Here is a 531806-nt window from a genome sequence, read left to right as displayed (position 1 = left end):
AACTATTCTTCTTTTTATTAATATAAAAAAAACCTCCAAAACATTTGCTTTTTTAAATATTTTGTGGAATCTGTAATATTTTCACCTTTATACGAATAGATGGTTCAAATCAGCAACATTTATTTATTTAGTAAATGTCTTTACTGTCATTTTTTATCAGTTTAATGCGTTGGAAATAAATCCTTCTGACTGCAAACTTTTAAACAGTAGTATACAAGTTTTTACAAGTTCGATATTTCATGCAAAATATAGATTTAATCGTGTATTCACATGCAAGTTGCAATTCAAACATGTTGCACATGGGAAATTAGCCTTTCTTATAAACTTTCTATAAAAAGATGTCAACACCAGGCATTATTATGTACCCTCAAACTCTTGTCTTCTCACTAATAGCTTGCTGACAGTTTGTTCCTGCATGTTGTTATAGAACTCTCCCTCATTGTCCAGACATGCTCGCACAGCGTGTCCTCCTCATTGTTCATGTTCTCCACAGAGTGTGGCACGCCATTAACCATCAGTGTGTACTCAGCCCATTAGAAGACAATGTGCTCTTCTGATATAGCTTTTAATAGGGTGAGACGCACTGATCTCAGTCAGTCAGGCACAGGATAGCCAAGCCCCTATTGTCTTGCATTCATGGGAAGTTGGCATTTCAACATCCAGTGTTTTTGTCCCCAGTGTCTTTTATCTAATAATCTCAGTCTCCACCCAGAGTTATTAGAGAATTGTACCTTCAGAGAGAATGACTGCATCTAGAATCCTTAATACTGAGTTGTTCACCTTTTCCATGTATTGTATCCATTTTTACTTTGTGGAAGGTCTCTAATTGTTAACAGTTTGTTATTATGAAATACGATGCATTTGCTTTGAAATTATATAAAAGATGATAAATTGTTTATTTACATGAACCTTTTTCTGTTTTTCTCTCTCTCTCTGTTTTTCTAGGGAAGTTTAGTGTTTGAGTAAATGAAGCTGAAGCCATTAGCTGGTCTATTGGTGGGACTTAAACCAAGTCTTTAGTCCAAGACTACACCTGCACCCAAGAGGACGTACAACTCAGTGACTCAGTATAAACAGGCAGAACCAGGGAGAAGCCATGATCATAATTCACTAATTTGATATTGAATACAATGTTAAAGGGTCATATATACAAAGACGTTCATTTTGTATAATACCTGACTGACAAAAAGAGACTTCAGTCAAGTTTTATTTAACGATGCACCAGTCAGGGCTTTTGCAGAGTAAAAGGGACATTGTATCTAATGTTTAACCTCTACTCCATGCATTACTGCTCTGTGGAGGTCTGTTTTCACAAAAAGTATGAATATAAAAATAAGCACTCTTAATTCCAGAATATACCTGAATTGTCATTTAATTTGACCTTTGAGTCCTAAGGGCTTTTTTTGCAATGCTAGATGATGTAGCTCCTGAAACACCTAAAATAGACTTACTTTTTTAGGTTGTAGGAATTTACTGAATCACACTTGATATGAAAAAAACAACAACTGTGGACTACTTTTTCTTCAAACGCCACAATAATCAACTTGCATGCAATTGTTTTTATTTTCAGTGTTCTGTAAATATGGTATTTATTGAACCTGCTTTGTTTTGTAGAAAATATCCTTATTGTTGATGCCTTTTGATTGTTATGTTTCTTTTCGCTATTTGAATGGTTAGCACTGTCTCAGATTTGTCGATTGACATCAAAATAAGGGCTGAATCCATGTCCTATGCCTGGATTTGATCGGTTTACATATGTAGCTTCAATATTTACAGGTTACAAATTTGCACAGTGCTTCTAAACATAAAACAGAAACTGCAAACGTCCAATTAAAATGCTTCAGATGCCAAATCCACTGGCAAAATGTGTCTATTTTGTTTATTTTCCAAACAGAATTAATGATATCTGTTGTTAATGAGAACGTATTCCAAAAATTGACATCAGAACAAATAAAGGGCTGAGAGTGACTTTGTTTATATCCTTTCAAGCAAATCTAAACGCCCCCTGTCTCACCTCAGTCATGTTTAATTCATAATATGTGCATATTTTTCAAATTGTAATCTTTTCAAACAACTTGGAGTGCAGTGATGAAAGACTCCACAATCATGCTGGTGAGCTGTTGAGCTGTCAAATATAAAATATTCCAGTCATCCACAAGGTGGCAGCAAATATCTATTTTTTTTTTACTTCATGACTTTAATCTTTGACTTCATGTTGTTTGTAGAGCTGATGGAGAGATCATCATATCAGCTATTTTTAGTAACTAGTAACTAACTATTTTTACATAATTATTTTGATGTAAATCCAAATATGACTGACATGTAAAATCCTCTTAAACACTTAGTATAATATTTAGAATTACTGTATGTCAGTTACGGCAATTAGCTTTCTGTAGAGTCTGCTTTCACATCTTTATAACCTAATCTATCTAAACTGCAGTAATACTTGTCAGTTCTCTCTTTGTTGGCAGACGGTTCCTAGTAGAGTCTTGAGTGTTTGTTACCCCAGAGTTTTATTGCTCATTGCAGGAGCTGAGTCTGCACTGTGGCTAAAAAGCATGCTGTGAGCAACGCCTGTAAATACACCACCAACACTCTGATGATAAAGCAACTGGGGCCACCTTCACTAATTATTACCAGGTCTAACACAAATGTCTCTGTCCACAAGGTAGGCCATGCAACCAAAAGATCATCTATACATTACTGATAAAAATAACCAATGACCCTGCTGAAAAGGTATAAAAATAGTCCCAAAATTTCTATCCTTTTGCTGGTTATATGCTGGTCTTTTATTGTTTTATGCTGCTGGCAAAGCACCAGTATAAACCAGCAAAGACCAGCTTAAACCAGCATCCCAGCTTCAAAACATACCTAACCACCTAATCAGCAGGGATTCCATGTATTTTTCCCCAATAACCATGTCCCCTTGTGGAATAGAAATCACTGTCACTCATTCAATTCATATTTGCTGTGTTAGGTCGTCTTTCAAACTTTGCATTTGGCTAGATGTGAAAAAAAAGGAAAAAGAAAAGTAGGTTATACAACTCGTCACTTGTTTATTTTTGTATCTCCCCTAGTATAAAAACATACCAAAAAATCTATTTAAGAAACGCAAAAAAGCTGGGAAATCTATTTCAACTCGAAACCTCCACTGGTATAAACTAATAAATATATAAAACCTATATAAAACTAATACAAAACTTTTAACAGTGTTGAAACCTTTACACAAAATCCCGACAAGGCAAAACCAGAAAGACATTCGGACTTTTGTCGCAGCAATTTGTGTTTCAGATCGTCATATTTGCTCGCAAAACTTGAGTTATCAACAAATATACTTTTAATTTCGCATCCCTGGTGGATTACGGGGTTGTGGACAAAGACAGTACCTCGTGGTGTGTTGTTCGTTGTGTGAAGGGGGAAGGCGGAGAGAGCGTTAATGCTGAAGGTGGGTCTGTGGAGCAGACTGCAGCTGATGTCGCTGGTCGACTAACAGCAAGTCTTTCTTCGCCATAGAAGTTTGTCAGGCGAACAAAGCGTTATAATTCGGCTTTCAACCCACCCTAGAGTAATAAACGCAAGAGGATAACGGACATGAACTTAGCTGTACCTTTGTGCGCTCGAGCGCTTTTCTTGGCTCAACGTGAGTATCTGATTTACCTGTATCCAAAGACAAAGCCGGTGTTGTTCTTTAAGTTTTATTGTGGCTCTGTTTCCAGTGACAGCTAATTATTAAGAATAGGCAAGAATAAGTAATTATCAAAGAAGGTCTAATATATTTAAACAGACTTCTAAAATGTTAAATTGGGCGTAAATGCTCACCAAAGCGTGCGTGTTTGTATATATGGTGTACAAGAAACATCTTCTCTCACCTGAGTGTATATCTTTGAATGTCTTTTGGGAGTTATTGTACACGTTCGAGAATATTCTCTGCTGTTTAAACGTTTTATAATGTCATGTAATGGTTTTTCAGTCTGTATTTTGCACTGTTGAGACCTAGACCCAAATGTCAAAACCATCTGGCGCAGATAACTTCAAACTCGTGTACAAGACTGATGACTTTGTTTTGAACTAACCCAAAGAAAAGTTTCTGCTCCCAACATACCGGTCTGCTCGATAGAGGCACCAAAATTAAACGCATAAAAGAAAAAGAAAAAGATTATATTTCTAGACATTCTGTGGAATAAAAAGACAGATGTGGGATGGATTTTTTTGTGGTGGCAAGTATGAGATGTTTGTCCAAGATGGCCTTGTTTTTTTCTTCTTGTTTAAGCGTCTGATCCAGTGATGGGTTACCAAGAGCTAAAGCTCATTTGCTCTTGCGCTGAAGACCAAATGAATCAAGAAATTTCCCCTTACTTAAGTGCATATTTAGAACCCAAGAGTGACTCAGGGTGATTCACTTAACAAGCAGCAAAAACATAAGGTTTTATTTAAAACAAATATTATTCAAATCTACTCGTCTTATCACAGGTTGAGTCAGTATTGTAAACTTATGATTAACCAGTTTTGGTCAGTTTTTTGGTCTTTTCTTCTCTCAATTAGAGCTTGATCTTGATGCTTCGCTGTAAACTGAACTTGAATTTTCCTCCATATTATCTTCTAAAGGGATGTTTGCGTCCATCTAGCATACTCCATACAGTGAATTACTGAAGTAAAATGTTCACTATACTTACTATATTCACTTAATTGACCCTTCATCTTAAATTAATTCACTAGATTAAGCCCAGTCTTAGACTATACGTAAATCTGACCTGTTTCAAACATCTCAGTGCCTTTGTTTGTCTTAAGATGCACAGCAGTGATGCTTTTTTCTAAGGCATGTGAATGAAAATTACCTAAAAGTCCTAAATGAACTATGGCTAAGCCCTGTCTAGGAAACTGGGCCTACACATTTTGTTGTAGTTTTTGTTTCGAGTGGAAAATCCCGTAAAAATTATGATTCTGCACACTCAGGACGTTTATGAGTCAATAAAAGTGGAAGTCTTACCTATAGTTTAACTCATGTAAACAAACATGACTGCAATGCTTTAAATACCCAGGCCTGACAAACAGCACTTCTATGAGTTTTCATCTGGGCTGAGACTAACAATGCTGGCTCAGTTCAGGTGTACAGCTTGCATTGAAATAATTTTTTCATCAGTTCTTTATTAAATTATATTCAGTTCACTTTGAAGCTTCCATGCTCCACGAATGTCATGAACATTCTTTAAAATATCTTCTTTTGTTTTTCACTTAATAAGAAAAGTCATAAAGGCATGTTGGGAAAATATGAGAAAGAGCTACAGATGCAGTTTTGTAGGTTTGCAGTCTCATGTGCAGGTGTAGCTTTGCCCTTAGCATGTTTGTGTGAATATGAGTGTTCATGTGTGAATGAAAAACAGATATGCGAGCAAACGGACAAGTCATGGCATTTCAAAGTGCTTCCTCAGCAGATTCCAAACCCCCTGACCATCTCCCTACTCCTGCTCCGCAGCCTTTCGCTTTGATGTCTCTGGCTTCTAACATATCCTTATTACTGCCTTTATAATACCCTCTGGATTTTTTTCTCTCATTGACACAAAAGCATTATGACTTACAACAAACCTTAAAGACCAAACAAAGATGAAAGATGTGAAGTATTTACTGTGCAGTTTAAAAATATGATATTTTTTTTTTATTGTAAAAGGCTCTAAAAAGCATTATCAATGTCTAGACATTTACTGTTTCGGTGATTGAATTATCTGAATGGTAGTCACAGCTGTTAAAGACAGACAGCTGTGCAAAGTAACAAAAAAAAACCCCACACTGCTCTGAATTTTCCTGAAATGCTAGGTGTGTTTCACATGGTTGTGAAACATAAAATGTCTTGTCCATCCAAAAGTCTGTCTGTTTGTTTTTTGTACTGCATTTATTGAAATATGTAGGTTGTGAGAATAGAATAAAAAAAAAAAAGTAAGAGTGTAAGTAAATGATGACCATTTTTATTTTATGAACTTTATGACTAAGGGAGTGGTTGGATTGTTTTAGACCCTCTTAATGTGAGAGGATCTGGGACAGTCCAACCATTCCTTAGTCATAAAGTTCATAAAATAAAAGCAGTCATCATGTTGTTCCAAACCTGTGTAAATGCATATGATATAAACATTCTCTCACAAACAAGTGCAAACTCAAGTTTTAGCATTTTCTTTTTTTGCTGAACTATGCCTTTAAGGTTGATTCAATTGAGAATAATATGGGCTTAGGTAATATATACTTAAATGTTTATATTCTATGTCTAAAGTTTACCAGTGGTTTCAAAGGAGGGTTTTATTAGCCAGGAGTGTTTTGATTCTTCTTGAAGATGTGTGAAGAGGTGTTTATTCCTAAGGTTACAGTCTCATACAAACATTCAGAAATAGTCCTTCCAGACATAAGGGCTGCAAAATATTGGTGCTGCTTATTTTCCCAAAATGTTTGCTGACACAGAAATGTTACACAAACAGGGAAATTTACATGGCTGGCCATTACCGCATTTCTCAATCTCTTTTACTGTGTTCTTTTACTCGTAATATACCTATAGTATATACTGTTTAATTGTGCTCAGAAGGCCATTGAGCGTAGTTTACCATCAAAAACCCAGCCTGTCAGATTAACAGTGCTGCTAAAGAGACGATTTTTCAGAGCTAATCGTTAATCAGCAATTTCTGAAAACGCAGTGATAATTCCCACATCTCTAGTCTTAAACCTAGTGAGAAAACATGATGTGGCGTATGTTATTAATTTTAACTAGTTTTTCTGTTTGCTTATTTTACAGTTCTGGCTTTGTTCTTCTTCAGCCCTGGTAAGCATATTACTTGCATCTTAAAACTATAAAATGTTAATCAAATGTGTATTACAAATCAAAAGAATTATACAACAATATACACTATGGTTTAGGGCCAGTATGGTTTAAAAGAATATATCAAAGTGACTGAATTAAAAGTGATTGTAATAGTAATTGTAATAATGTAACTGCAATTTTATTACTGTATTTTTAATCCAATAAATGGATATTAGCGAAAGACTTAAAAAAACATTCAGTTAACTTACTGACCCTGAACTTTTGAACAGTAGTGTATCTGTGGCTGCAGGACTGAGAATGCTATAATTACTAAAAACACTAGTTTACTGGTGCTACGGCAGCATATGGTTTATAACAATTGCACTGCTCCATTTACTTTGGGTAATCACATGTGATAGTGCTTTTCGTGATTGGGCCTAATCTTTGTCCGGGAAATCGGCCCTTTTGTGTGTTTCAGCGCGAGGCCAAAGTGATGGCAGTGGTGTGGTGGTGGCCATGTACAATATCAGCGCTTCCCAGGGATCTCAGGCAGTACTGCAATGTCATAGTCAGCGCATGGTGTGGACCCAAGACCGCTTAAAGGACCGCCAAAGGGTAGTGCACTGGGATTTACTTCGTCCTGGCCCAGACTACGCAATGGAGCGTGTTATAGACATGTTTTCTGCAGGAGACCAGCGCATCTACAACGGCTACAACCAGGGCCGTATTAACATGCCCAAGACTGCTTTTAAGGACGGCAACTTCTCATTGGTAATCAAAGGTGAGCTACTTTTTGGCATTACAAAGGTAATCCCCTGAAACTCCATAGAATCTTAGCAAAGCCCTGATGTTACTTTTCTAGATACATTAATACATTGTGTCTGGGTTCGTACAGATGTTGCAATGAGTGACAAAGGAGTCTACTCCTGTAACCTGCATCATCATTACTGCCACCTGTATGAGTCTATCAAAGTTCAGCTCAATGTCACCAAATCAGGTTGGTAAATTCACTTCATATTTCAGAGGAGGTTTTCGTCTGGCTTTTTTTGGCATTTAACCTGCACCTTGTTCATTCTGTGCAAGTTCATGCCAAATAAGGAGCTGGCTGCCGATTAAAGAATGGAAAGAATGTGAAGACCATTTGAAATGAAAATTTTGCACTCTTCTGTTCATTTCCAGTAACCTAATTAAAGTTAATACTGTGCTTTAACAGTATTACTGTAATACTGTAAATTTAAAATTACTTTATTTTAGTGTATTTTAAAATATAATTTATTTCTGTGATGGCAAAGCTGAAATGTTCTGTCAATTTTCTATTGTCCCATGATCTTTCATTCGTTCATTGTAATTATGTGCTCAAGTAATATTTCTTATTATTGTCAGGGTTGAAAATAGTTATACTGCTTTATATATTTGTAGGAATTATGATATGTTTTCTCTATTCAATAGAAAGTTCAAAAGAATATATAATATATATTTTATATAATTTATATACCGTATATACTATAACTGATGACATGGAATTTGGATTATGTAATCAGATTTAAAAAATAAACTACTTGTACTTGTAGTGTATATTATATTGTGCTCCAATTATAGTTGGATTACATGATTACATATTATTCACACAATGGATGTAAATTATTCATGATGGAAGGTCTAAAAATTAAAAAAAAAACTGTCAGCTGAACTCCTTAAAATAATAAAAAAAATACTTTAAAAATCTCTGAGGAAGTTAACAACACAGTTACATGTTTAGTGTTTAGTCTAATGTCGATTAATGGTCACATTGATATAAAGGTAAACAAGTAGTATATTCAAATTTTCAGTGTTTAAGGGTTTATATAATTTTTATTGTCTATTTTAAAGATTTAATTTTAACAACTCACAAACCTGCTGCAGTTCTTACATTAACCCCAGTTTGGCAAACTATGTAAAGTTTTATGCATTTTATGATATTGCTATAAAAAGGAATATGTTTTCCTTTGCTTTTGTAATCTACCCATCTCTGATTAAATATGCATACTTATATATCCATGTTGCTGTGGTTTTCTCTCAGCGCGTAAGGAGAGGCGGTTTTGGGACGGTCAGAAGGCAGTGTTTGTGGTTCTGGTGGGCAGCACGGTGGTTCTCCCTTGTTTTAACCGCCGGCCTATCTGGACAGAGGGCAATAGTCAGGAGGACCAACAACAAGTGGTGCACTGGGACCGCCAACCTCCAGGGGTTCGACACGACCGTGCCGACAGGCTCATCGACTTGTACGCTTCTGGTGAGAGGCGTCACTATGGACCACTGTTTGTTCAGCAAAAGATGAATATTTCTGCCACAGCGTTCTCGCAGGGAGATTTCTCTCTGATCATCTCAGACATCCAGCCTCTAGATCAGGGGCTATACTCTTGTCATCTTCACCATCACTATTGCGGTCTGCATGAGAGACGCATCTTCCAGCTTACCGTAACGCCTCCAATCCCTCAGATCCCTCAGGAACCCACAGATGAACCCCAGTATCTTCCCAATGAAGACCCAAGTAAGAGAAACACCCACAATAACAGTAAAGTAAAATAAAAATGTTAACACCTTAGTATATTGATCACTATTAGGTAGTTGCTTATTAACATGCCTATTGATATATTGGCTGTTTATTAGTAATTATAAAGCACAAACTGCATCACCATATTCTGCACTGCTAATCATACCAATACCTAAACTTAATAAGCAGAAAATTGGGAGTTTATTGAGGGAAAAGTTGTAGTTAATGGCGAGAATTGGACCTTAAAGTAAAGTGTAACCATAAAAAGATATGGATATCATTATGAGAGTCAAAAGATCAATCATGACAAGCATGAATTCAGTCTTCAAGTTAATTTATTCATTTTTCTTTATTTAAGCTTTTTACTTTCACTTCAAAAAACACTTTCAAAGGTTTTTTTTTTTTAATTACCTCAATTTATCACAGAATATTTGCTGTTGTCAGGAGTTCTTGTTTGTTGCTTTGGCTAGTTATGACTTGTTTGCACCACAGAATCCAGTAAATATTTTTCTTCTGAATGTGAGTCTGCTGTTCACAATGTCAGTCTAAAATGGTTGTCAGTGGATTTGTTGCAAGTTGCGTCTGGATACATGCCAGTGTAGACCACTTGAACAGGTAGAAGTAAAATGTAGGAAAATAGAACATCTTCAGCATGTTCCTGAAGAAATGTGTTAAATGTTTATTTGGAACTCATAGCCCCAGTTCTCTTCATTTAATTTGCCTTTATTTATTTGTTAAAGTTATTGGTTTTGCTTATATTCATGAGAAAAATGCTTGATTTTCTCATGGGTTGTTGCTTTTTACTGTATACATTTGTTTTATAGAACAAAAAAAACACTCTTTTTATGTATTCAAAACTGAATTTGTGATGACTTAATAGTAAACAAATTTACTAAAAAGAAAGAAGAAAGAAAATATATTGGATGTAATCGCAAGGCACAAATTCAAACAAACAATCCTGACCTAAAACGGTCTGAGGTAAGTCTGCATATCTGGTTACCCTGCTGTCTGGGTTTCCACGGTCACGTTCATTAAAATGCGGCAGTCCTCCTTTAAAGCTTATTCTTCTTTTATTTCAAGCACACTTCTTTTTCTCTCCTTTTTTTAAACGTTTATTCCACCTCCGTTCTCTCTCCCACTGTCACAGCTCGCTTTCTCAGTTTGAATTCAGCTCTGGTTTGGATCATTTGATAGCCTTATGTTTTTCTTTGAGGTATTGCCAGGGAGACAGGAGGAAAGGAGTATAAGAAAGCGCTTTTTTATTTGCATAAGACAGGGAGGCATAGGCGATGTGAATTGGGAGATAAAAATATGGAAGGAAATATATAAGAGGCAGAGAGGGATTAATGCATACGTTTTAATGATTTTTTTTACAATGACAAAAGAGAAAAGGGGAAAGACGGGTGGGGATTTGGCAGAAAAGCCACTAATAAGAGAATGTGGGAAAGTCATTTTCTGTGGTTTAGCATTACTGCTTCTACTGGACCCTAGACTACACAAACCTCAGTGGAATCTTGTGGATAATCACAGACATTTGGACAAAAAAGGAAAGAGCTAAACACTTTTGGCACTGCTGAATTCATTATTAACAATAAAATATTTTTTATGGCCTCTTTTTTTGGTAAAAAACATTGGGCAATAGTGCCAATAGTCACTGCTTGTTTATACGTTGTGTTGTACAGTGTGTGTTTTTTGTTTTGATGTCATTTGTTTGTCTTGGCTCTCTTCCTTGACTTAAAGTTCTGTCATCATTAATCACCCTCATGTCATTTCAAACCCATATGGCTGTACTTCTTATGTGTAACACATCGAGTATGTGTTTAAAAAGTATATAAAAGCACATTAGAATATCGTAAAAATAGTCCTAACAACATGTGAACTATATATTCCAAGTTACGAAAGGTTAGCAAAATATGAATTATTCACTGAAAAACGTGTTGCTCGCATATTTGTTAGGTGAGTAGCTGTGACTGATCAGCTAATCATTGTTTTGAGTCATTTAATTGATTCTATTGATGATCCTTTTCTGGTTGATTCATTCACGAGCTTAAGTTCAAAAGACCTAGTTGCAGTGCTTCTATGACGAATGACTCAGAAGCAGAAGCAGTAGAAGAATAATGTGGTACTTTGATGACTAAAAGTTATTTTATGGGTAGACTGTTCCTTTAAAGCATCAAATTTCCCCTAACTTATATTGTACAGTGTGCAGACAGTTTACAAATGTCATACAAATTGGCAGTCCATCTATCCTGTAAACTTTCACTTGTTCTCTCTTAACTGCTGCATCCCTTTGTGATTTGACTATTTATCTGCCCATTTTTTCCTTTCTTGTTTTCTTTCATGATTTTTTTTTTCTCCTCCCTTGTGCATTCCATTTCCCTACTTCTGTTTCTTTAATTTTCTGTTGAGCTTTCATTGCCCATGTAGGTCTTTTCCTCATTTCTTATGCTGCATAGTTTTCTCTCTTTTTTGGCCACCCTCTCTTTTTTTACTCCCCGTCTCTCTTTTTGGACAGCGTCTTGTTTATCTGCAGGAAAAGGGAAGTTTGCTTCATCTGTAAAGCATCTGGCCAGCTGTAACTAGAGCTCAACATAAGACAGCAAGGAGGAGACTGTGTGGATTTAGGTCAACCCACCCTCAACATCCCCTCATTCCCCCTTCAACCTTCCCTCAACCCTTTCTTAAGCCGTCCAAAATGTGTCAGTCCTTTCCTCTGTCTTGTTTAAGCATGAAGAAAAAGACAACTGTCTGGATCCAGCACAGCCATTACATAAAATCACTTCCTTTTAGGACTTTTCATAATTCTGTTTATCCTCTATAGTTCAGCCGTTTTAGACCAGGTGGTTTTAATCAAGTGAATCACTCACAGTTTCCCGGGATCTGACATTTCAATAATGGTTCAAGATTTGCAAGGTTTAAGCATATTGATGTTTCCCTATGGTTTTAGAAGCGGGACGGTCCAAGACAAGTCCTGTTCTGGATTGTTTGGCCTATAAATGTTCAGCTTTCATCATGAGCCCAAACTCAACACCATCAAAAACATGGCTGTTGTTGAAGACATCTGTTCATGAACAAGCAGAAAATAAAGTTCTAAAGCTAAGAAAAAGACAATCTTTGCATAACAACCGTGATTCACTGTTAGAGAAATACTTTTGTAGTGAAGCCTGCGTTGTGGTTTACCAGAAAAATCCAGAAATTTATAGATTTTGAAATTATGTAGTTGCCATTTCAGTAAAAACGCATTTTATTAAAAGGCAAAACAGTACAATGCTGTGACCGAACACACTATGTTGTTCTTTACCATGGCTGTCGAATGCCAGTAACCAGCCATATCCGGCTTTTTGTTTTTTACGAGGATAGAAGATCCTTCAGCTGTTACTGATTATAGTAATCTACCCTACGATATTAGCTTGGGTTCCCCTCAGTGCTCTGGGTTCAGACATACACAATAAGGGGTTAAGATTGAGATTACAGGCCTGAAACCTTTTCACAGGTAACAATTACTTAATGGGTGTGTTTTTAAAACAGTAGTTTGCAATAGCTCCACTTCAGTACAATCAAATATACTTCAGTATATCTTTAGTTGGACCTTAACACTATTTTCTGCACTTAATTTAGTACATAATTAGCTGTTCTAATTTATTAGACTTTAAGTATATCAGTTTAGTATACTAAAAGTACTGCTGCAGGGTATTTATTTTAAGTACATTAACACGCAATGTATTTGTAGCATACTAAAAGTTAAATAAATATTTGAAATACATTTTAATATATTTATTTTCCAGTAGGGCAGCCATGGCTCTTTTGTAAGGTCCAAACATAATAGTCTCTGAGCGATTTTCCACATCTCATAATACTTCTTTTCTAGGAACTATGATATCATCCAGTATTTTGTCATCTACTGTCATCATTTTAGGCTGAGTGTCTTTATTATGTCTGTCTCATAGACGAAAAGGTACAAGTTTGGCTTATTTAATTTATAAAATTTTACTGTGGAAGCAAAATGACACTCAGTAAAATAAACCATATAGCACCTCCCCATTTCCCCCATCCTCCCTCCGTTTTCCACCACTCATCTTATTTAAATCCATGTTGCACTGCCAGGAAAAAAAAAAAGTGGATCTCATTCTAGCTGAAAAACACGTGGCAGTTTCCGGCACTTCTCACAGAATTCAGAATACAATTAAATAAACAAGTGCACAAAATGTGCTGCTTAAAACATTTACCACCACAAGACTCAGAATGCATTCAAGGTATACATTTATCAGTGTGTGTATTTTCTGAGAGTCAATCCCATGACCTTGGTGTTGCCAACACATCTGTTTAGTCCTAATTGTACAGATTTCTCCGTGCTGCTTGTTCAGTTGTCTTTAACTGAATGTGAAGGCCTTTATATGTTAATTCTTATTTTGTTGAAATATGCTTTTGTTATATTCTGTTTCTTAGTGTTTGGTGCATTACACATTATTTTTTATCCAGTATTTTATGTCATACTGATGTAATGTAAAAAATTTCATAAATAGCTCAGGAGCATAGATGATATTGGTGTCATTTCTCAGAGGGCATAAAATCAGATTCTGATTAAATCTGCAATATCTCTCCTTGAGGAATGCTGAAGTAAGCATTTGCACAGCAAATGATTCTGTGTTGCATATTTTTTTTTAAAGTAGCATAGGGCCCTCTGGTGGTTGATAATAATGGCAAATAAATATCAAGTTCAAGGCTAAACTTCTCAAAACATATCCTTTATCATCTTCTCTTTTAGACACCAGTATGGTGGAAGTGCCGCCACATGTAATCAACGTCATCTTGCCAGAGCAAAGGAGTCACTTCCAGCAGCAGCTGGGCTACATCTTGGCGACTCTTCTCTTACTGGCCCTTATTGTGCTGGCTGTTGTTCTCCTCACACGTCACCGGAAAAGACCAGGTTTTCTGTCATTTTATTGGTCCTTTCCATCTGCAGTTTATTGCTCTAAAAGTTATATATAAATTCTTATCTAATTTATATTGCAAATATCTTTGTTGCACTTCAGATGTGCCTTTTAGCCATGTAATTATGTTTACCATTTAGGCAATATATATATGTATGCTCAGATACTTTGTACTTGATTTCATTTTTTTTTTTTTTTTTAACATAGGCCAGGATTTTGATCCACGGAAAATTGAAAGTCCACCTCTGCCGACGGTTACCTATGTGTTAGTATACTTACTGATGCTACAAACACCATCTATGAACATTAGTTATGCTTAAAGCTTCAACTGTCAATGTGTTTCATATATGTAGGGGCCACACGTCATGTGTTAAGAAAGAATGTGAGGGACGTTTTCCAGAGGAGAGGTCAAGCAACCAAGAGGAGACAAAGCTGGGTGAGTTTATTTATATTTCTTGCACCAGCTGTAAAAAAAGATTTGGACAAATGCATATCTTTTTGTCTCTGTAGACTACAAGAACAATCTTCTGAAGGAAGCTGAAATGTCCAAACTTTGCTCCCAAAAAGCTATTGACCTGGACAGAGGTAGAATCATTGTTTGTCATTCTTTTTGCCATTTTTTCTAGTCTGAGAGAGGTTTACAAATCTAACGTGTGGCTCACTTCAAAGAATAAAGCCAGAGGTTCACTTAGACAACTATACATACCAGACTAGTTGATGGGTGCAGATAAACATTTATCAAATTGCACTAAATTGCTTTAAATTGTAAGATTAAAGACTTCAGTAAATAATCAGTTTCTTTTGAACTTTTGTTCTTCAATGAATCATGAAGAAAAAAATACAATTATTGTGGTTTCCACAAAAATATTAAATAGCACTGTGGCATTAAGAAATGTTTTTTACACAACAAATCAGCATATTATATTGATTTCAGTATCATGTGAAACTGGATAGAATATTTAACAATATTACTATTTTAGTATATTTAAACTAAAAAATCTGCCTTAGCTTTTTTATTCAAATAAATATAGTCCAAACTTGCAAACCAAAATTGCTCTGAAGTTTGATTATGTTTTCCAAAATGCACAATTTCTCTATTTTTATTTCTCTGCAGAAATGGAGAAGCCATCTTGGAAATAAGTGGTACCTTGCCACTGGCTGGTCCAGGGGCAGATTTGGAAACGGACAAAGAATCAATTGCAGAGAGGTGACAATATGGCAAGGAAATAAGTAAAACTGAAAGAAGGACAGAGTTGTATAGTTTTTTGTTGTCGTTTTAAATCCTGACTCGAGATCCTTCACATTTTTTGGTTCTTGTGACGCTTGCAGCAAGCACCACAGTCTCACCAGCAGCATTTTGGACAGCTGCTTTATCAGACTAATGGCAAACAACTGTTTCAGAGCACTAAAAGCAAAAACCTTAAAAATGCAAGTCTGCATTTTTACTGTTGATTTGGCCCAGTGCTCCCACATGCTTTATGAGCAAGAATAAAACACACCCAGAATTCTGTGTCCTAAGTGTCAGAATGTTTGTACTGGTGTGAGGTATGGGCTATGTGAAGATGAGGCCTGGCCGAGTCTGTAACATGAACACTTAGTTTAAAAGCTTTATGTGAGGAAGAACCTTCTTATTCTTGTTGGAATAAAAAAAAAACATTGCAATTTAGATGGTACAGTTTTAGGTGATTTTGAAATTAAAAGTATAATTGAAAATCCAGAGCTGTATTGCCACAAATATTGCTATTGCTACATCACAAAATACATTTTTCAGCTTTCTTCATATTTTTTTTATCTTCTCAGTAGGTTTAAGCTATGGTTTCAGAAGGGTACAATTCATACGCATTTTGATACCTGTACTGTGTTATATGAACAACATGATTATTAAAAGTTCTATTTTAATAATAATACTAGGTCAAGTATATTTAGCTCATTTTGTTGAACTGTCTGTGTGGTTATGTAAGGACATCATTCAGCCCAGAAAATCTTGGAGTTTTTATACTGGTTCGGCCAGAATATACATCAGTTTAGACAGAATATTTCAGCATATTACATCATGATATCTAAACCCATTTAAGCAGTATCTTTTTCTCATTTTGATATTCTATTCCCATTACTAATTGTATTAGCACAAAAAGCTACGGTTCCTTTAATTTGTACACTTTTTTCTGTCACGATCTTCTGTATCCTGTCATCTTTTTATGTTATTGTGCGTATGTTTAGTTACTCATGCTGCAAACCTTACTAACCGCCTTTGTCACAGTTTATTTGAATATTCTAGCTATTAATGTCTTCATCCAGGCTTGCGATTAAGTGTATAACTGCATCAAGGTACTTGTTAAACATGAAAATAATTGACAGATGCAAATATTTATTTTCTAGCTTGCTCAAATCAGTGTTATGCAATGTGTACCGCTTTATCTTTAACAGTTTATTATGGTGACGCTGAAGCAATGCTTTCGCTCATTATGGTAATTATATGACACTCAGCCACCCTTTTAATTTTCTTTAATGGCTCTGAAAAAGATTGTTAATATCATTGATTGAGCTTGCAAAGAGGAATTTGCTGGGTAGACTACAATGCTTTTGGTACATGATGCAACATAATAGATCATCCTGAAGCAGTTTTATTATTGATGATTTCATTTTCCAATTCACTACCGATGTTCTTTTATTCAAAGCAGAATAAAAAAAAACTCATTTTAACCTCTGGATTATCTTTCGAATGATGTAGGTGTTGATTTCTTCTGTTCTCCACAAATAGGCTGAAGTTCTAGTCGTGTAAAAGATTTATTATGCTCAAACAAAATCGAACAATACACCTCATCTTTGATACCAGAAATCATTAGTAAAGCCATTTGCTCTTTCATTACCACAGTTAAGAATATAAAAATAAAACATTAGAATTATTCAACAGAAAATCAGGAATGTCTGATGAATTGCAAAAAGTTTGCAGCTGACTTTTCACAGATATTTCATAACTGTGCTGTCAAAACAGGGTTACGGTTTTTACGTTACATTGTTTTTAGGTTATAATGCGAGCTGGCTTCAAATAGCATTGGGATTATTGTTGGGAACACATGTGGACCACAAAACCAGTCATAAGTGTAGCAGTAGCCAACAATGCATTGTATGGATCAAAATTATACTATAATTACATTTTTGGTAACACTACAAAGGTGTCATTTGTTAATTAGTTAATATATTAACTTGTTATTAGTGTTACAAAGAATAAACAATGTGTTTATAGTCTTTGGTAATGTTAATGAAAATACAGTCATTCATTGTTCACAGTGCATTCACGAACATTAACAAACACAACTAGAGTTTAAAATAGCATTAGTAAATGCTTAATTAACATTAACTAAGATTAATAAATTCTGTAAAAGTTTTTTGTCATATTTACTAATGTTGTTAACTAATGTTGTTATTTTTATGTAAAAAAGAAAAAAATCTGACATACACACACACACACACACACACACACACACACACACACACACACATATATATATATATATATATATATATATATATATATATATATATATATATATATATCATGTCCCATGAAGATATTTTGTTAATATTTTCGTTAAATGTACATCAAAACAGTAGCTAATATAATGCCAAGAAATTAATTTGAATAACCTTCATTTTTTGCAACCTCGATTCCAGATTTTCAAATAGTTGTATATTGTCCTATCATGACAAACAATACATCAATGCAAAGCTTTCTTTGTTTTTTTAGCTTCTGATGTATAAATGTCACTTTCAAAAAACTTTGACTTCTGACCCCTCAGTGAGCTCATAACTTGCTGCTGCCTATTGATATGAAGTAAGGTAGGCCTAGTTGTAATAGTTACGTTTAGGTATAGGTTATCATTAAGGGATGTGTTTCTTAAGTACTAATTAACAGCCAAGAGCCGACTGGAATCCAGACTTTACGAGAAGAGCGCACGGCTTCTGTCTCCCACACGATGGCAGCACTGCGCAGAAGAATGGCTCTGATATTCCAGGCTGATTCTCTCAAGGATGTGAACCTTTCCTTCCTGTTTCGGTAACACAGGCAGCGAAACCTCCGCATAGTGGGCTGCAATAGACATCTATCAGGCCTCCATAATGGCTGTATTCTCAACCTTAGCGTTACAAAGTCGCTTAAGTCGTAGCTTCAGTCGCGCCAAACGCGTGATTGTATTCATTTAGCATCCATTATTTTAGACATTTTATTTATTGTCGCTGCACGTCTGCACAGACAGCATCAGGAACACGCGCTGTTCTCCGGCAATTGTTCCCACCATATTCTCATGGCGGAGACTAAAATCATTTACCACATAGACGAGGAGGAAACTCCTTATTTGGTGAAACTGTCAGTAGCTCCAGAGAAGGTAACTTTGGCCGATTTCAAAAATGTCCTCAGCAACCGACCGGTCAACAGCTACAAATTCTTCTTTAAATCTATGGATCAGGATTTTGGGTAAGTCAAAATAATGGGAATTGTCTTTGTATTCATTCGTTGGTTGTATCGGGTCCAGGCTGCGAATGAAGCTGTCATCGTGGCGGCGATGATTTGTCATCATTCACTGGCACCTGCCTGTCATCGGTGATGATGACTGTATCATCTCCTCCTTTGTGGGATCAGCGTCGTAATACAGTTGTGCTCCTAGCGGTGCAATATGCGCTAGTAAAACACGCGGTTCATCTTTTTTCCTTTTTAGATTTACATTTTGAACACTTGGTGTGTTTGCATGGTAACCGAAGTTTGACCTTTAGCAAGAGGAGCGAGAACACAGCCAGCGTTAACAGACACTTGTTAATGACAGACTAAAATGACATCTTTGTCTGATTCCTGGTTTTCTGTCATCTTGCTAAAAAAAAACAATAACAACAACAACAACAAAAAACGCCTTGGATGATTTGCTGGTCTCTGGGCTTAGACTGGCTAGTCAGTTTTAGTGTTTTTGATTTGTGATGTTATGCTGGTAATTTGTTATGAGGATTTCTGAGTCCACTCTAATCTTGTCAAAGCAGTCTGGTGTGATTGTCATTCTCTAATCAACCAACCAAATACCAGCAACATATCCAGTAAGCAGCATTTCTGTAAATGCCTGCGTAATTTTATTGAGGATGGTAAGAAATGCTTCACGTGATGGAAAGGCGAGAGTAACTCAAATAACCACCCGTTACGACCAGGCTATGCAGAAGAGCATCTGTGAGCATTGGATTTCTTTGAAGAAGATGGGCTACAGATGAAGGCTATGCTGTTTGCCACTCCTCTCAGTTATAAAACGGTAACTGTTCGCACAGGCTCAGCAGACTTGGACAATAGAAAATTGGTCCAGACACCTGGATCGTAGTCCAGAGCCTGTTCTGAAAAAGGCCGATATCTACTGCAACATTCAGATAAAAACATGACAGAAACAAAATGAAAGCATGGATCTATTCTGCCTTGCGTCAACCGTTGAAGCTACTGGAGCTGGTGGAATAGTGTGGGGCATATTTCCTTGGCATACTTTGGGCTACTTAGTACAAATTGAGCACTGTTTTAATGTCACGGTCTACCTGAGTATGTCCATTAGTTTTTGACCATGTTGTGGGTATGAGTATGTTTTAACAGAGGCTTGTTATACAGCATAGGATATATGTACACACTGAGATAATGCTGTATTAGAATATTCTTATATGCAAAGTAGTAAGTAAATGTGTTGCAAATTTCAGATATTTTCTAGCTATGTATTCAAATACTGTAGGATATTCACAAAATACACAGTGATTCTTAAAATGATTCTGCACTTCCAGTCAGATTTTCTTTGATTTAAGCTACTTAGATCCTGATAAGGATTCTTTGCAAAGACTGTTGCCTCAGGCTGTTCATACCAGAATGCACCATTAGATCCTTTTCGAAAGGTCATTAGCTTACAAACGCTTTTGTAAGTGGTTGATTATTACTCATTATGTCTTCACTTGCAGCTGGAATTAATTATTGTTTTCTTCTCGCCATAATGACTGCTTTTATAACAAATTGGCAAAATCTTAATCCGTCTTGTTATCGCAGTGGTTCATGGTACAAATATCTCAGATCTGAAATAGTTTTTTTTTAAGTGAAATGCCATAAATCTGTGCATTTGATTGAATTTCATAATAAAAGTCATCTATTATCCTTGTCTAAAACATCCAGAGTCATAGATATCTAATTTAAAATAAAATCATAACTGATTAGATTTTATAGACATTTTTCTCAGTGAACCTGTAAAACTAGTGACTACTTTGTGAAATCTGAATTGCAGTTTTTGGGTGAACTATCCCTTTATTGTTTTTGATTGACTCACTATGGCGTCATTCAAATTAATTCCACGAATGTGGCATTAGTCATCCGACTAAAAAATTGTGCCGTTAAATAACAGTAATGCACCGTTAATTCAGTTCTTAAATTATTACAGCATGTTACTGTTACACTGCCTTCCAAATTTAACTGCTCCAACAGTTCAACTTTAAAACACTAGTATTCATACGCTGTTAATAATGTGAGCTTGTATCATATGAGTCCACTAAGAAAAAATATTTCTTAGCATAAATCAGAAAATACTTTAAATAACAAAAAATACATCTTTAACCTAAATCAGCTATAGCACACATGCATGTGCGGAAATACTTTAAAAAACCATCACTGCTTAAGCAACTGCACAGTTACAGTCTTTAAATAAAGCAGCAGAACATCAGTGTTTGTGTCTGACACAATTGACTGAAGCCCAGACCCTACTCTCCAGCACAATGGTGACCCACAAAACTACATTAAACTAACAGATCTCTCTTGAGCAAAAACACAGATTTCAGTAAGACTGTGGCTGAAGTCAGTTGTCGTTTCATTTCTTCCTCTTTTCTTTAATGATTCTGTTTGTTAAGCGCAGCTGTTCATCATTGGCTGAATTCCCTCATTAGTGTTAATTATCTCTGTCAGGTGGGCTATATTAGTGAACTCATGTAGGGAATAGTGAATGAGGGTGTAAGGTGTGATTTGAAACACAGCCTCTAAGTGCTATATTCACAGGACTGCAGAAGGTTACTTATATGCAGAATGCATAGATTTTTATGGGATTTTACTTTTGTAATGAAAAAAATGGATTTTACTTTCAGAATATGGCCATTTTTTTTACAGCTGTTTTTACAGTGTAAGTTTAAGCTTCTTAGCTTCCTACTGTTACTTTGACATTAATTGTACTTTGTATCGTCACATATTTTAAATTATGTAGCACAAAACTTAATTTGCAAAATGCAGATTATAAAAGCAGACACCAATATTCTCAGTGAACCGTTTCATTTAAATACATGTACATTTGCATTTATTCAAATGCATGATTTCTTTTCTCAGGTAAACACTCTTCCTTCTGTCAGGTACATGAGTTGGTACGTGTAAGGGTCACTGGTGAATTAGGCCTATTCCTGTTATGCAGAACTATTTTTATGTACTTATATGATTTTGTTGACTGTTAGCTTAATTTTAAAATGTTTATCAGAGCTTTTTGATTGATACCATCACAGTTCTGGAGAAATAAAAAGCTCTGGTAAACATTTGAAAGAAATACATAAATGAAGAAGAAAGCTGAACTATTGTAGGCCATGGATTACTATTTACTATGGCTTGCTATTTAATACTACTTTGTAGTCAATATGAAAATCTTCACCAGAGATTTGGAGCCAAAATTGACCTACTCATGTCATCATGTATTAATACAGATTGGTCAGTTGTCACAGGACAAATCATAGTGACAGTGACACTGTGTCCTGTCTTCTTAGTGCAGATCAGCATGACTTCTTGTTGTTCTGTTTCTTTTTTTTTTTTTAAGCTTATGATTACATAACTATAACACTGAATGTTTCCCTCATTTAAATATGATTTTCTTTGAGATTTAGATTTTCTTATGTTTACAGTGTAGCTCAATGTTTTCTATTCAAATGCTCACTATGACATCATGCAAATAAATCTCAATACAAATTTAACATCACATCAGTTCTTGTAACAGCCGCTGTCTGTCTCATCATGGAAACGTTTGGACTTCTTAGCCTTCTGCTACTGGTGCTCTATATTTCTGCCAGTGGACCCCTACAAGGGTTAATAAAGCAAATCGTCCATGTGGATGTGAAAATGTCATGGTATTCGGCAAGGTACTATTGCCTGAGTCATTCTGGACAATTTTTTTGAATGGATGTGAAGAATTTGAGCAGTTTTGACAACCAGCTATCTTGAATGGGAGTTTATAGCTCATATACGTCTTGGTACTGGATGGATGTGATAACTCCTACTGTTTTCAACTGGTAGCTTGGATATTGGTATGCTCCTACTGTTTTCAATTTCAAGCTTAGATATTGGTATGCCCAGACATGTGACGTTCTTTGTGTGCAAAAGAGTTTCTGGAGACTGGGTCTTAGTCAAAGAAACAAAACTTGGCAAGATGCAAAACAACACTGTGAAACGTATCACGCTGGTCTTGCGGTTATATGTAATTTAATGGACAGCTACTATACCCGTGTTCTGCTTGATAATAGTTTGGCCTGGATTGGACTAGCGACAGTTAAAGTTTCTCGTTTGAAAGAGACATGGCGATGGGTGAACAACGAGCCTGTCACATTCTCCATGTGGAGTAAATGTTTGTTTTGTGCAGTGATTGATTTTAGAGGATTCTGGCATGACCGTGCTTGTTTTGAGGAACATCCATTTATCTGCTTCAGAAAAGTTAACAGCACCCTTGAATTCTCTCTGGTCAATGAAAATAAAACCTGGAAAGAAGCTTAGTCTCACTGCAAGCCGTTGAACATGAACCTAGCGATGGTGAAAACAGAAACAGAATTGACTGAGTTAGTGGTTTATATCCTTGGAATACGCTGCTCTTTTGCGGATAATCTTTACTTTTGGATCGGGTTGTATAATGACCCTTGGACTTGGGTTTGGTAGTGCAATAAAGATCCAAAATTGGAACAGAACGCAACATGATAATCTCAATTTCAAAAATGAAACCTTATCGCCAGCCAGGCAAGCGTGTGGAGCTTTAAAGGATGGTGAGATGTTTGATGAGTCCTGTGTTGATCCACTCCCCTTCTTTTGTATGTATATTCTTGAAGCATTGTTCTTGTTTCTGTATTCTTTTCAAGGTTTCCTTAGTAATGAAAAACGTCAATATAAACTGATATAATCTATAGATTTGAAATAGTTTTGTACAGTTTTGTATTTCTGTGATGCAAAGCTAAATTTTAATTTTAAAATTCTGCAAAGCTAAATTTTAATATGCAAACTTTTATTCAAGCACTTTATATAATGCCATGCAAATGGACGTTTGGGCTACATAGCCTTAGATGAAAATTATGTAAAAAAATTCTTCTGCCAACCGACTCTCTTGGGCCACACTTATTAGCGTATTTTCATCATTGAAGTGGGTGGATGACACCAAAACCAGTTATTTCAACTTGTATGAGGAATATGCTTTAATAAATTGGGACATTGGTATACCACAACATGTGACAATGAACTATTCTTTGTGTGTGAGAAAGTTTATGGGAATTGAGTGTTAAAAGAAAATCAAACTTGGCAAGAGGCAAAACAAAAGTGTGAAACGGATCTGTCACAGTCAACAGGAAGTCACTCAAAGCGAGTGAGTCAGATATTTATTGAAAGCACAAGGTGCACTGGGGTGAACAGTCTTGAAGCAAACTCCAGGCAGCAGGAGTGAACCATGCCTCCAGAGGTAGACCAGTCTGTGGACAAACCAGGCAGAAGAATGGGGAGAAGGCCAGAGCAGAGAACAGAGCCTGCAACCAAAGACTTAAAAGCAGGCAGATTCTAAGCACCAGGCTTGGTTGGCAGACAGCCTTGGGACAGGCAACAGGCAGGGAATCTCATGCTGGTAGAACAGGACTGGAAAACACACACACACACACACACACACACACGAACACACAACTCAGCGGCACAAAATGAAACAATCAAGTAAAATTAAATACCTAATTTCAGACTAATGAAAAGTAAAATACAAAACAAGTTAGTTCAAGACTAGAAACGACTGAAAAATCACTAGAAATAAAATTACAAATAAATATAAGAATGATCATGGAGAAACAAAACCCAAAATGATAAAAAAATCAAGAGCAAAAAAAAAAAACTGTAACAAGTATACGCAATAACAGGGCAAGACTTGAATATAGAGTGGGAAGTCAGAACTGTCTCTATGGCACAAGACAAACCAGCAAACACAAGGAGGAAAACGGCACAGTATAAAGGGAAAGAACACGAGGACCAGTTGAGCACAGTTAGGAGGTAGGAACACATGGTAGACATAAACAAAGACAAAGATATGTATTAAGACACAAGTCAAACAACAAAACATTAAACAAAGACAAACAGACAAAGCTGCCTGGTCTGCAAATTGACACTAAATTAAAGTTTGGCCTGCACTAGTGAGTTCTTTTTAATGATAACTGAAGATGGGTTAATCATGAACCTGTGATACAGCTCAGCTTGTCTGCATGGTAATTGAAGTGAAGAGAGACTGGTGTCATAAAAATTAAAATTTAGACATGAGCTTCTAAACATTTTACTGCTGACATTTAAATTCCTCTATTTCTGTATTTTCTGATGGATGTTTTACAGATTTCAGATCAGACAGAATTATTACTTATCACAAGGCATTGGTTTCTCATGGGACAAGGTGAATTTTCATTGCAAAGTAAAGATTAGCTACACAGACATCGACGTCCTCACTGGTCCTTTTCATTTAAATACTTGCTTTTCTTTCTCAGATACATATGCTTCGGTTGGTAATGGTTCAGAAGTGAATAATACCTGTTATGCAGAACCTGTTCAACTTTTTAACCTCTGTTAAGTTTTCGCTTTTAGTAATAGGTTGCATAAAGTGTTGCAACATGGAATTCTGGGGAAATAAATAAAATGCATGCATCCTAGATAATCTTCTAACTTTGTAATTTCATGTCAACTACAACATAGATAACTGAAGAAGAAAGCCAAAACACTAAATGCCATGAATATTTGTTGAGCAATCCAGTATTTTATAGAGTAGAGTCAAAATTAGATTTTTGCACAGAGGTAGTCTATTAATAAAACCTGTTCACTTTTCAATCCTTGTTACATTTAACTTCCAATAGTGGCATTTATAAAATAAGGAAAATTATTTGTCGCCTTTTTTTCCAAATTCACGTGCTTGTGTGATTAAAGTTATGTGTGCTTTTAGATTCTGGTAAATTACTTTTTTGTGTCTTGTTTTTCAAGTCCTATATTTTTAAATCATCAAAATATGGTATTGTCAGTTTGGCTTTATTTGCAAATTGAATAATGCCCATTTTCTATAATTGAAAAGCAATTTTTGAGGCAAAAATATGGCTGCAATACATTTATTTTACTTACAAAGCTGTGGAAGGCATAATTTATCCTCAAGTATTGTAATTAGATCACATGTCCATTTGTTGGTCTGAATGTGTGTTCCCCCTATATATACTGATTTGGTTCAATTATTAAGCCACGAAGATGATCACATCTTGGTCTTCCCGTGGTGCATTTTTGATAATTAATTTTTAGTTATTTTTATTGAGACTGATCATCTTCTTTAAAAACAATAATAGCAATGGCAACAATAATATCTAAGTAAAAGTGTAACTGATGCCAACCACACTGAAGCTTTCTATTCAAAACCACTATGACGACATGCAAATAAATCTCAAGACTATTTAACATTGCATGTTCTTGAAACAGTTGATGTCTGTCTCACCATGAAGACGTCTGGGCTTCTTAGTGTGCTGCTACTGGTACTTCATACGTCTGCTGATGGACCCATACCAGGATTAGTGACAGAAATCATCCATGTGGAGAAGACATTATCATGGTATGAGGCGAAGGTATATTGTCTAAATAATTTTGGACAACACTTTGCAGCTACAGATAAGAATGATCTAATGATTCTCAGCAGATCCTCCAGTCCGCTGTCTTGGGTGGGACTGTTTAGATTTTCTGCAAATTGGTGCTGGGTGGATGAGACCACGTCCAATTATTTCAACTGGTTTGGAAAGTGTGCCTCATTGAACAGGGCTGGATATTGGCATGCCACAACATGTGACAATAAGCAATTCTTTCTTTGTAAAACAATTGCCGGAGACTGGGTCATAATCAGAGAAAACAAAACTTGGCAGGAGGCAAAACAACATTGTGAAACATATCACGCTGGTCTTGCGATCATATCTAATGAAGCGGAGAACAACATTATCTGTGTTCTGATAGATACTGGTTTTGCCTGGATTGGTCTAGCTACAGTTCAGCAAAATTCTCCTTTGGAAGAGACATGGAGATTGGTTGGAGTCAACACGCCTGTCAAATTCTCCAAGTGGTATAGCAGTTTGTTTTGTGCAGTGATTGATTGGAGAGGATTCTGGCATGACCGTGTATGTTCTGAGGAAAACCCATTTATCTGCTTCAGAAACGATAACAATGTTCTGGAATTCTCTCTGGTCAATGAAAATAAATCCTGGAAAGGAGCTCAGTCTCACTGCAAGCTGTTGAACATGAACCTAGCGATGGCGAAAACAGAAGATGAATTGATTGCGTTAATGGTTTATATCAATGGCATACACAGCTCTTTTGTGGATAATCTTTACTTTTGGATCGGGTTATATAATAACCCTTGGTTTTGGGTTGGTAGCCTGTTTAAGATACAATATTGGAATAGCATGCAACCTGATAATGTAGATTTCAAGAACAGAACCATTTCGCCAGCCAGGCAAGCGTGTGGAGCTTTAAAGGATGGTGAGATGTTTGATGAGTCCTGTATTGATCCACTCCCCTTCTTTTGTATGACCACAGCGCGTTCTATGATCCTGGTGTCAGAACCCAAATCATGGATGGAGGCTTTGGAACACTGTAGAGATGGATATGTGGACTTGGCCAGTCTGTCAACAGCTTTGGAGCAGCAAGTGGCTGTGAATAAAGTTAAAGATGCCCAGGGAAATTATGTGTGGATCGGGTTGACCTTTCTGGCAGGTGATTGGATCTGGGTTTACGGGGATAATATACAGTATACAAACTGGGTGACTGGTGTAAACCTACAGTGTCCAGTCGCTCTCCGCTGTGGAGCCCTCACTGTAGCAAACGGGAAGTGGGAACCAAGACCGTGTGAGGAGAGACTGGAATTTCTATGTTTTCAGGCTTAGAGAGAAAGACAGACTAATTACTGTAATATTTATTAGTCTATTATAATGTTTGCTTTAAAAAACAGAACAAAAACTGTGTTTGCTAATAGATAGAGTTTTTAAAAATAGTTTGAAACAAAAAAGTCTAATGTTTTGAATTTGATTTTGAGTTTTGAATTTTGAATATCGTAAAATTAAAGCAATAAATGCTTAATAAATTGCAGTTAAGTTTTTTGTTAACTGGTGTTTAGTTTTGGAAGTAATGTTAAAACAGATGTTCGTGTGTTGACCTGAAATATTACAATTGTGTTCCTGCAGTAATGGAAACCTTTTTGTTTACTTGTGTAGTGAATCAGTTAAACCAATTCATGAATCAGTCTTAATGATTTTTTTTATTGAATCTGTCTGAATTAAAAAAAATTTTACCAAAGAACAGGCAAGAATGAATAGGCTGTCTTCCATCATTTCTGATCTTTCTTACAACAAAGGACTTGAATATGAAAAAACTTAAAATATACATCAAATTGTTGTTTATAGTAAACATGCATGACTGAAATGGCAGGAGAAATGTAGGTGTTGAATGAATAAAAGTTTACAGTACTACTGCTATTTTTGTCTCCTTTGTCAGTGGGGAAACATTAAAACCAAAGCTAGAGGAAAATCTGCATTGAAACAGTGTTAATCCTCAGTCACATTTTTATGAATTTTAATGAATTTTTACTAGGGGTGATCCAGTCAAGAGGAAGCATTGTTTAGATTTTTCATAGTGCACTTTCCCTTTAAACCTAGTCAAAAAGCCATATTTGTTGACTGAAACACAGCACAGAGTTACTACATTTTTGTGCCATTCCATGTTCATATTTACTGCAAACAATTCGCACAAGAAGAGGCAAAACTGAATTTTCTGTTCGAGAGCTGTGAGATGTGGCACAATTTAGTGTATTTTGCTTTTTTTTTGTGCTTGCATGTTTCAATTGCCATTTGTATTTTGCTTGTTAAAGCGCAAGACACTGCAAAAGAGAATTTATCTTTTTCACGCAGTCTGAGACATGGCCCTCTGTACGCACACCAGACATGGAACACGAGTACTTCGTGTCTTGTGCTTGCAAATGTTTTGAATGTTTAAGTTGTGCAAATGCTTTCGTGATGACATTGCAGCAGTGGGCCGTCAACTGTTCTGAGCATTGAAATCTCCAGGGGACCCCCACAGCCGTGAGAATCCTCCAAGACCGCTGCGTCTGAAGTAGATTCACAACACGATGCATCAACACATCGAGGCAGCGATCTACAGGTGCTGGTCATATAATTAGATTATCATCAAAAAGTTGATTTCTTTCAGTAATTCCATTCAAAAAGTGAAACTTGTATATTATATTCATTATATTATATAAACAAATGTTTATTTCTTTTCATTTTGATGATTATAACTGACGACTAATGAAACCCCAAATTCAGTATCTCTGAAAATTTGAATACGTTTTTTGTTAACTGGTGTTCAGTTTTGCAAGTAATGTTAAAACAGATGTTTTAACCCCATATAAAATCTATGCCATGCCGCATTTGTGCAGTAATTCAAGCAAAAGGAGCCCTAACTAAGTATTGAATGCTGTACATGCTTATACTTTTCATGTTTATACTTTTCAGTTGGCCAGGATTTCTAAAAATCCTTTCTTTGTATTGGTCTTAAGCAATATTCTAATTTTCTTAGATACTGAATTTGGGACTTTCATCAGTTGTCAGTTATAATCATCAAAATTAAAAGAAATAAACATTTGAAATATGTCAGTCTCTGTGTAATGAATGAATATAAAATGCAAGTTTCACTTTTTGAATGTAAATAGTGTAATAGATCAACTTTTTGATGATACTTTAATTATATGACCAGCACCTGTAGATGCAGTATGACATGATAACATAACATAACAAAACCCCAAATAATATTTTTTCTGCTTGTTTTTAATAAAGGCTGTGTTTGACAAAAAGGTTTTGAGTTCTGAAATTTGCTGAATGTTTTCTATTCTGATGACCTGTTATGTCAAAAGATGTAAAGATAAAAGAGAAACTAGAATTCTCAGTTTATGGCCCCTTTAAAATCATGCATGCACTCTTTTTTTTAAATGCATGCACTCTTTCTTTCGCTGGGTACATATACAGTGTAACGTATCTTAATTTCAATAGCTCTTCTCACACTAAAACATTATTTTTCAGGCTGGTTTGCTGTCGTTAATCTGCCTGCATAAGGTTGGCATACTTGAGTTGACACATTCATTACAAGCTGTCATGTGGGATTCTCACCATATGCCCCTCTATTTAAACCCATTGTGACAGTTTACAATTAGCAAAGTCAGTCTGAACAACACATTTAAACAGTATCACAGTTACAGATCACACAGCACATGAAGATGTCGTCTAGTCTCTGCGTGGGCTCGTTTGTCAGCACATGTCAGTGTACGTTGCAAACTGAATTGAATTCAAATTTAACTAGTATTATTTGCAAGCGTTTTTGTTTTATTTCAGCAACAAATTAATCAGTGCTGCAAAAGAAATCCATTGCTTTTTGTATGTTCATGTGTTTCGGAGTGTGGGATGTAATAAAACTTTGAAACAAAAAGTAATAAAATGGTTAAATAATAATAATTATGAAATAATAAATTTTAAATACGTAACATTTAATATGTAACGTATATAATCAGTGTATATAATGGATATTGGTGGGTTTTCACTGCAAAACAAAACAAAAAAAAATAATTTTTAGGCTGTAAAAAAAAAAGGCCTGCAAAATCCTGATGGGACTGAGCAGTGTTATATACAACATCCACAAACAATACAGCAGTTTTATTCAAACGCTATTCTAATCAATAATACATGCCTCTTTTTCCTTTGTGTCTCTGCAGGGTTGTCAAAGAGGAAGTCTCAGACGATAACGCCAAACTGCCTTGTTTCAACGGGAGAGTGGTGTCATGGGTGAGCTGCGATAACCTCTGCCTTATGTAACATCTGAATCAGAGTGGAAAAGGCAGGCAGTCATGCATTCATATGTCATAAGAAAGATGCAGCACATCCCCTAAATCATATGCTGCATCATACTGGACATCAGCAGTTTTAGTTCACTGATTCATTACACTAATTAAGTCTGAAAGGCACTTTGAAGTCGGGCCGTCTCTAAAGTGTAATGCATAATTCAGGAAATTGCATTCTGCTGGATGCCGTTTTTATTAAGCGCCTTTGAGGCCATCTTTTGTCATGAGTTTAGTAGAACATTTCAAACTGTTCATCCAAACTGAGAATAGCCGCTGAAACCTGTACATTGGGCACAAAAAGAAATCAGACTTTTACCTTTTTGTAAGCATGCATTTATGTGTCTGTTTGCAGCTTGTATTGGCAGAGAGCTCCCACACAGATGGGATGTCGGTGTGCACTGACAGCCATACAGAGCTGCCCCCACCGCTGGAGAGGACGGGAGGCATCGGAGACTCCAGACCCCCCTCATTCCAGTGAGTATATCTAAACAGATGCACGACTTGTACGTGTCATATTTCAGCGCAAAAAATAATAGCTTTGAGGTTAGCGCGCCTACATTTAGCGCAGTTGTGCATGTGATGACCCGAGTTCGAAGCCAGTCTTGAGGTCCTTTACTGATCCCACTGCCTCCGTCCCCCGCCATCCACTTCTTTTCTTCGTCCTGCCTGAATAAAAGCAGAAGAAATATATATTTTAAAGTATTTAAAAAACAAAGAAAAAATATCAATTTTAAAATATTTAAGAATCAAAGAAAAAAATATATTTTAAAGAAACAAAACATTTTAATTAGCAAGGGTTCATTAAATTAAACACACGAGACAGTAAAGATTTTATAATGTAATAAAAGGCTTCTATTGTCAATAAAAAATATTATTTTTATAATTAGTAATAAGAAATGTTTCTACAGCACCAAGAATTAGAATGATCTCTGAAGGATCGTGTATTGGCTTCTGAAGATGGAATCGAATCTTTGCCATCACACAAATAAATTACATTTTAAAGCACAAAATGTTTCTTTTTGGAGCATGATTGTGCAATTACCTGATTTGCATTTGTTCTTTAGTGAATCAGGTGCCAGACCACATGTAAATGATCATGAGTCAAACTCATTCACTTGATCTTCTGCAATAAAGTTAAGAGATACAAAATGCTATTTGTTCCATTTGGATCAATTCAACATATAGTGAGAAATGTATGCGCTCTTGTTATTGTTATGATATAATTCTATTATATAACTGAATTGTGTGGGTCTGGTCAAGTGAAATGTTTAGTGTTCTCTGCAACAATAGTTATTTAATAGTTAATTATGTTATGCTCTCATTGTGTTGTATGCTTAACCAGGGAAAATGTCCATTTATGGTGTGCACCAGATGTGCTGATTATCTCTAAATGCACACGCACGCTTGCATGAGTGATACACGCCTTCTCTCTCACACGTTCTGCACAGTCTGCTTCCTTCAACTTCAAACATTTATACAACTCCTTCCTTTATGCAAGTCCATGCTTCTTTTACATTAACTAGTTTTGCTCCCACATCATTCATGTACATCGTTGTTTCCCAAGAAACAATTTGTCTTATGTACCCCTACAGCCCCCATCTATAAAGCTCGAGTAGTCTTTCATCAACATCAAACCAGAATAGGGTTAGTATTGTTACAAATCGCAAAAACCTCTTTCATCTTTAGAACACAAATAAAGATATTTTAAGAGCTCTCTGACCCTTAAAAAATTAACTAATAGATATCACCATCTACTTAGCCAGCTGATTAATTACGTTAAAAATTGCAAACATTTTTCTATTATATATTTTATGAAATGTTAATTAAAGTATGCAAATGAGGTATTATCTAAGTTAATATGATTTAATTTTAAATAAGATTTTGTTTTGTTGGAATATTTTTAGTGCATTGTCTTTACAAAAAAAAATACTTGTGGTATATGAAAAAAAATCAATAAATAACTAAATAAAACGACTGTGTCAATGCAGCACAATCACAACAATCATAATTAATTATTAAATTAATGTACAGCTCTAAAATCCTTCATTTGTAATTTCTGTTTTCAAAGAAAATCTCAAATCTTTTGAAGAACCCTTTGAATCCTGCTGATGTAATCCCCGGGGAACCTTTACCCCTGGTCGGGAATCCCTGCTTTACATAATAATCTCTCTCGCACACACGTTTATATTGAGGATGTAGGAATATCAACAGCAAAAAGAGGGCAGATCCCTTTGGCTCTTGCTCCCCCACTGGGCTCAGTCATCCAGAAAGCATGAGACACAAATGTTGAAGGGAGTTGAGGTAAACAATGAGTGGTGTATCTGCCCATAGCAGAACACCCCAGAAGGGACCTTTATGAATTTGCTTCACTGTTATGCAATGGAATGACCAAAATAAAAAAATTAAAGTTCAGTATTTTAATGTGCAGAGAGGAGGACAGAGAGAGACTCCTTTTGCATTTTCATAGAAAATGACCTTTAGAGTAGATTATATTAATCTTTATTGCCATAATGCAGTGTACAGTACAGCATCTAACCAGAACTGGAAAGAACGCTATTATTTTGCAAGTGATAAAAATGGTTCAGGAGGCAGGAGAACACTATTGTGCAGATGAAAAGGACTATGAATAGAATAGGTCACCTGAACAGCAATGATAGCGTATGGACATCTATAAATAGAGAAGTGAATTCATTGAAATGTTTCAAGGGCAGGACTGATGTTTTTAATTATTATACAAAATATTCTGTTAAATTGCTGTTTGTTATTGTTATTATACAGTAATTCATAGATTTTATTTGCAAAAAATAGACAGTATTTACAATAAAATTACATATCAGTTTTCTAACAGTCATACATTCATGCATCCTGTTCCTTTTATATGGAAAAAAAAGTTTGTGTGGTTTATATTCACAGCATAATATCAAGATATGTTTTTGCAGCTCTTAACTTGATTAATGATAATGCAAAATCATATCCAATGGTAAAAATGGTTGGTGGGTATGAGTTGTATTGGAGTCATACAGATGGGAATGTACAGTACATCACTATGCTGTTGCTGTAATATTTCTGCCCTCTTGTGGCTGATTTTTAAAATGCACAGCAAATCAAAAACTCATCAGATTACATAACTATCATGGCATGTCCTTAATTTCTTACATTGGTCGACTGATTCACTGCTTACACATTTGTTTCATTCATGCAGCGTAACACATTTATGGTTTAAATAAATATGCTGTATTACATTAGCGTTTCGAAGTTTTGGGTCAGTTCTTTTTTGTTGTAATACTGCATCTATTTGAACAGAAATACAGTAAAAGCAGGAATGCTGTGGAATAGTATAGTTTTTATAAACAACTGTTTTCTATTTTGCATTTAGTGATTTTTGCAGATGCTTTTATCCAAAACGACAACGGAAGCGATCAAAAACAACAAGATTTCATTCAAAAGAAATGTAAATTTCATTGTCCATTAATATTAATTTAGATCAAATATAATTTGGTGCTATAATAACAAAGCAGAATTTTCAGCAACCATTGGTCTATTTTTCAGTGCCACTTTTTAAGTGCTAATTACATTTTTTTTTTTTTATTGCATCACCATGTTTGTATTAAAGTAGCAATAACTGAAATGGCAGTTTCTTGTTCAATTATTCATTTGCCCTTAAAGATTAATCTATTTCTTTGGCCTGCTGTGTATTTAAAAGTATTGTGTCTTCCACTTCGAAAAGGAAAGTCTCATCATATTAATATGGTTTGCAAAAAAAAACACAAAAGTTATCAAATTCAGGGGTCATGACCTATATACATGTCCTTCAAAGGGGCACTCTATCAAGCCTGGTTGGTTGAGGGGTTTAATATGTCTTAGTTAATGCGAAATAAATTTCTCACCTTGCTCGAGTTTCTGCTAAAAGCACATATAGATGTATAGTTGCCTGCCCCAGGGGTGTAATTCAGAAACCAATCTTTCATGATAAAACACCCGCTATGTGTCATAATCATTATTCACTGAGTAACCTATCTCTCTCCTTCTCGCATTTGTCCCCTTTCTGCCCTTCTCACAAAAGCTAAAACAGTCTGCATTCCACCGCTTAGATAAATATACCACACATGCACCTAAGCGGTGTGTATCAGATAATACAGTTATTGCGGTGTGTTTCATGCTGTCTGTTTTTCTGTTTGTGTGCTTGCTGCAGCGCTAATGCAGTAAACAGCCGAGACGGGATGGACACAGAAACTGGAAGCGAGTCTGTTCTCCGCCACCGTCGAGAGCGGGAGCGAGAGAGGACCAGACGGAGGAGAGATGAATGTGAGTGTAGCTACTGTAATTTTAGCAAATCCCTCCTGCACATGCCATTTATTTTTAACATTTAACATTCTAGAACAAAAGTGATATAATCATGGCTTGACCCAACCGTGAGAATGGCAAATGTTTTGTTTTGTTTTTTAGGATTTTTGCCTCATTAGTGTGCAAAATACATTTGTCTTTACGAACCAGGGTCAAAAAGTCGTCTCTTTTTGTGTGTGTTTGTTTTCTGAATATTACTGTATACGTCTTTGTATTTTTATGTGTGCACTGGCTTGTAATAAGCTCATTTATCATCTCAGGAGAAAGTCTTAATTTATCCTTAATTGCTTGCCATGACAGACTGAAACAACTTCTCACATTAATTTTACAGAACAATGCAAATAAAGCAATCCGTCATTTAAATGACATTTAACAGAAACTCTCATCGTACACTTTATTTCCCTTTGTTCTGTATTTGATTTTTCCCTTCTTTGATTGCCGGCACAATAAATAACCGCACAAACGTAGACTGTGCAATGACAAAAATATTACTTTTATTTACAACAACAGGCGTTAACAGCAGAATCACACACCCTTCCTGTCTTCCATTCAGCGTAGTCCTCACCCTAGCAAAACAAATGCTTTCTCACACACAAACACACCCAGACTCTCGAAGTCATTTGTCTGTGTGTTTGTGATGGTGGCACGGTGCTCTCTGTTGGCCCATTAGTTCCCGCTGATCATTAATCAATGTGGCTTAATTAGGTGGCCAGACTGGAGACAGTGTCACTGGTGACAGTCCAACACTGAGTTCACAATTAATAGGACAGAAAGGAGAAACAAATATTAGGTATACAAGATGTACTGTTCCTCTGGGAATAGCCCAGCAGAAGCTAAGGATTCTGGGCATGCAGACTGTATTTTGTGCTGTGCCACTTTTTTTTTCTTCCAACAAAATGCAAAACAGGGATGTGGATTCATGTATGTACATGCATGTAGGCACAAAACACAAAGAATTTACACATATATCAAGACTAACAATGCGCTGTTACTGTACTGTTGTGAAAGTAAATAAATAAACATACATATAAAAAAAATGAATAATTAAAAGTGTGTAAGCTATATTTAGAAAACATGGAGAAAAGTAAGTCAAGGTGTAGTATTTTTTAATATGTTTTTTTCAAGGGCATACAGCATTGATTAAATATTAAAATATTTAGTATTTAATAAAATAATGATAAAGTAAATAAAATATTTAAGTTAGCTAACATGTATATTGTGAAGAACAGTCAGGCGTAAGTTAAGTGTTTAATTATTTAAGGATAACGTTACATTTCAGACAGTATGTCTTTTATCCTCAAGAGGTTCTTTTCTCATCTCGCGGGGTTTGTGAACATCATAAATCATAAATTACGATTGCACGTGGTCTCACTCTCGAGCATGGGACGCAAAAATCGTTAACAGTCGCGCGCGCGCAGTCCAAGTGCTGCTGTTGATGAATGACAGAGCGCGCCTGGTCGAGAGCGCGAACAGAAGGGGCGGGTAATAAATCCATATTGCGCGCTCCCGCGGGAAGTCTTTCTGTAGTAGTAGTTTATTTGTGTGCACCGGCGGAGAGCAGCTCTTCTCTCGTTAGCGCTTTCTGAGGTAAGGCATATTGCATATTTTATTTAAAATAAATTGTATTCAGTTTTTCAATTAAAATATCTTGTAGTGTTTCAAAAGTAAAAAAAAAAAAAAAAAAAAAAAGATGTTTTAAAAGAATATGATATTGTTTATTTTTTGAATTTCATTTATTATTTATTTCCTTTTTTTTGTTTTGGCTTCATTTATTAGTTTCAAGGGTACATTTTTTTATTTGTGAATGATACACAGTTTTAACTAGTTGGTGAAAACCTCATTTTCAGTGCATTGTAACCTAATATATCTTCATACATCACGTGTATTGTTATATTATTCCTCTAAAAGTGCAATATATCTTTAGGCTAAATAGGTTGCTTACAACAATAGTAATGTAGTAAAGTACTTTATCATTTCATTGCTGGAAGTCAAACATGACTCTGTAAAGGATTGCTTTTCTGTGTCTAGATACATTTATCTGTAACACTATCTTTTGTAGTTAGTTTGATCTCCGTCCTAAATAAAATGCATAATATAAATACAATTTTATTCAGTTTGTTGTTAATATTTCTACATCTGTAGTTCTCTCTGTCGCTTGTTAACCAAACTTACCAATTTACCTATATCAGTTTAATAGCGACTGCAAATAAATCAAGTAAAAATCAAAAGGCTGGTATGCGAGTGAGCATATCACAGACAGTATGAGAGAGCGATATCAGCCCGTTGAAAGAAGCACTGGCCACCCGACTCTCCTTGAGTGTTTCGGGTTCCACCAGAGGCAATATACAAAGCCCGGCTCACTGGGATGCCGCCGCCTTACCAGAGCCTTCCAGCCAATCAGATGCCATCCTGAGGCAGAACCACGCCCACAGGAGTGTATGTGTTCTTCTTTTAAAGTTTGTTGCTCAAGGTTTGATCAAGCCATGAATATATACACATATTTGGACCTCTTAGTTGGTATTTAGTTTTTTCAACATGGTCTTGGCAATCCTCACTGTATGTATGTGTGTGTTGTTGTCAGTCCCACGTGTGAACGGTCACTCTAAAGCGGAGCGGGTGGTGAGGGACACGGCCATGGCCTGTGACAGCGGCTCTATGATGAGCAGTGAGCTGGAGTCCAGCTCCTTCATTGACAGCGAGGAGGATGAAAATGCTAGCAGGTTTGGTTTGGAAAAATTTTAAGTAAAACCTTTTTATGTTGATATTATTTTTCCTGTGTGCTAGCCTTGTAACTGAATTATTATTTAGTCTTAGCACTTGGGGCATAATTATTTGTTCAATAATCAATCTATTCTCTTCTCTTCTCTATTAGACTGAGCAGTTCCACAGAGCAGAGCTCTTCTTTTCAGTTAATGAAGAGACATAAGCGCAGGCGCCGGCGACACAAAGTGGCAAAAATCGACAGGGTAAGATGTGTGTGTGTGTGTGTGTGTGTACTAACTTGAAACGAGAAAAATGAAACAGGTTAAACACTAAAAAACATCATTTTGAACATGTCATCATATGTAAATATAAGTATAAAGATGAAGTAAATTTTCAAAGAAAATGCTAAATGTTTTTTGTTACATTTAGGTTTGTGAAATGTGTCATTTAGCTAAATACACGTGTTTTTATTTTATGTGGCTTCAAGGGGTCTTCTGTATCTCCTCTGGTTTTGTTTCCACAGTCATCTTCTTTCAGCAGTATTACAGATTCAACCATGAGCCTCAACATCATCACAGTTACCCTTAATATGGGTAAGATCGGCTTGCCTTGTTCATGAACACTTACAGTACATCACCAATTCATCACTTACACGTTCTCTTTCATTTGCACAGAGAAATACAACTTTCTCGGCATCAGTATAGTGGGTCAAAGTAACGATAGAGGAGATGGTGGCATCTACATCGGCTCTATTATGAAGGGAGGAGCAGTGGCAGCAGATGGGAGGATAGAGCCGGGTGACATGCTGCTGCAGGTAGGTTTAATGCCTGGAATGAAACTTCTCGTGAATGGTTACTTCTAGCGCACCCAAAAATTGAAATTTGTCATCGTTTACTTTCATGTTTTTTCAAACCTCTATGAATTATTTTCTTCTGTCAATCATAAAAGAATGTTGTTATCAAAACAGCGACAGCTCCCATTGACTTCCATACCATGCTGCAGTAGTCAGTGGGAACTAAACTGCTTGCTTACCAACAGTGTTCAAAATATCTTCTTTTGCACAAAATGAGGATGAGTGAATGGGACAAAATGTAAATTTTTGGGTGGACTATCTCTGTAAAAACACCTAATAGCTCAGATTTGCTTGAAAAGTAGATTAGTATAGTGCAGTGTACTGGCTCTGCTGGTGGAAGATACAGTGGTGCATTAAAACGATTATACACTGCAGGGACATACGGCTTGTATTTACATTAGTTTTAGGGATGAAATTTAGCCTCTGGCTCTTTTTTTGTGGCTTTAGTAATTGTAGATGCAGATGCAGCCTTCAATGCCTCCAGCATCTGCTGATCCCTGTTGAGAAGCAGATTAGAGTAGTTATGGATTAGACTGCAGCTTTATATCGGCATGGCACAGTACAGCACCATGACATTAGGAACATTACCTTGAGGTATGAGTATTAGATCAGTTAAACGCACATTTCTTGCTGTTTTTTGTGTACAGGAATGTAGTTAATGAAAATTGAACTGAAATTATTTAAAAGGGTTGTATTTTTTTACCAGTTGTTGCCAAATAAATGAAAAATTATTTACACATAGTTTTTCACATAGAGTGCCATAGAGTGATGACAAACAAATCCATGAATCAGTAAATTGATTAATTGAAACATATATCTGCCTAACAAGTCTAAAACACTATTCAAAGGCCCTCATATTTATAAGTAAAAAAAATTACCTACATTATAGGGTTTGGCATAATTAGAAGTAAACGTATATTCATTATAAAAATGAAAAATATGTCATCGTCTACTCACCCTTGAGTACTTCCAAACTTGTATGAATTTCTTTGTTCTGCCGAACACGAAGGAAAATATTTTGAAGAAAGTTTGTAACCAGGTGACCATTGACTTCCAAAGCAGGAAAAAAAATATACTATGAAAGTCAGTGGTGCCCCAAAACAAAATATCAAAATAATTGACTTTGTGTTCAGCAGAACAAAACAAATGCACACAGATTTGGAACTACTCGAGGGTGGGTAAATGATGATAGAATTTTGATGAAAGAAGGATGAAAGTCATACTGAGGCCCCCTTATAATGTGCTGGTGTCTCATGATAATTCAAAATAATTATAAATAAATAATTTGTTACATTGTTAATATTCAAAATGGCAGCATATGTTTATGACACATTTTTAATTTCAGGTAAATGACGTGAACTTTGAAAACATGAGCAATGATGATGCAGTCAGGATCCTCAGAGAGATTGTCTCAAAGAATGGGTAAGAATGAACAGGAGCAAGGTGTGTGAATTGTCTCAGTTAAAGTAATTGCGTTTTAACTAAGTATTATACTTGTCCTCTGTAGGCCCATCAGTCTCACTGTTGCCAAATGCTGGGACCCTTCCCCTCGTAGTTACTTTACAATACCCAGAGGTCAGTAGACGCAAAATCTTTGTTTATATTTTTTTTCAGATACTCAAAAGCAGGCACAGGCACAGCTGTACTAATCCATCTACTCGTACTCTGCTTTTTTTCTTTTCCAAAGCTGAACCAGTTAGACCCATTGACCCGGCAGCATGGATTTCCCACACTACTGCACTTACAGGATCTTACCCACAAAACGGTACAGTCTTGTCTTTCTGACAAATCACAGCATCTTCTTTTCGCAAAGTGTAATGCTAATCATCTTGTTGTCTTTTACAGAGTTTGACGATCTCCCTCTTACAGTGGGAAAGACGGACATGGCCACTATTGTGAAGGTGATGCAGCTCCCAGACTCAGGACTAGAAATAAGGGACAGAATGTGGCTGAAGATTACTATAGCTAACGCTGTTATAGGTGAGCTGCCTTTTTTCCTGTTTGTAAGATTTAATCCTGCTGAATGCATATATTATGTTTTATTTCAGTTAACAGAAATGTTTATATGTTGTTAGTTTTCCATGGTATTGTACCATATGGTATTAGATAACTAACACATCCCTGGTTTGCAGGTTTTTATTTGTAATCTGTCTGGATCTCACATGTTACAGGAGGTGATGTAGTAGACTGGCTCTACTCACGGGTCGAGGGATTCAAAGACCGACGGGATGCCAGGAAATATGCCAGCAGCCTGCTAAAACATGGCTATCTTCGACACACTGTCAACAAGATCACCTTCTCTGAACAGTGTTACTACACATTCGGAGATCTCTGTCAAAGTACAACACATCTCTACATTTCCTTCAAAGCAATAGTTCACCCAAGCATGAAGATTAGGTGAAAATGTATTTGCCCTCAGGCTGTTCCAAGATACAGAGGACTTTGTTTCTTTATCGGAGCAAATATATGACTGGCTCACCATTGAATCCTCTGCAGTGAATGGGTGCCGTCATCAGCTGATAAAAAAATATGACCGATATACACACAAAAGTCTAACGAGTTAATGTTCTGTCAAGTGGAAAGCTGTATGTTTGTAATAAATGTATCATTAAGGCATCTTCAGACCATTAGCTCCAGTCTCTGCCTATTGCTTTCTTCAGTCAGATGAGAAATAAGCATAAATCAAGCACAATTTATAAGCATATGATATGTAGATACAAATATTCTGATCTGTTATTAGGATTTAAAGTAGGATTTTGTTCTTACAAGTAAGAAGCTTTTCATTTCAGAAGATGTTAATTGATGAAATGAAAGCAAAGTGTTATCAACTGTTTGGACTCTCATTCTGACGGCACCCATTCACTGCAGAGTATCCATTTGTGATCAAATGATGTCATGATAAATCACTCCAAATCTGTTCTAAAGAAGAAACAAATGTATCTATATTTTGCATGGCCTGAGAGAGAGTATATTCTAGGCCAATTTTAATTTTTGGCTGAACTATTCCTTTACGTTTTTTACCAACCTCTATAAAAGGTACGTATCTCTTTACATTTCCTTCTTTCTTCTTAGATATGGCTACACTAAACTTGAATGAGGGATCAAGTGGTGCTGGTTCAGAGCAGGATACGTTGGCTCCTCTTCCCCCTCCGTCCACTAACCCATGGCCCATGGGCGGTCAGCCCTTCCCCTATCCACCCTTCTCCACAGCGCCTTCTGGTTTCCCCCCAGGATATTCTGACCCCTGCCACAGTTTCCACAGCGGCAGCGCAGGAAGTCATCACAGTGAGGGTGAGTACAGAAAGGTTATCCGTCACTTAAGGCATCACAGTAAGAGGACCTGAAATAAATATCAGGCTAATTTTAAAACTGAAAATCCCAATCCTGTGGTATAGTCTAGTTTTTGAAAGCAGTAGTTATGAAATTATATAGCTTGCACATTCTTATATGTTTTAGTTATACAGTTATATTATTTTTATACTGCTATCCCAGCACAAGGCTTTTTTTTTTTCAAATATGGTGGATCCATCCCAGCTGTAGCATTTTGCAGCTTTAAAACCGTTCAGGCATCTCTCAGTTTATTGTCCTCAACATTTTAAGAATTGATTTCAGCTCTTGTCATGATTTCGCCTGCGGTGCTTGCATTCATCTCAGTCTCTGGTGCTTGTTGTCTTCAACGCCGATGCATTGCGCAAAGACACATCCATCTCAATCCACGACCCAATCACAATAATGCATAACCTGTTGCTCATTTCACACATGCCATGCAGTAGCTCAGTGAAGATGTCAGGAAGGAAAGTCGGCAGCCTATTGTGAATGTGTTTGTGAGTTGCCTGCAGAAAGCAGCTAGAGTGATCTGAGTGATGGTTTAGGTGTGTTGTGAGGTTTGAAGCATGGATGAATAGCAGTCAAACAAAGTAAAACTAGGGCATGTGCTTGGCTGTGTGGAAAAACATTGAAATATTTATATACTATATATACAGGTACATTTAAAAAAAAATATATATAATGAAAAAGGTCAATGCATTTTGTCACTCAAAGTGAAACACATATATTATATAGATTATATGAAATATTTCATGCCTTTATTTCTTCAAATTTTGGTGATTATGGCTTACAGATAACGAAAACCCCAGAAAATTGTAATGTTGTGAAAAAGTTTGTCAATATCATGTTGTCATACCCTAATCAGCTAACTATCTCAAAACACCTGCAAAGGTTTCCTGAAATGAGTGACAAAAAATATTGACCTTTTTCATGATATTACAGTTTTTTGAGATACATTTTTTACATATGATTTACATATGTTTGGGGGTTGGTAAGATTTTTAAAAATGTTTTTGATAGAAACCTCTTATGAACACATTAAAAGCAATAATATAAAGAAATAATATAAAAATGTAAAATATCTATTCTAAAATAACTATTCTTTTTTAATAGATATATTAAAATGTAATTTATTCCTTTTATATAAAGCTGTATTTTCAGCAGCAATTACTTCAGCCTTCAGTGTCACATGATCCTTCAGAAATCTTTGGTGCTGAAAAACATTTTTATATATAATATTTTAATCATATAATTATTCTTTTTATATTTTTTTACAGTAATATTTTTGTTGAAACAATGATACATTTTTTTCAGTATTCATTAATGAATTGAAAGTTATAAAAGAACAGTATTTGAAATTAAAATAAAATGTCTTCAACTTGATTTTGACTATTTGAATGCATCCTTACTGAATAACAGTATCAATATCAATTAAAAAATAAGTAACCTTACTGACCCCAAACTTTTGAATGGATTTTTTTAAAACCGATATCCCATGGGATGTCAAAAGTATACTCAATATTGATTCCATTCAGTATAAAATTTCTATTTATAACACATTAATGAATCAACAATACTAACAAAAAAATCTCTCTTCATTATCTATGGAAGTGGATTAGGGCCAAGCAATAATAAAAAAAAAATAAAACCATCTAGAGATTAAAGTTGTTAAATTTTGAGAAGACTTGTTCAATTAAAAGAAAAAAAGTCTAAATAAAATGTTGAAAATGAACTCGTTAAAAATTTGTAATTTAGTGAGATTTAAATGGTAATTTAATGATTATGTGATTCACCGGCTGATAACTTGTACAGTTATTTTAACAGATTTAACAGAAATAATTGAAGATTTTGTTTTTGTAAATATTGTAATTCTACTTGAATTCTACAAAATAAAGCACTAAATATCAGTCGAAATGGTATCAGCAACTGAAATGTTGGCATTCAGACCACCCTAGATATCACTATTGTACTGTAAATTCTAACATATCATCACAACATGTAAATAAATATCTTATATGAGCACGTATAAGATTTTATTTGTACTGAGCAGATTCCAGTACTGCACTGAGGCTGTGAGGATGATTTGTGTTTGATAGAGCTTTTGGTGTTAAGATAGACAGACGGCTTAACTGTGTTGTTTCCTGTTCATTTCTGCTGTGCAATGGCAGACTGATGGAGGAGGTAGTCCCAACCCTGGGGTGTCCGGTAAGGCAGCCTCCCTCTCTCACTCTCCTCTCTCTCTCTCTCTCTCTCTCTCTCTCTCTCTATCTCTTACAGCCTTCCTCCATGACTGGGGTTTCTATTGCTGGATTTGTTCTGCTGCCTCTCCTCTTGTCTCTGTATTTCTCAGCATGTCAAGTGTTGTGGGAAAACGAGATGCATACACCGAAGTCTGGGAATGCACATGACAATATCAATGTAGTAATCATATGTGTTTGTAAAGCTTTGTCATGCCTGTTATGTAAGAGTGAAATGATGTGGCTTGAAGTTTGACAGTGTTTAAATTCAGGATGGAGCACCTCATGATCCCATTTGCATCGTCATTTGACTCCAGTCTCATGTCATCCAGTTTTAATTGCACATCTGATAGATGTATTTCATCAGCTCTTTTATTGCCATCATTTTTCATCAGATTTTAATCACTCTTGGATCATGGCATGACGGAATTAGGAGTAAGAAATGCAAAAGATTAGTCATTATAGAGTTAGTGAGGGATGGAGTGTTTTTGTGAATAGCAGATCTTCATTAACACAAACTAATGAGCTATTACTTCAGAAAAATGAAAGGAGGCAGCACTGATTCGTTTTGCATAAAGGTTCAGATATTACATTTGTCGTCACAGTACCAAAATCCTTTAAATCAAACAGTATTATTTTTTTATATTAACAATAGCTGCATATGCCCTACAACATGAAAGATCAGTAATAATGACTTTCATTACTTTTTCATACAGCAAGTGAACCTGTATTATTAAAGATTTCATTTTACTTTATATTACCATGTTGTTTATGTTTTTTTAAGGATAAAGCTGCTAAGCAGAAATCTGCTAAGTGACAGAACTTGAACTGGACAGCGTCTGACATCAACAATCAATTATCAAGCAACACTTTTTTTAAAGTTTGACATTATTTTTTTTTTTTTTACCTATGAATTCTTTTATGCAAAAAAAAACTTTAATCAAAACTGACAGAAGACATTAAAATAAAGGCTTCTATTAATTAAAAAATATCAAGTTGAGTTTTCTACACTGCTAACAACAGAAAAATTTTTTGAAGACCTAATCAGCAAATTATGATTTCTGAAGGATTATGTGACACAGAAGACTGGAGTAATGACTGCTGAAATTTCAGCTTTGCCATCACAGAAATGTTACATTTTGATATTAAAACAGATTTAGAATTTATTTTTGAATATATTATTTTTTATTTTTGAATTGTAATGTCACAATGCTGTCTTAAGAGACTTAGAAAACATATATATATATATATATATATATATATATATATATATATATATATATATATATATATATATATATATCCCTATATATATATATATATATATATATATAAACTGTGTAGTTACTTGCTGTCAATATTAGTTTTTCACCTGCTTTTTATTTTCCTTGTTACCATGCAGGGACATTTAAATTTTTTTGTCATGCATTAAGCTAAAAGACTAAAGAATTGTTTTATCACTTTTATCGCGTTTTTATTATTTTATTATTACTGGTGTTAAATCATAAATATATTGTCACTGTGCAGAGGTTAACCAAGCAATGTTAACCACTGATGTCATGTAAAGATAGGAGAATAAAATACATTAGGTTGATTTATTATTTTGCAGTTTTGCACTGGTTTTTCTCCATATAACCATATAAATCTCTGTTTATTTTTCAGGAAGTCGAAGCAGTAGTTCCAATCCTAGCGGTGGGAGGAGCCAGCGGCCTGTGCCGAGGGACAAGGACCGCAAATCAGCAGGCAGCGGGGGCAGCGAATCGGATTCAGGCAATCGAGCAGGCGGGAGGCGGGTTGAGCGTTCAGCCAGCCAGTTGAGTCACCGGAGCCATGCTCCTTCATCTCGCAGCTACACTCAGTCCCGTGTTCCCTCTCAACACAGCCGCACGTCCTTCTCCTATAGCCACGCTCCCTTTTCCAAGTACGGCCACACCTCTTGTGCGCTCAGCGAACGGAGCCACGCTTCCTCTTACGGACCCCCAGGCCTGCCTCCTCCCTACAGCCTGGCCAGATTGACCCCTAAGGGGGCTATCAGCAGCGGGCCCCCAAGGGCCCCTCCAGTGAGGGAAATAGGGGCCATCCCACCTGAACTCACCGCCAGTCGCCAGTCTTTCCAGCATGCCATGGGCAACCCTTGTGAGTTTTTTGTGGATATAATGTAATCCGATAAGCAAATAGTAAATAACAGTACAGTGAAATCTCACAGGATGAGTGCCATGAATACAGTACTGTTTCTGTGGAAGGTTGAGGAGCAGATGTGTTAAGATAATCATGTGTTGAGCAGAGGGCAAATACACTACTGTTCAAAAGTTTGGCGTCGGTAAGATTATTTTATGTTTTCCAAAGAAGTCTCTTATGCTCCGCAAGGCTGCATTTATTTGATCAGAAATACAGTAAAAACTGTAATATTTCAAATTATTATTACACGTTAAAATAAGTTTATTTTAATATATTTTAAAAAATGAATCGCTGTGATGGTAAAATACATTTTCAGCAGCCATATCTTCTCTTTGTAAATGTTTGTGCTCCCTAATATTTGTGAGGTGTTTTTTTTTTAAAATTTCATAAAAAAACAGCATTCATTCGAATACAAATATTTTATCATTTAACATGTCACCTTGAGAAAATTTATTAAAAAAACAATATATATATATATATGTCTATATATATATATATATATATATATATATATATCTATATATATATATATATATATATGTCTGTATACACATTGAACCAAATGTTTAAACAGTAGTGTACATCCAAAAGTATGGCAAGAAACTGCTAAATAATTTTATTGTTAAGTTATGCTATCATTAACAAAACAAAACACAAGTGCAGTCAAACAAGGTTTGTATTACAAATTGGGTTCAGCTGAGCTTTTTAGACCAGTATTAAGCATTTAGCAATAAAATAGCACACCAGCAGCCACATTTTTAATCCTAAATTAGCAAACAGTAAAGACAATCAGACAATGCCCTCTGCTGGTCAGGAGCTGTTAGTCCTTTCCAAAGCTGCCCCATGAACAGGCTACTGATCAACCTTTAAGATCCAGCAACATTCGGAAGTATTTTCATTTTGTGTTTTTTCTATTAAAATGCTGTTTAAAACAATCTTAATATTGTTGTTTCAACTTAGATGGTGCACATGATTACAGCTTACATCTCTTGTGCCCTACAAGCTCTCTGGGCAGGTGAGGAATATCGGTGGAATGATTCATTTTTTTGACACGTTTCCAATTATTACCAGGTCGGAAACATGGTAGCATGTCACTGTTATGGCTCTCCTGGCTATAAAGCACTAGCTAGAATAATGTATTTTCAGCTGCTGGATATCAGGGTAAACTCAAAAACCAGCACGTAAATGGTGTGTATGCACAAAAGAAATTGGCCCTTGTTGAACGTTTGAAATGAATCATTTTTTTTGTTTTTACAGATGTTCTTAAATATTGTCTGTAAGTCCTAATGAGATTTTTGCCCCAGGAATTGATGTGTCAGTTGTATGATGTGATATCTGGTGCTGGTAACCTATTCATCTCAAAGAGAAAACATTTGCTAATGCAAAAAAAGCTTGTTTAAAGTAACTAAATGAAGGGGACTAGTTAGCATATGGACTGTGTACTACTGTGTATGTAGTATTTAACCATTTGAAGGCTGACAAATTGGCACTTTTATAAGGCCCGATTTGCCCTTTATTGTGAATCTACATCTTTAGAAGTGTTGTCTATTTTTCTCTCCTAGGAAGATCGGGGTGGGGATGGGGGGGATGCTGTATATAGTTCATTTTTACTGTATATATGAAAATAGATAATTGTAAAAAGTTTAATGTACAGAGCTTCTGGTCATGCCTTTTTGTAGTTATGTATGATGTAAATCGGACTTGTGTGTTTGTGAGTTTAAAGCAGTTTTCTAAATCTCATTCTGCTCTTTGTGTTGTATCTGTCTGACCATTTGTAAGTGAAACTGTCTGAAATAAAAGATTCATCTAAATGCCTGTCTCATTTGTAAGAAAAAGTATAATAAATAATAATAAAAAGACTACTATTAAAAAAGAATAAATTAGCTAAAGAACTATAGTACTGTTTTACTATTTTTCTAAAAGTGTACTCTATATAACATTTCAGTATTTACATTTAAGCATTCACAAAACAATTTAAACGCATTGTTGTTTTATTTTAGTTTATTTGCATACGAAAACAGGTACAGTATGGTATAACGTCACGCTGATGCCTCCAAATGATGAATAAGCAAAAGCAGCACATTCAATATTTATAATAATGAAACTTCTTCATCATAACAGTGTTTTATATAAACTTTGCTGGAACATGGAATATAACACGTTTGGCTATTAATTAGAAAAGAAAAAGAAATAATGAAGAAAATGAAAAATTCATGGCGCCTCTTTAGACTTTCTAATGGCAATCATAAAACAGTCCTTAGCTGTGGAAAGAACATAATAAAACACATTAATTTATAATAATAATAATAAAAAGTGTCATAAATATGTGTCCTATAACCTCAAATACAAACATAAGGAAAACGTTGTCATACACTGATCGTTCTGTACGCAAACAAAGCCAAAACCTAGATATTGTAGGCAATATAGAAATCCTAGCAAGGACGTGTCCGGGGAAAATAGCTCTTATGGTCACCCTTATCAAACTCTTACGTCTGGAGGTTGTCTAATTCAGTGGCTCTCAACCTTTAAGGACTCTTACTGAGACGTGCTAGTTTAAAAAAAACACATCCTAACATACTGAAAACTAGCATTACACAAGTATACTTTTCTTTACCTGTGGAAACCAGAATATCATTTTTCTTAGTTTCGATATCCAGAAGGACGGCTTCATCCTCAGGGTCAAGCTCCTTCAACACTCGCTGAGTTGTGGTCAGCAGCTGCTGGAAATTATAGGTATAGTGAAGTGTACGCCGGTGGTCCAGATTGCTTTCTATAGGGATGCCTATTTAAAAGAAATAACAAATAAATCTTTGCCTGACCGGTTTCATGTTACTACTGGCTGCATAAAAGCACATGACTTCACGTGAAACCAAACTATAATAATAACTGAACATTTCTCATATGACAGACACCTTCTGGGTTGACCACGATTACTCCTTCCACTCCTTTCTGAGCCTGAATCCTTTCGATAGCCTCCTCTGCCTGTAACATTAACCAAGTCATTAAAACAACAAAAGTATTTAGTAATGTCGTTCGAAACAGCAGCTGTGAGATCCCTAACGTTAAATACGGGAAAATGTACGTATTTCTGCTTTGTTAATTATATTTAACGTTACTCTAGCAGTAGCTGGCAACGCCTTGCTGAAGTTAGCCTACTACAAAAACCTTAACAAACGCGTACGTCGACTTATATAAACATATATGAGCACATACACAACTTTAAGTGCTAAAATGTACTCACCATTTTGAAAGAAACGAGATTGTCCTTTTTGCTTGTTTGGATCGTATATCAACGGTCGAGGAGCAAACAAAACAAAACTGAGGAGTTTAACGGTCGTCCGCATCAACAATCGTCACATTTTTCATATTCGCATTTTTTAAAATATATGCAAATGTATAACACTATCATTTGTATTATATAACATTTGCATTAAATTACAAAACAACGTGAGAGTGTTTCTATAGTTTCTATTAAAATCTTAATTAAATGTAATTAAATAATTAAAATCATTATTTGAATTATTAATCATTTTTAGTACGTCTCATTTTTTCATTTAAGTATCCTTACTGATCACAGCTTTAACAAAAATATAGAGGACAATTTATTTTCTTCATTTATTTTCTAGCAAAAAGGCCAAAACAATTGGTTTGGGTGTTTATTGGTATGACATAGTAATGGAATAAAACAATGACTTTACAATGACAGATGCTACAGAATCTGTGAGCTGCAACCATGAAAGACATGCAAGCTCATACCAGACAATATGCATGAAGTTCTTACCCATTAAGCTCTTTCTAATAGGCAGGTGAATTTAATGACACCACTTTGCAATCTTGTCCTGTGTCAAAACATTTAATGTTTCAAGCTGGTGCTGCAATTGTTTAAAATTGTTTTACCCATAAAGTGTAATTACCAATTAGGATCTGACTTGCCTAAAACTATTTTGCTGGTCTCAGAACTGGGACAAGAGACACTATGACTAATAAAACATTTTGCAGTATAATGTGCTCAAACAGACACAATAACGACACAGGACAACATTCAGTGCATGTTTATAGTAAGATGCCTTTTGTGATTATATTTTCAGCGATTTTAACAGAGCGACTGTTAATATACTATAGAATAATATCACAAAACTGAGGTGAAAGCTGGTTTGAGAAAAAGTGATAGAACTGACAAAAAGCACAACTCTGTAAACCCTGCGATTCATACAAATGCACTTTAAAATCATCTCCACATAGACGAGTTAAATTCCCCAAAATTCAGAAACAAAATTGTGCGTGTTTTTTTTTTTTTTGGGAGAATAAGGTCTAAGGAAGTTCGGCAGCCTAATCAAGCTTTACGAAACGAGTATTCACGACCACAGCAGGGCTTCGTACTCCACGTGTTCAGAACAATTCAGTGCTGGGTCCATTTGATGCTTTTAAGATCAATGCCTTCCTGAACCATTTCCCATAATGGACTAAAAGAAAAAGACAAACAACAACATAAACAATCCTCACCTTTGCACATTCACGATAGAACCGTATTATCACCGTATTAATTATTTTTAACTGTATCAGACATTAATATAACAAAAACACCTCACCTCATCTCCCTCAGCCGTTTGACCTGCTGAATGCACTTCTCCACTGTATAGTCTACTTCCTCCTCTGTGGTGAATCTCCCAATTCCAAACCTTACAAAAAATTGTGCAAGTGCATCAGATACCCTCATGAAGTTTGTGTGGTCACATTTCAATCAAGAAATTTGTGTATTGATAAAATCTGAACACAGATTAAATAACAAAAGCACAGAAACCCCACAAACCGAATAGATGAGTGTGCCAAGTCCTCATCTGCCCCTATTGCTCGAAGGACATATGAGGGCTCCAAGGAAGCAGACGTGCAGGCGCTGCAAAAGTTAAAAATATCAGTACGTACCCCAGAATTTTAAACTTTTACATTTTTAAACTACTGACCTTCCGGATGAAAGCGCAACATCTTTTAACGCCATCAACAGACTCTCCCCCTCAACATAGGCAAATGATAAATTAACACATCCTGTAGAAGGAAAGTGTTTTAGGATTACACAGTCAAGTCAACCTATAAGAAAAAAAAGAGAGATTTAGGAAGTCGAATCTTACCCGGGTACCTCTGATCTGGGTCTCCATTCATCACTACGTCAGGAATCTCGGTCATGATCTTCTGCACGAGGCGATTTGCCAGCACTGTCACACGCTTGTGATCGTACTGAATATGAACAGAAAATTAAACCTGCACATAAGCAAACTCAGACTAGAAGTAGAAAGTTGAAGTGTCACTCTGAAGTATGTACCACTATCTCCTGCTGGGCGATCTCACAGGCGGCTCCGAGGCCTACGACTAGAGGTGTGGGCACGGTCCCTGAACGCAGACCCCTTTCCTGTCCCCCTCCATTCTGTAAAGGCTCAATACGAACTCTGGGTCTCCTTCTCACATACAAAGCCCCAACCCCTAATAAACACAACCACTTATTAATATATTTTGGATAATGTAACCATCGCGCTTTTAAACGTACGGTACGCTACCTTTGGGTCCGTAGATCTTATGGCCACTGATGGACATCAAATCCACTTTCCAGTCATTGACATTAATGGGGATCTTTCCCACAGCCTGAGCAGCATCCGTGTGGAAGAACACATTTTTGGACCTACACAGATGACCTGAAAATCAAAAGCGTCATTGATACGGAAGACAGAACTGACAGGTATATGTTTAGAGAATTATATTAATAATAAGAATGACCTATTTCTTTGATTGGCTGTTTGACACCAATCTCATTGTTGACAGTCATTATGGACACCAAGCTGGTATCTGGACGGATCATTTCCTGTAATTGCTGAGAAAGCAAAATAATTACAATAAAGATACACGGATGCAATATTGTAAAAACAACTATTTGATAAAAAGTTATTATTACACATGTTAAACTACTGCCAAGACAGACAAAATCACTTGAATTAAGATTATAAAAATTCAATTTTAAAGCATAGCCTCTATAAAATCTGACTTTAGGACCTCTTTTCACTTTAAGATTGTTCTGAGGTTAAACAGATTCAATATCATAAGGTGAGATAGTTTAATAGTTCTGATACGTTTTTTTAAATCAAATCTTTGACAGGAAACACTGGCATATACCAATGTCATAAAAATTAGAATATATTTCTGTTTCTATATTCTGTTTTTTTAAATCCTGAAAGACAGCAATCAATGTAATTGGGAAAGAAATCAGTTCAATCTGTGTGTGTTCGCATTTTCATGAGTAAACGTTATTTAATTACCATTATTTCTCAGTAAATATAGCAGATTAGTTAATTTTTTTTTGCAATTAAATTAGATAACTAATTATAATTAGTTACTCCCCAACACTGATTACAATCTACCTCACGTTATATCAACCAGTAGAGTTAGAACATTTGTCAAACAAGAAAGCGTATGAAGCTTGTTCAGTAATATTTTTAATTTTCCTTTTCTGATTGACACTTCAACTGGATCAAAAACACATCTGTTTGCCCATTAAGAAAGCTTACCTTCAAATCAATCAGCCCATTATTTTTCACAGGCAAGTATGTTACTTCAAATCCCTCAGCCTCCAGAATTCGACAGGAGTCTAGAACACACTTGTGTTCAGTCTGGGTGGTGATGATGTGGTTTTTCTTAGCCTTATAAAACCGAGCCACACCCTTTGATAAAAAAAAAAAAAAAGATTTTAGTTTTTTAATTTAGTATTTTTACTATATATACACATATTTGTTTGTTTTAGAATATGCCTAGTCATTTGTGTCCCTGTGCCCCAATTTCTCCTAATCCTAATCTTGACTCACAGTAAAGACATACTTACTTTGATTGACATATTGTTGGACTCAGTCGCACCACTGGTGAACACAATCTCCCTTGGGTCGGCACCAATGAGATCTGCTACTTGCTGAAGAGGAAATAAACATTTGGGGCAACAATAAATAGTGCATTTTTGGGTTAACCAAAATATTATGGTTCTGTTATTTGTAAATACAACTCTCAGTTACTTGAGAATGCTAATAATCCAGAAAATGTTCTTTTTTCTCTTATGAAAACATGCAAGGAATAATAAAGACTAACTTTTCTTGCTTTTTCCATTGCGGTCTCGCTCTCCCATCCATAAGCGTGAGTCCTGGAATGTGGGTTACCGTAGTAGTTGACTTGATAGGGAAGCATGGCATCCAAAACCCTTGGGTCCTGGAACATTTTTCAATGAAAACAATTGCATGTAAACATCCCAGAATTGTTCTCATGCAATAGATTTACAAGTCTGTGATTAGGAAGACTAGAGCAGATGGGTACCATGGGTGTGGTGGCCTGAAAGTCCATATACAGCGGTCTCAGTTCATCTTTTTCTAGTTCTCTACTCTTTATCAGCTCTGTGGAAAAAGACAGACATGTTCGTCAACATTAAAAGTCATAGTGACTGGAATAAATACAGCCGTACTAGAAAGTATGTTCATGCCATCTTGCTAATATCAGTATTAGCACACATCCTTCTAGAGTGCACAAGCTAAATACAACTGCGTCACTGTTAGTCTCTAGACAAGAGAATTAAATTCCCTTTATACCGTACCTCTCTGCTTCTGAACAGTGTTGACAGCGCTTTGAGCGAAGCTCGGTCGACGGCTGGAGATCCCACACATGGAGCCCAGAAGTTTTCTTGATAAAGTCCTGTTCATCATGTTTCTGAAATCACCGCGTCCTCAACATAAACAATGACAGAAATAATGAAAATAGCTACTTATAAAGCCTACGTCAACCAAAAAGATAAATAAATGTATTATTCGGGCAACTTTAGAGGCGACTACATGCCCACTATCTTCACAGAACAGTGTGTCATCAGCCCTCAAAACACACTCCAATGCTTACACAAGACGCACATAGAGGGGGCGGGACGACTGCTATTACAACGCTCATTGGTTATCTGGGTCACTTGTGGGCGGGTTTTTGTGACATTAACGGAGTTTATTGGTTGAAAGCTAAACATTGCATGTATTTTTTTTACCGGAAATTGTGAAGATGAACCAACACAATGCTGCTCTGACTGGTTCGTTCATCTGTCTTTGGAAATATAAATATCCAGTCCATATGGAGAAATTAACGAAGAAAGATATCTTTGTTTTTGTTTTTAGTTTATATTTGTTCTCAGAAGTAGTGATCGGAAGTCCAAAAAGTCCGAATCATTTCAGCGAATCGGTTCTTTTGAACAGATGTGTGTGTGTGTATATAGATAGATAGATAGATAGATAGATAGATAGATAGATAGATAGATAGATAGATAGATAAATATACATATATATCACCAAGCCTGAATTCAAAACACAACAAAAGCAGTAATATTGTGAAACATTAATAATAATTATAGCAAGTTATTATTATTGATAATAAAAGTAATACTAATAGAAATAATAATAAAATATTCTCACATTTGTTTTAGGATTCTTTGATTAAAGATCCAAAGGTCAACATTTATCTGACATAAGAGGCTTTTGTAACATACACTACAACATAGTATAGAAAATGTTTTTTTAGCATTGATCAAAAGTCGTGATAAAAACACTTTAATGTTACAAAGGATTTCTATTTTAGATTAATACTGTTATTCTGAACATCAAAGAATCATGAAAAACCTGAAAAAAATCTACTTGGCTGCTTTCAACATATTAATAATAAATATTTTCTTAGTTTTCTGAAAGGATCACGTGACTGGATTAAAGAATTTAACTTTGAAATCACAGGAATACTTTATATTTTAAAAAATATTCACACTAGTTGTTTTAAATAGCAAACATTATTCAAAATTTCAGCATAAAGACCGCAGGAGGTAGGTGCGCTTCCGCCCAAGAATATAAATAGAATGGACTTTGTACTTTCCCATTCCTTGAAAATTGTTTTAAAACAACGTGTGAAAATGAGGAAGCAGATTTGCGAAATATAAAAAGTCTGCAAAGGTGCGTTTACAGTATTCACATCAGCTGTAAAAGGTAGGCCTACATATACAATTCATGTATAAAATATTTATTCAAAATGAATCATTTGGTGTCTAGTGAACATTATTCAGTAACAGCTGCACTTGCAATCATTTTGTTTTTGCCACTATACAGTATAGCTGAACTGCACTTATTCAGTTATGTATTTATGTATAGGCTTAGCACAGTGAATCTTGACCGCTTAGATACTTTGGTTTGAATGTTTTTTTCATTCATTACACCCAACACATTTACAGGTTCAGAATCCACCGTTTGGCATAAATGTCTTCGACTACAGTGCACCACTTTAAACATCAGTGGTCATTACAGAGATGGAAAACAGCAGTGCAGGGATATTTGACTCTACAGTCTAAAACCTGCACAAATCCACCAATGATTCTAAACCCCAGAAGAAAATACACCGGCAAAGCGAAAGAGATGTCACTCACACAAATACACCATGCTTTGAAAACCAATGAATATAGTTTAAAACCAAATGGCTATGACGTACGGTATAACGGATTAATAAAAGGGTTTGACAGTAATATCCTACCATCGAACTCCCCGTGTGAAGACAGACGGAGCGCTGCAACATGTCTACAGAGCAGAGGCATGCTGTTCGGAGTGTTTGATGGCCACGCAGGTTCTGCTTGTGCACAAGCGGTTAGCGAACGCCTCTTTTACTACATAGCCGTGTCTCTACTTCCGTTAAAGACTTTAACTGACATAGAGGAGGCTGTGGAGAGCGAACGGCCTGTACTTCCGGTGCTACAATGGCACAAGCATCCTAACGACTATGTTAGCACAGACGCTGGCAAGCTTTACTTCAATAGCCTGAGGACATACTGGCAGGAGAGGATAGATCTGCACGAGGATGATGATAGTGACAAACAAACAGCTTTAAGAAACGCTTTCAAGAGACTGGATAACGATATTTCCTTGGAGGCCCAGGTGGACTTTGGGGTTCCTTTCGCTCATTTCACACCTCTCAGAGTGGCTATGTCTGGATGCACGGCTTGTGTGGCTCACGTGGACGGAGACGATCTTCATGTGGCCAATCTGGGGGACAGCAGAGCAGTACTCGGGGTACGAGGGGACGATGGTAGGTGGTCAGCTTTCTCGGTTACCAATGACCACAATGCCCACAACTCAGACGAGATGCAACGGGTTCTTTCAGAGCATCCTGCTTCTGAGCGGAAGACGGTGGTGAAACATGACAGGTTATTGGGCCTGTTGATTCCTTTCAGGGCTTTTGGAGACATGAAGTTTAAGTGGAGCGGTGAGCTCTTGAGTCGCATTTACGAGGCACGCCCGGAGATGCTGATCGGAAACGAAAATGCAAAAATGATGCTACCAAACTACCACACACCACCTTACCTCACAGCAGATCCAGAAATTACTTATCACAAGTTGCGACCACAGGACAAATTCTTGATTCTAGCTACTGATGGTCTCTGGGATCTGATGCACAGGCAGACTGTGGTACAGGTCTTGGGGGAACAACTGTCTGACATGCAGTGGAAGAAGCCAGTGTCTGGACTGCGTTTTACGGTGGGGCAGATGCAAAGACTGCTGCAGGAGAGGAAGAGTAGGGCTCTTTCTGCTCTGGAGGATGAGAACAGTGCTACTCATCTGATCCGTCACGCTCTGGGCAGCAATGGCTACGGCTCTGTTGAATCCAAGCGTATAGCCAAAATGCTCAGCCTGCCACAGGACTTGGCAAGGATGTACAGAGATGACATAACAATTGTAGTCATCCACTTTAACAGTTAATCTTCTTTTTTTTTTTTATATTGTGCATTTTTGATGTACATATTTTACATTAAATAATGATTATTCAAATGTCCAGGCTGTCTGGAAAGAATTGTCATGTAATGGGAGATAAAATACTTTGTACACTGGACAATTATATCTCAGTCTATTTCAAAGGTGATTTAGGTTTTGAAAATACAAAATCACAAGGAACCAAGTCTGGGCTGAGAGCATTGGGCGATTTGATTTGATGCACAGGCAGGTGCATTGATTGACCTATAGCTGCAGCCATTTTTATCCCATTGCATTCTCATTTTCTACTTTTCATAATATATGTCTGGATACTTTCTGGACAGCCCTTTTTGAGTTTAATACTTATTAACACAGACCAATAAATATAGCATCAAACCTCAGCAATGCCACAGGTTTTGTTTTTAACAAGAATTCGGTTCAAATGAAATGAGCAATTTTCTTTATCTTGGCTTTATTTGAAATGAACTTTCATCAAGGACTTTACAAAAATCAAATCTTGATTAGAAAAACAAGATGTTTCTAAACCTTATGGTCTCTAAATGAACAAAAGATTTGTCAGCCATTTAGTTCCCACAGCTCATAGAGCCAAAAAGTTGAATATGTTCATGTCTGATCAAAATTGCAGTTTAAATCCAAGCCTTTTTATATTGTGTATCTGTCAATATTGTACACTTCCTCAGGTGAGAAACATGCCAATCAGATCTATCACAAAGACAATAAGTTGAAAGGGGAAAAAAAAATTATGTACGAACAATAAAAGATCAAGAAGCAAAATTCAATAAGTAGGCTGTACATAGGAAACTTCTTTTACACCACAGAACTTCTCCAAAAGTTCAAAGACCTGTAAGGACACTATGCAAGTGAAACTCTTAACCTTACTGGTTTTGTAACCAACTTAAAAGGAAACAAAACTGCCACAGCTTGCAGAACTGTTATTATTGTCCAAAAGTTAAAAAGAGCAAGGCTGAAAAAAATGGAGTCTTCCAGGGATGATTGATCACCGGCGACTGGGCATAAGAAGCTGTGTTGCCTGCACTGACTCTGGGAAAAGGTTATGGTATGTAGGAAGAGGAACATAAGCTGCTGTGATCATTTTACCTGAAAAATAAAATTTACATGTGAGAATTCAAGCCATAACATGTTTTAGACAGAATAGATGATACATAACAGGAGAATAGTGCTTTAAAATTTAGACAGAATCCTGAAATCATACAGAATTTGTAATTACCTCCAAACCAACGTCCATGTAATGCACTGACTGCAGCCATAGCAGCAGGAATGCTGGGACACTTCACGTAGACATTACCCTGAAAAGAATGACAATATAAAGTGCCACATTTAGTATACTAATAATAATAATAATAAATATTATTATTATTATGGGCAGTAACATACTTCAGCTGATTTCTTGTCCACATATATGTGTATGACTCCACCGTGTTTGTTGCACTCTTCAATTACATCATCCTGAATCTCAACTTCCCAACCAGGATCATTTTCTCTGCAAGAAAGCAATGCAGTTTAGGCAAAAAACGCTCTTTAACAGCACTTCTTTATATACCTGTAATTTTGCTACTCCTGCTACTTACGAGTTTGGATTGAACATGTTAGACAGTTGGAAACAGTGAGTTGCAATTGGTTGTGATGGTAGATTCAAAGCTTGGTTTGTGGGCACATTGATGTTAAAACTCAACCCAGGGTTCATTGCAGCTGAAAAAAAAAAATGGATGTTAACTGCAAATGCCAGTCTTATTAAAAGCACATTTGATGAACCCAAAAGTCAAGGAACTGACCAGTAGCTGCAGCCATGGCTACCATGGAGCCACTCATCTGAAGGGCCTGTTGAGCGGCAGGTGGGATCTGTAGACCAGTACCTAACAGACAAAAAAAAAAAAACGGACGACTTTTAATCCTTGTAAGGGATCCCACAAGACAGTGTTTAAAGTTATAACAGTATAAAAATTATACAGCAGATCAAAGAGAACATCCTCACCTTCGGCCAGTCTGGCCATCAGCTGAAGTCTTCCAGTCGTTCCCAGATCAATGCCGGTCCTTTCCAGCTCATCGTTGTCCAGGAAGGAGCTGGCGGTTGAGGCATCAGTGCGCTCCGTCACATGTCCCACTTTCATTGGTCTGCCAGCCAACTCGAAGCCATTAAGCTGTTCCAGGGCCTTCTTAGCACATTCAGCATCGGAAAACTGTGGGGAAAGAGAAAAGCTAATAAAATCTGGAAAAAATGAGTGAGACACCAACCGGTCTCCTAATTTCTGAAATTTTGCACCAAAACATCTCGACAGCACAACTTACTGTGATAAAGCCATATCCTTTTGATCGTCCCGTTTCACTGTCCATCATCAGCTGAATACTATCAATCTGTATGAAAAAGGAGGCCTCAGCATAAATAAAAAGACATAACATGAAGTGACACTATTTGGCAACTATGGCACTATTTACCCTTCCAAATGGCTCGAAGATGCCTCTGAGCATGTCTTCTGTGATGTTGAAATGCAATGAGCCAACATACAGTCTCATAGGTCCAGAACTACCCTTCTGTAAATTGTTGGCCAATGCAGCTGCTCTGTTCTTCTCAGCCTGATCAAACACACAATTTATCATTAGTAGATGGTAACATCGACAAGCAAAAACTGGGTAAATGTTTTAATAGTCAGAGCAACTACGTTACCTGTGAAGCCTGCACAATGATTGGTACTCCGAGAAGTCTTTGACCAGAAAGGCCAATTGCCAAAGGTACAGAGGTGGAATCCACAAACTCAATATATGCAATTCCCTTGGATCTTCTGGAGTTTCTATCCGAGATGATTCTCACATCACGCACCTTTAAATAAAAACAACCGAAATTAGAGGAGTCTATCCAAATCCAAAGTAGAATAGGCTACCAACGTAGAACTATAGTTTCACAAACACTGACTTTTCCCACTGCAGAAAAGAATTCTTCCAGGTCTCGTGGTCGGATTCTGGCTGCCAGCTGCATGCAGAACACTGTCCTTGCATCCCTTTCTTCGGGAGTGAGATTATCAATGGGCTGTCTGTTAACAAAAGACAAAAAACAAGCAATGAATTACTATAATCAGCAAAGAATTTAGCGGAGGAAAAAGTAATTACCAAAGCTGGAATAAACTTACCTAATAGGGCTTTTGTCTTTTTTGAAAGGGCTGCGGCTCCTAGACCTTCTACGGCTGAGAGAGAAATTCTATGAATACTTCTGGAAAGACTTTCCATGTCTGAGTCATACACAGAACAAGCAACTACCCACACACAACAAAAATAGTATCATAGAAACCTTAGTTTGACGGCAGGTGGTGGGCCAGTCTTCCCCCTGGGACCACCGTTAAATTTCAGGCCAGAACTGTGATTTAAAAACAAGGTTTTCAAGGTTTTTAATCTCAGTAGCTACGATTACTCGCTTTACTGCTAATTCTAAATACTCAAAGCTTCAATGGGGACACAAGGGTAAATGTTGTACACATTACAACAAATTCCTTGTTTTGAGGGAAATCTACTCTTTTCTGCTGATTCACAATAGATATGTAAATAGGGGTGGCGGCTAAACTCCTGCATATTTAGTATTCTCTGGAAGACATTTTCACACTCATCAGGAGTACTGTGGCACCCTTTTACTTCCTGAATAACATGCTCATAATTACAAAGAGTACCGTTTCTCCAAACTGTGTGGACACAGTTGCTAACATGAAGATTAAAACTTGCAAAAGATGGCTACGTACAATGGAGCTCTGTAGCGACCACCACGCTCCCGGCTCCTGGAACGGCTGCGGCGCCTCTCTCTGCTGCGGCTGCGTTTACGCTCTTTGCTGCGGCTCCTCCTGCGATCATGACTCTTCTTGCGATCACGACTCCTGCTTCTCTTCTTTTCCCGGCTGCGGCTTCTGCTGCGACTTTTGCTCTTCTTTTTCCTTGTGATTTAAAAAGATGAAAATAAAAAAAGTTCAGTCAGTCAAATATTACAAAAGTTTTGCCATATATAAAATGAAAGTGTTATACGAAACATACTTCTTGCTCCGCTCCTCGTGGCCATTGGTACTTAAGGATTTGTTGTCATCCTAAGCAGGGTCGATAGAAGACAGCATGAGGAGGACCGCGAAACATTTCAAGTCGTAAGGATAAAGAAGGGATGGGAACAAAAGAGAATATGATATGATCATTAAATAGGAGTTCATTACAGGGTTTGAGTGGGAGGACGACAAATACAAAGGGGGACCTTTAGAAAGAAACCAACCACATGGCTGCCAATGTCGTTCTTCCTTACTAGTGCTTGCATTACTTGTAAGACGGCCAAAAATTCAAGTGCTAGTGCTATGCTGGGTATGTAAAATAGCATTGCTTTTTTCAGACACTTCATTCATTCATTCATTAAGCAGCCCAATGTTCAGTACCAAGGCTATCTGAGCCTAAGACCCAAAGTGGCAACGCTAGCAGCCAGCCACTAAACGAGCTCCAGTGGTGGATGCCATTCCAGTGATCTTCACCCCATTTGCCTTCGTGGATTGAAAGAGCTCGATGCCACCTCAGTCACACATCTCGCCCTGAAGCAAACAGGGATTCACACGGCTTAGTAATAGCGACTCCCACAGACTATCTAAAGTTGAGTTGTTGTTTTGTAGTTGTTAAAAGGCTAGATTGTTTATAAAGATAAACAAATCTTATGGTGAACGTTACGACATTATAAGCTGAGCCCCATCATTTCCAGTTTGTAAAACCGCAGAATAACCATTTATACAATACTTTTAAATGTCAGCAGCATGCATAAACAGTTTTTTTTTTTACCAATAGAGATGACATTTACAGTATATTCGTTTCAGATTATTTTCAAAGTGATGAATGGAGAATAAAAAAAAGACTCTGTGGATTTTCTTGTGTTTGTCAACTCCAGGATTTCGGCACTGGGGATTATGACATTAAGTGGTTTCCTGCCATATATTTACACTGTAAAACATGCAATCTAGTTCTATCCATTTAGCAAGTAAACGTCCTGATAAAATGAATTTAAGAATACCATGCACACAATAAAATGAATAGTCTCCACAGAGTTGATACCAGCTCTTATGTGCACCCACTGTATTTATTCTGGCGGTACCTATGTATAATTTTGCCTATGTATTTCAACCAAGGGTACCACAGTACATCAATATATTGGGCAATTACTACCTTCATTTTTTTGACAGTTCACACTGGAATTCATGGGAGTAGAGGTGAGATATAGGCAAGTCTACAAAAAGAGATAGATGGGCAATTTATTCATTGAAACCACTATGACAGTAACATTCAAGTTATTGATCTGACAATAAAGACTTAGAGAAAACACGACTGGTTAGCAGTTTCAAATGAAAGCTATACAGATTCCTGACCGAGTTTATTTACTTGCACAAACACCCACCTTTTTATACGGAGCCTCCAGCATTGCTTCAATGTCCAAATCATCGGCCATATTGTTGTTGTTGTTGATGATCTGCAGACGAGAAAAGCGGTGTAAAGTGAAATTTGTGTTTAATTTAAGCACGGGACCTTAGTCTAAAATTAAAATACATATTTGTCTGAACTGCATCCCAAAATAGCACTTTAATTTGGATTGTACATTTCTGACTTGGGGACACGCGTGACTGGACGGGGTCATGAAACGCATGTTTAAACACGTTAGCTTCTTGGCTAAGTTAACTGGTTTTCTCACACAACATCGAGAACCGTCTAGATCATATTTTAAACGGCTTTAAACATCGTAAGCACATATTACCGACGTATAGCTAGATTTAGATATTATAAGTCCACAACTTTCGTATTTTCAGGAGAGAATCTTAAAGCTTGCTTTGTTAGCACATTAGCTAACTGGCTAAAGTCGCTTCGTCTTAGCAAACTAGCTGAAACTCTCCTCAACGCAATTTACTCAACGTAATTTATACAAGAATTAAGTACATGTACTATCAATATACTTTTTGTATAATAAGTTAATATTAATCACAATATTCTTACATAAATCCAGTAAGAACAGCGAGTAGCCATTAGCTTTTCTGTCTTACCTCACAGCGGCCTACAAAGGTTTACAATCCCGACTCCACAAACGAGCGGTAAATCCCGGATCTATTGTCCACTTCTGCTGCCGCAGCAACCCAGGTACACTAACGCGAAACCTAAAAAACACAATTGTATTAAGCCAAAACGTGGTCGTTTGAGTTAATACTAATCACAAGGCGCGTGTTGCGGTTACAAACGACAGACTGGCGGCAAACAGCCACTGCGCGTGCACGTATCGTTCTTGTTGCGTAAGCGAAACCCGCGAAACCGTCCACCAGAGGGCCCTCGCGTTACACACACGGACAACGGAAGTGTGACACGAACAATTAACACACCCTCAAACTTTATTTTTCATTTTAATCCTCTGATTCGCTGTCGAAACAGTCAGGGACCATGACCATATAATAATTTGTCTATTTTTTTAAATAAAATAAATGCACTAAAATGTGAATATTCCATTAAAGATGTAACAAAAAGAATCTCTTGGTTGAGTCTCGTGGTCCTCTTAAAGTTTTTGTTTCATTCCTTCACTACTGTGTGCTTTTTTATGCATTACGACGGAAAAATACTAAATTTATTTCACAAGTTCTTAACATTTTGCACTGCGTTACAATGTGTGTTTATTTTGCACATAGGCAGACGGATAGATAGACAGACAGATAGATAGATAGATATAGATATAGATAGATAGATCCACAAAGGAAGTGTGGGGGTACAAAAGAAAAATAAACATTGAGGAGAAAAAAGGAATCCCTATGGAACATTAAAATCAGTGGAGGGAAAAACTGCTGCTCTTTTCCTCTCTCAGGCCTTGAAGTCAGTGTCACTTAGCTGACTATGGTTTTACACGTACCTCTGAGACCACATAACGCTAGTAAGACAGTGAGCCAGAACAAATGTAAACAAATATACCATGAGAAGCAGGCTTACGCAATGTAAAATTCACATTAAACAAATTCATTACACATCTTTTTGATGAGTAAAAAAAAAAATGACCCCACATATTTCTTGGTTTAATCTCATTCTTTCCGTTGACTCTCGCCACAGCTTGCTTGATGTTCTGCTGGCTGCCAACTTTCCGTAATTAGCTCTCTCTCCCTGCGCTCACAGCGAGGCAGAGTGCAGCCAAATGTAAATCTCTCCAGAGGCTTTCCACAGTATGAACATGACACACATCTGGAGGACGCCAGATTCTTGACACGTTACAAGAACCAGTCAGTGCGACCAGTGCAGGACCATTTGTCTTCTTGTATGCACTGCCACCTCCTTCGTCTTATTCACTTTTTCCATTCTGCTCTTGCTCTCTCTCTCTTCCCCTGTTGTGTAAGTTTTTTACTGCATTGCTCTGGTGAATGCACTCCCTTTAATCTCATGTCAGACGCTTAATGCACAGTTATTTTTGGTATTTGGAGAAAACGTCCACTTGTTATGGAAGGTAGAAACAGCCTTGCATGTGTTTCCACCACAGAAATACCTGCTGGGTATGTGCAGGAGTTAATCGTTACTTTGTAAAACAGCTTGGAAGATGAATCATAGTTCAAAGCGGTTTCGAAAATGGCACATCTGAACTAAAGACGGCACCATATGTTGGGTAGTTTCGACATTTTTCAAATGTTAACAATGCGCATGACTATATAAAAAAAATCTTATTAAAAATGTACAGAAAGACAACAAAATCTGTTCATTTGCATGTGATCGGCATGTGTGTAGGCTGTATTAGATGGGGGAAAGGTTGAGTGTGGAGTGAAGCATTCTTTCCATTACCCTGACCAAATCAATGCACTGAGCTCCCAGCCAGAACACCACTTCCCCTCCCCCACTCCAGTGGTGACAAGGAGGCCAGTGGAAAGAGCTGACCCAGGCGCAGCACACTGGCTGGCCTAATTGCAGTTCTGGCCTCCTGCTTCTTTTCCTGGTGCTGGACAGTGGTTGCCCCAGCCCACGTCCTCCCTGTGCAGATCAAATCTGAAGCACATGGACACGGGAGCGATGGTTGCAACAATAAATATCCACAGTTGTTAGAGCAATAGTTTCTCTAAAAAGTTTTTAGCATTGCATCACTTCATGTCTAACCACTGGGTCATCTGCAGTGAATGGGTGCCGTCAGAATGAGAGTCCAAACAGCTGAAACAACATCACAATAATCAACAAGTCAGCCACACAAATATAGTTCATCATTTAATTCACATTTTCAGGTGAAAAGCTGCATTATTGGGACATTTTTCTCAGCTGTTCTGATTCTGACTGCACCTAATCACTGCTGAGGATCCACTGGGAAATAAGTGATATGATACATTTCTCCAAATCTGTTCTGAAGAAACTAATTTATCTACTTCTTGGATAGCCAGAATCAGAAGAGTAAGAATGTTTTCAGCTAATTTTAATTTATGCCAGGTTTAACAATTCCTTTAAAGGGAAATGGTTCACCCAAAAATACAAATTCCGTCATCTTGTTGTTCCAAAACTGATATTATTTCCTCTAACAAAAATGAAAAATGGTTTTAGACACACAATGAAAGTCAGTGGCGTAAAACAACACTAGAGCCCAGCTTTTTTTATTATTACCAATATTTATTTTTTTTTAAATAATCTTTGTGTTATTCACAAAGAAAAAAAATGCAATAGAAGTTAAAAACACTAGACTTTTTGGGTGAACGATGCCTTAAGTATGTGTCAAAAAAACCCAAAACAAAAAAAACCCAACTGCAAATCTGGAGGAATTTCTTTGAGAAGATGGACACAAATCAAATCTAGTTTGAGTAAACTGTATTGGTGACCCTCAACTGACAGTGTAACTTTATACATGAGGCTTCATCGGCATCTGGGAAAGCCGCCATCCACAAACTTGACCTTGACGTCTTTACAGGGGCAGATTTTGAGGGCTGGCTTTGGGGTATGCAGAACTTGTCTATATTTTTGTATCAGCTTAAGATCTTAAGAATGAAAATAGCACCATGCAATCAATGAGGCATAATGGTTTTCAGTTGCACTGCCTTTAGGTCAGAAATGTATTTGACCTTACGTATGACTCATTCACCAAACGTTCTCTAAAAAGTAGCACTGGAGAGAGTAATCTGCTTAATAGCTTTAAATAGAGAACTAAAGTAAAATGGACTGATCGTGACATTTTATCAGTCCTTTAGGAATATAATTCCAGTGATTGGATTTCACTGATTGTTTCCATATTGTTGTAGAAAAGCCCAGAGCCACTCAACTGTATCCAAGAACAAGGACAATATGAGGCCGTCAGGACAGAATCCACTTAAATCTGAATATTTGAGCACAAGCAAATGCTTACGTTATGAACACCTTATGTATAAAACAATATACATTGAAGTTTTTTGAATATTTCAATTGTTTAAAAAAAAAAGTTCTTCTGAAACACAGTCTGGGTAGGTAAAAAAACCAAACAAACTCAGTTTTCAAATTGGGATTTAATAATAATTAAAAAAAAAGTTTTATCTGCATTCATGCAAGGCATAAATGTATTTACATATTTCAAACCATTTATTATTATACAAATTTTGGAAATAAATATTTACAAACCAACAACATTAAGTCGTACAAAAAACATTTCCCCTCCATGTCCAGTGCAGAAAGAGAGAAATAGCCTATAAACCATTACCTTTGTTGTTATTCCAGCAAAAAAAGCTGACACCTTAATTATGTTTACTGACCAAATATATCCTTCAAATAAACTAAACTGTAACAGGCTTATGGAGGATATTCACATGCCCTTTTTAAATGATGATTGACATGTCCATAATATTATTTGCTTGAACAGAATAAACTTGTAAGAAAAAAAACTGAATAAAACAACAACATTGGTTTTAGCTGGGTAGTGCTTTTCTTATAGCTAACGTCTTTCAGTGTATACAAAATTTTTCCTTTTTTAGAAAAAAAACAATAATAGGTGAAACTATCATTTTTACGGAAAACATATAAACAACAATAAATATTAAATATTGCTTGTTCTATTGCCTATTCAGTTTGTCAAATAAGGCAAACGTTGATAAAACGTTCATTACAAAACAAAGTCCACTTAATTGGTGATATAGAAAAGTAATAAACCTTTGATTTAATTCAAACATTTATCAAAAGTTTGATCTATGGGATAAGATTAATAGCAACGAGCAAAACCTCAAGATCTTCAGGGGAGTCGGTGAAAAGGTTGTTAATGCTAGATTTTGAAATAAATAAAACAAATAAAAAATGTGATCCTCTTTTGTCTTACGAACAGAAAACAAAGAAAGCCAGAGCTGAAGGACTGAGAGTGTTCTGTGCGTTCACAACACTGCGAGGTCATGACAGGACTTGGAGCGCACTTTCAGGGCCATCTTCTTGTTGTTCTTGGCTACGAGTCGATCTAGGAAGCGTCTGGCTTTCTTGGTGATGCTCTCTTTTCTCTTGTAGATGGAGCGTCGGCGCTCGTTGATCTCTTTGCTGTCTCGCCGCAGTCGGATCTGCCTCACAATGCCCTCAAAGAGCTCGTGAACGTTGTGGTGGAGAGAGGCAGAGGTTTCTATGAACTTGCAGTCAAATACCACCGCACAAGCCCGACCCTCTGCCACAGAAGACCAGGATTGTGTAAAACCAAACCCGTCACAAGGCTTTGAAGGCTTATGCATCTGCACCATGTCAAACAACCGTGCATTCATGAGTTAGACTGTGATATACCCGACCATTCAAAGTTTGGGGTAAGATTTTTAAATGTGCTCAGCATATTGCATTTATTTGATTAAAAGTACACTACAACATTAATACTGAGCAATATTACTCCAGCTGAGTTGCTCCAGGTTTTAATGTCACATGATCCTTCAAAAATCATGCTAACATGCTGATTTGGTGAAACATTTATTATTATCAATGTGAAAACGGTTGGAATGCTTCATTTTGTGGAAATGGGGATAGACTTTATTGAGGATATTTCAACGAATAGAAATAACATTTATTTGAAATAGAAATCTTTTGTAACATTATCCCGTTTCACAGAAAAGGCTTAAACCTAGTCTTAGACTAAAATGTAAATCTGAGCGGTTTCAACTGAAAGAAACTTGCACTGACTGAACTTAAATCACGTCAGTGTCTTTGTTTGGTCTTAAGATGCACACCAAGTTTTTTTCTAAGGCATGTTTTAAAAAAATGACTTAAATGACCCAATTAAACTATGGCCTAATAATGACTTAGGCTAAGCCCGGTCTATGAAACCAGGTCAATAAGTGTAACTTTTAATTACTTTAATTGCCTATTAGTAATATTGATTTCTTCAAAGTTATTCATTAAAATCTCTTCCTTATACTGAACCAAACTTTTAATGGCAGTGTATAACATCCCACTATGATCTGTCTTTGTAAACGACACAAATCAAAAATTCTCTCACCTTCCACTGCCACCTCTCGAGATCGCACTAAGTCACTTTTGTTGCCTACAAGGATGATGGGAATGTTTTCAGCCTGCCGGATGCGACGCAACTGGATTCGTAACTCTGATGCGCTCTCAAAGCTACTGCGGTCAGTGATGGAGTAAACGATGATGTAAGCATTGCCCACCTGCATGCAGTAATCCTGAACCCACTTCTCATCTTCCTCCTTGGGCATAAAAACAAAAAAAGTTAAATACTTCACAAAAAAAAGTTTACTCAACCTCATGTGGTTTAGTGCTGGCAAACAATTAATAGCACCCATAAAAAAAAGTTTTTCTTTACATCATGTATGTGTACCGTATTTATTATGCATATATAAATACAAATATGTAAAAATATATACACATGTATATACACATTAATATTATAAATTATATAAAAATATATTTAATATTTTTCTTAAATCTATACATGCGTTTGTATTTATATATGCACATAATAAATATACAGAATACAGCCATTATGTAAACAAAAATCTTTATTTTGGAAGATTTCAAATTAATTGACAGCACTAAAAAAACCCCAATAACTTACTTTCTTTAATTAAATAAATAAGTGACAAACTCAACATATTTTACATAATAATAAAGCTTTCACGATTCATAAATAGAAGTATCAGTATAGTTCAGTACAGTGGTGTCAGTACTTTTTTTAAAATACTTTTGTTCAGCAAGGATGCATTAAATTGATCAAAAAAAGTAACAGACATTTATAATGCAATTAATTTATGGAAAAAAAAAAGTGCATGATTGTTTCAATTAACATCTTATTATAAAAACACACCTCTTTAGCACTAAATCAACATATTACAATGATTTCTGAAGAAACATGTGACTAATGACCGGAGTAACTGATTTTCAAAGAAATACATTGTATACATGTAAGAAAATATTACTGTTTTGAGCTTATTAATCAATTAAATGCAGCACTGGTGAGCAAAAGAAATTCTTGCAAAAACAAAAATACGTTTGGTGCTTAAGAAACATTTCTTATCATTACAACATTTTATTTTAGGACGAACTGTACTGAGAGATAAACAACAAACAACTGAAAGCTGTCGTGAAAAAGTTGAGCACTGTGAGACCCCCCCCCCGTAATCTGTACGTACAGAATAATTTCTCTGTAAACAATTCTTGAGATCAGAAAAGCCTCGTTGCCAGACAGACCTCACAGAAGAGCGTCATCGATAGCGGAGTAATTAGGCCCCAGAGCGATCAGTGTACTTGGCCGTGTGGTCAGCAGCAGGGGCCAGCTGTATGTTGCTTGCTCACTGCAGGGCATCGCTCAATGGAGTTTAGCCACTGGCAGCAAGCGGCCACGTTTTTTCCACAGCACTGCACAAAGTGCAATGTTGCCCTGTAGATGAGACTTGTGTCTGCAAAGCACAGACTCGTGGCTGGCAGACAGACACAAGCAACCCCCTGAAGACCACATGCCTTCAGAGTTTCCTTTATTTACGTTCGGTAAATCCTCGAGTAGGTTACTGAGGCGAATATGTTGAGACATTGATTTATGGTGTTTGCATACCTGTTTTTCTGTTTCCCATGTGTCCATCACAACTAGGGTCGTCTCCTCCCCATCGACCATGAGGGTTCTCTCATATGTATCCTCTATAGAAACATGTACACTACTTTCAGTTGATTGGGCACAAAACATCAATGACATCAATCTGACATCCAAAACAGCATTGCCAAGTAAGGATAGATGCTATAAACAACTAGGGCAATAACACAGACACTCATTTATTTGCCCTGCATATTCATTTTCAAAAAATATTTCAATAAATCAATAAATTAAATGAATTTATATATTTAAATAAAAAACTCAAGCTCAACATTCTGTAATGCTTGCATGTCTGCATTTGGTATTAATTTTATTCATTTACCAAATTACATTAAAAACTCAAATAAAAACAACATGTGACTTCACAAAAACATTTTTTTTGCCTTTTTTAAATATATAAACATTTTCTTGGAAATTACAGATTAAGTGTGTGCACAATGTATATGTATAATTAAATTATATTGCTACTTAAATGCAACTTTGTCAAGTGTTTGTCCTGTTCTTTATCAGGAATTGACCAAACTGTTAAAAAACTAAATTTTTAATCATTTGAACAGTGCTTAATTATAATCACAAGCGTGAAAAATGGATGTGAAGTGGAAGAGTGGAAAGATGAGCTGTGTCTGATAAACTGATCGCATATCTAGTTTGACAAGAAGATAAAACACACATTGCTCCAGTCTAGGTTAATACTAACCTTGTCTCATTTTTCCACATTTTCCACATTTACTCTCTGTCACTTTTTGAGACCTCTACAAGACGTATAGCACTTAAGGACAAACTTGGCCATGAAACATGTGAATTCGAGATAAAAAATAACAGCTTCCTTAATCAACTTCAGTGCTTCATGTCAGCTAACATCTAAATGTTAAGACCAAATCTAAAATATAACCCAGACATGCCCTACAGAAAAGAGTGTCCTCAACTGCCTAGGCAGCCAGTGCACACATCTTTACAGATACGATAGCACCATGTTGATCTTTTTAATACTACACGAAGAAAGCCACTAAGACTGCCTAGATGGTTTAAAAGCCAGTGGGAAGAAAAGCATACAGTAACATCTATCTATCTTTCGTTAAAGTTAATTTGTAAATAAGAAGTTGATTTGTAAACGTAATCTGTGTTTTGAAGAAATTTTTACTAATACTTTTGAACTTTCATTCAATTAAATAATCCTAAAAAACTGTTTTTAAGACCGATAATAGAGTGAAATGTTTCTTAAGCACAAATATTAGCATATCGGGATGATTTCTGAAGACTGACACAGTAGACTCAAGTAACGGCTGTTAAAATTCAGCTGTGAGATCACATGAATGAATGACAATTTGAAATAAATTAAACTGGAAAACACATTATTAATATGATTGCACTCTGGGGAGGCATAGAAATAGAAGATCTTCCAAAAACAGTAAAAGAAAAATCATTCATATGAATGCATAACAGACATTAAAAATATTAAAAGGTGAAGAAGACGTGTAGCCAACTAGTATGTCTCCACTGACACAAGAATCAATATACACACATCAGTCTGTCAATGACATGATTATTTACAGGATGATGTTCAGCTCAGGTCAAAGCCAACACAGCCACGAGACATAGGGTCATACGCTGTTAGACAAAAAAAACAATATGTAGGTCAGCAGATTGCCTCTCGCAGATGCTCATTTACTGCTTTAATAAAGGCATTTTGCATAGTTCAATGCATTGGAGAGACACATAAACCTGTGCGCTTAGTTTTTCAGTCAGTTTAAACTGATAGGATTATACACAGGTCTTTTATGGACCAGTTTTGCGTCAGTTAAAACTGATCTTCATGACTGGACAAATGTGACATACCGCACTCACTTTAAAACAGTCAGGCGCCGTCTGGTTAAAAGTAATGACCATGTATCAGCAAAATAATTCTAAAGTTTTTAGTATAAAAATAGAATGTTTTAACCACTGCAAAGTTTACAATCTGGGCTTAAAGGAATAAAACAGGCACCAATGCTCTAAATAACAGCTGGTACACAAATCAATGTACTGTATGCGCTGACCGATGTATTAATCAATATCGCCATACAATTAATGTTTCAGGATCAATCTGGACACGTGACAATTTGAGAGTGCAATCAATCAGGCAGACCTAACAGTTTAGTCAAGGTTATTTTAGGCCCCACAATGCCATGCACTTTTACCGTAGTGTATCAATGCTATGTTTACTGTTAAATAATAACTTAACTGAAGAGAATGAATCAATTCAACTGATCTGAAATGTAGACATGAATAAATATCCACAAAAGCCATAATGTATTTTGGATTTTATACCTCCAATGTGTTTGTGGGCATCCTTTTCTTGTATTCCAGCAAAAATGTTTGCAAGGCTCGACTTCCCCACACCGTGATCTCCCAATAAAACCACACGATAAAGACACTCGGCTCCAGAGCTGTCTGAGTCCGAGTCTGAAGACCAGTTGGCCCGTGAGTGGATGCTCTTGTCTCCGGGGTGGTACGAGGCTGACTGGGCGAGCGGAGGGTGATAGGGGTCAGTGGAGGAGTCTCTTTCTCCCTTGCCTCCTTGCCGAGACGAGGGGATGGGAGTACTCGCTCTTCTCCTCAGTGGCTCCTTTCCCTCTTTCTGTGTATTGAGTGTCATCTTATAAACATAAGTATGCCTGAACAAAATAATGACAGGAAAATAAACAGTCACAGAGTGTACTTTGTTATAATTCATTTAAAGTCAGGCAAAAATGCTGAATAACCTTGATTCACTGCATATACATCATACACCACTAGTAAAAAAAAGTCACTCTTTTTAGTGCTTCTCTTTTATTATCCAGTTAAAAAGATTTAATGCTGATTTCTTTAAATATTTGGTAAAGGCCTTATTTATACGTGTTTGTATAAATAGTACTGGATAGTATTGGATATTTAAATCATTATTAACATAAAAATGTTTAAACTTTGTATCTGGTAGCACTGAAGAGACTGGGTCGTCTCATTTTTTTCCCCAGTGAGCATTTAGTTATATACATAGATATACACAATTATAAAATACACCATATATTATTATACCATATATACCATATAAACTAAAACTTAAAATAGTTATGTTAATACTTAGTTAATAGTTTATGCATGGTTGAATCCAAAATCTAAAATTAATTGAATCCAAATGTAAAAAAAAACAAAACAAAACAAAACTGTATGCATATATGAAACATACAAAAAATAAGCTTCCTCGTGTCAATATATGCCACTGTGGTTTTGTATTCACTTATTTACTTGGTAAAAAAAAATATATATATTAGTTTAAGTTTAACTAACTTATTATAATTAACTGAACTAGGGTTTGACACAAAACCACTGAGCATTTGTTTAAGCAAAAACAGGCATCTGACAATTTGGACCTTTTACTCTAAACATTATAGGCTAGTTGCCGAAATCTTTGTGACAACTAGCCCCAGTGCTCTCTGTACATGAATGCGTTTTTACGCATTAATAAACAACAGCTTAACCAGCAAGACATAAAAAACATCTTGACAAAGGGAAGAGTACTCACAACCATGTCCGTAAAAGAGCGTTTCAAAGCATACAGGTTCTCGTCGGACAGCAGAGCGAAGTTTAAAGCTACCGGTAGCGAATCAATCAGTTTGCGCGCTGTGGAGTTTGATGAACCGGCTGCAGGGAAACGCTACACCGCTGCAGTCATAGCAACAGCCCCGCGAGTTCCACAACGCTTTTAAAAATTTAAGAGCGGAATGAAGCATTTCTCTCAATCTCCCGCGCTGTCTGTCACAGCCTCATCTCACCCGCGCCGCGCGCAAGGAAGGGGAAAAACACCGGCGAGTTCACATCTCTGACCTCTCACTCACCTTTATCTCACCGCAAGCGAGTTTCGGGGAGTCCCGAGCGCGACTTCTCAGTTCATCCTTCCACTTGTAGACTTCGAGCGTCAGCCCTAAGAGCCGGATCGGTGTGAAGTTGCATGTATCGTGTCTTTGTGATTAAACACAGGTGGGCTCCTGCTGCCAACTCAGCCCGAGCTCAGAAACGTGCTTTCTGTTTATATTACTCACATGATCCATAAACACGGCTCAGCAAACGGGCCCTCAACTGTAAGTCTCGTGGGTCTTCGTTGAGCCTCTTTCAACATCATCCAGGGCCACGAAATGTTATAATGTGCCTTTTTAGCACCGTCCCACTCCATCCCCATGACGTCGATGGTCTGTCATTTCCTGCTTAAAGCTTAGCTGAGATATCATATGTTATCAGGAGGTTCTCATTAGTCAGGCTGCTTTGATGTAAAAAGCATCTTGATTTAATGATGTCATCACTGGGAAGTCATGCAATGCGAAACCACACACGTTGCATTTATTTTTCTTTAGAGACAAACATCCACAGCTGTTTCTTTTCTTGGTGCTTATGCAATTGGATAATGAATGTAGCAATTTCACTGCATCTATTTAGTATTTTTGTTTCTAAAATAAGTTCTATTTATTGGAGAAAGCATTCCCGCACGGAATATACATGGAAAGAAGGTTTATCCCCTGCTTAGATCTCAGTTTTTTTTTTTTTTATTTGATTTTTTTTTTTTTTTACCAGGAATTTTTAATTCTCTGAGGCTCAGCTGAATCTTTTCCAAATGAAACAACAAAAGTAATCAAACCAGTCGCCCATACACTGGGGTGCTGAAATCCATAACTGTTTACAGAGCAAGCCATGTTCCCACACTTTGGTCAATTACATCAATGTCACAAAACTACTGTTTCACGGTTTGCAAAATGGCTTTGAAATGCCCCATTTGCAAGGTAAATAGAGTCATATATAGTCATAAAATGAAGCGCATACTTGCAGGATTGACACTTTAAAGTGTCATTAACTGCAATAACATTGTGGTCCTCCGACATGGGAACATGGACTGATTGTGAGCATCTTCTTTAAATATGTACTATATATATATATATATATATATATATATATATATATATATATATATATATATATATATATATATATATATATATATATATGTCACGTTCAATTGTTTGGGGTCATTAAGATTTATATTATTATAATTTCGATTGATTGATTGACATTTAGTGCTTTATCCTTCAAGGATACAATAAACTGATCAGAAGTTACATGAAAGACATTCATAATGTTACAAATATTTTAATTTCAAGTGAATGCTGTTCTTTTCAACACATCAAAGAATTCTGAAAAAAAGTGTCATGTTGGTTCCCACTAAAATATTAAGCAGCACAACTATTTTCAACACTTAACACTAAATCATAATTTTATGTGACACTTAAGACTGGAGTAATGTTTGCTGCAAATTCAATTTTGGCAGCACAGGATAAATTACATCTTAAAACATTAATAAGAATTTTTTTTACTTTTAAATGATAATACTTCACAATATAAATACATGTTGGTGAGTACAAGGGTGTCTTTCAGTTAACCAATTCCTGAATGTTAGTACATTTGACTGATAATGACTGATGTGCTAATATTAAAAAATCTGGCTTTTATGTTTTTCTTTTACTTACCAAATAAAAGTGGTTATTAACACAGCTGTACAAAATACATGTATGCAGTCGCATGTCTAAAAGCACATCAGAGTGCTCTAGTGCAATATATAGTGTTTTTAGAAAAAAAAAGAAATGACAAAGCCTAAAAAACAAAAGCAAAGACAGATACAGAAAAGGAGATTTGTATATTTGTCTGACTGAGTAAAATAATGAAATGAAGTAGCTTCATTGAATGTTGTTAGTAATATACAGCAGCTCAAGGGAAGACTCAACAAGGTAATGCCTTCAGCGCAAGGCTACATGGGAAGTAAATCTGCTTGGGGTATATTGAGATGGACGTCCATATCTGGAGTACACCTAAAATACAGAAAACACAGTGACAGCAAATGTATAAAGCCATTATATGACCTTAAATAGATAGTTCATCCAAAAATGAAAATTCAGTCATCATTTACTCTGCCTCATGTTGCTGGATACCAAATGAAGACATTTAGAAGAACATTTTTTGCCCATACAATGAATGTCATTAGGGTCCAAAACTATGGCCAACTGCCAAAAAAATGTAGCGTTCAACAGAATAAATTCATACAGGTTTGGATTGACACATGATGACAGAATCTTTATTTTTTGGTGCAAAGATCATGTAAATCCGGAGGACTCCTTACAGAACATCTGCCCTCAAACACGGTCACTACAGCCTGAGACAGTTTGTTTAAGACAGGAAACATGAGAACTTTCTCTGCTGGGGCTCAGTACATCTGCAGAAACTAAAGCCATGTCTCTGTCACGAGCAAAGCAGGAAATCCCAGATCTGTTTATCATTATCTCCATTTAATGGAAACCTTTATAACTTGTTGCTCAGTATGACATGATATGAGAACACAGTGAATGTTTTTTTTTTTTGCTTGTTTTCCATGTTTTTTGTCCCCTAGGGCAAAACACTTAAGGACCAGAGGTCCATATGAATAAATCTTATCTGTGATAATAACAGCTCCCATGGGTGGCAAGAGGTTGTGCATGCACTCGTAGGAATAAAGTGTCTGATTGTTTTGGAGATATGACCGATTGTCATGGAGAAGAAAATGACATGCTGTTTTGGAACAGACTGTTGGGAAATGCGAAACCTTCATTAACCTTTAATGGGTGCCAGGGATTCCATGAATGCACAGCAATCTCTTGTTCTTCATTTATCTTTAAGATGGCCTTTGGAGTCTTTTCCAGAGCTGCGTAACATAACACCATCTCCAACAGCCCAACGATCTTTCCAAACCAAGCATTTGTTTAAAAGTAGATAGGTTACTTTTTCCTCTAGTTTACAGTATCTGATTTGCAACGCTCCACTCCAATCTCCAAAAAAAAGCTTACTGGGTTAGCGAACATGTTGATTATTATACATATTTGCACGATTGCTTACACAAAACTCTAAATTCTGCTTTCTTTTACTTGCACTCATGTCATTTCCAGTATGTTCACACATTGTTTCAACAACGTAATACTGTTATTAATGACGCCACATGAAAGTGGTGGAGATTCTGATGACTAGGCTGCTGTACTGTACAATCAAATCTTAGCAATGATGAAACTTGCACCCATAATAGGCCAATGATGCTTTTAGGAAACAAACAATGATTTTGTTCTGTAAAAAATATCTACAATGAAAGTCAAGGGGGACTAATTTGGTTTTGGACACTACTATCTTTAAATGAGAACAGCTGCAACTTCCTTCAGAATTTCTTCTTTTGCAAGGAAGCCTTACAGGTTTGAAAGAACATGATGATGAATTGTTACTCAGTGCATTAAATGAGCATCTTATCTCCAATTAGAAGTTAAATTCTCATGGGCTGTGTGCTGTCAGTATGTTTAAGAAGGCTCTTGAAAGTGAAGTTCTTTAAGTGTTGCTGTTCTCTATCTGTTTACGGGAGGAGTCGGGTCATAGTAACACTGTTAGACATGTTAGAGGGGTTTGTTTAACTTCCTTTCAAAGTGGCCAATTATGTGAGAATGTTTCTCTGCAACTGCAATTATTGTATAACTATGGTTCGGCTGAAGCGCTTGGGAACGTCCTTGTGTTAATTGAGGACATAAGAACTGTTATGAGCTGTTTGCCTCAATAACTTAATAATGTCCTCATCCACTTACTTGTCCGATTTCAGGAAAACGCTTGGAAAGATCTCTCTCCTGATGTTTTTTGGCCTTAATAGTTGCAGTTCCTGAATACTCTTCCTTAGCTCTTCATTCTTTTGCTCCATCTCCAATACAAACTTAAAAAAATATATACAGTTAATAAAATGTACAATGTAAATAAATGCAGTATTTTATCATTTTTTTAAATATGAAATCCACTTTAAAACTCAGTAACAAGCTTTATTTTAAAATAAAAAATAATGACCTTTTTCTTTTTATGAATCGCTTCCCTTATTGAGTCGTTCTGTGAGGCCATCAGTTTGACAATGGGAGGGATTTGGGAAGCGTGTTTCTGACAATCAAACCACAAACACATTTTTAAGAAGGCCCAGAGTAAAAAATGATCTCCATATAAAAAAACAAATTTAAAAATCATCACAGAAGAGTGTCTTTACCTCAACAACAGCAGACAGCACTTCTTGTTCTCTTTGACACCGGCGTCTCTCCAAATTGAACATTTCTTTCTTAAAAAACAGATTCAAATCTTCTTTCTCTTTCTGTCAATTATAAAGGAGCAGACATACTGCAATGTTATGGCACATTTAAGCGTTCTCATGGGAGCTGGAGCCACATGTGTTTTTTTTTAATAAATAAAGGATTTTGCTGGATATAACCTCGATTACGTTTTACTCAGTAGTCCAGAAGTAAGTCCTGCTCATATTTTACCTGCTGCATCTCTTTCAGCCTGTCCAACTTTCTTTCCATGTCTGCAATCTGCAAGGCCTTGATCGGGAACTCCATATCTTTGTATGTCCTCAGTTTGCGGAGCTCTTTTTGAGCCTCTACCACCTTCGCTTTTAGCAGATCCAACTGTTTCCGCAAACCTACATTTATCAGATGAAGTCAGCTGAAATTTGTTGCTGCATTTTGGATTTCTTTGTTTTTGCTTTACCATTAACAACCATTGCAGAAGGAACATTATATGGCCAAAAGAATGTGGACTCAAGCATGTGGACCTCTCTATGTGCAGAGCATTATCATGCTAGAACAGAAGAGGGCCTCATTCTACATGAAATGTTTTAGCTTGCTTGATTTTATGCACCTGCTTTGATATACACTGTGGTTCAAGTGAACTACAGTTATGGGATCAGTAAAATTAAAACATAATTGCATTGATAAAAAAAAATATATATATGTTTTTAAATAAATGCTTATTTAAACTTTATATCTATCATATAATCATGAAAAAAACATACTTTATGGTTTCCGCAAAAATATAAAGCAGAAACTGTTTTCAAGTTTTATTTTCAGTGTTTCTTGAGCACCAAAGCAGCATATTAAAAAAATTTATGACGGATCATGTGATACTTAAAATTGGATTAATGACTGCTGAAAAATCAGCTTTGCTGTCACAAGAATAAAATACATTCTAAAATGTATTAAAGTTTTAGCTGTGTAGTGTACATTTTGCATATGAAAATAATCAAAACTAACTCACTAACTATAAACTAACCACTGAGATGTGTCTGTGTTGCATCCTTTTTATCTCTCATCTCTGCTTTGGCGCTTTTAATAAGACCGTCATTCCATCGTTTCAAAGCTACCGTTGATCTCTAGAGAGAACATAAAAGATCATGACTGGTTTGACTGGTTAAACATATTCAATACTTGCAAAATTCAGAAAAAAGTTCAGCGCACAACGTGTAAAGTAGGTTGTAAAGACGTGATACAATTTAGCAAACCTTTTTTTGCTCTGTCTGGATGAGCAGTTCATTGGTTCTGGTAAATGAGCTTCTTTCTGTATCCACTATGCTTGTGGCCATCTGCAGGTTCCTCTCTTGAAGCTGTTCACAGAGCTCCTCCAGGTCTTTTATTGCTTCTTTCCTGGATTTGATGAGCAACTACAACATATTACAGCTGTTGACATGGCATATACACCAAAGTCAGCACAAGTGAACTATTAAAGTGAAGTGCTTTCCTTCTTTATAGTACACACCGTCAGTTCTTTGATGTCGTATTTCCTCTTTGAGGAGATCTGGTCCTCTTCCACTTTTTCAGCTGTCCTTCTTGTAGGAAATTTGGGGAGTGTTGTGAATTCATTGCGGACGTAAGATCGAGATTTTCCTGTTCAGAAAGCAGAGATTACAAAATAATTAATAAAGACAGACGTGCCTCACAATAGCAGCTTTGATCTCTACACACCTGATTTTCCAGTTGGAAATGACCTGATTTCTCCTTTGATAGATGATACGACTGCTTTCTGATGAGGAATTGCCCAAAGCAGAGGTTTAGGTCTTGTATTTCGCTCCCATTTTCTGTAATCCTTGAAAAATATTAAAAGTTTTTAGTCCGCCTGCAGCTGTGTTACTTTACAGAGAGCAATACTTATATATGAAACAATAAAAGGGGTGTTTACTGCAAAAAGAAAAAAAGCCAGACCACTACATTAACATTACAATACATTACCATAACACAGTCAATCATAGCAAGGAATTAAACGCATATCGTGACCCACCATGTTGTTTTTTTCTCCAGAGCCATCGACATCAACTTTACCGACAGTTTCAAGGTTTCACGAGATTGCCATAGCAACCGGAGAAACACGCCTGGGTACAGCGTACCTCTGCTGCCATCTAGTGGATATACTGAGCATGCGCATACCGGCGCTGTATCATTATATACTAACAGCAAAGAGCATGAACTTCTATAAATCACAATATATTCAGTGCTTGTAGCAAAATTCATAATTTATATGATAACCCAACTGAGAAATTTCCAGATTCTTGTCAAAAAATCCACTTTTTTAAATAACATTTTTTCCTGATATCTGTAAAAACACACTACTCTTCTTTTACTTATTTACTTGGTAATTAAGAAGGTTAATTAATGGGTTTATAGTGTCTATTATTTATATACAATCTAAATACATAATTAAAAACTTTTATGACGTTGTAATGGAAATTATTTAAAATGTACTTGTTTTCAAAATACACATTTATTGCTGACATTTCTGCATTATAGATAAGAGGCGTGTTTATAGAAGAGAAGGTTATACAAAAAGGTCTATATTTAGTGGCACATATACAATGGAGACAGTAAATATAAAATGTATTATAAATAGCACAACAATGATTCAAATATCCAACTTCATCGTCCAAATATTAACATTAGGAATCATATTACTTTGTATAATTAACAGCAGTGCATACATTTGTTTCCTGCATAATTCCCCACATAAATGTGAGATTAATGTGAAATCCTTAATATACAAATGCATATACAGCCTTAATAGCACCAAAAAAAGTAATATTTAAAAAATAACATGTGGAATAGCCCAGTGTTTAAAGTTTGTCAAACTACATCACGTTTGTGATCACGGAAACAGTAAAATATTAACCTTTAATTATTTAAAATGTGTTATTGAAACAGTGACTGCATTGAAAAGTATAAGGAAAAGAAAAAATGTGATCATAGTATAGCTGCAGATGTTCCTGGATGAGGTTTTGATTGGCAGTGACAGTGACATCGTGATGACATCATGCCGTGTTGTTGTTGATGTCCATGCGGTTGATGAGCTCTGTGACGAGCGCCTGCAGCGTCTCCGAACGCATTTTGCTCACTTCCAGCACAGCTTCGTGATTGACAGACTCATTGTCCTCATAGCTTTTCACCACTTTGTTAGTGATGAGAGAGAGACCGAAGACCCTCATGCCACAGTGACTGGCGACCAACACTTCCGGGGCAGTACTCATTCCTTTAAAGACATACATTTAAAATAAATGAATAATTATGACAATATAACAATATGACTACAAATATAAACGCACTTGGAATAATATTAGAATATTCTGTATTCTGTATGACCATATTCTACATCTTAACAACTACTTTACTATTTTTAAACAGCAAATTATGAAATTATTGAGGCATGAGTCATAGTGGCTTGTAAAAAGCAAGAATTGGACCTTAAAATAAAGTGTGATCAAAAATTCTATCACGACTATGATATATACCTATAATGTCACAGAGTGATACAAAGAATGTAAAACTAACACAGTTCTGCAAAAAAATCAGATGCTCAACACATCGGTCAGTTATACAGATTAACGATGGTTACAGAAAAATATGAGTCTGTTGAATGCAACACTTCGCAATTCAGAACAAAGTATTTCTAGAGAGACGTAATAAATGAGCTCATTCATCACCATGCAGTGAAATTATCGGATATTTGGCATGTTTAGGGACATTGAAACATGAAAAATAAAAACAAAAACTATAGGGATGCATGATATATTGGTTATAAAGTCAATATTAGTTTATTATAATTAATTGTATTTGTGCATGCTAATTCTCTCTATTTTTACATTTAATAAAACACAAAAATTTTAATAATGCAATAAGATGTAACCATTAGTCTCAATATATGAAATAAATCAACTGACTATATACAATAGAATGTTTTTATCTTAACTATAATTTATAGTAGAAACTCCATACTAGGGACTTACTTTCTTTAAAATATCTTCTTCAGTGCTCAACACAAGAAAGAAACAAGAAAGATGAACTCCCAGGTAAAGATTTGTTAAAGAACATTTTTGGAAAAGCAATTTACAGCTTTGGATTAGATACGAACTGCATTTATTTTCCTAAACTAGACGCCGGCTTACCAACTGCATCCACTCCCAGTTTGTGCAGAAGGCGGGCCTCAGCTATGCTCTCAAAGTTGGGTCCTCCCACCATGCAGTAGACGCCTTCTTGGACGTACTGGGAGACACCCATGCTCTTACAGATGTCGAACGCCATCTTCCGTAGGCTTTTGTCATAAACCCCAGACATGGGTGGAAATCGAGGACCAAACCTGGACAGCAACAGATAAATGATTCCCTTCCTTGTACCGGTGTTTCTAATGAAATAACTCTTTCTTAACTCACTTCAACATGTACGTTGATACTCACTTATCATCATTAGGGCCATTGAGTGGATTCAGTCCAGCAAGTCCAGGGAAGTTAATGTGGTCACGTATGATCATAATATCACCACAGTTATAAGTATCTGCTAATGACCCTGCAGCATTAGTGACAATCAAGGTTTCGACACCCAGCAGCTTGAACACTCTTACTGGAAAAGTGACCTGAGGAGCACAAGCGCAAATTCTGTCAATCCATTTTCTACATCCAGTAGCTTTTTAATGAACTTTAGAAAGCTTGTGGGTGTACTGTACATTGATACCTCCAATAAGCCATTTTAATCTAACCCAGTGTTATATAAACCACACAAACGTTTCACTGAATAGTTCATTGTCCTCTGATTACAGCATGTGACTCTAATCAGCATGACCAGGATGGAGTGAATATACTGTGCGGGCATCCAAAAAGAAAAAATCTCCTTATTCTATCATCATTCTAGATTGCAGCATGACACAGCATGAATAGAACAGTGTTTTGGAGCACTTTTTGGAATGCATTTGTGACACGTGATGAAACTATGAAGACACAGATTTTGTATAATCTTGAGCCATTATGCAAATAAGACAAGGTGAAGTGAAGTGAAAATTGCTACAAATGCTAAAAATGTATTGTACATCGTTGAAAAATCTGGAGCATAATACAGTTAAATAAAGACTGATTAAATGATTGTTAAAATATATTAAAATAGATATTTCAGTTTGTAATAATATTTCACAATATTAGCGTTTCTACATAAGATACGTGTTCCAAAACTACGACACATCTACAGCATTTGAACAATAATACATGGAAAAGAAGTGCAGCATTTAGTGCCACTGGTTTACAAAGGTCGAACCTTGCTTAGTGAGTGTCCCTCATACATGTGGAATCGGCCCTGCATGCACACGCAGGTCTTCCCTTTGAGCTCTCCGAAAACCAACTTTCCAGCATGACCCTTCACTATTACACACAACACACACAAGTATTACTACATGCAACATAACACACTACAAAAATGCTTTCAGAATTTTGTTCCAATCTATTCATCATCACAATAATGTCAGCATTATTCAACTTAATTTTTGCTAATTTAATAAAAATGGTGCAATAAATCACAAAAAAATTAAGGCACATTTAAAACCAAAATCTTAAACGTTTAACAGCGTTAGCACAATATAACACTTTTAGCTAATACTTTGTCTTTATGTTTACAAAAGAACTAAAACCATTGATGCAAACACGTGGTTGCACTGAGCTGTATCTTACCTGTGCTCTGAGGAAAGCCAGGGATGTCAGAGTATTTGAAAGAGTCTTGGCATTTGAGAGCATCTGCCAGCATTCCCAGCCCAGAGCCGCAGATGATGGCTACTTTAGGTCTGTGTTGTGTCTGGGACAGCAGCCAATCTGCAGTTTTCTGATAATCTTCATGGCTGGTGAGAAATGAAGAATCTTTATTAAACTTATTTAAAAAAAAGCCTGACTCCCTGTTTATATTCATTAGATAAAACTGTAGAATTTAAAACATCAATTTAACAAAAATAAACTAGTTTTTTTAAATTTCATGTCCATTGAAATAGGACCTGAAATGCTCCCATTTCATAGACCATTTCAGGTCTATTCTGACTATTGAAAAGTATTATTCTGGCATTATTCATTAAAAATTACAAATACCCCTGTGTTTGACAACATTTATGTTTTATACTATTGAGTGTCATACAACATCCAACATTAAACTACACTTTCACATTTTTCTGTATGCTATTTTTCTTCATACACACAATTCTAAGATATGTTAAGATGGTAGGAAAACTTACCAGATTTGGTCTTTACTATGCATGTTGTGTGTTCGTCTTGAAGAAAGTTTTCAGCTGAAGAGCGATCCTGAATTTGAGCAGTGTGTGAATGAGAGAGCAACTCTCTCCATTTAAGTAAACCTAATGCCTGACCTCACTAACACACACAGACACTCTGATTGGTTACAACTCAGTATTATAGTTTAGTCATGCCTAATGAAATGTTTTGTAATTTGTAGGTGTGTCTGAGTTAAATATCAGAGGCAAGTTAAACTCAGTCAGATCTGGGGGATGTAAGCTTTCTAAACCAGCCACATAAGAATATCTTGAGCATTTTTATGTACTTACATAATGTTTTGCCTGTTGAATATTGCAAATTTAGCTGTTCACAAGGGAGTTTTTTTTGTAGAATCATAATCATAGGACCAGCAATCATCGATTGGGAACAGAAATGAACAACAACAAGAACAAGATCAACATGTGACTTTAAATAAATTAGACACATTTCCTACTGCATTTGTTTCTTAGTGGTTGGCATTTTCTTATGTCAGCTGAAATAGATGATCAGTATTCTTACTTTTCGAAAAAACGTTTAATGCAGATTTTACGATTAACATCGAACTCGGGTTGTTTCACAGGATCGGTAACATGTGAAGTCCATTACCAGAGGTACAGACTCCAACCCAAATCCAAAGCACGGGACCAGAAAAATTTAATTTGGGGACCTCACAAGATTTGTCTGATTGCAAGCAATTTTCTAGTTTTAGATGCAGATTCAAAGGCTTGAAGATACATTTCAAATGTACAATGCAACTTCACGTCTCTTGAGATTACTATTATTAACAGTAATGCATTTCACACAGTGGCTGACCCAGCTCCTCATTGGTGTGCACTGAATTGCCCTTGACCGAAATCAAACACCCATACAACACTTGCTTCTCACACATTCTTCACTTTCAGAATCAGGATCTGTAAGAAAACAGAAAACACAGCAATGATTTATATGGCTTATTTTGTGAAATAAATAAATGCACTTGGAAAATGTATTAAAGTTTTAGAAAAGTCAAGATACGTGAAACTATCACGGCTGTGAAGGAGGTCAGTTGCAGCGGTCAATTATACAGTTTAACGCTTATTACAGAGAAATATGAGTCTGTGGAATGCAGTGTCTGACCAATCAGAACCAAGTATTCCAGAGGGCCACGTAATAAAGGAGCTCATTCATCAGACAGTGAAATAACCTGATATTCAGCACTTTTAAGGATATTTATATTATGTAACATACTATATTTGTGTGTACTATGTACGTTTTTATGACACATACACATACATTATATATTCTGAAAATATGTACATATGTTTATATAATTTCTAAATGTTTATGTAACATATAAACAACATTTTTTTCTTCAATATATAGATGCATGTATGCGTATTCACAAATATACACATACACATATTTCTTAGCAATGAAAACTAGGTTTATGATATCAGTATCAGGTTTATTATAAATCAGTATTGGATATGTGATTGTGCATGCTAATTTACTACATTTAGCAAAACACTAATAGTTTAATAATGCTGTTAAGCGTAATTTAAAAGTCAACAATCTCAGTATCCATTTAATCCATATCCATATTTTATCCTTATCCATATAATCACTAGCATTTAAAACTAATTATTTTATTTCTTAGTTTAGTATCAGAGAACCACCATCTCTCAACAAACAAAAACAACAAAAAGTTCACCCAAGAAAACTAGAACTAATTGAATCTAAAATGGTGTATTTTTATTTCAAGAACAGATCCTGTAAACGTGGTCATTCCTATGAGGAACATTCAGCTCTAGACAATAATATTTACATTTTTAGCATTGCTCTCTCACATACCATCAGTCTGACAATGCACACCAGAATTAAGATAGCTTTCAGACACATGGAAACCTTTTGTCCCAAGAGGACATGGAAAAATGTGAAAAAACGCATACCGGGTTACATCTAACTAGGCTCATGTGAGCGATACAATGTAATCAGACAGATAAAGAGAAAGTCAGAGAACGACAGACAGAGAGAGAAAGAGAGTATCCCTCTCTGTGTAACTACATTAACAATGTTGAGTGCCAAGCATACCCTATGCATGTTGCTCTCTCTCCATCTGCTCAGACGTAATCTGCAGCATATGAGGCACATGTGATTTCACCCACTGGAATCTGATCACCCAGTTCTCTCATTATTATTGGATTCTTAAAAAACAACACAAAATAAGAGAGGGAAAAAAAATCTTTTAAGGTTAAGGTTAAGGTTTTTTAAGTGAATACAAATAGAGCATCAGAACAGATCAGGTGAAATTTAGCATTTAATCACTTGCTCACCAAAGGATACTCTGCAGTGGGTGAATGGTTGCCATGAAATGGGTCCCATAAAAGTAATATTATGGATAAAGGGCAAGTATTCAGCTGGAGGCAATGGTTTAAAATTAAAAACACCTCCGTAAAGGATTTGTTCCATACGAATATGCAGCTCTTCACTTTACAAGGCATTATAGAAATTATAGATTGGATTTATGTAGATTATTGTTATTATGTAGACTTATTATTAGATTATTGTGATGTTTTTCTCAGCTGTTCGGACTCTCATTTTGACGGCACCCGTTCACTGCAGAGGATCCATTGGTGAGGAGGTGATGCAAAGGTGATGTAAATTTCTCCAAAACTATTTTGATAATGAAACAAACTCATCTACATCTTGGATGGCCTGAGAGTGAGTAAATATTCAGCAAGTTTAAGTTTTCGACAAACTGTTCCTTGAAATGTGTTACACATAAAGCTAAGCTTAAAGCTCCTTCCCAGTAGTAAAGTACAATGAAAATGTATATTAATGAAAGTTTTGTAATACAATTACTGTTAAATATGTAAATTCAATCATAAGATACTACACTCACATGCCAGGCTTAAAATGCAACACTAATAATTTTCTACAATTGCTAGCATGGGATCTCTGCTCCATCTCTCTATCTATCAAGGCGTCATTGGCATTAAAAAGCCTAAAGTCATCTGGCCTAAACATAAAAGTTGAAAAATTAGCTCTATAGACTATGTAATTTCTTAAATAAAAGCACAGTGCTTGGAACGTGCCGGGCATTTCTCATGCGCGAGGCATTTCACGTGCTCCACAATACTCACTCTATGCTCTGACGGTGGGCTGGTCATGTGGAGGTGTGCAGTAATTCGTTTTTGGTGAATCCATTGGGAAACTTGTGACTTGGGAAAGGGTCATATATTTATGTCTAAGTCCTCATCCTAACCCTTACCTCACAACTGTTCTTTTTATTAGCTGGGTTTTTATTAATAAGCTATTCTTACTAATATGTTTACAGCTTACAGTGTAGTTCACTACACTGAAGCAACTCATCTTTCCTTGATCAGTCAAAAATATTTCACAACTCATCCTGACTTGACCCAATCGAAAAAGGGGACCCTTTTCCACTTTTGCCCTTTCATGGGCCATATGAAGGAGAGTCAGAGAGCCAGTGTGGGCCTGAATCTTAAGCGGTTGACCCTAATCCTCTGAACACATATGGAGCAGGGTCATCCATGTACATCTGGCTCCACTGCCGGGTGCCAAGAGCCAAGGACAGCCAGCAAACATGTAGAGCGACAATCAAGGGCGCACTCTGGCCCGACTAGTGCCACACGGGATACGAAGAGCAGTGACAGCCTCTATTACTGTCTTAAAAGATGACTCTGTCCTACAGTCACACATCCTTCTGCTTGATTAATGTGTTGTTATAGCCTGATGCTACAGAGCATGCTATATTATGCAAATCTGATTTTAATGGACCCGCACTGATAATCGGCCATGTGAAAAGAAAGGACATAATTGCATTTCAAAGTGGGCGGAGAGCGAAAGGGAAACTAAGAACCACTTAATTGACCAATTGCAGAGAAATATAGTACACAAGAGGAGACCCTCTTCTCTGGAGTACAGTTGCAGATGTCCATGAAGATAGGACACACTTCACCTCTCACAGCTACAGTAAATCTACTCTATGCTCCCATCAAACTGTCCCGGTTGTAATTGCCGTTAATTGCTGCCATGGATGTCAGTCCCTCTGTTGGGGGTCTCAAAAATGGGGCGAAATGATGGCAAATATCCACCGTTATAAGCGTGACTGCTCAATGCACACACAAACAATTTCAGCCACACATCTGTGACACACACACACACACACCGCTCAGCGATTACAGTCCCAAACCATATGTGACCCCCTTTACTTGGGAGCGTTTCAAGGTTGACAGTCTGTCTTCATTGGACCCACAAAATACAACAAGAACTCGCATTGAGAAAAAGTGTTGTTAATCTGGGTGCCAGAAAATGATTACCTCCGTTATTATTCCACCCAATGGGGGGATTTGCATTGGTGTTTGACTCGATGGGACTTCCTGATGCTCTGTTTTGGTATCGTTCAGTAAGCTGCTCTCATTGCCAGAATGGTCCTCTGCACTGAGAGCATCACTGCCTGGGCTGTGGATTATTCTAGATTAGCCGCACTGGGCATAATCTCTTGTGCAGTCTGTAGATCAGTGTGGAGGTGGCAGACAGAAGGGCAGGGCTAACAAGGTCATAGCTGATATCTCGGCTTGCACATACATAAACAAACACATGACAGTATTGCTCTTGTGGGAAACTGGTGTTGACAGTGACGTACTGCAAATCTAAAGATAAAAGGCATTCATAAAAGGCCACCCTTTTCTAGATTTCTATTTGTCTGTTATCATGAAATGATAAACCAAAACACTAAAACTAAATATTGAGAATGTGCTGTTTACTTTTGTTTGCACCAATAAAACGGTCAAACAAATTTAAAACACAATCAGCTGTAGAGATTCATAGTAGAAGTGAAATATAAATGATTAAATGGCTTATTCAAAAAAATATATCTGTTGCATTCTTTAATTAGTCAGTTTTTTAAACAAATTGGTTAAGTGAATGATAAAATGACTCGCTCATAATGACATTCATGCTTCATTGCTTTAGATTTGCTGTGTTGTAGAGTTAAAGTTTCGTGGCATTTAAAAGTGGTTTGATCATTTCAGTCCATTAGGAAGTTCCTTGTGTCACAAATGAGGGGTCTGAGGCGTGCGGAGCCATGTGCATACCAATAGCAATCCAAACAATCAAACAGGCGAACAATGGAACCTGCAGGTGAGTGACCTGCTTCTGAATTTATAGTCCAGGAACAGGAAGTTGTCGCAGAGGGAGTGAATGCAGATCACCCAGAGGTAAGGGCTCCCTCTGCTGGCTTGGTGACACCTCGCAATATACGTTTATAGATGAATCCCCTTTAAGTTTAAGTTTAGAAATAAAAGTTTTATTTAAATTTATTTGGAGTACTGTACTATATGATTTTTGAAATAATATTGTTTTTAAACACATGGCTTGCAATAGTTCCACTTTAGCACAATCAAATGTAATATACATTTAGTTGGACTATTTACACATAATTAAAGTGCATTAAGCACAAAATTTGCTGTTCCAATTTAGCAGACAATAAGGATACCAGTTTAAAATGCTGAAAGTGTAGTTTCAGGGTATTTTTTATTAAGTGCATAAATTTGTACATGCATTTGAAATAAATTAATTTCAAATACATTTTAGTATTTTTATTGTTCACAAGGGAATGCCTGTTTGTTATCTAAAGTAAATCAGAATGAATTAATTATAAAGACAGCCATTTGTCACAACCTACTGGAAAACGAGGTAACTAGCAGAAAAAAAAACACTAAAAAATCTACACCACTGTTGTATATAACACTGCCTTGATACTTTTATTTGATATCTACTTTATTCGTGGATACATGCTTAGGAAAAACATCCTAAAACTCTTTATATATTATGCATATAAGTTTATATTAGAGTGTCTTTCCACATTGTACATATTTTCAGATTTCTTTGAATGTTTTGGTCTCTGCGGCCTCACCTCAGCTGGATCTGTGTATCCATGTGATGTGTGAGTGAATGCACCGTCGGTGTGAATTAAGAGGGGACTGCTGACACTCGGCTGGCTGAGTCCAATAATGGGACCCCTGCTGTTCAGGCCAACACAGGCAGAGGGGGGCCCTGCGTGGAGGTTACGCTCGGCTACACTCACAGTAAGGGGACGTGGCACTGTCGCTCAGAGATATGGAGATATTTCTCCAGACCTCCGTGAAGTCTGTAAGGGTGGCATGCAGTGTTATGACAGGACAGGTTTTGAGATGGGTAATTCTTGGTAAGTGCGCACACAGCAGCTGAGTACACCAGGAGCCTGTCAGTCCCATAACTCACGTACTGTGATATTTTTTCAAATCTTTATTTTTTTTAAAGTTACCCTTAAGCATGAATTTATACATCAAGTGCTCCATGCAAATTTCTCAAAACTTGACGTTTACTTCAGATAAAAAGTGAATAGATGAACTATTAAACTTTTTTACACAACTATTTTCAACATTGATATTAAGAAACATTTCTGGAGCACAAAATGAAAATATTTTGTGACACTGAAGACTGGCATATTGGCTGCTGAAAATACAGCTTTGTCAACACAGAAGACAGGAAAAGTACTTTTCTGTCTTTATTGTTTTTACTGTATTGCATAAACGAGTTTTTTTATTTGCATCCTTTTATTTGCATCTCTGTGCAATCGCAGTGCAATAATATAAACATATGTTATTGCACTGCAATTGCACAGAGATTTCTCTTCTGAGGTCTTTCTTAAGCTTAGTCCAACACAGGTCTCTTTAAGCAGGCAAGTATGCGTGATACTGTCATTCAGCATATATCAGCAAACAGGAATATAGTATTCAAACAGCATTAGTGTAAACCCATCAAAGTTGAGGTCTGTGTGATGCAACTTGCATCTGGGATTAAAGAAACATTTTGGTAGGAAGCGCTTGCTTTAATCCTGCTTAAAAGACAGGGAGAGGAGAAGAGGAGGAAGAAGATGAGTGGAGAATGAATTACATTTTTGTCTTACTCTGAATTTTTTTCAAACTTCAAAAAGTGCTGCAATTAAATTTGTTTTGTTGTTTATTGTTCACTGACATCCAATTTTTAGTGTATATCTTATTATTTTAACAGATAAATTCCTAAATTACATTTCCTGGCAATACTGTATTTTAGCAGCCATGCCAACAAGAGGGAGAGAGAGACACAGAGAGAAATGTAGAAAGCACTCGGGGGAGTAGAGCGACTGTGGGGGGCCCTGGATCACTACTGACTCTAGTTTGATTCCTCTGCGCCAACTGTGCCCATTCACGCGTGGCGTAGTTCCTTGTGGCACTCCACAAATCACCAGAACCTTCAGATCAGGGAGAGTCTGCTTCATTGCAGCCTACACTCTGTTACACCTGGTTTGTCTTTTAGTTTACATTCTGGCTTACCACCATATGTTGCATATATATATATATACTTATACAAAATATGTTGCATCCCATGAGTATTATTCGAGCTTTACCAGGAAATGATTTCCTCAGTTAGACAGTAGATGTCACTAAATTTTAACTAGTTCTCCAGGAACAGGGTTGCACTTGCTAACAGGGCCTGCTGTACACTGAAGGGAACTTGTAAATGTTCAGTACATAAATAGTATATTTTAATTTATTATAATTATTTTAATTGTTTATACTAAACAAAATTGCATTTTTAAGTTTATAAACTGAGGCAGTCAGAATTGATTTCCTAGTAGAAACAGGAAGCACACACACACAGTGTTTATATCATACGTTACTGAGACTCACTGTAAACCAAGATTTATCTAAATGTCAACAAAAAAATGTTTGTTAAAGCAAACAAATTAAAAAAACACTTCCATTTCAACTGCGACACAAACATGCTTTGTTTGTATTCACTGCAGCTCTATTAACACTTGTTTATTTTGGTTTATTATTACACCTGACTTAAACATATTTTCCTTTTTTTCACACTTTATTATATATATTATAAAATATATATATATATGAGAAAGAGAGAAAGAGAGACTAAATAGATAGAGAGATAGATACACACCCACACCTACACAGTCACAGTTTCTTATCAGTTACAGCAAGATTTCATTAAACCTTTTTAAAAATAATTTTTAAGATTGACACAATCTACGGTGTCTGGAAACATAAAACTGTTTCGTCATATTTACTGTAAAGTGTCCTTTAAAATGCTTTCAGCTGACAATATGAATCACAATTGATCAAATGTGAATTCTTCATGCCTCCATGAATAATTTATCATCAAATGGGTGCTTGATGTTGTTTTTAAATAATTCATTACTCTGAAGAAGGCCAGCATCACACCAGCTATGATGATTAAAAGAAAACAAAATATATCTGAATCAATAGCGGGCTGGAAGTGCTTTTAAGAGTTAGATATTGCAAACTTAGTTATGACTGAATGTGCCCCTAATACTAAGTAAGAATCCACTGCTCATTACATTATAGATGCCTGCTGTAAAGTGACTTTGTTTTATCTCTGACATTTTTGAAATTGTGCCAGTGACACAGGAAATCAATTGCAGACAGTGTCTGGCACCTGTGGTACTGTGAGTTATTTTTCTCTAGCTCACACTCCTTGGGAAACAGGTGGGTTTCTATGACAGTGTCTTTAGACAGCAGCATATTTTTAGCATGCTAAACCATATCCGTTGATTTAGTGCTTTTTGCAAACTTAAAAAAGAGCAGAAAGAGAGCAAAATAGATGATGAAATGCATCATAAGAAGCCATTTCACATGTATTACTCATCTAGTAAACTTATTCATATAACTGAGTTTTATGTGTTTGAAAATCTGTTATGCTCACCAACGCTACATTTATATGATCAAAATAATTAAAAAATGTATATAATAGTTTTTAAAATGCCTGTTTTTAATTTGAATATTTGAATATTGAATATATTTTCAGTATTTAGTCTTCTGTGCCACACGATCCTTCAGAAATAATTCTAATATGCTGTTTTGCTGCTCAAGAAACATACATTTGGCTTAAAACTAAGACAAATTAGAATTTTTTGCTTGTTAGGTGCTAGTGGAGGTTAGTGGAATTAATATGATGGACTACCTGTGTGAACTTGAACTTTCGGAGTTGATTCTGCATTAATTGTTCATCAGTTATCTGCCAAAAAGGACGTGTGGAAGCAAGGTTAATGAAATCTGCAGTAGACTGAGTAGTCTGCAGTAGTCTGCAGTGGCTCGGGCACGTGTGGTTTTGGTCTAGGTCTCTGTAATGAAACGCTGGCCTCGAATCCCCTCTTACCCCCAGCCTCGTCACTGATTCCCTGACCCTCGCTCCTGCACAGCAGCATTTATATGGACCAAGACCAGGGCCTGGAGAGATTGGACATGTCCTTCACCTTTCTTCAATCCCAGTTTCACCCTACTAGACCAGTTCCACTCACCTAGACATTCAACTCAATTTAAGATTAAAAAAAGAACTGATGACCAGCACATTGATGCTTTGAACGGACCTTTAAAACTGACCTTCAGTATAGCTTTGTAGGTTAACTTAACTAATATTGTTCAGGTCTGTTCTTTCTCGCCATATCAGTTTTGATCTTTGAACTCGCACACTTGCTGGGTTGAGGTTTACTGCGTAAGCACTTGGTTAAGGTCGTGAATCTTTGGACTTCTGGGCTTCAGACAGCTTCACAGTAAGGTTAGCACTGTGAACCTCCATAACAGAGCCCATAACAGAACTAAAAGCATACAGTTGTAGTAATGGAAGATTGTTCACAGGGAAGAACAAGGTCATCACAGAATCAAGTTGTTTAATGCAATTTTAAAGAACAGAAATTATTTGTAAGATTGTTGTGAGCATCATAAAAGGAAAGTTGAACCACTGATGTCTTTTGGACTATTTTAACAATGTCCTTACTACCTTTCAGGGCCTTGAAAGTGGTAGTTGCATTGCTGTCTATGCAGGGTCAGAAAGCTCTACACTGTAAAATCCAATAGTTTACCTTACTTAGATATTGCTAGTTATCTTTACTTACTAGGTTTTATTAAGTTACACCACCTTTCTTGGCAAATAAAACAATTTACTTACTGCTTTGAATGACACTTAATCAAAATATTCAAGTAGCCACAAAGGAACCAATGGCATTAATAAACCAGTGAAAGACAGCAGTGCACATAACAACAGAAGAAGAAGAAAGAGTCTTTATTGACTTTTGTCAGCAGTTATTTTTCACTAATTGCATTTGCTCATTTCCCGGCTTTTAGAAGGTTACTTATCTTCCAATTAAGTCATTAGTGTACTCTTTTTGTGTTTATTAACAACTTTTTGTAATTTCATTGCTTTTCATAAACACCTTGAGAGAATTTTTTAACTGGGATGATATAATTCTTACTTAATTGTGGTGAAATGCTCAAGTCACATACAGACTTCAGCACGCAAATCACGACAATGGAAACAATTATATTTCATTTATTTTTATTAATTGTAACAATAACTACTATTTCTTTACATTTATATACAGTTCTTTTTAGTTACTAAAACTGTCATGTAAGTAAATTATACCAAATACTATTCCTATTTCACTTTAAGATCTTCTATGGATGTAGGCTTTCTCACATCCATCTGTCTCTTCATGCAATCCCACACATGGGGGTCATGCCATCACTTCCAGTACTTCTTGTTCTTATTTACGCTGAAGATAGTTCTTAATAACTTTGGCTGTATGTTTGGGGTCATTGTCCTTGTCACGGGTGTGATAAGCAGGAGAGCACACGACTAGTATAAATGAAAATAAAGTGTTTTAATCTATTCAGACGATGAAAATAAACAATATGCAAGGTTTAATAATAACTGCAGGCAGGCAGGCAGACAGGACAATATCACACGCAAATACGGACGAGATCGGACAAACAGAACTGAAATCACAGGACTTAAATACACCGGGTAAATGACTAAATTAACTATACACAGCTGAAGACAATTAACTAAATTAGGTCACACAGAACACATGGCACACGACAAAAACAATAACAAAGTCCAGAGACGTGACAGTCCTGCTGCAGAATAAATTTAAAACCTCCCTGATGGTATTGTGTAACCCGTGATACGTAATGCAAGGTTTAGACCTACTCTGATGATAGACCAGTTAGTGCAAAGGTTTGGTTCGTCCGAGGAGAGAGAGAGAGAATGTAGCAGAAGTGAACAAGTTATTTGAATGAGATTTTATTTTAGTGATCCCTTTAAACCAAATACACAACACAGACTTATAATTAGGAAAATGAACAAATAAAACAAAGTATAATTTCTCTGAATGACATACCCAAGTTTCACAAAAGCATTAATTTCCTCAATGAACTGATAAAAAAACTGAGGATTCAGAAATTACGTCTCAATTGTCAATTAATTGATGGTAATCTCAGTCTTTAGTCTCCACTCCAGATCAGGACAAAGTGAACTGTGCAATTTCACTCCTACCAGTTGAAGGTGTGCAAGTTTAGTTCCTGTGTCTGTCCGACCGGTGAAATTCACGCAAAGGTTTCAAAGATTCGCTAAAGGAGGCTCGCCAGTCCAACTCCACACCGCAGTTATATGAAGAGTTGAGACAGTTCAAGAATAGTTCTCACTTCAGCCGATTCATCCAGGAAAGGAACTCACATGGAACAAGAGCAGAACAAAGGGAAGAAAACCTGGCCTTGAAGACATAAGGCCACAAAATAACAACAATTAGTATTGGATAACAATTTCACATCGATTAACATTCATTCGCACACGATGCAATAAATTGTCCATCTAAGCATCATTTCTCTTTTAACAATAAAGATATTATTAATTGTTGTGTACTTTCTTATATATCTTTTTTTGTTTGTTTGTTATACAATTACACTTTTATATTTTTTTATACTATCAGCCAGCATGTTTGTTCCCACTTCACACATTAGGGTATATTTGTCAACAGTACTGCACCCTTTGATAAAACACAATAAATTCAGACTGCTTTAAGATAACAAAATAAAAAAACAAAAACATTAACTCACCAAGGAACTAATATACATGTACATCAAATGAACCAGGACATTTGCAGATGAACCCTGTTTCAGACGTCACTCTCAATTGCCTTCAGCTTCTCTGACCCTTTGGTTAGACATATTAGCACCACATGTTATATTAGCTTCATGCTAGCGTTTCGATGACATTATCAACATCGGGCCAATCACAATGTGAATAATATATTACTTGAGTCTGTTTAACAGCTAATATATCTTTAATATATCTCCAAAGGTTTCAGCACATGACTGTTTATGTCTCACATCGAGTGTCTTCAGCACTGCAGCATACCCATGATAACCTGGATTGGGGCTTACAGTCTCATTTTGCACATAGTTGGAGTAAAGTGCATCGAGGGTATTTGTGCCAATGAGGACTTGTGGAACATTTATCAAATCTGGGACCACCAGTGCCAATGTGGTAACCTCAGCATCTGTTCCTAAGAACTCCTTAGGAAACTTTAGAGCTACGTCCACATACCCCAGGTAAGGCACAGATTGTCCATTTGCCCCTTCCACTTCCAGCAGAGACTCCAGAGATTGCAAAGGGTGATGAGACAGGTACTTTTTGTAAAAAGATAAAGGAATTGTGGTCACCTGGGAACCAGTATCTAAAAGGCAGTTCACTTGAATTTCATCAATGCAGATATGGGCTGTACATTTCATTCCGATTAGCCCTTGTGGCAGTTTGGGTTTAGGGCACTGATGTTTCATCTCAGTCTCTATATGCCCTGCTACAGAGACTGCCTGCTGTTTAACTGAGCAGTAATTGTTTGGTTCTTCAGATCCCACTGGGCTTGTTTTTCTCTTAACTGGCATTTCTTTTCATATACTTTAGAGGGATTGGGATCATTTTCACAATTGATGGCGAGGTGTCCATATTACTTGAGTCTGTTTAACAGCTAATATATCTTTATATACATGTGATCATCTTACTTAATCTCTCTCATTTCGGTGCCTTGAATCTTCCGAAACTGCATCTCACATCTGCTCACATGAGAGGCTCACGAGGAAAAGAAACGATAGCGAATCCTCTGCTCTCTAAAAATTGCCGCGATCGCGGACCCCTATGACGTCATTCACCCGCGACCTCATTGCCAAAGTGAAAGAATGCGCTATTGGTCACAATTATAACTTTGATATTTTATATATTTTTTTCCACAGTCATGTTTTATGTTTCGGTTCTTGTTTTTTTGTTTTTTTTAAAAAAAACAACTATTATTTAATTAATATTATTGCTGAGTTAATGTACTAGTATGCACTTGTTTATGCATTAGTAATCTGGGTTACAATTGCATGATGGATAAGAATCTGCCTGTATTTCTCAGCACTGAGAACACCATTAATCCTGACCAAATCTCCAACTCCATTTGCAGAAATGCAGCCCCAAATGTTCAAGGACCCTCCACTGTGCTTCACTGTTGCCTGCAGACACTCATTATTGTACCGCTCTCCAGCCTTTCGATGAACAAACTGCTTTCCGCTACAGCCAAATATTTAAAAGTTTTACTCATCAGTCCAGAGGACCTGCTGCCATTATTCTGCACCCCGATTCCTATGTTTTTTGCATACTTGCATACTTGTTGCTTGGCCTTGGTATACACATCGGTGGTATGGCTTTTTGGCTGCAACTCTTACACTTCTGGCCAGATTCTCTGGACAGTAGATGGGTGTACCTTGGTCCCACTGGTTTCTGCCAGTTCTGAGCTGATGGCACTGCTGGACATCTTTCCGATTTCGAAGGGTAATAAGCTTGATGTGTCTTTCATCTGCTGCACTAAGTGTCCTTAGCCAGTGACTGTCTACAATCCTCAATGTTGCCCATTTTTTTATGCTTCTTCAAAAGAGCTTGAACAGCACATCCCGAAACCCCTTTGAAATCTTTGTCTGGAAGAGACCTTGTTGATGCAGTATAACTACATTGTGTCTTGTTGCTGTGCTCAATCTTGCCATGACATGAAACTATCTTTCACTACCTCACCTTGGTAGCAGAGTTTGAAGGCAAAAGGCATGACACTAAATATGGATTTAATTTAGATTTTTTCTTTTGTTCACTCACTTGTCAAATTGACAAAAATAAGCAATCATTGTTTATATTTCTTAAAGTACTCTTTGTTTGCAGCATTTTTTCACACCTGCCTACAACTGTTGCATATATATATATATATATATATATATATATATATATATATATATATATATATATATATATATATATATATAGAAAGAGAAAGAGAAAGAGTTTCGGGTCTTTTATACTGACTTATATATGAGTGTGTGTGCGTATGCGCACGTGTTTTACTGTGGATGTTAGTTAAACTAATTAACATTGTGTGTAAATCAACTGAAATTTAGGATTGCCATTCTCTGTGTACTTCTGACCCAGGTGCATATTGTTTCTTAAGAAATGTGCTGTGTGGGCTTGAGGGAGTTCAGCACACTGTGATGGCACACCACACGTGCGCACCCAACTCTGGGGAGTAAATTTGCGGTTAACAGCTCACCTTTAAAGACAGCACTTGCTCAATAAAGACAGCAGAAGCTTCACAGTGCATTCAATATTTGAACAGCTATTTTGCTGATCAGAGTGAAATGGGAACAATTAGGTGAGTGAAACACTGCATAGATTAACAAGATGGAACCTCCCAGGGTCTGCTCCAGCTGTCATGGTTTTCACAATCTATCTGCCCCAATTCCTTTCCAAATCCCCCCTCGTCTCCCCACTTTTGGCTGCAGGGAAAAGGAGGGGGAAGGAGCGGGGAGCAGACGGAGAAGGGGAAGGGGCAATGCCCGTTTTAAAGGAGGAGGAGAAGGCTGATACTTGGAGCCCTGCCATCTTGATTCTGTCTGTTCACTCCTGTTTCTGTTTCTGGCTGACTGATCGCAAGTCCATGAGTCTGAGCAACTGATGCTTCACAAGACTTTTCTCAGACTGGGAGAGGGTGTTGACCAGGACTCCATGGCAACGGTGAGAGAAAGAGAGGGAAGAGAGAGTAAGCAGTGGCAAGCAGTGGGAGAATTCACAAGACTAACATCTGTTTCATAAGTATGACTCACTGAGGTTTTAAATACTAAGTACACCCTTGAATTTCACACATATGCAAACACATCTTTGCGCAAACACACATGTCCTCCCACGCAGCCTCACTCTCTTAGAATTTTGGAATTAAAAAGGGCAAACCACAACAAACACATTTTCACCTACTCAAGACAAAGATAATGAGTGAATGTTTCCTTGTGCAGAAAAAAAAACAGTCAAAAGCAATCAGAATGTGTCCTACCTTTTCACATAAGCTTTCTGAAACTAGCACAGAAGCAACTCCTTATTTAAACCAAAAGTCACTCTGAAATATGTACAAAGTATGCTTACACACACTACAGTACATTTAAAGTAACACCATAACCACACCATATATATATAGTCAAAAACATTATGAATACACCACATATTATGAATTTTAAATAACTACTCTCATTTAAAACTTAAAACTACATTTTGAGGAATAAGCATTTAACAACATAAGCATTTGTAAAATGATATTTGGTTTGCTCCAGAGACAGAAATGCAGCAAAATACAAACATTGAAATGGTTCAAATTAAAAAATGTCAAAATATTGCACAACAATGGACCTCCAAGCCAATTAGATTTCACCAGGAGTACACAAACAATATTATTTAAATGTTTTATATTTTATCAGCCTATTAACAAAATTAAAATAAACTTATTTATAATTTTAAAATAATAGCCATATTATTAGCCACAAATATTAGCCATATATTGGCACTGGGAAAAACAAATAATGTGTGGAGAGGAGATTTTTTAACTTCCATTTTTTTCAGCTTTCATGTCATACTGTGATGGGTACCGTCAAGCTATGAGATTTGCCTCCCCTGATATCTCATGAATTATTCAGGCAAACCAGACGATTGTAATGTGCTGAGAACGAATGCTGTGGGGTGTAAAATTTAGGCTGATTTGAGTAGATAAAGGGACTATTGGGGGAAAAAAAATCATAAGCCTCATTCTCACTTTAGTTTTTTCCTAAGAGATATTAAAACAGGCCTTGTTATTTTATTTATGGTGAGAAAATAGAACAAAATAAAATCTCATTTGAGTTCAAACTAGATTAAATAAGAAAAAATCTATAGTTAAGAGAACTTTTCTTTTCACAGAGAACCCAGCTTTTCATTCACCTGTTTTAAGGCTAAATCAACCAAACATACAACAACAGGGATGGAGACTGAATAATCTGAATAATATGGAAGTGTTTGAAAGTCAAACTGAGCCGCTTGACTTTGATCTCTGGAGTCATAATCAAAGACTCAGACTTCAACAGAAGATGTGAGGAGAACTTTAGAAATGCTTTTTAGATGAGCCTGAAAAAGTGCTTACCCCAGCACCTGTCCTCAGCTTGATTATTTTGCATTCAGATTCAGATACCACAGACTGCAGATGGCTGACAACATCTTGGCAGCAGGCTGTCTCCCTGTTTCCCTGAAACGGTGTGAATTCAAAGGGACTTTGGCGCTATGTTTCTATCTTCATCTGACAGGAAGAGGCAGCTATTTAAATTCCTTTGTTTTATTATACATCAGCACCATTTAACTCTTTTTATTCAATAATTTACAAATTATTAAGTGCAGCTTAAAGCAGTTCGCACCCCATTGTCCTTTATATGGTATTAAAGAGTAAGAGATTTCTCATGGGTAATATTTCAAAAGCATTAAAATCTAAAACCCTATAGTATTGACTTTGAAGCACCAGATTTGATCTATTGTACTATTTTAAACCTCAAAACTTCAAATTTTGACATTTTATTCTCCAAAAACGTATTTGAAACCTTAAAAGTAGACACTTTACTTACATTTAATGTGCTTTCTGGACATAAAATGACTTTCTAAAATCACTTTCACCATCTCAAAGTATTTATATCAAATTTGTTTATTCATTTAGAGTATTTACAGAACAAATATTTCTCAGGTCTCTTTGTTGGAATATATATATATATATATATATATATATATATATATATATATATATATATATATATATATATATATATATATATATACCTATATAAATATAAGTGTGTGTGTGTATATATATATATATATATATATATATATATATATATATATATATATATATATATATATATATATATATATATATTCCAACAAAGAGACCTGAGAAATATTTGTTCTGTAATAACAGCTCTAAATGTTAATAAACAAATTTGATCCGCCAGGCTGCTTGCTCTGCGCCCTCAGGTGTGAAGAGCCGCTCTCTGTTCCTCCATATCTCTCGCTCACTGGATAAACCAGACCAGGATCATAGGCTCTGCCTCAGTATGCTGCATTCAATCTGACATTTTTTTTTTTTTGATTAGCTGCTCTATCACGGCTTACAGAAATGAGCCACCATTTCCCAGTTCTGCCACACTAGGCTTTTTACATGGAAATGCATTGTAATTACTATGCTGCATGGCAGTGATATTTATTCAGGGATAAGTGAATGGCATGGGATTTGAAGCGGGCTGCTATTCAAAGGCGCTATGGTAAGACGAGATGAAGTGAGAGAAAAGAGGGGGTGGCATGAAGGGTAGGAGGGAGGAAGGGAAAGAATCTGTTTGGAAAAAGAAGAGTAGGTGATAGCAATGGATGTACTGCTGTAATGAGCAGTGATGGAACGATGGAACATCTGCTAAACAAGTGAGAGACACAGAAATAACCATTACGGGTGAAGTGCAAACTAAACTCTTTTTTCATATTAACAAGAACTGACTTCAAGGTAAGTTCACTCAGCAGACATGTTCATAACATCTAAGACAGTTAGTTCAACTCATGTACTGCTATCAGCTTTAAACCTGAATGGGTAAAGATGGAAAACAACTTTTAGCAAAAAAAATACAAATAATTATAAATAAATAAAAATGTAATTTATTTACATTTATAATATGTACTTTTTCCAGGACTCAATGATGAATAGATTGAATGAAAATTATTGTTATTATTATTTTTTGTTGTTAATTTGATGCATCGTATATAAATATTTGAACCCCTTGCTAACACTAAACTTATTAAAAATTGTGTAAGAGTGGCCATCTCTGCTACATAAAACTTGCAGTATTATAATAAATAGTAATAAGGCACAAATTATTAGTCATCTTGTTTTAAAATGCATGATATTATTTTATTCTTTACATATTTCAAATTACTTTAATTTCTATAACAACATATTTCCTTACTTATTAAATATTTCAATGTATTCTAATATATATAATATAATATATTCCTAATTTCTATAACAAAATATTGATCCCGGTCAGCTCTTTTCTAAGTGGGCTAAATGGTTTATTTTTTATTATTATTATTATTATTATTATTTATTTATTTTATTTTTTTTGAAATAGGACAAAATAACCTACATGAGTTTGTTTTGAACATCCAAAATGAGGATACAAATAACACAATGGAAAAAGGTTGAATATGCCAAAACAATCGCATATAAAAGTATCCCTCTTCTTTTAATTATATTTGTAAAATCCCTAGTGAAAAAAAAAAACAAGTAAGTAAAACCGCGAAACAAATCAGGCGACTTGACAAACAGTGAATCAATATATTGAACAGACACACTGATGTCAAAGCGATCAGATGATCCTGCGGACTTCAACCGCAGAGGCCATAATCACTCTGCCCAATAAGCTATGTAACACTGTTTAACTTACAAGTCTAGATTGCATTTGCGATCTTTAATTGGCTGAAGCTGGTTATTTCTGCCATTTGGATGAACAATCAAAGCTTATTAGACACTCAGCCCACAGAAACTGCTCTACAGTGACAGATTTACTGTGTTTAATGTCAATTATCAGGCTAGCGTACATGCTAGCATGTCTGGCAGCAGGACACCTGGGACTAGCAGTATGAAGTGTGCAGTCTCTCGAGAACTAAAAGTGTTTGTGGTGGGGTTAACGAGCTCCCTGTGTTTCTTTTTGCTAATTAACACATTAATCTTATGAATATATGTAAATTGACACTTCTCTGTATAGCCTTGTATTATGGTATATGAGCTCCAATCATCAATCACACCCAGCAGGCTCAGCGGTGTGTACCAGAAGAGACTATGGGATGTGTGGTGACAGTTCACATTTAACCCTTACAAACGGATGTCATATGTGTGCTTATATCTCCAAGGAGGGGAGCGCTAACTAACATGTTTGTTAAAAATTAATTTCTATTCGAATCAAAGCTCCTAGCATCTTTCATTTTTGCTTTAAGTGAGGTGAGTGCTCGATGTTTCCAAAAGTACTACATTTTGGTCCCCTAAACTGCTTTGTCCTTGGTACAGGCCCCAGGTGAACCCCAGTAAAAATCCCATTAAGCAAACCTCTCCCCCCAGTCCTGGCCATTTGGTCCAGAGATCACTGGCCAACTCCATCAATCCAAATCATTGGGGCAATCTGTCAGGACCAGCTAGTGGCACTGTGCCTGGATTTCGCCTTAACATGACTGATTATTCGATCTGAGCCTAACTACATATTGCCCTAATCCTTAAGATGGATGAGGTTTAGCCTTTTAATGCTCCTACGAATGTAGTCCATTTGGGTTTGAAGGGATTCAACGTGCAAACCACTCAAACAATGAAAGAAAAACAATAAAGGCCAGACAGAGGCACCGGTTTTCTTTTATGTACAATTCAATTTTTCATATAACGTTCACGATCTAGCAGATGAGATTAAGGGTTTTATGGATTAGCATATTGTTTCTGCGGCGATGTCATAATCGTCTGCTAAGGCCAGACACAACATTGAGAAATCAAGGATTACAACAAACTGAATTTGCCAAACAGAGGATTGTAACTCTAAAAGTCAACATGAAATCAAATTTGACCCTATGCACTTTGCTAATGCATGTTCCAGGTCCAATTGCAAATGATGCATTGTGATTGTTACACCGAAGAAAAAACTTTGTCTCTATTGTTTAATAAAACTGTTGAAACAACTTTTCTGCTGTTTTTAAAGCTGACATCATTGGATAATGTTACCAAAAGCCAAATATTTATTATAGTTATTTTAGCAAACTTGCATTTTGGTCTGGCTTTTTTTGGCATGTAACAGTCACTTTTTTACCAGTGTTGCTAGTTAATTAAAGCTATTAAAAATGAAATCAAATAAAGTATAAATAAAACATTTTAAACTATAAAGGTAATTAAATATAAAAAAAACCCCTTAACTAACTGACATCAAATCTAAGATAAAGAGACAAATGAGCAAATGAGCTTGATCTTAAAGTGTAACAATGCAAGCAGATTTTTTGTAAAGGGTAGGTTTAGGTTTAGGGGAAAGAAAATATTATTTGGTCAGTATAAAAGTAATAGAAGTCTATGGAAAGTCCCCACATTTCACAGAATTAAACATGTATGTGTGTGTGTGTTTGTGTGTGTGTGTGTGTGTGTGTCTGAAATGAAAGACGAAATGCACAGATTCCCAGAGGTTAGATAGATAAACTAAGAACTGTATAAAAAGTCTGTCTATTGCTTGTGTATGGACTGTTACTGCTTAGCTACATGAAAAGGTCTTGAAATAAAATCCAGCTCATATCAAACAGTACACAATCAGAGGATTTCATGCTTTGCCTTAGATGCACCCTACCGATCAGCGATTTCAGCAGACCCACGTCTCCTGCAGCACTGCTCCCAATGGGTGTCTCAGAAGCAATTCGACACTGATGAGAGTCAGAACCAACAATTATTATGTTTGTTTGATGCAGTAAAACTGACCTACTTTGGCGTACCTGCTTATAAACTACCTTTTATAGAGAGTAAACGGTTTTTCAAGAACCAGCCAAGAGAAAAAAAGAAACTGCACTAGCTTCTGACTGCAAGGCTTAAAAAAAAACTGCAGACCCAGTGGTTTAAATCTGACCGTAGTCTGCACTGACACACAAACATGGCATCTCTAGCCTTGTTCTACATACACACACACACACACGCAAACACATCCAGAGACATAAATATCAGCCTGCATGCATGTACTTTCATGTGCACATGAGTCTTTTCATCCTCTCAGACGCATAGGCTTTCTGCCCAGCGCTACTGCCCTCTTGCATCTCATTCTACCACCTGCAGCTCTGGCCTCACCTTACCGGAAACGTGAAAGGCAGCAGGGACATATTTTCCACTAGATCAAGGAAGGTTTTCTGGGTGAGGCTCTATTTTCCAGCTCATTAATTTTAGAAGCAATCCTCACTGTGGCTAATACACACTTGCATCGTAATAAATCAATTGTTTTAATGTTGTGACAATATTTAAAAAAGGGTGTTATCATTGTGTATGACTAATTATTCTAATTAGTGGTCAGTCAATATGGCAGATTTTTAAGCTTTAATAACTTGTCTTCTGTGGATAATGCACAAGCTGTCAGATCTAAGTGAAAACATGATTATTGATGTTATTGATTTGTTCTGCACTCTACAAAAAGGGCCATGACACTGCAAAGAATATAAGTCCCTCTTGAAAGTGCAAGTGTGTAGTAAGCTGACTGCAGGTGTGCTCTGTCAGCATGAGTGTGCATGGGAACTGCACTGCAGTGGTTGTGTCACTTTATGATAGGTTTATAGCCCTTACAATAGGAATGCGGCAATTACCACTGAAGCAATACTCTGTGTTGCAATTTATAAATATACAATACCTCGAAAGCTATTTTGGGGTCATTCTATGATATTGGTGCCTTTTAACGTCGCTAAGAAACGATCAACCAAAGATTTAATACAGCAACAAATAAATAAGCAATTTAAAAACAATACTATGTATTCTTTCGTCAATATTACAACAAAAAAGTTGATCAAGTTTATGATAAAATATTTAAATATTATTTATGATTACAAGGTTCAGGTTTCTGGATTGTCCATCAATGTAATTGTTCTTTAAGCACAGTGAAAGAGGTAGAGCCCTGCACGGGCCTCCCTTCTACAAAAACATCTTACGCTACTGCTTCAGCTATTAAAATAGTTCTGTTTGGACTGTAATGGCAAAATGATTATATTTCATTCTGTTTGTTTGTTAAGTTCATAAAAAAAAAAAAAAAAGTTGAAACATTTTTGTTCGTTAAATATAAGTTTGTATTTTTTGTGCATAGAGTGGACTCTAAAGTGAGCTCTGCAGGACATGGAGGAACCAGCGCAATCACTTGCATTTTTTAGCCTTTGCTGTCATTTTCTCTGATAAAGGTGGGATACCAAAATGTTAATAATAAATAAATAATTAATACATTTATTACAAAATCACTTTAGAACTGTAAAAATGTTTAAGGTTCATTATACATGTGGAAAATGTTTTTGAGCAGTATTGATGGGCACTTTCCCACTGAGAATGGGCAACAACTTCTATCTGGATACTTGAGATCAGTCATGGGCCCCGTGCCTCACCTGGTTGCCCACTGATGGCAACATTGCTCAAAAAGTTGCCCATTTATCATCAGCCTTGGAGCTAGTTCTAAGAAAAGCATTATTTGTTTGCAAATGTCACTTGCTATGTTATTTTGTATCTACTGCAATGACATTCAGACAGTGTGATTTACGTGTTCAAACAATGTTTGGGCCCACTTTATGTTGGTCTGTGTATATGTTTACTGTATGTGTGATATCTTGTGGGCAAGATAAGGTGCGGGCCCATTTGGCCATACCTCAAGCTTGAACTTCACATCAGAGCTCGCTACTCAGCATGAGCTCCAGTTCTGCTTCATCTGCACGCCCTGACGCTGGCATTTCACAGGTCACCACACACACCATGGGACCCTACCACTTATAAAGAGTCTCTGACGCAACGCCACGTGCCTCCAGCTGAGGGACCACATAACCAACACATAAGAAGAACTGCACAGGAATAGCTCACACAGGGTGAAACGTCCTGGTGTTAGTTTTGACCTGATGAAATCAATTAATTCTTTTCACAATGCATGAGGAACATCAAAAAGAATCAATCAAGCAATCAATTAAAAGCTTAAACTGCCAGTAAATGGAAAGTTAAATGTCAAAGTGAACCAAAACTGATTGTAAATGTCGTCAGGTAGTTCAATGCTTAATTTTTTATTTTTATTTAAAAGGACACTTTTATCAAACATGTCTATGTGCCATGCAAAAAGATTATTTCCTGTTGTTCTGGTGTTAAAAATTAAAAAGCTGTTCTTGTTTTTCTAATTGAGATTTGTTCCTAACAAAAAGTGTTTCCTTCTGTCTTTCATCCCATTGTCCCTCGAATGACACTGAAAGTAGTTCACCCTAAAAATGAACAAAACTGTATGATTTTAATTTTTCTGTGGAAGACAAAAGATATTCTGAAGAATGTTTTTGCTGATACAATGGAAGTCAGTGGGGTCCAAAACAAAACAATACTTTCTTTATATGAAAACAGAAGTCATACAGGTCTAGAAAGACAGGAAATGTTCTTTTAAAGGCACTGCAGAGCATTTTTTCTATACTGTATGAATGTGTGTGAACTAAGCTGTGTGGTGTTTGTGCAGAGCCTGCAGCAGGCATGTGTTTCTGTACTGATTTGGACACTGTATCACCAAACAGCTGGAGTTCTGTGGAAGAAAAGGGGTGCAGGGAGAACAGAAGAATTTCAAAAGGAAAGGAAGAAAATAATCTGAAAGAAAGCAGAGGATGCTGCTGCTCTAGGATCATCTCAGAAACCCAAAACTGAAAGCTAAGACTGCAAAACAACAGACCACAGGGCATATAAAATGGCCTACCTCAAAACAAGCAGCCTATATACCAGTGATCAGCTTCCTACATGTCCTCTCATGATGCATGCGGAGTCTTGGCACGGAAGCCTTTTGGAGCTCTACCAAGGACAATGCATTGCTTTAATGATGCTTTTAACTTTCATTGATATAGTAAAAAATAACTAGGCTGAAAATGAAGCTACTTTAGCTAAATAGGTGTCATAGAAACTTCAATTTCTCTGCTTTCCTTCAAAAGGATTTCAATCAAAGGAATGAAAATTCAGTAATCATGTCATTCGAAACCTATATGACTTGCTTTACTCTGTGGAACATAAAATAAGAATAAAAATAAAAAATAAAATAAAAATAAGATACTTGAAATAGGAAATGTCTGAGTTGTCTTTACAGTAGAAGTCAACACAATTGAATGTTGTTTCAGAGTTGTTCAAAATATTTTCTTTCCACTGAATAAAGAAAAGTTTGGAATGGCATGAGGGTGAAAAAACAATGACAGATTTTTCATTTTTGGCTGAACTACCGCTTGAAGTTTCAATTCATACCAAGCCACATTTTGTACTTTTCCATTATTAAAATTGGGTGGCACATCAAATACTTTCAATAGAAGCACTGATAAATAATTAATGCTCTGTTTCTAAGAAAACAATAGGCGGGAACGGCTAATTCCTCTGGAGGGGTACCCACGCTGAACATCAGTCTCCCATGAGACCAAACAGATGTTTACAATAGTGGCATCAAAGAGCCATCCCGGCGCATGCCAGCCAGCTCTGAAGACGGCACGGCTGCCAGTTGTCAGAACTGTCCACTTTGGTTTGTTGCTTGACGGTTCTGAATTCATTAATGAGCTCAAACGAGCTGATTCCAGAAGATGCAGAAAGGAGGCCTGTTTTCTAACGGGACGTATGCTGGTGGATAATCTCTTACAATTCTTTTGGTATGTGTGTGTTTCAAGATAACTGTGGATAAATATGTGCTCTAGACAGTGGTCCACGCTTTCATCATTTTGTCTCTTGGCCCAACATAAGAGCGCATCATATTTGCAGAAATTGATGATCATAATAAAGTGCCAAGCGTGAACCTACAGTGTGTAAATCCTAAGCCTGCACAGCTTGGAAGCAATGATAATACACTATTTTTTGTCTTGCTTTAATGGCTGTAAAAATATGCATGCAGAGGAACACTGCCTAAATAACTTGGCCATCAGAAAAAAGGATGAAGGATTAGACATGGCCATTTTTGTATCTATCCTCGCCTCCTCTCCCGCTCGCCTGCCCCCCCTTCACTCCTCTGCAAATTAGCATTATACCCATGAAATTAAAATGCAGTTCCCTGGAGATAGCCATTGAGATTAGGGTGTATACTGCAGGTATTTAGAGATACACATGTCAAGGCAAGTCAAATTAATTTCATGATCACGGACGATTTGAAAGGATTTCATACCACTCTGTCTGGCACTTATATTGTATTTACATTAATTGGGTTTTCCATGTCTGAGGGCCTAATAAATCACTGTTCAATAGACAACCCATCTAATAATTCCTCTACACCTGGCATTCAGTTGAGAAGGTTGGCAGATATAAAAAGAGATGTTTCTTCCCATCTTGCTTCAGCTGTTCTGAGCCGTGGTTCTTAATGTTGATGTTAATATAGTCAAATACACAGCTGGCCTCGTACGTTCACTTTCAATGTGGGAGTCAGTGCATTACCTCGATGGCACATGTGATATCCTCGTGTTAAACATAACATCTAGTCTCAGCGAGATCAAGGCTGCTGAAACAACAGGCCACATGGAATCTGCAGCTTCAAAAGCTCTTTAAATATGTGAGCACATGAGGTGCTTTTGAAAGAAATGATAACGAAGAGCTATAACTGGTTAGTTATGTAATCGCATGCAAGCAAGAGTGCTGATCCTGAATAAATTGATATTTTTGAAAAAAATCAGTTGATTCAGTGACTCATTAAAGTTGAATGAGCAGAGTAAATGATTTTTAAATGAATCAGCTGATTCACTGATAAGGAAGCAGCAATTAATACACTGAATAAACATTTTAAGCAGAAAACCTTTTTTTTTTTGCAGTGTTACTGCTTGAGTTTGGACTATCTGTACCAATCTCACCAATGAGAGGCAGTAAAAGTTCAGGAAACATGTTTGAAAACAGCCATAATTTAGCTTGGTGCAGAAATGACATCACCAAAACCACAACTGAATGTTAGGCAACACATATCGAACCGCCATCATCAAAGTTATCCATGATTTACAGCCTGCAGGATCTCACCAACCCCGGTCCTCTATCTCCATGTCCCCGCAGGTTCAAATAAGGTGATCGCTTGCGCTTCTATGCTCATCACTCTCAGTCAGAGGTTATCATCATTACCCCTTTCTACTTACTTATAGCCCAGTCTGTGCGTGCTGTCTGTCTGCTCCAGATCTATGGCTCCTTTCTGAGAAGTCAGTGTAAGAAAAGCCCCAGAGCCAGGACTGTGTCTTGCATTTAAACGGCTGTAAATTGCCTCTCTTTTCCCCCCGCGACTGCCATTTCCCATGTAATGGTGTCTGATGGGGGAGACTGTGATTTTGCTGTCAGGGCCGTCAAGGCTGGAGGCTGGTGCTGGATTTTAATGTGCTGAGATACAGATGAACCCAAAGGAACTGGTAAATGAAAGGCACCTATCTAGAATAAGTTAGAGGAAGGAACTAGGGACTATGCATGTTTCATTTAGATAGCGCTTAAAAATATAGCACATTTTTGTGGATTTAATGTACTGTATAACCTCATAAATAAACTAATCTCATCCTTTTCATTCTAAAGAAATGTTGCAGGTTAAATACAACTTATGCATCAGATACAGCATCTGAGGTACACTGTAAAAACACTTTCCAGTTGACGATACCTTTTGAGTCTCAAATACAAAAAAAATTATTATTTTGAAACTACATAAAAGGATCATTGTTTTCATTGTTAATATGCATTATTGTTAGTTATTTGTTGTACTGTGGTATAAAGGGCTCATCTTTTTAACATTTGTGGATTGCCACCTTTCTTGAGGTAAGTGTGTCTATTTTTGAGGCCTAGAATATGTTAAAACCACTTTTGTATTTTATGGATATCTTGATCTTGTAAATTTTCTTATAAACAAAGAAATAGAAAAAAACAAACTGATATAACAAAATATGTGTGTTAGCTGAACAAAAAAAGGAAACATGTGACTTTACTCAGTGACAACTGAGAGTGGATAACTAACCAAAGTTGAGTAAACTCAAAAAAGCTGAAAGTTGCCTTGAAATTTTAAGTTGAGTCAACTTTCCAAAGACACAGAAGGCAACAAGATAGATAAACCACCCATTCACAAAAATTGTAATGATGAAACTGTGGCATCAGATTAATCTTTTACTTTCAAAAGTTGTTGGCAATAGCACTGCCGGCAGCGTTAAATTAGAAGCAGTTTTGCAGAATACAAACTGTAGGACAAGAGAAAAAGCAACTTTGTTCTTGCAGCATTCCAAGCGCTATCACATAATTCAACGCTCAGCATTTACACGCTGTGCCGAAGGCTGCGGCACGGAAGAATCTTTAGCGGATGAAACATTGCCGTAAAGAACCAGATGTCAAAAATCAGCAGAAAGGGTGAAGGCTAGGAACCGTGGCATGGCTCAGTTTGCTTTTTGCAGAGAGATCAAGAGCGTGACGCAGTACAGGTGCAGAGGGTCCCACAGGGCAGAGAGGCTAACGCTCCTTCACCTCACTTCCATGATCAAAATATCATAATGCTATTGGTTCAAGCTGCCTTGCAGGCAGGAAGTAATTGGTACAGGAAGGAAGATTGTCATCTCCAGTGTTCACTGTGTCAGGAAAAAAGGTTAGCATTTGTCCACCGAGAGTTTCAACAACAACAACAAAAGCACAATGAAAATGTGCATGACAATAAAATTAAATAAAATTCTTGAGCAATATGTAGTATAATGTTAATCATACCTTTTGTTTTCATTCTAGAAATTCATACCTTTCCTTATTTCAGTGAAACAATACAATAAACTGTAGAGGAAATGCTCTATAGCAAGAAATTTTGTCTGTAATCTTCTTCAGACTTATTACTGAGGTACTCCAACAGGAAAACTTTATTCTCTACATCTATCTAGAACATAAGTTTCATGCGAGGCGTAAGAGACTCTTTTATCCTTCGTCAAAGAGTGTCTGCCAGGGACCAGGCAGATTTATTAATAAGGCTTGGAAATAGATGCAACCTCATTTGCTCTCTGCTTATAACCTTGGGAATTGCAGTTTACTACAGCAGTGATTGAAATAATGATGAAGACCCCATTAAGTGAAGCGCAATACTTTAGGATGCTGCCACAGAAAGATTTTAGTCTTTCACACAGTCTAACTCACTAACTTAATAAAATACAGCTCCTATCCCACAGCATGTTGCTCATCTGGAACAGATTGTTCCTAAGGAAAAACAAATTTCCTGCTGATATTACACTGATTATTTTCATTGGCTATGAACAGACAGATGTCATGGAGTTGCGCTCAAAAGAAAATCTTATTGGCCATGATAAACATTTTTCTCTGTGCTTGTCAAGTGAACCGGTGAGTTACATCAGTCGATAATAATCTGCAAATCCTGTCTAATGCTTTGATTAACATGTTTCCATTATGTTTACTCCCTGAGAAAATTATATTTGTCTTGAAAATCTATCAAAAGAAGAAAATGGGGCTAAAACGTATGCACAAAAGCTATGTATGCGATGTGTGCAACTCTGATGCAGAGGGGTGCCAAAACATGTGGAGGTTCAGTGCTTGAGAACCAGACAGAGGAGGATAACAAATGTCAGGAGTGTTATGCTCATAATGATAGAGTTGGGGAGTTTGGATCATAGCAGAACAGCATGTACCCTGTCCTGACCTTCACTCTAAAGCTCTGCTTCTTTGGTTTGCCCTTCTCTGACAATATCAAAGCCAAGTTTGTGATTTGTTGAGGGACAATATGTAAACTTATTTATTTTTCCTTTCACCTGACACCTCCACTTCTACTCAGTTTTTAATTGTTACCAACTGCCAAAAAAGATCTGTTGCAGGACAGTAGATGTGATTTTGGGGACACGTGTGCGACAGTTATTTACCGCTGTTATAACACTGCTTTACATTCGTTTTCATATGCGCCATTATTTAATTTTCTGGGCATGCACACATTTGCGAGTGAAAGTGCGTCTGTTTTGCGTGAAAGTGAGGAGAAATTTAATTTGTGCTCATGCATTTTGATGATGGACATTTCTCATTAAATAACTCAGCAGAACCTACTTAAAATACGAAAAAAGTCATGTCTGAAAGCTGCATCCATTTTTTTAACTGGTTAAAATGAATTGAGAATATTGATCACCTGGCGGGTTCTGCACATCCTTGGTGTGAAAGCTACACCGAAAAAAGAATAAATAAAATGCTCTTTTATTTTTATTTGCTCAAAATAGCTTTTTGTACATTTTCTTAATATGATAATTAAAAACCAACAGATTGATAAAAATGCGGGACATTTTCTCAATATGCGATGTGCGGGATGAAAATGCTGTGCATTTCGATGCAAGGCATGGCAGGTGGTGAAATGGATGATTTGGGGATAAAGTTATCATATTGTTGAATTAAGTAACTATTGTAGTTTTTTTTTTACACACAGAAAGTATTTTCATAGCCACTGATATCATGCCACATGGTCTACTTTAAGAATGTCATTCTGGGCCTTCTATGTCTATGCAGGGTCACAAAGTTCTCAGATTTAATAAAAAAATAATAATAATTTTGTGTACCAAAATTTAACAAAGGTCTTATAGGTTTGGAACGACATGAGGGTGAGTAATCAATTACAAAATGTATATTTTTAGGTGAACAAACCCTTTAAGCATAACACTGGTTGAATACTAAGAAACCCCCTCTCTCATGAATAAGGAAACGGTAAGGGTGGGCTGCGATGGTTGAGGGTTCGTGGGGGAGACATGATTCTCTAAAGTGCTCAGATGCAACCTTTTAAGGCCCTGGCCTGTCACTGCCAATGCACATAGACCGGGTCCCCTTTATTTATCTCATTCTATCGCCCCACTTAGTCATTGACCCCTCAGGAGATACTTGACCCTAAGAATCCTGGCCTGTGATTGGACAGAAAAAGGGGAGCAGCAGCAGAGCGAGGATCTTGCTGTTTTGAGAAGGTGGATAATTCGTATAAGACTCAAAGCAGGATAGTGGTGAACATTTCCATCGCTGACATGTACACATCAACTGATGTGAGATGAAACATGTCTTACTGAGTTTCTAAAAGTACGAGCCCTGGCGAAGTAAACATAAGGTTTTTGCACCATAATGGAATCACATCAACAATAGCTATTTTGTGAAGAGAGTTACTGTCTGAATGCACCCAGATTATGACTGTTTAATCAAACTCCATATAGTAAACCAACTAAAATTAGATGAGGAACTTGAACTTGGTTGTATGATATAACAGTTTGATTTGATTTGGGTTTTGGGACAATCAGGAATATTCATCTTTTCTCCTCTGGGGAGATTAGATTTATACACTCCTCACTAATCTGTCATCTCTGTTCGAGTTCAGACAGAGTTTCTGTTCTCAGAAATGAATGGCTGAAGGGGGCAGGGGAGCAGTCTTAAACGGGTCAGGGGTTGTAGTCTGAGAGAGTAGGAGTTCACGTTCATTTCTCTTGCTGCTGTCTGACAAAGGCCAAAGGTTACCAGTAAAGGAAAAGGAGGAGGGGGTTAGACAGGCTAAAATCCCTGACTTGTGTCTGTCAGTGCAAGCAAGGATGTAATGCATAATCTCTCAAGTCCCAAAACAAACACAGACAGTTGCAAACACACAAACACACACCCCTCTGCAGGACCACCACTGACCATGGAGGAGGATGCTTATGTGTCAACAGTGTTCAACGAGAGTTCAAACAGAGTCGGACCTTACAGACACAAAGTACTCCAAAAAGAGGCCAGATCACAGCCTGAGTGAAAATAGAAATGTTCGATGGCACTTAAAATAAATAAATAAATAAATAGTAAATAAATAAATGAAGATTTAACAACATGTAATTCATTTGCCCACCAGAGCAAAATAAATACTTAAAAATAACATAAAAACACAAATTAAAACAATATAAATAATACAAATCCAATAAATAATAAATACATTTATAAAATACAAATAAATAACAAAATACTAAGAAAAATCAACAAAATCAATAAACAAAACAAAAAAGAATAAAAAAATGAAATAAACTGAAAAAATGCAAATCCACAGCAGTCTTCTGCCAAAAAGAACAAGATTAACCTGGCAGGCATATTTAAACCAGGGAAAATGTGTACATTAAAGTCTTAATTATAACCCAACATAACTATACAAAATAATAATCAAAATTATTAAAATTTACCATACATGACTCAATAAACAATTTATGCAAATCTATTTGAACTTACTGTTTTTTTTTTTTTTTTTTTTAAAGCTTTCACCACAGGAATAAATAATATTTTTTATACAGTATATCTGAATAAAAACTGGAACAATATTTCACAATATCACAGTTTTTTTATATTTTACTGGTGAGCCTTCTTTCAAAAAATACTGAAAGACCTTAGTGAGCCCAAAATTCTAAACTGTAGTATATTTTTGTGTGGAATTTGACCATAACATTTTTACATTAAATATCACTTGACAATAGTATAATGATAAGACCATCCAGCTGAATGGTATCATTAGTGTAGATTAGTACAAAATTGCAACGTTCTTCAAGAAAACATTTTATGTCTGTGCAACCATTTTACACATCACCTGTCACAGCTAACAGACTGGGCAAAAATAAAAAATGTAAAAAGGTGGTCCAGCATATGTCGTCAATGTTGATTCAGCACAGCGGTGGCATCACTGCTCCCTCTTACCCCGAAACTGGAGCAGCACTGAGCTCAGGCGGTGCCCTCCTCCCTCTGCCCACTAATCCCTGAAAGATGATCTATCTGTGTCCCGCTCTAACACTCGCTTGCTCGGGATGGGTGCAGAAGAGGAGGAGGCCCTGTCCTTATCAGCCAGACAGACACCCATCCTGCTCAGGGGGTTCAATCCTCCCTTTTCTGCCTGTTCTGTAATTAGACGATGTGTCTAGGTCTGGCCGGGGATTTGGCCAGGGCCTAAACTAGGTCGGTGGGTGATAGTGTTGTTGTCTTTTTTTCTTTAACACCCCCGCTCTCTAGTGTCAGGCTAATGCCAGTTTTATTTGTCAAACGAATATGCCTGACACACCATGACGTGGCCCAGATCATTACGTTAAGTGCTGGAGGACATATTGACACTGTTAAGAGGCTTCAATAGACTGATGTTCACTATGAACTTGACACAATAGGCCGTGCAAACATATCTGTAATTGGATTTGATTTTTTTGCTGATTCAGAGAACGAGAAAACCTGTTCGGCACACCTATATCAGAATTGCATGAGTCGACTGATGCATGACTATATGGGAATATATAATTTGGCAGACAAGATTTTGGACAGTTGCCCATTATATGGAAATACCCAAGGAAATGCAAGCTTGCACTTCAGCCCTCGCGTTCTGACGACCGCCCTTCATTGATTACTAAATGTGTATTACCATTATTGGCACTTTAGTGACAGTCTGCTTTAATTAACTGTTTTGGGGCATTTCAGCGTGTATCGATGCAATGGTATATTGATGCAGTGACACTGACCATATGGATCGGCTGACATATTTCACTGAAGCATTAGTGGCTGTATCTATTCAGATGATGATAGCTCATTCTAATCGCCAGTTTCGTCGAGATGTAATGATGTCATGCCAGGACAGTTGCAGATGCTTTCAGATCTTCTCGTTTAATGTTCAGAGTCTGAAGCCACGCTTATTAGATGTTCTGTATTCCCCATGCTCCTTCATTAACATTTTACATTACAGACGAAATTGATGTGTGAAGCCACTAGAAAAAGACAGTGCCCAGTGCGTCAGTGTCCGAGATTAAGAAAAATATAGATTGCAGCTAATTTATGTCTTTGTCCATATCCATTCAGCCATCAATCCATCACAAGCATCTAATCCATGATGTTTTAGTGATGATACATGTTTATTTTCATGTAATATAAAAGGGAGGCTTCGTAATATACTTGAGTTGCATTTACTGCAGTAAAACATTCTAGATTGTATTGTAACATTAGCGGATGCTTTTATTCAAAACAACGTATAGTTGAGAAAAACAACAAGCAGGTCATCATGAGATGACAATGAACATGAGAATTGCCCATTATACGTGTTTTCAGTCATTGTTTAAAACAATAAAAGCTAGGACAGGATATTAGGGAAAGATAAGAGCATACTCTTTTTTTTTGTTAGGATGCTCACAGAAGAAATTACGTTTTTAGTTGTTTCTTGAGAAACAAGAATTGTAAGATTGTTCCGACTAAACATACAATGATATTACAATTTTATATTATAGCTAATAACCAATAAAATGATCTACTATTATGTCTGAAAAAAAGAAGATAAACACTAAGAAACAAAAAAAGTCAATGGTTTTCAAAGAGTATAACAAAGAGTATAATTTGGGTGTTTAAGTGTCAAAGAAAATCTCCATATCATTTAGGGAAAAAAAGCATGCATAAATTAAAAATGCAATATTGGCTGCCACAAAGCATATCCAAATCACACAAAAAAGGTTTCATAAATATGTCTGTATTGTTTATTTTGCTCATTATTATTGTTTTATAAAAATTGCTCATAAATTAATTGGAAAAAAAGAGATGAAAAAGAATTTCAAATACACAGTTTACATTGAACAAACAAAATTCATATTGATTGAAAAATATATAATGTAAATCCCAGCAAGTGTGCTGGTTTCAGATTTGAAAATTAAGAATTACATTACACAAACTCATGAATACATGATTCTAGATGTGCCAGACTGCCTTGAAGGTCTTGTCCTAATTTAAGTTTTTGCTTGTAGCATTTAACACCTCCTCAGTTAGCATCTCTCTCTCTCTCTCTTTCCATCCGCTGCACTGTAGCTGTGCCTCACTGCATGGAAACTTTCACCCCCCCATCCTTGACACTAACACACCCACACGCACACAAACACACACCACGACTGAGAGCGGTGGGTGGAAGGGGAGGAGACTGTGTCTGGTAAGGTTGAGCTGTTTACAGTGTGGGTTTATAAAACAGCAGACGAGGGGGGGCGTCCCTACAAAGAGGGAGCAGGGAAGAGAAACGGCAGACGAGGATAGAGAGAGTGACTGAGAGGATAGAGAGGGTTCGCATGCAGGACAGAGTGATTAAACAGCAGGCAGACATTGGACAGCCTTTTTTGACTTCCACCACAACTGCTACAGGGGAGGAGATGCTTATGTGAGGAGATCTAGTGATTGTGATCGTTTTTTATCGTAAGTACTAAAATGTATTTTTTAATATATTGCATCTTTAAAATGCATTTTAATATATAATATATAGTAATACTGAAAAAAACTGTACATACATATCTATCTATAACTATATCTACAACATGTTTAAAACAATGACTACATTTAAAGACTTATGTCATTACCTATGAAAAGATTACATTCCATCCAATTAAAACAAACACTGCATTTTGGAAACGGTAGTCTTTGAAAATATGAAAGTTTGTATTTAATTCAATTCAATTCAAGTTTATTTGCATAGCACTTTTTATCATACAAATAATTGCAAAGCAGCTTGACAGGAAAATAAGTTTCTACAAAACATTGGTATTTTGTAGCAATATATTTAACATGTATACAATTGTAACATGTGTAAGTGTCTGTATTTATTTCAGAATAAAGGCAGGAATTGATGAGCTGCTGCATCTTAGAGTGTCTCGTCATGGATGACTCTAGGGAACCTACTGAATAGATCTCAACGCTGCATCATGGTTCAGCAAAGGACCCACAAATACTCATCAGTCATGGATGGCAATTCTACCAGAGAGGTCTTTGTGGGACTCGCGGCAGAGGACGATGCTGAGGTGTTTGGACATGTACCTTCTAACAAAGACCCCAACTGGTGCAAAACTCCAACTGGGCACATCAAGAGACCAATGAATGCTTTCATGGTCTGGTCCCAGATCGAGAGACGGAAGATCATGGAGCAGTGGCCTGACATGCACAATGCTGAGATTTCAAAGCGCCTCGGAAAGCGCTGGAAACTACTGCCTGATTATGAGAAGATACCCTTCATCAAAGAAGCTGAAAGGTTGCGTCTAAAGCACATGGCTGACTATCCTGACTATAAATACCGGCCCAGGAAGAAGAGCAAGTGCTCCACCCCTGTGAAACTTGGAGAAAAGTTGCCTATGAAATCCAGCAAGCCCCATTCAGGAAGATCTACTGGGCTGTCCTGCAAAGGGCTAAAGATCAAACCCACTTCTACCAAGCCTAAAATTAACTTTACTGGCAATAAATACAAGAGCTACAGTGAGAGCATGAGTGATGACGACACGATGGATGTAAACTTAGAAAGTCCAGTGACTCTGCAAGATGATCACAGCCCATCAGGTCACTTTGTCCTTCACCAGCAGGCTACCATTCCCTCTGAGAACCAGCAACCAGTTCCTGAACTCAGAGTGAAAGTGCCCATCTCTCAGACCAGCAACATCCAGAGTGTCTCCTCGGACAATGAGTGCCAAGCTCTTCCAGAGTCCACCACGAGCGAACCACAAGGGTCGACATCTGGAAGATCCTCCACACCATCCTCAACCAGCTCCTCCTCTTTGGTGTCGTCAGCATGCTCGGATGAGGAACTGGATGAGGAACTCTTGCATATCATTTCTAACAGTATGCCTATGGACTGCTCCGCTCTGGACAAAGACTTCGAAACGTTTAATGCTAACTCAGGATCCCATTTTGACTTCCCAGATTACTGCACTCCAGAGGTGAATGAAATGATTTCTGGGGACTTGCTTGTGCCCAGCATCTCAGACCTAGTGTTCACCTACTAAAGTCAAGTCCTCTGTAATGTGGCCAGGCCTGCATAGCTGCCAATTTGAAAATATTTTGTTCATGTTGTACTTGGACAATTCCATTTTTCCATGTGTTTATTTTTCTCAATGAATTCCGTAAGTGCTATTGCTTTCCTTTCCAAGCATGTCACATCTTGTTGGTTTAGCTAGTAGACACACAGGACTTTGCAGAGCTGTTTGGGAAAGTAAGACATTCAGATTTTCGATGCAATGCGTGGGCGCACAAAAATTATTTTTTACCAGCTGTCTCGATAAATGCTACAAGGCAAATATTTGTAACTATTTACCCCAAAATGAAAATCCTTACCTAGATGACTTACTATATTCACAAAACACACAAAAAAAGGTATTTCGAACAAACTGTTTTTGTCCATACGTCTATTCTTCAAAATAGCCAAAATGTCACGAGGGTGAAGAAATTACAAAATTTTGGGGTGAACAAGCCCTTTGTTATATAGCACTGTCATTTTCATGACTTCTCTTGATGTAAACACTTAATCAAGATTCATTCAAATATGAATATTCAATAGGCATAAATGTAGAGTTCTGCTGACAGTGCATTAATATTCTGAAACACTGAAGTAAAAATTATGAAATGGAAAAGATGAGAGAAACCATTTAATAAAACCTGCAGCACTTACAGTAAAGCATCAGTAACCTTACAGATAAAAATCACTGCAGTCACATAATTCATATCATATTCTTTAATTAGGTAATAGCACTTTCATCACCTTGCCATTGCTGCAGACGTTAAGACACACATAAGATATAAAGGCAGCTCTGCATCGGCCCTGCGTGCAGGTGTGTGTGTGTGTGTGTGTGTGTGTGTCAATGTGTGCCTGAACTGTTTGGACTGTTGGCAAAAGAGGGTTAAGGGTAGTGTTTAGGGGGGGTTGGGATTGGTTCTTTCAGGGAACTGTGCATCTGTCCATGCAGGCAGCAGCTTTTATGCAGGGGTCGGACTCTGCGCTTACCGAGCGTCTGCCGGGGTGGGGAGGCGTGCAAGGGGGGGCTTCCGCACTGGTTCGCTGAAATGCATGTCATGTCTGCAGTCTGGCTGCAGCTGCCCCGATCAGGGCGAGAAATCTGTGTCTGCCAGCTGGCCCCCATTGACTCTCTCAGGGATCGTTTGTCTAGGTCCTAGTGCCTCCCGTAGGTAATTCATCTGTGATGATCTGTGTGTGTGTGTGTGTGTGTGTGTGTGTGTGTGAGCGTCTCTTTCTCTCCCGGAGAAACCATCCGGAGCCAAACGAAGTGACAGAATGCCCCGGTTTTTCAAAACAGGATCTGTCCTGTTTTTTTTTGTTTTTTTTACCCACATGCTCTTATTAATTTCAGTTCAGTTGGCACCCAAGAGACCGGCATTATTTACCTCCCACCAACAGTTGTCAGAAAAGGGACAACAAACCCTGCAGTTCATATCTTACATAAACTGTTAATCCTCGTCGACTCGCAACATCCTGTGAAGAAGCAGTGGCATGCTGTGCAAAGCGAAAGAACACAAAAGGAAAGGGACCTGCTGTGTATTTGCTCTTGGTTTAACCTCATTGTTTGGACTGCATAATGACTACTTTTGTCACACTGACCACAGAGGCGTAAACAGTCTCCATCGTGTTGTGTTTCCTTGTAGGAAAGAGTTGACTGAACTAGTTCTGTACGATTGGTATTTTTTCTAGTTTGCAAAAATCTTAGTTTTGCCAAGTGGTTTTTAGAATGACGACACACTCTGTGGTCAAACTACACATGTAATTCAGGTATCTGTGTTTCAAGTAAAAAGGGAAACGGCGTTAAAAATGAGGATGGATAGGAAAGATGGATGTGGTTTGTGATACGAGGCCTTCATTCATAAAACACAAAAATATGTACGTGTAAAAACGTGTAAAAACATTGCCTCAACATTTATGTATAGCGCAGAAAGATTTAGTGCTTTAAATCTAAATTGTTGGCATTTTAAATGCTCAAAATTGTAGAAACTGTAGTAATAACGCAAGTTACTGGGAACATTTGTTTCATTATAAGTGAGGCAAGGAATGGCATTAATTTCATAACACGCTCAGTTGTATTATGAAAAACCAAAATCAAGTTTGCATGCGTTATAAATAAGGACTTGTGAATAGGTAAACAAAAGGCTTGGGCCTTCAACAATCATCAGGGAAATGATTTCAGGAATCGACACGCTCACTATTTTAGCAGATTCTGCGCTACTGAAATTGTGAAACAGCTCACCGAACCTGAAGTTCACACACAGGAACGAGTTTTTGCATTAAGATGTATGTCAATCAAATCTGTCTCCATACACTCGAAAAATGTATCAGGTTACACACTGAACCAATACAGTACCAAACACCAGCAGTCACTTAAATGGACTCAGGACTAAAAACATCAGCCCACTGTGGATCTGCTTTGATTCAGCCATTACTAAGATGCACTCCGTTTGGCCATTGTATGTCATTGTAGATGATCTGCAAAACAACTGTATGTAGCATCAAAGGTCAAACTGCAAAGTTGTACCTTTTTAAATATTAAATATTTTAAAATGCCACATCACTTTTGGGTGCATTTTTCAACTGTAAATAAAACATTTATTTAAATCTGTCTTAAAAATTGACGTTTTTACATTTACAATTTGCCAGTATATATTTTTTATTTTATAATTGTTTGTTTTTATTTCATAGACTTATAATTCTGATGGTCATTTATTTGATATTTTAATAAGAGCGCCAGAAAATAGAAACGACACATCACAGATGGGCTCAAGCAAATTAGTGTCAAAGTGATAAATGCAGAACGCTGCATATAACTGAAGCAGTGTAAAAATACCCATCTGGTGGGCACCTCCTACTTCTGGGCTGGCGATTAATGAACAGCATTCTGTGGGATAGAAAACCAAGGACAATGCTAATTTCACACAGACCAGACTCAGCTTTGCTAAACCTGTCATATGCGAAGCATGCGCTTCCTCATTTCAATGTCTGTCAGGAAAGCTGCTGCCAAAATCGATGATTGCCACTAAAGGAGTCTTATTGCTGAAAATAGACCAGTCTTCCCTTTCAGAACAGACGATTTTTTATAGCACTAAGCTGATCTATCGCAGAAGACTTCGCAAACCAACACAGTGGTTTGTACAAACATAACAAAACCAAGCTCAGAACCTGATACTTGCCAAAGCAACAATGTTTTTAGGCCGTTTATCTTTTCAGAATGGTGCTGTTTCAGCTTTAACAGACTGTACTGTTAGGGATCTTATGCCGATTTCATATGATCGGGTTTGAATGTGACTGATATAAAATACTTGTGAAACACACAACATTAGAAGTCACCAGCTAAAGCATTCTTCAGAATCAGTAAGTGGCCAAACGATGACCATGCTGCCTCAAATGCATTGTTCTACAATTTTTCATAGTTAGATGTCCAATTCTCAGATATTTTTCAAAGGAAATAATGTAAGGTTCCTAATTTCCACTAGTTTTTTTAATTATTATTATTTTTATTCCTAATGCTATGGAAAGCTGACTGCTGAAGCTTAATTCACAATATATGTTGTCTGAAATCTTGGGGTCTGGATCTTTCAGTTCCAATCAATGTTATCCAGTATTATCTGATTGTTACCCAGGTCTATCAAAGTCTTGCTGTACATGATTACACTAAAGCAAAAAGATTTTGTTGCCTTTACATGAACGACCGCATCATCTGTCTGATCCGATCAGCAAACATTGTTTGCTGTGTCAAACAGAGGTATATGCATAAAACATGATTGTTGTGTTTCAGTTAACAAAAATAATGTTTAATACATGCAGAAGAAATGCTGACATGGTTGTATTGGTGCTATATTCATGTTCTTAATACAACAGTTCACCCCAAAATACCCTCATGTATGACTTTTAAAACACAAAAGGAGGTTTTTTCATGCCCAAGCTGCTCTTTTCCAATACAATGAAAATGAATGGTGACCATAGCGGTCAAGCAAGACTTTCAGCAAATAATGCAAACATTTCTGCTTACCATGTGGCTTACTTTTAAGCTTTATAAACTAATTTTGTAAAGCTTAATGTGTTTTTTTTTTGTTTACTTTCATTGCGTTTCAAATATCTCCTTTTGTGCTTCATAGAGAGTAAGTCATATTAGTTTGGGACAAGATGAGGGTGAGTAAAGGATGAGAAAATGTTCAATTTGGCTGAACTGTTTCTTTTTAAACTGTTAGGAAACCATCGTTCTGCACAACTATCTTTAGGCTTGTGTGTGATAGATCTCCTCACTGCACTACAATAAAAAAAGAGAAAAATGACTACAACTTTATGCACAAAACCTTACAATGGACAGAAGTCTTCTACGTGTTAGCTCAAGAGTTTTGGACAGTTAGCATTGCTTAATTCATGTGTTTGTCTGCTTCCGTAGTGTGCTATAGTATCTATGTACGTCATAGCAGGTACTGAGCACAAATAGAAATGAAAGCACTTTTGTGTACATAATGATGGTAGCAGCGCAGTTTGTCATTTTCATGGACTTATCAGTGTAATGACACCCTCATCAATAAATAAATGCTTTATTGATGACACATGGCCTTTCTGTTTGTCTCTGTGTGTGAGTTTAAAGAGCTTACGGAGGTAATGAAAAGCGTGCATGTCAGCACAATTACATATATGCACATAAAGCTATTTACTGTATATGAATTAAATTAGTGTGGATTAAGCGTGCGTGTCATACACAAGCTGTCCATATGTACATACAAGTAATCTAACACGCATTTGACATAGACCTGTCATGTGTGTCTGTTTAACGCTGCGGGTTTCTCCCACTCTGTCTCTGACGTGAGTTTCAGAAAGGATGCAGATGTTCTTGTGGTCAAAGCGCACAGGCATGAAAGGTTGCAGCAGTCATGTAAGTGACAGCACGTTACATGCAAACACCCCATGTGACATGAAAACGCTTTAGCACTAACAACAAACACAAGGCAAAACTCAACAGAAAATGAATTGTGTGAATTGAAGTATCAGTCGTTCAGAAAGACACCATTCTCACATTTATTCATTAAGGAACCCTGATCGTTTTAATTTTTTAAGGTTACATACATATTGAAATACTTTGGAATGAGGGCCATTTAACCATGTTCCCTCAGCTGTATATAAGAACCACGTGGCTGCTCGAGCCAAGGGGGACATTTAACTCATCATGACCAACGATTATGGCATTTTCCCCTTGTGTGACCTGTCTGAAAACCATCACAGGATGTCTGCTGAGGGTCATACAAATATATTATGTACCAGCCACACAATACACTGTGTAATATTAGAAAGTGATTCATAAGTGATACTTTATAGAATTGCAGAATAAACTAATTTGTGTATACCATGTAATGATCCCACATATGAAGCCTTACCTGTTTATGATAAATGACTATCTTGGTATATGCACTTTTATATGCATTTATACGCCACCAAACAAGTCAAACAAATGATTTTTTTTTCTTTTTCTTCAGATTTTCACATACTTTTTTTGCTTACAATCCAATTTTGCAATGTTGTAATTCATCTTGTACAGTAGCTGGTTGGTTTTGTGCATGGCTCTTAACTGCTTAAAAAAGACCTTTTTTAAATCTTAGAATCAAAGCTGCAGAAAAAGGGGATAAGCTGTTGTGTTTTAAAAATTTTGACACATGATGTTGAGTTTAAATCTGGAATCTATATTTAAAAAAAACTGTCGATGTGAAAGGTCAAATAAATGTAAAAATAGCAATGCACAACCAAATACTCAGTATCAACAAATACAATAAAAAAAGTCAGTAAAAAATATAGTGCCATTTTGAGGTGTATCAGCACGCATATTTGTACAGAAAATGTTCAGACAAGGATTTCAATTCAGTACACTTACAAATATAGCATTGTTTTAAGCCCAAGATTTCCGACTGTCACAGACAAAAGACTGGCATTGTGAAACAATCTAGGCGATTTCTGATTCGTCATGATTGTTTCATGATGCTAATCTTTCATCTAGGACAGCCGAAAATCATCCAGTGTGTCTTGAGCTTTCACCACTGCACTAGTGATACTTCATTGGAAACAATTTTATTTATTTCATCTTTAATATTACATGATTCAGAAAATTCAGACTATGAGGTGAGACAGTTCAAAAGGCAGCAGGGAGCATGAGTGTGAGTGATCATACCGTTAAAATAAACATGAATGACCTTCTCATGCTTCATGTAATCACTCAGTCTGTGTTTCAACCAGTTCATTAGTTAGCTAAAGAAGTCTAGAGAAGAGGATTTCATGAAATATTACACTATATAGGCTTTTTATTATATTTTACTTCACCTGTCAGTAATGTATTAATTATTTAATGCATCTTTAAATAAACACAGCCACTGTGTAAACAAGTACAATTTTAACAACAATAAAAAAATGTTTAATTTAGAAATTAAGTACAGTTTTTTGCATATTGCATACAATTTTTTGTTTAGTATTGACTATTATATTTGATGAAAAATAATAATTGAATTTGGACTCTGTTGATAATTTAACCTTATAGTAATATAACAGGGCTCCCTAGATTTTTATCCCTATAAACATTTTTACTTATAAATGTTTTTGTTGTTTAATTTTTAGCCCTGCTGTACTAAAACAATATGTAAAAACCAAGGTACATAATAAGCCATCATGTAATATATTGTGTCTATTTATTTAGGTTAAACTTCACCTATTGGAGACAGCTGTCAACCCTGCCGCTTTGCAGATTTTTGTCTTGAACAACACTAAATTACTGATGTTTGAGCGCAGGTCTGGTGCCCCCAGAGAAAATAGAGAATAAGTGCCTTTCCGAAGGGCTCAGTGGAGGTACCAAGAAGTGCCAAGGGCAGAATTCAAGATCGGATCTTCCTCTAGGCCTATATCTAGCCATCTACTTCCTTTATGGCAAGACTATGGGAACAAATACAAATGTGAATACTGTATAACAGTTTAACAGCTTTAAAAAGCTTCTGTCTGTACATTTTCACTGGTGCATGTTTGATAGATGCCCTGGCCTTGATTCCCCATTACCAATAAGCTACCTTCCTGTGAGTAATGCCACACCTGAGAGGATTAGCAGGATTACAGGCAACGGCTTTCACACATGATTTGAGGCATCCTTCCAATAGTATACAGCAATTCAAATCCGATCGGCCCTAAAAAATAATGCTCCCCGAGCAAAAAAGGGTATACACGAGGCTATTATTTTCCAAATACAACATGCCAGGTTAGCCCACAATGTCTCACTTTAATTTTAAGGCCTGCTGAGAGAGCACACCATTTATTTTCCTCCCCTGTCCGGTGCATTATATTGGCAGACTAGTTCGTCTGCTCGACTCTGTGATAGATGCCCACAAAATCTGTGTCCAGTAAAACCCAAGCCTCATCTGTGGAACAACTTATTGAATTTCCCTAGGTGCTTGGCTAAGCAGATAGGTGTTTTACAGTGTGAATAATTGGACTCTTATATTTCACTGCAACCCACTTTCCAGTGGCCGGTACGAGTGAACTTGCCAATAACGGTGTGCATTTGAACTTCTTTTCTGAGGATCTGAGGGTGAAATGTGCTGTTCTGTTCTTTCTGATTTATTTAGCGTTCTCTTACACAGGCTGCAGATTTGAGAATTAGCTCCATGCTAAACTGCTGCGTCAGTCCGGTGTTGTCCATACTTGGATCAATTAGAGCTCACTAATTGCTGTACCTCCAATTATGCGACGATAAGCAGGAGATGGAATGATTAGAGGCTGCTTCAGGAAGGTGAGTTGAAACTAAAGATCTGAATGACTCTCTGGGGGTGATTGGAGGCAGGCGAGCAAGACTGAGAGGCTAAAAAATGCTTGGCTGACTTGGTTGTGTGAAGTTTCGGATGGGATGAAAAGAGCCAGTTTTTCCTGTGTTGCATTATGCCGTTTCTCTGACCTCGCTGTTGGAGATACGACAGCCTACTTGAGTGAGTCAGCATCAACATGTACGGATTTAGCAGACCAGAAGCAATCTGCACTACTTAACATGTCTTTGGGTCTAAAAACAGGAGTATTTCCAACTCATTTTCTCATTAAAGGACTAAAAAGATGGGTCCAAATGAAGCATAACAAACCTGAGATGAAAATGTGAGTAAATTGGTCTGAAATAAGCTCTCCACAGAGGGTCGTCATATGTCCCCTCTTAAGTAGGGATTTGAGGGGCCATAGGGACATGCAGATGGACAGATCTGGACTGCTTGTCCCCTCCAGCCATGTCTCCAGACAGTTGGACAGTGAACGGTGTGGCACAGTGAGAGGGCCAGGAGGAAGCTGTAATGAGAGATTTCGAGGGGGTGTGGAGATACTTGGCCTCTCACACATTTATACATACAGACAACCACAAACACAGAAAGAAAAACACATAAAGATATGTTCACAAGTACGCCTACGCTAGCACACTGACCATGTTTACACGTGCACATGACTTTCCTATTTTCTAGAATGTTTACTCAGAAAAAATGCTTACATGTTGTTACATTATATTATTAATGTTTTCTAAATAAATGAATATGCTCAATATAATTTTTAAAATGTTTTTGAAAGACTTCTCTTCCAAATTCTGCGCTGAATTGGTTCAAAATACAGTAAAACAACGATAGTATGAAATATTATTACACTATTTATAATAACTTTTTATTAATATTTTAAGAAGAATGGAATAAAACACAACTTTTGTAACATTAAAATTGTTTTACTGTTGTTATCTTTTTAAAATCAATTTAATGCGTCCTTGCTGAAAAAAACCCTTTCAAAAAAACCCTACTGACTCCAAATATTTGAAGGGTATTGTGCATGTTTATGCAGACATTGTGTAGACATTGTGTTTTGATGTTGTGTGTTACTGTGACCCGTCTCCTCAAGTTAGGATTAACGTTAACAAGACAGTTCGACACTAGAGCACAGAAATGAGGTGAGGCAGTTATATGATGTGACTTTGTGAAGGGGGAGAAGACAGAGAGAGTGAAAGCAAGAAAGATCTGACAGACAGATATATGTAACAGAGGGGGGAAAAAACAACAAGAAAAGGTAAGGAACAGAAAGGGAACATCTGACACTTTCAATCTTACATCTTCAGAGGACGCCTTATAATCTATTTAAAAGTAAGAAACGCATACATACTAAATATCATGACAACTTTATATTGTCACAAACTGCTACTCTTCATATCCTGGAGAGGCTATTTCAATCATGACACTTTATTTACCAAACTCTGTGTGTCTAAGTTGTCTCACAATTGAATCTTCAATAAAGTCTGCAATAAAGCCAGCTTCTAAATTTGCAAGGATGAATTGTTACAAACTGAAGACCTAACATGAATACATGTGTTTATTTACAGCTGTCTGTAAGTACTGATATCTGAAAAAAAGAATTACATGCTTAAAGAGTTCATATGACCACTTTTTTACTCTTTGAAATAGAGGCCACAAATGATTAAAATTGTGATGAAACAGAAGTAGCCTTAGACTGTTTTCTTTATATTGCTGTGTACATCGGAGCATAATAAATTATCCAAAATAAAATATATGTCAGACAGGGACTTATTTCTATCTACTGACTGTTGATTTGGTTTTAAGATTTGGGTCTTGCCCTCGAAAGTGGAGGGAGATAAGCAAAAGTTTGTAGAGTCATTTAAGTGGACTTGGCAGATTTGGTTCGATTGCACTCTTTAAAAATAAAGGTCTTTAGATAAATGTATACTAAGAGAAAATGGTTCTTTTAAGAACTGTTTACTGAAAGGTTTTTGGGGAACCAAAGCTGGTTCTTCTATGGCATCACCGTCAATACACGCTTTTGGATATTTTGAAAAATGTAGACTTTTTTGCTTGGCTTTCATTGACTTTCTTTTTTCAAATTATCCTAGCACTTCAATGAGCAGAGGAAGCCATACAGATATGTACATAATGTGAGCAAATGATGGCAATTCCATTTAATTCAAAGGTTCACAAGTAGAACACAAAATTATTACAAAAGATACGCTAAAAACTTTAACATAAGTGGAACTCAGGAGAAATAAATAAAAGTGAAGGATATGACCCCTTTAAAGACTTCAGATGCATCTCAGTTCAGTGGAAATGCAGACAGACAGGGTGGTTACTCTTACATTAGCATACCCTGTCTACTCACGCCTTGCGTCAACAGGATGGACACATGCAATCTGGCAACATGCTTCTGGCACTAACCCAGTTATTCCTCTGCATCTCTGACCTTGTCACTGCATAGGGCATTTTCAGGCAGAATCTTACCGCCACATAAATGTTCTCGCATATTACAAACGCTGAAATACAGACTTACCATATTGTGATAAATGAGGAAGTGGCTAAATGTTCTGCTATCATCCTTCAGAACTAATAAGTCACATTAAAAGTCCCTAGAGTGGATGTTCATGTGATTACTGTTTTGTCCATGATACATGAGGGCAGAAAGTGGAGCGTTGCCGTGAATTCTCCAGGGCACTCAGCAAGACAAATTTAACCTCGGCGAATCCCTTGCACACATATAACTGCTTATGGCACACCGACAAACGTGCTAAGAAAATGTTGAGGTTTGTTCGGCAAGGACAGAGACTGTGAAGTCAGTTTGGCAAGATGAAGTCTGGGGAATCGGCAGGCTTTCAACACCCCTTGCCACCAGAAAGACAGAGTGCGTTTTGATCGCTCGAACACACGCAACCCACACACATATCCTCTCCACCTGGGTGGCTGGTGCTGCTGAAGATACGAGTCTTACTCAGAGAGGTTTGTAGGCCACAGCTTATCTTTTGCTCACACAAACCTGACTAAAACACGGTAGCTAAAAGACTTTTTTCCTTTCTAGATGCAGACACACAGACACACTCTGCCTGTGGTTACCAATTACTTTGCCCCAAATGGAAGTCACGAATGCTTTAAAGTAAGACTTTGGCTTTCTTTCCCCACAGAGAAACAGTTACTGACGCAGCGGCAAGTATTTTAAATTGGGTATTGACATGGTGAAATTTGTATTAGCAGTCATTATGTAGACCTAGTTGTAAGTAGGTTGGATATCCAGCACTCTGAGTCCATTTGCCCATCCACTCGGTGGCTTTTTCTCAGCCGCTCTCAGTGGATTCTTGCTAATCCTGTGTACTCCGTTGGGTTTATCTCCTTTCTCAATAGGTTTAAGCTAAAATGCAGGCTCTGGATTTCCCTAAACCAGGTTTAAGCCTCTGTAAAAAGGATGCTTCAGTTTTAGGCATCTGCTGAACATACTCCACTAGTCTTATTAATAGAAATGGACTAATTTAACACAGAAGGGGTCCTTTTAAGTGATGGTATAGGAACACAGAGGGGTTTGAGTTTATGTAAGAAAGTATTGACTGACATAAAGTGCTTGCTTCATCTCTCATCTCACAGCATGCCACTGTAGGTTTAGCGAGAGAGACAGATTAACCTCAATACATCCACAACATTAAATCCTTTCAACTACTTGTTACGTAGATCTCTGTTTTACACTTCACCCATTGCATTAGCTTGAATGCGCATTTTCAAAAACAATTGGTTTATATATCCTATATACTACAGGCATTGTCTTGGCACAAAAAGCTGTTTGTTTAAGCAGTCGTTCAGCATTCACTTCTGATCAAGTGTGATATGTGATATAAGAGCAATTATAGAGAACACTTATATGGTATTTTTAGTAAGCCTAGTAGAGCATACGTTCTCTAGTTAAAGGGGGATGTTAAAAGTAAAATGGCATCAGGATAATTCATATAATTGTTTATTCAAATATGATAATATGTTATATATGCATTTATATGCTTTCAGCAGGCCTGTAGTACTTATGCCTTTGCAAAAAAATTTTTATATTGAATTGATTATAACTTTAAAGATTACACATCTATTTTAACATTTCACTCAAATAAAAATTTTATCAGGCATATTAATTAGATTGCAAGAATCATATTGCAAGAATTAATCAGACTTTTTTTTTTTACCAGGCACTGCCAAAGGTCACCATTTTTCAAACCACATCCCTTCTGCTTGTTGTTTATCTGTGTGAATTTTCTCTAAGATAAAATCTTTTTTAATCTGCCATATTCGAGGAGGTATGGTAGTATGCAATGTGCAATGGTTGAAATGTGTCAGATGGTCAGTGTTGTTATGGCTACCTGATAAGTTTAAAACTAAACCTATTAAACAGCATTGCCATTAACTGAAAATAAGCTGAAATAAACACAAACAAAATTGTTGTAAAAACCCCCCCAAAAAACTTAATGCTGATTTCAGAAATGTATATTTCATTCAGTTTACATTTAGATTAATTAATTTAACAGACACTAAATAGCCAAAGCAATTCATCATAAAGAGGTAAATAAACACAGGAAGTGATTGCAATACAAAACTTTTTTTTGTTTTTTTTGTTAAGTCAAATGTTGGGTTTTCAGGTGTAGCTTGAAAGCTGTCAGGAATTTCACCAGCCGGGAACGGTAAATGAAAAAGTTCTGGAAATTGATTTTTTTGCCTCTCTGTGATGGTGCCATGAGTCGCTGCTCACACATAGATTTCAGACTTCTGAAGGGGATGTAGAGTGGAAGTAGGAGGGTGCTGAGTATGAAAGCAAAGCATTAATCTCTTAAATTTGATATGATTTGCAAACATGGGCCCTTTTGGGTTTGCTGAAGACCAGTAGTCCAGTCTATAAATGACAAGGGCCTGGACAAGAAGTTGTGAAGCAACCTCGATTAGGAAGTGCTTAATCTTTCTGATGTTGTGCAATGCAAACCTGCAAGATTCAGAAGTTTTTGCAATGTGGTCTTTAAAAGTCAGCCGGTCATTAAAGATTACACCAAGATTTCTGTCCAATGATGTAAATGTTAATTAATCAAACTTATATATAAATAATGCTGTAGAGGTTGAGTGTCAGGATAGACAAGAAGCTCAGTCTTTGCTCTTGACAGAATGCCCAAAACCAGATACTGTATATCAATCTGGTTTATCTCTAATATAAAACAACTTAAAAAACAAGGTGTGGAAAAACTAGAGAAGCCGAGTGAAGTATAATTTAGATTCTAAAATATCAGTGTCAGATAGGAAACCTCCATGTGAACCTCCAAGTGAAACTGTAACCTTGAACTCAGGAATTAGGAATTAGAGAAAAGAATAAAAGTAAAGACGCATTTGGAGCCAGGGATTAAGGTTTTTAGTCACAGAGCTGTCAAGCGGAACATGGCTTGAGAATTGAATTGAAGTGTGCAAGTGTGCACCTAAAAAACAGGAACACATCTTCTGAAACAAGCAACAGACAAAACATCTTGTCCGGAGGGTGTGCATAACGTCAAAATAATGTTTCTGCTCTTTCTCTGGCAATAGTCATGCTGTTCTGTTCAATTACTAGATATCTGCATTGCATCACTGCTCCCTTAGGTGAACAAGTTGAAGTCATTTATCATGCTACCCAAAGAAAGGCCATACAATAAATGTGCACTTAATGGTTTCCACGAGAGCACTGGCAAGCTTTTTGAACTGCCACATATGATTTGAACTTTACAACCAACATTCGTCATGTTTTAGCAACAGAGCCATGGTTATTTATGGTGAGGGCCAATCGGTAGCTGACTCACCCATCATGCAACACTGGCGCGTTAATACTTTGTAATTAAACAGCCAACACGGTTTTGCAGACCTAGCAAAAAGGGACTGAAGATGGGATCGTTCCAGTTCATGTTTTCTGAACCAATTTCATGCACAATTTGCTCTGTGCTGGATGAGAGCAGTGTGTGAGCGTGCCACTGAATCGCTGGCCTGTCTTTCTGAGACAGAAGAAGATCCCGTCTGCTTTAAAATGCCATTTCAGTCTGTGATGGTGCTCTCAATGGACTACAGATCTGATGGAGTGGAGAAAATGCCTTTGGATAAAAAAAAAAAAATAAAAATAAGATAGACTATCTATTTACTTTTAGATGTTTGTTAACTTAAAGGGATAGTTTATCCAATTTACTACATTTAATTCTAAAACATTTAATTTATTTTTTATTTAAATCAAAGCCTATAGTATACCCTAGACATGTCACTCACAGTTTTGAATGCGGAAAAACACAATGCTCAATATGGCCACAATATCGAACTTCTGCCTTCTTAGCAAATAAGCCAATCTCTTATCGGTAAAGCCAGCATGTCCGTGCAGCTGCCGTTGGAAGCAAAGTCACTAGAAGGCAAGCCTGCAACGATGCAACACCTAGCTGAAAAAGTGTAACTGTTAATGCTAATGCTAAAGAGGACTATTAAATGGATATGGGAACACCCACTAGCAAGCTAATTGTCAGCCCCTGACAACACAAGGATAAAAGTCTGCTAGTGTGAACGCAGTTCAAATGTTCCCGCACTGTAATGTAGGGTGACCATAAAAGCCATTTTCCCAGGACATGTCCTGGCCATGATTTCTATCTTGCCTAAAATATCTAGGTTTTGTTTGTGTGCAGACCGATCGTTTATGACATCGGTTCAAAACTATCTCGAGGTACTTTGAAACAGGCAATACAGAAAACCTGGCAAGGACGGACGCGTACTTTGAAAATGGCTCTTATGGTCACCCTGCTGTAATGTTTTTCTTTTTTCTAGTCTTTAATTAATAAATTCATAAGAAGCTAGTACACCATGAATACATTTTCGAAAATGTGTTTTTGGCTTGTTCTGAATAACCATGGTACACCTATAATAAGTGTTTATATTGTGACTATTTAGACTGGTTCAGGTAAGTATCGCTTATAGAGTAGCCTGGAACCTGTGTGATTCGACATATTCATATAGAGGGAGAAGAAGCTGAAAGAATGCAGTTCTGTTTATTAAATGCTAGAAAGCTGAAAGTTAAGCACTGCAGCTTTAAAAAAAAAATACTTACCTGTAGGGATGCACAATATTATCGGACTCATTTTGGCCAATAATGGCTTTAAATGTAAATATTGTTCTTGTTAATTAATTCATTTAATTAATATATTTATTTTTATTATGAAATTTTTATAATTTTTTTTTAATTATTACAAATATTTTGCTTATAATTTTTGCACAGGAGAGACTTTGTGTTGTTTCCAAATAAAAGGAAATACCTCTTTATTGGTCAAAATGAGTTGGAAAATATCAGCATATCGGATATTGGCAAAAATCCAATATCATGTGTCTCTACTTACCTAGTAATAATAGTAAAAGTAATGATTTATTTGTGTTAATGAACAGCACTAATTTGATCTTGTAATACATGTAATACATAAAATAAAAGATTGTTTGTTGTGGTGTGATCATAACTATACGCACGTATGTGTGTTTCAGCTGCCTGTCCTGCTTGAGTGTGTAGAGGAGAAGGAGGGTGTGCAGTTGGCCTCTGTGGTTAAATCTCCTCTTTTCTCCTCTCCTGTTTAGCAGCTGCAGCAACACAGTAGGGGAGCCCACAGGCAATCTGCTCCAAACACACCCTAAAATCCCAGCACTACATATTATCCAGCGCACACACACACACACACACACTGGGCCATGAAATGAGCTTCCTCCACAGAGCACACCCTTCATTTACTGCCCGTTTTATTTATTTATCTCCTAAAGCAGAACAACTAAAGGCTGTCTATCTCCTGTAACACTGCACTGAAATCCGAACAACTGCTGAATGAACTCTTTTGAGACCCATACTGAATGCGAAAGGTGGTCAGATGATTTCCGATAGTCAGGTTTAGGTGATCTGCAAAGAGTTAACCACAGCAACATCAAGATATATGCTACAAACGCACAGATACATACTCAGACTGCACAAAGTTAAAGCGATTCAAAGGGCAAACAAACTTGCATCATTTAAAAAACACATGGACGGGGCAAAAGAGAAAGACAAACCTACAATTAGGAGAGTTGAGCACAGTTGCCAAGTCATTCCCCTTGAAATCCCCCTTTAATCTATCACAGGGGGTGGGTTGTCGTCGAGAGGTGTTGTCATGACAGGTAATGAATTATCGCCCCTCTATGTTTAAGAAGACCTCACCTTGCAATGTGTTTGTGGTTAGTAGCATGTGGGAATGATTTGGACTACAGAAAGAGGCCAAATGCAGTTATCAGTCGGGTCAGAGATCTCTAGTTTCACAGATTTTTTTTCTGCTGCCCACTACAGCAAGGGATTAAAATATCCACTTATAAAGCTCCAATATATATACCATTTACAGCAGATTTCTGCGAAGAAAGTATTTATACCGTGTCCACCCTAACGAGATGAAGACACCTTTCACTCAAGAATAAAATTTCTGTCACGGAGTTGTTCCAAACATGTGTACACTTCTTTCTTCTGTGGTACACAAAATATGTTATTTTGAAGAACGTTGGTAATCAAGTTGACATTAGCCACTAACTTCAAAATATCTATGCTCAACAAATTTTTCAGTTTACATGGGAAAGTAAATGACAGTTTTTTTTAATCTGTACAACTTTTATTATATATATTTTTTACATACAATAAAAGCTAACGAGATTGATTATTATTTTTGTCCCCATTAAATTTAATTATATTCACATACGTAGCTCTTCATTTTTTTCCACATCTTTCTAGCAGTTATAGCCCTGCTTTAAAGTCCACCTAGGAAACACAATTAACCAAACAACATTGATTTTTCTGATTGGGTGTAGAAGACAGCTTTAATCAAACCACACTTAGCACCGGTGGGCCAGATCGATTTTGATTTTCCAATTACTTTTAATTAGTTCCTTTCAATCGTTTAGTAAAACATATCTTGCCCCTAAACAGTAAATCCAAGAGAAATAAACCCCAAAAGACAGTTATTCGGTAAACACTAACATTTGCAACTCAGTGAAATTAGGTTGACAGCCAGGGAATTAAATATATATGAATCTCTGCAGTGATTCAGGTGCAGTTCATGTTGTGGTTTTAAGCTGTTTAACGTCAGCATCAGTGCAGGACACTCTTGACAGTGTTTGGCTGGATTCTGCACGATAATCCATTTTCACAGTCACGCTTCACTGTGTCAGGGAACCATTTGGTGTGGCATTATAAATATGTGCTCAATCCCTCCCTTTTCGAACTGCTTATGCTCCTCACTAATGGAAAACCACTCCATGCAGGTGAAGGGATCCAGTGAGCACAGAGCGAGATAGAGATTGGAGAAATTAGAGAAAAAGTGCGGATGAGGAGTTTGCTCACATATAGGTTCTGTCCTAATGACAACAGCATCCTCTAAAGGTCATTATGGTTACTTCAGTTGATGAAAAAAACAGTAGAGGGTGCTGCCAAGTACACTCCGTCTATTCCACACTTTAATGGAGTAGCTACCTGTGAAGAATATACTTCTACAATGACAATGGTAACCAAAATCTGTTGTTTCTGCTTTATGATACGTGTCAAAATACCTTTAAGATCACTACGCCATTAGCAAACATATGAATATAATGCTTTATGCCTCAAGGCCATTACCAGTGCTTTCTAAGGCATGCATCCCTTATTATGACTGAAATGTAGGGATTTGACCCAGACTAGCACGTCAATCATCTTATACCATTTGTACTACAGATGTGATTCATGCCATAAATTGTGTGCTATGTTGAGGAGATCAGACTTTTTTTGCCTGGAACATGATTCTATTTGGCAGACTTAAACTAAAGAAGGGTTAAAATGTCATAGGGACGGGGAACTGGGGTCGACTGAATTAAGACCTGCGTAGACCAAGACAATAAACTATTTTTTTTTAAATAATCATTGTTAGCGATGCAAAAATATTATTAAAGCAGACTAGGCAAAATCCATCTGCAAACCGAAAACATGTTCAAATTCTTACATCCAAAGACCGTGTGGGTTATAAATCAAATTTAAGACCAATTTAAGGGGAAAGTTTTGGCCCCAGGCCATTGTTTTCATATACTGTATACTTTTCAGGTTCCAATGTATGTTATAAGCTGTTGTATATTACATTTTTTAATTAAGCCTAGAGAAACAAGATTCATTAAGGTACAAGGGACACAACATGATTTCTAAGACAGCAGCTTGGAGGCAATAATTAAATAAAATAATCATTAAACACAGCCTCATTAACGCAGAGTTGTGACTCTTTATATCATAATAATGAGAGTGTCCTTGAGTAAGTGATATTACACCTATTGCACCAATGTTTGTCCATCGCCTCCACCTTGGGCACAGGAACCCTCATCAGCATTTACATAGGTAACGTCAAAGGTTAATGTGAAGCTGCTCAACTAATTAACTAACAGTTTGACTTCTCTGTCTCCTCGCCTTTGTTCAGCTACAGACAGTCCTCCTCTCACCTCGTGCCAAGGTAATTTTGCCTGCCACGAAACAATTGAATGCGTAAATGGGTCCTCTTATGTGGAACAGATTGCTCGGTCTTGGTAATGAAGATGCCATATTTGGCGATAATGGACATGGGTTTTGAGTTATCTCCAGATATTTCTTTTTATGTTATCATAATTGCTATGCGTCACCAGGGGAGGCATGGTACCTTTGCAGAACCTTGACGGAAGTGAAGCAAGGTCACACTGATGAATGAGCGTGTCAGAAACCGCTGGACTCCACATCACTTTCACATCCTGTTTTGTGTATAACATGTTTAAGTATTAGGTGTTGTTTCATTTTAAGACGCTTCTTAACATGCTGGACAAGCTCTCATGTGATAAACTTTTCCCATGAGATGGGTTTTCATGCAATCCATCTGCGGAAATAATATAGAATGAGGTTTAGAATGAGGTCATAAAGAAAAGTTATACTTTGATGTGTCCAATGACCTTTAGAGAACTGCTTTATTGCTATTGTCAAAATAAGAGAAAACCATAAAGTATGTCAATCTAATGATCTTTTAGTTCTCATGGAATAATGATTTTATTCGGCAAGGATGAATTAAATTGATACAAAGTAACAGCAAAGATATTCATAATATTACAAATAAATAATTTTTCTATTCTTCTATATAAACAGATAAAATACAGAAATAAAATACGTAATGGTTTCCGCATAGATATAAAACAGCACAACGGTTCTATTAACAATAAATGTTTCTTGAGCTTAAAATCTGCATATTAGAATGATTTCTGAAGGATGACGTGACACTGAAGACTGGAGTAATGGTTGTTGAAAATTCAGCTTTGCAACATCTCAATGAACTGGTTTTTATTGAAGTAAAATTAACAAGTTGCAGTTGACATGACATGACTTAAACACAGGCTGCATGCAATACAAACAGATATTGCATCAGCAATATTTCAATCTAGCAGCTCTGTTGATATAAATTAGGCTGTAAGCATAGGTTTAAATATTATTACAAAAAAAACAACTGTAAGCACACATTAATGTTTTTATTTTTTCAAAACTAAACTTAAAAGAAGCGTAAACATCAAAATATCCATTTGTGTGTAATTCAACTCTGCTGTTAAGCCGAGTGTTTTTTCTAGTATTCATCCTGCACTCACTTATGCATGTGTGTGTGTGTGTGTGTGTGTGTGTGTGCGCACAAGTGCTGTCATGTGTCTAAATGTTCCTTGGGGCTTTATCTAGTGTCACCAGGCATCAGACAGACTAGGCTGTCTCAGAGCCATGCGCTCGCCCATATACACCCTGATTAGGCTTCCCCCATCTCCCAAATGTGCATACTGACAGAAGGAATTGGACAAGGTCACTGAATGTTACCATGACAACCAGACACGCAAGCTGGAAGGCTTCAAAGAGATCTCCTCCCATTCTGCTGCATAAAAAGCTTAGCTCGTAAGCATGTGTGTAAAAAAAGCAAGATAGAAAAAAATTGTCAAAAGCCAATATTGAAAAGCATTTTCACATATAACATTGAAGTGAAAATTTTAATACAATCTATTTAAAGAAGACGTGTGGTATTACATTTCATTTGAACTGCTTTATACTATGTAGACCCTTTTAAAACGAATAAGCAGAATGCATTCTCTCATCCTGCGTTTGCGCTGTTGACTGCCAGTGAAGCGTCAGATTAGAGCTGATGTCTGTGTCTGTCTGATGTGATAGATGAAGCCAATCTGGATTGAGTCTGACACGTAGTTTGACTGATACAGCACCGTCCACCACACAACAACCCAACATCTGTCATTCAAACTGCACAAGCGCTCAGCACAATACTCTGTATCGTTTCTGCAAATATATGCTGGCCACAGCAAAATCAAAAGAAACAATTATTTTTTTAATTGTCAAAGAAAATCTATTTTAACTACATAAAGCTGATAAATTAAACAAATAAATAAAATCTAATTTTAAATTACATTTATAAAATAAATAAAAGTTGAATGATCTGCTGTCTGGCGCAGTAATAGTGGAAATGTTTAACATTTGTAGGCTTATTGACTGATTTACTGGATAAGAATTAGGGATAAGGTTTTTAAAAAATATTTTACTTTCAATTTCTATCAAATAATATATTTTGCTTACCTAGAGCAACGTATATTATATTATAACTTTATTATAGTTATATTATAACTGATATTCAATGGAGTGAAAAGTGAAAAACCATATTTTTGGTTTGATTATCCAACGGATTTATTTAATAGTCCTTTTTCTGTTTTGTTCTCTATGTAGAAGATGCTTAATATAATTCATGCTTGTGAGATGCCACAGCCAGTAGCCTCAGCCCAAAATGACAAAAATGACTTAATATCTTTATATTTCTCCAAAACACACAAGACCTTAAACTTTGGATGCGTTTTAAATCAAAGTTTATGAATGTGAGGATGTACAGCTAGGCAAAGGGTGCGCATATGCAAATGATTTGACTTTGTAAGATTTAAAATGCCAAATTTTGTCACACCGGTGTTTGTGGTTTCCCTGGGAGTTTTCCAGCAGGGCTGTTTGGGGACCGGCTGGGTTTGATCACTCCAACACATCCCTGAAGCCCAAGTGGATTTCAGATATAGTTTAAGCTTTAATGAGCCTGAGCCTGAGCTGCTCTCCCTCCCATCCTGCTGCTGAAAAGCATGCTCCATTATTTAAAGCCATTACTTCACGTCTGAAGCACTCGTCTAAATGAATGCTGGTCTGGAAAGACCATCGAGATTTGGAGCCAACAAAATGAGCTATTAAAGGCAACACCAACTCGCCAAAGCTTCAATAAGTCACCTGATACACAGGCTGGCGATAGATATTAACACTGAAACATCTGCCGCTAAAAAGAACTGGCAGACATTGCAATATAGTTAAAAAACAGGAACAGTCCAAATGGATGTTGGACCAGTGTCGTTGAGGTAAAGTCATTAGTTGCTATTTGAAATGATGATCCATGTAGGAAGGCTCAACATCTTCAGAGTTACCACATTACATGCACTATGCACTGGACAACATTAACAAAGCAGTGGGATATCATAAAATACACAACCAGGCTAATCTAATGCAAAAGAACAGGGGGCCTAGGGGGTCAGCATGAGAGTGTTACAAAATGTGTGATGTATTTTACAGCCTTGTTGCAAATTCTACTAACTTATCAAAAATTTTACATAATATTAGAATGAATAAATAGAGATATATTATAGATGTATAATCTTCTGGTTGTTGCATGCTATATGGCCATTGGTAGTGACCTCATTAACCTCAGTACTGTAACTGCAACACCCCACCGCCAAAAAGCATTTAAAGCACCCACATTATAGTATCACGTGTGATTACTCCACGCCTGAGCTATTAAAACTTGTTTGAAGATTTCACAGACAACCTCAACAGGGCTTATTTATTAGTTCATTTACCACCCAACTGGTGCAGCCATTAGTGAACTACAGGTGAACTTATCAGTTGTCTTTCCAGAGACATCAATTACTTCATCCATTACCCTTGGAACAGTAGGCAAAATCCAATTTTAAATCCAATCAAGGCAGTCATTAAACAGCTATTAGTGACCAGAACTGAGATCTCAGCAACAATCTAATCTGTGAGATCTTTCCTTAGATGACCCAAGCAATGACCTCATCAGTGACCCCTCGGACAACTCTACTGGTTCCCTCACCATTGACCTTGTCATTTACCTCACTGATGGTTTCATGCGTAGTCTTATTGATTATCAATTTGTAAAGCAAACTTGTGGCTTTCTCAGTCGAGTTACACTATGAATTAAACTGTACGACATGTCAGTATCTTTATATGATGATGTCAAGATCATTATATAGAGGTTCTTACCTGAACATATAGATTCCATGCTTAATTCTATTAGATGGGCGCCTGTGGACAGCAGGTGGAAACGTAGATAATGTTTAGAGAAGCATATTTGCGGATTCCTGACATCCCAGACTGCTGTGGGAATAGTGCCATCATGAGGACTTCGTAATGTATGCATAGTGGGCTTGTAATAGCAATTAGGTAAAATCAGTTGGTTCTATTAAATTATCAAAAGCAAGCAATCATATGGTTTTATTGAACACCGCAATTATAAATAGGCTACACAATGCAATAAAACAATAATAAATTACGTGCATTTAGCACTGGATCAAATGCCTACAGAGGGCGCCGGTGACAATTACAGTTTAATTTTGACTAAACAGCGTTCAAATGTAATTGAAACGCTACAGCCATTGCCATTTCTTGAACAAGAACACGTGACCTTCAGAACATAGCGAAACAAACTCATAGCGATAGGTTTAAACTTACATTTTGAAGTCGCGATCAACAGTTAACATATTTATATGTGCTCCCCTGTGGTGGCATAGGTTTATAAATTATTTACCTTAGAAATCTCGTTCCCAGATAAACGAGCAACTCACAGCAACGTGCCAATGTGCAAAATATCCATCCTAAATTCTATGTGATATTAGTCATTTTTTAATAGCCTACTATTTAGGGCAGATAAAGTCTATATAGGGACATATATGCATGCTGTGACACAGGGATGGGGTTTGAGATGGCCCGCGTAAAGCAGCACGTAATATAAATATTCATATAAATGAAGCGCATATGCTAAAAAACAGTAGAGGACCATCCCATAAATTCTAATGGTTTTCATTAAAAAAACTATTATGGACCATTAGCTTTTTCTAGTTAAACCCAAAGCTCATATAACTTATTTATTTGAATCGCAGCCTTTGTGAATTCACAGTACGGTTTGTTATTTTAAATGATCAATCGCGACTAATTGCTTCAAAAAAGTTTTTGTTTGCGTAATACATGAGTGCGTAATGTGTATATTTGTTAATCGTAATTAATCATTGACAGCACTAACACTGTTAGTGTAGTTTTAATATTGCTAACAAGAACAACTCGCCAGTGGAATGCGCCCCTCACTTCCGGTATTTTTCCGGAGATTGTTTTTCTAATGGAGTAACTTACTCGATTTGAATAAAAGAATAGTGACAGCTATGTAGTTAGCTTCTTACCTATTTTTCCTTGTTGATTTTCAGTGATTTTTCATTTGATTTAGACCAGGGTGTCAAACTCAATTCCCGGAGGGCCGGAGCCCTGCAGAGATTAGATTCAACCCTGCTAAAACACATATACTATGTATGTCTGAAGTACTTGATTAGCTGGATCAGGTGTGTTTAATTAAGGTTGCATCTAAACTCTGCAGGGCTCCGGCCCTCCAGGAATTGAGTTTGACACCCCTGATTTAGACCAAAAAGAGAGTCTTTTATATTCTGATTCCTTCATTGATGACGCATTTAAGCCAGTAGGTGGCAACAAATGAGGAAGTCATCAACACAAGCATTGTGGTTGTTTACAAACGCCTAATGGTTTTTCTAATAAATACACCTAACAACCAAATATTTTTCCTTGTTCCTTTATTCATTAACATCACGAACACAGAGTATTTCTGTATAATTCTGACGTAGCAGGCACAAGTCGGTGTGACTCTTCAGGGCCTTCATGAAGTGTCTGTAGCATGTGATCTTATTCAAGCTAGCTCTACATAGAAACTGAGTACAAATTGAAACTGGATGTTCACTGGACAACAATGGTTCATATTCAGACAGCCCATAACAAACCAACTGTGTGTTTTCTTTTTTAACCTTTCTGAGCTGGCAGACACACCAGTATCCTAAATGAAAAATTGAATCCAATGATCCTTTTCAAATCTGTGTGTTTCTGTGTTTGATGTTGAATATGAATATTAAGTATGGAGGAGTAGTGATCACATTGTGGAAGTGGGCTTGTTAGGGTAAGGCCCCATCCATTTCTCCCCTGGAACACACAAAAAAACATTATTGGACAATGAACAGTACATCACCAGAGATCTTCTAACTTAAACGTGGAAAAAAATTATATGAAAAAAATAATTTTTTAATAAACAGAATGCTCATTTACCTCCATTTACCCATGCTGTTCAGTTGTCCACGCTTTCAGTTTTTAAATGTTAAATCTGTACTCATTTTTTTCCACATACATGTCATTATATTGTTAAATATAAACTATGAGTGGAAAATGTGGACACAAATTAGCACAGAAGATTAAATAACAAAGCATTAATAACATACCATACAGTGTTTATCTTGCAACAATTGTATTGTTTTTTTATAGCAACAGGAATAGCCTTTCTCAAAAATTAAAAAGGAAAATGTAAATGTGCAAATAAAATGTGTAAATTAATCAGTTATTGGATAATCGGTTAACAAGTTAACTGTCTTCAAGTTTATAATTACCAATGAAATAAGCCATGAGCTCAAATTTGTCAGAACCAAAGAAGACCTCAGCCTTCCCGTTCATGTGACACACGAAGAATGGAAGACCAAAGCACTGCAAAAATGAAGGAAACCGTGTAAGGACGTTTTAGGATATTTCAACCCCAAAGAAAGAGACGCAAGTAAAATTCACTGACTTTTTTCTCCACTGCTTCCTGCGTGACACTTTTCAGCTTGTCTTTGATTAACTGAGAGTTGGAGAGAGTCAAAAATTCATCCACCTGATTGGCTGAGAGACCTGCCTTTAATCCTGCCTGAGCATAAAAGACACCGGAGGTTAGATTTAATTATAGCTGAAATATTTCATTGTCTCAGTTTAGCGCAGATAAACAGCTCTGTCTCCATCTTGGTGCTAAATAGTGATACTTTTTAGTGATAATAGTGACATTTTTATTAATCTCATTTATCTCTAGGATACCTCAGTAAGCGAGGCAGGCTGGGTAATGTCCTGGTGAACGTGAAACTTTCTCTTCCACAGCTCTACAGACAACCTCTCCAGTGTGTCTCCCTCTCTGCCCCTCTCTGCTACAGCTGTCACAAAACGCATTGCATTCAAAGAGTCTGACAAGAGAGAACAAAAAAAAAGAGAATAAAAGAGATGTGATTTACTTCATTTGGAACATGAACATACTTGTTATATAGCAACAACAATCTAATTGGTGAGTTAAGTGCTAAAATTTAGCAAGCACTTACATTTCAATAGCACTTTTTTTTCTATATTAATTGCACATTATAAATCTAAAAGAACCATCTGAGAGGTAGGGTAGCTAGAATACCTTTCACAGAAATGTTTGAAGGTCGAAACATAGGGACTCCAAAATATTGAGACAGCAATGTCAGCTCTGAGACCATGTATAGGAGTTTACTTGGGTTCATTCCAGGGGGGTTATTGCCTAGGAAAATAACAAACTCTATATGGGTTTCTCGTCTATAAATAATACAAGTTGTCACATTGAAAGTAGACTACGTTACAAATAATACTTTAGCAGTTACAAAGTTACTACTCTAAGTAGAGCTTTGCATTTAGGCTAGTAGATATATATATACAAATATATATTTGTGAAATAAAGTTCTTTAACAATTATAAGAGATGCATTTAAAGTCTGGAATATCTAATAAGCTATGATTATTTAGCTATGTCTTTAGATTAGTTGCGCGTGACCATGTCCCTTTCCTTTTACCTGAGCTGTAAATGATTCCTGATAAATATGCTGGTTTGAATTTGAGGTCGATGTTCCAAACATTTCTATAGCGACACAGCACCTAAATGCACAAAATCAACACACGCATGACACGGACAATGCATTAGCACCGATCACATGGCAGTAAATACTACACTAGAAGTGAAAAACATTACACACCTCAAACGCCAGCCAAGAATAAGGAGAGATAACATCATAAAAGAGCTCAATCGTTTTTCTGGAACTAGACATCTGTAATAGATCGTCATAGAAAAAAACTTAAAAGCTTCACATAGAGGAAATAACTCAATGCTTCCTTTCTACGATAATAATAATAAAAAAAAAGTCCCATTTTGTCTATGCCTGTGGTATTTTCCCATATTTTGACAGAAAATGATAACGAATACATTTTGGTTGTAATCTATCAAAATACAGACAAAAATTATTTTTTAAAGATCTTTTGTGCTATAAATGTTGTTTTTTGTCAAAATCTGTCACAAATAATACGTAAGCATGTGCCAAACCCATGCCCTTGGTTGAAATCCGAATGACATTTTTACATGCTGCTCGCACTATTTCTGTCAACATGTTTATACCTCTGAAATAGTGACAATATTATGCAATGGCATGGTATCAAATTCAGTTATACAATTAAATACTAAGAAAAGTGAAACTTTAGACTCATACTTATGGAGAACATCGCAGAAATATGTATAAACACGCATTGCAAAGATAGAGATATATTAAATATGAAATATGTCTGAAAGGCATTGTTAAATGCTGCTTTGTGTATTTGTGCCATGATTGATTTTTGTATCCATAGCTGACCTATAAGAATATTGACCAAGCATTAAGAATAAGATATTGATCCTAAAGAAAATGATAAATGATATTGTTGGTATGTGAAACTGCAATGATTACTAGGTACCAAATACGAAATGCAAGGCATTTGGCTGATGTGCTGAAACTTTATCATCTGTATGTACTTACATCATGGTTACAGTATTCTCAGGTGAAAAAAGTAGAATAATTTTCATGCATTCATGAAGCTTACCCCTGGTGTCGTCCTCTGCTCCGCTTTCAGGTTCTATTTTTTCATCTGATTCAATTTAATGACGATTGTCAGTTCAGTTTATAGTATATATCAGGTAGCCACTAGAATCATGTGACTATGTCAGATGATATGAGGTGCCTTCCAAGCACACTATATTAATCTTAGTATTAAACTGAAGACTGGAATAATAGCTGCTTAAAATTCCCTTTTGCCATTACAGGAATGTATTGCATTTTAAAATAAATAAAATAAAAAGATTTTTTTAAAAAGTACAAAATATAGTCTTCAAAGTGATCAATAATTTGTGAAATTGTCCAATATCACAATAAACCCAAAGGCCTGAGGGTCTTAAATACCATTAAAAAAAATTTATTAAAATTTTAAAACGAATAAACAACAATCACAACTTTTTATTTTTTAAAAAATAAATATATAAACAAATTCATTTAACAAAAAAAATCAATGTATAGTGTTCATTAAAAGAAGCCGCTGATTTCTATCTTCAACCACAAGATGGCAGTAAATGCATTATAATCAGCGAGCTGAACTGAAATCTTGTCCTGCATGCAGTCCCTTACATATTTTCATCAGCAAATCATTTAAGACAAACGCTTATAGGTCATATGGGTCGCATGCCTATAAACAAAGTCAATTCACATCCAGGGTTACCAGCTCAAATTTAACGGCTTCTTATTACGCTCATACCACATAAAGTACATCAAAATAATTTTTACAAATAAATCTTCAACTGCCTTGGGGATTTGTCCGCTCCTCCCCCTTCTGAAACTCTTGAAGGTGTCTGCTGATGCCTTGTGTAATGAGAGGAAAATGAGAGTGATTCATTTGAAAGGGTCAGTATTGAGTTGAACTGTGGATGCCCATTTTCCCCACTGACTTCCCATGTGAACAGCGAAGCCTCAGAGCTGCTTCTTATAATAACACACACACACACACACACACACACACACACACACACACACACCCCCCTCGCCACGGCCCCCACCACATCCTGCATCCTGCTGAAGCCCAACCGCTCCTGTCAGGAAGTAGCTCGCTAATAAGCAGAAAAGGTCCTGTGGATGAGGGCTGAGTCTCTCCAGGGTAAAGGAGGGAGGCTATTGTGTATCTGCGGAACTCAGTGTATCATCACCCTGTAATCATGATGAGTTTGTTTCCGCTGGTCTGAGATAAATGCTCTACTCTGCAGTAACTGCTACATCAGTGATTTGATTCATAGAGCACAGATGATCATGTGTCATTCCACATCCTCACAATATACATATCAATATATTAAATAAGGTAGTAAATGAGTTTCTGAGTTGAGTTTATAGTCTTAACACCACACACATTATAGGGCAAAAAAAAAAAAAAACATGTCCAAAAACACAAAAGAATAAGTTTCACAAATTGTCTTTGTCATCCAGTGAATGCAGACTAAGGCTGATGAGAAAAAACTCATAAAGTATCATAGTATAAGCACGTTTTTATTTCACTTTAATTCAATTCTAATACTTTACTTATTAAAAGGAATATCTGACAATTACACATACTAATAGATCAAACTGACACAAGCAAACTAAACTGAAAGTGTTTTGTAAGACATATATTTATTTAAATCATTCAAAATATTTCAAATAATTATATAAAATCATTTTAAATACAAAAAGGCAAGAAAAAAAGCTTGCAAATTATTATTTGAAAAACAACCAAAAAGGTTTGTTTTTCATTAAAAACTTGTATGACAAAATCACCAGGATCAAGGACCGGTGATCTAAAAATATCAAAAATGAACTTAATTTGGTGTCTGGTTCATTAAGAAGGTGACCTCTGTGCATAACAGGTACTGCATAACAGGAATTACCCTCATTGTCATTCTCTTCCTCATACAGGTGTGTACAGAAGCCAATTTAACACGATGTCCCAATACAAACACGTAATGTGTCGAAGTCACACTCGAACAAAATGGCACAATAATAGGCCCATTATGTCATGTGTAGCAGTGCAGTGGCGCAGGCAGAGGCCGGGAGAGAGTGGGAGAGAGGGTGGAAACGAAAATGAGCGAGCGAGCATGTAAATGACTGAGTGAGGGAGTGAGTGAGTGTGTGCTCTGACTGCACGCTGAGGGCCAGAGCTGCACATCCTGTGCTCTGTTCCGCTCACATTTCACATGACCTGAGAGGATGTTGAGCAATCAGCGGGCTCTGCAGAGGTACAGTATAAATACACACGTATTCACATTCACGAGATCAAAAGCGCCTGTGGGAACACACACACACACACACACATGCGGTAAAAGAGAACATATGGACACACTCACGTCCACAAGCCTACATGCACAAGCTAAAAACAAAAAATCTGCAAATTAATTCAAAATAACATCTGGACATTTCCTTGAATGCACACTTTCCAAGACTATTTTCCATGAGCAACAAACCTGGCGGCACTCCCAGGCAAAGGCATCCTGTATCATACGTATTATGCTGATCTACTCGCCACATATCTCAGCAAGTGGGGGATGTGACATCACATTTCAATGTATGATGGATAAAACGCTCTATATTTAATCTAAAACAATTTGAAGCATTTTGATTTCTAATCTTTTAGCATTTATCAGTGGTGGAATAAGCATTGCTGTTTCTATTGCTCATACTTAAGGATCAGAACTAACCCCTAACACTAAAAATATCATCCTTCACCATTTATGCCACAGACACGAAAGGCACTTCAGATTGAGAAGAGATACGCGATTTTTGTCTAAGCGATATGATTTATGATCCCATGGGAGATGATACAACATAAAAATGTTTTAAAATAAGGAAAACATGCACATGATATATAAAATGTAACTGAACTCGAATAAAAATAAGAAATGTGTTATGCAAAAGTATAAGACAGTAGTAAACAATACAGCCTTTGGCCTGTGTTTATTGGTAAACAAAATTAAATTAAATAAAACTAAAATTTAATATATTAAAAAATTGTATAAAAGAGGACGGCAGCTTTCAATGCGGCTTGCAATTAAGCACCGTCTGCACTCATGCTAAAAAAATACAATGCAAAATCATTTAGTCATTTTGATGTTGAAAAACAAGTGGAACAAGTTAGATTTATTTTCAAATCTGCATTGCGTAATCACTTTTAACTGTTTAATATTTAATGTTTCAAAAAAATGTCCCACGATTACAGCTTAGATTACATTACCTGGAGCTCTTTATGAGCTCTATATCTGTTTATGTTGTATGGAATAAATGCAAGCCTGTCTACAAAGCTGCAGTATGTGCAGATTACACAATAGTGTTTGTGCATGTGGAAATTTCTCCAGCAGGCCAAGGGCTGTGTTTCGGTTGACCACAAATAGTTTGCTGATTGTTTCTCAGTGAGAGACTTAACGCTTCTGGCATGGTCCCACACTAAAGACGGAAATACAAATCATGACCTCACCCACCAGTTATTCCCCAAATGCCATTTACATTGACGGGGAGCATATAATAATGTTGTTTTGCCTCTCTGAATATACAGCTCTGCGACAATGACCAGGAGCATACAGTCACCTCCGTTAGAAATTAGAAACGTTTAAAACTCAAATCATGCCTTATGGATGATATCCGACGGTTGAATGACTGCAGACAAAGGCTAGATCCACAAACCCGGGAGGAACTTGGGAGGAAGAACATCAAATGAAAAGGACACAACAGCATGACGGCGACAGGGAAATGTGACATGTTTAAACAGTCAGGCATTGTGTGGCCTTAACCCACGGGACACAAACCCCAGCAGGGAGGACAGAGTCTTAGGCAATCCTTACTCAATGGGCCATGACAAAGATGGCTTTGTGAGCATGCAGGACACTCGCGTATTGTGTGCACACTACAGAGGGTGCATGTGGTCTAAAGCAGAACTGAGGTGGCGTTCAGGTTACAGGGGACAGCACAGAAAATAAAGCACACCGCCCAAACGGACCAAAAACTCCATCTCCTTGTCATCAGACACCACCCCACCTGTTTCCCCCCAACCACCTCACATCAGCACAATAGCTCCAACGATAGCCGCCTCCCTCGCTTTCTCGCCTTTGTCGGGTCATTTTTTGTTTTTCTTCAGAACAAACAGCAACCTAAAGATAGTTCTTCAAAGGGAACACACTGTGAGGAACGCACTGCGTGAGCTAATTGAGATAATAGCCTGATGAAGGGTACGTGAAGTCTTAATGCTAATCTTTTATGTGGGAGGACTATCGAGCAAAGGGAAATCAATGCATAAATACGTCTCGGAAAACGTCTTGGGGCCTTCCCGCGGTGGTGACACAAAAGGAATGGTTAGCATGCACAAATGTTCGTCAGTCAGATTTAAAAGAACCATAAACATTGTAATCTGATTAAGATTTTCATTTATATGTTTTTTAAAGTCCGCCTTAAAATTAAAATGGGCTATGTTTATTTTGTTAGCTTGCATTATTATTTTTGTGGTGAAAAATTCATGCGTGCAAGTCAATGCACAGAAAAATAAATAAATAGATACAAATCTGAAAATGCTTGGAGGGCATTACTGGAGAGGAAAAAAAAAACAGTCTCTACTTCTAAATATCAAATTTAATCAATTAAGTAACTGCTGAAAATATTTTTTATATTGTCTTTGCAATATAAATACTTTTTATATATATATAAAAATTTGTACAAAATGGATAGAGAAAAGGCCTGTGTCAAAAAAGGTAAAAAAAAAGTAAACATGCATAATGCACAGGGCTTGATCCGACTATCCATGAGGAAGTGCAACGTAATTCCTACAAAAGGCCTTGAGTTGTGACAAATCCTCAGGATGACATAAACATTTGCTGATAAATTAATGGGGCTATCTTGGTGAAGGTAACACAGAAAAAAACCCAACACAAAATAATATTCATTGCGCTGATAAATACTATTGTAAACATACTGGATGAAAATGAGTGATCCTACCCTTTAATTCAGATCTACTTGCTGTTCTTTGTAATGAATTGTGAAATTCACTAAAAATGTCTGATGCTCAGAAACAGTGAAAGCCACAGATGTCATCAGAGCGACCACAAGTATAATAGTTTTTGCCTTGATGGTATCTATACTGTAGTTTTACGGAAAGAAGTGTACTTGCGCATGATGTAAAAATGCATGCAACATAACCATAGCACTACACATATACAAGGTATGTTTTTAATTCAGATCAAGCATCGGGTCGATGAAGGTGCATACATAAAGGCTTTCCAGCCCCAGGGAGTCATCAATCTGAAAATAAACGGACTATTTGGGTGCATGTAAAGATAGCTAGTGATGAATAGGAAAGCATGGTGAGTTTAGCATCTCTGCATTGCTCCTAAGATGGGTCTGTGACGAAAATATAGCAGACAGACATTACCAAATGACTCTCTTGTCTAATGATAGGTCACATGCTGAGTTGTCGCAATACTGTCATCATATTGCCCTAGCGATTGCAGTATTCTCACAACCCAAAATCATGACTGGAATGTCTTTTTAACACAATCAAAGGAACTTCGTCAAAGAATTTTAAAAAACGCGTTGGGAATTGCAGCTGATGTCAGCCGTTGCTTCGCAATCAGACGATAAATTATTCAGGTCAGCTACCTTTTTATGCACTTTTCTGTGCGATGTTTACAAAGACTCAACGGGTGATAAATGGATTGGGTAAGCCTCTCTTGTGCTCTGGGAACTAGGAAGTCCAACGCATCCATGGGGTCAAAGTTTGACGTACTGCACACAGTCGACCTTCAGTGACACAGTGAGAGTGTAGACTGCTCAGCTTCCCACTATGGGAAATACAAAGCTTCTTTATTAATAGCCTGGACCGGAATGTGTAAACACCGGTCCCTTCACACACTGCGTGTGCACACACACACGTACAGAATCATGCCCATAAAATCAATCACGGTGAATAGAGAAAATTACATAATGAATATGCAACACAAAAAGTTTTTTACATGCAATTTGATATTGATTTATTTTGGTAGAATTTCACAGCATGTTCAATATGTATCTGCTGTCTGTGTAATATACGTTTGTTGCCTCCTCTTTAATTTTATGATTTCCTGGAGTAATCCAATAATTTCCTGTTTCTAGATCTGCTTGTCTTTAGGAGGCATTTTAGAAGAATTGATTGAGCTTTTTTATATATATATATATATATATATATATATATATATATATATATATATATATATATATATATATATATATATAGTATACATACACACAAGGCACAAGGACTTTCCTTTAAGTTGCCAATTGCTTTTATACAACATGTCAATAAGCAAGAAGTTAATTATGAATAACTTTCATTTTAATTTTAAAATTAGTTTTTACTTCTTCCTCTTTTTCTGTTTTTTGTTCACAGCTGAAAATAGTTTCAAACAAGCCAACGCTTGGTTTTCCTGAATAAATCATACAGGTGTTTTCAAATCATTCTATTTTTGAATAAATCAGTACATAAAAATTATTATTAAAATATGTGTGAAGGTGTTAAAAAATAAATGACCAGTAAACCCATCACCTATCCCAGAAATATATGTGTTTGTATGAAAATGCATACAGTAACCACATCTTCAGTCTTGCAGTATGCGCTTGGCATTAGATATAGATATGCTTTATCTTAATGCCTTCCTCCTCACAAAGTATACTATTTCATCCGTCATATTCACAAGGAAATCTGATCCCTTAAATGGACAGACCGTAAAGATCCATTACCCTCAATGGGCTGAGCAGTCAATGAGACATCAGTGCATTTACTGGAGGCTCTTCAAGGTCACTATGAGGAAAATAATCCTTCCTGGAAGTGGACCAGTGCTTTATTGACAAATTATACTCAAAAAAAAAAAAGGTGGTAGAATTATTTCAAAATTATCTCTGTAAAACCCGTTCAAATGTGCCCTACAGTCAAAAACATCAACAACCAAAAAATCACACAAGAATCTGTTTGGGGTGACTTCTCAGAAAATACTTTCCTTTAATACTTTACCATTTCTTTGCAGTTTTCGTGATTCTATATGAAGACGTTTGACCTGTACACTTCCTCTTAGAAACTCAATCTCTCAGAATTAAGATAGCTAGCATGACATAATGTGACATTTTTAGAAGCAGGACCTAGACAGTTTCATATATATATATATATATATATATATATATATATATATATATATATATATATATATATATATATATATATATATATATATAGTGTAGTTCCATTTAAAGATTTTTAACTGGCTTCTGTGGTTCATTACGAACCTTTAAAATTCATGGATATTTTCCATTACACAGAAAGTTCTTTATAGGGTGCTTGACATTCAAATTTTAAAAATTATTTAATAAGAGTACTAATTTACTAGACTGTATTACATGTAAAAAATATAAATATAATACTAAAACAATAATATAAAACAAACAATTTTAATCCAGTGTCATTTTAATTAAAAAATTTCCACTTGTCTCTTTTTTTCTATAATGAGTCTTAAATCTAAAACAGGTTTTTACTTTTTAATTCTATATTGCCAAATAACTATTAAAATTGCACAGCACTTTGGAACAGCACTTCTTTGTAAATGTGCTTTATAAAAAAAAAAAAAAATAGTTACAGAGTAGAATCAACTGTTGTGCAAAACAGAATCAATGTTTTTGGATGAAATGGTTGATTAAGTGATTCAGTCAGCATAAAATGTATGTTTACATTCACAGTTTTCATAAAATAAAAATATAAATATATATATATATATATATATATATATATATATATATATATATATATATATATATATATATATATATATATATATATATATATATATATATATAAACTACCTGGATGACACAACTGACATTGCTAGGTCGACATGATTACAACATGATTTTACTTTTTGTTTTGTAAAATGACTTTTTGTAATAAAGACATGCACACGGAAAGATTTAGCAGACAAACTGACAATTAATAAAGATAAATATAATGCTAATTATGCTATATTTCAACAACGTCATGCATCTGATGTCATCAGAGTATAGGGAAATCACCATAAATAAGATTTTAAAAAAAGGCATCAGAAGATGTGTTTCCCTGCATGGAATCAAATGCTATGTAAAAATGAGATAAAGTGATTTAATCTGCATCTCTACACAAAGTCTTTCCTATGTCAGTTTCAACTTGAGTCACATGAAGAGGCAGTCTTTGTGTATTTGCGTGCTGCATACACCTTATGACAGAAAAAGCCCTATGGGCGGTGTGTGTGTACTGTCTGAACTGAAAGCAAGAGTGTGTTGGCGAACATGGCAGTGCTACATTCTACACTAATATGACATTTCGAAGCCTTTAGTGCTCCACAGATTCTTCATATAGCGACAGCCAGGTCTCGGTAAAATGCCTCTAGAGTGACTCATACATTCAGGCAATTCTGAACAAATCACAAGCTGCCATCTTCAGGAAGGAAAGCACAATCTTAGAAACAAAACAAGGCAATAAATCAAAGCATAAGACTGTTGCACACTGTGTCTGCGATTTGAATTTTCACTCGCTCTTTCGCTCGCTCACTTATGAATGCAAACCCTGAGCCAAAAGAATCTACTGAATTGCAGTTAAAGGGTAATTTTAGAGATTATCCAGGAAATAAAATAGCCACAAATTGTAATGGAGGTCAACTAGGGTCATAAAAAAAGCCAAAGAGGAACCCAAAGGTATGATTATTCATCCACTATTATGACACTGCGATTCATGGAATGACTAATGCTTTCTGACAGGTTCAAACAGCGGCCTACATAAAATTCCTATGCAACTTTTTCCAGTGAATGTAACCACTAAAACTAAGCCAGCCAGATTTAGACTTGTCAGTCTTGATAGGGGAATACCAATCACTGTGAAGACTTTACTCTCAGACAAAAAAAGCTTGTTCAGGCTTTGTTCATGAGAAGAAGGGAAACCCTGAATGTTTCTTTATACTTCCTTTTTCTGAAAACCACAGGAGCGACCTAAAAGGACCGAGAAAAACAGAAAGAGATTTCCACTTTAGCCTGAGGTGCACTTCCTATTTACCTTGTGCTTTGTGAATTACTGTCTAAATTACCTCCTGGTATTGCTTCACTTTCCACAAAAGCTAAGTAAACAATTGTTATCTTCTTAAAACGAGTGACCTGCAGCGTTTCAAGAATCATAGCTGCCTTAAAAAAAAAATCGAATTAATGAATTGAATGAATTTTTCCAAAAATGGCATTGGAATGATTCCAGATGGTGAACAGTGAAAAACTATCCGCTTTTAGGGTAGATAATTGACTTAAAATCATCTGATATCTGTAGTTCAAACAGAACAGCACAGTGCAAGCAACACAAAGGTCATGGGTTTGATCCCCAGGGACAGCGTGAACTGGAAAAAAAAACTGCATATGCTAAATGAAAGACGTAACCATTAACAACCTGTGTCACAGACGCCATTTACAAAAGCAAAGACCTGCTGCTTTGCATGCTGAGAATGTTTGCCCTCAAAGCCGTGAAATGATTCACAGATTCGCTGATTTGAAATCAGCTTTTTGATTCCCGGACTGTACACTGTTAAGAGCCTTACACCCATCTGACTTCACATCGGCGTCTGTTGCTAACAGTGTCAACATCAATCTCACCTGACTCACATCCTGCAACTCCCATGCAATCACTTAAAAAGCGCTTTTTCTCCCTGTTGTTACGTTTACCACATGACTGACCCTCCTTCATTCATCCGAGTTGGCTCAGTTTACGTGAGCGTGCGGAGAGGTGAGCATTCCACTGTTGGTCATCGTTGCGCAGTGATTGCAGATCGTTACGGCATGGTTAAAGACGGGCCCGCTTTTATTGCAGTGAGAGACAGTGCTATTGCCTGGAATTGCATATGATCACATATTGTACAGTGATATCTGCCTGTTGTGTCATCAGACAGATTTAATGCACGCACACATTCTCACTCAAAGCACTCAGAGGTCTTTTTAGTTTGACATACTGTACAGCAAGTCATTTGCAAGTACTTTTGGGCTTTAAAAAATGTCACACCGCTATTTGAAAGTAGGGCATTTGAGCATGGTGCAAATTGAATTTTTTTTACAAATAACAGCACGCATGTAGCTATATATAATAATTTCATCAATCTTGAGCGTCTCACCCTGAAGCTTTCCTTCATGCCTTTTTCTCTCTTTGATTGTCTAATTCCATGGCTACCATTACAGCTCATTCGTCCTAAACCCAGTGTTGCCCTCTGCTTACAGTCATGGCATTATTACTGTGACCTCCTGAGCAGAAGCTTCTGAGATCCAAAGACCGTCGGTTGTGCAAGCCTTTCCCCTCCCCCTGCCAAGCCCCCGGGGGCTGGATACACTGTATGTACACAGCATTACCTCACCTCCGCTAGCCGCGTGTCTCGCGTGTCTAGAAGAGCTTGACTTACAGGCACGAACTGAAAGAGAGAGGGAGGGAGATCGCACCTGAGAGGGAGAAGGGCAGGGTTACGCAATGGCCCTGGGATTGCTCAACCTTCTCACTGCCTACAGGAACTATGTCGACACATCAGGCTGGGAAAAACAAAGCACGGTTGAGAGGTCACTATGGTGACTATCGGTACACAAACCTGCCATCAAATATTCCAAAACGCCGATGGGAACACATGATTGGCGTTCAAGGAATTGTTCACCCATTATGATATTTCTTCTGTGAAATATAAAAAGGGGTGTTTTTAAGAATTTCCTGATCGCTGTATTTGCATAGAATTACAAAACAGCATTGTTACAGTTCAACTACCACTACTGAAAATCTTTTTTGTTAGTTAAGAAAGAAGAAATATGTTAGATAAAAAAAAAACCTTTAAAACTAAAATACTTAACTTAGAAATGTAACCGTGTAAAATAAAATAATGAAAAAATATTAAGAATTACATAAAAAATAAAGCTAAAAATAAATATGAAAAATTACAATAAAATGAAAAAGCACATACAATTATTAAAATGTGAAAATTAAAAATAAATACAAATAAAATAATAAAAAAACTTTAATAAATATTTTAATAATTCAGACATAATATTAAAATAACAGGTTTTAAAAATTAAATGTAGTACTCTTTATGACTTTAATAACAAATACAAGCTTTAAGTAAAGACAAAACACACATTAGTCACTTAATTTCTTAGCCTTAACTTTAGCTTCCCTCCACATGTTGATTAGAAAAAAAGCATTGTATGATTTAAGAAAAAAAAGTCAAAGTGGTTTTATGAACTACAACTATGTGAACAATCCATTTAAAAATGCATCATATATAACATCTAAAAGCTAATTAGTTGCTTTGTCATGGTGGTAAAAGGTGTTTAGTCAGCTGCAGGTCAGTGTTAGGTAAGTGTTCTCTGGGTCAAAAGTTGAACGAGGCATTTGCGCCGAGTTTGTTATGGACATGTTAGACCTTCACATCCACCTCTGCTTATGTGTGTTGACAGCTCATTGTGAAACCGCTCTAGTTAAAATGAGGAAATTACTAGGAAGACAATATCCTGGAAACAGGATTCTACACAGCACCATCAAAACGGTGTGGTATTTCCATGAATATTTCACAAACATCAAAAAAAAAAAAAAAAATCATATAATTGGGAGGAAACTTTTTTTCTTAAAGGCCTCACATTTTTGGGGACTATCTATCCCTGCTAATGGCAAAGAAATGCAGATCCTTTCATGTTTTGTTGATAGTCTCTGTCACTATCATTTTAATCTCACTGATATGATGATATTTGAATTGCATCATACAAGGCATGCTCTGTTTTTTCCCAGCTGGAGCTCTGCACTGGAAAAAGTATGTCTTTGAGAGCGTGAACCCGCTCAGATGTCACAAGCATGCAATTTTGATGAGCTGCAATGGGAAAAGCAGAATCATTCAGTGAGTGACAGAGAGTGCAAGAAAGAAAGTTGCAGAGAGAGTCGAGAGCAGAAAGATTAGAAAGAAAGAGAGATGGAGAAGGACAGAACGGGAAAGTAAGACCTTCAGTATTATAAATACCACCGTGAAGCGTTACAGAGAGTTTCATCAGAGATAGATACAATGTAGCCTGCTGCCACAACCCTAAGCTAACAAGCTGTCTTTGGATACTGCTGAGCCTCTGTTACATTTGGAGAAAGGATGATAAAAGCCTTCTGTAATACTATAATAGAGTTGAGAGGTGATGCAAAATAACATAAATCATAACAAGCGTCTTCTTAGCCAGCAGGCATAAACTAACATATAGTAAACAAATTATTTATAAATGTGAAAACTGTAAAAACAATTGTGTCCATGGAGTCTCTTTAAAGCAATAGCTCTTCCAAAAATAACATTGCTGTCATCATTTGCTCACCCTTGTGTCATTCCGAAACCATTTGAGCTTCTTTCCTCAACAGTACGCAGAATGAGAACTTTAGCAGATCGTCCAAGCTGCACTGTAATGGAAGCGGATGGGGACCAACGGCTGTCGAGCTCCTAAAAAGACAAAAAAGCAACAAACTGACATAAAAGTATTCCATATTGCGAGAAACATGACATCTAAGATGGAATTTCACCGTAAAAAGCGTTTAGAATGTAATTGTTTTAGAAATGTAATCATTTAAATGAATACATGAAAATATATTGTTAAAGTGCCCCTTTTTATGAAAGGTTCATATTTTTGGTTTTGGGAGTTCCAAACCACAGGCTGACATGCTTGCAAGGTCAAAATACTTTCACTTTTTTTACATTATTTGTTCAACTACTCCCAAATGATTCATTCAACGTTTTTGTTTTCCCAAACTCCTCCAGTGATTGGTTGATTTCATTAAAAGCAATGTTTGTGAGCTTTTAACGCTCCAAAAGCACCTAAAGGCAAAGAATGAATTATCATTTTGTTTCAGACCAACATGAAAAGACCACAAGTGGGTGGTCTTTATGATAATGTACCAATAACATAACAATATGATAATGTTTCATTATGACGTCATCATGAAACGGTTTGGGACTTTCAAATGTCTCTTTTCAATATTTCAGAGTCTACTCTTTCTTTGAGAGACAGTTGCTTTATACACAGTTCACTTTCATTCAGTTTTCATTCACTGCATGAAATGTCATTCTGAAAAGTCCATAACTTAAAATACTTTAATAAAAATAATACTACATTAAATAACACATTGAATAACTGAAAAAATGCATTGTATTTATTAAACTGCACAACTGTGCTGTAAAAAAAAAACATTTGACATGCTCCTAGACATAAGGATGTATGTTAGATAATGTAATGTTTGTCTGAGATATCTGAGCTGTGTATCGTTTATCTATCTCACATACAGATATAAGCGCAAACAACATCCTTCCCCTCTTTCCTCTTGAATGGCCAACAGGATCACACTGAAATGTCATGACAGGAAGACATTCCGCAGATACCAAAATAAACAACAGCAGAGCGCCACAGCTTACAAAGACATGCTGCCATATAGAGGAAAAGAGCTACAAACAAACACACATTAAATTGCCACTTTAGCTTGTTTCATTTGTAATTAAATGGAGGGCACGTTTCAAACAATCGCTTTGCTTTTGAAACCGAAACCTTTCTGAGCTGGAAAGTCCCCGTGCATCATTCTGTGATGGCGTGAACTAAATATTTATCAATCATTGACTGAGATGCCAGCCAAATGTTGGAGCAAAACCCAAAACTTACCTTGACATTTGTTTTATTTGCACGCGCTGTGATCAAAACTGCGAACCGGATTTTTTGCTTTTCCGTGAAAGAGCGAAATCTCACGCATATTAAAACAAAAGTGAAAATAGTTTTCAGGTTTTGCCCCAACATTTGGCTGGCACGTTGGTCAATGATTGATCAATATGACACACTGTGGTTGTGGTTGAATTGTTTGGATTAGATATAGTTTGTAAAAAGAAAATATAAAGGCCTATAGGAGCTAAAGGACTCTGTGGCTCCTTGCTTCCTGTTTCCCACTGACGCCTGTGGAAGTGCGGCCCTAGAGGAAATCCTTGTACTCTAGGATGGGCCCGTCTGAACTGGAAAGCCTGATAATTGTATCCTGAGTCCTGACTGCTGTCCCGGCCCTGTCTCCTGGGTTCCCATTGACAAGATCTGGTCACTTCCCACACATTCCTCTGCAGTTGTACTATATGGTCAGTAGCAAAGGCTAATAGATCAGATATCTGTACTAATGAAATGCAAGCTTGCAGGGGAATCTCCAAATGAGGGTATCGGCAACACAAAAATAGACACTTTATGTCTGGATTAGCTCAGCAATACAATAGAATTTCTTTTGCGATACTACATATAGAAATTAATTTGTCCAGAAACAGAATATGAATAACCAGAAAATTCCCTCTCAAGAGCGCATCAGTGTCAGATGCTTAAATACACACAGCAGAAGTCGTGGTTTCCCTACATTCTGAAAAACCAAACCACCCACATAACAGAAAGAAACGTTCCTTGTTTTAACACTTCTCCTCTAATTTCCCAGCATCTTTGGTTATCGTGTTTATTGATGGTAAGAAGACTTTGTTTTTAGCCAAGAGCAAATCTATCTACGCTGCATTTAGGCATTATTTATTCATGCTTAATTCATTAACATTTTGTTATTAATATTCTGGTGGCATATTGTTTTTGTCTCATTAAAGTTTGATTCGTTGACATTATTTAAGATGAACTAACAATGAAAAATACTTTTAAAGCATTTATTAATTATAAGGTAAGGGTTAGTTCACCCCAAAATGAAAATTCTGTCATTAATTACTCACCCTCATTTCCTCATCCCCTGAGTTACGCCTTAAGCCATTTTGGATATTACTTCAGAACGTATTTGACATAATCAGCGTTGTTTACGCTATGAGAAGAGTGCACATGAATGTAATAAGCGTTGAATGCATTGTGACACTTTCTAAAACGGAGGAAGACGTAAACCGATGTATTTACTACGTTTCTGGAACGGGGAACATTTCAGTTGTGTAGCTCTGTATGAAGGATTTCAGATTTCATCAAAAATAACTTTGTGTTTCGAAGATGAATGAAGGTCTTACGGGTTTGGAACGACATGAGGGTGAGTAATTAATGACAGAATTTTCATTCTGAGGTAAACTAAACCTTTAACATTGAAATCAAAAGTTGTATCTTTTAACGTTTTGTGAAGAACAATGAACATTATGTAACTAAATAAATGAAACACTGTAGCAAATATATTGCTAAATCTTTGTTAATTACGTTAACTGCTATGACCTTATTGTAATAAATCTATGGAAACCAAATTTACGCTAATTAAGAAACAGTTCTACAAAAACTGGAACGTAAAATGCTGTCTAAGCTAGTACGATTCTCCAAATTTTGTAATGTCACCACAAAAGAATTCTTGCTTTCATGACAGTAACCGCTGAGCCACACCTTCCCCATGCGTCTCTCTCCGCTAATGCTGGTCACCGGGGTGTGAAAAGTAAATCACATGAGCTACGTCGTGCTAAACCCTTGTGGTCTCACAGACTGGAATTCATGCCAAAGTTCAGTCAGAAAAAAATAAAAGTCAACCTACAGCTGGCATTGCCTGAAAAACACACCGGTAAATGTGTGAATGCTTAAATCCTCCGAAATAAACTTCAAACATTTCAAATTCATTTCGTAACGAGGAAAAGCCCACACTTTTGTTTTTTCGCTCAGCTGCATGAGGAAGCAGGGAAAAACAGGAGAGAAAGTGTCGAGGGACAATGGCAATTAATGAGGAAGGGCTTGCTTGTGAAAGCCTCTCATGCTCCTCATCTCTGAGGGATTCAACAGGGCTGTAACTGTGACAACAACGGCTGCTTCCCTCTCCACTCCAGGGAATAGAACATAACTTTTACACTTTCTTTCTCTCTTCACCTTGTTTTGCAGTCTCTCTCTTAACTTTAATGTCAAGCGATGTTTGACTCATTCCATTTGGCCTCTGGTTTCATCACATATATTATGAAAGCCATGTGATTCAGAGAGAAACGGAGCTGACTCAAAAAAGCTGCTTACGTGTCTGGGAGTGGGATGGAATTTGCAATGTGTCTCGCTCAATATAGCCTAACAGCAATGGCCCGTGAAAGCAAGCCGAATGTGATAAAAACTAGACCAGTTTTGTGGGAACTACTGCTGAAAAGCCTGTTATATCTACAGTAAAACAAGTAATCGCATTGATTCCATACGAAGCTGGAAGAAGTATTACACTGGGAACGCAATGAAAAGATACTGATCATTCTTTCACGAGGTCTGCAGCTTCATAAAACAATCATGAGGTACTGTACTTGTTATTTATTGAATTGAAAGTATAAACTTTTTAAACGCCTCGTGAAAGAAAGCCTAAGAAACCATGGATGACTCATCCAAGAGTCTGACAAAGAGAATATCCCACGCCTTTGCTCTGCAAAGGAGCAGTTTCTTAACAGTCATGCGCTTGCTCTTCTATATGATTAAAGAGAGAAGACATTGTTACATTTTTCAACTGTGCGTTGAATTCATGTCTGGCTTTCTACAGCAAACACAAACATGGAGGTGCCCCTGGCAAGAGTGCGTGTGATTTCAAGGAAAACCTTACCACATATACCACACCAATTATCTTGATCTCAGAATGCTTTTGTAACAGCTCATCTTGATCACGGGACCTTTGTGTTTCTGATTGTACTTTGCATAACTACGAAAACCTTACGTAATGTTGCCAGTTTTACATAGTAATGTTGTTATGATTCGTTCTCTTTTTAAATTATGCAATAAAAACATGCAATTTACATGCAGTTTGATGAACATTTCACAGACAGCGATAATGCATTTTCACAGTTTCTTTTGCCTGACATAATCGATCTCTCTCAATTTGTTCCTGTTATGGAAGTCATGTGAATGCTATGGTTTTTTTCTTTTGCTGTTGGAGCAAATGTTATCATAGATTTATCAGATTTCTTTACTCCTTCAGAGTGCAACATTCTGGTTCTGACAGTAAAAAAAAACAAACAAATAATAAAATATATACTTTTATCCATACGGATATTAATTTTCAACAGTATCTTATAGACAGACCTACTGTCAGTTACAAAGTTTCTTAAGTAATATATTGTGCTTAAAAGTGGAAAGGTGAAAAACCTGGTGAAAAACTACAATATCCATGATTCTGCAGAGAAATCAGAAAATCACCCAAAAGTGTAAGTTTGTAAATCTTGCAAATCTTACTCTGCTTATATATTTGCATAATATCTATACCTTGCAAAAAACATAAACTATGTTGTTTTTATATATAATAATGATATCTCATTAAAAAGTTTTAGATTTCTCACATTTTTGTTTCTATTATCATTTCTATTACGCCATTTGCAGTGCCTCATGAGTTCTTAAGGTCTTGTACCTTTGTCTCAATTCGCTTAAAGTTTGTAATGTAACAGGTCGGTGTGGTTCATGACTTATAAGTCAATACTTTCCTGACAGACACTTTTTCCACTTTGCTTTCCTGAATTATAATAAATGCCTAAAATATATTCATTTGAAGGCTTTTCGTGGCATATACTGGTTTAAGTGTAATCAACTCAGTTAATTAATCTGCATGTTTTGTAATTCAAATAAAATATTTTAATTTATTGTATATTAAAAATGTTAAAAAAAAAGTACAGCTAACACAATCATACAAAAATAGGTCATACCACAGAAAACGTATGACACTTTTAAAATGACTCAGCAAGCACAGTTATGACTTTCCGCTGTTGTTTCGCCCCCTGTCTGATATACTAAATAAAGTTCAAAACTTGTGTTTCGGTTATTTTACACATGACTACAGCATTAATGTGGAAGGACTGTTGCGTTGAGAAAGTTTGAGAAAACTGCTGAGGCAAGCGATGTGTTGTCTGCTGGAAGATTAAGTAATCATCTTTCCTAAATTTCTTCTAAATAGAGACTTTCTACTCAGCAGAATGGGAAGTTAATCAATTGGGTACTTTTGTGTCACATTTCTTATACGTGATATTACATAATGAACAAATTGGTCAAAGACGCATCTGTTAGCTTATGCCTCGCGTCTAATCAAACTGACATGTTCAAACTGATACTGCCACTGTATGTTACTCAGGGGCAGGCCATACAAACCACACTGAGGAGGCAACAAACTGTAAGAAAAGGCACTACTTCAATGTTTTGTCAATATACAGTATATATATGCTTTAAATTGAAAATATAGTACAAAACATTTAGTTATTTCGCATTTTACATAGGCATACAAATAAGATTGAATTTTACAACTAACTATAATTTTCAAGATTTCTTCATTTTATAAAAGACAGATGCCAAGTCCAAAAGGAATCATATAGTGTCATGCATCAGGCATTCGGTTCTTTTTGTTTATTGGTTTTATTGCAGTAATTCAGCTGTTTGAAGCCACAATCTTCCTCAGTGACTCAGCAAATTATAACACGACCTCAGTCTGTTTGCAAGTTCAGCAGGTCCAAACACCTTTGTATAATCATAATACTTTCAGGTCTTTATTTTTGATTCACAATGAATGCAACTTTTTATGGCGTTTAGAACTGCTCTCCTAATGGCCGAGGGTCTGGGTTGATAAAACAAAAAGTTTCCCATGATTACAGTCCTGCTTTTATCGTTGTGCAATTGAAGATTAAGACTATACGGATACGGCCCCAACATTACTGTCCTTTCAGTTGGATGGCATTTGCAAAGGGCAACTAACTAATTGTAAATGCTGCTATCAGTCTACTAGGAAACAGAAAAGAGATAACAGACATGCTGATCAAAATAAATTATGGTTTCCCTCACACATACACCCACCACATGCTGAACACCAATTTCGACCCACTCACAGGATTACTGTGCAAATGACACCAGCTCTATTTTCTAAGAAGCTCTTTTTGGTGCACATGAGTAGAGAAAACCGCAGAAAGCTAATAAATAACACAGTGCCAGATACAGAGATGCTACTTTTCACTTGTATTTAACGTCTAACAAACAGCACAAAAAAATCAGTCAAGCGAAACCCTCTTTAACAAGAACGATTTCTTTCAAACTAAAGATCTGATGCTCTCTGTTAATGAAGAAATCCTAAAGTCCTCCAGAGTGAACTATATAAACCTGTGTGCATGTGTCATTTGATGTTTTAATTATCTCCATAGTGATATTTTTAATCATGTTGCATATTCAACTGTTCATCCATGTATATCATCTACTACTAGCCTGGAGGGTATGTCAGCAACACTACTTTCAGACTGTGCGCACCTATGTTTAGATTTGAAGTTTGATCGCTGTGTCAGCTAGCTTGGGTTACAAGCTGAAGTGCCGTGATCATTCAAACTGCACGTACACCCTCAAATTTATATGTATATATAGACAATCTATTCACTGTCATGTCACTTAAAACTGATTACTATTTAAGTTGCTTAACCCTGTATTTTTAAAACTATTATTTGGTCACATCTTATCTTGCCTAGGCCACAAGCAAACAAAGACTGCAACTGGTGCCCACTTAAAAGAAATGACGCCCATGATTACAAGTCAGAACGTTTTTCTTGCTGCTCAACAGCAAGTGCTTGAGGGAGGGGATCTGGGTAAATAGGGGTGTTACTTGAAAGATAGAGGGACACAAAGCCCAGTCCAGACGGAAGTATTCAATTTATTCAGGTCTCAGAACAGCTGTTGCCAAAATAGCTTAGTGATTAAGAGACCAAAGGCTTAAAAGGACAAAATCTTCCAGAGCAGCCAGACCTGGTGGTTACAGTCAACAGACGGCTGGACGGAACAAGCAATATAAACATTCAAGAGGTCATTAGTAATAAACCTGTGAGCATTGTTCATTTCAGTCAGCACTGTGTTGATGTTTCACACTGAATCCATTTTCAGCCTGATGGAACATTTCAGTAACAGTGTCCTACCTATCTGTATATAATTGTTTAAATAAATTATATATATATACATATATGTGTGTGTGTGTGTGTGTGTGTGTGTGTGCGTGCTTATAATGACATGGGTATTACAACATAAGCATGGTTCATGGAAACTTCCTGTGTTATTTTTTGCATAAAAAAAAAATATTGTTGACTATTGATAGAAATATACCCATGCTACGTATGTTTTTTGTGATCCATGGTAACATATATGTAATACCATATACAGTATTTTCTCTTTTTCATATTCTACATATTTATATGTCTGTAATAGTATCTGTTTTATCACAGTAAAATGTCTTTTATGTCTAACATACAAATAAGCTTATTATGCTGTAATTACATTCAATGTAAATGCTTAAGTTAGACCTATTCAAGAATTGCTTCAAACAAAACAAAAATGCAAAATATGTAAAGACTGCTGATTGACAAAGCAAAAAAAAAAAGAAAAAAAAGGTAGCCATATTTAGAAAAGAATCTCTTTCATCCTTTGTGGATCCATTAATGAGCCATTAAGAGGTCAATAAAGTCAATACACTTACAATACACATTTAAGCTTTGAAATCAGATAGGTCTGTTGGGCCCAACTACACCGAAAACACTTAACCGCTGGAAATGAAAAGACTTGCCACTTTACACTTGTGATCTTGAAAGATAGGGTGGAGGTCTGTTTACAGAGGATCACAGTGAACTTAAGCAGAATAAAGAGCATCCCTGAATACACACAGCAAAAACTGTTAAAGAGTTTAAAAGAATTAAATGACTCAACGTTTGGAGTTTATATTATAAATGCAGTTTCATTTTTTCCCCACAAAGCCATTTAACGGCACTTTAAGACATCTGAAAAACCCAAAACAGGAGCGCAAAGCCGTTCGATGCGCTATTAAGCACTCTGAGTAACTTGTTTATCTGAGAGACCGCTCACGGCTGAGGAATTCAGACTTTCACAATCTTTCAAAAACACTGCGGATGATTAAGAGCGAGGCTTAAAAAAGGAAATAACCTGCTGACTGCTGTCTTTCTGTCTCTCTGTAAAACACACGTGACGGTTTCATTAAAATACAATTGCAACAGAATGACACAATCTTCCAGACATGACCTTAGCAGTAGGCTAATAATCAGAAATTAGCTGATTTCTGATCTTCTTTTGGTCCAAGTTGCTCAACACTCTTCCAAGCACTTGCTGCCCTGTGATGTATAATTGTTATTCTGATGGGAGAGTATTTTGGGCTTGGTGAGAAGTAAAATGAGAATCACCCACCCATACAGGGTAAAATGGCGTTGCTGCATCATCAAATGCACTTTTGTTAACAGTGTCAATTATTTTTAGGGCAAAGTTTAGTGTAGTTCATTACTTTCAAACCTGATAAAGCATTATCGCCTCTCACGGGACATTTCATTTCCAAACTGCCACGATATGTACAAAAGCAGATGAAATGAAATGCCAAATTCACTTGCTTCACATGCTTTTAGTGCCACTCACCCAACATTTCATTTCTAATCTGTTGCAAAACATACAACAACCAAAATAATAAGCGCTTCCAAATTCACGTTCATCTGTTTTGGATAAATCTCAGCTTGCTTTTAGCACTATTCACCAGAGATGTAAATGTAAAATTGCTGTGAAGGGTTTGAGAAACAGCATCAGGCCACTCCACGGGCATGTTTTTTTTTTCAGTATATAAGATAATATTTGCGCGTTCTTTTACCTCCCTGAAAAAGTTACAAGTTTAAATAGTCTCTTTTAAGTGTTTCTGTTATGCTAATGGCAATGCTACTAACAAGATTAGCCAGTTAGTTGCGGAAGTGGTGTAGCACGTCCTCTAGAGAGACATCTGTGAGCTTATAGCATAACCCACTCAATCAGACAGCTAATCCAATTAGACTTTGATATGCCCATTTCGTAAACTAGGCTAATTCAGCGACATGTCTGTGGTTCAGTGTATTTGTGTCCGTGTGTGAGAAAAACTGATGCAGGGCCAATACGAATAGGTCAGCGTGTCTTTCATCAAAACCAACTGAGATATAAAGAGAACAAATGTGCCCCTTTTGCCCAAAGGCTGTCATCGGCCGGTGGAAACTGGAGAGAGGATATTCATGACTTCCTGATCACTTTGGACCAGTGCTTCCTTGGTGGTAAACCACCATTAGTGTCCATCAAGATGAGACAGAGTCTTTGTGAGGACATTGCCTGTTCCCATGGTGACAATATGTCTCAATCCAGAATGTGTGACATCTGTGTAGACACAGACAGGAAGGAGATTTCTTGGAAATAGAGTCATATTCATCCTAACAATTCCCTCTCTGTCAACATGCAGAGAAGCTGTGCTACACTTTCAACTTTCTGATGGTGATATATTAAAACGCTGTGACTCAGCTATGGCTGTTGAACTGAAGAATTGCATATTAAGAAATCCCCTGAATATCCGTCCATCTATTTAGCGCATTTTGAACAGTTGCATCTGGTGGCTCGAGGTGCAAGATTAGATGATAAAACGCACCGTACAGCAAAAATGTTTCCATTTTAAGGAGTGGTTGATCTCCCACTTAGGCCTCTGATGGTGGAACAGCCCAGGAAACCTCTTTCCACCCACACACACACACACACACACTCTCTCGCATGAAACCTCTGACTCAACTTGAAACCATGAGCACTGTGGAGGCATCCTGCTGACTGCCTGGTGCACTCTGCCTCAGGTTACAGGGTTTGCCGTTGCAGCCTGTTTAGTGCAGGTCATCTGTGCGATAAACATGCAGTTTACTAAATAACCAGTACACCAGCAATAATACAGACTGAAATCGAATAACGCAAAATGCAGCTGCAAAACTTAATACGGAATTAGGTTAAGATTAGCTCACTGAACATGCCTTTGTAGAGGAAACCAACCTTGAGGAGATATAAATGAGTTTCATGTAATTTAACATCTCGACTAAAAACAGACCTAAATGAGGTGGTAAGGTGTATACAACACACACACACACACACACACACACACACACACACACACACACACACACAAATACTGAAATGTTTGACTTTCAGTATCTCTACAAACCTGAACACAGTTTGAGACATTGTTGTACTCTCTAGAAGAGACCTAAGAAAAGAAACAAGGCAACACCATGTAATATCACTTCTGTCTAGGAGAAACGACACATATTTATTTTCTTCGGGTTCATATTTCGTATTTTGCTCTATATCTGTCATCTACCTGCGTGTCGCCCCGGCAGACATTTGATGTGCAACACCAGCACTGGTATTGAGTCATACGCAGGGGTGGGGCATTAACCTTCACAACGGCAAAAAAGAACAAGCATAACGTATATATATATAGCAACACATATAGCACGATGTTCGCTCGCTTGAATGCACATTTACGCGACATTACTTTGTTTAGTTCCTGCTTTATTTCCCCTCTCCGTTGAAATTCAGCAGGGGGTTGGTGGGGGGCTACTATTTTGTTAGCGCGTCGTGCGCTCCATATCTGCTGCTTTTAAATACCGTCGACTTGTCGCGGTCAGTCACTGCGTGCAATCGGCTAAACATTTCCACTAAACACTTCGCGTTTGCAATCCAGCCCTTTCAAACTTGAACAGTAGTGCGTACTATTGCGAAGCTCTGTACTAGATGTCGTCAGACCCGAGGGGCGGAGCCAGGATGTCGCAATCTTACTAAGAACAGCATCATCGAGTCAGGCTGGTGTAACACACTGAGCATATTAGACGTGCCCAGCCAAAGTGAGACTTTACAGTCAGACGGTCAGGCTGAGGGGCCACGTCTGATTTGTGATCTCATTAATAAAAGGACCTTTATTTCGACAGCAGCAGAAGACGACCATCTAAAGGACTACTTTTTCATTACCGCGCTGTCATCAGTTTCGCCCTCTAGTCAAAACTTTCTCCGGATAATTCCTTGCGTGTCGAAACTTACAGTTAAGTGCGTTTAACAACCTTTTCGTCAAGTTTTATTTGTCCGGCGCTCGCCGTGAAAGATCTAAAACCGTAACCGACCGCGTTATACCGACAGCGAAAATCAAAACCCAAGGAAATATTGTCCGTGCAGGACGCGTTCATTCAGCGGGAATAAGGAACAAAGACATTCGTGCCAACAACTGAAGATCTCTTGGTGTTGCCGCCAGACTCACAACTATCGGTTTGCTCAATCTCCAGGACAAAGAAAAAGGACACAATACGCACGGGAAAAGTCTATGTAGATGTGCACGAATATCTGCAAAACACTTTGAAGCCGGAGATACTTTTCAAAGCGCCTACTGTATAAGGCACGCGCCTCCTTTCAAACGGACTCGTATTTATTCTGCGTTCATTGGAGACGACGTTTTCTTTCATATGCCGAGACCTAACTACAGCTGACAGTTTCCCACTGCTCGTTTCTCAATACTGCGTGTTTTTCCCCGGTGGAAATGTTCTCTGACAAGTAGACACAACTAAGTGCGCCTGTAGTTTTCATTGTTCTGTTTTGGAGAGGAGCGGGTCCTTTGTCTAAGCAGCGAGGTAAGTCCCGTAAACCTTTAAGCGTCACATTAACCTCCAGAATCGCTAATTAGTACTTCCAACCAAGAGCCCTTAAGATTAGTTCGATTATTGATCAACTTTCCCATTTAAACGATTATCGAGAAACGCTTTGCGGTTAAACTTTACGCGGAAAGCGGCGCAGCGCGTGTTGTTGTTGTTTGGACCTTGATTTCACCTCCTATCTACTGAACGTTTTGAGCACGGCACTTTAAACGTTTATCCTGCAAAGAACTTTGGCGTAGCGGTTTACGTTTGCGCTAAAAACCGCTCGCCCCGGGGATTTGGGTTCGAGTCAATCGTGACCGCAACTCAACCTCGCAAGCGAAAATGTTTAAAGATGTAACCTTTAACAAAAACGAAACCCATGATTTTTTTAATTTAAAAAAGTTAGTTTAATAGGGTGAAGTGGAAGAAACTAGGCTACGTCATTGTATGACGTACGCGTGTATGTGTAATAACTTAAACACTGCGTGACTCACAGGCGCCGAGCAGCATTTCGAAAAGAACTTGAGTCAGTGCGACCGAGCAACCCTGCTCATCACATAGTCATTCAACAGTTTTTAAATTACCTCCTTTCATTACACAATTTTAACGCACCTCCCATTTCTGTTGACTTAGCTAGTTAGTGCGAGAGATTATCCCGTGGTTACTGAGTGTTAAAGTGTGGCGCAATAATCAAATGCGCTCGTTTTTTTTTTATCAATTTTTTCTTTTCACCTTTGCGCATAGCCTCTTCATTCTTCATCCGATCGGCTTTTAAGGTACTTTTAAGTCGTGCTGTCACGGGGTCGTGAACTTACGCGGGTTTTTTTTGTGTCACAGATGAGCATGAACCTGTCAACTCCTACACCTCCACTGCGACTGAAGCGAGTAGACTTTGAGGACTCCCACAACAACGATCACTTCAAATGCAAGCGCCGCAGACTCAGCCAGCCTCCGTCCCCGGGTCTCGTGCCCTGCCTTCGCCCCCTGTCTCAGAGCCTCGAGCAGCCGGGGTCAGAGAAGCACCACGTCTCGCGCATCGGGCCCTACATCCTGCTGGAGGCCGCAGAAGGAGCTCAGACGTTCAGAGCGGTCCATCAGGTCACGGAGCAGGAGTACACGTGCAAGGTGAGCACAGACGCTTCATTGTAGAGGATTTGAGATGGCTTCTGTTAATATGAGTCGATGTAACGAGGGAGCAATAATCATCTTGTTTCGATGTGTCGTCAACAGGTGTTTTCCATTAAGAAGTATCACGAATTCATCGCACCGTACACGCGTCTGCTTCCACACAGCAACATCTGCAAGATCTCAGAGGTGGTGCTCGGGGAGGCCAACGTGTACATATTCTTCGAGCGTAACTATGGAGACATGCACTCGTACGTGCGCACCTGCAAGAAGCTGCAGGAGGATGAGGCAGTGCGCCTGTTTGGCCAGATGGCAGCTGCGGTCGCACACTGTCATGAGAACGGCGTCATTTTAAGAGACCTTAAACTGCGCAAGTTCGTGTTCACCGACCCACTGAGGTCAGTAACTCTGTTATTCTTTATTATTAGCTAGCTAAGTCACACACTTTGTTAGTATTAGGGATGCATAATATTAAATGGCAGCAAATATTACAAAAAAGCATTTTTTGTGCACAGTATTACATTTTTATTTTTTAATTACCTTTAGTTGTTGTGTAATGCTAACTAAATACTATGTATTTTAAAAGCATTAATAGTTTGAAAGCATTGGTAATCTTTAGCAATTTTTGAAATTTATATATACTTTTTATTGTTATAAATAAATTGTAGTATTTTAAATCAACTTTTTAAAAAAAAAAACAATATAGAGTTTTAATATTGGTTGTTTACATAAGCAAAATAACAATTGGCTTATTGGTGTGTTTATTTTCATTGTTTAGAAATAACAATATTACTCCAAAAACGTGTCGTTAAATTTAAATAATGTAGTTTATATACGTTTTTTTATACTGTATATTAATGTATAAAATTAATATAAAGTGGCAAATAATAAAAAGTTATTTAAAAAAAGCTATTTAAAATTTAAATAATTTTAAAGTATACAAAATATTAGATCTATATTAATTACAACCCGCATAGGTGTTACCTTGTCTCGGTCATCTAGCAAATATTTCTTTATATTTTTAATGCAAGAGGTTGTTATCAGGTGACTGATAGATGTTCTTTTGTTTCCTCAGAACAAAGTTAGTCTTGCAAAACCTGGAGGACTCCTGTCTTCTCAACGGGAATGACGATTCGTTGACGGACAAACATGGCTGCCCGGCCTACGTTGGCCCAGAGATCTTAAATTCACGACACTCATACTCAGGGAAGGCTGCCGACGTGTGGAGCCTTGGCGTTGTTCTGTACACCATGCTGGTAGGACGTTACCCATTTCAGGACGTGGAACCCACAGCACTGTTCAGTAAAATACGCAGGGGTGCGTTCACCATCCCGGAGACTCTTTCACCCAGGGCTAAGTCACTGGTGTGTTGCATGCTGAGGAAGTCTCCCTCGGAGAGGCTCGAGGCTGGAGATATTCTCCTCCACCCGTGGCTCCACTGTAGCAACAACGTTTCCCTCAACCAACACTCCAGCACCAGACACTCGACAGATCAGGTGGTGCCTGATTTTGAACCAAATGAGAATGAAGATTGCTAACGAGCCGTTTCATTCTGTTCACCCACAATCAGGGGATTGGACTCTGTGGAGGATGTAAGATTGCCTCATAAGGTATGCAGAGTTCAAGGGCATCAGTTGGAAGAGATTCCAGAAAGTATAACAGTACTGTTTTTTTCACCCAGAACTGCTGAGTTGTTTGGGATGGGCCAGAGACTGACCTTGTAAGTCTTTACAGACAGAAGTAACTGTGTTTCTTACCTCTGAAAATATCCATTTGTGGTGATCTCTCCAAGAAAATGACAAAGGATGCTGCTTTCCCAGCAGACGTTAGTTCACGGCACAGCTCGTGCACACGATTTTAACATCAGTATTGTGTAATCAGTGCATGGATTCCCCATTGTACACCCATGTTGTGTAAATTAAAGTACCTCTAACTTAATTCCTGGTATACTTGATGCACACTTTGTGCCTTTTATGTACTGTTTACATATTTTTGCAGTGGAAAATACAGATTTGACTATTTAAAGTGCCTTTTTTCCAGTAAAACAGCCAATGTTGTTGTTGTCAGACTTGTTGAAGTACCAAAGATTTGAGTTTTTTCTCCCCCAGTCTGAGCGCGTGTAACTGCAACGGGTCAGCACGAGTGCTCATGTTTCCTTTTCATGTGAAGAATTCAAAAGGGTTCTGTGTTTTCTGCGAGTCTCTTTTGTAAATGTCTTTCCATCTGTTAAACTATGTATTTGTGCTGTAGAGCAGGTTTAACCCTGAAGGGATGTGGGGCAAAAAATGCACCACAGGAAGCGTCCATATAATGGTTTAGAGGTGTGCCTGTCGAGCGAAACAAAGGCTTTACATACGTTAACGTTTGTGATGCCTGCATGCAATGCTTTCACCCTTTTTTCGTTAAAGTACCTGTCATTTTGTAGATATCTTTTTGTTACTAGCGAGAAGTGGACACTACATTTGTTGTTGTTTCAAGGGTTGACGTACCTACAAACAAGTATTTTGTTGTTGCCAGTACAAATAAAAAAAAAAAAAACCCAAAACAAATCAAGACCGCATTGTTGCTTCTTAATGATTCATTATGATTTTTGCCCTGATTAATAATATTAAACTATTATCATTCGGTACAAAAAGCAGCACTTTTCATATCCCAGCAAGGTTTTGTAACAAAAATTGCAATTAATGCACATTAAGTCAGTAAATATTTATTTGACACTGCATTTTGAAAATAACAAAAACGCTCTTTAAAAGAATACTCATAAAAATGTGTTAAGCTGCCAAGAAGGAAACGTTAATGTATGCATAAATCTGCATCCAATGGGGCTCATTTGTGATTTTTTTTTTTAGGACTGTTAAAAGAAACACTTACGGAAATAACCTATGAAATCAAGAGCAAAAGTGATCTTACATCTTTCTACCCATATCCTGTGCTCATACTGGTGCAAAGCTACATCAAAATTACAAACATAGATGGGTCACAGTCAAATCTAAAACAGAAGAGGAATTCAGGAAGATTGCAACTTCACCACATATGGCCAGATCTTCAAGAGGCCCTGCAACACATACCGTAACAGCGGACAGTATGAACTATAGCAGTCGTAATGAGTGTTATTTATTCAAGCCACAGTAGAAAGACTTAAGCAACAGCACTGAATCAGACCAATTCGTTCACTATCAAGCTATATGTCAAACGGGATGTAATAAAGTTTAGAAAAACACTGACACCCACTCCCAAGTTTTTAGATAATCAACATCCACAGAACCATGTTAGATCTACAGCTATAAACACACAAGCAAACAATATCAAGAGTCAAATGCGTTGTCAGGAAACCAAAAGTAAGTCACCTCAAACAGGTCTTCTTGGAAGAAGGCGAAACTGCAATGTTTTCATGTTATACACCTCACAAAAGTTACAGAATTCAAATAAAAACCAGTAACAACAAATAAAACCTTAAAAAAAAAAAAAAAAAAAAAAAGAAATTACACTTTACAGACCCATCATGGTTTTCCTTTCACATATTTATTAGATTTGGGGCTGCAATTAAAAAATAAAGTTGATCCATATGTCAAGACACCAATAAATCTGGGTGATGTTTATACTGATATCTGTTTAAATACGTATCTTTTCTGAGGCAAGAATGTTGCAGGAAAATACATTAAATCCCACAAAACAAAAATGACACTCATCCATTGACTTCTACTGTAATTAATAGAGAGAAAAAAATCAAGGGCATGTTGAAAACAAAAATGAATTCTAAACATATATAGGCCTCAGAAATGTGAAAACTCAAAATAACATTTAAATGTGAACAATGATTTACAATCTGTTCATTTTTAATGTTTGAAATGCCTTAAAACATAAAATTAGCTCCAACAGTAAAATAAATAAAGCAGTAAAGAACAATCTGAGACAGAAGACAGGTACGTTGAAGGATGCCACCTAGTGGAAATACTGTTGTAAAGAGTTCTCAGAGCCATAAAAACTAGTGGAAAAATAAACAAGAATAAATGAGGTTTAGGTTACAAGAAAATATAAGAGGGCGAGGGAGAAAACAGACAGGGAGAATAAACCTTACACACTTGCACTCGGATACAAATAAAATGACCTCTTTGGAAATAGAAAGTACAAAAAGTAAAAATAACAACACACGTTCCCTCTAGTGGAATTCAGAGGAATATTAAGAGAATGCAATGGAAAGTACAATGAATAGCACTCTCTGGATTACAACATGACTAACAATATATAAAATGGAATAAGAAACAGAAAAGAATAACAGGCAATGAAAACTCAGGCAAGAGATGCTGGCTTCAGATGACAAGGAGGAGGGCTTTATCAGGCACACAGTGCACCATACCTGAGAAAAGACCCATCAGTCCATGATTGATTTCAATGACAAAAGCTCTGCTTGTCAGTCTGGTAATATCTCAATAATATTGTTTGTAGTTACACTGCAATGTTACTTTTAGCTGTTGGTCCTTCACTAGCAACACGTCATTTATTTGCAGTCATTTGCAGTCATTTCTTTCTGTCTAATCTGAATGATGATAACACAACAGCTGTGGGTATTTATGATGCAGTACTGCCTAGAGAAGTGATGAGAAATAAAAGTGATGCAGTTTGCGCAGTTCCTCACCTCTCTTCATCCATGTTGCCCTCTTCCTCTTCCTCATAGCTGCCCTCATCTAACTCCAGATCCAGTTCAGTGCCGATGCCAGAGTCTCTTGGAGCCATGAAAAGACTAAATGAACACAAACATAAAAAAATCAGAGCTCGATGGATTATTAACAAAAAAAAGTATATGTTGATACTTAATTGCTTTGTCCCTCACATAGAGATTCTCACCTGACAGAACGGCATGTGAAGAACACAATCCTCTTCAGTCTTTTGTTATAAAAGAAGTAGTTGAAGGACCACAGGTTGCCTTCTTCTCCATAAGGGTCTGAATCCAGATCTGGATTGTAGCTGTCACAGAATGCAATCACAGCTTGTTTAATAAGTTAGTGCCGTATCATTCAAACAAAAACTATTAAAAATATTTCAGGTAAACTTGACTGATCATGGATTTTAAAAGCAGAACGTGTACCTGTATATGTCACATTCAGCAAGGCTGATCTCTTTGTCTACAGCCTCCCATAACTGAGGCTGCAGGTGACTGTATGCTTCACCCGCAGCAGCAGACAAACTGCTGTTCACTGCATTAAACACCTGCGAAAATCATCAAGTATGTTTTACAACAGTTTTATAATACCCCATTCTCTCTCTCTATATATATGCATATGTTGTTTCAGAAATTGAATGAAAATTACCCAATTAACACTGGGCTCCTTGCTAAAATCGTGGCCTTTGGTGCGACTAAAGTCGTAGTCCGGCCGGAAGGATTCATTGAGAGTAGCGATCAGGTAAAAGAGCGTCTTTCTGCTGCACTTGTCCGAGAGAGGACCCTCCCCATCATCCAAACTCTGACTCAGTCTGAAAGTAAAACATATTTCAGTGAACGCGCAGTGACTTTCTGGATGTATTATGTTGTGCGCAAGCCGGGTTCCTCAATCTCTGACTCACTTGTTGGGGCTGATTCCTGAGCTCTGTGGAGGAGACAGAGCCTCCAGCACATGCGGCTGACCCTCCTGACAAAACTGCTTAAACATCTGCTTGTCATCGCCTGCCATCTTACAGGAGTAGCTCTCGATGCTACAGAAACATCACAGCAGTGTCATCAGAAAAAAAAAGCTTCAAGTAACACTCTGACACCAGAACTGTGTGAAAAACATGTGAAATGTTTATAAAACCAAGTAGTGAGCACTTACCGTCCAATTATCTTACAGTCTCCCGTTTCAATAGTGAGCAGACTGTTTATGGCCTCAAAACTCGAGTTTTCGAGGAGCTTCATGGTTTATTCAAATGTATTATATATGTGTATATATATATATATATATATATATATATATATTTTTTTATTTTTTTTTTTATATATATATATACACTGACAAGAGTTGCAATGACTCTTTAGCGCCACTAGATGTCAGTTTCTTTGACAAACAACCATCGACCAGTTATTCCGCCGTTACACCAAACCTAAACAACGTTTAGCACGTTAGTTTGGAGAATATACGGCTTAAACAGAAATATATCAACAATAAACAACTAGCCAATGCTTGGTTGTAACCAAATAACCACTAACCTCGATGTCTCCTACAGAAGCCCCTTTTAAAACAAACGGCACTCTATTACATTCAAATGTAAAATAAAATAATAATAATAACAATAAGCCTCCCTTGCAGATTCTTACGACCGCGTAAATAATCTTCTTCGGTTGCTTATTGCACTTCTATGTCTAATAAATATCTCTTCCTTTTTACTGTGAAATTTCCAATACCTGCCATTAAACAAGCTAAAATTTAGAGGGAAATTATGCATCCCAGCTATTGAATCAGAACTTGTGGAGAATTACAAGGCTTATAAAAGCCTTAATCCTCGGTTTATTGTTGTCTATTTGCGAAAAAGAATGACAACAACAGAGGACGAGCGTTTGTGTTGCAGTTTTCGGTCGCAGCAATACGCAGTTGTCTTTTTCCTGTGTTTTCTTTCGGTTAGGATGTCATAATGATAGAAGTGTTACATGTTTACCGCCACCTAGCGGCTTGGGGTTTAATGGCGGCTCTCTTTATAATAAAGATTTTCCAATGACGAAACATCAGCGATAAAGCATCAAAATCATGGCGAACAAAGCGTTTTTATTAAATAATATTATTCGTATATTTTACGTTTCTCAATTTAAGTATTCTTAAACTGCAATCGTAGTGCATATTTTTCCCAGACAGGGTTTAAAGAAAGACCTAATATAGCTAATCTTTGTTTAAAATGACTTTCTGAAACACAGATGTAAAACATGGAATCGACGAATGTACTTCTAGTTTTTTTGAATACAGTGTCTAAAGATCTATATTCCCGTTACTATTTTTACTTTTCTTTTAAACCACATTTAATAGAAATAAACATGTATATAATATGTAATATAGCCCCTTTATCATCCATCACAATGAGAAAAACGAAAATATAGGTCTGACGTGCAGCAACAGACTGTTGAGCTTCACAAAATAGGAAGTCAAGAAAATAAAGCATTAAACATTTCCATTAGGACAGTAATTAAAAAAAAAAATTCAGTCAGTGTTACAAATTGTCCGTCTATATTGTCCTAATGCAATGTGAGGAAGATTGCTCGAGTAGCCAAAGACTCTCCAAGGATCACAGCTGGATAATTACAGGAAAAAGTTGAGTCTTCGGGTCAGAAAGCTTTAAACGGGCCAAGAATGAGTCACTCGGTACTAAACGAACGTTCTGCCATGGCTTCCCCATTTCTCTAACCTGATCTCTATAGAAAACTGAAGAGGAGACAGTATCAACAATCTGAAGCGTCTGAAGAAAAACATGCTCATCTTACATTAAACCTACCTCTTGGTAAATTTAAGTGTCCATTTTGCCCTGAAGTAGCTTTATTCTTGACTAAATTCTAGCAGATTTCTGTTCATTTGGTTTAAACAGTTGTCCGTAAAATCTCTCCAGATTTACACGCTGCACACTTTTTGAGGTTATTTTTTAACGATACAAAGGCAAACCCTGTGTTAGTAGTTTTTTTTTTTGACTAATTGGACTCTTAACTCTAACATTGCATTACAAACGCCCAAAACATAACTAAAAATTTAATTTCTAAAAACAGTTACAAGCACTAATATGTTTGCTTGATGACCTTTTCAAAAACTGAAACAATGTTTTCTCATAAAGACTTTTTATTTACAAAAGGAGATTTGAAAGAGGTGCAACTCAACTGAAGGCAGACGTTGCAGTACAGAGAGCGCGTTCACATCCTAGGCCCTTAACGCATGACGCCACTCAATTAAGGTGAATAAAAACAAAGAGGAGAAGACACGGATGGTCAAGACATTTCCACAGAAAACAAAACATACAGGTTAAAGCAGAGTTTAGCAAAAGCTGAAGTATTTTCCCTGAGAACACTGCTTCGTATTTACACATTTCATTCAGAAGTCTGAGAAGGAACTTCACTGCTAAAATAATATGATATTAATTTCACAAAGTGAAAATGTGCTGCTGGTCCCCAAGGGAATTTCAGGTAGCATAAAATTTGTGACAGAATTAATGCAGAAAGGCGAGCCATGACCTTCAGCTATCTGTCAGATCATTAAACTATAAGACCATAAAATGTTTTGCCTAAACTAAATCAAAGGTGAGAAAAATGACCTTTTAAAACAATGTTGATAATGATGTCCAAAGAACATTTAATGAATCATAAATACATGTGACTCCAAAAGAAGACTAAGAAAGGTGTGGCCTTGATGTGCATCTCTAATAAAAAGCAATATTTCAGCATACACAGTACACAACTGAAAACTTCCTGTCTTTGTAATACATGAGTGATAGTGCTAGAACACAACTTCCAAAACAATCATTACACCTGAGGCTGGCTTACAATGGCTTGGTAACATCTGCAGCAGCTAAATAAGATTCTTCCTCTTTTTTTGACAGCTTTAAGTCAACTAAAAGAAAACAAGAGGACAAGACCTGGACACCACAATGTGTGTTTCTCAAGCACTATTTGATGAAGAAATCATATTTACATCGACAAGAAAAAAAAAAAATCTAAAAGAAACATTAAAACAGATCTATTAGAGCTTGAAAATAAAAGTCTTAATTTAAAATGCTGTGAATTAAATGGTGTCGCATTCCTTTCAAATTCATAGCGGCAGTGTTTTTGTAGGAAACCGTATGACATTGCTCCTGTCTAGCTGTCAATCATTTCTGAGAGTTCTAAAAGGAGGTCGTCCTCTCCCTTGCCCGAATCCAACTCCAAGTCATTCTCAAGCCGATCATCAGTAAATTCATCTAACAGGTCTTCAAAGTCATCCACTGATGAACTGGTGACAACAGGAGTACGACCAGTAGTGGTGCTGGACCTCCGAGAGCGCATGCTGGGGGTTTTGACCACAGGGCTACAATAGGGGAGGGGAAAAAATATATAAAAACAATATTTAATAAAGTTGTATGTAAACATTACATACATATACATGTTGTTTATACATCTATATTATAGTGCTGTAAGGTAGTTCCTATAGTTTAGAGCAGAAGCTGAGAATTGTAACATTTAAAATACATTAAATAAATGTACATTTAAAAATGTAACGTAAAAAAACAAAACATGTTTGTGTACCGTTATATCCCTACATTCACACACACAATTTATTATTTGGAAAAAGCAGTATGTCTGAAACATGAGAGAACAATTTCCATACCTTTGGGGAACTGTAACAATTTCAGGTGATGTAGTACTGGCGGGCTCAGCGCAGTTCATAGGCACTATTTGAATATCCACGGAGTTGGAAGTCACCTGCTGAGTGTTGGACTGAACATCTGGAGAGGTTGGTGACTCCACCTAAAAGTTTTAAAAAGCAATCAGTTAAACTTGATAATACAGTGAAGTATCTGACTTGCCCAATACACCTCTCTATTTAATACAATAAACTAACTCTCACCCTGAGGCGCTTGCTAGGAGTAACCAGTGTGGAAGGTGTTTGGCAGGCAGTGTTGAGAGGTTTTACTTCAGCAACAGCAGAGTGAAATTTTGCCGCTTTCCTTTTTTGGGCAGGCTGGGTTGCCGGCTTCATTACTGAGGGCTTTACATTCACCTTGGGCTTCACTGAAATACATGCAAATGCAATGGATTGAGCAGGCATTAAACCAAGCCATTTTTAATAACACAGATATTAGTACTATTGTAAGCATTACTTGTGTAGAAATCAAAGAGACATATGACCATCAGTTAAACTCATACCTTTGGTCTCTGTTTGAATAGTCCCCTCAGCTAGCTGGATTGGTATCACAGGAGAAGTCGAGGGCTTTGGTGTGTTTGATTGAGTTGGTGTGTTCATCAATGGAGTCCTGTCTCCAGAGAGCTTGGGAGAACTTTTCTGGGGGACCTCTGGGGCAGCAGGAAGTAAAGAGCTCTTCTGTTTGAGGGAAATCCGCTGTCTCACGGTGGTTTGTGATTGAGCAGAGGGTTCAGGGGCTGGTGGTGAGGCAGCAGGTGCAGACAGTCCTGACTCTTTCTGGTTGGTGGAGGTGACTTGCTCTTCCTGCAGCTTCCGGAGCCTCTTCTCTCGCATGATCTCCTCAAACGTTTTTACTTTAACGGTCTCACTGGTGGGTTTACCTTTTCCATTTGCCTGCGAGTTAGACAGAGCAAACAATAAATATTCAAGAAACAACACCATTTATGCATGCCTGTTGTCTTGTGCTTAATTTGTATCTTGCCTCTACTGCAGGTTCTGGTTTCTTATCAGGTGCATCTGGTTTTGTCTGACCCACAGTGCAAGCAGATGCTGGAAAGAATAACAGCTGTGTGAACACTTTTTTGGGCATATGAGGTACCTATTTCAAACTAGACAAACACAAATGTGTCTGACTTACATGAGCTTTTATTAACGCGTAGAATGCGCCTCTTTGGAGCTCCACTTGACTCTGCTTCAGTTGAAGTTGGGGTCTTATCGTCTGAGGCCTCTTGAAGCTGTGCCTGCATCCGGGCCGCCTTTTCCCTGCGAATCTCCTCCAGTGTTTTTACACGTACCTCCCCAGCTGCCACAGAAGCCTTGTCTGCTGCTCCGGCAGTGGAAGGTCCTTCATTTCCCTCTGGACTTCGAGCTGTTGTGCTCACTTCCTGGGCTTTTTTTTCCTGCATTTTTTTCTTTTCGTGAAGGATTTCTGAGAAGGTCTTAACTTGAGGTGCGCAAGCGGGTTTGACATTTTTCTTGGATGGGCTCAGCTCCTTCACCGGCAATTCTTTCACAACAAGCACAGCTTTACTTGTGTTGAGGTGTCTGGCTGCCTTCTCTTGCCGAATCTCCTCAAGGGTTTTTATACGAATATCTCCAGATGATTTTGGCTCACCGTCTGTGCTAGATGGGGTGGCAGTCAACCCCAGTCTTTCACGCACTGGTTTCTGAGCTATAAAGACATGAAAAAATTAATTATGAAAAGATGCAAAAGACCCACACAACTACAGCTGCCACAAACAAATCTCTAACCTTTCTGTGGTAGCACGTCTGTGGAGGATTCAACAATTCCACCGAGACGTTCAGCGAGGCGTCGTTTCAAAGGTAGGTCTTCCTCCACAGGACCATCTTTAATTAAACAACAACATCATGTGTCAGATTTTGTAAATAGGCATTGGAGATACATAAATGTGATGCAAACTGTTTTATAAACTTACCTCTGGCCAAATGTTTTTTCCCAATTCTGTCTGCAATTTTTCTTTTTCCAATTTCATTAACCGATGAATCTACAATAGATTTTAAAAGGGCTTAATAATACAATTAATTCAATATTGTAAAAAAAGTTTTAAAACCTTATGGATCACTCACCAATGCTGGCATTGTTAACTTCCAGACGTGAGAGAGATTGAATGTTTTCCTTTTCAATAGCAGTTCCTTTGCTTTGGGCTAAGCCTTGCATGGTGGAATGCCCTGCAAACAAATGAAACACGAATATTAAAATGATCCTTCAGATTGCTTAACAACAAAACTTACCCAAACAAAATAGTGCTGAGGGTTCATTTACCAGATTTCTTCAAACTTGCCATGAGTGCTTTCCGCAATCGGATTTCCTCTAGAGTCTGGATACCAAAGTTCAGCGAATCATCTGCATGATAGATAATGATTAAATAAAGCTCCTAATAAATACAAAAAATAAAAATCAACAGAACATGAAAATGGTCTTTACTTTTGTTTGTAATCATTTTTCGAGGTGATCCACCAAGAGATTCATCACCTTCCTCTGAGAATTGATCTGCAAATATATAAGTAAAAAGACTGAGTATTTCTAGCAGAGGGATACAAAACTATTGTCACAGGTCCATCTGCAGCTCCATATGTTCTAAATTAACACACCTGAGCCAGCTAATCAAGAACTAATTAAGGGTATGAATCAACCACAAACACGATTGGACAACCTGTTCTAGTCAATGCATCACAGTAATGTGAGCTTACCATCCTCATCGTCGTCATCGACAGGATTGATGACCACTGGTGGATGGGTAGGGCTGGGGACATTCTCTTGGGTCTCAGTTCGAATGACTCCTCTTAACTGTGGGTTAGAGGGGTTTGCAGTGGGCGCAGGGACTTGGTCCTCAAGTGGGGTCTCTTCCTTCTCCTTTCGCACTACTTGTCCTAAAAAACCCCCAAAAGCCAATTTAAATAAAAAAATGTATAAAGTCAGGTAAAGTTCAAATATAAAGACAACAAAATACCTTTGTCTGGGGCAAAATAATTCCCATCGATGACGCGCGGCTTCTCGTGATGGAAAGCACAGTGAGGTTTCTGGCAGCCAGCCGGCTGGTTCTCCCAATAGCATGCGATTTCCTTGCGGTTTTTCTATAAAAGCAATAACAGGGTAGTTCATTATTGAGGTTCCATTTTAGAAACAATGGAAGGATCTTAACAAAAAGAGGTTTTTGAATCGGACACAAACCTTTATTTCCATATGGCGATACATGCAGACGTTACGGAAGCACCTTTGCTCCTGCCACAGGGTGCAGACGGTCTCGCTACCCATGGCAGCCTCGCAGTGTCGAAAAGGGCAGCTATCACCCTTAAAAGGCAAATCGCAACACCAAAAATTAACTTATGTATGTGTATACAGAAAATGTTTTCATATTACTTTCCGTATTACATTTCATATTAAATCTTAATTAAACGTAATACTTAAAATACATATATATATAAACTGTATATATATATATATATATATATATATATATATATATATATATATATATATATATATATATATATATATATATACACACATATATATATATATATACACACACACACACATTTTTTTTCCATTTTACCTTAGTACAGGTGGAATAGTAGTAAAAGTAGCAGTCATCTCCTTGCATGGTCATTCTGGCACAAGTTTGTAGTCTTCTAGGTCAGGAGCTCTTCAGTGATGCTGGGATCTCGTCCTGGACTCCTGCGACAGGGTCCACGTGAATCTCCCTATTTAGAGTGTTACAAGCCTATTCATGCCCTGTTGATCCTTTCACATTTTCACTTTCACATTCTGTCCTGAATGATGCAAAATGGTGCCCGATATTTAAACACGAGAGAAAATGCGTTGCAAGAACTTCGTTCACCTGCAGTGGCTGAGACGTTGCCTGGTGTTCTCAAGCGCTTGAAGGGTCGCTCCGCACTGTATGGATCCTGAAGGAACACTTGACTGATGAGTAAAGACTGAACAGGGAGAGATGGGGCAACTTTTGCCTCTCTTAGAAACTTGTTCCCATCAGACTGCTGTGTTAAAATTAGCAGGTGGTGGAAAATGTCCGTTTTATTTTTTTTTCTCCAATACTGTTGATAATTGAGCGTTGAGGGGGTTTGAGGGAGTTTTAAAAAAAAATCCTCAAGCTAGATGTTGTCAAAAAAGGAGAGACGAGGGCAAAAAAAGGAACTGGATATCTTGGAGATGTTGGAAAGAAAAAAAGAAGGGTTCTCTTCTATGTTTCCTGAAGGCAGGTGGAAAATTTAAAAGGGGTTGACCGGAACTTTTTTTTTTTGTTTTAAATGCTCAATAGAGGAAAACCAAAAATCAATGGTGAAATTAAAAAAGCAGCAATCTTCAGGGAAGCTATTTCATTATCCAAATCCAGTTCTCCTCTGGAATGAAGGGCAAGATCTTGCATAACCTACATTTAAAAAAAAAAGAGACAAAAACACTCCCCATGTGCTGAACAATTGGTTATCTGAATGAGGATAGGAACACAATATATTTTATTACATGGACAAAATTCTTAAGGGAGACTTGTTTTTGGATTTTTATCACATGTAATTGGAAACAATAGTACGTGGTAATACATACAAATAACGTCTGTCTGTGGAGACAATTTTGTACCATTTTGGTTCTTGGATTCGTTATATATAAATATTATATATAAACCATATTTATCAAGTTTTAAAATTGGTATTATCTGAATAAATATTTCGCAGATTTACCATGCGCACCTGTAAATTTAGAGTACAATTTACAAATCTCAAATGTTTTAACATTTTTTCAGATGAAGAATATGTGTAGTACATAATATAACGCGACACACTCACATATGAACGAAATCAAAGCGAAAAAGACTTCAATTCGAATTTATGAAAAAATCTTTCGTTTCCAATGAGTTTTTCAAAAGTCCGACAACGTACACATCGAATCAAATCCACTGTTCAGAAGATAGTTTTCTTTTGTCGTGTTAGGCCTTGGTGTCGATTTTGGCCCGACTCACTTACTACGCAGGTTGTCAGACGAAAAACACCGAGACAAACAACTTGTAAATGACTAATTATTATTTTGTACGTTTAAGCCTAAAAACTGTTTACGTGAAAATAACACCGTGTTCTATGGCTTTCAAATAGCATGTTGCTAACTTCGGGTAGCATGTTGTTAACTTTAACACGCTTACTTTAACTAAAATAAATGAATAAAATTAAACGAAAAGTTTAATCACTTCATATAAAGCGTTCACAATTACCAGTTTATACCGATTGGAATTAAGTGTGTTCGGTTTGGTGCACGTAGACGCTCGTGGTCGACGCTCCGGGACTGGACTTATCTCTTCTTGACTTCACAGGCAATCAAAATGGCGTCCGGCTGCTCAGGCAGCAAAGTACTGCCATAGACGTCAGTGTGACGAACAGATTTGTTAAAGGGATAGTTCACTATATTTCATATACTACAATATTGATTCATTTGTTATATCCTCTTAAATTTAAAATAAATAAACTTACATTTTCGTCCTCTTTTTTCCCAAAAACCATCTTAGAAAAAAAATAATTCACTATGTTATGTCCTCGTTGGAGTCAATTTCTTAAAATAAATAAATGAATAAAAATGCAAATTTTTAGTTTTTACGATTTTGTTTTTGTTTACCAAACTTTGATGGTTCCCATGTTATTACAGAATTTTTCAATATACCATTGTTCTTTCAGCAAAATGTGTGTAAAACAGTCCTTTTTTTCTCATTATATACAATGCATAAACTAAATCTAATTTTCATATTAATGTGTTTTTGGGCCAAAATATCATGAAAAAAGAAGTGTGATAATGGGAGTAATAATTGACAAGATTTTTATAATACTATATAATGTTTATATAATTTGTTATGTCTCCCAAAATGCATAATAAGCATGCTTTTAGTATGAGGACATGCATGAAATCAACATCCTGTTTTGTAACAGAAAGTTTTGATTTGAAAGCCCATAGCATTTATTCTTAGAGGTTGATTTATGACACACAATTTAAAAATTAGACGCATTTAAATGACAATTACAAAATATTTTCATATTTCCGTAAGAGTTTCACAAAATTGATTTCAGACATTTCTGAAGATCAACGAGAGGGTGTGGTCATGATTAAACATCCAATAATTTGGTATCGCTGAAAAACCATGAATATACAAGACATTAAAGGCTGACTTAAAACTGTGGCATAAACTCACTAAAATATAATGTCTTCATATGAGGATGCAGGGTCTTAAGAGGTTAAAGTGACTTATCCTGCTAAAAAAGCAATAGAAGCCCATCACAGAAATTCTAATGGTTTCCGTTAAAATACCATTACAAACCATTAACCAGTAAAACCATTCCAAAATTCCTTTTTGTGGTGTATTTTGAGCACTTAACGTTCCAAATAATATAATCAGTCACGTACCAATAGACACCATTATACTTTCCATTAAAACCAATACAACTGTCATTATAACCATTAAATTCATTACATTTTCTATTGTTTTGAGTAGGGTTCTATAGTGCTTTTTTCAGGAGGGAAGAAACACAGGTTTGAAAAGAAATTAAAGCATGTAAAACTATAGAGTTTAAAAATTAAAATAAAGAAATAAAAAGTAGTCTCTGAGTAGTTACTGTGGGATACAATGTCCTAATGAAAAGAATACAATATTTTGTAGCTATTCCCAGTCACAGCTGCACAATAGCCACATATGAAATGCACAGTTTTACTCTTACTTTTTAATGTATTATTTTTAACCACACAAACAATACAATTATTAATAATTATGAAAATAACAAATAAGCTATATTCCAGTAAATGCATGCAAAAGTATTTCATGTGTTTCACATTGCATGTGCAAAGCAAAGGCAGTTTCTCAAAACAGTTTCACAGACAGTTTTAACGTCTAACAAAAGTTAGTTAGCTGCTTATTTACACTACATTAGTTGCATGACTAAATCTTCAGACTAAAATAGCTTAAAGGCTGATTTTAAAGCAGAGGAATAAGAAATGAGTTCACATTAACAACCACATCTATTCACAAGTAGGCTTCTCCACATGCATCCATAGGCTACAACTAAGTCTATAGTAGGCCTATCCTGCATATTATTAAATAAAAAAAGTGCTTAGCTGTTCCATCTATGTTCTTTTCATACTTGAAATAACTTGTTACCCTGCTGCCTAAATTGTTCTTGTTTAGTCAACTAAAATACTTTAGTTGTCACTTAAAGTAACAATAAGTAAGTAAAAATTAACTCTTTTTTTTTTTTTTTACAGTGTATTAAATCCATATGTAATCCCTAAAATAGGCTATGCCAGTAAGTTAGAAAACCTGCACTCCCTAATGTAATAAAAATGATCATCTGTGATGGCTGTGCTGCCCCAAAATGATTTGAGACGGCAGGGGTGCACCAGGTGATATTTGTCATTCCTCCAGTACAGCTGTAAAATGAGTTGAGGGAATCCATTTTGTGATAAAGTCCATCTGATCTGTTTGCACAGAACTGACTTTTCAATGCAGGAAGGGAGTTGAGAATGTTCACACATGTTGCCTGTGGTGAAAAGCCCTTTCCAACGGTTGAAAATGAGTTTGTAGTCATGGAATTATCCAATTCATCTTCAGCTCCTGTAGCAAAGAAATAATTCTATATCAGAATATGAAAACGAAGAGCCATTCTACGAACAAAACAGTCTTACCAAGGATTAACCATTTCTTCAGGTGGTTGACTAAAGGGTAATTTCCTTGTCCACAGAAGTACCCAGAAAAATCATCCAGGTCTAAGGCCCATACAAACGCACCCCCAAAGCCATGTTCCTGTAAGTATTTGATCTTAACAATAAAAAGCAGAGCTGTTAATTTTCATGCAATGTCACATAATCTGACAATTTAAACGTAGTTTGCTAAACAGAACGTACCTTAATTTCAAAGCTCCTCAGATTGTCAAAGCCCACCCATTCACTGCCTTTAACAGAAAAAGGAACTTTCTGGTCTTCTATCCACTGTACTACCCCGCCGTTTAGGAAAAGACAGATCTCGGAAAAAAAAAAAATCGTAACCTAATATAGACAAGCATTTGCAATTAATATAGGAAAATACTGACCAAAATTTATGTCTAGAAAATATTTTTTTTTTTCAAATTTACTTCAAAGTAAGACCATAGGCCCATCTCTTGCGTATACGGTCCAGGAGAAGCCAAGTTATTGGCTGGGGCTCCGACTCCAGTCTGATCAGAGGTGAGGACGAAGGAACGTCCATACGTGGCAAAGCCCATCAGCAACTTCTCAGCAGGAGCTCCCTGGGATCTCCAGTATTTTAGTGCAGAATCCTGTATGAATGATGGAAATATGCAAACTACCCAGCAGCAACTGAAAGTTATTTACTGTCATAAAAAAACTGCGTTCAAAAAAACAGTCAATATGCTTACTGTGTTTGAATCAATATTCTCCACGTCTTGGATGCCACTGTACAAAGGGCTGTGATGTCTTGCAATACCATCTTTAAATGTATGAAAATCAAATGTCTTGACACTAATAAGGTCCAAGTACCTAAAAATGTTTTTACATTTAAAAAAAAAAAAAATCAATTTGAGTGCAATTTTTGTATTTGTCATGAGACAACACTGCAACTGAATAAAATGTTGCTCTTACTTTGAGATCTCTGGAATACTGTAGCTCCTTTCAATGACGTCTTTCTGTGCTGAAACGGTTGCTGTTAGAATTAGTCTCGGATTTTTGATTAACTGGCCTTCAGCTAAAAATGCTTCCAGAAGTTCCTTTAAAAAAAAAAGAAAGAACCTTTTACATTTATTTAGTTTTTAAGATAATTGTTTTGCTCATTTTAAGCATGAACATCAATAAGATTCATGCTTAAACCAAGATGAAAAAAAAAAAAAAAAAAAAAATATATATATATATATATATATATATATATATATATATATATATATATATATATAATATATATATATATATATATATATATATATATATGCCATAAACCAGTAAAATTTTACAGATTCACTGGCAAACACTGGAGACCGCATATATGAAAACGTTATTATATTTTAACCTTGCACAGTAGAGTGAATTTGAGTTTTCCGTCTGTGTAAGTCTCTGAAGTGCCTTTGTATTCCCAGTCCAAATCCAGCCCGTCAAAGTTATACTTCCTCAGAAATTCTATAGAAGACTTGATGAATGTCTGACGGTTTGTCCGGTTGGACAGCATAATGGAGAATCTATTGTGAACGAGTAAATTCATGACTTCTTATTTCATCATATCTCATAATGTGATTTACACATTTTTCAGATTTTAACCTCAAATTTGCTTAATCTCGCCCAATAAGCCACGGTATATGTATAAAATATATCAAAATGGTTTGTTACCAGTAGAGATCAGCCTTTAGTCAGAAAACAGAAAAAGAATGCTTACTGGGCCGAGTCCTGGTCTCTGACGGACAACAAGGTTATGAGGTGAGGATTTCTATAAGAAACATTTTTGCGAAGTCTGTGTCACACACCAGAACTTTTGATGAATCAAATGCAGGACTAGAAATGTGTATGTCTGAGATACAAGCATCCTTACTGGTTCTTAAGCGCACTGAAGCTCGAATAAAGGGCCGCATCATTCCACTCGCTGCCTGCTATGTTATTGGCATAGTTTACAATGGCGAATGCATAGATCAAATGAGTACACAAGTTTGGGTCCACATTCTCAGGAAGGTATTTAGCATTTCCTGCTCTGTACTGAGACCAGTTTGTGAAGTAACACACCAGTCTTGAACAGGTTACTGAGGAGAAAGACAAAAAAGACGCACGCTTACATGTCAGCAATAATTTGTCGTGATGTAATTTAAATGAATAATTCTCAGTCTCTCAGTAGAATTTCCACTTTAATGAAGCAGATTGAAAATCACCTTACCGAACTGAAAGAGCAAATTCAGGCCTAACAAAAATGGAAAAAGACCATTAATGTGTTAAAAAATTGGGTAAAACATCTGTGTTGGGGTCAGATTGACCTTATATGGGTTTCAATGCTGCTTTATAAAAATTATTTACTATTTTAGCTTGTTTTTATCTGTGTAGACACAATAAAGTTTTTGTCTTCGCTTAATAGTGACTATTTGCACAGTGAAGTGATATCTAACATAATTTCTATTTATCTTTGGCTATTCTTTTGCCTTTTTGTTATGTCTGGTTCTCAATCAACTGTGAGTAAAATGGGTTTCTCACACTTTTTCTTCAGCGCTACAATAGTTATGTAATTTAGATTAAAAAAACAGTTAACCAGCAAAAACTAGAAGTTACATAGTTTGACAAATTACAATAAACGTTTTTTCTTTGTTGATTTTTAGCAAATTTCATGAAAACAAAGAGGGGTCAAAGTTACCCCAACACAAAGAAACTATTTTTCTACAGCTTTTTTAAAAACATATCTACGGCACAAATTTACATAGATATTTATTACCCTAAATGTGAAATACTCACAAAATGTCAAGAATTATTTTAAATATTTAGAAATGTGGTTCAAACAGACCTCAACACAGCAGTGTGGTTAAAGAAGCATATTTGTATTAAAATAGACGAAATACCTGTTAAATGTATTATTCCCCTGTTCATTTTGTTGCTGATACATGTCCCTTTAGTTTTGTGTGGGGAACTCCGCATAAAATAAAATTAGGGGTGGGGAGAGAGACAGGGAGGGCTACACGTATAACATGACACTAAATGTCAGCTCAGATTTTTCTTGCCTATAGAAAAATCTGAATTTCAGTCCGATTTGGCAAATCTAGACTTACCTGACTGTAGTAACAGAACAATCAAGATTTATTTATTTCACAACTTATTGTTTTGAATGAAGATTTTTCTTTCTTTGACAGACACAATAACGATTTTGTGCATCTGTCATGGCAGAATCAATGGTGTAGATGTCGATTGCCTTAAGGCTTTTCACAATAGAATGAAATTAAATGCTATTCAAAACAATTGAGAATACATTGGCAATGTTAATGTTAATGTTAAACTCTTCACATTTAAACACAAACATCATAAACTATATCTACACTTTTTAGCTGCTTGCAAAGCATTGTTGTCTTATCTTAAAAAGAGAAAAAACAGATCTGATGTGACCTATTTTCAGTTTCACCTCAAGCTCTCTACCATTATTTTTTTTTCTGAAACTAGAAACTCTGGTATTATAACCAAACTGCAGTATCGTTGCTGAAGTCACAAAGTTTGTCATCACAAACATGATATGTTTCAGTAACTTCAGGCCTGTGGAAATTTAGCATGCGGACATACAACGTTATATCACGCTATATTCAGCAGCCTTAGGGTGAACCCTAAGACGCACTACTTCTGTAGGATCAAACAGGGATACTATAGATATATATCAGTAACTTCAAGCTAATATTTGTGATAATATGTACCCAGTGTTACACAAGATAGCTACACTAGGCCATTGTCCAATCAGATAGGGGTACATTTGCTCTTTGTAGCTTACATTATTTTAGGTGGAAGGTGTGTTTAATCCAGACAGAGACAAGGGTCCAGACAGGAACGAAGGTCATGCAGCTTTTAATTCGGTTGATAAAAATAACAACAACACTGCAATAATAACAAAATCTCCTGAGTTTGCACTCCAAACATCATCTTTGACCTGTCTAAACACCTCCAACAATATTAGTGGGACACTGCAAAAGTATTAATAACTAATAAAAGTTTAAATAGTTTGATATTGATTTAGTTTAGCCTTAATTCAGTCATTCCCACTCTGTATTTTAATTAGTGCACTATCAGTCCAATGTATGGAATAATACGATTTTTAAATGTTGTTGAAAAAAGTATATGCTTGTGTATAATTTTACAGTACCATTACACACGGTACTTCAGATATCATACTAATATTTCCTGCTTTTTTATGTTGAAAGCAGGGTTTGCTGCTTACTTTTGTCCCTTTATATTTTATACACTGATATAAAATGCAAAAGTTTGGGGTAAGTACAAAAACCAATCAATAAAGAGATGAAAAATACATAAAAATTCTTATTGAGCAAGGGTGCATTAAATAGATGAAAAGTTACAGTAAACACTTAAATGCAGTTTTTTTCTACTCATCAAAAAATTAATTAAAAAAATAAATTAACCAAGTCGTTACACTGTAAAAGAAAAAAAAAAAACAGTTGAGCAAATTTAATATTTTAAGTCTACCAGCTTAAGCAGATATTTGAGTTTTCTCAACTTATGTTCGAATGAATTTTCTAAACTGAGAAAACTCAAAAATAGCTGGTTGCTTTAAAACAAACATTTACAGTGTAAGCAGCAAAAACCTTTCTACACTGATAGTAAGAACCATTATTAGTATTTCAGTACCGATATTAATTCAGTGCCAAATCAGCATATTAGAGTAATGCTGAATACTGGAGTACTGGCTGATGAATATTCAGTTTTGCTGTTAGAGGAGTAAATTATAATTAAAAATACAAACCAATTCTTTCAGATAATACTAATATTTAACAATATTACTGTTTTACTGTATTTGTAATGAAATGAAATAAGCCTTACCGAGCCTTACCGAGCATTAAACACTGTCAAAAGCATATTCCAAACATTTGAGCGTTATAGAATTCTGAAGCTTCATTCATGGAAACATGCATTTTAATAAAGCATATAATGCCTTTTCAAACCGTGATTATTGAGTCACATCTGTTTAGCAGATTCCTTAACTTCTGTCCCAGTGCTCATGAATTTCAACTGCCCTGCTAGGAGTTAAGAGAACACTGAACAAATAAATTAAATTGCTCATTGAAAGAGTTGGTTGAATTGATTAGGCTGGTGGACTTGAAACTATAACCAGAACTAGAAGTTTGACTAGTGTGATGGAAGTGATTTGTTTAGGTGTGGTTGAGGTACTGATGGTGAAAGTGATGGTGGCAGAAAAATAAGCAGTTTTTAATCATCAATGGCCCATTCTTATCATCCATATCAACTGTGCCACCAAACTTTTATTAGCTATCCTTTGCAACTTAGTACCAGTTAATTAGGCTCATTAAATCTTTCCTAAGTCCCAGGTTATTTGTAATCACACTGATAAAGGCATTGATTATTGCCTGGAGACACTTAATGTTTTTGTTATTGCACAGTAAGAATTATGTTGATGAGGTATGTTTTTAACACAAATTCTTTATATTTTATCCATTTAAATTCCTATTTTGTTGGATTTTAAACAATGCTTTCAGATAAAGCACAAATGTTTTGTTTTCTTTTGATTTTCTCAAAAATGAACATTTCTAATATTATTCACTCACTCTCATGTCTTTCCATGTCTCATGAATAATCATACAAGCGTTTTTTGCAGGTATGTTTAAGAATGCATTATTCTCTCCATGATCTGGGTGCAAAGGTACAACTGAAAAGAATTTAAAAAACTATACAAGAACAATTTATTCACTGACAATGAATTCTACTTCATAAATGATTATTCCCTTTGTGGTTGGTCTTTTGAATGAGGCTATTTATTCAATTATTTTTATATGACGTTATACACAAGTGCCAACAACAAAAAAAGTAATAAATCTTATTTAAAATCCATTTACGTTAAAATCATTAACTGACAGATAACTCAAGACTTACTGATTAAACCTTCTTATTAAACCTTATTTAGCAAAGCCTAATGCAATCTAAAATGTGTTTTAATATCACTTTTGATGAGTATTGTATGATTTTGAATAATATAGGCTTAAGCAAAACATTTAAAGTGTATCTGAAGTGCACTTGCAATACTTTCACACAATTACAGTGTATTAAGTGCAATATTAATTGTTCCAGTTTAGCAGACTTTAAGTACAGGCTACCAGTTGAGTACTAAAAGTACAAAGACAGATCATTTAAGCACATACATATGGACATGTATTTGTATATGCTTATAAATAAATACATAAATGTATTTTTAAGCATACATTTAAGCATATTATTTTTCACAAGGGGAATCTGCCATTTCCCGGCAAATTTTCTTGCACTTTGTCTCAAAAATATAACAAAATTAATAGCCTATAGGTTAATCAAAGTGCATTTGGATAAATGCATGTTTTTGGAAAAATTACTTGAAATTTATTTATGTATTTATTCATTCATTCATTCATTCATTCATTTGCACTCTTTCAAAGATAACATTTTACCAATTGTTATCTGTGTGAGGTTTCAAGGATATAGAACTTGTAGCATGTATTTATTAATTTGAATGATAACATGGCTATTACCATGCAATTTAAATACAGGCCTCATAAACACTTTAGTTAGACACCCTATTTCAAACTAAGCTATATTATATAATTAATATATCTTTGCAAAGACCTCTGCACATAACTTTAACCCCATAAAAGTTTGATACAGCACTCTCTAATTATTTGCCAAAGATGAAGTAGCAGTTTTCTTTTAGTTAATATTTACCATTTCTAAAAATAAAAAATACGTTTGGAAAGACCTTTACACAATGACTACCGAACAGCATCTTAGGTTTGTTTTTCAATATATGTTTTTTTTACCTGTTCTTCAATGTCTTGATTGTCTTAGAATATTTATTTCTTCATACATGTCTTGCACTTTGTCAGGTGTCTGTCATTTCCACTGGTACGTTGCATCGAATAACATTATGATTAAATATATTATTAGCATTAAATATTAGTATTTTATGTGTCTGCAAATGGAATGCACTGGATTTCGACACTATTAATGGCCCATAGGTGTGAGTGTGTGTGTGCCATTGTGTGAACCCCACACCCTGATCCTGAAACGATGGCTCAACCACCCCCTGCAAACCTGCGGAGTACAAGCAGTATGAAAAATGGATGAATAAATTATATCGTAAAATCTGGCTATAGCTGAACATTTACCATAACGGAATGTTTAAACTCAGTTGTTAAAATAACAGATATGCTGGCGTTCATTCACATTTTACTACAAAAAGCTCAATTTTTTTTTTACACAAATTGTGCAGAACAGTGCAAAGGTATTTTATTTCCACATGTTTCCATCATTACAGTCCATAGTTTACTGGAGATATCATATCTTACTCCATCCTAATAAATCCCATATTAGGATGGCAAAGATAACACCCAACTCCTATAAAAACCCAGGTGTTTAGATGTTCATTCTCTCATTTTTCTTGACGAACCCCAGGTAAATAACCACCAGGGAATTTCTATATTTAGAATTCTGCTTAAAATATTTATCTTGGCTTTCAGTACATTGTAAGAAAACTATTCTTTATTTCTTATAGACAATTGGCAAAAAAAATGGGGAGACTTACACTTATAGCAGGTAAGAAATAATAAAGTGCATTCTAAAATATGCTAGTGAATTCTTTTATATTTGTCATTTATATGATATCATTGCATATTCTAGGATTGGGCTTGGTGCTCTGCCATGTTGGTGAGTCATTTATCAGATCATATTTTCATATCAAACCTCTCTTTTTTAAAATAAAACATCTATATATGATTGTCATTTTGATATGAGCGAGATGAGTTTAAGGGGTGCATTTTAGTTTGAAAATGTCTTGTCTAAGAGCTTCTTTGTGCATCCATATCCAGCCTTCTCCATGGAAATGGCATGCTACTTCACCAACTGGTCTCAGTACAGACCTGGAATTGGAAAGTATACCCCTGCAAACGTTGACCCTTTCCTTTGTACACACCTCATCTATGCTTTTTCGATCATCAACCAAAACAACGAGCTTGTCACCTATGAGTGGAACGATGATGTTCTCTACAAGGCATTCAATGACCTCAAGAACACGTATGTATTAGTGAAAATATTGCATAGAAAAGGTGTTAAAACGTGAAAAAGTGACATTGCAGTTAAGCATGCGAATATAAAATCAATATACATTGTCATATATAATGAAAATATACTAAAATATCTATGTTGACTTCACAGTAATCCCACTCTTAAGACTCTTCTGGCTGTTGGGGGATGGAACTTTGGTTCAGCACAGTACGTTTTCTTTTCTTTTCTTCATTATTATATTAGCTTGATGGTCAGTTGAAACACAGAAACATCTAGATATCAAGATTTTTTCAAAATTCCTCTCAGGTTCTCCATCATGGTATCCAATGCTGCAAACCGCCAAACATTCATCCAGTCTACCATCAAGTTCCTAAGAACTCATGGATTTGATGGACTGGACCTGGACTGGGAATACCCTGGAGCAAGAGGAAGTCCACCTGAAGACAAACAAAGATTCACACTGCTGTGCAAGGTGGGTCTGATTGTAATGCAAAGTCTTTTAGATATAGTGTAGAATTTAGCTCTTTCAATTTTCACTTATCTATGTTTCTTTTTGCAGGAACTTGTTGAGGCCTATGAGGCTGAGGGTAAAGCTACTGGCAGACCTCAGCTGATGCTGACCGCTGCTGTATCAGCTGGCAAAGGCACAATTGATGATGGATATGAGATTGCAGAGATTGCCAAGTAATCATCCATTTTCCAAGCCTCTTGGCCTATGTAGGGACATAGTATGCCAGTACACCCCTTTTGATTTGTTACCATTTTTTCAGATACCTGGACTTTATCAATGTGATGACTTATGACTTCCATGGAACTTGGGAGAGATTCACAGGACACAACAGCCCCCTGTACCAAGGCTCAAAGGATGAGGGAGACCTGATCTACTTTAATACCGTAAGAATCAATATACTGTAACATCATTTATATTTAAGGTTTTTAAATCTCCCGAAAGAATTCTTTTTAAAATGACAGCTCTCCTCCTCATGCAGGACTTCGCTATGAGCTATTGGAGGGACAAAGGAACCCCTGTGGAGAAACTCAGAATGGGTTTCGCAACATACGGTCGCACTTTCCGCCTGACATCTACAGATACTAGCGTTGGAGCCCCAGCTAGTGGACCTGCATCAGCTGGAACCTACACTCGTGAGGCTGGATTCTGGGCTTACTATGAGGTGGGAGCTTTGGAGTCATTTTGTCCAAAATAAAAAGTAAAATGAACACATAAAACAATACTTTCAATATCTGTATAGATCTGTGGCTTCCTAGAGGGAACAACAATTCAGTGGATTGATGATCAGAAGGTGCCTTATGCCACAAAGAACAGCGAATGGGTTGGATTTGACACCAAGGAGAGCTTCGAAACTAAGGTACTTTTGAGATTTTACTAGTATTGGGTTTCATTGTCAACACTTGTCAGAATCTGACTAGCAACGTTTTTCAATTTATAGGTTCAATACCTAAAAGACAAGAAATTTGGTGGAGCTTTCGTATGGGCGCTAGATCTGGATGACTTTGCTGGACAGTTCTGTAGTCAGGGGAACCATCCTCTCATGGGCCATCTGCACAATCTTCTGGCCATTGGTACAACATTTCACAAGCTGTACTTGCAACACTGTTTGTATTTGAATAATAATAATAAAAAACAATTAAAACTAATGCTTATTCAAATTATTTTCCAGAAGTACCTCCGAGGCCTCCAACCACCACCCTCAAACCTGGCCAAACCACAACACCCACCACAACTACCACCACCACCACCACTCATGCTCCAGGACCAGGATTCTGTAATGGAAAGCCAGATGGACTCTATCCTCACCCTGAAGACCCCAACAAATACTATAACTGTGCAGGAGGCAATACCCACGAGGATCATTGTGCCCCAGGCACTGTGTTTGATGACAGCTGTAAGTGCTGTGTTTGGCCCTAAGGGATCACCTTCTAAAAATCATCTGCAAAAACTGCACAAATGACACCAAACATTAGTTGTTTTATGTTCATGAACTAAAGATAGTATACCTAAATGTAACACAATTATGTTTTCATTCCATCTGGGTGCAGTTTGTTAGTGTAAGTACCTCTTTTTAAATGACTTGCTGTTTCTTGGTCTTTTTTTGTGAAAAAATAAATAAACTGACCTGTCATCTAGAGAGACTCTGTGTTTTTTTGTCACATATGCAAATACACTGCTTCACAATCACAATTCAAAACCTCATTCAAAAAAAACAGTAAAACACCAACTAAAAAATACATAAATTAGTTTCTACCAAATTTAGAAACAAATTTAGAAGGATAACATCTGCTGCATGTGCAAAAACATGCTATGAAAGGTCCTCCTCTGGATGCATAATGGGAACAAAACAGCATCAATTAATTTATGTGAAGTGCAGTTGTCTCATCATCAGTGAATGGCTTTCAATGGCTTTATAGCTCAATCTGTTTTATTCTTACCACATGTAATCTACCGTACATATTTGAATGGTCTGTCTATTATATTATATTATATTATATTATATAATAGCAGTTATTTTATATCATGACATATTAAAACAAACATTATATTAAAATTAATATATAAATGACTATATATTAACCAATCAAGCATAACATTCATGACCATCTTTCTAAAATTGTGTTGGTTCCCTATTCACTACCAAAACAGTCCTGTCCCATTTAAGAGTGAACTCCACTAGAGCCCTGAAGGTGTTCTTTGGTATCTGGCTCCAAGATTTTAGCAGCAGATTCTTTAAGTTCTGTAAGTTGTGAAGTAAGATTGGAATTTGTTCAGCACATCCCACAGTTGCTCCATTAGATTGAGATGCAAACACCTCAAATTCATTGTTGTGCTCCTCAAACCATTCCTGAACCATTTTGGCTTTGTGTAAGGGCACATTATCCTGAAATATGCCACAGGAACCAGATGATACCAGATTCCATGAAAGGGTATGGTCTGCAACAATGCTTAGGCAGGTGGTCTGCAATTCAGACCTCAAGGCTTCCAAGCAGGTGCCCAAACACTGCCATGTCATACGAGGAGCCACAGCATAGTGTCAGCCAACACCAAATCTAAACAGGCCAAGTTAACTTTTGTACCTATTAGGTTAAAATATGTACACTTTAAGTTCTAATATGTAACTTTAAGGTGCCAAAACGAACCCTTTAGGTACAAACATGTCTTTTTGAAAAGGTACCGCCCCAGTGAGAGCTTTTGGGCCAGTTTCCTGCAGAGTTCCAACTTGCCTCAACACACCTGCATAAACCTTTCTAACATGCCTAGTAAGAACTTGATTAGCTGCTTCAGGTGTCTTTAATTAAAGTTGGAGCTAATGCAGGACACCAGCCTTCCGGGACCGAGTTTGGGCAGCACTGCCTTAAGTAAAGTAAAGAGTTAGCAATTGCAAGCAGCAGTAGCCAGCATAGCTCAGCTGTGCTGTGTCCTGGTTGGGAAATATTTCTCACTCTCTAAATACACACACACACACACACACACACACACACACAATAAGAAACAGTAGTAAGGATATCAAAGAATATCAAAGTCTACTAAAAAAGGTTGAGTTTTTTTTTTTTTGTATTTGTCTGTATTATTTAAGAAAACCATGCACATCTCCTTACCCCTTTTTGTTTTTCTATGCATATGCACAGTATATGCTACATGACGCTACTAAACATCTAAACTGGATTGTCTCATAACTAACTATTACTATTATTAGGACATGTCTTTGAAACTAGCAACCCATATCTAACTGATAAGAGGATACTTGTAACACTGAAACATGCTTTTTCTGTGAAGCTTTTATGAAATTATAATTAGAAATAATGTAAAACTTGTAAAAAAAAAGCAAAAAAAAAAAAAAGCAAAAGAATAATCTAACTATACATCTGAAGATACATTTTTTTGTAAATAAATGACTTTGATTTGGGTGATGAGCATAATTCAATTATTTTGTATTTTAGACTACACTAATATATCTAATAAAAGTTAAAAACCTTAAATGAATAACATCTATTTTCTGCTTTAGATTAAACTTAATTAAATCTAGTGTGCTTTTTTATACTGGGAGGTGAAATGCAAATGGTTATATATAAAGGGTTCAATGTAAATGAACAATGGTTATTTTTATAGGATCGGCTGATAGAAGGCAGTATAGAATGTAAGGGCATTAGAGTCCACTCCAGAGCCCGCTCCAGTCCGGGAGCCCTTAGAGTCTGTTTCAGTTTATGGGTTCACTCCAGAGTTCTCTTCAGCCTATGAACCCACTTCTGGATGTCTGCTGGGGTTCTGTTTGGCCAGAGCCTTGCTGGTTTGTTCTGCTGGCCCCCCTGGCCTCCTGCCCATTTAAGCCACTAGAGGGCACTGCTTTTGGATTGCTGTTTTTCAGTTCTGGACTTCAGCTGCCCATGCACTCGTGACTGTTTAATTACCCTCAGCTGTTGGTAATTTACCCCTTTAGTTCTCCCTACGTCCTTTGTTGCTGAAGTATTGTTTTTGTCACTCTGTTCTTTTGTGTTTTTGTTGAAATTTGCATTCTGGATTTCCTTGTGTTTGTACCTAGTTTTTCCCTGTTTTGGATCTTTGACTTAAATAGTGAACTGCACTTGGATGTTGTATGTGTCTGTTTGTGAATATATATATTGTTTGATAACATGCGTGCGATTGAAAATTCCAAAAGATTTAAATTCTGCCAATAATTACTCAATAATTACAATAAACACAATAATCACTTTTGTTAGTATTTGCAAAACGAGTTATTTTTGATGAAATCTGAGAGCTTTCTGATAGTACATAGACAATAACAGCACAGCTGACACGTTCAAGGCCCTGAAAGGTAGTAACAACATAATTTCGGTGACGGTTCATCCTTAATTTAATGAAGCTACAACAATATGCAATATGTGCAAAGAAAATAAATATAATGACTTTATTCAAATATTTCTTCTCTTATGTGAGTCTTTGACACATGCTCAACAATGCATGCGCTGATGTCACATGAACTGTTTTAACAATATACCCTTACTACCTTTTGGGCCTAGAGTAATAGGTCTGCTGTTTATGCAGTACAGCTCAATTTCACTTCCCAAGATTGAATTAATGAATGAGCTCATGTGGTTCTATTTTTAGTTTGTGATTTCACTTGATTAACTTGACCTCAGACATGAACTTACGTCTTTGGCAGCTTTGCGCAATCTAATCATGCACTATTAATGTTACTAAAAATACCTGCCAGTAGGTTATAAATATAAATATTCAAAAGAAGGCAAACTTAAGAGATAATTAGTTTCGTAAGATTTGTCATTTTAATTCTCTAATATAAAAGTCTGCAGTGAGTTAGTTATAATTAATAAATATTTTGGGCAAAAAGTGCAGTTTTGCTTGAAATGATTTGTTCTGTCTTGAATATTGATTAAATATTTATGTTTGTCCATTACATAATGAAAGTGATGATAAAACATCTAGCATATCAAAGAACGCTAATGACTGATATGCTATGTTTTTATTGATCCCAGCATGCACTTTGTTTCAAATCCAAGATGACATAATCATATGTAACCAAATTTGTTTTAATGATGGCTGCATGTTGTTTATAGCTATGAGTTTAAAAAAAATTAAACTGTGTTTTTTTTTTTTTTTTTTTTAATAAATGCATATAGAGCAGTTATACTAAAAGCAATTACATTCACAGGGGAGTTTAAAAAACATGCATTATACACTTTCAAAATACATTCAAATGGAAAAACAAAGCACATCAATTATGTTCAGTCCACAATATTTTCCTTTATATGAAATAGTTGCAGTCAAAGATGTTTAGCTCCGATTCTTCTTTTGTGCTTATGCAAATCTGCAGTGTCCCGTTTCACTGTTTTCACATCAGTGATCCCTTAGTGTTTGGGCCAGGTGCAACACTTACAGCTGTCATCAAACACAGTGCCTGCGCCACAGTTATCCACGTAAGTATTGCCTCCTGCACAGCTATAGTATTTGTTGGGGTCTTCAGGGTGAGGATAGAGTCCATCTGGCTTTCCATTACAGAATCCTGGTCCTGGAGCATGAGTGGTGGTGGTGGTGGTAGTTGTGGTGGGTGTTGTGGTTTGGCCAGGTTTGAGGGTGGTGGTTGGAGGCAGAGGAGGCAGTTCTGATTTAAAAATAAATAATGTTAGCAGTAGCTAGGGAGCATTTTAGCTATTACTAAAACCCAATTTAATAGATGTGAGCACCAATTCGTAATTGGCCAAAACTTACCAATATCCAAAAGATTGCGCAGATGGCCCATGAGAGGATAGTTCCCCTGACTACAGAACTGTCCAGCAAAGTCATCCAGATCTAGCGCCCAGACGAAGGCTCCACCAAATTTCTTGTCTTTCAGATAACGGACCTATAAATTAAAAGGAAAATAGTCAGTTGCTGACAAATACTGTCATTCCAACCCAACTCCAGTAAATCAATACTCAAATCTCAAAAGTACCTTAGTTTCGAAGCTCTCCTTGGTGTCAAATCCAACCCATTCGCTGTTCTTTGTGGCATAAGGCACCTTCTGATCATCAATCCACTGAATTGTTGTTCCCTCTAGGAAGCCACAGATCTATACAGATATTGAAAGTATTGTTTTATGTGTTCATTTTACTTTTTATTTTGGACAAAATGACTCCAAAGCTCCCACCTCATAGTAAGCCCAGAATCCAGCCTCACGAGTGTAGGTTCCAGCTGATGCAGGTCCACTAGCTGGGGCTCCAACGCTAGTATCTGTAGATGTCAGGCGGAAAGTGCGACCGTATGTTGCGAAACCCATTCTGAGTTTCTCCACAGGGGTTCCTTTGTCCCTCCAATAGCTCATAGCGAAGTCCTGCATGAGGAGGAGAGCTGTCATTTTAAAAAGAATTCTTTCGGGAGATTTAAAAACCTTAAATATAAATGATGTTACAGTATATTGATTCTTACGGTATTAAAGTAGATCAGGTCTCCCTCATCCTTTGAGCCTTGGTACAGGGGGCTGTTGTGTCCTGTGAATCTCTCCCAAGTTCCATGGAAGTCATAAGTCATCACATTGATAAAGTCCAGGTATCTGAAAAAATGGTAACAAATCAAAAGGGGTGTACTGGCATACTATGTCCCTACATAGGCCAAGAGGCTTGGAAAATGGATGATTACTTGGCAATCTCTGCAATCTCATATCCATCATCAATTGTGCCTTTGCCAGCTGATACAGCAGCGGTCAGCATCAGTCTGGCTCTGCCTGTAGCTTTACCCTCAGCCTCATAGGCCTCAATAATTTCCTACAAAGAAAAACATTGATAAATATATAGAAGATAAATGAATAAACATTGACCTGTTAAGCTGCCTAGCGCTAAACTCAATCAACACCTAGCTCCATGCAAATTATTGTACAAAGCACTATATAATCAAGGACACTTGGCTCAATATGAGATAAAAGAGATAAAATAAGAAAAGTGCACCACATGCTTAAGAAGACGATCAGACCCACCTTGCACAGCTGTGTGAATCTTTGTTTGTCTTCAGGTGGACTTCCTCTGGATCCTGGATATTCCCAGTCCAGGTCCATACCATCAAATCCATAAGTTCTCAGGAACTTGATGGAAGACTGAATGAACGTCTGACGGTTTGCAGCATTGGACACCATGATGGAGAACCTGGGAAGGATTCAACGAACAGTCTTAGATGTTTTTCGCATTTTATTTGACAACATAAAACTAAACTTCATTATTTTTTTTATTTCTCAGAATACGTACTGTGTTGAACCAAAGTTCCAACCGCCGACAGCCAAGAGAGTTTTGAGATGGGGATTTCTATAAAGACAATAGAGATAGTTTAGGATTTTGTGATAGTATTCATGTAGTAAGCTCACAGTATCACAAAAAAATCATACTTGAGTTGAGATGAAACTTTATATGATAAATAATACTTACGTGTTCTTGAGTTCATTGAAGGCTTTGTACAGAGTCTCATCGTTCCACTCGTAGGTAATAAGCTCGTTGGCATGGTTGATCATCGCAAAAGCGTAGAAAAGGTGTGTACAAAGAAAAGGGTCCACGTTTGAGGGCATATACTTTCCAACTCCAGGTCTGTACTGAGACCAGTTGGTGAAGTAGCATCCCATTTCCATGGAGAAGGCTGAATATGGATGAACAAAGAAGCTCTTAGACAAGACATTTCTAGATCTTTCAGGTTTATATCAGTTCATAACAGTTCATTAAAAATAAATGCGATATGATTATTTTAATAATATTATAATATTATGAGTAGATTCTCAGTGACTCACCAACATGGCAGAGCACCAATCCCAAACCTAAAACACGCAAAGATATAATGTAAATGACAAATATGAAAGAATGAACAAAACACAATAATATTTGACTCTTTATTTCAACACATTACCTGCAATGAGCGTAAGCCTCCCCATGTTTATTTCTAATTTTTCTGTAAGAATAAAAGAAGAGTTTTATTAATTATGTATAAAGAGAAGAAATGAAGATTTTAAGATGTATTACGGTCTGACATACCTAGGTACCTCAAGCGAGAAAAATGTACAGAGAAACTTCAGGACCCCTTGCTTTTTATAGTAATTGGGTGTTGTCTAAGCCATCTGGGATGATTTATTAGGAAGGAGTTAGATATGGTATCTCTTGTAAACTATGGACTGAATTGACAATAATATGCAAGTAAAAATACCTTTGGCCTTTTCAGTACAATTTAAGTGAAGCTAAAATCATAGATAAGATGAAAAATTAGGCCTGCTGCAATAAAATCGGTGCAATGTGTCAATATGTTTGTTCCACTGATATGAAATTATCATGGGATTTATTAACTTAAAAATATTTAGTTTACATAATTTATACATGCTTCTTCTGAGACTTTTAGTAAAAGCATAAAGAGAGCTGTATCTGTACGATAGTCGTACTGTGAAGGTATTGCTAAGCATAATTATTTTTATTAATAGTAATCCTATTTCTATTAATATTTATCTTAACTAATAAAAAATAAGCTGTGATATCCAATAGCTTGAATGAATGAAAATAAATTAATGAAAGGTTTACAAGCAGTTTTTAGCAAACTAACCTTTATGGATTCACTATTTTTCAAAGCGGCTTATGTAAGTAATTTATCTTTACAAAGATAATTTTCTTATATAACATTGTTGAGCTATCAGAATAACATAATAAAGTGGTGTTTCAAGATTATCTCTTCAGAATCAGTATAATGTTTCCCACTGTTTTGGATACCATAGCAAACAGTTGCTTAAATTGCACTTATCAATACACTTTAGCAATGTCTTCAGTCAGCATTCGGTAATTTATTACACTGTGTACAATCTCATCATTAATTAAACATATCTATAAATAAAGAGAATAAGATCTAAAGCTGTGAAGATGTTGAAAGAGAACAAAAGTGTTATCTTATCATGTGGTACATTGCCATGTGATGACATCAGTGTGAAAATGATGAAAGAACATTACAGATGACAGAAAATATGCTGCAAAACAATTAATGATATATATATATATATATTTATTTATTATTATTTTTAATTAAAAAAATTACATTTTTACATTTTAAAATAACTTTCAATATATTTCACACAAGTATAGTATCATTAAGTTTTTGTTTAAAGAAATTAATAATTTTATTCGGCATCAAAAGTGACATAAATGACACTTACAGTGTTATTAAAAAAACACTTTATTTTACACCTATTAGTTGAATGTATATTACTAGAATATTATCCATGTATTAGTGTTAATTAAGCACTGATTAATGCCTTGTTCTATTAAGTCGTAGTTAATAGTTAAAAGGTGTTACCTATTTTAAAGAGTTAACACAAATTCTAATAAATACTGCTCTTTTGAACTTTCTATTCATGAAAGAACCCACTATTAGAACTTGAGTAATTGCAACTAAAAAAATTAAGCTTTGGAATCAATTATATTTTAACACATATTAAACATAAAAGAGTCATTTTAAATGAAATGAATTTTTTTCACAGTATGCTTGTTTTACTGTATTATTGATTAAATAAATGCAGACTTTCAAAATGGTAGTGCAAGTTCATTGGTTGAATTTATTTCAATAAATGGCAATATTACATTTAACCTTACGTGTTTAACTAACTATAAAAAACATATCTTCAATAATAAACTTATCGTGTGCCAAATCAGGTGTCCCAGATATCTGTCGGTAGTTCAGCTCGTAATAAAAGAATAAAAAAATCTAGGTCCCTATGCTTGCATAACATTATCAGAACAGTCAGGCTAATCTATAATTTTATAACTCTACTCTTCAAGCAAGCCGAATGACGCCAGAGGGCACAACAGGACCTTATAAATTTGAGACGGATACACAGTTTACTGTACATTATATTCCTCTGAGTAGATGGTATACACTATAAGTGAGAATACTATAGATGTGGCCTGATGGGAGGTGCTCATATGACGTCTTCATAGCTGCCAGGTTTATAAAGATTGTGTAAAACTTTAGTCATACATAAGGTGTCACTATATTTTATTTCAGATGATCAGTTTAAGGAAGAGGTGAGAAGTCAGACTGCTATAAATATTTTTATTAAAAATTATATGAAAAGTAATACACCGTTTTGCTGCACAACAACAAGAGAAAACTAGACTGTACTGAATAGGACATCATGATTTCGGATTAACAAAATGCAGGGAAAAATCTGACCAATTTAAAATTGTTATGACTGTTTTTTGGGTTTTTTTTTTAAACAATGACTTGGATATTCAGAAGCAGAGGTAATAACTAAGGACAACAGCTGTATTGAACGGGGGAGAGCATTTGAACTTGTCCTCAAGGCCAATTACAACATTTGCAATCATCAACATAGACCAGACCAGGTTGGCACGTATGAAGGTATGTGTTTCCACGGAAGCACTGGAAGTAAGTGGTTTCGTCTGCAGGGTTCGGGTACAGCCCGTCTGGTTTGCCGACACAGAAGGTGGTGATGGGGTCAGCGGTCGTGGTGGGACGTGGCGTAGTGGTGGGTTTGGGCGGGAAACCTGTGAATACAGATTCAGCATTACAATCCGTATAATAAAACACAGTGTACATTTAATGGTGTTGTTCTGCATTAGAGTTGCAAAGTTTTTACCCAGTGCGTTGCGCAAATGGTTGACAAGAGGATAAGATCCACTGTAACAAAATCGGCCTGCAAAATCGTCGAAATCTAAGGTCCACACCGACGCTCCTCCCAAGTTTAAGGAGTTAAGCCACTCCACCTGTTAAAGCAAGTATTAGGAAAGGTTTGTTGGAAGCTCGTCAAACATCTTGTTGCGTGCTGGAAACCAACGGTTGATTTACCTTAGCGGTAAAACTTTCACGGTTGTCAAATCCGACCCAAGCCTTTCCTTGAACCGCATAGGGCACCATCTGCTCATCGATCCATTCAATGGTGACGCTTGATTCCATGGGGCAAATCTGAGAGTCAAAAACAATCATTACATTTCACCACTTTTTACACAGTTTAAAAAAGATTATGTGTGTTTTGTGCGGTAAATAACAGTTTTTTGTCATATTATAGTATGAAAAAGTTTCAAAAGACAAACTGCAATCTCTGACCAACAACGTAATGGGATTGCTGAATGAATCGTTTGAGCAAACGATTCACTTGTTTTGTGCCAGAATGAATCAGTGTTTTAAAAAGAATTGTTTGAATGAATAATTAGATGATTCACTCATAAATATTCTTATTTGTCGCCAACTAGTGTTGTATATTGTTGTGTAATAAACACTGAACATTATGAGTACTGATTACATTAATTCAGTTTAAATAAAAGTTTCAAAAGTTCTCAAAAGTACTATTATGTGTAGTAAATTATAATTTAGACAAATGTGAAACTATATATCACATATTACACAAAACTTGAATATACAATTTCTGTGGTTTATTACACGGCTTCTTGCCAACAAAGTAAAAATCAATCTGAGATTAAATATTTTACTAATGTAAATCGCAAGATGGCGCCAAACTGTCAGCGGAGTGATAAGTACAATTACGAACGGTCAAAATGATTCGTTGTACCTGACCAATCAGAATCGAGTATTCCTCAAAGCCGTGTAATAATCAAAAAGTGTTTGATAACGTAGTAAATATGTGTGTATTGTATATATATATATATATATATATATATATATATATATATATATATATATATATATATATATATATATATATATATATATAATATTTGGAAAATGTTTACATGTATTTAAGTGTATATATTTATATAATTTATATTATACATATATTTAATATACAAATGCAATTTTTTCTTAAATGCGTGCCTGCGTGTAATATATATATATATATATATATATATATATATATATATATATATATATATATATATATCACGAGTTCGCAGTAACGGTAAAAGTAGGCGTGTTTGGCGTGCTGTCACGGAGAAGGCTCGGAACTCGGCGGACTATCGAGTCTTTTCGACTATCGAGTTTTTTCCTCTTGTCCGTGAAAAGCGGACAGGGCTCGGCGTCCGACCCGATCCTGATTCCCTCCGCCTGAGAGGGAATAGTAGAACTAGGAGGAATGGAGATTGGGGTGGTGGAGGATGCTACGAACGAGATAAGAGGCTTGTGTGAATTTATAGTAGCCTTCTCTTGCTGTGGTTGGATAATTGCGTGATTAGGAAACGAGAAGCCAGCCGGGTTAATTATCAGCGCGCGCTCCTCCCGAAATTTGTTTATAGCTAAACATCATATATATATATATATATATATATATATATATATATATATATATATATATATATATATATATATATATATATATATATATAATATGTTAATAATCATGATTAATCGTTTAAAAGCACTATTTAGAACATATGTAAAAAAGTGTGTTAAAACCTCATAATAGGACCAGAATCCTGCTTCGCGTGTGTAAGGGCCAGCGTCAGCAGGGCCATTGGCTGGGGCCCCGAGACCTGTTTGCGAAGTGGACAGCAAGAATGTGCGTCCATATGTGGGGAAGCCAAGAAGCAGCCTGTCAGCGTGGGCCCCACTGCCCAACCAGACATCCACAGATGAGTTCTGGAGAAGAGAGCCAACGTGTTAAAATAGATCTTACAAATGATACTTTCATATTGATGCATTTTGAATTTAAGGGTTGGCATCTTACGATATTGTGGTGAATGATGTTTCCAGTGTCCAAGGAGCTGCGGAAAAGGGGGCTGTTGTGCCCTGTCACGGGGTCCCAGTGCCCATGGTAGTCAAAAGACAAAATGGTCAAGAAATCCAACAGACTACAATGACAGAAAGGAGAAAGTCAAAAACTTTCATAGGCACACATATGTCACTGCAGCTTGAATAAATGCAGCAAACTTACCCTGAAACTTCAGCAACCTCGTAAGCACGCTCAATCGTGGACTTGATGCCGGAAACTTTGCAGGAGATAATCAGAGGAGTTTTCCTTGTGTCTAGGGCCTCCTGTTCAACAGCTGCTCTCAGTTCCTAAGAGAAAATAGTCAGACAATAGAACCCTAATCAGACCCAAAGTCAAGTTATAATGGAAACAAACACGCTTGATTTTAACCCTCTAGTCAGCTCACCTTCAGGAATGTAGTGAACCTCTGCTTGTCTTCCGGTGGGCTTCCATTGTGACCTGGGTACTGCCAGTCAATATCTATACCATCAAACTCATGGAGACGCAGGAACTGCAATGCAGAACTGATGAAAGCTTTGCGGTTCTCTGGAGTCGACACCATATTGATGTATCTGCAAAAGTTCAAACAAAGACATTCAGTGCATCCTGTTTAATGTGTTTGCAGCTAGAGGCCTGTATGATTTGACTGAGTTTGTTTTAAAGAAATGTATTAGTATTAAAAAGTTACAGATGTTGTATTTCACTTACGGACTGACACCATTGACTGTTCCTCCAACAGACAGCGAGGTCTTCAGTGCGGGATTTCTATTAAACAAAAATCAAGTCAAAATGTTCAATCATTGTGCATTACCAAAACGTTCTGACTTCAATTGTGTGATTAATCATGGTTTATCACACTATGATTGTTGTACTGCAATAGATACAGCTTTTACTTACACTTTTTTCAGTTCATTCAGTGACTTGTAGAGCACATCGTCATTCCATTCAACAGTAGTGATTTGATTAGAATAGCTGATGGTTGCCAGAGCGTAAACCACATGTGTGCAGAGGAACGGATCAATGTCTTCTGGCAGGAACTTGCCATTGCCGGGTCTGTACTGGGACCAGTTGGTCATGTAGCACACCAGCTTTGTAGAAGCCACTACGTAATAAAATTCACGTATATTACATATGTTCTTTTCTCATTATCTAGTAATATTTATTATGAATGTTGATGCATATATTATACAGGCTATATATATTTCACATGTAGATTTAGGCTAATGCAAAGTTGTTGAAGGCACTCACCCATCTGCACTGTAAGCAAGATGCCCAGTGCTACAGGAAAGACAACATGGTTATGCATAAATATCAAAATATATTTTATAGTAGATGTGTATTGCATTAAAATAAATTTAAATAAATATATATATTTTTAAATACCGGCTAAAAGTGTTAATTTAGTCATTTTGGGTCTTGGTCCAAACCAGTATTCCTCAGAAACAGAGCTGGAAAACAAAACATAATGGATTAGCAATTTCACCAGCACCAGTCTTTGCAGGTTGCATAAATGGTTGAAAAATGAAAATGAGCTTTTGCATTGAATGAAACAGAAGCTGAGAGGCTGCTGTCTTTACCTGCCGGCTGCACTCAGAATGGCCAGTTTGGTGAAAAACCGTTCATGATCCTGTATACTTATACATTATTAATAGTTCCAAAGTACAGGTGATAAGTGCTAACTTCACAAGAATTGGGCAATAAAATTAATAAGTAGTCATATAACCAGAAAGTTACGGTAAGGTGGAATTATCTTTTAGACTGTTATGACATTATGATCTAATAGTCATAAAGGGTAATCCCTCAATTGTAACATGTCAAATATTCATGTGAACAGTATTGTTTCTTTCTATTAAAACAGAAATGCTACTGATATTAGGTGTGTAAGCACACTGGTGGTGTATACACAGACCTGTATCAATCTGAGCATGTCAATATAAATACATGCAAGATTTTATTAACACCTACCTTTAAATATATTCCATATGCATTAATACACTGTGCATCTTAGCCAATGGTGCACATCTGCATGCATGTGAGCTTTATGCTAATCACTAAAGAACGAAACATCTTCAGATACAGTCAAAATGTTTTTTATTGAAGAATATTTACAAGTGCTGCATTATTCACATTCAGTCCACAGTGGACAGGCTCAACCTTTACAATAACTGGGGTAACATGGTAGTTCAGAGAGACAACTTGACATCACAACCTGAGTGACCTTCTGAGTGAAACTACTAGTGTGCCATCCGACTCCTGCAAGCGTAAGTACAGGTTGTTAGCGGCTATCAATGTTGAGTTGTGACTGACAAAGCCCTGATTGAACACAAGAGGGCAAACCACACAACGTGAAACACAGCAGAATGATTTGCGAATTAAATGATACGAGAAAAAAGAAAGCTGTGAAATTGTACATAGTGCACGATGCACTTAAAATCACTTGAAAGAGAAGTACAAAAAAAGGACAAGAGGACACTACAGTTTTGGTTTTGTCCTAACATGACTCGAGTGCTTCTACATTTGAAAAGTGTAACATTAACTTGACTGCTACCAGGATGTGTGACTAAAGCTACTGATGATGCTGTTATGTGTTTTTGGCTAAAACCGATTTAAATGTCACTGAGTGATCACGATTTGTCATTTACAGTTAATGGACAAAATATGAAAATGCTCGATATAAACGATCAACAAGGTGTTAGAGAAGACGTAAAAAACTAAACGAAGGAGCTCAAATAAATCAAGCACCCTCTCGCACGAAGAAATGGCTACATTTACAGTAAGAACTTGATGAAAACTGTTTAATAGAAAATTAAATACATTAAATAGAAACATTAAAAATGTATAATTGATAAATCATCCCATTAAACAGGCACTAATGAAAATCAATGCAGGGAGAAGGAAACAAATATACACACGATCAAACTGTTTCATTGTACCTTTTTGATCTGAAAGTACAAGCTTCAGGCTGAAATTTGACGCATTGTGCACATCAAATGATTTCATTACAGTTTCATTTTGTACTTCAGTAGCTGATGCCACAGTATTGAAAGACATATCTAAAAAGCACATCAGAGGACCTCTTAAATCTTCAGTTTTGTCCTCATTAATAAATAAAAAGATCAAATAAATAGGAAAACATAAGCATCAGTTTTTTTCTAAATATCTATAGGTTCTTAAACAATAAATGGCAGGTTTAGGTTGAGCTGGTTTATTTTTGACTGGACAATTTTAGGGGCCTCCAAACAGGCAGAGTGACCAGAGAGCCCCAGAATCGTCACTAAGACCATCACAATCACTGTTACCAAGTTTGCAGTTTTCCTGTGGAATTAGACTAGTTTAGCACTGTTGCCGCTGGTTGTTTTTCATGTCCACGGGTTAAGGCAACCCCAATAATGTGATAATTAGCCACTGAAATGCTAATTTTACTTAACCCAAAAAAAGGATTTTACCCCCAGGACATGATTTTTAATGGGGGAACCCCTCAAAATGCTATTGGGCAACCCTGCTCATAATCTAATTTTATGCTACCAGAACACGCCTCCTGATTCTTTTTGACAAATGGACCTTGTCACTTAAAGTTAGGTAAGATGTCTGTGCACCATTAAGGACAGTCTCCGAAAATTTAGCCATACAAGATCAGTTCTTGTAAGAAAACGAAACAAAGGATAATAATATAATAATATTATAGGATAATAATTAACTTGTTTGTCCATGAATGTTATCTTCAGCATTGTTCAATGTTCATAGTCTCGTTCTTGCAGTGTGCCAAGAGAGAAATTAACAGCCCATGGACGTCAATTTTATGTAATCCTTGAGGAAAAAGACAAAGCAATAACAATGAGATAACAGAGTGATAATTTTGGCAAGCCAAGCCCACTTTAACAACCACACAAGGATCGGGTTCTGTCGTGCTTTCGTGAGACCTTTCATCTTTAAAAACTAGAACACTGAGGGAGGCAGAATGCTACAATCATTCAACACAGATACAAAACCCTGTTAATAAAAATCCTGATCCAATCCTGATCTTTTTCCAATTACAGAGACACACAAAAAACATAAATATCAAATAAAAAAGGTAAACATTCATTTGGATCTTTTTGCAGTCTACATGCTGCCATGAAGTAGCAACCAAGTATTAAAAAAAGTTTTGTTTCATCCATTATGGAAATGTCACCAACACATCCAATGTGTATTTACACTTACGATGAAATCAATAAGTCAGAGCTGTTGTTGAATTTTAGAAACTACAACCAAATGCTGACATGATCACCGCTCAAGTTTGAGTTTCTGAGCGTCTAAGGCAAGCGTCTAAAATTAGAACAATCAAAAAAGTCTCCAACTACAACTCTCTTTAACCAATCATCCTTGTAAAAAAGCCTTTTTATACAAAAGAACCTTCCACTCCGCACACTTCTTAAACTTTACACCCCACGCATCCATTCCAACAGCCCTCATCAAAAAAACCCCAACCCACAGCCCTGCCCCTTATGAGGAAAACCTGCTCAATTCTCTTTGATATAAACAAGAAATGCCTCATCACTGGCTAGCATCACAGTCCAGACGAGCCAATGAGAACGAATGCACTGAACAACACAACAGATGTGCAGAGGGACCCGGACGTGCCAGAACTGTTTTGGACCATCATTCCTGTGCCTGTGGATCAAACACACAGACTTTCAGAGACGTCATTTAGAACTCAAACACTAGCTTTAAAGTTATTTTACTAAAACCAAAAATCCTAGCTACATTAAGTCTCACATACCTGAATCTTGAGACACTATTGCTTCATGGGCTGCTCCGTCTCCTCCATCTCCCCAAGAGCGGATTTCCAGAACCACATAACCATTGTCCTTGGGTAACGGCAGAGTGATGGAGTTCTTGCTTTTCTCCAGTATCTTCAAGGAAGACTGCCCTTCATGCTTGTAAAGAACCTACACAAATAACAGAGAAACAGTTTGTTAATTTTTTCAAGTTATATAGCATTTTAAGTCAATTTGGTTTGTATGGCACCTTTCAAAATACAAAGTTTCAAAGCAGCTTTACAGAAAATCATGATGATAATACCTTACTATCTTCATAGCTTATGTTCGCATTAAAGTAGCTTTTGCACTGTACGAAAATATACTTCACATTTTTTGACAATACAAGCAATCAAGCATGTCATATTGTACACACCATCTTTACAAAAGATGACCTTAATCCTATAGCAGAGCAGATATGAGATATACGCAGCTGGTTAAAATGTTTATTCACTGCTAACAGGCTCAATAGGGTCATTATAAAGGACGACACATGTATAATGTGACATTATAGGTTGCCCTTTTATTAAATTCTTACCTCAGAGCTATGAAATGATACGACAAGAGACTTGGACTAAAATCTGAGCAAATATTCCGATGACATACAGACGGAGACAGATAACCCAACACAAACACACATCCCAAGAGATAGCCATAGTGTTGGGTGGCAGTGTGTGTCACTCACTTTGTAACCCAGAACGGCAGACTCATTGTCCATGGATTTAACATGATCCCACCTCACAGTAACCCAAGAACCTGCAGCCTTCCATGAGACGTTACCTGGAGGACGGTTGGGGGCTAGAATAGAAGATACAAGCAAAATAAGAATATAATATCATTCTCAGTGACAAAGACAGGAACGGCAAATGTCAAGTTTTGAAGTACATTTAGGACTATTCAGGACATTTGAACTGTTATGGAAGTGACAGATTGTTCTACTTATCGTTAGTGGCAAAATAACACTTATTAAATTTCTATTATTGTAACATAAGTAGGTTTACCCTTTTCAACAGATCAAGTGACAATTTATTTTCTCCACGAAGGAGAATGAAAATAAATGTAGGTGGTTACTGAAGAAAGTGTCATGACAACGACAACGTGATGTGATGCAACAAGATCTTTTATTTCTCTCAACTTTTCCACCCTTAGGCTACCAGCTTACGCAAGATGGACATGAATCAGCCTTTGTTGTTTCTTGGAACAACATTCTTATCAACTAAACACTGCCCTCTGATTTAAAGAGTACCCAGCCATTTCAACATTTTTTTAATAGGTGCATCATTTCATCATAGATCAAGGTTAAATCACTGTTGAATTATGTTTCAATTTTGCAAATTGAATCAATGTAGATATTCATTGCAGAGCATCTATGTGTGTTTTTGTTAATCAACAGATATTCTTTCAGTCACAAACCTATTGTGCCCCTTATTACGATATGTTATTTAAGTCCCAGCTGTCTCCAGAACGTGTCTGTAGTTTTAGCTCAAAATACTCCACAGACCATTTCTAATCATCATTTTGAAAAAGGCCATTATGAGTGGAAGCAGAAATTTTCATAATATGTCACCTTTAAAGTTTGGTCATGTGCCAGCAAGATTGAGTTTGAAGTAAAAAATTCTAGAATCTCAGAAAGCTTGTTCCACTCCTGTACATCATATTTTAGCTAAGCGCCCTGAGCACAAAAACGAGGTCTTACGAGGTTTCTTGGTGACGACGGTGGTTCTTGGGGAGGGTGGGCCGGTGCCTGCGCTGTTGTAGGCCAACACAGTGACGTGATAGAGAGTGTTAGGCCTCAGACCCATGACTCGTGCAGTGTTCTCCAGCCCTGCTGTTCTCACTCGGTCAGCAGCTGCCTCACGTTCATGTTGTCGCCAATAACGAATCTGTAACCAGAGCAAGACTATCTCAAACCTGTCACAAGCTCGATCATACTGAAAACAACCTGAATGTGAAGTGGACTAAGAAATTAAAACTAAACTGGGTAAAAAAAATTTAATCTTATTTTGCATTTGAAAGAAAATATATCACCATATTTAATTAAATATAGGCTGCTACAAAATACTCTCTGATACCAGTGGATTTCAAAGCATGGTTTTATCTAAAGGGAGGCGCCTTATCTAAATAATGTGTTTCATGTTCCTTGATCTGATATAGACGTGCTGTTCATAAAAAGCAGCTAATGAGATAACAGCACCTCTATTAGTGGATCGCTCATTGGGGCAAAGCTCATATCCTGATGTGCCACCTCAGTGGCCAACAATGACCCACAATGGTCAACAAAACAACCACCAACTGTGTCATGACATTTACGTTTAACAATCCACATAAAAATTTTAAAAGAGATGCAACAGATATTAATAGAAGAATGGGCCTAACCTCATAACCCCGAAGAACTCCATTAATGTTCAGATGTTGAATGGGGTCCCAGGACACCTGAATCTCAAAAGCTGTCAGAGCTGTGGCATTAATCCTTCTTGGGGATATGGTAGGTTCTAAGGAAGGCCAGAAAACATCTATCATTTATCATGCATTTGTTTATCATTTAATCTTTTTATTTTATTTTATAAGGCTGGCAACATTTTAACATAAAATAAAAAGTCATCACGTGCACATTGCTGCGATTACACAAGTTGCACGTTTGATGCCGGTTGCAATATAGTTTACACCGTCTCTTCATTCATTATCAGCCTCTGATACAACATTATATTCTGACATGTGCAACAAAATGATCTGTCCTGAAATGTGCTGCACAGTTAAACTGAAGTGTGATGAAAGACCTAGTTAAAATAAACTCATAAAGGATATACAGAGCAGTTTAGTTTTTTACTGTTATTACTGGTTCTTGTGTTGTTACTTCTACAACTAATAAGTGAGCACTTATTAGGGTTCTTTGATATGTAAATATAGGTGGTTTTGTGTGTTAATATAATAGGGATGAGGCATTATTGCAGCTTTCTTTCAATATTGCTTTTTGGGAGAAACTTTTGACTCCGGAAAGTTACAATATGCTTTCACAGAACAATAAACTTACATAGCTCAGTTGAGGATGAGGAGTTTGAGCAAAGTCTAATCAGAATTTAATGAAAACTATTACCCTTCTGAATGTTTCTCACCCTCTTCTGCAGAATGTACCACAGCAATCTGGCTGAAGGGACCTTCTCCTTTCTTGTTGTAGGCCTTGATTCTGACCTCAAAAGGGCAGTAGGCTGACAGACTCTCATTACTGTAGACATATCGTGATGACTCCACGTGTGGGACTCTCACCACCATCCACGTTGTTATGCCTTGCTTTCTGAATGCCAGGATATATCCAAAGCCATCTCCATTCTGATACTCCCTGGCCATGGGCTGAAATTCATACCGGTAGAAAACATTTTTTGTCTCATTATGGAACAGAAGGTTAGCGTTGAGTAATAAATACACATTGATTGACCATCTGTTAGGAACCATACATACTGATTAAAAAGAATAAGGCAACTCTAATATAAAATCAGAGCAATAGAGGTCCATGGCACTTACAGTCCATGTAATTATAAGTTCATTACGGTTTCCTCCACCTCCACCAAGTCCACTGGGAGCCACAGTGGGTGCTGCAAGATAAATAGCAAAATAATAATGAATTCAAATGCAAAATAATAATCTATTTAGTGAAAAAAATACCCTACTATCGACCAAGAATTTCTATGGTGTGGAACCACTATGTCAGTTTGTTTTTAATATGTATTATAATCATGGTAGCACTTTATTTGACAGTCAGGTGTTATAGTAATTACAATAACTAGTCTGAACATACCCTTAAACCTAATCCTACCCAGTGTAATTATCTATAAATATTACCAGTACTTTCTTAGGTAAGTACACTGTATGTACACTAAGTGCATTTAAATACACAAACCGTAAAATAAACTGCATCCATATTTATGATGATATTTCATATTAAAATTTTTGTTAGACACTAACAAATTTGTAATTGTTCTGACCTGCTTGTTTGGTTCGGACAGACTGGGAGGGCATGCTTGGTTCTCCACTACCCAAAATGTTGCTGGCAATGACCTGGAATTCATAATCCATCCAGGGACGAAGATCTATCACACGTGCTGACTCAGCATTTCCCTCTATGTTGGCAGGGTCTGGAGCAACCGTCAGAAAACAATCATAACATAATGCATGATGCTCTAATACAAATATATTTCTCAAACCACAAAAAAAACTAATCAAATAAATTAAATCTTTACATTTCTATGCAATATGGGACAAAAATGGATAAGAAAAAATCGGAAAAAAAATTAAGTTAACCAAAACAAAATTAGCATTAATATCATGAATATTGTGTGTGTGCGTGTATAAAATTGTTGATATTCTAGTTAGTTTAATTAATTTTAAATATAAATTAAAACGTTAAAACATGATTAAATTTAATAATACATATTACAGAATGAAATTTATTATCAGTTATTATAATCAAAAAAATATTGCAATACACAAAAAACTCAAGCTGAGAATGCAAGATTGCAAAGCTGTTGACAGTGTGGGAAGGCTGATTTAAAAGTTTCATTTACAATGCTTTGCGCAAATGGGGTGACCCATAACCTTACCTGTTCTCATCCTCTTCCAGTCATGAGTCTGTGAGGATCGGCCCAAGATGACATACTTGCCAATGGGACTGTGGTTGTCATATCCACGGCTCCATCTCAGCTCAACAGATGTGTCATTGACACTAGTCACCACTAAACCTCCAGGGGGTCCTGGTGGGCCTGTAAAAAAAGAAAGAAACATTTTCAAATATTTATATTCATGCACACACTGCAAAAAAACATGTTATTAAAGCGGTTTAGTTGGGTCTGCTTTCTTTACAAAATCTGTACCAAACATGCATATGGGAACCAAACCCCAAGGATGCAGATCTGCTAAATTTATATTTCATGACTCTACACTTCATTCGTTCTCACAGGACTGAGAGCTGAGAGTTGTCTGTGCAAAAGCTATCAAGCTGAGGAAAAACACAAGAGCAGGGCTGTGGAACAGCCTCAGGATGCAGGCGGCTGAACTGAGCTTTAACACGGTCTCCATCACTGGCCAATAGGAAGCCCTCACCCCTCACGACCAGCTTGGCCGAGGCCACAGCACTGTCCACCACCGTCTGGGCCGTGCACGTGTATGTGCCAGCGTGACTGAGCTGTCCATTTACTATCAACAGGTCACCAATCGTCTCTTTCTGTATAAAATGAGAGTAAAAATAAAAGGAAACTGCGTTAGAAAGAAGTATAAGCTCAGTTCAACTTCATAGGAGTATTATTATGCTTTTTATTACATGCTTAATCTGTAGAGGTTTAAAATTTGGGATTTTAAAATTGACTATATATAATATGTCTAAAAGGCATTTACTTTGAAGTGAATCCTATTAAAGCTAATCTCAGACTACGCGAGGAGTCTGCTGCTATTGCAATACAAATCCAAATGGTTTTACTAATCTTGCTAATTTTAAATATTAAGAACATTAAGATTTCCACGTTTTATAAAAGAAAGTGTAAGTGGTATTTGCTACGGTGTTGTGGGTGGTTGTCAGGGATCTTCTATGCTCTAAGTTGTTTTTAGCATGCTGCTATGCTGTGCAAACTGTTGAATCTCTATGACCTTTCCTAGATAGCGTTGGTCCTGGCAATGCAGGTTTATGAGATTTTTTGTCGTATTATTATCTGCCAGGCAAAACTCACAAGTCTAATTGCTTAGAAATGCCGTGACGCATCTCTTAATAAGCTCTATTTTGAATAAATCGGTGCCTTGCAGTACAAAGATATATCAAATAAATGCTAAAAGGTAAAAAATACAAAAAAATAAATAAATATACGCATACATATATACATATATTTCAATTGTTTATTTGAGTACCATGTCAGAATATTACAATGGTTTCTAAAGGATTGTGTCAAGGTATTAACTGATGATAATACTAAAAAACACCCTTTCACGTCAAGTGCTCACCCCCTCCATACGCCGATAGTGTCCACTTGGTTCCTCAAGGTCAAGCAGAACTCCATTGAGGGACCAGGTGAAGGTGAGATCCATAGTAGGGTCATGTGACGCATGGCACTGCAGCGTGGCATTTTCACCCTGATTGATGTCAGCATTAGAGGGTGCCAATGTGATTTTTGTGGCATCTGTTTGAAAGAACGGGGTGAAAAACAACTTTAGACACTGAAAGCATCTGCGGCCATATTAGTATTTTAAAGTATTATTTCAGTATTTTAAAATACACTGAGGCTTGAAATCGATACATAACAGAAGATATGTGCACAGGGAACATGCAGAAAGAGAGCTGATAAAGGTGTTTACATGCAAAGCAAACTAGTCTAACAAGTATATAAGTGTGTCGAGAAAATTTCAGATTTTGCTTAACCGTGACATTTTGCGATAAAGAAACACTGTTTAGGGTTTTATGTGATCTTACACTTTTCAAGTGTAATCTGCGTGAAAATGTTAGAAATGTAAACACTCATAGCTGCAACAATATTTAGTGTTCGACAGATAACCTGAGACCTTTAAACTAGATAAACAAAAAATGTGTTTTTGTTACCTCTGACAGACAGGTGTCCTGTGCTGTTAGCTTTGCCAAGATAGTTTTCTGCGAAGCAGGTGTACTTTCCCTCATCGGCACGACTGATATTGTAGATCCACAGAACCCCATCTGGAGTAACTGTTATCCTGGAGAAAATTTATCTTTTTGAGATCACTGTACGCAAGCGTAATAATATTTGCTAATTTTAAAGCATTTAGGAGGTTTTGAATCACTCTGAAACATTACTGGATCACCTGGTACTATTGGTCAGTAGTTCTGTGCCACGGCTCCAAAAGAGAGTGGGTTTAGGAGCTGCCCGAGGTTTACACTCCATTTTCACTTGTCCGCCACGGGCAGCAGGAACCAGTCTCCTCACTGGATTTAACCTGAAGTCTGGAGCCTGGACTGAAATTGGCCGACAGGACAGGGAAGGAAGGGAAATGGGGAGCCACACAGAGAGGATTTAAAGACAGTTCATACTATAATTGGGGTTGAGGCATGACTGGGTGGGCAGAAGGGGATTTGAAGTGCATTAAGGTAGATAAGGAGAAACATGTCAATGTTTATGCAGTTGTATTCTGATTTGCTGAGATTCATGCTAAGATTCATTTGTGCTTACCCTGAACTCTGAGCTCAGCATTTGAGTAAACGGTGCCGTGTTTGTTTTCGGCCACACACTGATACATCCCAGAATCCTCCAAAGCGAGGTTACCGATCTTCAGTCGCCCGTTATTCACTTCCACCCGGTCCTGCACATAGGTACGTTTGAGAGACAAGATGCACATACAGATCAACGCCAGCAGAGGGCCACAGAACATTTCTCTTGTAAACTACCTCCAGCTGAAAAGATCGTGAGCAGGTTATTCACGTCTCACTGCCTCTACGACATGAAGAGTTTTCTAAAAATGAGTTAGCATATATCAGTCTGAGTCTTGACAGCTAGAGGTCCTGTTCATTTCTGATAACACACACATTGTCAGATTACAATCCAGCTACAGTTGTGTGTGTGTGAGGATATGGCTGACCTGTGTGGAGAGGGGCTGTCCATTACGGAGCCAGCGAATGGTGGGTCTTGGTTTGCCCGCAGCAGCACAGCTCCAATGCAGCTCTGAACTGATTTCCACCTCAGAGTCGCTCATGACTTGAAGCCACTCAGGCTGGGCTGGGAAGTGAGAACACAAACAAACCAGCAGATTTTTACTTCTCTAATAAGTAGATTGATGTGCATTTATTTAATTAATAACAATAATAAGTTAACAACGACAACACACGGTTATATATGTTACATCAAACTTTTACTAAAGGTAACAAGAGGAAATTCTAGCAGAAAATGCCATTCTAGTGCTGACGTTGTGCCTACCTTGCACAGAGACGCGTCCCTGAAGTGTCTCACGGCCCTCTGAGTTGTAAACCTCACACTCATACATGCCCTCATCATCAAAATTCAGTTCAGGAATAATCAGCGTGGGTCCCTCTGCACTTGCTCCGACCTTAGGTGGTAAAATCCCATCCACCTTCCTCCAGCGGATTTTAGGAATGGGACTTAGGGAGGAAATTAAAGTGTGAGCAAAAGGACACTGAAGAAAATTTGTACATTTTTATAGCTTACTGAGTTATGGATTATGTTGAACTGATGTCGCAGTGATCTTCGAAGGGAAGTGAGGAGCTAAGGGGGACTTACTTGCCATAGGCAAAGCATTCCAGCTGTGCAGTTTGTCCCGATAATGCATATGTCTCGGCTGGAAAGCGCACTCGGACATTTGGAGCAGTTTTCCTTGGGTTTGCTTTAAAAAAAGAAGATGTATTTTTTTTGTATAAAATGTTATCTTGATAGCAGCATGTATTTGGGCTTGTTTCTTGTTTTGAGGGAAACTAACTAACCATCAGGGTAAACAGTGAGCTGGACAGCTTTACTGAAGATGCTCTTGGTGCTGATATCCATGTTGATGGTGGTGAAGCAGAAATAATTGGCCGTGTCGTTGGCTCTTGCATTAGCAAGGTATAAGTTTCCCGTCACCTGAGAAACAAACCATCTGCCACCCTCTGGCTGGATGAAGTTGGGGAACTCGTTGATGAACCAGCGGTAGGACAAAGCTTGGCGGAACAAAATGGATGCAAGATTTAAAATTTGAGGAAATAAATAAGTCAAATACAAAGTGAAATATTCTACTAACTGATAGTGTGCAATCATACCTGGATAATGAGCTGGTGGCTGACAGGCAAGAAAGGTTCCTGCACCTTCATGGACCGTCTGAGGGCTTCTGCTCTCAGGGGGGAAATCATGGAGGTCTAGAATGTACACAACATTAATCAGCTGTGGTAGAGTGCAACTGCTGCTTTATTCAAAGACCTAATTGCTTGGTTTGTACTCACAGCCAAATTTGAGGTTAGCCACTCGGCTAACAATGGTGCCACAGCGGTTGATGGCGAGACACTGGTATGACCCACCGTCTCGCCCATTCTGAGGGTTATTGATGACAAGGTTTCCTGCGACCTGCATGTAGTGTGAATCCTCGGCAAATACAATTTCAGTGCCGTTCACACGCCACCTGTGAGAAATCACAGACAAGATCTAACATCAATAAAGTGCATGATCAATGATTTATTTAATTCACGCAAACATGTGGTACACTTGTATTGTGTGGACAGATATTAAAAAACATTTTTGCTTGTTTTTCTTTTAAAAATATTTTTAACCTTTAGTTTAATGCTAAACAAGCAAAATTGCTTCATGTTTTCAGAGAATATGAAGTTTCTTATTCGGATCAAGACTGCATTGATTTAATCAAATGCACAGACGAAAATGTAATATTATGAAACATTGATACAATGTAAAATAATATTTCTCTATTTTAAAATACATTAGCATCTAATTTACTCCTGTAATGCAGCAGTGAATTGTCAGCATCATTACTGCAGTCTGCAGTGTCACATGATCCTTCAGAAATTATTTTAATATGCTGATTTATTATCAGTGCTGGAAACTATTGCACTGCAAAATATTATTTTTAAACCTATAATATTTTTTCAGGATTCTTTGATGAATAAATAGTTACAAAGAAGAGCATTTATTTTAAATATAATTTTTTTCTTACAAGATGTACTACCGTTTAAAATGGGGTCTGTAAATTTGTATTTTCATTCAGCAATGATGTGGTAAATTGATTTAAAAAGATTTACATTGTCCTTTTTAACTTTACAAAAAATAAAAAATAAAAGAATTACAATAACGCAATTTTTTTCTTTGGTAAAAATATACACAAAAAAAATGTGTTAAATGTTAGGTCATGGTAAATAAAGGTTCTATTTTGTTCGATAAAGTGTAAGTGCCAAAAACCTGATCTGAGTACCGGTAAATAGCAGCAGGGCTGGCGCGAGCCTGGCAGCTCAGGGTCACCTTGCCTTCTGGCATCCCCTCCGGGTAAATCAGACTAGACGGCTGCTCCTCAAACACAGGCCCACTGTCATGACCCGACACACACACATCTCCACCTACAAAAAATGTGCCCGCCATTACTGTCTGTGAGAAACAAAATGCTTTTGAGTCAGAAACAGCATTCATGGTCTTTTAACAAGGTGACCCCCTGGAGTTGAAGCAACAGCCTTCTAGTTAGAAGATGATTAACTAGGCAGCAGCAAAGTCAACGAAAGTCAATGAAATATCTGTGAGAGTAATCTAGCTCAAGTAGTCTTGTCATACTCAGGTCTTTTGTACTGCCTCCTTTGACAGTTAGTGTACTGTGCCAAACAGACAGATACAGGGGGGTCGTGCGTGCCTAACAACTCCAGCATATTTGCACTCAGAGTGGGAGTGTACTCCACCCAGGGAAAGTCAGCAGGGGATACAAGCTGTCAGATATAATTGCACACACTCAGATATTTTGACAGAACAGAGGGAAACAGGGGAGTTTGAATACAGTTAAATCTCCAGGTTGCCGTGAACGCATATGATGCATTATGAATTGGGTCAAGAATGAGTTTGGATTATATAGGACTGTGTGTGCATTTGTGTCAGCTGGCACTCCGATTTTGTTTTTCTATTTTCAAACAAATTCTTATAGATTTAAGACTGCATATCATAACACAATTTGAGACGAATTAGAGTACTATACACAAGAATTAGTATTAATAAAAGTATCAAAATATTCCTAAAACAAAATACATTCATTTTCATATAATTGCAGATATTAATATTGTTTTCAGAGAATATGCTGTCCTGTACACAATCGATGTACAAAGTCTTCTTCCAAAATATCTTATATTGTGCTCCGAAGACAAAAAAAAAACAACAACATGGGGGTAAGTGATTAAAAACTAAATTTTCATTTTGAGGTGGAGTAGCCCTTTAAGCCCTTTTTCTTCCCTATTGATATTTAGTGATGCAGTAAGTAAATAGAATTTTTAGAAGAAAAATAAAATTCTAGATATATTTTTAAATACATATTTTATTATCTTATGCATATTATCTCGTAATATCATTTTTAAATATTCTTTAAAAATACAAAGAACCTGATGAATAATACATTTTTTCAATCACTATGTCTCTGCAGACATTTTGTTTGTTTTATGAATTTGTAATTTAGAATTCATTGGAGTTCTGTATATGTATGCATGTATGTCTGCGTGCAGTTCTGGTGAGACTTATACGAATCTAGGGCAAAAAGAGAGAGGCTGGGGAGGAGAGTTGAGCTGAGAAGGGGAGCCGGCTTCCCGGGAGGTTTTCTGCTCTGAGATTACAGTGAAATTCAGTGGTGTGATGGCTGCTTCCAGTAATGGGCATAAACAGCTGAAAACTGCCACTTAAGTTCTTTTTTCACTGAAGTCTCTCAACAGCTCTTCACAGTCTCTATGTGTAGCTACTAGCCTAGAAACAGTAATTGTTTTGTTAGCCAATTCAATCTGAATGCCTGTGATGATACAGCAGAACCTAGACATTTTTCTTAGTACAGTGAATATGACAATTAGGTATATTCTCAAACCATTTGTTTCTTTCCATGTCTATGTTCTGCTGTTCACACACAACATATATTTTTTTTGGCACGCGACCAGCTAGAGACAAAAAAAGAAGGAAAATCTGACTACAGGCTAAGTCACAGCCACAAGCCACGCCCCAGCACTTATTAAATATATATATATTAGCAAATTAAAAGATATACTGTAAGAATACATACTATTGTCCTATAAAAATGAAAAGCAGCACTTAATAATCATGATATGAGTATATTATAATAAAGTACTATGATATATTATACTAAAGTGTAATATATATTAGTTTATTTAAGTAATAGATCAAAGCCATTTGTGTGATTTTAATCCCCATTTAGTAATTTTTGATTTTTCAAAATCTATATTTGTGGAATGAACAATTTTAAATCAATCGTCCCCTAATGGCATGTAAACATAAAACAGATTTTGCTTGGCCACTTATGTTGGTCGGATGGTGGCTGCTGACCAGAATTTGCTGCAAAGTAGACCAGATTTTATGCCTGCGAAACTAGTACAACTTTGACTAGTGTGCCATTTGCTAAGTTAATAGCATTATGGACAAAAGCACTTTTAATCTTTAATGAAGCCTGGATTACTCCAGACGTCAAAAACACCTCTCAAGTAAATCAAATCCCTTCCGCCCACTGATCTAAAATAACACAATGAATAATTAATTCGAATTTGTGGCCCCCCACTGATGCACAAGCCTAAAACCACACGTCCCAGACACCATCAAAGTGACAACGTACATTTCAATGATGTTTTAACAAGAAAATGCTAGAGCAGAGGGAATATAGAAAAAAAGCAAACAAAGGATGAGTGGTAACGAAGTTCCCTCTTATGGGAGAAGGGCTGAGCAAGACCTCCTAAGTATATTTGCAAATGGGATCTTGAATGAGATGATATGATGGGAGACATCAGATCAGATAATACTTACCCAAAGCGTAGCTCAGAGCCAGAGAGCTGAGAGACAGCAGACACAACAGAATCCTCATCCTCTTACTGCAACCACACCCAGAAAAAAGAAAGCGGCCTTTCAGCTCCTGGAGAAAAACAAAAACCCAGTTGACACACAAAAAAAAGGCAGATTCTGAGATGAGTATCAACCTTTTTTTTAGTTAAAGTAATTATTAAAATTGGTTTCTATTAATAGCTAGTCAGGTACAAGTTAGTTAGGTATAGGCTAGGATTGGTGGATCTAAAATATGGTCATGCATTATTATTAATAAACAGCTGATTGCAAGTAATATGCATGCTTTTAAATTTTTAGGACTTTCTGTCTTTTGAAAAACACACACACACACACACACACACACACACACACACACACACACACACACATATATATATTAGAGAATGGTGGTGACCAAGCAGTTTTGGTGCCCATTGTCTTCCACTGTACAGAAAACAAGAAAACAATGAGAAGTATCCCAAAATATCTTCTTTTATGTTCCACAGAAGAAAGATGCTCATGATTTTAAAAAGACCAGAGGGTGAGTGTAGATTCCTGGTTATCTTCCGGTGGATACATTTTGTTTTTCTGTGTACGTTTTACAACTAAGGAGAATCATAACAACCCTGTCCACTCAATGTGAGGATGCATGGCTTTGTTTGCAACTGGCAACAAATTCTGAGTTATTCTGACACTGCGTTCCTCTGACAGCCTGAAAATCTACTTTACGCTGTCATATTCACCGCTCCCTCACCCTGACGTGTCACCTGCTGATGCACGGCACAGAGTCGGGCCTAATAAAACAAGGGCACGTGACTCAAATTGTCTTGAGGTTAAATTGACAAGAGTGTGCCGGGGAGCAGCTGTTTTGCACCATTCGCCATCCGGTCCTCACATCTGCTTTCAGTGTGCAGGATTGTTTCCTTCACTGTGCAGCATAACCCCCCAGCCCAGTAATTGGCAATTGCACATCTTTTTTCCGGGCCCAAGTAATGGCAATCGCAGCAAGGGCCGCTGCTCTGCGGTTCCCGGTACGTCTGCAGGCGAAGCTGAGAAAAGCGAAGCCGAAGCGTCAGCACAGATGTGCTGTTTGTGATGAGAAAGGCTCCCTTGAAACATCCCAGCAGTCATTTGTAGAGGTTTAAAAAAAGAGAGAAAGGGGCTTTCATCAGAGAAATTTCTTAATTACACCAAACAAGACTCTGATTGCCACCTGACTGCACTCAAATGCTTGTTTTATCAGCACTGCTTCGGTGTGTTGTCACAGTCTTTTGAACCGCACTCTACTTAGCACGGTATAATATGCTGGCTGCCAGATGTAGCTGACAAGATTTTCCTCATGCTGCAGTAGATGTACTGTATGCATGAATATGAGAGGGCTGTTTGTCAAGGAACACACAAATCATCAGTGCACAAATTTACAGCACATTCTTTGTTGTGCTTTAATTTTTCATTAAAGGATCTAAACACAGCTAATAAAATTTTTTGTAGTCCAGTTACATTTCTCTATGATTAGGGATCGTCTGAGACCTAACAACAGTGCAATAATTCCCCACTATGCCATGTCACATCATTTTAACTTGTTAAATATATTAATTTTACCAATATTAGTTAAAATAATTTAATAAAAAATAGACAAAATATAAGATAAAATATATTCAAAATAACTTGTTAAATTAACTTGTTTACCAATATTATTTTATTTTTATTACTCTATTTTTATTATTTTTATATTGTAAAACAACATATATATATATATATATATATATATATATATATATATATATATATATATATATATATATATATATATATATATAGTGATTTTACCTATATGTCTTTAAATAAAATATGCACACAGCCCATCTAAAATGAAATGTTGCAACCCTTTAATGAACAAAAACACCATTTTCATTTTGACAAGATTTTATGTATTTCTCAGGTTCACACCTTCCTGCAGTGAATCATGCCTTTTGTTCCAACACTGTTCTGTTAAAACCCCTTGTTTTTCTGTTGTCCGTTTCAAACGTCAGAGCTAAGGACAATCATAACAGCTCGTCCAGCTGGTATGAGGGCACACGGCTGAATGCTTTCTGACGGTGACAATTTCCACGCATAGAAACAGAGAGAGCCTGAAAATGTATATGGGTCAAAGACGAGAAAAAGTATATAACTATAAAGCATAAAACAATTTAAAACACAATACAATTTAATATGCATCTTTATACTCTTAATATGCACAAGTCAGAAGAAAATATAGTGTTACGTTGCCGCCCGTAGCCTCGTGGGCATTTAATGTGCTTTCTATGGTCATAAAATCACTTCTGTGACGTCATCATACTACATCTCTACTAAACATTTCTATAGATTTTTACAGGGAGATACTGCCATCATTGTAGTTAAAAAAGGCCTACCTAAGGTTTTCCTCCCTTTATATTATATATTTGCTTTGTATATGTAAATGTTTTGGACATTCTGCGAACAAGTCCTATGGCCATTTCTTTCTTGCCTAGTGCCTACCCACATACATTCATCTGAGTTCTCCCTTTTCTCAAAAGTCAAGTTTTTTGTAGGACTCAAGGACTGCCTAGGGCAATGGCGCTTTTACTGCCGTCCTGACATCTGCTAATGGGACTTAGCCCCCCAAAATGGATCTTTCCCAGCAGGTGGCCTGTTGAAGTCAGGTGTCTGTGAAGAGACTCCACAACAACAAAAAAACATAAGGAATTTTTTATCAGTCTAACTTAATCTACATACCTTCAGGTTCTGTTGAACACACACCGCATCCTCAAAAAAAAAAGCTTTGGTCTACAAACAGCCAAACAGCTATACATTACAGCTGATACAGCAAGAAACATCTTGCCGGTCTGAATATCCCTAAAGTAAATCAAATTGGTATTCACTGAACCAGTCCAGGCCTGATCTAAAATGTATGGCTTAGTGTCCCCAAGTCATGGCCTTGTCACAGAATAAATATTCAGTGTTTGCAATCTGAGTTTGCCGATAAAGTTAGCACTTGATAGCCGGAGTTAAAACAGCAGCAGTGGGAAGGAATTATAATGATGATCCATGCAGAAAGGCAAAAAACAGTTCTCAAAGACACTTATTTTAAAAACTGCAAATAAGTTTCTGGTTAACGGGTTCACATTCACCTACTAAAACTACAGGTCTGCGGATTCAACACCAAGTGCATCCTTTCATGATTATTCATGCCATGACTGTTTGTTGTGATTGTTTGCTGTTCGACATGTTTGCTCAGAGCAGTGAGTCATCTTTCCAGTATATGAACAGTGACACAAAGCTGGAACTTACTGTTTTCAGACCGAAAGTCTTGGGTACATTAAACCCAATCATTATAATGACTATGCCATTAAGCCTAGAATCTATGAACCGTGACAATAAAGCAGAGCATAGAGCATGATTAAAGTGTAAAAGCCAATGTGTAATTAACAGATACTACTGAAAGCTTTCCTGAGCTTAAAGTGGCATTATTATCTTTCTATCCAGCCATGTACTGAAATGAAACACAAGAGCAGCAGGTTGTTCACGTTGAACCTCCTCAATGGGAAACATGAAAGCTAGTTTTAAACATTCAAGTGTAGAATTAACACATTTTTAACCATACCAAGCACTTAAAGGAATAGTTCACCCAAAAATGAAAATTACCTAAGTGTATATGATTTTATTTCAGATGAACACAGTCAGAGTTTTTTTTTTAAATGTGTCCTGGCTCTTTAAAGCTTGGTAATTTGGGTGGATACGTCAGAAGCCAGAACTTGTAATTTTCATTTTTGGGTAAACTATTCTTTTAAATTTTCAGCTTTTAGTTTTGTTATTTTGTACAGCGTTTCCCATCGGTGATAACTTTACTCAGGGGTCTACAAATCCACACAAGGGCTCATTGACTCTGCTGACGTACTGCCTCTTAGGCTTGTGCCATGCATTATTGAAGCCTTGCCTTTCTCGATATTTCACCTAGCTGTCACTCATTGAAGCAGCAATAATCAAATTAAATGTTGAATGAGGTTTGAAGGCTGCTTTCCAAAAAGAAAAAAAGCATGGGGCTTTATTATAAATTAAAGTCAAGCAATGAATGATGTTAATTAATCAGCGAGAGATTTCACTAATACGAGTGTGGTATCTTTTATTCAGAACACAATAAAAGCAATATAGAACATTGTGTGGGTCTCCATGGTCCATATATTGAGCAGTCAAACACATGCTAGTATAATATACCTGAGGACAACTGACACAGTAGCTCTAATTGGTGCCACTGCAACAGACAGGAAAGCACAGGAACTGGGAAAAGTGCTGAGGCTGGGTACAGCACGGCCTTAGACAGCAGCGTGGCAGCCGGTGGTGATAAAAATCGTCAGCTTAAAATGCTGTCTTTGCCTTAGCTTGCGTGGATATCTGAAACAAGATCTCTGTTCAAATTGGAATGGCTCAGATTCCACGGAGCCAAAGACCCGTGATAAAACTGCTTAGTCTAAATAATGATATTTTCATTTGGGTCGAGCAAAGCTTCAAATTGAGTTTAAGCTACACTGTGCTGGCTCTCAATCTGAATACATTGTGAAAAGTCATTCTAATGTTTACTCCAATTTGCAATGTTAAAAGACAAGACAAATATTCAAGACTGGAGGGGGGGGTTCTTCAATTCAGTCCCCTACACACATACTAGATGTAAATATTTGATTCTATTTTTGAGATATATTAAAATGAACAAATTAAGAATATTTCTGTCTATTAATACTATATACTTTGAGAACCATTGCATTTTGAGACATATACAGATAAGAAAAAAAAATCAAGAATTCAAGCAAATGTGGCCTTAAATGATGAATCACTTAAAAAAATATTAAATATGCAGGATGCACACATTCTGTACATAAAATTAAAGCACCAGCTTGTGCACCACCTGTTTCAATTGTCCTTATATGCATCCACACATTTAACGACACTACCTCCTCGTGCCCTGCAGATGGTACGTAAAGTGGTGCCAGTCTGGGCCCTGAAGGCCACGGCCATGTATCAAACTCACAGGAGAAAGTGTGTGAAGGCGAGAGACCCGAGAAGACAAACAGCCTCATGTGGACCCACCAGCCCTCCTGTAACTGAAATATCAACATGATAGTCTGTGAGTGTTGACAGCCCGCCAAGATGAAATGTCCTGTAATAGCTTGGCTCACTTCACAGAGGACGATGATACGCTTGTCCTTTTTCAAGAAGAAACAGGCTGAAATTCTGTGACTTTTAAAAGGCTCACAAAAGGAGCATCCCTTTGAACATTTTAATTCAGGGAATAAAAATCTAAAAACTGATATGTACAGTATATTGGTAACATAGTAATTTCCAGCTGACATTACAAATTAATTACAGACAATGCATTTAATTGTAAACACTCATGACTTCCCTTTGCCTTATCTTACACTTACATGTAATCATTTTTTAAAAATAACCTTGTGTAAATATCCAAACCATTTTAATACAGATTATTATAATTGTAAAATTCCTAAATCTATTTTAGCATTTAAAATGGGTGATTTTAGATTTTTTTGTTTTGTTTAGATAGTATGTAATATTAGCTCAGTCATATGATAATATTATATATATTATATTTCAGAAGTCTGGGTTCGGTATGATGTTTTAAATCTAATTTCATGCACAGTAATTGTGAAAATGTGCACAGTAAGTTGTGAAATATTAAAACCTTGATACATTTTTCTGTGATGAATATAAAGTTCAAAATAAAATTTTGCAACATTATAAACGCCTTGACTGTCACTTTAGATTTAGATCAATTTTGTCCTCTGTGTGTCCTTGCTGGAGTACTAATTTATTTAAAAAACAAACTGACACACAATTTCTGAATGGTATATAATCTTGCGTAATACATTTTCAATGAATTCTCAGCCCTTAATTTTAACCATAACTTCATTTTAACAATCTAGCGGACTGTTCAACCATCCTTTGACCAAAACTGATATAGACTGCATATAGAACTCTCTCTGTTACACATTTGTGATAAGGCCCATTAAAACATAATAGGGGGTCGTGGATGGCCGTACCGAGGGAAAGAGTGCAATTACGATGCACGGTGACTTCAACTGGAGCATGGCATGTTCTCACTGACAGATACAGCATCTGCAACAGCAACGCCTGAGGAGTACAATGACCGCTGTATGTCCCAGAAGTGCTCATTTCAGGACACAAAACAGAAGCTCGTCTGTACTTAAGCACTTCACAGTAGAGATCAGAGAACTGAGAAAGTTCCCACTCTTCCTCATTTGCCACCTCCTCCCTCAAACACAAGCCCATCCATTCTCTCTAATGGCCGTATCTCAACGAGACCCCCATAACCCGACAGATGTGGAGGTCCTTGACCTTTATCACCCTCTGACAAAGACATCTGACCTTGTGGTCTCTGACCTTCCCAGTGAACTATCCCTCTCTGTTTGATCAGACATTTTTATGAGCACTCCCAGTGAATGGTTGAACTGCTGAAGGCACTCGTGACCTGGATGTGTGTAGATCAGGGTTAAGTAAGTACGTGCTCTCATGGATGAACAAGTCTTTCAAATGTACGTGACGCTTCAGTTCAGATACACTTGGCTTCAGTTAAAACTTCTCTTCTGTAAGCGCATCATCCTGACTGCCTGAGTTTATGGCTTCAATGCTTTCTACAGGATCATTTTTCAGCAGCTGGACAGGAATGTACTTCCAGCTCCAATACTAATCTAATTTTATCTCACATTTACATAGATTCAAACAGCGCTGCGGATGCATATCATTCTCACTTCGGCCATGATCTATGATTACTGGGTCCTTTTAGCTTTGTAGAAGTGTCTTTCAGCTACTATTTATACTGAAATGTGAATATGGAAAGAAGCATTAAATAATACTGCAAAATGATATGTAAAGCAAAAGCGTGTGATTAATTCGATTTTAAAAGGACAGTGTTCTTAAAGTCTGTTTGAAAACGTTGTTTTTTTTTACCTTGAGAAATGTGCTGCCAATTTGGCCAGATTAAAATTACTTTCACTGGTCTAACTAAATAAATGTATACATTAAGTCAGATGAGTCATTCAAATAATTGTATATTCACTTCACAATGGGAACAAATTAATCATGTGGACTAGCTACGAGTTTGTCCTTTGCACAGATGCAGAAATAGGTTTATTGATCGGAGCTGAATCACAGGTCCTAACCTTGACATTCCAGCAACAAAGTAGCGAAACCATAACATTTTGAGGCACAGAATCTACCTCGTTTCCTTCGAGCTCTTGGGAGTAAACAGCAAGCCGTATAGCAACAGATATGATGGAGACCACTGTTTAAAGCCTACAAGTGAGGGACCAATTACTTAGCTAAAGGAGTGTGTCCGAATGCCCACACCAGCAGAAATTGAGTTGGCAAGAGTTCTGCATTTATATAATAGCTAGGATTTTGATGTCCATTTAAAATTTTAAGTATGTTTTTACCATATCCTGCCTTAAAAATTAAATTAAGAGAAAAATGATAACTGATGAATAATAATAACAATAATAAAAGTACATAAACAATGAAACACACAAAAATTTCATTGGTTTAATAGTTTTTAATATTCCAATGTTAAATGTTTGGGGGAAATAAGACTCTTATTCTTCGCTTTAAAAAGAAATTAATACTTTTATTTAGATAAATAAATAAATTGATCAAAAAAACCTATAGTTAAAAAAGATTCTTATTTCAAATAAATGTCGGAGAATCCTGAAAAAAAGGATATAATTTCCACAAAAATATTAAGGACTATTACGTGCTTCTTTAGCAACAAGTCAGAATGATTAGAATGATTTCTTCACACTAAAGACTGGAATAATGGCTGCTAAAAATTCAGTTTTTCCATCACAAGAATGAATTACATTTATCACATTTTAAGATGTGTTATTTAAAATATATTAAAATGGCAATGATCACGATTGCAATAATATTTCATCTTTGAGACTTGCAAATAAAATAAAATAAAAATAAATATAAATATAAATAAATTAAAAAAACTAAAAAAATTTTATGTGAAGGATAGTGAATGCATTGCTATAATGGTTACCTGTATAATTAATATGTTTGGTTAAAAAAAGCACCTAATAAGGCTGTTTTTGTTTCAATATGGAATGAATATATGGCCCGCACGGATAACACCCATCAAAAAAGACTGCTCACCCTCATCTGCTTCTGAAAGCACGGGGATCTCGTGAATGTTTTATGAGGCTGGTGGATATAGCACACGCCCTCATTCCAGTAGATTGTGAAGCTATATTTACATGAATTATTTTATAAAATATTCTAGGTCATAAGTCTGCCAAAACCAGAGTCTGCCAGAATCAGAAGCATCATGTCCAAGAGTCTTATGCGTCGTTTTTTTTTTTCTTTTTTCTCTCACTGTTTCACATTTTTGGTTCTAGCTGCACACCTGAGCACATTGATGGGGCTGCTGCAGGCCAGCATTAGCAGTCCGTGGTGTACTTTTCCACAGTGCTTCACTGAGCTTTAATTTGCTGCCGCTGCTTGGTTTGTCACTATCAGGTTTAACCCTTGGCCATGGCTGTCCCCAGCATCCAAAATGCCTCTGAAATTCTCTCTCTCACTAACAACTGTCACCAACAAACTGGCCATTTATATACTTTATTACTCTGCACAAACTACCTTTCCAGTTTTCAAAATGCGGTTGGACGAATTTCAATAATCGTTTTCGGTGTTTAAAATGATCAGGTTCAATAGATATAACAATAACTACTTGGAATTCAGATTCAGAGGCAGCAAGAGATTAAAGATCTCTACGCGCCTACAAAGAACCCAAGGAAAACTGACCAGAGACTGATCAGTGATCACAGAATTCAAAGGGAAACACTGAAAAGCGTGGTGCAAAACATTCAGTCACGCTATTAATGCCTAAAATGCTTCAGTCGGTTCTCAGTAACAAGACGGCTTTTCTTAAGTCACACAGATTCAACCGATAAGAACAGAATAAAACCCCATCAAATGAGGCGAGGATTTCGTGCCACAGAGTCACAGAACAAGGCGGTTAGTATTGGGGCATACTGACCTTGGTGAGCTTTTTGTGTATGATCAGAATTTATGAACTGGAGCAGTTTGTGCAGGCTCGGTCTGCATTCTATAAAACATGTTGCTGAAGACGGCTTAATTGAAAATGCCTTTGTTTTTAAGCTTTAATATTTCAACTTAACAATATTTCAAGGCTAGTACATGTACATCTCTATGGATAATATTTTATTTAAACATGCATTATTTATTTAAAAGATCATTTTTAAAGTAAATAGACACTTTCTTTTAAACTTTTGGTTGCAGTTAGTTTAAGTAAGAGTGTAAAGAAAGTTATATGGGGCACTTTGAAACAGGATTTTTATCCAAAGTAAACAATTAACAATTCATAAAAATAATGCAAAAAAGGTTTTAGCCAACGAATATCTAATAAATGCATGGCACACCTTATGAATTATAGATTGAGCCATGTGTGACAGTGTGCATGAGGTCTTTAAAACGAACAAACAAAATTAGCTACTAGAGAAAATGCACATTTGTCTAAACAGACCTTTGACTCTAAACTTCCTAGTGTGACAACTAGCCCCGGTCTCCATACGAGTAGTAGGTACTCTAATGCAATATAAAACGTTACAATGTAATGCAGCGTTAAATGCCCCGGGTCTCTCCTATCAGCACTTCTGATATAACAGACTTCTCACAGAGTAATTTGTGTTGATCTTTGGCCAGCAGTTTGCACAGGTGTTTAAGGTAAGACCCGTGCCTATCCATCAGCCCCTATGATTTCAATGAGGGTCGTCACTCCCGTGTAAACAAAACGCCGTTACTAGCCGTTCGCACCAGTCCGCCCCGTTATTTCATAACAGACGTGTTTATTTCACACAGGCCTCCCGATAAGTGCGATGTGCCACGGTTAACCGAAATATTCCCAAATTATCATCCCGCTAGACCGTATTGCGCAATCCCTATCTAACAGATTATTATGGGACGCTTCAGTTTTCAAAGCAGAACATAAACACAGCGGGTGTCGTCTTAATGCTGCCACAAACAGTCAAACAGCGAATTAAAGGCAACGTGGAGGCGTTTGTTAAGTAAATCATTACGCGCTGGGTGATTAATGTTTAAAAGCGCCTTCGTACCTTTGTAAAAAGATTTGAATGAAGACGTGCTCGCGTCTCTCAGCCTCCTCCGGTGACGCTGCTGGTGCCGCGCGCTGCGTCAATAACAGCCACTGGCCTTTTCTAACGTTACGAGGTTTTTCCTCTCTCTTTAGGCAACTGCAGCCCCCGTCGCAATAAGGATGTTGTCGTCTGCTCGACACGATCTCTCTTCCTCACTCTGTCTCTATCTTCCTTTCATAATAGCCTAAATCATCCCCCTTCTCCCTCCTCCCTCCTCTCTCTCTCTCTCTCTCTCTCTCTCTCTCTCTCTGTCTCTCTCTCTCTCTACCTCCCTCTCCCCTCCCTTGCACTCTACATCTGATTCAAACGAGGGAATACGATTCATGCAACACAAGTAAATTAACCTCTTTTTTTAATACACAGTGAATGCGCACAAAGAAGGTAGAAGGTTTCCTCAAAGGAGGTAAAGTGTGTGCCCTTCCCCCACTGCTACACACACAAAAATACACTAACACACCCCTTCACACCTCTCTAATGAAACCCCAGTGGCACAATATGCACACCCTCACATCTCAGGGAAACCACACCGTCTGTGTTCAAATTGTTATTCCCGCCACCACTGATTCATAAAGGCTATGAATAATGTCTGAATAATATCACACAGCACCGCTGCATACAAATAGGCCTATACATCTGAAAGTAAAACGTATAGTAAACCACAGAAAATGCAGGCCTAAAAGGACTGAAATTAAATTACTTTCTTCCTGATTTGTGGAAAACAATGGAAGCATTAAAGTCCACCCCTAATCTACCTGTCAGCGTAGGAACAGCGTATGCAGGTTGTACAAAGAGAATAAGAATTTATGAATTAAGGTACGGTCGCATTAGTGAAATTTTCCCAAAATATTGCAGGCAAAAGAGGTCCATTGTTGGTCAACATAGCAAATTCGAACGGCCAAATGAACCGGCTGCGACATGCGTGAGGTATCTTTCGCCCTTCCGGATAATAAATTGTGCAGATTTCACCAATTTACAAAATAAAAGCATAAAATAGTTACGAACTGCCATAATGATTGGTCGCAACGTTTTAAGCAAGAGCTAACAGTGTGCGCTTCTAGGAAGTTTTCTCTGAAGAGTCTTTCCGAAAGCCAATATCAATGGTAGCTTTGTAATGACAATCAAGATATTTCAAAATAAATGACTAAATGATCTATTACTATCATAACTCTAAGGTGTAGGAAGTTACCTCATGCATGAGTCTATTTGTAATCAAAGGAGAACTCAATTAACTCAATCAAACTCAATTAAGCATCAAAAGGCACACGCAATACAATTTGTGATACTTGTAGTCAAGGGAGATCGATATAGGAAAATATACATAATATGTTGGAAAGTTAGCAACATTTTTTGAAGGACTTTGTTTTGGCTAATAAATCTGCTCAAAACTTAAGACTGAAAAGCCAAGCTTTGGCTATGACTAATTTTATTAAACGCCAAAGGATGTTTTCTTTAGAACAGAGCAATGATACAAAGCATAAAGAGATATGCTATCCAATTTCTTCTTTTTTTTAATAATTGGTTTTGAAAAATTGGACACTGGAACACAGATATACAGACGTAATGTGATTAAGAAAACTAGTTTCAGGCAAAAGTTGCTCAAGGCCATAATCCAGTAATAAACTAATCTTGAAATTGAAGTTCGTAGGCCCGTGCGAAGAAGAGGGAAAACACAAAATGCAATGAGAGATGCTTGGCACAGATGAAGACAAAGAGATTTGTTAATTGATTGTGTTGTCTCAGCATGAAGTCACGAAAGGAGAGATTAAATAGCTGTCAGGCCATGGCAAATGATGCTGGAGTATCATGGTTTTAAATGAATTTATTCCACGAGATTCCAGGAAGTTCCAGACTCCTCATTCTCCCCTGGCTCTCTTGTACACAGGCAAGAGGATGTGATCGTTTTTCAGTGCCCTTGTCCCCAGAGACCGACACTGCCCGTCTAAGCCAGACCTCACCAGGCCGATACTAAGAGCCTGGACCCTGATTGACTGTGCGCGCCAGTCCCTGCTGTCGTATTAATTTTCATTTTGACTGCTGGAGCCTCTACAAATCTCATCAATGCTGTCACGGACTGTGGCGGCGCGCATGTGATTCGGGCACTCAGCCCGTGTGTGCGTCCGCCTGCCTGATGTGATACGTATTCTGATTCTCTTTGTTCAGGCCGTGTAATGAATAGCTATTGATGTCAGAAGAAAACCTGTCATTCAGTGTATGTTAACGTGTTGCTGAAAGAACAGAAAACGCAGAGATATTTATGGCCCTTTGCCAGAATAAAACTGAATGAATGGATAAATAAAAAAACTTAAACTTAAAAAAAAAAAGTATACTTTTGACCAATATGGTTAAAACTGCATTTTGTGCATATACTTGCAATTGCACAAAAAAATCTGCTTTTTCGTGATGCTTCATCCATGCCAAAAGTTGTATCTATCTGCAACATAAACAAAAGCTGACTTACAAAGCATGTCGACTACGTGAATTGAATAGTATGGTGATAGTGTTTCTGTCTGGTCATCCCGGGCTTACTGTATCAGCTGGCTCCAAACCCTCGGTAGGCTGAGCTGAGCTCCATCTGTTGCTTTCAGAAGGATCAATAGTTGTGATTTCTAATGATGTCTAAAAGCTCTGGGTAACTTGAGCATTCTGCCCAAGGCCCCACTGCTTGCCGTCAACTGCCACTGAAGAACAACCCTTGTGCCCATGTAGAGGTCACCCAATATAGACTGATTAAATGCTCGGTTCGGATTGTGTATTGATAATATGAGAGATTAGAGAAACATTACTAGTACATTTTCACATCCACATCATGTATTGTATGTCTTAATAAGTTTTTAAATGCATTTTTAGAATATTACTTCAGTATCACAATGTGGTGGTCAATTTGAAATTATTTTATTTTGGAACTATTTTTTCAAATATCCTATATTGACAATTTATAATCTATGCAAAATGTTTTATGTTAAATACTCCTCAAATTACATTGCATGTTTAATTTGCGCAAGTTGCAGAGTTCAAAATATTTTGCCTAGCATTATCGAAGAGCCTGAATGTTTGAATGGCTCAAATCTATAGCCATAAAAAAACATATAGAATAAACTAGAAATTTTCAGATCTGCCTTTTCCTTAGTTTAAATTCATAAATACAATAGACATCGAAACAATAAAAATATCACATAACAAGGATGCACTGCCTTGCATACAAATATCCTGGCATATATGTATAAATAAATGCATGCCTGCATGCAAAAAATAAATAAATAAAAAACTTGGTAACAAAGTGTTCTATCCTCTGTTATTCCTATGTCCAATCGATGGAGCCTTTTTCATTTTGTTTCCCTTTCCTCATCTCCAGGCAAAAGGGACAATTAGCATTTAGATAGGAAGTACTCTCATATAACCCAGACACTGATGGCCTTTTCTTGAAAAATCTTCATACCCTGGGGACACAGAATCAGTGGCAAAAGCCTAAAGCAGCACTGCCACTCTTACCTGAAGGATGGCACCTGGACACGATCCTCTTGGGGCTGTCTGTCATATCTCTTAAATGGGCTTCATGGCCCCCAGCTGTATACTGTACATATATGTGAGTGTGTGTGTGTGTGTGTGACTTGAGCAGAGACAGACTGCGTTGATCAGAGGTCCTGCTGGGCTCTGCCTGTCAGCCTGCAACAGTCTGTAAACACATTCCCAGAGTAACTAGACATGCACACCAAAAAATATGGTTCATTAGTCGTACTTAGTATCACTGGAGATACTGCAGATTTCAGTTTTCAGTATATATATATATATATATATATATATATATATATATATATATATATATATATATATATATATATATATATGATTTATAAAAGTGTATATATATATATATATATATATATATATATATATATATATATATATATATATATATATATATATATACACACACACACATATTTTTGCGCTAAAAATCATTTAGTAAAACTATAAGCTAAGTTTGAAAGTGTATGGAGATTGACACAGTTACCTCACATGCAGTTCAGTCCATTGATTGGTGGATCTCTGTTTTCATAATTTATGTTTATAGGTGTTCACCTACAATTAACTATTAAATACAATTACATTGACTGGTGGCCTAAACATTGATTAATCGAAGCATCGATTAATAATAACTTCGGAGCTCATGGCAGGTCTGTCTTTAAAGGTTTCTAACAGTAAATAGGTTTCTGTGTTGAAATACGGCACGCAAAAGTGGGTTTAAAACACTGAATTGAACTGTGTTGTTGAGATATGTAGGCTTCAGAATAAGACGTAAATATGTCTGACATGAATCCACCAGTGATCACCAGTTGGTTTTTGTACCTCGTGCTCTTGAACTGTACACCGCGCTCTATTTCTTCAGCACAACATCAGCACAGCACATATCCGAGGGGAGCGGGCAAGCTTGCCAACGAAGAGCTGTTTATCCCTGCCACCCGGGGACAACAGGAAAACGAAAAACATAAAGCTCAGAGCAGTTTCAGCATCTTTATCTTTAGAAAGTGTCAGGCCAGGCTGCCTGCTATACAACAGCAAATCCCTGAACTGGGAATTGAGGATGATGCGGCGGCAGTCGTAATGCCATCTGCCTGCGGGGCATATTGTGACGGCTCACCGGGGCGCTGCCAGTGTGGAGCACGTGATGTGATGCAGACTCAGCACACACCTGCGTTAAAACAGCTGGGACGTACGGAAAAATTAATACAAGAATGAAGGAGCCTCCACTTTTCAGTGCTACGCTTATGTACTAATATTGACAAGTGCGTATTGATCTTGAGAGCATATATGTTAGTTTCACGTCAGTTATTACGTTAGTTTTTGTATCCAATTTACCTTCAAAATAATGGCCACTATCCACAAGCATTACCAAGCTTGGAAAAGCCAGGATACATTTTTATCAAAACTGCGTTCGTCTGAAAGAAGAAACTCATATACACCTAAGATGGCTTCAGGGTGAGTAAAAAAGGCGGTAATTTAAATTTTTGGGTGAACTATTCCTTTAAATATATTCATGCATGTGTGTGTGTGTGTATATATATACACACACACACACACACACACACACACACACACACACACAGTATACACACGCATTACATGTAACATATACATACATGTAACAAAAATGTTTGTTTTGGATGCAATTAATCACTTGACAGCACTATAACATATGCACCCACACAAAAAAGTGAACAATTATATATAAACTCCAACACTTGACTTACTTCATTTTAACACTGGCTCCAGGAAGCACAATGGGCTATAATCAAAATCTTTTGTAGAGAAATGTGTGTTCATTCTGAGCTCTAGATGGATTACAAAATTAGCCATGCAAACAGAATTAATCTTTGTCATTTGAAGCAGCATGTGCAGATGGTTGCATATGTAATTTGAGGCTGATTAATTCTTCAGTCCTGTTGTGCTTATTGAAAATGTAATAAAATTCTGACATGAAAAGGACCAGAGTTCAGTGATGGCCACAGGAGGAGCGAACCCACAACAGATGAGCCTCCGGACCCTAAACAGACCACACCCCTCGGCTCTTATCACAGTGGATGAATCCCACGGGACACGACCCATTAAACCCCATTATCTAGATAGAGAGAATATGAGAGAGCAGGACCATTGATCTGTCAAAGAAGGCAGGTGGGGGGAGATGGCTATCATCTCTTGTCTGCTGGCTGATCTTCCTGGGGAGTCTGACATTTTTGGAGGTCCTCAGAAGTCTGGAGGTGACACCGCTTTGTCATAAGACAGTGCTTTGTGTCCATCTGATGTTAGGTTTGGCCAAAACCTCGGCGCATCGACCATTTCCCAAATGAACATCGACCTCAACCGGTCCAGACGCCCTTTTTCTGATCTCAACCACTAAAGAGAAGACTTTTAATTGCAAAATGAGATGAAGTTCCTTTCAGCACGAAGCCATGCGAGAAGCTCTCCAGATGAAAGTGATGCACAAGCTCTATGAACTGTGTATCCGGAGGAGAGACGTGGCTCAGATGCCGAGATAAAAGAATCCCTCTGCGTAACGATTAGAGAGATTGACAGAACTGCAGAATGCACTTGCTTTCCATGCACATTACTTCCATTCACTTGTCTTGACAGCTACATGTTACAAAGAGAAAAGCTGGAAAATGAGTTAGCCTGCGATTTTTGTACTTTGTATTATTGTTCTTTGGTATGGTAATAAAGGTGAGATTCTTTGAAAGAAATTAATACAGCATTCGACAAGAAAAGTGCCAGTAAAGACATTCATAACGTTACAAAAGACTTATATTTCAAGGAAATGCTGTTCCTTTCAGCTTTGTGTTTATCAAAGAATCCTGACAAAAATCACCAAAATGGATCACAATGATGAATATTATTTATCAAAATCAGATGATCAGATGAATGATCTCTGAAGAACATTAAAGACAAAAAAAAATAAATAATATATATATATATATATATATATATATATATATATATATATATATATATATATATATATATATATATATATATATATATATATATATATATATATATATATACATTAAGTTGTCTACATTTTGTTACTGTACTATAAAAGTAATTTACAGATAATAATTAAAGGAATTTAATGTAAAACAGGTAGAATAAGTGAACCCAATTATCTGCTGACTTAGAAAACAGCAGATGACAGCAGAAGTAATGAAATGCGTATTTGAAAGATTAATATCTCTGACTTTGAGGACTTTAAATGAATTATTAATAGCATATGTATTTATTTTAGACCCCCTTCCCTTCAGTGGGATGATTAGTTACTCTTCATTTCTTCTTGCTCAGTGGTGACGGCACCCATGGCACCACACTGTCAAGAATGGAAAGAGTGAAGACCAGGGGAGGGAGGTGTGTCTCGGTGACATGCGAGCTAATTGACTTCCAGCGGCATCCACCCATTGTGCCAGCTGGGGCTGTTCAGTCTGATCTGCCTTCATTTGGCCTCAGGGAGCAGAACCCCCCACCCCCCCATCCTCCTTTGGACGGACTGACAGGAGGATGGAAAACATCTTCCCGTTGCACCTATCCCTGCGCATAGCATTAGCTTTATATTGGTCTGCTGCTCCGGTCAGATGCCATAAGTGACATAAATTATTGAGAGCTTGATGAGTGATGGAAGCTGCAGCTTTTAAGCACAGAGTGCCGTCTGACGTTCAGACCAGGCCTGTTTGACAAATGAACAGTAATAAGATTACTCACGGCTGCTTTTTGTTTTTCCTCCTTGATTAATGATCAGTGGGTGACAAATGTCACATGTCCCTGATTAATGCTGAAAGGTGAAAGATGCATTTGTCACACTACTGGAATCTCTGGCAGTTTCTTAATTTCTTTGTTTTTTTTTGTTTGTAAACATGAACATGGAAATTGTGATTCAGTGGTGTGCTGGAAAGAATTAGAAAGCATTGTATTTTTGTAAATACAGAAAAACACCATTAAATGACATTAAACATATTTAATGTACTTGAATGTACATAAAAGTTTTCAGTCACATCTTTCAAGATGTGAATATTTGTTTGCTTAAATCATGCATGTTAACTTTTAACTGATGTCTATACTATATGGGTGAGTTTAATTTTGATAGAGAACAAATTTATCAAAAGTAAGTTTTTTTTTTTCCACAGCTGTACTGCCCCACCTCTGTGTCTGCTGTTGCCATGAGAGATATTTCCAGAGGTATTTACAGTTTTCAAGTGACAGCAGCAGTTTACAAACTTCAGTCAGTCGCACAGAAGAAATAACACTGTCGGTCACTCATCAGATATTAGGGTCAAACAAGCAAGCAAGAAAATAAGGGGTGAAACCATAATGTTGTTGTGAGTAGGGCAAAATATCTGAGAAATGCACAAATGTTTATTTAACATAATTATCCAAAATCATGCCTGACTGTACGATTGATATGTCTTTAAAAGACATAATATAACATATATACTAATATACAAAAAAAGGTAAAGGAATGTTTATTATTGCAAAATAACTGATAAATATGCATTACAGCTACTGTATTTAACCTGAAATAGTGTGCTTTTCCAAAGAAGGGTATATATATATATATATATATATATATATATATATATATATATATATATATATATATATATATATATATATATAGTGAGAATAGCAACATAAAGTAAACTGTGACATATTTTACCTAAAAATTCTTCATACAGTGGACTACTAGTAAAATTCATAAAAATTTGGGACCAGAAATTATTCAGACTCTTTGACCTGTCCGTATTTTGCTTAAGTGTTTTTTCTTTTGATTTGACTGTATGTTTATAATATGATATAATATAATAAAATATAATATAATATAATATAATATAACATAGTATATTAAAGTCTGCGTAAACTGCATTGTTTATGTATTTTTTGATTTGGACAAAAAGATGACTGTGATGTCATTGACCCATACATATATATATTGAATATATCTAAAGTGACACTGTGTTTGATGTATGTCATGCAAACACAATAAACACACACACAAACACACAAAAGCAGGCTTTTCATTTAGTAGACAGAGAATGACTGATTGCATATGGTGCACTCAGAGAGATTGAGTCTGGAACAGATGTCACCTGACAGACAACTGTACGTCCATCAGCCAGGATCAATACTGGGCATGTATTTGAAAGGGACAGAAGGAAACGGTTGGAAAACAAATCATGTTCTAGTATAGTCTGACTATATATTGACTATCTAGTATAGTCAACACAAACTATACAAAGCAACTACCATTAACAGGCCCGACTGTTCTTGTGCGCTACTGAATACATGACCTCATTTCCGTGATCTGTCACCCTCATTAGAAGAGCTGGCGCTACTTTTCCACATGCACTGAAGTAGACAATCACTTGGACAGTTTAGCAGAACGGCAGTGATGTTGAATGATGACCGGCACTCAGTGTCATCAGCCTTTTCAGATCCTGATAACGTGGCAAGCAGCTAGTACATTTTGTAGTCATAGGATGAATCTATTAGGCTGCTGAAGGATGGAAACATTTAGATACAACATGGATTTTGAAACGACAAACGAATGATACTGAAAACAAAATTCAAAAGGCAAATTGTGAATTAGCGTTTATACAACATTTATTTGGAAAAATTTGACTACTTTGTGAAAGTAAAAAAGTAGCCCCAGTTCACTCCCCAGTGTCCCAATACCTGTGTACTTAACTAGATGTGCAAGTGGTGTGTGACCACAGTGTAAGTACACATTGGTACATAGTATCTACAGCTGTAATGTTTGTGTAATTACACATATAACAACCCACTGAATGTATGTGCAAGTACAAAAGTGTAACAGGACTGACATCACTTTTTGGTAAAGGAGACAACTCCTGTAGATTTACCATGTAATGACTCTGATGTTACACAGCAGCGGCCAGTAGGTTAGGCTTTGCGTATAAATCATGGTTCATGTCCAGAATGATACACTTTATATCAAGTGGATAGTTTCTGAGGAATCACCATGTAAGTACACTAAACCTACCCATCTCCACCCCCTGGATAAAAGTATAACAGCCGTTACAAAATATAGTTACACGAGTACTTAGTAAAGCGTACTTGCACATACCATTCTGAATGTTTATACATGTGTGTAGTTACTGAAATATTAGAGTTGTAGATACTTTCATACTAACTAGGTGTAGTATGTAACCACGGTGTAAGTACACGGGTATTAGGGCCACTTAGTATAGAGTTAACCCATATTTTACATACATTTTTTGTCTTTTATGCTCACCAAGGCTGCCTAAAATACGAGCTGAACTTTCAGCTGCCATTACTCCAGGGTTAAGTGTCACATGATAATGCTGATTTGGTGATCAAGAAACATTTAATTATTGTTATTATTATGATTATTCATCTTAATCATTTATTAAAAAAACATGATTTTTTTCTGCATTCTTTGATGCTTTGAAGAGAGACAGCATTTATTTGTAACATTATAACTGACTTTACTGTCACACTTGATAAATTTAATGCATCCTTGCTAAACCAAAGTATTAATTTCTTATAAGCAATTAAATAAACCTTCTGAGCTCAAGTGTTTAAATAGTTGTAAAACATACAATGGTCATTATCATTATTAGTGGTTTAATATAACATTTTTTCAAATGCAAAAATATGAAGATAAAACAAGCAGTACCGCTCTTTTTTTTTAACCTGCATCACATCTGCATCCGATTCTGTCAAAGCGCAGCTTTTGTTAAAACCCCAGAACGAAAAGCTAAAAGCTAAATTTGCCAAATCATGATGTGCGACTTTGATGAAGGACTTCACATGGCTTATCTGTCAGTAAAGCTTTGCGGGTGGTCTCAGTGCCCCACTGACTCTTCACCAGAGAGCAAAGGTTTGGTAAAAAGGCTGTGGTCTCAGATAAGAACAGCCAGTCTTTCAGTCTTTACCTTTGAAGTCGCAGGTGGCTGTAAAACATGGCTGGACACCGACTAACATCAGCTCATACTCTTCAGTACCACTATACAAAGCCAGAAACACAAACCTAAACTAGAACATGATGTTCATTCTTTGATAACATAATTACAAGTGCATTTAACAACGCTCATCTATAAAGCGGTCGACTTTGCAGAACAGTTATTGGTGATTTTATTGCCCGTATAAAGAAGCAAAGAGCTATGTATGCAGTTTACAAAGCGGACAGTTAGCCTGATGTCATGTGAAATATGGTTCTCTAACAGAATGATCAATAAACACAAATGGATTCAGTATAACATCATGAACATGGATGAGCTCAAAGCTAAGTGTCTGATCTTTTTCATACCGCACACGTAAGCGGGCTTTTAAGATGCGCATATTTTTATTTTGCAGAACTTGTGGAAATGTACAGAAGCCAACATATACAAAATATAAATGAATATCCTCATATGCCATTGTTTTCATAATTTTTTTTGTATTTAAATATTTATTGATTGGCATTGTCATTTTGGGCTGATGAGCTTCTTGTGCTTGTCTGTGGCTCTAAAACTTTCTATTGCACTCTATGCCATGACAAGACCATGACAGGATCGGGTTTTTGGCCATGCTTTCTGACGTCTTGCCGCTTTATGGAGGGAAAACTATATAAGAAGTGAGTTGAAATGCAGTTGAAGTGTGTATGAAAACTCAGAACAGTTTAGGCTTAAATGTGACAACTGGCATGAGTTTGCATTACAGGAGCATCGGCCTGCGTTTATCTTAATAATATTCATCATCTCTCTTAGCTCTAGGACTAAGATTTAGCTCTTCATTTTAGGTTTACTGAAAACATGAAATGGGCTACAGTGCTTAAAATGCTATCAGAAATAGTTTATCCTAAAATAAAAATGTTCTTACCTTCAGACCTTCCCAGATGTAGATGGGTTTCTTCATCAAAACAGATTGGGTGATCTTGACTTCTAGCAAAAGTACCTCCAGTACTTCATGACGGCACCCATTCACCGTCAGTGGTGAGCATGCGATGTACTGTTAAATTTCACCAAATCTGTTCTGATCAAGAAACCTACATCTACATCTTAGATGGCCCGAGGGTAAATTTGCAGCTAATTATTTAAATTGACTGCATAACTGCATAAACTTGAACAAATCTCTGTTTTTGCTATCAAACAACCCATTTAATTAAAACTTATCTCAGGTTAATGTTGTGCCACGCTTTCACGTGAATCATCCGAATGCACTTCGTCAATGCACCTGCATTAAGAGAGTAACTTAACCCCATTTATTCAGAGAAGTAATTACAGAATCCTATCTGCTACTGAAAGGTGGCTCGAAGCTCTGGCCATGGATATTTTAGTTAATGGTGTCCGTGAGAGATATATGTGACAGGTGTTTAAAAGGTCTGGCTTTTCTCTCAGATGGCGGAAGGCAGAGGGCATTAATATTTACCAGTCTCAGGGGGGTCAAGGCAAAATGTATTCATCTCTCCTAAATAAAATATATCTGTGGTACGCTCTTTCAGGGTCCGCAACAGATTTATCGTCACAGGCTAGTTATTTATTTCACCACTCATCTTTTTTTGTGCCTCTTGCTGTCTGAGTAAAAGAAAGAGGTCTTACCGGCTACATTAAGCTGTGGAAGTCATTGCAGTCGTCCGGATATGGGTAAAATCAATGGGGAGAGTTGTGGCTCACTCAGATGTAGTGTGGATGATGGGTTGGCCTGTGCAACAGAGGCCAGATTATACTGGAGACAATGAAGACTAGAGGTCTGCATCATATGGGTTTTAATCTAGTGTTTACCTGCATTGAATATAAATGACACTGTTTAGAATGTATACGTATCAAATAAATGATACATTATTTAATGTAATAAAATATTATTAATTGCAATAAATTACATATTCTACATGTATATTTAATCGCTTTTTATAATCAAGATGAAATATTAAAGTACTATTTTATATAATTATATTATTATTTTATATAATTATAAAACTAAAAGACACATCTTTGAGTTACTTTTTCATGTAATGTAATATACATATAGTTTAATATAAGTATATTTAATATATAAGTTATTAAATGTGTGTGCGTGTGTGTGTATGTGCTAATACAATATTTCATACATTTTCGACAGTTAAATTTGTAATTCAATAACATTTTAATTTATATACTTTATATACACACACACACACACACACACACACACACACACACACACACACACATTTAACTTTATAACTGCTACATAACTTTATAGCTTTTAAATTATGCACTTTAAAGTCTGAATCTGCCAATTTGCTACATCGATTCAACATTAAACCGATAAACTGTATGTCATATTTATGATTTAATGGAAACCAGTAAGTGTTTAAAAAGTTAAACAATTTTTTAATCAGAGGCAAGGACAGATCAGAAGGTTGAGAAAATGACACAGCTTTACTATAAAGAAAGGCGTCTCGAGCAGATTAAGTTGCAGCATCTCGTCATACACGCATACATGTCGAACAATAATGATTGACCATTTACTTGGCCAGATTTACAGAAAAAAAGAAAAGAAACACTGTTAACCAGCATGATCAGCAATTTAAAAAGCTGCTCCGATGCACAAATGGCTAAAAATACAATAAGGATGATAATAATAATCAACATGTATGGTTTTGTAAAACTCAAACGTGTCATGAGAACAGTTGTGGCAATTATTGTACTCTTTGTATTATGGTAACTAAACTATGCATGTTACCAGTTAATAAGTACACAGATGATCTGACATTGGGAGAAAGACAGAATAAGCAATAAACCAACAAATATATAATTGTATGTATATTTTTGAACATCGCCAGTCCACAACAACTCATGAACAGGGGATCTTTGAGGACCGTAAAAGTGGCTGCAGAAGTTCAAGGCAAGGCTGGACGAAATAGATTCAAGCCGACTCTGAACTGCCTTGATGTTAAACCGTGTGACTCACAAAGCTACAACAACATCAGGTGTGATCTAAAGAGTTGTCTGTGCATGTAAGTCACTACAAAAGCTGGTAGACTAGGCCTACTGTGCAGAAAACAGAAGAGCGAAAGGCAAACGAGGACAGTATTGCTTTGAGGTACTGGAGAGAAAGCAGATCTGATAATTCCAAGGAATTTCATTAACACGTATTTCTTTACTGCGAAGGCATCGTATACGACAACGCGAGTTATGACCTGATATTCAGCCCTTTCAAAGAGCATGATCAGCTGGGCCGTGTCACGGGTGAAAGGAATTATGGGAGCCTGTGGTGGAGTAATACATGAACAGACGAACCATTTTCTCTTGCATAACACAATTCAAATGTTTACAAAAAGGTATCATCCTCAGTGCAGAATGCTACAATGGTACAGCTCTACAGCATTTGCTATTTACATCATCGGTAACGGTGTCAGCCGGGTGAAATTGGGACGCGAGTGAAGAAATGTGTTGCGATTAAAACAGACAGGACACAAAAACAAGTCTCGTTCGAATTACCCAAGATCACTGACTGAACCCGAACCCAAACCTGTGTGCGGAGTCTTACATTTTGGGATGCACCAAATTTGTATTATTTTCCTTATTGTAACACAGCAGACCTGCTCAAAAAAAAGAAGAGGGGGAAAAAAAAAAAAGTATATTTACACCACGATCGAGGCCTTATTTGAGAAAAATAAATACACAATATTTTCATTTCATGTTATGTAGAAATGACATTAAATAAATTCTAAAATATTAACACAATAGCAGTGATACGACATTAATACTAAAAAGAGCAGCACAATTGACAAATAAGACGTACTCCTTTTAACGTTGACATCACTTTTCACTATTTTACATCGCCACAAACATGGTCCTTGATCTCTGAAGTATGTTTTCATCTACATTACACAGAGAAGATTTCGACATCACAGCTCAGACTCCCAAAAGCTGTTGCGTAGTCGTCAATAAATTATTAATATATTAGTCCCTATTATTTTTTTATAAATAAAATCAAGATAAATATGTAGAAAGGTCAAAAAGTTTGAGAAATGAAACAGCAGAAATCAAACGGCATAAACTCAACAAGTTTGTGTAAAGCCAGGATGATTTTAAAGCATACAGAGACTGATGTTTTTCGAAAGTTGGCATGAAGCAGAATCTGCGATTGTGTTTTTCCCCAATGTGTTTAGCTACTTAAACAAAAGGAAAGCGATTTTGTCTATTGAGAGCGGATTACAAAATGGCAAATGATTTAAATAAGAATAATAATAATAATAATGACAAGCATAAATAAATCATTTATATATATCAACTTTGATATCATTAAATATCTAAAATTTTAGATTGGATTTTTTTTTTTTTAATCATAAATTTTAATTTTGTTTTTCCAGGCGCAAACTTAAAAGATCCTCAGACTTTTGAACCATAGCAGTGCAGAAGATAAAGTAATGGTAGTAGTATGAGAGCACAGATAGAGAGCGGCACTACAGTTACAGTGGCATGTCTTCAGGGCAGTGTCTCAGCTGCTCTCCCGACAAAGAGAATCATCACTGGATCAACCCCAAACGATATGTACACTTCTCTTTACCAACTCGGTATGTCTTATGTTGAGTTATTCATGCCTAGAAACCCTCATATGATAACCCACTTATGTATTGATGCACCCCAAACTTTTTTAGACTCCTTGAAGAAACTTATTCTGACACCGAAATCTTCACCAAGCTGATTTAAAAAAAAAAAGAAACAAAGAAAAACAAACGTGATGTAATTTCATCATCTTCATTCTCTTTTGAGGACTATATAAATCAAGTCTTATAAAAAAAAAAAAAGGAATATATCATTGCGTATTTAACTCTTCATATTACAACCTTTCCATTGTCCTTTTGCGCTAAAATACTACCATGCTTCAAAATATTGTCTTTTTTTCTTCATTTACAAGTGATGCCATCTAATCTCGGCCGATAAATATTGGTGGCGTTTTATAGTTGCAGCCAGTACAAATATATTAACAGAGCAATGGCAAATGAAAGCATGATACCAATCCTGGTCGTGTGCTGAACACAGCCAGGACTGGATGTTATTTTTTCCGCTCCGAAATTCAACATGAAAAGAAAACATGAAATTCTAACGTCCAATTTTAACCCAAAAGCGCGATAATGGTAATACATAGTGCATAGTTTTATAAAGCACATCAAACCGTGCCAGCACTGTCTAGAGAATTTGTGTTTTTGGATGCATCTATTTGCGGTGGAAAAAAAAAAAGGATCGTTCACTGCAGAAATATCAATATGATAAACGTATTTGCCGACGTTCTGCAGTTGAGTCGACCCACTGTTGATATGTCACAGGTCTGGTGCTTGTATCTCCGTTTCTTTGATGCTAGCTAAAGTTAGGAGGAGGAGGAAGGGGCAGATTTAGATTTACAAAATAAAAAAAGAAGAGCGTAAGCCACATGAAAAGCTCAAAAGTCCACCCCGTCGCCCTAAAGGCACACTAAAGTCTGTGTGGGGCATGGGGACGCCTTAAAGAAAGGTTTCTGAACACCGTTTTTTGGCTCACCTGCCTTTCCCCATCCCTTGTTTAGAAGGATCATGCACTCCAGTGCGATGTGAATACTTGTAATTCTCTCTGTATATATATGTATTTTTACGTGTGTAGCGGCACCCTCCGGCCCGCTGGGGGCGCCGTGCTCAGGTCAGGGTGCTATGCCAGAGAGTAGATGGCATTGACGGGCGACGTGGCTTCTGAGCTCTCGTTTCCTTCCGTCTCCTCTTTGTCCTTCTTAACTGTGTACTGGCCTATGAAAGAGCCGTCCTCGTTGAACTGGCCGTCTCCTCCTTCACCGTAATCCACCAGACTGTCGTCGCTCTCTTTCACGTTCCCGTCTAGGGATGTTTGGCTGCCCTGCAATGGCTTGTTGTCTTCGTCGCTACTGTTGGGAGAGAGAGAAAAAGAGTTAGAACATAGTTTGACCGGATAGCGTGGACCTGTTACAGTAGCATTGTTCATTTTGGGATTCTGTGACTACAACATCTAGCTCCAAAAGCATGTTAGACAACCATTTAAAAGCAGGCATGTATTCTGATTACATAAACACAAGATATTTGAAATGCATTTTTTGGAGCTATTACTCCAGTGTCGCATGATCCTTCAGAAATCATTCTAATATGCTGATTTGCATCTTAAGAAATCATAATTTCTTATTAGATTCTTATTTAGATACTTTGCATAAAAAGTTTGAAATGATTAAACATTTGTTAACATAAGTACTATAAGTATTAATTTTTATTTATTCATTTTATTGACAAACTTTGAAAAGTAGCGTATCAGTAGTGTATCTACACATCTCTCTGTCAATGTATTGTATTATCATAGACATATATAAACCATATTTTCAAAATATTAATCCGTTCAGTCTTGCCAGTGTGACTTTTTTGTCACTCCAAAGTTATCAGTCACATAGCATTTACTAAAAAAAATACTTGTGGAACTGATTACAATAAAAATGGAGATTAAAGGGAAAGTTAACGAATAATTTTCTGCAGGTACTTTAAATCTACAAGCTAGGATATCGGGGGCTGTGAATCACAAAAAAGTGAGTCGTTTTAAAATTCCCCCAAGGCATTCAATGCTTTTGGGAATCTGAATAAAGATGAACCCTGCCAAAGAATATTAAAACACCAAAATCCTATTTCCCAGATATGTGGTATCTGAATTTAATGAGATTTTCAAAACAGTTGACAGTTTTGCTTTTTATTTCCTGCAAAAACTATTGCAAATGCTGAGAAAAACTAAAATCTCACTTTTGAGAAACACCAAGGAGAAAAGAAAACTCTCAAGGTGAAAGGACAACAAATTTATTACAGACGACAAAAACAAACTCTTCTCTACCTGTGTTCTATCATGGCTGTAAATCATTCATTGCACTATATTATCACAGGTAGATCTTTCATCCCCGTCCATGCCCATACATGCGAGTTGAATTAAAACAGACCTCTGCTGGAGGGTAAGAGTGTCATGCAAGAGGAACTGGGACCTACAGTACTTTAACTGAGAAGCACCGAGAAACAGCAAGAGATCCTAAAAATCATTGACTTAACACAGAGGTCCGTTTTAAAATTCATGTAATATCCATGGACCTTGTTGTAAATTGTATTACGCGTAGGCTGTTAAATTGAAATGCTGTAAATAAGCCACTTTGTCCCCTCACAAAACAAGGTTTACAACCAGGCTCCATGATATTATACATTGCTACTGGTCATAAAAATGCTTTTACCAACTGCGTATATCCTCTCTATAAACAATGAGCAATTGTGCATCAAATGCGTACATTAAATATAAATAGTAAGATATTACCAGAAGACACGGTTCTGTGCATGCACCATGACAACTGCAAAACCACGGGCGTTTATTTATTTATCTTTATATTAAGGCACATTCAGGAAATGCTTTTTACCCTACAAACACAGTCTCTGCACCAGCAAGAATTCAGGGAATAAAGAGAATGGGTTTTTGATTTAATCGATCAGTCCTTACACTTACAGCCCGATTTTCACCTCAAACAGTGGGAGAACTGATTTCCAGTGAAAGAAAGCAATCAGTATTTTGTAATGCAGATCACTTTTGACAGTATATATGAAAACTGTGATGATGTGTGACAAAATTTAGCATGAATTAGGGCTTGTTGCATACATTAAATTGCAACCTGTTCGTATGACTAACTACCTTAATATGTACTTATTGGTGCATATTTTGTGTGTTGTGAAAAAAATGACCACAGGTATGCTTTTATCATGAAATCAGGTAGCTTCGAGAATATTTTTAAAGCAAACAATGAATGAATACGGCTGTCAAATAAAATGACATGCAGATTAGTAAAATCAGTGTACCGTTTACAGAATGGGTGCCGTCAGCATGCGGGTAAAAACAACTGATAAACATCACAATAATCCACAAGTAATTCATACAACACCAGTTCTTCAACCAGCGCTCCACTTTATTAATTGACAGACACCTTCAGTGTGGATTATTGTGATGTTTTTCATCTGTTTCTCATTCTGACGGCACCCATTCATTGCAGAGGATACTGGTGTGCATTCTACATGATGTGCAGGTGAGTTCACAATATTACTTTTTTGGGTAAATTATTGCTTTAAATTGACAGCCCAATAAATAATGTTATTAAATTCACAGATTTGGTAAATTGCTATATTGTAACAACAACAACTTTGAAGCATGAATTAGGAGTCATGTTAGAGTGACAGGAAAAAATGTGTTAGTTATGTGAGTTGTAAGTTATTATGTCTGAATTACAAATGTTATGTATCCTATGCTTTCAGTCATTTATCAGTACTAAAGGAGAAGGACGTGTATGAATCGATTAAAATCAAAAATGCAAGGCAGAAAAAGCTTTAGTTCTTGATTAATAGTCCAAAGGCAGATGAAACTAATGCCGCTCTTTTCATACCTTTCCCTTTCAAGAGACCTTCATTGGACCAACAGGAATGGAAAACACCCAAGAATAAAAATGATTAGGGGAGAAAGAGTGAGAAAAAATGAATAAAACGAATTTGTGTCATCAAAGAGGCACATAAAAAAAAAAAAAAAAAAAGAGGAAAAAGAAAATGATGCAGTGAACATCACAATTATAAACAGCCCTCAGCAAATAATCTGTCGTTCGCTTTTTGTTCATTTTCTAGATGTGGCATTCTATTAAATACAGATCACTGACAAAACCCAAGGGCTCTGAGTCCCAGCAGAGTCTTTCCAGCATTATAAATTCTGAAAGCCAAAGGGTATCTTAGTCTCAATGAACTGAAGAACCATACATTTTCCTAGCAAAGACCTTGCATGCAAATATACGTTCAACTGAGTTTGCTCTGAACAAAGGAGAATCATCTTCAAGTTTCATGCTGTCATTGAATGTTGTGTACTGTACTTTCCACTGAACAGCATTTCAAGGGTGTTGAACGTGGGAGAAAGATCCTTGGTTCCTTTTTGACAAATTAACCTTGACATTACAGTACCAGCTTTTAAAATATTAACCTTACAATGAAAACTAATGAATCATGATGATCTTTTTTTTAATAAGAGTCAAAAATATTTTAAGAGGGAATAAAATGCTTCAGTACTTGACATTTTATTTCAGGCCAAAGCTTTTAATACATATTCCGGTTCACTCTCGGAGATGAACAGCTTTTTATGAACCATGCGATGAGTGTTTTAAGTGGTGCTGTAAGTGTTTATTGCACCGTGTCCTAAACTGGCAAGTTTCAAGTCACAAGCAGTTTGCTCTTCTTAAAAAAAACCTATCCATGTTTTATGTTACATTATGTTTAGGGTGACCATACGTTCTCCTTTTTTCCCAGACATGTATTAGGGATTTCTAAATTGTAGGGATGTAGCGATTCACTTAACTTATGACTAGATTCACAATGTTTTTTTTTAATAAAGCCCCCCCTGTAGAGAATCCATGTGTTTTTGTGTGATAAATATCCATATTACAAATGTAATAATCACTTTTCTCTCACTTCTGCTGACTGTGGAAACCCGAAGCAGTCCCGGCATAGTACATCCGTGTTACATGATTACTGACGAGCGTGAGAAAACAAAACAAAAGTCATGAATTAGAAGCACAAACCGAGAATTTGTAAAGAAAAATGTTGGAGGATTTCGATATAAGCCTTTGCTAAAGTAAGGAAAACTACATTTCCCATAAAGCATACGTCCTATGACATCTACCAGGACTGCTTCCGGTTTTCGCAATAACCAAAATTTAGATAAAAGTGTTTATTACGTTTGAAATATGGATATTTACTGTACTGTACTGTATGGATTTACTACAGGGGGCCTTTATTCCCCCCGATAAAAGAGTCTGCTAACAAAACGTAAATATAATATGAATGCAAACAACAAAACTAAATTCTACATTTTAAACAAGCCCCAAATCAAATAAATAACACAAATAAAATAAATCTTTTCATATAAACAAAATAAGCCTTTATCTGTGCTCTTTCAATTTGAAATTAAAGGCAGGCAACCACTTCATTTTAATCATGATCAAAACAAAGATGCAATTTGAGGCAAAACAGAATGATTTGACTTCAGTTTTGTGAAACTACTAAACTATTAAAATGTCTGCATGAAACACAAACAATAGAGGAGCTGAACAAGACGCAGACTCACTCTCTGCCAGCAGGTGGCGCTTAAAGCGTTTCCTTGGTTTCCGCAGTAAACAAAATAGCGCTGCACTTATGAACTTTAATATGCATTAGCATATACACAGACAAGATGAAAAGTCAAAACACCATCTAAACTTTTCTAAAGACAGCTAGCTCACCTCAGACATACATTTATATAAACTTCCTACCCTTAACGGAATCGAGATTTGTTTAACATCTCAGCCGATTTTAATCACATATTTGAATCAATATTCAACTCACGGTTAATCGTTACATCCCTAATAAATTGCATAAAATGTCTAGGTTTTGTCTGTGTTTTCTTATTGTTAGCATATTTGAAGGTAATGATTGAAAAGTAGTGACCAATAGCGTGCAAGCATCGTACATAACCAAACAACGGTGGCATGCGAGAAGGTGGGATCTACATAGAACTATCAGTCCAATGCAAATACATGTACATTCAATGAATGAGAACTGTAGAGAGCACATGAATAGGAAAACAAAGCCTGGAGATTTTAGGCAACTTAGTGATCCCAGCCAGGATATAGTTAGGGAAAAAGAGGACATATGGTCATGTTTTACATAAAACCCTGAAAACATCCTGTCACTATACATTTCAGCTGCTTTATTGCATCATGTTTGATTAGGACACGGTGTGTTTACTTTCCTAAAACGTCTGGATTGCATTCAAAATAAAGGGACCAAGGAGTTTAACACCTTTGAAGAGCCCAAACACTGATTATATTAGACAGCAGCTTTAGTCCCTGTTTTGTCATCCACATGTAGGCTAACCAATGACATGCTCAGGCTGAGATGATGTGCTGAAACCAAATACCTGTTCTCGTTCCTTAACAACCCAGCCGCCAATTTGAAAGAGGAGGGGGGAAGAAAGGGGTTTGTGAAGATGGAGTTGACCAAAACATTTACATGTTTAGATGGAAAGAGACGTTAGAAAGTGGAAAGGGAGGGCTTAGCATAACGTACATTTTAGCATTACTAAGCTAATCAGTTACTGAAGATCTGTGGTCTCGGACAAAAGGCAAACCATTTCATATTACGCAACTGTTAATAATGTGACACATGAGTGGTTTTATTAAAAATGCTGTAGTCCAAATGGTTAGAGCATGTTTTTCAATTAGTGGTTAAGAGGATTACATCAAATTAAACTACAATTTCATGTTACATTTCTACTGAAATGTCAAATGTAGCTTAGCGTTGGAGAATCTATTACTGTATCTGAAACCTCTCCCTGTAGCCTATACAGTGCACTTTTGTAATTGTAAGTGAGCAACTTCAGTCGTTTATACCTACAATGCACTCTTTGAGCTCAAATACACTGGTTAGATCACTATTTCACAAAAATCCACCATGAATTCACTCAATTTTGTCACTCCTTGCTAATATAGGGCGCTATATAGGAGTATATAAGAGCAGCTTGTGTTTAGCTTGCTGTGCTAATCAAGCTACCTTTCTGAAAAGTAACAAATGTTAGAATTTACTAGCTAACTGTAATATCATTAAACTATATTGTGATCCAACTGAAAAAAGTTAAAAGGGTACTCCACTCCAAAATAAAAATGTATGTCATGGAGGATCCTTTAAGTTTGAAGTGTTGCTATAGAGTATTCTCAACATTACATGAGTAACATGACATGTATTTGCTTATCACGGTAGAAATATTGGTTCTGATGTATAATGTCTGCCTTTGCTCACACTTCCCTTTACTCTTCATACCCAGGTTGTAATATCCACACCATCTTGAATGATGTGGGCTTATACAACAAAACCTTAAAAATAAATTAATGATGACAGGTAGAAAAATGTTTGTTTGTTAATGTTCACACCGCCCTAACAAACGGCAACAGGGTAACGCATTTTTCTGAACAAAAGCCATTAAGGGCCAGTGCTAGTTAATTCATCTGAAATTATTCAAAAGAGTTTTCTTTAATTGCCGAACAGCTGAAAAAAAAAACAATGTTGGCATAAAAACTTGGACCTGGCTCCTGGACCTTTTCCTCTTTCTCTCCCACTTCATTTCCTTTTCGCTATCCACCATTTTATCGTAATAAAAGGCAAAACACCACAGATGAATCTTTAAAACAGAAATGTTGCAATGGTAACTAACTGAAATAAGCTTAAGTAATAATATTTATAAATCTTAAATAAAAGCATATAAAAGAATTGATAAATTAAAATGGAAATTAGAATTGACATACTTTAAGTTATTATTCTTAATATTAATAAACACTACGATAATACTAAAGTAAGATTGTCAAGCGCTGGAAGTTGGTGTTTGTTGGGGCAGTGTGAACTTCTCTTCAGTGTTGCACACTGATTTCTTCCTGCTGCTATAGGACTTCAGGGTTTGAAGTTATGAGATCTGTCTGGTTTAGAGAGCAGAGGTAGAACTGTTCAGGGAGGACTCATTTACAGATGCTGATGTTGGTGAGGATGGCGATAAGAAGCCCACTGGAGAATTTTTGACTCCATGGCAACCACAGTTTCCTGAGAAATCAGTGCATTGTTTTTCAGCTGAACTGAGAGTTATTAACTTCAGCAGGCTTATTCTGTGTTTAAGTAATGCGAACACCTCATCAACAAATGTTTCTGGGGGTGTTATGCAAGTTGTTAATTAAAAATTGTTTGGTTTACATAGTTAGATGTTATTTTTGATTAAAATGAGAAAGACATATTCCCCTCTGCAGGGTGAGAGCTAAGTTCAGGACCTGTAACAGGTAAAACAAAGTTATTCATCAACAGGTTCAATATTATAAATAGAAGAGAGTGCAAAAACTGATCTAAAGTAAGATGTAAGTACGATTGAAAGGTCTTTCTCGTCATATGAACCAAAATAGTGGTCATTGGAAAAAAAACAGCTTACTTTTATAGTAGAAGTAATCAAAAGTGCACTTACTGATAGTCAAATGAACCGTCTTGGTCTTTATGGTCAACAGCATCTAAGGGCAGGTCTTTCTTTTCTCTCACTGATAAAAATAGTTATAAAATATAATACATGTCATAAATAAATATCCCTGGTTTAAAGTGGCTGTGTATTTGTGCAATTTTATATTTTACCTGGATATTTCCCCCCACGACTCCTCTTGATGAAACAAACAATGAGCAGGATGAGAACCAATAGAGCAACGGCACACATCAGCCCAATGAACCAGCCCTGAGTAGCAATGTCTTCCTGCTCCTTGTAGGCTGTTAAGAAACAGACACACACACAGAAGAGGGGAGGAGAAAAAGAGAGGCACAGAATAAAATGTTTAAGTTATATAATTATATATCATAAGCAAGAATGGCAGAAATCAACTTCCACAGATCATTTTACACTTTAAGAAGCTTGTTCTCTTCCTTTATGATTTATAGAGTCTGGAGATCAGCTGAACACACTAACACCAAATGGAGACACTAATAAATCTCACTGACTTTCAGCAACATGGTAGGAGTCATTTGACAGCCATCCTTTATCAAAAACACATTAGTGGGGAGAACTGCGGATCTGGATTTGAATTACCCATCCTGATAATAACATCAGAGCACAGGGCGCTCTCTCCATGAAGAGTTATCTGATGAAAACGGAACCTGAGTAAAGCTTGGTTTAACCGCATCATCAAATACTCCCACCCCCAAAAAGACTCTTTTTAATCTTCCGAAACATTTCAGTTTATCCTAATATTATAAAAGTGATTCTAGAGAATGGACTAGATTCCTTTTTCCCAGTTCACTATCAAAATGTATTTGGATATACACTACAGTACAAAGGTTTTGAGTTCAGTAGTTTAAAAAAAGATTTAAATATGTTTATGTTTTATTTATGAATTTATTCCAGCGATGGCAACAGTAAACCTTCAGAAGCCGTTACCTACAATCTTCCATCAGTTAACTTTTGTGAACAATTCATATTTTGCTTACTATTTTTGTGGAAATTTGTGTGATTCGTTGATAAATATTAATTGATCAGAAGTCATTGGAAAATTCGAAATGTAACTTAATTTAAGTTTTACATATGTCTAACTGGCAAAATTGTACAATTTATTGCATCCTCGGAAAATAAAAATATTCATTTATTGGTAACAGTTTATTTCAAGGGCCAATTCTCATTATTAACTATAGCTGTTTATTAGCATGCATATTAATAGCATACTGGCTGTTTATTAGTATTCATAAGCACATACAATGTTTTATTCTGTGTGGCCATATTTTGGATTCCTTAATCACCAACTTAACATCTACCTTAGTAACTATTAACAAGCAGCAAATTATGAGTTTATTAATTGAAACCTCTTAAATAATAGTGAATATGTGTTCCCAATTCTAAAGCTTTACCAACATCTTTAATTTTTTTTTTTACTGAACCCAAACCTTTGAATAACGCATCTTTGACACATCATTACACGTGCTTGTTGAACATTTCATTTCAAAAACACATCAAGTCTACTCTGATATGATATGATATGATATGATATGATATAAGGCCAAATAATATCGCCATTTTTATGTGAAAAATCACAAAGGGCTCTATCAGTGACAGGAACAAACAATAAATCAGGTGGTTTGGATTATATTATGAAAAAACAGAGCAAACATCCCACCTAGGTTGGCATTTACACAGCTCATGGATTCTTATCATCATAGGGATCAATATCTTATTGAGTGTGCTCTTCAAATCACAAAATGCTGTGAGATTTCATCCAGCTCGCACCACCTGAGGCACACATGCATCCTGCTGGAAAAAGACGTTTGCTAATGCATCTGAATCTTATAACAAATGATCTTCAGAGACTTTTTGTTCACTGGAAAATGAACCCATGCCCTTGGTGTTACAGCTACAGTACCAGTGACAGTTACCCATCAGTAAATATGACAAAAAACAGTTTGCGCTTTCTTTCTCCCTTGTGTCTTGGCCACCCCTCACCTCTGCCTGTCTCGAACGTGACATAGTCGCTGCTGATGGAGTTGTGCTCATGGGAATACACCCGCAACCGATACTTGGCCCCGGCCACCAGCCCAGCCAGCTTAATGGGAGGCTGGTGGTTTACTTGTATGCTTTTCATCGACCCATTACCTTCAGGAGGAGACACAAGAGAGGTGCCCATCAAACTGAGCCCGAACTAAACTGACCAAAACCAAGATAGCAGGTCATGTTTGTTAACTGAGGAAACGTGCTGCATCCATATCCACTCTATATTCAATATTCTTCTCTGTTCGGTGTGATATTTCTTAAGTGAGATTGTATATAAAAAGCAGGCTGGGAGCAAAAATACTGGAATATCTTCACTCAGCACACATCAAAGCCTGGCATTGGTGTATTAGGGGCATCATTTGCTTCAGTGACGCCACTTAAAAGCTTTGATGTGAAGTTGCCGCTTAATATCTCACACTGGATTTGCTATAATGAACTCCGGTCTAGAGTGGAGGGAGGTGCACCTTGTCTCAATTACCCATAGACTGCATCTCATCTCTGAGGAAGCTGAGAAGTGGAGAGACAAATCCCAATGGAATTGTCAAAAGGTGGGCATGATGACTCAGTGAGGTTCCATGATGTTCATAAGAAACCTAAATGAAATCATCATGCACTGTGTAACTCATGGATTGGCATGATTTTGATGCAGATCTCTGCATATCAAAATGTGATCATATACAACAGGCTTTGAAGCAAGCAGCCATTGGATTATATAATGTGCATATCAAAAATCAATTACAGCGCCTTAAAGTGCTACAAGATCTACAAACTGAAGCTATAAGCTGGGAAGTACTTTTAGACAATTCCCATTCCGTAATGCTTTCAAAAACTTTAATTTCAGTGCTTACAAGGCACATATATTGCACAGACATTCTGGCTAGGGTTTGTTCTAAATATTACACTTCTGAAATTGATGTTTTTTAATAGGATATTTAACTCTCTATACTCTTCTTTACAGCAGTAAAGCAGCTCTGATAGAGCATTTAAGTATTCTAAAAAAGGGATAAAGAATTCTGAGCGATAACAACAACACTTATTATTTTTGTTATGGCTAATAACCAATAAGTGACCGTTTTTGTAATAATATACTATTTCGCCTAAATAAAAAATAAGCTAAAACATTACAGGCATTACAACTTTGTAATTTCAGGAAATCTATATATATTATTTTGATATTCTGACAAATATGACATCAAAAGGTATTAAATTATTAGTGCTTTTAAAAATTAGTGATTGTTAGATAGGTAACGTAGAAATAGAGAATTAAAGGGTTACTCTACTCAAAAATTACAATTTTGTCAATAATCACTTACCCTATGTCCAGTAAAACCAGTAAAAGCTTTGATCATCTTTGGAACACAATTTAAGATATTTTAGATGAAAACTGAGAGGCCTGTGACTGTTCCATTGACTGCCAAGTAATGAATGCTGTCATGGTCCAAAAAAGCATGAAAGACATAGTCAAAATACTCCATTTGCTATCAGTGGTTCAATCTGAATGTAATAAAGTGACGAGAATACTTTTTGTGCACAAAGAGAATAAAAATAATGACTTCATTTAACAATTTGTCTCCCTTCGTAACTGTAGTGCGATTTTGGAGAGTATGCACTGAACACAAATAGCGTAGCCTGTTCTATCATCTTAAAACATTCAGATTGAACCACTGATGACAGATAGAGTATTCTGAAGATGTCTTTCATACTTTCTGCACATTACTTGGCAGTCGACATGACAGCCACACGCCTCCCGGTTTTCATCCAAAATATATTAAATTGTGTTATGAAGATGAACAAAGCATTTACAGGTTTGGAAAGATATGAGGGTACGTGATTAATGACACAATTTTCATTTTGGAGTGGAGTCACCTTTTAAGTAAAAACAATTAAATACCCAGTGTCATTTTAGTATCAGGCGATAGTTGATATTGAACCATTATATCTTGCATACTTTTTAAAACTGTTGTTTGTGGCCCTGCAAGCTCTGATACTTTCCTTCAAGAACATTTATGTAAGTATTTTAGGGAATAGGTCACTATATGGGGATAGTTGTCATCATTTACTCACCCTCCTGTTGTTCTAAAAAATACATAGGCAATCTTTAATCTGCAATCTTTAAAATATTCTTTTTTGGCTCAACATAAGAAAAAGACTTATATAGAACAACAGAACAACATGAGGTAACTAAATGATGGACAGTTCGCCCATTTTATTTTGGGGGCGAACGGCTGCTTTAATACCTTACTAAAGCTAAATTAGCTTATTTCTGTATTGCATGTGTAAACTGGGCTGATAACTGTTTAAATGTCACAATGTCCTGCTCTGAGATCAACAAAATATATCATAAGGAGCTTCTACATGTAGCAAGACACTTGTCACACACCATGCCTCACACAATGCATGCAGCTGCCAGAATCTTGACAGGACATGGTGACAGGATGGGGAAGAGGCAAAAGGAAGAGGGAGTGTTATATAATGAAATAGTAAGTTTACATTGGAAGTTCTTTTGGAGAACGTGTGCATATTGGTCCTGATGTAATCTGATCCTATAATAATGCAGCACTCCTTAGTGAAAAACAAATGAGTCCGTATTGATGCACCTCTTGGATGAATTCCAGATCCCTGCAGCTACAGTACATTTTAACCAGCTTGGTGGGATATTGCATCAGTACTGTACAACTTGTTTCAAGGTTAAATATGTTACTTTTACTCTCCCCTTCGGAGAGTTGAGTTCTTTGGTAGGAAACATTTACCTCATCATTATCTTTCTCTGAAACATTTCTACCCAAGGGGGAAAAAAAGCCCAAGAGGCATCAATCAGATGTGGCAGGCTTGCTGGCATAATCTAATCATGGAATGGGACAATAGTGGCCTATATAAACAATAAGCCAAGCAGCTGTGGGCAGCCAGACAACGAGCGCAGCTGGGAAGCCAATAGCCGAGGTAAGGGTGGAGTTAGCAATCACATCTGATGAGCTGGACAGATAGCTCAAGGGCGAAGGAGCAAGCGAGAGAGAGCAAGAAAGCGAGTGAGAGAGAGAGACTTTGGTAGAGAAACACTGGTCAAACATTAGTTAAGTGTATCTTTTCCATGCTGTGACCGTCTAAATCATGCACAGGCACAACACTGACGGAGGATGAAGAATGGTTTTTGATTTACATTCATCTGAATAATTAAAATGATTTTTAAGCACACTGGAAAAATAAATAAAATTAGTCTTGGTTTGTCTTGGTTTCAAGTAAAAATATAAATATATATAATATTATATTTAGTGCTGTCAAATGATTAATCGTGAATAATTGCATTTAAAATAAAAGTTTTTGTATTAAAATAAAATGTACTGTGTATAGTTATTTTATATAAATACACACACAGTATATATATTGAAAACATAAATTTTTTCTTAAATATATTTATGCATGTGTTTGTATTTATATATACACAATAAATATACACAGTACCCACATATATTATAGTGCATTAGTCAGCACTAATTATACTATATTATATATGAGCTTAATAATATAATAATTTTTGTTATAATCATAAAAAAGCATCTAATTATCTTAAAAAATATTTCCATGATATCATTAATTTTTAAAATATATTTTGTATATGCATTATATATTAACTATATGAAACTGTCAAAAAATGAAGTGATAGCAGATCTTTATATAATAAGAACTGCTTGGTGCCTCAAAGTCACTTTATGGACCAAAGGACTCTGAGGCCCAATTAGAGCAGGTCTCGGTCATCTCTTTTTTTTAGTCTCATGGCGTCTCTCCCCCTCATAGATTTAGTCAAATCTCTCCCTGTTCTTAGCCACCAGTGAGAACTAGAGCTTTCTAAAGGGGACATGCATGACTGCTGATGACACAAAGCACAACGCAATATTGCAGTTAGATATGATATTATTGAGTAACATGCTGGAGCAATGCCTCAGTTTAGTGTTAAAACGCAAAGCTAAACAAATACTGTGGACAAAAAACATTACAGAGAATCACAACAGGGAGATATCATAAATGCTGGACAATTCAAACAACATTTACAATACCTCCCTTTCAAATAAACCTGAGCTCCCTGTAATGTTTATGGTGATGTTCTGTAAATTTGCCATATAAATGAGGCCCAATTAAACATTACAAGAGGAAGATTTGGGTCTCCAGCAGGCCCAGTAAAATCTAGCGTTCCCTTTATAAGCTCTCAATAGGTGCATCTGGCTCTTACTGTCCAGTGTGAACTCTAGCACAAACTCGCTGCTGTCAACGGAGAAGTTGTGCTTCCAGCTGACGTTAGCATAGTCATTGTTAGCATCCACGGTCAGATTCCAGATCTTTACATTCGGGGCTATGCAGAACAGGTGGGAGAGGAGTACACTTAAACATGTTCTCATACAAACACTGGTACATGTGCTCAAACTTAAAGACCCCATGAAACCTAAATTTGACTTTTGTATCTTTTAGATAATGTAGATTGCTTAGCTTTGAGGTCATCTATATGCTAGTGTAGGTGACTAAATAATATACGATCTACGATACGACCGAAAAATGGATCCAAAATATATCATCCTGTGCTTCCACATCTAAATTTTTGTTGAATAAACGCTCTCTAGAATCAAAATATTCCCTTAATAGTGACATTAACAAAACTTCCTGTCGCATGAAAAGCATCACTTAAATATAGCTCAATATATCTTAAGCCAAAGTGAAAAAGGAATTGGTGTGAGGTTTTGGTAATTCAAAACACCAAAGTGAACTTTCTGGAAAAGTTTGCATGAATGGTAAATACTTTTATAAATACTGTTATATTATTGAGATTATAACACCCAGCATATATGTAAACCTCTAAATATTTTTTGTTGCATGGGTTGTCAATGAAAACAGTATATTGTTGCATTTTAGAAAGAGTATATTGGGGTCTTTATACCATCTGTAAGTAGTGCATCAAAGTTTCGTTCTTCACAGCAGATATTAGTTTCAATTTAAAAACAAAAACTTGAAACTTTCATGGGGTCTTTAAAACTATAAAATGTTAGCAATATTACTGATTTCGCTTCTAACTTGTTTTTCTAAATATCTCATAGTTTGTAGAGCATGCATTTAATTTTCTAATGCAAAAAATGCATTTGTAAAGCAAATGTCAATTCTAATTCTCCATAATCTGAGTGTTGTGTGTCCGTGAGGAAACAGGGAGAACATCAATCATACCCTGTCTTAAATGGTCCGCTAACCGAGTCAATCGTATATAATAAATGTCATCTAAACAAGAGGACACACTAATCTGATTGAATTAAACTATACTGTGGGCCAAAGCAAAGCACACTGCGACATTATCAGATACCCAGCATTTTCCAATCCACTGTTTTAGGAGACAAGGGCCGAACAGGAAGAACCGTGGTGGAAGCTGTTGTAGAAGTGGTGGTGGTAGTTGTAGTAGTTGTGGTAGTTGTAGTAGTAGTAGTGGTAGTAGTAGTAGGTTTGGGCGGAGCAGCAGTTGTAGGGGCTGGTGTGGCTGGTTCTGGGGTAAGTATTGTTGGGATTGGGTCAGTGGAGAGGGGAGGGGGAGGAGGAGGAGTTTCGAACATCAAGACATCCGTAAAGTTAACGGCTGAGAGGAAGAACACAGAGAAGTTTAGGTGGAAGTTCCAGGGTTAAGCACAAGAGAGACAAAGACAAGCGAGAAAACACAGAAAAAGAAGTTAATTAAATGGAATTCCCACAGTTCTCTTTTTCCAAAACGTATTCAGTGAAAGAGATTTGATATGTTATCTACTGTATTCCACCTGCTATTTATACTATTATATTCTTTAACTACACGCTGTGACTTAACTATATTAAAACAACATTTCTTCTCTTTTATAATATTGTAGTTGTATTATTGTATTTGTATGAGTGTGTAAATGTATGCATGTATACACATACCCACTACCAGTCAAAGGTTCAAAGACAAAAACATTTTGTTTGCATAGATGCATCAAAATAATTAAAAAATAGTAACATTTATAACATTTGATATATATATATATAAAATCACACCATCCCAAAACCTTTCACTGATAGTAGTATGTGCATGCATAAAATGTACTTTCCTGGATCTAAAACACTATTGTTAAATTCAGTATGACCAGAGATTATGTCATGCCTTGAACAGCATTTGCATCTTTAAGATGGCAATATTTTGTAATGCGTGCATTGTTTGGTATTACTTTCTCAAATATCTTTTGAAATATTGATGCTCAGAAATCTGTGATATTTGTGAGCTTGAATGTCATCACGTGTCATGCAGTTGAGGAATACTCGAGAGGTTGTATAGAGGGTCTCTAAAAATTGATTGTTGTGCACCACCAAGGGGGAAAACAGGGTCACTGCAAACCACTGTGCAACGCTCTGCAAAATGATGCAATATTCTCAGATCTTACTAGCATTTTGAAACAACAGAAAATCATGCCTAATGGCATTTAACAAACTTTGCAGAGCTGTCAATACAAAAAGAGAAAATGTGTAGAAATCCATTAGAACACACAGTGGATAGAATCATTATCCAAGACAGAGATAATGAAATATATAACTGTACATCTTTGCTTGCTTGTATCTTAGAAATAAAGCTGCACTCGGTACCAATAACTGACTCCATAACAAAAACCATACAAGCAGTTTCCAAACTCAACTTGACAGGCAAAACTAAAAACGTGAGAGCAATCCATAAGTATGTTGGCAAAGGTTAAGTCAGACAGAGAGTGTCAGAGAGACCCGGAGCGCTTGGTGACATCAAGTTTTGCCAGACCAAGACATGCTAATGGATGTGAGTCTTTTGCATAGGGATGTGGTTTAAGATCAACACAGCTAATCAGCCGTGACTTAGTGCACTCTTACCTGTATGTCTGTAAAAACAAAAAGCCTTTGGCAAAAGAGAAATGAAGGTGGCACAAGCAGAAGCGGAGGCGTGCATTGCCAAAGCAACAGTTTGTGAATAATGGCGAGCTGATTCACTCTTTTAAATAATTAAGCAGCGCAATACTTGATATCTGCAGCTTTGCCTTATCTAATACTAACTTTTATGGAGGAGACACGCTGGAAAACAGCTTTTTCCTTTACTAATACACTTATTTACTATTATGCCATTTTTGTCATGGATGGATTCACATCCAAACATCATCGCTCCATTAGTACGGTTCCATAAACAGCTCATCCATACATTAGCATGAAAAATGGAATTTCCCCTCAGCACAGACTGCTTTTTGTTGTAAACTTTGCACACCATAATTTGAATTAATGAAGAAAAAAAAAAAAGCTTAGCCTTGGTTAACAGCATTAATAAATTATGAAAATACTAATAGCTTGACAATTTGGGGTATTAATCATAATTTTGCATCATTTGCATACACTTTGAAAGTGTAGTAATTTACACAAATAACACAGGCTGCTCTTCTCTGACTATTTGCAACTTCTGAATCAAAAACAATTCAATATTCAGTGGGCTAATGATATAACCACTATCTTTCAAACAAAAGTACATTTGATTAGCATTCATTACAATTTGCCCTTTATTTCCACCAGAGAAAAAGAAGATTGCATTTCCAGTGCTATCAACACAGCACATTGTCAATGGACGCAGTCTTCATCCAAAGCACTAGTCTACAGTTTACCCATTTTTAATTTTTAAGTGATTACCTGACAATTAACATCATTCTCTTCATAAATGTCCATACAGTATTAGTTTTTTTTCTTTACATTAACTTCCCTTCCCCTTAAGCAAACAACTGCATCAAGCATTACCACTAGAGGTCTCCATTTTCCAAACTCTAACAACAAAGTGGTTCGATCTGACTTCTGGCTAGATTTGAAACTAAAATGATGACAGGAGCATGCTAGGATATGCCAAGCAAGGCATGTGGTAGGAAGGGATGTCAGGGCTAAAGTAGCGAGGTGCCATCAGGGATTAGGTGTCGATTAATAAATCACAAGTTGCATCAGAGCCACATATTGCTTTATCTAATTTGTGTGGCACAATAGCATCTTACCAGCATCTTAAATATGTCAAACTCTAAAATTATCTATACTGAGAGCAGATTCAGTGACTTCACAAAAGTGCAAGAGCCCATCCCTGAAAGCACACAGTGACATATATGATGGCAGACCGACAAAAAGATGGACAGGGACAGGCATTTATTGACAGTGCAGCTGAGCAGTGTTTTTCATTGGGGAAAATATAAATAAAAGTTTAAGCTGAAGTGTGCAATTCCTAAAGGGAACCAAACATATGTAACATATGTTTGTTAAATTGTAAACAAATAGTATTTAAGTACAGCATACAAGATGTATGGTTTCAATCAGTGTACCTCCAAATGTAAACTGTTTCTTTCTGATTCTGTGCAATATATTTGTGAAATTTACTTCTTAACTTTCAAAATTGTCAAGATTGTTTGTAGACACTAGTTTTTTTTTTTTAAGTGTAGGAATCTCAAGTGTGGCATCGACTTTAAGTACTCAGCTGCACTGTTGTGTATTTAAAAACCAGGCAGACAGAATTTGAGAGAAAGACAGACAGAGGCTGAAGCAGAGATACAGCAGGGCAAGAGTTAGACAGGCAGGCAGTCCGACAGGCAGTCCATTCCCCCATTACCTACAACTGTAGAGTCAGTATCTGGGGTGCCTTCAGTCAACACCACAGGAAAGACAGGAGGAGAAGAGGGGAGACAGGTGAGAGCAAGTCAAAGAAGAAACCAAGCAGTTACGAGAGTTATAGACACCACAAAGCATTGAGAAACAACAGTGTGAAGGAGACAGAAAAGCATTATTAGAAAGAAAGAGAACGACAGGGTGGAGCACAGACAGGAACATCTAATGATTCTGCTCTCAGATTCACTAGCAGCTTACAGAACACAGAGTGAGACGACTCGCTTGCTGACCTTCGTTTGAGAAATGTGGCGACTCCACGGCGTACACTTCTCCTGCTCCGACCTGTGTTCGAGCTGCAAGGTAGAACTTGAACCGTGTGAAGCGGTTAGGCAGATTCATGGTGTACTCTGTCACGTTGGGTGGAAAACTCTGGGCCTTCCTCTCTCCTGTTAATGTCCCGTTCACTGGAAGAGCACAAGCAGAACGGATTGAATAAGTGTGCTAGATTTTTACATTTCATGAAGATCATTTCAGCAGTGATTGGACTGTGCAAAATTCTGGTGCATTCATGATTTTTGTTGCTTTCGAGTAAACTTCTGGTAAACTTGTAACTCCAAGTCAAGCATATGTTATAACAAAGTATCAAGCATTTAAACTAGAAACGTAACAGAAAATATATATTGTCAACAATAAACCCAATGAACAATAACTACAACTTATACAATTATTAATTTCTATCAATTTTATGCATTGCATATTTATATCAAATAAATCATTAAAGTTGAGTGATTAACTTCAGACTTGTTTCTCTCTTTTCTCAGTCGTTTATGTGCCTGGAACTTGAAAACTAACTTGCAAGTTGACAGTATAACAAAGATATTGTACCTTTAGAAAAAACATATGAACTTCACATGAGAACGAGAAGTTTTTGTATGCTTATACACTCATTTTGGAGGTTTCTCTTGTGTATGGTAAGATCACCTGTGTGGTATTGAAGTGTGTATCCAATCAGGACACCGTTTGGCTCTAGGGGCTTGTCCCATTTCAAGTGAACGACGTCTGTGTGCCTCAGAATCCTAAAGTACTTTGGAGCCCCGGGTTCTATGAAAGGATTATGAAAGCTATTAATATTTTGATTTTGGATACAAACATCACATAATTAATGTCTCATGCTACACCACTAAAGCACGTTACAGTGAACCCTACCTCCCTCCTTGGTGTAGAACTCCACAGTGTTGCTTTGTGGTCCCTCATATTCTCTGTTAGCCACAACCATGTACATCTTATATTTGCTATACGGAGAAAGCTCTGTCAGGATGCCAGAGGGCTGTTCTGCCATGGTGAAGAAGCCTTTATGCAACTTTGTCTTGTTCACTTTCAAGCCCTTAATGAGGCTGGCCTCCCGCCAGTAGTACAACTGACAATATGATATGAATACTGAATTAGCAATGGTAGCAAATAAGAAAAATGTTTTTGAGTCAGGCAGGTGTTTGGACACTCACCTTGTACTCTTTAAACTCTCCATTCACAGTGCTGGGGTCCACAGGCACCCAGTGTACATTTACTTTTGTGCTGTTGATCTTCGAAACCCTGAGTTCTGATGGTGCAGCAGATGGTTCTGATTGGGAAAAAACACTGTAAATACAAAAAAGCCCCAGAAAGGGTCATAATAGTGTCCTTAAATAGGAAACGTTAGTACTCACTGTCTTCCCCAGAATAACCAATGACTATGTTTGACTCAGGACTGTGTCCAAAGTCATTGATGGCCTTTATTTTGATCTCGTACGGGACATAGGTGTCTGTATTATGAATAATGTGCTTTGTTCTGGTTGTAGTTATGTTATTCCACTCTTCCTCAGTGTCCTTCCTTCTCCACGAGATCATGTATCGCAGGTTTGGCCCATTTCTTTCTGTATTCTTAAGTGCCTATGAAACGTACATATAGATTAACTTAATAATCGTCACGTCTGTTATTTTATTTTCATCTTCTTGAGTTACTTTAATAATCATGATTCATTTTACCTGCCACATGATCTCCATGTTGTTCTTCTTGCTTCCCCAGCCTTTAAGACCACTCGGCACAACATCAGGAGCTGAAACAAATCATTATATGTTACTAAATAACTGTTTATGCACATTCTCAAACATTTCTTTCAGGGTTTATGGATATTGCTGATATCTTACAGGCTCCGCTGGTCTGATAGCGTGCAGAGGGGAGGCTGGGTTGACTCTGGCCCACAGCATTGATTGCAATCACTCTGAACTGGTAGTTGACAAAGGGTGACAGTTGCAGGTTAACTGAGTTTAGGTTGCCATCAAATATAGACAGGTTCTGCCACTTCCCTGGCTCCCACCTGTCCTCTTCAAACTGGACAAGGAAATCTGTAGTAACACACAATTGGAAAATTACAAAGTCTCTTTAAAAGAAAGAGTTTTAAAGCATTAATGCCTATTGTTGGTCAGTAAACCTACACAGAGAAAGAAACATAAAGGTGCATGATATTGAACATGAAATGGCTGGGAGTCAATCTTAAAAAAGAATTCAATTACTCCATTCATTTGATTCCAGTTAATGTCAGATGTAACAATTGGATGTTTTTTTTCTAGAGATCATGTTTACTTGGCTGATCAATGTGACATGTGTATCTAAATCATGGACAAAGTTCATTCACTGAACTTTGGCCTTTAAAAGACTCTTACGCGTAACAGGACTGTTGTTTTCATTTCCAGGCACCCAGGTGAGTCTAACACTACGTGCTGAAGGGTCAGAGAGCTCAAGATCCTGAGGGGCGTCTGGTCGACCTAGAAGAGAATCAGATAGTTATTAAACATGTTAACTTACACAGTTATTCTCAGAATGTTAGAGTAAGAATTAAAAACAGAAACTAATAGTTAGAGGTTTTAATGGACATTAGAAATAACTTTCCTAGATGCATTACCTGCAGAGGCACTACGATTTGAGGCAGACGAGATGTCATCCTCTATGAGGTAAAGGTCAAAGGTCAGAGGTCAAGGGTTAGTGTGACTATTAGTAGATAAATATCAGAAAAAAGCAGTATAGCTAAAAAAAAAAAAAAAAAAAAAGCAAGCACAACAGTAGCAATATTCAAGCAAACTATGAAACTGTGGAAAGTGCTGTTAAGAGCACAGATCTCTAAGCTATAAAAGTTTATAAAATTTATAAAACGCATAGTTCCAGTACTTGATTCTGATTGGTTGATATGTGTTAGAAGTTGTTGTAAATAATTCTTTGTTTCTGCATCTGTGCTTGCTAACCATTTTGTTGGGACCACAAACATTTCTGAAAAACTACATTGTTTGGTGTTTGGTTTTTATTAATATCATTATATTTTATTAGCTTTTTTCTGTGAAAAATGGCTACATACAGTATGGAACAACCGTTTTATAAAAGCAGTAAACCCCATGAAGCAGTGGTTTAGAGTGAATTTAGAATAGCTAGGGTTTTTTCTGCATCACGCCTAACAACGCCCCTTAGCTGTAATGCATTAATTGTAAGCCATGGCTTCCTGGGGCCTATTGCTTGTTTATTAACCTATGGATATGACATGTGACTGTCACGCATGTCCATATCCACTTAATATCTATAAAATATATTCCTAGCCATTAGCAACATGAGTAAGGTGAATAAAGGAGGACAATGTATTGTAAGATACATGTGAATATATGTGTACCTGTAACTGTAAGGCGAGCTGAGGCAGAGTTCTCATCTATCTCAGTTTTGGCAGTGCATGTGTAAGTTCCTGCATCTTCTGGATTGACATTGTAAATAGTCAAGGTCTCATCATCCTTTCTTATCCGGCCACTGAAACATACAGGAATTAGACGTCAAGTACAGGACATACAATATCATTCAAAATACTTTTTTGGAAAGAAATTTATGCAGTTTTTTTTAGCAAGGATGCATTCAATTAAACAACAATGACACAATCTAAACCCTTTTAGATTGTTCAAAATATCATTACAAATAAATGCAGTTATTTTTGTACTTTCTGTTCAACAAATTCTTAATGGTTGATAATAAATGTTTTTGAGGCACCAGATCAGTATTTTTAAAATAATTTCTGGAGAATCATGTGACATTGAAGAATGGAGTAATGTTGCTGAAAATTCAGCTTTGCCATCAAAGGAATGAGTTATTTTAAAATGTCAAAATATTAGTGTTTTAATGTAAGATACTTATTTAAAAACAAAACAAAACATAAAAAGCAGTAGTGCGTATATATGAACTTATTCAGAGTTGAACATAGTATATAAATGTAGTTAATAGAGCACGATCTTATTGATTATATTATGTAGGTATTGTTATAACATTACCTCCAGCTAAAGCTTAGAGGCTTGTCATCTTTTAGCCATGTGACCGTAACAGGAAGGGAAGAATCATGTTTAACTCGACAATCAAAGCGAACTGTGGTTCCTTTGGATTGTGTGACATGCTCAGGTGCCCGCACCACTCTTGTGGGCTCTGAAATGAAGCACAACACACACACAGAGTAAATGAAGGCATTCATGAACAACAATGTAATATGTTCTCTTTAAAAAATACAAAAAATATGCATATATTTATATAGATTCATGTTTCTCGTCTCACCTTTAACCTCCAGGCGCACTTGATTCTCCATCTTGCCCAGAATGTTACTGGCAACACAAGTGTAGGTGCCTTGGTCTTCTGGTCGGGCTTGTTTAATCTCCAAAGTACCATTGTTGTACAACTTGTACTGACCACCATCCAGACCACTGCCTAGACCATTCTTAAACCTGAACACACATGCAAGATATATTCATGTCATTTTTATTCTAATACACACACAGTTAAGACAATGGAAAATGCCACAATTTCCACAAAAATATATAGCAGCAAATCTGTTTTCTATGTTGATATTAATAACATTTCTTTCTCAGCAAATGTAGCACATCAGAATGATTTCTCATAAAAAATGATACTGAAATTGTTGCATTGCCTTTGCAGCAATAAAGTACATTTTAAAATATGTTGAAATGGACATAAAATAAAATATTGCTAGGTAGTTTTTATTAAATAAACACAACCTTGGTGAGCATAAGATGCTTCTTTGAAAACATTTAAATATCTTACAGACCCCAAAATTTTAGCATATAATGGAACGTAAGCTTACCAGCGCAGTAAAGGAAACGGTGAGCCAAAGAAAGGACAGTCAAGGAAGGTCCTGTTGTTTTCAATGACTTTGATCAGCTGGTTCTTTGGACCTAGCATGCGTGGTGCCATGTCTAAGAAAACAACATTAACATATCACAATCCCGCAACCTCTCTGAAATATTTTAATTAACGCCTCCAACGATTCTTACCAAGGATGTTGACGAACGCATTGGCCAGTAAATAACCATGTTCATTGGATGCGTTGCATTGGTAAACTGAGCTGCTGCCAATCTGGACAGAATGGAACAGGATGGTGTCGCCAAGAACTTGCCGGTTTGGGTTCGCTAGTGAACCTGAAGTAACACAAAGAGCAGGAAAAAGACAGATGCATAACTCCTGTGTTATGATTAAGACTGTTAAAGTCAGAAAAGTAACGGTTCTCGCTTTTACTACTCACTTTCAATAGGTTCCCCATTCACCAGCCACTGGATAGTGGGTTTGGGGTTGCCTCTGGCTCGACACACTAATCGACCATTCTCATCGGGGGCAAGCACCAGATTGGTGGGCTTATCTAGCCAATACGGAGCAGCTGTGAAGTGCAAAGAAAATCTTAAAATGAAAAAGAAACGGTATATGAACAAGATCCAGCAATTGTCTTTTCTCTCGGCTCACCTTTGACTTGGACTTCAACCGAATGGCGAATGCTGCCAATTTTGTTGCTGGCCATGCAGACATAGTCACCGGAGTCTTCCTCGGACACATTGAAGAGGCGTAGAGTTTTACCAAAGTTCTCGATCTTGACTTTTTTGGATGGGAGGTCTGCTCCTTTTTTAATCCAATTAATGTTAGGAGAAGGGCTGGAAAAAAAAGTAAAGAGAGCAGATAAAAAAAGAACAGAACAACACTTAATTGTAAAAGAGAAATCTAATAACTAATACTGATTTATATAGAGCTTTAGTTAACTGAATATGCTGTATAACCCAGTGTTGTTATTCTTAAAACCCCCCTGTGGTGAAAATGAGGTTTACAATGTGCAAATTAACACCAATTTTCTCCTTAAAAGTGGGGTCTACTACAAGGAAAATTTGAAACGGCCCCATTTCCTAACATTATAAACATTTAACCAATCTCGTCAACATGCTGGGTGATACTTTTCATTTTATTTTTGTATTATGAAAATCAGTTAACTGAGTGAAAGTGGAGCAGGTCTGAGGCTAAGGGTGTAAAGTTACATTCAAGCCATCACATAAAGAAATAATTTTCAAGGGGAAAAGCATTTAAATATGTCATTTTGATAAAGATGAGTAATAAGGGATGCAATTAGTGACTGCAGTTAACTATAATTATTAGGAATAGTTTTCGGTAACTTCAAATAAATTCAAAGCACTAAAATGACCAAAACTGTGTGCAAATGTTAAATAATAATAATAATATTAATATCAATAATAATAAAAAAATATATATAAAGCCAAAATATCAAGAAAGCACAAATTTAAAGCACTAAACATAATAATAATTTATTATGAAAATTGAATATATAAAAATAAAAGCTAATTCTATGCTAAGTACTATAGCATAATATAAATAGAACTACCGTAACACTTACACTCCAGCTGCTATACACTCCAGAAGAAGCTGTTCCCCTCGAAGCACTATCTTGGAGCTGGACAAGCCCCTTGGAGACAGAAAGGTAGGCTGGGTTTCTGGTACATTACGTGCTGTGGACAAAAAAAAGAGAAAATTGTTAACGTGCACAAAAAGACACAATGGTTTGAGAAGCGACTTAAAATTGCACTGTTATGGATTATTGTTATTCAACTCGCAAATTCTACATGAATATATAAACACAATATACATACATTCGCAAATGTAAGAGACAAAGTCAGAATTAGCTAATTATCTATTTTCTTAATAAAATGTATGACTTTATTAATTATAAATGTATAAGTTATTAAGACTTTATTTATCAAAATACTTTTGTATAATTTGGTAATATCTCTATTTATTTTAACAAACAAAAAAGAGGCAGGCTAGCAGTGGTAAGACTTGTTACACATAACCAGTTTAGAAATATTCTTAGAATTTCAAATAACTGTGTCTATTTTCAATCTTCAGTGGCACATGATTCCTTAGAAATCATTCTAAAATACTGATTTTATGTAAAATTATTTCAAATTGCATAGATACATAAATACATAAATGCATAGTCTAAAAAAAAAAGCATCACAAGAATCATAACTGTAATGACAGACAGATGGTTAGACATAAAATCCTGGTTATGTGAAGACAGACAATCTTCTCCCTCAGGAAGACTTGATGAGCATGGCAGTATTAGTCCCTATTGTAATGTATATAGCAGTAAGATTAGCTCTCAGCTATTAGCATCTCGAGCAGTGCTCTAGGAGAGGGAGTGACAACAGCCTTTGTTGGAGACATTAAGTGGGAGGACAACGTCTGGGAGATTAGACTATGAAGCTGCCAGGAACACATGTTTCACACCACTGTCACGTGTGTCTGTGGTGACAGCAGTGCCAGTTCCCTGTCAGTGCTACCCCACAATGCCCTGGTGAAGACTATACAATCGATTCAAGCGACAAGATCATTTTTAAAAAAGCTTATGTCTGTCAGTGAACCCTGATCCTGACGATATTGTAAAAGGGATATTTGAGTCTCAGTCTTGAAATAAATACATATAAATTTAAGAATGTTTTTGCTGATTTCTTTAGAACATTTATTAAAAATCATAGAATTAAAATAATAAAGATAAACAATATTTAAACAGTTAAGTAATGATACATCATGGTAAGTAAAAACAATACAAAAATATATATATTTTTTGTAAAATGATTTTTTTTTATCGATTTGATTACTTGTAATCATATATATATATATATATATATATATATATATATATATATATATATATATATATATGCATGTCTGTATATATATATATATATATATATATATATATATATATATATATATATATATATATATATTAGTGCTATCAAACTATTACAAAAATAAACGTTTTTGTATACATAATACGTGTATGAATGCTGTTTGTTTGTCAAAAGGTTACATTTTGCCTATTTTTTTATATACTCAGTTCTACCCTTAGGCCATACCCGTGGATACATATGTGAGGATTTGCACATGGTTATCATTGGATTAAAGTGGCTGAAATTTTAATGAGCACCTCTTGCCTTTTCCCTAATCTCCTTACTACCATTTCCATATCTCCATAATAAGCAATATGATTAGGATAATTAAAGCAATTACAATCGAAATTAGAATACTGTTACTTCAAACCATGATACAAATTTGCTGACCCCAAAACTGCTTAGACTAACGTATTAAAAAGAATGGTGTGTGATCTAATCATGAGTGGTAAGTTCTACAGTCTATAAACACTATGCGGAACATCTTTCTGTACATTGTATATTACATAACAGACACATCTCTGCATTTCCTCTGCTGTACAGTGTATGGTTAGAAACAGTAGCGCTAATTCAATTAGTGCCGTTTTACAGAAGCATACAGATAAAAGGCTAGCTGCATGTGGAACTCACCACCATACGTATCAGTGGAGTTGAGAAATGTGTCATTATATGGTTCCTCTGTGAATAAATGGCAGTTTAATTAACATCCAAATACAGAAAAAATAATAAAATTCACCCAATTTCAGCCTGGAAGAAGAGAACAATTTAAGATGAAAATGGAAGATGGACAGTCCTTTAAACATTTTATTTAAACCGTGATAGTAATCAGTGAAGAGTGTTATTGTGCAAAAAAGAAAGCCACCACAGATAAATTTCCATGGTTATACTACTTCCTCACCACTAGATGGACCACAATATTTACATATAACTTGGACAGCAGCAAAGCAACATATCCGTTACATTCAATTAAAGATAACAAATGATCCTGAAGAAATCATCACTCACTTGTTTGCACTTTAAGGGTATATGGGTTCTTCTGTTGAATAGTGTGTGTGAACTCGAAGCGAGCGTTGCAGCTGTAGTCAGTGTTGGCATCTCTAGCCAGAACATTGGAGAAGAACAAGTCACCGTTCAAGCCCATTGACACCCTCTTGTCCTGCATTATGGGCATAATGGCTGTGAAGAAGAAAAGAGATTCTTGACTAATTTGTTCATCTTAATTTGACATGCAATAGCCAACAGGCAGCAGAAGCAATGATGCTCAAGATGAGTGTGGGAATCACAGAAGCATGATCTTCTGGCCTGAAACATCACAAGGATCAGTAAATGTGTCAATCAAGGGAAGGAGCAGTGAGATGAAGAGATGTTCTGCAGTAATAAACAAGGAGTCTAGATTTAATAACATAGTAGTTATGGACTTCTACTCAGTAATGGATCTTATTTCATGTGCAAAGCAGTAAGTATATATATAGGGAATGTGATTAGAAATATAATATAATATAATAGTTGAAAATGTACATTTAGAGTAGTGCTCATTTCCACTATTGTAAGTAGATCTCTAATTATTAATATTAAAAAATACTACTGATTTAATTGCATTGTTGAATGTAAACTTTAGCAAATTCAAAGAATGCATATCTATTTTTATAAAATGTTGTAGCATCTTAAGCAATTAAGTTCTTAGTTTCATTTTTAATATATTTAGACAAAACAGTACAGAACTGTAATCATTTTAATCAGGCTTTATACGTTATTGGTCATAATATATGCCAAATAATTAAAACAACATATTAATTGTTCTATTAAAACATGTCTCCTAAGCCAGTTTAATATGCAAACTACAGTATAAAAGAAAAAAATTATCTGGCTTAGAAATTATGAATTGGCTTTTTCTCTTAACATGGCTTATTATGCGAATATAGCTACTGAATAAAATTGTTTGTTGCCTAACATTTATGGGAGGCAATATTCTTAGATTAAGTCACTAGTCATAACTAAGTCCAAAATGTGGAAAAAATGTTGAAAAAAGTCATAATCATTAGCTTTTATGTCTATGTTATGATTTACCAAACATGTTTTTCGATATAACAGTGTTCATTTCTGACCAATGTACATAGAAGGGAGCATCCAGGGATAGTACAAATGTCTTCCTCATGGAAATGTGTATATACTGTGGAAGTATTTAAGCTTTCTCACTATCACTGACACATTTCAAAAGAGCCGTGACTGTACTGATGACAAACACAGTCAAGATGTTTGATCAGTGCTTTGTAGCGCGTGTCTATGCTGTGCGGCTCCGGGTTTTTAAAATGTCTCAGTGCCATGCTTGTTTCTGCTCTCTCAGCTTTTCGTCAGGTAGCGCAGATTCGCATACATGCACTAGCTCAGCACTAATGCAGTAACGGACACTGCCGTGCAGAGGGCACAGACTGCATGACTGAGAGAGTGAGAAAGTGTGAGACGGAGCGAGAGGTAAAATACAGCATGTAGGTGATGACTAAATGAAAAAACGACGGAGAGGAGGCTTTAGGTTATGAGATGCGATCAATTGCAGGAAGTGATGAGCAGCACTCACAGCTGTCCATCCAGAAGGTTTCAGGAGGGGGGAGACCAGGAGGAGGGTTGCAGGGCAGGACGAGTGATTCCCCCTCACGCACAACCACCGGCTCCAGAACCTCCTTCGGCCACAGCGGAGACTCTGAGCAATGGAGAACAGTTTACCAGATTAATAAATATATAAAACATAATTTACATAATTTAATCTACCAGGGATAATGTTGTTTGATTCATTGTATGGATGTTACTTTTACAGGGATAGGTCATTCACAAATGTCACTAGGACTTTCTTCTTTTTCCTTTTCGGGACCGAAACTATAATAAAGCTTCTTAAATATATCTTAAAGATGACACTATATCACCAGTTTTCTAAAAGAATCCAAAACAAATCCAAATTCAACTAAAGACGTCATTGATATTAAATTACACTGTTATTTTGTAAACTTCATTGTGTAAAATTTGAATATGAAACATGATTTTCAACTTTAATCTCTCAATACAACTTTATTCCCATAATTTTTTTTTATGTGGCACTAAAACGTGTATATCGTATTTACAGAAGAATGAAAATTTACTACAGAGCAAGTCACATGAACGACTTTTATAGCACTTTTGTCTGTTTAGTCAACAAAATCTTATCTAATCCACATATCTAATATGGGCAACATTCGCATTTTGAGTAAACTATATCTTCACTGAGAATTTGCATTATGTGTGTAGTGTGTAGATGTTGTGCTTTGACAAAGTAAACCAGCCCTCACTTGACACTCGTAGTAGGATTTTGTTGGAAATCGCTGTGCCAAAGTCATTGGAGGCGAAGCACTGGTACTCTCCTTCATAATCTTCCGGTTTCCCGCTGCTTCTGATCTCCAGTGTTCCAGAACGACTCCGCATGGTGACCCGTGGGTCCTTCCCCACGTTAAAAAACTTCCCATTCCTCCGCCACTGAAACCTGCACAGACCAGTTACAAACAGGACGTGAGCCAACTTGATGCTGTTTATGTAATAGGTCCACTAAATAAGAGGATTTACACACACAGCAAACTGATAGCAGCAAAGACATGAAATGCCATGAGATAGATAGGAAATTCCAACGATAGTGAGGAGGGTTTCTTCCTAAACGTGCATAAGCACAGTGTGTGCAACAAATAACAAATGTTGTTTTTTGATGACCCTAAACCTTCAATAAGAAACTGCACATTGCAATTGCAACAAATACACAAATGTTCTTTTTAGCAACATCACATGACCCTTTAAAAACAAGTCCTCATTCTGATTTGGATGTATGTCTCTGTCTGATTGCGACTAAAAACTTGCGTGCTTGGAGTTGACCGGGTGCCATCTAATAACCTACTGAATATTCTGTGAGCGTGAACGCTAAACTAAGCGTATTATTAGACCACAATGGTTTTGCGGACCGGCCCGAGTGGAAGGTTTTGTAAAGCCCAACAGACCACCAAACAAAAACAGGCACTCTGAATGGCCACACTGTGTTGAGCTGGTCAGGCCTGCTTTTCACAAACAAGAACAAGGGACTGGAGCCAGAGTGAACGCTCCTGCATATCTGATGGCATGAGAAGGGTACAAGAGGGAGGGAGGGAGGGAGGGTGGACAAAGCTGGTAGTGCCACTGTCAGGTTGGGGCATTGGGTGTCACTCTCAAAAATGTGCTGGTCTTTGTCATGCCGAGACTAATGGTCGTCAGGTTTAATTAGACAGCGACAGCAGAGGAAGAATGAGAGACAGAGAAGTAAACGTATACAGTAGGAGTTTGCTGACAAACTGGAAATGTAAAAGAGACGACAAAAAGGACGAGCAGGACGAGATGGTACAAAGACAAAAAGGTTTCATCCATTCTCACGTTGGCACTGGAGTCCCCTTGGCCTCGCATTCAATGATGATGTTATCTCTGGGGTCCACAATGTAGTCCTTTAGCGACTGCTTCACAATGGTGGGGGGCTGTTTGACTGCGGAGGGAGGGACAAAGAGACGGTCTTATCTCACCAGCACTGAGAAGCACTTAACTCAATGCTATGTATACATATGCAAGTGCTGCATTTCTTGAAAAATGGTTGTTCGATTCACTCCCATGGTAACATAAAAATATAAACGCAATTAGCACAGGCAAGGAGTGACAGACATACAGTACATCAGATCATTTATTTTTTGTTAATTGCATGTGTACATGATAAATTGTTTGGTCATTGTGTCGGGTTCTGGAACTAAAGATGCCAATAATTTTCTCCATAAGGGAACAGATTTTTCAAAATAAGATATGAGCCTTTTAACAGAGTTTGATTGCGTTTTATTTTACAGTCCTGTTCTTCATTTATAGTAAACAAGAACTAGGTACTAATCCTGAATTTGCTCCATGTAGTTACCTTATATTACTGGTAAATATGTACAATGTAAGTACATTTAAGTGCACACACTGTAGAAGAAAGTGCAGCTGAGTATATGTTTTTGGTGAAGCATCTATTTTTTTAAATAATCATGTTAAACAAAACTGTAAGGGTCTCTCTAATCAAATGAGTATAGTATACAGTCTGGGAACTTTGCCTTTTTGGCTACTTTCCAATTTTTTTTTTTACTTAAAATCAGCATTTGTAGTGCTGTGCTTTACCTTCTAGCTGGTTGATTTGGTTCATGGCTTTTAAGCCACAAGATTACTGCTCTACTCCACTTCTAGCTGGCTCAGAATTGTATTCTGGCACGACTAACAAACCCCTGAAGTAATCCTTCCCTTCAAAGACATGGCCTGCCAAAAAGACATGCTCTTGGGCTTACATTAGAATATTAATCAGCTTTAATAAATGATAGACTTTATAATTTATCTAGAGTAGCACAGTGAACTTCTGTGAGCTCTCTTGAGACTGCATTTGAGGGTCTTTTCAATGGTTTTTCTGACCCGTATTGGCTCTATCTGTAACAGCAATGCAGTAATAACTCTGTTCTTTAGATTTCAGACGTGATAAGTTTTGTTGTAAGCTCTATTAAAACCAGCCGCTGATTTAATGAACAAGTTAATCTGTGTTAATGAAGCACTTACGCTCTTGCTGGATCTTCGCTGTTAGTTCCAAGAGGGGCGGGTGAAGAGAACAACAGTTCAGTTGTGTTAATAGTTAACAGAGAGTGAGGAGACGTGGCCATGATGATAATAACATTTACATTAATTTATTAAAACTGCTACTAAACTACTGTTAGACAAAAGACAAAAAATATTTTAGTTAATGGCTACTAAACAAATATAACTGCTACAGTTATTATAAACATAACACTAATCTACTTTAACATATTAACACCAAAAATAGCAACCAAACACGTAAAACTTACCTGTTAATGTGCCACCAGATGAATGACGCAGAGAGGGAAGATAAATTTTGAGGGAGAAAAAAAAACATAATATCAAAAATACATCACTGTCACATTAGCAAATTGTAATCGGTACATTTATCATCCCCATATGGCAGTATATTTAATCTTCGACTGTCTTTGTCAGTTTGTTAAAGTGACAGGCCTTGAGGGGGGTTTCTCACATTCGATAATAACCGCAATCAATGTGATGTATGTTCTCAGAAGAGTCAAAAATGGCTTTTGTGATTGTGCTTTGCTAATTAAAGGAATATGACCTTCATCTTCAGGTTATAGTAGAAAGTACCCATGTGTCCGTTGTGCTTTTCATCAGATAGTGACAGGTGCATCTCTGGCTCTGTGCCATTCATCATCTGACATCAATCATAGCACATGAGCAAGGTCACACGGGGATCGGTCGTCATGAGCAACATATGTGTTAGTGTGTGTGAGCGCATGTGTAAGGTCAGCTGGGAGCCGATGACACCGCTCGTCAATAGAAATCAGATTTGGGGAGGGGGTGATATTGGGAGTGAAGGATCATTAGGGAGATAATGGAGAGATGCCAAGAGTCACATCTTTAGTTCAATTCATCTTTTAGATCAAAGGTCTGACGATTATTGTTCATACGTGATAACATTTGTTCATATTAGCTTAAACCAAATATAAAGTTAAGTTACTGTAAATGTTTAATTGTTATACGGTTATCAAATCAAAGCTGAATTTTCATAATCCATTAGTCCAATTTTCTGTGTCAGATTATCCTTAAGAAATCATTAATATTTATTAATAATATGCAGATTTATTATCAGTGTTGGAAACAGTTTTTGCTGCTTGATATTTTTTCCACATTCTTTTATGAATAAAAAGTAAAAAGAACAGCATTTATTAAAAATAGAAGTCTTTATCATCACTTTTTATTAAATAAATATTCCCCTGAACAGTACTGCATGTTTTTACAATAGATTTCTTTTTTCGCAGTTTCCAATATTGATAATAATGTCACACTGAAGACTGGAATAATGCAAAAAATTCAGCTTTGCTTCACAGAAAAAAATAGTTTTAAAGCAACCAATAGCAACGTGGTAAATTGCAATGATATTTCATAATATTGCAGTCACAATATTACAGTATTTTTGATCATAATAATGAATAAATGCAGGCTTTGTGACTTTCAAATGAGCAAATACTCCTACTGTATATATTGCACAATATATTGCGCGATATATTTCCCAGCCCTATTCTACTGGTCACAAACATCTTAAATGTAGTGTATATTTATGTATTCTCTATCCAAACAAAAGGTCCTTGTCCCTTAAAATGCTTTTTATGGTGTGTGTAATATGGAGTATAAGCGTACAAAAGAAGACACAACACAATCGCTAATAGTGTGATCAGATGCTTGTCATTTTTCAGTAGCCCCTGCTGCTAAATACATTCAGAGAGGTCAAGAGGTCAGAGGGGTATTATGAAGTGCTCAGGGACAGGATCAGTGCTCCAATTTTCTCTATCTACACAGATCAATAGAGATTCACACAGACGGGCCTATAGTGAAAGCTGGAAAAAAAAGGGGGAGAGATGATGCAAAAGACGGAATGCGAGAACAAGGGAAAATGAGAAAAAGAGAAAGGAAAAGCGAATGATGGCGTCTTGGGAATACAGGCGGAGAAGGGGAGCTGGGGAGGTGCTGACAGCCCCTGGTCAGGCTGAATGTCTTTCTATTGTTGAAGCTAGAGAGCACTGAGAGCCGCTGGGGTGTCTCGCTCTGTATGAGCTTTCAAATCATTTTTCATGAGGGTTTAAGCCAAACCTGGATGGCTATTATTAGAAGGAAACTAAAAAAAAAAAAAGGAGTAAAACAAATACAGTTAGACGGCAGAAGGCGGAGTGGATTTATTGGTTTCTTTGTTTAAGATGCAGTTCAGACAGAATGGATTTTCCTAATTTATTATGTTGTATAAATAGTAAGATCGTGATATAGAGCACAGCTTATAGCAGAACAGCAGGAATGTGCAAAACTACATATTTTGAAAATAGCTGACTAATCTGTCTAATGTGGAAGTGAGATTATATTATGTGCAATAAATTGTTTTGGCAAAGCACTAATGTTCAATCTGGATCCTGAAGCAATACCAGCTGAGAGGCACTATTACAGTTTAGGATTGTGTGGTTGTTGTTCTTTCTAAATAATATTATATTCGTGTCTATATGAAAGCTTGTTTAAAACTTCATACTGACATGAAAATATATTGCAAAGTCGTATATTGATATCACACCTATGATTTAATTAAAAAAGGCAGAGCAATAACCCCATTACAGCCTCAGAGTGGTTTAAAAAAACTCCTCAAAAACACACATTAATGCAGAGTATATAATTTATGTTGCAAGTTGAAGTGGCACACTGTGGAGGTCTGAATATGTGTGCATGTTTGTGTGTGTTGGGGGATGGGATTGTAAATTACTGGCCTCTTGTGTATACTATAAAATAAATTTTCCACTGGAATAAAATGATATATAAAAATATGAAATGTTTAGTTTTATGTGCAACATTTAAATTTCATACTTATAGAATGTTATCCATGACACCATATATATATATATATATATATATATACACACACACACACACACACACACACACACACACACACACACACACACACACACACACACAATAACACTTGATATTTAAATTCTATTCAAATTTTTAATTTCAATAATGACTTACGGTCCAGTGGTACTTCGATTGGAGCCACCACCTTTGAAAGCAGCAAGATTATTGACAACACTGCTAGTGCCGCCCACCGCTCCTGCGTCCACATCTCTCTCCTCCAATTGACAGTCCCCTCCCGTCCCAGGTCCCTACTGACTTACTTGCACACTTTTAGATGCGCTGTATGACCTGTAAAAAGGAAAAAAAAATGCTTAATAAGGAACTTACTCCACATTACAGTGACATTTAGGAGGCGCCGCCTTCCTTCCAAAAAGCACTCCTAATAGAGTCCTATGCATCCACAGTTTGCAGGGAGACTCTTTAATGCTGAAATACGCAATTTTAAGCATGTACTATGTGCCTGCTGCGTTCCCGAGTAATGCAGGCGTGGGTTGTGCATGCGTGGAGGTTTTCAGCTGGCCTACATTTGCAGTTGACACGAGCATTCCCTGGAGCCAATGGCCCTCTTACAGATGAATGCGGCATCAGCGCATCACCACACCTACACAACACCATGCAAACCTCCAAACCAGGAAGAAAAGGATTCTAGCTGGGCACCGAACCCCAAAAAACGGAGGACGGGACTGTTATATAAACCACTGAGGTCTGATAGCAGATGTTAACTCTTCTGGTATATCTGTCAAATACTGCTTTCATAAAACTGACAGTCTCTCCACACTGATTGGAGGTCAGCGACAAACTCTTCCCTGCAGATACCATCTAGTTCGAATAGATGATCTTAGAGTCATTATGTAAATGAGCAGCCACGGCACTGTAATTCACATGCCTCAGGTGGTCTGGGTAGCAGGATTCTATATTATATGGAAAAATTACAATTTTAGAATCATTGGTTGGAGCCTTGCTCTCTTCGCTCTACTGAACACAATGAGTCTGAAATGATGGTTTTTCAGCATTCTGCTCTTGTGGCTTCTGTGTAGTTCGATTAATCAGATATTACACACTGTATGTTCTCTGTCAGTGTGAAATGTACTAAACAGATGGAAAAATGAGAGTTGGATCAAGTGAGAAATTCTTTCATCGCTCTGATGTGATCATTATCAAATATCCGCACACAAACCATCTGCTGCATGGGTTAAAGTACCTCATCTTCCCTAGGGGAAGACAACACATGCCAGCTCTTCATATCATTCAGTCAAAAAGGGCTAAAACTGATTATAAAATGAAATAAGCTGGACAGCGAGGTGTGGCTTTACTTGTCCGTGTCAGTCAATCAAATCAAAGAAGACGGGCTTAACTGTTAACAAAAGCCAACCATGAATTACAGCACAAAGCTTCGGTTTTAATTGTTACGTTTTAACCGATACATGTATTGTGTATTGTGTAACTAGTTCACAGGCATTTTCCAGATCAAAGCGGTCATCCTTATCTCCTCGTTAGTGGGGACTTTGAAATGAGCAGGGCACATGCGTGACATTATTTAGTTTGTTTGTCAGCTGTGATAAAACGATAAGCGTTTCATGTTAATTAATTGAACAGCGTTTGAACATAAATGTACATTAATACCACCAATACAACTTGAAAACCCAATAATAGATAAATCTGAGGTGAAAAAGCTACTTATTATTATTTTTTTTTTTATTATAGGAAAAGCTAGAGCATTATTTAAAAATGCAGTTACTAAATAGTTACACACTTACTGTATGTGAAAGGAGGAGAGTACACAAAAAAACACAGTGAACTCATATTAAAAATGCCCTTCAACCTGACCATCATACTCATCATAACAGAGTCCAGGTGGCTAGAAAGAGAGACAGTCTGAGGCCTGGAGAGAAGATGGGCTTCAGCCAGAAACAATATGCCAGAGAGGTCACTGTCAGCCCAGGGACCCCGGCATCCTTTTATTTTTTCTTCAAACTCTTTCAAAGAGCCTCTTCAGGCTGCCAGGAATCCCAAGCACAATTACAGTATCCTGCTAAATTCTTTTACTACTTTGATGTCAAGGTAAAAACTTGCCATAAGTCAGATACATATGCGTACAAGCAAATCCATGCATTTATATAGCAAGCATGCCTCCAGGAAGAAACTCCTCCGGCAGGAGTTCTCTGGCACGCTCAGCTGTCTGAGAAACTCACAATATGTTGAATGTCAGTACAGTTATGATCTAACCAAAAAGACTGGAGGAAATCAACAGCATTGCCAGTCTCATCCCCTATCATTCTGAGGCTTTTCAGTTCATTCCCAAGGAGCGAACTGAAGTTCACATCTGATGAAATGCTTTGTGCTCAGTGAGCTATAGTATATTGAGATTACAGAGCAGCATGTGTCAAATTCTGCTTCTGTGACCCGAGCAATGTGAAGACAGGATTCATGGCACACATCCTAGACAGGGTGGAATAGGGTTCGCTTCCTGCCAAAGGCCAGACAAGCCATGTTTAGTCATTCACTGAGTAGCAATATTTCATTACTGTCTATAATACATACATACAGAAAATATGAATAACATAAAAGTAATAGCTTATTAATTGACCAGGAACATTGACGGTTGTCTGACTGTTGACACAAGCAGCTTTATATAACCGAAACTATTAAAAAACTATTAAAAACCGAAAAAATTAAAAATTAAACTATTAAAAATTACGCTAATTGAAATAAAATGTGAAAATATAAACAACATTAAAGCCACAAAGAAATGTTCTTTAAAAAGTAATAAAATGACAAAAGCACAAAAAAATGAAATTAATTCAGTCTGTAATTTTTTTGCCTTTTAGCCCGCAAGTGATATTCAAGTCTGTTGTATTTGTTAAGAAAGGAAAAGTATAAATACATATTTACAGAAAAAAGGAAAAAAAAAATGTCATGGCCAATAAGAAATATTTACCGATTTAAATTGACCTGCTACTGCATTAGCAAGTTAAATTTGGACCTTGGTATGCACTTCAGAAAAAGCATCACAGCTAGACCCTATTAAACTCTAGCCCTTAGTTAAATTATTGTGAAATTAGACCTCACCTTTAATTATGTTAACACCAGCTCATCAGCTGCATTCTGGGATTCATTAATGCCATATAATTAAACAGCTTATTTGCATGAAAGTCTAGATGCATCCATGTTTTGAGTTAGTAGACTTTCAAGTTAGTATCCTCTCATCAACAACCAAAAAAAAATAAATAAATAAATAAATAAATTACAGCAGAAAAACAGAAACCTGTTTTAACCCAAATGGCTTGTTAGATCTGGGCTGAGGGGAGCGATGTGGGCTTCAGCATCATTTACAGCATAATAATTCTGAAACCCACTTGAGCTCCATCAGAGCAGGTAAGTGGGCACACTCTTCAATCGTTAATGGTCACCGCTAACACAGCTCATTAATGCATGATGACTGCAGCACCCACTGAAAGGCCTTATTCTGTGACAAAAGTGACACATTTCGAAAAATTTCAATACGCTTCATATGTAGGTGCAGTAAAAATTACGGATGCACTGAAATTAAACTTTTTGGCCGAACCTGAATAAAACGAAACACTGGAACGAAGCGAAAACCAAAAACGTTTTTTTCCATTTAAAATGTCACAAATTAAATAGCCAAAATGTGCCTTTTACTGTTTTGTCAAAAAAATCAATAACAAAACTACGATTTAAAAATATTTAAATACTAGTACACTAGTAACATTTTCAGTGCAGATGTGGACGTTGAACCCTGACTAAAAGCAGATACACTGCAAGCTTGTGCAGCAATCCAATGGTTTGCTGTTTATTTACTAATTATTTTGCTTATTTTGCTTTTTGCTCTCCTCGAATTCAATCATCATACAGTAATCGGCAACAGCCACCCTTACTCTTCTCATCAGAGACATGAGATGCACAACTAAACTTTCTCTGTTAGAAATATATATTACAATACACACAGAGATATATATATATATATATATATATATACACCACATCCAAGTCTTCCAGTATAAATGCTGTCTAAATGACCATCAAAACAACTTAATGATGCATATCTCTGAAATAAATTAAAAACTAAATGGCATTGTGAGGTCAAATGTCCTTGGTGTCACTGTAGGTTGAAGGTCTAGCAGTCTGGGGTTTCATCTCTCTGTCTCTCTCTCTCCATGTCCCTAGTGTGCTGATGGTAGTACAGCCCCAGGCAGTCTTCTCAACCAAACACACACACACATTACCCATACTCCCACTCTATAAATACTCACATGGCCATCAAAGCCAATTACCCTCAGCAGAGCCGTGCGTCTCTGCCCCAGACGCCCAACTCACTCCTCCTCAGGCCCCCTTCAGCACTGTTCTTCACTGAGACAGATTCTGAGGATGCTGGGCTAGATGCCCCCTACAGCTGTCACTTACACACACCATATGCATGTTTTAACACTCCATTATCAATAGACGTTAAAAAAAAATGTTACACACGTTTTACCTGAGGGCATGAGAGAGATTTTCCATAATGTCCTAAAGACAGTGTTGACAACAGAGTAAGTACTTATATATGATAACACGGATCGTTCAAAAAGGCCTTCTGATACCAAAAATTTAACCAACATTTAAATGAATACATGTACTAGATAAATATTGTAATATGTTATAAAATGGCTGTCTAGAACTGATTATGATTGGTCAACCACAGCATTCCGAGGTTAGATATTTCTCTGTGGTGACCAATAATTGTTAAATGGTGTTTGACTGATAAAATAAAAAAAGAAGAAGAAAAACATAAGATTTTATAAATATTGTAATGAATTAGCCCATAACATTAGTCTCTGGAAAATGTGACTGATAATTTTAAAATTGAAATATTATAAAAATATTCCAGCTGCAGAGCAATCAAGTATATAATATGTACTTACACAAAATGGTTGGAAATTTGGGAACTTTCAAGGCTGATGACGGCAGATACTTCTAAGACCTGTAGAAACAAAACAAAAAAATATTTTAAGATCATTTCTGGACATATGTGTGTGTTAGATTCATTTATTATTATTGGTCTAATTTCAGCTTGCGCCTACATATGGATGGTTTTTAATAGAGAAAATCACATAGAAGCAGAACTCTTTTAGTTTGCTGTGCTCTATCTGTAGACATGATAGGCTTTAATATCCACCTTATTTTCTGTGAGTGTGCTAGACTTCTGGTTCATTAGCCGCGGTAGGAAATAATGAGAAGAATAACTATTACCTTTAATTAAACTTTTACTAGTAAATGGTAAAACTGTTTGCACTACAAAAAAAGTGTGTTCATAATTATTGAAATAACATTATAAGACACAAGTTTGTGATATCAAACAGCAAAACAAGCTGTTTTGTACAGCTAAAAATAGCTTGAAGTGAATGACACCGGAAGCAAGACAAATAAATTGCTACATTACAAATGGCCGCTCCCATTTTTATGGTAAAAATAAGGTGGCTAACATGAGGAGTTACATTCACATAAAAATCCGTTGCCACTTAAGACAGACGAGATTACTGAGTAGCCTACTGGATGGGAGCTGTGTAATCTTGACCTCTGACACACGGGAGCTTGACCTCTGTCAAACAGAGTGACTACGAGACCTTGCCTGACTTGACATTATATTGAGAGAGGAAGTGAAGGAGATAAAACAGTGAAAAAAGAAAGCAGAGAGTAAGAGAGATGTGACTAATATAGAGCGATGGATGAAGTGCTGATAGATGGGTAGAGTGAATCCTGCTGACGTCTCGTTCTCCTGTGGCACACGGCACAGACTGATCTCTATGGACATGAAAGACGCTGAGTAGGAGAACATACAGGAAATACCTTCCGCCAATACACTGTGTGGATGTGAGCATGATCAAGACGTGGCAGAGATGTGCGAATTGGGGACAGCTTGTCCCAGTTGCACAATTCTGAAGTGTCTAGAACACTTAAGTTTATAACATTTGACCTAACACCATGTGGTAGGAACATGTATGATATATCACATGGCTTGCTAAGAAGAGGTGTGCTTCTCTTTTTATCTATGTATTTTGCACGGTAGACAATAAAATGGGTGGAAACGTGAATCCTGTATGTCCTGTATGTCCATATATATATATGGAGGTTTTTTTAGCAAAAATGTAAATACACAACACAATATTTCTGAAAAAAGAGAAATAAATAAAATGACAATAAATCTGTTATTTAGAGATGTTTTTGATTATTATTATGATGTTTATCATTACTATTTAAAAGTTAATCCAGAAAATATAACCAGGTAAAAAGTCATTTGTTAAAAAAAGAAAAATTTAAACAGGAAAAAATAGAATCTAGAAAAAATTAAAAAATGTAAAATTTAAAAATTTAATGGATTTCATAGGGCCCCATCATAGAGGCTATTACAACTACCCTAGCAACTGCATAACAGTCAAACACTCAAGCAACAATGCAAAACATCATAGCAACTGTATTGCAACATTGTCAAATACACTCAGAACACCATAGCAACAACTAAACCGCTCCCATAATACCCTAGCAACCGCATAATCAAAAACACTTGGAACACCTTATTAACCATTTCTATCAGTCCCCAGAACACCCTAGCAACTGCATAGTAACCCTGCAAAACATTGTAGAAACTGCACAGCAATCAAAAACAGAACACTAAGAACACCATACATGATAAATCAATCACACTGTGCAGTGCAAGAAAAATCTGCCTTGAACAGACCTGAAATGAAGTCGAAGCCATATGCACTAAATCTTTAATATTTTGCCACTGCAATTTTTTTAATATGTGGACATTAAAATGCATAACTTTTTGAAAATACGATGAACAGCTAGCATAAAATTTGATAATAGCGTTATGCTTTTGTATATTTACTGAGGTATAGTACCAGTAGAGATGACAGGAAAACGGTATCGACAAAGGACCTCAAGAACACAATTACACGGTATGTCACTGACATACCACAAGGCTATTGTCGCTGACAGTATTATGCTTTATTGTGATTTTTAAATGGGTTAAAATATCATACAGCTTTGGAAAACAGTCTAATAATGCATTTCATGGATTCTCGTCCCAGCTTTTTACCAGTTACTCAACAAAATTTGGGGAATTTTTTTTAAATCCAACACTCTAACTGAATTGAGGAATCATGACAGCCCTATTTTTGTGGAAAGTTCTGAGGGAAAGGACAGACGTGAGGACACGTCAAACAACCACAAAACCCGGGAGGAAGGTGGTCTGAACTTCTGCTCTCGTTGACAACCCATCAGTCACGCAATCATACACACAGCCTCTTGCTCACACTTCACCAGACCTCTTCCCAGGAGCTCACAAAAGGTTCTTCCTGCCTCCCTTGAAGCTCTGTGTTTACATACTCTTTTAGTTGTACATCTATTGTCTGTTTGTCACCCAAATATCTCATATTGTCCAGTAACATCTGCTCCTCACAGAATACACATCCTGTGTGACCTCTGACACCGTCCATTACCGGATCTTATTAGCCTTTACAGGTCAGAAGGCCACAGTAATACAGCCCACACAGATGGGCAAAACGATCTTGTGGACATACTTATGCTTTACCTTGCACTAAAGGTGCTGGACAAATAAACTAAGACTTCAGTAAAGGTAAGAGTGTGCAGAGCTGTGTAGATCACATGGTTGGCAGGAGCGATGGTTCAATGTTGCAGAATGACCTAGTTATACCAGGAGAGAGGATGGAGAGAATAGATGCGGAGAGGGGGCGGCAGGGAGAGGAAAGGGAGGGGATGCAGAAAAGGGGGACCTCGGAGGAGCAGAATGAAAAGTAGTTTGGTGGAAAGTGAGAGGAAGACGGGGGAGGGAGGAAGATGGTGTAAAAGCAATGGAGTGAAAGAAGCGCATCTCCAGCCCTAAGGGGAACGATAAATCAATCCCGCCTCTTCCTGATTAGAGCCGAAACTCTTCCACCTCCTTCCACTGACTGGTGTCAAATATTACCTGATGTATAATAGCACCTGCAAAAACCTGGAAAATGACACCGCTGAGACATTGATGCATAAAAGTTAGTCTGAAGTTCTCTCTGGTGTGGATTCAAAGCATATCTAGTAATATGGAACCTGAAGAGGCAAGAGTTGCCTGGATGTTTTACCAGAAGCTGCCAGATGCTGACCTACTGAAGGTGGGATGAGGGGGACCCTTGCGGCAAGGAGAAGATCTGGGTCATGATGCTCTGATGGTCTTGTACTGACAAATAAACAAATTTAAAACACATTTTTGACATAACTGGTTTTAACTGACCTGATGATGAAGACTTAATCACATGAAAGTCAAATGATGGTTATGTAGGTTGACATATGTAAAATTTATGAATGAATACACTAAAATATTTTTGAAGGGGACAAATTCTAAACACACAGCATTGCCTGCTGAGAGTAGCGTAGGATAAAATTATAACTGCGTCAATTAATTTGTAAATTAGGACATGTATTTAACACTATACATTTTAGTCCTCCCAACTTTTTCTAGTGACTCGTTGCATTTAAAATTTTACATTGGACCAACTGAATTAATAGTTTTTTTATATTAATTTAAAATATATAAATATAAAAAGATTTTTGAATTTGCTGTTAATGAAAAACTAATGAAAAATGCATCATGTTACAAAAAAGCAAAACAATAGTTTTCAACACTATTTCTAGGAATCTAGGACAATATTTTTAGAAAATGTTTCTTGACAGCCAAATCATCATCACCCATAGATGTTACTAAAAACAGTTTTTATTTTCCCCTTTTTCCAGTGGTCCCTAAGAAATGTGTCTAGATTGTAATATAGACAGCAGTAGTTCTGAATCAGATATCTAAAGGGAGCTTGTTCACTATTCATTCACCGGCAGTGGGTTTTATCGCTCTATTGCATGTCTAAAACATGCTGTGCCACAACTGAAATATTTAAAACCCCCTTCTTGTCCTATACCCTTAAAGACGACCACCCTCCTACGTCCTTTCAGCACAGCTTTAGCCTCTTCCATTCTAAAGTGAAATTGGATTCTGCCTAATCTCCGCAAGCACATTCAGTTTCCTCTCATTTCCTCCTGCACTGTTTAATTCAGTATTTACCCAATCACAGAAAGGTCACACATTGAAGTAAACAGACCAATAAAAAAAACCTTCTTTGATGTGTTCTTCTATTGATTTTTTATTTTATTCTGTTTTAGTGGATTATAAAAAATCTGTTTTGCCGTGTGGATACCCAGTAACTCAATAAGACGAGATGAGTTTGTGCCTCGGGAGAGACAGCGATAGTTGGGCAGACAACAGGAACCAATCCTACAGTGTACACACCCAAACCCCGCTCTCCTGACCCAATTCATATATACTAATATATGTCTTTATGTCACTCCATTGTTTATTTTTATTTTCTTATTTTCTTCCAGCCCACATTTGAACAGAAAGGCAACCCAGATGCATATAATCCAAACTCTTGTTGTCCGAGTTCCCGCCACAGACGACCTGGTCGCTAGGGCTCCATAGCAACAACATCGGGTAAGGGGTGTTTGTGTGTGGCTTTTTTTTTTTTTTTTTTTGAGTATAACACTCATCCCAGAGGAGATGTGCGCAACGCCCATTACCAAGCGTGTGCATATCCGTTATGGTGTGCTAATGTGTTTTTTTTTTAAGTCAAGAGAGAAGGTGCAAAACATACAACCTACAAAACGTTAAGCACCGCATTGTAAAAATCAGACTCAAACGACAGGCTTTCAAAGGCATAAAAATGGCAAATAAAACTGAAAACAGTGTAAACCGCACATGTGTGCTGTTGCTGGGATACTAAGTAATAAGGGTTCATTAGAGGTAGAGCAGCTGTGTGTTACTGACAAAACAGGATTCAATAAAAAAAAAAAAAAACCTCTGCTAAAAATACCACACTGTATATTTCTGAATGATTTCCCTTTTTAAGCAGTTTTGGAACGGCTTTAATAATCTAGCTAAAACAACCTCAGGTTGTTTTCTGCATGTTTTATACATATAGATTGAGAGGTCACATATAGGCCAGTTATGAATATTTAATAAATGCTGATTTCTGGGAAGCTCGTGAAAAACTCTATTGACAGGTTTAGACCAGTATACCTTAAAAATAAATGAAAAGTATTGACTATTGATGTATCATAAAAATCAGTATAATAGAAATCATAAATCATAAAGAGGCTTTTGCATCTGAACTCTTTGTATATGTATATTTTACAGTACTACACACACATTCATTGTCTCCTTTTTACTTTGATGGTGTAATCACATTCTGTATTTTATCCCATGTTTAAATGCTTTGGCAGTACTGTAAAAAATGCTTGAACTTAAACTATACTTAAATAAATTTTTCATCATGTTTATGTCCTTTTGTTTCTCCTTAGTACCGCTTAGATATTATTACTGAAACAACACGCAAACAGTTTTTTTTTCTTTTTTGCAGTGTGGTTAGCATGAGTGATGGTTCACAAAAATAGCTGCTGGGACTCATTTCCTGGATGTGTCCATCTGCCTGGGGTTACCTTGGTGATTAAATACATTCTGGATCTCTTAATGGTCGTAGCTGTGCCATCCCACCTCCTGGGACACGGGTTCCCTGCTCCTCCTCCCTGTGTTTTTCTCCTCCTTCGTTCGCACTTATCATAAGGAAGGATTGGTGAATAGTGTGAAGGGTGTGAATATAGTCTCTAGAGACAGCCACTCGCTGCCGAATGATGAGAAACGTGCGTTAGTATGTGCGTGCATGCTTATGTGCGAGTTTGATTGAATTTGCATGTGTGTTTGAGTCTATGTGTGAATGAGTGTGTGATAGAGAGGGGGGGTCTGGAAGATGAGCTGCTGACAAATCCATTAATTAAACCTCAGAAATCCATCCATTGCACAATAACAACTACAAGAAACGCCCCTGGAGCTAATTTAGGAGGGTGGGCTTTTCATTCTTTTGTGATTATTCTGGACACACGCTGCCATTAAAGCTCTCAGAATAGAGAAAACCAATCAACGAATGAGACGGCAACTGAGAACATGGTCCTTCTCGTACAGACAGACATTATGTTTTTTTACTGTATGTGTATTTATATATACACAGTCTATAAAAAATGTATTTTGGATGCAATTAATCGTTTGACAGCACTAAAATTAACTGTATATATAAAATATATTTACGTATTAATGCTAGTTAATTGTAATTTGTAAATAATTGGGGCTGTCAAAAATGTTAAATATTTTAAGTTACCTATATGTTAAAAATTTTTTGTCTAAACTAAACAAATTTCTGGTTTGGTGTCAATGGAAGGGTACTGAAAAATAGATTGGAAATTTGCGGTACAAACTCTTCAACAAAAGGCGAATCAAAGACAACACAGCTCCAAAACATGACAAGCATGCTGCTAAGAAACCCATAATCACACTTGAAACACGTTTCTCACACGCACTCTATGCTAATCATATTCAAACAAAGAGAATCCCTAAAATCCCTAAGAAGTACTGCTAATTACTTTGTGTTTCGCCTCGGAGGATCCAAAGGGTTCATGAGATGTTTTTCAAGCCCCTGAAGCAAAAAGAGGACCAGCTTTGTGGGAGACCATCTCTGTCCTTAAACCATTTCGATTGAACCTGTTCCAAATGCCACAGGGTCAAAGCAGTTGGTGCATTCAGCCAATGAAGATAATATATGCGCATGCTATTTACAGTGCTTTCCTAATTCTGTAGTTCATGCTAAAACCTAAAGCCTCAAGATTCACCCTTCTCTCAGATTTGAAGACACCAGCAAATCGGAGCGGACTGACGTCTGATGAATCAGACTCATGTGTATTCCACGCCAGACTCTGTTGAACTTCATGTTTGCTTCGGCTCGTACTGTTGCCCTCGGGCACTGTGATTGTGCGCATGAGGCAGCACAAGGTCATAATTCAGGTCAACGCTTTTTAGAGACATACAAATCATACCTCTAAATTTATTCCTCCCATTTTTTGGTGGATTTTAGGTATGTCATACAGCCTATCCCTTTTAGTCACGGGAAATGTGTGTGGATTAGCCAATTTCTGCATGCTACACGTTTCTGTCGTCGTCTGTCATGCAGCATCCATAAAACCCGCTCTGACAGCTTCAAGCTACAATAACAGCCACAAAACCACATCTAAAATAACAAGAAACATACCTTTTGATTGTGTGCTAAAACTGTAGCTTCTTATATTAGCCTTTGTCTTCGTCTGATCTTAGCTTTTTTTGTAATCCTTAATATAATTCTGAATGAATCTGTGCAATATTAAATTATATCATGTTACGCTTTCAGTCACACACTATCAGCAGGAAAAAATAACGCAATTCAAGCGCAATGCTCAAGGGTCCAACAACTGTGCCCCATCTGGGATTCGAGCATCTGGCTCCATATTCTCTTCGAAAATGTCAGTTCTTACAGTATGATCTTACTCTAGCCTACCTGTAAGACTATTAAGCTATTATAAAACAGAAGCATAGGTCTGGAAGTGCTGACTAACAGCTGTGAGTGCAATTATGCTGCATATGAGAGTCATTTTGCTGAGTTTGCCACGACAGACTATGCAGATTCACTCAGCACCACACGGGCGGCAGAAGAGCTTAGCTAGTCTTGACACGAACACAAGGGAAACGATTAATACTCCAAAAGAGCATTGCCAGTGTCACCAGTGCTAAATCTCTCATTATGGAAAGCAGAAGGCTTTTTAAACCACACAGACCTGGACTAATTGGAGACGTTCTGGAACAATCCATCCACGTCTGCCCCGATCTCAGGACGTAAATGAGCAGTACCAGACCATTTTTATTTCATAACAGGGCATTTATCCACTCTGAAAGGCAGCGTAAATTATATTAAAGCATATTGCTGAATCCAGACAGTGATTTTACAAAGTAATTCATCCTTTTTTGTGCAATCGGTGTGCATTTTATTTGATAAATCATCAGGCACGATGAGAAGTAAACCAGGACTATGTTCAGAATAGCATACTAAGCTTACTATTTTTGTGGTATACAGTGCATATATCTGAACCTCTGGTGTTGGGGTAAGAATAATTGTATATGTGCCATTGTGAGAAAATTTCTACTGAGCGCTAAGTTTAAATATTTACAATTCAAGCATCTCTGTGCATTATCTGTGAGTACATTAACCTCCTCCTATTCAGCCAGCACAAAGCGATGTGCTTTCATAGCCCCCCATACACAGAAAAACATAGATCTACACAATCAGACCCTTGTATTACATGTCCGGTTGTATGGCTGATTCAACAGTGCTGACGATATTATGCAACGCCAAAATGTCTTTGTCACAAGCCTGAGATGTTTTTGCCTTTCTTCAGGTGCATTCATCCAGAACATCACTCTGAACGGTTCCGGTCTAGGCCACTAACAATATTTACATTAAGGCAAAACAGAACCTTTTTCGTTTAAATGACACTAGCCCTTTATTCCCATGTGTTTTGCGGAGATACACATGGCAGAACAAATCCTGTCATGTCGCCATCAGCCACATGTGAATGCTGCATATAATCTCCAGGATTTTCCTAGAAAACAGTCTGGACAGTAAACAGCCTTTTTCTGACTGCACAGGACTGCTATGATATATTTAAAATATTCTTCAAAAGGAGAAAGCGTAATTAAAATATTCAGCATTAATGACAACAGACAACCATAAATAAGACATTTCACTTATTTAAATGAATAAACACTATTTTAAAACATCAAAAATACAGTATCTGAAAGGTCCAGCATCTGCTAAATTCTGACTTAACCAGTCTTAAGAGTTTGGAGGTGAGACTACCTGTCTTTACAAACAATGCAGAACTAATTTATCTTTCTTTGCTAAATAGCCATTTATTTAACCTGTTGCAGGGAATTGAAAGAACTGTTCAATCTTATCATTTCTAAAGGATGTGTACGTATCTGTTATATTATATTATCACAATAAACGGATCTCTTCATAGTAAACACTAAGTACAGTAATAGTTCATTATGCTTTAAGCTGTGTTAAAATGCAAAACTAACAAATAAGTAAGCAATGATGAAAAAAAAGGGGGAGGGGTACTAAGAAAGAAATAAAAGTAAAAACACTCTGAACACTTTCATTAAATATTTCAGTATGTTGAAATAAATAGCAAGTATTCTAATCAGATTATATTCGTTTATTTCGACCTTTACCCCAAGACAAAGAAGGAAACACAACACAGCAGAGTAAGAATCTCAGAAGCTCAGGTTGTGCTTGAGGTTGTCAAGGGCAGCTGGCTTGTTGTATGTTCTTCAGTTAATGACCGTTTTCTTCTGAACACAAGTCGCATGCTAACTAGACACTTAATGCATCTGACTGACAGCTCTACTTTTTTAGAGTAAAACAAAGACTGCTCCTCAGTCTGACAGAAGATGACGTTTTAGTAATGTGGTGGCGGCAAGACAGACAGAATACTTTAGAACGAGTGCGAGACGGCAAGGCAACAAAATTCACAAAGGTCAAGGCAGGCGACCCTGATCGCGCAACATGTATCCCAGTGTCCAACTCAGACATCAATATGTACTCATTCATAGCCAACAACTCATCAATAAATGTCTGGCTAATTTAGAAAATGATTAACTCATAAATTTACACGCAAAACGCCCTTTATTGCTATTTGGTAAAGAATACATTACAGACTACAAGTGGAAGCCCATTAAAAAACAAAGTCTCAAATGCCCTTTATTACAATAGCGAGCAGCCAACCATGACTGACCAAAATCACACCTCAAAGGCACATAATTATTATCAGAGAGACAATAACGCTAAATACAATTTGCCAATCTTGCAAATATTCAATGTAATCGCTCATATATTTTATGTGATCCTTTCAAATATTTATTTCAAGCCAAATTTAAAAGTATTCAGTTTCTTTAAAAAGGTTATTTATAGTATACTTATATTATGTTATTAAAAGCTTAACATAGCTTACTAAAATAACAGAATAAGATTCACAAGTCTAAATGTGTCAGACCAACAAAGCCTGGCGTAACGCAGTCAGCATGTGGGAAGAAACACACATAAGAATGAATGAAAGAAAAAAAGACACATGCTGGCAAGCGCTCCCTCTCCTTCCAGAAACAAAAAAGGCAATTATCAGCCCCGCTGTAGTCTGCTTTTGAATCCAGGCAGAGACACACCAATGAAATACACGAGAAAACAATTCCAATTTACCTCTTAGGCAAGAAGGTCTTCGTAACCGGTAAGAGTGAACTGGCCTGTCATCTCTATTAGAGTAGATTCCTCATTCATTTGTGCTGGCTTCTTTGCTTGCTTTAAAATCCTTTGACTAGATGAGTAGGTCACTGTGGCTTACAGCCTGTGCCACCAAGAAGCAAAGCATGTGTGTAGTTCCTTAATGACGTGTCTTCTGGGGGCTGTTATGCCTCGGTGCATCCTTACCTCAAGCCCTTACTAACTGTCTCTGATGTTCCCTCTCTCTCTCTGCCTCCCTCGCGTACAGCAAACACAGATTCCCCCGTCTGCCACCTCCTACTTTGACTTCTCCACGCCCACCTCATGAATAATTAATTACCATGTGGGCAGACCCCTCCCCCCTTTGAAAGAGATCTACACACACGTGCTCTGCAGAACAAAAAAACGCATACACGCATCAAGGAAAAACACAAACGCATGACATATATGTGAAACCGAGGTGGTCGTGTGTGCTGTCTTCCCCCTTTCTGAGCGGGATACCGCCTGCTCTCAGCTGGGAGAGGGGTGGGGGTTGGGGGTGTCAGGGTGAGTGTTTCTCAGACTCTCCCTTCCTCCAGGCTTTCCCTCTGAGCTTGACCTCTCCATTTCGACCAGCGTCTCAATCTCGTGTACGTCTGGACCCCTTTTTGCTCCTTGCTCGCCCTCAAGTCGCCTACTTTCAAATCAATACAATGTCAACAACATGCAAATGCTCACTACATATAATTAGAGAAGCCTAATAGAGACTGATAGATACCTGTGCCAGAGTAAGAGTTAAATGATAAAGATATTTAACCTCTTGATCATGGTCAAAATAAAACAAAAAAGGTTAGTTGAAGAAGTAATACTCAATTCCACATTCAAGGAATCAATTGCTCAGCACATGTTGATATATAGCAGAATGCGACATCCTAGCAAGGTTAAATACTTTCATAGCAAGAACATTAAGAGTGATCTAATTATGTAAACACCTTCCGAGATTATTCTAATTAAAATGAGCTGTTGGACAGTCTGACAAAATGCTTCAATAATTGCAAATGCATGTTATTCTGATGCAGTGGCTTATCGTATTTGAATTCATAATGATTGCTATATTATTAATACAAAAAATACTAAAAAGTACTATGGAATTATATATTTTAGTTATTTGTATATATCACAACAAATTTGTTGTGTTTGGTGGCATGCATTATTTATTGACAGCTTTTATATTTTAATATATTTTCAAATATAATTGACTTAAGCCTTCAGTGTCACATTATCTTTCTGAAATCATTCTAATAAGAAAATATGGTGCTCAATGAACTTATTAACTCTTATTACTGTCAGTGTTGAAAGCACCTTTATACATTTTTCCAGAATTCTTTAATGAATAAACCGTTAAAAAGAGCAGCATTTAACTGAAATATTTCTGTAATGTCTTCAATCATTCAATCAATTTGATGCAACCTTGCTGAAAGTATTAATTCATAAACTATGTTAGAGTATATGAATTTGTGAATTGTGCAGTACCATTTTAAGCCTAAAAGTTCCAGCTTGTACCATCTAGTGCCCTCATATAGGACCAATGCTATAATTTATGGTGCCCAGGACATAATTTAAGCATAAAAACCTTATTAAGCTTCACTTGTCAACACTCCAATTGCATTTTTTGTGATCATTATGTATGAAACAAAATCTGAATGTTTTCAAGATTCACATCTCAGTATCAAAATGAAGTAAACAGTCTAAAAGCCAAGGAGTGCAGGTGATTGACAGCTTAACTCTAAGCAGGACCCTTGATCCTGTGTCTCCAAGGTAGATTTGCAATTTGTAGGTATTTAGTTTCCAAAGGTAAGCACATTAAATTATGATAAGGAGTCTCCTCCGTGACTGCATATCTATCTTCAGGAGTTTAAGAGTAAGAGCAAGAATACAAAGATAACAGCTCAAACCTAATTTCAATGCAAAGTGAGATTAAACACTGCAGCAACTTCTCTATTCCCCAGTTGGCTACACAGATCAAGGAATGTGGAGATTAAACAGTGTTTGTTGCTGTAGTGTATTTGCTTGTGGCCGCAAACATGTACAGTCCAAGCACAGTGAAGGGCAGAATGGCTTTTACTTATTATGAGAAATGTTTCACATTTTTTCCTTTCCACTGACGTCTTTTGTGGGGGCCCCTGTGTTGGCAGATGCAAAACAGAGAGAGAAAGCCTAAATAAAAGGTTTGTTTCAGTTCTTCATGATTGGCACAGAAATTACAAGGAGCTGGAAGATCTAAATCACTCTGGAAAACAGAAAAGTCATTACAAACAGGACTGAAACTCCCTTTACGCATCTGATATGGATGAGAATAATAAAGAATTGAATGATTCTAGTTCAACTTTCAACCACTATTAATGATTTGGTTCCTTAATGGTTTTGTTAATGCGTCTTTTAGTGCTTTTAATGAATAAATATGAAATAAATGCATTCCCCCCTCAAATTTCAATTTATGTTATTAGCAATCTCTTGCCAAATGATGAAATAATTTCAGGTTTCAACAGAAAAGGAAAAAAAAAATCACATATTTGGAAATTGTGGTGCAGCTAGTGATAAATGCATGTTTGAGAACCATTAACATTTATATAGTTACAATTATATATTATTATAAAGCTTGGAAGAGTCAGCCCAGGACATTTTTCCCGATTGTATTTATCTAAAAGAAGAAAGTCACATACACCTAGGATGGCTTGAGGGTTAGTAAATTATGAGGTCATTTTAATTTTTGTCTAAACTATCTCTCCAGTGCATCATTAATCTATTCTATTCTATTCTATTCTATTCTATTCTATTCTATTACATTACACAGATTAAACTACATACAGCAAATCGACATTTGCTTCATAATAGATTTTCAACTAAGTGACATTCAGAGATTTTAAAACAGTAACAAATTATGAGGTAATGAAACGTATTCCTGTCATGCAGACATTAAAAGGCTATGAGCAAAAACATTCCTGCTGTGTTGCTATGCCGTAGCATACGGTCACAAAGGGCCTGTCTTTCAATTGCATCAGGTGTAACGCTAATTGCATTGTTTAAATATTTAAACCAGCTTGAGGGACACAAAGGCAGAGGGATAGGGAGGGGCACGGGTTAAAAAGAGCAAGAGCGGGAGAGGGGCGGAAGAAGAGAAAGAGATGACAGGAGAAGAAAGGATAGAGGAATATGAATGTACAGTGTTTGAGAAACATAGAACAGCTCTTGTTGTTTGTGGGACTCCAGGACAGGACATGAGTAAAACAAAGACGCAACAGTGGAGCATATCATGGCTGTTTGAGCAAAGTAAGGCCTCCTTTGTCTGTGTCAGGGAGAAAGGAAAGATGGAATGAGACAAACTGGATGTTCCTGTTTTTTTTTTTTGTTGTTGATTTTTTTCTTCAGCAATCAACGGGGTGGCTCATTAGAGACTAACGAGAGGTCTGAAGAGCACACTTGGGAAGGCTGGGAGATGCCAGGTTTATGAGAGAGGCCATGTACAAAAGCTGTCAGTAATGAGTTGAAACGGGTCCATGAGAGTCCCACTGGAGTGCATCCCACTCTGGCATGTTCGGTCGTGTAACCCAGCGGCTTTTGAACACTTGTTTGTGAATAAAAGGACAAGAGATAAAACGTTATGTATAGCCGGATACATAATAGCAGGGTTTATGCTATAGACATACCCTACCCTTTGAGGTAAACAAGAAAAAAAAGCTCACCAAGGCTACATTAATTTACTTAAAAATACTACAAATATTAAAATTTTTAAATATGATCAAAAGAATAATATTCATTTGAAATGGAAATATCTTTATTTTCATAAGTTTACCTTTGATCAATTTACTGCATCCTTGCTGAATAAAAGCATTATTTTCTTTAAAAAAAACAGTTTTGGACCGACTATTTTTTTAAGGACATCTTTTGTCGTGTTTCAAAGAGTGCATATGAGTAAGATGCATGCTAATAGCATTTGTTGGCTAATAGCACTTGGCAACGATCCTATTCTCAATGGTTGGTCAGGTCAACAAAGTGTTAAAGTCATCTAGATGAAGTAGTATCCAGGTGCACATGCTAGTTCCCATGCCTCCCATCTGTTTATGTAATATATCACTTTCTTAGTCAATAAGAGACAAAGTACATGACAAATAAGCCAGTTTTCCATACATGAACAAGACAGAAATCAAATTTAATATCTTCGATAACTACTAAAACCATAATAAATAGATGTTCACTATTCCAGGGTGCGTTTCCCAAAGACCTGGGGTCTTTCTAAAAGACTACAAAAAAACGTTTAAAAGTTCTCTCTGATCCTGCTGATGAGGTCTGGCAGCTCTTGGGGACAGCTGGTCTTTCGTTTATCAGGTCTATACCTCTCCACACACATTCTGTCCTGGTCTGTCCCACCCTCCATTGATCCAAAGACCCTTCTCCACTTATCCTGCTGTGTACAGAGCCGGTCAGAGGGTCAGATTAATGGCGGCCCTTCAGAACAGCTGCTGCCGAAGGCCAAGCAGATACATCCACATTAGTCCTGCGACTCTTGAGACAGTCCTTCCTTTCTTCCATGATCCAATTCACTCTCTTCTTACATATATTTAACAGCCACATAAAGAGGAAAAAATCAAAGAAAGAAAAAAGAGTTTTTATGACCCGAAACAACATAAATTCTATCCGGATCAATGATATTGATTCACTTTCATATATATCCTGAAGCTCTTCTTTTGGGCATTTTAAAGTGAAAATCACTCCCTTGCTCTTTGTTCCTCATTTCTTGCTTTAGCTCATATTCATATATCACTAATGCAAAATGTAAAGAATAAAACACTTGGATTCAGTGGATTCATAATAAAAAGCGTCTTATGAACATGGGTCGTGACATCATCAGTTATGTAAACCATTAAATAGTTGAAGGGTCATAGGTTAAGCTCATGTCCCTTGTCCAACCACAGAGCAGATGTCAGGTAGGCCACAGCCTTGACACAAACACAATAATTCTAACAGCAGGGTACCTGGCTGTCTGAGTTTCCCCCCAATAAGCCGCTGGCTTGTGGGTTAGCTTAAGCAGGAACATTTGTAGACTGTGTAATTCAATGAAGACCCTGAACAGCATGGCTATAAGAGGTGTAAAATGTCAGAGCGTTTGGATCAGAATGTTCTAGGTGTTGCAAACAAATTCTCTCAACTACTACTATTAAACAGATTGCATAAAGACAGAGACAAAGAATTGCAGAGAATGAGGAAGTAAAGAGGAACTAAAGCTGGTCAAAAAAGGAAACGAAATCAAAAGAAACTATGCTATATCTATATTTATGAAAACAGTGTCTGGATGCTGATTGGTCAATGTACCCCTCTGTCAGGGCAGGAAACAACAAAGACCAACCCCTCCACAAAAAGTGAACAGGGGCTTTATGGGTTGCACATGTGTATACAAAATCTTACATAAAATGACAAACTGTAAAGCATTACAAGTTAAGAGCCCTCTGCTCTCAACCCTAAAGTGCTTTTCAAAATCATTCTAGACGCTGGCAGTGAGCAAAGCTACATTTAATGACAATAAATGTGCTTTCAGTTTACAAATAGGTCTAACAGTAATATTCAGGAACAGAAATATTAAAGAATTTGAATTATAAATCAAATTTTAAATAACATGATCTTATTAAGACTCTGGGTCAAAACTGAAACCAAAAAGTCCTGATATACTTGGTCGAAAACCAATAATTGAACAGAATATTGTTGTTAAATTAATATTAAAGACACAGACAGCAATCAGTTTAAGACTGCAAGGATCTAATATACTGTGGACATGCTTTCTTTCTCAGTTGTTTACATTGACTAAATATGTGTTTATGTGAATACTTATATTATATTATATTATATTATATTATATTATATTATATTATATTATATTATATCTAATATAATAAATAATAAATAAAATAATTTTTAAATACTTTCTATTTTATTTGTCCATTGTTTAATGATTTGTAATGCTTGTAAAATCTCGCACACTATGCAAGCCAGCTGTATGAGATTCATGTTTTTTAAATGGAAAAAACTTTCAAAATGACACCATAGTAATCAGAACAAACTCAATAAATAAAACTATAATAAATATGATATTTCTCTCACATGATACAAGCGAACCATACAGATATCAAAGGTTTCCCCATACTTTTTTCCTGCTGGCGAAAAAATGCTACATTTAGATACACATATAGATTTCTCTTAAACGCAAGACTCATATGGTGACTATAGCATGATCTGTGTCAATCAAGAAAATAATTTTGCTGAAAAAGCACACGCGCATACACACACACACACGTGACCTATTAATCAAACTTTTGTGGGCCAGACATCGAAAACATATGGATCAGGATGAAATGCGCCACAGACCAGGGCTCTAAGTGTTTAACTGTGTCAGTTGAAGAGTCAACCACTGGTCTGACATGCAGTGTGTTAAGCCCTGGGGTCGCGGTTCAGTTTAGTCTCCAGACCTACTTTACATCTACACTGACAGAAGGCTGAATCACACACAGTGTTAACAAAAAACCCTTTCCTACATGTCGGTCAAACAGCGGCTGTTGTGCGCAGGCCCGCTGAACCCTCCCCCTCGGCTCTTCAGGAGCCTCTATCAACAGGAGGTGTTGTCATTTCTTCAGTTAATTGCTGGCAGAGCCCCTATCTGCCCTCAAGAAGTCTGGACAAGGGAGGGAAAGCTTTGGTCTCCCGCCAGAGCGCGTGTGCATCCCCCCAAACGGCACACACACACACACACACACACACACCAACGTCTAAGAATACAATGGGGAAAGCAGCTGGACTGCAGAACCACAAGACAGTTCTGCATACGTAATTATGACACCAAGACAAGCCATCTGTGCCATGGAGATCATAACATCTGCTTCAGATCAATAACATTCACAAATAAAGAAAGTAGTTTTTTCTTTTTTATCCAAAGATCATCAATTCAAAGCTTCCTTTTTAAAGTGTGACATAACATGCAGTTTAAGCCTAGGAACTAATATGAGAGGCCTTTGATAATGATGTAACCTCCCACTGGGATTCAACAGACACCTGTTCTGTACAAAAACACTGATAGCGACTTGTAACCCTATACAGGTCTCAGAAGGGCTGCTAAGGGTCCTTCAAAAAGACTAAATAAATTTCCATGGGTTTATTCAGACTTGCAAAACAAAGACAGTATCTATGAAGAATATATGACTGAAGGATAACACAATTGCAAGGCCTTGTGTGTCTCTGGATATTATACAGACCCATGCCACTAATGAGAGGAAATTAACTTACTGCATTATCTTTCAGACTAAGAATTAGAAAGAACAGTTTAAATCATATAATATCTTTTTTTTTATAAAGAATACATGTTTACAATGGCTATATTAACTTGATTAAAGCAAACCCAATAATATTTTGAAATATTATTAAACTGTTACCTATTTTAATATATTTTAAAATGTAATTTATTTCTGTGAGGTCATTAGTCTTCAGTGTCACGCGATTCTTCAGAAATCATTCTAATTTGCTGATTTGGAACATTTCTTATTATCAGTGTTGCTTCATCATTTGGTGGAAACTGATACTTTTTAAGAATTCTTTGAAGAACAGAAAGTTGAATCGCACAGAACTTAGCTCGTTTGGGTGATAAATGTCACTTTTGACGTGAAAGTTATCACTTTTTTATCATAAACATTATGAAACAGATTTTTTTTTGCATTAATTTATATAAATATAGCTTTGATTGCCTACAAATATTTTTCATAAATATTCACAGAATACAAAACAAGATGGAAAGAGTGTCATCATGACTGCAGTCTCATCTTCTTGAGAGCCGTGGGAAAAGACAAGGATAAAAGTGTCACTGCTTACCATAAGGTTATTTTAGATGCGTCAAATTACAGACACCCCCCCTCTGAGAAACACCTGCAGGCATGGTTATTATTTCTAGGGACAAAACGCTTGTGCCAAACCAAGGTTATCACATCTCAGCTAATTAGATGGAACGAATACGACCGAAAATACCCATGAATCTTAAAAATATCAGTATAACGCTTTCAAGCAGACATTTTAGAGTAATTTAAAAAGAAGCAGGAATTGAATAAATGATGAAATGCGAATAAGGGAGTTGTTACCTACACAACAAGCAGGTCACTGTGTTTCTGTGAACATCAGGTAAAGCCCTGAACCTGACCTACTGTACATGTAGTAGGCAGAGAGAATCTTTTCTAGAATCAGTGCTTAAAGGGATAGCTTGTAATAAAATGCTGGATATATATACAGTTATTATAGTTTACAAAAACTAAAATCAAACAACTAGAATTTGGAATTTTAAATAAAATTTAAAATTCTTAAAATTCTTAAAATTCTTTTTTTTCTGAAATAAAATATATTTAAAAAATGACCTTATGTAACTACAACTAAAATAAGATATTTAATATATATTTAAAATATGAACTAATAAATAAATAAAAAAATTTAACTAAAATGAACTAAAAAACATCCTAATAAAAACACCATTAATGAGAAATTACTCTCCTTTGACACACATTAAATGTCTTGTGCTAACAATTTTTATGACCTCCCCTTCCCCCATGTTAGTTCACCCTCACCCACCTTCATCTTTGGTTATTATATCCCATTGAGCAACTGTATTATTAAAACTAATTTTAATTTAGTGTTCTCAAATCTAAATTAAACCCTGACATTTCAAGCTGACATGCAAGGGTGCATTAGGTTATAAACACAATCACCTTCCGGGTGACTCACTCACATGAAAGCCAAGAGGCAAAACAGTGTGACACTTCTGCACATAATGACCTTCCAAAACAGCCATGGTGACATTGACCTTTGGGTTATGGCCCTGGAGAAGGAAAAATAAACTCCATGTCGTAACCTCACAGAGATAAAGAGCAATCTCCGTCCTCTGAAAGCCATCACAATGACAAACAGATCGATTCAAATGCCTTAAAAGGATATGCTAGTCTAATTAACAGCGGCGCAAGGAGAACAACACTGATACAATGGAGAAGAAAGTGAGACTGATGGTTGATAGACATTAACAAACCGTAATTTCCTGACCTTTGCTGAGATTAGCCATTTAGCATTGCGCACAGGATATGACTGTCTGAACAAATTAGCCAGTAACCCATGGTGACCCAATTAAAACATCCTAAATGAGAAGTTGCAGCATGCATCTAAACAACTTTAAAGGCAGGATTAAAGAGCCTTTATTCGACTCATGGTCAAAATTTCCTGTATTTTGTGAGCATGACAATTAGCATGATGCTAACAATGAAACAAGCTATCCTTTCCAATGTGGGATAAATGCTAAAATATTTGAATCTTTGCCAAAACATAAATGAATAATTTCTTGAGCACTTCTTTATTCATTGAAACTATACTTTTTTGAGCTGCAAACATAAAGCTTTTTTGTATGTTTTATTTTTTGTTTTGTATGTAGTATATGTAGTATAGAAACAAATGCTATTATGTAAAATTCTTTTTTTTTTTTTTTTTTTTTACAAATATAGTCTACATTACACTGTATCTACCTAATCATTTAAACACATATTAATCTATTATTTTGAGGCCATATTTTAGCTACTCATCGTAAGCTAACGGGGTCCATGATTTCATTCAGCAAATGAACGAATGAATAATTAAAGACATGCTGTTTTCATTTAGCTCAGTTCATGTGAATGCAAGGTACATGTAACGGTTTATCAAGTGGCCTGTTTAAATGTGTATGGCAACAAATCCCAGGTTGATTAAAAATTAAAAGAAAAAAAAAAAAAAAAATCCAGAGGCCTATATATTATAATTTCCTAAAGCGCTGATTCATTTTCAGATAAGATTTTCCATTCATCATAATCTCATTTTGACTCTTTCAAAAAATTAGTTTCATAACATATATACGCTCTACATATTATCTGGGCTTCAGAGGCCAGTTTAGCAGGAGCTGTTGTCTCAGAGGCTAATATCTCACTTAATACTCCTTTGTGTGGCCTGTGTTTTCAGTTTGTGTGCAGCAAGAGGTACAGATGGGAGCGTGTGCGATTTGGCTGGTCTTTCCCTAAAAACCCCACAGCATACATCTGGCACGGAAAATCGTTCTCTCTCCCATGCATCTGCGCTGTCTGTTCGTGTCACGGAGCACTGAGGTGAGGTGAGACATGAAATGATTTGTACAAACTGAGCATTTATAACCTCAAAACTGTAAACGCAAATTAAGAGAATGCTGGAATTTTTTTTTTCTCTTATAGTACATTATAAAGGATTCTTGCGAGGTATATTTATTTATTTATTTATTGTCTAGCAGCTTGTCTTCTGTAGTTGCTTGTTATTTCAGTACCTGACAGGTCCCTCGCCACAAACACATTTTTTTTTTTTTCATCTTCTTTATTTGCTGACATCAAAAAAAAATCCTCTCACGCTGAGGGAAAATTCCCTTGCTGTGGTCTCTCTGTGCCCCTGTCCATCACACTCATATTTGGTGCACTTCACAAAACACACTTCGGTACAAATCTGGTCGAACCAGTAAAAACTGTCAGTCAAAAGATTGTTTTCTTCAGTTTTTTTATCTTACCAATCATTCCCTCCCCTTTTATGTCAATCTAATCCCCCCTCTTTATTTCTCTCTTTCTTGGCCCACTTTTTATCGAACAATGGAGACAATCGGGTGTCCCTTGAGGGTAGATGAGGGCGAGTTTAAATATCAAAAGCCCACAATGGACACCACGCCAGACTCCAAGGAGCTCCTTTCCCTGGCCCCCACTGTCCATCTGCTTATAACGGGAGAAATGAGGGAAGAAGGATAGCTAGTGAGAAAGGAGCCACAGTGACAGACTTTCGTCTCTCGCTCCTTTCTCGCCTTTTCTCATTGTTTTGAGCAACTCAGCCGTGATTCTCCCCGTCAGCTGTCAAATGATGCCGTATGTGTCCCGCATATGAAAAAAATGACTTTAATGATGAATAGCTCACATTTTACAATGTGTTAATATGGACATTATCACCACGTTATTTTATGTTTCATTACTTGTGCTGGTACAGGACGATCTTAAAGGGATAGTTTATCCACAAATGAAAACTCCGCCAGTAATTACTCACCCTCATGTCATTCCAAACCTGTGTTCGTGTTCATCTTAGGGACACGAATTAAGATATTTTTGATTAATTTCAAGAGCTTTCTGATCTTGACAGCAACACAGCTGCCACAGTCAAGGCCCATGAATAAATTAAAGACATCGTTAAAATAGTCTTTGTGACATCAGTGGTTCAACCTTAATTTAATGAAGCTATTTGCGCAAAGAAAACAAAAAGAAAAATTTTACTCAATTTCTTCAATTCAATTGTCTCTGATAAGTGTTTAGAACAACATATGGTAAACATTAGTGAATGGTAGAGTATAATTAAAATGCATTTATTTGCTATAACTTGAGATGGCACAGTGCATTACTTAAACACGTTATTTGTCTGTTAGAAATCATACAGAAACGACATATGAGGACACAAATTGTCTTCTCTTCTCTTTCTCGAAACCTCCCTCCCCTCAAGCCCCGAGGCTCGGGTTTCCCAACAGGAATGAGTCTTCATTTTTTCACATCATCCTGTCCTGGCTGTGTAACACAAATACAGAAAGCAAAATCTCAAAGTAATTGCATGGTACAAGACCGCTGACATAAATACAGAATCTTCTGTAATATCCCAGAGCTATATGTCCCGAGTGACTCAACGTCAGTCTTAACACATGTGAAACCACGCTAATAAGAACAAAGAGGCCAATTTGAAGCTGTCAGGCATTTCTATGGCAGGCTAAATGTGGTTTTCCATTTCTAACAGCATCAAGTGCACCTGGAAGTAGGAACAAAACCTTACACCTTGACCTCCAATCCATTCACCATCCATAAAGAGAGCAAGTCAAGACAAGCATCATGTTTTCCTCATTGTTTACGGCGACAGGTGTTTCTACCTGAGTAGATTTTGATGGGGAAATTCCAGGGCTTGCTGGCCTTCTGTGATCCCGAGGGATACACAGATCTAATGAAGACCACCCCCCTCATCCTTGAACAAGCTACAATGTGAAAATGTGTCATATCAGATGACTCCATTGCTAATTTGATCAGAGGGTTATTGATTTTCTAGGCTAACTACAGTGATTGTAATCTAGTGAACGATTCAACCATATGGCTTTAAATTGGACATTTGGACATCCCAAATCAGTTACATAAAATATGCAACATTCAGTTTAAACGTGGACTTATTACTCATAACGACAAGCAGTCATGCTGAAATATTGTGCTGAAATTTTCCTATTTTACTCCAAGCGGTTTTACTGTTGAATAGTCCACCCAGAAATGAAATTGTACTTACCCTCAGACCATCCAGATGAGTTTGTTTCTTGTTTGGTTTTTTATTAAAACAGATTTGGAGAAACTGGAGCTGTGTAGATTACCAGCTGTTTGAATTCCGACGGCACCCATTCACTGCAGTGGATTCACTAGTGAACAAGTGATGTCATGCTAAATTGCCAAATCTGTTCTGATAAAGAAATGAACCCATCTACATATCGTATGGCTTGAGGGCATGTACATTTTCAGTAAATTTAGAATTTTTAATTAACTAGAATTTTAATCCAATTACATAATTATCTCTCTTTAACATATTAAGTATGTGATTTCATACATATCATATACTGAAAATAATACTATAATTAAGAAAATACTGACTAAAATATCAAAGAGAAACATAGAAGCACCTGGCTATTGTGAAACGTTTCTTTTTTTACAGTTTCTTTATATTGTCAAATTAACTAACCTATTGTAAAAATTACCAGCCAATCAGGGACAATACAGCTTTACTTCATTGTAAGTGTGCCTTCGACGAAGGTACTCCTACTGCTCTCTACTGTCTAGTTAATGGTTAGCTTTTTTAGCTCATATGCACAATACATTCTATAGCATTCTGGTACCTCAAACATCTGTCATTCAATGAGTTTTAACAAAACAAAGCCCCAAGGAATTCAATGGTTCTGCGCTAAAGAAAAGTCATCCTCTGTTATAGGATTTCCTCCTTTCAGTCATAAACAATGTTGTAAATCAAACAAGAAGCCACATTAAAGGTATAATCTAACCCTTTTCGACATCATATTTTTAACGTACAATGTCGAACCTGTGTCAACACACGTGTTTGAAGGAGACTCTCTGATGTCTATGTTTTGTTTGATAGCTAAAGAAAGAAGCATCAAACTCTTTAAAATGACTTAAAGTGATAGTCAATGGAAGGCTTGTTTCTTTTTGTACTCATTCGCAACTTTTCAAATAAAAGTGTCTGTTCATTTTAACTCAGCTTCTATTTAATGTTAATAAAGGGTCTGATTGCATTGTTTACTTTTAACCTACGATAGTATCGCCCAATGAAAGTGGTGGTTCATTGTCCAGTTTCGATATTTTTAATTAATAGAGATTTTGCTGAGCTTGTCTAACTACTTCAGTTAAAAAAGTAAGCCAAATTGTATGTATATATGCTAAATGTAGCCTGTGTGTGTGTGTGTGAGTGTGTGTGTGTGTGTGTGTGTGTGTGTGTGTGTGTACAGAAAATGTGATACAAATCTTTTGATTACATCACATGAGCCACACACACACTCCATCATTAGTCTCATCACTAACTGCCTTGGACAATAATTTCTGTACTTTCCATGCTTAATTTATGTGCTTAATCTATTAGTAGCATTTCCTTTGGGAAAACTCTGTCCCTGATGAATACGAATGACCCACTGCTTCAGAAGCCTGTGCAGGTGCAGGGCTGCTGGCTTCACAGAGCCAGTGGCTTCCCTGCGGGTGCAGGGCACCATGTGCGCCCTGCTAAAAGTCACAGAGAGAGAGAGAGAGAGAGAAAGCACAGACACAAAAAGAAGTATATAGCCAGCAAGGACTGTTACAGACAGTTCCCAGAGTGGCTATAATGCTTGACTGCTTTGAAACAAGAAGAATAAGGATGCAAATATACAATGCACTGCAAACGCTTTGATGTTGAACATCAAAAACACAGTCATAAGTCACAGAGGTCATTGTTGGAAAGGCAGAGGTGAACTCTACTACAGATCAAACAGAACGTCTGAAACAGCACTTAAAGTGAAGGTGTGGCGGTTCTGAAAAAAATCTCTCTCGTTCAATGATTTTGCTGGATAGTTAGCTACTGGGCCATGATAAAATATTCAGAGTGCATCAGACAGGAAAGGCTTAATAAGGAAACAGGAGTGAGTCATGCAGTGAGATGCATGGGTAACTTCATGTTCTCTGTAATGACATTAACAAAAAATCTCTGTTGTCGCATGAAAATGATGAGTGACGGTGGTAGGGATCAGGCCAGGAACAATATATAACAGTATGTCTACCAGCTGCATTTATAATTCAAAAATATTTATTACATTTAAGACATATTCAGTTTAAACCAATAAAAATTATTTAAAAAGATAGAAACGTAAAATATTTTGTACATTTCCTACTGCAAATATATTAAAACTTCATTTGTAAATCAGTAATATCCACTGCTTAAAACTTGATTTGGACAGATTTAAATATTATGTAATTTTATGATTCAGGATCACCTATATTAAATATTTTTATATATGCTATTGAACCTGAATACACATTAAATTTTCCACATTCGCAAACAAATATACAAAGACATTTAAGTCTACCTTGGTCAGAAAAACTGATCACAGAATTATTTGTTGTGAACCGTAGGCCAGAAACTTACTAAGTTCAATGACACTGACAGAATATATTGACTTCAAAAGCCACTTCCTTGTAAAGTGCAATGATTTCACTTGGCAAGTAATGTAATGTCTATTATCTTAATTGTGGGGCCTACCAAATACTGATATATGTCATTTATACCCTCAACGTATAACCCATCATTTACAACAATCAATTATCAACCTTCATTTGTGTAAGTGTGCCCACCGAGCCCTCTTTACTCATTGCTGGGGTAAAGTTGTGTCTCTGCAAACAAAAAAAAAATCAATGTAGAAGCAGCTAGTAATGTGTCCTCCTTATTTTAGGCCAGTCTGAAATCCATAACTATCAACCGCCTTGACTCAGCTGGATTCCAGACGAAAAGCACATTAGGGGCTATAACAATCTTCCATTAGTGGTCCATTCAAGCACACAGACACAAGGCCCTGGAGCGGTCTCCTAAAACATACTGCTCTAAAATACAAGCAAACGTTTCATCTGACCCCATTGTTTCGGTCTTTCTCATTTTTCAAGTGCACTCTGAGGAAGAAACAGAGCCAGGCAGAGATCGAAAACTAGAATGATGCCCCAGCCTGACTCCATCTTCTTTCAGTCTCTTCTTTCCCTCCAGCGTGCAACAGTTCTAATCGGCACCGGGCCAGACTCAACTTCCAGACGCACCTCTAGCCCCCCTCTGGAGAAAGCTGCTGTTGCATAGCTAAAAATAGCACCTCTGGAAACAAAACCCTGAGAAGTAAAAGGTGAGCATCCCATTGCAGAGTAGGAAACCTGAGAGTAGGAGAATCTGAGCTGCGGAGGAGGGGAAAGATGGGAATGCTAGTGGATGAAATTCAATTACGTACTATATATCATCACTTGACCTTATTTTATTGCAGCCATTAAAGACGAATCGCATTTTTACGCAGCAAGGCATTCAATCTCCCTTAATCTTCTATGTATGCATCTCTAGGTAATACCTGACAACAAAATGGACTTATTTACGTAAATCTGACCAATCTTCTCCCAATTAAATATTTTGTTTTTGAGTGGCAGAAGGTGCTGAGAGAGAATTGCAGGTTTCTCTAATGCTGTTTTAATTGCAGGCTCAGTGGGAGTATCCACAGGGTTGAGCCACAACTAAAATGTTGCCAAGTAAAAGGATTTCTCAAAAATCGCCATATGGCAGAAAATACCTCTATAGGTGGTGAGGGGGGTGTGCAGGTACAAGCATGTGGTCGTGTGATTTGTGGTAAAATTATTTTTTTTAAATTTTAGTTTACACACAAAATACAGAATACATACATATATACAGTACATATATGTACATATATACATACATACACATACATATACATATACATATATATATATATATGTGTGTGTGTATGTATAACTATGAAACATTAAAAAGTGTTATTTTAAACTAGAAAAATTGACAAATGTTTCCTGGGGATTCAGTTGCCAGATAGTCTATTATAGCAATAGAAAACGAGTGGAATATCAGCATCTAGTGGTATGATGAGGCCACTGCGATTTACAGAGAATGGACACTGAATAAGAAGTGGAGCTGGGATGCAGTTTAGTTATACATATTATTCCAAAACGTACATGCACTTCTATTATATTTGACGTTTGCATTATTCGTTCTGTCACCACATACTTTATGTGGTTTGAAACTCAATATATAGCACTATACAAATAAAAGTGACTTGATTACGTTTGTAACTTCAACCTCCATTCACTTTTTTTAGGCTACTGGATCACGTTACCAGTTAAAACGCAAGCTGTACTGTTTGCTCTGATTAATCCAAGATTTAATCTGACACTGTTCTCATTAAATTACTCTTTAGAAATTCCTAAGCAGGGAAGAAAAACTTTTGTTGGGGTTGCCAATGGTTATCAAATTTCACTAACCGCTAAGCTCTATGAAATACCTCCATGAATGATTGCAACACAATATGACAAGGACTGCTGAATGGGGGATGACATGTACATCTCTGGATCACTCAGAGCATAGTCCAACTCAGTGGGAATATGGGCCCCGGCCAGGTCACATGGCCACAGATACCATCTGATGTGGGCAGTTTTGCATCTTTAATTCATGACGGAAAAAAAAAATTGAGTTCGGTTAGTGGACTAATTCAGCTGCTCTGAGTTTCCCAAAGCTGCAGTCAAAGATTATAAATGGAAAGCTTGTCCCTGTAGATCCACAGATATGCATACACAAATTTAAGTCGAAGATCGAACAGAATTGCGCTCAATCAAAACTATGCAAGAGGAGTCCCAGATTGATACAGATATATTATAATACTTTATACTTATTTAGGAAAGATAGATGGACAGACAGACAGACAGACAGATAGACAGATAGACAGATACAGATAGATAGATAGAACAGAATGTCAGAGATTATATATATATATATATATATATATATATATATATATATATATATATATATATAGACAGATAGATATATGTGTTAAAGGCCTACTTTTTATCCTGTCATTAAAGCCATTATACATCACATTTTTTTATAATTTGGAAGTGTACACTGTTTATTGACAATATCTAGATGATTTGCTACCAGAACCCTAGATGTCAAAGTTATTTTATCCACACAAGCAAAACTAACCTCCTTAAAGACCGTGAATTATATTCCAACGCAACATTTACCCTTAAACGTGGCTCGAAGGCTCCTGCTGTAATAAAACGCAGCAGCAAATGTTTGTCCTGTTCTCAAAATATCCTTGAGCTACAAGAAGCGCCCTGGACAGGGGCGATGACACTTTCACTTCCTACAGCATCCTCGGCCTCAAAAACAACTAACTTGACAGCCTCGAAACGCCCGAGTTTATCCACCTAAACATGGCTGGTGACTTTAAACGAGGCTGGGTTTGTCGTTTTCTCCCGTTTCTTGGGATACTGCCGCCTGCGATGCTTTGCGCAGAGCAGCAGAAAGAAGACCGCATCACTCAGGGATGCGCAGAGAGGCTGAAGCACGCGGGATGCGCGAGGATTACTGAAGCAGCAGCGGCGGCCGTATTAAAGAAACACAGATCCAGCCCGCTTTTATCTCCTGCGGAACGAGGCCAACTGCTTGTAATGCGCTAACCTTGATAGCGCCGTGGTAGCGTCGCTCTCTTACCTGTGTCGCTGTCGGTTTGGCCACATATGATGCAGTGTGATTCTGTAATGCGGTAAAGGCGGTAATATCCTCCCTCGCTTGGCTCCGTCTGTGCGCCTCTCTCAGAGCGCGCGCTCGCTTCCCACGCTCGCTCCTGTGGGCGCGCCTCCGATTCCAGCAGGACAGGTGTTCCCATCGTCTGCATTCGAGCTGCACGTCAGCAACGTCACGCGAAGCGTCAGTTTAAGACCACGTGGTTGACGCATATAGTAAGACATTACCTAAATGTGACCCTGGACCACAAAACCAGTCATAAGGGTCAATTAAAGAACAAGAAAAAGAAGAAAGAAAAGGAAGCTGAATATATAAGCTTTCCATTGATGTATGGTGTGTTAGGATAGAATATTTGACTGAAATACAGCTATTTGAAAATCTGGAATCTGACCTTGCAAATATTGAGAAACTCTTGTTTAAAGTTGTCCAAATGAAGTTCTTTGCAATGCACGTTACTAATCACAAATTACGTTTTAATATATTTACTATAATATCTTCATGGAACGTGATCTTTACTTCATGATCTACTTGATTTTTGGAATAAAAGAAAAATCGATCATTTTAACCTGTACAATGTATTATTGGCTGCTGTTACACATATACCCATGCTTGTAGTCGAAGGTCACAAATAGGCTAGAACACACTAAACACTAAAAAACTAATTTAATGTAAAGCCATAAAAAAAGGATTATGTGCTGCTCTATTAACGATTATGTGTTGCTTATATAACGTTGGTTATATATTATTTCTAAAAGGTAATGTGGTTTGAGATTGCAAAAAAAACAACAACTTAACTATTAATAAACATTTGCAGTCAGACAAAATTGTAAACAATCAAACAGCTAAAACTGTCATTCAAGTATTGTTTTTTAAAGAAAGTGACTTTTTATTCAGCAATTAATTGCATTATATAGTTCCGAAGTGACCATACATATATATACATATGTGTGTACATATATATATATATATATATATATATATATATATATATATATATATATATGTGTGTGTGTGTGTGTGTGTGTGTGTGTTATATATATATATATATATATATATATATATATATATATATATATATATATATATAGAGTAGTATAATTAGAGTCTCTTATGCATTATGTGCATAAGAGACTAATTATTACTCGCCCCAAAGTTGCATATAGCATAAGTTGTCATTTAATGAAAGAAACAGAAATAGAAATGGTGCACTGGATTATACAAAACAATACATTTATCATGATAGGCTGAGGCATACTCTTTCTTTATCAATGGTCTTCTGTTCCAAACACACAGCGCTCTTTGATAGGGATCTTTACATCATCCATTACAATATAGTGACACACTGGCCCAGTTCAAAATCACACATGTAGCCTACATGAACAGAGTCACACAGACTATCCCCTTGAACGCGTTTCTCCATTTAAGAGTATTACAAGCATCACAAGTGCACAGACACCAACAAACAGACACAGTATGTATGGCAAATTATCTGCTAATGGACTTTTACACATAAAGTTTGTAGCTACAGAAAGCAGCTTTCAGCATTAAAAGCGCAGGGAGTATTAAATGTAAATATTGAAGCAAGAAGTAAGATAATTCAATTAGCTCTAAATTACATTTCAGATAACTGTGGAACTCCAAAAAAAACTAAACACAGCTTACAAAGCAATACTGTTCAAAAATGATGCAGTAAAAATATCTCTACCTATGGAAAAAATATGTCGAAACAGTTGGGAAATAATCTTGTATGCAGCCTGCAGTTTGTCTCCAGAATCCTCAGCTCGCAAAAGTCAATCCTGCATACTAAACCTTAAAGACAAAGGCCTGCACTGCTATTCCCACATTATGTACAGATCTGCCAGGCACTGACAGACTTCACTGTGATGTTTGGAATACAAAGTGAAACTGCTCAGTGCCCTGCTTTCAAGGTTTTAAAGACGTTTTGCCAAGCCAGGTCACACAATGTACAGGTCAAACTTGCCTGCAGAGCATTACAGTACATCTAACTGACTGCATCATGCTTGATTTGTTTTCATGATATTGTACATGGTCTGTAGAATATGCACCATGATAACACGATGTTGTCCAACAAATGAGAACATTTAATGACATGTTATAAAACTTATAATTCTGGTCTTTGGTTAAGCTGTTGTAAAATACTCTTCAAGTTTGTCGGAAGAATAATGTTTTTGAATATAATGTTTTTTTTTGCTCTTTTTTTCTTGTGGAACCTAGTCTTACCCTCAGATTTCACGCACCCTTGAAACGTGGGTTAAAGATCTGATGCATATGTCACAAAAAAGTGGAAACACTTCAGGAGTTTGAAAGTCATCTCTAGATTGGATGAATTATACAAAATTATCTGGGAGACGTGTGTTGCGTCCTTTACCGTTCCTCCTGGAAACAAAGTTGCCGTGATGCCAAACTCCATTACAAAGGAAGATAGCCAACAGTGTTTACAATTGTCCCAAAGGGCGCTTATCAGCATCAACTAAACGCTGGGTTTTCAAAAATGTGAAACATTTAAAATTCACAGCGTGGAATCTTTAAAATACATCTGAGAGTTTTACACACTGGTTTGTTATTGTAGCAACATTTCCATGCCCTGAAATGTGACCGTGAAATGAAACAAATTGTGATTGGATGTTTGACATGTCGGTCATATGGCCTCATGGCCGGCCCATGGCCAATGAACTATACCATGGATTTTACGTGGTGTCCGAAACCATAGTGGATGTTCTTGAGTGCACTCATTCAATCCTGCAATGCACCGCAAAAGAGATCCCCTCGTTTTGCCAGAATATGACAGCTAAGTCATCCATCCATTCATTTGACAAAGCACTCGTCTATGGCGTAATACAGCATAATATAACACATGTACTAATTCACTGCACACTGATTATTAAATCGCTTAGCTCTCATTTTAAGATATATCCTTTAATCGTATTACTGGAGCTACCTGATTCAAGTGATTATTAAACAGCAAGCAAACTAGGCAAAAGCGGAAGTCCTTCCAGCTCAGTGTCCGAATTCAATCACACGTTAACACTCACTCCTTTAAGTGAACTGAGTAAGTGCACTAATGTAGTTAATAGTGAATGAGAGTTTAGGGTTCACTTCTGGTTCAGGCGAACTTTAAGGGATAAAGGATTTTCTGGAACATCGCAAGTCTGTTGTACGAGTCCAACTTGTACAGTTTCTGCGCGAGGGCGCCCTCTAGCGACGAGTGTGAATAAAACAGAGTTTACGTAAGGCTCACACAACAGCCGTATTTTGGGTAAAACTAAAAAGATCACCTCTAAAAAAACCCCCGAAAGTAAACATCCGCATACGCGTTTATCCAGTGTAGATAAGTGTACAAGTGCTATTTTTTTCTCTCAGTGGGTTTTCATGTCAAACATACTGTAAGAGATTTTATATCATGATAATTTAATATTTTATAACAAAACCTTAGCATACGATATCATCGTTGTAATATGACACCATCACCAAAGAACTGTAAAAATAATTCACTTTTTTTACATTTTTGCTAAGTCATTTTAGTATTTGTTAACTGTTCAACTTTATTTCAGCTGACCAAAATGTTTTTCTAGAGGAAAGTGATAAAACGGTATCAAAAATCCCCTGAGGTTGAGGCTGACACCAAAAGATGGCGCCACACATTCATAGGAGTACTAGCACAACCGTTACAAGCTTGCCAAAGAAAACATTTTATTTGAATTTCCTTTCCTTTTTTTCTTTATTTTACAAGAAAATACATTACTATCTAACCTCTTTATTCCCAGAATCCGTTATCTTCTAGCTTCGATCATATTTGTGCCTGCCTTTTACCACAGGTCTCTGATCCTATATTTTTGTGAGAGTTTGTCTTTTTTGACCTAATTTCTCATTGCTGCTATACCAGTTGTTGTTTTCCCCCTGTATTTTAGTGTATTTAATGAAATAATTCCGCTTGTGTGCTATTTTTTTTATAAATATGTACATATTATACATGTTCCTCGACTCTTTTTATGAGTGTTTTATAATGAACATACTGTCACAAAACGTTTATGCATGCTTGAAATGGGGCTAACATTGAGCTTTTCGGTGTGCAAATGTCGCTTTATGTTGGACTGCATTTCGTGGCAACATATTGAAGTTGTTATATTTGTATTATAGAATATAGTCCTATTGTTACAACTTTGCAGGAAAAAGTTCTTCCGTTCCACTGCAGCGTTTGATGTCAGGAGGCGCGATGGGATGCAGTTACCCGTGTTTTCCACTAGAGCCCGCTATTGCTCCTCTTAACCCGAATCCTCTGTCTTTCACACGCTCTCCAATGAGAACTGGCTGGCTGAGCTTTGAAGCCGAAATCCACAGCGCAAGTCGCCAATCAAACAACCCGGTGAGATAAACAGAGGAGCGAGAGGGAGAGCAAAGAGCGTGCGTCTCATATGGATTAACAGAGACGCGCTCGTGATTTGGCCCCGATCAATTCACGATCTTCTGCTGCCGGACACCGGAAACGGCCGCCCGATCACCATCTATCAAAGAACAACGATTGAGCCTGAGAATAAACGAAAAGGACCATGACACAGGCGCTCAAGAGGCCGTGCATACGGTACGTGATGAGGTCCTTCACTTTAACAGAAAGCGCCGAGAACGGTTCGTATTTGTACCAGCTGTTTTTGCGCAGTGACTGTAAATTTTCCTAAAATCTTTGCGTTGGATTGAGCTTCTGGCGAGCTGAGAGCGAAACACTCCAGCGCTGCTCGAAATCTAACATTTAATAGGTGGCCGGAACATTCAGAGGCGTTTGACCGCCACGGTTTTTGGTCACGTTATCGCCTGTTTGTATTTCAAAACGACTGGCTTGGATATCGACAAGTTTGGGCTCTTGAACTCAGACAGATCTGTGTTTTAAAAAGACATTTGTATGATGGCAGTCTCTGAGCCATAGATGGATCAAATGTATATCAAAACATGTGGGGTTGTTCGGTAAGATTATTATTATTATTTTATTGTTAATTTTGTTATATTTAACATTTTAGTAGTTTTTGTGTAGTTTCCCTGTTTTAATTATTTCAAATCATTTATAAACTGTAGGAGGTGTAAGTGCTGTAAACAGAAAAGAAGCATGATGGTGTCTGTTGCTATGCAATGATATTGCATGCTTTTTTTTTTAATTGAATCATATTTTAAATGAATGCTAAATGAAGGATATTGCATGTTATACTTATTTTATATGATTAACATATATTTAAAAAAATATTGTATATTTAAAGTCTAAAACCCAAGACAAATATAATATGCAATAATATGAATTACAATTATGCTTAATCAGAAAATTAACTCATTTACTCCATTAACAGTGTTAAGATCATTTAATAACAATCTTTGCGAGGAAACAAACTCAGATCTTCCCTAAAAAAAACATATGTTTTTAAACTCATGAAACAAATCGATAAATCTTTTTTGATAATGCATAGTCAGCTTGACAAACTGCGTGACGCATCTCCAAAGCTTCAGTTTATTCAGGACTTAACTGTGCCTTAAAGTAAAATATTTGCATTAATTACCCTATAGTGACTCACGAAGAGGTTTATGCAACTCCGAGCAAGGGAAAGAGTCAAGTTTAGACTGCCATACAGTGTTTAGATGCATAAAAGTGCATGTTAATGACACAATAACCACAATTTGGATTTGGACTCTGCAAACCTTATTCAAGATTCTGCCTGTTTCTGAATCACCATGACGCTGGGCCAAACAAGAGCTAAACTAATGTTTAGCAGCGCTTTGTTTCTAGGAAAGAAAATGTTATTCAGCTTCTTTGATTAAAACCTTGTTTTCTTTCAGGTTTACTTCCTTGTCTGCGCATTGCACGATCCCAATCTTGTATTTCAGTCTGCATTCTGTATATCGTCACGACAGTCTGGAATTAGCCCCAGACATTTACCTGTTTCAGGTCTTTCGGTGTGCAAAATGTCACGTATTTCTGCAACCAACCTGCGCTTCAGACCTGTTAGACAAGTATTGTTTTATCAGCACCAAAATCCCCTCTAACCACGTAGAACCAGGTGGAACTGTGGTGTCTCTAAAGACGTTCTTGGCCAGGAACCTCCTTCGCAACAGGTCGGAGCTGCCATGTGTTGGTTTGAGTCACCTTCCTGTGAGTTTTGCGGTTTCTGGCCTTATCCTGTAATAAACTGGACGTCTGATGCTAACAGTTAGTTTTTACTTTATTGGAAATTATGTGTTTTTTCAAATGTCATTGCTGATTTCTTCTGACTTTCCCACTAGATGCCACAGAGGCTGAATGTTACCTCATTGGCTGAATCGCCACCATCTGCCTCAGTAGAGAGTCGACTAGTCTAGAGGTCTTTGAACCGATATTAGGGTGGGAACGCCACAGGAAGAGAGGCGTATTGGTGATGGAAGACCTCAGCATACGGCGCACAAGCCCTGATCAGCTGGAACTAGCATAAGCGATCACCCTGGGCATGGAGGGAGCTGTGTGATATTTGTTGTTGGGTGGGTGTGTTGGGGGAGGGGTGTACATGGGGGACAGGGATGACAGCGGTCTCTTTGTCTTTGGCTCTCCAAGCCGTGTGAACGTGTCTGAGTCGGCTCTGCCTCACGTGACGCGGCTGCCCTCACTCCTCCCTGTCCTTTGTTAGGCCAATCTGGGAGCCACCCCTGATTGAATGGGATTATATCCCAGCAGGGGATTGATTCCGGGGGCCTGTATCTGGCTGGCCTGGGGTCCCTGTGGAACAATGCAGATCCACCCTCCTTGCCACCCCTCCTGTCTTACTGCACCCCTCCGGCCAAAGCTCAGTCATGAGACTCTGCATAGGAAACCTACGGGAGGCCGGTGCTCCTGGGAATGGAGGACAGCCCCAGAAAGCCTGTCTAGAAGGAGATGCATTTATATTTGTACAATCCATCTGTTGGTGCCTGAGAACGCTGTTTACAAACACATCTGGTTTTCCGGAAATGTTTTTTGCCTAAGATTGTTTACGTGCGTAACTGTCCTGGAGCTGACTCTAACACCATGTTCAAAGAAGGAGTGTTTGTCTATGATAGTCTCAAGTTTTGTTCTGAACATTCACATTCGCAACAAACGTTGAGCAATAGGTCATTTTATTGGCCGCTTCCTTTTTATTTTAGGAGAGGCAACCGAAAAAGACTATAATTGACTAGTTAAAGGTTGCTTGAGCTACTAGTCGACAAATTAGCTTTAAAGAAGCCCCTTATAATTTGACTAAGGGGAAGAATTGTTGAATGAAGTCATTATTTGTCATAATTCAACCACTAATGGACTACTTTAATGATGTCCTTACTATCATTTGGGCCCTGAACGTGTCAGTTGCCTTTCTGTTAATATAGGTTTAGTATGCTCTCAGAATTTGTCAGAAATATCTTAATTTGTGTTCTGAAGAACGTCATGAGGGTGATTAGCCTAATTAACCAGCCCTTTTAATGTATACAAAATGAATTCTGCGCGGCTCTGGTTGTAAGACATCAAACAGCATTTCACTTTTTGACTTTCTGTGAACTCATCACATCGGACCTGTTTTGAAAGCTCTAATGTGCGGAGTCCTTTTTGTTTACACTGATCTCCATATGTACACATGTTCAGCCAGGCAGAAACTAAACAAGTGACTGGATGAGTTGCTGAGTGAAGGCCTAAAATGCACAGTCAGGTTGCTGGTTCCGTTTCCTCTGTTGATCTGGAAAACTCGTTTAGTTTGTTTCACCTTATTTATTCAGATGAAGCTCACCAGAGATGACCAAAGGCATGTGGATTTTTGCAGTTTCTGGGATGCAAAATTGGGTCAAAACGTGGAGCAATGGAAGGGTCCAGGAATGTCTGTCAAACAGATGCCCTTCTGCTTCCTCTTCAGTCTTTTGTTCTGGTGCCAGTCTTCTAGGGGTAGGGTGTGAGAACTTCCTACAGTTTTGTTTGTGGGAGGACAAGCAGACGTTATGAAGGAAACAGTGGGGCACAAGTGGTCATGAGCTGTTCGTGAATAAAAATCATAATTTGCTAAATTTTTTGTCATTCCAAATCCATACAACTGGTTTAATATTTTTTTTTTAAATTACAAAATAATTTCCTTTGTTATTGTTTTGGACTCCATTGACTTTCATAATATGTACAAAAATAGTTACATAATCCTGCTTTGCTGAAAAAGTCGTGCGAGTTTAAAATGACAGGGGTGCATAAGTAATAGTTTAGCCATGGTCCACATAAATTTACACAAAGTGGTATACTTTTGACTGCTTTGCGGTCTAGGATCACTCTGCGGTTTATTGAAGTTGTAACTATTATCGTTCTTGACCTTAGACCTTCCCAGCTGAACCCATTTGCCATTTCGCAGGACTAAATGACCATTAATCCCAGTGTCTGTGCGTTTCTGTGGGGCAGCAGCTATGTCATGGCACATGTGTTACGAGGCTGATCGAACACTTAACCCATTTGAGCAGCACTCAGCAGGTCCCCAGGTCGATTTGAATTCGAAGCTTAGCATCAGTCCAGCTGTGACTCCACAGGAATAGCCTCTTAATACGGCACATCAGTCTCCTTGCAGGAGAGAGAGCAGCTTCCCACCCCCCGTTGCAGAGGAACTGTTGTGCTGCAGAATAACCTATATTGCACTGATGACTGTGCTGAAATAGAAAGATCAGTTTGGCTTTGTCTTTTGCTGAGCAAGCAAAGACAATAAGACCCAGATGATCAGAGGCAAAAGCAATCAAAATCAGAGTCACACATGTGCGCTACTTTAAACACATCTGTGACTGAACATGTGCTACTTTGATCTATATATAGTTCTAGAGCTTTATTAGATGGTTCTCTGTCTTTATGTAATTATTTACTTGGAGAGCCATATGTAGATGCTTGCGAATTGGTACCACCATTTTGACTGATATTGGTTTGCATTACCTTTATCTTTGTCTAACACTCAAAAAAAAAAAAAAAGTTAAATGTAATATTTTGTATATTGTACAGTACATTATCAAGTTATGTTTAAAGTAAAATATTTATAAAATATTAATATTAATATATATTTATTAATAAATATTTATTAATATATATATTTATTTTATTCTGCTTTATTTGTTCAGACTGTTTAATTATTTATTTTATTATTATTATTATTATTATTAGTAATATAATATTATTCAGTTATTTTACTGAAAATTTTGTATTGTGAACTTAAAAATATTTTTTAAATAAAAGAAATTGGGCTGATATTCATTTTATTATTATTTATATATTATTATTATTATTAGTAGTAGTAGTAGTATAGTACTGGCTGCAGATGTTACAATTTCTATCAGTGATAAACAGCAATAGCATGTGTGTTTTTTTTTCTTTTACTTTAACAGAGCCTAATGAACCGGTTGTGCAACTCGTAGTGCCATCCAGCTCCTTTCTGCGTTCCTCCAGCGCACAGTAACTAAGGAACATGTCTGCGGCACAGACTCAGAATGACCGGGAGCAGCGTTGGGGTTGTCTGGAATCGCTCGGCCTCAGCCAGAGGGAGCTGGTCCTAGCAGAGGCCCTGCAGATGGAGTATGACGCCCTCGCTCGCCACCGACAGGACAAGGGACCAGCAAATACTCTACCTCCTGAAACCAGCAAGTCATCACCCGCGAGGAGCGAGCCCTCCATGCCTAGGCGCGTTCCCAGTCCTCCCTGGAATAATTTGCAGCAGGGCGTTTCCGGATCTGACCCCGTGCTCAACCACGTTCAACCCGGAGTGTCGAACTTATCGCGATCCAGCGGTGAGTCTCACGGATTTAGTAAGGAACCTCGTTACATTCTGGACGAATGGGAAAGTGACTTCGAAGGAACGGCGCAGTTGTTGTCAAAAGGGCTTCCATCTGTAGATGAGCCTCCTCCACCAGTACCGCCCCGAAATCCCATCCCCCAGAACGATCCGTTCATTGTACATCGAAGCCCAGCCCCACGGGATGTCAACTTGTTCACTCCTGAGGTGGACCAGCCCAAGCTTTCATTTGGAGACACTCTGAACTATGATAACCTCAATGACTCCCTGAGCAAGCTAAATGGGGAATGGCTGTCCCCTAATAGAAGCCGGAGAGTAAATGGTGACAAATCAGGAAAGGCAGTAGCTCGCAGTAACACCCTTCCTCCTCAGGTTCCTCCTCGCACCTATCTTCCAGCACAGAAGAGTACTAGAAGCCAACGTAGAGTATCAGTTGATCCAGTAAGCATTCAGACTTTCATTTTTTTCCCTTTACAAATTCTTGTTTAATAATAATGTTTTGAAAAATTTTATAAAGTGTCAGATAAAGGAACATTTATTAAAAATCATTTAGGTGTCTCTGGGGTCCAGGCAAAATGGCTTTGGTTATGAGCTCTTTCAGGTGTCTGAAGAGAGAGATGAAGAAGTCGCTGCCTTCTGTCATATACTTGACTTGTGAGTTATCACATTTTGTCTTTTCATTCATAGTTTCTTTCATGTAGACTTTTAAAAATGCTAAAAATGATTCAATTATTATTATTATTATGACTATTTTCTCCAGGCTACGATCGGCATACCCATGCAATGACTACTCAAAAAATGCAGGTTTTGTTTGGAGTCCGTGTGTTGCACAAGATGAACTGCAGCAGGGCCTGGGGGTCAGCATAAAGGTCACGGTTTATAGTGACCACTTCAGAGAACCGCTCACTTTCTCTTGTGATGGTAAGAACGGAAGTGCTTTCAATGATTAATTATCAAACAGATAATTTAAATACTCCTTATCAGCTCTCATGAGCTTGGTTATAACTGTGGAGTTGTATTTTCTGTTCCACATCCTGAATCTTTTGAATGGGGCCATAGGATCTCATTGGAAAGGCTGGAGAGGCTCTAGACCCCGAGTTCTCTTAATAGCATTACACTGAATGGGCGTTCTGCCAGCCATCTGTTTTGTGTACTCAATTAAAAGAGGCAGCTTTTCATTCACCCGCCTTGGAGGAACGCACACAAACCCCCTTACACACACACACACACACAGACAGATATGGCCTCATGCAGTGATATTAGAGAGAGGCCCAAGAAATATGTTGGGAACATGTTTTCACTCTCACTTATTCACTGCACTTGTTCTTCTTTTGTTTTTCCTGCTCTGGCATGATTTGCCTGACAGATGCTCTTTATCATGGCAGCCTGCCAGTACATGATAAATGTGGACTGTGGTGCCATTCTCGCATGGCTTTCTTTTTGTGTCGTGAGCAGCTGTGAAATCTGCTAAATGTTTGTTAAAATGATGGCGGTTAACCCAAAATAGTTCATAGGGCACGGAAAAATAGTTGTACACCATTGCTTGAGGGTAGTGATATATTTACCTCCGTCTGCCCAGTCAGACAGTTGATGAATGTGCATTTAATAAATATTTTTTAATGCTGTACATTATAATATTGTGCTTCCTAAATTTAAAAACAAATGTATAGACAAAGAATTTTAGAACAGTAGGTCTTACTACTTAAATTATTATTGAATATAAAAAAATATAGTATATTATAACAAATTTTACTACATATTGAAAAATCAGCTTATTATTAATTTATTTGATTAAAATAATTTAAATTCAATTATAAATTCTCTCTCTCTCTCTCTCTCTCTCTCTCTCTCTCTCTATATATATATATATATATATATATATATATATATATATATATATATATATATATATATTATATTAGCTTATTATTTATTAGTGCAGCTTTAAGATGATGTATAAATCTCAGTTTCAAAAAATTAACCCTTATGGATAACTTACTGTCTACACCTATCAAACTGAAATTAAATATTTTAATATAAAAAGAATTCTATCATCGCTAATATCAGTAAAATTTTCTAATTTCAATGGAAATTGTGCATTACAAAACAAATGTTTATCTCTTTCCATGTAACATTGTTTGCCCTCTCTGCTTCCTCAAATTGGTGTTCATTTATCTGGGTCCATTCGCATTAAAAATTACATGTATATTAAAAGCCTAGCCTCAAGACTCATGTTCCAGCAGAGCTGCCCAATTCATTATTGAGACACTGAGATGTGTTTAAAAAGGCAGAGAGAGAGCGAGAGAGACAGGGGCGTTTTCTCCGAAATGTGCTCCCACTGTGACCGCAGTGCAGTACATCTGCCCAGTTAGGGTGTAATTTGTGGAAAGGGGGGAAGGGTGGATTAACCTTTTTCTGGTTTATCCCTACCTCTGCTCATTTGTATGACACCCTCCCAGTGAAGTGACAAACATTGCTCTTAGCCAAGGGAAAATTCCCACCTCCTTGATACTTTGTATGTTGCCCACTGAATGTATTCAGATCAGTAGGTGCTTATTTACTGTATCGGGAGCATCTGCCAACGTGACTGTTTTCAGGAAGAGCTACACAGATGCGTCACTAATTGATGACCTCTTATTGATCTAGCTATAGATAAACCAATACCCTTTGAAACAACACACTGGGCAGTTCTGTTTCTTTGCTCATTGATAACATGTAATTAAACTGGCAGCAGTGTTTAGGGAAGTTACTTTAAAACTGTAAGTCAAGCTACACATGATCAAAAAAGGAGATAAACCGTCAAGCTAACCCTGTTAAAAAAACCTGTTTCAGTATCTTTGATATTTACAAGATAAATACCATATAAAAAAAAGGTTTTTACATTTGAACTGATGAATTTATCACCAGGTTCAACTAATACAACTAGAAAATATTCTATATATTAATGAAACTGATTAAAACTAAATATCAGCAACATTTAACTAGATATTTTGCTACAGTAAACTACACAATGATACAAATTAATAAATTAATAATTGCTTGAACTGATTCATTTAACTAAACCAATTAAAACAAAAGATAATAGTAAGAAATATTTACTGAACACCAATCAGCGTATTATGAAGGAACACGTGGCACTAAAAAATATTATTGCCTCCATTTACTTACTTGTAAATGTTCACTTAGTTATCACATCTACCTGAGGGAACATTAGTTATTTGGTTATTTCTCAAAGCACAAATAAAGTTAAATAATGTAGTTTGTTATATTATAATATTGTTGTCCCCTTCCCTTAGGATCTTCAACCATAGACCTGCTGATTTATCAGACACTCTGCTACACCCATGATGACCTGGATATGATTGATGTGGATGACTATCTGATGAAAATCTGCGGCCAGGCAGAGTTTCTCAAAAAGTAAGAACTTCCATAGACTTGCATTATAAGTTACATAATTAGCCTTAACCTCTGAGCTTTTTATAGGCTAAAACAACCTTCTCCACAGAGACATGATTCGCCTGTGGTGGCAATTGTTTAAAAATCCAGTCGTCTTCCTGTAATGCCGACAACAGGATTATGGTATTTTTTTGGACATCTGCATTTGTCTTCCAGGGGCTTCACGTCTGCCTCACGTTGGCTCAGCGTACGAGTGTGGGGTTGGATTTTCTCCCTGAAGTGTTACGGCCAAAAACATTCCCCCACTGCTGGGGTGTGCAGCGTGTTGCTAAAAAGTTCCCATCCAATAGCATAATGAACTGCACGCTACAAGGGCGTCTATTGTAAAGCCGTTTGAGTTGTGGGTGGAAATGGGGTGATTCCAAGCTGAACCGAAGATCTGCGGTTTGTGGTCTGAATAGCTCCTCGTCATATAACTGTGGCCCTTCAATTGTGGCTGCATAAAAACAAGCTGTGCTTATGTCTGTGGACCGCTTTAAACCACATTGGGTTTTACCCATGACACGACCATTATTTTGAAGCGGACTTAACTAATCGCTCAAACGTGTGGTCTTCCTGTTTTTCTTTTTTTTAAAAGGCCACTTGACGTTTTTGATGAGACGGTTGCTTTTATTATCTCTCTTAAAGGGCAACGCAGTCAGAACTGAGGCTGAGTTTATCTGTGCGAAAAGAACTGCAGGTGTTATTCTGAATGTGCGTGCTGGTTGTTTTTGCTGTGGGTGCAGCTGTGTGGTAGGAAGTGTGTCTTTTCCTGATAACCATGTGCTTGTGCACTGCCGTGAAAATGAGAGACAATGTGTGTGTGACTGTAAAATACATAAGCAGTAGTTTTCAGAACAATAACGTACTCATGGAGGCCTTTTCTGGGTGCCGTGACAATGAAACAATAAACCACAATGCCATCGGTACAATTGAAAACATTCTCGAATATATGAAGCTGGTAAAATGATTTCAGTTTCTGTACAGTTGTTTCAGTGCATTTGAAAGAATGATACGTGGGCTTTAAATTGTTTTCGTTCTTTTGTCTTGTTTTAATTTTAAAACACACTGCTAGATTTTAGCAATCCTATAAGATCACAATGTGCAACATGGATCTAAACATATGGCTACGACGTGTGTGTAGACCGTACCACGATGACAACTATTGAGCGCACGTTACTTTTAAAGAATACAACGTCATCAGCATGTTGTTTTATGTTTGATTTAGAGCAAAAGAGGTAGAAATGAGATCTCGAGGTAAGCAGTAAAGTTGGATTGTACCATCAAACACACTGCGACAATCGTGGTCGCAAGACTGTGACGAGCTTTTTTATATATCTTTTTGAACCGCTCTCACTGTACGACAGCAGACGGCCAATCGTGAGCCACGGTTGCTTCATGATGCCAAGTTTTTATCTGGGACAGCTCTGTTTTCCCCTTGTTATCTCCTAATAGTTTTCACCTGTTTCTTGTTAGTCTATTACCATCTGTGTATTTAGGCTCTTATGTTTCAAGTTTTCTTTGTCAGTCTTTGTTGATTGTTGGACGTATCTTTTGTAGTGCCTGGTTTTTGTCTATTTTGTTTCTAAATCATCTGCAATTAAAAACTGCTGAGCTTCTTATCCACGTCTGCTTACGTTAAAATATTAATTTGTTTCCTAAATAAATATGAATAAAATAATCTTGCTGACCCCAAGCTTTTCAACATTAGTTTAATTGTGTATATAATTAAATTATTAACCAGTGTATCTCAAGTTTGCGTTCGCCTCTTGTCTTTTTGTTAAGCAACCAGACTCTGGCAAGCTTCGAGTACATCCAGCAGTGTCTGAAGTTTGACTGGGACATTCGACTCATTCTAACCAAACGGAGTTCTGTCAACCTGGAGCTCGCCCGAACGGTAAGACTAAAGCTGAACGCAGATAGATTAGGGAGCCAACAACATATTTTCCTCTTATTGAACAGTTGAAACTTCAGGAAACACCTGTAGGAAACATTTTAGACATCTTCACAGTAACAAAACCTAAAAAAAATGTTTAAACTCACAGCATCTATGTGACCTTCATTTAGATTACAGTGCATTTAATATGTCTGGTATGTAACCATACTACAAGGTAATACTGAAGAATACTGTTTGTTCCACAGAAGAAGTTCATAGGTTTGGAATGCCATCACATTAGGTTTAGATGAAGAAGTTACTTCCTGGAACCATAGACTCCAACAGGGAACATTTGAGAACCAGTTTAGATGCTAAAGGTGTACGAAGATTTAAATGTTTGCATTTCGCTGTTGTTGTTGTTAAACAGACAGAGGATGATGATACTCCATCCACCATGAACCACAGTATTCTACTGCAAGAGAGGCCAATCAAACAGACTGTGACCAGGTGAGAGCGATGAAGCGGAGGACAGAAGGTTTAGTCTGTAGTGTGCTAGTAGAGAGGTTGCAACATTCACGTTGTTTGACGACTCTGATCTTGTTTATGCGACAGGGAGGCACTGACTCTTCTCCTGGATACTTTTCACAATGAGGCTGAATCTTTCCTTTTATCAGAGGTACATTTGTTACAGACATTGCTTGTCTGAAAATGTTCAAATCCAAAACATTGTTGTTACGGTTAATTAAAACTAAACCCATAAAAAGTGGCTTATATTATTTTTAAATATAGAAAAAAAGACTTACTTCAGAAAATTACCAATGCAGCATTTCTCATTTTTGTTGAGTTTAACTACTAAAAATGACTTTAAATAAAAGATAAAAACACAATAAAAAAAAGAAAACAAACAAAAATGTATAATAAATCTCACTGATTTTAACATAACTCTGATTTAAATTGACAAAGAAATATATAAAGTAAGCTTCCTCACTTCTCCTCCTTTCTGCCATTGGTTAGAATCATAAACATAATTTTGATACTAATTAAAATGTTTATACTTTTTAATTACAGATAATTAATCATTCAATGGTTTACTTGTGATGTCTTGGCGTATTAAGCTAGGCTAACATTAACGTAAAAATTTTAAAAGCCTTTTAAACGTAAACCTTTATTCTTTTCTGTTTCAGTATTTTCTTGTCCTCAGTGTCTTTTCTGTCATTTGCAGGTTGAGTTGCCGCTGCATGTGGAGCGACTAGTGCAGTCTGTGAAGGCCTTGTGTACTTCTCTAGCAGCTGTTGAAACGCCTGACATCACTGCTGCCTTAAACCAGCTGCCGGCTTGCCCATGCAGACTACAGCCTAAAGTGCAGAAGGTGGTACCTTTGCACACTTACTTTAGTCACAAACATTATATGTTTAGGAAGTCTGAGGTAGATACTGCTGTGTTGGCTACTTTCATGTGAGAAGAGACAGAGTGCTGCAAACGTGCTGCTGTTCCTGCTTCTAGTTCCCTAAATAAGTAGACAGACAATCGTCTATTTTACTTAAACCGCTAACCTTTGAAACGGCAAGAAATATCTGCGAGAAACAGCTGTGGATGGATTTACTAGTTTCATTTTCAGTTGTAGACATAGTTTTTAGCGTGACTCATTTTCTAATAATGTATGTATGTTTCTGTTCATTTATAGGATATCAGTGTCTTGGCGAAAAGAGAAAACAGAGGTACAGTGCTTCTGGTCATACCGATTTCTTAGATTTTTGTGTCAAACCAAAGCATACACTATCAATGAAACATTTAGCCTTTATAAACCTAACCTTTATATATTATTAACATTTTAACTTAATTCTCAAAAATCATAACTTCCTTTCACATAAACTCCATTTGTTTTATTTTATAGTTTTGTTGACTATACCTCCAAATAGTTCAGTGTTTTTTTTTTTTTTTTTTTTTTGAGTTTTGTAGTCAAGTTTTAAATCCCATGAGGATTTGGCTAATTTTCAAATGCCTTTTACACACCGAAACTTAATTTTAATCTATGAAAATCCACCTTAAACAAATCAAATTAAAAAATATCTAGTTAAAGACGGAAGTCAGTCATCTCAGCCCTGTCCAATCTTGACTGCTAGTGTTCGACTCTTCCTGGGGGAAGGCGGTTGAGGATGTGTTCAAGTGTGTCTTGTTTGTTGGAAGAGTGTTTATGTGGCATCCTGCTACAAGGAAGTCTGTGATCTTAGATAGGCATAAACAGGAAAGATGCAGCCTTGTGTTGGACACTTGCAACTAACGTCCTTCTGCGAGCTTTAACATATGGCTTCATTCTGCTGCTCCTTCCAGCATTTTGTGAATATAAAATGTGTAAGATATTAAAAATCTTGATGTAAGGGTTAATGTACATTCAGTATCTAGCATCCTAAAAAGTTTTTGTTGACAAAAGAACCTTTTTTTTCACCTTACAGTGGCAATTGTGGAGAAGTTGACAGCAGCCATCTTGGATCTTGTGGAGCTGTACTGCAGCACTTTCAATGCTAATTTCCACACCATGCCACACAGCAGCAGATCCACAGCCCCCATTCAGGAAGCTGGCATGGTCACCAATGTGCTTTCCTTTAGCGTTTATGCGGCTCATCGCATCCCTATCACGTGGGCTGCCAGGTAGTTTTGGTTTTATCACCTTGTGAAACCAGTTTACGTTTTTGTTCAGCAAGGGTGTGATCAAAATGGAAACACATTTCTAAAAACAAACTAAATATTTCTATTTCAAATAAATTCTGTTCTTTTTAATTTTACATTCAAAGAGTAATCATAAAAAAAAAAAAAAACAGTTTCAGGAGTAATGGCTGCTAGAAACACTATGCCAGTGGTAAATTATAATTATATATATATATATATATATATATATATATATATATATATATATATATATATATATATATATATATATATATATATAATATATTTTGATCAAATGAATTGGTGGATTAAAAGATTTGATAACCCCAAACTTTTGAACTTTAGTGTTTACTGTAATACTTCATTGTTTGTTATCAGCTGTGCACTGCTCACGTAGCACAAAGTAATGTGGGCGTTGCTAAAAAACAATGGAACATGGAAGAATATTACTACAATTCATTGTCTTTATGAAATTGCCTTTGTAGAAAAAAAAAATCAAGTGGGTTGTTTTGAACAGTTTGAACGAGTTCAGATTTGTGCTTGTGAACGTTCTCGTTTGTTTTGCAAACGCAAACAGATTAGCATTCCGGAATGACAGGTTTTTAACAACGCTTTCCGTGATATCATATTACATGCTGTGATTACTGCAAGCCAAAAAAAATTAAAGTGAAAAAAGGCAAAAAAAAAAAAATCCCACAATTTGTATTTATCAGATTTATAGCCCTTTTTTTGTATTTGTAGAGGAAGTGCTGCTTTCCCAACAGATAGCATACCAGATTGCATGCTCCATCTGTTGATCACTTTCATGATCTCAGGATAAGAAAATCTACCAATTATCATTAATGTAGGTTAACAGAAAAAACTGACTGTTGCAGTTTTAGATGTAATTCTGTGGAAATGACACAGGAAAAGTTGACTCTTGTGGAAGAAACGATGCAGCTGTACACCAGCTGTCCACATTGCTGATCCCCTTCGGTAATCCGGCAGGATTATTTGGCGTTACAATCTACAGAGAGGACTCTTGAGAATGCCATTCCCTCTTTTTTTCCCACTCTTCTTTCTAAGCCATAACTGTGACGACCGCTCCCACCAGCATGGAGACAGATGCTGGCCAACCCTAAATGTCACTACACCTCGCCCAGTCGTTCAGTGATAAAATAATACAGCCCCTTCCCCTCCCCCACACAGCACAGGAATGGTCTCTCCCACTCAGTGACCTGAACTAGTGCTCTTTGTCTCCCTCTGAAACTGATGCTGATGGAACAAGCCATCACAAAGAAACATGTATGGGAACTCAGCATAACCTTTGACCTTAGGAGGCCAGGCTGGTCACCAGGCACCTGTGCAGTGGTGACGGAGGGTTGACATTCTCTTGCATCCCATCTGCTTTAGGCAATTAGAGTCAGTCGGATGGGCTGATCCTGGATCAGTGTGAAAAGACAATTTATGGTTAAATGATTTTTAGGAGATGATAATCATGGTGGTTTTTCCTCTGCAGTGTCCGCAGATCAGTATTGGGGTTAGTAACATTAGTATTTCAATCACGTGTTTTTCTTTCTTCTCTGGTATTCCATTTAGCTTGGGAATGTTTTTCCTTCTATTTAAACTGGCCTCGGGAGAGTTCGTTTCCCATTTAGGAGACTCTATAAGTGCTTGAATTGAAGTTGAATGATGTGGGAGAACATCGGATAATGTTGGAATTAGGAGAAAGAAGTTGGGTTTCTACAGCCATTAAATTATCAAGTGAACTCAAATATAAAAGCATGTCTGTGTTTAGTAAAAACTTGATTGTAAAGCACTTCATGCATGTTCTGCCTTTCCCTTCCAATCTCCTTATTCTCTGTTTCGTTTACTGTAAGATGTTGGTTTTACTTGGTGAGCTTTGGTAAATACTTGTTTAATAAGATCTTTGTTTAATAAGAATTTTTATTGTCGTTTTTATACAGCTCCTATGTAACAGGTAGAAAATTAACTCCACACTATACAGCTCTTCTCTTAAAATCTCAACTACCTACCTAAAGCATAAAGTAAAAGCTGTGCCAAACACATGGAACTCTGTGGATTTGTCATGGTCAAAAAAGTCACACAATAATGGCAAAAATATGTCACTTAATGCAGACACGGACACATTTTTCATGCCGCTCTTCTAAATCGTGCACACTATTAACATCTTCTCAGTCGGTGCTTTAAGATGCCTTCTTTGAAATTTAAAAGGATTAGTTAACCCAAAAATTGTCATATACTCAGCGAATGACCTTTGTCAGAACACTAATGGGAAATGTTGTCTGTGTAATTGGCTAAAGGGAACTGGAGCTTTTAAGCTTCAAGAAGGATGCAAAATTGCCACCATAACATCTTAAACCTAGTCTATATGAGCTTTATTACTATATGAGTCTTCTGATGTCGTTATTGAGTCAGTTTTCACTGGAGGTCTTTGGAGTAGCGATGACACATTTATTAATGGGTCATTTTTTTGGTAGTTTTTTAGTAAAATCATCTTGAGAAATCAGTTTGTCCCATGCATAAAACTAAAATCGAGTCTCTGAGATAAGATCAGCTTGGTTAGCAGCAGACCCCTGGAAAGGAAGAATTTTCAGTGATTTAATGTCCCAAATATCTTGGCTTCCGTTAGGTGTAACTTTTACTGCCATTTCATGATCTCACCCTCTTTGTCTCTCTGTCTTTCTCTCTTTTTCACATAACCCATCTACAGCTATGAAAATTTTTTCCTGTCCTGTTCTCTCACCCATGGTGGAGTGGAGCTTTGCGCCCCCCAGCACACCAGTAAACAGTCGGTCAGCAAATATCTCTTCCACCTGGTGGTATGGGACCAGAGGTAAGCCCGAGACCAATTCACACACACTACACAGTCCCATAAAACCGTTTCTTTGAAGGTTTTGGCGAAAATAAACGAGCTAGTGTCTGAACACATTAGATCTAAGCTTGTTTACCAAGTTTTTCAGACATCATATTTGAAAATAGCACATCCCTCTCAGCTTCCTGTGTCTGTTTTTGTACCCGCCTTATTGTAGAAATGTGGTATTGTTCAGAGATATTTTAGTGGACAGTTTTTTTTTTTTTTCTCCATCCTGGTGAATATATTTAGTCCCGTGCATGTAGGTGTGAGTTTAAACTATTATAACTCCAAGTTGTTTAAAAATGTTGCATTTATGTTGTTGTTTCTAGTGGTATTATAGTAATTTTAATTTTGTCTTTTTTTCAAAATGCAGAGTTTGCTTCCCCATCCAGATCAATCAATTACCGAGGGAGTCACAGTTGACTGTGACTCTATATGCCACCCCTCTACCGCCCCCTGGAGGTGCGGAGGAAAAGAGCAAGCAGAAGCGCAGCATTGAGGCTTTGGGTTGGGTCACCATGCCCTTATTCAACTTCAGGCAGTAAGCATGGATATGTATTTTTTTTCTTTTTAAATCCTGACAGACTTAAATCCATTTTTTGCATTTTTGTCATTAATGAGGTAAGTGCATATTTTACTGGAGGGCATGAAAACAGACTCTTTAAGCACTAGAGTTCTGCTGATACTCACCTCCTACAGCAAACCAGTTGTGGTGAGTAGAACAGGCTGACACCTGCAAGTCTAGCGCGGCCTACGAACACCACAAACAACACAAACTAGTGCAATTCTTTTTTTAAGCGTGCACCAGTTGCAAACTGAAAAGCTGGGCCTGTATTCACAAATCACCTTAAGGCTAAAAGTAGCTCATAATTCACTGATTTAAGAGGAAATATTTAAAATAATCAATACTAATATTAAGAAAATTTCACAAAGTGTAGCATTAAAACTAGCTCCTAAATCTTAATAACTTTAGGAATAGTGAAGAAAACCCAAGACCAAGCCACAAACTTGTTTTAGAAACAATTGATGATAATGAACTTTTAAAAAGGTATCGCATTTGATTGTGGTTTTTGTTCTACAATATTTCCATGAATAAATCACTGCGCACATAGTTATTAATCATGCTGCTGACATCATCCATAGCAACAAGGTCAACCTCGCCCTTACTCTAAGATTAAGACTACTTTCTACTCTTTAGTAAAAGCTTTGTGAAGAGGTTTTAGGGGAAAGCTTATAGCTAAAAACCTTTACTGCTATTTGAGAGAACTCTTAGTGGTGAGAGAAAATGTTTTGTAAATACAGCCCCTGATTGTTATATCTAAATCTGTGTAAATGCAGAACTAAAATAAATTTGAAGAAAACATCTAAGTCCAACTAAATAAATATAAATAATTGAAACGTTTTGTTCTTTTGGCTTCCTTTATTATGGAAATTTGATCTGTCAAAAAAATCTGAGCTTACAAAAGTTATTGTATTGTTCCTAGGAAGGCTAATGTGTTTGCTTAAGAGTTTGTTTAATTGTGATTAATACGTTTTTTTAGTTTACTGTGTATATTGTGTGTGTGTGTGTGTAAAGTCATAAATATACTGAGGTCAAGTATCTAATTGTACATATTCTGCATCTATAAGTGGATGTTAGGCGTTTTCTGACCCTGTTTTCGCTCTTAGTGTTCTGACGTGCGGGAGGAAGCTTCTAGGTCTCTGGCCTTCAACCCCCGGCAGTGGAAACGCTCGTTCCAGTACGCCCAACTTCAGCCAGCCAGACAGCGTCATCCTTCAGGTTCAGCCTTTTGCTCTATCCAAAGTGTAATCATGTAATAAACGCAACTCTGACTCACTCACGTTCTCAGTGAACTCACGTAGATTATATGTAGGTATAATGGAGGTATATGTGTAATGGAGCTTTTGTCCTTGGCCGGTTACTTCAACGGTAATGGGGTTGGGCCAGTGTGCTAGTGGAAATGTAGGAAGGATCTGTCCCGCTACTTGCAAAATGTCCTAAAAGTAGGTCAGGTTGTTCTGCGAGATAGAGAGAGAGAGACAGATAGATACAGAATTGTCACTTTCACTCGCATCAGAACAGCCCCAGCCAAAATAAGCATGGGAAATAGTATAACAATAAAAACCTAAACATATTTTATTCAGATTTTGTTGCTGCAAAAGGACATGAGCCTTTCTGCATAAGATAATAATTACATGGTAGAATAAAATAACGTAGTATTTGTTTTGAAACAGAAGTGAACTTTTTCACCTAATTGTTAGTAGTTGTTATCATTTTTGAAGTGTTTTAAAAGAAGTCTCATGCTTATGGAGACTGCGTTTGTTTAAGAATATAGTAAGAACATAAAATATTACTATTTAATCAGCCGTTTTATATTTTGAAATGTTGTTTATTCTAGTAATGGCAGAGCTGATTTTCAGTGCCACGCGATCTTTCAGAAATCATTCTAATGTGAAACAATTCTTATCTGTGTCAAAGCTAGATGTACTGCTTAATATTTTCTGATGAATAGAAAGCGTTTATTACAAATTGAATTTATTTATTTTTTTAACATTATGAACATCTTTACAATCACTTTCCATAAAGTGTTTTTCAAAATTTCTCAAAATGTTAACTGAACCCTAACATTTGAGCAGGCAACGATCCCTCTGTATTTGACCTTTTACTATATTTCTCAGACAATGTGTGTACACATTACCATTCAAAAGTATAGGGGATGACAAACGATCGTCACAAACACCTGAGACATCACACCAGATTTTTTGCACGCTGAGTCACCACTTCCTCCACATGCAATAATATCCTCTCTTAACACGCTCAGACGTGACATTTCACCGTCGCTCTACGTAAACAGCCTCCCGATGGCATTGTTCTGAAACTGTGTGGTAAATCACGTGTGTGCATGGTTTTCTCTTCGCTCGGATGGAGCCTCTGTAAAATTCTCACCCTCCGCACAGGCCTCCTGCTATACAATCCCCGTTCTTCTTTCTGCCATCTCTGTGTGCCAAACCAACCCATAGTAGTGCCAATAGGGCTCTTTTGTGCCCGAATGGCATGGCTTTGTCTAAGGGCAGTGGGCTGTGCAGTTTAAACTGGGAGCGAAGCCTGGTCCTGTGCTTATTCAGTAGGTTCTGTCCCTCATTAAGGTGCCGGGGTTATTCAGTGTGAGGTGGCAGGTTTCCCTCAGTCAGTCCCTGCAGTCTACCCGTTAAGCCAAGATGCATCTGGGGATAATAACACATCTGGGGCTTGTTAAATCTGCCTAATGTGCGCTCGCTCCCTTTAGCTTCTCTGCTTCTCTTATCCATTGCTGTTTTCCTCTTTCACTTTCTCTGACCCCATTTTTCAAATTCTTTTCCTTTTTTCTTTTCAGTTCAGATTTTTTTTTGAGACCTTCATGCTGAACCAATTCCTAATTTATCAATTGATAAGTAATTTTAAAGAAAGATGTCAGTTTAAAGAAAAATGTCAAAAAACTATATATCAGAAGAATATATATATACATTTTTATTTTTAGTGTTTTAAGGATTTTTATTATTATTTTTTATTATTTAGATTTGTTAGATTATAAATAAATTTAATATATTTATTGGGGGCCCTTGTTTAGAACTGTTTATTTAGATAAAATAGCATAGAATTTCAATGTTAGCCATAATTTTATGTAATATACATTCTAATAGATGGGATTTGTATGCATGTAGATTTACAATAGCCAAGATAGATGGCTTATTTAATAAAAAAAACAAAAAAACATAAAATGCACTTGTAATTTTCGATCAGTTTAATGCATTGTCTGCCCCAAATAGTTTTCATTACCTGTGTAGGAAATAGCTGCCCAGCGGTGTAACCAAGATGGTCGCTTTGAACTGATTTGCTTTATATGGGGAACATTTGGTATGAAGGTCATGAAATGGATGAGGGCCCTGTGTGTTCATTATTGTAGTGTGTTCTGCTCCACTAATGGATGAACTGTGATGCTGAGAGGCATATGGCAATAAAGACTGGACTGATTTCAACCTGGGCTCACAGAAGTGTGAAAACCGACCCAGATGTCCCTATCATGAGCATTAATTTAAGCTTTTCATTTATTTTTTTTTTCCCCCATTGTTTTCTTGATTAAATTTTTTTTTTTTTTTTTTATTATTATCATTTTTTGTCACTGGCTGCATCTGGTTGTAGTTTTCGTTTGTCTTTAGCTGAATTGGCTCTCTGCCGTTAACATTTAGTGTTAGTGGTATTTAACTTGGCATGTTTAAGGTGAAAACCTCATCTGTTCATGGTGCTGTTACGGCTTTCAGCACTCATGTTAACCGCTGCCAGCCGTGACCGTGAACCTCAGTGTTTGCTTTGGATCATAAACCTCCTAATTTCACACTTGTGCCATCTTTGCAACCCATAAGCTAGAGTAAATTTGACCTGTGATAGACATTTGTTATTCTTTATATCATTAACCCTCAGTTGAACAGAATAGATGCATATTAGGGCTAAGTGTTATATTAAACATGACATGCTTGCATTGACTTACACATTGAATACTTGCATAGATTTTTATTATTATTATTTTTTTATTATTGAACATTTTTCTTTTGTTCAAACGGTAAACTAGCTCTGTGTGTACAGTAAAAGGTCAAATAGCAATGCCATTACATTATGGAGTTCAGACTATGTTCAGAGGTATGTTTAAGCCCTCCATAGTGGCTCATTTTAACAAAACTCTCCTTGTATTTTCAGGTGGACTTTCCCACTTCTTCTTTTGAAGTGCGCTTCAGCACCCCTGCTCCTGCAGAGTTCAGCCCCCAGTACGAGTTCTCCCGTCTGGACCAGCTCAGCCAGAGGCAGCTTCATGATGTTTTGCATAAGAAGTCCCTTTTCTGGTGAGCTGGCTGTCTGGTAATCCTAAAGCAACTGATGCATCTTGATCTAATCATTTGTTTTGCATTTGTTGTCCATTAATGGCGAAAAAAGGAATTTTCCTTTCTCTGTCAACATTTAAAATGCTAAAACACCTTGGAATACTTAACATTACCTATTAGACTAAGACGATATTCCTTCTTATTGTCAAACAATGCCATGCAAGCTCTTTAATCCAGCTGGTTTTGAATCTGGCAACCACTATTTTCCTCATTTTAGTGCAACTCGGTCTATCTGGACTGACTAAAATAGATTAGATTAGATGTCACTATTTGAAATAAGTAGTATAAAAAGCAGAAAATCCTGCTATTTTTACAGTGTAAAAATCAGTGCACAGTGTCTCATCAGCCTAAGAGCTTTTTAAAATATTTAAGATATTTTTGATGCAATCCAATAGTTTTCGGTCGCATAGACAAAAGCACAACTGACACATTCAAGGCCCAGTAAGGTAGTAAGGATATTGTTAAAATGGTTCATGTGACATTAGTAGTTCAACCGTAATGTTACAAAGCTACAAGAATACCTACCGTGCGCAAAAGCCAGGCTTCCGTTGACTTGATAAGAAGCAAACGTTGTTAAATATTTAAGTCATTGGAAGCTTAGACTGATTCTGAAAGAAGTGCATAGACCTTCTGAAAAAGAAGAAACATTTTGATGGAAAAGATATTGCTGGTTCTCAGGTTCTTTGAGCATGTGAGTTAAAGTCATCTTACTTTCTCATTCTAGCTCAGTCATGGAATGCACATAGTGGGCGTTCACACTGTAAACTGATAAACAGAGAATGCAGTGGGACGATATACAGACATGAAGGTTATGAAAACTGCATCTCCTCCAAGATAAGGATCGATTAAGTGTAGCTGCAACCTTAGATAACCAGTTAATGCAAAATCAGATTCAGCTGTCGTTGCGGAGTTATTCATATTTCAGTGACGCACACAGCATGAAATTTGTTTTCCGCTCCCAAATGAGCTTGTCTGCATGGGAACAGAGGTTGAAGAAGCTGAAAGTGATGTTGAGGTGCTGATCAGACGCTTAGGAGAGGATAAAGCCGGTGTCTTAGCCTAAGAGTTTAAACACCGTGTTACTCTTTGCTTCCCCATCTCATCCCTCCTTTCAAGTGACAGTAGGAGGAATAGCAGCATTTATGCAGAGTTGGAAAGTTGAGAGAGGAAAACAGGAAATGAGTACACGCACACTTTTTTAACATTGCACAATTATATATTTACAATGAGCATATAACTACACTATTGGAAAAAAAAATACTTTTATGCATGGATTAAAAATAACAGTAAAGACATTTTATAATGTTAAATATGTGTATTTTAAATAACATTTATTTATTGAAAGAAAACATTTATGCAGCAATAATACATTAAATGAATCATCAAAAAAAAAACAGTAAAGATATTTCTAATTCTCCAAAAAATATTTTTCGAATAGATGCTGTTCTTTTGGACTTTCTATTCATTGAAAAAGAAACTACAATCAATCAATAGTGGCTTCCCCAAAACAATTAAGCAGCACGACTGCTTTCAGAATGATAATAATGGGAAATTATAATGTTTTGCTGTATTTTTAATTATGTAAATGGAGCTTTGGTGAAAGCGAGACTGCTTTAAAAACATTACGACATTTGATTGTGTATATATCACGTGGAATTATAAAGTACACTTTCTGAAATATCTATTATCATTATCATTATGCTATTTTATTATATTAAATATATTTTTAATCTGTATGTGAAAATGATTTCCTTATTGTGCTTTTATGGATCAGTTTTTGATTATTCTATTCCCTATGTTTGAATATGAAAACATTTCTGGTGCTCAGCAGGGCTTGGTGCTCTACAGTACTCACTTTGTTACAGTCAACTTTAGACAGCTGATGTGGATATCCTCCCCAGCTGGCTCTGTTCCTCTTGTCTTTCTCTCTCAGCTGTTTTTCCGCTCTGCCTCTGGTGCTCAGAGCCTGTGGAGCTCTGAAACATGTGCTGAACTATAAAATCTGGAGTCACACCAGCCTGGAAATATTCAGTCATAAATTGTCTCCAGCTCTCGGATCAAAGGTTGAGCGTTTGAGCTGGGTGTTAAACTGTCTGATCTGGCTTGTGTCAGCAGAGAGTTAATGTTTCTTCTTTTCTCTTGTTGTAAATGTATAAACCGTGGTGGGTGTTTAAGGCAGTTTATTGATTTTAGAAACATTTGCTCCTATGGTTGATAATTTTATTTTTTTTTGCAATTGACAGATTATAACTCATTGTGCAACTTTTTAACGGGGTGAACAATGAAATGGGCAAAAAGTGAAAAAAAAAATTATATTTAGTATAACACTATATTTAAGTGGATTACTTTAATTGCAGAGTAGCATTTCAGGTCATTAACACATCTTTAGTGTCAAATAATCCTTTGAAAATCATTAAAATATTCTAATATAACAATATTACGCTCTTTGATTAAATAGAAAGCTCAAAACAGCAGGATTTATTTGAAATATTAACATTTTGCATTAATCTAAATTTCAATTCAATGCATTCTTGCTAAATACCCAGAACACCTTAAAATCGCATAATAATATGCTTGGAAAAACACCCACAACATTCTTAAATTGGAAAGTTTATCTATCCACCCAAAACTTTGTACAAATCTAGACGTTGCTGTTTTTCGCTCTAGCAAGAGCATTTATTAAATTTAGTATTAGATCAATCCTATTAGGTTGTCCTTTTCTATAGCTATTGATTCACAGAAGGGCCTCTAGGTTGCCTTGGGCAACTGCAGCCAAAAATCAATACTCCTCCAGCCTCCTGTGAATTGTGGGATTTGTAGTCATCTAATGACAGCAGTGTTTGCATGTTAGCGTGAAGAGAGTGGGTGTGACCGTGTGAGGCTTTCCGAACCCTCCCCCCTGTATATTGAGCTGTTTGATGACTCTTTATGGTTACGGCCCAACAGGAGCAGAGGTAATTTGATCCGGGGGTCCTGCCATACGGCTGTCATCCCTAGAGGGAGAAGCCACTCCCCAACATCAGTTCATACGCCTGCAGAAAAACACAGTAGCTAAACAGAGGCGCTAATGTGCATCTGCATTAACAAATGACGTCCAGCCACATGCTAGGATGAAGGACCCAAACACATGAAGTGTTTTTAAGCATGGGTGGTGCTAGCTGTTGTCAGTCATCTATGTTTTCAAATATCATTAATGAAATTCAGTAGTTTAACTTGGCCTTCTGTAGTGTTTACCTCTGGACTCAGTGGGTTTGGTGCATCAGTGTAGAGAAAACATGCAGCATAAATTACCTAGAGGTTGAGTGTGGTTATTTTCCATCCTTTACTGCATTGACAGCCCACGCACAGACACTTTCCTGGACATGATATTCTGCCTTGATTGCTGTACGAGCGTCTTAATTTTTTCAAGATAGAGAGATTACTTTATCGGATTGGGTAATCGTGTTTTTGCACTATGATGATGTGTAGATGACAGATTGCGAATCATGGCTGCTTGTTGTCTGGAAACAACATTAAAGACTTTTATGTTTGCGGCATGCTTGAGCTGTCATGAGAAATGTCTGTAACTGTGTATTTGTTTGCACGAAAATATTTTTGATGTGTGTGTGTGTGTGTGTGTGTGTGTGTATATATATATATATATATATATATATATATATATATATATATATATATATATATATATATAAATTATTTGTTTTGCTCATGCAAGTGCCATAATTCATTGACACATACAATGTCTTTATTTTTACATTGATTTATTATTTAAATAGTAGTTTTAGAAATTTGAGAGTGCTGTAGCATACACATTTGTGCTAACTTTTATTGTTAAACCATTCATCTAGGTTGGCTCCAGAGGACCGGCGTCTGTTGTGGGAGAAGCGTTATTTCTGCCACGTGGAGGCCAGTCGTCTACCGTTGGTCCTGGCCAGCGCACCCAGCTGGGAGTGGGCATGTCTGCCTGACATCTATGCCCTGCTCCGCCAGTGGGGATGCATGAACCACCTGGACACCCTAGGCCTGCTGAACGCCACGTGAGTGTTATGGTAACCATGGCAGCAGCTTGCTCCATTGTTTAGCTTGAGGCTAAGCAGAGCTTGACTGTGCTTTAGCGGTTGGCAGTCAGGCTAATTTGAGTAGACCATGAAGAACTGACCTTTAGATTTGTCCAGAAGAGCACATGTGGAGCGCAGATATCCAATGGCTACTCTCAACATTTACTGACATGATTTGTTTGGTGTTAAAAATCAAATCAGCTTAACCAAGAGCCACCAGGGTGGTCTACTAGCTCTAACAAGGTTGACCAAGAGGGGCTTGTCCACCCATAACTTGGACATCCCTTATGTCATTCCAGACCTGATCTCATCTTTCTGTGGAACATAAGATATTTTGATGATTGTTGGTAACTAAACAGATTCAGTTCCCGTTGACTTCCATTGTGTTTTTTGCTTAATACAATGAAAGTCATTAAGAACCGAAACTGTTAGCAACATTATTCAGAATTCAATTTTTTGAGTTTAACTGAAGAAAGTCAGTCATGCATGATTAGAAAAAAATTATAGTGAGTAAATGACATAATTTTTAGTTTTCATTGAACTGTCCTTCTAACTTTGACCCAAGCAGCTGGTAGCCCAACTGATCAACTAAAAGTTTTATTTCACGGTGACTTTAATGTCCCAGGTTTCCAGATCAGGAATGCAGACGGACCGCTGTACAATGGATGGACTCAATCTCAGATCCTGAGCTTTTGGATTTCCTTCCTCAGTTAGTGCAGGTAACAAAGGCCTTGCATCTCACTTCCTTCCATGCTCTCACTCTGTTTCATTCTTTCCCATTAACCTTGATCTATATCCATCCTTCTTGTTCTCTCATCCTTCCCATCCTACAAACTGCTCTCTGACGCTTTTTCTTTGTGCAGGCCCTGAAGTACGAGTGTTATCTGGACAGTCACCTGGTGCGTTTTCTGCTGAGGAGGGCCATCGGGGATGTGCGCATTGCTCACTACCTCTTCTGGTGTGTCCTCTACCTTCTGAATATACTTAAAAACCCAGTGCCCTTATATAGAGCACATATACTGAGGAATCGGGTCATACTGGTTTGTGCGCTCAAATTCAAAATGTGTCCATAAACTGATGATTTGATTCCGTATATAGTAAATGTGATCAACCATGAACGCGTGGTCATTTTTATACACAAAGTCATGCACATATAGATAGGTGTAGTTACTGATTGACGTGAGCGTCTATGAAATTAGCTTACAGCTCCACCTGCTGTATAGATGAGGTCATTGTCTTTCTTGCATCATTGCATCAGAACTTTTATGAATACTGTTTTACCTTTTACTAAAATTGAGAGGAAAAATAAATTATTTTATTTAGAATATTAATGATTAAAAAGGATATTAGGATTTTGCATCGTTGTGCAATTAAGCTGGTTTTTCCCCCCACAAATAAATTCTCTTATTATAACATTTATAAAAACGTATATTAATCTAATTAAAGTAATTTCTAATAAAGTACTATTAGATCATGGTAGCATATGTCGTACTGCCTTAAACAGTTATTGCACTTTAATATGTTAATATTATATAAAATTTAAACATGTCCTACTAACAAAGGGAAAAAATACTGATGAGAGTCATCATTTTAAAATGAGAAAGTTAATACTAGTTATAAGACATGGGTGCTTGATTGCGTGAAAAATGTCACAATGTGAAACGTTGTAAAGCTTCCTAGCAGATTACATGTTCCCTATGCAAAATGAGCCATCTAACAAAGTCAGTGTTCATTTGTTTGTCTGTTTGTAGGTTGCTGAAAGATACTCTTCAGGACTCTCAGTTTAGCGTGAGGTATCAATATCTGCTGGCGGCTCTTCTCTGCTGCTCTGGTCGTGGTTTGAGGGAAGAGTTTGATAGGCAATGCTGGCTGGTCAATATTCTGGCTAAAGTGGCCCAGAAAGTTAGAGACTCTTCTCCTTCATCCAGACAGGTCAGCTTTACAATCCCTCATTTACACCTGCATTGCTATCGTAGTATTATTTATATAATATTATAGTATATTTCGAATTGGCTTTCTTTTTTGTTTTCAGTTTTCTTTTAATTGTAGTTTGTTTTTCTGATTTCAAATCTTTGTTTTAATTTTTGCATTTCAACTTTAATTGTCAAAGAAACAGTTATCATTTAATGTATAATTTCGTTTTTAGATTTGATTTGTTTAATTGACAAGAACTACACTGTTATCTATTTCAGAAGGTCTAATCAAATGGACAAAAGTTCTAGGACTTCTAGGCATCCCCTTAATATCCGATCACAAGAAACTTATTTTGAAATGCATGCAATTAAAGAGTAAATTACGTCTCCTGTGATCATGTGACTTCATTTAAATAGAGCCTTGGGAGTGTTCTGATGAGGAGAATTACCTACCAAAATATTTAGCTAAAAAGAGCTGGCTTCTAAATTTCTCATTTGGTTGATGGCTGTAATGCTCCTACTACTTTTAGCTTGAAAGAACAGGTCTGTGCTGATTGCTGATCCCTAAGGCGCATTTTAATGTTCTCTAGACAGCCTGGTCAACATATTTATGGTGGTTTGCCTTTTGTCTGGTGCTCAGGCTATTCTCCGGGAGGGACTGGAGGAGGTCAGACAGTTCTTCTCTATGAACAGCACTTGTCGACTTCCCTTGAACCCGGGCTTGCTAGTCAAGGGCATCAACATACAGGTACAGGTTGCATCTATCTGTATCAAGAGTGTGGAGGTCATTGCATTGTTCTTGTTGACGCATCAAAAATAAAATGTATCTCTCATTCTGTCTTCATGTAGTCTTGCTCCTACTTCAACTCTAATGCAGTGCCCCTCAAGCTCTCCTTCCAGAACCAGGATCATTTAGGAGACAACATCAACGTCATCTTTAAGGTAACTTCTTATTGTGTTTTTGTACATTACGGATCAGTGGTCCTGCATTGAGACAGTTTTTCAGATGTTGTCTTGCTCGTGGGTTTTCTCGTTCAGTCAGGAGATGACCTGAGGCAGGACATGTTGACGCTCCAGATCATTCGGATCATGAATAAAATCTGGATCCAAGAGGGACTTGATATGAGGATGGTGATCTTTCGCTGCTTCTCTACTGGACGAGGCAGAGGTAAATGCCCATCCTCTAAATGTTAACTACATTATCTGCCATCCTAGAATTCATTTTTAGGATCATTTCCTACTTTTTATGTATATGCCCCAGTCTATAGACAATGTCTAGACTGAGATTTAATTGTACAAAATGTCCAATTCTAAGGATGTGAATGGAAGTAATTAACATACAAACTTTTTGCCCTTGTCTAGGCATGGTAGAGATGATTCCAAGTGCAGAAACCCTGAGGAAGATCCAAGTTGAGCATGGAGTGACTGGTTCCTTTAAAGACCGACCTTTGGCAGACTGGCTGCAGAAACACAACCCAACCGAAGAAGAGTATGAAAAGGTACACCTGTGCTCTGATGTAGCATCACATTTCGTTTGCTTTTGCAAAACAGTTTTGTATCTGCAAACTTTTTCCATGACATGTCAAAATGATCCATGCCTGCTTAAGTTGCATTGGATTGCATCATGTTTATTTTGCATGCCCTAATGATAGGAAAGTGTGTTTTCATATTCAGTGATTTATAGCTTTGCTGCCTAAAAGAGGTTAGATACTAATTCTGTTAATTTGTTGTTTTTTTCACAGGCGGTGGAAAACTTCATCTATTCGTGCGCTGGTTGTTGTGTGGCCACATATATTCTAGGAATCTGTGACCGCCACAATGACAACATCATGCTGAAGACCAGTGGACACATGTTCCACATTGACTTTGGCAAGTTCCTGGGGCATGCACAGATGTTTGGCAACATCAAACGGTAGGAACACAAAAAGTACATGAAAAAGAATTCCTCTGCCCTAGATTTTGATCGCTGCAACTGTTGTCTCTCAGAACAATGTAGACAACCTATAACAACCTGTTTAATATCGCTTCTTCTGAAAGGGACATCAGAAGGTTTTGATCTAAATCAGATCTGGGGTGTTGATAGTAAATGTTAACACAGATTTTAATCTTTATTTTTCTTTTTTTATAGGGACCGGGCGCCTTTTGTGTTTACGTCTGACATGGCGTATGTCATCAATGGAGGTGACAAGCCATCCAGCCGTTTCCATGACTTTGTAGATTTGTGTTGTGAGGCCTACAATCTGATTAGGAAACATGCGCATTTATTTCTCAACCTACTTGGCCTGGTGAGTTCCCAGATAACACTAGATACTTAGTTTGTGCTTTTTTGGATGTAACAAGGTTAAGTTGAGGTTAAGTAATGTTTTATGGTTTGCTTTTTTGTTCGCCTCTTATTTGAATGCTTATTTGATTTGCATTTGTCTTTCTGCTCTGACATTGTAACCTTGTATGTTTGTGTACAGATGCTCTCCAGTGGGATACCAGAGCTGTCAGATGTGGATGATCTGAAATATGTTTATGATGCTCTGAGACCACATGAATCAGAAGCAGATGCCACCATGCACTTCACGAGGTGAGAACTTGGAGACTTTCTCCCAATTGCTCTTGATGTCTGCCGTTTTAAAGAAATCGTAAAGTGTTGTGATTGGTGGTAGTAAGCATGCGCCTAACAACCAGCAGGAACCAATCAGAACATCTATCTTTCTTTCTAGGCTCATCGAGTCCAGTCTTGGCAGTGTGGCAACTAAGCTCAACTTTTTCATCCATAACCTGGCCCAAATGAAGTTTGCATCCTCTGAGGAGCGTCCCGTTCTGTCATTTGCTCCACGCGTCTATACTCTAAAGACCGATGGAGTTATTCGCAGCCTGTTTGTTTGCAGACATATCAAAACTTATACTCCAAGCAAAGGCTATGTAAGTCTGCTGCATTAAAAGTGCATTATAGGACCGAATCCATTTATGTGCATCTCAGCATTGATATATTTTTCCCTTCATGCAGTCTTATGTAGTGAAAGTGGAGCGGGAAAGTCAACAGGGGTCTACTTTAGTCCAAAGGACCTTTGAAGAGTTTCATGAACTTCACAGTAAACTGCAGCTCATCTTCCCTTCCTCAAAACTACCCAGGTACAGTGTTGAAACTTGACGAAATTGTGAATTATATCAAATAAAGCTTCTTTGTTCTGATGAACACAAAAGACAATATTTTGAAGATGTGGTTGCTGTTTGTTTTCAATAGTATGGAGAAAAAAAAATACTATGCAAGTCGATGGGGACTGAAATGATTTCATACAGGTTTAGAACAACTTTCCATTTTAGGGTTAACTATAATGTTAATGTAAGAGAAAAGAAAAGCTCCTAACTGTAGTGAAAACTACTGCACATTTCTGTTATCAGAGTATATTTGTAGTCTAAAAGATAAGTAATGAAAGCTGCTCATTGTACATTTCGTCCATGTACAGTTAATGAACTGAGCAATGGTAATATTCAACCTGTCAGATATTGCAAAATAAACCTCTTCAGGGTCATGTAGTAATGGCTGAGTGGCAATACATAAGCCACGTGTAGCAGTGCTCTTCATGTAATTACACACCCCTCTTAATGTTATGTTCCCACAGCTTCCCCAGCCGTTTTTTGATTGGCCGGTCTCGAGGCGAGGCCCTGGCAGACAGGAGGAAAGAGGAGCTAAATGGTTATGTTTGGCACTTGATCCATGCTGCGCAAGAGGTGGCACAGGTGACACAATCTATTTACATTACAGTTCAAGCATTTAGGGTTGGTATGACTTACAACACTTCATTCCCACCAACCATGTATTTGATTTAAAAATACAGTAGAAATTGTCATCTTAAAGAACTTTATTTTAATATTTCAAAACAGTTTTTTCATGTCATGACAAAGATGAAGTTTCAGCAGCCATTACTCGAGTCTTCAGTTTCATCATAAATCATTAAAATATGCTGATTTGCTGCTTAGGAAATATTTATTATTCCATTACATTATAAACTTTTTTTCAGGATTCGATGAATGGAAAGTTTTAAAAGATCCACATATATTTTAAATGTATTATAATGTTGTTTTGGTAACAAGTGTCACATTTGCTAAATTTGTTGCATCCTTGAAGAATGAAAATATTACTTATCTTTCTTACCCCAAGCTCTAGGATTTTTATACTGTGAAAAGCAAGTTTGCATTTAGCAAACAAACCACCGTCTTTTTCTTTATTGATAGTCATTTGAATGTGTACAGCTTGCAGTAATTAATTTGAGTGGTTTCATTTTGACTGGCATGTTTCTTGGAAATGGTCCATGTTCTGTGAATACAGACACATGTTGTCTGTAAACAGTCCACCCACAGGCCAATATTAGTATTTAAGCAGAACTGGCATTACCAGCTGCCAAACAGTGAACACTTTCATTTTCTCTGCTATCTACTGTACATTTTAAGAATGCAACCAGATCACATGGCATCTGAGCTATTACTTTGACTCGACACCTTCTTACTTTAGTGCCTGTTCATGAGCTTACATTACTGTTTCCTTTTCCAGTGCGATCTGATCTACACCTTCTTTCACCCTCTACCAAGAGATGAACGGGCAGGAAGTGTAGGGACTGTTGTCAATGCTCTCCATAATAAACCGGCAGGTATGCTGCTTTTCCTTATTTGTCTTATACACACACCCACATACACTTGTTATGAATCACTCACCTTACACATGCCTACATATGCATTCGATTCAAAGGTCATCCATTTCATCCAGTCATCACAGCAAATCAGCATGAGTTAGTGTGAAGAAATTGTTTATGGGCCAATTAGCTGAAGTCCATGTGACTTTGTCTATGACTAAGTGATGCACCCAGTACTTGGGTCAGTTTTATCTTTAACTACTAGTGTAATGTAAATGTGCCTGCAATCACACAACATAAGCCTAACGCATTGTGACATGAGTTTATGCAGGAGTTTAATAACTGGAGTCCAAAAATAGAATAATAGAATTTTATTTATTTATTTATTTTTTTTATATTTAAGTTTTTTAAATATTTTTCAGTAATCATGGTCAGCACTAGTTTTATATATGCATTTTATATAGTTATGCTGCACTGAAAAAATACTTTGTAACAATTTGCACTCAGAAATTGCTAGTAAATTTCACAAATAATTACAAAGATATGGTAAGAAACACACTGAATTCAACTTCTTTATTTACAAAAATAATTACATTTTTATTTTCTTCAACAGTGTGTCAAACAAGTAAATATTCTCCAGATATGAATATAATCCAGTATTCTTTTGCAAACAGCATGTGTTTTTTTTCACATAGTATTAATGGGATTGTATATATGTAAAAATGCTGTATAGCTGCTATTAATAATTTAGGAAGGTAGTCCCTTGCAAGTGGATCATCTTACTTGGTCTGTGGCATCAAACATTTTGCAATATTTTACTTCTGAGAGTTTATCACAACTAGTTAAATATTAAATGTCATCATGAGTAAAAGCTGTTTGTGGCAGCTGTTGCGGTCACATTATCTGATTTGTGATAAAGGTCCCTGTTCAACAGGTTCATGCCCTGTCAGTCTGAGCTCTGGAAATCCAATTACTTTATTTACGTGACTCACCTTTAGTGTACCTTGCAAGTCTCATATACACACACACTTGTCCCCACTAAGTCTAGTTTCTCTTCTCCAGATGCGTCCTGGGCTCCTGTGCCCGGTACAGTGGCAGGTGAAGTGAAGCTCTCAATTCTGTACAAGAGTGACAAGCTTTTCATTATGGTGATGCACATAAGAGGTTTGGTGAGTGTTTTGACGTTGCTCATATGCATGTGCTCATAATGCATGTCAAAATGTTGAGTTGGCACTCACCCTGTGGTATGGACGTTTCTTCAGCAACCCTTGCAGGACGGAACGGATCCTGATCCGTACGTTAAATTGTACCTCCTCCCAGACCCTCAGAAAACTAGTAAGCGGAAGACCAAGGCAGCCCGGCGAACATGCAACCCCACTTACAATGAGATGGTGAGAAAACAACGCTTTTAGATGGCACTAGTTTTTTAACAATTGGGCTCCGAAAGTAAAAATATATATTTTTTTATGATTTGTGCTTTTCTTTTTTATTATTATTATTATTATTGTTCGTCATTCGCAATGCTTCATGGGATTGTAGTTCTATCCCTTAGAGCTGTTAAAGGATTAATACACTTCCAGAACAAAAATTTCCATTTTTTTCCATTTTTGAGGAAAACATTCCAGATTTTTGGACTTCATTGGTAGCCAATGGGTTCAAAGGGCTCTATGTGATCCCAACTAAGGAATAATGGGTTTATCGAAAGTATTGGTCATTTAAAAAAAAAAAAAAAAAAAAACTTTCACCATAAATGCTTTTCTTGCATTTGCTCTGTACATGTGCATCTTCACTCATTCTGTAATCACATTGGAAACGTCATGCAAGATTAGTTTCTTGTATGTGTACTTTGGTTCAAAAAGGTAGGGTAGGGTGAAAACGTATTTTCTCCTCCGATTTTAAAATCATCTGACATAGTTTTACCTTTTTTTGTAAATACTTTCTTTCTCTTTGTAAACACTGGGTCTGTACTTTCATGACCTTTCCAATGCGACTACTTGATGCTTAAGGTCATGCTGGTCCAAGACAAGCAGGGGTTTTTTCTTTTCCTTTTTTTTTTTTTTAAATGACACTTTTTCCACAAATGAGACCCTTATTTCTTGGTTGGGATCATGATCAGCCCATTGAAGCTGCAGTGAAATCCTGGAATATATACCTCCAAAAAACGTTTTGACTGAAGAAAGACGCACTAACAAATACTTAAACAATTCCTATAGAGGGGAAAAAGCAGGCAGGCATGTTGCACTTTATTATAATGATGATTCTTGACTGACATCTTTTCTTTTGGCAGCTGTTGTATGACAAGATTCCACGTGGTGATTTGCAGCAGAGAACCATTCACCTGCGGGTACTGAGCGAAGGTGCATTCTGGGAGAACACCCTGCTGGGTGAAACCATCATCCAGCTGAAGGACCTCACCCCAGGCCATCGCTGGGTTGGCTGGCACCAGCTTGGCGCTAGAGGCTCTGACATAAACCGCTAACACTTGTGTGGAAGTTGAAGGATTTTACTTGTGCATGTGTTTGTGTCTGTCTTTGCTTATGGGTCGGGAGTTGGAGATGCCCAGCTGCTCAGAAGGCTGTTTCCCCCAGTGGGGGTTTGTGTTTGCTGATTCTCCTACCCAGGAGACGTGTAGACTCGGTGATGGAGTGTCATCACTTGATACTGTTCTGGTGGGGTACCGTGCACCACGTCAACCAGATTCTGGATTTATAAAAAACGTTTCTTGGTGGACAAAAACCATTTGGTGACACAAGGATCGATAGAAAGAATATTTAAAGAATAAATGACTTCCATGCGCCATATTTTTGGGGGGATTTCTGGAAAATTGCTGTCCATGAAACTACTAAGCCCCATTTTGTCTTCTTGAAAATGCTAATGGAAATTTAAGTTATTTTCTTTTTAAGATGTTTCACTATTTCGGCTCAATTTTGAGCCATGTTGTGTCTTGTGACATTAGCTATGTCTCTTTGAATCGGATTTTGCAGAGACGTACTTAGGAATTAGTAGCGAGGGCCGCTTTTGTACTGTAAAGTTGGGTAATTTCACATTGGCTGTGGCATTTACCTGATCATGAAAAGGGATGAACACTTGATAGTCTTTGGCTTGAAATTGTGGAATTAACTTGCTCCATATAACCACTGCAGGAAATGACAAACAAAACAGAGTGAATGTAGATTTTTTTGATCATGTAAAATAGGCAGGTGCATAAAAACAAAACCACGAATTGCATGTACAGTATACTGAACAAGAGAGACAAAACACAAGGAATATGAATTTCTTTGCATAAGCAAAGAAGATTTGTTTCTTTCCAAAATGATGGCACACAATTTTATATGCAGGCAAAGGCTTTTGAAGGGACTTGACTTCAGGGTCAGTGATTTTTTTTGCCTTGTTGAAATATAAACACAAGGAAATTTCTGTTTGAAAATAGTTGATTTGCATGCTGTGAAACTTGCTACTGGATAAATATTGCATTTTTGCATTTGTTTGTCAAGTACATTGACCTCACATTTTTCCAAGTTTTATTGGTTAACTTTTTCTTTTCTTTTTTTGTTTTAAAGGGGGAAAGAAATGAAAGGTTTAGACTAGTTCTGTCAGTATTTCCATTCTTCATTGGTATGTAAAACGGCATGTAAATGAAATGCTAATTACGCCACAGTAGCTTTTTTTTCCTCAACTTGTGCTTAAACATTTTGCATTCCGATTTGCTTTACTTTGCACTTAGTTTGATTTAAAAAAAAAAAAAAAAAAAAAAAAAAAAAAAAAAAAAAACCTTATAGTTCACAGAAAGAGGAAATTAAATAATTGGAATTACCTTAAATCATATTTAATCTTATTGCCATATATGTGTCCAATTTAACCATGTGGCATTAATGTTTGTGTTAAAAAAAACAAAACAAAACTGAACCTTTCCATTCTTTACTGAATTTATATCTCTAAATCGATAACCTTCAAGTTGAAAGTGCAACCCTGTATGTCGAGGTGCTCTAACAATCCAGTAGCCTTAAGCAAACTTAGGTCAACGCAGTCCCTGTTCTGTAGCTTTTTCTAACCAGACAAACCAGCTCCATTTCAGAAAAGAAGTACATTTTCTAAAGTATTGATCTTTCTTTCAAATGACGAATGGTTTTGTGTGTGTGTTGTATGCCCCTTCAAATGGCACTGCTGTGTGATGTTTAACCATGGGAACTGATTGTATGATTGCATGCCAACCCGTAAAAGGAAAAAATGTGTGTTTCAGAAAAGCTATCTTTTTGTTGTGTATGTGCAGAAGAGTTTGGATTTAAAGGTATAGAATTTATATAACATCTGTGACCCCTTATTTTAATTAAGAGGATGTGGGAATAAAATCAGTGGGGTTGGCATACTGTAAATGCTTTGTGATTTATGGATTGTAAATGGGCTTTATCCCATTATATTCATTTTTAGACAAAAGGTTTAATGTGTTCTTCTAATTTCAAACCATGTTTTTAAACTTTATTTGCACTTAATAAATGCACAGGGAAACTGACTTGACGCTGCGAGTTGTTCTTACTTTGCTACCAGTTTAACTTTGGACCACAAACCTCTACAAAGAGGGTGCAATGCCAAATTACGAGACTTTAGCGCAAAACACTTATCTTGTATATATGTATGTTTATCATTTCCATTTTTTAGATGTATTTGTGTAAATCTCAGTTGTGCATGACTGACCCCAACCACCCGCTTTACCCAGACACCAGTGCCTGTTTCCCATATGCTGTTTCAGCTGTCATCACACTGAGGTAAGAATTACATCAGACTGGGGTTTATCATAAAGGCTTCCGTAGCCTGTCTGAGCAGTCTTTTCAAATTACTCATTGTTCTGATACTCCTCTAGAGAATTATGATGACATTAATGTCTCATTCGGTCTCGTTAATGTATCAAATTAAAATATTCCACTGAGACCAAGTTTAATCAGGACAGCCTGTGAATAAAATTCAGCCCCCTCCCCTCCCTCCCTCCTCCAAGTAAAACTGATTGGGAAATTAATAGAGTACAGATCTAGAAATCATATCCAATTTATGCATTTCTTCCTTTTTATTTCTCTCTCTAAATCTACAAAAAGAGATCAAGTAAATGACCTTTTTAATTATTTTATTAAGATTTAATTTGATTATTTTCAAATATTTAAAGATGTATATGTCCCCTATATTTATGTTTGGTGAAAACCGCAATGGAAAAATGATGTGCTTTTTAATATAGTATGCACAGTCAATTCTTCATAAAGCATCACTACTGTGCCTAAGGGATTCTGCACAGGCAGTGTCTCCAAAAAAATAGCAACTGCACCAAGGCACAAATGGATCTGTCAAATTCATGCGGAAAGTATCACTGGACATAGACTAGATTAGTCAAAACCACTAGAAGAAAGCTTAAGCAGATTTAGAAGATCCTGAGGGATTTGTGTATGTATTGCCTAGCCATTGCGTGACATGCACAGAACATCTTATATAACCAAGTTCCACGTGAGAGCAAAATTTTACCACAGTCCCTTAGAGCGCACCAGCGCTACTGAAATTTAGAGACTCTCCCTTACAGCTTTTCTGATGAAATCTCTCCGCTTTAGCTCCGCGGCTAGCGAGCGAAACGGCGACGTCAACGAGTCTGAATAGCAAGTATTTATATTTAAAACGAATTAAAAGTGAAACAGCTTGTTTCGTAAATTTAAGTGGACCACTTTGACGCGATTTTGATGGTACAGCAGGTTTTTTCTCCAACAACTTACAGTATTTTCTTCCGAAAACGCGGCAGCTGGGCTCGATTGAGGTGACAGCAGACAGACAGTTGAAGAACCCGACGCTCGTTTCCCCTCAGACGTCAAAATGGCTTTTGTTTCAAGCTTTCATTTGGAGTATACCAGCCTTTCTTACTCGTACACCGCCTCAAAATGCCTCTCCGTTCCTTCTGCTGTTTCTACAACCCCTTCAAACCGAAATAAGTGGTGTTATTTTCCTCAGGACGGCACAGTTGGCGTTAATTCTGCGGTCAATATGGACGCTGAAGCTATTTTCGCGAGCCGGGTCGGACTCAACGCAGCCTAAACGACATGGACACTTTCAATTACCCCTGAGAATATTTATCTCTACTCATGGATGGTATTAAGGGCTGAAAGGAATGAGAAACGGAGTGTTTTACTTTTTTCGTAGCTAACATTTAGCCATACATTAAAGCTCGGTACTAGCTGCGTTAGCTAGCTAAGGCCATATTTAGGTTGTATTAAAACTGCTCTGCATTATTAGTTACATTTTAGAGACGTTGAAACCCAACATTCTAAACTCTAGCACTTTTATGCAAATTAAGTCTAAATAGCGCGTTTAAGGAGCGGCCGCTTATAAAGGAACTTATTAGTTAGCTTGTACTGGTTTTCGTTTCGTTTATGTAGTTCAAAGCCTTTCATATTTTTCAGAAGTATGAGCACACATGGACACTTTTCTCAAGTGGACACGCGGTCCGCGCGTGACAGTGACGAGCGCGCTGACAGCTCGTGGATAAGTGTCTTCTCTCTAGTTTCAAGGCCTGCGTGGTCTCTCCTTCAGAGGTATTTCCCCGGAAGAACGCAAACAGCGTTCGAAATGAAGTCAAGTCTAGATATCGGAAACTCTCTGGCCCCCCTGAAAGTGGCATACCTCCAGTGCAAGCACGAAAACGCACCCGGCGCGTCCTCTGGAGACCCGGGGACTCTTTCCTGGTTCACGCACGATTCCTTGAGTGAACTGGGAATTCAGAGCACCTCCCAGACGGATTTTAATCTTCAAAAGCAAGCCTCGGTCGGGTACCTCAGAACGGCGAGGAACCTGATCACCCAGGCGTTACAGAACACGCAAGAAAAAGGGCGCGCGAAACCGGAAGACGGGTGCGAGTTGAGCCAGGACACGATGTCCGTGCGAACCACAAACGGCTGGCGGTGGGGCGGATTTTTAGATGCCGATGACAGACCTCCGAACTGGCTGCTAAACGTAGCACAAAGCAGAAAAGAGACTGATACGAGCTGGCAGCATTGTGGAGAACATCACAGTGCCGGCTATTGTCAAAGCGATGATGGGCGGTCAATGCACAACGAAAGCGCTGGACCCTTGTGTTCTAAAGAGCTGACCCACAATGCAAGCCTGGCCAAAGCAGAATCCCTCCCAAACTCATACCAGCTTCCACTAGATGTTGAGCAGCAACTACTGGTTTGTAGTAGAGCCTACAATGAGGTGGCGATTCTGACTCCAGACCAAGATAATGGCTACTCCAGCTTGGAGGAAGAACACTCAAATAGTAAGCTTCATATGAAGCTGCTTTCCCAGGAACAGGAGGTTTCGGAAACATCCAGCCCTGTTGCCTCCGAGGACGGCTCATCTCAGACTAACACTACAGGGGGTGAGTTTCATAGTGAACCTGTCACCAGTGAGCTAGGAATTAAGGAAATAGAGGAAGAGGAGTCTGAAAAGAAAGCAGAAGGAGTTCCAGTTGCTGAAAACGTGCCCTTTTTAGCTGCTCCTCAATGTCAAAACAAGGTCATCGCCTACATCATGGGCAGCCCTTGCAGCGGCGAATCCGAATCGGAGGATGATGACGATTGGGACAGTAATGACGATGATGGCTTTGACAGCGAAGGCTCATCCCACTTCTCAGATTCTGAGGACCTAGATGACAGCGACGATGAATCCGAAGAAGAGTCAGATGGAGAGGACGCCGACTCTGAGACTGAGAGGCTGTGGAATTCTCTGTGCCAAAACGGAGATCCTTATAACCCGAGGAACTTCACAGCTCCCATAAGGACAGCCTCCAAGCCAAGCCCTGCGACTATAGACTCTTCGGTCTCAGAGTCTCCGCCAGAGCATATGTCCTCCCGGCTTTCGCTTCCTCCATCGTCACCCTCACTCTCAGAGAACGAGTCCAGCGAAGACGCCTGTGAGATGGATGAGGAAGAGAATCGGAGATTGTGGAACTCTTTCAGTTGTTCAGCAGATCCTTACAGCCTCCTTAACTTCCAGGCCCCTGTACAGACTCTGAAAACCCCCAAAGGGTGCCGGATGGAGAAAGTGCCTGGAACGCCTCGCTACAAGAGAGAGGAGGCTGAGGAGAGGCTGGACAGTGGATTCTCAGAGATTTCCCATGTGCCATGCTCAAGCAGTGCCACAGCTGTTCAGCTGAAGAAGGTTTGTATAACATTGACCTTAATTAATGCATTAACACATTCCAGTCTGAAACCACTTATACAATTCTCTTTCTGAACATTTTGTTTGTTTGCAAGGTGTGACAGTGTGGTGGACTTAATAACACCATGTTACGTCTGGAACGGCAGAGTGAATCAGATGGAGATGTTTACTCCTCCTTTGATTCATGCAGTTGCTGTTAGTTTAGCTATTAACTAAAAGCACAGTTTTATTGTAATTCTGTCTGCTTTGTGTATTAAATCGTGGCAAATTCTTAGTCAAATCCTGGTTAATTTAAGGAACTGGGCAAGCAATTTCCTTAGGAAAGTTCAATTTAAACTGCCAACAGGCTCCTTTTAATATCTAACAGTTGTTTTAGATAAGATAAGAATTTATTGAACCCTTGGAGGAAATTGAGGTGTTTACAGCAGTGGCACAAGGGAATGAATTAGTATGTATAAGAAAATTGTAACACTAAAATAAGCTCATATTAGGTAATATGAACTAAAAAAAATACAAGCACTTTTACATAATTTATTAACATTAAGTCCTGGGGTCAGTAAGATTTCTATGTGTCACTTTCTACTCATCAAAGAATGCTGAAACAAAAATTAAGCATAATTCTGCATATTAGAATGATTTTAAAAGGATCATGTAGGACTGAAGACTAGAGTAATGACTGCTGACAATTTAGCTTTGAATATATTTGATCATGAAATATATCAAATAGGAAACAGTTATTTTAAAAAGCAAAAGAATGTTTTTTATTAAATACACTGTGGATGAAAATGACAAGTTTTTAAAAAATATAAAAGTTCAGATCTTTTGAATGATGCTGTGCATAACTCATTTTTAACATTTTTATAAAGCATAAAACAGTGAATAATAATATTCATTAATCTAGACTGATACACTTTGTCAAAATTGTTGCCCATTATTATTTCTTGACACCTGTTGCAATTAACTGTTTATGAATTACACCTAATCATAGTGCTGCTCAAGTTGATTAACTAAATAATAGCAAAATTTAGAAAAAGTAGAAGAAAGGCATTGTAAATTATGCCTTTTGTGTGTTTGTAATAATGGTTAATGGCCTTAGGTCTTCATCAATCCAACAATAGTGTATTTCATATGCCTGTTGATAATCTATTATTCTATGCCATGACTGGTAGCAACAGTTAATCTTCTTTGTCGCTGCCATCCTGCCTTATTTCCATTGTTTGACAATATGCCAGTATAGGCCAGCTTGAGAAAATGATGTAAAACCATGCAATATCATTTTCTACTTTTTTTTTTTTTTTCCCTCCCCTGCTTGTGATGATCTGATGCAATGGTTCCATTTTGCTGTCTCTAGGGAGACTGAGTTCGTGTTCTGCCCATTACTCATTATCACTTTATAGTGTGCTGCGTTTCATGACTCTGGCGTCACACTAGTCAGAGTCATTAGATTTGGTCTAGAGGTGATGGTACTCCCAACCACTCAGATGCCTTATGAGCAATCATATAGGACTTTAGAGGAAATCACATGTTACTTAGCAACAGTTAAAGGGTGAGTCTGAAAAGGGAAGAGAAATAAGAGTGTTTGGTGTTATTTAGCAGTGAATCCATTGTAAAGCATTGGTCACCATGTTAATTTGTAGATTAAGTTGAAAGGGCCTTTGCTTTATTTTATTAGTTGCTCCCCCTCATTTGTTTTCTTTTAAGAAAGCCAGGCATTAATATTGCAGAATGCATATAAGAACATGCATGCATATGTATAACATGTACTATTTAGATGAACAGTATACTAAAACATTTTTTTTTAATCTTTTCACAGGTGACATTTGTAGAAGAGGTTGAGGAGTTCTATGCCAGCAGCGATGAGGACCGTCATGGACCCTGGGAGGAAATGGCCCGGGACCGCTGCCGCTTTCAACGCCGTGTTCAGGAAGTTGAAGAGACTATCAGCTACTGCCTTTCTCCAACTTTCCGTCTGGACATTTTTCAAAGACTGCACAGTACTAGCTAATTAAAAGCCTTGTTTGTTGTGTGACGGCAAGAGTAAACAAGGAATAAGAAATAATATATATCAATAGTTTAATTCAGGGCGTCAGGAGGCCCTTCAGTGTTCAAAGGGCTCACAAGTCACAAATCCAAGGAACTCCATAGTTCCTGCCAGGGAAGGTCACCTCACTTGAGTCTGCTGAAATGTTTTGTGCTGAGTGTCGTGTGGATTTTGGAAATATGCATTTTGTTTTTAGTTTTTCTTTGCCACAAGTCGCTCTGTCCTTTTCACCCCGTACATATAGTTATATCTTAAGGAGAAAAACAAAGGACCTACATATCAGGTCCTTTTAACTACAGCCTTCCCACTCATGCATATTGGAGGATTTATTTCGTGATATATATGATTTGGTTTAGCGACGCACGAACAGTACACAGAAGTGCTCTAACTCCCTCCCCCCTTGAAGCTACACTAAATTGACATTCATCTTTCTCTGTATTAGCGCAAAAGTATTCTGGAGGGGAAATCAAGTGTTAGCTTTCCAATCCCTGTTGTTTTCGACTCGCAGGCTGCCTTGCAAACCCCTCGTGTTGTAACCTCAAAGCCAAAGATAACATACTTCTGCTCTGCAAAGGATCATTAAGCCAGGCCTCAGTGTTTGATGCCACAGGGGCGCACCGGGTGAACGATTCCCCGGAGTAATCACACTCATTATCCACATTAAACCTAGTGGTATTTTGCTGAAGCTGAGCAATGCTTATATCAGTGTCTGTTCCTGTGTTTAGAGTGAAGATATATGAGCGTGGGCCATAGAGCAATGTATTTGCATGATCCTAAATAGAAAGATGTTCTTTTCCCTATCACTATTTATTGGACACTACCATATGTGGAAATCACTGTCGTGTAATGGGGTTTTTCTCTGTGCTTTGGACTGTGGCAGCTGTGACAAAACATAGTAAAATCTTGACTATAAAGGTGAAATGCAGGGACAAAATGCATGTTTTTGATTTGAACTATGATATGCTTGATGTTGAAGCATAAAGGTAATTTGTTAACCAGTATAATTAACATAAAAGCATTTTATTTTTGTAATACATTTTACCAGTTAAGCATCTGTAATGGGATTTGTGACAAAACAGACTAGTCCTAATTGAATTAAAATTCAATAAAAAGCAATGCAGGAAAACTGACTGTTGTGCACTTTTTTTTTATAGAGTACGTTTTATGTATGCATTCGTTTCTCTCACCATTGGTATGACCTATGTTAAAAAAGCACTGCATAATCAAGATATGAACATATAACCCGTTTTTAAAAGACATAACAGCTTTGCAATACATACTTGAGTAATGCATGAACCAGAAGTCATTTACATTTGACTCAAGCTATTATTTTAATCAGTTTGCCACGTTAAGACGTTTCGCACAAAACTGAATTCAAAAAATACAAACTTCATTTTTGTACAACCGCGTAACAAAGCACACTAGCCTACTGTTTGAAGCACGCGAATAACGTCTAGTCTACATTTTACGTGCTAAAAATAGTAAGCAGTACATAGTGCACGGTATTCATAAGTAATACAATACTTCTGAATTCTGTGCGCCACATACTGCCTGTTAGTATTCCAATCTCAGGACTGAGGCCTGGTCGTCGCTCTCGACGCCTGAAGACGCCGCGGTTTCAGCTTCCCTCGACTGGCTCTGGTTCCTCGGTTCAGCAGCTTGGTGTTGTGTCACCTCAGTCATGTCAGAATTGCTTCAAGATAAGTCGTTTATAAGCACTTTTTGCGTTTTGTATTTGTTTAATACTCAAACCCATATCATTGTTGCTGTGTGGTATTTTTGTTTGGTGTTTCAGTGAGCACGTGTGAGATATATATATATATATATATATATATATATATATATATATATATATATATATATATATATATATATATATATATATATATATTCCATTTAGTTTCGGTTTATATTAGTTTTACATTGGTTGGTTAATGAGAACGCGTGCTGGAGCGTTATAATGTGAAAATTACAGAAATATGTAAACTGGTATTTTGGTGGATTTGGTGTAGGCTGTTGATTCGGCACATTTGAACAATACTGCAAATGAAACTACGTCCAAGGATAAACCAAACTGAAATGTTTTGGTGGCGTTTTCCATTAGGACGTACTTATACTTTAAGAAACAATATAAAACATTGCGTGTGACATAATAATTCCAATATTTTGTATAGCGGCATCTAAGCTTAAACTGATCTGTTCTATTCATCTGTTTTAAACAGACCAACAGGATCCTTGTTCAAAAATGCAGGAACATTTTCCCCTCCAGTGATACTAAAGGTCAGTATTTACATTTTGTACTTGCTTATATATCATCGGGCTATATATTTTTCCTCGACTGTTTTAATCACTGAACGTTTAGAGAGAAGGACAGGGAGGTACGCCTTATTTAGTAGAAATAAACACCAGGCTAAAAGATAATCAATATTTTTATGTTCTCGTTTGGTTATTTCTTAAACGCTCAGTAGAGGGCGCTGTGTGTATTCTATCATTACGGAGCGCGGAATAAAATTTTAATTTGTAAATAGATAACATTTTGTCACTAGAGGGCGCTGTATACTTTTTTTTAAACCAATAAGCGATGAAAGCGTTTTCTTAAAAACTAGATATAATAAAGTACCACATTTAATCACTGTACTTAAACACTACATTCCTACTGGTATTTAGAAAGATAAAAAAAAGTTATAGACTCCTTTTGAATCACACTTGCTTGCAAGAAGCAACATAGGCTCACAATGTACGGTGCATGCAATAAACTGTATTGATAGAGCTATCTGAGGTGTGTTTATAGGCACGATTCTGCTACAGATGTGAGGTTTTAGACTACACTAAGACTGTAGATTCAGCAGCTGAAACGTGAGCACCATCTCCTGCCACTTAGCACACTGTGCTCATGAATAATTTCTCACAGGTGTAAGGATATAGATAGATGGATAGATAGATATAGATCCCATGTTTACCCAGGCTGAATAGCGATGTCTGTTTAATATACTTTTTAAATGTAATATATTCCGGAGACATATTTTCAGCAGCTATACTTCACTGTACTCGATCCTTCAGAAATCATTCTAATATGCTGACTTGGTGTTTACTAAAAGTTTCTTCTTTTTCTTCTTCTTCTTCTTCTTATTATTATTGATGCAACTTTTAAAGATTATTTGATAAATGCAGAGTCTTTGATAAAAAGGCCTGAAATTATTTGAAAAATGTTGTGCATATGTTTAAGATTATTGTGCGTGTTTTAAAGTGTCATAGTAATTAAAAGGCTACAACAACGGTTTCTAACTTGTTAATTTATCACTATAAAACCATTCAAATCAACTAATGATGGCAATAAAGTGATTATTAATCTATCTATCTATCTATCTATCTATCTATCTATCTATCTATCTATCTATCTATCTATCTATCTATCTATCTATATGTGTGTGTGTGTGTGTGTGTGTGTGTGTGTGTGCACGCATCTAGCTCGGTTTATAAAGGGTTAATCCATGGCTCTAAACCGGAAGCGCACATGTCATTGGTGGGCTTCTTGCCTTGGGGGTGTGCTATAAGAGATTACAGTTTCATTTCTCCCTCTTTCTTTAATTAAATGGAAAAAAACAGCAGCTGTGATGGCGCCACCCACCGCTCCGTTCTGCACTGTACCCATCAACATAATGGTCCCCCATCCATCTCTCTCTCTCTCTCCCCCTTCCCTCCCTTCATTTTCCAACCAGAGATGACTGACAGCTCAGAGAGAGTCACGTGACACTTAAATACCCAGGGATTTTCAGTGAGCATGCTCCATAGCGTCCCTCCTCCCCTCCTGCTTCCATTTCTCCGGTGCGCTTGTCACTCCCTCCTTTATCCATCCTTTCCTGAAAGGGGGATGCTGTTATTGTAGCATCTCGCCGTGACTGCCTGCACCAGCTAGTCTTGTTGCTGTTGTCAGTAGCATTGCGTATTAAAAAACAGTAATCTGTTCATTTTTTTCTTTGCTCGCGAGTGATTCGTTATTTTGTATTTTTAATATTGTAAGTATTTTTTATTATTATATTTCTATTTTGTTTCGTGGATTTTGTCGAGAATATCGGAACAAGCCTATACTGGTAAGTCCTGATGTTTGTGCATGTGGAATTTTATTAAATTTTTTTCATGTTTTTTCATGAAATTCTATTCAAAAAATGAGTCAGTTTTATGAACGTTTCGGCGTAACATTTGTTTTGACTTTTTTTTTTTTTTTGGAGTGTGTTCACACACTTATGATTAATTGATACAAGAAGCTTTGAAGTGAATATTTTATATCCGTGAGCAAAAAATCGTGGACGAAACATCCTGTCCTTAAATGCTGAACATTTCGATCCGGTCGGTCCTCATCAGGCACACGCATCATTTTTGGGGTGTTGTCCGTGATTACAGATGCTGGGGTCCCACCAGATGGGCTTCGAGCCTGTTTGTCCCCCCCCCAGAGTGCCGCCACCTGTCTGTCTTTCGTTCTCTTTTGCCTCTGTATGTCTCTTTTTGCTACTCTGTCAATGCCCGGTTTGTTCCGATCAAGTGCCGTCCCGCATGCAGAGTATCCCAGCAAATCCGAGAGAGTGTGAGCTTTGCCAAGCCGGAGCTTTTTGGATGAACCGCACTTAGACTGAGAGGATAAACTCAATTGACTTCAACAGGCGTCCTGTTTAGCGTCGGGTTGTGTAATGGATTTCTCCCGAGGGTGTGCGGTCTTGATTCGGGTAAATGTTGCTCGTCTCTAAAGGAATGATTTTGATATGAAGCAGACAAAGTCGTGGTTGTTGCCGAAACCAAATAATTGGAGTTTTCTTACATTAAATGGCATTTAAATGGATTTGTGACGCGTTTTAATGAGGGAAAGTGTGTGTGTTTGTGCAGAAAAGGGATGAACGCGGTGCTTTGCCCCTAAAAAAAAAGACGCATCTGTTCTGGAAGCACACTAGCTCTCTGTCCTAGTGTATCTGTTTATGTTGCCACTCTCTCTCTGTTCTGTTTATCTGCCGTGTGATTGGTTTGTGCGAAGGAAATGCATTTTTATCTCTGCTTCTCATTGGTTGGAGCGTGTCGGATCTATGCTGATGGCTGGTAACGCTGGTAGTGGTTTGTGCGAAGCCTGCTCTGTCAAAAAGGAGGGAAATGTGTGCGTACATGTGCGTCTCTGTCGTCCCAGTCTGTTGTATGCATCAGCTTCGCTCTCTGATGCAGTGCTGATACTGTGAGCACCCTGAGCGAATACTGAGTAGTGATGGAATGCGGTACTTCTAGAACAGGCTGCTGAAAAACCCACTACTGCACATTTTAAGGCACCCCGAAGGGACTGGTGTCTCAAAACTGAGATTTAGTCATCATTTTCTCAGCCAAAACTGCATGGCATTCAAAAGATGTTTTGAACTATATGCCGGTTGCTCTTTTTCATTTAATGACTCGGGCTGTCAAGATCCAAAACGACGTTATAAAAGCAGTCCATTTGACTCATGTTTTCACATGACTGTACATGCTAAAAGCCGTGTGAAAGCTCAGAAAGTCATTTTTCACTGAAAACTGGACAAAAAAGGACAAATTATGGCATAATAATGTGTAAGTCGGCTGTTTTGGAATTAAATGTAAATACGGAATGGTTTTTATTTATTTATTTTCTGCACTGATTCTGGGAAAGAATTCTGTAAAGCTGAAATTTTGTAATTATCAAGCTTTTTTCCAGCTTGAATCATCATAAAATCAACCAAAATGTTTCACAAAACCATGTGTCGACCAAAACATTTTTTCCCTAATTGTTTGAAACACGGGCAGTGTATAGTAACAAAAAATAAATAAATGAGGCACCGAGGATCCATTACATGCATTTTTTTTTTTTTTTTTTTTTTTTAATTTAATGTTGTAGTTTTTTCGTGGAACACTTAATTCGTCATGTTTTCAACATTTTAAGAGGAGTACTTGTTTTCAGCTCGTTGAATTAAAACCTGATGCCTAAATTACCAACTGAAGAATGTGTTGAGGGGCTCAGATTTATATGCTATGAAATAAGCTCAGTAAATACATTTTATGTCGCGTGGATCTTACAGAGAATGTCTTTAGCTGTTGGCTCTGATGTTCTGCCATTTACTTTTTTAGGACTGTGATCAATCAATGTCTCGGACCTTAACTAACATACACACCTGCAGATAGATCATCTAGCGCTGTTACTGCGTTCATGTTGCTTCATTGTTTACGGGGGGTGGTGTTATCTTCCTGCACATGCTTTAGCGAATGTAATTAGGCACGGAAAAGTGCACAGCACTTAGCAAGATAGCCTCCGTCATTGTCCTTCAGAGTGGATTACTGTAAACCAGACAGTGTAGGTGGAGAGGTGCTGTGGTAGAGAGAGCCTGGCATTAAAGAGTTAATCTGCTCACTCATCACCTTTATTAAGGGGGTTTCTCTCCCGAAAGGCAACCCATTAAATATACAGTAGGCCCACAAGGCATTTGAACACTTAAACCACATTTAAAGATGTATGAATATCATTGGATTTAGATGACTGAATGTGAGTCTAACTCAATAAAACTACTACAAATAAAGCTGGAATAAATTAGAAATATAATGTTTCGAATAGTTAAAAAAAAATCCAAATAAAAAAGTTTGCATCTCGATCTAGATAAAATAAAATATGTTTAAAATGAAGTACGAAATGACTAAAACTTAAAATAAATAAAAAATAAGTAAAAGTACATACTAAAATGAAATATTCTATTACTTCTTATGACAAATATAAAAAATAATATTGATTTTATTGTGTGTATATATTATGTAGCATTTCTAAGTTGAAGGTCTGATTTTTAATTATTAAGATAATAATAAAATGGTATTATAATTATATATTATAATTAATAAAAAGGCAGTATCAATATGTTAATAAATGCTGTATTAGTACATAATGTTAAGAAATTAACAGCTGGTATTTATTCATGAAGAAACCTATTAAATTCAAATTAGCTTAAGTTGAAGTACTAAATACTAAAGTACTAAAATATAAATAAATGAAAGACATATAGTAAAAAGTCAAAACCTAAATTAATATGAAAATGAAAACTGAAAATATAAAGCTATACACCAAAATATTTATAATATTAAAATAACAAAATAACTAAAATAACACTGATTCTGCTGCATTTATTTTAAAGAAATATAAACACACTTTTGAGCAAAACAACCAAAAAAAGAAAATAATTAATATATACATATATATATATATATATATATATATATATATATATATATATATATATATATATATATATATATACTTATTACATTTTTTTTATATTAAATGTTGACTTAAACTTAACTAACTTTTAAATAGCTTATGTGTCCAAAGAAGTGTTTTTGCATTTGTTTTCTGAGACAAAGCAAGGGTATCGAGGGCATTTGAATAAGCTGTAGAAGAAAGGAAAGATGAGGTGAAAGAGTGAGACATGACAGATGGAGATTGTTTGGAATCAGGTGCAGTTTTTTTTCCCTAGGGCTCAATGATTCTTTCAGTGCACCCAGAACCTGTTTACTCTGGATTCTGACACCAACCCATTTATATGTTTATTCTTGCATAGAAATAGGTACTTATGCATATTTTATAAACACAGTGGAAATCTGAGCATGGTGGCTCATAGATGAGACAGATTGCCTCTGTCTCTGGTCCGTTTAGCACAGGGGACCAGGTGGCCTGCCAAAAGATGTGCCAAACCCGCAACAGATCGCGCTCAACTGGATCTTAACCCTTTTAACTCCCGTCGCCATCTACTCCACACCAATAGGACGTGACTGGCACCGTCCAAGGGTGTTAATCCCTATTTGGATCATGCGATGCTTGTTTTACCTACACTGGAGGGTTTGGTGAATCAGCTGACCAATCAGTCAGTTGCGGTGCGCATGCGAATCTGATCGCGTGACCTCCAATGACATCCTGAGGTCCACAGGAGTGTGGTAGTATGGCAGTGATAACCCAAGTAGCCTGACATTCACCTGCTGCGACAAGCTGTTCAACCGGAATCAATTAAACTATTCAACTGAATGATTCTGGAAAAGCAGATAAATATGCGCGTCAGTCTTCAACCAAGAAGCTGGTAGAGGTTTATCATCCCATTCGGGTCTTCAAAAAGTTGCCGCATTTCCACATCGTCCGCAATATGGGGTGTCGGACCTTTTGAAGTCGTGTGTGAACGACTTCATTCCCTACATGCATATGCAGCTGTTTACACTGTGATAATAAAACATACGAATAATAAACTGATGCACACTAACTGATGGTATAACCATTATTTTTAAGTGAAATAAAGGTGAAATGATTTGAAGTGTATGTACTCCTTAATGGTATGACACTTTTTTCTGTAGTGAATTGTGAATGAGTAAGCAATTCACAGCACGAGCTTTGTGCATTAATTGTAATGAAAACAGATGTGCAATAGAACAGATGACACTTTTGTTTATTAAATGTTGTCATGTATTTGTGACATCACAAAGGCTTTTATATGGCTCTGCAATGAAACTATGAAGTTCATTGTGTTCTGTTTTTACACCCACGCACCGTAGATGCATGAATAATGTGATTTTGACAACAATGTAAGTGACAGCCACATCTATTCCCGTAGCTACACATACTACATACTACACAGTAGCATGACTATTTTTACATAAAGTCCCACAATGTTTAGTCAGACCTCTACAGTTCAGCCTTTACGTGATGAACTTAAACTCACAGGTATTAAATGTTCAGCTTTAACAAGGAATGAGTCATATATATGAGCTCAGATAATTAGGCCTAATGTTGCAGCATATATCAATGCTAATGTAATGCTAATCTCTAAAGGATCCCGGGTGCTTTTCTGGCACTCAGCAAGCAATCTATTGGATGGGAGTCCAAGCTCTGCAGACAGTATTATCAGTCACAGAGGATATAGACCCATTAGGATTTGAATGGCATTACAAATCCTCCTTCCTCTGTAGATTGGTTGAGCATTGTGGGACTAAACCAGACTCCAAGACGCTTTCTGTCTTCTCCCTTAGGACTAATTAAAAAGCTTTTTAGTCTTGATTCCCTTCTAGGTGATGACGCACCATAGCATGTACCAAAAACGCACTGGTAATTGTGTGACACACCTACTTATAATGTGTCGGAATACTAGTGAGAATGTGTTTACATAATTAGCTGGAAGTCTCTTGAGTTATGATGGAAGTATTCAACTCGACTTTACTGAGATGTCTCATCTCACTCTGTCAGCTCATGATTGCTGAGTCTCTGCATTGGTGGCCTGCGGTAACGCCGTTCACACGCTTCTGGAACATCATATTCTTTCCCCGCTGAAGTGCAGTGACCCTAAAACATTAATGCAGACTTAATTGGACAGGCTGACATTTGCAAGTACAGCAACGCGTTTGGAGGGTCAGTAACTCGAAAATCAGGTCACATTGAAGAATCTCACAACCTCTGGAGCTTTTGATCCCCCTATAGAAATTTGTTGAAAAGATCAAACAACAGACCCTTTTAGGGACAAAAGCCTCTTCTTAACAAGCTGTAAAAATACCTACATATACAGTGTATATATATATATATATATATATATATATATATATATATATATATATATATATATATATATATATATATATATATATATATATATATATATATATATATATATATATACAGGTATAAGCATTGCACACTAATTCAGCATATTAGAATGATTTCTGGGGTAATTGTAGCTAGAACTTGATCAAATGAATACCTAGGTGAGTGGGTTTAAACCTTTTAAAAGTCTGATTAAGGCTAAAAGTCTCCTTTGGTTTTTTGGAACATTCATTCCATGCTGAACATGCATTTGAAATGTCAAATCAATGCTGTAAGTAAAAATGAATGTTTAACAACCTTTGTTAATTTGTTAAATGTGTAATAAGAGACCGATGTTTGTATTAAGGTCTCCCGGTTAGCCCAAAGGCCCACGTTTGTAATTAGCGTAGAATGGTAGGAGGAGTGTGCTGATCTGTTTTGTGTTTTCATGCTTCTCAGATGTACAGCATCATGTAATTCTCTCCGCTTACTGCTTTGTAAATTGGTGGTCTGGTCCACTTCAGGCTCCACGAGTGCTTGCCATATGTTATAGGAAGCTTGTTTCATCCCTCCACCACCTTCTGTTGCCGAGTCTGTCTGTTGGGTCATTTCCAAAAGAGTGTGAGATCAAGAATATCCCAAAACCGCCGGTCCATGCCTGGTCTGCCTAGTTATGCGAGTACTGACCCAGCGGACCAAATTAAAACCAAATTATATGAAAGATTATTGTTTAATCAACTGTAGTTCTTAGTGAACAAAGACACACTTAAAATGATCTTTCATTTCATTTATCAGGTCATGTTTGACTGACCTGTATTTGGGGCACTGTATTATTTCCTGCTGCCATTGAAGTGAATTTAATTTCATTGTTTAATCCTTCCTTGGAACATTTCCTCTGAATTGTTTCTGGCAAATCCTTGAGGAGGCCAAAACTTTAAATGCTTTTTTGAACAGAGATTTGATTTTAATTAAGACGCACTTACAAGTGAAATGATGCAATTTGTTTTTTTTGACTTCATTGCAGAAATATATAGGTTTATGGGTCTACATTCAGTCCTGAGGAAGACCAGTACTGTCACAGTGTATTTAGCGAGAACACAAGTAAACAGTGATGTTAAACTTAATACTGACTGCAGTACAGAAGCAGGTAGAAGGTCTACAGCATTTGATCACATGACCAAACCTGAGTCGCTCAAGTTGACAATGACAGTACAGACAACTGATTGTCTTTTCTCAAACTTCTGGGCCCACACACAAAGCTTGTTCAATCCTTTTCATATCATGTAATCCTAATCCCTGTGATCTACAAAGACACAAATCACGCCAACGGGAATTATAGTAGGATGACGAGAAAAGATCTGAAATGGTGGCATTTCTCTAGCACCCTTCATAGTTGGACATTCGCTAGTGCACTGACTGTTATAAAACCTGACCAGCTGGTTTTGCGACTGCTTGTGCCTTATTCGTCATTTGTTCCATATTTTTCATTGACTCTCATATTTAGACTGTGTTAAGTCAAGATGATTTCCTTTTTCTCTCACCCTTTCTCACTCTCAAGCCTGTGTTGTTTTTCTCCATTCACCCAGCCGGCCCACACACTCATGCAGAGAGGGATTTTTATTGAATAGACGAGAGATTCAGCACATTCTCTGAGTCATCAGGCTCTGATTTAAAAAAAAACAGCAACTCTCTCTCAAGGATTCAGCTTATTGAGAAATTTGAGAATGCATCAGCCAATACCCAGTCAGTTCGGTATGACGTTAGCATGTTGCTACGCTAAAGCCAAAATATTCTACTTGCATAATAATTGTAATTAACTATTTGGACACTTTTTGGCATTAATCGAAAAACACAGTTGATCAACATTGACTTGTCTGTTATTTAAGATTTGTTTTTTAATTGTATTTTTTTAACTGACAGTAATTCATGTAGATAATATAAACAAGGCTTGAATTGAGGGGGGATGCGGGGGGATAGCATCCCCCTGGTCGAAAAAAAGGACGAAAAGCATCCCCTCTGTAAAACCACCATCCCCTCTTACCATCCCCCTTGAATTATTCATTTTGTATATTACATAAAACTTAACATGCTTGTGAAATGTTAAAATCTCATTATGATAATTCACGAATTATCTCGAAGGACGATTGGCCAATCAGAACTCAGTGCTGTAATGAGCGTGCACAAACTCATAGTTTTTTTTCACAAAATGTTTCTGATGGTTTATCAGAATTTAAATAAATTCCCCTGACACATTGACCTTATAATTCCAGCAATAAAACATGAGCAAAAAATATCCATCTATAGGTTTTCGTTTCATGTTCATTGCAAAAACAATGTACTTATCATCAGATGTGCGCTAGCGAAACGTGTTTTATTTATTAAAAAGTTTAATAAATCTCAACAGGGCTTTTAATTTGAAGTCTGGAGTGTGAAAAGTCAGTTGAACCGCATTAGAAAGCTGTCAAATGACATAATAGAGCTATTATTTCCGAACAGTTGAACCATGTAAAGGTGTGGTTTTCTCCTGTTAACTTGTGCTTCAATATGCAAGACACAAAAGAGTTGAAAGCAAATATTCCTGTTTTCCAGAACTCCCTTGATTATTAACAGATAAGGCGTTCAGACAGGTGTATCACACGGAAGATGGAACGAACAAGACATAAACCTTACAGATGACGCACCTTTAATGCGTATATGATCTACGGTCTTATAGGACATGAACTGACTAGCTGACTTAACGCTGATAGCTGACGCATATCTAAAGCTGTGACCTGCAGTGATTATTTAAAACATTCTCAAGTTTAGCCACAGGCATTCAGCTATTGAATATTCTGACTCATCTCACTGAAAAATGATTCCTGGTGATCACAGACCATATAGATGTATAAAAGGTAAGAAGAACCTTCATGTTACTGATAAAAGTTTTGTTTTAATTTGCCACTCGCTCAAAATGTTCACGCGGTGTGTATTTTGTTTGTAATTCCTAAAAGTGTCTTTTTGTGATTTTTATTGTTTCCTATTTTGTTGTTTTAAAACTGTTAACTCTTTTGTTTGTTTCATTTCGTTCTGTGTTTTCCGCCAAATTTCCACATTTCATTTGCTGCTGAAATAGCTTTGTTGTTGTTTAGAAGAACGCAGTTTTAAATCCGAAAGCTGTAACATTGGTTTATCCAGCCGTGCGTCTCATTTGCATGCTTTGCAGATGATCGGCAAGTCCCAAAGCTGCTCATATGAAAAGCAGAACTGCTGGCCTAACAGACAGTCAGCATAATATCCTCTTGGTGGTGCGATTTACTGTGAAACATGACTGGCAGGCTGTGTCAGCAGAGAATGATGGGATGTGGGTTTATGATGCCCTTCTAGTTGATCTGGAGCTGGTTAATCCGCTCCCTCCAATAAACGATGCAGACGATGCTGGATGAGCTTTCATAACGTTGAGCGAACAGGAAGAGTATGTGAATTACAGGATGCTGTCAAACACACACTGTTGCGACACTAAACTGTACAATCTGGTTGCAGTAGTACAGTACTTGTACAGCTGGCCTGTCTGCACATGTGTAGAGAATGTTTTCAGATGGAGTCACTTCCTGTAAGTGTTTAACATGACATGCATTCAATTTGTAGCCTAGTCTTTGATTGTGAATATGATACATATATTGTGAATATATATATATATATTTACTCAAATACTGGCAAAATGTCATTGTTTATTTTATTTTATTTTTTTTGTTTTCTGTTCTCTGACTTTGTTGACAGGAGCAGTGTTTAGAGGACATGAAATCACTGGAAAAAGAGGGGTTAGGGTTTTTAATGGTGTGCGCCAAATTCTAGGTATCCAAAGCTTTTAGCAATTACATGAAAATAACTATTTTACAATTATAGCTTGTTGTACTGGAATAATTAACAATCGCACATTAATGGGAATGAAGCATCCTTTCTTTGTCCTCTCTGCCTATCCTTTTGTGTTCAGTTGATGGAGGGTGGGGCAAAGAGAGTTGGGAGGGGCCGTCATTAGATGGCAGCACCAATAGCAGCTGCTAAAACATAATTGACTTGAATAGGAGCGCCTACCCTTCCTCCACTTCCACACAAAGCCCCTCGCTGTGATTGCCTCCTTTGTTAAGCTCTCTTTCCTCTTTGGCGGCCTCCTTGCCACGTGCCGAGTGTTTTCGTCACGGCAGATGTCTGACACAATCTGCTCTAATCTCCGCCGTGCTTCCTTGACATGACTGGCATGTAGTGACTTCGCAATACTTCGAATCCTGTTTCGAGTTGTGCACAGAGCAGCAGATTATGTATTTGCGTAATTTAATTTCAATATAAAGACTATTGATTGAGCCGGTGACCTGAAGAAATAAAGAGTCTGTTTAATTAGAAGCGACAGGCAGCGGACAAATCTCTAAATGGATCTTTTCGTAATGTTAAGACGCCGCTAACGGCAAGGACAAGGGCAAGTATAGTCAATAGACAGGGTGTGTATTCGTTACGGCCCTCGCTAATGAATTTAGAAACCCTCTTTGATAAGGTCTAATCATCAAAGAAGCCTAACAACACGCCGGTTAATTAGATTAGCTTTTCATCCACTGCATGAAACAGTTGCTTGTCTTTACTGATGAAACTGTGAAGGAAATCAAGAAAAGGTTTCAGGTTCATTTTTCACACCCTGTTCAACTTTGTTATTTTGTACGAAAAGCTGAAACCTGATTCTGCCTGAATGTTTTCCGTCTTGAGGCTTTAGGAGAGAATTGATCTTGCGTGCTGAGAGGCCTGCCGAAGTAAATGCTAAACTACGGATGTAGAGCAGGATGAACCATCGGATCGTATCAGATTTGTGTGCTTAAGGTTGTGAAATTGCGCCCTTGCTCCTGATCTCCCACCTTTGCTGTCTGACGCTGTCCTTCGTGGCTGTTCATCCTCACTGTGGGACTGTTATATAACTGTGGCTGCCTGAATGATGATTCAGTAGATTTGGTCTCTGGTTATCTCTCCCAGAGGGCTTTAGCCAGTTTATCTCTCTTAGTATGTAAGACCTGGACTGTGTTCAAGGGGTAGTCAACTCAAAAATTAAAATGCTGTTCTTTCAGACCTGTATGAAGTTCTCTTTTTCTTTTAAACACAGAGATTTAGAATTTAGATGAAGAATGCAGGTTGCCAAACAGATGGTGTCAAGCATTGATGTGGACGTCAAAATTATTAGAACACTAGTATTTTCACCAGCTAAAAATGGATTTAAATGCTTAGCTTACCCTGAAATTTAAATTCTCTCATTAATTACTCACACTCATGTCATTCCAAACTTGTAAGACCATTGTTGATCTTTGGAACACAAATTAAGATATTTTATGAAATCTGAGAGCTCTCTGAACCTCTATAAACAGCAACGCAACTGAAATGATCCAGGTCCAGAAACATAGCAAATACATCGGTAAATCAGGATGTTACATCAGTGGCTCAACTTCAGTTTTGCGAGGAATGGTTGAATAGATTCATTTTGTTTTCTTTGCGAAAAAAATGAATTCTCGTAGCTTTGCAAAACTGATGTTGAGCTACTGATGTCACATCTTGTTTTACAAATGTATTTACTGTCTTTCTGGACCTGGATCATTTCAGTTATATTGCTGTCAGTAGAGGGTCAGAAAGCTCACAGATTTAATCTGAAATATCCTAATATTTGTTCTGAAGATACACATTTTTCACATTGGGTTGAATTAACCCTTTAGGTCAGTTTTGTTGTAGTGTGTCAGTGGGAATTGTCCAAACATTAATTTTGTCATCTGAAATAATCCGTTGAGATTTTTGTTTGACAACAGCCAGTTCTCCACACAGAGATATGATCTGATCATCATCCAATCTGTCTGGAATGACATGAAGAAACGGAACAAACTAAAACAGACTAAATCCAGAAGAACTGTGGTAACATCTCCAAGGTGCTTCTAAATGAATAACTATCCAAATGATTTACTGAATGGGAGATCATATTAAAGTAACATTTGTTTCCTTGAGCTTATTGCTTTATGTGTTACCTTTTAGCATCAGTATGCAGTACATACTGCAATATGCGTTATCCAGCTAGCATTCCATTCTGAACAGAATCTCTTAGAATTCTGACCTTGTAAAGTTTGATTAAAAATGCAATGGCTGCAATGAAGTGTAACCACCTTCTCTTCAGATCGTCTTCTATTACGAGTCAGTCTTAAGCCTTTTTTTTTAATCAACACTCCAAGTTTCAGTAGCAGTCAGTGGCAGACCAGGAGGATTTAAAACGTTAGATGGACTTGAACGGAAAAGAGGGCAAGTGTCTTTCATGTATTACTGCTGGCCTACTTTGATTGCATTAATTGCTCCAGGAAAATCTCCCCTTACTGTCGATTGCCATTTAAAGGAAGTCTTCTCCTGCACTCTGGAGAGGTTTAGAGGTTCATCTCTTTTAACTGAAGAAAATTAGAAGGAAAAGTGCATTAAGTCATGGACGTTCGTGTCTATATATTATGTGAACAGAGGGGTGATAATTGCATGGAGGATTCTGGGAAATGGAGTTCTCTGGGGAATGAGGACATGTACACTCCTCAGGGAGGGAAGCAGCACACAGTGTGGGAGAGGATGCTAAACAAGAGTCATCCTCACTGTTTCACAGCCTAAAGCGGAAGGAAAGAGAGAGAGAGAGAGAGAGAGAGAGAGAGAGAGAGAAGAGAACAGAAAGTCAGTGCTATGTATAGCACTGGAACCACTGGAGCTTCATCCCATTGGGCTCAACCACAGGCAGACAGCCTCCCATTGTGGCATTCTCTCTGTGGGGACAGAATGGGTCATGGGCTCAGTTTAAATTGCAGTCCAGAGACCCCAAAGGGTCTTTATAAGAATTTCAAATGTGGACATAAGTTTAAATTTAACATGATTGATTGTTAGATAAAAAACCTATTTTAACATTTCGCAATAGTACGAAACCATTTTTATTTTTTGCAATAATATTATGCCTAACATATTTCACACAGTGTATAAATCGTTCACATGTGAATATCAGTGCCAGCAAATTAATTAATCACAATAAATCACACTTGAAAAAAAAGATTTATGAGTTTTATGGGCATCTAGTTTTATAAGGCAAGGATGTACCTGTTGGTGGTTCCTTGTATGTTTTCAGGGAAAAAACGTGCTAAAAGGTAAACCTCTGTACATTATTTATCCATAAAGGGAGCATATTAGTAACTTAGTATAAAGGTAATTTAATATCTTTAGAAAGGCTGCAACCTCATTAACAGCTTACCTTTTTCCTGAGAATTTGTAATAGGAGATTGTAATGTTTGGGAGTTCTTGGTAAGAAAATATTTTGTATAGGGCATGACTCTTAATTATTAAATAATTTTTATGAAAGTTCAGTCTAGTATTGTACAACCTGAGAAGCAACAATTGTAAAGGACAGAAAATAATTGCAGTTTTTACCCATCTGAATGTAACCAGACTATTAAAATATCTGAGGCAGCAGTGAACTGAGGGACTATTTCAAGAGTTAATTTGCTTAATCGTTCTTTGCTTTGGCCTCCAGTTGCATCTGTCCTCATTTGCAGAGTTGTTTACTTCTTCCATGGCATATATGATTACCATTGCTAATATGGCTAGGTTGGATATAATGTCATTGTAAAAAACAGAGAAATGAGCAGTAAGATATCCGTAGTGACTGCTGGACGTGCAGTCTCCTTTGGCCAAGCATACATTCTGCTGTTTACTCTCTGTTTTACTATTTTTGTGATGTCAGTATTTTCTGTCCCCTCCAAGATGTCTTGCCCTTGACATTACCCTCATCCCTGCAGCCAAGCAGTAGTCATGGCACACAGTCCAGTGACAGTCGTTGATAGTCAGATTTATTAGAATGCAATTAGATAATGTCCTGGAGCCCATGTCCCTCTCTCGCTCACAAACTCATCTCTCTCAGGCGCTGAATGGTCTCTGCTCATCTGTCCTGATTTACCACAGCTCAGCTGATAGGGCATGGGAAAAGAGCCCACTCTCATGCCTTCAGAGCCATTAAAGTCAATGGATGGCTTCCTAATATGGACAAATTTCCAACATAATAGTACCACTTTTTTTTTCCAACAAAATCTCTCTCCTATCTAAATCAGTGTTTAAATTGTGAATATTATTGTTTGATAGATACTGCTTTTTTCCTTTTTGAGAACTATTACAACTATTTTGTGCTTGCCGTTTTATTTATTTTTTTAAAAAGGGATTTTTTATAAAAACATATAGAAACATTTAATATTCATTACTTTTGATGGTAATTAAATTGATAATAATATGATAATAAAATTGCTATTATTTAAACAATATTTTAGTTTTTTTCAAAACTAGATATTAGTATCAGGAGTATTAGTTTATAGAAAAGGTATATACTACCATTCAAAAGATTAGGGTATTTTATTTTATTTTTTGTAAGAAATTAATACTTTTATTCATCAAGGATGCATTAAATTGTTTAAAAGTTACAGTACATTGCAAAACACATTTAAATTACATTTTTATTCAAATCAATGATTTAATAATAAATTATTGCAGGGAAGAAATAACTACCAAAATGAACATTTTATTGTTTAATTTCCTCAATAATATGTAGACAAAGCTAGTTAGGCCTTAAAAAGAAAAATTACAGTGGTGCACAAATTCAGTGCACTTTGACATTTTTTGTTTTTAAAAGTTTAGTGTGTCTGTCAGGTCAAAACTATGAGCCATTTTGAGCGATAACCTTTCAAACTTTGCCATGTCGCAATGTTGATTGTGGCGATGTACAGCATGTTCCCTGCGCTGCCTGGTTAATGATCACTGGACAATCCAAAAGGTCAGTTTGCTAACCTCTCTGGATCACGTGTGCTTTAAGCGACGGCATCTGGACACTGTCTGAACTATTGGTCATAATACTGTCAAAGCGTAGTTTCTTTCCCTTTTTTTCCCTCTTTAAATAGAGACGCACAAGTTTTCCATGCTGTGTTTTACCCCCTGTAGGGGCGCTATATGTCAGCACTCTCTGGTACGGTTGACCTGGTCACCTGCTGTGGGAGAAAGAGGTCTTTCTTGTGACATTTTCTTTCTGTTAAACTAGGTAAGACCAGATGAGAAAGAGAGAATTAGAGGAGCGGCAGCTGGAGGAACGCGCAACCTCCGCAGAGCCGTGAAGATTCCGGTAACAATAGACTTGTTTTATTCGAACAAAGAAGTTGTCATGGTGTTTTCCCACCATTCTCTCTTGAGCAGAACACACTGATTTAGTTACAAAGCAGAGTAATACCATACACACACGTGCTGTGTAGGTGAAGCTTTACTTGTTTCCAGTGATAGCCAACTGTATTCAAAGCAGCAATGTCCTTTTTAGAAGCCAAAGCCCAGCTATTTTAAGAGAGAGATAGCTGAAATGTTTTAGTTGTTGCTTCTGTCGTGCCATTTGCCACCGTTTTGCCCCAAAAAACAACTTCATAAAATATGAAAAAGTGTTAGCTGCGGTAGCTCGGAGTGGATGTTGGCTATTAGAGCCGCTGTCATTGGCTTGTTCCCGCAAACGCGGCTGCTCTACAGTAGTGGGTCTGACAACACTTAACCTCCGACCTTGCCGAATACCGTAATGTTAAACACGAGTAGAAGCGTGGAGAGGGCCGGGAAGTCTCGGGCGGTTTAGCTTGTGGGTGCGTGTGATTATAGGGAAATATAAAGGCTCAGAGCACTTCTGTAATTACTCACAGGCGCACTGGCACATGTGCTGATTTTAAGGGATAATTTTTGTGGTTTTCACAAAAACAAACAAGAAGACTACCGATAATCTTATCTGATACTTTGTAATATTAGGCAAACAAAAAAGGGTTGTTTAGAAAAGATAAAAAAATAAGTAAGGCAATTTAATGCATGAAGATTAGTCGCGCTAACACTAATTTGGTCATTCGCTGACTGCAAAATGTCCTATTTAGTTGAGAAATTCTCATTAAGGCAACTTTAGGTTTAAGGCAAATTGTTCTAATATGCAGACGTTGCTGGAAAACCAAAAAATGTGCAGGAGCTGGAGAATTTTACCTGAAGAACAGCAGGCAGTTAAACAAAGGACTCATGAACAGCTATCACAGAACGTCATCATCCAGGAAATGACACGTAGTATTCAAGGGTATGTAAACTTTTGATCAGGGTCATTTTTATTTATATATATTTTTATTTATATAATCTTATTTATATCATTTATACAATTGTAAGAATCTAATAAACTGACAAAAATGTAGCAGTTCTCAAAATATCGGTTTTATACCGTATGGTATGTGATGCCTACATTCACTTGTTGCAATAAAAACAACAGTTTTCAAATGAATATTTTATTTGATTAGGTGTTCTTGCACAGGAGGATTATACGAAATGAAAAAAAGTGTGCTCGGTTCATGTCTTTGTGTTCGTGCACATGCACATGAGGAACAATGAAAAACACGCAGAGGGAGCGAAAAGATAATGATGAAAAGTGTGCAGTGTAATCACCACCCATATCTAACACATCCATGCCTCTCAGGAGACCGTTGTCTTTAATATGGTTGTTAGCCTTCCCATAATGCTCAGTCAGACGTTCTCTCATGGCCGGCCACAGTGCACCTGACCTCAGCCCTTTCCCTTTATTAAAAAAATGTTGCCATGGCTTTCTCTTTCTAGAAGAATCATGCTATTACGAGAGGGAACAGAGTGTGGGAAAATGAAAAGTGCTGCAGTGTGTGCAAGTATGTTTAAAAAAGGAAGTTGGCTGACGGGTTATATTTTTGCTTAAGGCCCAGCTGGATGTCCAATTCTCCTATTCCTTTTCGTTATCGAATCTGGATTGGAGGGAAAAAATAGCTGTTCTTACGCACCAGGAAGGGATTTACTCTGAGGTTGATGAGTGGAGGAGAAAGAAAGGAGAGGGGGAAATAATTGTCTTGCGGGCCACCGGTGGTTTCGAGTTTCACCGTTTTTACCCTGAAGCTTTTGATTCTTTGCTCTCCCTTTCTGTCTGTCTCTCTCTCTCTCTCTCTCTCTCTCTCTCTCACTCACTCACCCTCTCCCTTTCTTTCTCTTCGCCAGCCACCCCCCTTCAGACCACACCACCACGCTTCAGGAGCACAGTAACCAGGAGAAGAGAGGGAGGCAGTGAAGGAAGCGCATCGAGGGGACTTAACAGAGACTGTTCTCAGCCACAAAAACTCCCAGCAAGGTAGGATCGCCTCTTTCTTTAGGCAGATCTCTAGGTGGGTGAGAAAAGAGAAGGAAAGTCCTTCTTCCTTCACCCAGATGGCTGGTTTCTATTCTGTCATTTCTCAGTTGCTAGCTCCAGGATGCATGTGAGGCAATCAATAGGTGTATGCGAGTTTGTGTGTGTGTGTGTGTGTGTGTGTGTGTGTGTGTGTGTGTGTGTTTGATATGGGATACAAGGTGTCTAGACGGAGAAGGTGGTTTAGATGCATTGTCTAATCCAGAAGAGGCTAGTCCAAATGTGTCCGGTCTTAAAAAGAACAATATCTTGCAGACCTAGGGGAAATATGAAAGATGTAAGGTGTTTAGACATAAGCATATGAAGGGTGAATGCAAATACCTAAAGGACTTCCTAGAAGTAATCTAGAAGATCCAACATATCAGTGTTGTTTTAGTAGTACTTATATACTACAATAGTTGTTATTAATATTAGCTTTATCACTGTAATTTTAGTAAAATTTGTATTATTATTATTATCATTGTTGTTATTGTTATTGTTATTCTTCTTATTATATTATAAGGTGAAATTATTTTAGTTTCATTTTAGTTTTGGCTTTAGTTTCAAATAGTTTTTTTAGTTGATAGCCTTTTACATTTTTCTTTAGTTCAAGCGATTGATCTAATATTTATATTTTATTTTATTTTTAGTTAAGGTTAAGATTAGCTTTATCTTTTATTTTGCTTAGTTATTTAATTTATTTTTTTATTCATTTATTTATTTGTTTGTTTACTTATTTTGTGGCCAATTAAAAATTTCTATGTATGTTTGTATATGTGCATTTTATTTTTTTTTTCAACACATTTTCAAATGTGTCTCCAAGTCTCCAAGTCATGATTCATCAGGTTAGCTTAAAGGCAGCAAAAACAGATGACATACAGTGACGATACACGCTAACACACATGCTAAGACAGATGTTGTCTGAGATCATCCAGATGCCCAGGTGTACGGCACTCAACAGAAATATGCCCTCATTACCTCAATCCAAGCAAAAACAGTTAATTATAGACGTGAATCATTCCTGTGTGGGGTGTTTCACCCACCCTTGCTACTTGATTTACTCTTTTCTGACGAGGACCGAGCACCTGTTTTGCCGTAGCGGTATATTCCAAAATCTGGAAAAAAAAAACAGATTTAAAAATTGTCAGAAGGGTTGTTGTTGTTGTTGCTGATGTCGATATACATCCTGCCATTTTGGGTTCAAACCTCTGATTAGAATAAGCCACGAGGCAGCTTAAAAATTTAAATGGGAGCCTATAAACTCCCGGGCTTAATTTTAGCGAGTTTAGAAGCAGGAGCTTAGTGGCACGTGGTGAAACTGCGGCACTTGTGTGAATGTTAGACATGCTAATTTCTACGCTATATTTGGATTTTGAGGGAAATGCAAAAATGCAAATTTGTGATGGGCAGGCTGCCATCATCTGCAGAAAATACATAAATGAAACATTAAGAACTGTGCTGAAAGTTACGAAACGTCTTGTGTAAACTGCTTGCAATGCAGTTCGGGTTCTAAAACCTAACTTTTTCATCGATTTTTGCATCGATTTCTTAACGATCCGCCCTTGCTGTAATTGCATGTTAATATACGATCTTTTTAGCGTCGTTGCTAAGGCAGAAGTCAGCTGGCAGAAGTTGCTTTGGCAGTGGCAGTTGTCAGATTGGACCCGGCTGGCGTCCCTCGACGTGACTAGCGCAGGGTGAATAGTTGCCTCGGTGTCTGGATGGACGGACTTGGCACCGGTCGACGGATCGGGAGAGGTGAACAAAAAGCTTGAAGATGACAGACGGGAGAGGGGAAGAATACCCCACTTGTGTCCTGTGACTAAAGAGCTCTTCAGTGCCCGGTGTGATGTTTATCTGAGTTTGTGTGGAGATAAAAGCTCATTTAGACACACCTTTTTCCCTAAAATACCCTTCCAGCACACAAAGTCTGAAGGCGGTTTTGACTTTTTTGGGAAAGCTTTTACCACATTTTTCTAATTGGTTGACTATCACTAAAGAAATAGCCAAGAAACTGTCCAAGGAAGACAGTTTCAGCATATCAAGCAGATAAGAAAATGTCTCAGCATATCTAAGTCAATGAGAACAGCTGCTGAATTATTGTGTGAAACTTATAAAATAGGTAGGCCGTATTAATCAAAATACATAGTATTAAGATATTTCTTGCATAATGGAAATTAATATAATTTTTTTGACTATTATTTTCCTGAAAGTTGAGGACATTTAACCCCCTTTATGCCAAGTAGTGCTGTCAAACGAGTAATCGCTTTCAAAATAAAAGTTTTTGTTTCCCTAATATGTTTGTTCTGCGCATATTTATTATGTACTGTATATATAAATACGAACATATGCAGTATGTATTTTGAAAAAAATATTTGCATACATTTACATGTCTATATTCATGTAAATTATTAGTTATAAATAAATATGTTTAATATATAAACATAACATATTTTTTTACAATGTATGCATAAATATATACAGCACATATACATATATTATATAAACAAAAACTTGATCGTGATTAATTGTTTGACAGCACTGATTGTGTCTTACTAATGCAAAAACTGAAATGTCAAAGTTCAGCTTTTGTTCTGCTGAATTTATTGTATTTATTTAGTTGTATAAACGTTCAGTTTTTACTTTAATCCATTCGGCTTCAATAATATAAATGTAAATTTTGGGGAAAATAAAGATGCAGTTGATAAATATTTACACATTAAAATTGTTTATATATATATATACACTTGATGCACTGTGTAAAAGATTGGTGAAAATAGTATATATATATAAACAACTATTACCACTAAATAGCATCAAAAGCTTTACCAATACCACACTATTTGCTTTCAAGGGTTGTGAGTCATAAAGATTCCAGACAGAGATCCTGAAAAAATAGGCCAGAATTAAATAACAAGGCAAAAGTCTGTTGTTCAACAAAGAACACAGTCTCAAATAAAAGGCTGATGTTGTGAGATGAAACGGCAACTTGTATTGTCTGTTCTTGATTTACTGCACAAGGCCATCTGGGGTCCTAATTAGCCACAGCATTATTAGCCAGTTTCCATAGGCGTGTCCCCCCATCCTGCACACACACACACACACACACACACACACAGCGTAAATTAGAGCCTTCAGTATCTGTGCGCTGTCTGCACAAGTCACTTCCTCCCACCTCTGTCTCTGGAGCATCATTTAGATGGCTAATATGAAAGAGAGGGAGCAGAAGACGAGGTGGGGCGCAGACAGGGATTCGGGAGAGTGGGTTGACTTATGGTGCTTTAGTGATAGGGTTCCTTTGTTCTGTGAACCGCTTTGGTCATTTAATTTCTCTTTGAGTGGTCTTGCACTCGCTCTCTGCTGGGCTACTCTGCTGGCATTGAGATATTTTTGGCACGTGTCCAGTGGGGAAGCTGTTATGATCGTTAAACTACACAGAATGTTTCTATAAATGAATACTTGTTCATATTAAACCAACCCCTCACTGTGAAACATCATTAATAACGAAACATTATATAATAACGAAATATTATATAATACTGAGTATCTTACTTTTTTGTTAAATATCCATATTTATATTTGCTAAATAAACTATTTAACAAATAATCAGTACATTTTTAAAGTTATATAAATACTTTTACAATGTATCAAGACATTTTTAACCGTTAAAATTTGAATAATTTTTGTGAAAAGAGCAGCATGTCTGAATTCATAGTAGTCATAAAAACAGTAATTGACAAATACGACTATATTGCTTTTAATTTCTGCATTACTGAAAGACAGATTTTAGTGTGTTTGTGGATATATGTATGATAACCCAGTGATTTGGGGCTGTTTTCCACTGATCTGCAATCAGCTCTTTAATTACTCTTAAAGAGGTTACAGTAAAGTTGAACAAAGATGCCACGTTTCTGGAGGAATAAAGTTGTGTCGCTTGTAGAGACCTGTTAATCACACCTCCTGTATTTCGCCACAGGCAAGAGGAGGAACAGGACAGAGTTAAATACCTCTCTGATGAGACGTCATACACAGAGAATGCACCTTTGTCTAAACATGGCCGGATGTCATGAGGAGAGAGAGATGTGTTGACATCTTTTTAGCTTGTACGTGTGACTTGTACAAGCCACCAATACACACGAACAAACATACTCTTTCCAAAACAAACCTACACCCAGAGATGGAGCCTCATCCATCTGGACATGACTGTTTGTAATCATTTTCCAGTCCATGGAGAAATCCTTTTAATCATTTCCTATGAACTGCTACTAACCTGACCTGGTCACTGTAAAGGATTCTAGATTAAAAATTACAGAGAGCTCATTATTTCATTTTTTCTTTATCTCACCACATGTTGTTTCTGAATCGTTGCCAAGGAATGGTTTCCCTCATGAGAGCGTAATTAATGTGATCTGTATTTATCAAGAGAGACAGTGGAGTTATTCTTGTTATATGGCCACAGGGTGTCGATGTTAAGCATAACGAGGAAGTTTGTGTGCTTTACAGAAGGTTTTTTTTTTTTTTTTTTTTTACAAAAATGTAATTGGAACACAGTATTGTACAAATTATTTTCTTTTATTCTTTTGTTATTCTCCAAACTTTTTTTATATGTTGGGTTGCAGGATGAAGGAGCCTATTATTTATATTTAAATAGATTTTTATTTACTTTACCAAACATTATATTATTTTTCTTTATAATATGCAAATTATTTAATTTTCTAAAAAAAAAAAAATACTTGACCTTTTCAACTTTGAGGTGAATTAGTGCTATAACTTTATATATATATATATATATATATATATATATATATATATATATATATATATAATCTTAATACAATTTAAGGCTGATTTGAAACTAAATTAGCTGAAGATAGCCAATATATTATTGTAGAGTTCTGTTCTATCATGCTCCTATAGTCTGGTTATCAGTATTTTATTGGAAGCTCACGCCTCACTAGGGATTCCAAAATAAGTGCCACTGTTGATAAGATAAAAGGTTTAGTGCTCTTTGCCCAGTGGGTTACTCAGTGTAAGTGAAGTACAAATAACCTAAATTCCTCTTCATAGACCTACCAGTACCTGTGCCATTCTAGTTTTGCTTAGGCTTGGGATAATGTGTCTTATCTGTGATCTGTTTCATCCTTCCATCATATCATAGTGCGCCCCAATAAACTCCCTGATGGCTAATGAGAAACAATCCTATGACAAATGGCGTTAAACTGTTCTTTTTTTAATGTTTGTCGACAACAGTAACTGAGAAAAAGCCTTTAAAGTTTTGTAACCTACGGTTTGAGTTGCTCGTGGTTGTGTCGGTTTACAGATTAGTGGTAAATTACAAGTTAATGGTCCTGAATGAAAACAAAGGATTGTGGTGCTGGAATGTTTTAATTGGCCCAAGAAGGGGGAGATTTGTGGGTCTTACGAGACGTTAGACCCTAGGCAATGAATCAAGCTGCTGTGTGGTCGGACAAATAGCGATAAATAACATTCCCCGGCGGGCCTCGCCCGAGCATGCGTGTGCCTCGGATTATCTCCTGTGTTGAAAGGACTCGACGTGTGAGTATGTGTGTGATTGTTTGTGTGTCTGTGACTGGCCATCTGTGTTGACTCGCTCTTGATAAAGTCAGAAGAACCAGGTTGAAGCCTGACCTTGGCTAACGCCGAAGGTGAAAGCACTCTAGACTCCTCATTTTGAGACGTCGCAGACATAAATATAACAGATCACATAATTTCTGAGAAACCTCCCCCCTGCTGTACTCAAATATTTGCCTCTGGATGTACTGTAGATAAAACGTTCTGCAGGGTTTCATTTGTAGGCTAGATCCATGTCAGGTCCTTTGTATTTGATCCCGTCTAGCTACTTTTCTTCCTTATGAACAGATTGTATATTGACTGTGTGTGTGGACATTTGCATGTGGTTATGCTTATGTAACCAGAGCAAACAGAGTGTCCTCACACTGTTGCTCTGTTGGTTTCCCTCTCACCCCTTATCATACCATACACACACACACCGTTCTTTTCTAATATAAATGTGTGTGTTTGTGCAAGACTAGAGAGCTGGCACTAACTCCATGGTGACCAGGGAAGCATAAATAAACCACCTGTCTAAAAGCTTTGCAGAGCTGGTGACTGAGCACATGCTTTAAAGCAAGTCTGTTTGCATTTTCAAATGAAATTAGAGCAAGGGACAGTTCGTCTAAAAATGAAAACTCTGTTATTTACTCATCTTCGTGTCCCAAACCTGTATTACTCCATCTGTTCTGTGGAAGGTGTTCTGCTCATTGCAGTTTTCCATGCGATCATAATGAATGGCAAGTGAAGCTTTTAAGCTCTTAAAATTGTGCTAAAGCACCATATAATCATCATAAAAGGGGTCCACATGACCCGTGCGCTATATTCTGAATGTGGTTTTGTGAATGGGAACAAGTTGCATTGCCTTTATGAACGCATTAACTTGGTACGTTGTCAGAAGAATCAGAATACAGGGTTATATCATTTTTCAGAGAAATTTATTGTACTTTCTTGTCAATTTGTAGCTTATAGCAGCCTATTTTACTTTCATAACACACAGTTTCGCTCAATCTCATGTCAATCTCATGTACCTAGCATTGCATCCGTCTTATCTCCAAAGTCTTTAGTTTTATCATGTTTACTGTATAAAAAAAGATACAGCTTTATGATTCTCTCTGAAAACAGATTCAGTTTGGGCAGAGTCAAGAGCTCTTGCATGCAGATTGGATGCGGTTTTACTGCATCTCAGCGACGTAAAATCCAGCATCAAACCGGGCCTTGTTTATGAAACATTCATCTCTGAAATCGCAGCAGCAAACAGACACATTTACAAAACTGTTGCTGACCAGGAAAAACAGAATGCATCCACTTTGGCAAAGATTTTTTAACATGCTGCTGTACCTGAAAGTAGAGCCATCTGTATGGCACATGCTCATATGCTTCTCTCCTTCAGAGCACTCTTTACCCATGAGGCCATTTGTGTACTACCAGTCCTGGTGTACAATGATGTGTGAATGAGGTGATAATGGAATAGGAAATGGATATGACCATACCTCATGTCACCACTTGATATATTACTGAGATTTCAAAGGGGTTTGAATAAATGCTTGATATCTTACTGAAAACCTGTGAAACCACATGAGCATAAAAGGGGATCAGGAGAATGGATGTTTTTGAACATTCTTACACATTGTTAAAAAAAAAAAAAAAAAAAAATAAATATATATATATATATATATATATATATATATATATATATATATATATATATATATATATATATATATATTTTTTTTTTTTTGTTATTGTGACTTCCTGTGTTTTTAAATCTCACACAAGGCAGACTGAGCAGTTTTTCAGAATACAAGACTCCATTAAAAGCCCAATTATGTTCCGGCCTGTTTAGCCTGCCTCCCTTGTCTTAAATCTAAAATGTTTGCGTAAAGGCAGCCAGAGTGTCTGATAAGATGGACAGAGTGTCATTGAGGAATGTGCAATGATACGCCATGGACACTGTGACAGCGTTGTCTGTATATCAGTTTGAGAAAAACAAGTGGCCACATTGCAAGCAGTAATAGGACATGCATGGCTGTCAGACGCCAGGATGAGTTATGAGGACAGTCTTCATTAGATGTTTGTTTTGGGAATGAAGAGCTCAGACAGAGGCCTTGTATGTGAAAATTGCAACCACTTCTAGGAATCAGAGATGGATTTAAAGTTACAGTTCAGCCAAAAAAAAAAACCTTTTGTCATTATTTACTCATTCTCATGAAGTTCTGAATCTGATGTTTATAATTCTCTTTTCCATATAATGAAAGTAAATATATTGATCAGGAGCAAACAATAACTAAAAACAGTAAATGAGTACATGATGAATATTCGTTTTTTTATATAATTTTTCATTTAAATACAGAGTATGTGAGGAGTAGGGGAGTAAAAGGATACATTGTAGAGCTGGTTCTCACTGTCTTGTACACAGCTGATAAACCTTTAATGTAGCAATCTGCACAGTTGTAAACAAACTGTGCTTTAACCTTGGAATTCTTGAAGGGCCAGAAAACTTTTTGCCAAAACTCATTAGCTTATAAACTGCTAGTGCTTGTAGTTATGGAGCAATCCTTACATTCTGTTGAGCACAAGTCAGCCTATTCTGAACCAATAATTATAAATTAATGAAATAACCACTGTTTGATTATAACTGAACATCGCAGGCCAGGAAAATTAAAAATACAACACATTACAATAATTATTAGGTGTGTTGCCTAACATTACTAATAACACTTAGGGGTCACTCAACAAACTTTTTTTTTTTTTTCATTATCACTGACCTTCTACTATGACTACAAAAGTCTCATCGAAAAGGACAATGCAAACATATAGACTAAAGCCTGTAATTAAGCAAATTAGACCTAAGTAAAATTAAGGGAAAATAACCTAGAATGGCTAAGAATGTATTTGCATGATCTGTCCGTGTTGTTTTAGTGCCTGATTCACTAAAGGAATGATGCAAATCAGGACCAAACACAACCAAAATTAATGTTAAATGCAGTTTTTAAATTTTGTATACATTACTTGGACTACTTTTATGCCTTTTGTTTTTTTGTCATTTTAAGTACTAGACAATTCACATTCATTGTACAGAAAATAATATTATGCAGAAACGAAAATAAATTATCCACAGAAGAGAAAGGCATACAGGCTTGGAACGAACATTGAGTGAGTATATGATATGAGTATATGTGATATTGATTTTTTTTTTATTATTATTAGTGAATTAGTAACTATAGGGCTGGGTAAATGATGTAATAATGGTGTAAACATAGTTGAAAAGTTTCACCAGGTAAGTAGCATTGCATTTACTGTTATCAAACTTGACAAATGCACAAAGCAGTTTTGGTTTCTTTTTTTTTTATATTATTAAACAGAATTTAGTGTGTCATTATTTTTACTAGGCAAATAGTGTTGTGATTACTGTAGTTTAGTGCATTGCTAATTGCAGAAGTCAGATAGTGCTGATTTTAAATTGAAATGTAGTTTACTGTCATTTAGTGCAGCGTTAATGGCACCAGGCGAGTAGCAATGAGTCTACTGCAGTTTGCTTACCGTCATCAAGCAAATAGTGCTGTTTGCTGCTGTTCATTACAATGTTAACTGCACCATGCAGATAGGACATTCTCAATAACTTGAATATTTTCCTAGAAGGCATATTTGAGCTAAAATAATAGAAATTACTTCATTTTCATAATGTACACTGTACTGTACGTTTAGACCATAATATTTTTATGCTCAAATACTGCTAAAGTGGTGATATTCACTCCTTTGTATCTTAACTGTCAATACTGGCAAATGTTAGCGTCTCTTATCACCTGTTCCCTTCAACCTTTAGCGGACAGTCTGAGAATGAAGAGTTTGGACAGGACATGATTACTCTCCCGCGAACCAATGACAATGAATTCCTGAGAAACTCTAGCACGGCATAGTACATCCAAACCTCAGATGGATTGCCCTACTTCACCATGTTATATAACATTCTGCAGCCCATTAGCACTGAATCAGTGGCCCTCGTGTTCACTTCCACCATCGGGTTGATAGTACAAAGCAATCCAGGAGTAAGAACAGTCTTTGTTTTGTTAACCCATGAGGAATAAGTGTCAGGAGGCCACCGAAAGGGTTAAAGGACGGACCGCCACTCCAATCAGAGTTAATGATTAGAGTAGAACCAGAACTGCAGAAATGAGGGAGCATGCAGGGGCTGTGCTGTGGGGGGATTTGTAGAGGAGAGCGAGAGAGGGAGTAAGAGCGAAGGAGAGAGAGAGAAAGCCACTGTGCTTAAATCCAGCTGGCTGCCTCTCTGGGAATGTAATCCATATGTGAGCGCGAGTTCAGCTGCAGGAAAAAGAAAAGATATTACCCGCAAAGAAGCGATTGTTTCTGCTTTTCTTGTTTAAATTCCACTCATTCTGGCCCTGGACCCTGGCTCTGGTTCAACAGCGGACACAATAAGAGAGGTATAGTGTGGAGAAGTGAGAGTTGAGAGAAAGTTGGAGAGGATAAAAACGAAGGCGAAAGGAGAACAATATACCGATTAAGGACCCAAAAGAAGAATGAAAGAGGACACGCCAGAGAAAGGCGTAGTGAGGTAGGTTTTGGTTTTGTTTTCTTTTTAATGCCAGTGGTGCAGAGGTTGTACTTTGTGCTATGCTTTTTGGACTACGTCTAGTTTGGAAGCAAGAGGGAGACCATGTGTTTGTGTGTGTGTGTGTGTGGATAGATGAAAAATGGGGGGCGTGAGGCTTCTGCAGGATCCAGAAGCCTTGAATATTGGACTTCAACAAATATTTTACAGCGTGAGGCTACATGGTATTTAGCTCATGTGTAGTTGGATTCTGAATGTGTCCCACACCAGTATAGTTTACTTGCTCAGGTTTTGTGTTTTTATATGTTAGCTGAAGCTTTTTATCACCTGAATAGCTTTCTTTTAATAGCCTTTCTTTTATTGCGCTTACCTGAGTTTATTTTTGTTGCATGGACACTCCCTTTGGTAGTGCCTGCTGGAAAATCCTTTTTAAACTGGTAGCTATGTTTTGAATCTGCGTAGCTGGTGTAAATTATTCCTTAGCTGACCATCATGCTATGCTCATGTTGCCAGACAACTTGGGTTAATGTTGCCGTTAACGAGCAACCAGGTGAGACAAGGGACCAATGACTGATCTAAAGCATCTAGGTAGAAATTTTCTACCTATTCTCTGTGGCAAAGTGCCTAAGCAACACTGCTCAAAAAAAGTTGCCGGGCACAATTGCTCAGAAACTTCAGTGTATCATCAGCCAAGGTGTCTTGGTGGCCGGCTAACTAATAACCAGCACGGACCAGCTAAAATGCTAATTAATTTGCGTCTTCTTGAACCCGGTTGAAGAAGTTGCACACTCACAATGAGTTTATAGCGTTTGATGCTAAGAAGGTTGTCAGGTTTAAGAGCCCCTCCTATCCCTAACCCTTCACCTGCTTGTAAAATATTATCAATAATGGCTCAACTCTATGTTTAGTGGAGATTTTCCTCATTGTTCCCAGACAGGGAAATTGTGTAAAGGAATAGTTTTTCAGACTTGAACTGCCAGGTCCTGATTACTCTTGGGAAGCACAGGGCAGGCTGGGGTGTTTTGACTGGAAGAATTTATCTCGCTTAAACACAGTAAAGTTGAGAGCGTAAAAGTGCTGTCAGGCAAGAGCAACAACTTGCAGTTTAGAACAATAATGCTAGTGGTGCAGAAATAAAACTTAGTATAAAGACTAGAGATGTTCAGAATGCTCTACTAGAAGTGACCAATCCTGTTCCTATCTTGCATAGTTTACCTTAAATCTGCCCAAAACATGCTTTCCTAGAAGATTCTAGTAATCCTGATTACTGTTTGATTAAGATTGGAGCTAAACTCTGCAGGATAGTGGCTCTGCAGAACTAGGATTGCACACCCCTGTGCGATACTTTTGTTTGTCCTATCATCATGCCATGAGAGGAATGCATCCCTTGACAACTACACAGGTGACCAGTTCTCTTGCACCTAAGTAAACGTGTGCTGACAGTGTTTGTAAGGGTGGAACGACCAGCATTCCCTGAAACTCAGCGGTCTGCAAGACTTAAGAGGTATTGTTAGGAAGATGTTTTGATTTAAAATGGTCTGGTGTTAACACAAGACATCCTGTTTGTTGTAAGATTGCAGAAAAGCCCTCACGAAAGATATGCGAGGAAAAAGTGTTTTTTGCCCATTGGAGGTGGTATTATGCTCAGGAATGTTGGGAACGCCCCTCTCCAGCTGCTGTTGACTACGCCTCAACCTTCAATAGGGGTATGTCAGTGAAAAAAACTGAAAATTCAAGTGGTTTGAAAAGCTGCTTGGGGCTTCAGGAGTGTCAGGAACATATTGTGTCAATGTATCGAACGTGTCTAAATGCCATCACCCACAAGGTGCATGACACACATAGCAGTCTTATCAACATATCTCATGTGAAATGTGGACATGCATGTCAGTATTAAACAAAAAGTAATGCCTCTTTGAGTTCAGGTGTGTAGTCATCTCTTATGTTCAGCTGCAGTCTCATTGTAGTAGGTTATATAGGAGTGGCATCTGTTGTCTTTGTTGTACTGTAGCTTGGCCTAGTTCTTCTCTGACCTGACACAGGAGCAGATGCACAGATTGGACTTCTGCTGTATGGCCCAAGACCGATCTGATTGGCTTGTGAGTGATCTAAGCTGCAATGTCACTTGCCTGCCGAGCAGTTTGACCTTTTCCAGCTTTCCCCGTTGATTTTAAATAGGTCGTTTTAAACCCAAGACACACTGCACATCACGATTTTCGTTTTTGTCAGCTGTCCGAGATGGAAGACTGGCATTGTGAAACAATTGTGGTGATTTCTGATTCACATGATTGTTTCACGATGCTAGTTTTTGGTCTGGGGACAGCTGAAAATTGTGACGTGCAGTGTGTCTTGGGTTTAAAATTGCTCTTATGGTCATTCTAAAATATATTAGGGGACCATAAGAGCAATTATATATATATATATATATATATATATATATATATATATATATATATATATATAATAATTTAGAATAGGCTATTTTCTGTCCTGTTTTTAACCCCTCTAACATCAGAACGCTGCGTTTGAATAGTAATCACCCACTGCTTTGATTGGCTAACAGTTGGACATGTTTGACACTGGTGTTTAGCCACACTATTATGTCATAAAGTGGCACATTACAAAACCTGTCGTTTTGGCAGATTGGCTTAAATATAAGCTTTGAGTTCTAAAACGTATAAAATGTTTTCATAGCACAATGACCTTCTTGACCCCTTTAGATAGAATCTTTAAGATAGAAACTTTAATCTTTTACTAATGTCCCCTGAGAAACTTGTCTGTTCAGGGAAAGGTGAACCTGAAACCAGACTAATTATATAGGGATTCCTTAGGTGACTAGTCATTCAGGCAGCCCACCAACTAGTTGTTTTTGTACATCTTTAAATGAGCTTTCCTTACAGGTTTTCTCAAAGAAGCAGCTTCAACTCTATCATATTTCATGCAGACCCCATTAGATTCCCTCTGATAGTTGATTGAATTCTTGTTTTGTCAGCATTTGATTTGTGCTATACACCGGGAGCATGTTAATTAGAAAGTGCAAGTAATTGAATGAAAAAGTTTCTAAAAATACACTAATATGTGTTAATGGCATGCTTTGGGAATGGAAACTCAATTAGCACTTGTTTCCAGAATTAGCTCGGTTTGATGTAGATGTCATCACCAAGGGAGCATTAGTTTTGAACATTAGTTTGTAAATAGAATCGGGTGTTACATTTCTGCAAATTATAACTTACACACCAAAGTGTACCATAGTAACTATAGTTTCTCTCAGAATCATGTAGTTATTGCTGTTAATTGCTGTTAGTTAAAACTGATAATTATATTTTCATAGTAGAAAGTAGTAACCACAGGCAGCTACCATGTTTAATATTTTGTGAGGGATACCTTGTGTGCTTGTATTCACATGATTTATAGATCTTTTTTTTTTTTTTTTCTCATACAAATTCTTATAATATTTCTAGTATTGACTCAGTGTAATTTGTGCTGTTGAACTGCATTGAATCTATTTAAGTTTCTTCACAGTTATCAGCAGTTTCTATTTAGCCTCAGCTATAGAGAGAGAATGCTTTGTGTTAGCACGAGGAGGAAATTATATGAAATATTATCAAGGCTATGGTTGCATTTGAACCCTTTTTAACTGAATACCGTGCAGGACACAGGAATCGAACAAAATTTTTTGATCAAAATGAATTGTTTTTATTGATCTGTGGCCTTTGTTTCAGATTTGCACATTTAATTTAAACCCAGTATTAACTAGCTTGTTGAATTCTTTATGTGCATGCAGCCCATGCAGCGTCACTGTTGTTTTGTAATTTGGAAATGTGGATTCCAATGAAGTTGTGATTGTGTTTGTCTGTCTGAGATGCAGGTCAAAGGACACATTCCTTGGGTGAAGTTGTGGTGGCGTATATGTGCTTACATTCTTTGCCTTAACCCCAGTCTCAGTCTTAAGCCGTGTCTTGTGGTTGGAGATTTGCTAACTCCCCTGTGTTCCTAAAAGGATATTGCCTCATTCTTAATCTCTTGTCTCAAGAGTATACAAGGTCCTTGATGGACCCTATTAAGGTGAAGGATCCTGCAACTCACAAGAGGTTACATGAGGTCTAATGAGAACATTTTACCAAAACAAATCTGTTACGTTTTAGCTTAACCCCAATGTCCTAAACAGTTGCCTTTAATCTTATCCTATTTAAATTTTACCCCAAAACTTATTATTATTATTGTTATAATGGCAATTTTATGCATATAGGCCTAGTTCAGAATACATGTTTTAAAATGCCCATTGGACTTAATTGTAAAAACAACAACATATTATTAATAACTTATTTATTGATTGATTGCACTTTGGTGAATTACCAACAAAAATGTTGCTTCGATTTAATAGGATAACACTTGAAATTATTTTATGCCAGAATTATTGCAAATAGACAACTATGAAAAGGGAAATAAATACAGACAGGCACACTTATATACAAGTTTTACTTCCACGCACTCTATTCAATATAACTGTTTTAGCCTTTAATATTTAGTTAATATTCAGCCATACAGGCACACATAAAGTGTGAAAACAATTATTATATTACAAGATATTTCTATTTTAAATTAATCAGGTTGTTTTGAATGGTCTATCCATACTGATAAAATAACAACTGCACTGTTTATAATATTTGTAATAATAGTAATAAAAAATCTTACTTGAACACAAAATCGACATCAGAACGATTTCTGAACGATCATCTAAGACCAAAGGCTGCTGAAAATTCTTTGTATGTATAAATTACATTTTTAAATGTATTGAAATAGAAAACAGATATTTTAAATTGTAATAATATTTAATAATGTTAGTGGTATTGTGCTCTTTCAAAAACATTACAAATTTTTTACCAACCCCACACTTTTGAATGGTACATAATATATGGAAAAACTAGTATGGACATAAATCTACACACACTAGTATTCTCTTGTAAAGCGGTTTTATAGCTGAGTTGAATTTTTGCCAGCAGAAGGATTAGATTACCCATATCTCCCCTTGATCTGATTTTACTGTAGCACCTGCACCTCCACCGACACTTGACTGATTTCTGCTTCAGACAAGGGCAGTGAAGGCCTGCTTTATTCATTCCGACAACTCTCTAACTGTAATCACAGACCTTTTTGAGCCTGTTTGTCTTTGTATGATCCTCCTTTTGTAACAAGGCTCCTAATGTTTGTTTTAACGAAGCACCGGGATGTGGTGCAATCATCTGACTAAAATCATAAATGACATAATGATTAGTATTATCATAAAGCAACTCATTTTATTGGATTCATAAATGCACATATCAGCGTAGAGTGTGAACCTTTGCCAGGTCTCTTCGTAAGTAAACATACACGGTTCCACCTGAAATTACAAGCGCTGTTGAGCAATGAATCTCACGGTTACCAAAAGAAAGCATTGCTCAGCAGTGTTCTGGAAGGTACGGGATTGTGTGACTTGGTCAGGGAGAGTGCAGTGCCCCTTTGTGTACATTTCCAATAGAAAAGGAGAGATAGAGTAAGTGGAAGAGGGAGATGGATTTGAGCTTCGGCCAGCAAACCTGGGCACTAATCACTCTCCACTGCAGTGATGTCATCAGGGCGTGTCGGACAGATTTAGCGTCTGCTGGGCGGCAGGAGGGAAGACCGACCTGTGAATCGTTTTACCCAATTGTCATGTAAGCTTTTTGTTTTCATGGCCCGAAGCCAGTTTCACCCATGGGGTTTGTTTGTCATTTAGGTGTGCATATTTAATATTTCACGATTTACTGAGTTTGTTGCAGCCCGCGTAAAACTACTAACAATCAAATTAATAAACCAAACGGACAGCGGAGTTGATGAAGTCTGATGAGTGATGAGCTTGTTGGAAATTTGATGGCATAAAACTTTTAACCGACTGAGCATTAACGGAACGGTTCACTTAAAAATGAAATTTGGTCATTATTTATTGACCTTCAAATTGTTCCAAATCGTTTATGCTGTTTTTTTCCCTTGATTAAAAACTTGATAGATAGATAGATAGATAGATAGATAGATAGATAGATAGATAGATAGATAGATAGATAAAATCTTGACCCATATTGTTGGCTATTGCTATAAATATACCCATGCTACTTATGACTAGTTTTGTGGTCCAGGATCACGTGTATGTTTTGTCTTTTTTTGTTTGCTTGTTTAAAGTCATGGTCATTCTGGAAAGAGTTAAATTCAAATGGTTTACTTTCATTTTCACAGAAAACAAATTGCATGTGGGTTGTCACAACATGAGGGTGAGTAAACGATGACCGATTGTTCTGTTTGGGTGAACTGTTCCTTTAACGTCAGGTATTAAATGCTGTTACATAAATGTAAAAACATTTTAATGCACAGTCTCATGCCACACTGAGCACAATACTCAATAGCATAGTCCTGAGAGAAAGCTTTGTCAGCACCCCTTTTCCACCAGTGTGCATCGATCCATTTGGGTGAGTCTTAACAATCAATACTCACCGCAGACTCCATCGTTAATTAGACGCAGGTACTTTTCCCCACCTCTGCTCTTTTATTTTATTACCTCTGCTTTCCTCTCTCTTGCTCTCTCCTCTTTCTCTGTGCTATGAGATCACACTCTGTGAAGACAGGAAGCCCTAGGCAGCTCTTGGCAGTTCGAAAATGTAACCTTAGCTTTGAAGAACATGAAGGAAAGTAGTGGGAAACTCCCTGTATCAGTTCCCATGATGCCTCCCCCTAAGGACAGCAACTCACAGCGATTTTTATTAGCTGCTCTTGGATCACCCGCACTTTTTTTCGCTGCAAAAAATACAGCATTTGTTGTGTTTTCCTTTAGAAATATTGAAACTTTCTTAGAACAAAGTTTAAGTTTCCCATCCTTCTTTTCTGTCTTTTGTACCTAAAAGCCCCAAGCTTTTATTTCCCAAGCTTGAAAGAAAACACGTTCCTTTCAACTTATAAAAGACTGTTTTGAAGAGAATGTTTTTCATTATTTTCTTTCTTCTAGTTGTTTTTTCTTGTTTTAGACATTATTTTCACTTAAAGGAAGGTATTTTGTTGATTCACCATTAACTTCCGTCGTAGGAATTACTATGGAAGTCAAAGGTGACCAAAACAGCCTGGTTACAAACTTTCTTCAAAATATCTCCCTTTGTATTCGCCAGAAAAAAGAAATTCATGCAGGTTTGGAACTACTCGAGAGTAAGTACATGATGACAGAATTGTAATTTTTACTAATAAACTAATAAAGCTAATAAAGCGCTGTGCTTATGTTGTTGTGTTGCGGCTTGTTTTCATTGTATTGAGCTAATTATATTATGTTGCGACCATAAAATATTAAGCAGCAATGCTGAGCTGATATTAATATTTATAATAAGAAATGCTTCTTAAGGAGCAAATCAGCATATTGATGAAAGATTATGAAAATTCAGCTTCATTATCACCGCTCTTACATTTAAATTAATTAAATGAAACTTTAATACAATGTACTTCACGCTATGAATATTTTAATTGTATCTTATCCCAATGATCTAAGTGCATATTTATAATAATAAATATAAATAATAAAATTATTTGTATGTGCAATATATTGTCTAGAAGCTTTGCTTTCGTAATGTATTTCTTAAATTATTTTGAAATGTAAATTACTATGTGAAAACAAAAATTTGAATTAAAATAATAACATTTACGAAGTTAAATGTTTGTATATACGTGTCAGAGCCATATATATATATATATGGCTCTGACATTCTCAATGCAGATGAGTCATTTCATGTGAGTGTGAACATGTGTGTGCGATCCGAGGACTGCTGTTGCTAGGAAAACAGCTGAAACACCACATTTCTCTTTCTCGCATCTCCAAGAAAACAAATCCATTTTAAAACGACCACGAGTGACGTAAAGCAATGCCATGTCGTTATTAAAAATACATTTTGCCTATGAAGTCATGCATTATATGTGTGTGTATATGTGCATTCTGTGAACAAACATTAGGGGGCCATTCGCTCCATCTTTATTGTGGTAATGTTGCTGTTGTGAGCATCCTAAAACAGCCAATGATCAAGTTTCAGCGCATCGCTTTGTGGTTCGCTGTGCGTTGCTGCCACTGCAAGCTCATTGGAGGCAACGCTCAAGTCTAATTATTCATCCCACATCTCTCCCTCTTTCCCTCCAACCCCCTCTCGCCTTTCTTCCCACTCATCCTCTGGCAAGCGTGCTGGCGGTGAGGATGTGGTCGCTGCGATGTGGCGATTGTGATGATGCTCGCCGCCACCATCTTGGCTGTACTGAGGTCAGAGGCGGGGCTTAGGATTGCATCATCTCGTAGCAGCGATAGAGAGAATGAAAACACGCGCTTGCGTATCGTTTAAATGCACAGGCACGTACACACACGTTCCATTCATCATAATCCTCCATCTACTTTTTTTTTTTTTACAAACTGCCTATAGAATGACGTCACAGATGCAAAATTTGTACTCCCCTTATGGTTTAACGAAGGTCCATGAGCCAACGAGATTGTAGGAAGCTCCCTGCTCTCCTTTGTGCTGTAAATATGCTTTTTTCAGACCTGTCTAAAGATGGCAGGGAGATGAGAAGCTTAAGAGTGCTGTGCCACGCATCTCGTTTCTCTCTCTATGGCAGGGGAGCGAGAGACTGTCAGGTCTAATGCTGGATTTTCCTCTCAGCTAAAACCTGAGAACCTGTCAGTGTGCTGAACACCAGCAGCCAGAACACGCTGGGTCCTTTTACAGGAGCACTGTAGATCTGACATCGTGAAATACCAGCGGTGATCTTCAGGGTTAACTTGTCAAATGTGTAGTTGGGTGTGTTTTAAATGTCTTAAGCTCTCAAATCTGTAATAAATGCTCAAATCCGACATACACTGTTGAAATACAGTAAGGTCACTATGTCTGATATCACTCTGTGTTGCATTTTTGTCTTTTAATGCAATGAATTTCATTAAAAATGTTATTATCAGCCTGACACCCCAGAAGCCACCTATCATTTTAGTGAAAAGTATATTCACTTTAGGGTTTATTTTAAGCACTTTTTTTGCTTTAATGACAGCAGAATGTGTGCTGCATAAACTTTTGTGTTAAACAAATTTAATATCTGATTTAAGATATGCATATTTAAGATGCAAGAAAAGTCTAAAGAGTTGACAGCCAATGTCACAAAGCAAAAGTATGCAGTCTTGACTAAAATTGATTATTAGTATTATTGATAAAGTAAAATAAAATCTTTTAAGAAAAATTCTTTAATCTTTAAATTTAAAACCATTATATCTAATATATTTATTTTAGATATATTTAAATATTTTTAATATTTCTTTTTTAAATGTATTTTAGAATGGGTTTTTTTTTTAATTCTGTATTTAAACATTTTCAGCATTTTAAAACATATTCTGAGTATTTTCAAATAATACTTCCCATATTTTATAATAATAATTGATAGTAATATTTTCCATATTTTAATGATTCTTCATTTTCTTAAATTTTAAAGTGGATCTCACCCCACAGTATTGCCTTCCTTTCCATTTTCAAATTCTAGTGTTGACAGCGAAGACTATTTTATGACTCATAATTCACAAAAATAACACTCCGGTTTCCATCTTGCCAGTTTAAACGAGCACACATTATAATTCATAACCGTAATCATAACTCCACCCCACACAAAACATGAACCACATATTGTCTGTGGTGTTCCCACATGATCTCTGAGTGGGTGCTCTTAATGGAGACAGCTCTCATACGAATCATTTGAGTCCCGCAAGCACAGATGACAAACTGGCTCTCTGGCTGACCTTCACTCCTTCACCGCAAGGACGCTTTTAATTTGAGTGCGCAGCTCTCTGTACTAAGCGCAGCATAGGAGGATGTTTTTTAACAGCACAAACGCAGCAGGTAAATTGTTAGCAAATGGAAGTGCTGTTTTGACTCACCATGCCACGTGTCGTTCTGTAAAGCAAATACCAGATTAAAGACTTATATTGTACGTTGTATACCAGCTCTTTGTCTTACTGTTAAATGCATGCATGCTCTTCAAGGTTTAAGAAGGGATACTGCCTGAGAAACAAATAATGGTGTCTTTTACAGATTAGCAGGAAAACAAATACTTTCTGGGAAGTCTATAGGTTTAGTTCAGATATTCAATAGAAATATTCATAACTCAGAGGAGGGGATATCGATATGTTGATAATCTCCTCAGGAGGGCAGGTAATCTGCTTCCAACTGTTTGTATGTGTTGCTGTCACGGTGGGGGCAATGCATGGTGACCATCTGGTGAGACCACTTATAATTGAGGACCACAGATAGATGAACTGGGACGTCTGCCGTTTGCTTTCAGTGGATTTGACTGTTCTGACACACCTCGTGTAAGACTGACCTCAGCAGATGCCCCTAATTTCTTATTGATCTTACGTTTGATGTACACTGTGGGTGACATATTAAATAATAATCTTTCCACAGACACTAAGGTTTCTGTTTATCTCATCTAATCACTCTGCACAGAAACAGTTCAAAACTATGACATAACTATTCAAGTGGTGCTTGACTGTATAAAACTGACTGCCACAATGCTAGAGTGCTGTGGGTGGTTGCCACTGTGTAAAGTGGTTGCTAGGGTATCCAGGGAAATGTAACGGGGTTGCTATGTATTTGATTAATGGTTGATGGGGGTTCTGAGTGTTTGGGATGGTAGCTAGATGTTTGCTAGGATATTTTGGATGGTTTCTAGGGTGGAAAGTGGTCGTTAGGCTGCTCTAGGTGGTTGCTAGGGTGATGAATAGTAGCTAGATGCCTGCTTGGGTGGTTACTAGGGTTACTACGTTTTCTAGGTGGTTGCTAGGGTGATGGGTAGGCGATTGATTCCTGGTAGGGTGTTCTGGATAGTTGCTAGGGTGCAAAGTGCTAGGGTAGCCAGGATAACCATGGGAATGTGATGGGGTTGATATGTGGTTGATAAGTGGTTGGTGTTCTGGATGATGTCTAGGGTCACCTGGTGGTTGCCAGGGTGTTCAAACGGGTTTGCTGGGTGGTTGTTAAGGGATTTTGGTCAATGATAGGGTGTTGTAGGTGGTTGCTTAGTGCATGCTAGGGTGTTTAAATAATGCTGGCTGTATAATTTGTTTGAATGTTTTTTTTAGAGTGACTGCAAGGGGTTGCCAGAGTGTACTTTGAGGATGCTAGCTGGCAGGTAGCATGTTTTGGGTGAATGGTAGGTCTCCAGGGGGTTGATAGGTGGCTTCTGGGGTGTTTTTATGGTTAATAGGTGACTGTTTGCTAGGGTTAAATACGTGGAATTTTTCTGGTCTCTACATGATGTGACCCACCCTGACTGTAAATCCACAGGATTTAATTTTTGTTTTGTGTGAAGTATCATTTGTGCTGAGTTACAAGCCAAAGATGAGTGCTTGGGGTTATGGGTCTCTCACATTAATAGTGCTACCTCATTTCCAATTAAATAGTTTTTTCTGTAGTTACCTCTCACTCAAAGATAAGCAACTGAGTCATTAGAGTGCTGGAAAATGGTCGGATATATGTCCATAGACATAATTAAAGTCGATCTGACATGAATATATATGACAGAGTGACATTTTAATACGCCTGACTCTGACTTAGTGCTTTTAATGCTGAGCTTGTCTCTGTGTGAGATACAGATCTAATTATTTCTGTGGGCGTGATGTGTGCGTCTCTGGGTAAGGTTTGACAAGGGGCTGGTGCAAATGCAAAGCCATATACCTGAGCGGGTAACATCTTTTGTTTTTAGCCTCAGCCACTCCCCTTCAACACAGCCAAAGCTGTCATGGACATCCCAGAGGAGTTCCGGTCATGACTCCTCCTCGGTTAGGCTTTGGGGGGGTAGCCTCTACATCTCGATCTGATTTGTGATACGAGGCCCCACGTGTGTGAGGAAGAGAGAGAGAGCGAGTCGGACGAAACCAGCAACCAAATAAGCTGAGCCGAGCAGATCTAGAAGGCAAGAGAGCCAGAATGAGATATAGAGGTTGAGCCAGTGAGGGAGAAAGAGAGAGAGTGTGTGAAGCTGGCTGGCAACAGCACACATGCTCAAGGAGAGAAAAGAGGACAGCAATTATTGTATCCAACACCCTACAGCTTTTGCTGCTGTTGCTGTTGGCGTCACAAACCTGCTCTTCTCTCCACCTGGCCTCATCCCACTGACTTATATGATTGATCCGGGGGAAAATGCTGAAGTTCCGCGCGGACCGGCGAGTGAGGTAGGTAAGGCAGGATGTTGGGAGCGAGTCAGACAGCGGTGTGAAGGGAAACTCTGAGCTGGAGGTCAGGCAGGACTGCAATGCAGTGCCGGCTTTCCCATGGACTATTGAGGTTTAGTCGTGTGAAGTTTGCGTTGCCTCGTATGTGTCCTTCCTGGATTCCAGTGTGGATACCTTTTATATGCTCTGTTCCGGTGCTGCTAAATCATTTCTTGCGCGCTAACTCTAGCATTGATTAGTGGTCATATTAGCCACGTTTATGAGCGGATGAATGTCTATGTAGGTTTATAGGTTACACACGAGCGAGCGTGATCAGTTGCAGGACCACATCAGAGCGTGCACACGTGCGCTCACGCACCTCAACCTGATTTCGGTGGCTAGGCTGTTGTGCTAGATTTATCCTCTAGTGTTTTATGGAGTGCTGGGCTCTGTTATGTGTACCTTTTTGGTGTCGAGAGGTAGATGCCTTCAGCATGAGTGTATTCTTGGCTTGTGTTTCTTGTCACCAACCTATCAGGCCGCATGTGCGTGTTGTGAGTCTGTGTATACTGAGACTGCACAGATTTTGAGTTCTGCTTGTGGTGTCTTTAAGTGGTTGATGCCAAGAATTTGGCATGTTGTTTGAGCACACTTCTATGGCCCACTTATACACTGAAGAGGTGAGTCTGCTGTATGTAGGAATAACAATAAACTGAAGAGCGCAAGATAAATACAAGGATCTCAGGTTTAGTGTCTTTACAGGAAATCAAAAAATGTTTAACCGAGGGTCATTTTTAGCTATTGGTTAATGCATTGATTTGGGATAGTCAGGATCTGAGAATCTAAAAGGGTTAAGTTTCTTACTTGCATATTTAAAAGGACAAATATGTGACTCGTACACACATGGAATATTTGCCTCATAAATTTGCTAGTACTGTTGGCTAGGTTTTTAACCTTTTCTCTGCTAATGAAATTAAACAGAGCATGAACGTTTATGCAACTGTACATGAATATTTCAAGGAGGAAGAATTGTTTAGTTTAAGATTGTTAACCAATTGCTGCAACATGCTAGCACCTTGACAGTATAGATGTGTAGCTGAAATGGTAGCTAGCAACTGCAAAAACTGATAAAATGTACTTAATGTTATTATGGATGAAAACACCTCCTGTAGATAATGTTGTCCGGGACAAAAAACATGTTATGGACAGAAAATGCCTCCGTGAATGCATCATTTATACTTTTGAATCAAGTTAGAATAAAAGTTGTAACCCCAGGATTAGCATAGTGTGAAAAGCCTTATAAAGGTCATTGGGTCATGTTAGCTTAGTAATCATATCTGGTTTTAATAGATTAGTTTTAGGTCACATTAACAATACTGCACTAGTCAAAGGAAAAACTGCTTCCTGAAGCAAAACAAGTCTAAAATTATATTTTATGGCCTGCATCTCTTCTAAATGCTAGTTTTGATGTTTGTGCATCCATATTTCTCTGGGTTAAACGGATCAACCAAACCCTCAAAAAAAAATAAAAAATAACAAACTGAGAAAATGTAGTTGCTTGCTTGCCTCTTGTAAAATCGATAGCCAGGAAAGTGACACGCAGCAATGAAAACACTTGTAGGATTTACACCCCAGAGACGAGTTACAAGTGTACATCCACAGGGAGTACACACGAGCCGAGGTCAGAGAAAGTGTGACAGGAAGTTGAACTCCAGGCTTCAGGCGTTGTATATGGACAAAAGATATGTTTTCTCTGAATACAGTCAATATAATAGGTGTACATGAACTCTGACATGTTCTTGTTGATATTTTGGTGTTAAGCGCTAAGCTGTCCACACTTAACACGCTCTTTCACAAGAGCTGACAGCCATTAATTTCCACAGCAGTTGTCTCATCTGGGCTTACTAAGAAAGTGGCCATGTATTGATCTGATCTGATGTTGTAATGCTGAATTATTAATAAAGAAGGGATGTGCCCGCTGTGAAACAGGTTTGAAGCCACGAGAGCAAGTTGTGGAGCATCTTAAACGAATGGAAAATTATTTTCAGCTGCTGTTGGCTTGATATTCTTCTAGACAGTTTTTTTAGAAGGACTGTTGTGAATTGATTTGTGCTTGTCAGTGAAAATCCTAAGTGGCTTTTATTTTTGTTTCAGTCAAAATGACCCTAACGGAACAGCTGGACACCAGCAAGTGATCCAGACGCACCTGGAGGAGAACGGACCTTTGAAACCCTTACTGTGAGTGATCTTTTGTTATTCATTTGTAAATAAGCTGCTAGTTTTATACTGCTTTTTCTTAATCTGTGACATGTTGAATAAGAGCTTATCATAAGAAGCATTTCAGCTTTTATGCATGCTTATTTATTTCTGAAAACAAGCTCAACAAGGGTCTTCCTTCAAAATTTACTACAATTTTATTCATAAAAACTAAGGTTGATGTCTAAAGGAAGAACCTTTAACATCAATGAAAGCTTTTCATCCCATAAAAGATTCTAGTACAAAAGGGTTCTTTATAAAATGTTCTTCACACTAAGAAAAAAATGTGCTTAGGTTGTTTGAGAAATCTAATTGTTCTTCTGTAGCTTCACTGCAAAAAACACCTTTATTTTTAAGAGTGTGTTCCTTTAATGCAAATAGTTCATGAACCATAATCATGTTAGTCAGGGTATATGACTTTTTTTTTTAAACAGTGGCATTTTTAAAACAAGATTAATAAATGAATAGTTTAAAGTAGTTTAATAGTTTAAAAGTCACTGAAAAATTCTAAAGACTTTTACATTGTTACAGAAAATACTGTTTCTATTAAATGCTTTTTTGTATTGTTTTTTGCATTATATTCATCAGAAGAATCCAAAAAAGCAGCATGACTATCTTCAACACAGATTTTAAAAAAATAAAGCTTCTTGAGGAACAAATCTGCATATTAGAATGATTTCTGAAAGGTCGTGTGACTCTGAAAACTGTAATGGCTTCTGAGAATTCAGCGTGAAACGTAATTGTATTTGGACAGGGAATTAGTTTACTTGCTGCTAAACACGTGGTTTTCTCAACGGTCACTGTCATTCATGTCGGTGGAAATCATCAACTGACTTCCGTCTCTTTGTTACTGCAAATGTCAGTGTGAATACCTGTGAAGAGAACAGTTACCTGTCAGACCAGCCCTGTTTTGTCTGCCTTTTTGTATGCAATAGTCACTACACAGTAATTGCACACTTGCAAAAACATAAATATATACAAACAAACAGCACTGTCAGGATAAATAACACTGAAAGCCTTTTATTAATTACTCTTAAACTACGTCATATAACATGCTGAGGATAAACATGTCAGGATTTCCCCGATTTCCTCTATAAATTTGCTAAAACATTCCTCCTGGACAAAGAAAGTGCACTTACAGTACTTCTCTCAAGAACCCAATCTCCTCTGGATCAATATAATATTGAGTCGAGAGCCAATAGCGCATTAATAAGGGGCAACGCCATTAAACCGAGATGCTTCCAGGATTTAATTTTATTAATTTCCTGATACAACGCAGGAAGCTGCTGAAACACAGCAGTTTGCAGCGATGGCTAAATAAAGAATAGATAATTAGCACAAAGATGTTTCTGGTGTGGGTATAACATCCTAATGTACTAATTGTTATTGTTGTGTGCATGTTCCTGCTTTGCGCTAACGATTGTGTGTGTTTTTATGTCCTCATTTGATCCGTGCGTTCTTGCTCCGTTCCATATGTGTTTATGTGATGTTCTTTGCTTCAGAGACTCATAATGATTCTCGTATGGCTATAAACTGACTGCGGATGGTAGCAAGCCTTCCAAGATGGAAGCTTTAGCCTCTGGGCTTCTCTGGGGGATTGTTAATTCATCTGTCTTGCTGGTCGAAGGCTGCCGAAGAGGGCCTGGGCGTCCCAGTAAGGAGATCAATACGATTGAGCTGGGAATGCAGGCTTGCATCCACCGACAAGCTCTTTCTCTTTCCTTCTCTCTTCGCCACTCCAATCACATTCTTTGTGAACCATCGGCCTGTTTTTAAACTGCAACCTCAGGGGTGCGGCCTTGCGACGGTGCCAGTTGGGAATAAAAATAGCTGCGCCCCGAATGCCTGTGTCTTTCCTTCCCATAATCCCTCAGTTTTTCAGCAGTTTGAGCTCACTATATTGGTTTGAAAATGATTTCTCTGCTTTGGTGTGTTATACGCAGGCAGATGAGAAGTTTGTTACGGTATCAGAGGCTGGGATGGCTCAGTTGCTTTGTTTGTGTGCTCACAGGAGATCTGATTCGGAAATGAACGGCAAGGCGGGTGGCAGGGGGCCCGTGAACAAAGTCAGTGAAGCAAACAGCAACGCCAACAATCTCAGCATGGTTTCTGAGATGCCCCCGGACTCCCAGAACTACACAGGGGTCAGTACAGCTGCTGTAGATAAACTCGCAGACAGTATTTATTATTCATTTTTAATTTAGTTTTTACTATTACTGTTCATGTACTTATTCATATTTTTATTACTATTAAATATGCATTTGTAAATAAAATATTTCTCCTGTATTCATTAGTATTATTTAATGGACCGCAGCTAACATAAACTACCAATGAACAATGATTTTTTTAGAAACTATCGTTATTTTGTTAATTTTGTTATAACTAACAAGTAAATACTCTATACTTTATTATAATTCATATTTAATATTAATTTTAAAATAAAATAATTGTATTTGTTAATTTTATTAAATTTTATTTATTTTAATTTTATTGACCTGTATTGTTTTGTACAAATTAATAAATTAAAAATACAACCTTTTTTCTTGACAAACTATATATATGCATTTATTTTATTATTTTAGGCTATATTACATTATAATATTTAGTGCTGTCAAATAATTACTCACAATTAAACACATCCAAAATAAAAGTTTTTGTTTTCGTAATGTATGCATGTGTACTGTGTATATTTATTATGTATATATAAATGCAAATACAGGCATGTATATATTTTGGAAATATTTACATGTGTACATACATTTATATATTTATAATCTTATTTTATATTATATATCAATATAATATAACATAATTTTTGTCCAAAATATAAACATGCATGTGTTTGTTTTTATATGTATATATATATATATATATATACATATATTTCTGTTGTCTTATGTTTATTTCCATTTTAGTGCTATTTTTACCTTTTTTTTAAGTTACCACAGCAACAAATTTCATTAAAAAAAACAAAAAAAAACTGTATACTTTTACTAGATGTCAGCTGTATTTGAATCAATCAAATCTATAAAAAATGTCTTTATTTAACAATAATAACTCTGGTGTTGCTGTGGTGGATGTCTGTCCTCTGTATTTCATTCTTTCTGTCATCACCCAGAATGTGTGTGTGTGTGTGTTTACTGTTAGTGTTATTATGTAAACACTCCTCCATGACTCTCCCACCAGGGCACGCGCACACCCAAGAGAGCCGCCACGTTTGGGAAGCGCTCCAACTCCATGCGGCGCAACCCCAATGCTGAGGTGGCCCGGCAGGGTTGGCTTCACAAACAGGTACTATTGCTCATCCTTAAACCTCACCATCATCCACACAAACAAAAACACTCCCACAGCCCAAAGCCATAGCTTCATAATCCGTACTTAAGCCACTCTCTTTCCGAACCGTCTAGGCACTTAGATGTAGTTTCAAGGCCTTGATTTTTTTTTCTCTTCTTCTTCTCATTTTGTTTAATGTAGGCAAGCAGTGGTATGAAACAGTGGAACAAGCGCTGGTTCGTGCTGACAGATCGATGTCTTTTCTACTATAAAGGTAAGTTGTCTCTGTAAATGCGGGTTTGTGCAGACATTTAGCGAATATCCCAGAGCTCAAAAGCTGTATGTATTTAATGTACTTTTTCTAAACCGGTTTGTTCTGGAAAAATTTTGAATTTACCCCATGGCATTACTTCAGCACACAGGCTGTGTTCTGCCAATAGCGGAGAAGAGAAGTATAAAAGTAGATCTATAATGACAGTCTAGCACAAGCACACATCCTCTGTGAAGGCCTTAGGAAACTATTATCTGTGCTATGTCAATGAAAAATGTACTGAGGTATTATGAAGCACTTGTTTTGAAGAGTTAATACTGCAATACCGTTCAAAGGATTGGGATCAATATGCTTTTATTCAGCAATATATCTTTTTTATGCACATTTTGGAATATTGCTTAAAAAAACGACGAATTGAAACACCAAGATGCACGTTAATTCTGAAAATGATTGAGTGCTTATTGTTTCAAGTGCAAGTAGTTTATCATATATGAAAATCATTATATTTAATAGTGGTTTCGCCTACATTTTTTGTGATATTTAGTTCCGCTTTAGCTATTGTTACTAAAGATGTAGATTACTGATATGTATGGTTGCACAGAAATATTAACAGGCACAATGTTTTTAAAAATTAGAAAGTGTTTCTATAGCAGCATATCAACATATGTGACCCTGGACCACAAAACCAGTCAATTTCTCCAAATTAAGATGTATGCATCATATGAAAGCTGAACAAATAAGCTTTACATTGCTGTGTTTCTTAGAGTTGAACAATATTTGACCAATAGACAGCTATTTGAAAATCTGGAATCTGAGGATGCAAAAAAAAGCTAAATAAGTTAAACTTTTGAATGTTAGTGTATATACTGGATATGAATACTTAGAAAACATCATGACATAGCCGCACCCTTTTTTTTACGTTGCGCATAAGTAGTTTATTATTAGTGCCTAGAATTGAGAATTTGATGTTTAGACATGTTTTGTCATGTCTGTATTTTTGTCATGAACTTTGTGATGTTGTCTTGACAGCCGTACAGGCTGATGAGCTTTACAGTACATAAACCTGAAGCATCCAACTTTGTGGTTCCCTTTCACCCGAGGCATAGACAAGACATCAGTAATTACATTTGATTTGCTTTGGGATAATTACATGTTTTTACATGACATTTCAATGTGCATATATTCAGCTTGTTATTGGAAAGAATTTAATGAGGCCTAGCTGGATTCCTAAGGAGTGTGTAATGTGAGAGATCTAAGAAAAAAAAAATTATGGCAAGACTATGGTCAAATTAGATGTGTTTGAGATATAGCACAAGTTCTAATAAACCCTGAATTCCCTGACAACTGTTAAAAAAATGATGTTAAATTATTTAGTTCGTAGGTATCCTTAATTTGACATTCGCTTAAGCTGTCGTTTAAGTTTTGAATGTAATTTTCTGCTGTTTATCTGGCCGATGGAAGACATACATTTTTTTTTTGCAATTCAATTTGGTGCGAAAATGACGCACATCTTAAAGTGTGAAGCGAATTAGTAGTGAATTGTTCAAACAATACTGAAACGCATCCATCACACGCTCTCCGAAAGCGACGTCTGCGTGACGGGAATATACATCCGTCTCCTTTAGACCAGCCGTGAAGGTCAGTCACAGCTCATGCATAGAGAATCATCATCCAGAGGCATTGTGGGAAAGAGGAGGGTGATAAGACAGTTGGTATGCAGCTTGTCCAGATGTTCCTACATGTTCTTCTCAATCACCGATGTGAGGGGTTTAACCCTTTCAGAGCTGGTTTATATCCAACATCATGTCCATCATGTCCATCATGTTTTATTTCTAAAATGTAACGATTAATACTAATAATGAATCGGTTGTACTGATTTTATTTACATTTTATATATAATTTTAAAAACATGCAGGTTATGTAATAGTTAATGCCATCAAGAAACACCCTGAGGGCAAGGTCAAAATTGACAAAGCAGGGTGTTATTGTTATATCACCCTACTAATAATTCCCGCAGAAGATGAATTCCTTGAGGAGAAGAATGGGATTTCTATTTTGGGTTTGCAAGATACTGAAGCACTTCAAACCTCTCTGTCACCAAAGCCCCGCCTACGCTCTGGTGGATAAATTTAGACTCTATAAGCAGATAGCATGCTCTCAGAGATGAGACCGGGCATGTCAGCATATGAAAGGTTGCCCCGCAGGTGTGAATGATGCATGTCCAGCACATGTCCTCTTCCCTGCAGCCGCAGCCAGTTTCAACAGCAGCACACTAGTTCACTGGTTTTCAGTGGATTCCTTTCTATCCTTCTTCTTCAAGCTTGTTTAGCTTGAATATTTTCCTCCTGCACTCTCTGCAAAAAAGAGTCTTGTTTTCAACTACAGTCTTATGTGTAATTGGCTTATATACATTTAAAGGGGTCATCGGATGCAAAATTAACTTTACAAGTTGTTTGAACATAAATATGTGGCGCACACATTCTGTAATGAATCTTTTCTTTTCCATTCTTTTCTGAATCTTTGCAAAACGCCCTTGCTATTAATGTGCTAGTTAGCCAGTTTCACAGCTGAAGTTTACAGTCTGCTCCTCACTCCGCTGAAGAGCATTTAAAGCAGCATGGACGAGAACTGTTTGCCAAAAACAGCTGATTTTGGCAGGGTAAAGAAATTGTTTTTTACACTACCATTGAGAAATTTTAACCAAAGTATGTTGTAGACTTTTCAATAAGACCCTAAAAATGATAGCAACTAGCATTCGATGACCCCTTTAAACAAAATTGTGTAACAGAGCTTGTTTTCAGATAATATTTGAATTAGTAACTTTTTTTAGTTTTAAGCAGCTCATTTTAAAAATTAATTTGCATGTTTTTTTTCAGTCATTGTAATTGAAAAAAAGAATTACAGCATCCTTTCGTCTGTTATGTTCAATGTTATATTCTCCCATTTCTTTCTTTCTTTCTTTCTTTCTTTCTTTCTTTCTTTCTTTCTTTCTTTCTTTCAGCATATATTGAGTCCCTAGTTACTAAAAAGGAACACTGTACTTTATCTTTGTGTCCTCTTTTCTCTGCTGCAGTTCTTTAAATGATTTAAAATTCACATACTTTACCATCTGGGAATATCAGTTGCTAATTTATCTTCATATTTGCTAAAGAAGGTGTAACTAGTCTATCATTTAGAAGACTATAAATCAAAACATAGCAAGTTATGTAATCACAAGGTTTTGTTTTTTTATTATGTAATCTTCTGACAATACTCTTGTCGGCGATTCATTGTGCATTGTTTAAAAAGCAAACAACATTGATGGCACTACTATTCAATCATGTAGTTTTGGTTTTAGATCTACTGACTGTATTTTGGTCTGTTTATGCGTGTGCACCTGACCATAGTTGACAGCGATACTCTCTGAGGTAATGCAGATATGAGAAACTGTGCTCTCAGTTTCTCCAAACGTCTCCAAACATGTCAGGCTTCCTGTAAAACTCACTCTTCACTTGCTCTCGGTGTTGATTTTAGCATGTTCTCAGTTTTCAGAGACGGGATTCTTGTTCCTGTGTATCTGTTGTCTTTGCATGCCATATCAGACACAAACCTGTTTTGTGAGATTGTGACTGCCAGTCACCCATGTAAAAACAGTGAGCACTTAATGCCTCTTTAGATTATGAGCCAAAATGAATTTTAATGACAAATTGTTTTAAATGTTAATATGCTGCATGTTTGTTGTTGCCAAATGGTTTTGCTTTCCAGTACAAAACAAAAATAGTTTACCATTTTTACCATGCAATGAAAATGCATCATGATTATTAACATAATAAAAAGTCATAATTTACTCACTCTTTTGTCACATGGAACACAAAAAGATGTTTTCATAAATTTTCTCCAAATGATGTTAGTCATTTCTATCCATTGTTGTTTTGGACCCTATTTACTTTCGTTCTGTCATCTGTCATTACGAAATATCTTCTTTTGTTGTCTGCACAAAAAAATACGTCCCATAGGATTGTAACAAACAACGGTGTGTGAATTATAATGATTAGCATTTTTGGATGAACTTTAATCTCTTTGAACCAGTTCCATGCCAAACAAAAACTACAGCTAGACCAACACATCTGAAGATGTTTTTACAATATCTTTAACCAAAAAAATGCTTTGAAGATCACTCGTTTCCTTGAAGACCTGCTCATTCCCATGTGGATTCTTCCAGGACTGTGTTACAAACCATGGCTTCCTTCTTTGAACTATTACCTTACTGCCTTCATGCAAGCTTCTCCCTTTGGCAGGACTCCCATGCATTTGATCTTAGGTTTTCTGAAGGGAGTGTAGACGTCCTCCCCGTTCTGCTCGGATACGCATGTCATGAGGTTTGTTTGGGTATAGAAAAAAAGGTGTGAAAGCTGTTGTTTCTTCCATAAAGCATATGGAGGATAAAGATGTCAACACACCAACATCCCTAAGCCTTGTATGTGGATACTGCACATTTATGTGGCTTGAGGATTGATCATGTTAGCAAATCCTTCATTCTCATTGGTCTCATTAATGCTTATTTGTTGTGTAAATTTGAGAGCCATTAGAGCTCCATTACCCTATCACATTAGATCATAAAATGTTCCCAGCTTGGGCTGCAATTTAGTCATAAACTAGAAGAACATCTGTGCATGCGTCTACCCTGAGGAGAAGGTCTACAGTAATGGTTCTTGGCTGGATCAAGCTTTTTGTGTGCAGCAAAGCAGGTTTAATTATATCGGTGAGTGCAGCAAGCAAGGCCTGTGGGGCTACGGCTGCATGATTCAACCCTGTTGACTTTGCCCACGTCTTTCTGGCTAATTACTTCACACTGCTTCTCCATTACGCTCATATTCTGAAGGCAACATCAAAACACATACTCGTTTCCAAAGACTAGTGAGCTGCCGGTGGAGGGAGCATTTTAAGGCTTTAAAGGAGCACTCCTGACATCCTTCACAGTGAAGATTATATATATACATATATATATATATATATATATTGTGACGGGAGGAGCCAACGACAGACACAGTGGGCGTGGCGTCAGGCCTCGGAGAGGCTTTTTTTTTATTAACAAAATAATAATACAAAATAAAGTGTCCAGGGGAAAAGTGTCCAAATAAAAGGGGGATCTGGTGTCCTCGTCGTGCTGCGGGTAAAGTACAGGTTTAGGCCGTGTTCCGGGGGGGGAAGGGTCCAGGTAAGGGGCGGAGTCCGGCGGTCACACGCGCTCCCCTTTTCGGTCCGGGGCGCGAGGGGCAGCAGCTTCTTCCGCGTCATCTCCGTCTCGTCTTTGCTCCGGGCGGCAGAGTGGGATGAGCTATGTGTTCTCGGACGGCGGGGTGAGGTCCATCGCGCACCCTTCCTGGACCCACGAGGACACCAGCGTGCATGCACGGGGGAAGAGACCGGTCTCCCGAGGAGAGGCGCGTTTGGTACTTAACGGCGACGGTAACGAGGCTAACTCACTTCAGGTGTGCCTCGTCACACGCCGCCAGACCTGAACAATAATACCCCCCTCCTCTCGAACACACCCACTCCCGTCGGGAGCCTGGTGAAGGCGGCGAATAAAGGCGGGGTGATGGTGACGATAAAGAGGAGGGGCAGCCGACTCATCAATATATATATATATATATATATATATATATATATATATATATATATATATATATATATATATATAATTTTTTTTTTATATTATTTTTACCTATATTCATCTAAAATGTTTCACTGGTTACACAAAAATAAATAATCAAAACGATAATAAGATTTTCAAATCATCATGTGATACTGAGGACTGGAGTAATGGCTGCTGAAAATTTGGCTTGAAAAAGTGCTAACAAGTACAGGTTTGAGTATCCCATCAAACATAATGCCATCCCACTTATATTGTAATGCGTTTTGCAACCACTGCATGCAAAGATCATTGTACATTCATAAATACAACTGCATACACTGAATAAAATTATAATATTAATAGGAGTCACTGTTGGTTGCATAACAAACACACTCCAGGAACACCAGGAAGTTTCTTTCCTTCCTCGATTGAATGGCTCACTGGGATGAGAGGGTCACTTATTTAAAAATCACAATCAGCAACACTCCACGGCTGGCTGTATCCCATACTGCCCTTAATATCTTGGCGACGACACTGTGTTTGGAGGCGCAACACCCTACGTCCTCTTATCACCCCGGATCCTTCTACCCGACTGTGCTGTGCAAAAGAGTTTGAGAATGTGTGACAGAGCAATTTAATGCCTCAATTGGTATTCTGAACACAGGGAGACGATGAAAAATGGCCCGCTGTTGTAGTCGCAGCAGATATCAGAGGCATATGCCAAGTACGAGGAAGAGAGGGTAACAGGAAAAAAAAAGAAACTTAGATGAAATGATTGGTAAATGTAAAAATAGATTCTGGGTTATGAAGTTTCTCAGTAACAGATCTTGTTTCCCTCTGAAACACCAGTTTCATAGGATGCAGAAATATTACTGAATTTTTGTGACCAAAAAGGTCAATTATCAATAGCGATATGTTGGCCAACCCATTTCGAAATTTGAAAGATTGCAGGGATTCCGATTAAAAAAAAAAAATTGATTCATTTTGCATAAAAAAAGTTGAACAGGTAAATGTGGCTGCAGCTTTTTTCATGGTTACATAATAAAATGTGAAATAATTACATTATAAAATAAGGGTTTTCCGCTTGCTGTGTTTAGAAATGTTCCACGTTTTGTTGACATGCACCTGTTTTTATGGCGTGAGTTATTGTGTGTGTGATTGATATGTTGGCCTGTATTTTATGCAACAGTTCTTCTGTAAAATGAAAATGTTAAATCTTGGGCAGGGTTCAGATTAAATCTGTATTTTTACCTTGACTTCCAGTGAAGACAATCCTTTAAAAGATCATGTCAAACGTTTGATTCAGAAAAATGTTTCTGGTTTATCATTATTTAAATGTTATACTTAAAACAAGAGAAAGAATGAAGTTAATTCTAGATTTATTTCCCAAAACCTGTCTAATTATCTTCAGGCAGACTGATCTTGTTTTACTTTTTTTTTTTACTGGAAATAATAATGAAATAAATAATGTAAATATAAAGAATAATAATCATAATAATGAAAATGCTGTGAATGAATAAGGTTAGATTTTATGCAGACAGATAGTCTGGAACCACATTTCAGGGATTGGGTGACTAACCAAAATAAATAACAAATCAGTCATTTACGGCACATATGCGTCAACCACAAATCTAAATATTGTGAGTGACATATTTTGTCAATGCCTGTAGTGATTACAGCCCTGATAGGCAGGTTGAGATAGTGCTTTTATTACCTTCCTTTATGCATTGTTCATGTTTTCAAGCGTATTTTGTTGTGGGGAAAATAGAAGTGAGTTTCCATGTCGATATGTTTCTTACATGGGATTGTTTTACCTAGGCTTTTGTTGACAGAATAATAGGCTCTGATTGGTTGTTCAGAGCAGGTACAGCTGGTCGAGAGCCAGAATTCCTGCAGCACTGAGTCACTGAGGGATGATAGCTATCTTTTCTCTGTCTCTCTCTCTCTCTCTCTCTCTCTCGCTCTACCCACTTCTATACAGCACGAACACAACCTGCTCCACCCCTCCTTTCCCTCCACCCCTCCCTGTCTCTCATTCACACACAAACACACACACACACACACAGAGCGCTGTCAGAACACACGCTCGGGTGGGTTCGCTGCATTTCCCGGGCAGCAGCTCTCAGTACAGGAGATCGAGAACGTGAACGCTGGATCTCCGTTGCCCTCCGCGCTTCTGCTCGTGATGAAAATTTAACGATGTGCTCCATTATTTAACCAGCCCGTGCGTTTCTCTCCCAGACTGCGTGCTGCTGCTCGCTTCAGTGTCATTAGCGTTACGCTGAGATAAAAATGGATATCTATTATGGGATTCACCTGCAGTTTACCTGCTTTTCCATTACCACTGCCTGTCATCGCCAGTGTAGCGGCACACAACAGGAAGTTGGACTTTTCTGATTTGGGACGGAGTTTTATAATCAGCTTTTTAAAATCTAGGTTGGAATACAAATGCTTTTTTTATTTTGTTGTATCTTATTTTTACTGTAGTGTTAATGCTTATTTTTTTTTGCTTTTTCAATGTTTCTTCCATTCAGACGAGAAGGAAGAAGTAGTCTTGGGCAGCCTTCCTCTTCTCAGCTTCAAGATTGGAGGAGTCCAGGCGTCGGATAACATCAGCCGCAAGTTTGCGTTTAAGGTTGGTGATATTTGTGCATTTTTAGTGGCTGTTTTGAATGCTGTCAGGACAAGGGATGGGAGGGGTGACAGGTAAACATGGTATTCTGTGTCAGTGGAGGTCATGTGATTATAGGAAACTTTAAACTGTGTCTGAATTAATCATGATTCTGGGACCGTGTATCTGTTTTTAGTCAAAACCAGTCTGTATTTACCCTCACCCACACATGCAGTGGACTTTGCATCTTTGCATGCGTGCCCGAGTGTGTTTGCACACTATGTGCCAGAAGGACAAACATAATGTCAGATTATATTTTCATCAGGATCCGAGGCAACTGGGTTTGAGTACATAGACCTTTTGAGCAAGTATATATAAGAGGTCACAGTATGCTGTGATTTGTGAGTAGATACGCCCCTGGTTGCGCACTGAGAGAGCGTTGTTGTGGTGAGTTATAATTTAGAAAATAAGATTATGCTTTGCCTGTTTGCGAGGCTCTATTAGATTAGACGGGGTGCATGCTGGGTACCATCTGAGGATGTGTTTTGAACTGTGCTTATAGTTCAGACATACGGCTGTACCGAAGGTGTACTCGTTCCACTTGTGGAGAATGTGAAACCGTTATGCGTTTGGTAACTGCGTTTATGTCTCTTGCCTCCGGCTCCGTGGGGCCCCTGAGGGCTGGGCTGGAGATGCTCAAGAATCTGATGTCATGTCTCTGCAGGTCTTGTTAGGTTTCGGGTAAAACTGCTTTTTTATAGCACCTGGCTTTTAAACTGACCAATAAGAAAGAAGTGTGCATGATGAGGCACAGCTGAGACGTTGATGACCTTTGACACTACCTTTAAAAAACAACAGGAGGAATAAGCCTTGCTTCTGTCAGAATTCTGATTTAAGTTTTCTGAATATTTTATTTAGTTTGTTCTTTATGCAAAAATATGACATAGAATTTACATATTTGCAATGTGTTTATATTTAGAATATATTTAAAAATAATAATTTAAAAATGTATTTAAAATAATTATTTTAATATTCAGATGTACTCGTATATACATTTTCGTATCTACTATTTTTGTATTTTATGTATACTTTTTATATATACTTATATTTTATACTTTTTAAAAACATTCAACATAATTTAGCTTATATACACTACAGTTTAGGATCAATATGATTCATTTAATTAATTTGAAACAAAGTATCTTACGCTCAAAAAGGCTAAATTAATTTAAAAACACAGTAAAACACGAATATTGTGAAATAATGTTAATTTAATTGTATTACTTTAATGATGAATATATAATGAATATATATTAATGAATATATTAATCCCAGACTTTTTAATGATACAGCCTTACTGTTGTTCATTAACTAATATTGATTTTTCAAGAAAGAGGTGGTTTATTGTTTCAGATAGTTGACTTTAAGATCATATGTACTTCGAAACATTTTTATGTGTGTATAGTTCTTTTTTTGTATTTTTACTGTGGTTTATACATCACACATTTACTTCTAATGTTCATCCCCTTTGGAAATAGCAGGTTTAGAAACACCGCCATTAGATCTTCACTAAAACCCATGTCTGCCTATCCACACGTTTTTTGAAAACATATCCAAAGCTGTTCAGTCTCCAACAAAAGAGAGACTATTTTATACACCAGAGATATATTTGCACAACAAAGCAAACTATCAGTCACAAGTATCCAGTAGCTCCTTGCATGTGCACCCTTAGGCAAAAGGTGTGCAGTGTGTATTTTCCATATCACAGACCCCTATGGTACAGTTTCGGTGTGGAGCCACGTCATCGCAGATGGGTGACGTTTTTATGGCTGCCTTAATAAAAATCATGTCACCGTCGTATATTGTATCACATTGTATCTCTAAATAATACCTGTTTGCATGTTCTGAACCTATAACCTAGCTTGGTGTTAATAATTAACCAGGAAATATAGAGACGTGTTTGTTGTGTGTGTGTGTGTGTGTGGATAAAAAAAGGTGTGTTTAGTCAGCCGTTCTTCATCGTGTTCTGTGACAGTGAATGGTTACTTGTATCTTGTTGCCTCCACAAAAGAACCCGAAACAGTCTGACGCACTGCATCTTGCCCCGGGCCTTTTTATTCAGAATCTTCTCCTGGAAGTGTTGCCAATTCTTTTATGAAGTCCTTCTCCAGTGTGCATGGATCAAAACTGGTGTTTGGCCTGCAGGTGCGGGATATTCTTCGGTTTCATGTTGTGGAGTCTGGCTTTGCATTGCTCCAGGTCTTAAACCTGTGTGTGTGTGTGTGTGTGTGTGTGTGTGTGTGGATATGTAGATACACTGTAGGGTCAAAACTGTCCCCAGAAGTACAGTAAATCTGACAAAATCTTCCCATGGAAGGCTCACTTTGAAATATAAAATGGAATTTGTTTATGACAAAATGCATGTACATGTTAATTTGTTTGGTCTTGGTGAAATAGATCTGCTGAGCAAGTAGAAAGACTAAAACATATAGTCCACATAGTGTATGACATAAATAAATATAAACCCCCGTATATAACACGCAGTAGCAGGGCTGTACAGGTGGAGCTGGGGAACATGGAGGGTTTCTGAGACGCGCTGCAACTGCTACAGCAAATGTTAGCCGAATATATGAATGTTGAGCGGCAAACTCATTGGCTGCTGATGAAAAAAAAAAAAAATAATCCCCATTTGAATAATGATGTCATTATGTGAGTGCGGACTGTGCCATCCAGAGTTTCATGAAAGAACTCATGACAGTATTTTAACCCATTTACATCAAGAATAATTGCTATAACAATGAATATATTAGCTTCCCTACCAATGGGCAGTAACTTGACTCAGTTATGTCGTCAGATGCTTTAAATGCGCAAGCTCTTTTAAGTTGGGCGGATTATAAAGTTGGACATTTTTTGTCAGAGTTTTATCATTCAGCCTTCTGTCATTTTTGCCATATGACTTTGCTATTCTCATAGAATTACAATGAGAAATTGTAAAACGATTATTATCATCAGTCATTAAGTCATGAATCATCAAAAGTATGCCTTTATTGTGAACAATCCTTTAGTCAGCATTAATTGTACTTTTATAAAAAAAAAACTAAGCAAAATGTGATACAGCAATTAATGTAAAATTAACATTAAATTTATTTATGCTGCCTGATCCATTCATAATTTCGTCATCTTATTAGTTCAAGCATGGCCTAAATGTGATCCTGTTTTGTTTTCAATGTGTTTTTTCTCCAAAACACATTGGCCTCTGTTCCTTCTCTTTTCTTTATTTGCTTTAATGCCATTGTCTGTTTTTTTTTCAGCTATATATTTATTAGCAAATTTTGAAATAAGCAGCTATTTAAGCAGTTTAAAAAATATACTTAAGTCACCAAAGTGAGCTTGGTAACATACACTCAATATATAAACCTTTATCTAGCTATCCCAAACATGTTGAGCTGTCAAACAATTAAAACCCTAAAATCGTAAAAGCACTAACTGTTCGCAGCCAGGCTTATTTTAGATAGCTATGGGTAAACGTTTATATGTGTGCGGTTGTTACTTTATGTTCACTTTGGTTATTTTTTCTTATTCCTACGTCCCAGTATAGAGCTGCTGCATTATTAATTAGTGCTGGTTGTGTAACTGCTGTGTGGTCGGAACACTTTCAGCCTAAGATTCGTGTTTTCTCTGAGGGATGAACGGCAGAAACAGGAAAGATCAGGAGGTGAGTGTGCGACTCACGCCATCAGACTTGCCGCTGAGAAATCCTTTCCAGAGGGAAAAGTCTTGAGCGGCCGAAGCGCCAGCAGAACCTGCATGTGGGAGGAACAGATATGGCCAGACAGCGTTCATATAGTTTGTAATGGATTCGTGATAGACATATTTCCCTATGGTAGGGTGGACTGGTGGACTGTAGCCAATCTAGAGGAGCTGTTGATGGCAATTTGGATCAAACGTGTTATTTTCACCTGTCTCTGCAGTCACTGTTGTCTGTCCTGAGTTCACTTTGTTCTTCCCAGCAGCCCTGGGCTGGTTACCTTGTCCTAGCGTGCGGGGCTCTCTTATCAGACACGTGGACTCTGTCTGTTTGTGGTGTATGAAGTACACATCAGAGCTTTCAGAACAGACGGACACCAAGTGCAGAGTGTGTGTTTGTGAAGTACGGTGGGAGACAGAACACACACGCAAGAAGCCGCCCGGCCCTGTATGACGCCTAGTCATTAAAGGTAGCTGCAATCATTCATTTTGCAGCTCTCCCCCATATTTTTGCTGTTGTTTGAGCTCGTGCTGTTAACTGCTTTGTCAACATGTTGGAGAGAATCAGATTGCAGCTGTGGCTGTAACCTTCCTGCTATGTTGCATGCGTGTATTTCCAGCTGTTTGCCTTCACCCAGCTGTGTTGCCGGTTGGACAGCTGGGATAGTAGCTTTCATATAAAAATAATAATGGTGTGAATCAAAAAGTAAACAGTTAATGTCTATATAGTTACATAATGTTATATATAGTATTTTTTGTATTTTAAGTATTTAAGTATTTAATGTTAAGTATTTATGTTACAGTTAAAGTAAATAAATAAGTTGAAGTGATGTTCATAAAATATTTACTAATTAAATTTGCAATACATTTATAGCAGAAGCAACAACAACAATAATAATAATGTTATTATTATAAAATGAAATGTTTATTAAAAATGATATCATAAATGTTTGTAATTAATCATGCACATAACCTTCAATTGAATTTACATTCATTTAATTATAATAATAGTTTGATATATATTTTGTGTATATATATATAAATACAAGTATAAATGTATTTTTTGTTATTTTGACAACCCCATTTGGTATCATGCTTTTCTGAAAGCTAGTACATCTAACATTCCCGCCCCCTGGACCCCAGGATCGGCAAACATGGATCAAAGACAAGAGAATTCGGTTTACTAGCTCCGCATGACTGAGAGTATACAACTACCTGTCAGAGGCTCAGACATAGAGAGAGACAGACAGACTGACAGAGGCATGGAGGCAGGTCTGTCGTTTCAATATCTGCTGAGGCTTGACTGTCTGCTTCCGCTTCCATCTGGCACCCCGAAAAGCAAGGCAAGGAATTGCTCTGTTCCTTCTTTTTTTCTTTGGGCATTTGTACCTGCTGGCCAGCGTAACGTGTCACACAATGTGTCTCGCGCTCAGATCCACTACCATCTGACGTAATGAGTGTAGACAGGTGAACTGCTCACTCCCTGAGCTTTTCCTCCCAGAGTTGTGATAGTTTTGTTTGAAATTGAGGATTATATGGGAAATACAGGGGGAATTAACAGTATAAAAATGTGTCAGTGTGTAAAAAAAAAACGACATTTGCTTTAAGTCCTTACACATTTGAATACTCTTATTTGCAAGTTAATCCCTATAATAGGTTTTTAATTGATAAGACAAACGGTTTTGCACTGAAATGCCATATGAATCATGACCAAAAAAGCCAATCAACCCCAACAAAAACTTAGTATTCTCTCTAAATCTGACTTTTTTGTTTTGTTTTGTTTTGTTTTTTTGTGACAAAAGGTTTTAAGAAACAGGAATTTAAATGATAAATCCAATCAGAAAACATATTGTTTGTGTGTTTTTTTTTATGGGTTTGGTTTGATTACTTTTCTGTTTGTTTTTTGCTCTTGCATAGAACTCTGTTATAAAGAAATCGAATCAGAAAATTTTATTTTGTATACGTGTGGTTTGATTTTTTACATTTATTTAATTCTTTTCGTCTAGCTCAGTTTTGAGAGACTATCGGAATCTGGAATTGAGGCATTTCCTAGAAGTAATCCCGTCTAAAACATTGCAGCATATTTTATTGTGGTGTCAAAAGCCAAGTTGGAATGGCTCAGCCTTTTGTCAGTGCCGAGATGGGAAAGTATGTCAGTGGATATAATACTCAAAAGAAATAACCTACAGTGACTTTCATTGTGGCCTGTTGAAATATATGATCCAACATTAACAGTAAATTGGCCCTCTTGGACATTCGATTAAGTCTACAGTGTAAACATGGTTTTTTTTCCACCACTATGTAATAGATCATTGTAGCTAATGTGTCCTGGGCCGCACCTCTGTGCCAGTGCCATAGGAGACAGAGAGCTCTTGGCATAGAGAGAGAAAACAAAACGCACTCCGATTACAAGACTATGCAGCTTGACCTTCTTTTATGTGCAATAAAAGGGTGAAATGAATGTCAGTCTTATCAGATCATCTGCTAGTCTGGTGTGTTACCATCACTTGCATCAGCAAATGCACAAAAAGTGGGCGTCATTATAATATGAGATCCTACACGGTGTGAGATTCTAATACACGCTTTCCGCTTTTCACATGTGTAGGCTTGTATCCCCAGGCTAGCAACAATAAAAGTTATCTCGCGCTGGTTTTGTCTATGGTCTGACCGAGCCTGTGGTATTCCAAAGGATGATATTGAGCCCTCACGTATCTAAGAGAACTATGCAAGATATTTATCTTCACACGCTACAGATGACAGACATTTTCAATTAGGCCATAATTAGGGTTTGACTAAATATAGTCCTGCGCTGACATACTATGTGGCAAAGTTAGTTCTTCTTTTTGATTTGTAAAGAAGGTTAGTTTGTATAGGAGGGTACCTGGTAGTTAAGAGCAGGTATGTGGAGAAGATGGATCAGTCTGACATGTGATGCTACTGCAAACACATACGTCTCCTGTAAAGTATCCAGGATGCACTTGGAGTCTATTCAAATCAACCTTCAAGGAAGTGATTTACAAGCATTGAAGGTTATTTTATTTAGAATACGTTTAGCAATTAGACATTTAACTAATATTTAAGTGTTTTGTTTACAGCGAAAGTCAGTGGGGCCCAAAACAGCACTAAACTTCTTTGATGGATTTTTTTTTTTTAAATGTGTTTCCTAGACAAGAAAAAGTCACACAGAATGTCATGTGTTGAATAAATGATGACAGATCAATTTTGAGATAACCATCCCTTAAAGGGAGTTTTTTGTGGGATGCGAAGCTTATGGTTTATGATGCTTCTTTCCCAGATTCTTGAGCAGTCAAATATCTCTGAATAATAATATTTCTTTATGACAACAAATCGAATGCTCATCCAGGAATATCATGAACCTCATGCGACCTCTTCACTTTATAATATTACATTTTGAATCATTATATTAGCGACAACTTGACAAATTAGAACCAGATGAATCATGTCACTTCAGCTTAACGTGGCTCATTCGTCATGCGTCCTCACAAAGCAGTGTCAAATATCTTTTGCATACTTACAAATACACAATATTACCTTTAATGAAGATGTTCTAGAAAGTTGGACACATGATGAAGAGTGTTTAAATGAAGACCAGCCATATTTAAGTTAAACAAACATTTAAAAATGCCAGCTCAGAGTCATTTAGTAATAATCTGCACAAGAACAATGACTTCTCTGTAAAATTAAATGCAAACAGTAAGCACAGAATTTGCCGAGCCCTGCGATGAATCAATAGTGCGGGAGTGTTTGACGGTTTCCTCAGGGAGAGGTTCAATCAAAGGAAACAAGGCATTCTTTTGGCAGGTACAAAAGGTAAGCGAAGGGCTTGCAATAGCATGGCTAGTTTTCGTGCCAGATTTTCGTAAGTTGAGAAACCACTGCAATGCAAATTTTTGTTTTGACACACTACTTCCTGTGACATAGATGACAGTATTAGTTTCAAAAGAATTTTAAGCATGCAAACAACAGCTGGGTTGTTTCTGGTTAATTGAAGTTGTTTTGATAAAACTCTTTGTCTCCTTACTAGACATCTCACACGTTTCATTATGTTTTGTTTATTCAAAAATACAGTTTGCTTCTTAAAGGTCTGTAGTGTCAGTTAGCTAACTGTCCTGTGGAGCTGTTAACTGTTAGATTGCATGAAACAGATTTTGGCACACCCTTGTATGACTAAGTGCAGGTTGTTTTATGCAAGACTAATTGGTTGAAAAATCCGGATTTACAACGGAATGTCAGATTATTATAGCTTCCAGTGATGTGTCACGTTTCTTCAGCGGTCACACACCCTCTTCAAACGTTGGCATGTCTGTTATAAAAATAAATGACATTGTTTACTGGGCTTTTTGCATTATAAATGTCATCATGAGTAACAAAAAAGACCCATATTTAAAAATGGGATGGATATATATATATATATATATATATATATATATATATATATATATATATATATATATATATATATAAACCCACTTATATACTATATATTGTCACTTAATAGGAAAGTTAATTTTAGAAATTTGCTCTTAGAATCTGAGGTTTGTTCTTACATATTTCCCCCCCTTTTTAGTTTGATGTTTGTTACAGGACTGACTACAGAATGCAGTCCACAGTTCTCTAAATTATTCTGTATTGCCCCCATGTGGTACAGTTCTGTACTACAGGTTTTTTTTTTTTGACCAGCATTCATGGAGTTAACTATTGTTTTACATACTCAATGTATCACGCACAGGTTGTTCATTTTCTGTGCTTAACAGCTGATTTTGCATTTGTAATAACACAGAAAACCCACATTTCTACTAACTGTCAATTCTTTCAGGATATTAATACACATGACCACTCCATTATTATAAACCTGGCCACCTCTAGCCCACCTCTAACCTACCCCTAAAGCTGATCTTTGTATTTGATCTAGTCATCCTTATGTAGTGTTTTCTCCTCTGTTCCCCATACCCCCATCTCTGAGGACCCCCTGAGTGAGTTTTCTCCAATGTGTCGATGAGCCACATTTAGTAGGTATTTCAGAGCACCTCTTTTTGTTTCTGTAACTGCATGACAAGTGACAAGATCAGACTCACCTGCCTACTATAAAACTGAACTAAATTACTTTTTAAAAGCCCTCAGTCGCCTGTCAGCTAATGCTCAACTTTTAATTGCTGCAACTTTGAGTCTGACCTGCATGTCCGAGCCACATTTTTCTCCAGTGTTTTGCTGCATATTAAATATCAACACATATGACTTCATATGAAAAGTCATCGCATGGACTATTTTTGTTTGCATGCACTGCAGCTACCAACTGTCTAGCTCTCTGAAAGGCCTTAAAGGAATAGTTCATACAAAAATGTACATTTGTTAAAAATCTGCTCAAGCTTAAAAAATAAATAAAAAAAATTTTAGAAGAAAATTGTATTCCTTTAAGCAAAATATTTCTCCAAAAAAAATGTTTTAAGCATGTCTTTTATTCGCAGGCTTTTATTTACTTGCTCGTGTACATTTTTTTGCATGAGTTCTGCTGTATCTGATTTGCATGCTCTGTTGTCTTTGTGGTATCAGGTTTACAATTATGTTCTTGGGAGTGGCTATAGGACGGACAAATAATTTTCTCTTTCTCTCTTTTTCTGTTGCAGGTGTGGTGCGAAACCAGCGAAGAGGAAGAGGAGGAGGACGAGGACAGTGAGGATTTAAAGGGCAGTATTGCGTTCTGTTTGCAGGTTGAGCACACAGGAACTCGTACGTACTACTTCAGTGCAGACAGCCAGAAGGAGCAGGAGGAGTGGGTCCAAGTCATGAGTGAGGCTGCCAGGGTCCACATCCCAGCCACATCCAGGTACACACACTATAATCCACATGAATTCACACACAATCCACTCTTGCTTTCAAAACCGGCGTGACAAAACAAAAACTATTTTAATGTCATCAGAAATGAAAAATCATCACTTACCACATTGTTGCTCCAAACGCCATAATTCTTCTTTAATGAAACATATTCAGATTAAAATCAATAGATTTATACTTTAGTTAGCAAATATAGATTCATAATATGGTCTTTTTTTAAAATTTACAAACTGTCACTAAAAAGGAAGGAAACATTGTAACCAACAGGACGTAGCAGTAACGTATTGACATTAATAATATGACCACATAATGGCCAGTTGAATATTGCCAAAGTCCTTTTTAAGGAGGTCATGTCACTCGGCAGCCATCTTTGAAACGCCTCTCGGGTCCAGCTTCCATCTCTTTGAATGCAGAAACATCAAATTTTTTTTAGAAAAAACTGAACAAAAACTGTTTTTAAATTTCATGTTTTAAATCACAAATGAAATCTGACAACAACGATTTCATAAATGTTGTCTAATTTGCTCAAATAGCGTTAAAAGCTCATTTCTCAGGCTAGTCCAGCCAAGCGCGCATGCACAGTCCTAAACTCACGTCTCAGAGCATTGACTGTTTCTATAGCAACCTGAAAGTCTACAGTCATGCACTTACTTTACCGATTAGCGATTGGCTCTTTTTGCTCAGAATGCAGGGTTTTGTTTGATAGAGTGGCCATATTGACCATACTGCATTTTTCCCCAATTAAAAACTATATGAGTAACATCTTGGGTATTCTGTAGTCTGTGATGTAGCATAGAATGGTTTGAAGTTGCTCACTCACATGTATCATGTTTTCTTTGTGTCTGGCATGTTTTCAGCACTGTTAAAAGTGCCGTTTGCAACTTACCAGCCAAACAATAAAATTTAATGACTACTTCCAAGAACTAATAATGAAATGAAATGTAGTAAATGAGTCCCAACGACTACTTCCTTGAAACTCTTCTAGTGCCTCAATGGACCTTCATTCAATAACACAAATAGTAGTTCTCCAAGATTTTCACAAAAAATGCCATATGGTTAACATCTTAAGAAGTGTGATTCTTGTGGAGTGAGAGCAGCATAATTGAAACAGTCGAAGACACAGATCTGATGAAAATTTATGCAGAGCAACAACTAAAACAGCACAGATGGAACACATACCATTAATGCTGTTACTCTCTTATTCTGGAACAAACAGTCGCGCACTTCTTAAAAAACAGTATTTCATCAAACAGATCAAAGGCATCACATTGTTTACGACAGTGTTCTACATATGTTTTGTCTTTCTCTTTCCTGCTGTTCTGCAGAAATAAATCTGAGCCCATCCCTGCAGCAGATGAAAACGACATGGTAGCCAAACGTCTCGAGCCCAACTCTCATGCAGAGAACGGCCAACGGCCAGATGTCCACGAGCTTAACGGTGTAGAAACCAGAGACACCACTCCCAGCACCCCAGTGACACCAGTTACCCCTAATATAGAGGGCAGGATGGGGGAGAAAGCAGGTTTGGTGCCCCATCACCCCAACGGCTGGGGTAACTATGGTCCTCCCAATGGTTCAAGATACCAGTCCCAAGAGAACGTGAGGGACATGCGCGAGCCACATGAGGAGAATGTGGTGATGCGGAGAGGCTTTGTGCCCAGAACGGCCCCGGAGAGACTCGCCCAGAGGAAGAGCTCCATGACACAGCTACAGCAGTGGGTCAACCAGCGGCGGGCCATGGTGCCTCAAGATGACGGACGCAGGTGAGGACTAGAGGGCTTTCATAAGCCTCTGTTACTAAACTATTTAATTTATTCATTATAATTGCTCTGCAGTAAAGTTTAATTGCTGTTTAATGACATTTTTGTTTATAATGCAAAATCTAAAACTTTTTTTGTTGTTTGTTTGTTTAAATTGATTCTTTTATTTGGCAAGGAAGCTTTAAATTGATTAAAAAAAAGGGGCACTAAAGAGTTTTATAAAATGACAAGGATTTCTCTTTAATATAGAGCTGGGCAAAAAACATGCATGTGCATTTCATCAGTGAAGCCGGTATTGATGATATTGCATAGATTGTCAGTGATCCATGGCTCTGTGTATTAACTGCTGCTCCATTTGAAAACAGTTAATGGAGATTAATCAAGGAACCGGCTTTAGTGACAAGAAGCACAGGAATATATCACACAACCTTTTTGCCCAGACATACTTTAAAATAAATATTGTAAATCCTGAGAAAAGTATTATCTTCACTTTACAAGTATATTAAGTACCACAACAGTTTTTAGCATTGATAAGAAGAAGAAATCTTTCTTAAATCAGTGTGTTAGAATGATTTTTGATTAATCTTGTGGCACTGGCTGCTAAAAATTCAGTATTGTCATCACAGAATTAAATTCTACTTTAAAATATGTTAAGATAGAAAGCAGTTATTTGAAACTGTGATAATATTTCACAATAAATTATAGCTTTTCCTATGTATTTTATCAAATAAAAGCAGCCTTGGTGAGCATAAGAGTCTTCCTTTAAAAGGATAAAAAAAATCTTACTGACCCCAAACTTTTCAAATAGTAGTGTATTTTTATTTACATGTACATTTAATTGTCTGTTAATGATAATTCCATTGCTTTTTAGTCCATCCAGGTATTACACAGTAAACCGTGCTATGTCAGCAGACTATTACGGTGTGTATGGCGGCCCTCCATATGTAGATGACTACCCCCTCTACCCACCTGGAGTGCGACCTGAGAGCATCTGCTCCATGTCGGCTGCATACAACCGACCATCTCCTCGCTGGACCGTGGAAGAGAGAAGGCGGTCATTGCGAGATGGACCCTTATATGGTCAACCTCGAGACCCTCAGTGGATGATGGGACCCCAGGGTCCTGCTTATTACCCCCAGCTGGACTCAGCGCAGAACTCTATGAGAAGGCTTTCCATACAGCCCCGCTCACGGTCGGTCCCTCGTTCACCCTCCTCTTCTTCGGGAGGACCCTACTCTCCACACAGCTTCGCCTCACCTGCTCGATCACCCAGCACCAGGTTTGATCGGGGACCTGGTCGACTCAGAGAGGAAGGAATATATGCAGACCCCTCAGTCTACGGGCTCCGCAGGTCATTGAGCTCACCTAAGGTAAAGCACCTGTCGAACAGCTAAGGCTGATGAAAAATGGGGCCACTTTTTGAGTGATGTTTCCAGGCACAGGTCCCACAGCCAATCTAAAGTGTCCAAAGGAAAGGTTATTACCCATCCTCAGTGGGAAAATCCCCCGAGCAACACTGTTCAAAAAAACTTGGCAGACAAAATTGCTCAGAATGTTGCCCCATGTATAGTCATGCTAAATCTTCATAACCAAAGCATCTAATTTCAATGATTATTTCCACATTATTTCAGATCTTTTATTGTATCTTGCTTAACCTTTATATATATATATATATATATATATATATATATATATATATATATATATATATATATATATATATATATATATATATATATGTAGAATTCTGACAGATCTTGCCTTTCTTGTATTTAAAATTAAATTACTAAAATGGTTTGTGGTTTAGTATGACTGATATAGGAATATTATATTATATCATATTATATTATGTTTTATATTATATTGTATTATATTAAATTATATTATATTGCCTTCTTTGTGTCTGACTTTAAATTACCATAATTGTTCATGTTTTAGTATGATTTCCCTGGAGATCGACGCTCCTACAGCCAAGGAATGTACCACTACAACTACCCAGCATCCCCTTCGCTCCACAGCAAAATGGTAAGTCAACATTTGGGAATGTGTTTAGCATGAAACACACCATTTGGAGCAGAGAACCAGCAAATCATGCAATCACGTGACAGATAATTTGTATGTGCAACAAATCAAGTGCACTAGCCTGGCTAACGAATGATGGAGACTGTAATTGTCTGTTGTTATGAGTGCGATGCACTGCGCTTTGCTGTGATCAGCATGTCTGTCTGTCCTCACCTGTGTCTCCGTCTCCGTCTCTTCATCCGATGCTTTGCGTGCTGTATGCTGCTGCTGGGTTTGACACACTGGGCTCACTGCACACATCAGGAGGACATTTTAGACGTGCAGCTTCAGAGGAACCTGGAGTACCTAGATCAGCAGGTAGGAGGCTCGGTCCAGCAACCACAACTGAGATTCAATACTGACAGCACATATTCGCTCTCTCACGAAACCTAGTGAGCTGCTCGACTAAGTGAAATGAAATTAATAATAATTAGGATTCAATTTTAAGAAATGTAGATTATTAATAAATTGGCATTTTGGTTAGGATGCTGCTTTAGAAAGTAAGCAGTAGACAGGGGCAGCTCACTAAGTTATCGAACAGAGCTTTTGATTGTTGGCTTGACTTTAAAGAGATGATGGAGAACAGACTGGCTGTTGTTTGGTTGGCCACTTCAAGACATAAACAACCATGACATTAATGTAGTCACGGTCCTCCCAAACATTTTTCCTGTTCTCACTGTCTTCTCCTCTGTGTGTCAGTTCTCACACTGATATGAAAGGGTTTTCTGGTTTTATAACAGTTGCATGTTAACAGCAATGGCTGCTATATATGGCTTCTTCGTAGTTGTCACATGGGGAAGTTGTCATTATCTCAGGAACTGTAACACAAATATGTTTTTCATGTTGGTTTTGAAATTATGAACAAAAAAGTCCATTATAAATGTCCATTCTGGATAAAAGTATATAATTATTATTTTTTTGATCATAAATGAATTTTCTGTCAGATTTTTTGCCCCAAATTTTATATTTCTCTGTGTTACCAGTTTTTCATTTTTTTTTATTGTTTTGTATTTTTTATTAAAATAAATATTCTACAATATATTTGAAATACATTTATTTTGTGTTATATATACTACAAATACATGTACATGTTTATTTGATAAATAATAATAATAATAATAATAAATAAATAAAAATCCAATTGTACTTTTGATATATAAGCTATAAACTTCTTAAAGGCTCACTTTAATTGTACAGAAGTAGTGTTGAATTCCAACCAAAGATGTAATGAAGAATATCTGCCAAAGTGGAACTATTGCAAGCATACTTCTGGTACTCTTTAAGTATCTTGGATTTTAAGGCAGAAAATATTCAGAAAAAAATAATATATCAATAATATTAAAAACATTTTATTAAAAAATTTGTATTGTGCAGTAAGTAGTAGTCCAAATAAAGTTTACTATTTTTTTATATCAGTAAGTCTTTAGCGATATGTGAGTAAATAGATTTCAATGGTACATAGTATGAAAAATTTATTTTAAGTATGGGAGATTGCAAAAGATTTCTATTTTAAATAAATGCTGTTATTTTGAACTTCTTTTAGAGAAAAGAATCGGAGAAAAAGTGAATCTAAATTTTTTTAGATAAACCTTTTAGCGGTAGTGTAATGTTTTTTTTAAAAAGTTAAAAAGTGTGAGATACCCTCGACCTGCGTTGGACATTGCAAGAATAGGTTCCATCAAAGTCGGCATACTCAAGGTCAGGCATATAGCCAGGTGAATGATGGTGTGTTCTGCCCTAGATGACAGATGGCGATCACCTAATCGGCATGGTAACCAGAATGGTTGAGCGTTCCTCTCCTCGAGCAAAACTGTTCTCACAAGTAAGAGAGTTGAGACTCATCTGGAGAGGCAGGTTGCTGTTCTACCTGCTATACCTGCTCTACTGAGCCTCAGTTCAGCCTCTTTCTGGCAAATTTAGGCTCAGACGAGGCTGTTCTGAGGTTGTGACGGAGCCTGCCTCTCTCTGTGCTTCCTGGTCGATGTGGCATGTTGGATGTTTTGATAGTGCTTTAGGTTTAAGTGAACTTAGGTTTAGTTTTAAAGCCTTAACCTTTAAGTTCAGCTATGAGAGCCACAATCTTCAGTTTCTCTTTGGTTTTAAGATTTTTTTGCTTTACTTTGTGTTTCTGAATCCTGCTATTTACAGTGCTCGTTCGCCCACTATCACATCCTCCATTGTATGATCATTGTGTGTCGTGTTGTCTTGTTGTCGTCCTCTGTGTACAGTATGTGTCTTATCCACCCATGCCATCAAGCAAGAAAGCCATTTTCTGTGTATAGCCTTCACACGGTGGGGCTTATCATTTTACGCAGCATTTGGGATGGTTTTTGTTGCAAACGGCACATTGCAATGACCAATTCATTGTGTTTTCATTTAAAACGTTTTTTGTATTTATTCATTTTAATTGTGAACTAGTAAATTAATGTTATATTATTAACATTATTTATTGTTCATTATATTATTAACATTGTTTTTTTTACTTTTGTCCGAAATCAAATAATAAAAAAAGTCATTATCACTAATATTTCCATTTCATTCTCTTTGACTATAGGTGCCTCCATTCCATGATGTGTACGCTGATCTACATCCCACACTGAAGCTTAATGAAATTGAAACCAGTGTAAGTCCCTTTTCACATGCATAAATGTACAGATTCGTTCAAATAACAGACCAATAAACAATTCATTTTGTCTTTGTACAGAAACTACTGGGCCGCTTGTGTGAGCAGAATCGACTTGTGAAAGAGCAGGAGACTGTAGTTCATCGTTTGCGAATGGAAAAGGTACATTTGTTGCTTTCAAAAATTATTAATGAATCAAGATCAAACATAATATGAAAGTGTTATAATATATATATTAAACCACTTTTAAACCACTTAAGTTTTCCTAAGACTACTGCCCTTACTCACTTGACTGTTTTCTGCTATTTCCAGGACAGCCTAGAGGGGGTGCTGGTGGCCACGCATCAGGAGATGGAGCTGTACAGGAACCAGCCGCTGGCAATGGAGAAACTTCAGCTGAAGAAGGAGAGCCTCCAAAACAAGCTGATTAACATCAGAGGAGAGCTTTCTCAGGCCTCCAGTGTAAGAAACCGGACAATTTTACGTTTTTTATGTAAACACAATATAAGCTAGTGCTGTTGATTTTAATAAACGTTGCTGTTTCTTTTGTTATTTGTGCTTCACAGGCCCTGACCACCACTCGTATGGAGTTTGAAGCACTAGAGGATGAAGTAAACAGCATCCATGGTGACCTGTGGGAACAGCTGAATGCTGGAGGGCAGGTATGTGGTATGCTGACTCGAACTCTTAAACGGCAAGCTTTTAATGACTTCTGCCATCTTTTCATTTAGATCAGTCATTTATTCATAAGCACACCCGTTTGCATCATGCGAATGTTGCATTCAGCACTGTCATGATCATTTTACATGATTGATTTGCTTGAGGGCATTACTGTAGTAAAAAGGTGACCTTGATGGTGCAGAATTAATTTGAATATTCAGTTAAGATCTATAGCAAGCAACTATTTAATGGAACAAGAAGTCCTTTGAATGAAAATGAATTATGCAATCGGTATTAATTGAACGGCATGCGATTCTCATTAATTATTACTAAGAATGAATATGCATTATTATAATGATCCTGACAGTGCTTTAATAATGCATGTGTCTTTTCTGTTTCAATGAATCGCTTCTCTCCCAGAGTGAGCTGGTACACAGGCACATTCAGAAGGAGTTCTGGAGGGTTCAGGATGTTTTGGAGGGGCTGCACAAGAACAACCCATCTCGTGGCACAGACACAGCCAAGCACAGAGGTCAGATGATCCGATACCGCGCAGCCTCATGCATAATCTCTGCTTATTTAGGCACTCAGCAAGGTCCTGCGGAACAGAAGAATATCTTCTTTCTGACCCGTTTCTGGTTCTGAAATTTTTTTATGCATGTTATTGATCTTATTGTGAGTAATTCTTCCATGCATATGTTTCACTGTTGTAAAATTGGCTCGTAATTTTTAATCAAAATGTCATAACCGGATCGTCCGGTTTTATGACAGATTCTTTTATGACATATGCTTTCAGTCATTTAGTTTATATAAACTCTGTCCCGTTCTTGAAGTCAGCTGCAAGCACACATTAAGATTTGCCCTGGGATCTTCCTGTATTCTCTCCGTATGGAGCTGTAGAAGAATGTTGTGAGAACATTCTCTTCCTGCGCTTGCAGGTGTGCTGCTGTATAACAGGCTTAGTAACTGAGCAAGAGAGAGCAGTGTCATTTATTTTATGATTTGATTATTTTACTATTGAAATACTACTGCAGCAAAGTAGAGCATGTTACAGGGAAGAATATTAGGTTACTTTTGACGTCATGATATAGGTTCTTAACTCCATTATCTGTCTCCAGTAGCCAGTGGAGCATCCGGCTCTTTCAGCACAAACAGTCCTGCGAGTCCCTTGAGTTCAGTGAGTCTGACGAGTCCTCTCAGCCCCTTCTCTCCTGTCCCTGGCTCTCAGGCCTCTCCCACTAAACAGCTGGCCACAGAGGTATTTCACACAGCATTATTCTTTAATGAAAGACTTGTCTTATTCGTTACAGTGCACAGAATACAATACAGCATACCACATCATTTAATTCAAAATGCAGAAGGGGATATCAAATTTTTCTGCTTCTCCTAATTAAATCAAATCTGATCATAGGACTCGCTGTTGTTGTTTAGCCTGAATTGTTCCTGATTCGAAATAAATTATATTTGCTTTATATGCTCAATTTAACCATAGCCGACTGCCACTGTGTTGTGGTGCAAAATTTTATTTAGTTAAGATGCTAGAGTGCAACAAAAGTAAAAATCCCATTCATTTTCTCCATAGGGAATACATTTTGAATGATAACTTTAATGGCTAACAGGATGTTAACTGATGTTAACTGATTCATTCAAATAGTTCTGTAAATAATCGTGTCTTAACAGTGGAATTCATGTAAAAATACTACATTGCCCATGATTCTGCAAAGAAATTGTCATCATTTGGAGACAGTCTTGCACCTTTATCAGATTTATTTTTTCCTTCAAATCAAAGTTTGCAATCTTTTGATTCACCTCGTAGCTGTTTGATTTGTTTCATGGCTTATACACTTGATTTTAATATATAAAATATATTGTAAATACATTATACGCTTATACACAAAAATCCCCATGGGTTAAATGAATTAAAAAAATGTTGGCTGCTGTTGCACTCATGTCAGCATGGTAAGAGAAAGCACAATAAGCTTAATCAGGAGTTGAATAAATCAAACCAGAATGATGATTAAATGACCTGAAGTAGGATTCAAAGATTATTCTGTGTCTAATACCTGTTTTCTGGCTGTATGATTCTGTTTTTTGTTGTGACTTAGTTGTAGTCACTCTTAAACGCTTGGTTGTGCGTGTTTGTTAGTACTCATAGGTGACCCACTCCCGCCGTGACACACTACCAAAATATACCCAGAGTTTGAACCGTTACTGGTTTCTAGGACAAGCCGTGTATTTAAAAGAATCACCTCCTGACTGAACTGCACATTTCCAGAATTTGCGAATTAAGCCTTTTTTACCCAGCTCACAGTTGCCTTTGCTAGCAGAGATTTGCCAAAAGCACAAAGTACATGTGTGGGTCGTGTGCAGGTCAGCGTTTAATAGTGGTTGTGGTGAGGGATCCATGCCTATATGCTTCCCATGATTCTCTCCACCCTCCACCTGGCTTAGTCGCTCCTGATGCACAGCTCTCTCTCCACTTCTCCGTCCCTTCTCTTCTCTCCTCCTTCCTGTCCTTCTTTTTATCCCAATCCATTTATTTACTCCTTGCCTTTCTACGATAGGAAGTTGGTCCTCCACGACCTCCACTTCCTAAATCTTACCAGCCCCTGGAGTCCTCCCAGTCTTTCCCCCCCTCCGTTCCTCCCCTGCCCTTAGACAACAATGCCTGGCTGCGCAGCATGGGCCCCCATTCAGGCATCCATCAGGAAGGCTACAAGGATGACGAAGAATTCCGCAGCAGAAAGGTACCTCAGAGAGGCGGCCGCACTACGAGAACGACGAATCGTACCTCCACTGTGTCCATTTTCACGCCATGATCATTTTTTACAACATCAACCACCTGGACTTATTAACTTCATTACTTTCCTTTCTTTCCGTTCCACTATTTCACTTCGTGTTCATTTTCACATTTTTATGATTTTGTCATATATTACTTTATCTCAAACTAAACGCCATCGCAATATAACATCTGTTGTAAGATATAGCAAATATTTATAATAAAAAATCAGATAGAGTAGTTTGTCTTCCGACAGATCCCATTTTTTCCCTCCAAAGTGTGTGTGTGTGTGTGTGTGTGTGGTAGACAGATCAAGTACATATACGCACTTGTGTAGTTGTCCCATTTGTACCCTTAGCACCTGTTTTATTTGTGCATGCTTTTGTCTACGGTAGCGTTGCATTCATTCAAGCTGGTGACAGCACGCTGTAAAGTGTGGAAATGCTTGCATTGCTTTTATTTATAGTCATATTTGCCTCAACAACCTCATGCATTTACAGGCTGCGATTCATCACGCTGTTGAGCAACTTGTAGAAGCCCTCACTGTACCCCATGCTGACTGTTTTTTTTTTTTTTTGAAAAATGGTTTCCTAGTTGAAAATGTAGGTATGGGATTGCTAAAGGCATTTGAAATATGACTAAACAATAACATGAAACCAATAAGAATGGAATCAGATTGAGAATCAAGTAAGATTCATATTGATTCTTTTTAATCCTGTCAGGATATGGTGGGATGGCTGGTTTTAATTATGTACAAAATTTCATTAGCAATCCTGTACGTTCCTTTAGGATATATTTACTAGGGTTTACATTAGTTATGTTCTGTTCCAGCACAACTACACCTCACAAGGAGAAAAGATCAACGAGTTTGATACAGAATCCAACCAGAATAAAGGTATGAATAAACAAAAAGGCTTTTTTTTTACCTTTCCACAGCCTATGAAGTTTATTATGTTACGGAATATTATGGTTATAGTATGGACAACTAAAAACTCAGAAAACTCGATTTTATTGCCTTGCAGGGTGCCTCTCTAATAAACGTAGTTTATAATTGACTTTTTACTTGCAGTTGGAATTGTTCCACCCAGGACCAAGTCGCCTTCACAAGACAAGAACAATTCCGATGGCGTCCAACGAAGAAATGGGAAGGTGTCCAATGGCCACATTTCCAGAGTAAGTTAAATCTGTGCTAGTAAATTGTTTATATTTCCAATAATAGTTCCATGTTTTACAAGAATATAAGAAGAATTATATAACCAGTACCAGATCTGTGGCATTATAGGTAATCTTTTATAAATGCAGCATGTAATGGTGTTGTATATGTGTCTCAGGAGAGGCCAAAGAGTGCGGTGTTCCCCGCAGAGGTGAAGTCTAAAATGAGTGTGGAGGAACAGAATGAGAGGATACGGAGAAACCAGAGCAGCTCCGTCAGAGACAAGAGGCGCAGCCTCAACCTCTCCAGCAGTCAGATAATTGATGGATACAAAACTTCAACTAACTACAGAGTGGTTAGTGTAAAACTATTAAATATCATTTTTATTTTCTATCCTTAAAGAGTGACTTGTTATTGTAATGCTGGTTTGTAATGCTTTTGACATTCTATGCCATGTGATTTTGTGCTTTAGACTAATGGAAATAAAACATCCAGAATACAGACTTATGTGTTGATTTTTAACACTTTATTTTCTTTTGTAATGTTAATTTAGATATTTTATAGTATAGTATATAACATATATAATTATTATGTGATTAATCAGCTGTTTAAAATCTGATGACATCTATAGTTAAAACTTTATCAGTTTACCTGATATGTCTTTCCTTAATTCTTATTCCTACTATTTATAAGGGTCCTGCAGTCTGCAGAATATTTTGTACATATAATAATAATGAATAAATATATTGTTTTTCAAATATATGTAAACAAGAAGATAGGTCTCAATGAAAATTAAAAATATATTATAAAACCATGTTATAGTGTATCAAAGCCGTTCAGCCAGTTGTTCTTTGCGATATCCAGGTGCGGAGGAGAGTAACAGCTGATGAAGTGGATATTAAGGATCTTGAGGCGGCCGTGAGGGGAGAAGGTGTGGAGTCACCCAGGCAGGAAATTGCTCGTCTCCGACGACAGGTGGAACCAGAACACTATGACCTGGATCTCAGCAAAGAGGTTAGAAGTCACATAGCAGCACTGCACACTGCACAAATAAACAACCATTTATGCTGTACATTGTCCAATTGTTTAATAATGGTTGATGTGTAAGATACGCAAGGACATTTGTGTTATTGTTTCTCTAGTTGTCCTTGCCGGATAAAGTCCTGATCCCTGAGCGATACATGGACATTGAGCCCAGTACACCTCTCAGCCCAGAAGAGCTGCGGGAGAAACAGAAGAAAGTTGAAAGAATCAAGACACTGATAGCCAAATCAAAGTATGATGCACATTGTAAACTCATGCACACTTCTTTTTGATCTGTCTATACAAACCCTTTGTTGTTATGCCATAAAACGAATCATACTTGCCAAATAACAAAAAAGACTGTAAAACAGGTTACAGGTTTGGTTTGCAGCAACGTTGAGTAAACCATGGCAGAATTTCTTGATTGAAATGAATACTTGGAGAAATGACTTTAAATACATCTGAAGATGTGACTGAGTATCCTGTCATTCTCCAGTCTGCAAAATGTGGTGCCGGTGTTGGACGGGCCGGTGGAGGGACCCAGTAACCCGGAGCAGCAGCTGCACGAGCAGGAGAAACGCATCGAGATTTCCTGTGCTCTGGCTGCCGAGGCCTCCCGCCGTAGCCGGCTGCTCTCCGGTGAGGAAGCCTGCCGCCCTGAGGAGCCTGGGCAAGCTGTGACCCCAACTGTCTGACCACTGTCTGACCCTCATGCTCTTTCAATGTCACATGCTCCTCAATGTCCTCAATGCACACTTCACCACACTTCAGTGCTGAGGTTGCACTTTAATTAGTTATTTTTTGACTTAGTTGAACTATGTTTCTGAAGAAAATTATTATATAAATGAGTATATGAATTATTTTTATTATCACAATATGTTTCAGAATTCACAACACATATATGAAGCTTTTAGATAACATCTAGGTGTGTGACCTCGGTACTGAAGCACACTGTCTAGTTTCATCTTGATTCACTGGGGAACTGCTCTAGAGTGAGATTTTACTCCGCTTAATGACTCAATATATTCAGGTTTGTTATCACTAAATTTTAAACATCAGAACACTTATAAATTGACAAAGGCAGAGAGGACAAACCAGTATAAATGGAGATATTTATAAACAAAAAATAGAGTATATATATATTTATTTATTTTTTATTTATCATGCCTTTGATCTTAATTTTTTTTTAGATTAAGATTTATGGACAAAAAGAATCATGCTAATTTTAAAATCATGCATTGGACTTTCCTTCATGGTTTTCTTTTATTTCATTCCATATTTGCCTTGTGGCTATGTGAGAGGACAGTAGATATAGCTACTTGTCTGTCCCACAATTCCTATTTCATTTGCCTCATGTCATATGTTTTCTTTTGACATTTTTTCCCCCCATAATTTCACTGCATTGCAGCCCAGTGCGTCCCCAGTCCCCCTGCCTCCCCAACCAGCCTGGTCCCTCCCCCTTCTGCTGACTACTCTGACTCCTCCCACATCATGAAGGTGTGAAGGTGAGTCCCGCCCACTGCACAACAAACCCCACCCCTTCCTTTCACTTCCTTTTCCTCACAGAAATTCTCTCTCTGGTCCTGCTCATTATTGCCCTTTCTTTCTTTTATTTTCAGTGGAGCAAAAATTTAAATCACAGCCTACTGAGATATTTACACCATCCTGTTTTGGTAAAAAAAAAAAGTGCTGAAATGGAAAAAACATTGCTGTGAAAATTCACATTTTTGATCTTAAATAGCTGCATATTTGTGGCCATTCCAAAAACAGCTTACAAATGTGTTGACTGGCTTTCATTCTGTATAAATGCCATCATCTCCAAGGATCGTGTCTTAACAAAGAGACTAAACAGACAAACATAAACTTAACATCTGCTATCAACTCGTGACAAAAAATAGTCAGCCATGAAATCAAAACCATGTGACAAGAATGTGTGCTAGTGTTAGTTAAACTGCACATTTGGATCATGTCGATAGCACCACAGTGGACCTTCATAAACACTTAATTTCTATTGTTGTTCATAAACAGTTCACTTACGACAGTTTTCACCTGCTATATTTACACAGAAACCAGGTGCAGCTATTTTAGCGATAACTTGTTAAATTTGTTCACCTTATTAACTGTTGGTTCAGATGCATGCTTGATGTATGCAAACAATTCTTTGTTAAGCATTACAAAAGCGATGTAGAATGTATTCAACTTGACTTTTTTCTAATAGTAGCAAACCTCAAAAGTTCAAAAGCCTTGAAGTGTGTTATCAAGCACTAAATATTATACAGGTAACTACTACATTAAGTATTTTACAAGTAGCTATTTTCATAAACATGTTAACTTTAACTATATAGACCCTGTCACAAATGGTATGTTTAATATAACTCTGAAATTCAAAATCAAAGGTCTGGGGCCCACTAGGGGGCCTCAGCAAACTTTCAAGGGGGCTCTAAGATGATGTTTATTACTTTAAATCATATGATAAACAAATATTTTTTTTATAATGTAAATTGATTGAATCCTATAACTATATATATATATATATTATATATTATATATTATTTTTTTTTTTATTTTTATTTTTTTATACAACTGTTTATTCCACACTATAAAACATTTAAGAGGGTAGAAATTGTGAATGCTTTGAATTCTCAAAGTACTTTTGCCAGACCCACTCTGATGTAGACTTCCCAGCACACCACTACCCAGAAATCTGTGTGGCCAAGTGCAGACCACATGACTGAGAGTGTGATCTGGGACATTGAATCTTTTCAAATTGTTGCTTCTCTATAACAGACAAAAAGGTTCAATATTTTCTAGACACATTCATTCTCTTCATTTTGAAAAGTGTTGAAACCTCCCTAAATTGTTATTGTGTGTGTGTGTGTGTGTGTGTGTGTGTGTGTGTGTGTGTGTGTGTGTGTGTGTGTGTTTCACAAAAGAAAGTAATTGATGTTTGGAACAACTTAAGTAACTGGTGATATTTTTGAAGGTTCTGTCATTATTTATTCACCATCACGTCGTTCGAAACCTAAGACCTTTGTTTATCTTCCAAACACAAAATGAAACGTTCAAGGCCCAGAAAGGTAGTAAGGGCATTGTTAAAATAGTCCATGTAACATCAGTGGATTAACCAAAATTTTATGACTCTAGAAGATTATGTGTTGAGCACAAAGAACACAAAAATATCTTTATTCAACAGTTTCTTCTTATCCCTAATACCACTACTCATTTGTGTGTTCTGAGGATGTTCACAAGCGTTGTGGTGTATTAGTCATTACTTTAGTTTTCTTTGCACACAAAATAATTCTTATAGGTTCATGTACTATTTTATCAGTGTCCTTACTACCTTTGTGGGCTTTGAACTCGGTTGTTCTGTTGCTGTCTGTGCAGAGCCAGAAAGCTCTCAGATTTTCTCAAAATGATCTTAACTTGTGTTTTGAAGATGACCAAAGGTTTACAGCTTTGAAACGGCATGAGGATGAGCTATTTGGGTGAATTATCCCTTTAAACATTTTTATTGATACATTATTAAAATGTTAATGTAGCCTTTGTACCGTTTTTCTCCCACACCTTCTATATGCTTTGACAGTATGGACCTTATAAAACATTTTTGCGTGTGAAAAATGTTCAGCAGAAGAAACACGACTGTCTCTGACAATGCATTTGTTCTCCTCTCTTCTTTGTTCTCTATCTTCTTTTCTCAATTTTCCAGCTCAAGCTCTTGCAGCTGTCAAATTTGACGATGAACCCTTCTGAGTGTCCAGCAGACAAAGAAGAAACTGAAAAAAAAACACTGAACACCAAGAACATATGTTTCGCCTCCGCCAAACATCATATTTCTTTCGATTACTTACACAACACCATGCAGAGAAATATTTCGAAATGTTTGGATGTTTGCAGAGGGCTGTTCACGAATGAGGCTATCTGCCTCCACATCTCCTCACAATCCTCATTCAGAGTGTGTAGCCCACGGCAGAACTACTTAATTCAATTTATCATCTGTTTTGACTCGGTTCGGAGGATGGCAGTGATATTACAAAAGCTACAAACTAGCCAGGAAGTGGACGATGTTTACAGATTCATATCTACTCTCGGTCACATTTCTGACTGGAGAACATACAGCAGATTCATACTACAAATGCTGGGTACAGCTGCTCAGGGCGGATTCTGCAGACACAAGCACGTTTGTGACTGGAAAGAGCGTGACGGAGACCGAGATGCGACCAGAGGAAAATAGCCATGCTTGAGGAAGTTGAAAAAAAAAAACAGACCAAGGACTACAGCAAAGTTGTCAAAGCTCAGTTTATCTGCAAGTCATCAGGAAGAAGGATTCGGAACCGCTGGTATGATAATGATCTGCGTTTAGAACACTAGCCGCAATCGAACCCTGAGGATTTACGAACAGAACTCAGTAGGAACTTGGAACAATCTTAGACTGTTGATGAATCCGTTGTTGTCTTGATCCAAAGGATGCTGTTGATGCAGGAAGACTTGGGCGTTGGGCACTTCCCCCTCCATCATCTTTACGGCCAGACTCACTGTGACTCCTCCTGGCCTTCTCTTTTCCCACAATCCTCTCCAGTTTCACGATAGGGCTTGAGAACCCTCTTCTCGTCAATGTTGCAGTCTCTCAAACCATTGTCAGGCCTTTAAGTACCGTGTGTATCTTTAAAGAAAGCATACTATATATTGATATGACTATTACTCTAATCTTTGCATCAAAGCCATGTGGACTCATCATAGTGCTTTTACTGCTAGGACAGTAGTTACCAAATAATGGTACCTAAATACTTGTGAGCGTGCGTGTTAGATTAATAAGAAGAGAAAGCTGAACCATTGGAAGTGTCCTTAGAGTTGTAAGTCTGCTTGTTGAAACAATGCGTGTTCATGCGAGGCCAGCAACTTGCATTACAGCCTGTATATACTGACGTTAAATTATGTAACCTGTTGCCCCGACAGATTTTCAAAGCCCTTATTTGTGGATCGTTGTGCCATTTGGAGATTCATTTGGCTGTTTCTTTCTGCTGCGGCACAGTTTTTGTGTAAATATAGATCGACATTGAATTAAATGGAACAATATTTTGAATTATTTTTCTATCACTGGTAATTACCTCTGTAATCAAGCAGCTTAATTATAATGTATCGTAAAAGTAAAGAACAACTTGCCAAACCATATAAATCTCCTGTTTTGTACTTTGAGGTGATCTTTCCCTGATATTAAAACCTCTAAAATGCCATGCAAGTTGTTAGCCCATACTGTGCTTTCTGCTTGTCTGTTTTTTTTTAATGTGAAATTTGTCTGTTTTTGTTCAAACTAAATTGACTAAACACTGGCCTCAGCTTATGTAAGATCTGTTCTGAGAGAATTTGTTTGACGAAACTGTCATTTATTTCTCCAGTTGAGAAAAGTCATGGAAATCAAGTTGTACCCCTCAATCAAGCTAAAACACAGTATGAGATCTGGAAAAAATGAATAATGTTCCACAAAGCAGATTAGCCATCATCGCTTTTAAGCAAAAACAGCCCTGAAGGGGAAGACAGAGATCTATTTTTATCGTTTTTCAGAAAGAGAAAAACAAGATCAATGCATCACATATTTTTCTATGTATAAAATGAGGTTTGATTGGTTACATTTGTAAAATGATTAAAGAGAGTTTTGATCTGATATATTATGGAGATACTGATCGAGGCTGATATATTTTTAATTTATTGACCGAAACTTTGCAGCATCCTTTTGAAGGCCTTGTTTAAAAGTCATTTTTAAGTGTTATTTTGTACGTAATAGGACAAAATGGTGGCAGTTGGACGGTCAAAGCAAAGATGTCTAATATTTGATTAAAAAAAACATGTAGCATATAAAGTGGGATTAACTACAGTAATTCAAAATAAGCACATTGGTCTGTGTAAATATTTTTAAATCAAAACACTGTATGTCTTCATATTTACCGTAACTAATGCTTATTTTAAGGGAAAAAAAATGAGACTGCTTGAGCTATGCAAATCAGACAGAATAATACTTAATGTGCTTGCTTTAGAAGTACCCTCATGCAATAAAGTGAATGTATTTAAAACCTTCTTTTGTAATTAAAACTCTTCATTTGGTCGTGTAATTTTTTTTCAGTAGAGCTTGCGCTTTCAAAATTGCATTCCGACGCTGTGTGAATCTACCGTGAATGATAAACAAGAAAAATATAATGCATTGTTATGTAATTACCTTGCAGGGTCCAAAAAGCAACAGAAGCTCTTTTCAGCAGCTTCTGAGGTAAACAAAATTATTGCAGCAAAACTAAGCCTATTTATTACGAGAGCTTGACACCTTAATTTTGTTTTGGCTGGTCAAAATGGAATAAGTCACAATCAAAACCATAGCATTGAGCCAGACGTTCAGCATTCCAACATGTTTTCACAGAAGTCCCAACCACGTATTTATGACCACAATTGTTACTGGGCCATTTCTAACGTTTTTGGAGCAAAAAAAAAAATCAATCTTTGTGTTGAATATTTGCTTTATTTATTTTGCATTTGTTTAATTTGGGGATGAGACCGTAATGGACAGTGACTATAAATTCAGTTTTTTTTTTTTACAATAACAACACCCTATTAAGATTTTGTTGTGAATATGAATTGGTTGTTCGTATAAACGATTCATGTTGTTGCATTCATTAAACACTGAGTAGAATAAATGAGTGGATAAAGTGAAAAAAAGTATTTGCGTCATGGAAAATAAAGAGATTGTTTTAATAGATAGCAGGAGAGGAATGGGTTGTGGTTGATGTAAAAAAGTTGGTATTGGCAGGCCTGTTACCGGGTCAGGCTGACTGTGAGCTGCATTGTAGCCTATGCTCATTTAAGATCTCTTTGTCAGAATAATGCTCAAATATTAATATTAATACAGTTGTGTTTGCATGACATAAGAGGGAATCTGTGGTGAACGCAGTATTGCTTTGATATGTGGCATTGTCCTGGGCAAAAGGGAATATCAGTAAAATATATGACATCTGAACGCTATGGAAGCACTGCAAAAGAAAAAAAAGCATTGCATGATGTCTTCGTATTGTAAGACAATAACTCAGGAACTGTCGGTTTATACTGTGTTTTTAACTCGCAATTCTAAGAAAAACTACAAATAGGAAACACTAACACTTTATTTCGAGTCCACTTTACACATTCTACTACGGTAAGTAACTTTGCATCTATCACTTAAAATCACTTAAAGTTGGTAGAACGTCTAATCTGGACTATCAAGATAAAGTGCAACCACAAAAACACTTCAAAAATTTGAAACGTCAGAATTGTTAGAAACTTGGAAGCAGAGAGAGTTAACTTAATTTTAGAATTTTGCGAGAAAAAAAGTCATTTTTAGAATGTTAACTGAGGGAAAGAATTGTGAGATATAAGTTATACATTTTAATTACAAATTTGTATATCTAAGTGGCAATTACAATTGTAAGACGGCTTAAAAAAACCCATATTAAATTCCAAAAATGGCAGTGGTTTCTTGTAAGGTGTAGGGTTTGTGTATAGTGATACAGTTAGTACAGTATAAAAACAATTACACCTTTGGAAAGTCCCTTGAAACCACAAATGCAAGTGTGTGTGTGCTTTTTGCACGATTTACAATTATTTATCATGCAGGTAGTAAAACAAGTAGTAAAAGGGTGTTGTTTAGGGTGTCAGCTGTGGGATGTGAGGTAAGAAAATGAGGGCCAGATTCTGTGTGTGAGTGAATGGACTGTGAGAATGACGAAGCAATCATCAGGCAGAGCGTTCTCTCTCATCAGTCTAATAGGTTTGGTTAATGTTCACCCTGCTCCGGGGTTCAAAAGTCAAGCGTTTGTGTGAACCACACACACCAGTAAAAAACCGAGGAACTAAAACCGGGAGATCTGAGCTAAAAGAAGAGAGAGCGAAAACCATGATCACAATCACAGAGTTTCAGAGTGAGTGTCATTCTTTCCCTTGAATATACGTTAAGCACTGTATGAGATACAGTTCTGTACAGATACAACTCAACTCAGAGACACTGCTATGTTCATTTTCACACTTGATGTAAATTGTTGCCGATCAATTAAATGAATTGTATGTAAATGAGCGCGTGAAGACTGCTCAGTGTTTTAAACGTTTTGGTTTGCAGCAGTTAGAAAATTTTAGATGTTCTCTTTTTTTTTAAATGACCATGAAAATATCTGCTTTGTTGACTAATACATCTGTAATCTATACTAGAAATCGGCGTGGGTCTGTCGGGATTCGGCGTGTTCTTTGTGCTGTTTGGAATACTGCTGTACTTTGACTCGGTCCTGTTGGCATTTGGAAACGTAAGCGCTGGAATGAGCTGTTTAGACATGACGCAAGAAACTATGTAGATCTTTGATCATGGGAAAGGTTTTTTTAAAGGGATAATTCACCAGAAACTGAAATTATGTCATCCTGTTCAATCTGAAGTCACTTATCAAATATAAGTTTTGAAAGTAAAGGGTTTTTTTTTATGGAAATACTTTGTATAAAATGTTTGGGTGAACAATCCCAACATTAAAGTTTTCATGTATGTCCACTTAATCTGCTAACCCTAACCCTACCCTAAAAGACTACTCTAGATGTTAGTAGACATGTAGCTGCAAATGAATGAGAAGTAAATGCAGTTATTTTGAACTAACTTTACAATTACATTTTGGAAAAATATATATAACAATATTAAAAGTTTCCACAAAATCAATCCGCAAAACACTGATGATAATAATAGATGGTTCCTGGGCAGCAAATTACCATATTATTATTTTTTTCTTCCAACATTGTGTTTTGAATGGTGTACACATGTATTATGCATTTTCCGAACATTTTCCCTCCGCTGTCAGATTCTGTTTCTGTCTGGTTTGGCCTTCATCATTGGCTTGAGGAGGACGGCCCACTTCTTTTTCCAGAGACAGAAGCTCAGAAGCTCTGCCTTCTTTCTAGGAGGCGTGGCTTTAGTTCTACTAAGATGGCCTCGTATCGGCATGCTGGTGGAGACCTATGGCTTTGTGCTTCTATTTAAGTAAGTAATTAGCTGAGTCACATCCTGTCCTAATGTGCAAGGCAAAAGACCCCATGATGTTCCTATTTCAAACCGAAAAACATGCATTTTGCCAAACCTAATTGTGGAACCTTAATTGTACAATTCATTACCATATATGTGCTTTGTTCTCTGCTTGAATTGGCATTGTTTGTAGATTGTTCCTGCCCTAAACTAGCAAATAATAAATTAAGTATTGTTTGCAGGTCATTCTTTCCTATGGCTTTTGGATTTCTCGCAACAGCCTTAAACATTCCTTTTTTAACCACGGTATGGAACGAAAGCTGTGTTATAATGCTTTGATTAAAACTTTCAACCTGTGCGATATAACACTCAGGGAGAGGCTAAATGTTTTCTGGTGCTTATATCTCTCTCTCTCTCTCTCTCTCTCTCTCTCTCTCTCTCTCTCTCTCTCTCTCAGATTTTAAACAAGTTATCTGGAAGTAGTTCCTCAATGGTCTAAGAGCAGATGCTGGAAATCTGGAGGTGCTTGTTCAAATTTTAGCTGTTGTGTTTATGTATATGATGTTTGTTGTCAGTTTATTTTATTTTTAATATTTTAGCCTATTTACACTAGTTAATGTTTATAATATCTTGAATAAACTCACCAAACTCGCCTAGCGTTGTACTCAAGCATATTTGTTTGTGTGTTCATTTATTTTAAATACAAAAAGAAAGAGTAAAACATTCAGGATTTAAAGTGCACAATACGTGCAGTACATACACTCTCAGAAATAAAGGTACAAAAGCTGTCCCTGGGGCAGTACCTTTTCAAAGGTACACTATTGTACCTATTAGGTGTTGAGGTGCCCTCAGCCCATAAATACATACTGAATACACATACGCAACGAATACATATTATAGAGCAGCGCTTTTCCAATTATTTCGTTTCTGTTTCATCTGTCTGCTCCCCCCAACTTCAATGAACCACCCTCAAATAGAAAATAATATTGAGTTCAGATATAGAAAGGCTTTGTGGTTCCGGAATGTTCCTGTGAAAGGGATGGGTGGTGGACCCACCCCGGGGCAAAAAGACAAGATCAGAGGGAAAGAGGGGAGGGTTGCGGAGGTCTGCGACCCACCGAGGAGGCTATGACGCAAATAATATTGTTGAATGAGAAAGATAAATTGTGTCTGAAGGTTGCATAAACCAAACACAACCTCCATACCTGCAAGTGGAAAGGTAAGCCATTTACTCCCATTGTCATGTTCATTTGCATAATTATTGTTTATGGAAGTGTATGTATGCCTGTGTGTGTGTGTGTTTGGAGGGTTTGAATGACATATTTGCATTATTTGCATCAGATAATTTTTCAAAGCGATTTACAGTGCATTGATGTAAAAAGCAAAAGAATCTGAATCTGATCCAAGTACTTTAGATGTTTCTTTCAATCTTTTCTTTCTTCATGCAATAAATGTACACATCGATTCTGGCAGTTGTTTCACCAGTTGTTTTTAATTACCTTTTATGTTGCTATATTTTTATTGTTTCTTAGAACAGTGGCATTTCGGTTACAACGTTACAATTAATTTGTTAATTAATAAAAAAAAAAATATATACATTATAACATATTCGTGTCATAGTATTATTGTGTTGTTGTTGTTGTTCTTATTGTTCTTCAATTTTAGATTTTTGTATTTATTGTCTCTACCTCTATGAGCAGCGTAGCACGGGAGCAGATGTGAAAGGCTGTTTTCTGCTTTTGATAACTCAAATTCTCTTTGAAGTGTGTATCTGTGTGCGTTAGAGTTTCTATCTACATGGATATGTTCGAGCTCGAGTGAATGGAGTACCAAAGAAATGTCATTAGAATATGTGATCTCATAAAAAGTGTGCATGATTCAGGTTTCTAATTGCTAATTGTTTTCTTACAGAAACATATTTTTGGTTCATAACGCATTAAAAATGATGCTGCTTACCATCATTTTGCTGTTGTCAGTGACGAATGGTGATACATATCCTTCAGGGAATTTTCAGTACTATTTAGAAGGTAAGTTCAGTGTTGTCTTTGTTAACTGGCAATAACTTAAAAATAAAAATGACAGGATCAATACAATTAATATCAAACAGTGTTAATAGTCTAAAGATTTTGGATGCATTGTAAAATGTAATATATGTTTAAAATAGTGATAGTTTCACTTGTAGGCCTTTGTCTCTTAAGCTTTTGTTGTATTTCTAGATGAAACTCCTGAAGAAACATCACTCCGAAGTCTCAGAGGAAGCGACACTCGTCCCACAGCTGGATCTCCTTCTCCAAAGCTCTCAGTGCTTTTCTCCATGGGTGCAGGTCCTCAGAGAAACACCTGGTGGTGGTCTCCAGAAAGGCCTTACACAAAAAGGAGGCAGAATGTCGCGTACTACAATCTCAATTCCTTCGGTCTCCGCTATGGAAAGAGAGAACAGAGCGTGCTTGCGGGGTTCAAACAGAAGATACCTGTAAAGTGAGGTCCACTGGGCCTATTTAAATTATGCATATTGTTCTTTGAGGTTTTGTACAGATATTCTCATGTAGTCTTTGTGATAATTTAATCATTTTAATGTACTCAAGTTGGTGTACTGTGGAACTGATCTGCAGGCATGCCATTAGTGGAAAACTTTAGAAGACACTAGTTTGCTAGTAATTAATAAAAACATTTTTTTGTCAAACAACCTGAATAAAAAGACTTTTAGATAACGTTTAACAGAAGGTAACAGAAGGTGAAAATGTTATTTAATATGACTGAATCAGAAACTTTTTTTCATGGTTGTGTACTTCCTGTTAACACTTGCTGATGACAAGCCTAACATTCTTTAAATAAATCTTGTTCTCAGGCTTATTGACCTTTTAGCATCGTAAATTGTTGCACTCATAGCCAAAATGAACAGTTCACCTTCAAAATGCACATGATTTTACAGTTTAAAAAAAAAACACAGGTAGAAATTGAATTTAACATTCAGACACTGTCAAAAGGAGAATACCTCAGTACTATGTTTTCAGTCTTGTACCTTATTTAAGACTGGTGACGCTCAACCACAACTTTCCACTGACTCTAGATAATCACTGAGCACTTCCGTGGCTGTGCTTTTAAGGGGAGACTTGATCAACGCTTTGATTAAATATACATTTATATATATATATATATACATTTATATATATATTAAAGATCATTATAAAAGGAATTTGAAAATCGAAATAATTTGTGTGAGTTTCTGAAGGCATCATGTGGATTATCCATCCTGTGATTGTTTTTACTCTTTGTATGTTTTTCTTCAGTGTGTTGGCAGGTAAGACACGTGGCATAGATTTTATTTTATTATTTACTTTAAAATGCATTGATTATTGTTCAAAACCAGAAACGTAGTCTATATATTTTCATATAAAAATATTATAATAATAATAATAAAAAAATGTAAGATTAAAGTTGAAAAGTTTAAATATAACAGATAACTTGGATATTTATTTATTAGGGTGAAAACACAGATGTATAAAATAGTACGAGATATTGATGTAAATGATGCTTGAAATTAATTTGACATGAAATTTGTAACTTTGTTACATAATGTTTTAATATTATAGACTTCTATCAGCTTATTCTAATGCAATTTTTTTGTTTGTTTTTGCAGACACCAACCATAAAAACCCAGGAAACGCAGCTTGGTAATTCTATAATTATTATCTATGTATTATTTTCTTAACAGAAATACAATTTGAATTTACACAATATAACACACTTCAAATCTTTTTTGCTTTGAATAAAGAATTTGTATTTTCTTCCGTGAGAAATGATCGAGTCTTGAAACTGTTCTTCTCCTCACTACCTAATTTAATATTGTGATGATTTGAGATAACAAAATTGATTTTTTTGTTTTAGTGACAATATTCATCTCTTGCTGTACGCCATCATCTGTTTTCTCATTGCCGTAGTTATCATTCTCCTGGTTCTTCTGTTTAAAATGTTCATCTCAATGCAAAAGGGTGAGTGCGCTACAGTACTAATTGCTTATTTATTCCTTATTTAATTTTAATTTTTCTTAATTCATCAAAATATGTAGCTTTCGTGTAATATTTTGTTGTTGTTGTTGTTGTTGTTTAAACTCAGCCATTAAAAGAAACACTATCCAAACCATCAGCGACACGAGGGAATCAACCGCTTTGTGCCAGAATAGCGCTTTAAGCGTTTCCCCTACTTCAGGCGATGGTAAAAACACACATTTTACAAGTTCTACCATTCGTCCACTGAGATTTTCACACTAAACCTTTTCCTTGTCAACAATTAGGTGCAGATAATTCATCTTCTACTAGTTCTGGGACCCCTGAAGGCTCGGTAAGTCATTCGAGAACCATTAACTTCTTCCCCGTGCATCTGAAAGCCATCACTACGTATTCCAGATGAGTTACACACCATTTAAAGAATGTTACAATACTTTATTGCCATTTTTGTTTCTTAAGGGCTTTTGTTTTTGTGTGTTTTTGGATGTCAGCTGTCAGATCTTTCCACTACCTCTCAACGGTACGTAAGCCTTGAAGACCGTCGAAAGACTTCTGACTACATAAATGTTTCAGAAACTGGACTAGTGGACTTTAAAAAAATGGATATAGACTATGTCAATGTTCAAGAGTCCCAACAGAAAAAGGTTAAAAGTAAAGGCCAAGTGAGCCGTGATGACGGTACGACAAGTATTAGCAGCGATGATTCTGCTGTGAATTACTCCAAAGTTGTCTTTACTAAGGCGAATAAGTGAAAGATCATTAGTAGATTCACTGAAATGTGCTTAAAAGGATCAGACATTGAGAACTGAATAACGTCGTCATTTACTCAACCTCATTGTGTGGTTCAAAAAAATATATTTTCGCCCCTAACTATTAAAAAGTCAGTGTGGTCAAATATAATATTTTGTTGTGTATGTGTATGTATATGTACATAATATATATATATATATATATATATATATATATATATATATATATATATATATATGTGTGTGTGTGTGTGTGTGTGCACATATATAAGATAAGATATGTATATATAAAATATAAAGTCTTAATTTAAATTAGCAATGCGAGTTTGAACAACATAAGGCTCAGTAAATAATTGGGTAAATTCTAAAGGATGTGCATGTATAAAGTAAAAACTTCCAAATTCAGCCTTTTCCAAATAAAAACAAACACGAGGAATAGGATGCGTTATTTTTCCAATGCATTTTCAGGCGTGCATTTTAGTGCGTTTTTCAGATCATAAAACACCACATCCTGACAGGAAGGAACCAGACATGCATCTGCGAAAGCCTACCAGTAATAAATAACCACTCTAAATGTGTAGTCATCAAACGCTGTGCTGTGATAACAAACATGCCTCTTTTCAACATCGGCGCTTTATGCTTTTCCACCACAAAGCGTAATTTTTCATTTAGGACCCGGGGGAAACTCACCATGTAATGCACCATTTCTGAGGAACGTTGATCTAAGGATCATAATAAAATATAAGTTATCTCAGATATATCCCAGTACCACCATTTTTAATATGTGATATTTACAGGTTTAATGTTTGATAATTATGTCACATCAAAATGGCGGGATTATAGTGAATCCCATTGACTTGCTCTGACAGCGTCTCACCACTTGGTGGTATCAACAGCTCTCCATGTGTTGCTATATGGTGATGTAGTAAACACTATGGAAAGCCTGTTAGGATGTGAACTTCGTGCTATGCCTCAATGCTATTTGTAGCACATTTCTGCACGAGTTAATGCCAAGAGCACACTGAAACAAATTCAATGTTATATCATCCTTCTAATTTTAAGGCCAATCCTAACCGCATAGCAACATAGCAATAACCCATAGCGATATCTGATTGCTGCAGACTCTGAAAATATCCTAAAAGGACTATAAAAGTCACCCACTTTATTCTAATAAGACACAGATGTTTAAATAATTAGAGGAGACATCCAAGTTCCAAGAAACGCTCTATTCGAGTTAGCATTTGAATTGAATTCATTACGAAATTAGTTGTGTTTTGCGGCACTCCTTTCAGGTACTGCAAAGAGACTGCTTTAAAATTCAATTTCCAGAATGGAATAATTGCAGTTCAGTCAACCTAAAGTGCATGTATTTGCAAATTTTGTGTCATGGAAGCACTGCAACAAACATGCTTGCCTGCATGTGGTTCTGGTTAAGTTTGAAATACAGTTAATTATATAACAGATGCTAAAGTTGAAGAGTGTTTCATCTTTAGCGGGAGGGCGAGATAGAAATGCCATTGCATTACTCACATCCGACTAGTAATGACCTTTGATCTGTCTGTTTGATTAAATACTCGTCGTCGAGCGCATCATGATGTTAACGCAAAATAGACTGTTCTTAATAAATTCATAATGAAACCAAAGTGTTTTCTTTATACAAAATTCGTCTTTGTCACATAATTAAACATTTAATTACAAAAGTGTTTTTTTTTATTATTCTCAGGCAGTTAAAAGAAATCGACTGTTGCACAATAAAAGGCAATGATACAGGGAGAATTCCAATCATTTTTTGGCACATCCACAGAGGTTTGGCCTCTGAAATTTGGTGGTTTGGTTAAACAACAACACTCTGTTTTCAGGAATCCCCACTAAAACTAATGTAAACCGTACCGTACAGATGTTAATTCAAGATTCTGACATTTGAACTCAAGCTTTGCACATAGAAATTTACTTAGCGGATATCAATTGGTTTTATGCCAGTGTAATCGAATTAGGTTGTAAAACTTAAAAAAACGATGATAGAAAGGGAAAAACAAAGAACAGCGGTATATGTCCAATGTTGTAAGCTATCATTAAATATCTCTGTGTGATTTTGAAGGTTTTAGTATGTAGACAGTATCACAATCACGTACTGATAAAAAAAACCCCAAAAACTGCAATGTGTTTAATTTCTTGTGTGAAATTTCTTAGCCTTGAAAACCATTAAACCTCTCATTTGTCTAGAATGATAATTCCAACTGAAGTGTCTCTGAAATGTCACTGAATGGTCAAGTAAAAGCTTCAAACAGCAAACCTTCAGTTCTCAGTCCCAGCATGACACATTTAAATGCCTTAATGCCTGAAAGTGTTTTTAAACGGATTGTTCACTCAAAAATAAAAAGGTTGTCTTAATTAACTCACCCTCATGTTGTTCAAAACCCATATGACTTAGTTTTTAGTTTCTTCTGTGAAGCACACAGAAAAACTTTCACCAACTTAGTCCGCATATGGATGCGAAAGCCCCATGAAACTATTATTAATCCGGTCCCTTCAATGGTATATGATTTAGATTAAGGGTGCGTAAATAAGGGAGTTTTGTTTTAATTCCTTTTTTTTCAAACTAATTCTTTGCACATACTTCTGCCCGACACTTCTTATTTTATTAAAGTCATATGTTAGAGGAGAAAAGCAGCATGTGACTTGAAAGCAATAAAATAACGCACATCTGAATTAAGACACAGACGTGAAAAGGAAAAAAAAACTGAAACATGTTTTAATGACCAACACATTGTTCAGGTTCACCCCATTTTTTTTACATATTTTTTTATTGGTACTGAATAAAATTTATTGTTATTAGATTCTTTTTACAATATGAGCCAAGCAAATTATAAGATTAATTATTTGCCTCAGATATTATGATGGCATTCAGAATGTGGCTCCATCCCACCTGCCATGTATATACAGTATATATTCATTTATTTATTTACACTCCATATATATTTGCGTTTGAAAATGAGTACAATCTGACATCTGAAAGAAAATGAACTTTTTTTAAGAAAGATCAACATTTTCCGTTTAACATTTCGTGGTCAGTTCCAGGTTAAAATGTGCAAAAGTAATTTGTTCTAGTACCATGTCCCAATCACAGACCTCTTTTGAGCAATAAAAGATGTCTTTTAAAATGTATTATAATGAGAAAAAAGCTACCTGCTGATATTTTGTCTCCCGATTTGCTGTTTGTTTGGAATAAATAATGAACTCCAGTTCATATTGGAAACATCAAAGAATGTTGATTTTTCTGTTTGAACGAGATCCCTTGGGACACCCTGCTGAAAAGACCACCATAGCTGGTCATCAGCGTATGTTTTGGCTACTGGTCACAGCATGTATTTCTCAAGACCAGCACTGATCTGGAAGCCATTCTAATGGGGTCTTCTCAGCAGAGCAAAAATTAATTGCGAGTCACTTACTTTTTGTTGCCTGTAAAACAGGACAGTTATGAGCAGAAGTCCACCACACCCTAATGCAACTAAGAGGACCGTGCCAAAAGAGATGATTGCACTGCTGGATTGTTCTGTGGCAGTGTTCCTTTGATTTTCTCTGTCTGGGTGGATCTGGTCCTTCATCTCCTGGGATCCTCGGTCTTTAAAATCCAAAGGCACAGAATTAATAACACATGACTGAAGCGACCTTGAATGCATTCTTCTACTCAATAGACACGTTTGAAGTCTACTACACTTAAATAAAATAGAAATATTAGAAACTTTTCATAAAGTTATGATAAAGGCACACAGCAATATTACTGAAATAAAAAAGGAAAACAGAACAAATAAAAGCTCATTCAAAATATTATAAAAGAAATAGCATAGTACATAAATAACATGCAATAAAACACTGCTGCTATCTAGCTTCCTCACCTTTGCTGAGCTTCGCTTCATGGATGGTTCTCATGAAATTCCTTGGCACCCTCACTGGACTTTGGGTGTGTGTTTGGAAATTTTCAGGAGGGCTGTGTAAATGACCTGGCTCTTCAACAAGGGCGCTCAGACCTTCTGACGAATACGCAGCTGTTTTCAAAGAAGACAGAACTGTGGCTGTGACTGGTACAATGTGTTTACTCTGTTGAAGCATTTGGGAAGGCTTGCTTTTTATCTCTCTGTATGCCGGTTCAGATGTTGGAGCAACTGAGTTCTGTGATAATTTTACATAGGAACTAGATGGTCCTGTTTGGCTTTTGAAATCTAAAGATCTCTTGGCAAGTAAAAGCGGCGTGCTATTCTCCACATGGTCCTGCGTGCTATCGCTTGTGCTTTTTCGATTGGGGCCAGAGGTGGTTGTCTCAACACTTGAGTCAGTTCTGCTTGGAAATACATCCTGAAAATTTGTAAATGAAGGGAAAAGATCTGGTGATGGCACGTGGTGCCTTTCTGAATTTGAAGGTTCTTTGTGTAAGACTGGAGTGCTACCAAAAAGGAAGTTGGATAAGTTTTCTTCTGATCTCCACGTGGCAGGTGTTCCTGGATCTAGTGTTTGACGATTGGTTACTGGGACAGCAGACTTGAATTGTAAAGTTCCCTCATTACCACTGGTTTCCACAGGTGAAAAGGATGATCTTTGTGAGGATAGAGTGGATTTCGGGTAAATATTCCAATGGCTTGTGGATGCAGATGACTTTGATGATTCATTGCTCGCCGTTGGACAAATACAGGCGCAATTGGAGGCACCTAGTGGAAATGTAATGGAAATTAGGATAAAAACACAACTAAAGTTAGATGAGCTTAGTAAAGTTTGTTACTTTGTTACAATGCAAAGCTAGTTAAAATGGGCAAGCTTGTTTTGAAAACTTCTTGTTAAACTGCTTTTCTTTAAACATAAATGCTCTCAGAATCTAGCGAGTATGTCATTTCAGATGTTTGCTGGACTTGTGCTACCTGCTGTTTGCCTAAGTGGTTCAGTGGTGGATTCTGGGTAATCTTCTGTGTACTCCTCCTCACAGTTCCAGTCCACGGGCTTGTCGTTCTGAATCATCAGACCCATATACATGCGTATCACTTCCTCAGCTTTCTCCAAAGCTGCCCTGGGTAAAGTCATGTGGGTTCTTATGAACTTCATTGGGCTATCCTGTAGGGTGTAAAACATGTTTTTTGGGGGGGGGTTTTCAGCAGAATTAGGCTGAACCTTAACTTAACTGGGAACGCAGATGGTAGGCTACACGGGTCATTGTAAAGATATTTTAATGCAAATATTTTCATTCAAGGAGACCGTTTAATAACATATCCATTACCTTTTCAGGTTAAATCAGTTTTATAGAGTTTTGTGAAACATTCCAGGACATATAAATTAGCTATTTAAGTAGCATCCTGCCAAAGACAACAAGCTGTCTGACTTAGTTTTAAAAATAGAGTAGACAAAGACATATGATGCAGCATGGCATTTATCTGTGATTTAATTAGGAATGCAACTGGAAAGGTTTCCTCAGGACTTTAGAGGAGCAATGTAGTAGGAAACATTTATGTGGGTGATACAGATTACATTATAAGCATGTGGTCCAATTTAATTAATGTTTGCAGTAGTTAAATGATCATAACTCTGAATTCCAAAAATCGTCAAGAATTCAACATTTATGAATTCACAAAAGACAAAACTAATAGACATTTAGGCACCACTGCTGCCAAAGACAAGATTGATGGATTTACCTCAATCTCCTCATTGATTGGAGGGATGCATCTCTGGGAGTAAATGTTGTAGATCAAGTTCTTCAGTGAATTAGTATAACGGTAATTGTCCGAGTCCCTAGCATATCTGAACTGGGTGTTGAGGAGCTCCAGTATGTGAGGGAATGCTGCTTTAACATAACACACAACACCCTGGAACACACAAACACAATGAACATTTGATACTATCGAACATACTGATGTTATTCAGACCTGGGTCACACAATATAACACACGTTTGTTTTAGACTGCATTTTGTGACCATTATTCCTATTGTAATGCAAGATTTGCAATTGACAGTGCTTGCAAATTTCATGCTTCATATCAAACCTGCTCTTTCATAGAGCTTGCAATCCATGTGAATGCTGATGGGGTGTTTCCAATTCTCCAGAAGGGTATATGTACATCTGGCCAGCAGGACTTTTCTTACTTACAAATGAAGGAAATGTATGCTGCATTCTCTAAAATAAATGGTCTTTGCATTGCATTCGATCGTCTTTACCTAATAGCATGCGCGCAGTGGATGGATCCTTTGCAGTAAATGGGTGCCAGAATGAGAGTCCAAACAGCTGGTTAAACCATCACAGTACCCTAGTCCACCGATTCATTTTAGAAACAAATCCACCATGAAGGCATTTTAAAACCTAAAAAGTAACACCGGTATATAATTTCAATAATTTGTCATTTTTCTTTATTTAACTAATAAGTCTCATTGATATTTAAAACAAGAGAGACTTTGCCATGGTATCAGTCATACAGTAAAACATTTTTTTTTAATACAACAAGAACACATTACCACAACATTTAAGCATATCCTCTCAACAAAAACAATCACAAGCTTCCAACACCACTCCCTTTAAGATGCCTTTAAATTCACCAAGAGACACAAATTTAGCTTTTTTGCTAATTATTCCATGCTCAGGGTGCACAATATGAAAATTAAGTTTTCACTAGTTCTGTGCAAACTCATGGTATGTTAAAAAGCAAACACTTTCAAGATTGTATCTGGTAATTGCCAGAACAAGACAAAGATGCATACAGAGAAAAGCTGGTTCACTTAAAGTTTCTTTATAGATACAAATGCACCAGTAATTCATAACCAGTTGTCTGATCTACCAGTAATCCATAATGTCCTCCAGTTAAGGATGGAATTGTATTTCAGCCAAAGTTAAAGTTAAAGTTGTTACTTTGTTTCTTATTGTGTTTTTTTCTAGCAGCTGTTTAGGCTCTCATTCAGACAGCACCCGTTTATTACAGAGGAAGTGATATAATAATACATTTCTCCAAAATCTGTTCTCAGGAAGAAACAAACTCATTTATATCTTGGATGGCCTGAGGGTAAACTCATTTTCAGTAAACTGTCATTTGTGGGTAAACTATATTTAATGAATTTAATTTACCCGTTTTTTTTAAATTGACATTTCGTGCAAAGGCTTTCCAGTCTAGTGGAGTGGAACTTTTTATCCATACAAACGTTCACACAAATAGCAGGGTAAGTTCCCTCAGGGATAAGTGACTTGGTCAAGAACACAATTACAGCAGTATTTTTGCTCACTTGCTTAGTTTGGCAGCCTGAAATCTTTGAATTGTCACTTCATCTGTTGCTACCAGTATCACAGACAGAGATTTAAGATGCATTCTTCAACATAAGGGACATCTGGCATATATATATGAACATGTTGAATTGCAGGGATCCCAAAACACATCTGTGTCCAGAGCAGTCTTCAAGCTGTGATCTTTCAAACTCTTAACATGACTGATGGCCTTGTAAATTTCCAAAAGCACGTTTCGACTGTTGCACTATTTTTGTTCTGTCAGTGGTCTCCTTCAGTAAACTTTTCCTCTTCGCACTTTATACACACCATGCTGAGAGTTTGAAAGCCTTTAAAACAGACTTTCATTGACCTGAAAAAATATGCAAAAATAACCTATATTGATAACACTTAATTCTTAGCTCTAAAGAATGCGATAAACTTCAGATTTCATCATGAAAACATTGGCAGTGTATTTAAGGCATGACACATTCCCCCTGATCAGAGGTGGTGCATTTGTATGTTATTGGTTTTGGTTTTGTGTAAATCTGAAAGATGAATTTAAATAATTGCTAGCTTCTTTGTTGACAGGCTTTGCCTGAAGTATTAAGTTTGCAGAAATCTCATACCTCCACTAAAAATTCCCCTGACTATGCTACGAATCAGGGGCCCTGAATGATGAATTCAAAAATATTTTGGAGCTATTTTAGACCAGGTGAGCAAGTAGTCTGAGACAGTCCACTGAGACCATGTATGGCTTATCCAGCCCCAGTTAAGTATCAGTGCTAGAGAGTCTAAATAATATAAGAGACACAATATATATAAAGAACCACAGACACAACATAATGTCAACAATGTGTGCAATTAATCAGTTCAAAGTGAGTAAAATAAATAAATAAATAAAATGTCCGACCAAGCAGTCTTTGCTGAACCAATAAAACAAACCTTGATGACCCACAGGACCCACATTAGATCGACACAAACAGCTGGACCTCAAGCACAAACGTAAAACTACCACAGCTGAAAAACTGAGCCCAAACATTTCTAAGAAAAACAGCAAGAAAGATCGAAGGAGCAAAATAAAACATCAAAAAACAACCACATTTATTAACAAATAAATAGCAACAGTAATTAAACTAAACATGCATTCACTCCAGTAGCAGGCTGTATAGAGTCCAACACCAATAGGATTAAATGATCAGTGAATAACTAAATATATTTGCAAACGTCAGCAACACACTGGAAAATGTGTAACAACAGAAATCAAATCTCCAAAAGCAACACTCACGATTGATACTTTATCATACAAGATGAAATATCTGACTTAAAATAACAGCCATTCTAGTGAACAAAAAGACAGCAAATCCATGAGTTCTGATTCTTTGGGATTGTATATTCAGACAGGTCAAAAGTCTCTTTAAAACAGGCTCTCAAAGCCGTTTATTTATTTTGCTCAGGAGGATTTTGTAGTAATCTCAATCCCTCATATTGCTGCTGAGCTGCTGAGAGACACGACCTCACAACAGAGACCTCTAAGATCATTTCCCTAAAGAACTAAGCTTCTGCTTGTGCAAAACAGTAGCGTTTCAAAAATTCAGGGAGTTCTAGTGCAACCGCTTTGGCTGTCATGAAAAACAGGGTATATACTGTATGTTATGACTGCTGAACTGCTTAAATAGCTTACATTTGCATCGAATGGTTTTGTTTCTTCTCTGTCGAAACAAAATGTAAAAAAATATGGGTCTTTCATATACTATTCGTAACTGTTGAAATTCCCATAGGAAAGCTGGTAATCCATATCTGCCATAACATGAAAAAGGGAATATCTGCATACCAGGTTCTGGCGCTCAGTGAAGGTGTAGGTTATTGAACAACCATTTTGCATCTGGTTCTTCATCTGCAAAGAAAAAGCATTAAAAATCACAGTTTGCGATATGTTTATCTCATATTTATCAACATCAGAGTCAATTTTAACAGGGGTTTTAAAAGAGTCCAGACACACTTTCATTAGACTTTTTCCATTTAGATTATCAGCACTATTTATTGTGCTTTCATTCATTTGGAAAGACTGAATGCCAAAATACGTTTTACTTCACTATTAAATTTCACTAGCAGCGCTCCAAAACATTTATGCACGAGACAGCTGTGGGATTTTAAAACAAAGAAAGTGTAATAAATGTTTTTCTGTGTAATACTATAATACAAGTGTATTTTGGTTTAATCCACAAGATGATTAACCCCTAGTAAAAGCGGCACATCTTACCAGACGTCTTAAATTTAAGAGATGGTCCTGGGTGACAGAGTGCTTACATGGACCTGGCACACCAGCGTACACCAAACGAAAGCCCAGGATAAGGAAGAAGCACAGATGCCTTACCTATAAGCACAAACTGATTATTAGTTCAAATTACAAAAAACTGCATAAACAAAGTAGATTTTATATGTTTAATTGTGTTCCTGCTTGAAGTACGTTTTGCTGTCTATCAGAATTTAAATATCCAGTGTTGCTTAAGAATAATGCTCTATCATTTCAATGCCAATATCAGTTTGGGGGTGAGTGTTTTTTTTAATAACTCATCTGTTCAAATTATATTAAGCTTTACATTTCCGCATTAATAAGGGTGTGATAATAAGTATTGCCTGATTGTCACGCTAGAGGGTTGTGATTTAAGCAACCATGCAGAGGTGACACTTGGCCCTGCCCACTTTGGCTGCACATTTTCTTCTGCTATATTACTATTGAATAAAGCTTAACGGCTAAGTTGGATCACATGTGCCTTGATAGCCAATCACATCACATATTTGACATCACTGATTTTCAGTGGAATTATATAGGAGCACCCAGAAGTTTAAAGGGACACCTGTAAAGCACATTGCTCACTGAGAGGTTTGAGAGAGGTTTGGATCTTTCTAGATCCAGACAACCTAATATCACTTCAGTGCTAATTCACCCACTTAGACATTTCACGTTTAATTCAATGTGACGCTTTCCATTTCTTTAGCTGCTAGCAAAATTAAGAAAATAATAACAGCTTGTTCTCATTATTTTTGTCCAGTTTACATATGACTTTAAACATATCCAAAGCTACAAAGTATTAGTGAAAATCTCCCTGGAGCAAATGGTGTTGAAAGTGGGAAGATGTTGATGGGAAAGGAATGTAACCTCAGTAACTCCCCAATCCTTGAAGCATGTGTTTAACCTGAGAAACGTATCTATAATTCATATTTATTGTGTTTTTGATCCTCTGAATTATCCAAGACCATTTATGCGACACAACAGGGACTTATCATATAATTTTACAATACTACAATTAATAAAATCATAACATGACAATAAGTACTTCCTAACCTCTCAGAACATAAAGGAAATTTCATAACCTCTGGTGTAGAAACTCACTCAAACTATAAAACTGTTTAAAATGTTGGCCAGATCAGCGAAATAGATGACTACTCCAGATCATTGCCCAAAATCATTGAAGCAAAGTCATGCACACACAGTCGTATGTATAGCAGATGTGATGCTTCACGTGTCAACCTCTTAAAGTTTGATAAAACCAGACAGCATGTTAATAACATCTTGACCAAACCTTACAAGCAACATTAGCTTTGCCTTATTGGAGTCAGAAATAAAAAGTGTTTAACAAGACTCTTTTATGACACATAATTGCAAATAGTTTGTCGCAAATTAAATTCAATTAGCTATATAGATATCAGTATGACAAGGCAATAAAATGCAAAAATAACCAAAGAAATTTAGAAAGCAGTTAAGAGAGTCTCAAATATGTATAGAAACAAATACGTGCATACATTTGGGGGGTTTCCGCTAAGATTATTGGGGTAAATTTTACAATATAATTAGAAGAAGTAGTTGGATATTGCATTTCTTCTACTTCGAACTTCAATGTTTATTCAGTGTGTTACTGGGCCATCCTTTGGGGGTCCCCCATGGTGAAAGGAGGGGGATCCCCCTCAGGGTTTTAAAAATAAATAAACATCCTAATAAACATATAATTTAAAGACTAAAACTAGAAAACATTTATATTATAAGCAAGAATTTGGTATTGGTATTGCACAAAAAAGTGTAATACCATTTATTTATTAATTCATTAATTACAGCAAAAAAACAGCTAATAATAATACAATATTATATATTATTAATAATACAAATGTAAAAACCAAGTGAAATACTGTTTCCTACTATGTGTCCTGGGGTATCTGGTCAGTGTGATTTAACCAAGTACAAGATGTTCCTGGATCAACTCTTGTTCAATTCTTGTTGATCCTGGAAAAACATTTCAATCAGCCAATAAGAATTGAGGGATAATTTTTTCTGGAAATATAATTTATAGGCTTATGATCAGGGGTAGGTGCTTCTACACTACCATCAGCTATCATTTCCCACAAATTTTAGAATTAATTTTGGGTAGGGTTAGGTTTAGCGGGAAGGATTGGATAAGTCTATATTTTGGACAGTAATGTTGATCCAGGATCAGCAAAAAATGTTGATCCAGGATCATGTCTTACTTGACAAAATCACAGTGACCTGGAGTATCTACCCAATAAAACTTGTAATGATAAAAGGTAAGAAGCATAAAGACCTCATAAAGTGAATGTTTCCATTACCTGATCTTAAATGGCTGCTTGAAACACACTTGTGTGTGTGGGACCAAATAAAAAATACCAAAGAATAAAAAGGACATAGCTGTTCAGCGATCGTCAATACGGTTAGCCGAGGCCAGCCAACCGAAACAACAAAATTTCAGTCCAAGGTTTTCTGCAAGTTCCATGTCTCACAAAATTTGCCCAATATTGTTTAATGGTTTGGCTTTCTTACATTGAAATAGTTTGATAAAAGTTGGAAAAGATTTTACTAGCAAGGAAAACGCTGTTCTCAAGTTTCACAAGAGGGAGATCAAATTAAGGCTCCTCAGAGATCGTATCTGACATTAATCAAACCACATTCTGCACATCAATTCAATTTTATCACACAGAAGCAGAAATTGGATCATTTTTGTATGACACAGACATTCACTTTCCTTAAGCATCAAACCTATGTCAGAGGAAAGCAGCAGACTTACCTTGGCTTTGTGGGCTGTTATGTGTGTGTTCATCTGGCTGACCTGAGCAAATAGAAAGCAATGAAGTCCACATGTAGATTCATTGGATTAGTCTTTTTGTTTTGCGTTTGATCCTAATGAAGATAGTGTCTACTCTCCCGAAGATCTCTATGAGCTTCAAGCGTCCAGATATTGATGACTTTTGAAACAGATCTGCGTGTGAAATAGTTGAGGCTTGCCACCTTGAGAGGGTGAACGTTTCTGCCTGAGGTCTATGGTGGACCAATAAAGCAAGCTTTGGTAAAGACCTCCTCCTCCTCTTCTCCCACAGTTGAGCTTATGAAAAGAGCTCTCTCACTTTTTCTTCACTCAGATCATTCCAACATCCTTTCATTTTATTGATGAAGGAAGGTTTAGCTCTCTCCAGACCAATATAACAATATACTTATGAGCAGAAGTTTAAAATCCAATGGGGATGCCAACTTATCCTCTCATTCTACAAATAGTTTTAAATGCTATAGGTTTCCGTTGAGAGGAACTTGTAGTAGTTTTCTTGTGAAAGATGCATTTGAAGGGGTGATTCAGACAAGAAACGTTTTTACCATTTACTAATACTCAAGTCACGTCAAACCATAAATGACTTTCTTTTGTTTGTATATATGTTATAAATATGCGGTTTGACATCAATGACACCGAATAGCACTGCTTCCCATGTGATTTTATTTATGGTTTACAACAGCATGGGCATTTTTATCTTGTGTTCTGAGGCTGAAACATATCCAAATTGACAAGATGTGAAGATTATAAAATTGTGATAGAATATAAAGAAACTTCTTTATAACGTCTTCATTCACTCTTTTACAATGTTGAAAAAACATTTGTGCAAGCCATTCACATATCTGTTCCAGATATTTGAAATAACCCCTGATGTTTATACATTACATAACACATTGAATTCTCATCCAAAAATAGAAATTCACCTGATCATGTGCAATTAATACACAGTACATTAGCCACTTTGACCTGAGCGTTACAGAGAGGAAGGGTGACCTATGACTTGTTTTCAAAAGATACCTCAAGTATCTAAGACCTTAGTCTAATTAAATTGCTTCTAAACTTCACTCGTCTCTGCTAGAAATTGGTGTGATTAGTCTCTTAAAATAAGTTGATTCATTCCAATTATATATCAATTAGGTGCTCAATGACACATTGTTCAGTTCAGACATCAAGTCTGAAACATACAAATCCATGAAGATTGATAGAATGTGTGATAATATAAACAGCCTGAGATGCTGCTTGCTACAAATTAAGATTGGAGCAGTTCATATTTTCATGATTTTGATTTAATATTTCACCGCCTGTCGTTAAACTGTCATTATATTAGTCGTTAAAGCCACAAAGAAAAAACAGTACAAATCAAAAAAACAAAGCCTTAATTTTTAACCACTTGTCTGTGTATGCCAACTATGACTCACACAAGCTAACTCTTCTAGTGTTAGCAAATCAAAACTGGATTTGTAATTTTTATGGCATTTAACCAGTTCCGCAAACAATGAACCTTCTAGTGAGCTATAAGAAGATATTTTTTTACATTACCGATTGCCCCACTACTTACTCCAGTGACAAAATAAATACATTTAACAGATTATAAAAAAAATAAACAAAAAATGGCAATAAAACAAAAAAATCTTCTGCTTGTCTTCTACTGGCTTCGAAACAGAGGCAATTTGGAATTATCTGTCACATTCTATGGGAAAGTTAAATATGCATAAATAAGCCAACTCCCACATGAATATCTTCACACCACAGTAACTACATGCACATGGGTCACATATGTGCTGTCTCTCAAGATGGAGAGAGTAAAATAGATTACAGGCTTCAAGCATGTGTGCTGTCAATAGATGACTGTTCTGTTCTTCCTTTGGGACACTGTGGGGATATTCAGCCCGGATCAGCTACCCCCCTTTGCTTTTAGGTGACCCAGGTTATTTCACATAAGCAAAGAGCAACTCTAATTAGACAATGTAAAGCACATGCTTCAAGCCAGGGTTACATAATTCTGACAAAACCTAAAAGCATTTTTGTGCTCAAGCTCTAATCTAATCAACTTTTTTAGTGCTTAACGTCACAGATGTTAACACAATATTTTGAGATATTTAGACTACTCTTTACGTGATCGTTTTTTCGAATAAAAAGTTATTTGCCATATCGTTGCTGAACAGCTAACATCTTAAACTATGCACTTCAATAACATGTGGGTTTAAATGTTTCCAATCTGCCTTGTTTGTAACTGTCCGACATTCTAAGTTCACTCAAACTCATCTCTCAAGGAACAGCGAATATTACAGAATTTGTCTGTACATGTAGCTACCGGATCAATCCTGTGAGATGAACAGCACCGTGAAATGCATTTGGCAGGAAATCTATCAGGACCTCAGTCCTTTTTTTATCCATTCGCTGAATGTTGTTTTCTCTTTGGAGGCTTAAAGAGATTGAGAATTTTACTCCATTAAACTGCAGATGTTTTAAATGGTCTTCAAAATAACTTTTAACTTTTAAAGCTTTCAGTCGTTCTTTCCCTTTCACTGACACACTCTTGCTTCTCTAACCTACAATCTGATATTGTTTTTTTGCTTATTAAATTTCTAAAGCAGACGCACACTGTGTCACATGGCTTCTCAACATTGGATGTTTCAGAAAGTATGCCATGGTACACCAATGTCCTATGGAACTGTTTTGGCTGTTTAATAGTTTCAACAAGTTCTATTGATCTTGGAAATCTGTCAGTCATATTATTCTGTTTTCAGGGATTTACTTAAATACCACACTGACCAATATGGGTTCACATTGTGGTGGCTGTGGTAACTGCCCAGATTAATGATTTGGGCTGCTAGCCGCAAGCTTTACCCTCCCCTCTCAGCAGCCCTGGGCTTCTGGGACTGAATATCCACAAATATTTTCTCTAACCCCAAATCCTTTTCCCCCACATATATAGTAGCAGCTACCACGTGCGGGCCACTACAGCCTCGTCTTGCCTAGCAGCATTCAAACATTCATTGGTCTCAGGAGAGTGAGGCCAGCCCATAAAAATATCATATATTATATTGTATATGGATCTGCTACTTGGGTCTATAGTCTAATACTGCCACATTTGCTTTGCTTTTTAGATATTGTTTTTGTCTGGCTTTCATTATGAAGCTTTGTCTGTGGGTCATAATTTCATTTTTGGACATCTGATCTGCATTTAAATCGGTCACTAGTTCATCATATAGTGAATGGCACGTAAAAAGAGTATGGGAAAAGAGTAACAAAACTGAGTGTGCATGGTGTGCCAAAGTGTTGAAATAGCTATTTCATTATTATTATATAATAGTGAAAATAATGATGCAAAATTCTAAATAGAACTTTATTTAAAAACTACAAATACATTTTTTTTCTTACTAAAAGCGTACATATCACTCACCAATCTCATTTTAATCTTGAGCACCTATAAAGTAGTACTGATAACAAACTGCACCTACTATTCATGTAAGGCTGGGCTCTTTAGGAAGATGAACAAAGTTATCTTTCACTTACAACCAAAACCACACTTGTTTGGAGACATCTTCCCGAGCGAGTCCTGAGGTTTAAACATATATATATATTTTTATTAAAATAAGATAAAAACTGTGTACATTCACATTTTTAATTTCATATTTAATAGATAGTTCATTCAGTATAATATAATAATAATCTACCAACCACGTGAATAAGTGATTATGTTAAACACGGTCAGCTACATGAAAGCTTTATACTATAAATCAAACTGGATTCTGAGTGCAAGAAAAAAAAACTGAAATCAGATCACACAGAATGTCCAACATCTGATATAGTGTGCTATATTCTACTGTAGGGAACAAGGGAGGATTTTGATTTCAGCTGTCACCTCGCGTAATTGTGCCTAGGTGCTATTTGAGTTACTGTATATAGCCTACCCTGTGGTTTCCTTAATTATAATAAGTTCCTTTTTTGGTTCAAAGCTCTGGGTTTTGAAACTTAATGTTGAACTCACTGTTGGGAACAACAAAGGCTTTGTCCCCATGATGCAGCGATCCCACTAAACATGTATTTATGGGTGTTTTCATGCTAAGAACCAAACCAAAACTCTTTTAAGAGGTTGACTAAGTGAAAATTTACCCAGTTTAGAGTAGGGGGTCCTGACCCACCCTTTACTCTGGGGCTCTGTGAATTCGGCATCACTCATAAATATTTTGTCCTGGGCCCCCCGAATTCAAGCGAGCTACACTGCAACCCGGCAGCAGCTACATCTGGTCATCTATCTTCCCCTGTCGGAGGTCCATCACTAGTCTAAAGACTTCTCAGCCTTTACACCTGAACGTACTTGAAGCAAAAACACCACCACAGAGTTACCATATACCATATATCTCTACAGCCATAAGATTCAAGATTCTTCAAGAACCCCCTTTTTCCTAATGAATGTGTGTGAGGCCTTTCATGACAAATATGCTTCATCATCTTTGATCATTCTAACCTAGAAAACACATTCTTAACAATGAATGATTTCAGGAAATTCTCTATTTTCGAGTTAATTATGTTTCTACCCCAAACCGCTGTGAAGATCTAATAATTCAAATGGCTTTCATTTAAAAAAACATGTTATTGGCAAAATAGCCTCTAATGATTCCAAACTTCAATTATTTATTTATTACAAAATTGGGAGATTTACAGAACAAAAAACTAAACATTTAAAGCAACAGGTTAAATCAAAATAGAACGCATTTTGATATGGTAAATATTTCATTATATAGTTATGATTTTAGCAATATGCTCTTGTCTGCATTTTTTTACCCTCTTGGCAAAAAGTATGTAAATGTCACAATTATGGACTTTTGTTTGTTTTTATTTCTCATATGCCCTGTGTGACCCAGTTTCTGTCTCTCGTTGATTGTGTCATTATGTTCAGGTGTATGTCATTCAATTAACCTGATTACATACCCTTTATAAGTTGTATTCTGTTCAGTGTTTCTCTGTCTAGTCTTATTTCTGTGTAAAGTGTGGATTTGCTACCATCCTTGTTGGAAATGCTCCGTGGGGATTGTTAAAAATTGTTAAGTGTGATTCCTCTTCTTTGTGCATTGGTTCCCTGCACCACATCGTGACATCAAACTTAGGAATAGAACTAACTAATATTTCTGTTCATAAGATTAAATACCCCTTGCAGTATATAACTGTAACAAAACGGGAGGGTCAGAAAATCTTTATTTTATAATAAACATTTGAATTAATTTTATTTTATGAGCTGTCCTGAACAAATTGTTGCACAACAGATCCTTGCATGCAGTTCATAAGATGAAATGATAACTGAATTCAAACACATAAACCAGTTCAAAAGTTTTCATACCCCTGTATCTTCAATCTGTGTTGTTTACTTGGATGATCAATGACTCTTTTCATTTTTTCCGACAATAAGTCCCTTTTTTTTGTCTTGAGCAGTTAATCTGCCCACTGTTTTTTAGAAACATTTTACAGATCCTGCACATTATTCAGCATATTCTGCATATTATCGTTTCCAGCAATGATTGCAGGATTTTGAGATCCATCTAATAACACTTTCAGCAAAGTCATTTGGAAATGATTAAGTAACCATGTCCTTGCAAAACTGATTATGCACTGACTGCAGTGCATCTGTAGGGGTGAACAGAATATCATTGAAGTTTTAGGTTTCGGATGATCCCAGTCTCTTTCCCACTGTGCGAGAATGAAACACTGAAACAAAATAGTCTGAGAATGATCTTTTTTATAATGTCCCTCTGTGTGAGACAACAAGAACGGAATTTTGAATTGATTTACCTGAACACAGGATCATAGTTTTCACGCAGTTCAGTATTTTTAAGAGCCAATTATCCTGCATGTGTCGCATGTAGTAGTAAAACTGCTTAAAAACAACCCATCTTTTGTGACTTCTCATTTCGGTGCCTAAACATTGAGACCATGAAATAACCAGATAAATACAAACACAAAAATTGGTAAAATACCAAATAAGGATGTGAATGTCATTTAAGTGCTGAAAGACCACCAGAAAAATTGGTAACAATGCATAACAATCTGCGTTCACGATATGCGGTTGTTAGTTCGCTGGGGAAAGTTCGGATCGGTTTCCGAGCGTAATAACGGCTTGACCATTCCAGTGACTGTCAGCGATAATATCAAAGATTGAGCTGACAGAACCATTAACTCTGCAGGGAGCTGAACCGCTGCACCGCGCACACACTGAAAGATGCGACCGCATACATCTGCTCCTACTGATTCATCTATGATTATGTAAAAAAAGCTCACAACTGATAATCAGCTGAAATATAAAAGGACAGTGGGGCAGCAGCCTAGTTCACAAGCTTAGCATGCTCTTATTTTATGCTAATAGTGTTATCAGGCTACAATATTTTCATCACAAAAAGGCAAAAAACTAATGATCAGTCATTACCAATAGCCAAATGAATGAGATTCTGCAGAAGGATATGGCACGACACCTGTACCTAATTTGGAAGAACATGCGGTCAGCAAATGTGGAGCTTCAATTATGCAAAATTAAACATCCTTGGAACAGATGTTAACCAGAATCACAAATTTATTTAACAATATCCTTGTATAAACAGGCCACAGGATATGAAGACAGTATTTGATTAATTCACGAAAACATGAAACTGTTTAATGATTATTTCTATGTATGATTTTTACATTTAAAATGTTTTATTTATCACTTACCATCTATAGACAACATCTGTGGTAATGTAAGCGCACCACATAAAATCATTTCAACTCATTCCTCGTTTTTTTAAAAAATTAATCAAAAGCATGTTTACAGCAATGCGCTTCCAGTGCTCCACCACAAACAAATTATGCCTCGCATGGGAAGAGAGGAATTTTCTTTTTTTGACAAGATATTTCAAAGAAGTCAAGAAACCCTTCTCAAGAAGTGTTTGATAAGCTGAGGTAAAATTATCCTACATGTCTCAGGAGCAGTGTGTTTTGGAAGCAGCTCAAGAATAGCACAGTAGTCAGCAGGTTTGCTGTGGCTCTCAGCAGCGTTTCATGAGAAAAACTCAAAACAATCACACAAACACACACACACACACACACATTTGTTCCTGTGAATTGTGGGGACTTTCCATAAACTTCTATTACTTTTATACTGACCAAACTATTTTTTCTATTCCTAACCCTATCTGTCTCTTACAGAAAAAAAAAAAAACTATTTGCATTGTTACACTTTCTGATAAACAAAATTAGTTTAATGATCTATTTCCCTCATTTAAGTTTTTTTACTATTAATTTTAATTTAACATGGTCGCCTCAATGTAACAAAAACAAGTATACACATACACACATGTTAAAGATTCATTGTATTAGTGAAGACATCTTACAATTACTAAAATACAGTAAAAAAACAATTCATAAAATAAAATAAAAATAAAATAAATAAAAACAAAAATAAAAATACACTAAATAGTCAAAAACAAACAAAATCACTAAAAAGTACTGTATCTAAAGTTCAAATTAAAATATGATGTAAAAATAAAAGCTAATTTAAAATATTGAAAAAAAAAAGAAACAGCACTAGCTTTTCTAATATTTTTGTATAATCCTGCTCTTTTTATTTATTATACAATAATCAAAAGCAAAAAAGGCCTCTAACACTAGCTTGCTCCATTCTTTCTCTATTCTGTCTGTTTTCTTTTTATTATATTAGTTTATTATATTAATAAAAAATGCTATGTGTATTGCGTTAAACTAACTTGTTATAGCACTTGCATGTCATCATTCCTTTTTGATTTTAATTGCTTCCATTGTCCTCGTTTGCACAGAAAGTAACTTTGAATAAACGCGTCTGCGAAATGACTAAATGTAAGTAAAAGTATAAAATAGTACTGCTGAAATGTCTTCACAAGTTGTTTTCCATATGTTTGTAAGAACCAATGTGAATAAATAAAGACATCTATGAGGATTCCAAAAAAGCTGCCATACCACCTGCAAGCAATCAAATTCCTCCGTCAAGAAATAAACAAGTCTTGTGACTGCAAAACAGATAAAAATGTCCTGACAGTAGACTATTGCACCAGAGTTTCACATTGTTTACCATGTTCTGCCATTATGATGAATCACCGTCAAAGTGCGATATCTATCCACTTCAGTCAATAATTATAAAGCCAACCATATATTATAGTGCATTGGTTATAATATCATAATTCATGAATCCTGTGCATACCCTTTGACTATTTCAGAGAAACTCTGGAGGTCTCCCAAACAAACCATTCTTATAAGCTTTATTACTATGAAAGTGAATTGTTAACATTGTCATGCTGGCTAAAGAACAACAGACACCATGTTTTAGGCTCATGAAAATAAACAGACACAGATCAGTGAAGAAAAATATGCAAGTAAGTAGATATTGTGTTTGCAAAAGCCCTTAACATGGTAACTGTATACTTGGTTCATTTCGAAGCAGTTGTAGTAGGCTAGAAATAGGCTAGAGTGTTTTCATTCATTTTCTCTGAACTGCATTATTGATGCAAGAGCAGGTTCAAGAGCAGTTTGATTTTAAGTTTGCATTTGATCTGCTGCACAGGAACATTAATGAAGTGATGCTCTCAAAACCTCTGGTTATTTAGCAAGCATACCTACCATTGTTTCCCAGAGGTTGTTGTTACCATTAAAAGCCACATTTCCACTTGCTTGGCTCGGATGATGATATTTTTGAATTTTTGGAAGGAAAGAGGGTATTTTTATTTTGGACCTTGTGAACAGAAGCGTGTTTTTGAATCTGTTAAGTGAATAAATTACTGCAAATAAATAACAAACAAACACCTACTGATGGAACCTAGAGAAACCATTATCAGAAGTTAGAGGTCAGAAGTCAGGAAGATTTCTGTTTGTAAGTATGTTTGCAAATACAAGGCATTTATTTCAGTGTCAAAAGTTTCTTGTAAACAGAGAAAACAACAACGAAGATAATAAAAAAAAAAAGATGTGAATAAAATACACATATATATAAAAAATGAATACATTGTACAAGTGTGCTGTAGATAAAATGGAATGGGAATAGAATAAAATGATTTAGAGTGATAAGTATAAAGTTATTGGACATACATTATTGTACAATGGGAGAAAGTTTAACTGTTTATGATGCAGATTGCCTGGGGAAAGAAACTGGTCTTGTGCCTGGCTCTCCTGGTGAGTTTCTCAGGATGAATACAGTTCATGGAAGATGGCCAGGGGAGCACCAAATAATCCTTAAAGCAGTCTGAACTGTTCTCTGTAGTTTAAACCAAACCAGACAGTTTATTGACGTGCACAGGATGAAGTAAAATAAACCTTTGTTTGAGATGGCCTTTTTAAAGAGCTGGTTGTCTGGTGCAGTCACAACAACATGGAGCTGAATATGCTCAAAACAATGGAGATGATCGTGAACTTAAGTAGAAATACCCCTCACCATCATGGACAGTATGGTTACGGTGGAGTCACTCAGAATCCTGGACACCACCAGCTCTCAGGACCTGAAGGGGGACACTCACATCGCATTGTTAACCTCCTGTTTGTAAGCAGACTTGCTATTTGTCACGTCTTGTTCTTTATTATATCTTAAACAGATGGCTCATCTAGAAATTTTAATAATAATAATAATAATACAAGTTAATTTAAAAGTAATTTGAATTATTTATTCTTCTTTGTGTCATCCCAAACCAGAGGAAAGAATGTCTCAATTGCCAGCTGTCCAAAACAACACATGGACTTTCATTAAAAACAAAAAAAACAACTTACAGTGTTATACACTAAATACTAAAATAGTTCTTACAGCAGCTAAATGCTTCTTTGTATTCTTTTTTAAGTCAAGGCCAGTTTTCCAGCAGTGGCCATATCGTCCTCGTTCTTAGAAAGAATCCTACTGAGCTTTCTGTAATTTTATCCATCCTCCATGGCTTGACTAATGTTATTCAGGTGGCTGATGGAAACTATTTCCTGAAATGTTGTATATGACAAACAATTTAGCACTCTTGCTCCCCCAGCAGGTGGATATGGATATTGATATATAAAATTAGTCGGCTTAACAGGGAATAACACCTCCCAGTATAATATAAGATTAACATTTTTGTACAGTAAAATTTCTTGCACTATATGTGTGGCGACAGACACTACAGTGGTGCTTGAATTCATTCTGATTTCTCTAACAAAAACTTTTTTTAATGTATTTATAAAGGATTATTAGAAGCTTTGTTAAAACTAGCTTTTGTTAAATGAACAAAAATACTGGCTTCATCCTCTGTACCTCCTTTCTCCTGAGCTCCTTCCACGTCATCTGTACAAAGTATTTAGCAAAGGAATGTCTGATATCTGAAACAGTTGTTAATTGCAAAGTGACACAAGATCTCAAAAAAAAAGTGTCTATTTGTGTCTCGTCAGCCAGACGCCAGTAAAAAATCAGACAATGTCAAAGGTCGTCCAAGAGGTATGCTATTGGACATCAGTCTGAGTCAAATCACAAACAGCTGACCTCAACGACCTGCTTAATACAGCATGAAAAAACATTAAGTTCATTAGTTTAAATCAGACTTTAAAGGGTATTCAGTCAAATCGAGTTAAACAATTACGGCACACATTTTCTTCTCAGTTCTTCCACTATTTCATTAAGAGGTCTAAAAAGTGTCAGATTAAATATACTACAAACCACAAGGGTGAACTGACCGTTCCCAACAATTCAGGATGTGGTAACACTTTATTTTAAGGAGTCCATAATACAGAGTAATTTCCTAGTAAGTACTTAGCAGTAGCCGATGTATTTATGTAAAACAAAATGTACTTACCACTTAACTGTTATGGAACATACCTTAACTGTCTTCTAGAACACCAAAACATTATAAAACATAGTGCCAGAAACAAGAATCCTTGCACCTCCCTAGGACATGTCGTTAAAACCACATGATAACAACCTGCCGGCATGGAGTGCTAAATGACCAAACCAGACTGAGTCTTGAGTCTAAACCATTGGCAGGGGTGTAGAATTAGTGACAGCTGAGCAAACTGACCTCGCCATTCCCCAGCTGAGCTCCCACTTCTCCCCCTTTACTTGATTGTGTCCTCAGACCTGGGTCAGTTATTCATTGCTTAAACCTCAGAAGAACACAGGGCTAGCTTCCATACCACTGTTCCCATAAGATCCACTCCTGGGTCATGGCTGTTCACAGACGTACATCAAAGGTAGGCTTCTTTTTCCCCTTCCTGCTGCGCAATGGTAATTGGTCTTATTCTTAATATTTTAGAAGAGAGTTATGTGAGTAATTGAATAGGCCCAGGAGAGCTGTGAATCCTGAAGCGTCAGGCAGGAGCTGTTAGGAGTTTTTGGGAAGGTGAGGTTGGTGTCGTCCCGATTGCACAGAATTGATGACCATGTAGATGTGCATTACAGACTCCATCTGTGTTGATTCAGTATATAGGAAGAGGCACAATTTGTATTTATTACGTTATATTTTATAGCTTATATAGATGCTTCCAGAGGATTTATTGATAAAGATGTGCAGAAAACCCATAATTTAGCTTGCACACCCTTCTGGCGTCTTTACAGACAGACTTCTTCACAAAACTCTTCTGGTTAGGCCATCCAAATACAACCGACTGATAGATTAATGTTGCACACAACCACTTTATGTTTTCAAACACATGGAGGATCTAAAGTGTATGAACTTGCATACTGTTGTTATGTGCAATGTTTCTGGCTATTATGGACGTACATGTCTCAGGCAGCCAGAAAGAATGACCTTAAAGGTTAAACAAACACTGCTTTGACAGGCATACAGGGCTGTAAGACAAAGAGCTCCTGCGGTGGCCTATAAAATCCTTGGGAGAAAAAAAGAGGACACTGCCAAAACCACAAAATGAACGTTCACTTTTCAGATAAAAAGCAATTTAGAGTATAAAATGCCAAAATTTGGATTAACTTGACACTCTGTGAGGTTGAATCAATAAGACATCTTAAATGGAGTTGGAGATCCACAATGACAAGGTACTACATGTACATGTATCTACACAGATCATTCACTTTGTCTACTTTAGATGGCACTGTACCTTGTTTGGACCCTGATGGGCTTCAGTCTGAGTGCGCCTCCAGTTACTTTTGTTCCTGCAGCATATGACCTGGACAATTACGATGACCCAAACACATGGGATATAAACACGTATGGATTGACCTATGATTATGACGACCTGGATGAGGAGGTGAGGGGAGGTTTGAAGAGTTTTGTCAGTTTGTCAAGTCCATCATCATTTTCTCCAGACCTGTATGACTTTCTTTCTCCCACTGAGCTCAACGGGAGAAACTTTGGATGTTAGGTGGAACATCAGACAGTATTTTACTACATAATCAGTTTGAAGGAGAATAAGTGCTATTTCTTTCCAAAATTTCTCCCTCACACACAACACCATAAAAGTAAATAAATAACTTATGAAGACACTGAACTTTTTTAAATTACTTTTTTACTTTTATGAAAGTATGTTTTCATTTATACAGCATATATGTTGTGCAGCAGAGGAAAGCTGGGAACCAGTGACTTTGGATGTATAAACAAAAAAGTAAAGACATTTCTTAAAAAAATGTCATCTTGTGTGCTCCACATAAAAAACAAAAGTCATACAGGTTTGGAGAGATATTTGGATGGCTAAAAAATAACAGAATTTGTAGATAGAATTTAAGTTATACTTTTAAGAAACAGTAACTATGATGTTTATGTATGTTGTTATGTTCAGTGAATTCATTTTGTCTCTTTCTTCTCACTGACTGAGGTTGGGACGCTGGCTCCTCCAGCAGTCACCCAGCCACCTGTTATAGTTCCTCCAGAGGACTATGTGGAGGAAGTGACACTGCCGCCCCCTCCGAAAAATTCACCTGTCCCTTCCACTCTAGACTTCCATGGTCCAGGCCTGTTTGGGCCTGACACAGGTTTAGGTAGATGGATAACTGGTTTAAAAGGGATTGAAATGTTGTGATTCCTGTTGTGAATGTACACCCTCTAGTGGTGTAAAGCGTCATAATACTTTCCTCGCTCTCTTTCTCTCTCTCTATTAAAGGCATGCCCTCCTGCCTACTGTGTGTGTGTATCAGTGGCAGTGTGTACTGTGATGACTCAGATCTGACTCAGATTCCCCCTCTGCCCAAAGAAACCACACACTTCTACGCTCGCTTCAACAAGATCTCGGAGGTCAGGGCAACAGACTTCATCAATCTCAGTAAGTCTCAAAGAGACTTCTATTTTCTTGCAAATACGAATGTGTTTTTTTCAAACGCATGCTATATTATGCAGTTTACATCAGGTATAAAATGCATAGTTAGCTAATGAAGATTCCAGAATTAAGATTTAATGAATGGTATTATGAATCAAACTGAATTAGTACGTTTAAGAAAACTGCACTAACTGCTGTTCTCAGACCAGCTTAAAAGGATCGACCTGAGTGGAAACCAGATAAGTAAAGTGAACGAGGATGCTTTTCGCTCAGCGCTTCAGCTTCAGGATCTCATACTGGCTGATAACAACATCCAGGCCCTTCCAGAGCTCCCAGCTACCCTCAAACACATCGACATTCGCAATAACCAGCTGAGGAGTTCAGCCATGCATACAGAGGCCTTTATGGTATGTACACAACCATTCAAAAGTTAGCTGGTAAGAATTATTGTTAGGAATTATACCGATATGTTGATTAGAGCATTTATTTACAACATAAATTATGTATTTTCTCTTACTTTTAATCAATGTAATGCATTCTTGCTGAATTTTATAATAACAATTTTTAAAACTTACTGACCCCAAACTTTTGAAGGATAATTTTCATTCTAAAAAATACAATTATTCAAAAAAAAAAAAAAAAAATTACATTAGTTTTCCAGTAAAAATGCATATGTGTCAATTTTGTTTGTACTGACAGTCAGCTTTACAAAAAAAACCCCAAAAACACCAATGTAGACATTATGCCTTTATTTTTTTTTATCCTATGGTGCTTGATAATCTTATCTTGTTTGTGTTAATTTCCTTTCCTGAGTAGAGGATGAAGGATCTTCAGTTCCTGTACTTGTCAAACAACAAATTAGACTACATTCCCGCCCCCCTCCCTGAGAACCTACGAGTGCTCCACCTGCAGGTAAAAACTAACTCCTGCTACTCCTACTACTATATTAACAAATAATATCCTCAGTTAATGCTGAGTCTCTCTCTCTCTCTTCCTCCAGAACAACAATATACAGAGTATAGGCCAAGACACTTTCTGCAACACCCACGACATAAACTACATACGGAAAGCCCTGGAGGACATCAGGCTTGACGGCAACCCTGTGGACATCAATCTTTACGCCCAGGCTTATGTCTGCTTACCACGACTACCTATAGGAACACCAGTTTAGGACAGCATCCCCCGTTTTTCTAGAGTTTTTGTGTGTACGTGTGTAGTTTCTGAACTTTAAAACTCCTGTGTGAGCACAACAGTATAATTTGTAGCTAAAAGATCAAATACTTTAAAATGTCACCATATCAATATCTAGGCAATCGAAATCTATCTTTTAAATTCCAACTTATTTAGCCAGTCGTGCTAAGTAGGCATTAAGTGACTAGCACTCATTACGGTTCAAGTAGAAATTGGCTCTGTTCCAAAATCCAGTGAGCCACCACAGGTAAAATCTTAAATCAAAAAGCAAAATAAGTGACCGTTTGAAACAGTTATAGCTAGCAACACTGCAAAACCAAGAGAAGCCACTCACAGTTGATTTTAACAGTGTTTGCAGTTAGCATGTTGCTAAGCTAATAGTAAAAAAAACCCCATATAAATAAATAGCACACAAATACGTTTTAAAACGATAAATTCATTAGTCGTGTATAAATCACTAAATGACCTTTTCAATCAACATCATACATACAAAACTAAAAAAAAATTGCTATACAGTTCACTGCAATTTCCAGCTAAAATGAACACTCACTGGACATTTCACTTTAAAAGTGTTGCAAAATGTGCAACAGGCAATATAATATAATTCTATCACATTCTCTTTATTATATTTTTATTAAATGTCAGTGTTTTTGATTGCACCACCATTTTTTCTCTAATGGCATTGCTATATTTTCTGGGATGTAGGATATATGTAACGCTGACTTAGTTTGTTCACGAGAAGCAACGCTGCTAGCTATCTTTTGGATCATGCTTCGTGTTCTGATCATGCCTATGCTGTCTTAAAAATATCTTTGTAGGCAGATCACTAGTTTTTGGAACAGAGACACTGATTAGTCATAACAAAGTTGCAGAGGAAGCCAGAGCAACAGTATAGTGTACAACCACAACCGATTCACCACAATGTGGCGCCATTCTCCAGCCCTTTCCATCTGCTGTTACAAATTTCTTCATTTCTATAGGCACTCAGCTCCATCTGTCAGGTGTTTTTGTCATTTAATCTTAGTCTCATGCTAATGGCCTTTGAGAATGCACTGTTCTGTATGAACGATGCTGCACGTTTGCTTGATTTGCTCTATCTGTTTCCCATTCAACAGTTTTCAGGACGTTTATACAGTGACAACTCAGCTGCATCTATTTTTAAATCAATTCGTTCATGTACCACTGCAGGTGGTTTCTGAGGTTACTTAGCAACTGTCAAATATTTATAGTTTGACATTTACCCATGAGCACAATGTAAAGATACTCCTAGATTATTTGCACTGGATGTTAAGCACCTGTAAAGACATAACAAATATAATCCCGTGAGAATGAACAGGTTTTCACACACCAAAATGTGTGCGCTCATTCTTTCGACTTTGAAGCCATAAGCACAACGTCCAGTTAGACAAAGTGCTACACAGGCCAGATGTCTGTCCAAACATTAAACTAAACACAACCGCAGGTAATTACAGTTTGGCTCTAATTCATGGCATTGAGATCAACAGAATAGTTCTCAAATGGTTTGTATACGCACATGACAAAGAGACAACCTGGCACAATAAAAAAAAACTATTATATCAAACAAAATTAAACAAAAGTGTGTTTATAATCAAACATTAATTTTATTCATTTGGGTAATATTAAAGGTTAGATACAAGTTAAGATAAAAATGTAAGTCCATCCAAAAAGTTGGGACACTATACAAATCGTGAATAAAAACTGAATGCAACTCTGATGTAGTTAGAACAATCCAACTTCCAATATTTTATTCAGAATAGATGTGCAAAGACGAAACAAAAGTTTGGAAAAGCTAAATTAATAATATTGATAAAAAATGTAAGTAAAAAAATACATAACTACTCTTACAATGTACTATATTCATTGGGTATAAAAATCTCAGAGTGGCAGTGTCTCTCAGAAGCCAAGTGGGTAGAGGATCAATTCCCACAATGTTGCGCAGAAAGAATTAAAATTGCAAAATGCATCTATCATCATCAACTGTGCATAACATCATCCAAAGATTCAAAAGCCCCAAGAAACCATACTGGATAAAGTGCATGAATATTTGCATGAGTTTATATCAGCTGAAACTCTACAGTGCATAAAGAAGAAATCACTTGACACTTTCTCTGTGAAGTTGTATTTAATTCTACAGTCTTGTCGGCATGACAGCGTGACTCCTAAAATCCTAAAACAGCCATACATTTGGTAAGAGCAACATTACTACTCCAAATACTACTATTGAATTCTAAGCTTTACATTTTTTGCTCCAAAAACTTGCCCATTTCACGTTCATTTTAAATGTCTCCATGTAATCTTGATTTTTTTTTTTTTTTTTGGAGTAGAAACTATTGAGAATGAGTTTAACTTGAATTGAACCCAATATTTTCCTTTAATATTGAACTGAATTGGCCCAACACGAAAAATGCTAATTAATAAAAAAAATGTTCACCAACAAAATAAACACAAAAATTAAAACAGAACAACTGTGCGTAAATAGTGACGCAATGTAAATTTTTGGGTACACCGTTCCTTTAAATCAACAATTACTAAGTTTTAAGTTGAAGGCCTATATGCACCCTGTTTACATTGGCATCTCTATAATTTGCGTAGCTTCTAAGTGAGAGATAAATTTGTGCTCACTGATTTGTAACCTGATGTCGAAAACGAAAGATAACCGATTCCATCGCGTTCAGATCCCCTGCTATTCATAACTCTGTCAGAACAAGCCAGCGATCCGTTTTTGGTTCACAGCCCGCTAGTTGAAAGCCACTGGTCTGCAGTCCATCAATGAGCGGAAGAGATAGAGAGCGAGGCTAAGCGCTGCTAATCTCCCAGTACGGTCAAGCTTTACAGTCGGTACAATTTCTCCTCCTCCTCCTCCTCCTCTCCTTTTTTTTTGGGCTCCATTCTCCTCACCCAAATGATCCTCCCATTGTTACTTGCTTTCACAAGGGCTTATATCATCCCTCGTCTCCTCTGTCACATATAACTCTTTTTTAACCTCTTCCAGGCAGCCATTGCCAGTGACTCACATGATGAATAAAGAGGAGAGAAAACTCAATCCCCTTCCCTGCGGCTGCAGGAGCGTTTATACGGTGAGGGAGGGAAGGGGTGGTTGGAGCAATGAACACTACTAGCGACAAATTGGTACATGAAAAGCACGAGTGTCTGAGATGAGAAAGCAAAGAAATAAAGCGCTTTTGTAAACAATGATTTTGAAAACACGTCGCGTTCCTGCAACAAGGGCTAAGCGTGCACCTGTTTTAATGTCACGGATTCTACATCGCCGTCTCTCTGTTTCTCTGCCGCTCTGCGCTGGGTCCATGAAGGTGACCTTGCATTCTGCCTGAGCTCATCCATTGATCTCATCACTGAAAGGACCTGCGGGCTTCCCTCCCACATGATTCAGGGGAAGGAGGGGCCACAGATAGGTGCATATGCTGTGGGGGTGTATTTCAGCAGTCGGTGTTTGTGTAGGTAGTAGGTGAGGAGAGGGGCTAAGGCAAGAGGAATGTTTAAAACACGCATCCATCCTCCTTTCAGCCGCCCAGAGCCATCGAATAATTGAGTTGAGCCCCCGCCTGAACAAGACACACACGCGTGCGCGTGCACACACAAACACATACAAATGGTCTCTTCAGCCTCCCACATGAAGACAAACTCACTCATTGCTGTGATATCTGAATCTCGGAGGGAAGTCGTTTGCATTCTATTAAGCATTGTGACTCCCGGCAGTAAATATAAGGAAGAGTGGGATAAGTTGTGCCATTAGGGTTGCCAGGTTTTCACAACACACTCTGCCCAACTGCTACTTAGGACTAACCTTTAAGCGTTTCGAAGGGGGTCCGCCGGAAAATATTGTCCTTCGAAGAGGAGGTGGGTAAAGTACCTGGCTGTATTTCCCTGGTAAAATATGCATTCTAGGTGCTAAAAATTACATTATCGAGGTCTCTTAAACCCGCAGTCAACGATCCTCGAGTACCAACAGTGTTGTTGAGTGAGACATTTCTTAATCTTTACTAAAAGGCTTAGTTCACCTAGACATGAAAATTAGCCTGTATTTTACTTTGTAGCATCCTAGGTTTATGAGACTTTATTAATTCAGGAGAATTCAGTCAAAGTTATATACAAAATTGTCCTGGCACTTCAAAGCTCTATAATACTAAGTATCAATCAATCAATCAATCATTTTTATTTATATAGCGCTTTTAACAATAATGAGGCATGTGGTTCCATTTACCGTGTAAAACCTAAAAGTTACAAAAAATAAATGAACGTGCAAACTTTATAAAACATCCCTCATACAGCTCTGAGGGTGAATAAACGCGCTCTGTAGAGAATCCATGTGTTTTTGTAAGATAAATATCCATATTGCAAATGTAATAAAAACTTTATTCTGACTTCTGCTGACTGTGGCACGTGGAAGATGTCCCGTTGGATGTCGTAATACGTTGGGTTGTGTAATTAGAGACCAGCGCGGAAACAGAACAAAACAAAACACCAGTCATGAATTAGAAGCACAAACCAAGGATTAGTAAAAAAAAAAAGAAATGTCAGGGGGATTTCGATATAAGCCAAGAGGAGGTTTTCCTTTGCTAAAGTAAGGAAACGTTGTGTCCTTTGCACTTACAGACACACACACACACGGTGCATACACTTTACCCCATCGGCCTGATGGTCTTCCGCCTACTACAGTTAGCAGAAGTGAGAGAAAAATGTTTATTACATTTGGATTTTTTCTGAAAGAAGAAAGTCACATACGCCTAGGATGCTTCAAAAGTAAGTAAAAGACAAGCTAATCGTGAACTAACCCTTTAACATTTCATTTGCTTCATATTAAATGTTTACTATTCAATATACTTGAATAAAGTAAAAAAAAAAAATTATCAAAAAACAATTATAAATAAATAAATAAATGTAAAAAAAAAAAATATATATATATATATATATATATTCTTTTTTTGTATAAGCAAATGACAGATCTTACCCCAAAGCACATCATTTTAGTAGACGTTTTTAATAATTACTGACTAATAGTGAGCCAAATAATTAGCATGTTTTTATACTTTTGAACATTTTCCAATATGGAAAGGCTATAATATATTTTTAAAACTTGAATAAATTTGCATTTACATAAAATACACTTTACCTGCCGAGTAGATAATTTTTGAAATGCAAAAATGTGAATGTTTGGTGTAAGTTGTGTAACGTCAAGAGATAAGCTGAATCATAATTCCCATGTAACTTTTTACATTTTAAAGTATGCATATAAATGTGTGGGAACACAGATACTAATGTAAATAGCTAAATAACAGTTTTAATCTTAATTATCTTATTCACATTATTTGTATTTTCACAAGCCAAAAGGTTAATATTCTGTATTCTTGAGTATGATGGATATATTATACTATACTATACTATACTATACTATACTATACTATACTATACTATACTATACTGTATTCAGCTTGAGAACATGGGTAAATTTGCTTTGACATAAAATTTACTTTACCTGCCAAGTAGAAAATGTACTTTGACATGCAAATTTATATATATATATATATATATATATATATATATATATATATATATATATATATATATATATATATATATATATATATATAGCATGAAATTCCTGATTTTCATGTGCATCTGTATATATAGCTAACTATTCTGGATCCCAGAATGTTCTGGAAATGTTACAAATAAAACCCTAATTAGAATATTCCTAGAAAATAGAATATTCCTATGAATTAGTTTCCAAAGGAATATTCAAACAATATATGTTAAAGATACAGTATATGTTAGTTACATATAATGATATTCGAGAAACGTTCAGAGTTTGCATGGCATGAAAAGTCTTTCCAAAATATAATGCACAGTTTGTTAGATTAAGGGGGTGGCATATTTTACCCCATTCTCTGATTAAATCAAAGAAGCGCAAGCCAGCCCTCAAACTCAAATTCAAAATGTCTGAATAATAGACAGCTGGGTCCTAATCAGCGTAAAGACAAAAGAGAGGAGAAGCCATTGAAACTTCAAAGCATTGTTTCTACTGCAGTGTAGAGTGACGTTTGAGCTGTAGCAGGATGGAGGGAGGAGGGAAAACGAAACAGCTGAAAACTAAAAGTATAAGAAATATTAACGGGAAAGAGAGCAAGAAAGAGCGAACAGAGAGAAATAGCTGCACGGCCGGCAGGAACACTGGGGGGCTGGAGTGGGTGTGCGATCAATAACTGAATGTTCCACAGAAAGAAAGAAAGAAAGAAAGAAAGAAAGAACTGTGAATTAAAGCACACATAGCAGTACTTCAGTTTAATGTGGCTCAGAGATGGAGAAGGAAATAAATTCTGAGGCCATTTTATGTTTTATGAGAACACTTCAGCAAATGAAAACACTCATCATTTGTAGCGGTGTCACTGTACATCCATTATGAATCTGAATCTGAGCCAAAAAGGGGAGACATATTTAAATTCTAAATGGTGTAATGCCTTATGTTCCTGTGAAGATAAAATGCTGTTCAATACCTTGCAGTGTAAAACCAAACGGGTCAAGTCTGGGACGGCAAATACAAAGCACATTCGTGTGGAGACAGCTGCCTCAAAAGTATGGAAACTTACGAACGACCACGGGATCCTGCAACTCGCTCTTCCTTTTGTGGTAGAGGTATGCAGTGAGCGGAGGCCAAGCTTTGAAAAGATATTCACTCCCCCAGAGAGTAACGGGACGGCAAGAGTAGAGAAATTAAGGGAGATAGAGTGAGCCAGATCCAAAAGCATTCTGCCCCTTCACCCCTTCATAACCAAGTATGACAACTAGCCATTCTTCTTCTTCTCTGAGGAGACATCTGTTTTCAAAGCTGCTGATTGTTGTATGGAGTAAGCATGTTCCTTGACCATTTAAGGGAAGGTTTGACCCGGCATGTAGCCACAAGAAGAGCTGCTTACTATTATACATTAAAGCATCTTTAAAGTGAACATTAACTTTTTTTTATGAATTATGAGTGACCCCTGTTGGCGATATTTTGAGTCATGAAGCGGACATTTTTGCTGTGAGGTGGGAATATTACTGTAGTTCTACTTCATGAAAATATGAATTATCCACCAGGGGGCAGAAGACATGTAGGTAGATTGTCTACAAAAGGTTTTTAGGAATACACACACACACACACACACACACACACGCACACACATTGTGTTTTTATGAGGACATTCCATAGGTGTAATGGCTTTTATACTGTACATGTGTTATTGTCCTACACCAACCCTACACCTAAACCTATCCCTTACAGGAAATTACTGTACTACATTTTTAGATTCTCAAAAATTGTTTATCCTGTATGTTTTATAATCTTGTTTCTTCAGCTGGACTTGAAAATGTCCCCACAAGGTCAGAATTTAGTGGTATTCCTATCCTTCCAGGGACATAAATATCAGGTGCACACACACACACACACACACACACACACACATAAAGGTTATTCTGGGTGATATTATATACAGCCAGTGTCAAACTATTGAAGAAATACTTTTCTGAATCAAGGAGAAGACATTTTTTTTGTCTCTTGAGCTACATTTCACAGTCTGTTGCTCCGGGGTGTTCAATATTATCATAAAAGACACGAATAAGAAGTAATTCATTTCAATTGCTGTACAAAATCACCAATAAATGTAATGAGCAGGCGTCTTCAGTATTTCAAGAAAAGTGGGAGAAAACAAAATCAGTCTCCTAGTTTATTTGGAATATTCTGATTACTTGTATAAAGGAACAATCGAGTAGCAATGGAGTTAAATAAATATAATTTTCACAGTGAATGAATTTCCATGCAGATGTAATTTGTATGTAGGTGGTATATACATTTTACATAAATGTATTAGGTAAGTCACTTCAAAGAGCATTCCAAAAAAAAAAAATCACCTAGTAGAAAATATGAGAGTTACACATTATTTTCAGAAGGCGTTCAATAAATCGTGAACATCGATTTCATGTTTACAGGAACACAATAAAGCATATTGTATTGGACAGGATCAAAAATCTGCCCAGGTGATCCCTCTGTGTGCAAACAAAAGGATTTTTTTTGATGCACAATGTTTTATGTACTGTGGTCTAATCATCATCAGATTCATGATGACAGGAAGATTTACAGGAAGCTGTTTGTCTGCCTCCTGCCAGCACATCTCCCTCCTTTAATGCGAGTTTCTCAGAGAATGACATGATCCTCTTTAAACTGTCTTACCTTCAGAAAGGAAATGTTTATCGTTTCATCGACTCCAGCCAGAAATGTTATCCAGTCACGGCTGGAACAAAAAGATCAATGTGATACTATTGGGAATGCCTCTCTCTTTTACTCAATCTCTCTCTTTGGTTCCTTAATAATTTAAAAAGCAGAACAAAACATCATTCCAGTAATTTGATATTATTAACAAGTTCCATAATCAAAAGAGCATTAAGCATTGGACACACTACAGTATAAGAATTTGATTGCAGAGCGGTATAACACATTAGTCAGGTGGCCGGTTTAGACATGCTGCTAATTTATTTGATGGTGTTGATTGATGCAATTGGATCCTGAACAATTGACACAATTGCAATTATTCCTTTAATAGACACGTTTATGCATTCAAGGTATAATGCAATTTAGGAAACATACATGGTTTGACATGCCTAGTGCCACATTCAAGTCAATTATACAGTCAATTATAAAACCTTTATAGGACAGAAAATCAGAAGTATGCTTTGTGAACTAATTAAGAAAAATAACATGAGCAACACTGCCCAGGGCTTAAATGTGCAGTGTCCAGTGTTAATGTCCAGTCTGCCACAAACTTTACACGTTCAATAAGAGTCCTATTGTGAAGACCACCTGTTGACAACAGGATATTTCATGCTCTGTTCATGCAATATTCAATCTGCACAAAGCTCATGTTTGATAAAAGTGCAGGCCGGAAGACATCTACATGGCAATATTCAATATTAAATATTAGAAATGAATTTGACATAGTCTTCCAATATTTACCATTTTAAATGCATATTGCTCACTGTTCAAGTAACTGGGTAGAAGTAAGCCCAGGTGATTAATGTTTGTTTGTTTTTCTATATAAAAATGCTATACATAGACGTGTTTGATTTGTTGTTTTCACATTTCAGGGTTTTTTTGTAACGTCTCACGGATGATATGGAGTTCTAGAATAGTGGTGCCCTTTTTTGTATTCAACTATGCTGCTTTTTTTATTTGTTTTTCTGTGTAAGCGTACAAGTTAAAAGTGGCAACATGTTTTCTTTATTCTACTGCCATGCATCTCATAATACAAATGTTGTGCATGACATCCACTGAATGGCTAAAGGGGCAGCTTAAAGCTTGATGTATATGTGTGTAGACCTTCATAAGCCACAAGATGAGAAGCAGGTTCTGTACATCAATAACTGCTCAAGAATTGTGGTCTGTGTTGGCCAGAGGCTGACAGACTGTTTGACAGTTATCGAACACCAGAGGATGCTGCTTGAAGCTGTGTGTGTGTGTGTGTGTGTGTGTGTGTGTGTGTGTGTGTGTGTGTGCGTGTGTTTTTCGTGTGTGAGCATCCATGGCATGTACACACTGTCTGATGTCAAAATGGTTTCTCAGCAAGTGCATGACTGAGCAGGTGAGAGATTGTGATCAAAACAGATTTCCTTTTCATCTCCATGAACCCCTTCAGTTTGTTCATAGACTTTCACCTGCTGCTCAACAGAGACAACATGGAGAGACACTGACACTTACAAATATATATATGCTTACTAATTGCATAATTACATAAAATCTTCCATCTAGTGAAAACCACAAAACAATTCAATTCTTAATTTGTTCCTTTTGTGCAGACCTGAGTCTCACAGGATTGCAAAAAAGTCTTTAAGCATTTTCTTTTATCAAGGGTAGTCAAACATAAAAATCTCAGTTCTATCTGTGCGGAATATTATAGCATTCATTATGAATCCTCTACGCTCTACGCGCTTTGAAGACTTTTATCTCTTAGCAGTCAGCATCACCAGGCGCTTCTTCACTGTGAGATGCATTTAATTGAATTCATCTATCCTTCAGCATGGCCACTGAGGAGATGGTCACTGAAAAAAAAACTGCAGATGGAGGGCTGCTAGCTGCTAAAGCAGCTAGCCGTTGTGGTGACAGATCTGATCCCACAGATATGACTTCTGGAGGGCTGCCTATAGAGTGTAGAGGACAGGCAGCCAGAGACGATCAGTTTATACTGTGTCTCAGTTGCATCATCAGCACACTGATGTGAAGTGGAAAATGGTTGTGGGCTTTTAATAATGGGTGTGCCTGCTCTAGGTTTCTTCCACAAATTGCATGAGTTTAACATGTGTGTCTGAAAATGACGGCGGACGCATAATGGTAATTGTAAGTGTTAAATGATGCATTTCTTGCATTTCTGTGTTCCATAATTCAGTATTCAATTGAATACTTCACACATATACTTTCAGATATGAGCAGTGTACTACATCCATGCGGGTTACAAGATGTTCGACGTGAGATGCAGCTATATTTTAGAAATATTAGGAGTTATAAAAAACACACACCAAAAAAATATGTTGTCATTGTATTTTGCCTAATATTTCTAAAATATAACATAAATATGGGTCCCAAATTATATAGATTCAACACTGTAAATTATATTTAATAAATAGGTTAAGTTAACATGCTATACCCAAAATAAATGTATTTTTAATAATAAGTAAATAAATACACCTACTTCAGAAATACATTGTAAATCACTTTGGACAGAAGCATCTGCCAAATGTCATTTGTTGTAATTTATTCATTTTTATTCCAGTGCCATTTTAAACAATGCAGATGTTTTTGCAAAATGTCTATGCAAATTCTTCAGAGCAAATAACAAGATGAAGACCCTGAACCTCCCTCTTCACCATAATCATTAATGTGATGGTGCCATTGGTTTATTAGCAAGGCAGTGGCTGGCCTGTAATCCAATAATTACAGTCAGAGGACCTGACAAGGCCATCACTCAGCCTCTTAACAGATCTGATTCATTCATTCAACTTCCCCTGCTTCCTAGTTTGCATTGCCCTGAGCCTGAAACCACACAAAAAGCTTGGGGATTGTCCACCCAATGTCCTCGGGGCTTCTGAGGCAAAGACAAATCACTTAATGGTGCACGTTAAAGGATTGGCTGAGTTTGAGTTGTATTGACTTTGGAATTAGATTCTAGCCAGGAAAATAACCACGCATTCCACGCTAATGGAAATGTCCATGCAAAATACAGTAGCGATCATGCTGAACATCAGGGAAACAGTACCCTGAATGCACTCGGTCTCTCTCCTTACCTCTACAGTTTCAGCTACTGTATTCTCTTGAGAGGCATATACACCTGTCAGCCCAAGAGGGATAAAATTGCAAACCAGATAGTTCCTGGTTTTCTGACCTACCCGTTCCCCTGGCATTTAAGCTTGAAGTCTTCCAGTAACTGTGCTGGAAGGTTGCTTACATCATCTCACTGACAGTACTGCAGTAAGTTGAGTACTTTCTGGACCTTTCGTCTGGAGTTGTTTTTGGGAAGCAAACTCAAAAGTCTTTCCCAAATGCGAGTAGCTAATTGCAAAAAGTGGCATTAGCTCAGCTGTTTTTAAAATAGTGTAATCTCAGATGATCTGTCGATGTCTAACTGAGAATGGCACACCCTCTGTGGACACTTTTTTTGTTATCCCAAAATTCAGTTGGTCCTTTCTAGTATAGCCATTTTTTTCCAGCATTCTTTCAAAGTCTGTTTGTAATTCATCAAGTCTATTTTGTGTCTGCCAGCATTATAATACATTTTACGAAAAAGTCCATGAAAGTAATGAATGCATCATATTGTGTAATGTTGTAGCGTTAAAGGAAATGTACATTATAGAAAATAACTAGTACCTTTTCTGTTTTCTTAGATTTTTTTTCTTACAGTGCTAACAGTGTAGTTTGTTTTGCAGATTTTTTGGACACACGGTCGTCAAAATATCGGAACTTTTCAGGAACCGTTCCCATAAATCAAGATTTGCATTTACAGAAAAGGATAAGGCGCTAACAGCATGTACGCACTGATGCTAAATTTGGTTGTCACTTTTTAGTGCTTGACATTGTTCTGCAAACACACATCATTTACAGAAGTGAGAATTGCACCAAAGGATAATGACAGCTGCATTTCCAGAAATTCTACATAATGTGTACGAAACCAAACTAAAGTTACTCTCTTGTGTGTTTTGTTAAATTCTCAAGCATTATAACAGGAAGACTTTAATCTAAACTGCGTCTTTTCCTGTAAATGCTCAGGGGGATTTTTTTCATCTTTTCACATTTTGATGTTACCACAGAATATTTGAAGCAGTGAATTATATATTTTTAACTGTTAACTGTTTACCAACCCCCATGTCATTCCAAGTCCGAATTTCTGAATCATTGAAATCATTTCTGAATGATCCCTTTCATGCATTCGCGGATTTAAACCAACCGCTTTTCTGTTACAAAACATCAGACCATTCCTGCCATGCCAATCATCATCAGCGATTCCCCCCTACGCCACTGTGCTCCTAACCTCAACCACTGGGCAACAGGGGTCAGCAGTGAGCAGGCGTGAGAGTGCAGTGTTCATCAACATTCTAACAGGGTGTTTCGTAAATAAGCAATCCGCTGAGAGCGGAGCACTGGCTGCCGGGGCTGTCTGGCCACGTCCCCCTGGAGTCAAACTGACATGGTGTCTGGAAAGCTGTCACACATGAGGCCCTTCCTACAGGCGTGACTCTTGACTGCTGAGTGAGACAAAGAGATACAAAGTGACAAACTAGCCTGGCAGGTTCCATAGTCAGCTCTCTATTCGTACTGCAGCAGTTACGTCTAATGAATACATTAACATGACACACACGGCACTGCGCCGCATGTACAACTCCTTCTGTTTCCTAGGAGCTATTTGCATTCGTGTTTTAAAATGACTCGATAGAGTAATAGTTATTAACACTGACGTCATTTTGTATGCGGATTGGTATTTATGTTGAGGGGTTTGGATGTGGCTGGTATGGAAGGTCATGTATTTTAAATGTGTATGCTTATTAAATGTATGCCATTAAAATAATGAATTGTTCTGAAAACTATGAATGAATTGTTCTGCTACTAGCTTCAAGTGCTATGTCGTTAAAAGGATAGTTCACCCAAAAAATGAAAATTCTGTCATTAATTGCTCACACTTGTGTTAGTCTAAACCTGTAATATTTTTGTTTATATATGGAACACAATTTATTTTTTAATGAAATCCAAGAGGTTCCCCACCATGAATAGACAGCAATGCAACAATTACGTTCAAGGCCCAGAAAGCTAGTAAGGACAGCAGTGGTTGAACCATAATTTTATGGAGCTACGAACAAAAAAATAATGTCAACCTTTCAAAATAATATATCAGCAAATGTTTAAGTATTTTGACTGCCTCATTTATTTTTATTAGCAGTGCTTCATGCAAGTTTTCTTTGGTGTAAATTGCTCACCACAAATTTCTGAGTGCGGGAATGTTTTGTGCAGCATCATGGGTAAGGTTTTTTTTTTTTTGCCACAAATTCTGCTCTTAACATGATGGGGTTTTTTTTGCAAGCAGACAGCTTCAACAGAAGCATACAATCAGTTAACAACCTCATAGTTCACAGTCCAGTAGGTCTGTCTTTAAAGCTTTACAAGTTATCGTTCAATTTCCCTACAGAAAAATTAAATAATGAGTTTTCACTTCCGAAACCTGAACGTTGCTTTATATAAACCAGTAGGTAATTTGCTCTGTAATTTTTAGACAGACATATTCCATTAAGATGTAATTAAAATGGCAAAGCATCGCTATAAAAACTGCTTTATCAGGTAAAAATTAAATCCTTCATGTGGTAACATTTTAAAACGGTTTTAATCAGTTATTGTATTTAATAAATCTAAATCATTACACTACACAAACAAAAGTCATTTTAATAGGCCGGATCAGGTAAAAATAGCTCTTTAAAAATCCCCCCCATTGAAAACTATTTCTCACTCATGAGTGCTTCAGTCAAATAATAATCTAAATATGTTCTCTAGTCCAGCTGCGCACATACCTTACAGTGCCTAAAAATGGATTTCTCTCTCACTCACACTCACTCTCAAACCCTTCATCACACACGTACAGCTATCAATGGGAAATCATTGACAGCACTCCAGCCGATTCGATGGCTGGGGAAACCCTAGTAGTGAATAAAAGCCTAATGGAGTGGACTCTTTAAAACACAAAGCATCGTCATTTGGGGAAAAATAAGCAATATCATCCTGGCATTTGAGTCGCGTGCCCTTCAAACTCACTAGGCTTCCTATAGTGCTGATAATCTATTTGTGTGTGGCGCTGTGCCCATATCCAACAAAGCGTGTGAAATGTGTTAGCAGCTGATGAACTCTGGGTATGTTGATTAAAACCCACTCAATACTCACCTTCATCTTTCCCTCTCCTCCCATTTCACAGCCCGTATTTATTTCAGACACATCACAAATGCCTTCTCTACTCACACCTTTTCCCCAGCACATTGGTTCCTGCTTGATCTCATTACAGCGGCAGCTCTCATTCATTGATCTGTCCTCTGGGCTGGTTACACAAAGGTCAGAGTGGAGACTGTATGGACAGGCCCGTCACTGATCCGTGTTCTCTGTTTACAGCTGTTCTCGCTTTCGGAAAGGATACAGTGGCAAAGAATCTCAACAAATGATTTAGATATGTCACATACATTGTCAAACATTACCTGAAAAACTTGTTAATGTATTATCTCGTGTTTGCTGAAATGACTCAGTTTGGCTAGTTAAATAGTTGATGTCGCGCCTTTCAGTGGAAAAATGTATGGAAAAAAGTTGTGAAAGGCAAATTGTAACAGGGTTATTCAGTCATGAAAACAACTTAGGTATGTAGGAAACGTCTGAAAGATACTATAATTTAGCCTACAAGAAAGAATTTGCCTTTCAAAATATAATGTTTATGCTAATGTTTATATTTCAAAATAATGGGTTTCTATTTTAACATAGCCTACTTAAAATGTTATATATTTTTGAGATGCAAAGCTGCATTCCAGGCTTCAGTGTCACATGATCCTTCAAAAATTATTCAATATGCTGATTTATTATCAATTTTGGATAAAGTTGTGCCATTTAATTATTTATTTATTTGTATTTTTTATCACTTTTTATCTGTTTTGCTGAATAAAAGTATTACTTTTGTTAAAAAAGGAGAGAGAAGAGAAAAAGAGAGAAAAAATTAGTATATAATGTATAAGTCTATAATGTTACAAAAGAACTACTATTCTCAAAGCAAAAATTTCACAAGTTTCAAAAAATATTAAGCAGCATATCAACACTGATCATGCTGATGACTCTGAAGCATTGAGTGACTTAAAATGAATGAAAAAAACATAGTTAATCTTTAAAAGAAAACTATTTACATGTTAATAAAATTATGTATTTTAAAAATATCTTATTGTATTATTTTGACTGTTTATCGAAGAAATAAAGAAAGTGTATTTGAAATAACGGCCTTTTGTTTGTAGCTATAGCTAAGTCTTTACTGTCTACACACACACACACACACACTTTATGTACAATCTGCATTCAAAACCAATCAGAAAATCGCCATATTTTCTAAATTAGATATGTAAACTGAAGGACATTTTTCATGATGTACCCTTCCTCTGCCTTGAGGTAACTGAACTTACACTTGACAGATTGAATCTGCAATCAGAAGAGAGCATCTGAGCAAGCCCATTACATATTTATATTTTTCAGCGCTTGTCATGCAAACCCTGCATTAATATTACTGGAGGAATCAATCTCAGACAACTACATGTGTGGAAGTGATGCTGTGATCAAGCTTCCCAGATGAAGTCAACTATACAAAGGTAAACATATACGCATTCTGTGAAGGACATCAAAGCGCAATGAATAACCATTCAACAACCAACAGACATTAAACTACACATTAGCCTGGATGTAATTCTGCCATGTGGCCTTTCCTTTTTTATAGGGAGCCGTTTAATATATGGCACCCATCCCAACTTTGATGGAAGAGCGAGTCCATTATTCTCATTGTCTTATTATGCTTTTGATCATTTTGCAGTGTTTTCTGAGAATTCCAGTGTGACAGCATATGGTCATTAGGGCAGAAGGGTCTATTGGACAGAACATGGAAGTTCAGGCTCTGGTTCCCATGGAGACCACATTCTCTGAAAGAGATGTGGAACCAAGAAGGAATTCCATGGTGCCATAAAATAAGGCGTTTGTGTGTGCTTTCATTTTCCTCAGCTACCCTTAAAATGGGAAGGAAAGAAATGGCCCTTCACAGGCAACCATCAATTACACTTTTATAGGCTGTCCAACTTTGCCTAAAGCAGCCTGATGACACTGGCAGTGGAGACCTTGTTTTGTACAGGTATGTATGTGCGTTTGCCTGAGTGTGTATGTGTGTGTGTGTGTGTGTGTGTGTGTGTGTGTATGTATTCCTTTGTGCCGAATGGGGAAAAGGTCACTCTTGTAAGGGGTAAATGGCAAATATCCTTTCTAAATCACAGCTTTGCTCAGAGGGTCACAGAGAAAACGAGTAGGCTGTAGTGATGTAGATTTTCTTATCCCAACTTGATTTGTGGCTGCTCTCTGTCAGTGTAATAACGTCCACAGTGTTTTCTATTCTAGTCACTTGCCTGGCTCTGTTGTGCATTTACATAGAAATTGCATTGGCCGATTTTTTTTCTCTTCTATTTAATGGCACACTGTTTAGTGCTGCTGCAGGAGTTTGAAGGCATCCAGGTTGATGGTGGTTGAAGCGCACTCTAAGAAAAAAGTCTGTAAAAATAAGGCTCAATGTACTGTGTTAATGTATATGAATTTTCTCTATTGATTTTTTAATCTGATTTAAAAGACAGATTTTACAGTGTGTGGGGGGGGTCTCTGCCTATGACCGTATAAATTAAAAATACATTTGAAATGCATACAAATTAAACATTCTTTCTATTACTATGAGATTATATCGCTATTTATATTTAAAAGGAGCAATTGTGGTTAATTATGCCTTTTAATCATTAGAAACCCATTATGCAAAGTACCAGGGATGGTGCCATGGGTGCAGTTTCTGGGGGCACTTTCTATTCTTACAAAAACATTGCAGAAAAAGCAGTGTGCATATGTGAAAAGTACTTAAAGGGTCAGTTCACCCAAATGAAAATAAGCCTGTGTTTTACTCACCCTCGAGGCATCCTAGATGTATATGACATTCTTCTTTTGGATGAATTGTATTTTTATATTAAAAATTGTCCTGGCTTTTCTATTGTTGCAGTGGGTGGATGTTTCTGTTCAGCTGTCCACAAGTTGTCAAATAAAACATGTGCATACATAATAAAACAGGAGGTGAATAAAGTCCTCCCATAGTGAATCCATAGATTTTCATAAAACGAATATCCATATTTCAAACTTTTTCTCACTTCCAGTGTCTGTCATAGACTAAAGGCATTCCGGCTCATTTTTATTTCTGGATGAACAAACCCTTTAAATGCTATCATGCCACTAAAGCTTTTAACGATGGTCCAACAGATGTTTTGATTCCAATTCTATTTGGATTCTTTTGGGTAGGCCAATGATATATTGAATTTTTCTTATACATGAAATTCTCTCTTCCATTTTATAGGACAGTGTTTGAGACTAAAATACCAACAACTTGGTAACTATTCATTAAAAAAACATTTGTTTCAGAAATCTGTTTTGATTGAGTGCTTCATAAGAGTTGTTTGCTTGTGAATCACACACTCGTCAGACTGTTGGTTTCTGTTGGAGTCATTTGTTTAGTGAGCAATGGGTCGTGCTGTGCATTTTTAACTCAATAAAAAATTGACTCGTTTTTGTTTTATGCCAATAATCATCAAGTAAGGATCATTTTAAAGATATTTTATACATTTCCTACAACAAATATATGACAACTTCGTTTTATGTAGTAATATGCACTGCTAAGGACTTCATTTGGTCAAATTTAATGGTGATTTTCTCAATGTTGGGATTTTTTGGCACCATCAAATTCCAGATTTTCAAATAGTTGCATCTCGGTGCAAATATTGTCCTAACTAACCATACATCAATGGGATGCTTATTTATTCAGCTTTCAGATGATGCATAAATCTGCCCCACATGACCAGTTCTGTGAATCACATGTTATGAAAAATTAATTTACGCGCATTGGTACTGAAGATCTTGCATTTGTTGAAAAGTGGCACAGAAAACATTCATTTTATAAAGAAACCGCAGGGCAGTACAGAAACTACTGCAAATATGCAGAGAAAATGATCGATCTTGTTATTTCAGGAATTAAATTCTAAAAAAAAAAAATTAATGCAACTTTCATAACAAAAGCAAATTGCTTCATTTTTTTCCCCTCCATACTTTTGTTAGTGTGATTAAATTCTTTTTCTGTAAGTCGCAGTGCTACTTTTTTTTGGAAGCGATAAGATCAAGACCGAGAGTATGTGAAGCGTTTTATTAGATCATAATGTTAGGTTGTCATCCCCACGGACGTTCCACCTGTTACAAAATGTGAAAAGCCACATGCTGATTGGAGTGACTCCCAGTTTGCTGGTGTGCTCACTAGCACAAAATAATCACAGGGCGGGACCGACATGTCCTCGCCAACTCTGCTGTCCTTCTGGAGGCACAGACACACATATGCACATACGTACGTACTCTCTCAGGGCCGGCCGGAGTCTCTCAGGATAGGCATGCGATGCCGGGGGAGTTGCTGAAAGGTCATAGCGGATAATTGTGTTAGTTCCTACTGTGCACCTCAATGCCACTGAGGACTGATGAAGAACAGAGCACTGCCAGAGCATGCATGCTTATAAGGCCCGGAGTGTGACCGGTTCTCATTAGCTCTGCGAGTAGGAAGAGAGACAGAGAGGGGGGGGAAGACGAGGACAGAACAGAAGGGAATTAAATAAAAAGGTAGTTCATTTACAAAACAGCATGGAGGTCAAAGTAAAAGAATAGTTCATCCAAAAATGAAAATTCTGTGATCATTTACTCACCCTCATGTTGTTCGAAACACATCGTCATCTGCCAGAGCTTTTAAGCTTCAAGGAAATACACAAGTATAGGTTATACAACTAACGCATGGTGTTCTAGATTTTGAAACAAACTAAAACTCTTTTTTTTTTTTTTTATTATTCACTGGTAATAATCTAATTCAAGCTATTATTCACTGATAATCTGTCAGTGAGGTTTTGTGATTCTGAATTTTTAAATCACACCACTGTTGATACTGTTAGGAAAAAGTGATAAAACCTTCTAAAAATACCACCAGCACCAGTGTTACTGCTTGACATTATTAACTTGTTATTACTCGCTTATTTGCAAAGTATTAGCATATTTGTTGTTTATTAGTACTCATAAATGACATGTTCATATCTTATTCTGTATGACCATATTTTAAATTAATTCTACTCAACACCTAAACTTAACAACTACCTTACTAACTATTAATAAGCAGAAATTTAGAAGTCTTTATTGAGGGACGACCATTAGTTAATGTTCATTATATGTTTTCTTAGTCTTTAATAGCCAGCTTGGTCAAAAAAGAAGTACTGATACTGAGTGAATGCTCTCCACACATAATACATGTTCATCAAGTACTTTCGCATGTCTTTATTTTTATTCATTACAAAAATAATGCCAAAATACAATAAAAGATACATTTCAGAAAAAAATCCCACTAAAAGTTCTAATTGAAAACTAAAACTGCAATAAAAAATGAAGCTTAGTAGAAATACATAATTATGCAAAACAAATGTGTGCGTAACTACTAAATTACTAAATTACTAAAAAATGTATTTTAAATTTGAACTATATAGCAGGTTTTTTTTGATTAAATGAAAAATATAGGCTACTTTTTGAAATGGATATTCCTATTACAGAAAATGTATTACAGTTTCAGCTTTTGTGTTCTGCAAAACAAAGCGAGTCATGCAGGTTTGGAATGACATTAGAGCGACTGTCGCTTTAAATCGACTGAATTTTCCCCTTCTCTGAGCTCTTGCACATGTGAGCCTTATCTCGCATCCTTCTCTCCCTGCTTCTTGTTGTTCTCACCCCCTCTCTCTCCTTCTGTCTATCTCCCTCCCTTTCTTGTGCTGCTGCAGTCAGTGTTCACACGTACAGTAACTCAGCCTTAGTCACAACCAGCCTCCTCTCACCCCACCCCTTTTTACTGACATGTTCTATTTATTGCGATTTGCGTGCAGGCTTGTGTCTGGGTGTGTGAAATGTGATATAATTTTAATCATGCTAATTACAAACTACGCCAACATCACCCATTTTAATTCATTCTCTCAATTTGAACAATAACATGGTGGAAGCTTGAAGGGGGAGACCTAGAACCAAGCTGAGAGAATGTGCACTAAATGGCTTCATTTCAGGAACATTGTGGGAAATTTTCTCTTCACAGACTGCACATTTGTGCTTGTGCCCGATGGATAACTCCAAACAAAAACAAAAGCCAGGGGGAAATCCTAGAGAAAATGCCCATAATGCTAGAGTGAGCACTTTTCATTGTTTTGGTCCTATCGGTTTGTCCTGAGGGTGGAATCGGGTGTCAGACCGATGACTGTGTGAACTCTGCGTGGGACTGCAGGCGTAAACTTCAAACTTTTGTTGACACCTCAGGAAATGGGATTTTAAATAAGCTTCATGTTTTTATACCCATGCAGGGGTCAAGGTTTGGCTGGTTAGCATGAGCCAATTAGCCCCCGGTAGATGCTGTTAATACGTCTTGACAGAAGACATCTTTGTGGTAAAAACGTCAGTGTAATTCTGTCCTATCTGTAATGACTTGAAAACACATCTTCTAGGATGTTTTTAATTTATTAATTAAAATGTATAAGAATGACCTGGTCATATAAAAATACCTTTGTGCAACACCATTTTTTATGTAACTTACTGCATGTTTTGGTGCACTTTCAAAGAGAAATGTCCACTGAGTGGTGCTAAAACACAGGTTCAATACATGGACCCTGGCACGTTCTTATTACGTTGATGTAGGTATGTATTGCAACGGTTCAGAATTCAAATATCCGGGGACTGTTGTTAAAAGTTAATGCTGTATCGTGTTGGAAATATGCCCTACACCAAATCCAACATTAAACCTACTCGATAGTGTTCACAAATGCAAAACAGATTTAAAAATGCATTTGTTGATGCAAGCGTGCCATTTCAACAATTTTTTATACAGATTTGAACTGTTTACCGAACCATAGTTACACAGGATTTGAACCGGGGCTCCTCGACTCTCAAGTCTTCGTACTTTGTGAGCTACTGAATGAACCTACCATCTATAAAACCCAAAGATGAATATGCGTGATGCTAACATTCAAAAACAGTAGTTTTCATATCTCCTTTTTTTGAAGTCATAACATGAAACTCTTCAAGTAATTTGGAGCAGAAATGACTCTTTATTAATCGAAACCGTAAATTTGTGTCAAAAGTAAAAAAAAAAAAAAAAAAAAAAAAAGGTGTCATAGTTTTACTGCCTCCAATATTCATTTCTTTTAGAAACTGCAGTGATATATACTTTTTGGTATGTATCTCGTGGCTGTTTAAAAGTGCACCAAGGTACGTATATGCTATGACACCAAGTAGCAACCACATCAGGGTGATACAACTGAACCCCTACATCACAATAAAGAAACAAACTTATTGAAAGTAAAATTCAATACCCAGGTATATAAACGAACATGTAATACAGTACATTAATGCACAGTGTTTTGCTAGTGCCATTTTTGAAGGCTCTCAAAAGTGTGAAGTGTGAAACGAGTTATGCTCTTATCGAGGAACTGCCATTAAGATGAATGGGACTGCTACCAAATAGCTTTCTCCTGGTATTACAGAGCTCCTTGTGTTAAATCATGCTGCAGTCTATGTGGGGATTTGCATATCGGTCTTGACTCTGAAGGAAACAGTTGGGAGAGCTTTGTACTCAGCCATATACATACCAACTGCTGCTGGTGGACAGGATGACACATTGAGTTGTGGTCCCCCAGCCTGAAGTAATAGCAGCACATGGGCCGTTAATCTGGGGATGTCATCAACAAGAGCAGGCTGGACTGTCCATCAGACTTTGCCCCTCACCAACGGAAGCATCTCGTTCCAAGAACTCATGGAAGGATTTATATCAGCAATGGTGTTGGAGGAGATTACGGAGAGGCTTTTCTAATTCCCCATCCCTCATATCAAGCCTAGGCTTCCAGCAAGAACGGCCAGCCCATATCATCTATACACTGCATGGTTCCCGATAGCTAATAGATTTCTCTGTTCTTTTTGTTTTTAGCATATGATTTTCCTTTTTTACTTGGGTGCTATATTTATCCGTAGTTCCCCATTGTGCATAAAAAAACATAAATCACAGTTTTTAAAGATCACAGCTTTCACCACAGTAATGTATAGGGTAACCGTTCTGTTCCTTGAGAGATGTTAAGAGAAGCAGACTTTGATCATAATAACAAACAGCTGGAGATGTTCGCACTGTTCCAAAACCTAATGAGCTGTCTCTGTGGGCAGAAATTTAAGGTATCATAGGCACTGTTCTTATACAAAGGGTGTTTCTAAATATCTCTTAATTATGCCTCTGAAAATGTTTTTGCCCAATTCTATTGCAGCACATACTTAAAGGGATAGTTCACACAAAATGATTCTCATAATGTATCAAACCATGGAACAGAACAAAAGATTTTTTTGAAACTGTATAGACAGCAAAGGAACAGCCACAATCAAGGCCCAGAAAGGTAGTAAGGACATTGTTAAGGTAGACATGTGACATTAGTGATTAAATTTGATGAAGCTATAAAAATACTTCAAAAATAAGGGCTTTATTGAACAATTTGTCTCATTCGCAACAGTAACATCTCTCATAGTACATCTATATATTCTGGTTCAAATAAGGCTGGGTAAAAAATGCTAGTCATCATCTCAGACGAAATCTTGTTCACGGCATGTTTCTGAAAACTATTTTATGTACAGTGTTTGTCTTCTCCTTGCAAACAAGGCACAGTACAAAAAAAATGCTGAATTGAAATTCCTGTGTATAAACTGCACTTTAAGTAGAAAAGTAAAGTAGAAGACTGAGGGCTGACTTCACAAAGCCTTGCTTGAAAGTTTTTGAAAAAGTTGAGAATATATATATATATATTTGATTTTTTTTTAAAGTTTGTAACTTAAGGATTTACACATAGATGGAACGATAGAAACAAGATTTCAACTTCATGTTGAGTATGGTCAAATTTCATTGAAATTCAAACGTATTAATTGAAAGGTAGCTCCTTCATTCCCGAATCTGTTCTCCAATGACTTTGTTTCCACTGCTCATAGAAGGCAGCTGTCTGTGTAGGCAGCGCACAGCAGGGCAGCTCTCTTGGTTTTGGAACAGAGCTAATAACAACTGCAGGAAATCTTTCAAAAGTACATGTCAAATGGTACATGCAAGACGTAGTGTTTTTTCCGGATATATGTACATGCATACAATATTTGTAGATGCTAGCCTTCATGTGTATGTGTTTGTGAGAATATTAGACATATTACTTTGCCTAGTGTTTGTTTAGTTTGTGAGCGTCTGGTGTTTTATTCATAGTGCGAGGGTACAAAGCCAGCAAACACAAAAGCTCTCATCAAGCAGAACCTCACTGCTCCTCACCACAGCAAACAAGCCTGCCCGAGAGAAAGAATGAATAACTTATCATGAGAAAATGAAAACAATATCTCATTATGGTCATGAGAGGACCATATATATGTGCTACTGAATCCAAATCATATCTATCTGCTGAGATATTTACTGTTGCGTGAAGTGCAAGAGGCGTCTTTTGATGTCTGTGCTTTCTCTAAAGACACACTGTGGTGCTCTTTAGATGGTGGTGGAATAGATTCAATTTAGATATAAATGGAAGGTTGATCGTCCCATCTGTTAGTGCTGCTACTCTGTCCTTATCACCTCTCCCTGCTTTAATTTGGAGAGCAACACAGCTTTGTTATTTTGACATCGCTCTGCTGTAAAGCTGACAGTAGTGTTTGAATCACGGAGGCTTACAGCTGAAGCAATTTGTCAAAAAAGCTGCAGGAATGTAAGCAACATTCTGAAATGTTTTATGGAGTAAAACCTCAAATACTTTTTAAGAGTTTACCGTGTCCTGTCCTGATGTTACATGTTTTGGTGACGTAATACTGAATAGATTTTCAGTCACTGTGTTTTGTAAAATATTGGGGATATATATTATATTACGTTTAGTGCTGTTAAATGATTAATCGCATCTAAGATAAAAGTTTTTGTTTGCATAATATCTGTGTGTACTGCGTATATTTATTATACAAACACATGTATGAGTATATTTAAGAAAAAAAAATTATATTTTAAATATATTTATAAAATATAATAATATAAAAGTTAATTAATAGAAATAATGTAAATATTTTTAATATATTGTGTGTGTTTATAAATACAGAATAAATAAACACATGTTATGTAAACAAAAACTTTTATTTTGGCTGTGATTATTTACAATTAATTGTTTGGCAGCACTAATTACAATTTTTAGTATTAATTTTTAAAGTTTTAAAATTTCAAATGCCTAAACACTCTTCATCAGATTTTTAAAAAATATACAGGTTCAGTTTGTCTCGGCGCCAAAGAACATACATCTACTGTGGTTTTGAACTTTGCTTCCAAAACCCGATGTCACAAATTATTGTGAAAAATCCAGCGCTTTGCATTAATTCTGAGAGAGATGTAGGGAAGAATAAAAATGAAGTTAAGGGGCACAGAAAATGAATTAAGGATTAGAAAAAAAAAGAAAGGGGAGAGAGGAGAGTCAAGGAGAGCGGTGTGTTAAGCAATCAAGCAGAAAATGGAGGAAGCGATTTATGCACTCTTCCCTTTTCACATACCATTGCTCTTAATGAAGAAAGACCCCGTTTCATCAGGTCAAAAGCTACATTCCTGATCAGTGCGCCTTTTGTGCATTTTCTTCAGTCCTATAAAAAGTACATTATTTTTCATTTAAGCCAATGAACTAAAAGCTTTGACACCTTCACAGGCTGTTTCCATTACATTCATTCTGTGTGGGATCCACCATTTTGTCCAGCTCACCATATATTTGTTTGGCAAAGTTCCAGCAGCATGTAGCTGTTAAAAATTGATCAAAGTGCATTTATTATTTATATTTAGTGAGTTAATTATGGATAAACATTCCAACAGAAGGCCTAATGATATTCAGTTGTGGTGATAATTAAGAAGGTTGCAGATTCTCTTTGACTGTGTCCTCTTTGGTGTCGTTGGGCACCTGCAGTGAGGAGTCTTCTCGCCTGCCAGTGAGAACCTCCATCCATCAGCTACATTGGCATTTTCACAAATGTCATCAGTTACGTTCTGCTTCTTTTCTTGCCTGTCTTTCCAGTTTTTTTCCACCTCTCTCCCCCTCTCCCTTGTTTATCATTTTTAAAACCAACACACAAACACACACATCTTCAACAGAATGATATTTTCCTGCAGTAATCAATAAAGAATAATGTTTTTTGTTTTGTTTTCGCTCTTTTAGAATAAATCATGCATGTCAGCGTTTGTAGACAAACCCTATTAAACAGATGCTGCAGTATCTGTTTAACGCTCTCCATCTCTTATAATGACAAAATAAAATGCAATCAAAAACAGCCCAAAAAAAAAATAAAGGCATCAATTCTTAAAGCACATAAAACAAATGAACAACCCTCTGAGCCACAACAGCTCATCCTTTAAGATAAAGCTATAGTTGAAATCCTAGAATTACTCTTGGGACCCTCTCTTGATGATATGTTGCATTCATGTCAGAATGAATGTCTTTACGAGTTAAGTGCACATAAATACCACCATTAAGATATAATTACAAGTAGGCAACTGCTCCCAGACATTCCAATTTTAGGTCATGTCAATAAATAATTAAGGAGGAAGAATTGATCATTATGTGTTGGTTTCATTTAGTTTGGTGTTTCAGATTTTCAGAAATACTTTTATTTAGCAAGGATGCATAAAATTGATTGAAAGCAACTGTAAAAATTGCTGTTCTTCGCACACGATATGCAGCTGAACATTTGAATTTTTATGTTCATTGTTCAAATGTATCATAGTGAGCGCAAGAATGTTGAAAAGCACACCTGTTTTCAACGTGATGCATTCTTTAGCACCGAATCAGCATATTCAAATTATTTCTGAATGATCATGTGACACTGATTACTGAAGTAAATTACATTGTCATTTGAAAGTGCATCGCATTGAAATTCCCAAACACGTGAGGGAATTCCCAAAAAAGTAAGCATTAAAGTGGTTAGCACTGATCTAGGTTGCTCAGGAGAACCGGGAACGCAAGTGCAGAACGGTCTTCAATATTTAACGTAAATGCCATTCTGTAAAATAGCAGGCTAGTTTAGGCTTTATAGCCTTCCCTCTTGAATCCAAACTGATTTTCAAACAGCTTCTTTCCCCTCTTCTCCTGCTCCTACCTTCTCATTCTCATTCTCCTCTCCTCTCTCCACCCTCTCTTTCTGCACCACTTCACACAGACCTGCTCGCTAGCTATCCGGACACATAATCAATAGAGCGAATGCCAGGGAGAGAACTACTACATGGATTTCCAATGGGCTGCCACTGGCGCAGAGGAAAAAATAGATGGACGAAGATAAAATATGAGCACCATAGCAGCACAACCACACACGCTCACCTTTCACCTTTCACTCTAATTGGGTAAACCGAGGTGCTCTCTGCTCTTTAGCGAACAGTGTTATAAAGGTACAGATGGGAATGCTATAGCAACAAGTGAAACTGGAACTTGTTCTCTGAGTAGGTGCTCCTTAAAGCTATGCAGACTATAAACAGCACTGCAACAAATGGTTTCCTGCTCATTTGTATTGGTGTTGAAATAGTTTCTTTCATCAGGAGGGTTTATGTTATTGCGTTGCGTTGTGTTTGGATGAACTGCTGCCAAACCTCAAGTCCTGCAAGTGTCTTATCTCTCAGAGGCTATAATGTGGATTGAATGACTCATCAAGGCTGTTTAAATGGTTTTTAATGTAGACTGTGAATGGTAGATGAGTTGTATTCCCACCACAAGGCAGATTTGAGATTGCTGATTGATTTGGTTGAGTAACATTAGTGTGATAACGCTATAATCTTCAACAACCCTGCTGCTGTCTTATCTGGAATATCACTGAGGCCAGCAGTGTCTGTGAATGAGTTAATATCTTCTTTTCTGACAGGAGAGAACGTCAGAGAAGGGGGAAATAAGGGCAAGCAGATACAATCTGTTCCACCTTTGGATAGGACAATGCCAGAGTGACCTGGCATTTCTGTTTTTGTCATATTTAAACAGTTTTACTGTTTATATTTATACTACAAGCAACACCGGTGCGTGAGACGCAGCTTTAATATAAATATCTTAATGATAGACAACATTAAAAAAGATTTTTCAAGATAATATCAAGTTTGCATGAAACAAAATCTGCAAATGTATCCATAATTGGATTGGGTAAAAAAACCCCTGTGGATTCTATATATAAAATCCAGATTTACTATATTCGTCATGTTGTTGTTGTCATGATTTTGAATGATTCTGTCGATGGAATGATTAATTCTGGATAAAACTGGCAAGCTATGACACAGTGTTATTAATACCCCAGTGCATGCTGGAAAGAGAAACTGAACTACAAAATGTTTCCATTTTTGAATAATCAATAAAATAATTTAATATCATATTGAGATAAAGTGCTTTATGTATTTAGAGATGTGTGACTGAACCATTGCATGCTTGCTTGAGTACACAAAAAATTGCATGTTAAAAAAAATAGTCATTTTAAGGTTCTGTTTTTTGTTAACTGTGCATGGATGCGATTTCAAAAAATCGCTTGAGATTTATGAATATGAAGTGTGATGGCATCCTCATTATAAATTTACAGCAGCCTGAAACATAAAAATCCAGCATATGCTTGGCTCCCACAGGCTTAGCCGGCGCCTTGAAGTGGAACTGTTGAACAAAATGTGTAGGTCCTTTAAATCTAGGTTAGGGATGAATAAATCTCTCTTTACAATTAAAAAGTGCAGCTGAGATTTGATTTCAACCTTAAAGCACCCTAACCATTATACAACAGATTGAGCATACTGAATTCTCATATTGCGCTTCATAACTCTTTAGATACTAGATGCGGAAGTCGATTCCCCTGATATTTGAAAGGAAGGTGAATTGATTGAACCTGATCAGTTGCTAATAAATCAATACGAAATGCTTACTGTGGTTGCTACAATCAGCTACAATATAGAAGTTCTATCTCACAGGCAATTAAAAAGAAATGCACAATGATAAACACACAACAGGGAGTGGAAACCTTTTGAACACAGATTTTAAATGAGCTCCTTTTTTCTTGCTCCACTGCTTGGCTATAGTATGATCCAAATTTCCCTAGACCCAAAATGAAAAGACTTCTTCCCCCAAGGCATAAGGCATGCAAATCAATTTATGCCATATTTCTTTTATTGAGACAGCACTGCAATTTGAACGTAAAGGGGTGGTGTTCATGACAGCAGACTGTACAGGGTCTCACAGTTTCTTTCTAGGTCATAGAGGCTTAGGATATTCATTTTTGATGGTGCTGAGGGAAAACCCTAGAAAACAGTGTAAACGGGTTCTGCATGCAAATGCAAACGTTTAAAGGTAGAACTGTGTGCGTTCGGCATCATCAGTTACCTGAGAACACTGTGCGCAGAAGCTAGTGATCGTTAAATAATATCATGAAAAGGGGTTTTCTGAAGTATTATAGATAATACACAAGCTCTGTGTACTCAGTGTTTTAGAAGATTGTTTGAAAATCTGCCTAAAGCTGTTAAGCTGTTATTTTGAATGTTTTTCACTATATAGCAAGACAGGGGGGTTGTTTGCTATTGTGGGTTGGTTCATTCTTTTTTTTTTTGCTTTGTCTTCACTTTGTATCTGTCATTTTGAGGGACCTTCCTAAAACACAGAAGCAGCTATACAACTATAAAGTCATGTAGAACTGTTTATACAATATTTCGCTATCGAAAGTCAATATTGCCAACTTTTATGTTTCTTTTTTTTTCATATTTATGTATATAAATTGATTATGTATTTCCTATACATTTATATCTTAAATTGTCTATGAATCCCATTTCAAATTAAATACCCCTGATGTAAAGCTATTCTGAGGAATAATGAGATGAGAATCCATCTTACTTTTTCATCCTATTTAATCAGCTAGCTTCATTTAAGCTAGCATGTGATACCTACATTACATTACAGGTATTTTAAATGCTATTTTATGTTGACTTTAAGCTTTAGACAATCCCAGAGATCTATTTTTGTATCAAGAGCGAGACAGAACTTCTATTCACCTATAAAATGATCAATACATGTCAGTGTTAGATGGCAGCTGACATATTTTGCATTGATTTTTCCATTGGGCTTAATTCCGCCATAGCTGATGCACATTGTATCCATCTAAATAAAAGCTGCTATTTAAAGTACAGACCGTTTCTGTATGCAAAGAACACTGTTTACAAACTGGGGATTGTAGACCACAACTGGGTACTAGAGGGACATTTTAGAGAGAGAAAAATAATCATTTTACCATAACATAACAAAAGATTCCAGAATTGTTCATTTATATTTGCATTAGCCTGTATCTTTGATCTTACGCATCTTACAGTTTTTCCTGGCCTGTTACTGATGATAATGAACATTTTAATAATTTTCCCATGAAAATCAGTATGTAAATACATTAAATTCACATTTTTTTTACATTGAAATCCATAATCAGTTTCATACAGATGTACGATACATCGTAATATGAAAGCAGATTTCCATTTCATTGCGACTTTGTAAGTATCCCTGACCTAGAAGACCCATGTATTTCCCCACACCCATGTTTGTCTGATGCAATGTGACTCCCTCAACACTTCAAGCCCTATGCAAAACAACTAGAAATCATCTGAATATATAACCTAAGATCATCTATTTTATGATTATATGTATCTCTCTAGCTCTGTTATACAATCACCTGAAGGGATTCCCAGCAGCTTTCATCTCTCTTGTTATCGTCATACCTCTGCAAGCGCTGGACCAGCTCCAGGCTCAAGGGACGATGACTCCCCTCCCTATGCTGACTCAGTCTGTTTCCTGGCAGGCTCGTTCTCTCTCTCTCTCTCTCCCTCTCTCTCACTCTCTGGCACTGAGCATCAACAGTTGGACATTTGGAAGCAAAACAGCTTTAGGACAACAGTGGGGCGCTATGGACAATGTGACAAATACAGACTTCATATTGAGCTGCAGATTGCAGCGATATTGAAAAGTAGATATAGTAGTATAGCATAAGTAGATACCAATAAAAATGACAGGGGAATCAAACGATCTTACAAAGCCGGGGGGCAAGTTAACTCGCTGGTGAGACAAACTAGTTTCTGCCATTTGCTGACAAAAAAAACAATGCTTCACCAGAGGGGTCAGATTCTACAAAAGGTGCACCTGTAAATGGGTTTATTAATGAGAGAATTCGTGAGCCAAAAGCACTGCTGTAATTCAATAAATCCAATACTGCTGCATGCTAATGTCCGCCTTTGTCCAGTAACTGTTTGCACTGTCACTTTTATCTAATTTTAGGCTTGAGAGGTAAACAGATGTGTACTGAACCGACTATTCTCTTTTGAAGTATACCCTCTGGTTACAATTACCCAGAATACAACGGTGTGAGCAGTATTCACTGACATTTCTGTTTTGTATAGCATAGAAAGGAGTTTTATTTGCGTCCATTTATTTATATTTTTTCTCAAGCCTTCATTTGTCTTGTACAGGCATGGCGCGCTCTACCGAAGCCTGAGCTTTATATGAGCTTCATATGTTCACAAATGTCAAATAAACAAAGCCATCCATCGGAACGCGTTCTCCAATTAATGCTCTGGGTTTACTGCCTTTCGATCAAAGAAATTGCGGGAGTAATTAGAAAATCTCATTTGCGGCTCGCACATCAGCCTTGAGACTCACTCACTGTTGTGATGAATGTCCGCAGCCCTTTCAGGCCAGCGAGTGTATAATGAACGCCACAGGCATGCAATGTGTCAAAGTAATTGATAGCCTGGATAACTGTCACTTCGCCTGTTCTCCGAGATGCCCCTGGGTTGAATCTGCCACGGAGTCATGGCATTACGGTTTCTTACACCTTCTTGCTTGCTGCAAGGCATTGCTAGACTTGAAGTGAACTTCGGAGGACACAATGCAACTTGAATATGTTAGCTGTTTCATAGGTATCGTATTCATCTTGTTCTGCTGGTTTATGAACTAAAACGTGCTATTCAATTGGCTGTACAAGATGTTTACTTCGTGTTTTCAAGTCATCTATGTGTTTAGATGAAATGGTGGTTTCAATACAACTTCCGAGGGGTCTACACATGACTCACGCATTAGGTGGAAGTACTGACCCAGAGTAAATCAAATTTCCTCAATCAGAAAAATAGTAAAACAATAATGTTGTACAAGTTAGATTGAGATCGGTATTACTTCTGTCTAATAGCTTTTCATCTGCAACTTACAAACCCTCTGCAGTTCACTCGCGAACCTTAGTTGAGAAACCCTATAGAGAAAGTTTCTATTGAAAATAAGTACGATCAACAGATACCTTGGTGTTCCTTTTCCACAAAACATTTATGACTGATGATATGCAATATCTCAGGTTTGTTATTAGCCTACAATTTTTTGTCCAGTAAAACGGACTAAAACATCTCTTCCCTCTGATACAATCCTTTAACTCACTAGTAAATAGCAAACTGTGGTATAAAAAGAGCAAGAGCTTCACTATGTCCCATCCCATCTTTCAGTTTCAACAGAAAATTCATCCACACAGTAAAGCTTAGTTTTAGGTCTGAGATATATTAGATAAATCTACAAGAGAAACATAGAGATAGCTTCTACAAGTATATACAGTTACCTCTGGATTTTGTGGGCTTATAAAGGCCTGTGAATTACTATAACTAGACTGAAAGAAAGTGTGGACACATATCAGCATTTTTGGAATTGTGGGATTCTCTGTCTGACCTCAACAGCGTTATGTCATACACAATCATGCCTTATCAGTAGCCTTCAGAAGCTAAACTTCCACTAAGCACATTAATCCACAAAAAGTGTTTCTCTCTTCTTTTTTTCGGGGTAAACATAAGACAGACTGATCCTTCTAAGAACTCTTCTGTAACCTCTTCTCCTCTCTAACTATCTTTCATAATGTACATTCGCAATAGAAGCTCTCTTTGTAAAGCAGACACTCCTTTTCCCTCTCACTCCCGAGGGCATCGTTCTCCATGCACTCTCAAACCAGCTCATATGACTAAAGTGATTTGCCAAGCCAGAAAATCATCTTAATACCAATCACAGATCAATGTTAATCTGTCATCATATCTGTAATAGACTTTAATTGTAAAACTTTTTTTCATTTATGACTATACCATACACCATGACAACTGGAGCGAAACAGGGCAGCCACACAGTGGGCTTCCTGGGAGGATCTGGGCCTGGCATGCGATTCAGAGCATGCCATTATTTTGTTAGTCATGCACACAGGGCCACATGGATCACAGCTGTTAACAAGTTCGAAAGTGCTTGTGGTAACCCCCACAATATCCTCTGTTACACAGACCTGAGCAGAACCATAATAGTTTGATTTATATTATTGATCTGGTGCAACTGACAGAAGGTGAAGCGTGAATGGTGTGAAAATATTTCACCGCTAGAGACAGGAAATAAACATTAAAGATGTATGCGGACATGATCTACACATATTTACCAGTACTTTAAACAAATACAGCACATTTTGATACCCCGTGACTAAAAAACTAATTATTAGATTAACTATTAGATACCTTTAATAAACTATTATTAAATTAGCCTAGCATGGAAAGGAGCTATAGTTTATAATACATCAAATAATATATCAAATAATATATCCCTGATAGAAGGTCTTGATCAGAATTTTGATGTTTGAATTTTATTATTATTAGGAAATTAATATACTTTACACATTTCATTTTAAATTTAGTAAATATAATAGTATCTATTGTGGTAAACACATTTACAAACTCAAGCATCAACAATACTGTTCTATTGAACAACAGTTTCATTTAAGCTAAATGTAAAAGTTGTGTTATTTATATTTAAATTTAATTTTCTAAAAACACTTATTTTTGTTTTACTATTACTGTTGAAATTTACCAAAAAGAGACACAATTTTGCATCTCAAATTTTTAAACAGAGGTTGCCAAAATGGCACATTCGGAATATAGAGTGAGGCTGAAGTTATGAACCATGTAAATATGTGAAAATATAGTAAGTGCATTATGGAAAGGCAGAATGTAAGCACTGCACAGTGGAAGAGTCCTATTAGCATATAAAGGAGCTTGTGTTCTTGTGTTCCTCTGGCTAATATTAAGTGAGTGTTTTTTTGGCATACTCCCTCTGCGCTGTGAACTTATTATGTTTAAAAGTAATTCTGCAATAGAATTCTCTCTGAGCAGCTCCGTGTGAAATAGGCCACTGGCAAACTCAAGCATGTAAATGGTTTGGGAGGTACATTACGTTTGTGAAAGAAAAGCACGATTCATGAAAATGATTGGAACCTACGTGTTTGTATACTCAAATTTTGCAGTCGAAGCCACAGGCTGGTGTGGGTTTCTTACACACATATGGTCAAACAAGCGTGTTTATCTGTTTCACGTGGATTTGGCTAATTGAACTTGTTTATGTTTATGTATAAGTTCCTCATTTGCAAACATGCATTTTACATGTTTTGAATGCGGTGTGGTTTCCTAACTGCAGCATCCTGGGTTCTGATGCTGCCGGCTGTATGCGGACTCAAACTACGCCGGTGTTTGAAGTGAAAGCCTGGGTACAGGATTGTATGCGTGTGTGTGTATGTGTGTGTGTGTGTGTGTGTGAGTGTTTGTGGCTTGCATGCTAATGATGAGGCAGTGGTACCAAGCGTGGGAGAGAGGGAAAAAGGTCTAACACAGCCCACGTTGGTGACGTTACTCAAGAGAGGCTTTGCAGCAGCAGAAACACAATTTCACACTTTCCTTTTAGGATTACTGATTTCAGAAAACATATCATAATTCAAACCAAATGTGCCGTATTGCAAACACATTTTACTTCAGTCGTATAAAACAGAGGATGTGATTCAGAATTGACAAAATACATTATTGTTATTCAGTTGGTTAGCCAGAGAACAACAAGAACCATCACGACAAAGAAATAGATGGATTCACTTGGGTCCCATCTAAGAGTGGAAATCTATATAGATGGATTCTCTTGAGTCTCCTCACATTTCATAGTCTCAACCACTTCTACTTAAAGGCATAATATGACTATAAGATCATCCATATGGAAGAGCTATTGGGTCACAAATGGAGAAGGTTGCTGTTTTACTGGATTTCCAGCACTAACGGTCACTTTTGTTTTTAGCAAGCTCATAAAACAAGAGATACGCTTGTCATAAATCACATAAAATGTCTGTGCCTTTTCCTGACTGGAACATGATGACGGAAATAGTCCTGCACTCTTCTGTAGCTATAGTAACGCTAAAGTATCCAAACGCTTTTGTTCTCTGTGTTCCAAAACACATTCCTCTGAAAATGACAGTCATTATCAAAATGCCCCATAATTTCATATTTCAGCTTTAAAAATGCAAGGTATTTCATATATGAAAATGTTCAAATGCCAAAATGTTTATTTGCAATGTAGTTTGTCTCTACTCATTTCATGAAATTGATAAAGCAATAACAAAACTTATGTTTAATGGCCAACATTAACTTGTGTCAAATCAACCGTGAAGTATCACTGTAAAAATGATTTTGTTCATATTAGCAAATAAAACTAAGATTGCTGGAGTTGTTCTTCAATGTTCAATTTAATTCGACGTTTCTTGACATTTTTTTTCTAATTGTTTGTGAAAGTTATTAGCTGTTTCAAGCGTCTGACAACAGTGCATGAACTTATGAGGTCACACTTATGCTCATGACATGGATGGGTAGACAAACACAGGGGCATAATAGTGGAGTCCTGCTGGTAGTGTGTGATGAGATGCACTCGACGCCCATTGGAACTGATAAGAGAGGAGCGTACAAATTAGGAAATTAATCTCCGACACACTGTCCCGACTATAATCAGTCGCTCATTTTCAGCCGCACTGTTGGTGTTCCTCAACAATTTACTCAATAGTCAATGAACTGAGGAATGAGCGTGCACTAACTTCGAATTAGCGTTCGGCATTCTCTCAAGGAAAGACTCAGGGACTGCAATATAACGATGGTTAAAGGTGGTGTTCTGTGGAGAAGCTTATTTTCAAGTGTCCTTACGCAGCCTGCTTGGAAAAAGCTTTGTCACAGCTGCACCACAGAGCTCATGAATTTCTGAGCCTCAAAATCAGCCTGGCACCACATATAATTGTATTGCCGGCAGCCAAAGGTTAGAGCAACAATTCCGACTACAGGCCAGAAAAAAATATTCTACTGAGGATGTCATATTTCGAAGTTGAGTCAACGCAGGACTGTATATATTTAAAAAAAAAAACCACAACTTTAACATAAAAAAGACTAGATGCATTATGAGCTAATTAAATACAAATGACAAATACATTATTCAGCAATATTAAACCAAAATCACAGATGTGAATCATTTAAAGCTGAACTGAACTGTTTGTTATAGCCAATACAAATTCCAACTAAGGCTGGTCCACGCGTACCGGGTGTTTTCATAAACTGAGTTTTTGCTTCTTCTATGTACTCATTAAAATGCGCACACATGATTTTAAGCACTGTCAAGAGCATGCCAAACCAACAGGTGGCGATATGATCTCAACCGTAAAGCCATGCTGGCCAATCAGAAGCCTGAAAAAGTTAAGGCGGAGACAACGGCGCATACTCTGATGTCAAAAGCCAAAAAACTTTGCACAATAACATTTTGAAAATCTTCACCCTGGCAGGAGTTTTCAAAAATGTTTGATGTCAGTGACTTGGTGCAGCGTTTACATTACGTTTTACAGTCAAACTGCATTAGAAAAAGCTGCGGTTTTGAAAACAACTTCTAACTCAGCAATGTCAGGGTTACGTTTAGTTCTTGTCCTAATTTTCATTATGTTTTCAGCTGGCCTGTTCCCCTGTGACCTAGTTTCCTGTCATTTTGTTCATCTGTGTCTTGTTGATTTACTCATTAGTTATCTTGTTTGGTAAATCTGCCTTTCCTCAGTTTCTTTGTCCTGTTTCATGTCGTGTTAAGAGGTTGTGTTCAATTTATTAAAGACTCTCCCTGCATCCCAGTGTGCACACTATCCACCCTATCTGCCTTAAACAGTATCGAAATTTACTAACATCTCATTGAATTTAGTGTGAGAGTATGTGCATTGGGACACAGGGTCTGTTTGTTTTGACTATCTGCCTCCTTCGAGATTCTTCCCCTGGCAATCCGTGACAATCAACTGTAAAAGGTTTAGTGTGAATTTTGCACATTAAAAGAATGGTCAACTCAGGAATGATCGTTTGCTCAAAATGTATTCACCCTGGGACCATCCAAGATGTAGAGGAGTTAATTTCTTCACTAAAGCAGATTTGGAGAAATTTTGCATTACATCACTTACTCACCAATGGATCCTCCGCAGTGAATGGGTGCTGTGAAAATGTCAATCTACTGAGAAAACCATGGCACCCATTCAATGCAGAAGATTGAATGGTGAGCAATGATGTAAAGTTACACTTTTCCAAATCTGCCTCAGTGGAAAAAAAAAAATCTTTACATCTTGATTGGCCTAAAATCAAGTAAATGTTTATAAAATGTTTAACAAATAATTAATTTTAATTATGTAACTATTATTATTGAATGCTTTTTGTGTTCGCACCTTTTATTATTAAGCATGATTTACATTTCACATCAATCAGCTGTCATCGCTTTACTAGATTTCCTTTTCTTGAGATAAAGCTCAGCAAACATCTTGACATGCAATCATTAATAGGTCAAAGCGTGCATAGCATGTTGCAGTAGAGAGATATAGATTGCCTGTCAGAGTAGCCATGGAGACTACTTGCCGCACATGTTCTTGGGTGCGCACACTCACACCCACTGGTACATTGACAATTATAGATTGTTTGATCGCATCCATCGGTTCAAAATGCCTTTAATATCTACTTCATTGAAAAGGACTGATATAATGAGTGCTAGTGAAATCTGATGTTGAACTTTTATATAAGATATTGTATGTATTTGTCGTTTTAACACGCACAGTTTCACCCAGTCATGTTAATCTTGAGTACCTATAGCGTAGTACTGCAAAACCTCATATCTCTAATATCTTATCTCTTCATATCTCTACTTCATATTTTGTTATAAACAAGTCTTTAGGTTTATCATATTTTTATAAAAAACTATACAGCTTCTCTCTGAAAAAAAGCTGAGCTCCTGGGGGTGTGCTGTGTGGGCGGAACTAAAGAGTGATGAGCACTTGCGCCAGTTGCAATAAAACACAGACTTCTTCTGCAGTTCTAAATCATGACCAGGATCTTTTATAGCTGGGACCTCTCCATCTTTTAGCATCAAACGCATATACAGCGTCAAACTGGGCCTTGTTTATAAAGCGGCCATCAAAGAACAAAAATGTGAAAGTCGATATCGCTCTCTCTCTCAAAAACACAATTCTCCAAAACTTGAACGAACCCTGAAGTAAGATTTTTGTTACAGAAATACTCTGACATGCGTCTAAATACTATTTTGAAACTTCGTCCATGCTTAGCACGAGGAGCCAACTTTTTAACAGTGTAAACAAATCTAAATGCATGAAACCGTATTGTACTCCCCCTTTAAAACCTCGTTCAGACTGCTGCGTTCATACAGCAGCCGATTGACAACCGCATTTTCTTTACAGGTCTGGAAATGTCTCGTTCATACAGCGGCTTACAGTTATGTTTAGAATTCTGTCTGTATGAACGTGCGACTGGAGTCAAGCCCGTGTTCCGTGTTTTTGGTTGGAGACTAGAGAGCGGAGTATTTGAACTGTGTGCTGAACACAAAACTGTTGATAGCACCTCCGGTGGAAAACCGGCGACATCTAAAACTTTCAGACGATGAAGTTACCGAAAACATGCAACACACTGTGGACACGCGTTTGTGCGGCAGAGGGGCTCTCTCTCACAGTGTATGACTTGATATTCCGTTCACACAGTGTGTGTGTTCCCAGAATGCTGTTGTGAGTCCTGAAAAAGTACTGATATGAATTTGGTTACAGAATGAGGTTGTCACACCCGTAAATAACAGAACGGTGTGTGAACGTAACCATACTAAGGACCCAGATACCAGATTGACAACCGTATTCTGCTGCTATGTGAACATTTGTATATCCATAAGCTCTCTTTCGTTTCTCAGAATGTGCATTGGTTTCTATGTCAAAGCCGTTGCATTTTTATACCTACAACAGTACAGTACAACAGTTTACATTACAGATGTTGTCTTACTACGTGGCTATGCATATGTAAATGCCTCATATTACCAGATAATCCGCCCCAACATCTGGACTGATCGAGCTGTTCGACAAGATTTTGCACCAATTCTCGGGAGGGAAAAATTGGCACTAAATCACTAAATCAATATGGCCACCATATTGAAGCATCATTCCAAACTGAAGTGCTAAAAACTGGCCACTTCAAAGGGCCCTTCGCAATGAAGGATTTCGAAGGGTATAACTGATGGACACTTTGGGCCCCTATGATCCTTTGCACTGATTTTTCCATTATGAGACCTCTGTGTGGGCACTTCAACAAACAGTTGTTTGGTCCTTTTCACCCTTCAACCCTTCAAAGCTCTCTGGAGGAGGATGCAAATGAGAGTCTCTCTTGAAATCGCCGGGGCCCCCTTCAGCCGTGCTCCCCTATCTATAATCGTCACCACCTTTCAACCTAGCGATGGCCCTGTACATGATAACACTTTACAATAACATCACTTAGCGCTTTATAGGTAAGGTCAAAGTGAACGTTAGTTTTGAATAATATCATAATAAATTTACTACTGATCCTTTATACAACTTGAAATGTCAATTTCTACATATAACATTATTAGCCAAGATTAGTAAATGGGCAAACATGTTAGTCATCATTCATGTTAACTGAAATATTTACAAATTGAGCTTTATTTTAAATTGCAACCAAATAAGAGTAAAATACAAATCATTATCCAAACATTGGTGGGAATGAAATGCACTTCATGCCCATTGGAACTGATAAGTGGGTGCTTTAAATGAGGAAATTAGTCTCTGACACACTGTCCTGACTGTGACCAATTAGTTTCACATTTCTGCTCATGATAGTCCACAACTTTTACTGAAACGAAATTCAAATATACAAGCAAAGCTTCTACAGACTGATGAGGACACCTTTTACTGACCCACCCTTCATGTGTAGAATCACCAGTAAACATAAAATAAGTCTAAATGTGTGAAATCAAGAAATCCCCATTGGTGTGAAGTCCCCTAGGTCCATTGCTACCTATTAGCAGATAATTTGATTCAGAGTGACATACATTATTTATGTACGTACATCGATTGCAGCAACTCTCCTGCTAAAGAAACCTTGGGTCAAGCGTTTAACACAAGGATATGGTTTACAAAGGTTCAGACATTGATATTTTTCCTTTTCCTCATGAGTAACCTCTACTGAAATCTTCAGAATTCAGGCTAGCAATCTTTATACGCTTGACAACAACTATCCCTGTGTATGTTTAATAAAGTCCCATGGAATTCCACAAAACTGTAAAACGACTTCCGTAGACTGTGGATAGCCTACTACGCTGTACACTAGACATTCATAAGAAAACTAGATATGAGAAAGGGTGTTAATGGAGGGAATTTTTAACCTGGAAGCTTTCACACCACGTGGATGACACTCTTTGGGGTGTTAATCTGGGCCAAAGCTGGTATGTGTATCTATGCGCTTTACTTTGGTGCTTTAGTGTTAGGGGCATGCATTTCTTAGGCAAATAAAAAGTTGGAATGAATATGGCAGTATATAGTACTTTCAAGATAGTTTGTGAAATAAATCTAGAAGATTTAAAAAAATCAGAAGCAATATGAAAATAAAGATACTCCTACAATAGAGAGCCTGCAATGTATCCATTTTAAATGAAAAAACTGTGCATAGATAATATTCTATTTGCGTGACTACAGTACGTTTACATTATGTAAAGCCATTCAGTATGTGCTAAGTGCTGTTGAGAGTAATTTGATGGAAACTTTAGTTCTAAAGGCATACAGGTCTGCTTCATCAACAGCTGATCTGAAACTATCACAGATACATTAGCAAAGAGCAGCTAAATGTCATGAATCGTAGACAGACAGAAAGATTGGAAGTATCTTTAAATGTAAGGAAAGCATTCAGAAAACATTTTCAAAGCTAAACTTTTTAGTTTTTCTTGGCAGCATTCTTCAGTAGGGGGCCAGCTATAGTGAGACAAATCATGCCACAGCCTGTGTGTGCGTAGCGGAGGCAAAACCCTAACACCCAAGAGCCCTGTTTTCTGAAGACTCCCTCTAGAGAAAATCATAAATAATAAAACAAACTACAGTGCTTTGGCACTGACGGATATACTGTGTGCCTGCTTTCTGCAATCACCCTCGTTTCTGACACTGTGCATGTGAATTCTGACCCACTGACAAAATATGTAATGTGGGTCAATGAAATGATGCTTTTGTATTTTTTGTATCAGTTTATGTAAACATACGTTTAAAATACAGTTCATATTTAGAGTGACTTGAATACCCCTTTATTATAATGTAATATTTATAATGTATATGTGTTTCATTTTCATTAATTTAACTTTACTGTTAAAGATAATTATTAAATTATTGGATTCGGCGTAGCCATGTATCATTATTATCATATATATAATTTTTATAAATACTACTGAATATTTTAACAATTACTTTACAGCTTATCTTTGAAAAATAATTAAAAAAACAAAGAAAAAAACAAAACAAAAGACACATAAAAGTGCTGCAACCAACAAGCAGACACATGGAGCAATAAATAAGATTACATCATAGAGAGGATATATTTTCAATTGTTACTAATGGTTACACCACATGAGTGATTAAACTGAAATCAACACATCACACAAAATATACAATACTCCCTAATTTAATAATAACAATAAACCTAGCAATAAAAACACACCAAGAGAACAATGTGGCTGAAAATACAGTGTTCATTTCAACTGCTCTGGATTTTATGTTCTGCTGTTTAGTACTTATGACCTTGCACTGTTAGCCCATTTTCTCTCTCTAATATTTGGCAAATGAGGATGTAAAGCCAATATTTTAACACACAAAGGCAAATTAAAATTTTAAAAGCCGTTAAAGCTTCAGGCATTATCTCTCAGTCTGCAAGGAGACATCTCATTTACAGTTTGCCTTCACTCTGCAACATTAAAATTCAAAAAGCAACCCAGACTATTTCTTCTCACTTTTCTAAACATTCCCCCTTGTCTCTGGATGGGCCGCTTGCTTACTGTGCCCTTGGACTTTTTTGCTGTTTTGGGACTCCCGCAGCTTCCGCAGAGCATAAACACACGCTCAATACTTGTATTTTCATATTTGGATTGCTTAGAAATCTACAAAGATGTTTTTTGAACGGCTCTCATCAACACATTTGTCCTTTGGTGCATCTTCGAGTCATTTGGGTGCTTTAATAGCGCAAGCGAAAGCAGGCTGTTTATTTGAGAGCTCTGTTTAAAGGACTCCATTAGAGATGAATATCATTACTACAACAGAGCGAAGACTGTTTGTCTTAATTGTTTATTTAATTGACCTTGCAGAGCTGGTTCATGAGACCCAAAAGATGCAAGACTATTTTTGTGGCACAGCTGAGATGAACCATAAGGTTTGGATGAATCATCTTTCAGCCCATTAGCAGCGACGGTCCATACATCATAAGAAAGCATTGCGCTCGTCACTGTAAAGTGACCATCTGCGCAACGTGGCTGTACTGTGGCATTCATACATCATCATCCATCCATCCCGTGTGTGTTTGGTAGAAGGACAATCAACGGTTTATTCTTGGCTGCCGGCTGCATTCTCCAACCTTCTGCCATCTACTGCTGCCATAACACCACTTGTATCAAATGTAAATATGCCATTGTAAAGTCAGTTGCAGGAGCAAAAATAAGACACGTGCTGTCCTTTGGGATGTCTCCCTGCGCTTCACGCCATACATGTCAAATTTCTACTTTCCAGGGGGAACATTTGCGTTTTGCGAGTCTACACTTGTTAATGTAGTCCTTCAGATCTGTTGTCACCCTGTCTGTGTAAATACTGGTATTTAAAATAGCCTCAAGCAAGGACATGAAGTGTAGACAAACAAATAACAGAAAATCAAATAGAGCCAGATGATGATTTACAATATGCCATTAAAGGAGCATTGATATTAGTTTTTCAACTCTCTAACTTTTAAGCGTTGCCTCAAGATGCAGGGAGAAGAGGATTACGACACATAGTTTTAGTTCTTCTTAGCGTCTGAATAAATGATGACTATGCACAGCGTTGCATGACTGATGTTGCAATATCATCAAGTGTGGACATCTAATCTCATAAAATGATCAAAAGTAAATGTCTGTGCTGCACTGTTGAAAATAATTTTTGGATTAATGATATTAGTGGGAAGATTTACTCTTTTTAATCTATTTTGGTTGCGTTGTGCCCTGCACGTGACACAGATCTGAATTTCACATTCAATCTATTTGACATCCAGGTCTAGCTGCTTCAATTCCTATCCTATCACTTTCATCCCAGAAAGGCAGAGGTTTTTCTTTTTAAACAGGATTAAAGATTTTCTATGTAAACCAAACAGCGGCGATAATTGTGAAACTCATAAGGCCTCAGCCTCATTATATGCCACAGTCACAGAACTGTCCAAGGAATAAAAACATCTATGAATGTGCAGTCACCCTTTTAAGAGTATGTAATAATGACAGAAATATAAGTAACCATGGCTACCAAACAGTAATGGGCCACCTGTGGGCTACTGTTTCAGTGAGGAAGCCAGTAGTTTCAAAACATTGATGAGATCGCATGTCTGAATGGGACAAAAATGCTGTTTGTTCGCCACTATGTAGGCCAATTTGACTACAGTTGTCTCGTATCGTGTTACAATTCTCAGTTATAATGCCCTTACATTAGAGTCACAAAAAGAGGTGTGAAATGTGAGAAAGACTAACAGACTACCTCCCATTTTCATTTTGAAATATGTGTTTTGAGCATTTGCCAAATACAGGCTACATCTTCTCAATGCCCACAACTGTTGAATAATACGCCTAATAAAATCCTAAATTTGATTTCTGTCTCTTCTTTTGCATTTATATTTTGGCAAACCAACTTAAGATGCATTTCCGCCACCTACTGGACTGGAGTGACGTAAATACTGAAGCTAAGGACTACAACTGTCCACTGACTTCTTAAACTGGTAAACACATACATGTGGTAATTGTAGTCCTTCTGTAGAAACTTATTAGCAACTCTTTATTTTGTTGCAGTAAATACAGCTTTAAAATTCACATTTAAAGTATGCTGCTAATTTATGTTCCAGAACAATGTTAAGTAGGGTCAAGCACAAACACTTTATTAATAAACTCGAAAAATAAAAATAGTATAAAAAATAAATGCCCTACATAGGCAAAAAAAAGAAAAGAGT

General features: G+C 37.0%; 29 protein-coding genes and 1 long non-coding RNA gene across 75 annotated transcripts in view; 14 read left to right on the top strand and 16 right to left on the bottom strand.

Annotated features, from left to right (window-relative positions):
• The window catches only part of plekhg5a (pleckstrin homology domain containing, family G (with RhoGef domain) member 5a), a 34141-nt gene extending 32276 nt beyond the window's left edge, over nucleotides 1–1865 (top strand). For all 6 annotated transcript variants that reach the window (XM_043252477.1, XM_043252476.1, XM_043252479.1 and 3 more), the window contains one exon: nucleotides 946–1865. In XM_043252477.1, the coding sequence (XP_043108412.1) occupies nucleotides 946–955 (10 nt within the window). In that variant the 3' untranslated portion in view covers nucleotides 956–1865. The remainder of the gene's footprint in view (nucleotides 1–945) is intronic.
• Nucleotides 1866–3413: 1548 nt separating this feature from the next.
• On the top strand, nucleotides 3414–16942 carry mxra8a (matrix-remodelling associated 8a). Its single transcript, XM_043252388.1, has 10 exons — nucleotides 3414–3640; nucleotides 6773–6799; nucleotides 7257–7559; nucleotides 7674–7775; nucleotides 8838–9305; nucleotides 14074–14235; nucleotides 14447–14504; nucleotides 14593–14675; nucleotides 14750–14824; nucleotides 15354–16942. Exons 1-10 carry the CDS (start codon nucleotides 3592–3594, stop codon nucleotides 15377–15379), a joined length of 1353 nt encoding a protein of 450 aa, XP_043108323.1. The 5' UTR covers nucleotides 3414–3591; the 3' UTR covers nucleotides 15380–16942.
• Nucleotides 16943–18113: 1171 nt separating this feature from the next.
• On the top strand, nucleotides 18114–46315 carry dvl1b (dishevelled segment polarity protein 1b). Its single transcript, XM_043252387.1, has 15 exons — nucleotides 18114–18713; nucleotides 30313–30382; nucleotides 30791–30912; nucleotides 34631–34743; nucleotides 37364–37502; nucleotides 37655–37748; nucleotides 38009–38078; nucleotides 38160–38299; nucleotides 39684–39760; nucleotides 39846–39913; nucleotides 40026–40103; nucleotides 40184–40318; nucleotides 40510–40677; nucleotides 41411–41629; nucleotides 45564–46315. Exons 1-15 carry the CDS (start codon nucleotides 18544–18546, stop codon nucleotides 46061–46063), a joined length of 2163 nt encoding a protein of 720 aa, XP_043108322.1. The 5' UTR covers nucleotides 18114–18543; the 3' UTR covers nucleotides 46064–46315.
• Nucleotides 46316–48065: 1750 nt separating this feature from the next.
• LOC122354476 (dynein light chain roadblock-type 1-like) lies at nucleotides 48066–49609 on the bottom strand. The gene is made up of 3 exons (XM_043252671.1): nucleotides 48992–49609; nucleotides 48694–48861; nucleotides 48066–48340 (listed from the first exon to the last, which is right to left on the bottom strand). Exons 1-3 carry the CDS (start codon nucleotides 49080–49082, stop codon nucleotides 48291–48293), a joined length of 309 nt encoding a protein of 102 aa, XP_043108606.1. The 5' UTR covers nucleotides 49083–49609; the 3' UTR covers nucleotides 48066–48290.
• Nucleotides 49610–49970: 361 nt separating this feature from the next.
• On the bottom strand, nucleotides 49971–53987 carry nfs1 (NFS1 cysteine desulfurase). Its single transcript, XM_043252670.1, has 13 exons — nucleotides 53695–53987; nucleotides 53421–53497; nucleotides 53199–53315; nucleotides 52942–53025; nucleotides 52631–52783; nucleotides 51846–51939; nucleotides 51629–51763; nucleotides 51397–51554; nucleotides 51206–51311; nucleotides 51041–51122; nucleotides 50890–50973; nucleotides 50669–50758; nucleotides 49971–50542 (listed from the first exon to the last, which is right to left on the bottom strand). Exons 1-13 carry the CDS (start codon nucleotides 53801–53803, stop codon nucleotides 50479–50481), a joined length of 1353 nt encoding a protein of 450 aa, XP_043108605.1. The 5' UTR covers nucleotides 53804–53987; the 3' UTR covers nucleotides 49971–50478.
• Nucleotides 53988–54956: 969 nt separating this feature from the next.
• On the top strand, nucleotides 54957–57685 carry si:ch211-15p9.2 (uncharacterized protein LOC562650 homolog). The gene is made up of 2 exons (XM_043252038.1): nucleotides 54957–55105; nucleotides 55348–57685. The coding sequence occupies exon 2, from the start codon at nucleotides 55373–55375 to the stop codon at nucleotides 56861–56863; it is 1491 nt and encodes a 496-aa protein (XP_043107973.1). The 5' UTR covers nucleotides 54957–55105; nucleotides 55348–55372; the 3' UTR covers nucleotides 56864–57685.
• On the bottom strand, nucleotides 57310–63174 carry rbm39a (RNA binding motif protein 39a). 3 transcript variants are annotated; one of them, XM_043252036.1, is made up of 17 exons: nucleotides 62926–63173; nucleotides 62289–62360; nucleotides 62060–62120; nucleotides 60905–60954; nucleotides 60619–60807; nucleotides 60177–60242; nucleotides 60019–60072; nucleotides 59805–59922; nucleotides 59559–59711; nucleotides 59330–59467; nucleotides 59183–59248; nucleotides 58869–59073; nucleotides 58669–58749; nucleotides 58465–58585; nucleotides 58271–58376; nucleotides 58104–58182; nucleotides 57310–57973 (listed from the first exon to the last, which is right to left on the bottom strand). In XM_043252036.1, exons 3-17 carry the CDS (start codon nucleotides 62063–62065, stop codon nucleotides 57873–57875), a joined length of 1533 nt encoding a protein of 510 aa, XP_043107971.1. In that variant the 5' UTR covers nucleotides 62066–62120; nucleotides 62289–62360; nucleotides 62926–63173; the 3' UTR covers nucleotides 57310–57872. The 3 variants fall into 3 exon arrangements, with proteins under 3 accessions (XP_043107971.1, XP_043107970.1, XP_043107972.1); XM_043252035.1 differs by lacking the exon at nucleotides 62060–62120; XM_043252037.1 differs by lacking the exons at nucleotides 60177–60242; nucleotides 62060–62120 and having other exon boundaries at nucleotides 62926–63174.
• A 3177-nt stretch (nucleotides 63175–66351) lies between these two features.
• Nucleotides 66352–74076, bottom strand: rem1 (RAS (RAD and GEM)-like GTP-binding 1). 3 transcript variants are annotated; one of them, XM_043251364.1, is made up of 5 exons: nucleotides 73964–74076; nucleotides 72213–72559; nucleotides 69870–69952; nucleotides 68301–68508; nucleotides 66352–67484 (listed from the first exon to the last, which is right to left on the bottom strand). In XM_043251364.1, exons 1-5 carry the CDS (start codon nucleotides 74041–74043, stop codon nucleotides 67207–67209), a joined length of 996 nt encoding a protein of 331 aa, XP_043107299.1. In that variant the 5' UTR covers nucleotides 74044–74076; the 3' UTR covers nucleotides 66352–67206. The 3 variants fall into 3 exon arrangements, with proteins under 3 accessions (XP_043107299.1, XP_043107301.1, XP_043107302.1); XM_043251366.1 differs by having other exon boundaries at nucleotides 73760–74061; XM_043251367.1 differs by lacking the exon at nucleotides 73964–74076 and adding an exon at nucleotides 73447–73741.
• A 967-nt stretch (nucleotides 74077–75043) lies between these two features.
• Nucleotides 75044–80110, bottom strand: c11h20orf96 (chromosome 11 C20orf96 homolog). Its single transcript, XM_043252644.1, has 10 exons — nucleotides 80058–80110; nucleotides 79745–79865; nucleotides 79539–79666; nucleotides 79285–79443; nucleotides 79056–79155; nucleotides 78269–78426; nucleotides 77998–78099; nucleotides 77808–77894; nucleotides 77558–77679; nucleotides 75044–75775 (listed from the first exon to the last, which is right to left on the bottom strand). The coding sequence occupies exons 1-10, from the start codon at nucleotides 80058–80060 to the stop codon at nucleotides 75715–75717; spliced, it is 1041 nt and encodes a 346-aa protein (XP_043108579.1). The 5' UTR covers nucleotides 80061–80110; the 3' UTR covers nucleotides 75044–75714.
• A 433-nt stretch (nucleotides 80111–80543) lies between these two features.
• pnp4a (purine nucleoside phosphorylase 4a) lies at nucleotides 80544–84410 on the bottom strand. The gene is made up of 6 exons (XM_043252504.1): nucleotides 84303–84410; nucleotides 83755–83918; nucleotides 83345–83448; nucleotides 82498–82673; nucleotides 82210–82400; nucleotides 80544–81296 (listed from the first exon to the last, which is right to left on the bottom strand). Exons 1-6 carry the CDS (start codon nucleotides 84323–84325, stop codon nucleotides 81079–81081), a joined length of 876 nt encoding a protein of 291 aa, XP_043108439.1. The 5' UTR covers nucleotides 84326–84410; the 3' UTR covers nucleotides 80544–81078.
• Nucleotides 84411–95811: 11401 nt separating this feature from the next.
• Nucleotides 95812–97322, bottom strand: LOC122354530. The gene is made up of 3 exons (XR_006252120.1): nucleotides 97242–97322; nucleotides 96297–96393; nucleotides 95812–95953 (listed from the first exon to the last, which is right to left on the bottom strand). It is a non-coding gene; the product is annotated as an uncharacterized LOC122354530 (long non-coding RNA).
• Nucleotides 97323–118271: 20949 nt separating this feature from the next.
• On the top strand, nucleotides 118272–122688 carry sox12 (SRY-box transcription factor 12). The gene is made up of 2 exons (XM_043252935.1): nucleotides 118272–118474; nucleotides 118885–122688. Exon 2 carries the CDS (start codon nucleotides 118936–118938, stop codon nucleotides 120043–120045), a length of 1110 nt encoding a protein of 369 aa, XP_043108870.1. The 5' UTR covers nucleotides 118272–118474; nucleotides 118885–118935; the 3' UTR covers nucleotides 120046–122688.
• A 21107-nt stretch (nucleotides 122689–143795) lies between these two features.
• On the bottom strand, nucleotides 143796–147067 carry LOC122354615 (glutathione S-transferase kappa 1-like). The gene is made up of 8 exons (XM_043252871.1): nucleotides 146945–147067; nucleotides 146071–146142; nucleotides 145891–145972; nucleotides 145486–145602; nucleotides 145128–145270; nucleotides 144847–144963; nucleotides 144671–144764; nucleotides 143796–144212 (listed from the first exon to the last, which is right to left on the bottom strand). The coding sequence occupies exons 2-8, from the start codon at nucleotides 146140–146142 to the stop codon at nucleotides 144163–144165; spliced, it is 675 nt and encodes a 224-aa protein (XP_043108806.1). The 5' UTR covers nucleotides 146945–147067; the 3' UTR covers nucleotides 143796–144162.
• Nucleotides 147068–170583: 23516 nt separating this feature from the next.
• Nucleotides 170584–175033, top strand: trib3 (tribbles pseudokinase 3). Its single transcript, XM_043252869.1, has 4 exons — nucleotides 170584–171353; nucleotides 172197–172484; nucleotides 172590–172882; nucleotides 173560–175033. Exons 2-4 carry the CDS (start codon nucleotides 172197–172199, stop codon nucleotides 174020–174022), a joined length of 1044 nt encoding a protein of 347 aa, XP_043108804.1. The 5' UTR covers nucleotides 170584–171353; the 3' UTR covers nucleotides 174023–175033.
• A 951-nt stretch (nucleotides 175034–175984) lies between these two features.
• Nucleotides 175985–179064, bottom strand: maf1a (MAF1 homolog, negative regulator of RNA polymerase III a). The gene is made up of 8 exons (XM_043252870.1): nucleotides 178666–179064; nucleotides 178292–178559; nucleotides 178047–178175; nucleotides 177794–177956; nucleotides 177571–177692; nucleotides 177330–177449; nucleotides 177121–177225; nucleotides 175985–176841 (listed from the first exon to the last, which is right to left on the bottom strand). Exons 2-8 carry the CDS (start codon nucleotides 178372–178374, stop codon nucleotides 176820–176822), a joined length of 744 nt encoding a protein of 247 aa, XP_043108805.1. The 5' UTR covers nucleotides 178375–178559; nucleotides 178666–179064; the 3' UTR covers nucleotides 175985–176819.
• A 1189-nt stretch (nucleotides 179065–180253) lies between these two features.
• zc3h11a (zinc finger CCCH-type containing 11A) lies at nucleotides 180254–187177 on the bottom strand. Of its 4 annotated transcripts, none has more exons than XM_043251831.1 (17): nucleotides 187069–187177; nucleotides 185689–185755; nucleotides 185404–185551; nucleotides 185019–185138; nucleotides 184798–184921; nucleotides 184538–184717; nucleotides 184272–184337; nucleotides 184110–184190; nucleotides 183914–184015; nucleotides 183763–183831; nucleotides 183578–183673; nucleotides 182964–183497; nucleotides 182808–182875; nucleotides 182329–182719; nucleotides 182030–182193; nucleotides 181790–181929; nucleotides 180254–181489 (listed from the first exon to the last, which is right to left on the bottom strand). In XM_043251831.1, exons 3-17 carry the CDS (start codon nucleotides 185455–185457, stop codon nucleotides 181282–181284), a joined length of 2397 nt encoding a protein of 798 aa, XP_043107766.1. In that variant the 5' UTR covers nucleotides 185458–185551; nucleotides 185689–185755; nucleotides 187069–187177; the 3' UTR covers nucleotides 180254–181281. The 4 variants fall into 4 exon arrangements, with proteins under 4 accessions (XP_043107766.1, XP_043107768.1, XP_043107765.1 ...); XM_043251833.1 differs by having other exon boundaries at nucleotides 185404–185525; XM_043251830.1 differs by having other exon boundaries at nucleotides 185689–186237; nucleotides 187069–187170.
• Nucleotides 187178–189439: 2262 nt separating this feature from the next.
• On the bottom strand, nucleotides 189440–195140 carry ovgp1 (oviductal glycoprotein 1). The gene is made up of 10 exons (XM_043251662.1): nucleotides 195125–195140; nucleotides 191735–191763; nucleotides 191404–191636; nucleotides 191251–191301; nucleotides 190891–191056; nucleotides 190470–190594; nucleotides 190247–190367; nucleotides 189965–190147; nucleotides 189738–189854; nucleotides 189440–189651 (listed from the first exon to the last, which is right to left on the bottom strand). The coding sequence occupies exons 1-10, from the start codon at nucleotides 195138–195140 to the stop codon at nucleotides 189472–189474; spliced, it is 1221 nt and encodes a 406-aa protein (XP_043107597.1). The 3' UTR covers nucleotides 189440–189471.
• Nucleotides 195141–196940: 1800 nt separating this feature from the next.
• On the top strand, nucleotides 196941–199748 carry LOC122353605 (acidic mammalian chitinase-like). Its single transcript, XM_043251423.1, has 12 exons — nucleotides 196941–196994; nucleotides 197095–197135; nucleotides 197220–197246; nucleotides 197408–197612; nucleotides 197754–197810; nucleotides 197910–198075; nucleotides 198163–198287; nucleotides 198374–198497; nucleotides 198593–198775; nucleotides 198854–198970; nucleotides 199052–199184; nucleotides 199283–199748. Exons 1-12 carry the CDS (start codon nucleotides 196960–196962, stop codon nucleotides 199528–199530), a joined length of 1461 nt encoding a protein of 486 aa, XP_043107358.1. The 5' UTR covers nucleotides 196941–196959; the 3' UTR covers nucleotides 199531–199748.
• Nucleotides 199749–203144: 3396 nt separating this feature from the next.
• Nucleotides 203145–206206, bottom strand: chia.2 (chitinase, acidic.2). Its single transcript, XM_043251341.1, has 12 exons — nucleotides 206118–206206; nucleotides 205993–206034; nucleotides 205877–205903; nucleotides 205524–205728; nucleotides 205347–205403; nucleotides 205082–205247; nucleotides 204748–204872; nucleotides 204538–204661; nucleotides 204260–204442; nucleotides 204065–204181; nucleotides 203842–203974; nucleotides 203145–203734 (listed from the first exon to the last, which is right to left on the bottom strand). The coding sequence occupies exons 2-12, from the start codon at nucleotides 206015–206017 to the stop codon at nucleotides 203481–203483; spliced, it is 1416 nt and encodes a 471-aa protein (XP_043107276.1). The 5' UTR covers nucleotides 206018–206034; nucleotides 206118–206206; the 3' UTR covers nucleotides 203145–203480.
• Nucleotides 206207–208156: 1950 nt separating this feature from the next.
• Nucleotides 208157–212477, bottom strand: chia.1 (chitinase, acidic.1). Its single transcript, XM_043251331.1, has 12 exons — nucleotides 212362–212477; nucleotides 212168–212232; nucleotides 212033–212062; nucleotides 211682–211886; nucleotides 211493–211549; nucleotides 211191–211356; nucleotides 210968–211092; nucleotides 210761–210884; nucleotides 210490–210672; nucleotides 208927–209043; nucleotides 208718–208844; nucleotides 208157–208625 (listed from the first exon to the last, which is right to left on the bottom strand). The coding sequence occupies exons 2-12, from the start codon at nucleotides 212190–212192 to the stop codon at nucleotides 208417–208419; spliced, it is 1368 nt and encodes a 455-aa protein (XP_043107266.1). The 5' UTR covers nucleotides 212193–212232; nucleotides 212362–212477; the 3' UTR covers nucleotides 208157–208416.
• A 381-nt stretch (nucleotides 212478–212858) lies between these two features.
• On the bottom strand, nucleotides 212859–238527 carry cntn2 (contactin 2). Its single transcript, XM_043252828.1, has 23 exons — nucleotides 238256–238527; nucleotides 228060–228165; nucleotides 225487–225628; nucleotides 224510–224685; nucleotides 224330–224425; nucleotides 224018–224230; nucleotides 223818–223920; nucleotides 223497–223678; nucleotides 223162–223298; nucleotides 222756–222885; nucleotides 222391–222541; nucleotides 222155–222282; nucleotides 221563–221738; nucleotides 220675–220795; nucleotides 220176–220334; nucleotides 219561–219710; nucleotides 219100–219170; nucleotides 218694–218928; nucleotides 217957–218072; nucleotides 217277–217463; nucleotides 216266–216378; nucleotides 215544–215712; nucleotides 212859–215434 (listed from the first exon to the last, which is right to left on the bottom strand). Exons 2-23 carry the CDS (start codon nucleotides 228115–228117, stop codon nucleotides 215331–215333), a joined length of 3117 nt encoding a protein of 1038 aa, XP_043108763.1. The 5' UTR covers nucleotides 228118–228165; nucleotides 238256–238527; the 3' UTR covers nucleotides 212859–215330.
• A 12674-nt stretch (nucleotides 238528–251201) lies between these two features.
• On the bottom strand, nucleotides 251202–322409 carry nfasca (neurofascin homolog (chicken) a). Of its 21 annotated transcripts, none has more exons than XM_043251796.1 (36): nucleotides 322263–322404; nucleotides 297291–297364; nucleotides 294051–294109; nucleotides 289246–289419; nucleotides 286216–286233; nucleotides 285028–285133; nucleotides 283929–284119; nucleotides 283187–283309; nucleotides 281617–281787; nucleotides 281242–281289; nucleotides 279273–279384; nucleotides 278339–278523; nucleotides 278124–278255; nucleotides 277876–278019; nucleotides 277686–277797; nucleotides 277142–277308; nucleotides 276868–277015; nucleotides 276225–276355; nucleotides 275472–275513; nucleotides 275233–275334; nucleotides 274717–274914; nucleotides 274555–274625; nucleotides 274236–274458; nucleotides 274035–274150; nucleotides 273739–273949; nucleotides 273514–273633; nucleotides 272823–272996; nucleotides 272537–272566; nucleotides 269255–269521; nucleotides 268142–268261; nucleotides 263869–264018; nucleotides 262023–262151; nucleotides 261862–261931; nucleotides 259783–259794; nucleotides 257234–257251; nucleotides 251202–254698 (listed from the first exon to the last, which is right to left on the bottom strand). In XM_043251796.1, exons 4-36 carry the CDS (start codon nucleotides 289337–289339, stop codon nucleotides 254470–254472), a joined length of 4164 nt encoding a protein of 1387 aa, XP_043107731.1. In that variant the 5' UTR covers nucleotides 289340–289419; nucleotides 294051–294109; nucleotides 297291–297364; nucleotides 322263–322404; the 3' UTR covers nucleotides 251202–254469. The 21 variants fall into 21 exon arrangements, with proteins under 21 accessions (XP_043107731.1, XP_043107732.1, XP_043107730.1 ...); XM_043251797.1 differs by lacking the exon at nucleotides 322263–322404 and adding an exon at nucleotides 304341–304609; XM_043251795.1 differs by lacking the exon at nucleotides 297291–297364 and having other exon boundaries at nucleotides 322263–322409.
• A 4208-nt stretch (nucleotides 322410–326617) lies between these two features.
• On the top strand, nucleotides 326618–362920 carry pik3c2b (phosphatidylinositol-4-phosphate 3-kinase, catalytic subunit type 2 beta). Of its 2 annotated transcripts, none has more exons than XM_043252055.1 (33): nucleotides 326618–326895; nucleotides 331668–332512; nucleotides 332625–332725; nucleotides 332832–332992; nucleotides 335368–335488; nucleotides 337292–337403; nucleotides 337810–337889; nucleotides 337995–338058; nucleotides 338605–338751; nucleotides 339067–339100; nucleotides 339836–340031; nucleotides 342763–342885; nucleotides 343280–343447; nucleotides 344575–344686; nucleotides 347639–347781; nucleotides 351666–351854; nucleotides 352501–352594; nucleotides 352739–352833; nucleotides 353627–353807; nucleotides 354429–354536; nucleotides 354638–354730; nucleotides 354827–354956; nucleotides 355151–355287; nucleotides 355531–355700; nucleotides 355917–356073; nucleotides 356251–356360; nucleotides 356500–356701; nucleotides 356787–356911; nucleotides 357403–357520; nucleotides 358332–358428; nucleotides 359473–359579; nucleotides 359673–359801; nucleotides 360698–362920. In XM_043252055.1, exons 2-33 carry the CDS (start codon nucleotides 331748–331750, stop codon nucleotides 360887–360889), a joined length of 4761 nt encoding a protein of 1586 aa, XP_043107990.1. In that variant the 5' UTR covers nucleotides 326618–326895; nucleotides 331668–331747; the 3' UTR covers nucleotides 360890–362920. The 2 variants fall into 2 exon arrangements, with proteins under 2 accessions (XP_043107990.1, XP_043107991.1); XM_043252056.1 differs by lacking the exon at nucleotides 326618–326895 and adding an exon at nucleotides 326997–327272.
• A 1048-nt stretch (nucleotides 362921–363968) lies between these two features.
• Nucleotides 363969–369743, top strand: LOC122354025 (protein phosphatase 1 regulatory subunit 15B). The gene is made up of 2 exons (XM_043251987.1): nucleotides 363969–366576; nucleotides 368390–369743. The coding sequence occupies exons 1-2, from the start codon at nucleotides 364843–364845 to the stop codon at nucleotides 368579–368581; spliced, it is 1926 nt and encodes a 641-aa protein (XP_043107922.1). The 5' UTR covers nucleotides 363969–364842; the 3' UTR covers nucleotides 368582–369743.
• Nucleotides 369744–372495: 2752 nt separating this feature from the next.
• On the top strand, nucleotides 372496–453550 carry plekha6 (pleckstrin homology domain containing, family A member 6). 12 transcript variants are annotated; one of them, XM_043252129.1, is made up of 28 exons: nucleotides 372496–372708; nucleotides 389268–389397; nucleotides 413952–414035; nucleotides 416065–416197; nucleotides 417240–417344; nucleotides 417528–417600; nucleotides 425746–425846; nucleotides 435215–435414; nucleotides 436748–437185; nucleotides 438054–438552; nucleotides 439121–439207; nucleotides 439508–439561; nucleotides 440985–441065; nucleotides 441798–441866; nucleotides 441948–442028; nucleotides 442179–442328; nucleotides 442433–442528; nucleotides 442947–443058; nucleotides 443645–443784; nucleotides 445091–445273; nucleotides 446137–446200; nucleotides 446375–446478; nucleotides 446637–446813; nucleotides 447323–447472; nucleotides 447601–447734; nucleotides 447978–448120; nucleotides 448890–448986; nucleotides 451188–453550. In XM_043252129.1, exons 4-27 carry the CDS (start codon nucleotides 416081–416083, stop codon nucleotides 448982–448984), a joined length of 3453 nt encoding a protein of 1150 aa, XP_043108064.1. In that variant the 5' UTR covers nucleotides 372496–372708; nucleotides 389268–389397; nucleotides 413952–414035; nucleotides 416065–416080; the 3' UTR covers nucleotides 448985–448986; nucleotides 451188–453550. The 12 variants fall into 12 exon arrangements, with proteins under 12 accessions (XP_043108064.1, XP_043108056.1, XP_043108054.1 ...); XM_043252119.1 differs by lacking the exon at nucleotides 372496–372708 and adding an exon at nucleotides 380873–381088 and having other exon boundaries at nucleotides 449101–451256; XM_043252118.1 differs by lacking the exon at nucleotides 372496–372708 and adding an exon at nucleotides 380875–381088.
• Nucleotides 453551–455228: 1678 nt separating this feature from the next.
• golt1a (golgi transport 1A) lies at nucleotides 455229–457157 on the top strand. The gene is made up of 5 exons (XM_043252134.1): nucleotides 455229–455415; nucleotides 455699–455790; nucleotides 456328–456506; nucleotides 456731–456794; nucleotides 456946–457157. The coding sequence occupies exons 1-5, from the start codon at nucleotides 455274–455276 to the stop codon at nucleotides 456985–456987; spliced, it is 519 nt and encodes a 172-aa protein (XP_043108069.1). The 5' UTR covers nucleotides 455229–455273; the 3' UTR covers nucleotides 456988–457157.
• Nucleotides 457158–457282: 125 nt separating this feature from the next.
• Nucleotides 457283–459336, top strand: kiss1 (KiSS-1 metastasis suppressor). The gene is made up of 3 exons (XM_043252135.1): nucleotides 457283–457707; nucleotides 458400–458515; nucleotides 458705–459336. Exons 2-3 carry the CDS (start codon nucleotides 458431–458433, stop codon nucleotides 458968–458970), a joined length of 351 nt encoding a protein of 116 aa, XP_043108070.1. The 5' UTR covers nucleotides 457283–457707; nucleotides 458400–458430; the 3' UTR covers nucleotides 458971–459336.
• Nucleotides 459337–459486: 150 nt separating this feature from the next.
• LOC122354112 lies at nucleotides 459487–461393 on the top strand. Of its 2 annotated transcripts, none has more exons than XM_043252132.1 (6): nucleotides 459487–459789; nucleotides 460129–460162; nucleotides 460377–460480; nucleotides 460605–460703; nucleotides 460783–460829; nucleotides 460987–461393. In XM_043252132.1, exons 1-6 carry the CDS (start codon nucleotides 459726–459728, stop codon nucleotides 461245–461247), a joined length of 609 nt encoding a protein of 202 aa, XP_043108067.1. In that variant the 5' UTR covers nucleotides 459487–459725; the 3' UTR covers nucleotides 461248–461393. The 2 variants fall into 2 exon arrangements, with proteins under 2 accessions (XP_043108067.1, XP_043108068.1); XM_043252133.1 differs by having other exon boundaries at nucleotides 460955–461393.
• An 86-nt stretch (nucleotides 461394–461479) lies between these two features.
• On the bottom strand, nucleotides 461480–473790 carry csf1a (colony stimulating factor 1a (macrophage)). The gene is made up of 7 exons (XM_043252131.1): nucleotides 473548–473790; nucleotides 470733–470846; nucleotides 470304–470366; nucleotides 466920–467090; nucleotides 466155–466344; nucleotides 465141–465947; nucleotides 461480–464866 (listed from the first exon to the last, which is right to left on the bottom strand). Exons 1-7 carry the CDS (start codon nucleotides 473578–473580, stop codon nucleotides 464646–464648), a joined length of 1599 nt encoding a protein of 532 aa, XP_043108066.1. The 5' UTR covers nucleotides 473581–473790; the 3' UTR covers nucleotides 461480–464645.
• A 9489-nt stretch (nucleotides 473791–483279) lies between these two features.
• Nucleotides 483280–489330, top strand: optc (opticin). The gene is made up of 7 exons (XM_043251565.1): nucleotides 483280–484776; nucleotides 485629–485790; nucleotides 486355–486517; nucleotides 486640–486798; nucleotides 486997–487199; nucleotides 487609–487704; nucleotides 487793–489330. The coding sequence occupies exons 1-7, from the start codon at nucleotides 484750–484752 to the stop codon at nucleotides 487961–487963; spliced, it is 981 nt and encodes a 326-aa protein (XP_043107500.1). The 5' UTR covers nucleotides 483280–484749; the 3' UTR covers nucleotides 487964–489330.
• The last annotated feature ends 42476 nt before the right edge of the window (nucleotides 489331–531806 follow it).

Source organism: Puntigrus tetrazona, chromosome 11, assembly GCF_018831695.1.
Source record: "Puntigrus tetrazona isolate hp1 chromosome 11, ASM1883169v1, whole genome shotgun sequence".
Classification (NCBI taxonomy): Eukaryota; Metazoa; Chordata; class Actinopteri; order Cypriniformes; family Cyprinidae; genus Puntigrus; species Puntigrus tetrazona.
The sequence above is the reverse complement of the archived record's forward strand: the minus strand, read 5'-3'. Positions and strand labels throughout refer to the sequence as shown.

Coding starts and splice junctions, on each gene's coding strand:
- mxra8a (XM_043252388.1), top strand. CDS start 3,592: ATGAACTTAGCTGTACCTTTGTGCGCTCGAGCGCTTTTCTTGGCTCAA. Junction 7,776..8,837: donor GCTCAATGTCACCAAATCAG/GTTGGTAAATTC, acceptor GTTTTCTCTCAG/CGCGTAAGGAGAGGCGGTTT. Junction 14,676..14,749: donor CCAAGAGGAGACAAAGCTGG/GTGAGTTTATTT, acceptor TTGTCTCTGTAG/ACTACAAGAACAATCTTCTG.
- dvl1b (XM_043252387.1), top strand. CDS start 18,544: ATGGCGGAGACTAAAATCATTTACCACATAGACGAGGAGGAAACTCCT. Junction 37,503..37,654: donor GAGGATGAAAATGCTAGCAG/GTTTGGTTTGGA, acceptor CTTCTCTATTAG/ACTGAGCAGTTCCACAGAGC. Junction 39,761..39,845: donor GAGATTGTCTCAAAGAATGG/GTAAGAATGAAC, acceptor TGTCCTCTGTAG/GCCCATCAGTCTCACTGTTG.
- LOC122354476 (XM_043252671.1), bottom strand. CDS start 49,082: ATGACTTGGTTAATGTTACAGGCAGAGGAGGCTATCGAAAGGATTCAG. Junction 48,862..48,991: donor AATCGTGGTCAACCCAGAAG/GTGTCTGTCATA, acceptor TCTTTTAAATAG/GCATCCCTATAGAAAGCAAT. Junction 48,341..48,693: donor TGATATTCTGGTTTCCACAG/GTAAAGAAAAGT, acceptor TTCTTTCCACAG/CTAAGGACTGTTTTATGATT.
- nfs1 (XM_043252670.1), bottom strand. CDS start 53,803: ATGATGAACAGGACTTTATCAAGAAAACTTCTGGGCTCCATGTGTGGG. Junction 51,555..51,628: donor TAAGATCTACGGACCCAAAG/GTAGCGTACCGT, acceptor TGTGTTTATTAG/GGGTTGGGGCTTTGTATGTG. Junction 50,974..51,040: donor GTTGCGCTTTCATCCGGAAG/GTCAGTAGTTTA, acceptor TAACTTTTGCAG/CGCCTGCACGTCTGCTTCCT.
- si:ch211-15p9.2 (XM_043252038.1), top strand. CDS start 55,373: ATGTCTTCGACTACAGTGCACCACTTTAAACATCAGTGGTCATTACAG.
- rbm39a (XM_043252035.1), bottom strand. CDS start 62,339: ATGGCCGATGATTTGGACATTGAAGCAATGCTGGAGGCTCCGTATAAA. Junction 60,808..60,904: donor CACGAGGAGCGGAGCAAGAA/GTATGTTTCGTA, acceptor TTAAATCACAAG/GAAAAAGAAGAGCAAAAGTC. Junction 59,923..60,018: donor AAAGACAAAAGCCCTATTAG/GTAAGTTTATTC, acceptor TTTTGTTAACAG/ACAGCCCATTGATAATCTCA.
- rem1 (XM_043251364.1), bottom strand. CDS start 74,043: ATGATGTTGAAAGAGGCTCAACGAAGACCCACGAGACTTACAGTTGAG. Junction 72,560..73,963: donor GAGCCGTGTTTATGGATCAT/GTGAGTAATATA, acceptor TATTTTGTTCAG/GCATACTTATGTTTATAAGA. Junction 68,509..69,869: donor CATGGGAAACAGAAAAACAG/GTATGCAAACAC, acceptor TTTATGCCCAAG/GAGGAAGATGAGAAGTGGGT.
- c11h20orf96 (XM_043252644.1), bottom strand. Junction 79,156..79,284: donor TCCAGACAGAGCAAAAAAAG/GTTTGCTAAATT, acceptor TGTTCTCTCTAG/AGATCAACGGTAGCTTTGAA. Junction 77,895..77,997: donor TGCTGTCTGCTGTTGTTGAG/GTAAAGACACTC, acceptor TTTGATTGTCAG/AAACACGCTTCCCAAATCCC.
- pnp4a (XM_043252504.1), bottom strand. CDS start 84,325: ATGCATAGTAAAGACCAAATCTG. Junction 83,919..84,302: donor CATAGTAAAGACCAAATCTG/GTAAGTTTTCCT, acceptor ATTTCTCACCAG/CCATGAAGATTATCAGAAAA. Junction 82,674..83,344: donor AGGGACACTCACTAAGCAAG/GTTCGACCTTTG, acceptor TGTGCTCCTCAG/GTCACTTTTCCAGTAAGAGT.
- sox12 (XM_043252935.1), top strand. CDS start 118,936: ATGACTCTAGGGAACCTACTGAATAGATCTCAACGCTGCATCATGGTT.
- LOC122354615 (XM_043252871.1), bottom strand. CDS start 146,142: ATGTCTAGTTCCAGAAAAACGATTGAGCTCTTTTATGATGTTATCTCT. Junction 145,603..145,890: donor AGGAATCATTTACAGCTCAG/GTAAAAGGAAAG, acceptor TTATTTTCCTAG/GCAATAACCCCCCTGGAATG. Junction 144,213..144,670: donor GCTCATGGCTTATTTCATTG/GTAATTATAAAC, acceptor TGTGTGTTCCAG/GGGAGAAATGGATGGGGCCT.
- trib3 (XM_043252869.1), top strand. CDS start 172,197: ATGAGCATGAACCTGTCAACTCCTACACCTCCACTGCGACTGAAGCGA. Junction 172,485..172,589: donor AGCAGGAGTACACGTGCAAG/GTGAGCACAGAC, acceptor TGTCGTCAACAG/GTGTTTTCCATTAAGAAGTA. Junction 172,883..173,559: donor GTGTTCACCGACCCACTGAG/GTCAGTAACTCT, acceptor TTGTTTCCTCAG/AACAAAGTTAGTCTTGCAAA.
- maf1a (XM_043252870.1), bottom strand. CDS start 178,374: ATGAAGCTCCTCGAAAACTCGAGTTTTGAGGCCATAAACAGTCTGCTC. Junction 178,176..178,291: donor GACTGTAAGATAATTGGACG/GTAAGTGCTCAC, acceptor ATGTTTCTGTAG/CATCGAGAGCTACTCCTGTA. Junction 177,957..178,046: donor TCAGGAATCAGCCCCAACAA/GTGAGTCAGAGA, acceptor TTTTACTTTCAG/ACTGAGTCAGAGTTTGGATG.
- zc3h11a (XM_043251831.1), bottom strand. CDS start 185,457: ATGACCATGCAAGGAGATGACTGCTACTTTTACTACTATTCCACCTGT. Junction 185,139..185,403: donor ACTATTCCACCTGTACTAAG/GTAAAATGGAAA, acceptor TTGCCTTTTAAG/GGTGATAGCTGCCCTTTTCG. Junction 184,718..184,797: donor TTATTTTGCCCCAGACAAAG/GTATTTTGTTGT, acceptor GGGGTTTTTTAG/GACAAGTAGTGCGAAAGGAG.
- ovgp1 (XM_043251662.1), bottom strand. Junction 190,368..190,469: donor AGTATTCCAGAGATCTCAAA/GTAAGAGCAACA, acceptor AAACATTTTTAG/GTACTTGGACCTTATTAGTG. Junction 189,855..189,964: donor GCCTATGGTCTTACTTTGAA/GTAAATTTGAAA, acceptor TTTTTTTCCGAG/ATCTGTCTTTTCCTAAACGG.
- LOC122353605 (XM_043251423.1), top strand. CDS start 196,960: ATGTTCATTCTCTCATTTTTCTTGACGAACCCCAG. Junction 196,995..197,094: donor TTTTTCTTGACGAACCCCAG/GTAAATAACCAC, acceptor TATTTCTTATAG/ACAATTGGCAAAAAAAATGG. Junction 197,613..197,753: donor TTCAATGACCTCAAGAACAC/GTATGTATTAGT, acceptor TTGACTTCACAG/TAATCCCACTCTTAAGACTC.
- chia.2 (XM_043251341.1), bottom strand. CDS start 206,017: ATGGGGAGGCTTACGCTCATTGCAG. Junction 204,873..205,081: donor GATTCACACAGCTGTGCAAG/GTGGGTCTGATC, acceptor TTTTCTTTGTAG/GAAATTATTGAGGCCTATGA. Junction 204,662..204,747: donor GAGATTGCAGAGATTGCCAA/GTAATCATCCAT, acceptor CCATTTTTTCAG/ATACCTGGACTTTATCAATG.
- chia.1 (XM_043251331.1), bottom strand. CDS start 212,192: ATGACTAAATTAACACTTTTAGCCG. Junction 211,550..211,681: donor CTGAATGAACTGAAAAAAGT/GTAAGTAAAAGC, acceptor TTTGTTTAATAG/AAATCCCGCACTGAAGACCT. Junction 208,626..208,717: donor CCATTTGCGCAACGCACTGG/GTAAAAACTTTG, acceptor CTGTATTCACAG/GTTTCCCGCCCAAACCCACC.
- cntn2 (XM_043252828.1), bottom strand. CDS start 228,117: ATGAGGATTCTGTTGTGTCTGCTGTCTCTCAGCTCTCTGGCTCTGAGC. Junction 220,335..220,674: donor GGCCAAGCTGGTCGTGAGGG/GTGAGGGCTTCC, acceptor CTTTTTTTACAG/GCCCACCAGGACCCCCTGGA. Junction 216,379..217,276: donor CGTCGTCACCAAGAAACCTC/GTAAGACCTCGT, acceptor CTTCTATTCTAG/CCCCCAACCGTCCTCCAGGT.
- nfasca (XM_043251795.1), bottom strand. CDS start 289,339: ATGTGGACGCAGGAGCGGTGGGCGGCACTAGCAGTGTTGTCAATAATC. Junction 281,788..283,186: donor AACCTTCTGGATGGACAGCT/GTGAGTGCTGCT, acceptor TCTTCTTCACAG/CCATTATGCCCATAATGCAG. Junction 261,932..262,022: donor TCGTGGGGGGAAATATCCAG/GTAAAATATAAA, acceptor TATTTTTATCAG/TGAGAGAAAAGAAAGACCTG.
- pik3c2b (XM_043252055.1), top strand. CDS start 331,748: ATGTCTGCGGCACAGACTCAGAATGACCGGGAGCAGCGTTGGGGTTGT. Junction 340,032..342,762: donor CCTATCACGTGGGCTGCCAG/GTAGTTTTGGTT, acceptor ACCCATCTACAG/CTATGAAAATTTTTTCCTGT. Junction 359,802..360,697: donor ACCCCACTTACAATGAGATG/GTGAGAAAACAA, acceptor TTCTTTTGGCAG/CTGTTGTATGACAAGATTCC.
- LOC122354025 (XM_043251987.1), top strand. CDS start 364,843: ATGAGCACACATGGACACTTTTCTCAAGTGGACACGCGGTCCGCGCGT. Junction 366,577..368,389: donor CAGCTGTTCAGCTGAAGAAG/GTTTGTATAACA, acceptor ATCTTTTCACAG/GTGACATTTGTAGAAGAGGT.
- plekha6 (XM_043252118.1), top strand. CDS start 381,049: ATGATTCCTGGTGATCACAGACCATATAGATGTATAAAAG. Junction 425,847..435,214: donor GCCGCAAGTTTGCGTTTAAG/GTTGGTGATATT, acceptor TTTCTGTTGCAG/GTGTGGTGCGAAACCAGCGA. Junction 446,814..447,322: donor CTTCAACTAACTACAGAGTG/GTTAGTGTAAAA, acceptor TGCGATATCCAG/GTGCGGAGGAGAGTAACAGC.
- golt1a (XM_043252134.1), top strand. CDS start 455,274: ATGTTCACCCTGCTCCGGGGTTCAAAAGTCAAGCGTTTGTGTGAACCA. Junction 455,416..455,698: donor CACAATCACAGAGTTTCAGA/GTGAGTGTCATT, acceptor AATCTATACTAG/AAATCGGCGTGGGTCTGTCG. Junction 455,791..456,327: donor TCCTGTTGGCATTTGGAAAC/GTAAGCGCTGGA, acceptor CTCCGCTGTCAG/ATTCTGTTTCTGTCTGGTTT.
- kiss1 (XM_043252135.1), top strand. CDS start 458,431: ATGATGCTGCTTACCATCATTTTGCTGTTGTCAGTGACGAATGGTGAT. Junction 458,516..458,704: donor TTTTCAGTACTATTTAGAAG/GTAAGTTCAGTG, acceptor TTGTATTTCTAG/ATGAAACTCCTGAAGAAACA.
- LOC122354112 (XM_043252132.1), top strand. CDS start 459,726: ATGTGGATTATCCATCCTGTGATTGTTTTTACTCTTTGTATGTTTTTC. Junction 460,481..460,604: donor GTTCATCTCAATGCAAAAGG/GTGAGTGCGCTA, acceptor GTTTAAACTCAG/CCATTAAAAGAAACACTATC. Junction 460,830..460,986: donor CTGGGACCCCTGAAGGCTCG/GTAAGTCATTCG, acceptor TTTGGATGTCAG/CTGTCAGATCTTTCCACTAC.
- csf1a (XM_043252131.1), bottom strand. CDS start 473,580: ATGAACACACACATAACAGCCCACAAAGCCAAG. Junction 467,091..470,303: donor TCACTGAGCGCCAGAACCTG/GTATGCAGATAT, acceptor TGTGTGTTCCAG/GGTGTTGTGTGTTATGTTAA. Junction 466,345..466,919: donor CAATCAATGAGGAGATTGAG/GTAAATCCATCA, acceptor TACACCCTACAG/GATAGCCCAATGAAGTTCAT.
- optc (XM_043251565.1), top strand. CDS start 484,750: ATGGCTGTTCACAGACGTACATCAAAG. Junction 484,777..485,628: donor TTCACAGACGTACATCAAAG/GTAGGCTTCTTT, acceptor TGTCTACTTTAG/ATGGCACTGTACCTTGTTTG. Junction 487,200..487,608: donor TGCATACAGAGGCCTTTATG/GTATGTACACAA, acceptor TTTCCTGAGTAG/AGGATGAAGGATCTTCAGTT.